This window comes from Capra hircus, chromosome 15 (genome assembly GCF_001704415.2).
Source record: "Capra hircus breed San Clemente chromosome 15, ASM170441v1, whole genome shotgun sequence".
NCBI classification, from domain to species: domain Eukaryota; kingdom Metazoa; phylum Chordata; class Mammalia; order Artiodactyla; family Bovidae; genus Capra; species Capra hircus.
In genome coordinates, this window is record NC_030822.1 from 26,135,242 (window position 1) to 26,711,957 (window position 576,716).

The window sequence follows — 576,716 nt, forward strand, 5'->3', positions numbered from 1 at the left end:
ACACAATATATTTTCTTTTAATTTCCAGTCATTAGACATAGTTACATATTCATTCATTTATTTGCTTAATTATTCCATGCTTTCTATAGGCTAAATATTGTTAAGAATCTATATCAATAAGGAAAGCAGACACACTCTCTGTACTTGTGAAGTGTACATTCTATGATGAGTCAATCCATTAAAGATAAATATAATAATAAATAAATTCCTTGGTATATTACAAGGTAATAGATGGGAAAAAGAAAAAGTAGAAGAGTAAGGATAATAGGTGCCAATATTAATTTTTAATATTTTCTTATTTTCACATTCAGAAATGTATATAAATATTGTTTAACTGTTTACTTGATAAGGAGTTGCTTTAGTAGATAGAAAAATGTATTGTAACTTTTAAAGATCTTTCATTTATAGTTTAGAGATTATTCTTAACTGGTTTTATAAGAAGAGGTTGGCTTGGCTAAATGATCTCAGATTTGCTTACAAGTCTTAAATTTCAGTTCATATAAACCATAAGGTGGTAACCCCTCATTTATGCTGCTTCATGATTTGGGAACAAGATTTGTGAGACTTTGTGTCACAATAAATATGCAATTTGTGCAAATGGTTCTGTGATCTGAGTTCAGTACTGAGTTCTCCTTGTCTGTGTTGTTACCAAGCATTTTCCATTGTTTGTTGCTCTGTACTTGTAGAGCAACACCCTCTGCCTAGAGTGCTTTCCTTAGGTTACCCTAGTCTGGCTCCTTTTTACAAACAAGATTTCAAATCTAATGCAAATTTTTCAAAAAAGACCTTGCAATACACTGTTTAAATCATCTACTCCACTCCAGCAGTCTCCATCATATTAACTATTTTATTTTCTTTATGACACTAAAGTTAAATAATAATTTTTTATGATTTATTGCCCTCCAATTTGATCTCCCTGAGAGCCCATCTCCTGTCTTTCTCTTTTCAGAGCTATAACCACAATCCCAGCAATGGGACAGTGGATACTAAGTGAAATATTTGTTGAATGAATTATGACCTTTCCTACTTGTCCACAGTTAAATCCAGAATGTATAAAGAACATTTCTCTTTAGTATTTTTACTGTAGTTAAATTATTAGTCCTACAGTAAATGTAGTTAAACAAGTTTAACTCTTGGTTCATATATAATACATTTTAGAAAGTCTAGTTTATTCTGGTAGTTAAAATAGTGGACTCTGGGGCTCAAATTTTAAATCTGATCTTGACAAATTTATCCAGTCTTTCTATGATCTTCAGTTCAGTCGCTCAGTCATGTCAGATTCTTTGCAACCCCATGGACTACAGCATGCCAGGCTTCCCTGTCCATCACCAACTCCTGGAGTTTGCTCACACTCGGCATCTATCAAGTCGGTGATGCCATCCAACCATCCCATCCTCTGACTTCCCCTTCTTCTTCCACCTTCAATCTTTCCCAACATAAGGGTCTTTTCCAATGAATCAGTTTTTTGCATCAGGTGGCCAAAGTATTGGAGTTTCAGCTTCAACATCAGTCCTTCCAATTAACACCCAGGACTGATCTCCTTTAGGATGGACTAGTTGGACCTCCTTGCAGTCCAAGGGGCTCTCAAGAGTCTTCTCCAACACCACAGTTCAAAAGCATCAATTCTTCAATGCTCAGCTTTCTTTACAGTCTAACTCTCACATCCATACATGACTACTGGAAAAACCATAGCTTTGACTAGATGGACCTTTGTTGGTAAAGTAATGTCTCTGCTTTTTAATATGCTGTGTATGTTGATCATAGTTTTTCTTCCAAGAAGCAAGCGTCTTTAATTTCATGGCTGCAGTCACCACCTGCAGTGATTTTGGAGCCCCCAAAAATAAAGTCTTTCACTGATTCCATTGTTTCCTCATCTATTTGTCATGAAGTGATGGGACAGGATACCATGATCTTAGGCCCATTAAATTTATCTTTCTATGCCTCAGTATCCTTGTCTATAAAATCAGGATAATAATAGTCATGAGAGAGTGACTTTGTAAGGACACAATTCTTAGAATAATATACATAATATAAAATATGCATTCGATAATTATTATTTTTTTTTAATGTGTTCGGTTCTGTTCAGTTCAGTCGCTCAGTTTTGTCTGACTCTTTGCGATCCCATGAACCGCAGCATACCAGGCCTCCCTATCCATCACCAACTCCCGCAGTCCATCCAAACCCATGTCCGTTTAGTCAGTGATGCCATCCAACCAACTCATCCTCTGTCATCCCCTTCTCCTGCCTGCAATCTTTCCCAACATCAGGGTCTTTTCAAATGAGTCAGCTCTTTGCATCAGGTGGCCAAAGTATTGGAGTTTCAGCTTCAACATCAGTCCTTCCAGTGAACACCTAGGACTGATCTCCTTTAAGATGGACTGGTTGGATCTCCTTGCAGTCCAAGGGACTCTCAAGAGTCTTCTCCAACACCACAGTTCAAAAGCGTCAATTCTTCGGTACTCAGCTTTCTTTATAGTCCAACTAGGTGACTATATTGTCCAGCATTCTGGCTTTGCCTGTGCATATGAATAAAAGAGCACAAGAATTTAGCAGATACTGTGAGTCTGTGGCCAGAAACATAGGTGATAGCATTTTCAGCCAAGCCAGTTCTTCTCTTGATGGGTATCCATTTTCAGAAATTCATATAGATTGTTGAATTGCAGAAGGCAATGTGTACAAAGATGGGCCATCTCAAAGTTGATGAGTATGTAACTTCTGAAATCTGTATTTGTTGCAGATTGTCCATGGCCTATGTCCTGCCTTGTCTTCTGATATTCCTCAGTCCTGTAATGTGTATGTGGGAATATTTCTTCATTGAAATGATTCCTCAGAGATTCACTGCCAAGCATGAGACTAAGATACATTCTGTAAGTATACTTTCTCAGGTTTATTCTAGAGTTAACAAAAATGTTTTGGCCACCTGAGTAAATAGTTTGAGTCAAATCTGAGCACCCTTAAAGTATGATAATAACATCATAATTCTCCTGGCTTAGGCATTCTCTAAAGCTTATGTTAAACTGGTACTGCTTTGTGAAAGAGATGTTCTTCATCACTTCTCAGTGCCTGTAAAAGATTCTTCTGGCTTCAGATGTCTCCATCAAATCTTCTCATAAAACTGGAGGTCAGACTCAATGGCATCATCCAAAGAGGGAAGCCAGAAATAAACTGCCTCAAAAGACCAATATTTTTCTTTAGAACTGAGAAAACAAAATATTTCATGAGGGAGGAAATGGCCTTGGGAATTGTTATTTAAGATTTTCAAATTGCAACAATATGTGTAGAAACAATCACTTCCCATATCCTGTGTTAAATTTTCTAGTCTCTAAATTTAGTGTGATGATCATTTCATGATGCGTGTAAGTCAAATCATTATGCTGTATACCTTAAACTTAAAAACACTGGAAAAAAAAAAAAAACAAGAGAAAATGGACTTCGGTTAATATTAAGGTATCAGTATTGGCTTACTAATTGTGAAAAATGTACCACAGTAATATAAGATCGTAACATTAGAGGAAACTGGGTGAAGGAAATATTGGAACTTGTATTATCTTTGCAACTTTTTCATAAATATAAAGCTATTCTAAAAAGTTTGTTTAAATATAAGTAATTTTTTTTAATTTTTAAAAATAAAATATATCTCTGAAATCTACAAATTGACAAGAGCTCTAGTTTCAACAGTGAGACAGTTTGTGAGTTTGTGTAGTGTAGGACTCAGAAAGAAAATAGCCCCACCCCTTATGCCTGTATTCTGACACTGGTGATTTATTCTGGAATCTTAATCATTGCTATGGACTTTTTTTGTCTAATTCTCTTCCCAAAAATAAACCTTACCAACCCAAACCGTGTTTTCATTAACTACAGGTTACCTCTCTAGGTGATTTTTCCATTTATTATTAGACAAATGGTGATTTATCCATTTGTTATTAGACAAATGGTGATTTATCCATTTGCTATTTCTTACCTTGAAATAAACTGCTATATTTGTAATTTAGATATCTCGTAAGGCTCTTGAATCCAGAATGTAGAAAGAACTCTTAAAACTTAATGCTATAAAGATAATCCAGTTAAAAATGAACAAAGAATCTAAATAGATATTTCTCCAAGAAGATATACAGATAGTTCATAAGCAAATGAAAAAATGGTCAACATCATTGCTCATTAGAGACATATGCATCAACACCATGAGATAACACTTATACCACTAGGATGGTTGAATTTCAAGTTTTTCAAATCTCAGTATTGCCACCTAAATAACATCTGAATTCATTCAGGTGACCTTTAACATCCTGTGTCATGTGTGCGCAATTTAACTTCTCATTCCTGTGTTGTATATCCCCAGTCTTGGGTTTATCCCCCTGTACTCCCCTGAAATACTTGCTATTTTTCCTACCAGCCCTGTTACTTGTAGTGCTGCAACACCTCCATTTTTAACAAGCCCCCAGGCAGTGGTATTGTAGATCATCTATGAAGAACTGTCACCGAGCTGTCTTCTTACCTGTGAAATAGCTGTGAAAATGTTACCAAGTCCAAACTCATACTGCTTGCACACAACAGGCCAATAAATCGAGAGACAAATCTTTGTTGGGACAGAGAATCATGACATATTAAGAAAGCCCTCAGGCCTAGAAGATGGTGGACTACTATCCCAGAGAATCATCCTACGTGAGTTAGAATTCCAGCTTCTTTATATTTAAAGAGAATGCTTGGTTGTAAAGCTCTTGGTGTCAGAATCCTTTGTTCCTGCAGAAGTCCATGTAGGTCAGGTCATGATGTTACTGTAACCTCCAAGACAGATGTTATTCTCTGTTCTGCAACTTTTTCTCTCCGTATGAATGGGCAAGTAGTAAACCTTTAGGGTCACAGCCTTTAAAATGGGCTATTCTGTATATTTCAGACTATAGGCCACATTCTTAACTTCTAACAAAAGCAATAACTTACAAAGGTTAAAGTAAAAGAAGCAGATCTGATCGAGATTTGTTCTTCCCTGTTATAAAGCTCCAGATTCCCAGGTGGCACTCTGGTAAAGAATCTGCCTACCCGTGCAGGAGATGCAAGACATGCGGGTTGGATCCCTGGGTCAGGAAGATTCTCTGGAGTAGAATATGGCAACCCACTCCAATATTCTCGCCTGGAAAATTCCATGGACAGAGGAGAACTGATGGGCTACAGTCCATGGGGTCGTAGGGTCAGACACCACTGAGCAACTAACACTTTCACTTTTTTCACATACATATGTTCTTTATTTTAATTTATTTATTTTTATTTTACTTTACAATACTGTATTGGTTTTGCCATACATTGACATGAATCCGCCACGGGTGTACATGAGTTCCCAATCCTGAACCCCACCCCCACCTCTCTCCCCATATCATCTCTCTGGGTCATCCCAGTGCACCAGCCCCAAGCATCCTGTATCCTGTATCGAACCTAGACTGGCAATATGTTTCTTATATGATAGTATACATGTTTCAATGCTCTTCTCCCAAATCATCCCACCCTCTTCCTCTCCCACAGAGTCCAAAAGTCTGTTCTATACATCTGTGTTTTTGGTTTTTTTTTTTTTTCCAACTGAGCATACATACTCACAAACATTACAGAAACTCTTACTTGGAAAAATAGAATGCTTGTCTCTCCAGATGCTTCCAGCCTGTAAGTTATTCTTTTGTTTCCTGTCTCAATGTTTCATTCTGCTTAAAAAGAGAAGAAAAGGCACTTTTTTTCTTCATACAATATCTACTCAAATTGTATATACCTTGCAAGTGTAGCATCCTTTATGCTTCTCTGTTTGATTTATAAAGAACAAGGGAATTGCAGTAGTACTACCACTAATAAGAATTCTATATGGTAGCAGTGGAGCTGAAGTTGGAGTTAGTGGTTAAAACAACAGCTTACCTGTCTTTTGTTCTTAAAAATACAATATAGGGTGACTTCTTGGGATATATAACTTTACTCAAATAAACCAACCACACTTTGTTTGACAGGAAACTACAAAGAAGTTTAATGAGCATATAATGTCACATATTATTGATTCTGAAATCAGACTCTCATTGGGATTGAGAGAGTGTTTGCTGTTACTTTGCTTTTTTAGAGTTTTAAAAACAGAAATCCTGGGTATCATTCTGCAGAGTTCTACACAGTATAGTTTCTACAGAGTACAGTTGATTGCAGTTTACTAATCTAGGCACTTAATAAATAACACACATAAAACACCTCCTCGGGTTATCTATCAGCCAGTTTTGGGAAACTGTCTACAGTGTGGATCTCAGATCACTAGCTTCAAAATATCCCTGAAGTGTTTTCCTAAAGCTCTGTATCCTGTACTTGCTATATCAGAATCTCAAATGTGAAATCTAGGAATCTGTACAATAAACAGATTCTACTGTAGATTCATATGTATGTATAGGAGAACAAAATGTCTCTTTGACACGTAGATTATTTTGAGCTGAAAACAATTAAAATCCAAAGACTCACAAAGAAGTGTTGACCTCTCCTGTTAGCTACCCAAAGAATTTAGATGGAGGGCCTCTTACAGGAAAGGAATGATCACCATGGATAGCTAGAGTTTGAACTAAGTGTGGTTGACTAAGACCTAAGAAAGTGAAAGTGAAAGTCTCTAAGTCATGTCTAATTCTTTGCGACCCCATGGATATACAGTCCATGGGATTGTCACTGTTATTCAGCCCATTCTCTGAACGGTTAGGAAATATGTTTGTTTGTTTGCTTTAATTATGAGTTCATAATGACACTTGGAATTCTGATCCTAAACCACAGTCTTCTCCCTTTCCAATTTCATACTTGTATTTCCCCTTTTTCCCATAAGGAAATCTGGTGCTTGAAAACTTTTAATACATTTGTACCATAATGTTACAATATACAGTAGTTCAAGAGTCACTTTACAAGTACTATTACTACCAAAAAAAAAAAAAAACCCTGCTATTAAAATTCAAAATTTCTTTTAGTTTCCCTTAAAATATGTTTCATTGATCCATATATAGTCAGTACTACATTCAGAAGTTACCTAACTTGTTTTTCTTCTTTCCTGTGTATGCATGCCAGCATTTGTTAGCTCCTGTCTTTTTTTGATGGTCATTCTAACATGCATGTGGTAATAATCCTCGTTGTGGTTTTTCTTTTTGTTTTAATTTTTGCTTTATTTTACTTTGCAACACTGTATTGGTTCTGCCATACATTGACATGAATCCACCGCGGGTGTCCACGCGTTCCCAAATTTTGTATTTCTCTAATGGCTAGTGATGTTGGGCATCTCCTCATGTACCTCTTGGTCATGAGTGTGTCTTCTCTGAAAAAATGTTTATTCAGGTCTTTTGCCCATTTTTTTAAAAATCAGGTAATTTGGGGGTTCGATATTGACTTGTAAGAGTTCTCCATGTATTTCCAGTAGTAATCCCTTATCAGATATACAGTGTTGGGGCTCAGGGAGAACTGCCCACAAATATAACACAATAGCATACTGATTACTTGGAATTAAAGTTACTTTAAAAATGGCCAGTGCAAGAGGAATACTGTAAATCTCCTTTCTGGCTCCATGAAAGCAAGAAATAAATCTCTCAGGTGAAAGATGTACTCCCTGCATCCGGAGGTGAAAGGATGCCCTGATCGCCAGAGATGGGGAATTCAGGTGAGAGGCCTATTTATGCAAATCTTGTCACTTCTTTAACATACTGCCCCAAATCCAAACTCTGTTCAGATTCTTTACTAAGTGAGCCCCCCAAACCTAAGTTTTTATGTCCTGTCAATTCCTCACAACTTATTGCTTATCTAAAATAAAACTATAAAAGCTGCCTGCTTTGGCCATTTTTTGGGTTCTATTTCTATGAGACCTGCATGCACATAAATAAAATTTATTTCTTTTTCTCCTGATAATCTGTTTTGTGTCAATTTTATTATTAGTGCAGCTGCAAGAACTCAAGAAGGGTAGAAGGAGGAATTTTCTCCTCCCTGGCAATGGTATGTAAATACTTTTTTCCTCCTGTTCTGTTCATTGTCTTTTCACTTTGTTGATAGTTTCTTTCTCTGTGCAGAAGCTTTTTTAGTTTGATGTAGCCTCACTTTAAAAAAATTTGTTGCTTGTGCTTTAGGTGTGATTTCCAAAATAATTATTACCAAGACCCATGTAAGGAGATTTTTAATATTTTCTTGTAGGGGTTTCATGGTTTCAGGTTTTAGGTCTGTCTTTAATCCATTTTGAGTTTATTTTTGTGAGTGATGTAAATTAGGAGTCACGTTTTATTCTTTTACATGTGAATATCCAATTTTCCCAGCACCATTTATTAAAGAGACTATCTTTTCTCCATTGTGTATTCTTGGCTCCCTCAATGATTCTTGTTTCCTTTCCTTTCTCACACATAAGTTAGCATACCATATAAACTATTTTGCAATTTGCTTTTTCTATTCAATAGTAGATATTAGAAATCACCCCAAATCAGTTACAGAGATTATCTTCATTCATTATGGTATCTGCATACAGAAACTGTAATTGTTTATGGATGTATCATTATTTATTTATTCAATTAGCATCCTATGTTTGGCAGGCTCTTATTCCCAATATTTTGTTATTAAAAATAATGCTACAGTGAGAAAATCAATGCATATATTTTTCATATTCCTAACAATGAAACTTCAGAGTAAATTCTTAGAAGGAGGATTGCTGTGTGTGTGTTTTGTCCTCCGTTGCTCAGTCATTGTCTCTTTGCCACCCCATGGACTGTAGCCCGCCAAGTTCCGCAGTCCGTGGAATTTTCCAGGCAAGAACGAGTGAGTTGCCATTTCCCTTCTCCAGGGGATCTTCCTAACATAGGGACTGTACTTGTGTCTCCTGCATTGGCAGGTAGATTCTTTACCTCTGAGCCGCTAGGAAGTCCATTGGCATTACGATAATTATGTAAGAAGCTGGACATCTTTTTATAAGGTTTAGAGCCATTTTGCGTATCTGTTTTATGGACTGTCAGTTATAATATTACTCGTTTTTAAAATCATGTTTCTGATCATTTTTCCTTAAGTGGTATTATTTCATTTTGTAGTAGGGAGATGATCTTGTCATCACTGGTAGTTTTTGGAAATGTTTCCTGTTTTCATTTATCTTTTTACTTTACAATGTCTTTTCACTTTATAAATGTATTTTAATATAGTTGAATTTATTATGCACTTCTTTTACTGATTTTAATTTTCAAGCCATAATTGGAAAAGTTTGTTTTTCTCATCCTCAGATTATGATTAATGTATGTTTTTTTCTATTATATATATGAATTCTTTTGGTGTTTTGTTTTTTTTGTTTTTTGACCTCCAATTCCCTTTTGACTTTACTCTTGTCTATTGTGCAAACTGTAAGTTCAGTTTTGCTTTGTTTTGTTTTCCAAATTTGTATCTAGTTGCCCACAACAAGTTATTAATATAAGTCATTTTTCCTCAGTGATTTGAGATGTTTTTATACCCTGGATTTTCTTCTGTACTTAAATATATTTCTGAACTTTCTCTTTTGTCGTACTGATTTATCTATCCATGTGTCAGTAACAAGAGGAGGTAGTATTTATCCATTAGTGACTATTAGTCTTGCAAGTACTTCTGTTTATTTTTAACGATCAATTATTGAGATAGAGACTGTTGGAAATTCTAGGAAATAACATTTATAGAAACAGTTTTTTCAGCTGAAATTAGGTAGTCTCAATCTTTTTAAATTACCTTTTCTGTCTGTGCTATGTCAATTTTGAAGTTAGGAAAGACTTTTTGAAACTCAGTTGTTTAACTTAGTTAACCTGAGTAACACGTAAGAAGGTGTGTTTATTAATGTAAGCTTAAACTTACAGGCTAGTCTCTTTGAAGTTACTTTTATTTTCTTCTCCAGTGAGAATGCTATTATTTGTGTCTCCAGTGTCATTGACTTTGATTTATTCTTTGATACATGTGACTCAAATGAATAATGAAAAATTTAAAGAATCTGCATAAGAATTGTGTCAAATGGTGTTTCAAGAGTGAAAGAAATACAGTTTCATTCAAATGATCTTTTCACGTGCATCTTTATTAATCATCAGACACAAACGTTCTGTCAGAATAGATTGTTTTTGTTAAGTTTACATTAATTTACATTGCTCTAATAATTTTAAGAACGTAGAACATCTAACATACTATGTTATTATTTCTTTTTTTTTTAATTTTAAAATCTTTAATTCTTACATGCGTTCTGAAACATGAACCCCCCTCCCACCTCCCTCCCCATAACATCTCTCTGGGTCATCCCCATGCACCAGCCCCAAGCATGCTGTATCCTGCATCAGACATAGACTGGCGATTCAATTCTTACATGATAGTATACATGTTAGAATGCCATTCTCCCAAATCATCCCACCCTCTCCCTCTCCCTCTGAGTCCAAAAGTCCGTTATACACATCTGTGTCTTTTTTCCTGTCTTGCATACAGGGTCGTCATTGCCATCTTTCTAAATTCCATATATATGTGTTAGTATACTGTACTGGTGTTTTTCTTTCTGACTTACTTCACTCTGTATAATCGGCTCCAGTTTCATCCATCTCATCAGAACTGATTCAAATGAATTCTTTTTAACGGCTGAGTAATACTCCATTGTGTATATGTACCACAGCTTTCTTATCCATTCATCTGCTGATGGACATCTAGGTTGTTTCCATGTCCTGGCTATTATAAACAGTGCTGCGATGAACATTGGGGTACATGTGTCTCTTTCAATTCTGGTTTCCTCAGTGTGTATGCCCAGCAGTGGGATTGCTAGGTCATAAGGTAGTTCTATTTGCAATTTTTTAAGGAATCTCCACACTGTTCTCCATAGTGGCTGTACTAGTTTGCATTCCCACCAACAGTGTAGGAGGGTTCCCTTTTCTCCACACCCTCTCCAGCATTTATTGCTTGCAGATTTTTGGATCGCAGCCATTCTGACTGGTGTGAAGTGGTACCTCATTGTGGTTTTGATTTGCATTTCTCTAATAATGAGTGATGTTGAGCATCTTTTCATGTGTTTGTTAGCCATCCGTATGTCTTCTTTGGAGAAATGTCTATTTAGTTCTTTGGCCCATTTTTTGATTGGGTCGTTTATTTTTCTGGAATTGAGCTGCAGGAGTTGCTTGTATATTTTTGAGATTAGTTGTTTGTCAGTTGCTTCATTTGCTATTATTTTCTCCCATTCTGAAGGCTGTCTTTTCACCTTGCTTATATTTTCTTTTGTTGTGCAGAAGCTTTTAATTTTAATTAGATCCCATTTGTTTATTTTTGCTTTTATTTCCAGAATTCTGGGAGGTGGATCATAGAAGATCCTGCTGTGATTTATGTCTGAGAGTGTTTTGCCTATGTTCTCCTCTAGGAGTTTTATAGTTTCTGATCTTACATTTAGATCTTTAATCCATTTTGAGTTTATTTTTGTGTACGGTGATAGAAAGTGATCTAGTTTCATTCTTTTACAAGTGGTTGACCAGTTTTCCCAGCACCACTTGTTAAAGAGATTGTCTTTACTCCATTGTATATTCTTGCCTCCTTTGTCAAAGATAAGGTGTCCATATGTGTGTGGATTTATCTCTGGGCTTTCTATTTTGTTCCATTGATCTATATGTCTGTCTTTGTGCCAGTACCATACTGTCTTGATGACTGTGGCTTTGTAGTAGAGCCTGAAGTCAGGCAAGTTGATTCCTCCAGTTCCATTCTTCTTTCTCAAGATTGCTTTGGCTATTCGAGGTTTTCTGTATTTCCATACAAATTTTGAAATTATTTGTTCTAGTTCTGTGAAAAATGTGGCTGGTAGCTTGATAGGGATTGCATTGAATTTGTAAATTGCTTTGGGTAGTATACTCATTTTCACTATATTGATTCTTCCGATCCATGAACATGGTATATTTCTCCATCTATTAGTGTCCTCTTTGATTTCTTTCATCAGTGTTTTATAGTTTTCTATATATAGGTCTTTAGTTTCTTTAGGTAGATATATTCCTAAGTATTTTATTCTTTTCGTTGCAATGGTGAATTGAATTGTTTCCTTAATTTCTTTTTCTACTTTCTCATTATTCGTGTATAGGAATGCAAGGGATTTCTGTGTGTTGATTTTATATCCTGCAACTTTACTATATTCATTGATTAGCTCTAGTAATTTTCTGGTAGAGTCTTTAGGGTTTTCCATGTAGAGGATCATGTCATCTGCAAACAGTGAGAGTTTTACTTCTTCTTTTCCAATTTGGATCCCTTTTATTTCATTTTCTGCTCTGATTGCTGTGGCCAAAACTTCCAGAACTATGTTGAATAGTAGCGGTGAAAGTGGACACCCTTGTCTTGTTCCTGACTTTAGGGGAAATGCTTTCAATTTTTCACCATTGAGGATAATGTTTGCTGTGGGTTTGTCGTATATAGCTTTTATTATGTTGAGGTATGTTCCTTCTATTCCTGCTTTCTGGAGAGTTTTTATCATAAATGGATGTTGAATTTTGTCAAAGGCCTTCTCTGCATCTATTGAGATAATCATATGGTTTTTATTTTTCAATTTGTTAATGTGGTGAATTACATTGATTGATTTGTGGATATTGAAGAATCCTTGCATCCCTGGGATAAAGCCCACTTGGTCATGGTGTATGATCTTTTTAATGTGTTGTTGGATTCTGATTGCTAGAATTTTGTTGAGGATTTTTGCATCTGTGTTCATCAGTGATATTAGCCTGTAGTTTTCTTTTTTTGTGACATCTTTGTCAGGTTTTGGTATTACGGTGATGGTGGCCTCATAGAATGAGTTTGGAAGTTTACCTTCCTCTGCAATTTTCTGGAAGAGTTTGAGGAGGATAGGTGTTAGCTCTTCTCGAAATTTTTGGTAGAATTCAGCTGTGAAGCCATCTGGACCTGGGCTTTTGTTTGCTGGAAGATTTCTGATTACAGTTTCAATTTCTGTGCTTGTGATGGGTCTGTTAAGATTTTCTATTTCTTCCTGGTTCAGTTTTGGAAAATTGTACTTTTCTAAGAATTTGTCCATGTCTTCCACGTTGTCCATTTTATTGGCATACAACTGCTGATAGTAGTCTCTTATAATCCTTTGTATTTCTGTGTTGTCTGTTGTGATCTCTCCATTTTCATTTCTAATTTTATTGATTTGATTTTTCTCTCTTTGCTTCTTGATGAGTCTGGCTAATGGTTTGTCAATTTTATTTATCCTTTCAAAGAACCAGCTTTTGGCTTTGTTGATTTTTGCTATGGTCTCTTTTGTTTCTTTTGCATTTATTTCTGCCCTAATTTTTAAGATTTCTTTCCTTCTACTAACTCTGGGGTTCTCCAATTCTTCCTTTTCTAGTTGCTTTAGTTGTAGAGTTAGGTTATTTATTTGACTTTTTTCTTGTTTCTTGAGGTATGCCTGTATTGCTATGAACTTTCCTCTTAGCACTGCTTTTATAGTGTCCCACAGGTTTTGGGTTGTTTTGTTTTCATTTTCATTAGTTTCTATGCATATTTTGCTTTCTTTTTTGATTTCTTCTGTGATTTGTTGGTTATTCAGAAGTGTGTTGTTCAACCTCCATATGTTGGAATTTTTAATAGTTTTTCTCCTGTAATTGAGATCTAATCTTAATGCATTATGGTCAGAAAAGATGCTTGGAATGATTTCGATTTTTTTGAATTTATCAAGTTTAGATTTATGGCCCAGGATGTGATCTATCCTGGAGAAGGTTCCATGAGCACTTGAAAAAAAGGTGAAATTCATTGTTTTGGGGTGAAATGTCCTATAGATATCAATTAGGTCTAACTGATCTAATGTATCATTTAAAGTTTGCGTTTCTTTGTTAATTTTCTGTTTAGTTGATCTGTCCATAGGTGTGAGTGGGGTATTAAAGTCTCCCACTATTATTGTGTTATTGTTGATTTCCCCTTTCATACTTGTTAGCATTTGTCTTACATATTGCAGTGCTCCTATATTGGGTGCATATATATTTATAATTGTTATATCTTCTTCTTGGATTGTTCCTTTGATCATTATGTAGTGGCCTTCTTTGTCTCTTTTCACAGCCTTTGTTTTAAAGTCTATTTTATCGGATATGAGTATTGCCACTCCTGCTTTCTTTTGGTCTCTATTTGCGTGGTATATCTTTTTCCAGCCCTTCACTTTCAGTCTGTATGTGTCCCTTGTTTTGAGGTGGGTCTCTTGTAAGCAGCATATAGAGGGGTCTTGTTTTTGTATCCATTCGGCCAGTCTTTGTCTTTTGGTTGGGGCGTTCAACCCATTTACGTTTAAGGTAATTATTGATAAGTATGATCCCGTTACCATTTACTTTATTGTTTTGGGTTCGGGTTTATACACCCTTTTCGTGTTTCCTGTCTAGAGAATATCCTTTAGAATTTGTTGGAGAACTGGTTTGGTGGTGCTGAATTCTCTCAGCTTTTGCTTGTCTGTAAAGCTTTTGATTTCTCCTTCGTATTTGAATGAGATCCTTGCTGGGTACAGTAATCTGGGCTGTAGGTTATTGTCTTTCATCACTTTAAGTATGTCTTGCCATTCCCTCCTGGCCTGAAGAGTTTCTATTGAAAGATCAGCTGTTATCCTTATGGGAATCCCCTTGTGTGTCATTTGTTGTTTTTCCCTTGCTGCTTTTAATATTTTTTCTTTGTGTTTGATCTTTGTTAATTTGATTAATATGTGTCTTGGGGTGTTTCGCCTTGGGTTTATCCTATTTGGAACTCTCTGTGTTTCTTGGACTTGGGTGATTATTTCCTTCCCCATTTTAGGGAAGTTTTCAATTATTATCTCCTCAAGGATTTTCTCATGATCTTTCTTTCTGTCTTCTTCTTCTGGGACTCCTATAATTCGAATGTTGGAGCGTTTCATATTGTCCTGGAGGTCTCTGAGATTGTTCTCGTTTCTTTTAATTCGTTTTTCTTGTTTCCTCTCTGATTCATTTATTTCTACCATTCTATCTTCTATTTCACTAATCCTATCTTCTGCCTCCGTTATTCTACAATTTGTTGCCTCCAGAGTGTTTCTGATCTCATTTATTGCGTTATTCATTATATTTTGACTCTTTTTTATTTCTTCTAGGTCCTTGTTAAACCTTTCTTGCATCTTCTCAATCCTTGTCTCTAGGCTATTTATCTGTGATTCCATTTTAATTTCAAGATTTTGGATCATTTTCACTGTCAATATTCGGAATTCCTTCTCCGGTAGATTCCCTACTTCTTCCTCTTTTGTTTGGTTTGGTGGGCAACTCTCCTGTTCCTTTACCTGCTGAGTATTCCTCTGTCTCTTCATCTTGGTTATATTGCTGCGTTTGGGGTGGCCTTTTTATATTCTGGTAATTTGTGGAGTTCTCTTTATTATGGAGCTTCCTCACTTTGGGTGGGGTTCTATCAGTGACTTGTCAAGGTTTCCTGGTTAGGGAGGCTTGTGTTGGAGTTTTGGTGGGTGGAGCTGGGTTTCTTCTCTCTGGAGTGCAGTGGAGTGACCTGTAATGTGTTATGAGACATCAAAGGTTTGGGGATAATTTTGAGCTGCCTGTATATTGAAGCTCAGGGGAGTGTTCCTGTGTTGCTGGAGAATTTGCATGGTATGTCTTGTTTTGGAACTTGTTGGCCCTTGGGTGGAGCTTGGTTTCGGTGTAGGTATGAAGGCATTTGATGAGCTCCTATTGCTTAATGTTCCCTGAATTCAAGAGTTCTCTAATGTTTTCAGGCTTTGGATTTAAGCCTCCTGCTTCTGGTTTTCAGTTTTATATTTACAGTAGCCTCTAGACTTCTCCATCTATACAGCACCGATGATAAAACATCTAGGTTAAAGATGAAAAGTTTCTCCACATTGAGGGACACTCAGAGAGGTTCACTGAGTTACAAGGAGAAGAGAAGATGGAGGGGGTAGTTAGAGGTAACTGGAATGAGATGCAGTGGGATCAAAAGAGGAGAGAGCAAGCTAGCCAGTAGTCACTTCCTTATGTGCGCTCTATAGTCTGGACCACTCAGAGGTATTTACAGAGTTATACGGGGAAGAGGAGAGGGAGGAAGTAGACAGAGGTGACCAGGAGGATCAGAGAGAGGAATGAGTAGGAGAGAGACAAATCCTGCCAGTAACCAGTTCCTTAGGTGTTCTCCACCGTCTGGAACACACAGAGATTCACAGAGTTGGATAGAGAAGAGATGGGGGAGAAAAGAGACAGAGGCCACCTGGTGGAGAAAAAGGAGAGTCCAGAGGAGGAGAGAGTGGTCAAGCCAGTAATCTCGCTCTCAGGTAAACTTGGGTAGTGAAGTTTGGGTTTTTAAATGTACAAAATTGACAACAAAAACGTAAGAGCAAAGATTAAAAATCTAGAGTAGAGGTTGGATTTTCAAAGATACAATATTAAAGAAAAGCAGAAGGAAAAAGGAAGAAAGAAAAAAAAAGAATTATTAAAAAACAAACAAAAAAAAAAAACCACCAACAACCATCCAAAGACTATATATGGTGTTTGCCTTAAAAAAAAAAATAGTCTTTTTTTTTAAAATAGTAATAATAGGTTATAGAAATAAAAATTAGAGGAGAAATAGAAGACTTAACAATTTAAAAAAAGTTAGAAAAAAAAAAGCAAAAAAAAAAAGGAATGATTGTAAAAATAGTAAAGATATATCTAGCCCTTCTCTGATGTTATGGGCCGTGTGGGATCACTTCCAAGGTGGTTCCCTCTGTTTAACTTCTTCTGTTTGTTGGTTTTTTAGGCTCACTAGCTCAGTCGCGCTGTGGGGAGGGGAGATGCTGCAAACAAATAGCACTGTCGTGTGCACACAGTATCTCAGCCCCACTTGACCTGTCCTTTCTCGCGGCGCACAAACCGCTCCGGCTCTACGATGCTCCGCCGGGAACCGTCTGGGGCCGGCCCTAGGCTGCGTGCACTTCCCCGGTCCAAGCCGCTCAGGTTCGGCGCTCAGGCAGCCCTCAGAGGCACAAATTCGGCTGGGACTGCGCTTTGTGCCCTTCCCAGGTCCAAGTAGCTCAGGAGTTTGGCGAGCGCGATCGCCACGGCTTGTCACCTTTTCTGCCGCTGCTGCTCAGCTTTCTGGATGGACCACTGGCACACCCCATGAGGTAGATTGTGACTGTCCAGCACCCCCAGAAGTCTTAGCAAAGGAGCCTGCTTGCAGTTAGGTAAGTAAAGTCTCTCCGGGTCTGCAATTGCCCCTTTCCAGTCCTTACGGCTCTGGCTGCCTGTCCCCGGCGGGGGTGGTCTGCAGCCGGCTTTTTCCCGTTCCGTCCTTTGTTCTGTGCTTGGTCCTGGCGGTGTCTTATGTTCGAGCTTTTCTCGTGGTAGCTATCCCACAGTCTGGTTTGCTAGCCCAAGTTAGATCGTTCTGGTTGCGCGTGGGGCGTTCCTGCCTGGTTCTTACAAAGCTCTGCAGCCCGCGCCTCCCACGCGTCCCTGCCCTGCCCCCACTTCCCAATGGCGGATGCAGGCGTCTGTGCTGCTTTTCCGCTGGGGGAGTTACTGTTGGGCTTGTAATCTGTTGGTTTTAATTATTATCTATTTTTCCTTCCTGTTATGTTGCCCTCTGTGTTTCCAAGGCTCGCCACAGACTCGGCAGGGAGAGTGTTTCCTGGTGTTTGGAAACCTCTCTTCTTAAAATTCCCTTCCCGGGACGGGCTTCCCTTCCCGGGACGGAGCTCCCTCCCCACCTCCTTTGTCTCCTTTCTCATCTTTTATATTTTTTCCTACCTGTTTTTGAAGACAATGGTCTGCTTTTCTGGTTGCCTGATGTCCTCTGCCAGCCTACAGAAGTTGTTTTGTGGAGTTTGCTCGGCATTGAAATATTCTTTTGAGGAATTTGTGAGGGAGAAAGTGGTCTTCCCGTCCTATTCCTCCGCCATCTTTCCCTCCCACCCTCTTATTGTCTTTAAATTTCTGTTGTGGTATTCAAAATAGCAGTAATATTACTTTAGGGAAAATATGATTCTGAAAACAGTTTACATTTGCTGAGTTCTCTGACATATGCTGTAATAGCAACTGTTTATCTGGCTTTTCCACACTGCACAGTGGTATGCTGACTGCAGTGATTGGTCTCGGTATTTTTTATAACAATATCTGTATGGTTTCTTTCAAAATAGAATTTTCTGAAGACAGTGAAAAGGTTAATTAACCAATCATTTAATTCATACTATTAAAATGAGAATTACATATTCTCCTAGGCTGTTAACTTAAAACAGAGGTTGTCAAAGCATGACCAATAAACCAAATCTGCCCATCTGCCTTGTTTTCTAAATAAAGTTTTATTGAAACACAGCCATGCCATTTGTTTACTTACTCTCTGCACTGTGGTGGCAGAGGTGAATAGGTATGACAGAGGTCATATGACCCTCAAAACCTGAAGTATTTACTATCAGGCCCTTCAGAAATAGTATTTGCTGATCCCTGATTTAGAAGATACCACATAAAGCAAATTGTAAAAAATACAAAGCAATATTTTCTCATTTATCTATGCCACATATTATAGATTGAATATTTGTGCCCTCCCAAAATCTATATGTTGAAATCCTACATCCCAAGGGTGATGATATTAGGACGTGATTATTGTTGTTTAGTTGCTAAGTCATGTCCAACTTTTGCGACCTCATGGACTATAGCCTGCCAGGCTCCTCTGTTCATGGGATTTCCCTGGCAAGAACACTGGAGTGGGTTGCCATTTCCATCTCCAGGGGATCTTCCTGACTCAGGTATTAAACCCAAATCTCCTGCTTTGGGAAGGGGTTCCTTACCACTGAGCCACCAGGGAAGCTTTAGTCTCCTTATAAAAGAGATCTGCAGAGCACCCTGCACTTTGTGCCACGAGAAGATAACAAAAAGTGATCAGTTTGCACATGGGGAGAGGGCTCTCTCACCTTTGCTGGTTTCTCTTGGGCTCACAATGGATTGAAGTGTGTTGAATAATAGCTTGAGCTAATAAGTCCAAAGTAGTCTCACATCTGCTAACAGACAGGTCCTGACTTTCATCCAGGAGACCTCAGTTCTCTGTATAATAGTATGGCTCCTTCCCCATACCTGGCTCAGTGTTCCAAGGGAACACTGCCTTTATAGGCAGAAACCACATGAAAGAGTGCACTGAGTATCTGTCAGTTCTGTTAGGCAGAAGTCAAGCTTCATTCATCATTATAGTACTAGTTAGCATGGTTTTGTAGAACAGAACAACAAATAGGTAAACTTATGAACAACAAGGCAGAATTGAGAGAGAATAAGCTTAACCATGACCACTGTGATCTTTGAGGGCAAATCTCTGGAATGAGTTCATAACATTCCCTGCTATGTCCTGAGCTGCATGGAGAAGATCTGTGCCAAGAACTGCTTATTTGTTTGTTCTGTCTTGTTAGGTGTTGATTACCATTGACCATGATAGTGGATTAGACCAAATATGAAGAAAGGTGAAAATATAAGCCTCGTGTAAGTGTGTATGCAATGTTAACATACAGTGTTAAGACAGCTCTTCTACGGGCTGCAAATTCATGAAGGAATTTCCAACTCCAGAACTATATTTACTCCGTGGAATTCAGCTGTCTGTAAACAAATTTTAACATGCCAGACCCTAGACCTTCATAAGACTGCAATGTTTCCTTTCAGGCCAGTGACTTACGAGTGCCTGTAGTGTTTACTTGAAAGGTCTTATTAAGTTAAATTGTGCACTAAAGTAGCAATCATGTTGCTCTACTTCAGTCAATTTGAGTCAGAAACATAAATATTTTTAAAGTAAAATATATTGCAGTACTCTGTTTATGACTGGGACACCTTGGATACATAAAAGATAAATGAACATAAGAAGGATAGAAAACAAGTCTAGAGAAATAAACTATATGTATAGACCAGATAGCCTTCATTTTAGACAATGGCTAAGTTCAAACAAATGGCATTAACTTTTATGTCTGAAACCTTCAAATTTATAATTATTTTTAGTGTGAGAGTCAGTATTTCTCATATGGAGAGATTTTTAATAATCTTTATAAACATTAATTTAGTTGCCTTTATAAACAATGAAATTTAAGGTTAACACTGGAGGCTGGCAATACTGAGAATTCTTTTCTCAATGATGCATGTTCATGTTATGCTCATTTAAATGATTCTCCCTATACTTTCCAAATATCCACTTAACAGTGGGAAGATTTTAGCACAGAAAGATTGTTTACAAGGGACTCATACGTAATCACTGAGCAAAACTAAGATTTAACAAAAGTCCCTCATAAACTTCATACTTCCTATGTCACATTTGAAACTCACGTTTAAAATGACACAAAGGTGAGAAAGTATTATTTAAGTTTTTAATCATGATATTATTTTTGCTTAATAAGGACATATTTAGTACTAAGCATTCATAGTATAGAAACTCCATAATTCCTTTACTTACTTTGTCCTCACAATAGCAGGTATAGGTAGTTCTTAATATTCCATTGTTCAGACAAAGAAGCAAGTTAAACAAAGCGATGAACTTACCCAGGGTAAGTGATAGAGCCAGAATTCAAATCCAGACCTGCCCTACCACAAAACCCATGCTGTGTACACTCCACTGTGCAATCTCTGTAATCATGTGTACTATCGTTGTAATCATGTTTACTAAGCATTGTATGTTATCCTAAATGAGGTGTTGATCTGATAGTTAGATGTTTTCACCTCTTTCTAAATATCATGGAATGACTAAGTGGCTAGTCAGAGGCCTGCTGGGGCATTTGTGGTCCCACTAGAAAAAGCAGACTTCTTCAGGCTGCTGAAACCTTTTGTCATTCCAGTTCTGTGGGTATTCTTTTATCTGGCATTGTTCCCTGATCAACTTTATATTATTGTAGAATGTAGCCCCACTAAAAGAGAAATGAGCTTTAAGTACAGATAGGCTTAGATCCCAGAACCAGCCTTTCCCAGTACTGTTATTTAGGCAGACTGTTCTCTGAGCTTTGGAGTCTCCATTTGCAAAATAAAGATAATAATTGCACCTAACTCAAGTTACTGAGTTCTGGTGAGAAATAAAGGAGCATTATGTGTGGAATTTTGTCACCAAAAGTGATTACTCATAGCCATTTTATTGCTTTACCCTAGACATGTTAGGTACTTAATTTATAATTTCTATTCTTTGTTAAATAACACTACTTTTTTGTTCCCCTTGAGTCTTAACAGAATGGTTTGTACATGCCAGGCACTAAGCTGGTATCTGGATAGAGCAGTGGACAAGGGAGGAGGAAAAGAAAGGTGTAACAGGTAACTAGATATAGGAGAGGTTAAAAATATCTGAGAGGTTTCCCGTCTCAGTAACTGGGGGAAAAAATGAAACTCTTTCAAAGGAAAAGGGAAATTAGAAAAAGTAATGAAATCAGAAATGGCAACCTGCTCCAGTATTCTTGCCTGGAAAATTCCATGGACGGGGAGCCTCACGGTCTACTGTCCATGGGATCACAAAGAGTTGGACATGACTGAGAGACTGAGCATGTGCGCACACATGCATACACACACATACACACACACACACACACACACACACACACATTCTAAGGCAGAGGAGTAGTGTTAGTCATGTTCAGGCTGAGAGCATGATTCTGGATGGGAATTGTCCTCACTGCATTTGGAGCATTAAGAATATAAATTGAACAAGATATTTTAACTAAAACTTCAGTTTTAGAATTTGTTAGATTGAGTAACAGTTAAAATCCAGAGGTCACTCTATTAAAAAAAAAAAATTGAAAGGTCAGGCACAGACCATGGGGCATGCTCTTGTTTACAAGAATAAGAACAAGAAGGAGAAGTGGTGAGATGATGTGTTAATTAACTAGATAGGAAGAGTCTTCTCACAATGTATATGTATTTTATTTGTATTTTGTCAATTTTACCTCTCTGGATAGGCATAGACCCCTGAGGCATGCTCTTATTTACAGGTAGGAATCACAGGAATCTCTGCATACATTTGAGAGATGTAAAACATGAGAGTAAGAAAGAATTTGCAAGAGCAGAGTCTAAGAGAAGCCAGTCAGATGCTGCAGTATGCTTCTTACTTGCTATATAACTTAGATCTCTGAACTCATTTATGCTTCTACAATATGGGAATAGTATCACATCCTTTGAATGTGTGTGTTAAGAATTAAAACAGGTAAAGAAATGGGCATGCAGGTGTGGTAGGTAGAATAAGAGTACTGGTGCTGGAGGGTGCAATTCTGTCTCTATCCCTCAATGACTTGCAACTCTAAAAAGTTGACAGCCTCAACTACTCAGTGTCTTGTTCTTTTTTTCTTTCAGTTTTATTGACATACAATTGACAAATAAAAATGTAAGGCATTTAAACTGTGTTAATACATTGTGGTGATTTGCTATATTGAATACATACTTTGTCAACAAAGGTTCTTCTAGTCAAGGCTGTGGTTTTTCCAGTATTTTTCACATCACATCATATGGATGTGAGAGTTGGACTGTAAAGAAAGCTGAGTGCCGAAGAATTGATGCTTTTGAACTGTGGTATTGGGGAAGACTCTTGAGAGTTCCTTGGACTGCAAGGAGATCCAACCAGTCCGTCCTAAAGGAGATCAGTCCTGGGTATTCATTGGAAGGACTGATGTTGAAGCTGAAACTCCAGTACTTTGGCCGCCTGATGCGAAGAGCTGACTCATTTGAAAAGCCTCTGATGCTGGGAAAGATTGAGGACAAGAGGAGAAGGGGACGACAGAGGATGATATGGTTGGATGGCATCACCGACTCAATGCGCATGAGTTTGGGTAGACTCCAGGAGTTGGTGATGGACAGGAAGGCCCGGCGTGCTGTGGTTCATGGGGTTGCAAAGAGTCAGACACAACTGAGCAACTGAAATGAACTGAACTGAACAATATGAGAAGACTCCTCCCATCTAGTTATTTAACTCATCTATCAGCTCACCACTTCTTCTCCTTGTTCTTATTCTTATTTGTCTTATTATTTTGGTGATAACATTTAAGTTCTAGTTTATTAGCATATTTCATTCATGCAATATAATGCTATCAAATATAATACCATTTTATACATTATAGACTCAGATCTTACTTATCTTATGATTTCTACCCTGAGAATTTGTACTGTTTCACCAGCCTCTATTTCCCGTACCACCTGGGCCCTGAAAAACACTTTTTTACCCTCTATTTCTGTGACTTTGACTCTTTTATTTTTTAATTTTTTTACTTTTTTAAAGATTCTACATGTAAGTGATTCAATGAAGTATTTTTATTTCTCTAACTTATTTCATTTAGCATAATGCCCTCAAAGTCTATCCATGTTGTCACAAATGGCAGGATTTTCTTCTTTCTCATGGCTGATTAGTGTTTCATCATATATATTTTGAACAACATGGAGGTTAGGAACACTGACCTTCCACATATCAAAAATCTGCATATAACTTACACTCAGCCCTGTGTGTCTGTGGTTCCTCTGGATCCGAGGCTCCACATTCATGGTTTAAATCAATCTATGATCCATAGTACTGCAGCATTTATTATTGAAAGCAATCTGTGTATAAGTGGACCCTCAAAGTTGAAATGTTACTCAGGGGTCAGCTGCATATTTATATGTTTATTATCCCCTCCTCTTTACCATTCATTCATTGATGGACACTTAGTCTGTTTCCATATCTTGACTATCATGGATAATGGCCACATTGAACACGGGAGTATAACTATCTCTTTTATACCCTTTTAAAATTTCTTTTAAATATGCATATACCCAGAAGTAGGATTGCTGGATCAAATGGTAGTTCTATTTTGAATATTTTTCACTTTTTGAATAACCTCTATAGTGTTTTGTATCATTGCTCCACCAGGTTATATTCTCATGAAAAGTGCACAGAGTATTCCCTCTTCTTCACATCTTTGCCAACACTTATCTCTATATATAATTTTTTTCTTTTTGGTGACACCATTCTAACAGATGTAAAGTGATATTACATTGTGGTTTTGATTTGCATATCCTGATAATTAGTAATGGTGTAGACCTTTCCATGTACCCATTAGCCATTTGCATGTCTTCTTGGAAAGATGTCTATTCAGTTCCTAATTTTTTAACCAGATTTTTTTTTTCCTTTTTGCCAGTGAGTCCTGTGAGTTCTTTAAATATTTTGAACATTAATCTCTTCTATTTATGATTTGCAAATATTTTCCTCATTCTTTAGGTTGCCTTTTCATTTTGTTGAAGGTTTTCTTTGCCATGATGAAGCTTTTTAATTTAATGTAATCTCACTTACTTATTTGTGCTTTTTTGCCTTTGCTTTGGTGTCAGATCCGAAACAGCATCACTGAGACTGATGTAAAGAAGCTTATTGTCTTTGTTTTCTTTTAGGAGTTTTATGATCTTAAGTCTAATGTTCAAACCTAATCCATTTTGAATTGATTTTTTTTTGTATGGAGTAAGATTGGGATACACTTGCATTCCGTTGCATGTGGCTGTCCACTTTTCCCAACACCATTTATTTAAGGTAATATCCTTTACCAAAGTATAGTCTTGACTCTTTTTGTCATAAATTAGTCGACTATATATGCATGGGTTTATTGCTGGGCTATCTGATTTTAGAATTTTGATCATTTTCAAATTTTCCATGCATTTTTGAGTGATTCTTCTTCCAGATGATTTGTGTCATTATTATTATTGAAAATTATAATCATGATTCTCATATGGATATAAAATATACATGTGTTAAAGTTTCATTTAATTCACTAAATTGTTTCATTGATCTATGTGTCTGTTTTTATGCCAATATTATACTGTTTGGGGCTTCCCTGATAGCTCAGTTTTTGAAGAATTCACCTGCAATGCAGGAGACCCTGGTTTGATTACTGGGTCAGGAAGATCCACTGGAGAAGGGATAGGCTACCCACTCCGGTATTCTTGGGCTTCCCTTATGGCTCAGCTGGTAAAGAATCTGCCTGCAATGCAGGACACCCGGCTTCCATCCCTGGGTTTGGAAGATCCCCTGTAGAAGGGAAAGGGTATCCAATCCAGTATTCTGGCTTGGAGAATTCCATGGACTGTACAGTGCAGTCACAAAGAGTCAGACATAACTGAGCGACTTTCACTTTCACTATTATACTGTTTTGATTACTGTAGCTTTGTAATATAGTTTGAAATAAGTAGTGTGATTTGTTCAGTTTTGCTTTTTTTTTCAGATTGGTTTGGCCATTTACTTTTCTGGTTCTGTGCAACTTTTAAGATTGCTTTTACTATGGAAAATGTCAAGTAATTTTGATATGTTTTAATTTTGCAATGAACCTATGGATTGCTTTGAGAAGTATGAACATTTTTAATGTTAAATCTCCTAATCCATGAGTATAGAATTTTTTTCATTTCTGTATGCCTTCTACAAATTCTTTTATTAATGTCTTATAGTTTTTTTCATGTACAGACATTTCATCTCTTGGTTAAATTTATTGCTAGATATATTATCATTTTGCAATTATAAATGGATTTTTTTAATTTTTCCTTTCCAATTCTGTTTAGTGTATAGAAACACAACTGATTTATATTTTACATCCTAAAAATTTACTAATAATTTTTAATTCTAATATTTTTTGGTGGAGTGTTTAAATAATATAATATCATCTGCAAACAGTGACAGCATACTTTTCCCTTCCCTATCTGGACATCTTTTAGTTCATTTTCTTGCCAAATTTGTCACCCTAGAACTTTCAATATTATGTTGAATAAAGTGAGTGAGAGTGGGAATACTTGCTTTGCTTGTGATCTTAAAGGTAAAGTTTTTAGATTGTCAACATTGAATATGATGTTAGCTGTAGGATTATCATATATAACATTTATCATGCTAAGTTTCATGCCCACTATATCCAGAGTGTTGAGAGTTTTTAGTCATAAATTGTTGAATTTTCTCATATGCTTTTTCTATATCTATTGAGAGGATCCTATGATTTATGTCCTCTATTTTGTTAATGTGATATATATCATATTGATTGATTTGTGAGTGTTGAACTAGCATAACATCCCAGAGATAAATCGCACTTGCTCATGGTATATGACCCTCTTAATGTACTGTTGATTTGCTATTATTTTGTTGAAGATATTTGCATCTATGTTCATCATGAATATCGGTCTATAATTATCTTTTTTAGTAAGTGCTTGTCCAGTTTTGGCATCAGGATAATGCTGGCTTAACAAAATAAGTTTGGAAATGTTCCCTCCTCTTATATTTTTTAGAAGAGTTTGAGAATGGCTAGTATTAATTCTTTAAATACTTGGTAGAATTCACTGGTGAAGACATATGATACTGGATTTTTGTTTTTCTAGAAGCTTCTGGTTACTTACCAGTTTTTTTTACTAATAATTGGTTTCTGCAGATTTTCAATTTCATCATGATTAAGTTTTGATATTTATGTTTCTAAGAATGTATGTGTTTCTTCTAGGTTTCTCAATTAGTTACTGTACAATTGTCTATAGTAGATCTGTGCCTGGAAATGGAAATGCTGGAAAACAACTGGACAGCTTTTCTTAATATAATATTTTTCATTAATTCATTAATATATTTAAAGTTATGACTTGAGCAGTATATGATTGTAATAACTAAATGTTTTGTTTTATTAACACTTTTGAATTGTTTTTCTATCTTCAGTTCAGTTCAGTTCAGTCACTCAGTCATGTCGGACTCTTTGCGACCCCATGAATCACAGCACACCAGGCCTCCCTGTCCATCGCCAACTCCTGGAGTTTACTCAAATTCATGTCCATTTAATCCGTGATGCCATCCAGACATCTCATCCTCTGTCATCCCTTTTTCCTCTTGCCCCCAATCCCTCCCAGCATCAGGGTCTTTTCCAGTGAGTCAACTCTTCGCATGAGGTGGCCAAAGTACTGGAGTTTCAGCTTTAGCATCAGTCCTTCCAATGAACACCCAGGACTGATCTCCTTTGGGATGGACTGGTTGCATCTCCTTGCAGTCCAAGGGACTCTCAAGAGTCTTCTCCAACACCACAGTTCAAAAGCATCAATTCTTCGGCACTCAGCTTTCTTCACAGTCCAACTCACACATCCATACATGACCACCAGGAAAACCCTAGCCTTGACTAGACGGACGTCTTTGCTTTTTAATATGCTATCTAGTTGGTCATAACTTTCCTTCCAAGGAGTAAACGTGTTTTAATTTCATGACTGCAGTCACCATCTGCAGTGATTTTGGAGTCCCAGAAATAAAGTCTGACACTGTTTCCACTGTTTCCCCATTTATTTCCCATGAAGTGATGCGACCAGATGCCATGATCTTCGTTTTCTGAATGTTGAGCTTTAAGCCAACTTTTTCACTCTCCACTTTCACTTTCATCAAGAGGCTTTTTAGTTCCTCTTCACTTTCTGCCATAAAGATGGTGTCATCTGCATATCTGAGGTTATTGATATTTCTCATGGCAATCTTGACTCCAGCTTGTGCTTCCTCCAGCCCAGTGTTTCTCATTATGTACTCTGCATAGAAGTTAAATAAGCAGGGTGACAATGTACAGCCTTGACATACTCCTTTTCCTATTTGGAACCAGTCTGTTGTTCCATGTCCAGTTCTAACTGTTGCTTCCTGACCTGCATATAGGTTTCTCAAGAGGCAGGTCAGATGGTCTAGTATTCCCATCTCTTTCAGAATTTTCCACAGTTGATTGTGATCCACACAGTCAAAGGCTTTGGCATAGTCAATAAAGCAGAAATAGATGTTTTTCTGGAACTCTTTTGCTTTTTCCATGATCCAGTGGATGTTGGCAATTTGATCTCTGGTTCCTCTGCCTTTTCTAAAACCAGCTTGAACATCTGGAAGTTCACGGTTCACGTATTGCTGAAGCCTGGCTTGGAGAATTTTGAGCATTACTTTGCTAGCGTGTAAGATGAGTGCAATTGTGCGGTAGTTTGAGCATTCTTTGGCATTGCCTTTCTTTGGGATTGGAATGAAAACTGACCTTTTCCAGTCCTGTGGCCACTGCTGAGTTTTCCAAATTTGCTGGCATATTGAGTGCAGCACTTTCACATATTATTCAATACTAGTGATAGTAGTAGTAATAATTATTATTTAGGAATTCTAATTATTTTGAAATTTCCCATACATTTTTGAATGATTCTTCTTCTGAATAATTTTTGTTATTATTATTGAAAATTGTAATCATGACTTTCATATGGATATAAATATACAAGTGTTAAAGATTATTCATCTATAATCAAATATGAAATCTTGAAATAAATTTAAAAGTAGATAAACAGATGAAACTTGCTAGTATCTACAGGTTGATAATTAATTGCATTCCACAATATACAATTTGATTTCTAGCATTAAGAATTACTTACATTCTAGCTTATTATAAAAACATAATTTGCCAACTTATTTTTATACTACAAATAGCATTAAGCACTCGTAAACTCAGACTCACGTCCATCGACTCCATGATGCCATCCAGCCATCTCATCCTGGGTCGTTCCCTTCTCCTCCTGACCCCAATCCCTCCCAGCATCAGAGTCTTTTCCAATGAGTCAACTCTTCTCATGAGGTGGCCAAAGTACTGGAGCTTCAGCTTTAGCATCATTCCTTCCAAAGAAATCCCAGGGTTGATCCTCTGGAGGTTGGTGATGGACAGGGAGGCCGGGCGTGCTGCAATTCATGGGGTTGCAAAGCGTCCGACACGACTGAGCGACTGAACTGAACTGAAACTTGTTAAACCAGTCCATTATAAAGGAAATCAACCCTGAATATAAATTGGAAGGACTGATGGTGAAGCTAAAACTCCAATATTTTGGCCGCTTGATGCAAAGAACTGACTCATTGGAAAAGACCCTGATGCTGAGAAAGATTGAAGCCGAAAGGGAAAGGGGGTGGCAGAGGATGGGATGGTTAGATGGCATCACTGACTCAATGGACATGAATCTGAGCAAATTCCAGGAGATAGTGAAGGACAGGGAAGCTGGCGTGCTGCAGATCGTGGGGTCGCAAAGAGTCGGACATGACGTAGCGACTGAACAACAAAAACATCACCTGTAAACTTCTGGTATAAGAGATGTATTGGATCTCCAGTGGGACAAACCACTAATTTAAGTGGAAACTGAGAAATCTGAAAGCTGGAAAACAAATCCATCTGTCCTTTCTTTAAGTGAAATGTGATGAACTGCTTAAAGCTTTTCACAAGGCAAGAATAACCTAGAAATATCAGAAAGGAGCTCTATTTTCTCTCTACTCTCAGCTCTTGTTTATTTGTCCCCACTGAACTGGGAAGTGTTTATTACTGAGGTAAATTTAAATTGTTCACTAAGACTAAATGTTGAGGTACTAGGAAATCCAATTCAGTATTCTCCAAAATGCCTAAAGCTATACTTATGGTCATCTCCAGAGAGGCATTTTTTAATATTAATTGAAACATGCACCAGAATCATGCTTTCAGGAAAAAAGATTCACAGATACATATATATATATATATATATATATGTGTGTGTGTGTGTGTGTGTGTGTGTGTGTGTGTTCACGCACACACACTGTGCTAAGTAGCTTCAGTTGTGTCTGACTCTGTGCCACCCCATGGACTGTAGCCCACCAGACTCCTCTGTCCGTGGAATTCTCCAGGCAAGAATGCTTAAGTGGATTACCATGCCTTTCTTCAGGGGATCTTGCCCACCCAGGGACTGAACCCATGTCTTTTAAGTCTCCTGCATTGGCAGGCCAGTTCTTTACCACTAGCACCACCAGGGAAGACAAATATATTAGTATTAATAAGACATTTTGAAGAACAGCTTATTTTTCAACATACAATGGTAAAACATGCTCCTGTAAGAGCAAAACACTTAAAGAAACTTACAGAATATTATATTCCATTTTCTTATCATACAAGTACTTAGAATATGCTTGCATATCTTATGTATGTCATATCATAGGATGTATTTTTAAAAGATGATCGGCTGCTGCTGCTGCTAAGTCGCTTCAGTCGTGTCCGACTCTGTGAGACCCCATAGACAGCAGCCCACCAGGCTCCCCCGTCCCTGGGATTCTCCAGGCAAGAATACTGGAGCGGGTTGCCATTTCCTTCTCCAGTGCGTGTATACATGCTAAGTCGCTTCAGTCGTGTCCAACTTTGTGCGACCCCATAGATGGCAGCCCATGAGGCTCCCCTGTCCCTGGGATTCTCCAGGCAAGAATACTGGAGTGGGTTGCCATTTCCATCTCCAGGGGATCTTCGTGACCCAGGGACTGAACATGGGTCTCCTGCATTTTCATTGTAGGAAGATTCTTTACTGTCTGAGCCACCAAGGAAGCCTTTTCATTAAGATTTCTTTATTCATCGAGCAATATATATCAAAGGCAGACATGGTACTATGGACTCAGGTTACACATCAGACAGGACAGTCAATATCTTTACCCTTATCAGATTTATAATCTAATAGGTTACACATAAATAAGTAAAATATGGTATATTAATCAGTATTAAGTACAAAGAACAAAAATATATAACAGGGAAGGAAGATATTTCGTGAGGGAGTAGGGATTGTAAATTTAAAGTTGTTGCTCTACAAGGTTTCAAGAAAAATGTGTGGAAGGAAGTGAAGGACAAAGTCATGTCATTGCCTGTATCAAAACATTTCCAGGCAGAGGGAAAAGCAAGCATGAACATCCTGAGGCAAGGGAATGCCTAGTGAGAGAACTTCATTTGGGTAGATACTGTAAGCCAAAGGGGAAAATCATGAATAATATGAAGAAAATAATGTTGGCAAAGATACAATAGGAATTTTTGTTTTTACTCTGAAATGAGAAGCCTTAGGAGGTTCTGAACATAGAAGTAATGTCATCTTATTTATTCTAACTACCTTACTCTGATCTGTTGGGAATAGACTTGGGAGCAGGAATGGATGTTGGAAGACAAATTAAGAGACTTATATAATCATCACAGTGAGACCTGATTTACTTGGGAGAGGATGGGATACCATGTTCAGATTTTTTCCCATTTTATTAATTAGATTGTTTGTTTTCTTCTTGCTGAGCTTTAAGAGTTCTTGGTACATTTGGATAATAGTCCTTTATCGTATACAATCCTCCCTCAGTATCCATGGGAGATAGGTTCCAGGAAGACCTCAGGTACCAAAATCCATGGTGGCCATTCAAGTCTCACATAAAATGGCATCAATTCAGTTAAGTTCAGTCACTCAGTCATGTCCTACTCTTTGCGACCCCATGGACTGCATCACACCAGGCTTCCTTGTAGATCACCAACTCCCAGGGCTTACTCAAACTCATGTCCACTGAGTCAGTGATGCCATCCAACCATCTCAACCTCTGTCATCCCCCTCTTCTCCCACCTTCAATCCCTCCCAGCATCAAGGTCTTTGCAAATGAGTCAGTTCTTTGCAACAGGTAGCCAAAGATTTGGAGTTTCAGCTTTAGCATCAGTCCTTCCAATGAATATTCAGGACTGATTTCCTTTAGAATGGACTAGTTGGATCTCCTTGCAGTCCAAGGGACTCTCAAGAGTCTTCTCCAACACCACAGTTCAAAAGCATCAATTCTTTGGCACTCAGCTTTCTTTACAGTCCAAGTCTCACATCCATACATGACTACTGGAAAAACCATAGCCTTGACTAGATGGACCTTTGTTGGCAAAGTAATGTCTCTACTTTTTCACATGTCATCAAAGGTTGGTGAAAACTTTTTTTCCAAGGAGCAAGCGTCTTTTAATTTCATGGCTGCGGTCACCATCTGCAGTGATTTTGGAGCCCCCCCCCCCAAATAAAGTCTGTCACTGTTTCCACTGTTTCCCCATATATTTGCCATGAAGTGATGGGACTGGATGCCATGATCTTCATTTTCTGAATGTTGATCTGTAAGCCAACTTTTTCACTCTTCTCTTTCACTTTCATCAAGAGGCTCTTTAGTTTGTCTTCATTTTCTGCCATAAGGGTGGTGTCATCTGCATATCTGAGGTTATTGATATTTCTCCCAGCAATCTTGATTCTAGCTTGTGCTGCATCCAGTCCAGTGTTTCTCGTGATGTACTCTGGATATAACTTAAATAATCAGGGTGACAATATACAGCCTTGATGTACTCCTTTTCCTATTTGGAACCAGAGTGTTGTTCCATGTCCAATTCTAACTGTTGCTTCCTGACCTGCATACAGATTTCTCAGGAAGCAGGTCAGGTGGTCTGGTATTCTCATCTCTTGAAGAATTTTGCACAGTTGATTGTGATCCACACAGTCAAAGACTTTGGCATCATCAATAAAGCAGAAATTGATGTTTTTCTGGAACGCTCTTGCTTTTTCGATGATCCAACAGATGTTGGCTTTTTGATCTCTGGTTCCTCTGCCTTTTCTAAATCCAACTTGACCACCTGGAAGTTCACAGTTCATGTATTGCTGAAGCCTGGCTTGGAGAATTTTGAGCATTACTTTGCTAGCATGTGATATGAATGCAATTGTGTGGTAGTTTGAGCATTCTTTGGCTTTGTCTTTCTTTGCGATTAGAATGAAAACTGACCTTTCCAGTCCTGTGGCCACTGCTGAGTTTTCCAAATTTGCTGGCCTATTGAGTGCAGCACTTTCACAGCATCATCTTTTAGGACTTTGAATAGCTCAACTGGAATTCCATTACCTCCACTAGCTTTTTTGGCAATGTTTCCTAAGGCTCACTTGACTTCACATTCCAGGATGTTGACTCTAGGTGAGTGATCACACTATCATGATTATCTGGGTTGTGAAGATCTTTTTTGTACAGTTCTTCTGTGTATTCTTGCCACCTCTTCTTAATATCTTCTGCTTCTGTTAGGTCCACAGCATTTCTGTCCTTTATTGTACCCATCTTTGCATAAAAATTTCCCTTGATATCTCTAATATTCTTGAAGAGAGCTCTCTTCTTTCCCACCCTATTGTTTTCTTCTATTTCTTTACATTGATCATTGAGGAAGGGAGTATATCATGCAAAATGCAAGGCTGGATAAAGTTCAAGCTGGAATCAAGATTGCTGGAAGAAATATCAATAACCTCAGATAATGTAGATGACACCATCCTAATGGCAGAAAGCAAAAAGGAAGTAAATAGCTTCCTGATGAAAGTGAAAGAGGAGAGTGAAAAGATGGCTTAAAACTCAACATTCAAAAAACAAAGATCATGGCATCTAGTCCCATCACTTCATGGCAAATAGATGGAGAAAAAAATGGAAACGTGTGACAGACTTTGTTTTCTTGGGTTCCAGAAAAAAAAAAAAAAAAAAAAGCAGAGATATCACTTTGCCAACAAAGATCCGTCTAGTCAAAGCTATGGTTTCTCCAGTAGTCATGTATGGATTTGAGAGTTGGATATAAAGAAAGCTGAGTGCCAAAGAATTGATGCTTTTGAACTGTGATGTTGGAGAAGACTATTGAGAGTCCCTTGGAAAGCATGGAGATCAAACCAGTCAATCCTAAAGGAAGTCAACTCTGAATGTTTATTGGAAGGACTGAAGCTGAAGCTCCAACATTTTGGCCAGCTGATACGAAGAGCTGACTCAATGGAAAGACCCTGATGCTTTGAAAGATTGAAGGCAGGAGGAGAAGGGGATGCCCAAGGAGGAGAAGATTGGATGGTATCACCTACTCAGTGGACATGATTTTTTAACAAGCTCCAGGAGATGGTGAAGGACAGGAAAGCCTGGCGTGCTGTAGTCCATGGGATACAAAAAGTCTGACATGACTGAGCGACTGAACAACAACAGTTCTTTGATGCTCTGTTACTTTTTTCTTCAATCCTTTTTCCCTCTGTTCTTCTTATATTTGGGAATATCTATGGGTATTTCTTCAAATTTACTAATTCTTTCTTCTCCCAGGTTGAATCTTTCATTTAGCATCACAAGTGAGATTTTCATTTACTATGTTATACTTCAACTTCAATATTTTCCTTGTTTTTTTTAAATAATGAAAACCTGTATTTGTTGATTCACTATTGTTATGCTTTAATTCTTTGAACATATATAATACCTGATTTGAAGCCTTTTAAATTAATTTTTATTGGAGTGTAGTTGCTTTACCATGTTGCATTATTTTCTACTGTACGGCATAATGAATCAACCATACATATTCATATGACCCCTTCTTTTGGACTTCCTTCCCATTCAGATCAACACAGTGCCTTAAGTAGAGTTCCCTGTATTGTATAATATATTCTCGATAGTTATCTATTTTATACATAAAATCAGTAGTGTATGTGTGTCAATCCCAATTTCCCAACTTCTCCCGCCACCCCCTTCCCCCTTGGTATCCATATATTTGTTCTCTACATCTTTGTCTCTCTTTCTGCTTTGCAAATAATTTCATCCCTATCATTTTTCTGGATTCCACATATATTCATTAATATACAGTATTTGTTTTTCAGTTTCTGACCTTCTTCACTCTGTATGACACCCTAGGTCCATCCACTTCTCTGCAAATGACCCATTTCCATTACTTTTTGTGGAAGAGTAATGTTCCATTATGTATGTGTATGTACCACGTCTTCCATACCTGTTCCTTCGTTGATGGACATTTAGATTGCTTCCATGTCCTGGAAGCAGCACTATCTAGAATGTTTAGAATAGTGCTGCTATGAATTTTGGGCTACATATCTTTTTGAATTATGCTTTTTTGGTGGTTTATGCCCTGTAGTGTGGTTGCTGGGTCACATGGTAGTTCTAGTTTTAGTTTTTTAAGGAACCTCAATACTGTTTTCCATAGTGACTGTATCAGTTTAAACTCGTACCAACAGTGCATGGGAGTTCCCTTTTCTCCACACCCTCTTCAGCATTTATTGTTTGTAGGTTTTTTATGATGATCATTCTGACCAGTATGAGGTGATACCTCATTGCAGTTTTGATTTGCATTTCTCTAATAATTAGTGATATTGAGCAAGTTTTAATATGCTTGTTGGCCATCTGTATGTCTTCTTTGAAGAAATGCCTATTTAGGTCTTTCACCCACTTTTTGATTGAGTTGTTTATTTTCTTGATATTGAACTGCTTGAGCTATTTTTTTTTAATTTAAATTTACTTTTATTGGAGGCTAATTACTTTACAATATTGTATATTTTGGACATTGATCTTTTGTCAGTCCCTTTGTTTAAATTATTTTCTCCCATTCTGAGGGTTATCTTTCATCTTGTTTACAGTTTCCTTTGATGTGCAAATGCACTTAATTAGGTCCTATATGTTTTTTTTAATATTTCCATAACTCTAGAAGGTGGGTCAAAAAAATACCTTGCTGTTATTTATGTCAAAACATTTTCTGCCTGTGTTTTCCTCTAACAGCTTAGATGTCTGAAGTTACATTCAGGTCCTTAATTCGTTTTGAGTTTATTGTTGTGAATGGTGTTAGAGAATGTTGTCATTTCATTATTCCACATGTGTGTGCATGCGTACCCAGTCATCTCTGACTCTTTGTGACCCTTTGGACTGTAGCCTGCCTACAGTCCATGGGATTTCCCAGGCAAGAATACTGGAGTGGGTTGCCATTTCCTTCTCTAGGGTGTCTTCCTGACCCAGAGATTGAACCTGCGTCTCCTGTGTCTCTTGCATTGCAAGAGGAATCTTTACCCACTGAACCATTGGGGAAGCCCTACTTTTTTACATGTAACTGTCCAGTTTTCCCAGCACCACTTATTGAAGAGTCTATCTTTTCTCCATAGCATATTCCTGTCTCCTTTGTCATGCATTAGTTGACCATAGGTGTGTGAGTTTATCTCTGGACATCTTATCCATTCTAAATGTAATAGTTTGCATCTGCCAATGCCAGATATCTTGAGGGATGCCATAGGGTTTTGCAGTCTGCCAAGGATATTACATAGCCCTCTTTCCTGTACCATTATTCCTTTACCATTATTTTGGCACAGCTGATGCTAATATGGGAGGGAAAACTACCACATTTTACTTTGTATGTGCATCTTGCAACTCTTTCAGAGGCCCTTGACTCACTGCTGTTTCCCATGGTATTTTGTGTGAAATGGTTTTATCTATGTAGCAGCTTTGGACTCCCTAAATTCCCTAGGCTGCTGTCCACATCTTGTCCTTGTGTACAACATTGAGAGGTTTTTCTAGGAGAGAGCCATATCTGGGTGAGAGCAGTGTGAGAAGTCAGAATAAACTGTAACAACTTTTAGAATAAGGCTTTTCTTCAAGAAGCTGGCCTCTTTTTCCATCTTGAATAAGGAGCTAAAAAATTAAGATCTTCTGATGGCCTAAATCCTTAGATCAAAGAGAAGAATCTCCAAGTCTGAGACTGTTAATTTTGGATGGGTGTGTTGGCCTGAGATGATAGTCTGTCAGTTGTGAGAGTACCCTGTTTTTACAGTGTGTGGCCAAACTCTCTGCAAATGGAAATGTTTGCAGAGTGTTGGGCATGTTAGCTCTGTCCTGCTGTCTTTGTGGTTTTTGTCCTCCCACTATGGTCCAGGTCCCTAACCAGCACTGTGTCTTGTCATGTCAGCCCCATTGGCTATCTTGTCATACTCTGAGGTACCACTGCCTCTGCTGGATGAGTTTTATTTCCTTCAAAAAAGGAGATAAAAATATTAGAATTGGAGTATGCCTTTCTTTCTTCCTTTTCTTTTCCCTTTCCTTTCTAATTTTAAATTTCAAAATAATTTCAAACTTAAGAAAACCTAACAAAAATATATTATGACATATGTTTATTCTTCCAGAATCATTTGAGATTAAGTTGAAGAGGAGGTGTCCTTTTATCACTATGTACTTCAATGTGTTTTCATTCTTCTTTTCACTTTTACTTTAAATATTAAGAGAAATGGATGGGTCCCAAATGTTTGTATATTATAAGGTGTTGATTTAAGCAGTTATGGAGGCTGAGAAATCTGATGATCTGCATCTACAAGGTGGAGACCCATGAATCCCAGTGGTGTAGTTTGAAGGCTAGACAGGTAAGGAGCTGGATTCTAGTTGAAGTCTGATGCTTGAGAACCAGGAGCAATGAGACCAGGAGAAGCTCAATGTCCCAGGTGAATAGTCAAACAGCGAGCAGTCTTCCTCTACCTTTTTGTTCTTTTTAGGCTCTCAGTTAATTGAATGATGCCCACCCACACCAAGGAGAACCATCTGCTTTATCCAGTCCATCAGTTCAAATGCTGATCTCTTCTAGAAACACCCTCACAGATCTACACAGAAATAACATTTAACCAGATACTGAGCTTCCCAACTTGACTGAGGCCCAGTCAAGTTGACCCAATAACGTTAACCATCACACTCTCCATCCCCACCTCCAGGTGAGGATCTAACTGTGGGAGAGCTAAATGAGCTGCTATCTCCTATAATCTATTTGATTTTGGCTTTTAGATCAAGGGGTCAAGATTGATAAAGAACCGATGACTCTTAATGTTGTTTTATGAGAGGAAAGAAACAATTAAAAATGAACAGTAAAATCACAGAAGATCCTCCATTTTGTTCCTGAGAGGACAAGCACAGATTTCTTATGTGTAAGATAGAAGGAATGTTAGATCATGGTTTGGCCCACTGGTAGGCAGGCTTGATATTGACCCAAAGATTGTGTTTCCTCAGTTTGAGTGTGTGAGGTAAATGGTTAGTCTGATGAGTGCCTAACTCCTAACAGATATACAAGGAAATGGTGTAAGAGGCTAGAAGCCACAGTTCTGCCATGTCATGCAGGCTTTGGATCAAAACCCTTGTCAAGCTAGCCATTCTGTGGTTTTCCAGCCTCTTCCTTTGTGAAGCAATATCCTCCCTTGTTGGTAGTCATATTAATACAAGAATCAGAGCCCCTTTCATTCCTGTATGTTGACTACAAATGGAATAAGCAACAGGGGACTTCCAAACCTGCTGTTGATGTCTTCCAATAAATCCTATGCTAAAGGTCTGGTCATCTGGCTTTGTTTGCTCCATATTATTCAGTTGTCTCAATGTGCTGACATTATTTATTAATTCTTCTCAACGAGCACTTGGGGGTTTTTTGCTGTTTGAGGCTATGACAAGGAATGCTGCTAAGAACTGTGTTGTATATTTAGTGCCCCAAAGCACATGTTTACCTAGGAGACATTCTAGTTGTGCAGATTTCTAAAATAATTCCTAAGAGTTTTCCAAAGAAGTTGTACCAATTTAATCTGCCACCCATCTGGAAGTTTGCATCCATTGCTCAACCTTTCTCAAATTGCTTAGACCTTGCTAACATTCAGTACTGTCAGACTATTTCATCATAACCGATCTGGTGTGTGTATTGTATTGTATTGTATTGTGCTTTTTCTCTTTTGTGAAGTGAGTTCTCAATCTTTTCTTCACTTTATCTATTGAATATTTTTGTTGGAATTCGTTGTATTCTAGATGGCTTTTTTCTTATTTTCTCTTGTAAAATCTCTTTTGTGGCTTGTCTCTTTTAAGTGTTTTGAGATAATTGTAGCTTTTTATATCATGTAAGAGATATTTAAGAATACAAAGGGATACACCACATACTCTTTACGTAGTTTCCTCAAGAGGTAACAACTTACAAAACTAGAGTAACAATATCATAGCCAGAACATTGACATTGATACAGTGATGATGCAGGACAATTCCGTAACTACAAGGATTTCTCATATTGCCCTTTGATAGTCATAGCCACTTCTCTCGTGTCTCATCCCTCTATATTTTACTTTTCTTCTTCCTGCTGCTCTTGGGTCTATTTTGCTCTTCTTTTTCTAGATTCTTGGGAGCTATGTTATTGTTTTGAGACTTCCTCTTTACTAATTTATATATTTAGTGCCATAAATCACATATGGCACTATATATATGAGATATATATATATCATATATTTAGTGCCTCTCATCACAGCCTTAGGTATGTCCCATAAATTGTATGCGTTGTATTTTCACTTTCATTGAGTTTAGTGTATTTTTATGATTTTCCTTGAGACTTGCTCTTTGACCTATAGATTATTATAAAGTGTGTGGTTTAGTTTCCAAACATTTGAAGATTTTCATGTTATCTTTCTGTTATGATTACTATTTTGATTCCAGTGTATCATAGAACACATTGTGTGTGATTTAACTCCTTTTAAATTGCCAAGGTCTGTTTTAAGACTCAGAATATGGTCATACTTGCTTATGTTCTGGTAAGGATTTGAAATGAATGTATATACTGATGTTGTTGGGTGGAATGTTCTATAAATATCAATTAGACCTATTTGTTGCTGTTGTTGAACTCCTATAAATATTTGCTGATTGTCAATCTAATTGTCCTATCAATTTTTGAGAGTTTAGTGTTGAAGACTTAAACTATTGTGGATCCATCTATTTCATCTTTTAGTTCTATCAAATTTTCATTCACATATTTTGCAATTCTGTTGTCTGTTGCACACAAATTTAGAATAGCTATGTCTTCTTTGTGGACTGGCCCTTTATCATTATATAATGTCCTTCTGTGTTTCTAGTAATTATCTTTGGTCTGAAATATAATTTATCTGGTATGAATGTAGCCTCTTCTGCATTCCTTTGATTCATGCATAACCTTTCTATCCACTTACTTTCATCCTGACCATATTGTTATTTTTGAAGTGTGTTTCTTTTAGACAGCATATAGTTGGCTATTCCATACTTTATACCAGGGAGGTCATACAAAATCAGGTGAAGTGTCCTGATTTTTATTTATATATATCTACTGGCCTTTTCCACAAATGATTTATTAAAACCTCCAACAAGAACTTTTTCAATGAAATAGTAATAAATAACAGAAAATTAGGCCCAAGGAAAGGATGACACAGATATGTTGATCACAAGAGTTAAAATATTGTTATACTTTAGCTTTTAAACTTTGGAACTGAACTTCCTGGGAGTCAATATTGCTATAGTTGAGCTTAAATTTTGGAACTGAACTTCCTGGAAGTCAAAGTAACAACGTACTTCATGTATTTCTCATTGTCAGAAAAGAGAGAGGGCATTTCAGTTACCAGTGATTCTAGACCAGCACTGTCCAATAAACTTTCAATACTAATTTTCTCTACTTTCATTGTCAAGTACAATAACTGCTAGAGACACATGGCTGTTAAGCACTGAAGTGATTAGTGAATGTGATTAGTAGCAGAGAAACTTGACTTTTATTTTTGTTAAATTTTTATTAATTAAAATTTAGTTAGCCATGGGTGGCTCACAGCTACTTAACTGAAGAATTCAGGTCTAGGGAAAAAAAGTTGCATAATGTAACTGAAGTCAAATGGACTGGGTTAATTTATATGGGTCACTTCAGTGGTATCCAACTCTTTGTGATCCCATGGACTGTATCCTGCCAGGCTCCACTGTCTATGGGATTCTCCAGGCAAGAATACTGGAGTGGGTTGCCATGCCCTCCTCCAGGAGATTTTCCTGACCCAGGGATTGAACCCATGTCTCTTATGTCTCCTGCATTGGCAGGTGGGTTCTTTACCACTAGTGCCACCTGGGAAGCTACAATTTATGAGTCAAAGGTATATGTGACTGTGGAAAAGCTACTTAACCTTTCTGAGTCTCAGTTTCTAGACCTGTGACATAAATACAATGATAACATTCAACTCTAAGACTCTGAGGAAATAAATAACATGTGCATTGTATTTAACACAAACCCTGACACACAGCAAATGCAGTCCTGTTTTATCATGCTTGGAATTACTTGGTTTATCAAATTTTATGCCACAAAACCTTTTACTAACACTAATATGGAAGTTTTATAGAAGAATCAATAACTAGGGATCAGAGTTATGCTTGAGCATCTTAGCCAATAACTGGTTTCTGTCCACAGAATCAAAGGCCAAACAACACTGATAACAACCTAAAACCACTTCAGGCTGCTTGCAGATATTCTGCTCAAAAGCATGGGATTCTTTTTTTCTTGTCAAGTTATTAAGAGTTTCAGCCCCAATATTACCATTGAGTAGCTCTTTCAACGGAGAAGACAATGGCACCCCACTCCAGTACTCTTGCCTGGAAAATCCCATGGATGGAGAAGCCTGGTGGGCTGCAGTCCATGGGGTCGCTAGGAGTCGGACACGATTGAGCGACTTCACTTTTACTTTTCACTTTCACGAATTGGAGAAGGAAATGGCAACCCACTCCAGTGTTCTTGCCTGGAGAATCCCAGGGACAGGGGAGCTTGGTGGGCTGCCGTCTATGGGGTCGCACAGAGTCAGACACGACTGAAGTGACTTGCAGCAGCAGCAGCAGCTCTTTCAAACTTGCTGTTGAGTATTTCTTCATTATGAGTGTATTAAGAGCAAAAATATTAATTTCAATGAGCTTTCATGAAGACAATCATTACTTTTAATAAAAAAGGACAGTTGTTAAAATAGGAATACCATATGTATTTAGTGAAGATAATGTCCAGACTTTGGGCTTGATACACTGTTGTACATTGACTAGAGTCTGGCATCAAACCCCAGCATACTGCCAAGAAAGAAAAATCAGAGGCTGTCACTCAGCTGGTGAGGTGACATGTTTCTATAGGTCTTGAATTTATCCCTTTTTTGTGTCAGTTTTATTATTTTGCAGATTTAGGTAACTGGTACTTAAAACAGCTCCTGACTCAGCCTTCAGTCTAAGAAGTAATCAACAGAATTGCTCTAACAGTAATTAGAATGATACAAATAAAGTTTGGGATTGCTATTGCCTAGACTGTATGCTGCAGGTTAGAGATCTGAGTGTTTGTTTTAATATTACTTGCTTCTTACATTTTTTCTGAGAAGTCTCTCCTGTCACACAAAGACTTAAGTGACAGTAGGCCAGCCTACATGTTTAAGTAGCAAATGACTCTGTGTGTGTGTGTGTGTGTGTGTGTGTGTGTGTGTGTGTGTGTGTGTTTGCAAAGAATATGAAACAGGCTTTATGGACTATAACAAACTGCAAACTCTCTTACATTGTTTTCAGTAGAATTCTCCCCAAGATGATAGTGTAACAATGATCACTAGAAAAAAAAGTTTATCTTGGGTCAGCTTACTCCTTATGGAAACTATTTGACTAAGAGTTCCTACTCTACAGGAGGATGGAGTTGTGAAAAAATGGCTGACATTCTTTGTTTGCAGGTTTGAAAGTGTCCTTAAAAAAAACTCAGTTCTTCTAGCACAGTCTTATATGAGTTCATCATACTTTTTGTCTAAAATCATATGTGGCTTACTAGACTTTGAACAATATTCATTACAAAACAGCCATTTAATTAGATGAATAACAAGTCTGAAACTTAGTCAGTTCTTTTGGGATAATGAAGCTGGGAGAAAATATTTCCCAAATATCAGTGGGAATTTGTGGTCTCTTATGCTATATCATGTCCCTGAGTCAAATTCTTTAACTATATTTTGCAGTCAGATTTGAAGCCTTACACAGAGATTGAGTACTTATGTTCTTTGAAATAAAAGTGATAATTAGACTTATTTGATAAACTCTTTGGTACCCATTTTATATTCTGCTTTGCATGCTTTAATTTTGTCTTGCTTCTGCTTTAAAACCAAGAATGATAGTATCAGACCTATGTCTGCCCTAACATGGGACCAGCCTCCAGAACTTGTTTCATTCTCTCTTGATAAGAGAAGAGGAAAAGGTGTCTAAAGAAGAAGTCAGAATGAAGTTTTAGAAAATCTTGATATCAGAAAAGATTTCTTAATCCCTTGATTGCTACCTAATCTCAGTGGATACAATGATTTCAAGGGACATATAGGACAAGAGGAGGAAATATTTCACTGAGTGTGGTTCTGAGGAATAGGTGGTGATGATCAAAGATGATCAGCTTCCTGTGAGTCTTACACCAACAAGAGGTATTAACCAGGTGAAAGCTGGAGGTGGGAAGTGGGTCAGCCTGGCAGTAGGGACAGCATGAATAAAGATACATAATGGTCTAGGGGAACAGTACAAGGGGTTTACTTTTACTGGAGTTACCCAACTTTTGCTGATTTGGGATGAAAGAGAGTAGAGGGAAGATGAAGCTGGGAAGAAAGGCAGGATCCAATTTAAGGAGCTAAAAATTTAACATTAGGGGTGAATTTCCGGAGAAGGCAATGGCAACCCACTCCAGTACTCTTGCCTGGAAAATCCCATGGATGGAGGAGCCTGGTGGGCTGCAGTCCATGGGGTCACGAAGAATTGGACACTTACTAAGCGATTTCACTTTCGCTTTTCACTTTCATGCATTGGAGAAGGAAATGGCAACCCACTCCAGTGTTCTTGCCTGGAGAATCCAGGGACGGGGGAGCCTGGTGGGCTGCCGTCTATGGTGTCGCACAGAGTCGGACTCGACTGAAGTGACTTAGCAGCAGCAGGGATGAATTTTAACCATGGTCAGGTATGCATTTTTAAAAAATATCACTAGACAACTCTTGAAAGGTACATTTTGGGAAAGGTATACTGGAATTAGTGAGATCTTAACACTTAGCATAGTAGTACTAAGAAGTTGTTACCAGGGTGATGATTATGAGCCTGTTGTAGTTCAGTGGCCAAGTCATGTCCAGCTCTTTGCAACCCCATAAACTGCAGTATGCCAGCCTTCCATGTTCTTCACTATCTCCCGAAGTTTACTCAAACTCATGTCCACTGAGTCATAGATGCCATCCAACCACCTCATCCTCTGTCGCCCTCTTCTCCGGTTGTCCTCAATCTTCCCCAGCATCAGGGGTCTTTTCCAATGAGTCCACGTTTCGCATAAGGTGGCCAAAGTTTTGGAGCTTCAGCTTCAGTCCTTCCATTGAATATTCAGGACTCATATCCTTTAGGACTGACTGTTTGATCTCCTTGCTGTCCAAGGGACTCTCAAGAATTTTCTCCAACACCACAGTTCAAAGCATAGCGCTCAGCCTTCTTTATGGTCCAGCTCTCACATCCATATGTGACTACTGGAAAAGCCATAACTTTGACTAGACGGACGTTTGTCAGCAAAATGATGTCTCTGCTTTTTAATATGCTAAGTTTGTCATATCTTTTCTTCCAAAGAGCAACTGTCTTTTAATTTCATGGCTGCAATCGCTGTCTGTAGTGATTTTTGGAGCCCAAGAAAATAATGGGCATTGAAATCAATAAGAGAATGTCTAGGAGAAATGAGTAGGAAATATAATAATCAGAATTTGATAGGTAACCGTGGGAATGGAGTTGGAAAGGAAAAAGGAGGAATTACAAATGAAGTATTGGTTTCAAATCTTGTCATTTAAGGATTTGAAGACAGAGGCAATGGATTGTATGTAACGGGAAAGATCCTTCAGGTTAGGGTTTATGGAGTCTGTGGTGTCTACAGCAGGACATTCAGATGAATATGACCAGTAAACAGTTGGATATGAGTCTAAAAGTCAGAAATAAGGTGAGAGCTAGAGAAATGCCTGGAGGAATCAGAGATTAAACAAAGGTGTACATTTTTGAAGCAGGTTGCTAAGTTCCTTCAGTCCTGTCCTACTCTGTGCGACCCCACAGACGGCAGCCCACCAGGCTCCCCCGTCCCTGGGATTCTCCAAGCAAGAACACTGGAGTGGGTTGCCATTTCCTTCTCCAGTGCATGAAAGTGAAAAGTGAAAGTGAAGTCGCTCAGTCGTGTCCAACCCTCAGCGACCCCATGGACTGCAGCCCACCAGGCTCCTCCGTCCATGGGATTTTCCAGGCAAGAGTACTGGGGTGGGGTGCCATTGCCTTCTCCGTTGAAGCAGGTTAGTTAAGAGAAAAAAGAGTAAAACAGAAAGAATTAAAAACAAACTGGGGTACTAAGTTAGTTAATGCCTGAACTAAATGACTGACAAGAACTGAGTTTATGTGTAAGTTATTTTTAGGAAGAGCAAGACAAAACAGTCCATACCTTAAAAGACATTTAAAGCGTGGTGCTCTGAGCTAAGGTCAAGGGTTAGCCTTGTATTTCCTCTCAGTATCCAAGGCCACGCCCCTGGCCACGCCCACCCGTACCTGCAGTCTTGGGAGCTTCATTCTGCCTGGCCGCCATCTTGAGAGACGTTGGCCTCCAGCCTGTATTCCTGATTTAGGTTTCGAATTGCAGTCACCGTAAGTACAACTCTGTGCTTACCCCTTAAGCATGTCTAGAAAGATGAAGCTACATTAATACTCTCAATTTGGTAGGCACACCTCAGGCATTCTACCTTGTCAGCTCACTATGTCTAGTGAAGCTGGCGCTGCCATCATCCTTACCTGCACAAGGGACGGCGCTAAGAACAACCTTAAGCCAGCCCCCAAGCGGGGCGGGAAGGGCGGGGTGGAGCGGGACGGGGGTGGGGGTGGGGGGGCTTGGCAGCCCCTGGGCAGGGCCAGGGGTTCAGCTTATCTGGAAGTCCTGCAGGTGTGAATGGCATTTTTGTTTGTTTCTCTTCTCAAGAGTCACTGCTCATCTTTGCCTTGTCAGATGTCTGAAAGTTGTTTCATGCATTTTGTCCAGTTTTCTTGTTTTTTTTTATTTAATGTCTGTAGAGTAAATCTTGTTTCACTTTCTCAGTCCTAATGGACACGGCCTGGATTTTGCTCGGACAACTCAGTGAACGGGAGTGCCCTTTACTAACATGGAACTGACCTCAAGAGAAATAGATTTTGAAGGGAAAGTCAAGGGTTCAGTTTTGGACATACTACATTTTGAGATACCTGTGAAAAATCCAGGTTGAGTTTGTAGTAGAGTTTTGGATGTATGGGTTTGGAAATAAGAGATCTGGAAGAGAAATCATATTTCTTAGTGTTTCTCTAAATAGTACTGAATTTTCATGTGAATTTGGTCACCCTTGCTGATAGATGCAAGGTAAAGAATTGGTGGATATGTAGAAAATTATGATGGTAATGATTGTGGTTAGAATGTTTCCTTTCATTCAGTATTCAAGCAGTTTACCTTCCTCTCAGTCACAGAACTTTTGTTCAGAACGTCGTTCTTTGGCCAATATTTGAAATATTCATGTTGCAATTCATATTGCAGTTTCAGTATCAACCGATTAAAACTTTTTCTCACATAATTGTAATTTTCCTTTGACCCATAGTTTTTTTTTTATGAGTATAGTGTATAATTCAAATGTCAGATTTTCTAGTTATCTTTTTATGATTGATTTCTGGTTTGATCATACTGTAGCCAGAGAAGAAACCCTTAGTATTTTGTTACTGAGCCACAATTGTTTTTTCAAGGGACTTTATAAAGTCCACTTTAGTTCTTTAACACTGTCTAGTCAGTCATATTTGAGTTTACATATTTTCTGAACAGGACATTCCACTTAAAGCCATGGTAGTATAGTCATTATTACTGTGTCCCGTTATAAGGAGAACAGATTCTTAGTGAACTCATGCAAGTAGCTATATTTCCATGAAAATAAAAATACTGAGTTTCCAAATTCTGAAGGGATTGGGTAGAGAAGGTCTCAATTTTATTTACAAAGTTAAAACTTACCAGGTTACTATATGTTATAATTAGCTTAAGGGGAAAGCTTTCCCCATATGGAAAACACAGATTAAAAGCCAGTAATATTTCAGATAAAAACCATAAAGCTTATAACTATATTCATCAGTTCACTCTATCCAGTGTACCTAATCTTTGATCTTGCATTTTGTTAACAGTTTGAAGGAACCATCAGGGTTACATCAGTGTTTCCATTAGATTTCTGTAGTTATTCAGTTGAGCAGTGTGATCTGAATGTTTACAGAAACCTGTACTAGTCAAACGTCCTTTCTATGAATCTTAAAATGAAAGTCTTTTTGCTTATGCATTAGAATGAATCAATAACTCTCTTTGAATAGCAAAAAAAGCTTAAAAAGCTTAGTTAAAGATCTGATGGGAATGCAGTTGACAAACTTGACATACAATGTGACATACAGTGTTTAAAGATAATAGCTAGAATTATGACTGGTACTATGACATATCCAAGTTTTAGAAATTTCACATGATTTCTAGGAAATTTATATTAATGACATTTATCCATACTGTACAACTTAAGATTTATCACCACTCATTTTATAATGCTTCCCATGTAGTCTGAAATATCAAATAATCCTAATTAGTTTAATATTTCTCTCTGTGATGCTTCAGCGGCCCTCTGAAGCATCCCAAAGTTAGCTCGAGATCCAAAAAACTTCAATTAGAATTTGCCCCTTGGAATTTTGTTGGAAATTTTTTGTCAAAAAGATTTTAAAATACCTGGTCAAATAGGTATAAGGTGACTGTAAAGCACCACTTATTCACTTAACCAAAGTGCCATTAAAAGATTTCAAAGGCAAATAAAGTTATGACAGATCACTTAAAGGAGGTGAGGAATGTAAAATCTGTAATCAACAGTAGCTCAGTATTCCAATAAAACTTGGTTCTCTTATCAGAGAGCACCAAAACTTCAGTCTTTCATCAGCCTACTTTTAATAACAAAGTCCTTAATTAGATCATTTACCTAATTAAAATCCAATCTAATCCTTTTTCTGACCTCTTACAAAACTTTTCTCAGGGTTCCTTTCCCATAAACAACCTTCCACGATTTTCTGTGTACATATTGTTCAGTCACTAAGTCATGTCCAACTCTTTTGTGACCCCATGGAATATATGCTGCCAGACTCCTCTGTCCAGGAGGTTTTTCAGGCAAGAACACTGGAGTGGGTTACCATTTCCTGCTCCAGTGTATCCATATTAGGTTAACCTTTATTTTCTCCCCCATTTTAAAATAACCAGGATTAGGAAAAAATTGCTTTGTTTTCCCTTAACAAAATGCATTTCCATTTTTTCATACTTTCTTGCACTGAAAACACATATCTTTCCTGTATGCTAAAATGTTTCCCATATTATTTCTAGTAGCTTGAATTATGTGTATTTTATTATTTTTCCTTAATTTTTTTTAAAGGCTGAGTAATATTCCATTAGAATCTGCCTGCCAATACAAAAGATAAGTGTTTAATCCCTGAGTTTGGAAGATCCCTTGGAGAAGGAAATGGCAACCCTCTCCAGTATTCTTGCTTGGAAAATTCAAGAAAAGAGAAGCCTGGCAGGCTACAATCCATGGGGTTACAAGAGTCAGACACAACCTAGTGACTAAACAACAAATATTCCATTGTGTGTGTGCATCTTATATATCATATCGTCTTTTTCCACTCATTTGATGATGGACATTTAGCTAGCTTACATGTCCTGGCTATTGTAAATAGTGCTGCAGTGAACATTGGGGGTCATATATCTTCTCAAATTACAGTTTTTTCCAGATACATGTCCAGAAGTGGGATTGCTGCATCATATAATAATTTTATTTGTAGTTTTTTAAGGAACCTCAATGCTGTTCTCCATTGTGGCTGTACTAATTTACATTTCCACTAACAGCGTAGGAGGGTTTCCTTTTCTCCACACCCACCACAACACTGATTGTAGATTTTTTTTTTTATTATGGCCATTCTGACCAGTATGAAACAGTATGAAAAGGCAAAAAGATAGGGCACTGAAAGATGAACTCCCCAGGTCGGTAGGTGCCCAATATGCTACTGGAGATCAGTGGAGAAATAACTTCTAGAAGAATGAAGAGATGGAGCCAAAGCAAAACAACATCCAGTTGTGGATGTGACTAGTGATGGAAGTAAAGTCTGATGCTGTAAAGAGCAATATTGCATAGGAACCTGGAATGTTAAGTCCTTGAATCAAGGCAAATTGAAAGTGGTCAAACAGGATATAGCAAGAGTAAACACCAATATTTTAGGAATCAATGAACTAAAATGGACTGGAATGGATGAATTTAACTCAGATGACCATTATATCTACTACTGTGGGCAAGAATCCATTAGAAGAAATGGAGTAGCCATCATAATCAACAGAAGAGTCTGAAATGCAGTACTTGGCTACATCTCAAAATGACAGAAAGATCTCTGTTTGTTTCCAAGGCATACCATTCAGCATCACAGTAATCCAAATCTATGCCCTGACCCGTAATGCTGAAGAACCTAAAGTTGAATGGTTCTATGAAGACCTACAAGACCTTTGACTGGGTGGATCACAACAAACTGCGGAAAATTCTTAAAGAGATAGGAATACCAGACCACCTGACTTGTGTCCTGAGAAATCTGTATGCAGGTCAGGAAGCAACAGTTAGAACTGGACATGGAACAAATATGATTCTGTATCAAGAAAGGAGTACATCAAGGCTATATATTGTCACCCTGCTTATTTAACTTATATGCAAAGTACATCATGAAAAATGCTGGACTGGATGAAGCACAAGCTAGAATCAAGATTGCTGAGAGAAGTGTCAGTAACCGCAGATATGCAGATGACACCACCCTTAGGGCAGAAAGTGAAGAAGAACTAAAGAGCCTCTTGATGAAAGTGAAAGTGGAGAGTGAAAAAGTTGGCTTAAAGCTCAACATTCAGAAAACTAAGATCATGACATCTGGTCCCATCATTTGATGGCAAATAGATGGGAAAACGGGAAACAGCGGCTGACTTTACTTATGGGGGCTCCAAAATCACTGCAGATGGTGACTGCAGCCATGAAATTAAAAGACCCTTATCCCTTGGAAGAAAAGCTTTGACCAACCTAGATGGCATATTAAAAAACAGAGACATTACTTTGCCAACAAAGGTCACAGCTATGGTTTTTCCAGTGGTCATGTATGGATGTGAGAGTTGGACTATAAAGGAAGCTGAGCACCAAAGAATTGATGCTTTTAAACTGTGGTGTTGGAGAAGCCTCTTGAGAGTCCTTTGGACTGCAAGGAGATCCAACCAGTCCATCCTAAAGGAAATCAGTCCTGAGTATTCATTGGAAGGACTGATGCTGAAGCTGAAGCTCCAATACTTTGGCCACCTGATGTGAAGAACTGACTCATTGGAAAAGACCCTGATGCTGGGAAAGATTGAAGGCAGGAGAAGGAGACAACAGAGGATGAGATTGTTGGATGGCATCACCGACTCAATGGACACAAGCTTGAGTAAACTCCAGGAATTGGTGATGGACAGGAGGCCTGGCGTGCTGCAGTCCAATGGGTTGGACACAATTTAGTGACTAAAACTAACAACCAACTAAGATTTAGATATATCATTTCACGTTTTCTTTTATTTTCACCTGAATATAAAGTAGTTCCAAATTCTCAGCCTCCAAATAGCCAATGTTTTTTTTTTTAATTTTTATTTTTACTTTATTTTGCTTAACAATACTGTATTGGTTTTGCCATACATTGACATGAATCAGCCACAGGTGTACATGAGTTCCCAATCCTGAACCACCCTCCCACTCCCACCCCATATCATCTCTCTGGATCATCCCTGTGCACCAGCCCCAAGCATCCTGTATCCTGTATCAAACATAGACTGGCGATTCGTTTCTTACCTGATAGTATACATGTTTCAATGCCATTCTCCCGAACCATCCCACCCTCAGCCTCTCCCACAGAGTCTAAAAGTCCGTTCTATACATCTGTGTCTCTTTTGCTGTCTTGCATAGAGGGTTATCATTACCATCTTTCTAAATTCCATATATATGTGTTAGTATACTGTATTGGTGTTTTTCTTTCTGGCTTACTTCACTCTGTATAATAGGCTCCAGTCTCATCCACCTCATTAGAACTGATTCAAATGTATTATTTTTAATGGCTGAGTAATACTCCATTGTGTATATGTACCACAGCTTTCTTATCCATTCATCTGCTGATGGACATCTAGGTTGTCTCCATGTCCTGGCTATTATAAACAGTGCTGCGATGAACATTGGGGTACACATGTCTCTTTCAATTCTGGCTTCCTCAGTGTGTACGCCCAGCAGTGGGATTGCTGGGTCATAAGACAGTTCTATTTGCAATTTTTTAAGGAATCTCCACACTGTTCTCCATAGTGGCTGTACTAGTTTGCATTCCCACCAACAGTGTAAGAGGGTTCCCTTTTCTTCACACCCTCTCCAGCATTTATTGCTTGTAGACTTTTGGATCGCTGCCATTCTGACTGGTGTGAAGTGGTACCTCATTGTGGTTTTGATTTGCATTTCTCTGATAATGAGTGATGTTGAGCATCTTTTCATGTGTTTGTTAGCCATCCATATGTCTTCTTTGGAGAAATGCCTATTTAGTTCTTTGGCCCATTTTCGATTGGGTCATTTATTTTTCTGGACTTGAGCTGCAGGAGTTGCTTGTATATTTTTGAGATTAGTTGTTTGTCAGTTGCTTCATTTGCTATTATTTTCTCCCATTCAGAAGGCTGTCTTTTCACCTTGCTTATAGTTTCCTTTGTTGTGCAGAAGCTTTTAATTTTAATTAGATCCCATTTGTTTATTTTTGCTTTTATTTCCAGTATTCTGGGAGGTGGATCATAGAGGATCCTGCTGTGATTTATGTCGAAGAGTGTTTTGCCGATGTTCTCCTCTAGGATTTTTATAGTTTCTGGTCTTACCTTTATATCTTTAATCCGTTTTGAGTTTATTTTTGTGTATGGTGTTAGAAAGTGATCTAGTTTCATTCTTTTACAAGTGGTTGACCAGTCTTCCCAGTACCACTTGTTAAATCAGCTAATGCTTTTTGCCTCAAGATTCTTTGATCTGCTGATAATATCGTGAAGTAGATTATGTCACATGGCCCCAATTCTCATTTTTCCTTTAATTACATTCTTTGTGTTCATAGCTGTTGCCATGCAACTTTACAGTGGGCTCCTACCATAAGTTGACACATTCTGCTTTGACTTTGACATGAAGACATCCCTTGGAACAGAGGGTTGAAATGAGTTTGTACCTTGGTCTTGCTCTCTTAGATAATTTCCATCACCTTGAGAACATACTCAGGCCAACCTGGTTGAGTGTCACATGGAGCAGAATTATCTGGTCATATTAACTGATGCCAGTCTAGGTGAGAAGAATGAATAATTGATTAGCTCAGATGTGTGAGCAATAAATTATAATTATATATGATTAAAGTTTTTCCCTTTGGTTGGATATGGCATTGTCCTAGTAATGAAAAACTGATACATACAAAATTTTGTGTTTTCCTATTCTTTTACTTACTATTTCAACAAACCAAGCTCTTCTAAAGCATATGTGGTTGAGTATTGTTCTTTTGGACTTCCCTGGTGGCTCAGACGGTAAAGCGTCTGCCTATAATGCAGGAGACCCAGGTTCAATCCCCGGGTCGGAAAGATCCAATCCCTGGGTCGGGAAGATCCCCTGGAGAAGGAAATGGCAACCCACTCCAGTATTCTTGCCTGGAGAAATCCATGGATGGAGGAGCCTGGTGGGCTACAGTCCATGGGACCGCAAAGACACGACTGAGCAACTTCTCTTTCTTTCTCTTTCATTGTTCTTTTAATCTAGTTAGACAGCTGTTTTTATTTGGAGCATTTAGTTCATTTACGTTAAAAAGGAATCAGTGATATATTTATATTTATATTTAAATTTGGTATTTACTGTTTGCTTTGTTCTCCTGTTCCGTGTTTATTTTCCCTCTTTTGATGTTAATATCTTTTTATTTCTATTTAGCTCCTTTGGCTTATTATATACTCCTTATTGAGGTTAATAGTATACACATTTAACTTATCCTAGTTTACCTTCAACTAATATTATACTACTTCACATGTAGTGGAGAACTATGCAACAAATTGTACTCTTTCATTTCTCTACTTCTGGCCTTTGAATTATTATTGTCATACATTTTATTTTACTTCTGTGATGGTGATGAGCTGCAGTATTCGTGGTTATATTTTTCCTTCAAACATTCAGTTATCTTCTAAAGTGATTTTATAAATAACATTCTTTCATACCTACACAAGGTATACTACAAGGCTGTTTATTGTCACCCTGTTTATTTAACTTATACACAGAGTGCATCATGTGAAATGCTAGGCTGGATGAGTTACAAGCTGGAATCAAGATTTCCAGGAGAAATAGCAACAACCTCAGATATGCAGATGATACCACTCTAATGGCGGAAAGTGAAGAGAAACTAAAGAACCTCTTGATGAGTGTGAAGGAACAGAGTGAAAAAGCCAGCTTAAAACTCCATATTAAAAAAACTAAGACTATAGCATCTTGTCCCATCACTTCATGGCAAATAGAAGGGGTAAAGGTGGAAGCAGTGACAGATCTCTTCTTCTTGGGCTCTGAAATCACTGTGGATGGTGACTGCAGGCATGAAATTAAAAGACGATTGTTTCTTGGCAGGAAAGCTATGGCAAACCTAGACAGTGTGTTAAAAAGCAAAGACATCGCTTTGCTGACAAAGGTCCTTATAGTCAAGGCTATCATCTTTCCAGTAGTCATGTACAGATGTGAGAGCTGGACAGTAAAGAAGGCAGAGCACTGAAGAATTGATGCTTTCAAACAGTGGTGCTGGAGAAGACTCTTGGAGTCCTTGGAAAGCAAGGAGATCAAAGCAGTCAATCTTAAAGGAAATCAATCCTGAATACTCTTTGGAAGTACTGATGCTGAAGCTCTAATACATTGGCCACCTGATGTGAACTGCTCATTCATTGGAAAAGATCCTGATGCTGGGGAAGATTGAAATCAGAGGAAGAGCGGTGACAGAGGATGAGATACCTGGATGGCATCACCGATGCAATGGACATGAACTTGGGCAAACTCCAGGAGATGGTGAGAGACAGGGAAGCCTTGTGTGCTGCAATCCATGGGGTCACAAAGCGTCAGACACGACTTGGAGAATGAACAACAACACATATATTTAATATTTCCAATGTGCCTCATTCCTTTGTTTAGGTGTACATTCCCCCCTGGTACTTTTTACCTTCTTATTGGCAGACCTCCTTTAGCATTTCTTATAGTAGATGTCACCTGTTGATTAATTCTCCAGTTTTTAATATCTGAAAATATCTTTATTTCGCTGTCTTTTTGTAACTGTTTTGTAATACTAATGCTGAATTCTAGGGTTACATAGTTGTTTCTTTATTTCTTCAGTTCTTTGAAGAGGTTGCTCCACTATTTTTTTGGCTTTTCATTATTTTTTCACCAGAAGTCGTTCAATGAAGATCCAGAAGTCATTCTTATCTTTATTCCTTTACGTGTAATTTGTCATTCTTCTCTGGCTAATTTTGTGATTTTCTGTTTATCATATTTTTAACCATCTTGATTATGATGTGTTTCATAGTTTAATGTCTGTGCCTTTTCCTTGGGATTTGTAATGCATTTGCCTATGGATTTATAGTTTTCATCAAATTTGGAAATCTTTCAACCACTACGTCTTCATATATTGCTTTTGTCTCTAACTTTCTCCCTTCTCACTTTCAGTAACCCCAGTCACATTTATCTTAGAATGCTTCTAGTTGTTCTGCTGCTCATAGTTTCTCTATTCTTTTTTCTCAAGTTTTCTAATTTTTTTTCTACAGTGTCTAATCTCCTTTTAATCGTAGCAGCATATTTGTCATCTCAGACATTATGTTTCATCTCTAGAAGTTCACTTTACATACTTTAAAAATATCTTCCATGTCTTCCCTTAAAATATTTGCTTTCCTCTATTGTCATGAACAAGTGGAATATAGTTGTAATGAAGCTTTAATGTCCTTGCCTGCTAAACCTGTCATCTGAGACTTTTCTGAGTAGTTGTTGACTGATTTATTTCCTATTTATGGATTGTATCTGCCTGGTAATTTTTGATTTGGGCTTCCCTGGTGGCTTAGTGGTAAATAATCTGCCTGATGGTGCAGGAGACATGGGTTCAATCCCTGGGTCAAGAAGATCCCCTGGAGAAGGAAATGGCAACCCACTCCAGTATTCTTGCCTAGGAAATCCTGCGACAGCAAAGCCTGGCAGGCTATAGTCCATGGGGTTGCAAAGAGAGAACCATGACATAGCGACTAAACAGTAACAACAACAACAATTTTTGATTGGATGCTAGGCATTGTGGATTTTGCTTTGTTGCCTACTTTTCATATTTAATAATACGTATTCTTAATCTTTGTTCCATAACCCAGTAAAGTAACTTGAAAATATTAGGTTGGGGCAAAGTAATTGAGGTTTTACATTGTTGAACTTTGTCATTTGATAATGGAATACATTCTTAAATAAATTTCATTATCTAAAACATTTTAGTGCACCTTTCTTGCTCTATGTTTTTTGCAAACGACTTATTTCTTGCTATTTATTTTATGTTTATTTTAGACTATAGAAATAATGTAGACAAAAACCAGTTTTGAGCAATTTTTTTATTCGAGTTCAAAATGGGTTGTAAAGCAATGGAGACAACTCATAATATCAACAACACATTTGGCCCAGGAACTGCTAATGAATGTACTGTGCAGTGGTGGTTCAAGAAGTTTTGCAAAGGAGATGAGAGCCTTGAAGATGAGGAGTGTATTGGCTGGCTATTGAAAGTTGACAGTGACCAATTGAGAGCAATCACCAAAGCTGATCCTCTTAGAACTACACAAGAAATTGCTGAAGAGGTCAATATTGACATTCTATAGTCATTTGACACTTGAAACAAATTGGAAAGGTGAAAAAGCTCAGTAAGTGGGTGCCTCATGTGCTGACTGGAAATTTTAAAAAATCACGTTTTGACATGTCATCTTTCTCTTATTCTATACAGCAACAGTGAATCACTTCTCAGATTGTGACATGTGATGAAAAGTGGGTTTTATGCAACAGCCAGCTCAGTGGTTGGACCCAGAAACTCCAAAGCACTTCCCAAAGCCAAACTTGCACCCAAAAAAAGATCATGGTCATTGTTTGGTGGTCTGCTGTCTGTCTGATCCACTACAGCTTTCTGAATCCCTGCAAAGCCATTAAATCTGAGAAATATGCTCAGCAAATCGATGAGATACACCAAAAACTGCAGTGCCTGCAGTCAGCAATGGTCAACAGAATGGGCGCAATTCTCCACCACAACACCCAGCCACATGTCACACAACCAACACTTCAAAAGTGGAATGAATTAGGCTACAAAGTTTTGCCTCTTCCACCGTATTCACCTGACCTTTTGTCAATTGACTACCACTTCTTCAAGCATCTCGACTACTTTTTGCAGGGAAAACACTTCCACAACCAGCAGGATGCAGAAAATGCTTTCCTATCATTCATCAAATCCTGAAGCATGGATTTTTTTACACTAAAGGAATAGACAAACTTATTGGCAAAATTGTGTTGATTGTAATGGTTCCTGTTTTGATTAATAAAGGTGGGTTTGAGCCTAGTTATAATGATTTAAAACTCATGGTCTGAAACTGCAATTACTTTTGTACCAACCTAATATTTCTGTTCTTTCGAGGCTCACCTTTAAGTTTGTTTGGCCAGATCATAGCAGCCTTTAATGTCGGCCTAACTTTTTTTTTTTTTTTTTTTTGCACTGGTAAAGAAATACCCTTCTAAGTTTGCTACTTAGTGCCACATGCAACAGTTTTGCTGCTTTGGTGGAAACTATTCCCAGCCTTTTATGAGCCTTGGGGATTGACTCACCACTTTATTTTGTGTGGTTCTCTCCCTACTCTTCTAAAAAGTTCTTGTAAAGCAAGTATTGATTAGTATTCAGTTGGAGACATGGGAGAGACACAGGGGAACACTAATCTCCCTAAACTGCCATTTCATTCTGCTCAGTCTGGGATACTGCCAGGCTCTACTGTGTTTTCACACCCAGTGCTTTACCCTGAAAAAGTATTTCCAGGTTTTAAACGAGAGATTCATAACATTCACTTCCTTTGTTTTCCTTCAGTCGAGGATTGCTACACTTCACTGCTTATTGTATGCTGTCTGAAACCTGTTATTTCACATCTTTGCAGTTTTTTAAATCATTTAATCTGGGTGATACTGTAGGCCTTGTTACTCCATTAAGGCCAGACATGAAAATTTCAGACTTTGTATTCTTTTTCTTTTGGCTACACTGGGTCTTCGTTGCTGCAAACGGGTTTCTCTAGTTGCAGCGAGCAGGGGCTTCTCGTTGCTGTGACTTTTCTTGTTGTGGAGCATAGACTCTAGGGCATGTAGGCTCAATTGTTGTGGTATACAGGCTTAGTTGCTCTGCAGCATGTGGAATTTTCTGGGACCAGGGATTGAGCCCTGTGCCCCCTGCATTGGCAGTCAGATTCTTTTTCTTAATATATATATTAAGAAATATATATAATAGGACGTCAGGAAACACCTGGAATAACAGTCAAATTTGGCTTTGGAGTACAGAATGAAGCAGGGCAAAGGCTAATAGAGTTCTGCCAAGAGAACGCACTGGTCATAGCAAACACGCTCTTCCAAAAACACAAGAGAAGACTCTATACATGGACAACACCAGATGGTCGACACCGAAATCAGATTGATTATGTTCTTTGCAGCCAAAGATGGAGCAGCTCTATACAATCGGCAAAAACAGGACCAGGAGCTGACTGTGGCTCAGATCATGAACTCCTTATTGCCAGATTCAGACTGAAATAGAAGAAAGTGGACAAAACCACTAGACCATTCAGTTCAGTTGAGTTTAGTTCAGTGGTTCAGTCGTGTCTGACTCTGCCACCTCATGAATCGCAGCACACCAGGCCTCCCTGTCCATCACCAACTCCTGGAGTCTACCCAAACCCATGTCCATGGAGTCCGTGATGCCATCCAACCATCTCATCCTCTGTCGACCACTTCTTCTCCTGTCCCCAATCATTCCCAGCATCAGGGTCTTTTCCAATGAGTCAGTTCTTCACGTGAGATGGCCAAAGCATTGGAGTTTCAGCTTTAACATCAGACCTTCCAGTGAACACCCAGGACTGATCTCCTTTAGGATGGACTGGTTGGATCTCCTTGCAGTCCAAGGGACTCTCAAAAGTCTTCCCCAACACCACAGTTCAAAAGCATCAGTTCTTTGGCGCTCAGCTTTCTTCACCGTCCAACTCTCACATCCATACACGACTACTGGAAAACCCATAGCCTTAACTAACTGGACCTTCGTTGGCAAAGTAGTGTCTCTGCTTTTCAATATGATGTCTAGGTTAGTCAAAACTGTCCTTCCAGGGAGTAAGCGTCTTTTAATTTCATGGTTGCAATCACATTCTGCAGTGATTTTGGAGCCCCCAAAAATAAAGTCTGACACTGTTTCCACTGTTTCCCCATCTATTTCCCATGAAGTGATGGGACCAGCTGCCATGATCTTCGTTTTCTGAATGCTGAGCTTTAAGCCAACTTCTTCACTCTCCTCTTTCAATATCATCAAAAGACTTTTTAGTTCCTCTTTTACTTTCTACCGTAAGGGTGGTGTCGTCTATATATCTGAGGTTATTGATATTTCTCCCAGCAATCTTGATTCCAGTTTGTGCTTCTTCCAGCCCAGCATTTTGCATGATGTACTCTGCATGTAAGTTAAATAAGCAGGGTGACAATATACAGCCTTCACGTACTCCTTTTCCTATTTGGAACCAGTCTGTTGTTCCATGTCCAGTTCGAACTGTTGCTTCCTGACCTGCATACAGGTTTCTCAAGAGGCAGGTCAGGTGGTCTGAAATTCCCATCTCTTTCAGAATTTTCCACAGTTTATTGTGATCCACACAGTCAAAGGCTTTGGCATAGTCAATAGAGCAGAAATAGATTATTTTCTGGAACTCTCTTACTTTTTCAATGATCCAGTGGATGTTGGCAATTCAGGTATGACCCAAATCAAATTCCTATGACTATACAGTGGAAATGAGAAATAGATTTAAGGGAATAGATCTGATAGAGTCCCTGATTATGGACGGAGGTTCGTGACATTGTACAGGAGACAGGAATCAAGACCATCCCCATGGAAAAGAAATGCAAAAAAGCAAAATGGCTGTCTGGGGAGGCCTTACAAATAGCTGTGAAAAGAAGGGAAGTGAAAAGTAAAGGAGAAAAGGAAAAATATACCCACTTGAATGCACAATTCCAAAGAATAGCAAGGAGGCATAAGAAAGCCTTCCTCAGCAATCAATGCAAAAAAATAGAGGAAAACAATAGAATGGGAAAGACTAGAGCTCTCTTCAAGAAAATTAGAGATACCAAGGGAATATTTCATGCAAAGATGGGCTCAATAAAGGACAGAAATGGTAGGGGTCTAATAGAAGCAGAAGATATTAAGAAGAGGTGGCAAGAATACACATAAGAACTGTACAAAAAAGATCTTCATGACCCAAATGATCATGATGGTGTTATCACTCACCTAGAGCCAGACATCCTGGAATGTGAAGTCAAGTGGACCTTAGAAAGCATCACTACGATCAAAGCTAGTGGAGGTGATGGCATTCCAGTTGAGCTATTTCAAATCCGGAAAGATGATGCTGTGAAAGTGCTGCACTCAATATGCCAGCAAATATGGAAAATTCAGCAGTGGCCATGGGACTGGAAAAGGTCAGTTTTCATTCCATTCCCAAAGAGAGGCAAAGCCAAAGAATGCTCAAACTATCACACAATTGTACTCATCTCACACACTAGTAAAGTACTGCTTAAAATTCTCCAAGCCAGACTTCAGCAATACGTGAACCGTGAACTCCCTGATGTTCAAGCTGGTTTTAGAAAAGGCAGAGGAACCAGAGATCAAATTGCCAACATCCACTAGATCATCAAAAAAGCAAGAGAATTCCAGAAAATCATCTATTTCTGCTTTATTGACTATGCCAAAGCCTTTGACTGTGTGGATCACAATAAACTATGGAAAATTCTGAAAGAAATGGGGATACCAGACCATCTGACCTGCCTCTTGAGAAACCTGTATGCAGGTCAGGAAGCAACAGTTCGAACTGGACATGGAACAACAGACTGGTTCCAAATAGGAAAAGGACTATGTCAAGGCTGTATATTGTCACCCTGCTTATTTAACTTCTATGCAGAGTACATCATGAGAAACGCTGGGCTGGAGGAAGCCCAAGCTGGAATCAAGATTGCTGGGAGAAATATCAATAACCTCAGATATGCAGATGACACCACCCTTATGGCAGAAAGTGAAGAGGAACTAAAAAGCCTCCTGATGAAAGTGAATGTGGAGAGTGAAACAGTTGGCTTAAAGCTCAACATTCAGAAAACGAAGATCATGGCAGCTGGTCCCATCACTTCATATCAAATAGATGGGGAAACAGTGGAAACAGTGTCAGACTTTATTTTGGGGGGCTCCAAAATCACTGCAGATGGTGACTGCAGCCATGAAATTAAAAGACGTTTACTCCTTGGAAGGAACGTTATGAGCAACCTAGATAGCATATTGAAAAGCAGAGACATTACTTTGCCAACAAAGGTCCATCTAGTCAAGGGTATGGTTTTTCCAGTAGTCATGTATGGATGTGAGAGTTGGAGTGTGAAGAAGGCTGAGTGCCGAAGAATTGATGCTTTTGAACTGTGGTGTTGGAGAAGACTCTTGAGAGTCCCTTGGACTGCAAGGAGATCCAACCAGTCCATTCTGAAGGAGATCAGCCCTGGGATTTCTTTGGAAGGAATGATGCTAAAGCTGAAACTCCAGTACTTTGGCCACCTGATGCGAAGAGCTGACTCATTGGAAAAGACTCTGATGCTGGGAGGGATTGAGGGCAAGAGGAGAGGGGGACGACAGAGGATGAGATGGCTGGATGATATCACTGACTCAGTGGATGTGAGTCTGAGTGAACTCTGGGAGATGGTGATGGACAGGGAGGCCTGGCGTGCTGCGGTTCATGGGTGTTGCAGAGAGTCAGACGTGACTGAGCAACTGAACTGAACTGCAGGGCAAGGGGTGCTGTTGACTGTGGAGAGACAGATTGAGGGGATGTGAGGGAGGAGGTCCTGGTGGAAAATGCCAGTGGAGGAAATCCAGGCAGCCATGGTAGCAAGGTGATACTGCTGAGTCATGCGTAGGGGGTTGGAACCATCATCATAGCTTCTGTCTCCCCACACGCCAGCATCTGCAGCTGAAGAACAGAGAGACTGGCCCATAAAAGGCCTGAGGCACTGAACTGCAGAGTAGGACCCCACCCAGGGTGCCCCTTTAAGTGCCTGAGGCACCGAGCTACAGAGTAGGACCCCAGCCAAGGGGGCCCCTCCATGTGCCTGTCTTGCTGAACATCAGAGAAGGGCCCCAGGCAAGGGAGCTCTCTAAGTGCCTGAATGGGAGGAGCTATGGAGAAAGACTGGCCAAAGAGGCCTTCTGATCACCAGCTACAAGAGGCTCAGAAAAAGACTCTGATAGGGCTATTACGCCTGTGGTGGAGGCAACCTGTGTCCGCGCACACTAGTCACCACCAGAGTACCTGCAAGCCAAGCAGCTGTGCCACCTTCATGCTCAACTCTCACTGGGGCAGAGCTGCCCCAGGCAAAAACAGTCTTAGATCTATGCACGCAGGGTTGCTTTTGTCATGTCCAACTCTGTGACCCTGTAGACCATGGCCTGCCAGGCTTCTCTGTCAAGGAGGGGTTTCTCTAGGCAAGCATACTGGAGCATATTGGCCAATACTTGTTACCATTCCTTCTAGAGCACTATATTTCCTGCTGCCCTAGCCGCCACCTTCCCTGAGTACCTGGTGCTGCCAAAACCCCTGCAACCCAAGCAGCTGCACCACTTCCACACCTGGCCCTCACAGGGGCAAACCGAAGCCTTCCAGGGCAGCCTCAGGAGCAAACCCCAGCTGATGACCCACATGCAGAGGTGGAAATAAAACCACAATTGAAACCCAGGGGCAGTGTGGCTAAGGAAGAAGACCCAAACTTTCCCACCAGGTGTACAAGCTGCAGATTAAATCCACACGATCAACTAGGCAGACTCTGTGTCTATGGAATATATAAAAGGTCATTGAGAGCTCCCACAAAAGAAAATGCGCTAGTTCTGATAGCTGTGGACATTGGCGGCAAGAACACACAGGAGTAGGACCAGATTAGAATCTGAGTTGCCCCCACAGCAGGTCCAAAGATCAGCACAGTATTAGAGGGCATCCTAGGGAGATGAGGTGGACTGTGACTCCCAACTAGGGAAAGGATTCTTGACAGCAGTGACTGAAGAAAAACATTTATTATTATTATGGTTTGACATGTCCTGTAGATTCTTTTGGATATTTTTCTTTTTTTCCTTTTTCTCCCGCCTCTGTTGTTGTTGTCAATTTCACTGGCACTATGAAATCCACCTAAGTAAGCTTTTGAGCTTTTTTTTTCCTTTCTTTCTTTCTCAGTCACATTCTTTATTGTTATTATAAACCTCTGCCTCTATTGGGCTTTTGCAGTTCTGTGGAATTTTCCTTTTGTTTTGTTTTCTCTTTTTTAGTTTTAATTCTTTAAACCTATCATTATTTTTTCTACATTTATTCCTTTGTATGCTTTTCTTGCTGTTCTTTTCGCCTTGCAGTTAATCTTTAACATATATAAATCTTCTTGATCTACCTCTATTCAACTTTTCATATCTATTCTTTCTTTCTTTTCTTTCTCTCCTTTCCTCTCAATATATTTGTTAGTTTTATTTTCATTGCCTTATCCCCCAATTGGCACCTTGCCTTAGTTTTGTTTTGCAAGTTGTGCTTAAGTTAGTTTTGTTTTTGGCAGATATAATTTTTGGTTTCCTTTTTTAGCTGGGTCAATCTACTGTACTTTATTTTTGTTGGACTGTTTTGATTTTGCTTATGGGTGTATATGTCTATGTGTATATTCAGCCACACTTTTTATTGTTCTTATAAACTTCTGCCTCTCCATTGGGCTTTTGCAGTTCTGTGGAGTTTTTTTCTTTCTATCCTTTTTTTTTCCTTTCTTCTTTCGTTTTTTTTTTCTTTTTTTATAATTTTAATTTTCAATTTTTGAAAACCTATCACATTTTTCCTACACTTATTCCTTTGTTTGCCTTTCTTACTGTTCTTTTCCCCTTGCAGTTAATATTTAATGTATATAAATCTTCAACTACCTGTTTAACTTTACATATCTATTCTTTCTTTCTTTCCTCTCCTCTCAACATATTTGTTAGTTTTGTTTTCATTGTTTTATTCCCAACTTCGCACCTTCCTTTAGTTTTGTTTTCCAGTTTGTGCTTTAGTTAGTTTTGTTCTTAACTGGTTAATATAATTTTTTATCTCCTTCATTTGCTGGGGCAATCTACTGTACTTTATTTTTGTTGGACTGTTTTGACTTTGCTCATGGGTGTATATGTATCTGTGTATATTCTATTATTTTGATTATTATTTGCCTGATTTTGTAACTGCCATTTGTCTAGGGTTCATCCTTGGTCTCATTTGGTTATTTGTTTTAATCTCACTCAATGCCATAAAAAATCACTTGTCAAATCTTCATTCCTGACCAGAGATCAAGCCCTGAGTCTTTGGAGTGGGAGCACTGACTCCAAGACCCTAGACTACCAGAGAACTAACACTAAGAAGAATCAAATAGTGAGAACTCACACAAAGGAAACCACTTGAGTACAAGACCCAGCATCACCCAACCACCAGTCGCATCCTTTGCAGGACACCTCATCTAAACAACAAACAAAACAAAAATACAAACCCAGTCATCGGCAGGCAGGAGTACCACCTCACTCAGCCTTGCCCATCAGAGGAAAAATAAATAAACAAAAGCTCAGCACAAATCTCACCCTATACAAAGCTTGTAGAAACCACTGGACCAACCTTAGGAGGGCAGAAACCAAAAGGAAGAAAAAATTTAACCGATCTTCAAAGAAAGAAACTTTCCTTGAAGCCTGGGAAAAGGAGACCTCAAACACAATAAGTTAAAAAATAATAATAATGAAAAGTCAGAGAAATACTTCGCAAATAAGAAGCAAACTAGAAACACAAATCCAAACAAATGAAGAGGAAATAGGCAAGCTACCTGAAAAAGAATTCAGAATAATGATAGTAAAGAAGATTAAAAACCTTGAAAAAAATGGAGAAAATGCAAAATCAGTCAAGAAAGACCTAGAAGAATTAAAGAATAAACATACAGAGACAAAAAACACAATTACTAAAATAAATACTCTACAAGGAATAAATAGCAGAATATCTGAAGCAGAAGAACAAATCAATGTGCTGGAAGATGAAATGGTGGAAATAATTTCTGCAGAGAAGAATAAAGTAAAAAGAATGAAAAGAACTGAGGATAATCTCAGAGACCTCTGGGATGATATCAAACACACCAATGTTTGAACTATAGGGGTCCAGAGGAAGAGAAAAAGAAAAGGTATGAGAAAATTTTTAAAGAGATTATAGTTGAAAACTTCCCCAACATGGAAAAGGAAATAGTCAATCAAGTCCAAGAGACACAAAGAGTCCTGTACAGGATAAACCCAAGGAGAAAAATGCCAAGACACATACTGATCAAACTGACAAAAGAAAGTGAAAGTGAAGTCACTCAGTCGTGTCTGATTCTTTGCTACCCCGTGGACTGTAGCCTACCAGGCTCCTCCATCCATGGGATTTTCTAGGCAAGAATACTGGCGTGGGTTGCCTTTTCCTTCTCCTGGAAATCTTCCCAACCCAAGGATTGAACCTGGGTCTCCTGCATTGTAGGCAGTTGCTTTACTGTCTGAGCCACCAGGGAAGCCAGTTAAACTGACAAAGATTAAACACAAAGAAAGAGTACTAAAAGCAGCAAAGGAGAAGCAACAAGTAACATACAAGGAAAACCCCATATGCTTAACAGCTGATCTTTCAGCAGAAACTCTGCAGGCCAGAAGGGAGTGGCAGGATATATTTAAAGTACTGAAAGGCAAAATCTACAACCAAGATTACAGTACCTGGGAGGCTCATTTAAAATTGATGGAGAAATAAAAAGCTTTTCAGACAAGCAAAACTTAAGAAAATTCAATACCACCAAACCACCTTTACAACAAATGTTAAAGAGACTTATATAATCAAGAAATACAAGGAAGGAAACAGATCTACAAAATCAACCCCAAATAATTAAGAAAATAGCAATAGGAATATATATATCAATAATTACTTTAAATGTAAATGGATTAAATGCTCCAATGAAAGACACAGACTGGCTGAATGGATACAAAAACAAGACCCATATATATGCTGTCAAAAAGAAATCCGCTTCAGACCTAAAGACACATGTAGACTGATTGTGAGAGCATGGAAAATTCAGGTCAGTTCAGTTCAGTCGCTCAGTCGTGTCCAATTCTTTGCGACCCCATGAACTGCAGCATGCCAGGCCTCCCTGTCCATCACCAGTTAATTCCACACAAATGGGAAGCAAAAGAAAGCTGGAGTAGCAATCCTCATATCAGACAAAATAGACCTTAAAGAAGATTACAAAAGATAAGGAAGGACACTACATAATGATCAAGGGGTCAATCCAAGAGGAATACATAATAATAGTAAATACCTATGCATACAACATAGGAGCACCTGAATACATAAGACAAATACTAACAGATATAAAAGGAGAAATTGACAGTAACACAATAGTAGAAGACTTTAACACCCCACTCACACCAATGGACAGATGATCAAAACAAAAAATTTATAAGGAAACATAAGTCTTAAATGATACATTAGATGAGGTGGATCTCAATGATATCTTCAGGATATTCCATCCAAATGCAGAAAAATACACCTTGTTCTCAAGAGCACATGGTACATTCTCCAGGATAAACCACATTTTGGGTCACAAATCAAACCTCAGTAAATTTAAGAAAATTAAAATCATGTCAAGCATCTTCTCCAGCCACTATGCTATGAGACTAGATATCAATCACAAGAAAAAAATTGTTAAGAAACACAAAAACATGGAGATTAAACAACGCATTTCTAAATAACCAGTGGGTTACTGAAGAAATCAAAAAATTTCTAGAAACAAATGACAGTGAAAACACAACTCAAAACCTATGGGATGCAGCAAAAGCAGTTCTAAGAGGTGCCAGGGTCCAGCCCCGGTGGATCCAGGGTGATTCAAAGGGGAGATGGAGTAGGCCAGGAAAAAACTTATTTATTTATAAATCTAAGATTAGGAAGAAATAGTGTAGTAGGAAAATTTAGTAGAGAAAAGAGGCTGAATAACTTGGTTTACGTGGAGAACTAATAAAATCTCAGGACAAGAGATTTGCACCATCTACGTTAGGCCACCGGCATCCATTTGAATATCGGAGAGTGCCCCGCCTTGGGCTCTCTCTCTCACGGAACTTAAAAGCCAGGGCAAGTAAGTAGACATGGCGAGCCTCCACGCCCCAGATGGGAATTCAGCCTGAAATTAGAGTAAAGAGAAGACATGGGGTAAAACCAGTCCTTCCAATGATCGGCCCCCCTTCTATTGTCTGGAAAGGCCTTATATACCTTTTGATTTTACATAGAGATCAATGGATAATACAAAATTATGCAGCATCAGCAGCCCTGACTCTTATCAAGACCAGGCTTTCTCTCTGCATACTTAGTTGTATACACAAGTCTTAGGTGATTTACATCATCTTCCGGCCAAAAGGGCCAATTAACATTTTACGGCCCTTTTCTGATAAGGGTTTGTCAACCAGAAGACTTATTTGTGTTGTTCTTCTCAAAGTCTGGTGCCACTCTCAGAAAGCACTAAAGTTACATTCTTACACAGCAAGGATACAACAATTTGTAACAAGGAAAAAGGAGTACAGTGATTTATAACAAAAGAAAAGTAATTAACTCAAAAGTCTAGTATTGCTAACATCAAAACTACTATATTCCTATTTCTGCATCCCGATTACATGGATTAATATCCTCCCAGATGCCTAAAAGATAAAGGATATGGAGGCCTGGCAGCAAACAGTAACTCAACAAACTCTTCACCAAACTAATTCTTAGCTCCAAAAGGCTCTGTATCTTTAAGATGTTTTAAGCTTCGTGCCTCTCATGGTTAGAGGCTGTAAACAATCCACAAGCTGTAAAAAGTCCAGGGGAACCTGTTAGGCAAGTTAGGGAGTTATCAGAGGGGGTTTGAACTGAAACATTCCTTTCAAATGCAGAAGACTAAAGCCCTAAATTAACTTTTTCCAGAGAGTGTCAGAAGAGTGGGAAAGCACAGTACAATAAAATCAGGCCAACTCTGTTTTTTGGGGTACATGCTCAGGAAATTCCAGGGGGAACCCCTGAGGCCTGACTCACCTTGCCCATCACGCCTCTCTGCATGACCTTGTCATGGGTGGGATCTCCTGTGCTGGCTCCTGGCAAAGAGGGACATTTATAGCAATATAGAGTCCCTTGGACTGCAAGGAGATCCAACCAGTCCATTCTGAAGGAGATCAACCCTGGGATTTCTTTGGAAGGAATGACGCTGAGGCTGAAGCTCCAGTACTTTGGCCACCTCATGCGAAGAGTTGACTCACTGGGAAAGACTCTGATGCTGGGAGGGATTGGGGGCAGGAGAAGAAGGGGAAAACCGAGGATGAGATGGCTGGATGGCATCACAGACTCGATGGACATGAATCTGGGTGAACTCCGGGAGATGGTGATGGACAGGGAGGCCTGGCGTGCTGCGATTCATGGAGTTGCAAAGAGTCGGACACGACTGAGCAACTGAACTGAACTGAACCCTACCTCAAAAAGCAAGAAAAGCATTGAATAGACAACCTAACTTTACAACTAAAACAACTGGAAGAAGAAGAAGAAGAAGAAGAAGAAGAAGAAGAAACCCCAAAATTAATAGAAGGAAAGAAATCATAAAGATCCAAGCAGAAATAAGTGAAAAAGAAATGAAAGAAACAATAGTAAAGATTAATAAAACTAAAAGCTGGCTCTTTGAGAATATAAAAAAAAATTGACAAACCTTTAACCAGACTCATCAAGAAAAAAGGAGAATAATCATCAACAAAATTAGAAATGAAAAAGGAGAGGTTACAACAGACAATGCAGAAATAAAAAGGATTATCAGAGACTATTATGAACAACTATATGGCAACAAAATGGATAACCTGGAAGAAATGGACAGATTCTTAGAAAAGTTACATCTTCCAAGACTGAGCCAGGAAGAAATAGAAATTATGAAAACCCAATTACAAGAACTGAAATTGAAGCTGTGATCAAAAGTCTCCCAAAAAACAAAAGCCCAGGATCAGATGGCTTCACAGGAGAATTCCGTTAAACATTTAGAGAAGGGCTAATGCCTATCCTTCTAAAACTCTTTGAAAAAACTTCAGAGGAAGGAACACTTCTGAACTCATTCTACAAGGCCACTGTCACCCTGATACCAAAACCAGACAGAGACAACACAAAAAAAGAAAACTACAGACCAATATCACTGATGAACATAGATGCAAAAATCCTCAACAAAATTTTAGCAAACAGAATTCAGCAACACATTAAAAAGTTAATACACCATGATCAAGTCGGGTTTATTCCAGGGATGCCAGGATTCTTCAGTATATGCAAATCAATCAATGTGATCACCATATTAACAAACTGAAAGATAAAAACCACATGATCATTTCAATAGATGCAGAAAAGGCCTTTAACAAAATTCAGCACCCATTTATGATTAAAACTCTTCCAAAAAGTGGGCATGGAAAGAACCTACCTCAACATAGTAAAAGCCTCAACATATTATAAGCCTACAGCAGACATTATTCTCAATGGTGAAAAACTGAAAGCATTCCCCTGAAGATCAGGAACAAGACAAGGGTGTCCACTTTCACTATTATTCAACATAGTTCTGGAAGTCCTAGCTACAGCAACCAGAGAAGAAAAATAAATACAAGGAATCCGGATCAAAAAAAAAAGAAAAAAAGTTCTCACTGTTTGCAGATGACATGATACTGTACATAGAAAACCCTGAAGATAGTATCAGAAAATTACTAGAGCTAATCAGTGAATTTAGCAAAGTTTCAGGATACAAAATCAGTACACAGAAATCACTTGCATTTCTATATACTAAACAATGAAAATTCAGAAAGAGAAATTAAGGAATCAATCCCATTCATCATTGTACCAAAAAGAATTAAATATCTAGGAATAAACTTACCTAAGGAGACAAAAGTACTGTACACAGAAAATTATAAGACACTGGTGAAAGAAATCAAAGACAACATAAACAGATGGAGAGATATTCCATGTTCCTGGGTAGGAACAATCAATATTGTGAAAATGACTTTGCTACCAAATGCATTCTACAGATTCAGTGCAATCCCTATCAAACTACCAATGGCATTTTTCACAGAACTAGAACAAAAAATTTCACACTTCATATGGAAACACAAAAGACCCTGAATAGCCAAAGTAGTCTTGAGAAAGAAGAGTAGAGCTGGAGGAATCAAGCTTCCTGACTTCAGATTATACTTCAAAGCTAAAGTCATCAAGACAGTATGGTACTGGCACAAAAACAGAAACTAGACCAGTGGAACAGGATAGAAAGCCCAGAAATAAACCCATGCACCTATGGATATCTTATTTTTGACAAAAGAGGCAAGAATATACAATGGGGCAAAGACAGCCTCTTCAATAAATGGTGTGGGAAAACTGGACAGCTACATGTAAAAGAATGAAATTAGAACACTTCTTAACACCATACACAAAGAGAAACTCAAAATGGATTAAAGACCTAAATGTAAGACCAGAAACTATAAAACTCTTAGAGGAAAACATAGGCAGAACACTCGATGACGTAAACCAAAGCAATATCCTCAATGACCCACCTCCTAGAGTAGCGGAAATAAAAACAAAAGTAAACAAGTGGGACCTGAGTAAACCAAAAGCTTTTGCACAGCAAAGGAAACTGTAAGCAAGGTGAAAAGACAACTCTCAGAATGGGAGAAAATAATACCAAATGAAACAACTGACAAAGAATTAATTCTCAAAATATACAAGCAGCTCATACAACTCAATACCAGAGAAACAAACAACCCAATCAAAAAGTGGGGAAAAGCCCTAAACAGACATTTCTCCAAAGAAGACACAGATGGCTAACAAATACATGAAAAGATGCTCAACAATGCTCATTACTAGAGAAATGCAATTCAAAACTACAATGAGATATCACCTCACACCGGTCAGAATGGCCATCATCAAAAATTCTTCAAACAATAAATGCTGGAGAAGGTGTGGAGAAAACTGAACACTTGTACTGTTGGTGGGAACGTATATTGATTCAGCCACCATGGAAGATGATACGTAGATTCCTTTAAAAATCGATGATTAAAACCACCATATGACCCAGCAAGCCCACTCCTAGGCATATACCCTGAGGAAACAAAAATGGAAAAAAATACATGTATCCCATTGTTCATTGCAGCACTATTTACAATAGCTAGAACATGGAAGCAACCTGGATGTCTATTGACAGATGAATGGATAAAGAAGTTGTGGTACATATACATACTGGAATATTACTCAGCCATAAAAAGGAATGCATTTGAGTCAGTTCTAATGAAGTGGATGAACCTAGAACCTATTATACAGAGTGAATGTGTGGAGTAAGTCAGAAGAGAAAAAAATATTGTATTCTAACACATAATATATGGAATGTAGAAAAATGGCACTGATGAATTTATTTACAGGGCAGCAATGGAGAAACAGACAGAGAATAGACTTAAGGACATGGGGAGAGGGGAGGAGAGGCTAAGAGGGTGAGATGTATGGAAAGAGTAACATAAAAAGTTACATTACCATAGTAATGTAACAGGATAGATAGTGAACGGGAATTTGCTGTATGGCTCAGGAAACTCAAACATGGTTTTTTGTCAACCTAGAAGGGTAGGATGGGGAGGGAGATGGGAGAGAGGTTCAAAAGGGAGGGGACATATGTATACCTATGGCTGATTCATACTGAGGTTTGACAGAAAACAACGAACTTTTGTAAAGCAATTATCCTTCAATAAAAAATAAATTTTAAAAAAACTTTTAAAAAGTCATAAATTCGTTAGCTAGAAAAAAATTCGTAGGCTTCCTAAAATACATAAGACATATTTAAATGTATGTATACAAAAGCTTTTCCACTATGCTTGATAAAGGCTTGAGAAAGAACATAAAAAAAGACAAGATGGAGAAATTGGAAAACAAATTAAATGAAATGGAAGCACTGGATATGAAATAGAAAAAAAGTGAAACAAACTAGATAAAAGTAAAATGTCATCATGTAGTCCAGTTGTTTTTAAACATGGCTGTTCATTAGAAACATATCTGGAGCTTTGAAGGAAAACAAAAAGCAGTCATGGGCATTTTTGTTTTTCAAAAATTAAGATAATTCTGATATGCATCTTGGTTTTAAAAAGTGATTGCAGGTTTTTCTATTAAATCCTAGTTTTAGAGATATAGAGTTCTAGTATTTTTCTGTTGATGAATCATGATACAGTGGTATTGTTACTAAAGGTTACATAATCACAATAGTACAAGATGTTTATCATTTTCCACAATCAGTAGCCAGATGAAAAGTAAAAGATAATTACAGTTGCAATCCATAATGGGAGCATGATTAACTTAACAATATAAAATAATTACATACAATTTAGGGGTCAAGCAGAGTGAGGTAGTAAGTGGAAGTGCATACATGCACATGTTTTCATCCATCCAACTAGTCTATATCTTTTGGTTCTGACTTTAATCCATTTACATTTAAGGTGATTATTGATAAGTGGCAACCCACTCCAGTATTCTTGCCTGGAAAATCCCATGGACAGAGGAGACTGGGGGTCTACAGTCCATGGGGTCACAAAGAGTTGGACATGATTGAGCAACTTCACTTTCACTTTCATGATCCTACTACCATTTTATTAATTGTTTGGGGTTTATTTTCTGTAGGTCTTTTTCTTCTCTTGTGTTTCCTGCCTAGAGAAGTTCCTTAGGCATTTGTTGTAAAGCCAGTTTGGTGGTGCTGAATTCGCTTAGCTTTTGCTTGTCTGGAAAGATTTTGATTTCTCCATCAAATCTGAATGAGAGTCTTATTGGGTAGAATATTCTTGGTAGTAGGTTCTTCCCTTTCATCACTTTAAATATATCATGTCATTCCTTTCTGGCTTGTAGAGTTTCTGTTGAGAAATCAGCTTACAGTCTGATGGGAGTTCCCTTGTATGTTACTTGTTATTTTCCCCTTGTTCCTTTTAATATTTTATCTCTGTCTTTAATTTTTATCAGATTACTATGTGTCTTGATATATTGCTACTTCGGTTTATCCTGCCTAGGATTCTCTGTGCTTCCTGAACTTAGTTGACTATTTCCTTTCCCATGTTAGGGAAGTTTTTAGCTATTACCTCTTCAGATATTTTCTCAGGTCCTTTCTGTTTCTTTCCTCCTTCTGGGATCCCTATAATATGAATGTCTGTGCATTTAATGTTATCCCATGGGTCTCTTAGGCTGTCTTCATTTCTTTTCATTGTTTTTTCTATATTCTGCTCTGTGGCAATGATTTCCACCATTCTGTCATCCAGGTCATTTATCCATTTTTCTGCCTCAGTTATTCTACTATTGATTCCTGTTCTAGCGTTTCCTATTCCTATTCTCTGTTTGTTTGTTCTTTAGTTCTTGTAGGTCTTTGGTAAACACATTTCTTGCATCTTCTCCATTATTTTTCCAAAATCCTGGATTGTCTTCACTATCATAATTCTGGATTCTTTTTCTGGAAGCTTGCCTATTTCCACTTAATTTAGGGATTTTATCTTGCCCCTTCATCTGGGACATAACTTTCTGCTTTTTCATCATGATTCACTTTCTGTAATATGGTTTTTGTTTTAGCTGCTACAGGACTGTCCTTCTTGTTTCTTCTATCTACTCTCTGATGGATGAGACTAAGTCACTTGTGTAAGACTGAGGGGAGGGACTGGCAATGGGAAAAACTGGGTCTTGCTCTGGTGCGCAGAGCCTTGCTCAGAAAAGCCTTAATCCAATTACCTGTTGATGGCTGGGGTTACACTCCCTCCCTGGTAGTTGTTTGTCCTGAGGAGACCCAGCCCTAGGGTCTATGGGCTCTATGGTAGGGTTAATAGTGAACTCCAAGAGGGTTTACACTGAGGGGGACCTTCCCATCCTGCTGCTCTAGTGCCCCCATCCCTCTGGTGAGCACTTGCCAACCAGTGCCCCCACAGGAGGCTCTCCAACACTATTAGGTAGTTTTTGTTCAGTCTCCTGTGGAAGATTGTGTTGTGCAATCCATGATTGGAGTCTCTGCTTCCCACAGTCCTGTGGCAGTCCTATAATTAAATCCCACTGACTTCAAGGCCAGATTCCCTAGGTATTCCCAGTCCCTTGTTGGATCCCCACGCTAGGGAGCCTGACATGGGGTTTGGAACCTTCACAACAATGAAGCTCTTTGGTATTATTGTTCTCCAGTTTATGGGTCACCCACCTGGCGGATATAGGATTTTATTTTATCATGATTGCACCCCTCCTACCACTTCACTGCAGCTTCTTCTTTGTCTTTGGACATGGGGTATCTTTTTTTTTTTTTTTTTTTTGGTGGGTTCCAGCATCCTCCTGTCGATGGTTGTTCAACAGCTAGTTGCAATTTTGGAGCTCTCACAAGAGGAGATGATTGCCCATCTTTCTACTCAGCCATCTTGAATTGGAAGTCCAGACTTCGTGTTCTTAACTACAACATTAGATTGTCTTTCACAGGGAAAAAAAAAAAAAAAGGCACACAAGAAAATTTCCAGGGGCAACGACTATTGTCTTGGATCAAGTCTTTAAGAATTTTTGTTGTTTGACTGAATTTTTTCTTTTACTCTCCTAATTCCACACATTCTCTAGAAGTTCCTTTGTCTGAGAACTTTATTCTGTCACAGAGGTACGAGGAAATGCAGGCGTGACAGCTAGATGTCTTTCAATATCTATTTTCCCTTTTTTACGAGTAAGAAAACCCCTGTTAGTGAAATGTCTCATACAGTTTCTTTAAATGTACTTAAAATAAGGGGGAGTACCCTTCTTTGTTCCTTCTTCCTTCCTGATAGTTGGAATTTGGAATGATAGATATAGCTTGAACATCCATTTTGTACCCTGAGAAGGAGCCATGTGCTGTAATGGAAGAACAAACTGGAAGATGTCTGGGTTCAAATGACATTGGGAAGTAGCATGCCAATAATTTGTTTATACCTTTTTGGGGGCAAATTTTTGTTGGCAAAAGCAAAAATAAAAGTCTAATTTAAGCAACTGCTTTTATGAATATTCCATAATTTTTGATTGAGGCTAACTCTTAAAAAATGCCATATGTGAGGTAAGAATGGCAAGGGGAAGGCATTTGTATGTCTAACTCATTAGTCAAGGATTGTATTTTTTCATATACTTAACCCATGCCTCTATAAATTCTCAAGCTGCTTCATGAGCATACCACAGTTTTAAAAACACATTCATATCTATTATCTAATTTTATATTTTCAGCATCTATTAGTTAGCTAGGGCAGAGAATATGGTACCATTTTAGAGGTAAGAAAATTAAACATTGAATAGTGTAACATTTGCAGTAAATACTAAGCTAATTCATGGGAAAGAGAGGGTGAAGCTCTGCTCTTCTACACCAAATCCAGTGCATCTCCCTAGATTATAAACTTTTGAAAGATCTATCCATTGTTGGGGCTTCCCTGATAGCTCAGTTGGTAAAGAATCTGCCTGCAATGCAGGAGATCCTGGTTCTATTCCTGGGTCAGAAAGATTCCCTGGAGAAGGGATAGGCTACCCACTCCAGTATTCTTGGGCTTCCCTTGTGGCTCAGCAGCTAAAGAATCTGCCTGCAATGTGGGAGACTTTTCTATAGAATTGTGGAGTAGGAGACATTTGAGGGAGCTTCTGGATCCTAACTATTTTATTTCTCATTCCAGCAAAAGGGTGAACCATGGATGACATTAACAGGACTGAGGCTGGGAATGAGGAGACAGCAAGAAGGGAAAATGATTCATGGATTAAACGCCACTTCAACTATGAATGCTATATGACTTTCCTTAATGGCTGCTACAGCTGCAAGTGGGAAGCCCAACGGAGGGAAAAACCCAGACGTCCACTCTGCTGCTGTTCTTTGGTACAGAGCGATGGGAAGGAGATGGGCCATATTTTCTTAGATATGGGGATCATGGGCCTTGAAAGAAGTGCTGTAATTGTGTCTGTGTGTGTGTCTGCCTATGCAGACAGTCATGCATCATGTGTAATGGGTCAGAAATAACTATAAGGTGAAAGGTGATCAGAATCATAGCTAAAGAAAAGAAGATGGCAAAAGAAGTGGTATCAGAGGAGGAGGTAAAGCGCTTAGTATTAAGTGTACTTTAGGTAGAGCAGAGGATATGGATGGAGAAGTGATGGGAAATGAAGCTGGAGACAGAGGCAGGACAGATGTTGTGTGGTTTAAAGAATTTTATTTCTGCCATGTAGGGAGTTAAGAGTCCCTAAAGATTTTAAGATACAAAGGAGAACAGTAGTGTGGTCAGTGAAAAATGAACTTCCATTGTTGAATTTACACATATTAGGTGATAAATGTTAAGTGATCAAGTTGGAGAATATTTTAACCAGATTGTATAGTAACTTTATGTCAAACTAAACTGTTTGAACTTTATCCTGGAAACAGTGTGGAGGCTTGGAAATGAGGCTTTTCAAATGAGTGGCAACAGTGAAAATCAAAATAAGGAAATGGATTTATTCATTATTTGTTGAATGTGTGCCATAGTGAATAAGACCACTAAGGCCTCTGGCTCTCCTGCGTATCACAGTCTAGTGGGATGAGTTAGGTCATAAACAGTAATGAAGAAAGGTGGTTTCAGCTAGAGATAAGAGCTTTGAAGACAATGCATAGGAAAATGTGTTAGGTAGATGGAAACATGGTCAGAGAAGACTACTTTGAAACAATGTCACATGAGCAGTCTCTTAAGTGAAGACTTTGGGACCACCCATGTATGTCTGGGGGCAAAAATACTTCAGGCAGAGGAACCAGGAAATGCAAAGCTCTTGAACTGGGAAGAGATTTGGTCATGGTTTAGAAACAAACAAACAAAAAAAAAAACAGCATGACTGGAGTTCAGAAATGGCAGAGTGGGTTGAGGTCAGGAGTGGGCAAGGCTTAATCATGTAGGACCTTTGGGTAGGCAGTTTGGATGATTATTCTGATATAATAGGAAGTTCTGGGAGAGTTGTAAGCAGGGGAGTGACTTTATCTGGTACATGTTTTTAAAAGGTCATACATGTTTTATGTAGAGAGTGCTTATAAATCTAAGTCAAAACCTGCTCTCTTCATCTTCCTACACTCTAGACGCAGTGCCTTAATGCCTGTAGTGTCTCTCACGTTTTGGGGGTATTCTTTCTATGTTTCCCATTTTATTTCTTATCTTTAGTCTTCACAATAGCCACATAATTTATATAAGCAGAGATTCTATACATTTTTAATAGTTTGGATGCAGTATCCCAAGGAGGCAAAATTTCTCTTTCATGTGGTACAATAATGTTCCCAGGTTTTGACAACTCTGGCTTGGCTGAATTTGATATGGTTTCAGTTCATGGGGTTGTCTTCAGGAACCAGTTTGTTCACCTTCTCCATGAAAATACTCTCCATCTTGACTTTGGGCTCACATATCTGGATAATGCCACTGCCACCACTTAGCTATGTGACCTTGAGTCAATTACCTTACCTCTCTGAGCTTTAGATCTTTCTTCTTGAAAATGAGGTTAACAATACCTAACTTATACGACTATATTGAGTAATAAAATAAATGAAAATCATTTGTGAAGTCCCTAGCATTGTATTCATATAAAATGGATACTGAAAAAAAAAAGGAGGTTGTTCATTCCCTAAATTTCTCCCTTCCCAAAAATGTGGATAGATAAATGACTAAGTGAATTTGTGAATGAACATGTTACTCAACTAATGACCAAACATTTGATACTTGAAGAGGTTGATAAATTCAACAGATGGTTGTTGAGACACTGTGATAGACACTGGCAATATATAGAAGGGTAACAGAAGTTCCTTTTCCTCAAAAAAGAAACAGATGACATCAGATACAAATCTATACAAAAATGATTCCAGTTCAGGGTAATGTTATAAATAGGCTTTTACAAAATTCCATAGGGGTAAAAGAATACAGTGTTCTCTCCAGCCTTGGGGAGTGTAATGCTGCAGTGGAGCTATGTAGACCTCTGGGGAGTATAAGCAGATGTTGCTGAGATACGATGGATAAATGGAGCTAAATAAGACTTCCTTCTTTCTATTCCCAGAGGGAGCGAATATTTTACCCATGGCTGATTATGTCATTTTTCTTGTCTGTAATTTTGCTGTTTACGTGGGTGGAGACTTCAAATGAATACAATGGCTTTGACTGGTGAGTTTCACTTTTTTAAATTTTCATTGAGTAAGGGTTCTTTGATCTGATAGCCACATGGATGCTACTTCAGGCTGAAAAGATCTGGTGACATAAGAGGGAAAGTAAAAAAATTGGGTGTTCTACAGCTAGTGGATGGGAGGCGCAACTCTGGGGAGGGGTATGGTTGCTCAGCACCCTCGGCTACTATACTTCCCTTCCACCTGTGCTCCCTCTCACACTTAGACCAAATCTGCTCAGTGAGAAGCTTTCTCTGTGCTTCCCATGCCCCCAGTCCTTCTATTCAGATGACTCCCTGATACCTTGTTCCTCAGCTTCTCTGTCTGGGTTACTGATACCTACACTGGTTGCAGGATCTCTGTCCATGAACCCTGATGTCTGCCTCACCTCCAGCCTCTGTTTCTTCTTTCTCTCCTTACTGGGCTTTCTAAGACTCTGGAGACAGAAATAATGTCCCATCTCATCACCTTTTCTAGCCAGATTCCTGCTCTGAACTATTCCTAGCTCTTCCAGTTTCTCTGGCCTGACTGATAGAGCGTACCAATACTTGGTATTTGAGGGCAAAAGGGGTATCTTTTAGTATGAGGCTTTAAAAATGTAATACAGTTTACTTTTTCCATTATAGAAGTAAAATATGTTGTTTTAAATATTAAGAAAAGTAGAAAATATAATCTTATTCTTCAGTGGCAATCACTTGGCATACTTCTCAGTCCTTTTTCCTATGCTTATTTTTATATTATTATGCTTGTACCATATATGTAATTTTTCTTTTTTTCCCCCATTTAAAATAGCTATACACATTTTGACTAATTATTAAAACTCAATGAAAATCACTTTAAATGGTTTTAGAGGCTTTCATGACATGAAGGTACTGTAGTGCACTTGCATGCTCAGTTGCTTCAGCTGTGTCCAACTCTAGGCAACCCCATGGACTGTGGCCCACCAGGCTCCTCTGTCCATGGGATTCTCCAGGCAAGAGTACTGAAGTCCCCTGGAGAACTCCATGTCTCTTGCATCTCCTGCATTGCAGGCAGATTCTTTACCCACTGAGCTGAGTGGTAAGGAGGTAGTGCACTTACTTATTTTTTATTGTTAAGCATTGTTAGTTTTTATAGAATATGAGTGTAGAGAAATCTTTGTGTTCTGACTTAGAGTCTTACAGAAGATTCCCACAAGTGGCATTATTCAGTCAAGAAGAATAAAACACTAGTAAAATTCATTATTCCTGTTACTAAAGTATTTCTCAAAAGGTAGTAGTTTCCATTCACAATAAAGGTTTTGGCTTTCTATTTTAACCTTCCATTGAGAGCACTGACTATTCTAATTTTGAATCATTTTCATTAATTTTGTAGGTGAAATTTATTTTTATTTAATTTAATTGTTTACCAGGTATTGAAACTGGTTTCTTCAGTAATTTATTTTCTTCTTGGTTTTCTTCCTTTATCTTGTGGGATTTAGTTTTCTCATTTATATGCATTCTTTATTTATGGATCATTTCTAAAGTTCTCCACACTGTTGGAAATAAGAAATGTTTCACTTCTTTATAAAATTTTACCTAGTTTTAGAGAACTTTATATTGAGATGTAATTGAAATACAATATTACATTTCTTTTAGGTATATATTACAGCATCAGTTCAGTTCAGTTGCTCAGTCATGTCCGACTCTTTGCAACCCCGTGAATCGCAGCACGCCAGGCCTCCCTGTCTATCACCATCTCCTGGAGTTCACTCAGACTCTCGTCCATCGAGTCAGTGATGCCATCCAGCCATCTCATCCTCGGTCGTCCCCTTCCTCTCCTGCCCCCAATCCCTCCCAGCATCAGAGTCTTTCCCAATGAGTCAACTCTTTGCATGAGGTGGCCAAAGTACTGGAGTTTCAGCTTCAGCATCATTCCTTCCAAAGAAATCCCAAGGCTGATCTCCTTCAGAATGGACTGGTTGGATCTCCTTGCAGTCCAAGGGACTCTCAAGAGTCTTCTCCAACACCACAGTTCAAAAGCATCAATTCTTCGGCACTCAGCCTTCTTCACAGTCCAACTCTCACATCCATACATGACTACTGGAAAAACCATAGCCTTGACTAGACAGACCTTAGTCGGCAAAGTAATGTCTCTGGTTTTCAATATGCTATCTAGGTTGGTCATAACTTTCCTTCCAAGGAGTAAGCGTCTTTTAATTTCATGGCTGCAATCCCCATCTGCAGTGATTTTGAAGCCCCAAAAAATAAAGTCTGACACTGTTTCCACTGTTTCCCCATCTATTTCCCATGGAGTGATGGGACTGGATGCCATGATCTTCGTTTTCTGAATGTTGAGCTTTAAGCCAACTTTTTCACTCTCCTCTTTCAGTTTCATCAAGAGGCTTTTTAGTTCCTCTTCACTTTCTGCCATAAGGGTGATGTCATCTGCATATCTGAGGTTATTGATATTTCTCCTGGCAATCTTGATTCCAGCTTGTGTTTCTTCCAGCCCAGCGTTTCTCATGATGTACTCTGCATATAAGTTAAATAAGCAGGGTGACAATATACAGCCTTGACATACTCCTTTTCCTATTTGGAACCAGTCTGTTGTTCCATGTCCAGTTCTAACTGTTGCATCCTGGCCTGCATACAGCATAATGATTTGCTATTTCTATATATTGTGGAATGATCACTGCAGTAAGTCTGGTTAAAATTCTACGTCACACATAGTTTCAATTTTTGTGTGTGATGAGAATTTTTAAGAAATATTCTCTTAGCAACTTTCAAATATACAATACTGTGTTATTAACTATAGTCACCATGCTATATGCATTTTATCCCCAGGACATGTTTATTCTATAACTAGAAGTTTATACCTTTTTATCCATTTTCACCCATTTGTCCACCTCTCACCCCTCTCCTCTAGTAATCACCAATCTGTTCTCTGTGTCTATGAGTTTGGTTGGTTGGTTTTTATTTTTCATGTATAAATGAAGTCATGTGGTATTTATCTCTTTCTCTGTCTGACTGATTTTACTTAGCATAATGCTGTCAGGGTCCATCCATGTTGTCATAAATGGCATTTTTTATATAGTTGAATGATACTCCCTTGTATGTATATACCACATTTTTATTAAGTCATCAGTGGATACTAAGGTTGTTTTCTTGTCTTGGCTATTGTAAATAGTAGACTTTTTGACAAGGGCCATTCTGATCGGCATGAGGTGATACCTCGTTGTAATTTTAACTTTCATTTCTCTAATAAATAACAGTGTTGAACATCTCTTCATGTGCTTGTTGGCAATCTTTGTGTTTTCTTTGGAGAAATATCTATTTAGGTCTTCTGCCCAATTTTTTATATTTCATTGCTTGTTTGCAGTTGAGATGCATGAGTTGTTTGTATATTTTGGAGATTAATCCCTTGTCAGTCACATAATTTACAAATATTATCTCCCTTTCCGTGTGTTGTCTTTTCATTTTGTTAGTAGTGTCCTTTGTTATGCAGATGCTTTTGAGTTTAAGTAGGTCCCATTTGTTTATTTTTTCCCGTTACTCTAGGAGATGTAAAAAAGTACTGCTGCAGTTTGTGTGAAAGAGTGTTCTTCCTATGTTTTCCTCTAAGAATTTTATAGTATCTATTCTTATGTTTTGAGCTTCCCTGGTGGCTCAGATGGTAAATTGTCTGCCTGCAGTGCGAGAGACCTGGGTTTGATCCCTGGGTTGAGAAGATCCCCTGGAGAAGGAAATGGCAAACTGCTCCAGTACTCTTGCCTGGAAAATTCCATGGACGGAGGAGCCTGGTGGGCTACAGTCCAAGGGGTCAGAAAGAGTCGGACATGACTGAGCAACTTCACTTTCACTTTCACTATTCTTACATTTAGAGTTTTAACCCATTGTTATTTTATTTTTGTGTATGATGTTAAAGAATGTTCCAATTTAAACCTTTTAAAAGTAGCTGTCCAGTTTTCCCAGAACCATTTATCAAGGAGACTATATTTTCTCCTTTGTGTATTCTTGCCTACTTCTTCATACATCAGTTGATCATAGGTGTTTTGACTTTTGGGTTTCCCAGGTGATACTCATGGTAAGATCAAGTGGTGGCTCAGACGGAAAGTGTCTGTCTACAATGTGGGAGACCTGGATTCAATCCCTGGGTCAGGAAGTTCCCTGGAGAAGGAAATGGCAACCCACTCCAGTACTCTGGCCTAGAAAATCCTATGGACGGAGGAGCCTGGTGTCCATGGGGTCGCAAAGAGTTGGACACGACTGAGCGACTTCACTTTTTTTCACTCATGGTAAAGAACCTGCCCATCAATGCAGGAGACCTAAGAGATGTAGGTTCAGTCCCTGGATTCGGAAGATCCTATGGAGGAGGACACAGCAACACAATCCAGTATTCTTGCCTGGAGGATCCCATGGACAGAGGAACCTGGCTGGCTACAGTCTATAGGGTCACAAAAAGAGTCAGACATGACTTAGCACATGTGAGTTTACTTCTGTTTTTTCCATCCCGTTTTATTGATCTACATTTCTGTCTATGTGACAGTACCATACTTTGTGCCAGTACTATTTTGATTACTGTAACTTTGTAATATAGTGTGAAGTCAAGGAGCCTGATTCCTCCAGCTCCATTTTTCTTTCCAGTGTTTGGTTACTCAGGGTCTTTTGTGTTTCCATACATGTTTTAATTTTTTTGTTGTTCTAGTTCTGTGAAAAGTGGCATTCATGTTTTCATATGGACTGTATTGAGTCTATAGATTGCCTTAATGGTATAACTCATTTTGACAATATTGATTCTGCCAACCCAAGAACATGGTACATCTTTCCATCTTCAATTTCTTTCATCAGTGACTTATGGTTTTCAGAGTTCAGGTCTTTTGCTTCCTTAGGTAGATTTATACCTACATGTTTTATTCCTTTTGATGTGATGGTAAATGGATTTGTTTCTTTCTCTTTCTGATTTTTTGTTGTTAATATATAGGAATGTAATAGAGTTAATTTTGTATCCTGCAACTGTACCAAATTCATTAATGAGCTCTAGTAGCTTTGTGGTAGCATCTTTAGGATATTCTACTTATAATATCTTCTTATATGCAGTGGCAGTTTTACTTCTTCTTTTTCAGGTTGAATTCATTTTATTTCTTTATCTTCTCTGAATGCCATGGCTAAGACTTTCAAAATTATGTTGACTAAAACTGGTGAGAGTGGACATTCTTGTCTTGCTCCTGATCTTAGAGAAAATGCTTTCACCTTTTCATTGTTGAATATGATGTTAACCGTGGGTTTGTCATATATAGCCTTTATTATATTGAGATATATTCCACCTATGCCCACTTCCTGGAGAGTTTTTATCATGTATGGCTACTGAATTTTTTTCAAAAGCTTTTCTGCATCTATTGAGATATCTTATGGTTTTTACTCTTTAACTTGTTGATGTGGTGTATCACACTGATTGATTTGTACATGTTAAAGAATCCTTGTATCCCTGGGATAAATGCCACTTGATAATGATGTATGATCCTTTGAATTTGCTATTGGTTTCAGTTTGCTAGAATATTGTTGAGGACTTTTGCATCTATATTCATCACAGTTATTGACCTATAGTTTTCTTTTCCATGATATCTTTGTCTGGTTTTTGTACCAGGGTGCTGGTGGCCTCATAGAATAAGTTTGGGAGTATTCCTGCTTCTGCAGTTTCTTTGGAATAGTTTCATGAGGATAGATGTTAACTCTTCTCTAAACCTTTGATGGAATTTGCCCATGAAGCCATTTGGTCCTAGACTTTTTTTCTTGAAAGACCTTTGATCACACTTTCCATGTCAGTACGTATGACTGGTCTGTTCATATTTTCTATCTCTTCCTGTTTCAGGCTTGGAAGGTTGTACCTTTCTAAGAGTTTGTCCATTTCTTCCAAGTTGTCCATTTGAGGGGACGTATAATTGCTTATAGTAGTCTCTTATGATCCTGTGTATTTCTGTGATCTCTGTTGTAACCTCATATTTTTCATTTCTAATGTGAATGATTTGAGTCCTCTCCCATTTTTCTTGATGAGTCTAGCCAAATGTTTTTAATTTTGTTTATCTTTTCAAGGAAACAGCTTCTAGTTTCATTGATCTTAGCTATTGTTTTTTGTTTCTATTTCATTTATATCTATTGTGTTCTTTATGGTTTCTTTCCTTTTACTAATTTCAGGTTTTCTTGCTCTTTAGTTACTCTTTTACAAGGTTAGGTTGTTTATTTGTGATTTTTCTTGTTTCCTGAGGTAAGATTGTATCGATATACACTTTCCTGGTAGAATAACTTTTGCTGCATCTCATAGGTTCCGGGTCATTATGTTTCATTGTCGTTTGTCTCTAGGTTTTTCTTTTTATTACTTCTTTAATTTTTCAGTGCTTCATTGATTGTTTAGTAGTATACTATTTAGCCTCTATGTGTTTTTGTTTTTTATACTTTTTTCATGTAGTTTACTTTTCATCTCATAGAGTTGTGCTTGGAAAGGATGCTTTATATAATTTCAGTTTTCCTAAGTTTACTTCAGCGATCAATGCAAAGAAATAGAGGAAAACAACAGAATGGGAAAGACTAGAGATCTCTTCAAGAAAATTAGAGATAGCAAGGGAACATTTCATGCAAAGATGGGCTCGATAAAGGACAGAAATGTAATGGACCTAACAGAGGCAGAAGATATTAAGAAGAGGTGGCAAGAATACACGGAAGAACTATACAAAAAAGATCTTCATGACCCTGATAATCACAATGGTGTGATCACTCACCCAGAGCCAGACATCCTGGAATGTGAAGTCAAGTGGGCCTTAGAAAGCATCACTATGAACAAAGCTACTGGAGGTGATGGAATTCCAGTTGAGCTATTTCAAATCCTGGAAGATGATGCTGTGAAAGTGCTGCACTCAACATGCCAGCAAATTTGGAAAACTCAGCAGTGGCTACAGGACTGGAAAAGGTCAGTTTTCATTCCAATCCCAAAGAAAGGCAATGCGAAAGAATTCTCAAACTACCACACAATTGCACTCATCTCACACGCTAGTAAAGTAATATTCAAAATTCTCCAAGCCAGGCTTCAGCAATACATGAACCATGAACTTCCTGAAGTTCAAGCTGGTTTTAGAAAAGTCAGAGGAAGCAGAGATCAAATTGCCAACATCCACTGGATCATGGGAAAAGCAAGAGAGTTCCAGAAAAACATCTATTTCTGCTTTATTGACTATGCCAAAGCCTTTGACTGTGTGGATCACAATAAACTATGGAAAATTCTGAAAGAGATGGGAATACCAGATCACCTGACCTGCCTCTTGAGAACGCTGTATGCAGGTCAGGAAGCAACAGTTAGAACTGGACATGGAACAACAGAACTGGTTCCAAATAGGAAAAGAAGTATGTCAAGGCTGTATATTGTCACCCTGCTTATTTAACTTATATGCAGAGTACATCATGAGAAATGCTGGGCTGCAGGAAGCACAAGCTGGAATCAAGATTGCCAGGAGAAATATCAATAACCTCAGATATGCAGATGACACCACCCTTATGGCAGAAAGTGAAGAGGAACTAAAAAGCCTCTTGATGAAAGTGAAAGAGGAGAGTGAAAAAGTTGGCTTAAAGCTCAACATTCAGAAAATGAAGATCATGGCAGCTGGTCCCATCACTTCATATCAAATAGATGGGGAAACAGTGGAAACAGTGTCAGACTTTATTTTGGGGGGGCTCCAAAATCACTGCAGATGGTGACTGCAGCCATGAAATTAAAAGAGGCTTACTCCTTGGAAGGAAAGTTATGGCCAACCTAGATAACGTATTGAAAAGCAGAGACATTACTTTGCCAACAAAGGTCCATCTAGTCAAGGGTTTGTTTTTTCCAGTGGTCATGTATGGATGTGAGAGTTGGACTATGAAGAAGGCTGAGTGCTGAAGAATTGATGCTTTTGAACTGTGGTGTTGGAGAAGACTCTTGAGAGTCCCTTGGACTGCAAGGAGATCCAGCCAGTCCATTCTGAAGGAGATCAGCCCTGGCATTTCTTTGGAAGGAATGATGGTAAAGCTGAAACTCCAGTACTTTGGCTACCTCATGCAAAGAGTTGATTCATTGGAAAAGACTCTGATGCTGGGAGGGATTGAGGGCAAGAGGAGAAGGGGACGACAGAGGATGAGATGGCTGGATGGCATCACTGACTCAATGGATGTGAGTCTGAGTGAACTCCGGGAGTTGGTGATGGACAGGGAGGCCTGGTGTGCTGTGATTCATGGGGTCACAAAGAGTCAGACACGACTGAGCTATTGAACTGAACTGAAGTTTACCAAGTCTTGTTTTGTGGCCCAGCATGTAGTCAGTCATGGAGAATGTTCCATGTGTATTTGAGAAGAATTTGTGTTCTGCTGCTTCTGGATGGAAAGCTTTATAAATACCAGCTTCTCAGGTGGCACAGTGGTAAAGAATCTGCCTGCCAAAGCAAGAGACATAGATTCAATCCCTGGGTGGCAAGATCCCCTGGAGTAGGAAATGGCAACTCACTCCAGTATTCTTGCCTGGAAAATTCCATGGACAGAGGAGCCTAGGGGATTACAGTCCATGGGCTCACAAAGACTTGAATACAACAACACACACTTTATAAATATCAACTAAGTGTATCTGGTCTAATATGTTACATAAGGCTTGTGTTTGCTTATTGATCTTCTGTCTGGATGATCTGTCCATTGATAAAACTGGGGTGTTAACATCCTCCACAATTATTGTGCTACTATTGATCTGTCCATTTGTGGCCCTTAATATTTGTCTTATATATTGGGGTGCTCTTATGTTGGGTGTATATATAATTACAATTGTTATAAAAGCTTCGTCTTGGATTGATCCCTTGATCACTATGTAGTGTTCTTCTTTGTCCATTGTAACAGTCTTTATGTTACAGTCTATTTTGCCTAATGTGAGTATTGCTACTCCATCTTTCTTTTGATTTCCATTTGCATGGAATATTTTTTCTATCCCCTCACTTTCAGTCTGAATGTGTTCCTAGATATGAAGTGGGTTTCTCGTAGACAGCATGTATATGGGTCTTTTATGTATCCATTCAGCTAGTGTATGTCTTTTGATTGGAGCATTTAATACATTTACATTTAAGTTAATTACTGATATGTATGCTTCTACTGCCATTTTCTTAATTGTTTTGGATTTGTTTTTCTAGGTCTTAATTTTCTTTCCTTCCTCTTTTGTTCTATTTTCTTATGGTTGATGACTAAGTTTATAGTGCTGTGTTTGGATTCCTTGTGTGTGTGTGTGTGTGTGTGTGTGTGTGTGTGTGTGTGTGTGTGTGTGTACACATGCATACATCTAATTAGTTTTGGGTTGTGCTGTTTCCGTGAGGTTTTGATACAGTAGTCTGTATATGTATAAGGTTGTATTAAGTTGCTGGTCTTTTTCTTGCCTAGAGAAATTCTGTTAACATTTGCTAGTCTAGTGGTGCTGAATTCTCTTAGCTTTTGCTTGACTATAAAACTTTCGATTTCTCCGTCAATTCTGAATGAGAGCTTTGCTGTGTAGAGTATTCTTGTTTGTAGGTTCTTCCCTTTCATCACTTTGAATTTATTGTGCCACTCCCTTCTGGCCTGCAGAGTTTCTGCTGAGCAATCAATTGATAACATTCTGGGGATTCCATTGCATATAATTGGTCACTTTTGCCTCATTGCTTTTGATATTTTTTCTTTGTCTTTAATTTTTGTGAATTTGATTACTATGTGTCTTGTCATGCTCATCCTTGGGTTTATATCCTGCCTGAGTTTCTGCATTTCCTGAACTTTAGTGACTATTTCCTTTCCCATGTTAGGGAAGTTTTCAACTATTATCTCTTCAAATAATTTTTCAAGTCCTTTCTGTCTCTTCCTTCTAGGACCCCTATCATGTGAATGTTGGTGAATTTAATGTTATCTCAGAGGTGTCTTAGACTGTCTTCATTTCTTTTCATTCTTTTTTCTTCTGTTCTGCAACAGTGATTTCCACCACTGTGTCTTCCAGACCAAATATCCATTCTTTTGCCTCACTTATTTTGCTACTGATCCTTTCTAGTGTATTTTTCATTTCAGCCATTGTTCATCTATGTGTGTGTGTTATTTAGTTCTTCTTGGTCTTTATTAAACAGTTCTTACATCTCTTCAATCCTTGCCTCCATTATTTTTCTGAATCCTGGATCATCTTCACTGTGAGTATTCTTAACTCTTTTTCTGAAAGCTTGCCTCTCTCCACTTCACTTAGTTGTTTTTCTGGAGTTTTATCTTGTTCTTCATCTGGGACATAATCCTCTGCTGTTTCAATTTTTTCTTGTTGTTTTGTGATTGTGGTTTCTATTCCAAAGGCTGCAGAATTGTAGTTTTTCTTGTTCCTGCTGTCTGCCCCTCTGGTGGGTGATGCTATCTAAGAGGCTTGTGCAATTATAACTTTGTTTAAGAAATCAATTTATAAGCAGTTTTATCTCATAAACTACTTTAGACACACACAAAAAAAACCAGAGATGTTAGAGTCCAGAGCTCTTACACAGACTATAGACATTAATATGGTGGCTTGCTGTTATGTAAGAAAACATATATTTATATGGATAAAAAAAATTGCCAAAATGGAAAGTATTAGCTATGTGAAAGCAGTGAACTTACAGATGACTTTTCCTCTTTTGACATTCCAGAATTTCTATATTTTTTTTTTACTGAGTACAAAGCTTTTGAGTATTCTAAATAGTATTCTAATTCTAATAGTAATCTAAATAGCTTTTAAAAGCCATACCATTCACGCAGAACCCCATTAGAGTACATAATTGTCTATAGAACAAACTTAAAACTTCTCAAATAAATATCCCCAAAGGGTATCTATTCCCAAATTGCTTTTCTTCTTAGCCCCTGTTTTCTTATGTCTCATCTAGTCCAGTCTTATCCCTTATCCTTGACACAGATGCTACTAATTTATGTATTTTAGGAATTGAAACATATTTTTGCAGGGTTGTTTTCCTAGGTTCAAGAATTTGGTTCTTTTGGTCCCTTGTCTTGCTGAGTATCCTTGGGATCCTGGCTGCCTACACAACAATGCTGGTGGTGAGTAATGTTTCCCATTTCTCCCACCCCCTTCTCGAGTAGCCTCATGAGGTGCTCTTGTCTGTCGTATGGTTCCCAATTGGTGCTGGGAGCCCTCAGATCACTCTTAGCAGACTTTGGGTTTATATCAGCCCCTTGAATGTTAGGGAGGAGGGATAGATTGTGGGGGAAAAGGCTTATGCTATTAGAAGGTATGTCTTTCTACTTTGACCCTTTGAAAAGGAGGCAGGACATACTTTTTCTCTTCCTCTGTTTCGTGGCTTATTTTCTGGTTCACTCAGTATTGTCGTCTTAGATGCTAACACCTTCACATGGCAGTACTTTTACACATTTAACTATTCATTTCATAGCGCATCTCCTGAGAATCAATCTTTCTGGGTCTTACAAATTATCTAGTGTGTTACACCTGTTATACTGTGCAGTGCTAGTCCCCTAGTCCAGGTGCAAAGTACATTTATTTTAGCAAGTGTCTTTACACAGTAGAGACCCTGCCTGTTTCCTGACATAGTAGTATATGTAGTCTGAGAAATTCCCACCAGACATAGTAGTGTCATGTAGTATGAGAAACTGAGGCCAACCAGTAGCGGAATCTGTAGAAGTGGAACATTTATGGGAGACTAATGTTTAGGTTACTGGAGTTTTTCGGTACCCACTTACACGTAGGACATATATATCTTTCTCTGATTTCATAATTTCTTGTCCCCACTGATTTCTTGTCTGATACTAAAAAAACCCAACTCCCAAATCAGTTGACATTTGCATTAACTTTTCTTTCAGCAAAATATATTGACTATTGTATGAGCCATAAGTACTGAGGTTACAGAGATCAAAAACGTGCAGTTTCTGTTTTTATTCAGGGCACTTCAAAGACAGAGGTATGAGAATTAAAGTTACAGTAGTCCTTAATTCAATGAGTTTAGAATCTAGTAGGGAAGTAAGTCCTAGACAAAAATAACCAACGCAGACAGAGCATTATAATTGTCATTAGAAGGCCTAAATAAAGTTCAGCATGGGTTCTGAGAAGGAAGAGGTAACTTTCAGTCAAGAGGATTAAGTGAAACTTCTTGGAAGAGGTGGCAGAGGAGTGGGATCTTGAAAGGATGTTGGATTTAGACACGTGTTTATGGGAGTGCAGAAGAAAGTCCAGACCATGGCAACATCATGACAAAGTCAGGAAGACAGAGATATATGGAGTTTGAGTAAATGAGAGGGAAGAATCAGTACTGTTAGCATGTAGGGGATAGTGAAGAAAAATGGGGAATATGGTTAAAACAATAGACTTGTGACAGATTTTGTAAGGCCTAAATAGTAGGCTAAGATACTTGATATAAATCAGATTCTATAGGATTATCATTTTGAAAGGCATTGTGTGAAGGGTGTCGGTAGACAGAAATTAGTTAGAAATTTTCTATTTAATGAGAAAAATGCAGATGAATGATGTATTTGGGACAAGAGTCTGGCCACCGACTTATACTACTCTCATACATGATCAAAATAAAACTAAGATGGACTTCCATTGTCCGATAAGCCATGTGTTTTTTAATAGGCTTCTCCTCTACCCTCCCTGTTTTTGGATGCACTGGCAACAACGGAGGAGACCTAGATTCTGTTTCTGCTTTAAGTTATTTTGTAACCTTGACCAAGTCACATAACTCTTCTAAGCCTCAATTTCTTGGTTCAAATGAGAATTATCATAATATTTACTGATATTCTATAGGGCTTCAGTTCAGTTCAGTCGCTCAGTCGTGTCCGACTCTTTGCGACCCCATGAATCACAGCACACCAGGCCTCCCTGTCCATCACCAACTCCCGGAGTTCACTCAACTCACGTCCATCAAGTTGGTGCTGCCATCAAGCCATCTCATCCTTGGTCGTCCCCTTCTCCTCCTGCCCCTAATCCCTCCCAGCATCAGAGTCTTTTCCAATGAGTCAACTCTTTGCATCAGGTGGCCAAAGTACTGGAGTTTCAGCTTCAGCATCATTCCTTCCAAAGAAATCCCAGGGCTGATCTCCTTCAGAATAGACTGGCTGGATCTCCTTGCAGTCCAAGGGACTCTCAAGAGTCTTCTCCAACACTACAGTTCAAACGCATCAATTCTTCAGTGCTCAGCTTTCTTCATAGTCCAACTCTCACATCCATACATGACCACTGGAAAAAACATACCCTTGACTAGACAGACTTTTGTTGGCAAAGTAATGTCTCTGCTTTTCAATATGCTATCTAGGTTGGCCATAACTTTCCTTCCAAGGAGTAAGCCTCTTTTAATTTCATGGCTGCAGTCACCATCTGCAGTGATATTGGAGCCCTCCCAAAATAAAGTCTGACACTGTTTCCACTGTTTCCCCATCTATTTGATATGAAGTGATGGGACCAGATGCCATGATCTTCATTTTCTGAATGTTGAGCTTTAAGCCAACTTTTTCACTCTCCTCTTTCACTTTCATCAAGAGGCTTTTTAGTTCTTCTTCACTTTCTGCCATAAGGGTGGTGTCATCTGCATATCTGAGGTTATTGATATTTCTCCTGGCAATCTTGATTCCAGCTTGTGCTTCCTCCAGCCCAGCATTTCTCATGATGTACTCTGCATATAAGTTAAATAAGCAGGGTGACAATATACAGCCTTGATGTACTCCTTTTCCTATCTGGAACCAGTCTGTTGTTCCATGTCCAGTTCTAACTGTTGCTTCCTGACCTGCATACAGCGTTCTCAAGAGGCAGGTCAGGTGGCCTGGTATTCCCATCTCTTTCAGAATTTTCCAGTTTATTGTGATCCACACAGTCAAAGGCTTTGGCATAGTCAATAAAGCAGAAAGAGATGTTTTTCTGGAAATCTCTTGCTTTTTCCATGATCCAGCAGATGTTGGCAATTTGATCTCTGGTTCCTCTGCCTTTTCTAAAACCAGCTTGAACTTCAGGAAGTTCACGGTTCATGTATTGCTGAAGCCTGGCTTGGAGAATTTTCAGCATTACTTTACTAGCATGTGAGATGAGTGCAATTGGGCAGTAGTTTGAGCATTTTTTGGCATTGCCTTTCTTTGGGATTGGAATGAAAACTGACCTTTCCAGTCCTGTGGCCACTGCTGAGTTTTCCAAATTTGCTGGCATATTGAGTGCAGCACTTTCACAGCATCATCTTCCAGGATTTGAAATAGCTCAACTGGAATTCCATCACTTCCACTAGCTTTGATCGTGTGATGCTTTCTAAGGTCCACTTGACTTCACATTCCAGGATGTCTGGCTCTAGGTGAGTGATCACACCATCGTGATTATCTGGGTTGGGAAGATCTTTTTTGTACAGTTCTTCTGTGTATTCTTGCCACCTCTTCTTAATAGCCTTTGCTTCTGTTAGGTCCAGACCATTTCTGTCCTTTATCGAGCCCATCTTTGCATGAAATATTCCCTTGTTATCTCTAATTTTCTTGAAAAGATCTCTAGTCTTTCCCATTCTGTTCTTTTCCTCTATTTCTTTGCACTGATTGCTGAGGAAGGCTTTCTTATCTCTTCTTGCTGTTCTTTGGAAGTCTGCTTTCAGATGCTTATAGCTTTCCTTTTCTCCTTTGCTTTTCACTTCCCTTCTTTTCACAGCTATTTGTAAGGCCTCCCCAGACAGCCATTTTGCTTTTTTGCATTTCTTTTCCATGGGGATGGTCTTGATCCCTGTCTCCTGTACAATGTCACGAACCTCCGTCCATAGTTCTTCAGGCACTCTATGTATCAGATCTAGTCCCTTAAATCTATTTCTCACTTCCACTGTATAATCATAAGGGATTTGATTTAGGTCATACCTGAATGGTCTAGTGGTTTTCCATACTTTCTCCAATTTAAGTCTGAATTTGGCAATAAGGAGTTCATGATCTGAGCCACAGTCAGCTCCCGGTCTTGTTTTTGCTGACTGTATAGAGCTTCTCCATCTTTGGCTGCAAAGAATATAATCAATCTGATTTCGGTGTTGACCATCTTGTGAAACTGTTTATAGGGTTTGGTAATGTACAAATAAATGGCCTGGTGACTCAGTCAGTAAAGAATCAGCCTGCAATGCAGAAGACCCAAATTTGATCCATGAGTTAGAAACATCCCCTAGAGAACGAAATGGCAACCCACTTCAGTATTCTTGCTTAGAACATCCCATGGATAGAGGAGACTGGTGGCTATAGTCCATGGGGTCACAAGAGTTGTGCACAACTTAACAACTAAACCACCACCAAAGTACAAATAGAATCATATCCATAAAATTATTTTGATAAAAAGGTGATTGCCGTATGCATTCAAACTCTCCTTAATAACCTAGGAATCTGAAGACCAGTTTTCAGTCTGTGACTTGGTAATTACATAGATTCAAACCTAATTAAGGTTTATTGACTAATACCAATGTTAACAGCAGTGGTTAACAGTTGTAACAATGGCACTGGTTCCTCAAAGAAGAGCTTTTAAAAAAAAAAAAAACTATTTATTTGGCTGTCTTTCGGTCTTGGTTGCATAGTTCAAGGTCTTTCATTGATGTGTATGGACTCTCTAGTTGTGGCGTATTGGTTAAGTTGCTTCTCTGCATGTGGTATCTTAGTTCCCCAGCCAGAGATCAAACCCTTGCATCACAAGGTAGATTCTTAACCACTGAACCACCAATAAAATCCCCAAAAAGAGCTTTTAAATGACCTTTGGAAGGGCTGGCCCATGACCTCTGTTCTCTCACTAGTGTCTCTACCTAATACCAGGAATAAGCTCCATCACACAGAAAGGAAAATTGGTAGAAACTCAGGAAGGATATCAGTGTACTGATTGTTACAAAATCCCAGAGAAAATAATAAATTCTCTCTGGATTGCTGGTGAAAGTTACAGCTAGGAAGTAACACATGAACTGTGTTTGATGGGTCCATGGCATGGGGAGGGAGAGCTTTTTAGGCAGAGGAACAGCATGGCAAACTCTTAGATGATGAAAAGGGCAGGTGTAGCAAAGAGTGAATGTAATGCCAGACTGTGAAAGGAATTTTGAGTTCAGTTTTGGGTAGCATCTTGGTTTTTTCTCTTTCATTGTTTTTTGTTTTTGTTTTTGTTTTTCAGGTATTTGGATTTTTGTTGTGTTGGGAAAAAAATGAACTATACCTGCACTGGTATCATAAGGTAGGACATCTGAATCTTCATAGGCGATCTGAAACAAGGACTGGCACTAAGTATTAAATACAGAGCCTCCCTTTCTTTGTCTCCCTTAGAAACAAGAGACCTGCTTACACTGTCTCAACTGAAATCATTCCGTTTCTAACATGTGGAACTGGCTTACTGACCAAGCTGAACCCAAACTTTATTTTTTCTCAGTACTCCATGTTAAACTCATTCTGTGATTCTGTTCTTCCCATTCCCATAAAATCCTGTGCAAACTCCATTGTTTTCCCAGTCCTTTATAGTCACAGAACTTTCTTATTTCAGTCATTAAGAATTTTAGTTTACTGTAGTAGACCGAGCTTTCCTGATGGCTCAGCGGTAAAGAATTCTGCAATGCAGGAGACACAGGAGACACAGGTTCAATTTCTAGGTCAAGAAGATCCTCTGGAGGAGGGCATGGCAACCCACTCCAGTATTCTTGCCTGAAGAATACTGGTGGACTGCAGTCCATCGGGTCGCAAAGAGTCAGACCTCGTTGTAACCTAAATGGGAAGGAAATCCAAAAAGTGGGGATATTTGTATACATACAGCTTATTCCCTTTGCTGTACAATAGAAACTAACACAATCTTGTAAAGCAACTATATTCTAATAAAATTTTTAAAAATAAACAATGTATGGCAAAACCAATACAGTATTGTAAAGTAAAATAAAGTAAAAATAAAAATTAAAAAAAAAATAAAATGTAAAAAAGTAAAATAAAACTAATCATATTCTAACTTTAGTGTACATACTTAAAAGCAATGTACTTCTTATTCATTTTACCATTTTATTGAGATATAATCAGCGTGTATTTCTCTAATATAATGTTCATATTTCAGTCATAAGGAAACAAAAATAATATACAAGCAAAAATTTAATTTAAAAAATAAATAAATAAAAATTTACTGTCAGTAACAAAGGATCCATATCTGGTCTGAGGAAGCAGGTATCACTGACCCAACATCTGAAGACATGCAGCTCATTTCTAACATGCAGCTCATTTCCTTCCTCATTTTGTTCTGCCATGGGCTTGAGCATCTCTAGCACAGCCCCTTGCTATTTATAGGCTTTCAGGTATGGCTTTGATACCATTCCTTGTGTTTCCTAAAATCCAGGAACATGTCAAACTCTGAGTGGTCCCCTTAAATTTCCTTTTACTCAAAAGGGAAGGATGAACTGAAAATGCAAACTTAAGAGTTAGAATTAATGGAAATTGAAATCGCAAGATCATACAGGGAAACAGGAAATTGAAGAGTTAACATATAGGCCTTACTGAGATCCTATGGGTTTTGGAGTTGGGACATCATGAGCAGTTAGTCACTACCAAGAGAATCTATCAGTTAAACCATTCTAATTACTATTCCAGGCTTGTGTGTATTACAGAAACCATGCTTACGTTGTCTCTGTCAGTGAGTGCTGCTACTTGGCATCTGCCTAGCAGAATTTCATCATTGCCTTTGAACTCAGGAAGCCAGTTTCAATGGCAGCACTTCTCACCTTTATCCAGGCATAAAGGATGGCCACTACAGCGCTTTTCAAGGATGCTGACACTTTCCTTACCAATGTGTTTCTGTGTCCTCTGAGACCTCCCATAGAGCATGATATAGAGTAGCTTAGCTCATCATAGGTGATATAAACAGCATTCCAGTAACCTTTTCTCAATAAGTCATTAGATTCTTTCTTCCATATTACACTAAGAAATTGCTGGTGTCCCAATTTTATAAAGTATGGGCTACTATTGAGCTGAAACTCCAATACTTTGGCCACCTGATGCGAAGAGCTGACTCATTTGAAAAGACCCTGATGCTGGGTAAGATTGAGAGCAGGAGGAGAAGGGGGCGACAGAGGATGAGATGGTTGGATGGCATCACTGACTCAACGGACATGAGTTTGGGCAAACTCTGAAAGTTGGTGATGGACAGGGAGGCCTGGTGTGCCGCAGTTCATGGGGTTGCAAAGAGTCGGACATGACTGAGTGACTGAACTGAACTGAACTATTGAGCCAAGGTTTCACATACACAAACAGAACCACTCTGAGATGCATAATACCTGAATGTTGATACACTGAATTTAGAATCTCTGGTAAGTGCACATGTATCAATAAATTCAGCCTGGTTTAATATCACTTTATTTTCTCCTTGTCTAGCATCCTTAATATTACATTGTTTTTTCCTTGGCAAGCATCCTCAGAATCAATTCTGACACATATTCTACAGGATTTTTGTTAATAAATCTAACAAAGCCATTATCTCTTCAGGTATTCTGTGATCTAATTCCAGTTACGAATGCATAGCCAATGAGAAGTGGTGGAGCTGGTTATTAGAGGAGTTGGAATACCCTTGGAAGATGACTAATTTGTGTGGACCTTTAAACCCTTGGCCTTTAAGTCTTCCTGGCAAGGGAGTTTCTTTAGGGCTTGGAATTTCAGTGTGAAAAGAGTAAACCTGGAAGGAAAGGGTTAGCAATCAGGCCTATAGTGTATCCCCTTCTACTTAAGTGTGCTCAGAGAACAATGAATGACCTCAATTAAAACTCTTTATTTTAAAAAATCTATATATAACTAATAACCCAACCTCCTAATAAACGTACTAAAGATATTTATTAGCCAAAAGATAATGGAGAGTCCTTATCTATGGAAATTTCTAGGAGGATCTAAATTGGTATATCTAGGTTGCTACAATAAGTAAACTTACCTGGAATTTATAGATTTGTAAGGTGGGAAGCATGGCTGGCTGAAGTTGTGCAGTTAACAAAATATATTTTTTAAAAAATGATGCACCATAACCCAAAAGATTCCTTCTGTGGAGAAATGTTTCCACATACTTTGCTTAAAACACACCTCACAGGTTGAGTCCCAGACCAGAATATATCGTAATGTAGGAAAGACCTTTTTATGAATAGCTACTTTTGACAGACCTCCAAGGGAAACTGTTTTATCTGTACCTTATAATTGCCTTAAATCATTAGTAAAGCTTGGTGTGGAATTAAATCACAGAATTGCATGAGATTCAGGTGAGTCTCATTCATCTATTAAAGTTTGTATTGTGATGCATTTGGTTTGCTAATAAGTTATGTAAGATTTTAATATCTACATAGACCTATGTATAGAAGCGTTTGGAATGTCATTTTTGTTTCCTATAATGTCCTTGTTGAGTGTGAATATCAGTGTTTTTGTTGGCTTCAAAAAACAAGTTCGAGAAAATTCCCTCTTTATTCTTTGGAAGAGTTTTTTAAAGTTGAAATATTTCTTCCTTAAATGTTTGAAAAATTAACCCTGAGGGCAGCAAGGCCTGGAGTTTCTTTTATGAGGTTTAATTACAGATTCAGTTACTTTCATAGATAAAGAATTATGGAGGAGTGGAAACCAAGTACTGTCTAGAGGGCTACATACATATAGAAAACTATCTATGTGAAGGGAGGTAGTTAAAGTTATGCATTCTTGGTCTCGATGTTCATTTCCTATGACCAAATATAGTTTTCTGGCCGGCAGGGTTTTTTCATCTGTTAACCAAATATTTATAGAAAGTTTATTATGTGTCAGACATTCTAAAGACAATAAATATATAATCATGAACATTATCCCTGATTTCATGAAGCTTATAGTCTATTTGGGGAAAGCATACATTGAACAAAATACTGTTTACCTGAGATTGTATTGAGTCATATTTTTAAAAAGAGAATATTTGTAATGGCTACTGTTGAAACTAAATGAGACATACTAAGCAATGTTGAGGGCCAAGCTGACATGGAGATAATAAATCAGTAAAGGAATCAGACCACATAGCTGTGTAGGTTTGTTTGTTTTCCAACCATAGTGCACAAAAAAGACTTCACAGCAAAGAAGGTGGATTATTAGATCCATGGACTATTAAAGAATGGTTAGATTTAAAAAGATGAGGAAATGAGGTCCCTGAAACTGTGAGTACATACATGGCAATCCACTCCAGTATTCTTGGCTGGAGAATCCCATGGACAGAAGAGACTGGCAGGCTACAGTTCATAGGGTTGCAGAGTCGGATATGACTGAAGTGACTTATCACACACTCATGCACATTTCCCAAGGACAGTTCTGATCCAAGATTAGTGTCTAAAAGTCAAAGTGAAAGTTGCTCAGTTGTGTCCAACTCTTTGTGACCCCATGGACTATATAGTTCATGGAATTCTCCAGGCCAAAATACTGGAATGGGTAGCCTTTTCCCTTCTCCAGAGGATCTTCCAAACCCACGGATAGAACCAAGGTGTCCTGCATTAAGGGCAGATTCTTTACCAGCTGAGCCACAAGGGAAGCCCAGGAAAAATGGGTAGTCTATCCCTTCTCCAGTGGATCTTCCCAACCCAGGAATCAAACTGGGGTCTCCTTCACTGCGGGCAGATTATTTAACAACTGAGCTATCAGGGAAGGCCCAAAGAAGTCAAGATATTCTTTTTATTTCCCTAGATCATGGTTCTGATAGTGATTCTGTTTTGCTCGTTTTTGATGTGGATTTTATTAACTTTTTGGAGAGAGAGATGGCTCACCATTGGGCTGTCACTGCAGGTAAGCACCATCCTTAGTAGTAGCCCTGTCTGTCCAGATGTGTTCAGCCTGACTTTTGGCTTTCTCTCAGGTCTTTGCTCCCTACATACACCTGAGCAGCATATCTGCAATGGTTTTGCTTTCCTGGCCTGTGGCCTTCTACTTGATCCATTTGGAAGGAGAAGGTATGTCCTAAGGGTGGAACTTTCCCTGATTCTTCCAGCTCTGACTTTAGCTAATATACTTCACTCAGCCAAACAAGGTTGGTAGATAGCCAGCACTGTAGCTTTTTGAAATTCATTTAGCTTGTTACTCAGGCATGCTTCTGGTCAAACTCACAACCCTACATGGCCTGTCATAGCATTTCTCTGATCAGACAGGCCCTCTTCTAAAAAGGGATTCTCCTTCTAGAAAAATAAGAATTTTCTCTCTGTTGTTACACATTGACTGTCTGGGAATAGGTTGAAGTAGTTGTGGGGAGGGTAGAGGGAATTTTAATTTTATTTGACCAGTGATGGTACAAGTCAGAGTTCTTTTAGTTTATATTCAAATATTACTATTTTCAACTCTAGAACCAAGTACAGATATCCCCTGGACACATCTTAGTACTTCAAAACAGTCCCCAGTGAAATATCTTGGAAACAAACAAGAGTCAAGAGCTGTATATAAAACTATTTTGAGAATGGAGTTCTCTCTCAGCACACTTACTGAGAAACCAGGAGGACCTTCTTCTATGTCTTTTTTTTCACTGCTGGTTAAATAGGGAGTGCTTGCTTCCTGACTTGTGCAAGGATGCAGGAAAGAGAAAAACTCGATTGGTAGTGTTGTCATTGAGTGTACACGTGTGTATGTGCATGTGACCAGTGGGTTTTAGGAAATGTTTCTGGGGGCAAGGACTTACAGGGCACAAAAATGACTCTTTTGTTTTTCATTTCCTGAATTTTAGCTAGAATGAGAAGAAACCAGGATACTAGTGAAAGAAGAAGAAACAAGTGGTGTAATATGCTCACAAAGTTGAGAGGTTAGAGCTGGCAGATCTAGATTTGAAAGCAACATAGGTGATAATTTTAAAATGTACAAATGGGTAAAATCCACCAAGGTCTAAAATAGTATGTGTTGGGGAGTGGCCAGTGATAACAGGTATTATGGTCAGGCTGTGTGTGTGTGTCTGTGTATGTGTTTGTGTGTATATTTAAGAGATGAATGAGGAGAAAGAGAGAAGTATCTACTATTTACTGAGAACCTATGATGAGTCAACACTGTCATATTAATTACATGAGACAGATGTTAGTAGCAAAGTAATTCCATTTTTCAGAATGAGAAAAGTAAAGATCCGAAGAGGTTAAACAACATGTCTAAGTCATAAAATTAGAAAATAGTAGTCTCGCTTTGAACTTGGATTTCTTTTAGCTAGTATCCCTTCTACTATCCCTCACTGCCTTCAGTACAGGGGCATTTTAGGCTGATCCTTAAGGGCTTGAGGACTTTCTCAGAACCAACCAAACTGCTCCTCCTTCTGAGAAGTGATTCCTTAACATTCCCTCTCCTTCTACGTCCTGTACAACTCATTCTCTTGTAAATTTGCAATTGCAATAACTTTGACTTAATAACACTTTTTATTTGAATAGTTCTTTACTTTCAAGTCACTGAAAGAATATGGGGATATGACAGAAATTGAGAGTAAATCAATGAGTCCACAGATTCAATGAACCCATGCACTCGGTATTTACGGACTGTTGTTTTGGGGATAGTTATTTGCTTGGGATGGTTCTGCATTCCTCTTTTCTTTTTTGTCACTTTCTCCTTCCAACTTTTTCAGTTCTGCAAGTGGTTGTTGGATTGCCCTTCCTTCTTATCCTTTTATGTCTCTATGTGGTGCCATTTGGGACTTACTCTCCCTGTGTTCAGGAGAAGGATAAATTAGCACCCAAACCGGATTTCTTTGGTCATAGAGGTGCACCCATGGTAGGTCTGAGCATGACGGATGTGGGTAAGTACAGATGTGCATGAGTGCGGATGAGACAATGGCACATCAGATCCAGGAGCCCCTGGAGAAGTAAAAAGTTGGCTTGAGATGACAGGAATAAGGAGTTAAGTGTAGAAGTTGAACTTGAACCCAGGTCACCTAATTCTCAGTCTTTTTTCTCTTTATTGTGCCCAGTGACATTGCCTCAGATGAGCCAAATCCCCAAGTCAGGTTCAATAGAGTAGAATGTAGGCAGATTCTTTAAAGAAAGAGCCAAGGGAACCAAACTCTGCTTCCTAAAGTCTTTTCATTACTGGGACCCTCCCTACCCTACAAGGGATGTTGGCAGTAAAGACTGTGAGATTAAAGGCCTGATGTCCTTTTCTTACACAGCTGGGACCTGAGAATACCATAATGTCCTTTGAGAAAGCTGTTGAACAAGGGGCCCATGGACTGGAGAGTGACGTGCAAATAAGGTAGGAAAGAAGGGGCCAGGGTGAAAGGAGAAAAGACCAATGCCATGGACGACTCCAACCTGGCCCAGGCTGTAGAGAGGGCAAGCCCGTGGGAGTTTCTCCCATGTCCACATGGGACATCTGCACATGACACACATACATGAACCACTTCCACTTTACAAATCACATATCTGCAACCCCTACATTCTCAATCACAGGCTCATAGACCACTCTGTGTAGTCTCCACACATAGCTCAAATTTGTACCTCCTACAAACATGCTTATAACTCGTTCCCGTGCCCTACCTTAGCAATCTATTTAATTAACATTCCCTGAGTACCTACTATGTTCCTACTATATCCTTCTTTTGAGTTCTGGGGAGAGGCAGATGAGTGAAATATAGTCCTGCCTAAGAGCTGTTCCCAGTCAGTGAAGGAGATAGGGCATGTTTACAAATAAATACAGTACAGGACTGTGTGTGGTGAGGGCCGTCCAGAAAAGAATAAGGCAATGCAGTGGAACCTCAGTGGAGGAGGGTGAGTCCCCCTCCTACTCTGTGGAAAATGATCTTTGTGCTCAGAACTGTGTTTGTGTTGCACCTTGAAGGAAAAATAGTGTTTTCCCAAGCAGAGATGGGGAATCTGGGTAGAGGCAATAGCTTAGCCAAAGGCATCCCAATGAGAAATAGCAAGTTTGTGGATCAGTACATGATAAAGCCCGGATTAGGACTAGATTTCTTGATCCCAGACTAGTGTTCTTGACATTATCTGGCAGTGGTGTTACTCAGCTGTTTAATGCAGGATATTTTAAGCAGAATTGAAACGATGTTCTTTCAGAGCTTCTGGGTTCATTGTGCAAGTGCCTAGAGGTCATGGCCTAATGTAAGCCAATGAGCTCCTGGCACATTTTTTTTCTCTCTTATCTTACTTATGACTTCACCTTCAGTGTAAATGACCCTTCCAACACTTCAGTTTCTCTGTGTCTTGATGTCTTCATTTCCCATTACCACCTCCTCCGCATACCTCCACCATACACATTGATGGTCATAATCTAGGTTTTATCACTAATAAATACTGCTTATCAGCCATAGTCTAGCCAGAACAGGAATAACACAGCAGTAACTACAACAGGAAAATGTAATATCAAGAATTACTAAGTAGTAAAATGGGGAAAGACTCTGATGCTGGGAGGGATTGGGGGCAGGAGGAGAAGGGGACGACAGAGGATGAGATGGCTGGATGGCATCACTGACTCAATGGACGTGAGTCTGAGTGAACTCTGGGAGTTGGTGATGGACAGGGAGGCCTGGCGTGCTGCGATTCATGGGGTTGCAAAGAGTCGGACACGACTGAGCAACTGAACTGAATTGGTCTATTGTATCATTTAAAGTTTATGTTTCCTTGTTAATTTTCTGTTTAGTTGATCTATCCATAGGTGTGAGTGGGGTATTAAAGTCTCCCACTACCATCTTAACCATTTTTAAATGTATGCTTTAGTTGTAACATATATTATTTATCTGGAATTGAGCTGCAGGAGCTGCTTATATATTTTTGAGATTAATTCTTTGTCAGTTGCTTCATTTGAAATTTAGAAAGTTGGTAATGATGACCTTATACGCAAGACAGCAAAAGAGACACAGATGTAAAGAACAGCCTTTTGAACTCTGTGGGAGGAGGCTAGGGTGGGATGATTTGAGACAATAACATTGAAACATATATATTATCATATGTGAAACAGATCACCAGTCCAAGTTCGATGCATGGGACAAGGTGCTCAGGGCTGGTGCAGTAGGATGACCCTGAGGGGTGGGATGGAGAGGGAGGTGAGTGGGGGGCTCAGGATGGGGAACACATGTACACCCATGGCTGATTCATGTCAGTGTATGGCAAAAACCACTACAATGTTGTAAAGTAATTAGCCTCCAATTAAAATAAATAAATCAATTTTTTTTAAATTTTTAACTTAAATAAAAATAAATAAAACATATATTATTTATAATATTGCCTAAACTTCAACTGTTTATCTCCAAAACTGTTTTTATCTTGTAAAACTGAGTCGGTACCCATTAAATAATACTTCCCAATGCCTCCTCCTCAGCCCCAGACCCTGGCAATCCCATTCTGCTTTCTTCCTTTATGATTTTGTAGACTACTTCATGTAAGTGGAATCATACAGTACTTTTCATATGTTACTGGCTTATATCACTTAGCTTAACATCTTGAAAGTTCATTCCCGTTGTAGCATGTTGCAGGATTTCCATCCTAAAAAGGATGAATGACATTCCTCTGTATGTATATACTACATTTGGCTTCTCCATTCATCAGTTGATGGACACTTGTTGCTTCCAATTTTAGCTATAGTGAATAATGTAGTCATGAACATGGGTTCATACATACCTCATTGAGATGCTGCTTTCAGTCTTTTGAGTGTACACCTAGAAGTGAAATGGATGGTAACTCTATTGTTCATTTTTTGAGGAATTGCCATTACTCTTTTCCAAAGTGGCTGTACCATCTTGAGTTCCCACCAACAGTATACAAGGGTTCCAATTTCTCCATATTCTCACCAATAACAAACCTTGTTGGTTTCTGCTTTTTCGATAGGAGCTATCTTAATCTTTGTGAGATGGCATCTCATTATAATTTTGATTTGCATTTCCCCAATGATTGGTAATGTTGAGCTTCTTTTCACATAATTATTAGCCAGTCAAGTCTTCTTTAGACAGATTTGTAGTCAAGTCCTCTGCCCATTTTTGAATCAGGTTATTTTTTTGTTGCTGAGATTTAGGAGTTCTCTTTATATTCTGGACATTAATCCCTTATCACAAATATGATTTGCAAATATTTTCTTGTAGCTTATGGGTTGCCTTTTTAGGTTGTCAGTAGTATATTTTGATGTATAAATTTTTTATTTTCATGAAACCAATTTGTCTGATTTTTTGTTTGTTTTTGCCTCTACCTTTGTCATCATAGAAAAAAAATAATTGCCAAATCCAATGTCATGATTTTCCCCTATATTTTCATCTAAGTTTTCGTATATGGTATTAATTTAAGTAAAGGCCTAGTTTCATTCTTTTCATGTGAATGTCCAGTTTTCCCAGAACAATTTGTGGAAAAGATGTCTTTTCCCTGTTGAATGGCCTTAGCACTCTTGTCAAAAATCATTTGACCATATGTGTGAGGCTTTGTTTCCAGCCTCTTTATTAGTTTGTCTGTCTTTATGCCAGTACCACACTATTTTGATTACTGTTGCTTCATAGTAAGTTTTAAAATCAGGAAGTGTGAGTCCTCTACTTTTGTTCTTTTAAGATTCTTCTAACTGCTTGGGATTCCTTGTGATTCCTTATGAATTTTAGGTTGAATTTTTCTATTTCTTAATAGAAATGTTATTGAGATTTTGTCAATAGATTGCACTGAATCTATAAGATTGCTTTGGATAGTATTGACATCATACCAATGTGAAGTCTTCCAGTCTATAAACATGGGATTATTTCCATTTATATGTGTCTTCTAACCTTCATTTCAGGAATGTTTTCTAGACTTCACTATATACATCTTTCACCTCCTTGTTTAATTCTTATGTACTTTATTCTTTTACTAAATGGATGCTAATGCAGTTGCTTTTCTAATTTCTTTTTCTGATTGTTCAAATCTTAGTATGTAGAAATGCAACTGACTTTTGTGTGTTGACTTAGATTCCTGTGGCTTCACTGAATTCATTCATTGGTTTTCTTTTAAGTATGGGTAATCTTAGAATTTTCTGTACATAAGATCATATCATCTAAAAACAGAAGTGATTTTGTTTATTCCTTTTCAGTCTGTATGCATTTTATTTCCCTATGTTACCTAGTTGCTATGGCTAGAATTTCCAGGACTGTTATGAACAGGGGTCCTCAAAGCAGACATCCTTGCCTATTCCTAATCTTAGAGGAAAAGTTTTCAGTCTTTTACCACTGAGTACAGTGTTCACTCTGGATTTTTCATATATGTCTTTATATTGGGGTAGTTTCCTTTTTTTTTTTCTTTTTAAAAATATTTATTTACTTGGCTGTATCTGAAAGAGATGGGAATACTATACCACCTGACCTGCCTCTTGAGAAACCTGTATGCAGGTCAGGAAGCAACAGTTAGAACTGGACATGGAACAACAGACTGGTTCCAAATAGGAAAAGGAGTACGTCAAGGCTATATATTATCACCCTGCTTGTTTAGCTTATATGCAGAGTACATCATGAGAAACACTGGGCTAGAGGAAGCACAAGCTGGAATCAAGTTTGCTGGGAGAAATATCAATAACCTCAGATATGAGATGACACCACCCTTATGGCAGAAAGTGAAGAAGAACTAAAGAGCCTGTTGATGAAAGTGAAATAGGAGAGTGGAAAAAGTTGGCTTAAAGCTCAACATTCAGAAAACTAAGATCATGGCATCCGGTCCCGTCACTTCATGGCAAATAGATGGGGAAACAGTGGAAACAGTGGCTGATTTTTTATGTTTCTGGGCTCCAAAATCACTGCAAATGGTGATTGCAGCCATGAAATTAAAAGACGCTTGCTCCTTGGAAGGAAAGTTATGAGCAACCTAGATAGCGTATTAAAAAGCAGAGACATTATTTTGCCAACAAAGGTCCATGTAGTCAAGGCTATGGTTTTTCAGTATTCACGTATGGATGTGAGAGTTGGACTATAAAGAAAGCTGAGTGCTGAAGAATTGATGCCTTTGAACTGTGGTGTTGGAGAAGACTCTTGAGAGTTCCTTGGACTGCAAGGAGATCCAACCAGTCCATCCTAAAGGAGATCAGTCCTGGGTGTTCATTGGTAGGACTGATGCCAAAGCTGAAACTCCAATACTTTGGCCACCTGATGCGAAGAGCTGACTCATTTGAAAAGACCCTGATGCTGGGAAAGATTGAGGGCAGGAGGAGAAGGGGACAACAGAGGATGAGATGGTTGGATGGGATCACCGACTCGATGGACCTGAGTTTGAGTGAACTCCAGGAGTTGGTGATGGACAAGGAGGCCTGGAGTGCTGTAGTTCATGGGGTCACAAAGAGTCTGACACAACTGAGCGACTGAACTGAACCAGGTCTTAGTTGTGGCATGCAGTATCTTTGATCTTCATTGCAGCATGCAATATCCCCAGTTACCACATCCTAGATACTTTGTTGCAGCATGTGAACTCCCATTCACAGCATGCAGGATCTAGCTCCTGAACCCAGGATCAAAATCCAGCCCCATGCATTGAGAACACAGAGTCCCAGCCACCAGACCACCAGTGAAGTCCCAGGAGTGGTTTCCTTCTATTTCTAGTCTGTTTAGTGTTTTTTATTATTAAATGGTGTAGAATTTTGTCATATGCTTTTTCTGCATCAATTGGGATGGTCATTTTTCCCCTTTATTCTATCAATGTAGTATATGATGTTGATGGATTTTGATATGTTGGACTATTCTTGCATGTCAGAATAAAATCCACTTGGTCATGGTCTATATTCCTGTTATTATACTGCTAAATTCTATTTGCTTGTATTTTGTTGAGGAGTTTTGCATCACTGTTCCTAAGGGATATTGATCTGTAATTTCCTTTTTTGAAGTGCTTGTCTATCTTTGGTGTCTGGGTTACCTTATCAGACTCCTCACTTTTCTGCAGTCTTTTTTTATTCTCTTCCTCAGACTCAATAACCCATATTGTCCTATTTTCAAGGTCACTGATTCTTTCTTCTGCCTGATTTAGTTTGCCTTTGAATCCTTCTAATCAATTTTTTTATTCACTTCTTCATTTTAGCTCCAAAATTTCTTTCTGCTTTCTTTTTAGGTTTTTTGAATCTCTTTATTAATATGTCCATTTTATTCATATATAGCTTTTTAAACTTTATCTACAACTTCCTTTAGTTCTTTGAGTATCTTTAATATTTAATGTTTAGTATATCTTATATCAGCTCTTTTTCAGGGACAGTTTCTGTTGATTTACTTTTTGCCTTTTAATGGGCTGTACTTTCCTATCTTTTGTGTCTTGTGATTTTGGAAGAATTGAAAACCTGACAGATTGTATTATAATAGTTCTTAATGTGGGTATGTGTATGTGTACTCTTATATTTATCCTTCTTTGAATACATTAATATTCTTGGATGTATTGGTGCATAATTTTTATAAAGTTTTGGAGATTTTTTAAAAACTTTTATATCCTCAGACTTTTTTTTTCCTGTTCTTCCTCTCCTCTTAGGATTCCGATCACACATATATAATTTGGATAAATTATATTCCTACATCTGCAAATTCAGTGATCATCTATAATACCTAATCTGATAATAATTTCACCCAATGAAATTTTCATGTCAGTTATTATTCAGTAGCAAAATTCAGTTATTGAATTTTTACTTCCATGAAACTTTTTCATTTCAGCTCTGGAATTTCCCCTTATTTTTTGTTTCCTACAAGTATGTCTTCATTATGTTCATATTTTCCTTTACATCTGTTTTATACATCACTTATATTTATGTTTTGTATCATTTAATATCCTTATTTATTAATGTTACCATCTCTTTCCTTTCCAAGTTTCCCATTATTGGGTAATTGGGTTATAGGTACATTTTTCTCCTTCTTTACCTATCATATAAATTTTGTTTACATGCTGGACTTTGTGATTTTACCATGCTAGTAAATTTTCTTCTCCTTGAAAGAATTTTAGACTTTTGTTAGCATGCAGTTAAGTTGATTGAAGATTCTTTGGAGGCTTGCTTTTTTTTAATATAAATTTATTTATTTTAATTGGAGGCTAATTACTTTACAATATTGTAGTGGTTTTGCCATACATTGACATGCTTTTAAGTCCTTTATTGGAAGTTCCAAAGTCATTCTAGTTTTAAATTATCCCCGTTTCAGAAGTGCAGCCCTCTGTAGTCTCTAGAGAATGCCTGAGTTATTACTGAGATCTGTGCACTCTCACTGGATGGAACTTGACTCATTTACACACCCAGTGGAAGCTGTCCAAACTGTCTTAGAATTTTCTGATAATTTTTCTCAAAGTTGATCTTAGCAGGTTTCAAAGAATTTTACTCCACAAGGGTATCCTTTGATATTTATTCATATATTGAACGAAAATCTTTACATATTTCCCTAACAGTCTTCTTTTTAGCATAGCTCAATCTCCTGTGGAACTCTAATCCACAAAGTCTAGCTGTCTTGACCTCTCCTTCATCTAGTTTTTTTCTCATTTCAGCATAATTTCTGGGTCGCTTTTAGGTTTTTCTTAGTACCACAGTCCAGTATTCACTTGCAAGAAGAAAGCCTGGAGAATGGTAGAGGCTGTTTATTTGTTTACCTTTTCTCCAAAACCATCATGCTGTGCTCATTGTTTTCCATTGATTGAAAAAGTTATTTCCTTATTTTATCCAGTTTTCTAATTGTTTATGGGAAGGATGCTAAGTTTCAACCCTATTACTCTCTGATAGGCATTACAAAGTTCTCTTCTTAGGTATTTTAATGAGAAAAGAAGAAAGTCTCATATAAACAGAGATTCTTCAAGGAAAACTTCAGAAAACAAAATTAGGACCTTTTCTAATGATACGACCTGATGTGAAGTGTCTAGGACAAGAAGTACTCACTCATGGCAGGTGCCTGGCTGGAAAATGGGTCAGAGAAACATAGGGAGATTGTCTGGGTGCCTACTTTCTATGACTCTGAAGACCACAGAGCATTGCCCCATCCTCACCCCATTCACTTTACTCTCAAGTCACTACTCTACCTTTCTCTCCATTCTAAAAAGTTCATGGATAGAGAAGTTATTCTTTCATCATAAACATTATTATTATACACCAGAAAAGGCTGATCCCTAGGGCATTAAAATATTGACATCAACTATGAATTACTGGTACCTTGGACTGCAAGGAGATCCAACCAGTCCATTCTAAAGGAGATCAGTCCTGGGTGTTCATTGGAAGGACTGATGTTAAAGCTGAAACTCCAATACTTTGGCCACCTCATGTGAAGAGTTGACTCATTGGAAAAGACCCTCATGCTGGGAGGGATTGGGGGCAGGAGGAGAAGCGGACGACAGAGGATGCGATGGCTGGATGGCATCACCGACTCTATGGACATGAGTTTGAGTAAACTCCAGGAGTTGGTGATGGACAGGGAGGCCTGACGTGCTGTGATTCATGGGGTCGCAAAGAGTCGGACACAACTGAGTGACTGAACTGGACTGAACTGAACTGAACTGAACTTGCTGAGATTCGGTAGGAGTAAGACTTGTGACCCTGATGCACTTTCTGAGACCTCTGTCTGCCAAGAGGACTGAATTCAATCTACTGACCCTTTCTCTTATTTTTCCCTTTGCATGCAGCCTGGATGAGGTGCCTTTCCTCATGCATGATTATGACCTGAGAAGAACAACCAATATCTTGGAAGTCATGCCAAATGCCTCTGACGAACAGAGTAGCTTTTTTTATTGGGATTTCCTGTCAACTCTGAATGCAGGCAAATGGTTTGCAGATTCATGGGTAAGACACATTCCCCAGGTCAAAAAAATCTGTATTTACTCCTTCTTGTATAGTCATATGCTGCTCCTGGAGATAAGTACACTATGTACAGTGTAATTTTGATGCAAGTGTGAATGAATCTACTTGAGAGAGTTGGAAAACATTTCATGCGAAGGTATCATTTGAACTAAAATAAGATCATTATTAAGAGGAACCATGGGCATTGATGGATTAATGGTGGTTTGTTTCAGAGATTATAGTATACTGGAGCAAGAGGAGATATATTTGTGTGTGTGTGTGTGTGTGTGTGTGTGTGTGTGTGTGTGTATGAATGTGTAAGAAAGAAAGGAAGGAGAGGTAGGGAGGAGATGGGAGAAACAGATGGAGAGAATAATCAGGAAAATATGTTATGAGGAGACTAGCATTGCTTAAATAACAAGTTAGAGAATTTAGAATTATCCTGAATATTTTAAACAGGTAAAACAAAAGGTCAAATTTGCATGTGATAAAAGTCAAGCCTACCTTCTCAAGAAAGTTAAAACAAAGCTTACATTTTCTATGTTATCGTATGTCCAGAGGGAATCTACATGAATTCGGTTTTATCAATCAGATGTACTCATTTTGAGTCTTTGATTTTGACAACAACTATCTGAGCAGGGCATACAGCAAGCATTCATATTGCTAGCACCTGTGGCAGCAGAGCTAAGATAGTTGGGGGCAGCTGTAGTAACAGCTCTCTTATCAGTTAATGTGTAATTAAGAAAACAGTTTTCAAATACTTTTAATTATGTATCAGTTGGAATGGAATTTTATTTATCTCTAATGTTAATCTAGAGGATCCATTTAATCTTTTTCATGTTAAAAGAGTGAGAAGTAAAGAGCTATGTGAGGCTAAATTTATGCACTTCAAATGTATTCCCTTATCTAGTGTTAATACAAGGAATAGCTAAAGATTTATTTGTAATGACTGTATCACCTCAGAATACTTATTATCATATGAGTACATAACCTATAAGCACTATTTCCATATGTGAAAGTAGTGGGATCAATCTGATGGTCCAAGTGTCTATATGTAGGCTCTGTACATGTCTCATCATACATGAATAAATAGACACATAGAAACTAGAGATATTTTATTAAAATGCATATATTGGCTTAGTTAGTCATAGGTGATGTTTTGTCTAATGTATGTTCCAGATGAATAAGCTGTTATTGTATCTGTTGTGTAACATATGGCTGGTAAAAGTCTCCATGGTAAGTGGTGTGATTAGATATGTTATTGTAATAAATTTTGGTGGTTTCTTTTAGGATTAACAGTTTTTTCTTAGCGTATTTAGATTATATGCTTGAAGTGCTTTGTTTTGCTGTTGCTTTAGCTACTGAGGAGTATCCTGAAACCTCAGGTTCAAATATGGTTATCTAAGCAGCTTTATTTTCAGGTTTGTTTGTGTTTTCTTTACTTGCATGCTGTATATTTTAAAGATTTGAATGTTTGGATAATTTTCCGAAGAAAAATTGGTTTTCTTTGTGAAAAATACTCTGGGTTTCTCTTCATTTGGATAGGTATAATTATGGATTGATATGGTGGTGAGTTGATGATTATTTGTTAGTACATTTGTTTTTCTTGCAGTTACATGTGAAAGTTAAGTAGTTAATCTGATCGGTAATGAAATAAAAACAGATACAAAAATTCTGGGAGTTGTTTCTGGAGGCTTAGCTGAGTTCCTGTTTCTCCAGTAAAACCCCTTTGTGTGGAACATTTTTATATCCTCTTGTGAAAGTATAAATCTCAAAATTACAGAGATATAATTTTCATGCATATAAACAGTAAACAGAATACATGTTTTATTTAGCATATTCATGTGGGAACAAGCAGGATGACAAACCCCACTCAAAAGAAAAGTGAGAAACCAAAATGCAAATACTCAGTGCAACAAAGAAATACTAAAATTGCATTGCTTAGTTGGATACAAATCTAGTGTATTGTTTTGGTTAATATACTCTGTGACAATAAAGTTTACTTTTAGAGTTCTCTTCTCTATCAAAACTCATTTGCATCTTTACCACACAAAAATCTTTTCCTCTTTTATCAGTTTTCTGGAAGTCAGCATCTAACTTTACATAGTCTGTCCCTAATTAATAATAAATAATTCAAAGAAAGATACATTCCCTTAAGAGATGACACTTAGGTGTGCCTGGTAAGAAAAAAATGTGCTACCATAATACTGGAGGGTTCAACAAGCCTTATTTCTGAGTTTTGAATAATTTAGTTCCCCTCTTGTGATCATAAATAAACTCTATAGACTATTTAGAGGCTGTTCTCATTGTGATTTGTGTTATTTGTCTTTATTGACTTACATCAGTGCAGTTAAAAGAGTTGGTTACTACACATAAGGTTCCTTGTTGTATAATCAGCAAATCTAGAGTCAGATTGTGTTGTACAACTACTAAGGCTATTAAATGAGGTTCTGTCTATAGTACATAAGGAATCTAGAATTTCACTTTTAATAGTCCCTGTCATTCCAGGGCTCTTTTGCTCACTACTACTTTAAAAGTTAGAAGTTCACTTGAACCCGGTTTCGCATCTATAGCTACAAATATGTGCCAATTTCTCTTTCCTTTTCCTACTAGTCATTGATCTTTCTTACCTGTAATGCTGAAACAATGTACATCTTGACTCAATGTACAAGAGTCATGCCTGACTCTTTGCAACCCAATTGACTATACAGTCCATGGAATTCTCCAGGCCAGAATACTGAAGTGGGTAGCCTTTCCCTCCTCCAGGGGATCTTCCCAACCCAGGGGTCAAACCCAGGTCTCCTGCATTGCGGGCAGATTCTTTACCAGCTAAGCCACCAGGGAAGCATCCGTGTACAACAGGGAACACCAGATAGTTTGCCTAGGAAGGCTTGTAGGCATTGGTTCCAAATACCGATCAGATATGTGTCCTTAGTGAGGACTGGTGGCTTGTCATATTCGATTGAATGACATTTATTCTCAGATATGATCCTTCAGATATGACCTTTACAACACAATCAGTTTTTCCAGTTATAACCCAGTGTAAAGGGGCACATATTTTTATTCAGTTTATGCAGATAACTGCATTGCCCTGAAACATAGTGACTCAGTAAAGAGAATTTGTACCTAAATTCAGAGGAGTGGTAAGAACAAGTTATTAAATATTGGGTTGGCCAAACAGCTCCGTAAGCTATTAAGTAAAAATGAAGGACATTTTTTTCATTTTCACCAAGAAGTTTATTAAACAACGTATTCACCATTTTGTTCCACTACCTCCTGCCATTTTTCTGGCAACTTCATAATTCTCTCTTCAAAACGTTTTATCTTTGTGAGCAAAGAACTGTTCCAGGTGCCTTGTACAATCTTTCAGGAAACTTAAATTTTTTCCACTAAGAGAATTTTGTAAAGACCAAAATCAATGGAAATCCAAAGATGCAATGTCTAATGAATATAGCAGTTGAATCAGAACTTCCCAACAAAACCATAACAGTTTTTGCCTGATCATCAAAGAAACATGCAGGCTTGCATTACCCTGATGGAAGATTATTTTCTGATGACTAATTCTGGATACTTTTCATTGAATGCTGCTTTCAGTTGGTCTGAGAGCAATACTTGTTGGAATTAGTCATTTGGTCTGCCAGAATGAGCTCATAATAGAGGACTCCCAATCCCACCACATACACATCATCAGCTTCTGTGGATGAGGACCAGGTGCGGTTGGTGGTGGTTCATTTTGCTTGCCCCACAATCACTTCTGTTCCACATTATGGTACAATATCCACTTTTCATCACCAATCACAATTTGTTTTAAAAATGAAACGTTTTCATTATGTTTAAGTAGAGAATCGCATGCAGAAAAACTTTCAAGGTCTTTTTCGCTTAACTTATGTGGAACCCAAACATCAAAGCAATAAACATAACCGAGCTGGTACAAATGATCTTTAACACCTGACTTGGTTATTTTGAGTATGTCGACTATCTCCCTTGTGGTATAACTTTGATTGTTCTCATTATGTCTCGATTTGGTCACTATCAACTTCAACTGGCCTCCAATCTGTTTAGAAATCTCCAGCCCTGAACTTCACAAACTACTTTTGACGTGTTCTATCAGTCACAGCACCTTCTCCATACACTGTACAAATCTTTTTTTATATTTCTGTTGTGTTTCGCCTTTCTTGAAATAATAAAGCAAAATACACTGAAAATTTTGCTCTTTTATTCCATCTTCCATATTAAAATGGCTACACAATTGCTGTATGATTCAGGGAGCTCAGATTCAGTGCTCTATAACAACCTAGAGGGATGGAATGGGGTGGGAGTGGAAGGGAAGTTCAAGAGAGAAGGGACCTGTATACACCTATGACTGACTCATGTTGCTATACAGCAGAAATCAACATAATAAAAAATGTCATTATGAAACATTAAAGATGAAGTAAAATAGCTACATAAAAATTCACCAATTTTGATAACTTTTTAAAAAGTTTTTAAATAGTCTAGCAATTTTTCTCATTTGAAAAGACCCTGATGCTGGAAAAGATTGAAGGTGGGAGGAGAAAGGGACGACAGAGGATGAGATGGTTGGATGGTGTCACCAGCTCAATGGACATGAGTTTGAGTAAGCTCTGGGAGTTGGTAATGGACAGGGAATCCTGGCATGCTGTAGTCCATGGGATCACAAAGAGTCAGACCCAACTGAGTGACTGAACTGAACTGAACGACAGCTGTCACAGTAGAATCTAACAAAATTGTTTCAAATGAAGTTAGACAGCTAAGTGCTTCTAGAACCATCTTATGGAAAAACATGAATGAACCTTTTGGCCAACTCAGTATTTATGATGTTATGTATTGTTGATGTTTAAACCCTTTTATCATTACATCGTGACTTTCTTTGTTCCTTGTTACCATTTGCTCTAAAGTTTATTTTGTTGGGCATAAGTATAACTACATTTGTTTTCTTTTGATTATAATTTGCATGGAGTATCATCTTCAGTCCCTTCGTTTTGAGTCTGTGTGTATCTTTAGAACTGAAACAAGTATCCTGAAGACACCATACAGTTCAGTCTTATTTTTTAATCCATCCCGCCACTCTGTGCCTTTTGATTGGTGAGTTCAATCCATTTACATTTCAGATGATTGTTGATATGTAAGAACTTACTGCTGCAAATTTATCTTTTGTTTTCTGGTCGTTCCATATCTCCATTGTTTCTTTTTTCTTGTGTTTCTGTCTTACTTTGTAAATCAGTGATTTTCTGTGGTTGCTTGCTGAGTTTTCCTCTTTATGTTTACTATCTGTGTTCTAGATTTTTGTTTTCTGAGTATCAGGGGGTTTGCATAGGACATCTTGCTCATAGATTAAATAGTCTTTTCCTGTTGATAGCAATTTTTCTTAATTTTCTGTCCTCCCTTTTTACATTTTCTCTGTAGAAATTATCTCTTTTTATTCTAGAGTTTGTTGCCATATTGTAGTAGCTATAGTCATTTACGAAGCTCCTTCCTTTGACCTTTATATGATAGTTTAATGTTTAACACTCTGTTCTAAACTAGAGTTACAGTTTTCTACATTACTGAGAGCTATGTATACTTTTATCTTTTCCTTGGAAAAGCTCCTGTCAGTATTTCTTGTGAGGCAGATCTAGTGCTGAGGAACTCCTTAATCTTTGTCTGGGAGAGCCTGAATTTCTCCTATCTAAGGAATAGCTTTGTTGGATAGAGTATTCTGGACAAGTAGTTTTTATCTTTATTACTTTCAATATGTCATTCCACTCTTTTCTGGCCTATAGAGTTTTGCTGGTTGGGCAATACTGAACTTTTCCCCCTAGTTTCTTTTTTTTAATCATGGACCCTGACACCTTCCTTATAATGTGTCTTAGAGAAGGTCATTTTGCATTGAGATAAGGTGATCTCTTAGCTTTATGGATTTGTATGTCCAGGTTTAGGAAGTTTCCGGCTATTACTTCTTTACATAAGAAGTAAAGTGCTTCTGCCACCTTTTCCCTTCTCTTATTCTGGTATACCCATTACCTGTATTTTGGCTTTCATAATGAATCTGATACTGTGCATAGTGTTTCTTAACTATTTTAGAAATCTTAGCTCTCTCTCCTCTTCCATCTGAAGCATTGGTAGATTCCTTTCTTCCAGCTCATTTATTCTCTCTTCCATTTCTGTATTTCAAATGCTGTCTCATGCATTCTTCATCATATCTGTTGAGTTCTTAAGCTCCAGAATTTGGATTTGGGGTTTTTTTAGAATTGAAAACTTCCCAAAAGCTAAAACAAAAACAAAACAAACAAAAAAAAAAACCCACACCTCTAAATAACCCATAGAAAAAGGGGGAGAAATCTCAGAGAAAATTGCATATGTTTTACATTGAATCAAAAAAAAATACAACATATTAAAATGGGCAGAGCTTCCCTGGTGATCCTGTGGCCAATGCAGGAGACAAAGGTTTGATCCCTGGTCCGAGGAGATCCCACATGCCACAGAGCAACTAAGCACAGGTACCACAACTACTGAGCCCAGCCTCCTAGAGCACATACTCAACAATGAGAAGCCACCACAGTGAGAAGCTTGCACCCTGCAAAGAAGGGTAGCCCCCAGTTGCTGTAGCTAGAGAAAGCCCACACACAGTAATGAAGACTCAGCACAACCAAAAATGCATACAAGTTTTTAAAAATTGGTAGAATGCAACTATGGCAGTGACTAGAGAAACACTCCTGGGATTATCTGCTTATGTTAGGAAAGAAGGGTCTCAAGTCAAAAATGTAAGCTTCCTCTTTAATAAGCTAGAAAAAGAGCAAATTTAACTTGAAGTAAACAGAAGAGAAAAAAAATAAAAAGCACAAATCAGTGAAATGGAAACAGAGAAATAGAAAACATCAATGAAACAAAAGTTTATTCTTTAGAGATCAGCAAAATTGATAAACATCTAGTCAATTGACCAAGACAAAAAGAAAATACACAAGTTTCAAACATTAGGAATGAAAGAATGTTCATCAGTTCAGACCCTCCAGTCATTAACAAAGGTAATAATGAAAGTGAATAGTGGAGCTGGCTCATATTGGCTCATAAGAACTAAATAGATCTCAGAGCTTTCAGAACCAGTTGTTAATTCAGTTGTAAAATTAGGCATGGTTGTAGTACTTAAGTCCATGTGCATAAATCTGCCAATTTAGATGAAATGGAACAATTCTTTGTATCATGAAAATTCAATTAGGAATCAAATTTTAAAAAAGAAGTTGAGCCAAGCTGAAGATTATAACCAGGAGACAGACTCTCAAAAGCTCTGAGAACTGTTCTAGTAGTTGATGTTCAAGGCACAGTCATATAGGTTTTCGAGACAAAAGATCATACATCACAATGACATGCTGACCTCTCTCGTCTAGGCCGACAACATGCCATCCAGACTAAGGAAGACCCAGAGGGTTAGGGGCCGCACGAGCCGCAACCACATGGACAAACACGGAAAACACCTAGGAGGCCGAGATAATGCGGGTAGCGTGCATGACCACAGGATCAACTTCGACAGCTATCACCCACGATACTCTGGGAAAGCTGGTATGAGGCATTACCACTAAAAGAGGAACCAGAGTTTCTGCCCAAATATCGACCTTGATAAATTGTGGACATTGGTCAGTGAGCAGACCCAAGTAAATGCTGCCAAGAACAAGACAGGTGCTGTTCTTATTACTGATGTGGTGCAATCTAGGAGCTTTCCCTTCCCCAGAACTTTGTAGTAAATAGATTGTAGTAAATAAAGTTCTGGGGAAGGGAAAGCTCCCAAAGCAGCCTGTCATCATGAAAGCCAAATTCTTCAGCAGAAGAGCTGAGAAGATTAAGCATGTAGATGGGGCTTGTGTCCTGGTGGCTTAAAGTCACATGCTGGGAAATTAATTAAATGTTAACAAGTGCTTTTCAAAAAAAAAAAAAAAATGACATGCTGACATTTTACATAACATTCACCAAAGATAAACAGACCAGATAAGCGCATATAAAGTGAGCAGAAAGTCACCATGAACCCTTGCAGAGTTGAGAAAGAATGCTAATCTTTTAAGACATCACATTAGTAGCATCAGAAAAAAAGTAAAAATTGATGTTTCCAGTAAAGCAGTCATTCCCATCTTTGAGATCTTGTTGATGTTCAAGGCAGAAGCACATTGCACATTGAAGGGGTGGGGTCGGGGGAAGGAGGGCCAAAGGACAGAGAAAGAGCATTTTATCCTTAAATTTTCTTGTCCTGCCTTGAAATATAAATTTTATCTTTTGAAAAACTCAATAAGAAATACATAAAGAAACTGACATTGTAGTGTAAAAACTTTCAACAGAAAATTCCAGATGCAGGTGTGCTCACTGGTGAATTCTGCGATTGCACAAGAAAAAAATTATACTGATTCCACAGTCACTGGATCCTAGAAAATCCAACAAGAGAGCATAATTCCCAGTGTAATTTGATCAGCCCAGTATTTCTCTGATAACAAACAAAAGCATTTTCATAAACCTCAGGACTGATGTCCCTCATGAATATAGATTGAAATAACCTCAACAAAATCCAGCAGCATGTAAAAAGAGCATATCTTAATCAAAGGAGTTTTATCATGAGAATGCACTGTTGGTGCTTACAGTTTAAAAATGAATGATTTTTTATCGTGAACTTACACGAAGAAAGTCATATAATCTCAATACACGATCATTTGATATAATTCAGTTCCGTTTTTCATTTAAAAAACTCTTTGTAAACTAAAAAATAGAGACTTTCTTAACTTGATAGAGGTAATCTCCGGTATACTTATAGCTGTTATTATACTAATGGTGAAAGACTGAATTAATTCATTTTCCATAAGACCTGGAAAAAGAAAGGATAATTATTAAAAATTCTATACCTAGGCACAGTGCATTCAAATTGCAGAAAATCAAAGACAAAAAATTCTTTAAAGAAGTCAGCCAGGAGGAAAAATATCCTTACCTATTGAAAAACAAAGAAAAGAATTACATCAGACTTCCCATCGGGCTTGAAACCATGCACACAAGAAAAGAGCAGACTATAATTGCAAAAACCATCAAAAGAAGTTCTTCAGAGAGAAGGAAAACAATATAGATGAGAAACTCAAGTCTCTGTAGAAAGAGAAAGAGCATCAGAAAAGGAATATGTAACTCCTAAATAAAATTTTTTATTTAGTATAAAACTTCTAATAGAATATATGGTAGAAAATTGTGGTAACCTTGGATTACATAAAGAGTTCTTGGAACATCAAAAGCATCTTTAAAAGAAAACTGGATAAATTAGATGTCATGAAAATGAAAAGCTTTTGCTCTGTGAAAGACATTGTTGATATTTCAAAACAAGGAAAAGGGTACGAGTGATATAGAGCATAATATATCTAATTGTATTATCCTTGGTTGTAAGTGCTACAGTCAGGTTCGCATCGTGAAAGAGACAACTTTTGATATTTCGCTGAGGAATAGCACATAATTTGGGATGTAAAAAACTTAATTTATTTTTTCTGAATTTAGGATCCTATGTTTGGAAGATAACATAAAAATGTTACGGTATATAGTTCATTTAATTTTGGAGAGTTAGGTAACTAAGAACAGAGAATAATTTTAGTTTTGTTATCAACCATACTGCTAAACACTTTTGAAACAAAAATAGCAGAACATAACAATTATAAGGAAATTGAATTCCTTAAAAAGTAAAAAACGTTTGTTTTTGTTATCTAAAAATAATAAAGGGCATGCCAAAGTTAGGGCATGAAATAACGAAGCACAAGTTATTTGAGGGAAATATGGGACCTTTGCTAAGTGGACAGATGACGACCCACAAGGTTCAGTCCATATTTTTAGGAGAAGACCAAATAGTCAAAGATCCATTTGGCACTTTAACAAAGGTAAAATTGAATTATAGTCATACAATAATGTAACGTTTGTCAGCAGAAATTCAAAAGCCCTTTAACTATCTTTTTAAATGAGTTAAACTGAACTTTGTCCAAATTTTGATCCATTTAATTGCTTCTTACCACACATTATTTGCAGATATTACAAACCAAAGCAAATATATCAACAGTTCTCCTCCCTCAAATCTTATATAATTTATTATACACACTCACTTGTCTTTAATTACATTTTGCTTCACATTCTAGAACAACCAAATACTTTCAGCTCTTTCACTAAACACACTGTTTAGTTCACTTGAATAGCCTTATTCTAGCATGATAAGTATGTATAGTGGGAAATAATACACCCAAGGAGAGAATCCTAGCATCAGGGCTGAATTTTAATCCTGCAGTTGTTCACTGTTGAGTTGAATGATTGGACGTGTCACTTATAGTTTACCTATTAGTTGAATAATTGTGCTTGTCATTTTTTAAGCTTTAGTTTTCTCATTTTTAGTATATGCTGTGGTAAAATTAAATAGTGCATTTGGTGTTGGGTTTTGTTTTTTGGTTTGTTTTTTTTGTTTTTGTTTTTGTTTTTTTTGCAAATTGCATCTTACTGATGCCATAGTCCAACTTTAAGAAGAGCCCAAAATAATTTTCAGTGACCACTGTCATGAAACATATTATGTTTTATTTGTCTGTGTATCTTACCTGCCTTACTAAACTGAATATTTTGAAAATAGAATTTGTGTTTTAGTAGCACACAGAGTATGCTTGCTGAATAAATGATTGTCTAGTATCCAGGGCTTAGAAAGCAAATCTTACACTCCTTTCTTCTTATCAATGTCATTGGAAATGTACAATTAATGTGTTTCCTGAAACACTGCATTCCTAGTAGCATCCATTGCTGCAAAACCGAGGCAATGCAGGTCCTTTTGATTACATTTAATAAACCCCTCCCTTATCAAGCCACAGTTCAGTTCAGTTCAGTCGCTCAGTCATGTCCGACTCTTTGCAGCCCCATGGACCACAGCACGCCAGGCCTCCCTGTCCATTACCAATTCCCAGATTCAAGCCACAGTTGGTCTTTAATCCAGTACAACATGAAGTGTTGGCAGTGATGCTGGTTGGACAAAAATAAATCCAGGGCTTCACTATTTTCCATAACTACTGAGGCTAAGGAATTTAAACAGTTATGGTATACACCTAAGGCTTGGGTTGTGTCTTTTATCACATCAGCCAAAGTGAAAGACACATTTTTTAAATCACTTCAATTAGTCAGTTCCTGGTAGTGGGATCCATATCCTTAGAGAGCTGTTTCCTAGGAAATATGCTATTCTTCATATGTTTTATATGCAGATGTTGTTTACTGAGAGTTTGGAGAGTCCTGCAGTTGGAGAGATCTAACTGGCCCACAGAACATCTAACCCTGCCATGGGTTACCATCAAAAAGCCTGATTTCTACATAGTTAAAGAACACAGGAGTTATACAAGAAAAATACTGTCACTACAAATATAATCGTTATTAATAAAATTTCAAGTTGTCTACACTAGTAACATCTTGGAGGAACTTAGAGTGATGATTGTGTAGAAAAGCTTGAACGTGAAAGTGAAGTCGCTCAGTCGTGTCTGACTCTTTGCAACCCCATGGACTGTAGCCTATCAGGCTCCTCCATCCATGGGATTTTCCAGGCAAGAGTGCTGGAGTGGATTGCCATTTCCTTCTCCAGGGTATCTTCCCTACCCAGGAATTGAACCCAGGTCTTCTGCATTGCAGGCAGACGCTTTACCATCTGAGCCACCAGGGTAGAAAAGCTTAGAGTTAGGCAAATTATTATTTTTAGTAAGAGAAATATGGTCGGCTAAATCAAAAGTATATAACCTTAGGACTTCCCTGGTATTCCAGTGGTTAAGAATTCACCTGCCACTAAAGGAGTAAAGGGCTTGATCCCTGGCTTGAGAAGACTCCTCATGCTGCAGGGCAACTACACCCATGTGCCACAACTACTGAATCCACATGCTGTAACTGCTGAAGCCAGCCTGCCCTAAAGCCCACGCTCTACAAATGAGGCCATCACAATGAGAAGCTTGTGCACTGCAACTGAATAGCTCACATGCAGCCTAAATAAATACATTCTTAACCTTAAATCAATAAAAAGAAAATATGGCCAGAAAGATATGGAATGAAAGCATTCAAAGGAGAACCTAGCATTTAACAAGAAAATCTTTTCCCATTGCTCTTTGAGGAAAGCTGTTCTACTTCATGCAGCTGTTTGTTCATGCCAGAGATCTAGGGTCAACTCTTGACTTCCTGTGGTTCTCTAGGTAACCTGAGTTTATAATCTCTAATGAGTGTGACTTTCCAATTGTTGTCAGATGGGGGTTGTAATTTTAATTGGGAAATGTGTATCCAAGGATCAAGTCCTTCTACTTTAATAGCTCTGTTGAAGTTAAGAGTATTCGGTACAGTCCTCTCCGGTGATGTTCAATGGCAGTCTCTCTGTGAGCTGTTCTCTGTACACTGGACTTCACTGCTTCGATGGTTGGCGAGGAAAAGCAACCTGTTCTGTTAATGATTCGACTGAGATATATTGCTTTACCCCTTATAATATTTACCTAAAAGAGTTTTGGTAAATTTTAGCTGAAAAGTTTTGAAGCTAGAGTAGAGTTATTTCCAAAATGTAGGCCTGCAAGTGGCCAATTGACAGAAGATAATCTAGGGTTCCGTGAGACGGTGAAATACAGGGGAGACCAGCATGCTGCAGTCCGTGGGGTTGCAAAGACTTGGACACAACTTACCAACTGAACATCAGTAACACCAAATCTAGGATTACCTGGTGGGAAAGAACACAAAGCCTAAGAGAAAAAAGAGTGGTCCTTAAGGGTATGGGTTGTCAAGAGTATCTGACAGTTTGGCTGATTTCAGTTTTTACATATCATGTATTCTTCCCACTTTTCTAGAGTATCTGTATGTTTAAGGACGGGAAATTTTTTTAGTATGGAGCTAAGCTTTACCTAATTCAAAATAAAACTTCCAATAAAATGTTTTTGCCTATCACTGGATAGCTCAGTTGGAATGGCTTAGGTACAGAACACAAATATGTAACAGTTTTTTAAGCTATTTTAAGTTGCAGTGAAATTATCTGGGACACTCCCAAAATAAACACACAATTACTAGTACAAATTCATAATGCACAGAGGGAAGAAATTGTACAGAATCTATTTGGACATCCTCAAAGGATCGTTTGGGCAAGGTGCCTTTCATATCCGACTTTATTTATAGTTTTTTCTAGGATTGTGTTGGTTATAGATGAGGGAAGAACTGCTCATATCTTCTGATGTCTTGGAAAGTTACCCCATCAATGTTCATTTAATACTGTAGTCAATTTGGACTTAGCTGGTGTCCCAGTGGTAAGAATTCTCCTACCAATTCTGGGGACGTGGGTTCAACCCCTAGTCTGGGAAGATTCTGTGGCAGTTAAGCCCATGCACCACAACTGCTGAAGCCCAGGTGCCCCAGAACCCATGCTCCACAACAGTGGAAGCCACTGCAGTGAGAAGTCTGTGCTCTGCAACCAGAGAGTAGCCCAACTTGCTCCAGCTAGAGAAAGTTCATGCACAAAGACCCAGCACAGTCAATATAGATGTAGATATATAGATACATGTATGTATACATACATACATACTGTAGTCAGTTTATCCCTACTGTAGTAAGTTTTATCATGGAAGATTTGAAGAAATACCTGTTTGAGTTTAATTGGTACTACCAGGTTGCCATCATAAGTCTCAAAACCTAAGTAGTTCTAGTGTTTCTTTTCAGAATTGGGAGTCAAATGCTATACATCAATGTGATGGAATTTGTGATCTCCATAGACTGATCTGTCTTCTGTGAAAGAAGCCCTTGTCAAGGACTTTAGTCAGAGCATTCTTGTAGTTTGATGATCTGCGGAAACCTTTCCTCTAATGTCTCATCTTACTGGCTATGTGCCCAGTCACTCAGTCATGTCCGACTGTTTGTGACCCCATGGACTGGATGGAGCCTGTTAGGCTCCTCTGTCCATGGAATTCCCCAGGCAAGAATACTGGAGTGGGTGGCCATTTCCTCCTCCAGGGGTTCTTCCCAACCCAGGGACTGAACCTGTGTCTCCTGCCCTGTCAGTTGGATTCTTTACCAATTGAGCCACCTGGGAAGCCTCTTACAGGCTATGAGTAGATGATTAGTGTTGCCAGGTGTTCCATTTTTTTCCCCTGAGGCAAAGATAAAAAGCCTTACTCCTAGATCAAGGAATAGGCATTAATAAACAATGAGTCTTTGATGTCTGTTAACTTGTTAATAGATTAGACCAAATTTAGATTTGACCTCTTGTTTTGTATACTTTTAAAGAGAAAGATTTATGGTTATCTGGAAGATCAAGAAGGTGAGCAAGCTCAGCAAAGATGAACATTGAATAAATATTTTGAGATCACTGAAGGGCTTTTTGGTTTCTGTTTTTTGAGAATGGTTCTAGGATGTCTGATTAAGTCAGATCACATGGACACACTTCATAAATGCTTCCTTCTTTAATCTTAAAGAACCAGTTAATCCCAGAAATCATCTTTAGTGATTTAGTGGTTGACCCTTGATAATTTAGAAAAATTTGCAATCTCCCATTGCATTTTGTCTCTCCTCAGCCAATATATCATGAGGTAGATCAGGAGCTGGCAAACTACAGTCTATGGTCCAGTTCAGTTCACTAGCTGTTCTGTATGGCTTGCAAAGTGAGAATGGTTTTTGTATTTCTAAGTCATTGGAAACAATCAAAAGAGTAATATTTCAAGATGTGTAAAACTCATATAAAACTCGTTTTGTTTTAGTTCAATCTATAAAGTTTTATTGGAACATAGCTATGCTTATTCACTTATGAACAGTTTACAGCTGTCTTGCATTGTAATAGTTCAATAGTTGAGACAGAGCTGTGACTCACACAAAGTAAAAATAATATTTGTATCTGCTCCTTCACACATAAGTTTGCTGAACTCTGGATAATGAACTATTATTTTATAGAGTTAAGTTTACCCTTAGAAGTTTTATGAATAAAATCATAGATTCAATCTTAAGAATTTCAAGATGGGTTACTGCATAGCCTTAAGATCTTGGTTTAAGACTTAAGGAGAATGAAGTGAAGTGAAGTGAAGTCGCTCAGTCGTGTCCGACTCTTTGCGACCGCATGGACAGTAGCCTACCAGGCTCCACCGTCCATGGGATTTTCCAGGCAAGAATACTGGAGTGGGCTGCCATTTCCTCCTCCAGGGGATCTTCCCAACCCAGGGGTCAAACTCGGGTCTCTTACATTGCAGACAGATGCTTTACCGTCTGAGCCACCAAGGAAGCATCTTCAGAAAAGCTGAAACATAACTTCCCAGGCAAATTGTTGATTTTGCCCTGGTCAGGGCAGGCAGTGTTGATGATCTTCATCAGATAAGCCACAACGAAAGTAAATATAGAACCAAAAAGAATACATTTGGGTTACGCAAACTAGAAAATGAGGTATAATTCTTTGGTTAAGAACTCACAGACAGTGAATGAATTTATATCCTCCACTGTCTCAGTTTTGGAGTTTAAAAAAAATCATAAAATAGATACATTGCTTGGACTAATACAAGATATAGTTAAACCTTGTTTTATCAAGTCTGTTATAGCTGAGTTAGATCTTCCTTAAATTCAGTATTAGGATTTTAGGCAAAAGTTTCAATCGAGTCATTGTGAACTCTTACGGATTTTACTCTGATTATTCTAGATCTTTTCTCCTCAGGAATTCTGCTACCATGACCATTTATTTATTTATTTATTGAATCAACATACTAGTGTCTATAGCTACAATTTGATAACGTGCAGTTGAAATTGGAAAAGGAGTACGTCAAGGCTGTATATTGTCACCCTACTTATTTAACTTACATGCAGAGTACATCATGAGAAATGCAGGGCTGGAGGAAGCACAGGCTGGAAGGAATCAAGATTGCTGGAAGAAATATCAATAACCTCAGATATGCAGATGACACCACCCTTATGGTAGAAAGTGAAGAAGAACTAAAGAGCCTCTTGATGAACGTGAAAGAGGAGAGTGAAAGAGTTGGCTTAAAGCTCAACATTCAGAAAATGAAGATCATGGCATCTGGTCCCATCACTTCATGGCAAATATATGGGGAAACAGTGAAAACAGGGACAGACTTTATTTTGGGGCGGGGGGGCTCCAAAATTACTGCAGATAGTGACTGCAGCCATAAAATTAAAAGACACTTGCTCCTTGGAAGGAAAGTTATGACCAACCTAGGCAGCATATTCAAAAGCAGAGACATTACTTTGCCAACAAAGGTCCATCTAGTAAAAGCTATGGTTTTTCCAGTGGTCATGTCTGGATGTGAGAATTGGACTATAACGAAAGCTGAGCACTAAAGAATTCATGCTTTTAAACTGTGATGTTGGAGAAGACTCTTGAGAGTCCCTTGGACTGCAAGAAGATCCAACCAGTCCATCCTAAAGGAAATCAGTCCTGAATATTCATTGGAAGGACTGATACTGAAGCTGAAACTCCAAAACTTTGACCACCTGATGCAAAGAACTAACTCGCTTGAAAAGACCCTGATGCTGGGAAAGATTGAAGGTGGGAGGAAAAGGGGACACCAGAGGATGAGATGGTTGGATGGTATCACCAACTCAATGGACATGCATTTGAGTAAACTCTAGGAGTTCGTGATGGACAGGGAAGCCTGGTGTGCTGCAGTCCATGGGGTTGCAAAGAGTCAAACATGACTGAGCAACTGAACTGAACTGACTGAGAGTAAGGAACAATCCAGGATTTGTGAAGTTTGAGGCTTATGTAATTTTAAAAAAAATAAAAATAAATAAATGGGCTTCCCTGATAGTTCAGTTGGTAAGAGTGCACCTGCAATGCAGGAGAGCCTGGTTTGATTCCTGGGTTGGGAAGATCCCCTGGAAAAGGGATAGGCTACCCACTCCAGTATTCTTGTGCTTCCCTTGTGGCTCAGCTAGTAAAGAATCTGTCTGCAATGCAGGAGACCTGGGTTTAATCCCTCGCTGGAGAAGCGAGTGACTACCTACTCAAGTATTCTGGCCTGGAGAATTCCATGGGCTGTATAGTCCATGGGGTCTCAAAGAATGACTGAAGTGACTGAACTGTAGAATTTTCTTCAGCTCCTGATACTAATTTGTCTGTGGTGCCTTTATTGTAACTGTTCTTTTTCAAAAAAGATTCCTAACATAAAATTTTTAGGAAAGTGCTGTAGAGAAGAACCTAGATAGCATATTCAAAAGCAGAGACATTGCTTTGATGACTAAGGTCCGTCTAGTCAAGGCTATGGTTTTTCCTGTGGTCATGTATGTATGTGAGAGTTGGACTGTGAAGAAGGCTGAGCGCCAAAGAATTGATGCTTTTGAACTGTGGTGTTGGAGAAGACTCTTGAGAGTCCTTGGACTGCAAGGAGATCCAACCAATCCATTCTGAAGGAGATCAGCCCTGGGATTTCTTTGGAAGGAATGATGCTAAGGCTGAAACTCCAGTCCTTTGGCCACCACATGCGAAGAGTTGACTCATTGGAAAAGACTCTGATGCTGGGAGGGATTGGGGGCAGGAGGAGAAGGGGACGACAGAGGATGAGATGGCTGGATGGCATCACTGACTCGATGGATGTGAGTCTGAGTGAACTCCGGGAGTTGGTGATGGACAGGGAGGCCTGGCGTGCTGCAATTCATGGGGTCGCAAAGAGTCGGACACGACTGAGCAACTGAACTGAACTGATAGAGAAGAAACGAGTGTTATATGACAATAGTCTCAAAATAACAGTTATAGGTTAGTAAATGGAAACGGACTTACTATTGTTAGAAATTCTCTCTGCATGAATAGTTTAGTACTCTGAGCAACCTGGTTTACTTACGTAGTGAGATTAATAGTAAAAGTAGTGGCACCTGTTATAAGAAAATGATATTATTGTTCATTTAAGTTTACAGCTGGTTTTCAGAATTATCTATTGAGTGATAATCTTTCCCTCTAAGTGGCATCACTGAGAAGATTTTACATAATTGTCCTTTTTTAAAACTGAAGATTTATTGACTTAAAATATTATATTAGTTTCAACATGGTGATTTGATATTTTTATACATTACATAATGATCACTACAATAAGTCTGCTTACACCTGTCACCATACAAAGTTATTATGATATTATTGACTATATTTCCTTTGCTGTACATTATGTTTCTCTGGCTTATATATTTTATAACTGGAAGTTTGTGCCTCGTTGTTGTTTAGCTGCCCAGTCATATCCGATTCTTTGTGACCCCCCTGGACTACAGCATGCCAGGCCTCCCTGGCCCTCACCATCTCCTGAAGTTTGCCCAAGTTCATATCCATTGCATCAGTGATGTCATCCAACCATCATCCTCTGACGCCCTCTTCTCCTGCCCTCAATCTTTCCCAGCATCAGGGACTTTCGTACCTCTTAATCTTACCTGTTTTATCCATCACTTCTTCCCTTTAGCATTCACTACTTCATTCTCTGTATCTATGATGTTCCATTTTGTTATATTTGTTTGTTTTGTTTTGTTTTACTTTTTTAAAATCTATTTTTTTACTGAAGGATAATTGCTTTACAGAATTTCACTGTTTTCTGCCAAATCTCAAAATGAATCAGCCATACATACATATACATACATATATCCCCTCCCTTTTGAACCTCCCTCCCACTTCCCTCCTCATCCCACACCTCTAGGTTGATACAGAGCCCCTGGTTGAGTTTCCTGATCCATACAGCAAATTCCTGTTCACTATTTTACATATGGTTATGTAAGTTTCCATGTTACTCTTTCCATACATCTCACCCTCTCCTCCCCTCTCGCCATGTCCATAAGTCTATTCTCTGTCTAATTCTTCAGTGCTGCCCTGTAAATAAATTTGTCAGTACCATTTTTCTACATTCCATATATATGTATTAGAATACAATATTTATCTTTCTCTTTCTGACTTACTTCACTCTGTATAGTAGGTTCTAGGTTCATCCACCTCATTAGAACTGACTCAAATGCATTCCTTTTGCAGCTGAGTAATATTCCATTGTGTATATGTACCACAACTTCTTTACCCATTCATCTGTCGATAGACATCTAGGTTGCTTCCATGTTCTAGCTATTGTAAATAGTGCTGGAATGAACAATGGGATGCATTTGTCTTTTTCCATTTTGGTTTCCTTGGGGTATATACCTAGGGGTGGGATTGCTGGGTCATATGGTGCTTTTATTCCTAGTTTTTTAAGGAATCTTCATACTATCTTCCATAGTGGCTGTATCAACCTACATTCCCACTGGCAGTGCAAGAGTGTTCCCTTTTCTCCACACCTTCTCCAGCATTTATTGTTTATAAATTGATTGGCCATTCTAACCAGTGTGAGATGATATCTCATTGTAATGTTGATTTACATTTCTCTAATAATGAGCAATGTTGAGAATTTTTTCATGTGATTATTAGCCATCTGTATGTCTTCTTTATGTAATGTCTATTTAGGTCTTTTTCCCATTTTTTCATTGGGTTGTTTGTTTTTCTGGCATTGAATTGTATGAGCTTCTTGTATATTTTGGAAATTAAGGATTTTTCATTGTTAGTATATAGAAATGCAAGTGATTTCTGTGTATTGATTTTGTATCCTGGAACTTTGCCAAATTCAATGATTAGCTCTAGTAATTTTCTGATACTATCTTTAGGGTTTTCTATGTACAGTATCATGTCATCTGCAAACAGTGAGTGCTTTTCTTCTTCTTTTTAATCTGGGTTCCTTGTATTTATTTTTCTTCTCTGGTTGCTGTAGCTAGGACTTCCAGAACTATGTTGAATAATAGGGGTGAAAGTGGACACCCTTGTCTTGTTCCTGATCTTCGGGGGAATGCTTTCAGTTTTTCACCATTGAGAATAATGTTTGCTATAGGCTTATATGGAATTCCAGTTGAGCTATTTCAAATCCTGAAAGATGATACTGTGAAAGTGCTGCACTCAATATACCAGCAAATTTGGAAAACTCAGCAGTGGCCACAGGACTGGAAAGGTCAGTTTTCATTCCAATCCCAAAGAAAGGCAATGCCAAAGAATGCTAAAACTACCACACAATTGCACTCATCTCACACACTAGTGAAGTAATGTTCGAAATTCTCCAAGCCAGGCTTCAGCAATACATGAACCATGAACTTCTTGATGTTCAATCTGGTTTTAGAAAAGGCAGAGGAACCAGAGATCAAATTGCCAACATCTGCTGGATCATGGAAAAAGCAAGAGATTTCCAGAAAAACATCTATTTCTGCTTTATTGACTATGCCAAAGCCTTTGACTGTGTGGATCACAATCAACTGTGGAAAATTCTGAAAGAGATGGGAATACCAGACCACCTGACCTGCCTCTTGAGAAACCTATATGAATGTCAGGAAGCAACAGTTAGAACTGGACATGGAACAACAGATTGGTTCCAAATAGGAAAAGGAGTACATCAAGGCTGTACATTGTCACCCTGCTTATTTAACTTCTATGCAGAGTACATCATGAGAAACGCTGGACTGGAAGAAGCACAAGCTGAAATCAAGATTTCTGGGAGAAATATCGATAACCTCTGATATGCAGATGACACCACCCTTATGGCAGAAAGTGAAGACGACCTAAAGAGCCTCTTGATGAAAGTGAAAGAGGAGAGTGAAAAAATTGGCTTAAAGCTCAACATTCAGAAAATGAAGATCATGGCATCTGTTCCCATCACTTCATGGGAAATAGATGGGGAAACAGTGGAAACAATGTCAGACTTTATTTTGGGAGGCTCCAAAATCACTGCAGAATGTGATTGCAGCCATGAAATTAAAAGACGCTTACTCCTTGGAAGGAAAGTTATGAGCAACCTAGATACCATATTGAAAAGCAGAGACATTACTTTGCCAACAAAGTTCCATCTAGCCAAGGCTATGGTTTTTCCAGTGGTCATGTATGGATGTGAGAGTTGGACTGTGAAGAAAACTGAGCACTGAAGAATTGATGCTTTTGAACTGTGGTGTTGGAGAAGACTCTTGAGAGTCCCTTGGACTCTAAGGAGACCCAGCCAATCCATCTTAAAGGACATCAGTCCTGGGTGTTCATTGGAAGGACTGATGCTGAGGCTGAAACTCCAATACTTTGGCCACCTTACGCGAAGAGTTGACTCATTGGAAAAGACCCTGATGCTGGGAGGGATTGTGGGCAGGAGGAGAAGGGGACAACAGAGGATGAGATGACTGGATGGCATCACCAACTCGATGCACATGAGTCTGGGTGAACTCTGGGAGTTGGTGATGGACAGGGAGGCCTGGCGTGCTGCGATTCATGTGGTCTCAAAGAGTCGAACACTACTGAGCAACTGAGCTGAACTGAACTGAACTATAATATATTGAGGCCTTCACTATGTTTAGGTAGGTTCCTTCTATGCCAATTTTTTGAAGAGTTTTAATCATAAATGGGCTGAATTTTGTCAAAGTGTTTTGGTTTTTAGATTCCACACATAAATGAAACTTGTGGAACAGCTTGAAAAGGACAGGTGTTAATTCTTCTGTAAAAGTTTGGTATAATTCACCTGTGAAACTGGCTGGGATTTTGTTGCAGGGAGTTTTTTGCTTATCAGTTTCATTACTAATAATTGTCCTGTTCATGCTTTCTGTTTCTTCCATATTCATTCTTGACAGAGTGTACATTGGTAAGATGTACAACAATTCTAAGCTGTCCATTTTGTTGCCATATTTGTCTGCAATAATCTGATCTTTTGTACCTCTGTGGTGTCAGTTGTAACTTCTCTTTCATTTCTAATTTTGTTTGGGCCCTCCGTCAGTTTTCTTGATGAGTCTGGCAAAAGTTTTATGAATTTCGTTTTTCTTTTCAAAGAACCACTCCTTGTTGTGTTAAGTTGCTCAGTCACGTCTGACTCTTGTGATCCCATGGACTGCAGCCCACTAGGCTCTTTTGTCCATGGAATTTCCCAGGCAAGGATACTGGAGTTGGCTGCCATTCCTTTCTCCAGGGGATCTTCCTGACCCAGCGATTGAACCTGGGTCTCCTGCATTGCAGGCAGATTCTTTACCATCTGAGCCACAATTATCTATCCTATAGTTTTTATCTGTGTTTTATTTTTGCTCTAATCTCCATAATATCTTTCCTTCTACTAACATTAGCTTTTGTGTCTTTTTTTTTTTTTTTTTGCTTTCTTTAGGTTCATGATTTCAGATTTTCTTTTTTTCTGAGATAGGCTTGTATCACTATAAACATCCCTCTTAGAACTGCTTTTTCTGTATCCAGTAAATTTTGGATCTTTGTGTTTCATTTTCATTTGTCACCAGGTTTTTTTTTTTTTCAGGTTTGTTTTTAAAAAAAAAGTTTATTTTTAAATTTTAGTTACAGTTTCATTTTTGTTTTCTTAACAATTCTGCTGTTTAATCCCTCAAGATTAAAAACAATTATTAATGTTCTAAAGAATTAAACAGCAAAGGAATGTCAGAGAAGGCATAACTGCCCCGTTCCCTGGGGTTAAAACTACTTCAGTTTAGCACCTACCTTCAAAACAAAATGAAATTTTATATTTTCTAAATGAAATAATGTACAACCGCTACCTTTATCTGAGTTTATTTATAACTTTCAAACACAACGCTTCATTTTAAGCTTGGTAAAAAAACTTTTAACAGGAATGATGGCCAACCTTAGTATGTATGTGTACCTTACAGGAAGTGTTCTTTTTTAATGATTATAACACAGTAGTAATGCCATTAATGAAGTCCTCAATTTAGAACTGGAACATTCTTCCATCAAGGGAGAGAAGGAAAAGATTCAGTCCAGTGAGTCTGTCTCAAGATCTTCATTTCTTGTTTGCTCCACTCGTATTCTTTTTTCAGTAACCAGATTAATGCTTAGAGCCTAAAATGAGATGTATTTTCAATTACTGAAGATTACATGTTGTTTTGATGATCAATTTCCATTTGTTCCTCTTGCTTGCATTTTCTATCTGTTGCTTCTTTCTCATGTTGGTTGGCCTTTGAGCATATTCCTTCCATGAGCAGTCTGAAACTTTCTTTCATCTCTTTCCTCTTCAGAATCAGAGGTTGATATAACCCCTGTTTTAGCTAAATTTCTTCTTTTAAATTCAACTTCCTATTTTCCCTTTTTTATTTGGCTCTTTTCTTCCTTCTGACCCTTTTCATCCTTTTTAAGCTGCTTTTTAGGTTCTTTTTCCCCTTTTCTTACTTTTGTCTTCTTCAGTCACCCTGTCACTTTCTGAAGGACAGGGCTGTTTCACCATTTTGAGTCTGTCTCTTGGTTTTGAAATCTTGACTTCTGTAGCTGCAGGTCGTCCTCCTTTAGGACTCACTTTTAGATCAACAGACGCTGTTGCTATAGTCACTACTCCTTCCTGCTCAGTTTCTGCTTGTTTTTCTGCTTTTCTCTTTCTCCCTCTTCTGGTAGCTTTCGGTATGGTTATGTCAGTTGCTTTAGTCACATCATGGCTGGCTTTCTCTTCATGGTCAGTATTTTCCTTTGAAACAATAGTTTCTTTTTCTTGAACTGCAACATCAGATGACACATTTTTTTTTGTTTAGCTGATGCTTGTTGACTTGAAAGTTTCACTTGTGAATTGTTGTTTATCTCTCGTAAGCCTTCACTAAAGGCTTTTTGTTTATTTGGTTCGCTGTACTTTTCCTTATTTTCTCAGTAAGGAAATATGTCTTTGGGGCCTAAAAAAGCAGTCCTGCGAGTTCCAAAAAAGAAAATGGGTAGTTAGTTTTTTCTGGGTGGTTTTACAGCTCTACCAGGAACCTCATCTATGAGCTGGCCAATGAGGATAACCATTCATCTTAACAAAGATGAGGTCCCCAGGTTTGAAGTCACAAGTCATGTTTCAAGGGTGAGGCCAAGGGTCCGAAGTCCAGAGAGGAAGTACAGCAGTGTGGACAAGAGGATGTGAGAGGTGGATGGGAGCCTAGGCCCCCATGGCAGCAAGAGGGAGAAGATGCATCTTCGTGTCCCAATGCACCCGCCAGGAACTGGAGGCACTAAGGCTGTGGTGGCCCAAGTCCATGCAAGCCATCTGTTCCACCAGCTGCCACAGAGGTGTCTCAACAGCTCTGAATAGCAAATGCCACTGCTGCCACCGTCACTCTCAGTGAAGGTGAAGTTGCTCAGTCATGTCTGACTCTTTACGACCCCATGCCATGTTCTGTAGCCCATCAATCTCCTTGGTCCATGAGATTTTCCAGGCATGAATACTGGAGTGGGTTGCCATTTCCTTCTCCAGGGGATCTTCCTGACCCAGGGATCAAACCCTGGTCTCCCGCATTGTAGGCAGATGTTTGACTGCCTGAGCTACCAGGTAAGCCCTGAGTGCCGTCACTCTAGGTATTTTTTAAATTTCGTGTTTGTGACCTGTGGGTTACTCATTGGTTGTTCAGTTGCATATTGTTTAGCCTCCATGTGTTTGTAGTTTTTGTAATTTTTTTTGTAGTTGCATTCTAATTTCGTACTTTTGTGGTTTATAAAGGTACTTGATATGATTTCATCCTCACTTTATTAACACTTGATTTTTGGTCTGGCATATAATCTATCCAAGAGAATGTTCCATGTACCCTTCAAAAGAATCATAGTCTGCTGTTTCTGAATGGAATGTTCTAAATATGTTTAGTAAGTCTATTTGTTCAGGTGTGTCATTTAAGTAGGGTGTTTCCATATTAATTTTCTGTTAGGGTGATCTGTGCATCAAAGTAAATAAGGTCCTAAAATACCCCCACCATTATTGTGTTACCCTCAGTTTCTTTATGTTCATTAATATTGCTTTATATGTTTAGTTGCTCCTACAGTGAATACACATACATTTACAATGTTAGTTAGTTCAGTCTCTCAGTCATCTCTGACTCTTTGCGACCCCATGGACCGCAGCACACCAGGCTTCACTGTCCATCACTAACTCCTGGAACTTGCTCAAATTCATGTCCATAGAGTCAGTGATGCCATCCAGCCATCTCATCCTCTGTTGTCCCCTTCTCCTGCCTTCAATCTATTCTAGCATCAGGGTCTTTTCCAATGAGTCAGTTCTATGCATCAGGTGGCTGAAGTATTGACGTTTCAGCCTCAACATCAGTCCTTCCAATGAATATTCAGGACTGATTTCTTTTAGGATTGACTGGCTGGATCTCCTTGCAGTCCAAGGCACTCTCAAGAGTTTTCTCCAGCACCACAGTTCAAAAGCATCAATTCTTCAGTGCTCAGCTTTCTTTATAGTCCAACTCTCACATCTGCACATGACTACTGGAAAAACCATAGCCTTGACTAGATGGACCTTTGTTGGCAAAGTAACATCTCTGCTTTATAATATACTGTCTAGGTTGGTCATAGCTTTTCTTCCAAGAAGCAAGCATCTTCTAATTTCATGGCTGCAGTCACCATCTGCAGTGATTTTAGAGCCCAAGAAAATAAAGCCTGTCACTGTTTTCATTGTTTCTCCATTTTTCCATTTACAATGTTATAGCTTCTTATTGAATTCATCCCTTTACCTTTATGTAATGTCCCTCTTTGTTTCTTGTTAAAGTCTTTGTTTCAAAGTCAATTTTGTTATGTAGTATTGCTACCCCAGCTTTTTCTTTGCATGAAATAGCTTTTTTCATTCTCTGACTCTCAATCTGTATGTGTCTGTAGGTCTGAAGTGATTCTCTTGTTAGGTAACTTATATATACCTGTATGCATGCTTAGTCACTCAGTCGTGTTCAACTCTTTGCAACCATGTGGACTGTAGCCCAGTAGGCCCCTCTGTCCATGGGATTCTCTAGGCAAGAATACTTGAGTGGGTAGCCATTTCCTTCTCCAGGGGATCTTCCTGACCCAGGGATTGAACCCAGGTCTTCTGCATTGCAGATGGAATCTTTCCTGGCTAAGCCACCAGGGAAGCCCTGGCTTGTACATGGGTCTGGTTTTCTTGTCCACTGTTCTACGCTATGACTTTTTAGTTTATTTAGATTTAAATAAATTATTGACAGTTATATACTTATTGCTATGCATACAAGTTGTTTTAGTTTTTTTTTTCTTCTTTTTATCTCTTCTCTGGTAATTTGATGACTACCTTAGTGTTATGTTTGAACTCATTTCTCTTTTTTGTGTATGTGTTAGAAATTTTTGGTTTGTGTTAGCATGGAGTCTGTGCATGTGTGTGTGATTATTTTGTTATTGATCTCTTAAGTTCAAGTATATTATAGCAACCTTACATTGTTACCCCCTGCCTACTCCCCATGTTTAATGTGCTAACATATTTTACATATTTTTTATTTTATGTTTCAATTAACCATTTATTGTAGATATAGATGATTTTGCAACTTTTTTCTTGTAACTTTACTACTAAGTTTGTAAAGGTCAGATCTACTACCTTTAGTTAATGTTTGCCTTTACCAGTGAGATTTTTCCTTTTGTCATTTTCATATTTCTAGGTGTGATCTTTCTGTTCCACTTAGAGAGGTCCCTTTGATTTTTCTTATTTAGCTTTTGTCTATCTGGAAAATTCTTTATCTCACCTTCAAATCTAAGTAATAAACTTACTGGGTAGACTCTTTTTGGCTATAGATTTTGTCCTCCATCACTTTGACTATATCATGCCATTTCCTTCTGGCCTGCGAATTTCTCCTGAAATGCTAGTTGATAGTCTTATGAGAGTTCCATTGTACATAATTGGTTGCCTTTCCTTTGCTGATTTTAAGATTCTTTCTTTATCTTTATTTTTTACCATTTTAATTTTAATATGTCTTGGTGTGGATCTCTTTGAATTTGTCTTATTTGAGAATCGGTCCTTTCTGGATCTGCATATTTGATTCCTTTCCCAGGTTAGGGAAATTTTTAGCTATCCTGTCTTCCAATAAGTTTTCTGCCACTTTTAAAAGACCTGAACAGACAGTTCTTATGAATAACTGTCTTCAGAAGAAGACATACAGATGGCTAATAAACACATGAAAAAGTACTCTACATTGCCCATTATTAGAGAAATGCAAATCAAAGCTACAATGATGTATCATCTCACACTAGTCAGGATGGCTATGATTAACAAGTCTACAAACAATAAATGCTGGAGAGGGTGTGGAGAAAAGGGAACCCTCATACACTCTTGGTTGGGAATGCAAACTGATACAACCACTATGAAGAAGAATATGGAGAATCCTTTAAAAAAACTAATAATAAAGCCACTGTAATACTCAACAGTCCCACTACTGGTACTGGGCATATACCCTGAGGAAACCATAATTGAAAAAGACACATGTACCCCACCATTCATTGCAGGTCTATTTACAATAGCTAGGACATGGAAGAAACCTAGATGTCCATCAGCAGATGAATGGATAAGAAAACTGTGATACATATACACAATGGAATATTACTCAGCTATTAAAAAGAACGCATTTGAGACAGTTCTAATGAGGTGGGTGAACCTTGAGTCTATTATACAGAGTAAAGTAAGTCAGAAAGAAAAACAAATATTGTATATTAACACATATTTATGGAATCTAGAAAAATAGTACTGATAATCCTGTGTGCAGGACAGCAGAGGAGACACAGATATAAAGAACAGACTTTTGGACTCAGTGAGACGAGGAGAGAGTGGGATGATTTGAGATGATAGCACTGAAACATATATACTACCATATTCAGTTCAGTTCAGTTCAGTTCAGTCGCTCAGTCGTGTCCGACTCTTTGCGATCCCATGAATTGCAGCACGCCAGGCCTCCCTGTCCGTCACCAACTCCCGGAGTTCACTCAGACTCACATCCATCAAGTCAGTGATGTCATCCAGCCATCTCATCCTCTGTCGTCCCCTTCTCCTCCTGCCCCCAATCCCTCCCAGTGGCAAAGTCTTTTCCAATGAGTCAACTCTTCGCATGAGGTGGCCAAAGTACTGGAGATTCAGCTTTAGCATCATTCCTTCCAAAGAAATCCCAGGGCTGATCTCCTTCAAAATGGACTGGTTGGATCTCCTTGCAGTCCAAGGGACTCCCAAGAGTCTTCTCCAACACCACAGTTCAAAATTAGATAGTACCAATTAGATACCCAGTGGGAGTTTGATGTATGATGCAGGAAACCCAAAGCCAGTGCTCTGTGACAGCCAGGAGGGATGGATTCAGTATGTATGCATGAGGAAGATTTATGTTCATGTATGCCGGTTCAGTTCAGTTCACTTCAGTCGCTCAGTTGTTTCCGACTCTTTGAGACCCCATGAACCGCAGCATGCCAGTCCTCCCTCCTTATCATCAACTCCCGGAGTCCACCCAAACCCATGTCCATTGAGTCAGTGATGCCATCCAACCATCTTATCCTCTGTCACCCCCTTCTCCTCCTGCCCTAATCTTTCCCAGCATCAGGGGCTTTTCAAATGAGTCAGCTCTTCGCATCAGGTGGCCAAAATGTTGGAGTTTCAGCTTCAACATCAGTCCTTCCAAGGAACACCCAGGACTGATCTCCTTTAGGGTGGACTGATTGGATCTCCTTAGAGTCCAAGGGACTCTCAAGGGCCTTCTCCAACACCACAGTTCAAAAGCATCAATTCTTCGGCACTCAGCTTTCTTCACAGTCCAACTCTCACATCCATACATGACCACTGGAAAAACCATAGCCTTGACTAGATGGAACTTTGTTGGCAAAGTAATGTCTCTGCTTTTTAATATGCTATCTAGGTTGGTCATAACTTTCCTTCCAAGGAGTAACCGTCTTTTAATTTCATGGCTGCAATCACCATCTGCAGTGATTCTGGAGCCCCAAAAAAATAAAGTCTGACACTGTTTCCACTATTTCCCCATCTATTTCCCATGAAGTGATGGAAACAGATGCCATGATCTTCGTTTTCTGAATGTTGAGCTTTAAGCCAACTTTTTCACTCTGCTCTTTCACTTTCATCAAGAGGCTCTTTAGGTCGTCTTCACTTTCTGCCATAAGGGTGGTGTCATCTGCATATCTGAGGTTATTGATATTTCTCCCAGCAATCTTGATTTTAGCTTGTGCTTCTTCCAGTCCAGCGTTTCTCATAATGTACTCTGCATATAAGTTAAATAAGCAGGGTAACAATGTACAGCCTTGATGTACTCCTTTTCCTATTTGGAACCATTCTGTTGTTCCATGTCCAGTTCTAACTGTTGCTTCCTGACATTCATATAGGTTTCTCAAGAGGCAGGTCAGGTGGTCTGGTATTCCAATCTCTTTCAGAATTTTCCACAGTTTATTGTGATCCACACAGTCAACGGCTTTGTCAGTAAAGCAGAAATAGATGTTTTTCTGGAACTCTCTTGCTTTTTCAATGACCCAGCGGATGTTGGCAATTTGTTCTCTGGTTCCTCTGCCTTTTCTAAAACCAGATTGAACATCAGGGAGTTCACAGTTCACGTATTGCTGAAGCGTGGCTTGGAGAATTTTGAGCACTACTTTACTAGCGTGTGAGATGAGTGCAATCGGGCAGTAGTTTTCACATTCTTTGGTGTTGCCTTTCTTTGGGATTGGAATGAAAACTGACCTTTTCCAGTCCTGTGGCCACTGGTGAGTTTTCCAAATTTGCTGGTATATTGAATGCAGCACTTTCACAGTATCATCTTTCAGGATTTGAAATAGCTCAACTGGAATTCCATCACCTCCACTAGCTTTGTTTGTAGTGGTGCTTCCTAAGGCCCACTAGGATGTCTGGCTCTAGGTGAGTGATCACACCATGTGATTATCTGGATCATGAAGATCTTTTTTGTACAGTTCTTCTGTGTATTCTTGCCACCTCTTCTTAATATCTTCTGCTTCTGTTAGGTCCCTACCATTTCTGTCCTTTATCGAGACCATCTTTGCATGAATTGTTCCCTGGTATGTCTAATCTTCTTGAAGAGATCTCTGGTCTTTCCCATTCTATTGTTTTCCTCTATTCCTTTGCACTGATCGCAGAGGAAGGCTTTTCTTTTTTTTTTTTTTTTAAATCACTGCACTGGTTTTGTTTTGTTTTGTTTTGTTTTTTTAAATTTTAAAATCTTTAATTCTTACATGCATTCCCAAACATGAACCCCCCCCCACCTCCCTCCCCACAACATCTCTCTGGGTCATCCCCATGCACCAGCCCCAAGCAAGCTGCACCCTACGTCAGACATGGACTGGCGAAATCACTGCACTGTTTTGTTTTGTGGGTTTTTTTTACTTTACAGTATTGTATTGGTTCTGCCACACATCAACATGAATCTACCACGGGCATACACGTGTTCCCCATCCTGAACACCCCTCCCACCTCCCTCCCCATACCATCCCTCCAGGTCATCCCAGTGCACCAGCCCCAGTTGAACCTGGACTGGTGATTCATTTCTTATATGATATTATACGTGTTTCAGTGCCATTCCCCCAAATCATCCCACCCTCTCCCTCTCCCACAGAGTCCAAAAGACTGTTCTATACGTCTTTGTCTCTTTTGCTGTCTCGCATACAGGGTTATCGTTACCATCTTTCTAAATTCCATAATATGCGTTAATACACTTGACTTCAGGCTCTACTACAAAGCCACAATCATCAAGACAGAATGGTACTGGCACAAAGACAGAAATATAGATCAATGGAACAAATTAGAAACCCCAGAGATAAATCCACGCACCTATGGACACCTTATCTTTGACAAAGGAGGCAAGAATATACAGTGGAGAAAAGACTATCTCTTTAACAAGTGGTGCTGGGAAAACTGGTCAACCACTTGTAAAAGAATGAAACTAGAACACTTTCTAACACCACACACAAAAATAAACTCAAAATGGACTAAAGATCTAAACGTAAGACCAGAAACTATACAACTCCTAGAGGAGAACATAGGCAAAACACTCTCCGACATAAATCACAGCAGGATCCTCTGTGACCCACCTCCCAGAATATTGGAAATAAAAGCAAAAATAGACAAATGGGACCTAATTAAAATTAAAAACTTCTGCACAACAAAGGAAACTATGAGCAAGGTGGAAAGACAGCCTTCAGAATGGGAGAAAATAATAGCAAATGAAGCAACTGACAAACAACTAATCTCAAAAATATACAAGCAACTCCTGTAGCTCAATTCCAGAAAAATAAACGACCCAATCAAAAAATGGGCCAAAGAACTAAACAGACATTTCTCCAAAGAAGACATACAGATGGCTAACAAACACATGAAAAGATGCTCAACATCACTCACTATCAGAGAAATGCAAACCAAAACCACAATGAGGTACCATTTCACGCCAGTCAGAATGGCTGCTATCCAAAAGTCTAAAAGCAATAAATGCTGGAGAGGGTGTGGAGAAAAGGGAACCCTCTTACACTGTTGGTGGAATGCAAACTAGTACAGCCACTATGGAGAACAGTGTGGAGATTCCTTAAAAAACTGGAAATAGAACTGCCTTATGACCCAGCAATCCCACTGCTGGGCATACACACCAAGGAAACCAGAATTGAAAGAGACACGTGTATCCCAATGTTCATCGCAGCACTGTTTATAATAGCCAGGACATGGAAACAACCTAGATGTCCATCAGCAGATGAACAGATAAGAAAGCTGTGGTACATATACACAATGGAGTATTACTCAGCCATTAAAAAGTATACATTTGAATCAGTTCCAATGAGGTAGATGAAACTGGAGCCTATTATACAGAGGAAGGCTTTCTTATCTCTCCTTGCTATTCTTTGGAATTCTGCATTCAGATGGGTATATCTTTCCTTTTCTCCTTTGCTTTTCACGTCCCTTCTTTCCACAGCTATTTGTAAGGCCTCCTCAGACAGCCATTTTGCTTTTTGCATTTCTTTTTCTTGGGGATGGTCTTGATTCCTGTCTCCTGTACAATGTCACGAACCTCCATCCATAGTTCTTCAGACACTCTGTCTATCAGATCCAACCCCTTGAAGCTATTTGTCAGTTTCACTGTATAATCATAAGGGATTTTATTCAGGTCATACCTGAATGGTCTAGTGGTTTTTCCCTACTTTCTTCAATTTTAATTTCAATTTCTGAGCCACTGTCAGCTCCTGGTCTTATTTTTTCAGTAGAAGCAGTAGAGTGAGGGAACTGTTGTGAATTATGTAATATTCTGTGTACCAGACATGCTCCTAAACCCAGAAAATATCTTATCATATATAATAATCAAAGAAACCATGAGAGATACACAGATGATTCCTCCCCTTTCCCATTTTATACTTTGGACAATAAAGATTTTGAGAATCTGAGTGGTTTTATCAAGGTTATAAAACACCAAGCATATGAAGCCAGAATTTTAATATGACTTCAGAAGTATACAAGTAGGTATAGAGAACAGAATTAAAGGGGCATAAAAATTAAACATCTTGGGTGTTAACCACTTACTGAAATGGCAAACCAGTATTCTTGCCTTGAGAACCCCATGAACAATACAAAAAGGCAAAAAGATAAGATACTGAAAGATGAACTCCCCAGGTCAGTAGATGCCCAATATGCTCCTGGAGGAGAATGAAGAAGTAACTCCAGAAAGAATGAAGAGATGGAGCCAAAGTGAAAACAACTCCCAGTTGTGGATGTGACTGGTGATGGAAGTGAAGTCCAATGCTGTAAAGAACAATATTGCATAGGAACCTGGGATGTTAGGTCCATGAATCAAGGCAAATTGGAAGTGGTCAAACAGGAGATGGCAAGGGTGAACATTGACATTTTAAGAATCAATGAACTAAAATGGGCCAGAATGGGCGAATTTAACTCAGATGACCATTATATGTACTACTGTGGGCAAGAATCCCTTAGAAGAGATGGAGTAGCCTTCATAGTCAACTGGTGTCCGAAATACAGTACTTGGGTGCAATCTCAAAAATGACAGAATGATTTCTATTCATTTCCAAGGCAAACCATTCAATATCACAGTAATCCAAGTCTGTGCCCCAACCAGTAATGCTGAAGAAGGTGAAGTTGAATGCTTCTATGAAGACCTACAAAACCTTCTAGAACTAACACCAAAAAAAGATGTTCTTTTCATCATAGGGGACTGGAATGCAAAAGTAGGAAGTCAAGAGATACCTGAAGTAACAGGCAAATTTGGCCTTTGAGTACAAGATGAAGCAGGACAAAGGCTAACAGAGTTTTGCCAAGAGAACACACTGGTCATAGCAAACACCCTCTTCCAACAACACAAGGGATGACTCTACATAAGGACATCACCAGATGGTTAATACCAAAATCAGATTGATTATATTCTTTGCAGCCAAAGATGGAGAAGCTCTATACCGTCAGAAAAAACAAGACCAGGAGCTGACTGTAGCTCAGATCGTGAACTTTTTATTGCCAAATTCAGACTGAAATTGAAGAAAGTAGGGAAAAACCACTAGACCATTCAGGTATGACCTGAATAAAATCCCTTATGATTATACAGTGAAACTGACAAATAGATTCAAGGGATTGGATCTGATAGACAGAATGCCTCAAGAACTATGGATGGAGGTTCGTGACATTGTATAGGAGGCAGGGATCAAGACCATCCCCCAAAAAAAGAAATGCAAAAAGGCAAAATAGCTGTCTGAAGAAGGCGTACAAATGGCTGAGAAAAGAAGAGAAGCTAAAGGCAAAGCAGAAAAGAAAAGTTATACCCATTTGAATGCAGAGTTCCAAAGAATAGCAAGGAGAGATGAGAAAGCCTTCCTGAGTGATCAATGCAAAGAAATAGAGGAAAACAATAGAATGGGAAAGACTAGAGATCTCATCAAGAAAATTAGAGATACTAAGGGAACATTTCATGCAAAGATGGGCACAATAAAGGACAGAAATGGTAGGGACCTAACAGAAGCAGAAGATATTAAGAAGAGCTGGCAAGAATACACAGAAGAACTGTACAAAAAAGTTCTTCACAACCCAGATAATCACAATTGTATGATGACTCACACTCACCTATAGCCAGATATCCTAGAATGTGAAGTCAAGTGGGCTTTAGGAAGCATCACTACAAACAAAGCTAGTAGCGGTGATGGAATTCCTGCTGAGATATTTCAAATCCTAAAAGGCAATGTTGTGAAAGTGCTGCACTCAATATGCCAGCAAATTTGGAAAACTCAGCAGTGGCCACAGGACTGGAAAAGGTCAGTTTTCATTCCAATCCCAAAGAAAGGCAATGCCAGAGAATGCTCAAACTACCACACAATTGCACTCATCTCAAAAGGCTAGCAAAGTAATGCTCAAAATTCTCCAAGCCAGGCTTCAACAGTACATGAGCCATGAACTTCCACATATTCAAGCTGGATTTAGAAAAGTCAGAGGAACCAGAGATCAAATTGCCAACATCCATGGATCATCAAGAAAGCAAGAGAGTTCCAGAAAAGCATCTACTTCTGTTTTATTGACTATGCCAAAGCTTTTGACTGTGTGGCTCACAACAAACTGTGGAAAATTCTTCAAGAGATGGGAATACCAGACCACCTTACCTGCTTCCTGAGAAATCTGTATGCAGGTCAGGAAACAACAGTTAGTACCAGACATGGGGAAACGGACTCGTTCCAAATCAGGAAAGGAGTATGTCAAGGTTGTGTATTGTCACCCTGTTTATATAATGTATATGCAGAGTACATCATGCGAAATGCCAGACTGGATGAAGCCCAAGCTGAAATCAAGATTGCCAGGAGAAATATAAATAACCTCAGATACACAGATGACACCACCCTTCGCAGAAAGTGAAGAGGAACTAAAGAGCCTCTTGTTGAAAGTGAAAGAGGAGAGTGAAAAAGTTGACTTAAGACTCAACATTCAACAAAATAAAATCATGGCATCCAGCCCCATCACTTCATGGCAAATAGATGGGGAACCAATGGAAACAGTGAGAGACTTTATTTTGGGGGGCTCCAAAATCATTCCGGATGGTGACTGCAGCCATGAAATTAAAAGATGCTTACTCCTTGGAAGAAAAGTTATGACCAACCTAGACAGCATATTAAAAAGCAGAGTCACTACTTTGCCAACAAAGGTCCATCTAGTCAAGGCTATGGTTTTTCCAGTAGTCATGCATGGATGTGAGTATTGGACTATAAAGAAAGCTGAGCACTGAAGAATTGATGCTTTTGAACTGTGGTGTTGGAGAAAACTCTTGAGTCCCTTGGGCTTCAAGGAGTTCCAACCAGCCCATCCTAAAGGAGATCAGTTCTGAATATTCATTGGAAGGACTGATGCTGAAGCTAAAACTCCAAAACTTAGGCCACCTGATGAGAAGAACTGACTCACTGAAAAAGACCCTGACGCTGACCAAGACTGAAGGCAGGAGAGGAAGGGGATGACAGAGTATGAGATGGTTGAATGGCATCACTGACTCAATGGGTATGAGTTTGAGCAAGCTCTGCAAGTTGGTGATAAACAGGGAAGCCTGGTGTGCTGGAGTCCATGGGGTCTCAAAGAGTTGGACATGACTGAGAGACTGAACTGAACTGAAAAATGAACCATTGGAGTTTAATGCCACCAGTCTCTTTAGTTCAGAATTACTTAAGGAAGTCTTCATGAAGGAGGTAGCATTTGAACTAAGCTTTGCAAATAGAAGAAAGGATTTTAACAGGTTAGTATGGCAAGAAAGATCCCTTGAAGGAGGAAATGGCAACCCACTCCAATATTTTTGCCAGGAAAATCCAAAGGACAGAAGAGCCTGGAGGACTGTGTTACAGTCCATGGAGTTGCAAAGAGTCAGACATGGCTAAACACATACACAGACAGCAAGGAAGGCAAGCAAGTGATAGAGCTAGGATTGAGTCCAATTCAGCTTGAAACTGAAGTCCTTTTTTTCACACTACACATAACTAGAACAGTGAGAGAAAATGTGGGAAACCAGTGAAACTAAAACTGAATTATATTACCTTGAGTTTAAAAAAAAGGTTGAAAAGGAAGCTCAGGAAGAAAATAGGAAGGTCCTTCAGTTCAAATACAGCAGATTCTGCTACAGAATAAATCATTGAAAATACCGTCACTACCTATGGAGATTACATTTCATTTCTCTTCTTGGCTACTCTTATCTCTGGACCAGTATTTCAGAAGACTTGGTGGGTTGAATAGTAGTGGACCAACATGAAGGTAGGGCTTGGTGTGGGGCTAAAAGCATGAGAATTGGAAAATACTTTTGATAGGAGCTAATGTTTTCTCTGATATACTTATTTTTAGATCAAACCATTTTTCGGTATGAAACCTCTATCAGAGGCTGATAGGGAAAGAGCAAGAAGTCAGAAGATTCCAAAACTAAGTGAATTATTGCAAATTGCACGGAAGGCCAAAAAAATGGTGATATTTGATCTTTACACTCCTCCACATTCACATCCTTCGAGATCATCATATATCCGCCTTGTAGTAAGCGTGATCCTTGACTCTAAGATTGAGCAGCATCTGGTACGTCTATCTCAGTATTTATGGTAGAGGTTGGGAAGTGGGTAGCATAGCATTTGAACCTGAACTACCTTGTAATCTTCCCTGGAATGGTTCTACTCCCTGTAGAAAATGGAGTTGGCTGCTTATATAGCTACTGGGTTGGCCAAAAATTCCTTCAGTTTTTAAGTAAAAATAAAAGACACATTTTATTTTTACCAAGAGGTTTATTGAACAACATACCCACTGTTTTGTTTCACTAAAAAAGAGGTAAAGGTGCGTGCTCAGTCGTGTCTGACTCTTCGCCACTCCATGGACTATGACCTGCTGGGTTCTTCGCTCCATGGAATTTTCCAGGCAAGAGTACTAGAGTGGGTTGCCATTTCCTACTCCAAGGGATCTTCCCAACCAAGAGATCGAACCCGTGTCTCTTGCATCTCCTGCATTGGCAGGCGGTTCCTTTACCACTGCGCCACCTGGGAGGCCTTATCTTTTGCCACTTTTCAAGCAACTTCATAATTTAATCTTCCAAAAATTTCTTATCTTTTGGGGCAGAACTGTTACAGGTACCATTTACAGCTTTCCAGGGAAATGAAATTTTTTCCATTAAGCTGCTGCTGCTGCAAAGTCACTTCAGTCGTGTCAGACTCTGTGTGACCCCATAGATGGCAGCCCACCAGCTCCCCCGTCCCTGGGATTCTCCAGGCAAGAACGCTGGAGCGGGTTGCCATTTCCTTCTCCAATGCATGAAAGTGAAAAGTGAAAGTGAAGTCGCTCAGTCTTGTCCAACCCTCAGCAACCCCATAGACTGCAGCCTTCCAGGCTCCTCTGTCCATGGGATTTTCCAGGCAAGAATACTGGAGTAGGGTGCCATTGCCTTCTCCATTAAGAGAATTTTGTAAATACCAAAATAAATGGAAATCCAAAGATGCAATGTCTGGTGAATACAGCAGATGAATCAGAACTTCCCAGCTAAGCTGTAACAGTTTTTGCCTGGTCATCAAAGAAACATGCGATTTTGCATTATTCTGATGAAAGATTATTCATTTTCTTTTGACTAATTCTGGTTGCTTGTTGTTGAGTGCTGCTGTCAGTTGGTCTAATTGGGAGCAGTACTTGCAGAATTAATCATTTGGTTTTCTGGAAGGAGCTCATAATAGAGAACCCCCATGCCCCCTCCCAATCCCACCAAACACATCATCACCTTCTTTGGATGAAGATTGGCCTTTGGTGTGCTTAGTGGTAATTCATTTTGCTTGCCCCATGGCATCTTCAATTCCACATTATTGTACAGTATCCAGTTTTCATCACGTGTCACAACATGTTTTAAAAACAGAACATTTTCACTATGTTTCAGTAGAGAATCGCTTGCAAAAATACCTTCAAGGTTTTTTTTTTCCTTAATTTATGTGGAACCCAAACATCAAAGCAATTAACATAACCACAGTGGTGCAAATGATTTTCAACACTTGATTTGGATATTTTGAGTATGTTGGCTATTCCCATGTGGTATAACATTGATTGTTCTCAGTTAATACCTCAATTTGATCACTGTCAGCTTCACCTGGTCTTTATGACCATGGAGCATCATCCAGCAAGAAATCTCCAGCATGAAACTTCACAAACCACTTTTGACATGTTCCATCAGTTACAGCACCTTCTCCATACACTGCACAAATCTTTTTTTTGCATTTCAGTTGTGTTTTTACTTTTCTTGAAAAACTAAAGCGTAATATGTCAAAAATGTGACTTCTTTCTTTCTTCTTCAATATTGAAATGGCTGCACTAAAATTCTCCAATTTTGATGTTTTTTTAATGCACACTAATACTTCAGCTGTCACATTACAATCTAATAAAATTGTCTCAAATGAAGTTAAAGACAAGTAAGTGCTGCTCAAGCCATCTTACAGGAAAAAAAAGAACAAAATTTTTGGTCAACCCAATACATGTGACAGTCTATGAATGAGCCAGTTAAATTTGTATCAGTAGGGGAAACATTGAGGCTGTTTGCTATTCCAAACCAAATGTCACCACTGTGTTGAAAGGGAATGTGTGTAATAGCTATATGATGTGACTTGCACCATCATCAACATACATCTCTTAGAAAAAGGGCCTTAGAGAAAGGGAACGCTAAGACTTTCAATACCAGCTTTCATTTATGATATAGAAAGTTCTTATTTCAGCAGAAAATTTATTCATCTTGTTTTCCAGAAAGCTCTGTATTTTGGCAGTCAGTCATTCCACATATCTTTAATTCTCAGAATATGGAAGAAGGCCATGAATGAAACAAATATCTGTCATTTTGCAAATAGAACTCTTTCCACAGATGAGTCATAATAGCGTTTCCTATTGACAGGAAATTACTCTTCTCAAAGATGATTTGTATCATCAGCCAGAGGAGATGGTTATGATTCCGACCCCTTCTCCACACCTACCACCTACTCATCCACTTTAGCTAGTGTAGTGACAGTGAACCCTTGGCCCCACGATGTTAACTGGGAAAACTCAGCTCCAGAACAACCCTGGTGAAAGCCCCATTACAAGAGTTCACTAGACAATATTAGGCCAGCTTGACTCTTTCATCAAGGGCTAGAATCTCTGCTCCCTATAAACTGTTACTCATGCTGGAATGAGACTTCTCCCATTCTACATGAGGCTGTTTGTACCTAGACAGCTGATTATCCACTGAAAGACTTACTGTTTCTCCTTGCAGATTATTTGGCTACCAGGTTCTGAGAGGGATTACGTCAGGAGCAAAGCTCCTGGTTTTCAGCACATTGGCCGGTTATTCACCATCGAAAGACTTACAAAAGAAAAGATCACTAGAATAAATGTTGACTACAAGAACTTGTTCTACGATGGGTTGAAGTAAGTGTTTAACCACACCTCTCTTGGTGTGTGTTGCCTTTCTTGCACAAAATCTGCATCCCACCCAAGCTACTGGGATTTCTCCTCCCATCTCAAGAATTTCTGTGTGTGACTGTCTTTATGAAATTCCCTATTTTCCTCTTCTTACCCTTCCCTCCCTATCTGCCAAAAAACGTTTATTAAGAGTAGACTCTGTTCGTGGAACATAGTTTTTAGCCCCTCCTCCTGTCTTCCAATCTCTCATCATTTAACCCACTTTTGTGTATTCTTGGTGTTTTTCTTTTTAAATTATGTAAGTATTTGAAAAGTCAGAACTCAAAAAGTTGTTGATGTCCTCTGCCACTACCAGATAGATTCCAGTACCTTATAAATGGCTTTGTGATCCAATATAAAGATCTCTTATAGTGTAAACAAAAATTATTAAACATCAAATTTATAAGTATTATAATTAGAAATACATTTTCAGAATTAAAAGTACCTGGGAATAAAATAACTCTTTCAAATTTATTAATCACTGCTTACATTAATCCCTATACCCTTTCTGTTAACAGTAATTTTTTTCAAATAATTCTAAATGCTTCAGAGACAAAGTTTCCTTGGAGATATAGATGTAGCTATATTTATGAGTATAGATGTAGATATAATTATAGATATATATCCAAAATCTCCCTGGGCTAGTAAAAATTCCCCTAGTTACTTTTCTGTATTTCAAGCCTTGAACTACTCTGTTGTATTCACTGGGATACCAATAAAAGGTATTGCCAATTTATTACACTCCACTTGAATTAATATTATTCCACAGTATAGAGTACAGAATATTATAGTCCTTCAGTTCAGTTCAGTTCAGTTCAGTCACTCAGTTGTGTCCGACTCTTTGTGACCCCATGAATCATAGCACGCCAGGCCTCCCTGTCCATCACCAACTCCCGGAGTTCACTCAGACTCAATGTCCATCAAGTCGATGATGCCATCCAGCCATCTCATCCTTGGTCGTCCCCTTCTCCTCCTGCCCCTAATCCCTCCCAGCATCAGAGTCTTTTCCAGTGAGTCAACTCTTCGCATGAGGTGGCCAAAGTACTGGAGTTTCAGCTTCAGCATCATTCCTTCCAAATAAATCCCAGGGTTGATCTCCTTCAGAATGGACTGGTTGGATCTCCTTGCAGTCCAAGGGACTCTCAAGAGTCTTCTCCAACACCACAGTTCAAAAGCATCAATTCTTTGGGACTCAGCCTTCTTCACAGTCCAACTCTCACATCCATACATAGCCTTGACTAGATGGACCTTAGTCAGCAATGTCTCTGCTTTTGAATATGCTATCTAGGTTGGTCATAATTTTTCTTCCAAAGAGTAAGCGTCTTTTAATTTCATGGCTACTGTGGGCAGGAATCCCTCAGAAGAAATGGAATAGCCATCATGGTCAACAAAAGAGTCAGAAATGCAGTATTTGGATGCAATCTCAAAAATGACAGAATGATCTCTGTTTGTCTCCAAGGCAAACCATTCAATATCACAGTAATCCAAGTCTATGCCCTCACTGGTAATGCTGAAGAAGCTGAAGTTGAACAGTTCTATGAAGACCTACAAGACCTTCTAGAACTAACACCCAAAAAAGATGTCCTTTTCATTATAGGGGACTGGAATGCAAAAGTAAGAAGTCAAGAGATACCTGGAGCAACAGGCAAATTTGGCTTTGGAGTACAAAACGAAGCAGGTCAAAGGTTAACAGAGTTTTCCCAAGAGAAAGCACCAATCATAGCAAACACCCTCTTCCAACAACATAAGAGAAGACTCTACACATGGACATCACCAGATGGTCAACACTGAAATCAGATTGATTATATTCTTTTTTTTTTTAATTTATTTATTTTAATTGGATAGTTACTTTACAATATTGTGGTGCCTTTTGCCATACATCAACATGAATCAGCCACGGGTGTACATGTGTGCCCCCATCCCCCATGCTGACCCCCCCTCCCACCCCATCCCTCTGGGTTGGCCCAGAGCACCAGCTTTGAGTGCCCTGCTTCATGCATTGAGCTTGCACTGGTCATCTGTTTTACATATGGTAATATACATGTTTCACTGCTGTTCTCCCAAATCATCCCACTCTCTCCTTCTCCCACAGAGTCCAAAAGTCTGTCTTTACATACTGTGTCTCTGTTGCTGCCTTGCATATAGGATTGTCGTTACTGTCTTTCTAAATTCCATATATATGTGCTAATACACTGTATTGGTGTTTCTCTTTTTGGCTTATTTCCCTCTGTATAATAGGCTCCAGTTTAATCCACCTCATTATAACTGACTCAAATGCATTCTTTTTTGTAGCTGAGTAATATTCCGTTGTGTATGTGTACCACAACTTCCTTATCCATTCGCCTGCCAATGAACATCTAGGTTGCTTCCATGTCCTGGCTATTGTAAACAGTGTTGCAGTGAACATTGGGGTACACGTGTCTCTTTCAATTCTGGTCTCCTCGGTGCCCAGAAGTGGGATTGCTGGGTCAAATGGCCATTTCTTTTCCAGTTTGTTTGTTTGTTTGTTTTTGTTTTTTTAATTTTTTTTTATTTTTTAAATTTTAAAATCTTTAATTCTTACATGCGTTCCCAAACATGAACCCCCCTCCCACCTCCCTCAGATTGATTATATTCTTTGCATCTAAAGATGGAGAAGCTCTATACAGTCAACAAAAACAAGACCAGGAGCTGACTGTGGCTCAGATCATGAGCTCCTTATTATTACGTCCTTAGGAAAACATAATTCCATTTACTACCTTCTGCCATTTGTGCTATTGTTCTTATAAATGATATTTAATAATACTTTATTTTTAACCCCCAGAATATATTTTATTATATTTTTTAAAATAGTCTAGTTTCAGATTAAACTTTTTATTTTGAGATGGTTGCATGTTAACATGTAAGGAATAATAGAAAATAGTCCTGTACTTTTTACCCAGTTTACTCCAGTGGTAAAACTTGCAAAATTTTGGTATGATATCAAAACCAAGACATTGAAATTAATGCAATCCATCAATCTTATTCAAATTTCCCCAACTTATATTCATTTTTTTATGTTTTTTTGTATTAATATATACAGATCTATGTGCAGTTTTATCATATGTGTGTTTGTGGATCCAACATCACAACCAAGATATAGGCTTGTTTAATCACCAGAAGTATTCCTTTTGTTGCCCTTTGATAACCACATTCCCCTTCCTTGGATATCCAACTCACCTCAAACCTTAACTTCCTCAATGAATAATCTCTTCTGCACTTCGGTAATTTTGTCATCTTAAGAAAAATATATAGAAGAATCATAGAGTGTGCAACCTGTTGTGACTGGCTTTTTTCCACTCAGTGTAATTCCTTTTGAGATTCATAAAGACTGTTTCATGTGTCAGCAGCTGGTTCTTTTTCATTGCTGAATAGTATTCCATTGTATGAATGCACTAAACTAATTATTCACCAACTGAAGGATATCTGATTGTTTCATCAATTTATGAGCTATTTTTAATAAATGTGAATGTTTGTGTATAGGTTTTCATGTGAACACAATTTTTTAACTAAGAGTTAATAGCTTATTCAGACTTTCCTCTCTGTGTTTTTTATTTTAGGCTGTGCTGGGTCTTTGTCGCTGCACAGGCTTTTCTCTAATTGCAGTGAGTGGGGGCTGCTCTGTAGTTGCAGTGTGCAGACTTCTCGTTGAGGTGGCTTCTCTTATTGCAGAGGATGGGCTCTAGGGCTGTGGACTTCAGTAGTTGTGCCATATGGGCTCAGTAGTTGCAACTCCCAGACTCTAGAGCACAAGCTCAGTAGTTGTGGCACACAAGCTTAGTTGCTCCATGGCACGTTGGATCTTCCCAGACCAGGCATCAAAGCCATGTTTTGGGTTTGCCAGGTAGATTCTTTACCTCTGAGCCACCAGGGAAGCCCTTCCCTCTCTTTAAAAACTTTTAATTATGTTAAAATACACTTAAAATTTACTTTTGCGATAATTTTTAAATACACAACTTTGTGACTTTAATATGCATTCATTACATTGTTCAGCAGTCACCACCATCCACCTACTTAACACTTTTCATCTTGTAAACTCAAATTCTGTTCTCATTAAACAAAACAATGAGCTCCCATCATACTCTGCCTGCAGACTCTGGAAACCACCATTTTACTTTATATCTTTATGATTTTGATTCATATAAGTGAAATGATGTAGTGTTTGTCTTTTTTTGACTGGTTTATTTCTTTTAAGATGAAGTCCTCAAGGTTCATCCATGTTGAATTCTTCCACTGAAGAATATATTCCTTTTTAACTGAATAATAATTCATTTTATGTATATGCCACTATTTGCTTAGCCTTTTGTCACTAGATGGACACTTGGGTTGCTTTCACATTTCAGTTATTGTGAATAAAGCTGCTATGAAAATGGGGGTACAAGTATCTCTTCCAGACCTGCTTTCATTTCTTTGGGGTATATACTAGGAAGTGGAATTGCTGAATTATATGGTAATTCTAATTTTAATTTTTTGAGACACCGCCATACTATTTTTCACAACTCTAAAAACAGAAGGACACAAATCCTCCAGTTTCTTCACATTAACACATCCTATTGATTCCTGGTTTTCTAATGTCACCATAATGGGTTCGTATTAGTTCTTCTTGAAATGTTTGATGGAATTCACCAGTGAAGTCATTGGATCCAGGGCTTTTCTTTGTTGGAAGAGTTTTAGTTAATAATTCAATCTCCTTATTGATTGTAGATCTATTCACATTTTCTAATTCTTCGTGATACAGTTGTGGTAGGTTTCTTGCTTCTAGGAATTTTTCCATTTCACTTAGGCTACCAAATTTATTGGGATACAATTGCTCATATTGCTCATATCCTTTATAATCCTTTTAATTCTATAAATCTTGTAATAGTATCCTCAGTTTCATTTCTGACTTCAGTAATTTGGGTCTATTGGTTCAGTTCAGTTCAGTTCAGTTGCTCAGTCGTGTCCGACTCTTTGCAACCCCATGAATCACAGCACGCCAAGCCTCCCTGTCCATCATCAACTCCCGGAGTTCACTCAAACTCACTTCCATCGAGTCGGTGATGCCATCCAGCCATCTCATCCTCTGTCGTCCCCTTCTCCTCCTGCCCCCAATCCCTCCCAGCATCAGGGTCTTTTCCAATGAGTCAACTCTTCGCATGAGGTGGCTGAAGTATTGGACTTTCAGCTTCAGCATCAGTCCTTCCAAAGAACACCCAGGACTGGTCTCCTTTAGGATGGACTGGTTGGATCTCCTTGCAGTCCAAGGGACTCTCAAGAGTCTTCTCCAACACCACAGTTCAAAAGCATCAATTCTTCGGTGCTCAGCTTTCTTCACAGTCCAACTCTCACATCCATACATGACCACTGGAAAAACCGTAGCCTTGACTAGACAGACCTTTGTTGGCAAAGTAATATCTCTGCTTTTCAATATGTTATCTAGGTTGGTCATAACTTTTCTTCCAAGGAGTAAGCGTTTTTTAATTTCATGGCTGCAGACACCATCTGCAGTGATTTTGGAGCCCAGAAAAATAAAGTCTGACACTGTTTCCACTGTTTCCCCATCTATCTGCCATGAAGTGATAGAACCAGATGTCATGATCATAGTTTTCTGAATGTTGAGCTTTAAGCCAATTTTTTCACTCTCCCCTTTCAGTTTCATCAAGAGGCTTTTTAGTTCCTCTTCATTTTCTGCCATTAGGGTAGTGTCATCTGCATATCTGAGGTTATTGATATTTCTCCTGGCAATCTTGATTCCAGCTTGTGCTTCCTCCAGCCCAGCGTTTCTCATGATGTACTCTGCATATAAGTTAAATAAGCAGGGTAACAATATACAGCCTTGACGTACTCCTTTTCCTATTTGGAACCAGTCTGTTGTTCCATGTTCAGTTCTAACTGTCAAAGCTAGTGGAGGTGATGGAATTCCAGCTGAGCTATTTCAAATCCTGGAAGATGCTGTGAAAGTGCTGCACTCAATATGCCAGCAAATTTGGAAAACTCAGCAGTGGCCACAGGACTGGAAAAGGTCAGTTTTCATTCCAATCCCAAAGAAAGGCAATACCAAAGAATGCTCAAACTACTGCACAATTGCACTCATCTCACACACTAGTAAAGTAATACTCAAAATTCTGCAAGCCAGGCTTCAGCAGTACGTAAACCATGAAATTCCAGATGTCCAAGCTGGTTTTAGAAAAGGCAGAGGAACCAGAGATCAAATTGCCAACATCCACTGGATCATTGAAAAAGCAAGAGAGTTCCAGAAAAACATCTATTTCTGCTTTATTGACTATCCCAAAGCCTTTGTGTGGATCACAATAAACTGGAAAATTCTGAAAGAGATGAGAATACCAGACCACCTGACCTCCCTCTTGAGAAACCTATATGCATGTCAGGAAGCAAACAGTTAGAACTGGACGTGGAACAACAGACTGGTTAGCATCTCTAGCTAAAAATTTACTAATTTTGTTGATATTTTCAGAGAACTAACTTTTGGTTTCTTTGTTGGTTTTCTGTTGTTTTGTGTTTGTGCTAATCTTTATTATTTTCTTCCTTTTACTATGTTGGATCACTTTGTTCTTTTTCTAGTTTCCTAAGTTGTAAAGATATGTTGATATGAAATCTGTCTTGGTTTTGAAATTTTTCTTCCACTTTTATTCAAATATACGTATAGCAATATAAGTTTAAGGTGCACAGCATGATGCTTTACTTACAAATATCATTAAATGATTATCACAAGAAGTTCAGGGAACATCCATCATCTCATATAGATGCATAACTGGAGAAATAGAAGTTTTTTACTCAATAACTTTCACATATAACATACAGCAGCATTTAATATTTATCATATTGCACATTATATCCCTAGTACTCTAATGTTTCTCTTTTTAATTTTTTAATTGAAATATGATTGATTTACAATGTTGTGTTAGTTTCAAGTGTACAACAAATTGATTCATATATATATTTAATTTTTCCAATTCTTTTCCCTTATAGTTTGTTCAGTTCAATTCAGTCCAGTTGCTCAGTCTTGTCCGATTCTTTGAGACCCCATGAATCGCAGCACACCAGGCCTCCCTGTCCATCACCAACTCCCGGAGCTCACTCAAACTCACGTCCATCGAGTCGGTGATGCCATCCAGCCATCTCATCCTCTGTCATCCCCTTTTCCTCCTGCCCCCAACCCCTCCCAGCATCAGGGTCTTTTCCAATGAGTCAACTCTTTTCATGAGGTGGCCAAAGTACTAGAGTTTCAAGTTATTAAATGTTTCCTGTGCTATACATAAGTTCTTTGTTTATTTTGTATTTGATATTGTTAATATTTTAATTTATACCTTAATTTATCCTTTGATTTAACTCTTAATTTATCCCTTCCTATATTTCCCCTTAGGGAACTATAAGTTTTTTTTTTATGTCTGAGAATCTATTTCTGTTTTGTAAAAAAAAATATTTGTATCATTTTCTCAGATCCCATATAAGTGATATCATGATATTTGTCTTTTGCCTTCTGGCTTACTTCACTTAATAGGTTCATCCATCTGCTGCAAATGGCATTATGTCATTCTTTTTATAGCTGAGTAATATTCCATTGTGTGTGTGCACACATGCACACATGCACACCATATCTTCTTTATCCATTCATCTGTCAGTGGACATAAAGGTTGCCTCCATGTGTTGGCTATTGTTAATAGTGCTGTTCTGACCATTGGGGTACATGCATCTTTTCAATTAGACTTTTCTTTGTGTATATACCCAAATGGGATTGCTGGAGCATATAGTAACTACTTTTGTTTTTCAAGGAATCTCAATACTGTTCTCCCTAGCAGTTATACCAATTTACATTCCCACTGAGAGGGCAGAAGGGTTCTGTTTTCTCCATATCTTCTCCAGCATTTATTATTTGTACTTTTTTTTAATGATGGTCATTCTGACTGGTATGAAATGATGCCTCATTGTATTTTCTATTTGCATACTCTAATAATTAGTGGTGTTGAGCATCTTTTCATGTGCTTTTTGGCCACCTGTATGTCTTCTTCAGAGAAATGTCTATTTAGATCTGCTACCTATTTTTTCATTGAATTGTTTGTTTTTTTGCTATTGAGCTGCATGGGTTGTTTGTCTAGTTTGGAGTTTAACCCCTTGTCAGTCACTTCATTTGCAAATATTTTCACCCATTCTGTGGGTTGTCCTTTCATTTTTATGGTTTCCTTTGCTGTGCAAAAGCTTTTAAGTTTTAATTAGGTCCCATTTGTTTCTATTTTCATTACTCCAGGAGATGGATCAAAAAAGATCTTATTGTGATTTATATCACAGTGTTCTACCTATGTATTCCTTTAAGACTTTTATAATAGCTGGCCTTACATTTAGGTCTTTATTCCATTTTGAGTTTATTTTTGTGTATGGTGTTAGAGACTGTTTTAATTTCATTCTTTTGCATATAGCTGTCTAGTTTTTCCAGCACCACTTTTTGAAGAGACTACCTTTTCTCCCTTGTATAGTCTTGCCTCCTTTGTTGTAAGCTAATTGACCATAAGTGTATGGGTTTGATTTTGTTCTTCCCATCCCAGTTCTATTTATCTACATTTCTATTTTTGTGCCAGCACTATACTGTTTTGTTTGCATAGCTTTTAAGTATAGCTTGAAGTCAGAGACTATGATTCCTCTAGCCCCTTTCTTCTTTCTCAAGGTTGTTTTAGTTATTTGGGGTCTTTTGTGTTTCCACACACATTATTGACCAGGGAATTTTTGCCGAAGCCAAAATCTATGGCTGGCAACTTGTTATGTAAACAAATATTGATACATCTCCAGTGAATAACATTTGGGTAACAAAAAACTTATTAATACATCTCTGGTCAATAATTTGTTCACAATATTTCTTCTATTCCAAGAACACAGTTTACCTTTCCATCTATTTTTCATCATCTTTCATTTCTTTTATCAAAATCTTACAGTTTTCAGAGTACAGGTCTTTTGCCTCCTTAGGTAGGTTGATTCCTAGGTATTTTATTGCTTTTGATGTAATGGCAAATGGGGTTGTTTCCTTAATTTCTCTTTCTGATATTTTGTTGTTACAGTATAAAAGTCCAAAAGGTTTATACACATTAATTTTGCATTTTGCAACTTCACTGAATTCACTGATAAGAAAGATAGGTACTTGTTAGTAATAACAACTTGATTCATATGAATTTTCTCCTCAGTCATCTTAAATCATGCTTAGGAGGAATCTACCTATATGTTATGCAACAGCAAGGCATGCTGAGCAAGAGATGCCATTCTCGCCTTCTTGGATTTTTATTTTCTAAAGCAGATGCTCTAAATGCTTGAGAAGTCATGAACAAATAGGCAGAACTAGATGTTTGAACTTGAGCCTAAATATTATTTTTAAAGCAGAATTTTAAGACAGTCTATGGAGGCCACCCAGGAGAAGACAATGGCACCCCACTCCAGTACTCTTGCCTGGAAAATCCCATGGACAGAGGAGCCTGGTAGGCTGCAGTCCGTGGGGTCACTATAAAGAGTGAAAGTGAAGTCGCTCAGTCATGGACTGAGCAACTTCACTTTCACTCTTTACTTTCATGCATTGGAGAAGGAAATGACAATCCACTCCAGTGTTCTTGCTTGGAGAATCCCAGGGACGGGGGAGCCTGGTGGGCTGCCATCTATGGGGTCGCACAGAGTCAGATGCAACTGAAGCGACTTAGCAGCAGCAGCAGTAGTTTTCTGGTAGTGTCTTTAGGATTTTCTATTTTATCATGTCATCTACAGAGACAGTTTTACTTCTTCTTTTCCTATTTGAATTCATTTTATTTCTTTTCTTCTGTGGTTTCTGTGGCTAGGACTTCCAAAACTATGTTGAATAAAAGTGATAAGAGTGGGCCTTCTTGTCTTGTTCCTGATCTGATCTTAGATGAAGTGCTTTCAGCTTTTTAACTCTATGATCTTAGCTGTGAGTTTGTCATGTATATGGCCTTTATTATGCTGAATGTTCCCTGTTTTCCCACTTTCTGTAGAGTTTTTAATCATAAATGGATATTAAAATTCATCAAAAGCTTTTTCTACATCTATTGAAATGATCATATGGGTTTTATTCTTCAGTTTGTTAATGTGGTGTTTCACATTGATCAATTTGATAATACTGAAAACTCCTTGCAGTCTTGGGATAAATCCCACTTGATCATGGTATATGAGCTTTTAAACATATTGTTGGATTTGGTTTGCTCATATTTTGTTGAGGATTTTTGCATCTATGTTCTTCTGTGACATTGATGATATTAGTTGGAAGGAACACTTCTGAATTCATTGTGTGAGGCCACTGTCACTCTGATACCAAAAGCAGAGATATCACAAAAAAGAAAATTACAGGCCCACATTACGGATGAACATAGCAATAATCCTCTTATTTTTTTTAATGTAAGAATGTATAGCTATGCATTTCCCCCCTTAGCATCACCTTTGCTGCATCCCATGAGTTTTTGTGTTTTCATTTTCATTCATCTCCATATATTTTTTTCATTTCCCTTGTGATTTCTTTCTTTATCCTTTAGTTACTTGAAAGTGTAATAATACTATCTTTTATACTTGCCCTTATATTTACTTTTATTGAGGTTTTTTTGTCTCCCTTAGACTTAAGTCCCACAAATATGTGAATTTTCCAATTTTCCTTTTGTTAGACTTCTGACTTCATTGTGTTCGATTGGATATAATTTGTGACATACATGTCTAAAGTGAGAGTTGTCACACATGCACTTGAGAAGAATGTGTATGTTCTTATTGGATTGAGTGTTCTGTCTCTTAGATATAGTTTCTAGTGTTAAGTCCTCTGTTTCCCTGCTTATCTTCTGTCTAATTGTTCCAGTTCTCATTGAGAATGAGATATTAAAATCTCCAGCTGTTATTATACAGCTTCAATTTTGTCAGTGTTTACTTTGTAAATTTTACTGGTCTATCATTAGGCACATAAATGTTTATAATTAATATATCTTCTTGCTATGTTGAAACTTGTATTAATATATAATATCCTCCTTTGTCACATGTAAACTTTTTTTACACAGTCCCTGTTTTATCTGATATTAATATAGCCACCCATGCTCTTTTTAGTTACTATTTGCATGGAATAACTTTTCTTTTTTTTTTCTTTTTTTTTTTTTAATTTTAAAATCTTTAATTCTTACATGCGTTCCCAAACATGAACCCCCCTCCCACCTCCCTCCCCATGACATCTCTCTGGGTCATCCCCATGCACCAGCCCCAAGCATGCTGTATCCTGTGTCAGACATAGATTGGCGATTCAATTCTTACATGATAGTATACATGTTAGAATGCCATTCTCCCAAATCATCCCACCCTCTCCCTCTCCCTCTCCCTCTCCCTCTGAGTCCAAAAGACTATTTGCATGGAATAACTTTTCTGTCCTTTGGCTTGCAATCTGTCCGTGCATTTGGATCTTAAATGAGTCTCTTGTGGACAGCATAAACATGGGTCATGTGTTTTTATGCATTCTGACAGTCTCTGATTGGAGAGTTTAATCTATTTACATTTTTTTAAATTACTGAAAAGGACAAAGATTATTGTTGTTACTGCTGTCATTTTTGTAAATATTGTTTCTATCATCTGTTATTTTAATTTGTTATTTCTATATACTTTATTGGAGAAGGCAATGGCAACCCACTCCAGTACTTTTGCCTGGAAAATTCCATGGACGGAGGAGGCTGGTAGGCTACAGTCCATGGGGTGGCGAAGAGTCGGACACGACTGAGCGACTTCACTTTCACTTTTCACTTTCATGCATTAGAGAAGGAAATGGCAACCCACTCCAGTGTTCTTGCCTGGAGAATCCCAGGAATGGGGGAGCCTGGTGGGTTGCACAGAGTCAGACATGACTGAAGCGACTTAGCAGCAGCAACAGCATATACCTTATAATTTTTCCCTTATTTCCTTCTTTACTGTTTTCTTTCGTGTTTAGTTGTTTTTCATAGTGAAATGCTTAAATCCTTTTCTCATTTCCTTTTTTATTTTTTTTATACTTAATTTTTGTGTGTTACCATGGGAATTACACTTACCGTCCTAAAGTTATGACACTGTGGTTGAATTTATACAAGCTTAAATTCAGTAACATGCAATAACTCTTCTTTATAACTCCAGTCCTTCCATTTTCACTTTTTGATGTCAGAAAATTTCATTTTTATATACTGTCTGCCTCAAAAATAAACTAATAATTCCTCTAAATGCAAGTTTCTCAAACTATGTAAAAGACAACATGTGAAGTTGATAAAGTTATAAAATTATTAGCTTTTAGACTAATAATTCTGGTTTTTTCCTATAGATCTTTTGCTAAATTATGTATAAAATAAAGACTATAGTTACACACCATTGTTACAATAATACTATCTTTTATAGTTGCCCGTATATTTACTTTTATTGATATCTTTTTGTCTTCCTTAGACTTTAAACTACTGTCTCTTTACTTTATTTCACCTTGGAGGACACTCTTGAGTTTTTCCTGCAGGGCTGATCTAGTGCCCATGAACTCCTTCACCTTTTGTTTACCTGGGAATATCTTAATTTCCTCCTGTGCCTGTGAATCTCCTACAAGACAAATGCTTCAGGATTCTTTATTTGCCTTTGACTTTGGGAACTTTGATTATATAGTGTGTCATAGGGTGGATCTAAGCTGCTCTAGGAACGTGGGCACAGCTGCCTGTCATGGAGCTGGGAGTCTGGAAATGGTAACTGCTACTGTTATAGTTGCTGAAACTGACCAACGTTAACTATAGCTTACCATCTAAAACTTCCCTGAAAGTTGTAAGACTATAATAGATGCCATAGTACCAAAATATTAATAGTTACATTACATTTTGCCAATGTTATTGTCCAGGATGGGATCAGGTTCCTGGTGCTTCTTTTTCTGCCATCTTCCCAGAATTGCCTGCTGTGAATATAAGTTGTTACTTCTATGAGACTAATGGCTAAAACTGCAATTGCTGGAGTATAGTAGTTTTCAAAGTTTTCTAAGAAACTTTGTAAGTTTTATTTAGTTTTATAACAAACTTCCAAACATTTTCAGAGGGTCTGTACTGTTTTACATCCCACCAGCAATGTATGATGACCCAGGGCTCTACATCCTTGCAGTTTATGGCATTGTCATTTTTTACTGTAGCCATTCTGATAAGTGTGTAGTGATATCACACTGTGGTTTTAATTTTCATTCTCTGACAGGTAATGATACTGAAGATCTTATTATGTTCTTAGTTGCCTTGGCAAATAGATGGGAAAACAATGGAAACAGTGACAGACTATTTTCTTGGGTTCCAAAGTCACTGCAGATGGTGACAGCAGTCATGAAATTAAAAGACGCTTGCTCCTTGGAAGAAAAGCTATGACCAACCTAGACAGCATATTAAAAAGCAGAGACATTACTTTGCCAACTTGGCCCATATAGTGAAAGCTATGGTTTATCCTCTTCAGTAAAATGTCTTTTCTTATTATTTCTAACTGAATGGCTTGATTTTTATTGTTGAATTTTTAGAGTTACTTCTATCAGTCAGTTCAGTTCAGTGGTGCAGTCATGTCCAACTCTTCGCGCCCCAAGGACTGCAGCACTCCATGCTGTCCATCACCAACTCCTGGAGCTAGCTCAAACTCGTGTCCCCCGAGTTATTGATGCTGTCCAACCATCACATCCTTGTTGTCCCCTTCTCCTCCTGCCTTCAGTCTTTCCCACCATCAGGGTCTTTTCTAATGAGTCAGTTCTTCCCATCAGGTAGCCCAAGTATTGGAGCTCCGGCTTCAGCATCAGCCCTTCCAATGAATATTCAGTACTGATTTCCTTCAGGATTGACTGGTTTCACCTCTTTGCAGTCCAAAGGACTCTCAAGAGTCTTCTACAGCACCACAACTCAAAAGCATCAATTCTTCTACACTCAGCTTTCTCTATGGTCCAACTCTAACATCCATACATAAGCTATGAAGCCATGTAAAAACCTGGAAAAGCCATAGCTTTCACTATATGGGCCAAGTTGGCAAAGTAATGTCTCTGCTTTTTAATATGCTGTCTAGGTTGGTCATAGCTTTTCTTTCAAGGAACGAGCGTCTTTTAATTTCATGACTGCTGTCACCACCTGCAGTGTCTTTGGAACCCAAGAAAATAGTCTGTCACTGTTTCCACTGTTTTCCCATCTATTTGCCATGAAGTGATGGGACAGGATGCCATGATCTTTGTTTTTTGAATGTTGAGTTTTAAGCCAGCTTTTTCACTCTCCTCTTTCACTTTCATCAAAAGGTTCTTAAGTACCACTTCTCTTTCTGCCATAAAGATGGTGTCATCTGCATATCTGAGGTTACTGATATTTCTCCCCGCAATCTTGATTCCAGCCTGTGCTTCACACAGCCCAGCATTTTGCATGATGCACTCTGCATATATGTTAAATAAGCAGGGTGACAATATACAGCCTTGATGTACTCCTTTCCCAACTCAGAACCAGTGCATTGTTCCATGTCCAGTTCTTGCTGTTGCTTCTTGACCTGCATACAGATTTCTCAGGAGGCAGGTCAGGTGGTCTGATATTCCCATCTCTTGAAGAATTTTCCACAGTTTGTTGTGATCCACACAGTCAAAAGCTTTGGTGTAGTCAATGAAGCAGAAATAAATGGTTTTCTGGAACTCCGTTGCTTTTTCTGTGATCCAATGGATGTTGGTAATTTGATCTCTGGTTCCTCTGCCTTTTCTAAATCCAGCTTGAACATCTGTAAGTTCTCAGTTCATATACTGTTGAAGCCTTGCTTGAAGAATTTTGAGCCTTATTTTGCTAGCATGTGAAATGAGTGCAATTGTGCAGTAGTTTGAAAGTCTAGATGAATAGATGAATAAGTCCTCTTCCCAATATGCCAGTATTGGCCCAGTGGGGAGTAAGTTTCTAATGCCTTAAATTTGAGTAGAAGGATGTACACTCATCTTCTGCAAAAATTCCAAAATTGCAACTAACCACTGAACAACCATCGACAGGAGAATGTTGGATCCCACCAAAAAAAGATACCCCATATCAAAAGGCAAATAAGAAACCCCAACAAGATGGTTGGAGGGGCAAAATCATGTTTAGAATCAAACCCCATACCCACCAGAGGTGCTCAGAGGGCTCAAGCAAAACCTTGTGTGTATCAGGACCCAGGGACCCCACAAGAGACTGAGCCAGACCTGCCTTTGGGTGTTAGTGTCTCCTGCAAAGGCATGGGTCAGCAGTGGCCTGCCACAGGGACAGAGGCTGTGGCTGCAGCAGACCTGGGAGATGTGGCGTGTGGCATAAGTCCTCTTGGAGGACGTCGCCATTAGCCCCACTTCAGAGCCACCAAGCAGGTGACCCATAAACTGGAGAACAATTATACCAAAGACATTCTCGTACTGTTGCAAAAGTTCTAGAGCTCACAACAGATTTCCCAATCTGGGTATCCAACAAAGGTACTGAGAATTCCCAGGGAATATGACTTTGAAGGCCAGTGGGATTTGATTGAAGAACTCCCACAGGACTGGGGAAACAGACTCTTGGAGGACACAAACAAAACCTTGTGCACACCAGGACCCAGGAGAAAGGAACAGTGACCCCACAAAAAACTGAGCCATACCTGCCTGTGAGTGTCCAGGAGTCTCCAGCAGAGGCGTGGGTTGACCGTGGCCTGCCATGGGCTCAGGGTCACTAAATACAATAGTCCTGGGAGCCATGCATGCTGGCATAAGCCCTTTTGAAAGAGGTTTCCATTACCCCTACCATAGTTTGACCTCAGGCCAAACTACTGAGAAAACATAGCCCCACCCATCAATAGAAAATCAGATTAAGGATTTACTGAGCATGGCCCACCCCATCAGAGCAAGACCCAGATTCCCCTCAGCCAGTCCCTTCCATCAGGAAGCTTCCGCAAACCTCTTATCTTTATCCATCAGAGGGCAGACAGAATGAAAACCACCATGAAATCCTCCACAGTTACAGAAAACTAACCAAACTGAACACATGGATCACATCCTTGTCTAACTCAATGAAACTATGAGCCATGCCATCTGTATAGGGCCACCCAAGATGGACAGGTCATGGTGGAGAGTTCTGACAAAACGTGGATAGATATAATCCTTTGTTGGATGTTCTGTTTGTAAATATTTTGTCCCAGTCTATTTCTGGTCTGTAGCATCTCCTTAAGATTCTTCCATAGAACAAAAGTTCTAAATTTTTTATTAGGTCTAACATCAGTTTTCTCAATGATGTATCATGCTTTCACTGTCAAGTCTGAGAGTTCTCTGTCTAGCCCATAGGTCTCAAGTTTTCCTGAAAGTTTTGTAGTTTTACAGTATGTATTTGTCTGTGATCCATCTAGTCAATTTTTATATGAAGTATGCGATGTAAGTTGAGGTTTTCTGGGTTTTTTGCCTATGTATGCCTGTCCTTATTGCTCTAGTACCATTTGTTGAAAAACTCTTATCCCACTGAATTGCTTTTACACCTTTGTCAAAAATCATTTTGACATATTCTTATGGGTCTATTTCTGGGTTTAAAATTGTGTCCCACGGTTCCATATGTCTGTTCCTTCCCTAATACCACACTATCTTGATTACTGTAGCTATATAGTAAGACTTAATATTAAGTAGAGTGATTCTCTCTCACTTTCAGTTCAGTTCAGTCGCTCACTCGTGTCCGACTCTTTGAGACCCCATGAATCGCAGCACGCCAGGCCTCCCTGTCCATCACCAACTCCCGGAGTTCACTCAAACTCACGTCCATCGTGTCAGTGATGCCATCCAGCCATCTCATCCTCTGTTGTCCCCTTCTCCTCCTGCCCTCAATCTTTCCCAGCATCAGGGGCTTTTCAAATGAGTCAGCTCTTCGCATGAGGTCGCCAAAGTCCTGGAGTTTCAGCTTTAGCATCAGTCCTACCAGTGAACACCCAGGACTGATCTCCTTTAGAATGGACTGGTTGGATCTCCTTGCCTCTTTAGACAGTGCACAAATACCTACTGGCATTTAGTGCACAGGGAAATTTGGGTTCCATTTCCCCTACTAAGTGCTTTAAAAAATTCTTTATATTTGAAGTGTAAATATTTACCAGATCAACATTCATTTCTTTATTTCTTTAGTTAACTACTTATGAAGCAGATACTGGATATGCAGAGACGAGTAACACAAAGTCTTTGCTTTTAATTTGCTACAGTCAGGTGAAGAAGACTGATAGGAAAGCAGATAAAGAGAGTAAAGGGTAGTAAGCGCTCTGATGGAAGTAAGTACATTTGCTACATGATAGTGTACTGCAGCTGGCACATAGCAGCTTATGGGAGAAAAATTGGAGGAATATTTACACCATGAATTGAAGTCGACAAATTCTGACAGGGCTTTCCTTTTTCCTCCCTGTCTCCCTCTCTTCCCCCCTTATTTGTCTCAGGGCATGTAGTTTACTAAAATACTACTATTACTGTTGACATAGAAAACAAGCTTATGGTTACCAAAGGAAAAGGGAGAGGGATAAATTAGGAGTTTGGGATTAAAATAAACACACTACTATAAATAAAATAGATAACCAACAAGGACCTAGAGTGTAGCACAGGAAACTAGTCAACATCTTACAATAATCTACAATGAAGAAGTTTCTAAAAAAGAATAGATGCAGATTTAGATAGAGGTATATATGTAAAATTGAATTGCTTTGCTATAAACCTGAAACTGACACAACATTGTAAATCAACTACATTTCAATAAAAATTTTAAAAATAAAAAAAGAATAAAATACTACTGTTGGTACAGGTGTAAAGGTATTAAGTCTGCAGCTTTACCCTCATTGCAACATGAGCTAATTCAGCGTGTCATATCATAAGTTGTCACATGACCAGGTGTTTCCGGTGATTTAAGCAACAACCTTTTGTGACACAGTGGCTGTTTCCCTTTTAGATGTGAGAATGAGATTAAGTCTAAATCTCCTGTGGGTTCTTTTTCTTCCCAGAGAATATAAAGCAGCTAACATCACCATCAACATATACCTCGTCAATGAACCTTGGCTCTTCTCACTGGCCTGGTGTTCCAGTATTCATTCAGTGACAACAGACAACATTCAGGTCCTAAAGGAGATCAATCACCCTTACTACTTCATGGTGAGCTGGTTGTCCAGATTGTTCTTCCAAGTCTGGTACAATAGGAGTCTCTGTCTCCCTCCCCACCCCTACCTAGCACACTGTGTAGTCTCTAGATGAGCTGCTTAAGAGCAGAGACTTATGTGGCACTGAAGATGTGGCATTCCCCCTTCCCTCACCCAGCACCTTCTGTGATTTTTCAGGGAGAAATTATTATTAGTGGTATAATAATCACTGTTTATTGAATCCTCACCATGTGCCTTTCATGCATAATGTAATGCAGTGCTCCGGAGTTGAATTCACCCCACTAGGAGTATCACCATGGGGAGTCTGAAACTTGAAATTAAGATCCTTGACATCACCACGTGAATGCAATATTCAGAATGAGGTCAGATTCCAGAGTTTTGTTACTGCAGCCCCACCTTCCTGAAGGTACAGCAATGATGACAGTGACATGAGGTGTGGAAGAGAAACCAAGTGAAAACTGTGTATCCTGAGCAAAAATGCTTTTGAAAAGGAGAGTGTGTATCCAGCTACTGCTTATGGTTAGAGGCATGGGGGCCTGAACATCTGGGTTACGTTTCCAGATAAATCCCATCACTTATTATCTATGAAGGGATCCCCAGCTAACCAGTTAACTGATACAGAGCTAATGTTTCTTATCAGTGTAGAGGTAGAATGGGATGACTGAGTCAGACACAATAGCCTACAGCAGAAAGCTGCTCTGTGACCTCAGTCTTTTCTTGTCCCTGAATAAGATCTCACTCAGATTCCATAGTGTCTCTATAGTTCACTCTTAGATAATTTTTAAAGTTCTTTTTAATCACCAGAAAGCTTCCATTCAACATCAAGTGTCTTGTCCAGAGTAATAACCCAAACTCTAAACTGCCTTGAATATCAAAGTTTAAGTCAGAGAAATCTACGTGAGAAGCTTAGATATTTTGGGTTGCTTTCTCCATACCCCCAGCCTCACTGGTCCTTGTTTCTGACTTGATCGGGGTCAGGAGGAGGTATGAGGTGACCAGGGCCATGGGCACAATCTCATAGAGCCAGCACTGCATTGAGGCCCTATGGTGGAATTATCGAACTGCTTACTCCTTCTTCCTTGGAGCCATCAAGGAAACCTTGGATGACAGGTCCCTTGGCATAGGTGAAGCCTCTCTACTTGTCTGTCTCTGTAATATCCTCCATCATGTATATATTATACATTTTTCTAGCATTTTTGCTTTTAAAAATTGGTTAAACTTGCTCAGTATATAAAATTCAATCATTCTAAAATACATAAATTGGAAATCAATATACCCCTCCATAATCGTATCCCTCTAAACCAATAATGTCTGAAAGTTGTCCCTTTGGGTATATTAAATAAAACTTGATTAAGTAAAACTTTTCAATTTAATATTTGAATTGATAATAAACTCATGTGATTCAAAATTCAGAGAGTGTAAAGGATGTTAAGTCAAAAGCTTGTTTCTATACCTGGCCTGGGCTTTTTTAAAGGACTCAAGGTCAGTTTGTTCAGGAAGGTAAGGTCAGTATCCCTGGGCCTGCCTAAGCAACCCACACTCTGGGTTAGAATATGCTGACTCAGATCTTGGCCCAACCCCTTACTGTGTGAACTTGGAAATGTTAGTTAACTTGTCTAGGCTTCAGTTTGTTATTTGTAAACTGGGGATTAAAAGTACTACAGTAGAAGCAATTTTTATCCAATATAATCCTGTCTGCTTAGCAGTCTGTTAACTCAAAAATTTTAGGTGAGAAATTGTGAAATAAATGATATGTGGTCTGTTAACATTTTACTGTGTTGAAAAAACATATCTAACACTTAGTGGCTTAAAACTGACAAATGTTTGTCACATTCATTATGACGGTTGAGTGCTTTCTCTGGTCCCAGCCACTTTGGCTGGGCTAGGTGATCTGGGATGGCCTCACCCATATGTCTAGGATTCTACTGGGGTGACTGAGGTCTCCTCATTTAGTCACTCATCCTCAGTGAAGCCAACTTGCTCATGTTCACCTGGTGGCATTGGGTTCTCAGCAACGAGAGAGGTCAAGCCCCAATGCATATGCCTTTTCAAAGATCTCCCAAGTGTGATGTTTGCTAATGTTCCACTGGCCAAAGATGATCACATGGTCAAGTCCAGATTTAAGGAGGGGGCAGAGGAGAGACACACTTTACTTCTTGATAGAGAGGAGCAACAAAGTCATATTCCATACAGGCCTGCATTTGGTGAGAAATATTGTGGTCATTTTTATAAACAGCCAACCACATACATAACTCATACATTTAAAAATACTTGTTCACCTTTCCACAAAGTCTCAAGGTTTTTCCTTTGAGGGCATTTCAGCTGATTGAATTATGTATTCCCTTGCTTAAATATACTCCAAAATGAACCAAGTATAATTTCTAAGTTTTGTTTCCTTTGGTTGTTATTCAGACACTAAGTCATGTCCAATTCTTAAAGTCATTGGGAGAATGAGGAATCCACCCAGATTTTTATAATAATCCCACAACCCCTAGTCTCTTACTGTTTCACTCATACCTAATTCATTTGCGGGTTTTTTTGGTTGTTTTTTGTTGTTGTTGTTGTTGAGTGGGGGTGCGTTTGCTGTGCTGGGTCTTCATTGCTTTGCAAGGGCTTTCTCTAGTTGCGGCAAGCAAGGGCCACACTTCATCGCAGTGAGAAAGAAGGCTTTTCACTTCAGTGGCTTTTCTTGTTGTGGAGCACAGCATCTAGGGCACACAGGCTCAGTATCTGCAGTTCTCAGGCCCTGGAGTGTGTGGGCTTCAGGAGCTGTGGCGTGCAGGCTCAGTAATTATGGCTTGTGGGCCCTAAAGCATGCACTCAGTAGTTGTGGTGCATGGTCTTTAGTTGTCCTTCAGTATGTGAAATCTTCCCAGAGCAAGGATTGAATGCTTGTCCCCTGCACTGGCCTGTCTGTGTGCTTGGTTCCCCAGTCGTGCGACCCTGTGAACTGTAGCCGGCCAGGCTCCTCTGTCCATGGGATTCTCCAGACAAGATTCCTGGAGTGGGTTGCCATTTCCTCCTCCAGAAGGTCTTCTCAACCCAGGGATTGAACCCACATCTTCTGCATCTCCTGCATTGGCAGCCGAATTCTTACTCACTGCACCACCAGGGAAATCCTGCAGTTTATTTTTTAATAACTTTTCCTTTCATCATCAAGTATTTCTAAGCGTTGACTTAGTTTCCTTTAAAAATGCCATCTTTTTTTACTCAATTTTTACAGATCTGAGTAATGTTTAGTTATATTGCACAATCATAACAAGTACAGTTGTTGTAAAGCCATATGGACAGCAAGAACAACTGATTCTTAGTGACCGTACAGCACACCCAATGGGCATCCTAGAACAGGCCAAGGCATTGCTCAGGTTTCCATAGGGCATTGCTGCTGCTGCTAAGTTGCCTCAGTCGTGTCCGACTCTGTGTGACCCTATGGACAGCAGCCCACCAGGCTCCTCTGTCCACAGGATTCTCTAGGAAAGAATACTGGAGTGGGTTGCCATTTTCTTCTCCACCATAGGGCATTAGGAGCCTTAGATTAGAGGAATTTGGTTAAAAGCTTCTACTGTACCTGCCTACTAGATCTATTCAAAGGATTGCTGTGCAAATACCCTTAACATGCTTATAACACTTCCTTAGCTCCTATAAATCCTCATTAATGTTAGTTGTGCTCATCATTATCACAGTCATTTGTGTTATTGTTGTTAATATTATCATTACTAATCAGCCCAAGAAAAGACCTTGTGATTGGGTGGAAAATGGAATAAGGAAAAAAAAAATCATGTCAGAGCCAGTACCATCAAGCAGTATTGGAGGTGAAATAATGAAGGTAGAAAAGGAGGATCAAACCAGGGAATGTAAAAGCTCATGCAAGTGAAGCTAGAAGATGGCGCTTTGTGAAACGGGTGATTTATGCAAGGAGACTCAAGAAGTAGGCATGTCAGTCTTGGTCACGAATTGTACTTTCAACATGCTTCTTTGAAGTACACTGATTTAGGGGAATGATTCCTAAATTCTGGTTCACAGACTGATTACTTGTTTCTGGAGAGCAGAAATTCTAATTCCTGAGTCTCTAATGAGGCCCAGGAACCTGTATTACTAAAATCTGATGCTTAGGTAGATTTAGATGGCATGATCACAGAGAGCACTGGTCCTGGGTCCAGAATAGACTTGCTATGTGACATCTCTGGGACTCCCTCAGACTTCAGTCAAGGGTCCAGGGAGACGCAGTGTGTGGAGTGTTTGAGCCCTTGTAGAGCCCTTGGCACATGTAAGAGGGGATTGTTAGGATAGCAGCGGGTACCCTCTGTGTTTGACACCAACTCAGGCAATCATGGTTCCTCCCCCTGCTCTGCCCCTGCTCCATCCCTGGATCAAGCAAGGGACTTGACCCACATGAGCTGCAATGCCTTCCAGCTGCAAACTCCTATAACTGTGTTTTCTGTTTTGCAGACACCAGATTTCTATATGTTCATGTGGATTTTCTTGGATATTATTTCTGCAGTTTTCATTGTTGCCATATTTTATTCTATTTGGTAAGCATTTATTTGTAGTTTTAAATGTTTTTTTTCCAAAAATATAAATGATTTTACAGAAATTTAAGAAAAACAGTTGCTTTCTTCCTGTAACCCCACATGGCACATCCTCAGGGAGACAAGGTTTTATCATCCTAACCTCCCATTTCTTCTCATTCTGCCTGCAGGCCCTCACACCCCTTCTTCCTCCTCAACACAAGATCATATTCTAAGAATTAGGATTCTCACTAAAGTTTAATCAAAGCCTGTTAATACAGATCCCGTGTGGATCACCTGGGAGAGGAGAGGGGTTGAAGATTGTTCAGAACAAGTGCCTCCACCTTCCCCTCCTTCCACAAGATGGGACATAGCAAGGTGCTGTGTAAAGGGCAAGCTCACACTCCAGGAAGCCTGGGTTTTAGTCCTGGCTTTTCCTTTAGTTGCTGGGTGACTGTGAGAAAATCACTGCCCCTTTCAAAACCGTAGTCTTTTTATCTGTCAAAAAAAAAATGACATTTGAGAATTCTTGAGGGAAAATGCTACAAGATTACAAGGTTCAGGGTGGGGGAGGGGACATCTGGTAAAAGAATTTTAGCTAGAAGGGACCATGGTTCCTTAGACCTCATCTTGCCCATCATTTTATTTGAGTTATCGTTTAAGGGAGGATGCTACAAACCCTCTGTCTAAGGTAGCATTTGACTGGGTAATGTTCTTTTCTGTCCACTGCCTGTTATTATTGTCGCTTTGAAAGAGGTCTGTGAGGCTCATGAACACTCTGCTTCCTTCTAGGTTGCGAGAAAGCCGAAGTGAAAAAATCCTCCAAGGTATCACCAGTTACACAGGTAAAGTCAGAGGCCTAGCACCCTCCCATCTTTTCATCCCTACCCATTGCCTCCAGGAGGCAGGGCCTGCCTTTAATGTTCCTGACAAGAATTGAAGGAGTCTTAAAAATCAGGGGGTGGGAACCAGTGAGAAGCTGGGAAAATAGGCTGGGCGCAGATACTAAGGGGCCCTTAATATCCAGATTCATTGCGGACTTTCTTCTCTTAAGCAGTGAGACTCCTTGGAAGATTTTTAATGTGGTTGTTTATTTGCTCTCTTGTTCATGTATTCCTTCATGACAATTAATATTGAGCACCCACTTTGTGTCAGGCACTCTGAGAAAGACTGGAAGCTCTCTGTGGAGGGCAGCTCAAAAGAACAGAGCCCTGGCCCACAGAGAACCAGTGAGGAAGCAAAGGTATAGCAGTTGACATCTTTGGTTCAGGCATCCAGGACCAGGACAGGGAAGCTGCAATGCTCATCGGGGCTGAATGTGCTTTTTGTGGCTCCAGTTGTGATTACGTTGAAAGTTGGAGAAAATTGCTGAGATCCTGGAATTCTGGACTAGAGTCTAGGCTCTGCATATAAACAATCAGGAAATGACAAATGAGTTTCAAACAAGGGAGCAATATGCTTAAACTTCTGGGTAAAAGGATAGAATAGCATAATAACGTATTATTCAGCAAAATAACTCAGGACTGAGATAGGTCCAGTAAGGGAAGGGAAGCTAGAGTTTATTATTTAGGAGATTGTGGAGATAGTCACATAGTGAGTTACTGGTTTGGTCAGAGAGAAAACCAGTTAGGAGGCAGTTCATAATACAGTTTCCTCCCATAGCTCTTGAAGCCTTAAGTAAAGTTGGTACAGTCACAAAATCATGAATTAATTTAACTTCTTATGGACAGTGGTAAAGATCTTGAGATGCTGTGTACCAGCTGTCAGTGTTCAACACATACCTTACTTAGAGCTGTAGGAATGGGTCCATAGAGACCATGAAGAAACAAATTCAGAACTTTGAAGAGCAGTGGTCTTTCCTACTATAAAGTTCAGTGTTTTAACCAAAATGACTCAAATTTCGTAAGATATAGAGTGATCTCCAGTGACTCTGTTTTATGGATTTTAAAAAGATCTCTCTGCTGGCTATTAAGATGACTGAAGGCTGTGTTCCAGTTGCCTTATGATTTTTAGTAGTTTATTAGTAAACTAGGGCTTCCAAAATTAAGTACCAAGGACTGGGTGCCTTAAACAACAGAAGTTGATTTTTCTCACAGTTCTGAATTATGGTTTACCTTAGTGTATGTGAGTGTATTTATCTGCTTAAGGTTTGCTAAATTTCTTAGATCAGTAAGAAAATAAATGTTCTGTCTGTATTTTTTCAAATAATTTTCTCCCACTACTCTCTTCCTGGGATTCCTGTTATCCAGACCATTTATTTTTATTTTTAACCTATTAATTTTTTTAATTTTTTTTCTTTTGACTGCACTGGGTCATAGCTGTAGCACATGTGATCTTTAGTTATGCCTTGCAAATTCTTAGTTGTGGCATGTCAGATCTAGTTCCCTGCCCAGGGAGTGAACCTGGACCCCCTGCATTGGGAGTGGGGAGTCTTAGCCACTGGACCACCAGGGAAGTCCTTTATCCTATTTAATTTTTATGCTTCTTTTTGGATATATTCTATTACTATATGGTTAGTTTTTAATTGCTGTGTAACAAATTAACAGAAACCTAGCAGCTCAAAGCAACACAAATCTATCATCTTACAGTTTATGTGGGCGAGGAGTCCAGGCATTGTTTTGTTGGGTCCTCTGCAGAAGGTATCAATAGGATAACATCAAGACGTTGGCCTGGACTGTAATCTCATCTGAGACACAGAGTCCTCTTCCAAGTTCACTGGTCATTGGCAGAATTTAGTTCTTTACAAGTATAAAGCCATCCATGTTTTCTAAATCATTCTTGAAAGAGTTTTGCTCTAAGAGCCTAGAGACTACCTTCAGTTCCCAGTTATAAGGCTTTCTCACAACATAGCATCTTACTTCTTCAAAGCCAGCAGGAGAATATCTCTTGTAACAGATGGATTGGGAGAAAAAGAACAAAGGAAACAAAACAATACACAAAACAAATAGAAAACAAGTTGAAACATGTCATAAATTCAACCATTTTATTAATTACATAAATATAAATGAACCAAATTCTCAAAACCAGGAGTACGGAATGTCAGACTGGACAGAAGAAAGGAGGACCCAAACATATGCTGTCTACAAAAGAAATACTTAAAATATAAAAACACAAATAAAGTAAAACCAAACGGATGGAAAATAATATGCCATGTAAAAATAAGCTTAAGAAATAATATCTGAAAACTTCAAAACATGGAACATTACTAGAAATAATGATTTCATAATGATAAACAGTTGCTATATCAGGAAGACACTGTAGATTATATACTTAAGAGCCAAGCATCAAAACACATTAAAAAAGAAACTGAAAGAAGTCACACTCAGAGATTTTAAGATTCTTCTCCCATCACCTGAAAGAACAACGCACAAAAAATAAAATCAGAAAGGAGATCTGAATACTTTCAGAGAACTTGACAGAAAATATTATAATTTTTCTATTTTCTATCAGTTTTCTAATTGACAGAAAATATTATATTCAACTGCAGAATACCAACATTTTCTAATGTACATGGCATATTTGCCAAAATAGACCACACAGCAAAGCCATAAAACAAATCTAGAAGAGACTGCCGATTTACCTCATACCTGGACACAGAATTAAGCAAAATGAGGGGACAGAGAAATACATTCCAAACAAAAGAACAAGACCAAACCTCAGAAAAGGAACTAAATGAAATAGGGATAAGCAATCTACCTGCTAAAGAGTTAAAATTAATGGTCATAAATGTGATCACTGATCTTGGGGGGAAAGATGGAAGAACAGTACAAACTTCATCAGAAAGATAAAAAGTATAAGAAAGTACCAAACAGTAGTTATAACTGAACTGAAAAATACATTAGAAGGGTTAAAAGCAGAATGGATGAGGTAGGAGAATGCATCTGTGAACTGGAAGACAAAAAAATATGTAACTCACCCAGACAGAGCAGCAAAATGAAAAAAGAATTTTAAAAAGGGAAGATACGTGATGAGACATTTGAGACTGCATCAAGTGTAATAGTATTTACATTATAGGGCTTCTAGAAGGAGGAGAGAGAGAGAAAGAGCCAGAAAAATTAAAAGAAGAAAAAGCAGATGAACACTTTCCTAATATGGGGAAGAAAGCAGATATCCAGATCCAAGAAGCCCAGAAAGTTCCAAAAAAGATGAACCCAAAAAGACACACACCAAGACACATTACAATTAAAATGGTAAGGGGAGGGGAGGGAGGGGAGACATAATTATGACTGATTTGTGTGGTTGTATGGTAGAAACCAATACAACATTGTAAAGCAGTTATTCTCCAATTAATTTTTTTTAAAAAGGAAATAATCCAAACATTCAACCATAGTACAGTATGAGCATTCTCTTAGTTGATGAAATACAATGTATTTCATTCCATTAAAAAATATTAAACTTCCACATTCGTACTCATTATGAGTCTAAGGGTCAGGGTACAGAAACTTGTTTGTGTATGTATGTATGTGTGTGTATATATGATTTTACTAAATAGTCTTTTTTTAAAAAGGTAAGGATAAAGAGAAATCCTAAAAGGAGTGAGCAAAAATCAGCTTGTTACACACAAGGGAAACCCCAAAAATCTATCAGCAAATATTTTAAGCAGAAAATATACAGGGCAGAAAGGACAGGCATGATATATTCAAAGTCCTGAAAAGAAAAAAAATGTCCAACCAAGAATTATCTACCCAGCAAGAGTTGAAGGGGAGAGATCAAGAGTTTCCCAGATAAACAAAAGCTAGGCAAGTTTCATCACCACTATGCCAGTTCTGTAAGAAATGTTAAAGGGAGTTCTTTAAGCTGAAAAGAAATAGCACTAATTGATAAGAGAGCATGCAAAAGTAAAAATCTCACTGGAAAATGTACATATATAATAAAGGTAATATATGGATCACTTATATGAAGATTAAAAAACAAAAGTAGTAAAAATTACTGAAATTACAGTAATTAGTTATGGGTGTCAAAAATAAAAATATGTTAACTGTGTCATCAGAAAATTTCAAAAGATCAAAGTCACACACTATTCTGTGACCACAAAAGAAATTAAATTACAAACAAATATCTAGATAATCCTAAATACTGAAAATTAATGTATTTCAACATTTCATTAATCAAGGGGTTAGTCACAAGGGAAATTGGAAAATATTTTTAAAGGATAATGCATATACAACAGCAAAATTTGCGGGGTACAGTTTAAAGTCTAACTTAGAGGGAAATTTGCAACTTTAAATGTTAGAAGGTAGATTGTTAAGGTAGACATTTAATCAATATTGAAACAATCTTAAAAGTAAATTTTTCTCCAAGTGAAAGGAAGGACATAATAAAAATAGGAGCAATGAAATAGAAAAGATAAAACAATAGAGAAATTTTTTAATTTATTTTTAATCGGAGAATAATTGCTTTACAATATTGTGTTGGTTTCTGCCATACATCAACATGAATCAGCCATAGGTATACATATGTCCTCTCCCTCTTGAAACTCCCTCCCACCCCATCGCACCCCAACCCACTCCTCTAGGTTGTCACAGTTTGAGCTCCCTGTATCACACAGAAAATTCCTACCAGCTGTCTGTTTAATACATGGTAATGCATATGTTTACATGCTACTCTCCATTTGCCACACCACCCCCTTCCACCACTGTGTCCACAAGTCTGCTTTCTATGTCTGAGTCTCCAAAACAATAGAGAAATGTTTTAAAAGTGAAAAGCTAGTTCTTAGGAAAGAAATAAAATTTGATTGATTCTTAGTAAAATGAATGAGGGAGAAAATTTGATTGCCTGTATGGGTGAATGATTAATGAAAGAGGGACTATCGCCAAATCCTAAAAATATAAAGGAAAATTATAGACATTTTAAGCCATTAAATTTGACAATTTAAATGAAGTAAACAAATTCCTTGAAATGTACAACTTACCAGAACTGAGAGAAGTAAAAATAAAAATTTGTAATAACCCACTGTCTATCAGAATCAAATCTGTGTATCAAAAACATAGCCCAAAGAAAAGTCCAGACCCAACAAGTTTCACTGGTTAATCAAATGTTTAAAAATAATACCAATTTTATACCAACTCAGAAAAAGAAGGCAAAGGAACATTTCCTAACTGATTCTTTGAGGCCAGCAATAATCTTGCATAAAAGATATCTAACAAAGATAGTATAAGAACTAAATTTATAGACCAGTGTCTTTCATGAACTTAGACATAAAAATCCTGGACAAAACATTAACAGATTGAACCCATCAGTATAAGAGGGTAAAACATCTGGAGCAAGTGAGAATTATACCAGCAGTACAAGATGAATATGTCATTTGAAAATTAATCAAATTAATCTACTATATTAACAAAAACATAACTGACAAAATTTAACAACTATTTATGATCAAAGCTCTGAGTAAGCTAGGGCTAGAATGAAACTTCCTCAATCTAATGAGAGATATTTATTCAAAAACCTCCAGCCAATATCATTTTTAACAATGAAACAGTATTTTCCCTCTAAGATCAGAAATAAGGCAAGGATATCTGCCATTTCTGTTTGGCATTGTACTAGAGATCCTAGCCAGTTTAGTAAGATAAACAGCAGGCATAAGGGAAGAAATAAAACTCCTGATATGATTATTTACATTAAAAAATTCTATATTGCCCTAAACCTACTAGAACCAGAAACTTAAGCAATACCTCAGGACACAAGGTCAGTGTACAAAAATATCAACTGTATGTTGATATATTATCAGTTAAAAGTTGTAAACTTTAAAAATTGAAATAGCATCATTTAAAACAGCATAAAAACATAAATAGAAATTTTAGGAAGATACTGTAAGCCCTTGCAAAGAAGATAGATGATTGGTCACTGAAAACTACAAAAGTTTAGTGAGAAAAAGAAGACCCAGATAAATGGAGAAACATAACACATTCATGCATTTGAAAATCTAATATCAAAAAAAAGAAAGCCAAATATCATAGACACTGGATGTCATGAAATTGAATTATAAATTCAAATGCAATAAAAATCCTTTTTGCCTGTGAGGTTGACAAAAAAATGAAACTCATGCGTGCACCTGTTTCTCAAGACTGAAATTACACTCAGGGCAAAACTAACTGAATTCTGGGCTTGCTTTTTAGGATTTTCACTCTCTCCTAGATTTCAGTTCCACTGTTCCTCATTATATAGTAAATCCTTAGATTAATTTAAGATGTGTCCTTGGTTTTGTACATTATCCAGTTTTTAATTTGTCTTTCATAAGAATTGTTTCCTAGCTGCATTACTATAAAAAGTCTCCATTGTCTATTTTTTCTATCATTCAGTTAGAAAAAAAAAGCTGTATTTTGAGCAATTACTGTGTGACAGATATCCTGAGCACTGTATATGGGGTGACAAGCAAGACAGAGTCTCTGTCCTTAAAAAGCTCCCATTTTAATGGAGAATGTTTTCATTTTTCTATTCAAACTGCTTTGGAAGGAGTGGTTATGAAATGCACAAACTTTAAGCACATATTGATCTCTGCCTCTGACAGCTCCCATAGAGTTAGAACCTCAGACAATAGACTTAAACTCCAGCACCTTGATGAATGGAGGACCATAGCAAAGTCTTCCCAAAGCCTGGGTAGGGAGAGAAATAGGCGGAAAGAATCTGAAATGGTAAGAGAGGGGCTGACATTTTAAAGATGACTAGGATTTTGCCATGTGACCAGCAAAGGTTGGAGAAATGACTTTGGAGGAAACTATGTTGTTTTCTATCCCACAGAAACTCCAAGTGTAAGAAGTCTCCACGAAGAAGTTTTGAGAGTTGAAGAAACTCGCTAGATTTAACCAAAAGCAAAAGGGAACATCCAGGCTCTAAATCCATTATACCAGAGGCTCTCAAGGAAACCACTAAACCAACCACGCATCCCAAGGATGATGTTAGACAACCTGTGGCCACATAGCTGGTCTCTGAACCCATCCAAGCACACACTTCAGAGGCCAGCAGAGAGGCCACCCTCCAAACTGCAAACTGCATTGCCTACCATGAAGGCAAATGAACTAACAATTCCCTCCATGGAAGACCCTCCTCCTGAAACATAACCTGAACACCACCACCACCCCCCCATTGACTCCTCCCAATAATCCTCTTTTGTGATGGTTTCTACCACATCCAGAATGCTCTTCTCCTTTGGGCTGTCTTCAAAGAAGAATTCGCCACAACTTTCCTCCTCCTCCTTCTTCCTCTCTGGGCCCAGGGTGAACTGATGGTAGAGAGAGGTCAAGAAAGAAGTGCAGAAGAGCCAGGGAGGCTCTCAGGAAAACCATTTCTGGTGTCGTCTTCCATCTCCAAGTGATGAGCAAAGGGGAAATCATGTGATCCTGGAGGTGGAGCTGGTTGCTCTCCAGGCGAGACAGGATTTGTCTCATCCCAACCCTTCATAATATTCCCCGCTAAAGGAGTGGCTGTGGTGAACATCAGCATGTAAATAAAGGCAACTTCTCAGGAACTCAGAAGGTAATTGATACACTCTTTGTACCCCTCCGTGGCCACTCAGACTGACAAAGACTAGGGGATGAGTGCCAAAATGACGCCATCCAGAGAAGGAGGAGTAGTGTGGGACATGAGTCAGGGGCAAAGATCTCATCCCACACACATATCATGTCATACAGTGTCCCTGGGGTGCTTCCTCATAGCTGGTCACTGGCTGATTCCCCATTGGAGTGATGGGCATAACCCAGTGGCCTTTGGCTATCAAGGGAAACTAGAACTGAAACCCCAGTGTTAGAAACAGTAAGTCGCATTCCACCAGTGTGACCATCACCTATTCATGCTCCTTCTCCGGGCCTCATGTTCCCATGTATACGGTGATGGGCAGAGGCAGACACCACAGTACCTTCCCTGTGGCTCTGGTTTATCCTGGGCTGACGGTGGAATCCTGTAAACATCGGTGGGGGAGGGCTGCCTTGGACGGCTGCACTGTCATCTCAGAAAGCAGGGCTGTCTGGTTTGGGGCCTCCATTTCAACAACAGCCCCTACCACCTCCCACACAGGCATCTGAGAGAGAAGAGTAACAGCACTTCCTGTGGAGTGGTTTGCCACCTACACGCAGGCGACCCCAGACCCTTCAGTGTTTGAGGGCAAACGAGCTGGGCTGGCCATGGCCAGGCTGGATATCAGGGGTCTAGAGGACAGATCACTAACATGCTAGTGGCAAGAGGATTCTCCCCCATCACTTCTCCAGGCTCTTAACCCAGCCACAGCCCAAAGGGATGCCCCACCCCCACATCACACCTTCCCCATCTGAAGCCCTCACCCCTAGACCTGCCCAGGTCATGCCCAAACTTGATTGTTCCATCCTAGTCACAAAGTAATACTTTACAGACACCCACTGTACATAAGGATTAACCCAAGGCAGCATGGTTTCTGGGCTTCTTGGAGGTTTCTTGATGGACCAAGGAGACATTTCTGGCAGGATACAAGGGCCACTCTGGATCCACTAGCCCTAGGTAAGGCCCAGAAGCTGGTCCCCGCTCTGGATCTCCAGCCAACCACAATTAGGTCTCCACCTCCCAGGCTGACATCTGGCATTTCCCCTCAACCTACCCCAGGCCCAGCCTGTCCCTTGAAGCCCCTTTCAGCACACTATGGGCTCAGGCACCCCAACCCCCAAACCCAGACAGGTTGATCCTATACACACAGACCACAGAGAGAGTTATATAAGCCACTACCCCACAGGGCCCTGTTCCTGGCCCCACACACTGCCCCCTCCCACTTCCCCCAGCAAAGACACTACCAGACCAGAAGATAACACAGGCTTTATGCCTGAGATCATCAGGGGAGGTTTACAGCCGCTCAGCACTCACACTGTAATATTTAGAAGCAGTCTGTTTCCCTCATCCCAGCTGAGGCTCCTGGACTTAGGGGTATTAAGCCAGTTCCTTGGGTTTCAGGATAATCTGTTTGGTTGTTCCCAGCATAGAGAACTAGGTCATCCTCTTAGTTACATTTCTGGGCTGTGACCTCAAGAGAGGTCACATGGTAGGGCAAGTATGAGTTAAGAATGACATCCGAGGAGCACAGGCTTTTACAACTGGGATTGTCACAGCAAGCCAGGACTAGAACCAACCAGGTGCTTCAGGCTGGATGGAGGGGGTTCTGCATCCCGGCAAGGTCACCTCACTGGAAGAAGGGTCAGAGGCCACATTGGTGCAGTCAGTGGTGGCCAGCTGGTTCAGCCTCCCTGCCTGGATAGCCAAGGTCTTCCCCTGGATGCAGAGGTAGCTGATGGTCCTGAGCCAACTGCTTCCTTGAGAGTAGGCACAGGGCCAGAGCAACCTTCCCACTGTTCACTTGCCACTCCTGGAGCCCCGCTGTTTGCTCATGGCCGTAAGCATCTGGCTAATATAAGAAGTCAGGAGGTCATCCATCTTGTAGCCCTGGAAAGAGCAGCAAGAAGATAAAACAGAGCACCGAGGAGGACACAGCCACCAACTGTTACCCAGAACACAGCTCCCAGGAAGCTGCAGGGGACAGAAACCTGGACAAAGGCAAATCTGCCCCACTCTGGGCTCAGCTGAAGGTATGGATTCATCCAGCCAGATAGCTAGGGTTCTAAGTTATTGTGATCCCACATTAAGGCGCTAGTTTGTGGGTTGCTCAAATCCCTACTAAGAATAAACAATGGATAAGAGGTTGGAATGTCATACTTCATTGTTTGGATGTGTGAAGAATGCTACTAGGACTAGGATTGAAAAGATTAGGGCTAGTACTTCTAGTTAATTGGGGATTGATGAGTTGTTCATAGGATATGCAAGTAGAAAACACCACTCTGGTTAAATGTGTGGTGGTGTATTGAGAGGATTTACCAAGGTATAATTGTTGGGATCTCCTAATAAATCAGGTGAAAATAGGACTAATACTATTGGAAAATAGGACTGATACTAATTCTAGAATTAGTAAAAAAGACACCTAGGATGTCTTTAATTGTATAGTAGGAATGAAATGGGATTTTACCTATATCAGATGATTTCTGTGGGATTATTAGCTCCTGTTTCGTGAAACATTAGTAGATGGACAGCAGCTACTGCTGCAATGATAAATGGAAGAATCAAGTGGAAAGAATTGTGTAAGAGTTGCTTTATCTACTGAAAAACTGCCTCAGATCCATTGAGCAAGGTTTATACTGATGTATGAGATTGCTGAGAGAAGATTGGAAATAACTGTTGCCCCCCAAAATGATATTTGTCCTCAGGGTAGTATAAAACCTATAAATGTTGTGGTTATAACTGTAAATAACAGGATAACTCCAATGTCTTCATGTTTCTAGAAGACTGTAGAATCCATTATACAGACTGCATCCTATAGGGATAAATAGGCAGATAAAGAATATAGAAGCTCTGTTTGCATGTATGTATTGAACAATTCATCTGTAATTTACATCTCAGCAGATATGTGTAACTAATGAGAAGGCGGTTATCGTCTAATACATAGTGCATTGCTAGAAACAAACCTGTTAAGATTTGTAAAACTAAAAAAATACCTTTTAGGAACCAAAATTTCATTATGATGAAATGTTTGATGGAGCTGGAAGATCAGTGAATGCATTGTTAATCATTTGTATTAATGGGCATGATTTTTCAGTGTTGGTCATTAGTGCTCTTGTAGTTGAATAATAATGATTTTTCATGTCAATGGCCATGTTTAGATTCCATGTAAGAATAATAATACCACACATTGTATTTTAAGTACTATTTTTGTAATTAGTTTTGTGGGGTTTTTTCTTCAAAACCTTCATGGTGGGTTTAAGTTGATTGTGGGTGGTAATGTTGGAATTGTGTTAATTTTCATGGATTTTTGGGGGGATTAATAGTGTTTGGATTTATTTGTGGTTCTTGTTCAGTCACCAAGTTATGTCTGACTGTTTGTAACCCCATGGACTGCAGCATGCCAGGCCTCCCTGTCCCTCACCATCTCCTGGAGGTTGCCCAAATTCATGTCCATTGAATAAGTGATGCCATCCAACCATCTCATCATCTGTTTCCCTCTTCTCCTCCTGCCCTCAGTCTTTCCCAGAATCAGGGTCTTTTCCCGTCTCTCAGCTGCTTGAATACTTTTTATACGGACATTTGCCAGCAAAGTGATGTCTGTGCTTTTTAATACACTGTCTAGGTTTGTCATGGCTTTGGATTTATTTAGGGGAGATGTTAGTGGTGTTTGGGTGTCCCTGGTGGCTCAGACAGTAAAGAATCCACCTGTAATGCAGGAGACCTAGGTTCAGTCCCTGGATTGGGAAGATCCCCTAGAGGGAAGGGCATGGCAACCAACTCCGGTATTCTTGCCTGGAGAATCCCCATGGACAGAACTTGGCAGGCTACAGTCGATGGTGTTGCAAAAAGTCAGACATGACAGAGCAACTAAGCACAGCATTGGTGGTGTTTGGTTGTACAACAGCTATGGCTTCTGAGCAGTATCCTGAAGTTTGGATCTCCAATAAGACTGTATTAGGAGCATTTTTTTCAGATTTAATAACAGAGTTTTGAGTGGTATTTTATGTTTTAAAAGATGAGAAAGGGTCGGTTGTGTTTTAAGCTTAATGGTTTGGGAGATTGGGTAATTCATGATGCAGGTGATTCTGGGTTTTTTTAGTGAAGAGGCTATGGGGACTGCAACAAACTATATAGCTGTGGTACTTGATTAGTGATTATTACTGGCTGATCATTGCGTATTGGTGTTGTGGTTATTACAGACTACTCTTGGTAATTAATAGAATTGTGTTTAGGAAGAGGGTGATGAGGAATGAGGAAATATACCTTGATTAGATCTTTTTGGTCTGCTACTAATGTAGAGATTTTTATCTGAATAAGGGAAGTAGTTTTTGGTAAAATATTTTCTAATCAACAGGCTGATTTCTGGTTTACTGACAGATTTAAGTAGGGTGATAAACAGTGTATAATAATACTTTCCCTCTTAGGGAAAATACCCTAAGAGATTGGAAAGTCTGAATATATTTGAAGAGTAAATTTTAAATTCTGTGTGTTATTATTAATTTCAAGCGCTAAGGTAAAACCAGAATGGTTATGGCGAGGGAAGTTGGTTTTAAGTAATAAGGTAAGGTTATTTGAGGGATTGTTGAGGGGGTATTGTTGAAAATAAAACCAGCTTCTAATTAATAGACTTTGATGGAACTGACTGGGAGAGGATTATTTCCATTAATTCAAGTTAGGGTGGAAAAGCGAGGTTGTCCTAGTAGAGCAAAGATGATAAGGCGAGTGCTGTAGACAGCTGTGAGGGATGTGGCAATTAGACTTAGCAGGATCAGGCGCTGGTATTGACATGTTAGCAGTTTGGATTATCAGATCTTTAAATTCAGCAAGGAAAGGCATTTTGTTAGTGCTAGGCCAGTGGTAAAGGCAGTTGTGGTAAAGAGTATTGCTTTAAACAGGCCTCCTATTTTTATGGATATTTTATGGGAGCATATCAATAACATGACTTTAAAGAAAGCATATGTGCAGATATGGAGAAATGCTAGGAAGGGTTGATTACTGCCAGTTGTTACTATTATAGGCCTAGTTGGCTTGAAGTGGAAAAAGCAGCAATATTTTTTTAACATTCTGGGTAAGAGTGCATATTGCCATAAACAGTTACAGTTTGAATAAATTTATTATCTTCTGTTAAAGGATAAAAGTGGATGAGTAAGAAAATACCTGCTACCACTACTGTGCTTGAGTGGAGCAGGGCTGAGACAGGGGTAGGGCCTCCTGATGCTGAGGGACTACAGTCCTGGGTGGAGGCCAAATTGGGCAGATTTTCCAGCTGCAGCTAGTATCAGTCCTAGTAGGGGTAGATTCGAGTGATTTAGTTGGAGTATTAAGACTTGTTGAAGATCTCATGCATTTGAGTTATCAGAAATCATGCTATTGCTATAACAAATCTGGTAGCTCCAATACGGTTAGATAGAATTGCATGTAGAGCAACTGTACATGCATCTGTTCATCTGTATCATCACCCAATAAGCAGGAAAGATCATTCCAACCCCCTCACATCCAAGGAAAAGCTGTAAAGGTTATTAGCAGTAACAAGAATTAGTATTGCGATGAAAGGAGTAAATATTTGAGGAATCCACTGACATTAGGATCTGAGTATAGGTATCATATTGAGAATTCTATGATGGATCATGTAACAAACAATGCTACTGGTATGAATATTATTGAAAAATAGTCTATTTAGAAGCTGAGTGATAATTTGAGAGTTTGGATAGTGATTCAGTATCAGTTTGAGATAGTCATTCACTCAGGCCAAGAGATTATTATTATTGGGATTATACTACTAATAAAACCATATGAGATAATGGATACTATCGCTCTTATTGGTTGATATTTGTTATAATTGGTATTAACATAAATAATGTAACTCATGTGAAAGGAAAATTTATTACTTTTATTTGTAGTTGCACCAATTTTTTGGTTCCTAAAGACCAGTGGATAACTACTATCCTTTAAAAGTTTGAAAAAGTCATGTTACATGGTATTTTTACCATAAATGCATGCTAGTCATGTGAAGACATTAGATCAAGAATCAGATATTGCTGACAGCAGTTCTTACATACTTTCTTGGTAAATAAGGCTAAATCTCCTGTCTCTAGATTCACAACCTAGTATTTTTTAAAACTACACTTACAGTACAAGGGGCCTAAATCCCCTACTTGGGGAATTAGTGATAAAAGTAGAGAGGTAAAGTATGAAGTGTTAATGAGGGCATTTTCTTGTCTAAAAGATTGTAAGATGTTACTGATGTAACGTGTGTATTTGCCTTGTTATACTATGATTAGTATGTATATGGAGTATAAGGCAGGAATTACTATATTGATTACTATTAGAGTAATTGTAATAGCTGAGCATGAGAAGGATGCTATTACTACAAATAGCCCTCCAATCAGACTAATGGCTGGGGTAGAGGTAAATTTGTCAGACTTGCTAACCATCATCAGGTAGCTATTATTGGGAGGAATGTTTGTAGGCCTCAGGCTAAGGTTATTGTTTGGCTGTGAATTTGTTCATAATGTGAATTTGTTAAGCAGAATCATATGGATGATGTGAAGCCATGGGCAATTATTAGAGTGGTAGCTCCTGTATAACGTCAAGGTGTTTGGATAAGAATAGCTACAATAACAAGTACCAGGTGGCTGATGGAAGAATATGCGATGAGTGATTTTGATCTGTTTGATATAAGCAAATTGAACTGGTTATAATTATAGGAATAATATGAGAAAAGGGTAAACTGTAAAATCTGTTAGTGGATTTAGTGTTGTTACAACTCATAATATGCCATAACCGCCAAGTTTTAGTGATATGGCTGCAAGTACTACGGAACCTGCAATGGGGGCTTCTACACATGCTTTGGGTAATCAAAGATGAAGGCCCTAGAGTGGTATTTTTACCATAAATGCATGCTAGTCATGTGAAGATGTTAGATCAAGAATCAGATATTGCTTGAGTTCAGTACTGAAGTGTTAAGAAATTTAGGGGGCCTGTAACATTTTGGATATAGTGAGCGAGCTCCTACTAAGTGTATAGAATAAAACATATAGGCCTGCATTAGGGTGTTCTGTTTGATTACCTTATCAGATGATGATAAGTGTTAGGACTATTGTTGCCTCAAATAGAATGTAGAGTACAATTAATTCTACAGCAGTAAATGTTATGATTATGGTCACTGCCACAGGTAGGGATTTCTGAAGGCTGTGCCAGCTGAGCTCAGTTCAGGAGGCCTCATTGATAACAGCTCTGCTGTTGACCTCAGTGGCCAAAGGTTCGATCTCTAAATATTAAAGGCACTGGGACATAGTTACTGAGTGGATGGTCTGTTTCTCATCTCTAGATTAATAAACCCATTCCCCAGAGCTAATCTGACCTGGCCTTAGCCCAAACCTGACCCTTGATCCTGACTGCAGACCAGACGGCACACTCCTCCTGTTTGTTGCAGGGACTGGGAGGATGGAGGGAAGGCAGGCCGGGGGAGCACCCAGCTCTCACCAGTGACGTCTCACAGAGGAGCTTGCTCCCCCGCACCAGGTTCCCAATGGTGATGTGGAAGTAGGTGTTGCCGCTGCTCCAGTTGGAGATCTTGGTGAAGGGGTGAGTGGTCAGGATGTCCTAGGGGAGCAGAGAGAATCTGAGGCTGCACATCTGGACCATCTGACCTCACTTCCCTCAGCTCCAGCCCACAGACACCACCCACACAAAGGACCTCAGGCCCTCAGACAAGGCAAGGAGCAAGAGGGTAGAGGCCAGCTGTGCCGTGGAGCTGCTGTGGGAGGCAGGCCAGGCCTTGGCTGGGACCAGCTAGTGGGACAACCAAGGAAACCCAGGAGGTTATCACATGAGTGGGGCTGGAATTGGAGATTTTAAGAGGATGAGGAAACTGAAACTGTAGTCCCAGATGAGATGATCCAGTGGAGTTGAAGGAGGGAGACAGGAAGACACAGCTTTGCGGAACACAGTGTATGCGCTGGGTAGAGAAGCAGCCCAGGGAAGTGCCTGAGAGGGAGACGAGGGAGACCAGGTGAGTGGCCCGTGGGTCCAAGCGGAAGATGCTGGTCATTGCCCCTTTCGCACTCTCCTGTGTCAGTTGGTAGGACCTGCTCAGCCCACACATCTGAGCATCAGTTACCCCAGCACAGCCTGCCACCTGACCAATTGTGGGCAGAGAGCATTCTGGAGGGGGGAAGGGGTTGGTAGTGTCTGATGATGCTGGAAGACCAAGCACTAAAGAGTTGAATGGATTTCATAGTGAGGACTTCGTTAGTAACTCAGAGAGCACTTTTGATGGAGAGATGAGAGGTAAGGAAGTAGACACAGCAAACATGGACAGCCTCTCAAGACATGTGGCCAGGAGGGTAGATGAAGTGAGGATATTGGTAGCTGACAGTGTCTTGAAGTTTGGTTCTGGTGTCCTTCGTTAGAAGTACAGACAGAAAAGCCCCCCTTACCTGCTCTTCCCTGTCACTGCTCACCTTGGTTCTGGGATCAATGAGGCTGACCCCATACTTGTTGATGGCAATTAAGAGGATCTCAGGAAAGTTTGGCTCTGTAGTTTGCTAGTTTAAAAAAAAAAAAAAATCACATGGGGAACCCAGAGCAGGAAATGTTTTGTACATTTGGGGAGAAATAAAGCTGCCCCCAGCTGGGCTTAAGTCTGCCTCTCCTGCCACAACCTCAAGTTTCTGCCTCTTCTGGGTCCTCAGCGCTACCCTGAATCCTTTCATGGGTCTCCAGCAACTGGCAAGAGTTTCATCCCTTCTGTCCTCTTCTCTGGGAGTCCCTGAGGTCTCTCTCTCAGCTCTAAAGTCTCTCATCTTTAAAAGACCTCCTTGAACCCTATACTTGCCTCCAGATGCACCTGCCTACCTCTCTTTCTTGCACAGCTAAGCTGTGTCAAAGGGCCCCCATCCCAGGTGTGTAGTGAGGCCACACTCCTCTCCGTTCTGACCTGTCCCCTCACACCTCATGCCCATCCCCTCGCGCCAGTCTCTTCTCCATTCTCCTGCCTCTGGTCTCATCAACCCTGTTCAAAACCCTCCAGGGCTGGGCACCACCTGCAGGAGGAAACCTACCTGCCTCTCACCACAGTCTGCTCGCCTCACACCTCATGCCCATCCACACTCACCCACTTGCACTTCCTGCCCATGTCTGAGCTCTCACACTTGGGGGTCTTTGCTCAGGCCAGACTGTCTGCCAAGAACACTGCCCCCAGGGTCTCCCTGGAAAACTCAGATGTTGCCTTTCCCAGGAAGCCTTCTCAGCCTTCACAGTGTGGTTGGGCCTCCCAGGCCTGCCACCTCCATGAGGGCTCCCCACTGTCATGCAGCACAGGTCATCCGCTATTACTCTGACCTTTGTCCACATCTGCCTGCCCTGCCAGCCGAGGTGCTGGCTCCTCAGTGTCCTAGACTGAGCCCAGAGCCCGGTACTTAGCTGAGACACCTAGCCGGGACAAAGCTGAGGGTCATTTCCTCCTTTCAGTGCCAGGCAGGTGGCAGGGACCATTGTAGTCTCCCCAGGTCATGGGGAGGAGTCCTGGTAACATGTGGCTCCCCTCCCCCTCTCTGAGAATCACCCACCCACAGCATACCTTCACCTCAAAGAAGGCTGAGCCAAAGGTGGGCCACTTGAAGATGAGCTTCAGGAAGGCCAGCTTGGCCTCCTCCTTGGACTTCCCCGCGTGCTTGTTGAAATAGGCAACGATGGACTGCAGAGGGAGGGTGGGTCAGAGTCCTCTCCCCTGCCAGCCCTGTCCCCCTCTGCACTGTCAGCAGCTCTCAGGAGCCATGGAGGGCCAGGCAGTCTCCCACTAATACCAGTTAATAGACTCCTGACAGTGCTTCCCTCCCCAAAGCAAGCAGGCCAAACAGTATCAAGGAAAACCGGGCCACCTTAGTAACCAGGACCAGACAAATTGCTGCGAAGTGACCAGCTGAATTTACAGGGGTCACAAGAGATACTTCCCTGGGCTACTGTCCAGCATCTGCCCTCTTGACCCTGAGGTGTCCAGAGACCCATTCGGAAGCAGGGGGCGCCTGTTCCCACTGTCTCCCTCTGTGCTCACCCGCTTCCAGTCGTCAGGCGAGACCTGCCGGATGAGGTCCTGGGGCACCAGCTCCCGGAGCAGCTTGGGGATACTGGGGAAGTAGGACTTGTCCTCCTCAAACTTGACCCTATAGATGAGCGCCCCCAGCTGCAGCACCTCTTCCCGAGTGCACTTGTGGTAGCCTCGGAGGTACTTGGGCAACTCCTGCCAGAGACAGAGAAGGTCACAGGAGTGGAGGCACCTGGAGGAAGCAGGCTTCTCCCCTTAAACACCCCCACCATGAGGCTGGGTCCACCTGCTCCCCAAGGCAGGGAGGCACAGGACAGGGAAACAGCCTTATGCTGCACAGATGCAGCACTTTACAGTTTTAAATCAGAGCCGGGGTGAATATCATCTCATTTACCCTCATAACAGTCCAGTGAGGCAAGCAGCTCCATTTCGAAGATGAAGACACTCAGAGGGACCAGCTGGGGCGCCTGAGACTGTTCCATAACTCCAGCACCCCCACCAGGCCAGGCCTTTCTTAGGAAAAAGCCTCTCTGACTGGCCGCCTCCCACTGTGTTTCCTTGAGACCCACAGGCTTCCTCAGCAGCACCAGCCCCTTCCCCACCTTTCAGACCCAGAACCGCAGTTGCTGAAGATGAGCTGACCAAAAGCAAGGATGAAGCCTCTAATGCTGCCCACGGGCTCCTGGAAACTTAACAACCGTCTTATCCACTCTCTGAGGAGTAGGGATCCGAGGACGCCCTGAAGACACGCTGCAGGGCAGGAGCTACCCACCCACCTTGAGGTCCACTCAGCAGGCCTCTGCTCCCACAGTCAGCACTCAAGGCGGCGGCACAAGCACAGCCCAGAGCCCGGGCAGCTCACCTGGTAATAGTGGAAGATGGAGTCGGCCATGGGGTCCTTCCCCGGCACGGTGGCGGTCCACAGCTTCTTCATGAAGAACACTTGGTAGGTCAGCGAGGGCACGACTCCTGCAGCAGAGGGCAGGCGGTCACCCAGAGGATGCCAGCACAGAGGGCTGTCCCGCCCAGCACCAGCCCTAGAGGAAGCCCCAGCCTGGGGCCCCACCCACATGGGCTTCAGGTGTGGCACTCAGCCAGCACCTGCCAGCCCCTGACCTCAGACAATCCCAGGACTCAGCCTCACGTTACCATCCCTGACAGGCCGGGCTTTCTTTATCCAGTCCGTCAGATGTCGTACAAAGTCGAAGAAGAAGTCATTCTCAGGGACGCTGATAACCTAGGGACATGCTCGTTCTAGTCCACTCATTTTAATTTGAGCAACACTGAGTCCTCTGATTTTCCCACCCAAGGCCTCCCCGACAACCCCTTCTCCAGAAAGATTCCTGCTTGCAGCCAGGGTGGGTGTCTGTGGATCAGCCCCATCTTGCCCCAATTTTGCCTGCTGAGTGTCTGGCCAGTGACAGTGACTCCACTCATTCAGCAAAGAGTCACTGACCACTGCCCTAGGACCCTGGGGAAAAAAGGCTGAGATGGGGGCCCGTCCCTGCTTTGGACGTTCTCTGGCATCCATTTCCTGAGCCACCCGCAGACTCTAGGTCCCTCCCGCCCAGGTCCAGGACCTCACTCAATCACTTCGGGTCACAGTGTCCGGTACAGGGTCAGACTAGTGAGGGGTCAGACTAGTGAGGAGACAGACATGAATTCACACAGAACTTTGGGTGAGCAACAAGAGGAAGCGCCTGACCTGTGCAAGGGTCAGGGATGCCCCCAAGGGAAGGGCTTTAAAGCTGGACCTTTGTCCCCCCATATTTATGTCCATGGGAGTCAATGAGGGGTGGAGGCAGGGCCCTGTGCTTCAGAGCCACACCTACCTGGATCTGAGTCCCTGCTGTGTGATCTGGGATAAGTTACTTAACCTTTCTGAGCCCAGGGACTTGTGATCTATTAGTGGGGATAGTCACCCTCTCTCTTCAAGGGCTTTTTCAGAGGTGAGCTGACAGCCTGGCAGCTGAGGGACCAGTCAAATCAAATCTGGAAAGTACATGTGTCGGGGGGCAGGGTGAGGAGCCTACTGTGTCCAGAACACAGAGTGCCATGTGGCTCCCAACAGAGCTGTAGCCAGGCTGTGCAATGGCTCAGAGGAGAGAGATATAGGGACAGCGGCTGCATGGAAGGGGCCACTGCAGGGATGTAGGGAGGAGGCAGAATCAGAGGCCGTGTGCAAGAGTGCCTCTTCCTCTCTCGCCCCATCCTTCCCTTCTGTCTCTCTCCCTACCCACACTGTTCCATAAGCTCCCAGAGGCCCAGCAAATTTCCCAGTAGACAGCCCAACAGCAGGTAGATTAGCAACCAATGACCACCCATGACCCACCTTATCTGCAATTTTGACAAAGAGGCTGAATCCCTCGGAGGACTTGAGGAGCAGCCGGCCAGCGATGTTCTGGCAGAAGTCCTTGGCCTTGGTGCTAGACTCCACCTCGAAGGCCTGGTGCGGAGAGGCAATTGCTTGGCTCTGGCAGGGCCTCTTGCACCCCTAATGGCTGGGCCTCAGATAGAGCCCCGTCCCATTCAAGACACCCTCCTTCTGAGGGGGCTTCCCCAGAGGGCAGCACAATGCTTAGGTATACAAACTACTATGTATAAAATAAACAAGCTACAAGGATATACTGTACAACACAGGGAATATAGCCAATATTTTATAATAACTTCAAATGGAATACAACCTTGAAAAACTGTGATTCATGGGCTCCCCTGGTAGCTCAATGGTAAAGAATCTGCCTGCCAATGCAGAAGGCATGGGTTCAAACCCTGATCCAGGAAGATCCCACATGTCTCAGAGCAACAAAGCCTGTGAGCCACAGCTAGTGAGCCTGCGCTCTAGAGCCCAGGAACCACAAATGCCGAAGGCTGTGTCCCGAGAGCCTGTGCTCCGCACCAAGAGAAGCCACCACAGTGAGAATACTCCGCGCCGCAACAAGGAGCAACCCCCGCTCGCCGCAACTAGAGACAAGTCTGCGCAGCAACCAAGACCGAGCACAGCCAAAATAATAAAATCATCTTTAAAATGGTGAATCACTGTGTTGTACAGCTGACACTCATAATATTGTACATGAACTGTACTTCCATTAAAAATAAATTTTAAAAACAAGTAAGAGCACCTTCTGTCTGGATCTTCCCAGATAGTGCCCAACCCCCCAGGCAGTTCCAAGCCTTGGCCTCCAGGGTCCTGAGTGTGGCTGTACAAGCATGAGTGTCAGTGGAGGCCAAGGAAGCGCAGAAGAGATGGGGGCTGGGCGGGGGCAGGCGGTGGAAGAAGAGAGACTGAAGGAGGGAGAAAACAAACTCCAGAAAGGTGAGCGTCAAGAGGGAGGAAGCCGCCCAGACGGGCTGAGAGGGATAGGTGAGTCCGGGGAGGTTTAGAAGGAGGAGGGCAGTTTGGGGGTCAGGGAGGATGTTCCATGTAACCTTTCACCGGGGACAGGAGAGGATTTTAGCAAGATTTTCTGTCCTTGTGTCTAGGATCCTATAATAGTATTTCTGAGTCTCTAGTCTCTAGACAAGTTTTTAAGCTGCTTTTCAAACCAAAAGTTTCAATGTTGGCCTTGTTTATCTGAATGAGATGCTGTGCTGGGATGGGGAAGGGGGTACAGATCAGAAGTCAGCCTGACCAAATGGGTGTGACGAGAAGACAAATAAGACCTCTGCCCAGGGGACCAAGGTAGAGGGGACTCACAAGTCAAGTGAAAAGGAGGGAAGGGGTCTGCAGGAGAGTGGACTTAGGATAACAGGGGAGGTCTGGGGCTGTGGAGCAGGCAGGCCTGTGCCCAGGAACAGAATGGGCACCGGGGAGGTGACATCAACACAGCTCAACTCGGAGGGAGAAAGACAGAGCTCAACTCGGAGGGAGAAAGCACGTTTCTGCAAGACAAGGGAGGGATGACCTTGTCAAGGAAGCTGATCCAGTTGGTGGGAGGCTAGACCAGGAACCCAAAGGCTCCTGACCCAAGGAGTCTATGGCCCCAACTCCACTGAAGGCCACGAGAATGGGGGTAAAGATAGGGGTGGTAGGGGAGAGGCATCAGGGCCGCCCCATGTCCCCAAGGGAGCCAGGTCCTTCAGGGGCCCCCACAGACGACGAAGCCAGAGCCCCTTACCTCGTCAGTGTCGTCAGGAAAGTAGACCTTGTGGAAAATCTGGGTGGTTTTGTGCTGGATGGCTTCCACCTCCACCAGGTGCGGGGGGTACTTCCGGGACCCATTTCTGAAAACCAGGTCAGGGGGGAGGGGCCAAGTCAGGAGGCAGCCGTGGGAAGCAGAGAACAGAGGGAACTTCGGAGTCAGGCAAACCCCAGTCCTAATCACTGTCCACCACTTCCTACCAGGCGACAGTCACAAACTCAAGCCTTTTGTTCCTCATCTGTAAAACGAAATGATAATGGTGCCCACCAATAGGGATGCAGAGGGGACCGAACGAAGCAAAGGGTGCAAGTGAGCTTCGCAGAGTATGCAGTGCAACCCAGGTGTCTGCCTCCCCAACAGACTTGACAGAAAACAGCTTTCTGAGCAACCAGACTCTCAAGCTGTCCAGAGTGGTACTAGGCACTGCAACCTTTGTCTACAGGGCACTGGGAGACCCCAAAGATGAGTCCCAACCACTGATGGTGAGGTCATGACCTCAGCATCACCAAGGGACTCGTCTCCCTAGCCCATGTGGCCAGAAGCACATCCCAGTGCCCATACTGCCTGCTGCCCCCTGTCCCTTGCAGACGGCCGTACCTCAGGGCTTTCTGGAGTCGCTGCAGGCAGTCGATGGCGAGTGGGCAGTGCTTGCGGGACTGCAGGAAGCGCTGCACGTGGGGCAGGAGGATGTTGCTGGGTGGGAAGAGCCCTGTGCACAACCAGAGCAGCTCCCAGCCCCGCTCCTCACTGTACCTGCGGGAAGAGGCTTGGTGTCCAGCAGGGCTCCTCACCAGGGGAGCACATGCCTGCCCTCACCCCCACCCCTCTCTGAGACCAACATGGACCCACCCACTCGACAAATCCAAATAGTGCTACTCAAAGTGGGGTCGACCAACCTACCCCAGGCCACACACTTCCTTGTCACTCGGAGGTAAAGTGCTTGTACCAAAATGAAAATCAGTATGTAACCAAGCACTCTGGTTCAGTTAATTTTTTGTTTTTGGTTTTTTTTTTTTAAGCAAGACTTTCCTATGAAGGAAGCAGTATGTGGTTTATTCTAGCAGGAGCTTTTTAACTCATCTGTTACTTGAAGCAGGAGGCAGAGGTTCGATCCCTGGGTCAGGAAGGTCCCCTGAAGGAGGAAAATGGCAACCCACTCCAGTATTCTTGCCTGGAGAATTCCATGGACAGAGGAGCCTGGCGGGCTATGGTTCAGGGGGTTGCAAAGTCAGACACAACTGAGCAGCTGAGCACAATGAGCATGATTACTTGAGTAGCACTGAGTTAGACCAGCCCCAGAGGTCCCTCAGGCACTCCTCTGAGCTCCTTGGGCTTGGAAAGAGGGAAGCTTGGAGGGCTTCCAGAAGGAGGTGGCATCTGATCCAGGCTTTGAAGGATGAGACAAATTCTAATATGCAGAGGATATGAAAGGTTTTCTTGGCTGTGGTATGTACAAAAGTTTAGCTGTGTGAAAAGATCTGACTTGTGGTCCAGTGGTGGATTTGTGTAAGAGATGGAGAGAGTGACAAGGCTGGGGACGGAGTTGGAGGCCTAGGAGTAAGGGGAGAGGGTGGGGCTTGCCTCTGGCTCTGAGATGAGCATGTGCATGACTCCCCCTCCTGCCACGGTCTGGGCCATCAGGGAGGAGGTGACACCCTCCGGGGTCCAACACCCCCAGCTCATGAGAATTTATAGCCGGAGCTTCTAACAGACAGCCTGCTCAGCCTGAGTGAGAGATGGGACAACTGCTCAGGAGAGGCACCCGCAGGCAGACAGTGGCACCTGGGCTGGAGACAGGTGTCCAGAGGAGGGCGTCCAGGCAGTGGGCAGCAGGAAATGAGGAGCAGCTGGGGCTGTTCAACTTGTAGGAGGATAGACTCCGAGGGCATAGCCACCACCTTTGGTTCTTGACCCTCCTCCATGGATCTTGAGGGAGAGCCCCAAGGCCACCTTCCTGATCCAAGTGAAGGACGATGGCTCCCAGGCAGAGCTGCTGCTGCCTCGGCAGGGAGTGAGCTCTCTGTCTTACCTTCAGCTGTTAGCCCCAGGGGTGGGGGCCTGCCCCTCACCCTCCCACCACCCCGGCTAACCTGATGTGGTTGTCAGTCAGCTGCTTCAGGATCTGCACATACACCTCGTCCTTGAGGGGCTCAGCCTTCAGGGCTCCCTCGAAGATCTGGTCGGTGAGCTCATTGACGGAGCGCATCCTCTTGGACGGGTAGTCTCCCATGTACTTGAGCACAGGTGGGGAGCCGTCAAGGAAGGCCGTGGCCAATCAGGGAGCACTGGCCCGGGAGGCAGGCGGCCACTCTCTCCAACAGGGTCTGCCCCTCCCTGACCCTGTGGCCCTGGCCTCAGGCTGCTCACCCAGGAGATGGGCATAGTGTGCCAACACTGCTCTGCATGCCCGCTGCCCACCCTCTTTCCCCAGCTCCTCTGGCCACCCTGCTCCAGGCCCCAGCCTCACAACAAGAATCCTTAGAGCAACCAGAACCAACTTTCCAAATCCCAGATCCAACTGTACCACTCCCCTTGGCTGCAGGATACAATCCGAGCTTCTTAACAGGCCTATGGAACCTTTCATCCATCGGCCCAGGCCTTTGAATTCCCTTCTTGAACTCTGCGCTCTAGCTGTGCTGAATTCAGGGCCTTTATGCATGCTTCTCCCTCTGTCAGGAACCTTCTTCACCCATCTCCCCTTGGACGGGCCCGGGTGGGTCTCCAGCCTAGATGTCATTTCCTCCAGGAAGCCCTCCCGGCTCTCCAAGGCCAGGTCAGGCCACTGTGCTGTCGGGCCCCATCACAGCACTGACCCTGACCGGCATGTCTCCCCTCTCAATCATGGGCACCATGAGGCCAGAGTCTGCTCACCCCTGTGTCTCCATGCCTGGCCCAGCACACGGCACAGTTTAAATCTGTCAACCAAATGACAGGATGTGAGGAGACAGTGAACAGGGCACCCCCCGGCACCCTGGTAAGGGAGTCACCCCAGGCCCCAACAGGGCTCCTCAGAAGGAAGAAGGTGACAAAAACTCAAGAGGCCCAGCCTGGTCCCACCTTCCTCTGGGGGACCCCTCCCCGTGGCCCCTGCCTGCCCTCCATGTCAGCCCCCACCCACTGTAGGTGCGGATATCAATGAAGGCCATGCAGGCTTCCTGCGAGAGCTCCTCGCTGCCCAGGATCTTCTTGAGCAGGGCCTGCTTGAGCGGCTCCCGCGTGTGGCTCCACAGCCTGTCCTTGCCGCGGGCCTTGGACACCATGACGCGGCTCAATGTGTGCTTGGGTGGGGGCCTGAGGAGCACAGACAGTCGGCACTGACGGCCAGGTTATAACTCCAGCCCCATCCCGCCCCGTGCAGGAGGCTGAGCATAGGGAACCGGCCCTGCGCTTCCCTGCTGTCCCCTGTGACCTGGGATGAGTCACCAGCTCTGCCCCAGCCTTACCTTCTCAGCTGACAAATGGAGACACTAAGGCTGACCCCAGCCAGCCCTGCCTGCCTCCCCAGCCTGCTCACCCTGGCTTCTCTCTGCTCCCTCTGCTCAGGCCATGGCATGCACTGCCCGTGGCACTCCTCCACCTGGCAGCCCAGACAACACTTCCCCCAGGAAGCCTCCTCTCCATCTCCACCCCTACCCAGCATCTCCATCACAACACCAGGCACTCAAGACAATAGCTGCCTGGTTTCACGCCTGCCTCCCCACCAGGACCGTGAGTCCATGAGGCAAGAACAGGCTCGCATCCTGAGTGCCCAGGACTCTACCTAGGGCGGCACAGTCACAAGATCTTAAAGGAAGGAAGGATAAGATGACATGACATGAGAAGGGTCACCTCGATAGACTGAAGCTGCCCTCTGGCTCCCTCTGACCCGGGCCCTTCTCAGAGATGGGGGCTCCACAAAGTGACCCCACTACGCAGGCCAGAGTGTAGCAGAAGCCTGTAGTTCCTCGCCTGTCTCCCTTTCCCCATCACCTGAAGTAGTCGTAGGAAAACTCCTCCAGCGTGTAGGGCTTGGCGCGCACCTCGGGCTCTGCCGTTCGCAGCTGCAGGAGTCGGATAACGTCCTGCCTCTGGTCGGGGGTCATGGTGACCAGGGCCTAGAGACCAAGAAACAGGAGCTGAAGTCAGCTCTCCAGCTAGGGGCCCTGGATCAACATGGTAAAGCCCAGAGCCTTCTTGACTGGGGCTGGGGTAGGCTGCCTTCATGGGGGTGGGCCCTGGGCCTGTCTGACCCAGGAGTTCCTTTCCTTCTGGGGAACCTATGACATTACCACTGCTTCCATCATGCTGGGCTTAAGAACCTTCCCTCAGTGCCCTGTCTGAACGAGGTGGGGTCATCAGAAAACCTAGACAAGGCAGGGGACACCGTGAGAGAAGTGGCTCAGGAACCGCCTGGAAAGCTGGGTTCCAAGTCTTCAGTGTTGGCTGGGGGGATGGGAGGGGGGATTCCAGAGGAGCCAGGGCCTGCCTTCCCAGCTCTGACCTCACTGCCTTTTTAGACAGTGCAAGCCCCATCCCCTTCCTTCCATCCCCTAGGCTACTCTCCTCTGATCCCCCAGCCAGGGCTGGTCCTCATCTGAAGCAGTTTCTAGGCTCTTCTCCACCTGGTACCAGTTTAATAGTTGCCCCAACTTTTAAGTTTGTGGTCCCATGAGACCCCTGGATCATCTTCACAGAAGCTGCACAGCATGAATCTACAGTAATCCCCCACTCTTATTTTATGATGTGGGAATAAGACAAGGAGGGACCAGAGGAGCCTCCCATCCGTCTACCACCCCCAGCCAGGCCACATACCACGATCTCCCTCGGTGGCATAGTGACAGTAGGCATGACATAAACGCAGTCAGTGGGGAAGTCCCCACGCTGCTTGGTCCTCTCGTTGATGCCGCTGGCCCAGCCCGAGTTCATCACCTGTTCGCCCGTGTCGTGGTCCAGGATGAGGAGGTCCCCCTTGGCGAAGCTGAGGAAGCCGGACTCCTCGCCAGCTGGAAGGCAGAGGTGGGCGGGGCCACACGGGTGTCGGGGGAGGGGCAGAGAGGTCAGAGGTGGGTTGAAACACCTTTATTTGGGTTGATGATCTATAAGCCACTCCTCCCCACTGGAACAACCCCCCACACAGACACAGTCATTGGTCGAAAGCCTTCCGTGGCTCCTCACTGTCCTAAAAGAAATTCCTCGACAGGCTCACAAGGCCTATTGCTAGCGACTGTCTTCCTGACTTCCTCTGGCTCCGCCTTCTTGCCCCTTCCACCTTCCCTCCCCATTTCAGCCAAACCGATCTATCTGCATTTCCCAGCCTCCAACCAGTGCTCTCCAGCCTCTGCTCTGTGATCCTCTCTGCCCCAAACATTCTGCTCACACAAACGTCCTTCCTGAACCCCAGGCTGCATGGGGGCCACCCCCCTACCCAGGTTCCCATAGCCTCTGAGCTTCCCGGGTCACTGCTCTGATACAGGGACTGTCACGGTCTGCTCCCACCCTCTCCCCGCGATGGCAGGGCTGGGGTTCTTCTCTTTCTCGAGCTCTGCCCAGGACCTCAAAGGCCTATGGACCAGGGATACACGGTTTATAGTTGCTAATGCTGTCATCACTTGAAGATGGTATTTGGGGAACGGTGAGGAGGAACCCCTTATCTCATGTGGAGAAGGTGGCAGGTGATACGTATTTAGGATCAGGGGGAGGAAGGTTTCCCACAGGGCACAGATCAAAGACACAGAGGTGAGCTGTTGGTCCATTTGGCACAGCAGGTGTCTGGGGAAGGCAGAGTAACAGGCACTCGAGATCTTGAACATCAGGCCAAGGCCAGGGCACGTGATCTACCTAACACCCTGACCCAGGAACCGGCAGCTGGTGCCAGGAGCCACTCACCGGGGTTGGGGTTGTCCTGCAGGGCCACCACATACTTAGACCTCTTGCGGAGCCCCTCCAGGAAGGTGACCACCAGGTCACGGATGTCCTCAGCATTGCTGGAGGTGAAGGTGTACTCATCCCCCTTGATGGTGGCCAGCGTGAAGCTGGGAGCCGCCAGCTTCGCTCCCCTGCAGGACCAACACGGAGAACAGGGCCCCGTCGGGGTCAGTCCGGCACAGCCCAGGTCAGAGCAGCCCAGTGAGAGCAAGACACGGCACTCCCTAAAGGAGACCAAGGCCAGCCCAGTCAGGAGTGGCCCGGCCAGAGAGAGGCTGGCCCAGCCAGGGTGACAAAGGGCCCCGGGAGCCACAGCTCAGCCTGAGTCAGCCACAGCTGGGCCAGAGTCATGCATGGTCTGGGGAGGCCTGTCTGGGGAGCTCACTTCCCTTTTGTTGTCTAATTCCTACTCACCCTTTAGGGCTCAGCCTAGATACCATTTCCTCCAGGAAGCCCTCCCACAGACCTCAGCACACTGGTCCCTACTTGAAAAATGGCTTATTTGATGTCCATCTCCCCTCTCAACTGTAGCTACAAGAGAACAAGGATTATCTTGGCAACACTGCATCCCAGGTGCTCAGTCAGAGTTGGACATGACCCAACTCTGGCCCACATTGGACACAGCTTGGAGACACTCCTACAAGCCCTGGATGAGGGTGAGGCACTGCATGCACGAGCCCATTGCAGGACCCACTCCCAACGCTGCTCCCATACGCACTGTGCTTCTCTGTTTACAAAGACTCCCATCAACTGTGGCATTTATTCCTCACCACTATTACTCTGTTATTGCAGGAAAGTTAAGACCTCCATTTGAGAGATGAGGACATGGAGGTGAAGCCCACTCAGGCCCCCGGATGTCAGGCCAGCTCTTTTTGCACATGCTCGACTGTCCCTGACTGTTCTAACCACCCAAGTCCATCTCAGCACAACGAGGAATGTGCCATAAAGACCCACCCCCCACCCTATTGGGAGGAAGGTGCCGGGGGTCTGCAGGGCACAGCACATGCTCTCAATCACGTGCGAGCAGGACAGGCCACTGCCTGTCTCTGCATCTTGGTAATGTCCTCTGTGAGGCAGGGGCTTCCCTGCAAGGCCCCCATGACCTGCAGGAAAGACCTCGGGGCCCTCTCCTCCCCGCTCTGTCTGACTGTGTCTCCATCTGCCTGCTTCACTTCAGAAAGTGTTGAATCAGGACCCTGCGTTTGAGTCCCACCCCTGCCACTGGCCTTTGTGCGACTCCAGACAAGTCCCCGCCCTGCACTAAAGCGGGGTGTGAGGGGCTAGACTGACCTACTGCTGGACACAGCCATGATCTCGGGGAAGGACAGCTCCAGAAGCACCTGCTCCTGCTCATCCACGAAGTAGACACCTGTCCAGTTGACCGCCACAATGACGTCGTTCTTGGGGAGGTTGGGGCCTGGGGCAGAGACAGGGGCACTGAGAGGGCGCCAGCCCAGTCCCAGGCCCAGCCCTTCCCAATCCTCATAACCACCATGGAAATGGCCAGCGTGGGGTATACTGATGTCCATTTTACAGATGGGGAAACTGAGACTTAGAGAACACGACTTCCCCACAAGCCAAAACCCCAGGTGTGGTGGGAAGAGAGTGCTGGATTAAGGAACTGGGTTTGCACACTGTCCCTACCACGGGTCTGTGTGACTTGGGACAGGGCCCTGAGAGCAGTGTGGTAGGATATGGAGGAGGGAGGGTCACACTAACTGAGCCCCAAGGGTTCCCTCCAACCTGATATTTGTGGTTCTGCAAAGCCAGCGCCAGCACAGGGCCTGGTATGGAGCAGGTGCCTGATGCTGACGCCCAAGGATGACTAAGCAAATGGCCCATGTGGGTTTGTGACAGCTGCATCCACTCTCAACTTCACGGGGTCGGCCACCCTATTCTGTACACAATAGGTGTTTTAATGATCACAGTACTCAGTTGTTCCACCCAGTGTGTGGCTGAGCACCTACTAAGTGCCACAGAGCCCTACTGGACTGCAGAGAGGGAGGACCCACTCAGCACACAGACCTGGGGACCAAGTGGCCACACGAGCAGAAGGCTGGCTGACTGGGGAGTCTGGCCCCAGCCACTCCCCTCCCCTGGCTGTGAGCTGGAGCCCTCGAGGGAGGGAAGGGAGGCAGGAGAGCTGGGGTTACCTGAGAACTTGTAGGCTTCATAAAACCTGGAGAAGAGCAAGGGCCACTTGAAGCGGGCATAGTTGACCACATCCTCTTTGACCTTCTGAGCATCAGTTCTCCTCTGGGCATAAATCCCCTGGAGGCGCACAGACAAGGACAGGGGAAAAAAGACATGGCACAAACTCTGTCCCTGTCCCCAAAGCCGGAAGTGGGCCCTGGACCACTATGTCCTTGTATGCACCACGGCCTCACCTCACCCCACCAGCCCACAGCGACCCCATCACTCTGTCTTCCTCCAATTCCACCAAGAGCAGTGAGCCCTTGAGACACAAGGGCAGCGGGCAGGAGAGGTGTTTGGGGAACAAGAACATGAGTGGCTAAGGGTGGGGGAGTGGTGCCAGACATGACCAAGAAGAGGGAGTGGGAAACGGGTGGGCAGGAGCCAGGTCATACGAAACTGTGGGTGAGGCCACCCAACACTGTGAGGCTGGGCATTTAGTGGAAACTGACAGGTGAACCTGAGAGTTAGGAAGACAGCAGCGTGGAGAATGGTTGGAGCCTGAAGGGGGCAAGCAGGTGGGGGACAATCCAACACTTCCGCAAGAAATGAATGCACCAATGTTTCATTGTCTGAAAATATCCTGCTGCATTTTAACAAGAACTTGGTGGGACTGAAGTAGGACTGAACTGATCAGAATGAACTTATGGTTTTTATCACCTACAAATACAAGCATGGATAAAGACACGTGTGTGTCAACACCTAAGCGGTTGCATTTCCATGCACTAAGAGGGCCCAGAAGTGGTGCCATCCCAGGATGGCAGGACTTCCCAGGTGGTCCAGCGGTTAAGAATACACCTTGCAATGCAGGGGATGTAGGTTCGATCCCTAGTCAGGAAACTAAGATCCCACATGCCGCTGAGCAACTAACCCTACGAGCCACGACTGCTGAGCCTGTGTGCTTTGGAGCCCGTGCACCACAACCAGAGAGTCCATGCGCTGCAAGGCAAGACCCACATGACGTAACCAAGATCCCGCACGCTGCAACTAAGACCTGATGCAACCAAATAAGAAAAAAGAAAAGAAAAACCAGGAGTTGTGAGTATTCAGGAACAAGGGGCTCAGTGCCTCAAATCTGAGCTAATCTCCAGTAGCTCAGAAAAAATAACGGGTATGTGTGCTGGGAAAGTCACAGCAGAAGTGGGACAGTGTTAACAAGTGGTGAATCTGGGTGACGTGTATTCTGTACACAGCAGGTCTGTTTTTTTTTAACCTGCAACTTTCTCATAAGCTTGAAATTATCTCAAAATAAAATATGTTTGCCCCTCTGACCCTAATAATCACACTAATTCACATCTATCCACCATACCAGGGGTCTGGCCCAGGGCTCTGGACCACGCAAGCCAGGGCACCACCATCCAGCAGAGACCCAGTGAGCTCAGTCATGGGCTCTGGGAGGGCAGAGAGCACACCTGTTTTGCCCACAGCTGAGTCTCCAGGGTCTGCTGCGGTGCCCAACATATGACAAGCACCCCAAACGAAAGGAATTCATGAACAGTGGCACCCAACCCAGAACAGGCCACGTGTCACATGCACCTTGGTGGTGGACACTGAGGACCCAGGGAAGCAGAAGAGCCGAGGTGGGGATGGAGGCTGGAGCTGCTGGGGTCTTCAGCAGCTGACCAAGAGTGAGGGGTGAGGGAGAGGAGGTTGCCAGTGTCAGAGAGAGCGGCAGAGAGGGGAAGAGAACATGCATCTCTTCTGGGAGCGCTGAGGACAGGAAGGTCCTTGGGGGTGAGCCAAGCCTAGAAGCAGAGGGGGTGCCGGGAGCATTCAGGTACAGATGATACACGTGGAGACCTGTGGGCAGCTCACCAGGGAAGGCAGAGCTCAGGGGGAGATACATGGAGCTCCCGGGTTAGGAAAGAGGCCGCATGGGGAAGGGGATGAGACACATTGATCTTGGAGCCTTGACAGCTTGTGTGCAAAGATGATTCTGGTCTTCTACAACCAGGGCCTGGAGATTGGGGGGTGGCCTATGGGTCCCCTCCAGCAGCCAGAGTCCCCCCACCCCACCAGGCCCCCCCTGCCCTACTTGGGGTGGGTCTGTTAGTTTAGAACAGAGCTACTCAGGGCTGGTTATGGGCCTGGGGCCTCAAATAAGAGGCAGAGGAAGGCCTGTACCTCAAATTCCCCAGGCAGGAAGTTGGGCCAGAGCTCTTCCGGGGAGAAAGGAGGTACACCTCCTAGAAGCTTCTCTAATGTGCAACCACCCTCCTGACCCACAGGGCCAGTAAGAGCACAGGACTGGATTTCATCCATCTGTGTCCCTCATGTCCAGCCCAGAGTAGAGGGCACAAAACACCAGTGAACCAATGTGCACAGTGGAGAAAGGCCACTGGGAGCCAGGAAGTCAAGGTGCCGTCTTGTCCCCCCAGTCCCATGGACAGACAGATGTCGGGTAAGAGCTGTGACCCCTTTGATTTCTCAGGTCCCTACCCCTCATCCAGGTCACCATAAAGCCCTCCCTTTGAAACCCCAGCCCTCTGACCTTCTTGTGGGCCGCGATGGCCAGCTGGGCCCACTTCTCCAGCGTTCTCAGGGGTGTGATCTCGCGGTCAGGGATGTAGGTGGGCACAAGGTTCAGCAGGCGCTCCAGGATCATCTCAGAGCCATAGTCCACGAAGTACTGCTGGGAGGCCAGTTCAGCCAGGTCATCCTCCTAGGGAGGCGGAGAGCTCATCAAAACAAGCTCTGGGAAGCTGTTCCAGGCCACCAAGCCTCCTGTACTTTCAGACCCAGCCTTGGGGACTCTGTGCTCTGCCTGACTCACCAGGAGCTCCCGTCTGCTTGCTGGAACCATGAGCAGCCCAAGCGCAGGGTCCCCCTTGCCTGCTCCTGGATCCCCCTCTCAGCACCAGCACAGAGCTGGACTATGCCCAGGGGCACATGAGCTGACCCAGAGGGACCAGCCAGCCCATCGGTACTGGGTCAGCCACTACATTCTCAGCCTGGTGAGAAGGGCCTGCCCTGGAGAATAGGAGGCCTGGGTATGAGACTGTCAGAAGTAGGTGGATGTATCACCGTGACTACCTCCATCACCACCATGACACTACCTGGGGATAGTCAAGGTACTGAGCAACCACTGGGCTATACAGCAGAGGCTGTGGAGTGCCAGGTGGGCACTAAGCATTTGCCCCTTTTCTGCCTAAGTCTGGTGCATGGCAGCCCCAGAGATGCCTGCCTGGGGCTCCCTTGGACTCTGGAAGCAGGAGCGATAGAGAAAGACTCTTGGGCACCTTGAAGACAGTAGTTTTCCAACCAGCTTAAAGTATTTCAAAATTTTAGCAACTGATATGGCTATACTAATAAATTCTACTTGAATATCAGTTCACCATGGAGAAGGAAATGGCAACCCACTCCAGTACCTTTGCCCGGAAAATCCCATGGATGGAGGAGCCAGTAGGCTACAGTCCATGAGGTCGCAAAGAGTCGGACACAACTGAGCGACTTCACTCACTCACTTATCAGTTCACCAACAGCAAAACCACCGTTATTATCCCCACCACCATCTTTACCACCATCATCATCACTGCCCTTACCATCACCTACACCATCACTACCTCCACCATTGCTGCCTCTGCCGCCAACACTTCCCTTCATTTCCATCCTCATTCCTCCATCTAATCACTCAGCAGAACCATAAATGTCATAAAACCATCAAAAACAAAGCACCCACGTCGATCCTGTCCTCAGAGATAAAAGGATACATGTTTGCAGACTCTGGTCTAAATGAGTGGATCTCTTACTCCTTTAGAGAAGTTTCTAGAGTAATTCAGAACAATGTAGCAGGATGCACAGAATAAGATGGTAGACTGAAAGGGCCAGAGTTCACCTTCTCTCATGAAAATACCAAAACTACTGCTAACTGCTGGAGAGTCATCAACAAAAAAGGACTGGAACCTGCCAGAAAAGATACTCTACTTCCAAAGACAAAGAAGCCACAGTGAGACAGTAGGAAGGGTGCATTCCCCATAAAATCCAATCCCATATATCCGGGGTGGGCAACCACAAACTGGAAAATAATTACATTGCAGAAGCTTTTCCACAGGAGTGAGAGCTCTGAGTCTCATGTCAGGCTCCCCAGCGTGGGGGTCTGACCAAGGGAAGAGGAGCCCCCAGAGCATTTGGCTTTGAAGGCCACCTGGGCTTAATTGCAGGAATTTTACAGGTCTGGGAGAAACAGAGACTCCCGTCTCAGAGGGTGCAAACAAGGTTTCACATGCACGTGGACCCAGGGCAAAGTAGCAGCTCCATAGGAGCCTGCAGGTCTTGGAGGGTCTCCTGGGGAGGTAGCGAGGACAACCATGGCTCACTGTGAGGACAAGTACACTTGTAGGGGAGGGACTGGGTATTATTTGGCATAGAGTTGTCCTGGAGGCCACCATTTTGACATCAAGATGTGGCCCCACTCAGCAGCCGAAGGCGCCAATGCTGTGATGCACCAGGCCGAACAACCAAAAGGACAGGAACACAGCCCCATTCCATCAGCAGACAGCAGCTTAAAGTCTTCCTGAGCCCACAGCCATCTCTTAAATACACCCCTTGACACAGCCTTGCCCACCAGAGGGACAAGATCCAGCTCTGGCCACCAGTGAGCAGGCACCAGTCCTTCACACCAGGAGGCCTGCACAAGCCTCTTAGACTAGCCCTGTCCACCAGAGGGCAGACACCAAAAGCAAGAGGAACTATAATCCTGCAGCCTGTGGGGCTGCAAACACAGAAAGACAAATTGAGACAGCAGAAGACTATGTTCCAGATGAAGGAACAGGATAAAACGCAGAAGAGCAACTAAGTGAAGGGGGGACAGACAACCTACCTGAAAAAGAATTCAGAGTAATGACGGTAAAGATGCTCGAAGATCTCAGAAAAAGAATGAAGGCACAGACGGAGAAGATGAAATAAATGTTTAACAAAGGGCTAGAAAATTTGAAGAAAATTAGAGATGAACAATAACTGAAATGAAAAATACACTAGGAGGAAAGATAGAATGAAGCAGAAGAAAGGATACGTGAGCCAGGAGACACAAAGGTGAAAATCACTGCCATAAAACAGAAAGAATAAAGGAAAAAAATGAAATGAGGACAGTTCAAGAGACCTCCAAGAAAACATTAAACACACTAACATTCACGTTATACAGGTCACAGAAGAAAAGGGAGAGAAAGGGCTGAGAATATATTTGAAGAGATAACAGGTGGAAACTTCCCAAATACAGGAAAGGAAACAGCCACCCAAGTCCAGGAAGCAAAAAGTCCCATACAGGATAAATTCAAGGGAGAACATGCCGATACATATTAATATACTGACAAAAACTGAAGACAAAAAGAAAATATTAAAAGCAACAAGGGAAAAAGAGCTTAGGAATATCCCATAATGTTATTAGCTGATTTTTCAGCAGAAACTCTGCAGGCCAGAAAGGAGAGGCAAAATACATTTAAAGTGATGAACTGGAAAAACCTACAAACAAGAATACCCAACAAGGCTCTCATTCAGATTCGATGGAGAAATCAAAAGCTTTACAGACAAGTAGAAGCTAGGAGAATTCAGCACCACCAGACTAACTTTGCAACAAATGCTAAAGAAACTTCTCTAGACAGAAAAGTCTACAACTAGAAACAAGAAAATAATGACTGGGAAAGCTCACTGGTAAAAGCAAACATACAGTAAACGTAGGAAATCATTTACACACAAAGATGGTATCAAGCCCAGCAATTGTGAGAAGAGGGTGCAAATGCAGAATATTAGAAATGCATTTGAAATGAAGTGACCAGCAACTTAAAACAATCATGGATACATGTAGACTGCTATATTGAAACTTCATGGCAACCACAAACCAAAAATCTACAATAGATACACACACACAAAAGGAAAAGGAATCCAAACACAACACTAAATATAGTCATCAAATCACAAGAGGACAGAACAAAAAAGGAAGAGAAGAAGCAAGAATTACAAAAACAATCCCAAAACAATTAACAAAATGGCAGAACATGGTAAGAACATGCATGAGTGCTAAGTCACTTCAGTTGTGTCCAACTCTTTGCAACACTATGGGCTGTAGCCTGCCAAGCTCCTCTGCCCATGGGATTCTTCAGGCAAGAATACTGGAATGGGTTGCCATGCTCTCCTCCAGGGGATCTTCCCAAGCCAGAGACTGAACCAGTGTCTCTTACATCTCCTGCACTGGCAGACAGGTTCTTTACCACTATCGCCACCTGGGAAGCATGCTGCTGCTGCCAAGTCGCTTCAGTCGTATCTGACTCTGTGCGTCCCCATAGACGGCAGCCCACCAGGCTCCCCCGTCCCTGGGATTCTCCAGGCAAGAACACTGGAGTGGGTTGCCATTTCCTTCCCCAATACATGAAAGTGAAAAGTGAAAGGGAAGTCGCTCAGTTGTGTCCGACTCTTAGTGACCCCATGGACTGCAGCCCACCAGGCTCCTCCATCCATGGGATTTTCCAGGCAAGAGTACTGGAGTGGGGTGCCTTTGCCTTCTCTCAATAAGAGCATACATATTGGTAATTACCTTAAATGAAAATGAATTAAATGCTACAACCAAAAGACATACACTACCTGAATGGATACAAAACCAAGACCCATGTATATTCTGTCTACGAGAAACCCACTTCAGATGTAGGGATATACACAGACTGAAAGTGAGGGGATGAAAACACACATTCCATGCAAATAGACATCAAAAGAAAGCTGGAGTAGTAACACTCCTATTAGACAAATAGGCTTTAAAATAAAGACTGTTATAAAAGACAAAGGAGGACACTACATAATGACCAAGGAGTCAATCCAAGAAGAAACTACTATAAATATATATGCACCCAACACAGGGACACCGCAATATATAGGGCAAATGCTAACAGCCATGAAAGAATGTATTGACAGTAACACACTAATAGTGGAGGACCCTAACACCCGATTTACATCAATGGACAGATCATCCAGACAGGAAATCAATAAAGAAACACAGGTCTTAAATGACACATTAGACCAGGTGTTCAGTTCAGTTCAGTCGCTCAGTCGTGTCCGACTCTTTGCGACCCCATGAATCGCAGCACACCAGGCCTCCCTGTCCATCACCATCTCCCAGAGTTCACTCAGACTCGCATCCATCGAGTCAGCGATGCCATCCAGCCATCTCATCCTCAGTTGCCCCCTTCTCCTCCTGCCCCCAATCCCTCCCAGCATCAGAGTCTTTTCCAATGAGTCAACTCTTCACATGAGGTGGCCAAAGTACTGGAGTTTCAGCTTCAGCATCATTCCTTCCAAAGAAATCCCAGGGCTGATCTCCTTCAGAATGGACTGGTTGGATGTCCTTGCAGTCCAAGGGACTCTCAAGAGTCTTCTCCAACACCACAGTTCAAAAGCATCAATTCTTTGGTGCTCAGCTTCTTCACAGTCCAACTCTCACATCCATACATGACCCCACAGGAAAAACCATAGCCTTGACTAGATGGACCTTAGTCGGCAAAGTAATGTCTCTGCTTTTGAATATGCTATCTAGGTTGGTCATCACTTTTCTTCCAAAGAGTTAGCATCTTTTAATTTCATGGCTGCAGTCACCATCTGCAGTGATTTTGGAGCCCAAAAAAATAAAGTCTGACACTGTTTCTACTATTTCCCCATCTATTTCCCATGAAGTGATGGGACCGGATGCCATGATTTTCGTTTTCCGAATGTTGAGCTTTAAGCCAACTTTTTCACTCTCCTCTTTTACTTTCATCAAGAGGCTTTTTAGCTCCTCTTCTTTAACAGATATTTATAAAGCATTTCACCCAAAAGCAGCAAATGCACATTCTTTTCAAGTGTACACAGAACATTCTCCAGAGTAGATCACATGCTGGGCCATAAAGCCAGCCTTAATAAATAAGAAGTGAAATCACATCAAGCATCTTTTCTGACCATAAAGCTATGAAATTAGAAATCAGCAACAAGAAAAAAAATGTAAAAAAAAAAACACAGACACATGGAGGATAAACAATAGGCTACTAAATAATCAATGGAGAAATCAAAAAATTCCTAGAGACAAATGAAAACAAAAACATGATAATCTATAACCTGTGGAATGCAGCAAAACTGTTCAAGAGGGAAGTTCATACAATACAATCTTACATCACATAAGAAGAAAAATCTCAAATAAACAATCTAACATTACACCAAAAGCAACTAGAGAAAGAAGAACAAACAGAGCCCAAAGTTAGTGGAAGGAAGAAAATCATAAATATCAGAGTAGAAATAAATGAAATAGAGACAAAGAAAATAATCCCAAAGATCAATGAAACTAAAAGCTGCTTCTTCAAAAAGATAAGACTGATAAACCTTTAGCCAGACTCATCAAGAAAAAAAGGGAGAGGGGGCAAATCAATAAAACTGGAAATGAAAAAAGGAGAAATTACAATACCACAGAATACAAAGGATTTTGAGACTACTACAAGCAACTATATGCCAATAAAATGGACAGTCTAGAGGAAATGGACAAATTCTTAGAGATGTACAATCTTCCAGAACTGAACCTAGAAGAAATAGAAAATACGAACAGACCAATCACAAGTACTGACATTGAAACTGTGATTCAAAAACTTCAAACAAACAAAAAAATCCAGGACCAGATGCCTTCACAGACTAATTCTATCAAACATTTAGAGAAGGATTGACATCTGTATTTCTGAAACTGTTTCAAAAAATTGCAGAGAAAACAACACTCCCAAACTCATTCTATGAGGCCACCATCACCCTGATACCAAAACCAGACAAAGATATCACCAAGAAGAAGAAAATCACTGATGAACACAGACATGAAAACCCTCAACAAAATACAAGCAAACCAAATTCAACACTACAGTAAAAGGCTCATGCACCATGATCAAGTGAGATTTATCCCAGGGATGCAAAAATTCTTCAATATTGGCAAGTCAATATGATCAACCTAATACATGCAGAAAACTGAAGAATAAAAACAATATGGTCAACCTCATACAAGCAGGAAAAGCTTTTGACAGAATTCAACAGCCATATGTGATCAAAACTCTCCAGAAAGTGGGCATAGAAACTAACTCAACATAACAAAGGCCATATATGACAAAACCACATCTAACATCCTTCACCATGGTGAAAAACTGAAAGTATTTCCTTTAAGACCAAAAACAAGAGAAGGATGTCCACTCTTGCCCCTTTTATTCAATGTAGTTTTGGAAGTTGTAGCCATGTCAATCAGAGAAGAAACAGAAATAAAAGGAATCCAAACTGAAAAAGAAGTAAAATAGTCACTGTTTGCATATGGTATGATACTACACAGTAAGTCCCCTACATACGAACCTTCAGGTTGTGAACTTCCAAAGGTGTACACGTGTTTGCATGTCCAGGCACATAAGTCAGTTCACGCATCTGGCATACATTGTCACGTGTGTGCACCCTCTCCGAGTGGCTGTGCTTTACTGCACAGTACTGTATAGCGTACAGTAGCACATTCTTTATTTCAAGCTAGATTTGCAAGAGGATGACTTTGTTGAACTCCTTGCTATGCAACACAAGGAGTTTACTAATGAAGACCTGATGGAACTGGAGGCCCAGACAAAGGACAGAGACAAGAGGAAGAAGTAACCAAACAGATTCACGACACAGGGAATGGCAAGATCTTCTCGATTTGAGGAGGCACTATCAGTTTTGAGGCACAGAACCTAAGCACAGAACAGTGCACGAAGCTTGCAGCTGCTGTTTAGAATGCCATCCAGGGCCACTGTGTCATGATGATGAGAAAAAAAAGAGCTTCTACCCAGACATCACTGGATCATTTTTTCAAGAGGGTAGATAGAATTGAATCCAGCAAGGAGCCAGAACCTGTGCCGTCAGTGTCAGACGTGAGTGAGATTGCAACTTGCCCTCCATCTCCTGGTGCTGGTGACCCTTCAGCTCTACCATCTCCCACCTCCTCTCCCTCCTTCAGGCAATAACCTTCTTGCCTGTTTACTCAATGCCAGCCTCTCTATGCCAGCTGTTGTACTGTACTTTGAAGGTACTACATGCAAGATTAGAAATGCTTTATTTTGTTGTCTTTTATGTGTTATTTGTGTGAAAAGTACTATAAGACTATATAGTACACTACTATATAGCTGATTGTGTTAGTTGGATACCTGTCAGACATAAACAAATTAGACTCATGGATGCACTCTCAGAACAAAACTCGTTCAAATGTAGGGGACCTACTATACATGGAAAATCCTAAAGATGCTACCAGAAAACTACTAGAGCTCATGAATGAACTTGGTAAAGTTTCAGGCTACAAAATTAATATGAAGAAATATCTTGCATTTCTATACAGTAACAACAAAAATCAGAAAGAGAAATTAAGGAAACAATCCCATTTACCATCACATCGAAAACAATAAAATACCTAGGAATAGACCTACGTAAGGAGGCAAAAACCCTGTACTCTGAAAACTGTAAGATGTTGATGAAAGAAACTGAAGGTGACAAAAACAGATGGAAAGATACACCATGTTCTTAGATTAGAAGAATCAATATTGTCAAAGTGTCTATACTGTCCAAGGCAATCTATGGATTCAATGCAATCCCTCTCAAATCACCAATGGCATTTTTCACAGAACTAAAATAAAAACCTTTAAAACCTTTAAAATCTGTATAGAGACACAAAAGAATCCGAATAGCCAAAGCAATCTTGAGAAAAAAGAAAACGGAGCTGGAGGAATCAGGCTCTCTGACTTCAGACTATTTACTACAAAGCTACAGTCAAAACAGTATGGCACTGGCACACAAGTAGAAATATAGATCAATGGAACATGATAGAAAGTCCAGAAATAGACCCAGGCACCTCTGGTCAACTAATGAATGACAAAGGAGGCAAAACTACACAATGGAGAAAAGACAGTCTCTTCAATAAATGGTGCTGGGAAAGCTGGACAGCTCCATGTAAAAGAATGAAATTAGAACACTCTCTAACACCATACACAAATATAAGCTCAAAATGGATTAAAGACCTAGATGTAAGACTGGATACTATAAAACGCTTGGAGGAAAAGATAGGCAGAACATTCTGTGACATAAATTGCAGCAATATCTTTTCCAATCCATCTCCTAGAGTAGCGAAAATAAAAACAAAAAGAAACACGTAGGAAACTCAAATGCTTTTGCACAGCAAAGGAAATCACCCACAAAACAGAAAGATAACAGAATGGGAGAAAATATTTGCAAACAATGCAACCAGCAAGGAATTAATCTCCAATATGTACAAACAACTCACGCAACTCAGCAGCAAACAAACAACCTAATCAAAAAATGGGCAGACGATCTAAATAGACATTTCTCCAAAGACATACAGATGGTCAAAAAGCACATGAAAGATGGTCAGTATCACTAATTATATCAGAGAAACACAAATCAAAACTACAGTGAAGTATTACCTCACACCCAATCAGAAAGGCCATATTCAAAAAGTCTACAAGTAATAAATGCTGGCAAGGATATGGAGAAAAGGGAACCCTCCTACCCTGCTGATGGGAATGTAAATTTGGCATGGCTATTGAACAACTAAGCACAGCACGCTATGGAAACAGCATGACAGGTCTTTTAAAAACTAAAAATAGAACTACCATGTGATCTAACATTCTCACTCCTGGGCATATATCCAGAGAAACCCATACTTTGAAAAGATATATGTGCCCCAGTGTTCACTGCAGTGCTATTTATAATAGCCAAGACATGCCAAGCAACCTAAATGTTCATCGACAGAGAAATGGATAAAGAATATGCCGTGAAAGTGTTAGTCGCTCAGTCATGTCTGACTCTCTACAACCCCATGGACTGTAGCCAGCTGTCCATGGAATTCTTCAGGCAAGAATACTGGAGTGGGTAGCCATTCCCTTTTCCAGGGGATCTTCCCAACCCAGGGATCGAACTCAGGTCTCCCACACTGCAGGCAGATTCTTTACCATCTGAGCCACCAGAGAAGCCCAAGAATATGTCATGCATATATATATACACAAAAGAATATTGCTGTTTAGTTGCTAAGTTGTGTCCAACTCTTGCAACCCCATGGACTATAGCCCACCAGGATCCTCTGTCCATGGGATTTCCCAGGCAAGAATACTGCAGTGGATTGCCATTTCTTTCTTCAGGGGATCTTCCCAAACCAGGGATCGAACACACGTCTCCTGCTTGGCAGGTGGATTCTTTACCACTGAGCCATCTGGAAAGCCCCACAATAGATTATTCAACCATTAAAAAGAATGAAATAATGCCATTTGCAGCAACATGGATGGACCCAGAGATTATCATACCAAGTAAAGTAAGTCAACGAAAGACACATATCATATGATATCTCTTATATGTGGAATCTAAGAAAAATTATACAAATGAACTTATTTACAAAACAGAAAAAGACATGCTGACTTCAAAAACAAATTTCGGGTTACCAAAGAGGAAAAGAGTGTGGGATAAATTTGGAGGTTGGTATTAACATATATACACTACTAAGTGTATTAATAAAATAGATAATCAATAAGGATCTACTATATAGCACAGGGATTTCTATCAATACTCTCTAATAAGCTATATGGGAAAAGAATCCAGAGAAGAATGAATATATGTTCACATATAACTAAATCACTTTGCTGTAAACCTGAATCTAACACAACATTGTAAATCAAATATACTCCAATATAAATGAATAAGTAAATAAAATGATTTGATAGAGATTTTTCAAAAAGAACAATACAGCACGTTGTGAAGCATGCACTCTGCGCCACGCAGTCACTAGAGCAGGGCAGGAACACCTCCCACAGGCAGGATTCAGGCTATTCTCCAAAGCCCTCACTCCAGTGTGCCATGCTCAGTCACTTCAGTCATGTCTGACCCTGTGGACAGTAGCCTGCCAGGCTTCCCTGCCCATCGCTATCTCCCGGAGTTTGCTCAGACTCATGTCCATTGAGTCAGTGATGCCATCCAACCATCTCATCCTCTGTCGCCCCCTTCTCCTCCTGCCATCTTTCCCAGCCTATGGGTTTGGTGCTAAACCTAAGAGGAGCCTAGACGACGCCGGCCTCCATGTGGCTAACCTTCCCACTCACTGATGGTGAGCCAGGGATAGCAACGCTGAGCCAAACTCAGCAAACAGCCAACTAAGAAGCAAGCAAGCTCTGCCAGAAAATTAGCTCTCACTCACCTTCTCACACCTGTACTCCCCAAACTTGACCCCTCGCACCACCTGCTGGTAGATGAGGTTAGTGGCCACATTGTCTTCTGAGGGGTTGTGCCAGGGCGTGAAGACCTCCTTGCGGAAGAAGAGCCTCCACGGGGCGTTGCGCTCCTGGGCACCCTGCTCCTTGGCGTACTGTTCACACTGGGAGATAGCGTCCATGACGTGGTCGCTGCCACTGCCCAGGGAGGACACCTGTGGGCAGAGGGTTAGAGGTCACCCAGCGGAAGGGTGAGCAGGCAGGGAAGGACTGCAAGGAGCCATCAACTGCACCAGCTGTTCTGGTTCAGATGGAAAACCAAGGCTCAGGGCAAGGAGGGGTCTGCCCAGGTCACCCAGGAGGCAGACCAGCAGAGGGGAACCCCTGGATCCCAACACGGGCGCTGAGCTGGCATAGCAACCAAGGGATTCCTATTTCCTAATGGAAGCTTTTTGTGAAACTCTGATGGGCACATGGTCACTGAAGACACAGAAGGTGTCTGTTGGTGAGAGAAATGGCATCAGAGAACATGTTGCCATCACTGGACCTGCTAGGATGGGGGGTAGGGGCATCTCTGCAGCCTGTGGTGATCCTGGGTGTGCAGGACCCAGCTCAGCTTCTCTGGTAGCTCAGTGGTAAAGAATCCATCTGCCAATGCAGGAGACACAAAAGATTCAGGTTCGATCCCTGGGTCAGGAAGATCCCCTGGAGAAGGAAATGGCAGATTCCCCAGAAAAGGAAATGCAACCCACTCTAGTATTCTTGCCTTGGCAAATCCCATGGACAGAGAAGCCTGGTGGGTCACAGTCCACGGGGTCGCACAGAGTCAGTCACGACTTAGTGACGAACCAACAACAAGGCCAGGCTCAGCAGAGAAGGCTCCAGGCCCATATGTGCCCCGAGAGGCATACAGTCTAGGTCTGGGTGGTCCAAAACAAGTGCAAAGAAACTACCGTTCCTGATAAGGAATCATAAGTCTATTTGCAAACAGGAAAACTGGATCTCAGAGCCAGTGGCTGTCTCTCCACCATGCTCTTTCTCTGTCATCAGCAGAGGGTTGGATCCACCTGGGCACCTATGCGTGCAGCAAGCCCTGGGCTTCAATCTCCGTTGTGTGGTTGGGTTTCTCTTTAGGTGCTTAGGATCCCTCCATGACCCTAAGGGGCTGGGGCAGGGCCAGGGTTCCCACTGGTTTACGGAGGAGGTAACTGAGGCCCTGGAAGTAACCGTGCAAGGGCGCCCGAGCCGGTAGGTGGCGGCAGTGGGGTGGGAGCTGGTGGGCGGCCCTGGTGGTGCCAGGAGGAGGTGCTTCCAGGCTGGCCTCACCTTATCAAACAGGGCGATGTAGAGGGAGAACCCGAAGCGGTCCTTGAGCGAGATCTTGTCGGCCAGCGCATTGCAGAGCTCCTTGGCTGTGGTCGCCGAGTCCGTCAACAGCGTCTTGGTGGTCCCATCCATGAACGTCACAGGCAACATGATGGGCTTCTTGGACTTGGTGGCCTGAAAGTGACCCAGGAGAGTTTGTGGGAATCCTTTCACTTCAGAACATCTCACTCCCTCTGGGCTCCCAGCTCCCTCTGGAGATGGAGCCCTCAGACCTAAACATCCCACAGCACATTGCCTGTCCCTGGTCACAGATGAAGCCATTGAGACACAGAGGAACACCCGCCAAGTCACGTTGACTATAAAGCCAGCAGATGGAGTCATTGCCCACTGGGGGCTTTCCTGTTCCAGGGGCTTGAGACTCCAGAACTTGAGGGTGCGTGCTTGAAAGACCACAGAATCCCAAAGCAGGGAATGTTTCCAGGGCACTGGAGTGTACGGTGACACAAGCGCGCACACACACAAGCACACACGCCCGGGGGCCACACCTGCAGCTCCAGCCAGCTGGGCGGCTGTGTTCGTGTCCCGTTGACAAAGGTCCTCCTGAGTCGCTCCTCACAGTACGGGGCGTAGCCAGGGGGTCCCCCATGGATGAAGTTCCGCAGGTACTACGGACAGAGGACCAGCTCAGGGGACCCCACTCCAGCCTCCCTCGGCCTCCCCACCTGTGAGACAGGCTGATAGGCTGGGACCTGGGACCCTTTGCCAGAGTGCTTGCACCTAGACAAATATTTCCTTGAGCAACAAAATACAAAGAAACCAAAAGGGACTGAAAATAACTGCACAGGTGCAGTGGGAGCAATTATGAACAATAAGATACCAAAAATGCCAGAAACCAACTGCCATTTCTGAGCTGCTGGGAGCAGAGGCAGGGACTTTTCCATGAGCCCTGCACACAGCACCACCACCAAGGGGGTGGGCAGACAACCCCTGATCGGACCCATCAATCAGTCCCCACCCTCACCTCATTTAAGGAGCCAGGGAGCAAGCAGCGGCACCCGTTTCTTGTTCTTGCTCCCTTGTACCACAGCACCAGCCTCAGTAAAGCCTTGCCTGAATTTCACGTCTGGCCTCTTATCAACTTCTATTGATTAAAAGGTTCATGGACCCAGGTCAGTAACACCTGGACCATCAGAGCAACTTTCCCAGGTCTCCTGCCTCTGGTTCCTCCACCCACAACCTGCTTCTAGGGACACCTCCATCCACGCCCCTCCTCAGCTTCTCAGGGCTCCCCACTGCCCTCTAGATCAAGTCCACGTGCCTCACACTGACAAAAAGGCTGTGACAATCCAGGCCTTTCTAGTCTTAGCCATGCCTCTGGCCTCACCCCACACACCACCCCTGCCCTGCACCCAGCTTAACTGCTCCTCTTCCTCCAGGGTCCACCTCCCTGACCTCCCCACTCCTCACAGTGCTGACCAGCTGGGCTGATCCAGCCGTCAGCTGCTCTGCCTCTGTGTCCCCAGGACCCAAAGCCTGGCACCCAGGGTCACAAAAGCGCCTTAGATGAACTGAAGTGCTTCAGACCAGCATGTGGAAGGTCCCAGAGATACTGCTGTTAAACTCAGCGTCTGCATAAATCAAGTGGGGCCAGGGGAGTCAGAAGTGAAGTGGTGGGTGCCTAGGAGGAGGGCCAGGAAGATGGGCCCCGCAGAGGCCGGGAGGTCTGGGAGGAGATGACCTGGGCAGGACCTCACTGCCAAGCCCCTCTGCCCTCTGAGGTGCTTCTCCATGCTCTGCTCATTGACACCAGAGACCGAGCCCAGTTCCCCTTCCCATCCCTAGAGGCCAAAAGCCTCCACTACCTTAACGAACTTCTCAGAGGGGGCGAAGCAGCCCACGCAGAGAGACACGAGGATCCAGCCCCGGGCGTAGCTGCTCTTGGAGGGGTTGTGAGTGAGCTGCTTGCTGATCTGGCAGTAGATCTCATCCCTAAGCAGAGTGGGATACAAGGAAGGGAGACAGACTGTCTCAGAGGGAAAGCCCACCCTCCATCCCAGCAGCAGATGAGATGCCTACTCCCCCACTTGAAAGGGATGACCCAGGAGGAGGGAGGTCAGTGGGACCAGGTGGGGAAGGCTGAGCCCAGGGCTCTGGGGAGGGTCTGGCTTTGGAAGAGACAGACTCATCGGACATGAAGCACGTTCGTACCTGACTCCAATCCAGAGTCCAGGGCCCCCGATCCACAGGGTGGTGCACACCCTGCTCTGGGCACGGGGCCATGGTCAGTAATGACCACTCTGATGGGAAGCACAGGCTCCATCCGCCCCCCCCACCCCTCACCAAGCTGCATGGCCTGGGCAGGTGAGTTCACCTCTGAGCCCCACCCACAGTCTCAGCAGCAGGTACAACTTCCACTAATGGAAACTGGCAGAGCAGGAAATGGGAAAAACATCTGGGGAGTTTCTCTGGGGGAGGAAATGAGTAGGGACTTTGATGTTCTCTTGATATGTTTCCTTATGTTTGAATATTTAAGTGGCCATGTATTACTTTTGATCCCTGGGTCAGGAAGATCCCCTGAAGGAGGAAATGGCAACCCACTCCAGTATTCTTGCCTGGAAAATTCCATGGGCAGAGGAGCCTTGCGGACTGGCAGTCCATGGGGTCGCAAAGAGTCGGACATGACTGAGCAAGTGAGCATGCACGCATTATTTTTGTAATCAGATAAAACAATGAAGGTAGTTTTTTGTTTTGTGTTGATTTCATTTTAAAGGGAAGTGATAGCACCCTCCTTATAAGACTGTTGTGAAGTAAAATGAGCCAAGGCTTATACAGCCCCTGGCACGATACCCAGCATAGTAAACCCCCAAAGATGCTAGCCTAGCTAAGCCTTAAGATGGTGCCTATCCATTCAGGGCCAAAGGCTGGCCCCACCGTGGTGCAGTAACCACCAGGGGGCACTCACTGCTGTTCTTCTCTCTTAGAAGGGCAGGTTTCTAATTCAGTGGCTCCCCAATTTTGAGAGCTCACAGACCAATACAACTTCAAAATAAATTCTAGAAGTTGCTAACTTACTAAGTTGAATAGCTTATAATTTAATTGTCATCAACTTATAATGACGAATAAGGACATTTAAAACACACCAAATACACAGCACCTGCCCACTGTCTATATCACAATCATTCTATAAAACAAAGGTAATTTTAATATCCAAAAAGTAGGAAGGGCAAAACCTCAGAACAAAGAACCGTGTTTTAAATAAATCAAACTTAGAAGCATCCTTATTTTCCCCATCTTGTCACAGACCAGTAGCTAGAAGCCCTGACCCTGTTCACTTTCTGAGCAGGAATATGGAGGTCGAGAGAAGGGAGGGATTAGTCGTGGACCCTCAGGGAGTCTGCACCTAGGCTTCTGACTCAGTCCAGGGCTCCTGGTACTGTGTTATTTAGAAGCACCACTTAAGGTCTGATGATGAGATTAATTAGGAGGTAAATTCTTGACCCTTAAACATACCTTGAGCAATTACCTTTTCTCCCCAGGGGCTGACAGCCCCAAGTGCTACATCTGGCGAGCAAGGTAGTAACTGGCCTCAAGGAGCAATGAAAGAGAGGCCAGTGACCCCTGGGCAAAACTCTTCCCTTCTCTGGACCTCCTGTCTCCTATTGGTAAGATGATACTTGACCTCCCCACCCACCCCATCCTGCTGTTCTCCCAGCCAACACACGAGTTCGTGGTCGGCTCTCCTAACCAGACATCTTGTGCAGATGGAATTCTCACAGAAACCGTGTTTTCAAGCAACTGATGCAGCTGAGTTGATTCCTTAATTGCTCCTGAAAAGTCACAGACCATCCCAGCTCTTCCACAACACCCCAGGGACCCAAGCAAAGGCCTCTCCTTGGCCTGGGTGGGGAAGGGGGGCATGTGCTGGATGCCTTCTGACCACAGTAACCCTGAGCACAGGCCTGGGCGGGGTGCACTGAAGGTGCCAGCAGGGATGGGTTACACATCAGATAATGCTAATAGCCAACAGCTACCATCTACTGAGTGCCCACTATGGAGGTCCTAGGTCACACTTTTCATAGTTTTATCCGCCCACAAGCCTACAAGGTAGGTACTATTATCATTCCATCTTAACAGAGGAGGAAACTGAAGCTTGCAAAGATAAAATCACTCTACCAAGACTACACAACCAGCCACCAGCAGAGCTAAACCCAGGCCTGCTTGGCTTAATCAGTTGCTAAATTGGACTGCAAGGAGATCCAACCAGTCCATCCTAAAGGAGATTAATCCTGGCTGTTCATTAGAGGGACTGATGTTGAAGCTGAAGCTCCAATACTTTGGCCACCTGATGCAGAGAGCTGACTCATTTGAAAAGACTGTGATGCTGGGAAAGATTGAGGGCAGGAGGAGAAGGGGACGACAGAGGATGAGATGGTTGGATGGCATCACCGACACAATGGACATGGGTTTGGGTGGACTCGGGGAGGGAGGCCTGGCGTGCTGTGGTTTATGAGGTCGCAAAGAGTCAGACACGACTCAGTCAGAGCGACTGAACTGAACTGAAAGTGACGGAGCCACGATTCTGCCACTCAAAGCCTTGTGGGGCTGGAAGAGCGGGATGGCTCCCCCTGCCAGCTGCCCCCTCCCTGAGCCCCGGCCCTCAGGCGCTGACCGGAGTGCTGGCCGCAGGATGCCATTGCCAATGATGAAGTGCAGCTTCTCCAGGTTGGAGGTGGGCCGGTCCTCCAGCATGCTGTTGCCCTGCACCATGGACTCCCCGTCGTGCAGCCTCTTGGTCACCTGGGACACAGGGGAGGGCAGAGGCTCAAGCAGGGCTCTCCCGCTTGCCTGAGTCTGCCCACTCCCCGGGAAAGCAGAACTCTGGGAGTGGCCAGAGAGCTGGCTCCTCAGTACCGTCATACCACTGGCCCCGTGCAGGACAGACGCCGGGTCGATGCCTGGCCCACACAGCCAGGGGGCGCTGGCCTGGTGCCACCCCCTTCTGAGGACAAGGCTACTCTTCAATCTCCCTGACAGCACTCCCTGCAGGGAGGTCCCCCCAGGCAGGGTAGGGGCTGCTCCTCTGACCCCTGATGGGATCCCTAGCTCTCTAAGATGGGCCGCACACCACTCCGACAGCCAGAGTCTACCCGCCTTCCAAGCACCACCATCACCCATCATTAGTACCCTGGCCCCATGCCAACAGCCTCAGGCCTGGGTTCTTTCGAATGGACTTCTCTTCTCAGGTTCCACACAGCCCACAGCGCCAGCCCCACCCTGTGCCGAGACATGGAGCAGGTGAGAGGGTGAATGGTGGGAGCATGCCCCTGCAGACAGGAAGGGCTCCAGAGGGCCTCATGTCCACTGAGCACCCACAGTCAGCAGCTCAAGTCATCATCCTAGGAACCCACTAGCAGGCCTTTTTCTTCTCTGGGTGCCTTGGCTATCGAGCAGAGCTGGGATTCAAATCTGAGGCTACGAAGCTATCAGACCAGACTGGAGGGTCTGATGGGGAACAAGAGGAAGACAAAGGCAAGGCATGCTCAAGAAGTCCCAGAGGAGCAGCCTGAGCCTGTCTTGGGAAAGGCTTCCTGGAGGAGGTGACCCCAAAGCACAGAAGAAGAAGGCAAAATTTTAAGCAGAGGGACCAGTGTGCATAAAAGCAGAGGCTTGGAGGAGCCAGTCCCTCTGTACCATGAATGCCTTCGTGTCTGTCGGCCTTGACAACCTGGACAGTCCTGGAGCAAGGGGCCAGGACAGTGCTCAGAAAACACAAAACATAAATGAATTAATTCAAACAAACTAATAGTGCTAATGCCCCAAGGATACTCTTAACTCACAGAAATGTTTTCATCAGTTAAAAAGTCCCTGGATCAGAGGCAGTGAGTCCATGCCCTGGCAAGAAAGGTCTTCCCTCCCACCATCTGGGGAGGGCCTCTCCAGCCCTGCCCAGCTCCTATGACCCCTCTTCCTGGAAGCCCCCCTGACTGGCCTCAGACTGAGCATAGCACCCTCTTCCTTGCATCCCATCTGCCTGATCACACCTAACACTGTCCTGCCAGCCACCCCGGTCCCCTGAGGACAGGCAGGATCCATTCGTGTCCTTGTGGGTCCCAAGCCCAGTCTAGGCCACCAAGGCTGTGCAGGGTCTGCTCTCACCTCCTCTGTCAGTTTGGACTTCTTTTTCAAGGTCAAGTGCACCAGCTTGTGCCTCACACTGCTCTTCTTTTGCCCATCAGGGAGCTGGGCCTGCCGGACAAACAAGGGTCAAGGTCAAGTGACTGGGCCATCAATAATGACAAGAGCACTTGACAATGTAGCCAGAATTAGCTCAAGCCCACACTAACATTTACAACGTATACCTTACCTTGCCCCTCCAACCCACCATCAGTCAAGTGGCAGATGGGAAAACAGACTCTGAGAAGTACAGTAACCCACAAACCACCCCCTAACAAGTCTAAATGGAAGCTGTCTCTGACTGCAAAGCCTGTTTCAAGATCTGTCCCTGCCACGTGGCCTCAACAGTGGTCAGCACTCTACAGTCTATCAACGCTCACACATTCATTCTCAGGAGTAGACAGAGCAGGGCAAGGGTCGGGGGGGAGGCAGAGGCAATTTTTGTACGTCCTTCTGCTGAAGACCTTAAGGCTGGGGATGGCCTGGGTGGGACAGTAGCCACCGGGCACCTGGGACTCACCTCACCCTCGCCCTGCAGGGCCTGCAGCTCCCTCTTGTAGGTCTTCTTGCCCAGGGTCTCGTAAATCTTGGTCATCACGGGAATCTTCTCGCTGCCGTCACTCATGGCCGTGTGGTACCTGGGCTCTGGGAGGTCCCCCATGAACCGGAGGATGGTGATCCAGACTGCCAGGGCCGCCTGGGAGGCAGAGCCATGCCACTCAGAAAGCCCGAGCACAGGATGTTACCAAAGCCATCAAAATGACCCACAGAGAGGCTAGAGAACCCCCACCCACCCTCAACCAGAGAAGGACCACTGAGCTGAGTGCCTCTTGTTGTTCTCCAGGGCTTGCCGTGTGACCTGCCCCAGGCTGGGCGCCGGGTGAAGTCAGCCCTGGTCCCTGCACACCAGGGTCCCTGCCCCTCCACACCCATGCTGCTAGCACAGATGGTCCCAGCCCTCACCAGCTGATCACCCTCGTCATCATGGTACAGCAGTGGCTGCTTGAGTGGCCGCCGGGTGTAGGTGTGCGTGGTCGTGCCCTGGAAGTAAGTGGCAGCGAACTTGGCGAATTTATACTCAGAGAGATCTTCCTCGTCCTCATCGGGCAGGGGCAGCGCTGCGTCCAGGTCCTCTTCCACCATCTCCCTCCTCCCGCGCTCCAGGTCCTGGAGGGAGGAGACCAGTTCCCTGCCATGCGGGCAGACCTGGGGCTGAGCTAGGGGCCCCCCGCCGGTCCCTGAAGGGCCAGCTCTTCCTCCAGGAGCATACGGCTCTGTCCATCCAGTTCATTCCCAAGACAGAGCCCAGCGCATGGTAGGTCCTCAACACACAAACGAATAAAAGTTTGCGAATGGCCTTGGAGGGGGACAGCGGCTGGCCCAAGGTCACATTGCAGGCTGGTGGCTGGACAGGGCCTGGGACCTGCGGTCCCTGTCCCAGATCAGCACTGCTGCCTTCCGCTCAGAGGGGACCAGGTGGACTTTAACGCAAAGTGGCACAAGGGGAGGGAAGGCCACCACACTAGGGCCTGTCCCAGCTCCTCCCCCAGCCTGGTACCTCGAAGCCGCTAGGCGCCTGGCCCTCCTGGCCTGGCAGGCCGCCCGAAGTCCCCAGGAAGCCAAACATCTTGTCCACCATGTCCGAGTGATTGACGGGCTCGTGGCGGGCCCTCTCCATCTGCTCCAGGAGTTCCTTCTTCCTCCGAGCCTCCTCCTTCTCCTTCAGCTCCCGCTCTGCATCCTCTCGGGCCAGCTGGGCCAGGCGCTCCTATGAGGCGCGGGTGATGCAGCGTCAGAGAGCAAGCGCCGTGCGGGCCACCCGGGGCCATGCACACTCAGTTCTCACAGCCCAGTGAAGACAGATGCCACACCAAGTCCAGACAGAAATGCCACCAGCCCTCAGGGCTCAGCTGGGACCACCTCCTCCAGGAAGCCCACTCAGGCTTCCCCAGCCAAAAGGGACCACACCGACCCAGAAATCCCAGAGCCACTGGGCAGAGGCTCCAGACCAGTGCTGTACAATAGAAATATAATGCAATCTACCCTGGGTCGCAAAGAGTCAGACACAACTTGGTGACTAAATGACAACAATATACAGTGGCTACATTTAAAATAGTTCTTTTAAAAAATAGATCAATTTTAATAATGTACTTCATTTAACCCAATATTTCCAAAGTATTGAAACAGAGCAGGACTCTCTGATCCCTGCCCCACCTCTACCATATCTTTCGCCCATGGAAAACTTTAGTCAAAGAATAAGTTTAATCAGAGAAATGAGAAATGCTGAAACAAAGGAAAACAGTCTAAGGAGATTAGTAACAACAGTGTCATCTTGAAGCACAGTCAAGGACCTTTAGCTCTTTCTCAAGGGCTATAGATAATATTCTGAGCCGCATCCTGTGAGCTGTCTTATAGATACCAGAACACCAAGTGGAGAAGTTAACTACATAATGACCAGACTGTACCCTGGACATGAGCCTCCACAATTCTGAGAACTGACTGCAAAGAAATGGGAACAAGTGCACCCCAGAAGTGAAGAGTAACTGTACCTAAAACAACCGAGATGATGCTGGTCAGACCACTGATGACCAGTTGAAGATGCCTGTTAGAGATGACTGTGCTGTTTCTGCATGTAACCTCCCCCTAACTCTGTCCATAAATGCTCTCACCCCCTGCTTGTTCAGGGAAGGTGGGGTGGGAGCCAGCCTTTGGACAGTGTCTGCCACCCTCCCCTGCAGCTGCCAGCATCTGAAATAAAGCAAACTTTCATCTCCACTAATCTGGCCTGCTCATTGGCTTTTGAGCGGCGAGCAGCCAGACCCCCAGACACATACCTTTCGGTAACAGTATTATCTCTGCATGTAATTAATATTCAAAATATCTCAGCTATTTTATATTCCCTTTTTTTTTCTCAACCAAGTCTTCAAAATCAAGCTTGTATTTGGGAATTCCCTGCCAGTGCAATGGTTAGCACTCAGTGTTTTCACTGTTGAGGGTCCAAGTTCAATCCCTGGTCAGGGATATGACGCTGCAACTTTTTATCCAGAGTTATCTCCCAGCTGAGGGCCTAGACCCATAGCCTTCTGACCCAGCCCAGAACAGGCACTTCATAGATCATAGCCTTGTCGTGGCAAAGGGGCTCGTGTAACTCAATGATGCTATGAGCCACCCAAGACAGACAGGTCAAAGCAGAGAGTTCTGACAAAACATGATGGAGGGGGGAATGGCAGACCACTCCAGTATACTAGCTGTGAGAACCTCATGAACCGTATAAAAAAGCAAAAAGACATGACACTGAAAGATGAGCCTCCCAGGTCAGGAGGTCCAATATGCTCCTGGGGAAGAACAGAGGACAACTGCTAAAAGCTCCAGAAAGAGTGAAGCAGCTGGGCCAACGCAGAGACGATGCTCAGCCCTGGGTGTGTCTGGTGATGAAAGTAAAGTCCAGTGCTATGTAAAGAGCAATATTGCACAGGAACCTGGAATGTCAGGTTCATAAATTTGTAAACTGGACATGGTCAAGCAAGAGATGGCAAGCGTAAACATCAACATCTTAGGAATCAGTGAACTCAAATGGATGGGAATGGGTGAATTTAATTCAGATGACCATTGTATCTATACAGTGGGCAAGAACCCCATAGAAGAAATGGAGTAGCCTTCATAATTAACAAGAGTCCGAAACGCAGTACTTGGGTGCAACCTTAAAAATGACAGAAATATCTCGGTTTGTTTCCAAGGCAAACCATTTGCCATCACAGTAATCCAAATCTATATTCCAAACACCAATGCCAAAGAAGCTGAAGTTGATCAGTTCCATGAAGATCTAGAAGACCTCCTAGAACTAACACCAAGAAATGATGTCCTATTCATGGTAGGTGATTGGAATGCAAAAGTCGAAGTCAAGAGATACTGTGATAACAGGCAAGTTTGGCCTTGGAGTACAAAATGAAGCAGGGCAAAGTCTAACAGAATTCTTCCAGGAGAATGCACTAGTCAGAGCAAACACCCTTTTTCAACAATACAGGAGACGACTTTACACATGGATATCACCAAATATCAACGCTGAAATCAGACTGATTATATTCTTTGTAGCTGAAGATGGAGAAACTCTATACAGTCAGCAAAACAATATCTGGAGATGACTGTGGCTCAGATCATCAGCTCTTCATAGCAAAATGAGGACCTTAACTTTCTTTCTTAAACTAAAGAAAGTGGGGAATACCACTAGGCCAGTTAGGTATGACTTAAATCAAATCCCCTATGAATATACAGCGGAGGTGATGAATAGATTCAAGGGATTAGATCTAGTAAATAAATTGCTTAAAGAACTATGGACAGAGGTCTGTAATACTGTACAGGAGGCAAAACACAAAATCATTCCGAAGAAAAAGAGATGCAGGAAGGCAAAGCGGTTGTCTAAGGAGGCTTACAAATAGCTGAGGAAAGAAGAGAAACAAAAAGCAAGGGAGAAAGGGAAAGGTACACCCAGCTAAATGCAGAGCTCCAGAGACCAGCAAGGAGAGACAAGAAGGCCTTCTGCAACAAACAATGCAAAGAGACAGAGGCAACAACAGAAAGGGTAAGACTAAAGATAGCTCCAAGAAACTTGGAAATAGCAAAGGAAAATTTCATCCAAGATTGGCACAATAAAGGACAGAAACGGTAGAGACCCAGTAGAAACAGAAGAGATCAAGAAGAGGTGGAAAGAATACACAGAACTGTACAGAAAAGATCTTAACAACACAGATAACCACGATGGTATTGTCTCTCACTCAGAGCCAGATATTCTGGAGTGTGAAGTCAGGTGGGCCTTAGGAAGCACTGCCGCCAATAAAGCTAGTGGAAGTGATGGAATTCCAGCAGAGCTATTTAAAATCCTAAAAGATGATTCTGTTAAAAGTGCTGCACTTAATATGCCAGTAAATTTGGAAAACTCAACAGTGGCCACAGGACTAGAAAAGGTCAATCCTCATCCCAGTTCCCAAGAAGGGCAGTGCTAAATAATGTTCAAACCCGCAGACAATTTCACTCATCTCCCATGCTGGTAAGCTTATGTTCAAAATCCTCCAAGCTAGGCTTCAGCATTATGTGAACTGAGAATGTCCAGATGTTCAAGCTGGATTTAGAAAAGGCAGAGGAACCAGAGATCAAATTGCCAACATTTGCTAGATCATAGAGAAAGCAAGGGAATTCCAGATCATTGACTACACTAAAGCCGTTGACTGTGTGGATCATAACAAACTGTGGAAAACTCCTGAAGAGATGGGAATACCAGATCATCTTACCTGTCTCCTGAAAAACGTGTATACAAGAAGCAAGAGTTAGAACCCTGTATAGAATAACTGACTGGTTCAGGATTGAGAAAGGAGTATGGCAAAGCTGTTTATTGTCACCCTGTTTATTTATACGCAGAGCACATCACGCAAAATGCAAAGCTAGATGAGTTACAAGCTGGAATCAAGACTGCCAGGAGAAATGTCAACAACCTCAGACATATGGATGATACCACTCTAATGGCAGAAAGTGAAGAGGAACTAAAGAGCCTCTTGATGAGGGTAAAGGAAGAGATTTTAAAAAGTCAGCTTAAAACTCAATATTAAAACTAACTGCATGGCATCCGGTCCGATTACTTCATGGCAAATAGAAGGGGAAAAGGTGGAGACAGTGACAGATTTCCTCTTCTTGGGCTGTAAAATCACTGCAGATGGTGACTGCAGCTATGAAATTAGAAGACAATTGCTTCTTGGCAAGAAAGCTATGACAAACCTAGACAGTGTGTTAAAAAGCAAAGACATCACTTTTCCAACTAAGGTCCGTAGAGTCAAGGCTATAGTCTTTTCAGTAGTCATGTACAGATGTGAGAGCTGGACAATAAAGAAGGCAGAGTGCCAACAAATTGATGTGGTGCTGGAGAAGGCTCTTCCTTGGACTGAAAGTTGATCAAACCAGTTAATCCTAAAGGAAATCAACCCTGAATATTCATGGGAAGGACTGATGCTAAAGCTGAAGTCCCAATACTTTGGCTACCTGATAGGAACAGCTGATTCACTGGAAAAGACCCTGAGGATGGTAAAGATTGAAGGCAGGAGAAGAAGGCAACAGAGGATGAGACGGTTGGATGGCATCATCAATTCAATGGACATGAACTTGGCCAATTGCGAGAGAAGCCCGGCATGCTGCAGTCCATGGGATCGTGAAGAGTCAGACATGACTTGGAGACTGAACAACAAAATCTCCCAGCTGAGGGCACGGACCCACAACCTTCTAACCTGGCACAGAACAGGCACCCAGCGCGCAGATGAAGGAAGGTCACGTGGACAGAGGATGAGCAGGCGGTTTGGCTGAAAGCCACTGAACCAGTGAATGGAAGTGCAAGGAGCTGACTCATCCCCAGCTCACCTGATGCTTGCGTTCGGCCTCCTCCTTGGCCTTCTTGGCACTCATCTCCTTCCGGAGCTTCTCCTCCTCCGCCAGCCGCATTTTCTCAGCCTCCAGCCGCCGCAGGTACTGGGAGAGGTGGGCAGCAGGATGGGCACCGTACCATGTGTGTGGCTGTGACAGTGCTCCCTGCCAGCTTGACGCCACCCCACCCCCTTTGAGTTCCAGGACTGGGGATGACTTTGCCAAATAATTTGGCAGAGGGAAACTGAGGCATGCGAGAAACCCTCCAGGTCCCACAGCGGGTTGAGCACCTTTGATCCCAAAGCCAAAGCAGGTTCACCTGGCCTCCCAAAGACTCACAAGAGGGACTGGGCCCCTGCCCTACCCCAGGCTGGGAGGAGGGAAATGAGGGTCCAGTCTTATGCATCCTTCAGAGGGAGAGCCCTTCATCACCCCCCACCCCCGCCATCTCCCCCAACAGGCTCAGGCCACATGCGGGATGATTTGTCTGCCTGAGGTGGAGCGGCACCCCTCAGAGGACCTAGAGCCAGGGGTTCTCGTGGACTGGGCCCCTCACCTCGGCCCTGAGGCGCCGGTGCAGCCTGCGGGCGATCATGCCCCGGGCATAGGCCTGCACGGTGATCACGGCCCAGAGGCGGTGGCGGAAAGCCTTGCGTACCAGGTAGGCCCGGCAGCGGGCCTGGAACCCGATGATGCGCCGGCGGGCCAGGCAGTACTGCTGGTGCAGCTTCCGGGAGCGGTGCAGAGCCTGCAGCCGCAGGAAGCCCAGCCGCATCTGCAAGGACAGCCACCAGCTCAGAACCACGGCCCTGATGCCAGACCAGCCCTGTCCATGGAGGTCACTGCCCTGGCTCCACTCGCCAACCCACAAGCCCTGAAGGCACAGCTGGTTCCACTCAGACCAGAGTTCCCCAGGGAGTGGGCTTGGCTTCCCCTGAGGTGGGTCTCCCCACCAGGGACACCATCCTCAGACCAGGAGCCGGCCTCCTTCCTGCCTGCCTCTCCAGCCCCAAGTCCAGGCAGCAGCCCAGTTCCTTTCCGACACACCCATTCCTGGCCCTCTGTAAGGTGTTCAATAACCTGAGCCTCACAACCCACCAGGACACTCCAGAAGAAAAGCAGAAACATTGCTGACTAGCAGGGGAGAATCACAAGAAGCAGATTTGGACTTTGGGCTGGAGGAATGGTAGTGGTTGGTGGGGGCAGGGGCGGGAGGCCAGCCAGGCCCCGCAAACAGGTAAGTCCTGTTGCTATGACAATGGAACCAGGTTCAAAGGCCTCGCGGGTCACCAAGCAGCTCCCTCAGGAGGCTCACCAGCCCATAGTTCCTCCTGCAGTTGTGGCCCCGCCAGTGCCTCTGGATCAGTGTGGCGGCATTCTTCAGCTTCAGGAAGTTGGACCTGAAATAGCAGCGTGATGCAGAAGCATGTCTATAGGGGTCTGGGTGGGGTTTGGAATCAGGAAAGCAGGGCTGAGCCCCAGCTCTGTGTCTCCTTGGCTCCACGACCTTAGGCAAAGGCATATACCCTCTTTGTGCCTCAGTTTCCTCATCTGTAAAATGGACAGAATAATACCTGTCCTGCCTGCCTCAGACTTGTCACATAAACTCAATAAGGTAGGCATTCAAAAGGTTATTCATGAATAAATGTAGGACTTCCCTGGTGGCTCAGATGGTCAAGAATCTGCCTGCCACATAGGAGACCCGGGTTCAATCCCTGGATCAGGAAGACCCCCAGGAAAAGGAAATGGCAACCCATTCCAGCATTCGTGCCTGGAAAATCCCAAGGACAAAGGAGTCTGGTGGGCTACAGTCATGGGGTCGCAAAGAGCTAGACACGACTTAGTGACTAAACAACAAATAGTAAATAAGATAAGGATTAAACACTTGGAACACTATGAAAGTGAACGTGAAGTTGCTCAGTCATATCCAACTCTTTGTGACCCCCTGGACTGTAGCCTACAAGGCTCCTCCATCCATGGGATTTTCCAGGCAAGAATACTGGAGTAGGTTGCCATTTCCTTCTCCAGGAGATCTTCCCAACCCAGGGACTGAACCCAGGTCTCCCTCATTGTAGGCAGACGCTTGACCATCTGAGCCACCAGGGAAGTCCTGGAACACTGTAAACGTCATTTATTACTGATTGTCTAACTCCCTCATTTTACATGTGAGGAAACTGAGACTCAGTGTGGTTGGGGCTAGAGCCCTGGTCTTCTGACCGAGCACCATGCTGTTCCCCTGCGCACACTAGGCCACTGCTACAGGCTGACAGTCATCCTTGACCTCATGGAGGACGAGAGGTCACATATCAAACAGCAGGTGTCTCCTGAACATAGAAATAAGAGGAGGAGTGAAGGATGGCTACCTCAATGTGGGTGAGTCCGTGAGCCAATGCCTGGATGCTCAAACAAACGAGGGCACAGCCATGGGAAAGGACAGACAAACAGGTGAATGGGTGGACCAAGGATGGCTGGACAGGTGGGCAGATGGGAAGAGAAGGGGAGTGGCCAGATGAACTAAAAAGGGGCAGGAAGCGTGGTTTTTGTGGAGCCTGAATCACACTCCAGAGTCAGCCCCGCCCAACTGGGAGGTGATACAACTGTACACGTGCCCCTCATGCGGAATACAGGACATACTTTGTAATTTACATGTGTTTTACATGGAATACGGGACACACTGTGCAATTTATAAACCTCATAGCATCCACATGTGTGTCTCACAAGCCCATGTGCACACACATGTATTACTGGGCATGCGGAATATAGACGGGTCCGTGTGTCTTAGTGTTCGTCCATGTTCACGTGATCCTGTGTGTATGCTTTGCACATGTGTGCATGTTTCTGTGTATGCACATGGGTGTTTATCCCCAGTGTCCACACGGGAGGAACCGCAGTGAGCCAAGCACACGCGCACAGGTGCATACATGCACACACACATCAGCAGAGGCAGAGCCCATCCAGACACAAACCTGTCTTTGAAGCCCCGGATGACTTTCTGGAGGAGGATGACTCTGTCGGTGATGGCCTTGTCCCGCTCCACCTCCAGCAGCATGTCATGGTGGTCCTGGAGGGCAAAGCCTCCTGAGCAGAGCCCCCCGCCAACCCCTCCAGTCCCAGAGCAGAGGCTGCCCCAGCTGGGCCCCTCTTCCTTCACCTAGGGCTCGGCTGGGCCCTAATGGCTTCCAGCTCTGCTCTGGCACTACGGGGCAGCCTCCCTCAACCCCAAGTGCAGACAAGTACTGTCATGGCTGGTTCCCAGAGGCCTGGGTGGGACACATGGAGCAGGAGGGGCCCAACACGCACACACACTGACTCCATCCCAGTGGCCATCTCTACCCTGAGACCTGGCTATTCTAGGTGTTTCTGTCATATCAGCCACTGACCTGGGCCAGGCCACCATCGTTTCTCTCCTGGATCTTAGAAACAGTCTCCTGGCCTCTATCACACCCTCTCTGATGCCCCCTCAAGAAGAGATCTTACAGTAATAACCCATGCTTCCCAGAGTCAACTCAGGTCTTCTTCCCTGAAACCTGGGCTCTCCACCATCAGCCCTTGCCCTCTTCTCCAACCCTCTCCTTCTCATCCCCAAGCCCCCAACCCTCACTCTGGTTGGACAAAACATGATGGTTCATTCAATACATGAATCAAATATCTCCAGCTGCCCACCCTGTGCTTGGTGCTGGGGCTGCAGTAAACTAGACAAACCTGGGCCCTGCCCCAGGGAGGCTGAGTCTGGAAGGGGATTCAGACTCAGAATATCAGATAATCCATCGGATAATCACACCTTTGACTGTGTGGATCACAATAAACTGGAAAATTCTGAAAGAGATGGGAATAACAGATCACCTGACCTGCCTCTTGAGAAATCTGTATGCAGGTCAGGAAGCAACAGTTAGAACTGGACATGGAACAACAGACTGGTTCCACATAGGAAAAGGAGTCCGTCAAGGCTGTATATTGTCACCCTGCTTATTTAACTTATATGCAGAGTACATCATGAGAAACGCTGGGCTGGAAGAAGCACAAGCTGGAATCAAGATTGCCGGGAGAAATATCAATAACCTCAGATATGCAGATGAAACCACCCTTATGGCAGAAAGTGAAGAGGAACTAAAAAGCCTCTTGATGAAAGTGAAAGAGGAGAGTGAAAAAGTTGGCTTAAAGCTCAACATTCGGAAAACGAAAATCATGGCGTCCGGTCCCATCACTTCATGGGAAATAGATGGGGAAACAGTGGAAACAGTGTCAGACTTTATTTTGGGGGGCTCCAAAATCACTGCAGATGGTGACTGCAGCCATGAAATTAAAAGACACTTACTCCTTAGAAGAAAAGTTATGACCAACCTAGATAGTATATTCAAAAGCAGAGACATTACTTTGCCGACTAAGGTCCGTCTAGTCAAGGCTATGGTTTTTCCTGTGGTCATGTATGGATGTGAGAGTTGGACTGTGAAGGAGGCTGAGCACCAAAGAATTGATGCTTTTGAACTGTGGTGTTGGAGAAGACTCTTGAGAGTCCCTTGGACTGCAAGGACATCCAACCAGTCCATTCTGAAGGAGATCAGCCCTGGGATTTCTTTGGAGGGACTGATGCTGAAGCTGAAACTCCAATACTTTGACCACCTCATGCGAAGAGTTGACTCATTGGAAAAGACTCTGATGCTGGGAGGGATTGGGGGCAGGAGGAGAAGGGGACGACAGAGGACGAGATGGCTGGATGGCATCACGGACTCGATGGACGCGAGTCTGAGTGAACTCTGGGAGATGGTGATGGACAGGGAGGCCTGGCGTGCTGTGGTTCATAGGGTCACAAAGAGTCAGACACGACTGAGCGACTGAACTGAAACTGAAATTGAATCACACCTATCAAGATATCCAGGTCACATCACTTGGGGACAGGGCCTGGCATGGATGGGGGCTCAACCAAGGCTTTCTGAATGAGTAAGTGAATGAATGAGAAGTAGATTTGGGGTCTGGAAACCACTGCCTACTTCTGAAGAGCCCAGAGAGGTGAGGATGTGGAGGACGGGGACGATGACAGTCCTCAGACATCGCTGGCACTAGACATCATCATGCTATAAGCTTTCCCTCCCTTAATCACGTGAACTGAGCATCAGGACTACAGGCTGGAAGCCCTGATCTCTGCTCCAGGGCAGGGCCTGACCTGGGGCACCTTGCTTCTACATGCTGCACCTCTGAAACGGGCATAATAATTCTATCTCATTGGCTGCTATGATGACTAAATGAGATGATGGACAAGAAGCGCCCACTTCCACTGGGGCCTAGCACACAGAGCAATGCTTGCCAGACAGCACTTGTGAGATGCAGAGGCAGGAAACGAGGGTTCAGGGAGATGAAGACACTGGCCCAGGCCCCTCAGCCACAGAGGCATCAGACTAGACCTCAGGACTCTCTCCAGCTGAGGGCTGGCTCCCCCTTCCCTCTCCCCGGCTGTCCTGGGCTGCCGAGCCCCACCCTGTGCCAGAGGAAGGAGCTCTGACCCATCACCCAGGACAGCCGGAAATCTAGAACAGCAGAAGTGGAAATGGGGAAGCCAGGGTTCACCCTGTCCCTGCGGTAGCTGTCCCACCTCCGCCATCTCCAGCAAGCTCTCCCGGCCCAGCTTCCTGCTCCCAGCCCTGCCCCCTCCCAGCTGCCAGCCCCCAGAGTCCTGCCCAGGCTGTGATGGGAGCCAGAGAGCCCTAGGTGCCAGTTCAGGGGGCATGGGGACAGGTCCAGGGACACTAGAGAGCAAGGTGGGTGGCACACAGCCAACCACAGCCCAGCATGAACCATGCCTGGCAGGAAACCAGAGGAAAGGACCAAAGATACACTCAAGGGTACCCCACCACAAGCACATCCAACTGTACAGATGGGAAAATGAGACCCAAGAAAAGGCCAGTGAGCTCCCCAAATTCCCAGGGCAGACCACCACAGGGTCCAGACTAAATCCAGGCCTCCCTGGTGAGGCCACCCCTGGCCTTTGGTTCCTCATGACCCCACCTGCAGGCTAGGGGTCAGAGAGGCCCTCAAATACCAACTGCCCCTCCACCACCCAGCAGGCCAGACCCCACACCTGCTCAGGGCTGGAGGAGCACAGAGGCCCAGCCCTGACCCCATTCTGGGCTGCAACTCCTCTATAGGGACCCCAAGACCTATTCCCCCGCCCCGCACCCCACGGAGTTCACAGCTCCCCCAAGGCAGACAGAGTCCGAGGCCATGCTCACCTTCAGAAAAATCTTGGTTTTGCCCATCTGCCAGTCATCATGGGTGCCCAGCACAGCTTCAGCCATGCGCTGACATGTCCCCCGAAGGTCGTCCTGGGTGGGGGTGGGCGGGGGGAGGGGTGCATAAGAGCTTGGGTGGTCCCACCAGTGGGACAGGCCACCTGGTATCCCTCCGAAGGCTGGGGGACAGAGATCTTGCTCCAGCTCTGCCCCTGACTCTGTGTGGCTCCAGCCGGGTCCCGCCTTCTCTGACCCTCACTCTTCTCCTTAGCTCCGTCTGATGACTGTAAAACCCTCGCCTACAGCCAGGGCCCGCTCAGCACATGCGTGAAGTCCACGCCAGGCAAGCATGGCAATGGAAGCTCTCAGATGCCCTCCACTGCCTGACCCCAGTTTTCTCAGCCACACCTGAGGTGGCCAAGCTGATGTTGTGCCCAGCACAGTGTTCCAGTAAGAAAACTGGGACTTTTGCCCCAGGGCTGGTACCCTCCCTCCCACCACCTCTGCCCCCAGCCTGCGTACCTGCTTGTAGGCCGGCTTCACGCCAGGGAGCAGCACTCGGTACCGCTCCACAAACTCCACGAAGCTGTAGCGGATGGGGTAGCCGGCTCGGCGGATGCGGATGGTCTCCATCATGCCCGAGTACCGCAGCTGGCGCACACACAGGTGCCGGTCGAACAGCTGCCGGGCAAGGAGCCAAGGGCGTCAGTGCTGAAGGCTCCCGCTGGGAGACCAGCCTTACTCTGTGTTTCCCCGGCCCCAGACAGAGGCCCTGAGAGGCCAAGGTCACACAGAGCATGAGGAGCAAAGGCGGGACCAGACCCGGATCTGCAGTCCAAACCCATTGAGCAGCACAGAATAAGACCCTCACTCGAGATGAGCTGAGTGCATTGAAAGCACACAGGAGAGACAGCTTAACTGGGACATATTGGGGGGCTTCATGGAAGAGAAGATTAGCTTTGTTCTAACTGCTGACAAAGGTCCACGTAGTTGAAGCTATGGTTTTTCCAATAGTCATGTACAGGTGTGAGAGTTGAACCATAAAGAAGGTTGAGCACCAAAGAATTGATGCTTTTGAACTGTGGTGCTGGATAAATCTCTTGAGAGTCCCTTGGACAGCAAGGAGATCAAACCAGTCCATCCTAAAGGAAATCAACCCTGAATATTCACTGGAAGGACTGGTGCTGAAGCTGAAGCTCCAATACTTTGGCCACCTGATGCAAACAGCCAACTCATTGGAAAAGACCCTGATGTTGGGAAAGACTGAAGGCAGGAGGAGAAGAGGACAACAGAGGACAGGATGGTTGGAAACATCACTGACTCAATGGACATGAATCTGAGCAAGCTCCAGGAGATGGTGAAAGGCAGGGAAGCCTGGCGTGCTACAGTCCAGGGTCACAAAGAGTCAGACACAGCTGAGCACCTGAACAACAAGCATGACAGGAGAGAGTGCTGGAGCAGCAAGCACGTGCAGAGGCACAAAGTCACTTTTGTGATGGCCGCTGGGCTGGTGGAGAGGCTGGGAAAGGCCTCTCCAGTCACATGGGGGGATGTGACTGGGTCAGATTTGTGTTCGAGACCCATGTCTCTCCCTGCAGTGGGGAGGGGAATGGGAGTGAGGGGTTGGGAGGCAGGAGACTCAGGAAGGAGGTCTTGTAGCCAGGTCCAGGACAGAGACGCTGAGGTCTGGGCCCAAAGAAGTTTCAGGAGGAATCTGAGAGCAGGAGAGATGGTGCCCAACTGTAGGGCCCTGGCCTCAATCCCCTGGACCTCCTACCTTAGAGAGCAGCTCACTGGAGCCCTCTGATTCTCACACCCCTGAAGACCGGATCCTGAGCCCTAGAGGGACTGGCCAGCCCACTCTGGGGAATGTTTCCAGGCAGGGGACAGGGCCAGCAGGCGGAAAGCTGACTTCCGCCACCTGTTTCCTCTCCATACAGGCACTTTCCCTGGCCCAGCGCTGGCCTCCCGCCTTCCGTCCCTCGCAGACCCCAACTTCCCCTGGGCCTCCCCTCCTATCTCTGGGAAGTGTCTAGTGGTAAACAACACCTCCCAGAGTTGTGGAAGGAGAGCGCTCCTAGTAAGGGGCAGTCCAGGCTCCTGGCTCTGAACCTGTAGTCCCCAACCTCCTCGAGCTTCCCGTCCCACATCTCAAATGCATGCTTAGTCGCTCAGTCGTGTCCAACTCTTTGCAACCCCATGGACTGACTGTAGCCCACCAGGCTCCTCGGTCCATGGGGATTCTCCAGGCAAGCACACTGGAGTAGGTTGCTATGCCCTCCTTTAGGGGATCTTCCCAACCCAGATCAAACCCAGGTCTCCCACATTGCAGGTGGATTCTTTACTGTATGAACCACCAAGGAAGCCCACCAAATCTCAAATACTGGGCCATAAAGGTCCCTCCCTCACTGGCTGTTGAGAAAGTTGAATGACACTGTGGAGAGACAATCTAATCGTTTCTGTTCTGGGCACACAGAAAGGGCTCAACAGACGTTCTTCAGAAAAGTCAGAAATTAAAATATTCCCAACTAGTCAGAGAAATTCAGGAAGGCTTCCAGGAGGAGGTAATCATTGGCAGAAGCAAAGGAGAGGGGACTTTCAAAGTTGGGACCACAGCAAGAACCATTTACTGAGTCCCTTCCTAGGCGCCAGGCAGTTTGTATGCATCATTGAACTCCCAGGAGGTGGGTACAAGCAATCCTGTTTCCATCTGAGAGGTATCTGTGGTATGAGAGAAAGAAGTGACTCCTCTACAGTCACCCTGCGGGAAGGTGGTGGAGTCAGGATTTGAATCTGCGTTTCACCTCATGCGAAGAGTTGACTCATTGAAAAAGACTCTGATGCTGGGAGGGATTGGGGGCAGGAGGAGAAGGGGACGACAGAGGATGAGATGGCTGGATGGCATCACTGACTCGATGGACATGAGTCTGAGTGAACTCCGAGAATTGGTGATGGACAGGGAGGCCTGGCGTGCTGCGATTCATGGGGTCGCAAAGAGTCGGACACGACTGAGCAACTGAACTGAACTGAACAGAGTCCAGGCTCTTTTCAGGGAACTGGGCTGTCTCCAGTAAAAAGGAAGTTTGTTCTGTAAGCCCCTCAGGGGCCCTGCCATTCGCATCAGGGGACAAAGTCTCCCGCAGCCCAGTCCACCCTGCTCCCTTGGCCTGGCCCCTCCCACCTCCCATCCCAGCTGTCTACCCCCACCCCCCATCCCTGCCAGGGCTGCTCACCATGGGCTTCTTGAACTCATTGGGCTTGATGCAGCGCACGAAGAAGGGCTGGCAGGCACCCAGCGTCCGCATCAGCAGCTCCAGCGACCGCTTAAACTGGCTGCTGAGTGTGGGCGAGCGCTTCCTGGTCTCGGCGCCCTGGGGGGACGGACCACAGCGATGGGAGGGGCTGACCCTCGCCCCTCCAGCCCTCCAGAAGGGAAGCAGGAGAGGAGGTCAGCAGTCAGGGCTTGAGAGAGAGCCTCCCAGGGAAGCAGGCTGGCTGGACACGTAGGTTTTCCTATGACCACCTGGTCTGGGCTGGAACTTAGACCCCCCCAAATACACCCCCATCTGGGAAGTCTCCCTGATTCTGAGTCCAGGAGCACTGAACAGAGAGTGAGGAGCCCTGGGGTCCCACTCTGGGCACTGAATGACTCCGAGCAAGACACATGCAGCCCCTCTCTACTCTTTCTCCTCCCTTTGCCGTATAAACGAGTGGACAGATCTCTGGACAATGGGGTCACCTCTAGAGGCAGGCTAGACAGACCTAACTTCAAGCTCTAGCTCACCACCTCTGAGCCCTGTGATTCTAGGCAGGTCACGAAGAAGCACTGGGCCTCAGTTTCCGAGATGGGGTAGTGCCATGTATCGAGCTGATGCCAGGTCACAGCCTGCCCACAGCACTGTGCACCTGTTCAGGCCTTGGTCTGTGTAGACACTGCTGCTCCAGGAGAATGATATCTTACACAGAAACCCAGCTCCTGGACTGATCTTCAGCATGAGGGGGAAGCAGTTGTACTTGGGGATATCCTGATTCTCCACCATTAGGAAGCCCATGAGTCAACAGCCACCCAGCAAGGCGGGGGCGCTGCCCACACCCTCTGCCCTGCCTGTTGGATTAACAGGTCAGCAGCAGGCGGGCGGGGCAGACACACATAAGCCTCCTAAGAAGGCGCACAGCTGGCCTTTGGCCGCCGTCCAGCACCAAGGCCAAAGGGCCCCGTGCTCCACCAGCTACTATCTGCAGGAACTGGCCCGCGACCCCCCGCACTTCCTGCCCTGTAGGGGTCCCCCTCTCAGAACACTGAGATGAGGTGGGGTCCTAGGGGAGAACCTGAGCAACAAGCAGGCAGCAGACAAACAGCAGAACATCTCAGACCCAGAAACTGGACGTAGAGGCCAGATTCGATTCCAAAGCATCTTGACGTTACTGTTTTCCTGGCAATTTCTTTTGGATGAGAATTTTTTAATAAGCGAATTTGATTGTGATTCTAAGGTTTTTTTCCTTTAAATGAGTTATTGTATCTGATATCCTGTAGCACCAAACACTGGGGATGCAGATATCAATGGGTGAGGTGTGTTGGGTGAGGGAGAGGAACTTAACCCATGCTAGAGTGAGGTCAGATGCCCCGGGACTAAAATGAAACTTGTCAAGAAGTAGCAAATCCTTGTTATTCTGAAATTTGCTGTGTTTTCCACTAAAGTGTTATCTAGAATTAGGATTCTCCCAAGAGAAGCTGGAGACTATTTTGCACAGGGGTTGGGTGAATGTCGAGTCTGCGACTCTACATCTGCCCTAGCACCTAACCCAGCAGCAGCACCAGGTGACCCCCACACATCGGGGGGAAGCTGTCCAAGTGGGGCTGTACCCAGCCTACATTAGAGGCCTTGCCACAAGCACATGTGTGTGTGCACACAGAGCGCAAACACAACAGACACATAGCACACACAGTACATATATATAGACACATACACACAAATGTACACACATATATACACAGAGGCAGTACGCACAGACACACACATACATACCACAGATAAACACCACACACACCACACCTACACAGGCACACACGACACATATACACAACACACAAAGCATGAGCACATGTACAACACGCACAAACAACACACACACACACACACATACACACACACATAGGGCACATCTTTCTCTGTTTGTGATCAGCACACTGGAACCACTCCTCTCTGTCTTTCCCGCTGAGCTATGAGCCCCCGAGAGGACAGGCGGGTTTGCCTTGCTTACTACCGTGCCCCAGGGCCTGACACAGCAACAGTCAGCAACAATTTGCTGAACTGAAGTGGTGCTGAACTGGTTGCTCACATTCAAGGGCTCCTAGAAACTGTCCAGCTGCTCAGGCCACAGGTCTAGGGGCCATCCCCAACCCCTCCTTTCTCATATCCAATATGCAGCAAACCTGATTGACTTTACCTCCAAAATGGGTCCAGAATCTGATGCCCTTAACCACTTCCTCCACCGTCAGCCTGATAAAGGCTGCCTGCATGGCTCTCCTGCTGTTGCAATAACCTCCAAACTGGTCTCCCTGTTTCTGCCCCCAACACTGACCTCTACCCCACTATCAACACAGCAGGCTGAATGAGGCTGTTCAAACACTAATCCAGTCATGTCTCCCCTCTCCCAACTGACTCAAAACCCTCAATGGCTCCCCAGTTCACTCAGCATGAATACCAAGGTCCTTTGTAAGAACCAGCACTGTCCCACAGGATCGGGTCCCAGTTATCTCCAGCCCCTCCACCACCTCACTCCCTCCCTTCCAGCCACTCCTGCCTCTGTGCTCTTCCTACGATGCACCAGGCAGGTTGGGGCTTATAAAGCACTTTGGGGCTTTGCAGTTGCTGTTCCCTCCCTGCGCTGCTTTTCCTCCAGAATGCACATGGTCGGCTTCCTCACCTCCTCACCAACCTCTCCGTAAGGCCTTTCCTGATCCCTCTTCACAACTGCAAAACCCCACCACTGGCTCGCCTCCCTCCATTTTTCCCATCTCATATATCACCATCTGACTTATGATAATTCACTTATTTGCTTATTAACTACATCCCCCTTCTGCTAGAGGGTAAGTCCCATGATGACAGAGGATTTCAGTTTTGTTCACTACTGTGTCCCCAGGACACAGGACAATATCTGGCATATGATGGGCACCCAATAGGTTTTTCTGATGGAAGGAAGGAGTAGGTGGGGGCTATGAGCCCACTTTCGTGGCTACCTGGTTTCTGATTTGGTTTTATTTCATTGAGGGGAAAGGTTATCTTTTCCAACATTTGTTGTTTTCTGGGGTAATGTGCAGATATTTAGGGATGGGGTAAAGGCAGAAGTGAGAAATCCAAAGGTCTGTGTTAAATGATTCCATGGAGGGGATATAAGAGGCAGGTACCTGAATGTAATGTGATTGGAGCTGGGAGGTCAGTGGCAGGAGATGCCTCCTGCATGACGAGTGAATAAGTTTCCTGTGGACTCAGCTCGGCGGGGACATGTGCCTTGATTGGGGGTTAGGGGCTCCATGCCCTGGAAGAAACACCATGCTTTCGGCTTACTGCTCCCCTCTAGCAGTAATGATTGGGGTGGGGCTTCCCAGGGCACCCCAAGATCCAGACACAAGAGTCAAAAGGCAGAATCCAGGCACTGGGGACCTGCACAGGACCTAGGTTTTATCACTGAAAGGATGTGGACCTCCACCCTAAGGAGAGCACGGCAACCAGTATACCGTCATCCAATAAAATTTGACTCAGCACCCACACTTCACCAAGCCAATCTCCTTGTGCTTTTAACAGAGCTATCATTTTTCCAACAGAAACAAAGCCATTTTCTTAAGACAACACTCTCACAGACAGCATGGTACAGTGAAAAGGAGCAGGAACTCAAAAGCCTCACTTTAGCCTCCACTTGTCCATGACCTTGGCCAAGTCCTGGCCCCTCCCCGAGATAGAAAAGTGAAAGTGTCAGTCGCTCAGTTGTGTCCAGCTCTTTGTGATCCCATAGACAGTAGCCTGCCAGGATCCTCTGTCCATGGGGTTTCCCAGGCAAGAATGCTAGAGTGGGTTGCCATTTTCTCCTCCAGGGGATCTTCCTGAACCAGGGATCAAACCCACATCTCACACATTGGCAGATGGATTCTTTACCATCTGAGCCACCAAACCTGGATCAAATCCCTGTGCGTCACCAGCTGTGTGACCTCAAACAAGTATCTTGGCCTCTCTGTAAAAAGGTGACAACAATAATTACTCATGAGGGAGTCACAGGGAATGAATGAGATGAGAAATATGTGTGTGTAGCTCACAGGCTGGCCCAGGAGAGCAAAAGTGATTGTTATCAAATTGATCCCTGCCATGTTCTAATCCTGTGCTCCAAAAACTCCCTTGGGGGTGGGCATTTCTGGATGCTGCCCACCCCCAACACCCCCTGCCCCCATCCCAGTCTTATGCTGGAACCTCTCCATGGTTCCTCTGCAAGTAGGTTCCCAGAGTCCAGGGGAAGGAGACTCAGAACAGGAAACTTCACAGGGAGGTCCCCACAGCCTCCAGGGGCTTGGAAAGAGAGGTAGGAGGACAAGTGGGTTCAGTGGACTTTGAAGACTGCCCAGGAATGCATGAGCTTCGCAAGGCAGCTGGGTCTACAAGAGGAAAGACTGAGAGAACCCAGGGTCATTCCTATCTCACTAACTCTGCGACCTGCAGTGTGTGGGCTTCGGGGTGGGGACTACCGGTGCTGAGCTTCAGGCACCTGCACCCTCAGGTGCAGTGGCCCTATGCTCCTCCCATCAGCCAGCTGGGCACAGTGTTGGCCTGGAGCCAACCCATGGCAGAGAACCTCTGTCCAGACATGACATGCCACGGGCCCTGCTCTGCAGCTGTGGCTTTGTGAATTGTGCCAGGACTCTGCCAGGCACAAGGCAGGAGGGGGATGCCAGACACGCACGAAGGAAGGGGGATTCAGCATTAAGACTGAAAGTGAAAGGATGTCAGAGCTAAGCAGAGAGGAAATCAAAGGTAGAGAAGAGGTCAGAGCTATGCTGCTGCTAAGGTCACCCCGCATGCTGCTAAGGTCACCCCGCATCTCTGGAGCCCAAAGCACCTTGGGAGTTACACACAGCCTGGAGCTGGTTGTCAGGACACACCAAGAATGCTGTCCAGGACCTTCGGAGGACCAGGGTAGGGGGTGGCGTCCAGTCCCGGCTCCCTCAGATGCTGTAACTTGGAGTGAACCACACACCACCTCTGAGCTTCAGTCTCCGTCTGCAAAATGCAGAAACCACCACCTGCCCCTCCTGCTTCACAAGGTTAATCAGAGGCTCTGACTGAGTCTCGGATGTAGAACCCCTTTGCAGGGCCTGATGGGAAGAGCAGGCCTTGATACCTTCAGAGACTCAAGGGAGCAGAGAACTTGGTAGACAAGGTTTTGGGTCCCAGCCTGGGCCCCGGTTCACTGGGCAAGTCTCATCTCTTTCTCTAGGACTCAGTTTCCTCCTTTAAGAAACTGAGATACCTGCAGTCCACACAACTCAGTAAACAAAGGTCAAACCACTCCACAAACCACTCCACAAAAACACACACTCCACAAAAATAAATGAAAACCAAACAACAACAACAACAACGGCCCTTTCCCCAAGCCTCAGTGCCGTGGGGGCCAAGGACACAGCCCAGTCCCAAGGGCCACTGAGGCCTCTCACGCCATCCTCCATCCCCAACTGGGGTCTTTTACCTTCACAGAAGCTGCTGAGTGGCGGAGAGTGCCCGAGGAATAACCACAGAGAAACTACAACAGGAACCACAGCGCACGGTGGCGGCGAGATGGGGTGGGGGGCAAGGAGAACGTGGCGGGTCAGAAAACAAGAGGGCAAAACCCACCAGGGAGAGGGGACGAACCTTGGGGCAGCAGGGCTTCTGGGGGGTGGGGCAACACAGGCAGCTGGACAGGCACGGAAGGGGCCACGGCTCTGCCCTCCGGCGAGTCCCTCCTGCGCTCTCCAGGCCATGGGACAGGAGGAAATTACAGAACAAAAGGGCATCCAATCCAGCAGGTAGTCCACCAGACTACCATTCCAGGGACAAAGAAAACACCGAGGGTGGGAAATTCTCCATCCCCATGTGGGGTCCAGGGCTGGTGAAAATAGGCTTTTGTGCCCGTTTCTCTCAACACCCCCACACCCATCCACATCCTCAAGGGTAGACGTTCCCCCTTCACCCACACTCCGTTAGTGGCTAGAGGGTCAGAGAGGGGACCCCAAAACTGAGTCCTGATCAGGCTCTGCTCTGCCACATCTCATGTGATCCTTCTCTGGGCCTTGCACCCCACCTGCACCCCCTAATTTAGTACAAGAGGACCAGATAGGAGGATCTTGGAGACCCCCCAGCCTGGAACCACAGCAAAGCACTGCCCCCACTGTGTGGCCAGAGGAGCTCAGCTGAAGCCACTAGACAAGGGGATGCCTAGACACAGGTCCGGCTTCTGGGGGCCCTGCCTGCCCAATGAAAGCCACACCCCCACGTTACCATGGCGACGTCAGCCTGGAAGATCTGCTTGATGAACTTGTTCCTGGAGGAGTGCACCAGCTGGATGATGTCTCCATGCAGGGTGTCCCGGTTCTTCTCCAGGAAGCCTGGGCAGCACCACAGAGTGGTCACACATTGTAACTCCAGTGGCCTCCCCGCAACAAGACTCACCCACTTCCCAAAACCACCATGCCTTGTCCACAAAGACCCTCAAAATCCCCCTAGTTCAACCACATCCACTTTACAGTGGGGGACTCTGGGGCCAAGAGAGGACAGCTGCTTGCCCAAGGTCACAGAGAAAGCAAGGGGCAGGGCCAGAGCTAGAACTGTCTCCCCAGCCACACGCTGGCCCCCTCTTCCAGGCCTGGGCAACGAGAAGGGAGGATGTCTCAGTCCCCGGGAGGGAGTGGGGCTACCTTTTCCACTGAACCACCCCAATGTCTGAAATGCTAGCTTTAGTCTTTTGAACAAACACGAGATAGGCTGGGGCACTGGGGCGTGGGATCCTTTACTGGAGTGCTTGCACCTGGACAAAGCTCTCCCTGAGCAACAGAAACAAAGAAGCTACGAGACTAAAAATAACCGCAGCGCATGTGCAGCTTGGGCAGTTATGAGCAGTGAGATACAAAAAGGCTACAAACCAACTACCATTTCTGCTTCTGCTGGGAGCAAAAGCAGGACATTGCCTTGGGGCCCTGCACACAGCACCAAGAGTGTGAGCAGGCCATGCCAGCCACCTCTCCAGCCCGACCCACCTCACCAATCTGCCCCCACCTCATTTAAGGAACCAGTCTGCCCCACTCAGGGAGCCAGCAAGGGCACGTGTTTCTTGTTCAAGCTCCCTCACTCCCTCATGCTGCAGCACAAACCTCAGTAAAGCCTTGCCTGAACTTCTTGCCTGGCTTCTTATCAATTTCTACGGATTAAAGAGTCCAAGGACCCAGACTGGTAACAGAGGTGTCAAAAACTTTCCTTAAGTGGGTCCCCTAGGAGAGAATGCAAGTTCCTCTGGTACCAGCTAATAGCAAAGGAATGAAAGTAAACATACCTTGATTTCGGATATTGCCCTCACAGCTGCTCACAACTTCCCCTGTATATGTGGGACAGGTGGAGATTATCTTCCCCAACCCAGACTAGGAAAAAAATCAATGTGCAGAGAAGCTAAGCAAACTGTCTAACACCCACAGCAAACTGGGGGCAGAGTTAAGAGCTGAGTCCAGGAGCCCAGGTTCCAGTCCAGGGAGGCTCCCTGCACCACACAGACTCCAAAGAGGGCTGCCATTCCCAGGCCTGAGGATTTAGGAGCTGGTTAATGGGGTCCTTGATAGGCTGGGGCAGAAGATGGGGTGCCTGAGGAGGAGGAACCCTGCAGAGAAGCAGCACCCTTTCCCCCAGGACTCAGACTGCCCTGGCTGGTGGACAGCACAGAGACTCAGTGTGGGGCTGCCCACCTGACATCTGGGGACAGGCGAGTTGCAGGAGGCACCCAGTACCGGAAGTGGGGCTCTGAAGCTAGGATGGAATTGTAGGGCCCTAATTAAAGCATAAAGAAAGCTGAGCACCAAAGAATTGATGCTTTTGAATTATGGTGCTGGAGAAGACTCTTTAGAGTCCTCTGGACTGCAAGGAGATCAAATCAGTCAATTCTAGGGAAAATCAACCCTGAATATTCATTGAAAGGACTAATGCTGAAGCTCCAATACTTTGGCCACCTGATGCGAAGAGCAGACCCATTGGAAAAGACCTTGATGCTGGGAAAGATTGAAGGCAGGAGAAGGTGGTGGCAGAGGATGAGATGGTTAGATAGCATCCCTGACTCAATAGGCATGAATCCGAGCAAACTCCAGGAGATAGTAGAGGACAGGGGAGGCTGGCGTGCTGCAGTCCATGGGGTCGCAAAGAGTTGGACGTGACTTAGTGACTGAACAACAGCAAATTAAAGCTCTATGACAGACTCACTATGGGGCCCTAGAGAGTCCAGTTCTGGCCCTTCTGTTCCTTATCTTTTGAATGAGCATGATGTATCCACGAACTCTTGCTTCTTTTTGGATCACCTAAACCACTCATGTTTTAAATAAAATGCTTAACTAAAACAGTGTTCTATGAACAGAAAATGCTGACAGAATTGTTAAAAGTAGCTCAGAAATGATTAGTGACCTTAGGCAAGTCATTTCCCTCTCGGGGCCTCAGTTTCCAAATCCATAAAAGCAGATGAGTCTTCTGTTCCCTCCAGATCTAATAATATTCTATAATTTTATAAGTGAGTGGAATTCACTCAATTCTCATTTTCATATCCCCAGCAACAGTATGAAGTATGAAGCCTGGCCAATGAATGTTAGTTGACCTGAACTGAAAACACCCTCTCTTACTCTAAACAACAGATCCATTTGCTTACCCAACAGGCCTTCAAACTTAACGTTGGCTTCCTACTTTCTAACAGGAGGGTCAGATCTCACACCTGCTATTTTAAGGAAGGCTGACAGCCCTCTGATCCCATAACTACCACATGGCTCACTCTCTGCCTTCTGGGCCAATTCAACAAGGAAGTGTGAAACCGATGGCTCTTTGCTTGTTGAGAATTTCACTGACTTTGGCTGTGGGAGGGACCCTTCAGGACTGAGGGCAGTAGGACAGACACATCCCACAGCTGATGCCCACTCAAGGTCAGCTCTTTGCACCAGGGTGGGAGGGGTGGAGTTGGCAAGGGCAGTCTGCTTTTGACAGACCATGTAAGAATTCCAAAGGGAAAAACTTAACTATGTTCTGACCTTCTTCCTCACTTTTAGCTTTAAAAGGAGCCCAATTATATCTCCCAGGAGAAAAGAAGACGCAAGTCCTTCAAAGACCAAACTCGGTCTTGTTGCTCAAGGACTTTTGGTGGCTAACTGTGCTGGTTCTAGATCTGGCTTTGCACCCAGCAGGCTGTGGGATCTACAAACAGTTAACTGCTCCTTCTGAGCCTCACTTTCCCCTTATGTGCAAAGGAGTGTTGAGCCCATACAAAGAACTGAAACCAGGACTAAAGAAGATACTGTACACCCATGATCACTTGCACTGCAAGGAGATCAACCCTGAATATTCACTGGAAGGACTGACGTTGAAGCTGAATCACCAATGTTTTGGCCACCTGATGCGAAGAGTCAACTCACTGGAAAACACTCTGATGCAGGGGAAGATTGAAGGCAAAAGGAGAAGAGGGCAGCAGAGGATGAGATGGTTGGATGGCATCACTGACTCAATGGATATGAATCTGAGCAAACTCTGGGAGATAGTGGAGGACGGTGAAGACTGGCGTGCTGCAGTCCACGGGGTCGCAAAGAGTTGGACACACCTTGGTGACTGAACAGCAACACCATGTTCACAGCAGCACTATCCATAGCAGCCAAAAGGCAGAAACAATCCAACTGTCCATCAACAGATGAATGGATAAATAAATGGTGCTGTGTATGTGTGTGTATATGTATATGCAACAGAATATTATTGTCATAAAAAGGACCAAATTCTGACACATGCTACAACATGGATGAACCTTGAGGGTATTATGCTAAGTGAAATAAGCCAGACACAAAAGGATGAATACTGTATGTTTCGCTTATATGAGGTACGTGAATAGTTAGATACGTAGAGGCAGAGAGTAGAGTAGAGGTTATCAGGGACTGGGGGTGAGGGGAGGATGCAGAGTTACTGTTTCGTGCACACAGAGCCCCTGTTTGGGGTGATGGATAGACTCTGGAGAGTGGTGACAACTGAACAATATCATGAGTGTAGTTAATGCTACTGAATTGCAAACCTAAAAATTGTTAAAATGGTTAATTTCATATTACACATATTTTAACAAAATTTTATAAACTCTGAAAAAAAACAGCACTGAACCCAACGTTTTCTAACATCCCTTCCCTCTTCATATTTCAGCACTCTGGTGTGTCTGTCCTGGGCTGGAGAAGGGGAAGGAAGGGAGGGAACACAGGCAAAGAGAGGCAGCCAGCCCCGGGGGGCCCTCCTATACCTTGACTCTCATAGTAAACGATGCCTGCAAAGTGGTTGATCCCAAACTGGGTCTCGTGATTGTTCTTGGGGGGAATGTAGTTCGAGTTGAGCTTGTGCTGGGAGTTGAGCTTATGCAACATGGTGGTGTCCGTGCCCTGTGGGAACCGAGGAGCACCCATCAAGCTCTCCCTCTCCTGCCCACCCCACTCTCCACCAGGCCCCATTGCCTCTCCTGCCCTCTGTCTTTCCCAAGAGCCTCCCTCCCTTTATTTATATCCCAACACAGAAGCTCTCTGGGCCTCCGTTTCCCCATCTGTGAAGTGGGTAAATTGGAATTACAAAACCTTGAAGGTACATCCCAGTATAGGAAATCTTTTTCCCAAGATTAAAATCATGCAAGTAGCCCCTCCCCGACTCCAAGACATATTCTGTGCCTGGAGCACCTATTCTGTGCCAGTGGCATACTTGGATCTTTGGAGGGAAGGAGTCTCGTCTGCCCTGCCCTGCCCTGCCCCAGGCCCACCTTGGGGAACTTGCTCTCCTCATCGATGAGGGAGATGATGTTCATGGGTTTGTTGGCGATCATGTCCAGGGCGTCCTGGTTGTCTGTGAACTCGATGTGCAGCCAGTCAATGCTCTCCAGGTCATACTCCTCCTGCTCCAGCTTGAACACATGCCGCACGAAGAACTGCTGCAGGTGCTCATTGGCAAAGTTGATGCAGAGCTGCTCAAAGCTGCAGGGACGGGGCAGGGGACAGGGGGCAGCAGGGGAGGGGGAGGGGTGTTCAGGCCCTGCCTTGCCGCTCAGGGGTGACCCCAGCCTCATGTTCAGTGTGCCCCTGGGATTTTCAGTCTCCAACCTCCTCCATGACAGAAGAGGGCATGAAGGCCCAGCAAGGGCACAGGACTCACCCAAGGTCACTGAGTGAGTCAGAGAAGAGTTAAGGATGGATTACCAGGCCCTAGGAAAGGGCTGGCCAATGGGCACCACACCCCTGGCAGAGCACCCAGGAGAGGAAGAGCCAAGGCACTGGGGAGGTGGGCCTCAAAGATTCAAAGCATCAACAGATATGGGAAGGGGGCTCATGAGATCTGGCAAGCAAGGCCTTGAGGGTGACATCTCTGAGGCACCAACTCAGCATTCTCCCTGGTGACTGACACTTCGTGTGTTCTGGGTAGAGAGAGGGCTTTGAGACACCTCAACATTATAGGAATTGAAGTGACTCACCAGGGATAATATAGCTAAAAAGTGGGGCAAGGCCAGCTGCCTCTAGCCCCAGCATTCTCCTGGGCCTGCTCCATCCATCTGCACTTCACATGGCCCCCAAAGAGGGGTGGGACATCAAGCATGGCCAAGACCCCCATCTCAAACATTGCTCAGTCTCAGCCTCACTTGCTTTGAGGCATCTTGCAGCTTGGAAATGGACCAATGGGCAATGGGGAATAGAGTGTCACAATGGGTAAGAGCCTTTGCCCCACCACCACACTGGCCTCAGCTGGCCCAGGGACTGGGGGGGATGGGGAGGGAGGGGAAGGGCCCCCAGGATTCTGTGTCTGGAGTCACATTTTTCAACAGCCTGGAAGACTGTGCTTGGGACTAGCTAAATGTAGTTTAAAGGGAGAGATGTGATCTGTAAGTCCACACTTTTAGAAGAAAATTCCCATAAGACACAGCCCCATGTGGTACCTGTTCACTGCAAAGTTCTCGAACCCAAAAATGTCCAGGAGACCGATGGACCGGCGAGAGTTCTTCACTTCCTGGGAAGGGGGCTTATAAATGGCTGCATTGATCTTGTCCACAATCCACACAAAGAGCCGCCCGTAGATGCCCTGAAGGGAGATGCGGCTGCATAAGCCACAGCTTCCCAGGGAGACTAGCCGGACGGACACCTTCCCTGGGCCTCGGAGGCCTCACTCTAGCCCCTTCCTGCTGCAGGAAACCCCCACGTCTTTATTCCAGCTGTTCCCTCTGCCTGGAGCACCCTCTCCTGCCTGAATAACGTCTGCTTGTTTTTCAAAGCTCTATGGAGATATCAGCTCCACCAAGAAACCTCCCCTTCCCTCCCCTGGAAGTTTCGGCTCCCACCCCTCCAACCATGTCGCCTCTACAACTCTGACTATCTCCAGGGTCCCAGAGCCCAGCACAGGGCCTGGCACAGGGCAAGGGCTCAATGGATGACAAGATGGCAGGGCTGGGGGGCCTCCCCACCTGGCCCATTCCCTCTGCGGGGTCTTCTTTAGAAGGAGAGACCAGAGAGGGTATCCACAGGGCTGGGAATAGCACAGCAGACTGAATGGCCAGCAAATATGATTCAGCATGAAGCAGGCCAGGGGTGGAAGGCCTCAGGTCACCAGAGCTATTTGGGCCCTTGAAGAACACAAGTCCCAGCCCCTTGTGGGATGGATGAATCGGGCTCAGGGGGAAGGCACACTCTTGTCCAGGCCCCAAAGAGCCAGTGGCTGGAGCTGGACCCAAGGGCAGAGCGGGGTCAAGGCTGACATCCCTCCAGCTCTGTGGGCTCCTCGGCTCCTGCCCACCAACAACCCAGCCTCTCATGGGGCAAGGAGAGCAGGCGGCCACTCCACCTTGACGAAGGCATCTCGCACGTCCAGCGCCTGCTCCTTGCTGAGCGGAGTGGACACTGTCTCCCCGCGAGTGATGAGGGTACGGCTAGTCAGGCAGTTCATCAGGTCTGGGGGGTTCACCTGGTGGGGCAACATCCAGGCGCTCACGCAGCCCCCTGCCAGCCCGCCCCTCCCTCAGCCACACCTAGAAGCCCTCCCGCTTTCCAGTCAGGCCTGGCCCAGCCTGCTCCCTCCACTGGAAAGCCCTCCACAGCCCACAGCCCAATCCTCCCCAGTCGTCAAAACCACCCAAATGCCTCTCTCCTCCAGCCCCTTCCCACCCCCAGGATGTCACCTGTCCCTTCAGGGCTGGCTCCACTGGCTCAGACTCTGACTTTATTCATCCCAGTTTTCCAACTCAAGGCAGAGGCTAGTATATATTTACTAAAAGACTGACTGACCCGCTCAGGGCCCCCAGACCCCCACCCTCTCCAGGGGCAGCTGTACTAGGTCTCCACTCCTCCTCTGGGGCCCGGTGCCAGCACAGATCCTGCCCACAGCTGGTTGGTTCTCAGTGCTGAACTCCCAGGATTCTCCAAGCAGAGGGCCCCAGCTCCCTGAGCCAGAAGTCAACACCGTCCCTCTGAGAGAAAGAACAGCAGTCTCTCACTGACCTCCAGCAAGGATGCGGCCGTGGCCAGGGATGGCGAGAAGAGGACCTCGCAGGCATCCAGGTTTTCAAATGTGCGGTCTGTCAGCAGCACGAGGCACAGCGTCAGGCAAGGGAGGTGGGGTGGGGGACAGCCTAGGGCAACGGGGTAGCTCTGCCCACGCTCAGGGGACTGCCCTGTCTACGGAGGGCACCAGCACCATGATTAAATGCTTTTCTGGGCTAATAGCTGTCTGACGAGTGTTGTCTCCATGAGCCATGGGCACCATGAGGGCAAGAAGCAGGAATGCCCAGCATCTGGCCCCCTGCCTGACATCCAAGTAAGCAGACCCTGGCAATCATGCCCCGTGCCACCTCCCATGACCCCTACTCCAGACGCCCAGAGTAAGCAGGGACTCCTGACACAGGCCTGGGGAACTCGCCTTGCTCTGGGCCTGACACCATCCGCCCTTCCCCAGATGTGCCCTACTCTGTCAGGCCTAGGACCTTTGCACAGCTCTTGTTTCTGCTCAGTGCACCCATTCCCCACGTCTCTGTCTTTCAAGACTCATTAGACTGTGAGCGCCTTAGATCTGGGACCATTCATTCATTCACTGAGCAGACTTTCCTAGGGCTCTTGCTTGGTCCAGGAACCATGCTGGACACCAGAGCAAGAGCAGAGTGGACCTGGCACCACCTCCCAGCCCGGCACACTGTCAGTGCCCTGGGAGTGCTGGACGAGAGAACGCATTTCCTTCGCTAGTCTTCCCTCCTCACTAGAGATGGCCGCTGGGTCCCTCACCCTCATACTGCAGGTTGCCCAGGTGCAGGATGGCAGCCAGAAGCTTCGAGATCTCCCAGTTCTCTGTGTCAGTGAACATGAGCACCTTCATGGCCGAGCGGATGTTGGCATATTCCTGGCTGTCCTCGCGGCCCTCACAGGTTACGCAGTTACCCTGGTGGGAGGAAGTTGGAAAGTGGGGAGCAGGAGGGTGTCACAGAGACCATAGGTTACCCCAGAGAGGCAGTGCCCTGGGCCAGCCTGGGTTTCTGGGCACTGACCTCACCTAGGACTCCTCCAGAAAATCTAGAAAGCTCCTAGCTGGGCTTCTCAAGAACACATTCCTGCATCAGAGGAGCCTGGACGCCCCTTCTTCCCAAGAGTAAGAGGAGCCAGATCACTGATGCCAGGCCTGCCACTGCCACCCTGCCCTGCAGTCACAGCACCAAGGTTTTACCATGCCCCTTGCCCCCTGTGGACACACACTCTCAGGGACTTGAACCCCTCACCAGGTGCAGCCTGGGATGGAAGGTGGGGTGGTGACTGTCGACAGGCAGGGTGTCAAGGGGTCTGCCCCACTGTGTGTGCCTATGAGACGTGTGTGTGTGTGTGTGTCCAAGTGTGCCAGCCAGCTAAAGGAAGTGTCCAGGAAGGCCTGTCACACCTGCAACACACATACACACCTTTGTTGTCCCATATCTCTCATGTGCTATAGCCCATATTTGTGTCCACGTGTCTGGCCAAGCTTGGGTCTAAACAACCAGGCATGGGCTCCTCCCAGGGCAAAGGAAGCCAGTGCCCCCCAGGCCAGCTTGCTATGTGCATGGCCCCTCACTGGCACTGAGCGGCAGCAAAGGCCTCTGGCCCCCTTATCCTTGGTGGCCAGACCCCAGCAAGAGGCTGGCACCAGGGCCCAGCAACCAGTCAGCACCCAAGGCTGAAGCCACAGCAGCCTGTGCTCCACAGTCCTGGGGGAGCCCTGGCAGAGGTCACAGTCTCCACAACCTCGAAGACTAAAGTACCACAGCACATGTGTGCAGGGAGGGCCTAGTGTGCATACACGTGGGCACATGCGTGTCTATGAGTCCCTGGGTCCGGGACACCTACACATTTAGGAATGTGTGTGTCTGTGGCAGGCTTCCCAGGTGACGCTAGTGGTAAAGGATCTGCTGCCAAGGTAAGAGGCATAAGAGACGCAAGTTCGATCCCTGGGCCAGGAAGATCCCCTAGAGGAGGGCATGCCAACCCACTTCAGTATTCTTGCTTGGAGAATCCCATGAACAGAGGAGCCTGGCAGGCTACAGTCCATGGGGTCACAACAAGTCAGACACAACTGAAGCGTTATTACTAGTATCTGTGGTGAGAATTCATCTAGATGGGTGGGGGAGCAAGTGTGTGCCCACGTGGGGAACATGCTTTACGGTGGGCTGGTGCCTGTCAGAGGATGAAAGAAAGCCCACAGCGAAGTTCCCACCCACCAGGCCTGGAGCTGGGGAGGGGCTGGAACAGGTGTCCCCCTCCCCGGGTGCCCACCTGGGCCTCACCATGGCCAAGTAGTTATAGTCTGTGGCCTGGCCCAGGCCCAGCTTCTTCTTCTGCTCCTCATTCATGCCCTCCAGCATGCAGTAGAACACGTGGTAATTCCTTTCATCCGGGGCCTGAAAACGTGGGCACAAGGTGTTGGGGGACGGGAGGGCAGCACAGGGCCATTGGGCAGCACACAATCAGACTATAAACAGTTCACTGTTTGAACAAGTGTCTCATGAAAAAGGCCACATGGGTGGGTTTCCTGATGGGATCCCAGGCCCTGAGGCAAGCAAGCAGGAACACAGGGACAAGCAAGGCTATGCAAAGTGCACCCCACACTCCGCACCCTGAGTGAGGGGCTCCTGTGCAGGGGCTCAGGCCCACCTGGCGACAGACTCGTGACTTCTCCAGCAGGTACTGCTCGATCCTGGCGCCCTCGATGGCGCCCCGCTTGTTGAAGTGGATGTCAATGTACTTCCCGAAGCGGCTTGAGTTGTCGTTGCGGATGGTCTTAGCATTCCCAAATGCTGCAAGGGTAGGAGAGGGTCACGGGTCATGGGTCACAGTCATGGTCAACTCTCCCCCGCCCCTCAGCCACCCTGCTCCTCCCTGAGTGCCCCAGTCTTACCTTCCAAGATGGGAGTTGCTTCCAGCACCTGCTGCTCAATCCACGAGTGCTGCCCACTGATGGCTGCCAGGAACTGCAGGATCAGCTTCGTGCTCTCTGTCTTCCCCGCCCCCGACTCCCCACTGCAGAGGAGACACAGGCAGAGGCGGGACCTGTTACAGCTGCTGTCCCACTCCAGTCAGCTCCTCATCAGTAAAATGGGCTGAAACTAAGGACCTTTCGGGGCTTCCCTGGTAGTTCAGATGGTAAAGAATCTGCCTGCATTGCGGGAGACCTGGGTTCAATCCCTGGGTTGGGAAGATCCCCGGGAGGAGGGCATGGTGACCCACTCCAGTATTCTTGCCTGGAGAATCCCATGGACAGAGGAGCCTGGTGGGCTTCAGTCCATGGAGTCGCAAAGAGTCAGACATGACTAAGCGACAAACACTTCATTTTCAAGGACTTTTCAAACCTGGGGAAGGTAAAAGGAGCTCAGTTAACTTTCCTTCCCCTCCATTCATACTGCCACACAGCATGGCATTAACTTTGTCAATGCTCTGTCAATTAAGTAAGCATGTCAATGCTTTGTCCTTTTATCCTCTGCCCAAGAGAGAATGGGAGCCTGAGATTGCAACTGACCATAACTTAACAGGAGCCAGCAGTAAGGTTGGCATCGAAAGCTAACATGAGCTCTGGTGACATTAATAGAGATATAAGGCCTGGGAAAGGGGAGGTGATTCTCTATATTATGAGGCATTAGCAGGAGCATAGAGCAGGAGTTCTAGGGGCTAAGCCTGGCGCTCCATGCTGGCGCTGGGTGCCCACCTGATGATGCAGCACTGGTCACGGCTGTTGCGCTTCATACTGAAGTAGCAATTGTCAGCAATGGCAAAGATGTGGGGGGGCATCTCCCCAATCTTCTTGTTGGTATACTGGCGGATGTGTTCTGGCGAGTAGATAGAGAGCAGCTGGTAGGGGTTCACAGCCACCAGGATGGAGCCCGTGTAGGTCTGTGGGCAACAAGGAACAGAGAGCTCATCCCTTCCTATGTAGGGGGGCTCTGATTCCAGAAAGCTCTCAGGCTCTGCCCTACTCTGTCCCTCTGGAAGTCAGAGCACTGGCTTTGGTGCTGGAATCCTACCTCCCTATGAGGTGGGCAGTGGGGGGTGTGTAGGCAGCGGGCTTCAGGTTAGCATTGGGCCAGCTCAGAGTAGGTGCTTAGAAACATTTAATGAAAGGAGGAAGCAGGGGGCGGGGGAGGGAAGGAGGGTCTCGAAGCCTCGATTTCCTTATCTTTATCTGTAAAATGGGTATAATATAACTGTCTAAGAAGATTAAAGAAGATAGTGGACTTTAAAATTCATAGCACCCTGCAGGTAATCCTCAAAGGCTGACTCCCACCTTTGCCTCCAAACCCTGAACCTCAAACTATGGGTGTAAAATTCACAAACTGGACCTTTCCAGGGTGGAGGAGATGGGTAGGTGAGAAGGGAGTGGAATGAAGCCATCAAGAGCTAAAGGGGCTGGGTGGGCCTCCGTCTCTGCAGCACTGCCCCTGCAGTTGGTACAGCCACCCTGGGTGGTGTGGGCACAGGGGCCAGACACACCTCAGAGAGCCTTCCGGGGGGTTTCCCTCCTCGAGCTCCTTGGTTAGTGCACCTGGGTGCAAAATTTCCTGCTGCAGACCCAAACCCTGCCACACAGGGGACAACAAGGCCTGGTCCTCCTGCCTCCAGGCCACAGTGAGGCTCTCGAGGGTTACTTCTCCTTCTCCGCCCCCCACCGCTCCCCACTCCAACTGTAAAAGGTCACACCCAGCCTATCATTGGTGATGGATCTATTGACATCTGAGCCCAGATGGGCTGAAGAAAGCTGTGAGTACGCAGGGGAGGGATCAGCCCCATCCATCCCCTCCCACCTGGGGCCACATCCTGGCAGCCTCAGGCCCTAGGTGGCCATGCAGGGAAAGCGCTGCTGCCAGCACCACATACCAGGCCAGTGCCCACCGCAGGACCAGCTGTGCCATGCAAAGCGGCCCTGGCCTGAGCGCCCCAGACCCAGGCTTCCTACCAGATACTGCCCTTCTGAGCCTCAGAGGACCCTCCTCTCCCCATCCTGGCTCTTCCTCTGAGTAGCCCATGCCAGAAGCAGCTGAGCCTCACCAGGCCGACCGCCTGACCGTGTGCCAGAGCCTGAGCAGCAGAGACAGGGCAGGATGGGGAAGGAGGCTGGAGGGGAGCTGCCAGGCCAACCCCACCGGAGAGCAGGAACCTGCTCTGTGCTACTCACCCGCCCTCCACAGTTGGTCTGAGGTTGGAAAGTAGGGACAAAAGAGAACTCGTCAGTGGCAATGGGGTGATAAGGATCTGCTCCACCAGCAACACCCAACACAGCCCAGGTGAGTCCATTGGGCTGACTCCCCAGAACAGGACCTGTCAACCTCTAGCCCCAGGGGTCCTCGGCCACTGTTCCCCACAGCTCAGCCCAGCCAAGCAGTGGGAATCAGCTAGATTATGGTCCCCAGGTGGTAGAGAGAACCACAGAAACATCCCTGTGAATTTAAAAAGATGGTAACAATAACCCCATATATGACACAGCGAAAGAGACACAGATGTATAGAGCAGTCTTTTGGACTCTGTGGGAGAGGGTAAGGGTGGGATGATTTGGGAGAATGGTGTTGAAACATGTATAATATCATATATGAAACAAATTGCCAGTCCAGGTTCGGTGCATGAGACAGGGCGCTCAGGGCTGGTGCTCTAGGATGACCCAGAGATGGGATGGGGAGGGAGGTGGGCGGGGGTGTTCAGGATGGGGAACACATGTACACCCATGGTGGATTCATGTCAATGTATAGCAAAACCACTACAATATTGTAAAGTAATTAGCCTCCAATTAAAATAAATAAATTTATATTTTTAAAAATCTAACTGAAAAAAAAAATCCCTGTGGCAAATCTCTACTTCTCTAAGTCTGTCTGTTCATCTGTAAAAAGGGTATGGTTAACACCCACCTCGCAAGGCTGCTGTAAAGACCAAAGGGCACAACCTTTGGACAGGTGCCTGGTGCAGAGTTGGCTGTCCACAAGCACCTTCCTTTGAGTATTTCCTTAACAGCAGGTATGGCTCTCAACCACTTGGCCCTTGATTGCCATGTGATCTGAGGCCTGTGTGCCTTCCCTGAGGCACAAGGGAAGGCTGACACCATACCCGACTGCCAGGGAGGGAGAGCCTGGGGCCAAAGGAACTCATCCCAGGCTCACAAGATGGAGAGGGTGCAGGCGGGCAGAGTGCTCTCAGTGGGAATCAAGCACAGAGGCGTGAAAGGACAGGACATTTGGGAAGATTGCTAGGGAAAGGTCACCCTGACAGCTGGGGAGGATAAATAGCAGTTACAGAGGCTGGAGGCAGACGCGCTATTTCAAACCCAATGAACCAGTCAACGGGGGAATCAGAGCCAGATCGAGGTGGCCCTGAGGAGAGGCTCGGTGACCAAGCACAGAGGGGCAGTGCCAGAGAGGGCGAGGGTGCACTGAGAAACAGGAGGAGCCTTCCCAGGGCTGGGCCTGGACCCTTTCTCCCCATTACCCTTCCGTGGCCCTCTCCTCTGCCCACAGCCCAGAGGGCCCTCCCGAGCACTAGGCCCCTCAGTCCTCTGCCTCCCGGACATCCCCACTTGATGTCCGCCAGCCTGCCAAGACCACAGCCCACTCTCCCCTCCAACCCTGCTCCTGCTCTGCCTCCCAGCTCAGCCAACAGCGCCACCACTGCCCTTCACCACCATCCTTCACCAGGGCGGGATGCTGGGGGAGTCTACCCTCCTTCCTAACAACCCACTTCTCTCTGTGGACATGGCCATGTTCCTGGCCAGGCACCTCCCCTCTGGACTCCCAGCTTCCACCATGCCCCCTACAATCTGTCCACCATGCCCCCTACAATCTGTCCACCACTGGGAATCTGGGACAGAAGGCCCCTGTGAGGCATAGTTATGATGTTCCTCTGAGCCTCCAAGAAGGGGCAGGACTTGCCAAGGTCACACAGCAGATAAGTGGGGAATGGGATAATGGAGGGACTCTGGCACCAGAGCCCCAGCTCTCACCTCCCCACCTGGACTCAACCAAAGCCCAAGGATTCACCTGCAAGATTGTGGGGCTGGTGGTAGGGGAGGCAGAAGAAGTGAGGGGCTTGGCCGCTGCTGACAACGAGACTCAGGCCTCTCTCTGCACCTCAGCATGTGTCCACCCCCTTAGGCTCTGGGCACTGCTCTCTGAGCCCCTCTGGCCCTGTCTCTCCAAGGGTTCATGGTAAACAGAGGGTTAATGTCCACTCCCCAACACTGGCATTTTGTCAAGTCTCCAGTGATAAAGCCCACCCTATAGGACCATGGGCTGGGGTAGGGAAGAGATAAGGATTATTCCTGAGTCAAGGACATAGCACACAGGTCCCTGGGGGCCCCAAGTTCCAGGTGGAGATCAAGGAACCTCCGTTGGGTCAGAGACACACCCCAGGAGATATGGTAGGAATCCACCTCCTCCTCTGGGAAACCCCTGGGCCTGCTATCCCTGGGGCCTTCCGCTTAGCAGGCCATGGAGACCAAGGTACACATACTATACCAGTGTCAGAGAGCTACCCATCCCATTGCACCAAATGGGTGACAGAGACCAGAAATGGGGAGGGATTCTCCAAAGGCCACCTGCCAAAACCTCGATCCAGGTCTCCCAGCTCCCAGACTGGAGCTCCAGTCCCTGCTCAGCATCAGCCCTGCAACCTGTTCCCTGAAAGACCCAGCAATGACCCCTGGCCTCTGGGACCACCCAATGAGAGGTTGCTGCTTGCTCTTTAGTCACTAAGTCATGTCTGACTCATTGCGACCCCATGGACTGTAGCCTACCAGGCTCCTCTGTCCATGGGATTTCCCATGCAAAAACACTGGAGTGGGTTGCCATTTCCTTCTCTAGGGGATCTTTCCAACCCAGGAATCAAACTTATATCTCCTACATTGGCATGTGGGTTCTTTACCACTGAGCCACCAGGGTAGCCCACATAAGGGGTACTATGAGGATTAAATCAGTTAATTCATGTTAAATACTTATAACAGTGCCTAGCATAAATTGACGGAGAAGGCAATGGCACCCCACTCCAGTACTCTTGCCTGGAAAATCCCATGGATGGAGGAGCCTGGTAGGCTGTGGTCCATGGGGTCGCTAAGAGTTGGACACGACTGAGCAACTTTGCTTTCACTTTTCACTTTCATGCATTGGAGAAGGAAATGGCAACCCATTCCAATGTTCTTGCCTGGAGAATCCCAGGGACGGGGGAGCCTGGTGGGCTGACGTCTATGGGGTTGCACAGAGTTGGACACGACTGAAGTGACTTAGCAGCAGCAGCAGCATAAGTTGAAGACTCAATAAACGTTATTCATGGTAGCATTCTTCTAGAGATTAAAAATGCTGCCCTATCTGTGTGCTAAGTTGCTTCAGTCGTGTCTGACTCTTTGCAACCCTGTAGACTGTAGTCTGCCAAGCTCCCCTGTCCATGCGATTTTCCAGGCCAGAACACTGGAGTGGGTTTTCCATTTCTTCCTCCAGAGGATCTTCCCAACCCAGATATCGAACCCACATCTCTTAGGTCTCCTGCATTGGCAGGTGGGGTCTTTATCACTACCACCACCTGGGCGCTAAAATTACACTAAAACAAAAAGATTCATTTCTGCCATATTACTCAGACATATACAGTAGAGATTAACAGAAAACTGCTCTAAACCTCACTCATCATATAGTACCAATGCTATAAGCAACCAACATCTCAATCTCACAAAAAAGTTTACTAACCCAATACTAAGTACCTGTCTGACTCAACAGAAGCACACTGAGTCTTTTTGGTATATCTGATATATTCTGAGTATTTGATATAGTGATCAAATGCAGAATCATGAACAACATGCATATAACCCCTTCTTCAGAAGTTACTGATACTTGGCGGAACCAATGCTACCATAGTCTGAACTCACAATCCTACTGTAAATTACTCAGCAAATTATCTCACGCTTGAAATTAACAATACTAACCATTCCCACTGCATCTTGGTCAAAGGGATTCCAGTTCACATTCTCAGGATATCGTGAAAGGACCTTAGACTTGAATGTTTGTCTCAGTGGTGTCTGCTCAAAATTTTCTCCTTCAGTTGAGAGGTTGCTAGGGGTCCTCTGAGGGCTCTGCCTCACTTAGGGTGCCTGGGGCTAACTTACGGCCCTGGGGTGCTGTCCTTCAGGCTCCTGGGAGCAGACCAGCTGGAGCAGGCAAGCCCTAAGCAGACAGTCAGGGACAGAGCATCCTCCAGGCCCAAAGCTATGAGTGGCCGTGGTAATCTGAGGAAATCCCGGGTGTGTAGGGCTGTACCCAGGGTAACCTAAGCCATGAAGTGACCAGGGTTGCCATGGTTAGGGACAGGTACGGTTTCTGGGTGGGACAATAGCCCAGCTGCTTCTTCAAAGCCCTGGTCTAATCCTACTTCATCCACTCAGTCACAGAAGCATAGAGTCAGCAAGTCAAGGAAACCTCCTTGAGCCCTGCAGCTCTGGAGCGCAGGACCCTGCACCAGCAGACACCCTGAATCTTAGGTCCACAGAACTAGGCAAGCTGGGGACCTTCCAGGTGCTGTGGCTGGATTTCTGATCGTGAGTCTCTGAATGGGAAAGAGAGCTTAGACACCTCTTCTGTGCTCCATCCTCATGCCCTCCCCACCACTTCCTATCCCTCACCCTAAAATCAGTCAGAATGGTTACTAGCAAAACTTCTAATGAGGCAAATGGCACAGACCTCACAGTTTTCTGGAGAAGCCATAAATCTCTGGAATTCTTTTATTTGATCCCATAGTCAACCTAGGTAAGGCCATAACGTCCAGGCTGATTTCTCTCCTGACTGCCTGCTAATCACACACAGAAGAATATTAGTCGCTCAGTCATGTCCAACTCTCTGTGACCCCATGAACTGTAGCCCACCAGGTTCCTCTGTCCATGCAATTCTCCATGCAAGAACACTGGAGTGGGTTGCCATTCCCTTCTCCAAGGGATCTTCCCAACCCAGGGATCCAACCTGGGGCTCCTGCATTGCAGGCATATTCTTTACCATCTGAGCCACCAGGGAAGCCAGCTAATTAGTCTACTCTGAGAACTTAACAAACCAGAGTCACTGATCTGGGGAAACTGAACTTCCTGAACTTTTGGGCACTCCAGTGGTTAAGACTCTGCGCTTCCAATGCAGGGAGTGCAGGTTCAACCCCCAGTGGGGGAATGAAGATCTCACATGCTGGATGGCGCATCCGAAAAAAAAGATTTACTTATGCCAGACTGTCTAAAATTTTTTCCTCTCTTCTCCCTTTTGGATCCTGTTTTTGCCTTTGTTCTTTGAATCAACCAACCAACTCCCTCACATATGAGAAACCAGTTGCTGGCAAAATCACTAAACTGTGTGCACAATAACCAACTACATGCCTCAGAGTTATCCTTAGACATGGTCTGCAGGGTCCTGGTGGAGACAGCCCCCACTCAGCTCCTTCCTGTGAAGTTCCCCTCGACAGGAGACTGCGTCAGGACGCGAGCTCTGCAGCAGCCTCCCTGGGCAGGCAGGGGGACAGGCTCCTGCTCACCTCCAGACCCAAGCATCACCCTCCACCCAGGCCTGAGCGAGTGGCCACAGAGAGCCCCAGGCCTCTCCTGTGTCCATCTGCTATCCAAGGAGAGGAGGGGGCAGGGAACTGCCAAGAACTGGGGTGTTGACACCAGTGGTCCCGTGGGGTTTCTCTGGCCTGGGCTCAAGTCCTAGCCCCACCCCACTGTCTGGGTGATGCTGCTCATGTCTGGAGGTGTCATCATGCCCTGCCCTCTGGATGAGGGAAGGAGTAAAAGGGGCTTTGTCACTACTAAAGGGCTCCCTGAGAAAGCTGCTGTCTCTGCCTACACAATCGACACGTGTCCAGGGCCAGAGCACAGCTTGAGAGCCCAAGGCTGCAGAAGGACCCAGAGTGGGGAGGGGGCCTCCCCAGCAGCTGAGGTGCCACAATGCCAGGGCTTTGGGGGGCCCTGAGAACTCCTTGTTGTGCTTCCTCAGGCTCCCTCAGACTCTCCCGGCCCTGTCTCCCATTCACAGTCCTGACAACTCACTCGCCTGGAATGGTCCTGTGTCGGGTCTTCTGATCATGCAGTGCTCCTTCCTGAATGCCATCTCTCCTGGCATTCAGGAAGGGAACTGGGAGTGAGGCCTCACTTTCACAGACCCTGTGTGACCAGCTCTGCACTTATCACCCCACCTCCCCTGAGCATGACCAGCCTGGGGACCTGCCTCAGGGAGTTCCCTCCAGCTCTTTCTTTGTTGTACATCCACGGCTTCCTTCGCCCCTGAGCTGCTCAGGCCAGAGATAGGCAGTGACCCCAGCACACAGCTCTACAACTCAGCCTTGTGAAGCCTCAGTTTCCTTCTCTGTAAAATGGGACTATGGAGCTAGATCAGCTGTTCTCAGAGAAGGCTGAGATCCCGGAGGATCCCCAGGATCCTTTCAGGAAGTCCATAAAGCCTTGTCTTTTCTGCCAGCATATCTGTGAGGCCAGATTTTCTTCATACACTTCAGCCAAAACAATATCAAGTCACTGTGGAGGTGTGGCAGAAAATCAGGTTGTCTTCTAATTGAATTGGCAAAAAATTTCACTTGGGTTATATGTAAGATGTTACAGAAGCAAACAAACCTTTTGGCCCACCATAATATTAAGTCAGATACTAAAGATATTTGAATTTGAAAAACTGTAAAGCAGTGCCACTCTTCTCATTTTTTTTTTATACTGACAAATGTATTTTCTTAAAAATGTGCTATGATATTCTGTAATGGATTTTTGTGGTTATTTTTTAATTAATTAATAATATTAAATGTCCTGGTTATAATTTGCAATATAGTAAATATCAATAGATACAACATACATAAACAAAAGCTCTCTGAGGCCCTCAATAATATTTAAGAGCATAAGGGGTTCCTGAGGCCAAAAAGTGTGAGGATCTCTAGACTAATGTTCTCAAGGGGACCATCTTGTCCTGATGGTCTCTAAGCTCACCTCTTGGGATCAACTCAGTCCTGGCTGAGTGAGATGCTCTTTATTTGTCCTCATGAGTTTCAAAGTGAGAAAGCATGGCATGTGTGTATGACAGGTTCTAGTATCAAGGTTTTGGGGGATTCAGAAGCATGTTTCATCCTCCACCCCCTTCCTGAGGATACAGACTTCCAACCCATCCTCCTCTTGACCTTGGAAGACCCATGGCAGGTCCTGATCCACCACAAACCCAGGGAAAGCCACAGATGCCCCATCCTTGGGCAAAGCACCAAGCCTGCTGCCCTCCTGTGCCTGGTCTGGTCTCCCAGCAGTTTCAGCAGTCTCCCTACAGAGGCACAAGAACCTGTGGGAAAAAACTCCCGTTCTGCAATCACAGACCACCCAAGAAAGTGTTAGTCACTCAGTCGTGTCAGATTTTGCGACCCCTTGGACTGTAGCCTGCCAGGCTCCTCTGTCCATGGGATTCCCCAGGCGAGAACACTGGAGGGGGGTGCCATCCAGACCAAAAGAGAAGATAAGCCACAGACAGAGCAGCTGTGGGCAAGGGCTGACTTCCTGATCCCAGCAGGCCAGCTGCGGAGGTGGGGCGGGGCAGGGCTACAAGTGGAGGGACCGAAGGTGGGCGGGGCGGCTGACTGGTGGGGCAAGACTCACGTAGATGAGATGGTCTCGGTATCTAATGAGCAGGTTGCGCAGGATGCCAGCTTCATTGAGGTCCCCCAAGCGGATCATGTCCTCCACGCCGTGGACCGACGTGGGGTGCATGGGCTTGATGTGCGTGGCGTTCTGCGGGGAGATCCAGTGTTCCTGCAGAGATGCACAGTGGCTAACGTCAGCTCGTCTTCCTGGGACACAGGCTGCACTCTGCCAGGGAAGGGTCCCGGGAGGGACGGGAACCCCGGATCTCTGCGACCCCATAAGGGCCTCGTCCTCTCCTGCGGCCAAACACTATTGGTTCTAACAGGTTGACTCCCACGAGTAAAAATGATACCACCCACCGTTAACCTCCATGAAGTGCTCTTCCTCCTCTTAGGGAATTCTCTTTGCAGACCTTAGAGGTGGGTGGGTATGGCTGGGACTTTGGCCCTACCTTGTGGCCGTCATAAAAAGGATTAGTCTCTCCAGTCAGTTTATAGGATGGAGTGAAAAGTGTAATAATTGGAGTTAGACTTGACTTCAAATCCAAACTCCAGTAAACATTAGTACAAAGTTACTCAGATAGTGCAATACTACTGCACTATCTGCCTGCTGCCACAGGGTGGCAGATGGTTGCACATCTGGGCAATCGCCTCGGCTTGTTCACAGAGCTTGCAAAGCCCTGGTTTCCTCTGACTGTTGGAATCCTCACCTCCCCTCGGAGGCCTCCAGCACCCTCTACTCACAGTCCTCACCTCTCAGAGAAATGGGAATCGCTCCTGTCTCTATGGTATGGCTACAACCCGAGTCAAACCTCCAAAAACCTCTGGCTCCCTCTCCCTATTCCCAAATGCCAGAACCATACGAGCCTGAGGACCAGGCAGGAGTCAGGGTTTCCACGGCTGGGTCAGGGCCTCCTCTAGGCCCCCACACACCCCGGGTCTCCCACTGCAAGGCAGTGGTCACACTGGGTTACCATTGTGTGAACACAGTTCTGGCCCTGACCCCTCAATTTTCCCCAAGCCTGGGTGGTTAGGTTCCATGTTTGCTATAGCCTGGTTCACAGTGCTTCAAAAAGGGGCCAGGCACAAAGACAGGGCAGAGAATCCCTGATGAACAGATGGCTGACTTCTGACTACTAGGAACCAAGTCTGAATTAAAAGCCAAGTCCTAGTCATGGAGAGACCCCACAAGTCCCCTATTCCAGCTCCCTTACTTCACATGAGAAAACAGGATCAGAAGACCAAGGCCCTCAAAGAGCTCAGGGACAGGCTAGCCACTGCCAATGACTCCAGTTTCCCTGGCATTTCAAGGCACTTCCTGGGCCAGGGGCATTGCATTCCAGGTCAGGCCCTCACACAGCCCTGACGTGAATGGGCTGGATGGTGAGATCAGAGAACCCTCCTAGACTTTCCAATTCCGGGTGGAACATTCCTCTCTTCCACCCCATTTCTTGATAAAAGTTGATCCAATTGGAAAATTCCCTTTCCCTACTTGGTCCTAGGCCCTAGCATGGGCCAGAGGGGAGAGGCTGCCAGGCAGGCTGTCTGCCTTCCCCACTCGACCCCAGCCTCTGTTTCCATAATTCCTCCGCAGGACACTTCAGCCCAGAGTTAAGGGGTAGCTCAGCCTCCTCAAGACCCGTAGCCCTGTGCATGTCAGTTGGCTCCCTGAACCTCTGTGACCTCATCTATGAAATGGGGATGAGAATAACAATCCCCTTTTCTTAGAGATGTTGGGAGGGTTAATAGATATGACAATGGTCAACTTTTGTTTCACTCCTGCCAGGTCTAAAAAGCCCTAGTACCTGGTAACTGATCAACCAGTCCTGGGTATTATCACTCTAGCGCCTTCTAGTTTTTGTTGCAAAAGAGATGTATATTCTCATTTGTTCCTCTTAACATTGCATCATGGAATGACTGGCCCTGTTTTACAGTGAGGCTGTACACTAGAGAGGTAAAGTGCTCTGCTCAGTTAAATGGCAGAGCTGAGCCTCTCCCCACTCCTTTCCTGCACGGAGAGTCTCCCAGCCGAGGTCAGCACCACTCAGGTCAATGTCCACAGACACCTACCACACAGACCAAAGTGTAACCAGGACAGAAACTGAGGCCTGGCCCTGAAGGCATACCAGTGAGAAACAGAGAGGCCTGGGGACACATTTGGGAAAGAGCTGACCTGGCAATGAATTCAGAGAGACAGGGACCATGTGCTCTGCAGAGGAGGGGAAGAAGGGGTATGCCCGGCAATAAGAATGGCCGGGACAAAAGCAGAGCATTAGCACTTCCGTGAAGATGGGAACCATGGCCTCTCATTCATTCAGCACATCTTCATAGAGAAGATTCTCTAGGGAGAGCTTCGCTGTGCTCCAGGGAACCAGATGTGACTCACCTGGCTTCAGGTTGGGGGATTCTGTGGCAGACAGACAGGTCAAAGATGATAGCTTGGAGGTGGATCAGGGAGGGAATGGGAGTGGGAAAAGGTGGTGAAAGAAGAGGCCAGAAACCGCACCCCCCTACCCCCGGGGCCCAGCGCCACTGAAGCAAACGCAGGCCCCACCCTGTTCCCAGCCAGTCAGTCACATTCCTCCCCACTCTGCAGCCCCATTCTCAGGGCCTCTGTGGGGGCGAGTGGGAGTGGATCTCTGGGATCTGATGACACAGTTACGGGACACCATCTGACATGCAACATGACCCAGGTGAAACTCAAGCCTGCAGGCAGAGTCCCTGGGCCCCACCCCTGGGGTTCCAGGCTGGTTCCTGGACCTATCTGTGCTGCCAGCCAAACCCGGGCCCCCCTTCTGCACCTGCCGCCTCACAGGGGCTTCCTAGAGGGCCCTGGAACTGGAGCCTCTGGGATGACACTGCAGGCACTCTGCTTCTAAAGCCCAGGGGACAAAAGTGTGGTTAACAGAACCAGAGCTCCAAAGCCGCCACTGAGATGTCAGGAGAGGAAACACACACACAGGGCCGGAGGCCCTGGATCCGGCCCCTCACGGCAGCATCCCTCACTAGCTCACTAGTGTGAGTGGTCCTGGGGTCACTCCCTGGACTCCAGTTTCCCATTGAGGTCACAGAGGCTGTCCTCCCTGCCTTTCACACACACTGTGAGGACTTAAAGACAGAACTTGGGTCAAAGAGCTTTGCAGACCCCAAGGCTGGTACCTCTGGAGGCTGCAGGGATAAGTAATAGTGATGCCCCAACTTTTCCATGGCCAGTACTGGGCCTCCAAGCTCCAGAGCCCATCCCAACCCCCAACAGAGCCTTCTTCTCCAAGTCACAGCACCCTTTCACTTCCATCAGACTTGGAGGCTAAGATGGGACTCTCTCTATGTCCCCAGCGCCACCCAAAGCATTGGGTACCACCCAAATTATGGTGAACTGAATCTCCCTGGTCCCTCACATCTCTACCAAACCACAGCCTTATACTCCACACCACATTTACACATGCCCCCGCCACATACACACGTGCCCTGCCCATGAACACACATCCAGACTTCTCAGGCTTCCCTTCTTCCGGGCCACCCACCCATCTTCTCTAAGACAGGACCCTGACTTTAGACCTCTCCTTCCATCCCCAAGGCCCCACTCTCACTGCCTCTGAAATTTACACTTTCAGTATCCCTTTCCTTCAGAGTCACAAGAGATAAAGGGTTCAACTGTTAGACTGATTCCAGGGCAGCACTGGGGTGGACAGTGAATTCATCTGATGCTGTAGCCCCACAGAACCAGATTGGCTGTTTTCAGAGTACCTCCCCGTTTTCTGAGTCAATAACCCTGTGAGATAGTTGTTGTTATCTCCATTTTACAGAAAGGGAAACTGAGGTTCAGAAGGGAAAGAGATTTGGCCAAGATTGCATGGCTTGGGCATCAAGTGGGCAGGATGGGATTTGAATCCAGTCTCTCTGACCCCAAAGCATCATTGAACCTGAGGAGCGCCCAGCCTAGTGCCACCTCCCTGCCCCCACCATATACACTCGCACATCCACACAGACACACATCTCTAATACCAGGCAGAATGGACCAAAGTACTTGTGGAAATTAGAACAAGTATCATGGGGCAAAAGGGAGGTTCCTTCTCGTGGGGGCCGTCGGGAAAGCTCCATGGAGGAAGGGAGCTCTGAGAGGCAGAAGTGGGGCCCAGGAACTGTCTCCACCCCCCTGAGGCCAGTCCCTGCTAGGTCCCTGCATCAGGTCACCACCAGCCTGTGCCCCTGTCAAGGCATGGGGGCGGAATGGTAACAGGCTACTCACATTGCCTTCATCGTCCACCACCTGGATCTGCCCAGAATCACAGAGCTTCACCACCGCGCCGATGGGCACATCAAACTCCTGCCCGGATCTCAGGTCCATCCAGACGTAGTCGCCCTGTGGGTGAGAGAGTCCCAGGTGAGTGGAGAGGGGCATCAGGAATACCTTCCAAGCGGTGCTATGCCCACCCCCACCACCAGTGGCTCTTGCATCGACCACAGGAGGGAAGAGAAGCAGCACTTGTGAAGGCTTGGTGCCTGGTCCTCGGCTGGGCACTTACACAGTGTCGTGACTGTCCCCAGTGTACAGATGAATAAGCAGAGGCTCAGAGCGGAGAACAGCTGAGACCACACAGCTGAGCAGCTTCAAACCCAGGCCTGTCCAAAGCCCGCCTCTCCCCAAGGCTCTACATCACATACAGGTACTGTAGACTCATTGAGGTTTAGGCAGAAACACCGAAGCACCCAAACCACTTCCCCTCCATCCTAAAGGAGGCGTTCCCCTAGACATTCAAACAGCCTCCATCACCTCCAAGGTCAACACTCACAGTCACAGCTGTGACTTCCCTGCAGTGACACTGCTGGGCCCCATACCACACACGGACATCACTCAGGCACACTGTCTCCTGGCTTGTGGGGACAGCCTGATAGCGCCTCTTGGGGGCGGGCACAGCATCACATCTGTATCCCTTACAGCATCCGGCACAGGGCCTGGTTCTCACTACATGCTCAGTGAGCATGCACAGAAGCCACATCTACAGCCCAGAGTCAGTGAACGGATTTAGAAGAACCACCTTTCAGCACTGGCAGCAAACACGCACGTACTGAGCACCTACTAGGTACAAGGCACCGATGGATCTAAATGCTGGAGACCACGCAGTGAGCATGGAGTCCACATTCTAGTTGGGAGGAGCCAGAAAAAAACTGAGGAAGTACGTTCGGGTTGGAAGGAGGCAGAAAACAAACAACTGAGCAAGTAATGGTCACTTGGGATGGCTGTAGTGTGGTGATGACGGTGATCCCAGTGCTGGAGAATGACCAGGCCAGCCAAGCAGAGATTCAGTGGCTGGGGAAGCCACTCTGTGGAGGAAACCTCTGACCTGAGACCCGAAGGGCGAGAAGCAGACAGGCTAGGAAAGAGCAAGGGTGGAAATCTGGGCAGAGGAAATGACAAGGGCCAAGGCCGTCAGGCAGGCAGGAAGGCCTGATAAGAGAGGTGGGCAAGAACCAGGACTCATAGACTCTTATTCACCTGGAGGTAAAAGTTTGAATTTTATTCTAACCTTAATAAGAGTCTTCTTTTTGGGTGGTTCCCAAATTCCCTAGAGGGTAAAAGAACCTGGACATTCTAATAAAAATATCAAGCGGCAGTTAGAAATCAGCCCATGGGAATGACCCCGTGGAAATAGCTCTGGGCTATGAGACTGGGTTTGGGGACCTGCTTGGGACCTCAGACAAGTCCCTGACCTCTTTGAACCTCAGTTTCCACATGCCTCAGTGAGGGGTGGGCTCATTGAGTACCAAAGCCAACTTTGGTACTGTTTGGTCACTGTTTCACCTTCCTGTTCCCATCAGAACCAGCTACTTTCAGCCCCAGCTGACACTATGAACTTCCCTTCGTGGGAGGTCAGCACAGTTAGAAACATGGTAGCTGCAAGCCCAAGCTTTCTCCCAGAAAAACTAAGAAACTTTGGAGAGCCTTAGGGAGGAGAGGAGAACTCATGTGTTTTCTGAGTGTCTACTGTTGCCCAGGCTGTATGGTTGCTTCCCATAAACTGCCCTATTTAAGGCTCACGACTGCTTTAATCCCAAATCCAAGCTATGTTTCCTGCCACACTCCTTGCCCTCTCTAAGTGCTGACCCAGGACCACCGGACACACCCCTGCTCCACCTTCCCCCCCACCTCCCCATCTTTCCACTGAGTGGACATTTATCCAACAGCAAATAGCAACTCTTCCCAACCCCTCCTCACTGCCCCACCTCTTTGCTCCTCCTCCTCACCCCCTGAAGAGTTAGTTCAGTCATTTGGAGCACATTTGTGGAGAGCCTGCTGTGGGCCAGTTTCACTCCAGACTCTGGGGACAGAGCAGTAAAGGGAAAGCAGAGGGTCAAATAAGGGGAGCCCCAGGTTGATGCTAGATGAGGGGGCACTCGGAGGATGTGGGCAGCGGGCACATAGGGCCCCGTGAGCCATGGACGGAAGTTGGACTTTAAGTAGGACTAGAAGCTATTAGAAGATTTTGAAGCAGGAGAGGTTGGCATGATGCATTTACATTTTTAAAAACTTCATCCTGAGAAGAGAACCCAGGCATTCCTCCAGACTCCAGGGCCCCTGGGCTTGCCCCTTACAGCCTGCACCAGGCTGGGTCATCACTGTGTGTGCCCACTCCTCATTAGCCTGCAGCCCCTTGAGGGCAGGGCTGATCTGAGTCTTTCATCTGTGATTCCCCAGAACCAAACCAGAATGTGAGGGAGTGTGTGTGTGAGCATGGGTGTGAGTGTGTAAGAGGGAGCACATGACAGAGTTCATGTGTGAGAGAGAGAAAAGGAGAGACTACCTGATTCCCGGAGGCTGGCAGTGGTGGGCAGTGGCACCAGTACCAATACCCCTGCACACTCAGTACCCATGCAGCAGGCCAGGTAGTGACTGACACGCTTCCCTGGAATTAACCATCTCATCGAACCTCATGACAATGCTTCGACAGAGGATTCCACCTCTACTTCATCTCCTCAAAGAGGTCAAGACCCATGCCCAAGGTCACACAGGTGTTCTGTGGTAGAACCAGGAATGAAGCCCAAGACTGGCAAACTCCAAATCCAGTCCTGTCTCCCAACACCCCACCCTAGGGCCCCGCCCTGAGCCCAGTTCTGTAAGCAGAACAGGAAGCACTAACAGGGATCCTGCCTAGAGACACTCGTAGGATAGGATAGTGAAGTCGCTCAGTCATGTCCGACTTTTTGCGACCCCATGGACTGTAGCCCACCAGGCTCCTCTGTCCAAGGGATTTTCCAGGCAATAGTACTGGAGTGGATTGCCATTTCCTTCTCCAGGGGATCTTCCCGACTCAGGGATTGAACCCGGGTCTGGAAGAGACACTTAGTGGACCCAAAATGCAAACTGGAAGCTCCAGCTAGGGGCACCAAAGCATACAGAAGTGACTTTAGAACACTCCTTGCCAAGGACTGTCATCAGGAGGGCAATGACTTGATTTTCTCTCCTCTTGATCTGAACTTGAGGAAAGAAGCAAAAACGGCAGCTAAGAGGCTTCCAAGAAGACTCGGGGGCCTGAGAACCTCTGAGAAGACAGTTCCCACTGTCCCATGGAAAGTACCTGGGGCATGAGAATGCAGCTGGATTATAAGGGTCCCCATTTTACAGATGAGGAAACTGAGGCTCAGAGAGAGAAAGTGATTTGGCCACCGCCACTCATCAGATCAGTTACTCCTGACACTGCAAACACCTGCAGGGCAGAGCCCGATCCCACAACAAGGTGGGTCAGGAAATGCTGATGGGTGAAGGAAGGAGGGGAGGAGGGAAGATATAAAAGAACATGACACTTTTTTGAGGGGCGGGAGGAGAGGAAAGGAGCACTGGGCTCAGGTCTAACCCCACTGGCTTCTCCCCACAACTGGACTCCAGGCAGCCCATGACTGCATCTGGCCCCATTCCTACCTACAACCCTGCCACCCCATTGTCTGGAGAACCCCACTGGGGAGCTTTCCCCAAATCAAAAGTTCCATTTGTGAGACTCTTGCCCCTGCGTGGCTGTGTAAACTGGAGAAAGTAACAGCTTCTCTACCATGGGATGAGTGGCTCCCAGCCCCCACACAGCGGCTTCCTAGATGGATTTGCCCAAATGTCCTCAAGGGCACTTCACACCCTAGCCCACATCCACCACAAACACATGGTAAAGAGTTCAGGATTCAGATCCAGCTCTGTCATCAATGCTGTGTGACTTTGGCTGTCTTTCTGTCTCTCTGGGCCTTAGTGTTCCCCAGCCTTAAAATGGAAGGAGTCAGTGCTTGGAAAGATAAGAGACCCATGCAAAGAGGAGTTGTCCTTGATGTCCACTTGCCTTCCCCCTAGGCATGAACCCAGGATCAGATCAATGCTGACTCCCCCGCAAGGCCTTAGTCTCTTGTGTCTCCTCCCTCCCCTGCGGAAGGGTTTGAGGTTCAGCCGCTGTTTGTGAAATGAAAACAAGTCTGTTTTAGGACATGTCCCCCCTACTCCCCCCACTTAGGAGCTTCCCTGGTGCCTCAGCAGGTAAAGAATTCCCTGGTGCAATGCCGGAGACTGAGAAGAGGGTTCGACCCCTGGGTGGGGAAGATCCCCTGGAGAAGGGCATGGCAACCCACTCCAGTGTTCTTGCCTGAAGAATCCCATGGACAGAGGAGCCTGGCGGGCTACAGTCCATGGAGTCACACAGTCAGACATGACTGAAGACACAGAGCACGCAGGCTGCTGCTGCTACCAAGTCACTTCAGTCGTGTCTGACTCTGTGTGACCCCACAGACGGCAGCCCACCAGGCTCCCCCGTCCCTGGGATTCTCCAGGCAAGAACACTGGAGTGGGTTGCCATTTCCTTCTGCAGTGCATGAAAGTGAAAAGTGAAAGTGAAGTCGCTCAGTCCTGTCCGACTCTTCTCAACCCCCATGGACTGTAGCCCACCAGGCTCCTCCGTCCATGGGATTTCCCAGGCAAGAATACTGGAGTGGGGTGCCATTGCCTTCTCCAGAGCACGCAGGCATCCCCTCCTTTATCTTCAAAATCACTCTGGGACACTGGTGGTCTTAGCCCTGTTTTCACAGGCGGAAAGATGGTCCAACTGACTTGCCAGCGGGGTGGGTGAGTAAGGAAGTGTTCTGTTGCTAACCTTCAGGGAAGGAGGGGACTTGCAGGCCACGCTTTCCTTCTACCAGCCGGTCAGCCAGTCCACAAATGTCCACTGAGCTGCCTCAGGGCACCTGGAGGCACTCCCTGCTCTGGACCGGAGCAAAGGCAGGGAATCCCCTTCTGGGCACCTCCCATTTTCCAGCTGCAGAAGCTCCCGGCTCAGAGGGGAAGCGAGGGGGCCAAGTGCACGCTAGAAGTCTGTGTGCACGCTGGGGTTTTGCGACCCTGCTGCCCGCCCGGCTTCTAAAAGGCGCGTCCTCCCCCCTCCGGCCCGGAGCTCACCGGCAGGACGGCGTATGTCTTCAGCGCCTGGTTCAGGCTGCGCACCAGCGCCCACTTGCCCTTGCCCGACTGCTTGGCCCGCGCCTCTGCAGGGTCGCTGGAGTCTGCGGGGTCGGCGGGGTGGGCGGGGGGGTCCATGGCGCCGAGGGCCTGGTGGCGGCCGGCTACAGTGGCAGCACGTCTCTCGGGCTCCCTAATTCACCTAATCCCATGCGCGCCGGGGAACCCTAAACCCAGCCATCTGCCGTGGGCCCATGGCAACGGCGGCTTAGGTGACGGCTGCGGGCGGGAAATGGGAGGGGGCCCCCGGGCCGCTTTGCCCCCTCCCACCCTGGCTGGACCCCGACCACCTGCCACCACTGGGGATTCCGGGCTGGCCTCACTGGGACCTCAGCCTGTGGCACCCAGGAACCAGGCTGCAGGGCTGGGCATAAAAGAGGCCCCTGGAACCTCACCTTGACTGCAGCTTTGAAGAAAATCAGTGTATTTTCTACAGAAAGAAACGTGGGGATGTTTTGGTATAGAACACAATACAATTGGTGAATTTTTTAAGACTAAAGGTGAGGGGCATCAAAGATCTTTCTGGTCCCATAACTGCCTCTGGGGAGTGAGGGTGGAAAGAAGTATTGAGGTTGGAGGGGGAGGGGCCTCTGCGAGGAAAGCCTGGAAGAGTCTGTCTCTGGTCCTCCCCTGCCCTCCCAGGCCACCCAATGGGTGACCTCCAGCTCAAAGAGGAGGCACTGAGGCCTACAGGAGGGCAACCCCTGGTCCCCAGGACAGCTAGACACCTCTAAGGGCTCAGACTCACCCAGCAATGGGCATCAAGTCCGGCTCCTGTGTCCCGGCCACCACACAGGCTCCGCTCCATGCTGGACTGCAAACCACAGTGGCCACCGTCCACTGAGAAGGCGTGGGATGCCCAGGCCCTGCGACTCTCCTACACCTGCCTTCTCCGCTCTCCCTGCTTAGCTTTATCTTCCCCCTCTTTTCTCCTACACACTCTTCAAGGTCTCATTTTTGGCCCTCAGCATTGTCTGGAATTCTGGAAGACCCAACCTTCTGCTTTAGACAAGCAAATGAGGGTGGGGAGCAGGGGGATGGCAAGGAAAGATACGGCGATGTCTCACACAGAACCTGGAGCTGCCCCTCCGAACCTGACCTTCCTTCTACCCCCACCTCCTTTCCAGCCTTGAAGACCCAGCGCTCTGCCATCCAGCACATGGCTGACTGACTGCAGTGATTCCCAGCTACTTCCTGGGCCCCCTCAGGGACCCTGCTCTCTGGGGTCCTTCCCCAACTTAAGCCCAGAACAAGCACACCTAACCTTCCCTACCCGCCCACTCAGGGGAGTTCATGGAAACAGGAAGCAGACCCTAAGACACAAAGGGAGGGCTGGGGAATGGACTTCTATCCTTCCATCTGTCCATTTAACCAACCTTCACAGGCTCAGACTAAGGCTTAGGGGATACCATCCTCAAAGCTTCCAGCCTTGGGGATGGACAGACCCAGATGCAGGTAAGGATGGCACCACCAGATAAGGGACAGTTTAACCCTGGAGAGACAGGATAGCATGGCTACCAAGAGGCTGGACTCTAGAACCAACACCAGTTTAATGCTGGCAAGGTCATTCAAATGCTGTAGGACCTTGGGCAAAGGTCCTCAACCTTTCTGCGCCTTTGTTTTCTCATTAGTTCAATGACAGTTTAACAATACCTCAGGAGGTGCTTGCGAGAATTAAACAGGCTGTGTAACTCAGTGCCTGTTAGAGCAAATGCTGTATGAGTATTAGTTATTATTAACTAAGCAAGTCATGTTGTGGTGGTGTTGTGATTTTTCAGGCAGACATGAAGGGGAAGAGTGTTCCCGAAGAGGGGACAGCAAAGCACAGAGAAGCAGAGGTAAGAAGGAAGAGATGGTAAAATAGGTCTGGTTGATGGAGAGAGGCCCCCTGAAAGAGAGCCAGTAGAGGACTGAGAGGCTGGCCCTCCTGACCTGGACCCGCTGCTTGACCCCGGAGTACCCAGGCCGCTCCTGAGCTGAAGCCTGGGAGGAGGCCCCTTCCCTGCAAGTTGCATGCACTCCAGGCCTGGGAGGCAGGTCTCACGCCGCTGGGGCCTCTCTGGTGTCACACCAGCTTCCCTCCCAGAGCCAGGGTTCCTGGCTCCCCGAGCCTTGTCTCTGGCTGCCTGGCCACACAGGACGGGGCCTCCCAGGAGTGTGGAGTGCTCCACCAGGAATGCTTCACCTCCACCTCCCTCTTCCAACCCCACCCCAGCCACCAAGGCTCCACTTAGCCACGTGCCCCCTGGTCCCCACCCTTCCCTACCTTCTTGTCTTTACTCCTTTTCCACCTCACACATACCCACAGTGCTGCTTTCACCTCCACCATACCACCGTATGGTCCAGTTCTGACCCCCCTCCCCCCAATTTTAAATATGGGGAGACTTTGGTTCAGAAGCGGTAAAAGGGAACTAACCAAAGATGCATAGCAAGCTAGAACAAAAAAAGAAAAAACCTTTCAGGAAATACTTATGCCAATTGTCATCAGCGAGCGATGTCAGCAAAGAGTAGAGAACTCTGCCAAGAACTCTTCAGAAACACCAAAAACCAGCAAAAATTGTCAGTCAACTTTACTAGAACTCTAGAAAATATGCCCAAGTTGACAGTCACCACTGGAACACTTGAGGAAGAGAAAGGTGACTGAAACCCAGCAGGAGAACTTTGTGGTACTTCAACCGACTCATCCTTCTCCCACCTCCACCTTGAGGATGGCAGCCTGTATCCCTGCTGGGGGTTATTGGGGTCAGAGGGAGCAGAACAGACCTTCACATCAAAGAATTATGGTGGTTTTAAACTGTCTGGGGACTCCCTGAAGGAACAGTGCTAAAAGCTTATCTTTATTCCCCAAGTAGGAACACCCCCAGGGTGGAGAAGTAGCTATGGAGGGCAGGGGTGCGGCAGGGGTCAAAAACATCGCAAGGCAAATGAACTATCCACTGCGTTCTAGGGGGGAAAAAAAACCAATTGGAGCAAACAATAGCTCCAAAAAAAAAAAGCTCAAAACGCCAGGAAGAAAGACAGAATGAGATGCTCCAGAGAAAAAGGGCTTTGAAAAACATATACTGGGGAGTTTAGAAGACCACGTACACACCCAGGATTGGACAAATGTTCAGAGAAAGCATGAGATGACCATAAGCTCTCACCTCTGATTGACTCCAGGCTCCATGCAGACAGGGAATAAAGGCTAAGGCCGAGTTGTAAATGACCTGACAGGGTGTTAAAGTCACACCCAAACACACACGCGCAGCCCAGCTGTAAAGATCAAGATTTTCCTGTTTTGGTTTTTTTTGGCTTCTGGTGGTTTAGAGACTTCAGTGACCACACACAATAGAGAATGTAGTCATCATAAAAATAGTTCAGAAAAGTCATTAAACAAAATAACAGTTCACAAACAAACAGCAACAGCAAACCCTGAGGAGACAGAGAATCTGACTTCCAGAATTATCACATTGTAATACTCAAAATGTCCAGTTTTCAACAACAACAAAAAAATGAGAGTTGCAAAGAAATAATAAAATATGGCCCATTCACAGGGGAAAAAAAAGAAGTTGATAGAAATTTTCCCTGAGGAAGCCCAGACATTGGACTTAATAGACAAAGACTTTAATCAACAGTTTTAAATATGCACAAAGGACTGAAGGAAACCAGAACAACATCTCACCAAGTAGAGAATATCAGTAAAGAAACAGGAATTATAAAAAGGGATCAAATAGAATTCTGGAGTTCAAAAGTAACTAATATGAAAAATTCAGTAGAGATGTCATCAGCAGATTTGAAAAGGGAAAAAGAAAAATCAGCAAACCTGAAGATACTTGGAGATTATCCCGTCTGAGCAGCAGAAAAATAAAAAAGGATTAAGAAAAATTGAGGAGAGACTAAGAAACCTACAAGATACCATCAAGTGGATCAACATATGCACAATGGGAATCCCAGAAGGACAGGAGAGAGAGGCAGAAAGAATATTTGAGGATATAATGACCCCAAACTCCCCAAACTCGATGAAAGATACGAAAATCTACACATCTATAAAGGTCAATAAATTCCAGGTAGTATAAACTCAAAAAAATCCTCACTGAGACACACTGTAATCAAACTGTCAAAAGACAAGGACAAAAAGAGCATCTTAAAAACAATGAGAGAGAAATGACTCGTCATATACAAAGGATCTTCAATATGATTAGCTGCTAATTTCTCATCAGAAACCGTGGAGACCAGAAGACAGTTGGATGATATACTTAAAGTGCAAAAAGGAAAAAAAAAAAAAAAACACACATTTCAAACAACAGTTCTGTGTGCAGCAAAAATATCCTTCGAAAGTGAAAGAGAACTTGAACTTCCCTGGTGCTACAGGGGATAAGAATGCACCTGCCACTGCAGGGGACACTGGTCCAGTCCCCGGTCCGGGATGATTCCACATGCTGCGGAACAACTAAGCCCACGAGCCACAGTTCTGAGCCTGCACTCCAGAGCCTTAGAGACGCAACTACAGAGCTCCTGGGCTGCAACTACTGAAGCCCAAGAGCCTGGAACCCGTGCTCTGCCGCAAGAGAAGCCCCCGCAACGAGTTCAGGTAGCACAGCGAGGAGTGGCCCCCCACTGCCGCAGCTAGAGAAAGCCCTCACGCTGCAGTGAAGACCCAGCACAGCCAAGCTGAATAAATAAATCATTGTTTAGAAAGTGAAAGAGAAACTAAGACATTCCCAGATAAACAAAAATTGAGGGAGTTTATAGCTAGTAAACCTGCTCTATAAGAAATGCCAAAAGTAATCGTTCAGACTAAAATTAAATGGCACGAGACAGCAACTCAAGCCATACAAAGAAATAAAGAATCCAGTAAGGTAACTACAAAGGTAAATATAAAGGCCTGCCTTATTGTTATTTTTGTTTTGTAACTCTGCTTTTTTCCTATGTGATTTAAAAGACAAATGCATAAAATAACAAATCTATGTTAATGGGCTCATAGCGTATAAAGACGTAATTTCTGACAGTAACACTATAAAGAGAGAGGGCTGAAACTGTATAGGAGCAGAGCTTTTATATACTACTGAAGTTACTTTGGTGTTAACCCCCACTAGCTTGTTATTAAATGTAAGGTGTTAATTATAAACCCCAGTAGAAAAAAAATCTGTAAACTCCAGAGTAACTGCTAGAGACACAAGGAGAAATGAATGAGAAGGGAACCAAAACAGTAGAGTAGGGGAAAAAATCAAACACAAAATAGGAGCTTGAGATTAGATATAGTAGATATGTACTACTATATATAAAACAGATAACCCAACAAGGACCTACTGTATAGCCCAGGGAATTGTATTCAATACTTTATAATAACTTATAAGGGAAAAGAACCTGAAAAAATACATGTGTATGTCTGTATCTATGTGTAACTGAAGCACTTCTGTGCACCTGAAACTAACGCAATATTGTAAGTCAACTATACTTCAATAAAAAATAAAATAAAAAATTTTAAGTCATCATATAGGAGTTGGGGGGAAGATATGACATATAGAAAAATAGCAAAATGACAGAAGTAAGTCTAAATGGAAATGAATTTAACTCTGTAATTAAAAGGTAGCAGTTGGCATAATAGGCTAAAAAAATAAAACATAATCCAACGATACGCTATCATATCTATAAGAGACTCACTTTTGATCCAAAGACACAAATAGGTTGAAAGCAAAAGGATAGAAAAATATATCCAAGCAAATAGTAACCAAAAAAGAGCTGGGGTGGCTATACTAATATCTGACAAGATGGACTTTAAATCAGAAACTGTTACAACAAAGAAAAACATTATATTTTAATAAAAGACTTAATCCAACTGTTACCAACAGTCCACAAATTTATCTTCAAACTTCACTCTGATCTATGAATCTGGGCAAAGTACATCTAGTCCCTCCACTGGCCTCACCATCAAGCCAGAAATTATATCTTACTTAAGCAGAGCAGCCTTCCCCGAGGTCCTCAAAGAAGCAGGTTACATGTACCATGGATCTCTGGGTTCTCACAAGCACTAGCTAGCCTTGCAGCCTGGGGCAATTTCCTCTCCCTGAGACCACAGTCTCCCATCTGTATGTGAGGGGCTACCACAATGCCTCAAAGCCTTCCCTGATGCCACCACCCCTCACCCACCCCGTATCACAAAAGCCTCCCCATCCCCAAGATCCCTTCCACCCCACTCTACCCCCGCCTCCCCCAGGACTCCTGCTGTCACAGTTCTGCTTACAAGGCACCCTTGCTGTGTTTCAGAGCTGTCTCCCCCTTTAGTCTGGAAACTCCTCCAGGACAGAGAGCAGTCAGTTTATCTCTGCATCCTTTGTGCCCAGCCTGGTATAGAGAAGGGGCTGAGTGCCACTTTGCTGGGTGAGTGAGTGAGACTGTGGCTGGAGGAAGTGGCTCCTGGCACACTAGGAACCTCCAGACACTCCCCCCGCCCACCACCGCCACCACTCCCAAAGCCATCAGCATGATGGGTCTGCTCAGACTACCACAGGGTCCCTAAGAAGGAGCTCATGCTCAACAAATATCACTCCACCCAGCAGGGGAAGTCTCAGCTCCTCCCCTGAGCCCTGTGCCCGCTCCTTGTGCCACACCCCTGTACCCTGCACAGCAGCCCACTTGCTGCGTGCTGCCCCCCTCACCAGCGTGGCTCCCCATCCTATCTGGACCTGCCCCAGCTCGTGTCTAAGTTACTCTGTCTGGGCTTCAATTTCTTCACCTGTGATATTGGCACAAAGATCCTTATGTCACTGCCTTATGACAATAAAATGAAATCGAGACTGGAGAGTACCCAGCATATAGAAGGTCCAACGTGGATGCTACTTAAAGAATTAGAATCCTTAGCAAATGAATAAAACTTTTTCCTGAATGAAGAGATTTGGATTCTTAACACATCTTTATGAAGATGTTTTCGGTGCCTGGTACTCATGGGGGCTCTACACAAAGGCTGGGATGGGACACTCTACATATGGGTCAAGAATCATCATAGTCTCTGTGGTCTCAAAAATTTATCCCAAATAAAGTGAAAGAGAGAAAAGAATGGAAAACCCTCATACACAGGAACGCTATTAATATGATTTTAGTAGTAGTCATCGTGGCAGTCAATCTTTTCTGAGCTGAGTCCATCACTGAGCAAGCATTGTCTAATGTTATCATATTTCATTAAATATCCCTTTGAGGCCTACCTATCATTAAGCCCTAGCCCTTCAAACCAAATGAGGGTGTAACCACAATCATTCACTCATTCAGCACAGAGCTCCATCTTTGAGAGGGTTGGTACCAGGGCTGAGAGGCAGTGCAGGGCAGGATGAAGGCTGTCCCCCATTTCTGGGCTCACCAGGAGGCCCCAGTAAGGTAGGAGAAGAAGGTGGAATGTGACCAGACTCTAATGTGGGCAGGACAGGGCAGGGTCCCAAAGGCAGTGGTCACAGTGAGGCCTTAGAAGTCAGCCAGGAGATAGGAGACAAGTGCTCCAGACGGGCAAGGGGTGGCAGGAGGAGGGAGGGGGACCTGGGAGGCAGGTGAAAGAAGAAGCACTTTGACTGAACCCCTCGGGGCATTCCATTTTCTCAGCAGCCAGGCTGGCAAAGGAGGTTTTTATCCTTGTTTTGACAGATAAGGAAACTGAGGCTCAGGAAGGCTGAAGGACGCACTCAAAGTCCACTGACTTATCAATAGAAAAGCCGAAGATGAGCTCAAGGCTATGTGCTGGCTGTCTCCCAGAGCTGGGACCTCACTCAGGACCAGAGAAGTAACAGGAATGTGCTTTCTGTGTGAGGGGTGGGCAGAGCCAGGTCCAGGTGAGGTGAGCCAGGGTTTGGGGGCAGGTTGGGGGAGGGTGGCCAGCGAGACAGAGATCTCCTGAGGGAAAACGCCCTTGGGGGCTATGGGTGACCCAAGCCTTTCCTCTGGAGTCTGCAAATGTCCCCATTCACCCATCTCCATCTGCAGCTCAGTTCCTGGCACCCAGCCAACACTCAGTGATAGTGACCTTCCCTTCTTTCGGTGGTCTTGGCCATCTCTGACAGTCCTTTGAACAGATTCTCAGGCCCAGGGGCTCTAGAGGGGGTCTCCTCCAGCCCCAGGACAGAAGTCTGTCTCTCCCAATCCTACCTTCTCACACACAAATCCACATACTCACACTCAAACACTCAGCTGCCGGATGAGGCTGCCCATTGGTCCCAGATGGTCCTGGAGGACATGAGGCCACTGGCCAAGCCCCCAAGGGCACACCCCCCCCAGCCCGGGGGCCTGGTGCCAGGCCAACCTGGCTCAAGGCCCACATTCCTGGCTCTGGAGACCAGGAGCTCATTAGATCCTCAGACTGGTCACGGGGAAGGGCTGAAGGTCAGAGGCCACTGTGACCCTGGGAAAGAAGAGGGGCTGGAGGACTCAGCTAGGGGCAGCACCTCTGCTTCTTCCCCATGTTACCCAGGGGCTGCAGCACCAGCCATGTCACCCCCGCCTCACTGCTCCCCAGGCAGGCTCAAGGCCCTTCCGGGTCTGGCTTCAGGAGACTTGCCAACCTCCTCTTCTCTTTCCCCAAGAGTTTCCCTACATTTGGGCTTTACTCATGCTGTTCCACTGCCTGGAATACCCAGGGATTTGGGGATATATATAAATAATTTCTGACCAGTGCGGTGAGTGCAATGAAAAAGGGAGGCCCCAGCAGACGTCTCAGAGGGAGAAGTTCTAGACTGGGCCTGAGAGAGTTAGGAGAAGTTTCACACCTGGGTTTTGAAGCATAGATAGGAGTTTTTCTAGGGCTGTTCCTGGCATAGAAGGATGAAGGCCCGTGGGGTGGGGGGAAGCACTCACCTGTTGAAGAATCACCATTGTCCTTGGTCAAATGCTCCTGCTGCCCACCTGGTCAGACACGATTCTGCAGGGGAAGAGACCAGAGCAAGCCTCTGAGCAGGCCAGCCATGGAAGCACTGGGCCTGCCTGGGGTCATCTGGGCTCTTCCCAAAGCCCCAGCCCCTCCTCCCTCTGGGGAACTCTCCCTGGCTTCTCTCCCTCTGGCCACAGCCCAGCCTGTGTGACCTGAGCCTCTGCCACCGTCACCAGCTCCACTGCCCAGAGCAGCTGAGCTGTTCTCTCACTGCTGTTATTCAAAGATTCCCAAAGGGCTCCTGAGAAGTAGCAAGTGCAGCCCTGTTCACCCAGACATATGCGCAAAGGGGCCCAGAGGAGGACCAAGACTTGCCAAAGGTCACACAGCAGGGCAGGGCAAATTCAGGACTAAGACTTGGTCTCTAACCACCCAGCTCAGGGCTGCCCCAGGAGTGCAGGTGACTGGCCCAAGAGGAAGGTCAGACTGGGCATGACCTGCTCATGACAGCCCCTGCCTTTAGGATAGTGAGCCTAATCTCTCTTCCATTTGGCATTTAAGGCCCAGACTGTGCCTCTCAAGCTTGCCTCTCTGCTTTCTTCCTGCCCTACCCTTGCCCTTAGGCCATCCTCAGCACTCACTCTTCCTGAAATATGCCAGCCCTTTTCATACCTCTCGGCCTTTGCATACTCTGGCCCCTCTGCCTGGAACTCAAATTTCTACCTAGGTTTCATGGCACCTCCTCCAGGAAACCTTTCCTGACCATCCCCAGGCTGCCAAGAGCTCTGATGTTTCCCTCTGTACAGCCCTGACTAAATGCATTTGCTGTCTGGTCAGGGTCTAACCCACCTCTGCTTCCAAAGTAGGGGAGTGATCCAGGGCAGGGTGTGGGGCTCAGCTGTTACCTCATACAGCCCAGGGCCAGATCCATGGCCAGCTCAGGAAGAACTTGTGGGGCTGAACCTGTGGTGATCAGTGTCAACCCCAGCCCATAGGCTCTGGCATGAGGCCCCTCTGGTTCCCTGCCTGCCTCCCAAGACGAGTTGATGAGCATCAATTTTTCATAAGGTCCATTCAGAGGCACTGGGGCATTTGATCCCCTGCCCATGACATTGCCTGACACCTGAGCCCTGACCCCTGCCCTGGGGCTCCAGGAATACAGCAGGCACACTGTCTTTCTGGAGACTGCACTCGGCCTGGGTGCTTGGCTGGGAAGAGAATTCAACAAGGACTGCCCAGCTGTGGTGCTGGGCCTTCATGGCTTTAAGGGGGTGGAAAGGGGTTGTTGAAAGAGGGTAGAATTTAAGGGCCACATGTAAGGAAAAAGCTACAAAATAGACTTTTTTTTCCTAAAAATAAAAACTAATCCCTGTTCAAGTTAATTGCTTTTTTTAAAATAGAAATTTGTTTTAATTGGAGGCTAATTACAATACTGTATTGGTTTTGCCACACATCAACATGAATCCGCCACGGGTGTACACGTGTTCCCCATCCTGAACCCCCCTCCCTAATTGCTTTTTATTTGACAACAGGGAACAGAGAACTGATTGTACATGTCCATGGAGGAGCAAGAATACTGGAGTGGGTTGCCATGCCCGCCTCCAGGGATCTTCCTGACCCAGGGATCAAACCCGCATCTCTTATGTCTCTGGTACTGGCAAGCAAGCTCTTTATAATTAGAACCACCTGGGAAGCCCTTACCTGTCCATACCTGGTGCTCAATTCTACCTGGTCCCCATAACAACCCTGCCTGCTGCGGCTTCATTTCCCATTTCACAGATGGGAAATTTAAGGCACAGACTAAGTGACTTACCCAAGGAGAGAGAGAAAGAGATAGTGGCTGAGAGAGGCCTAAAGAGACAAAGAGTCAGGGGCAGAGGACTCTCTCTGCCACTCCTTCCCCCCACCCCCTGCATGTCATTCCCAGCCTCCCTTCCCGTCCCAGCTCTTGTCAGAGAGATGGCAGGGGGCCCAGACCAGGAGCAAGTGGGGGCAGTAGCTCCAGGTGGCCCGAGCCCCTGACTCCCCCTGAAATTGAGCAAACCTTTCTCCCAGTGCCCAGGAGAGTGAGCAGCCCATCCTTACCTGGCTTCCAGCTGCCCGGCACCCGCACTGCAGCTGCCCCCTGTAAGGAGGGCTCAGGAGGCTGGGGCGGGGGGCCTGGGCCAGCCTGCAGACACGCGCCCCCTCCTCTTCGGCCTCACTCTGGGCCTTGCTCTGGGATCGCTCTGGGTTTTTCACAGCATGACTCTCTCTCTCTCTCCCAGCCTCTCCCTTTCTCTCCCGCCCAGGACAGCTCTCTGGCCAGCCCGGCTGCCCTCTCCTTCCCACTCTGGAGCCTTCCCCCGGGAGGCGGAGTCGGAGGGCCCTCGAAGGTCTGGGTGTCGTGACATCAGCCTGGGAGGCGGGCTGTGCCGCCCAGGGCCCTGGCAGGGAGGACCAGCCACCCCGCTGGGAGGCAGGGTCACCGAGGCCTTTCTCAGCTGTGTGGCTGACCAGTGTGGGGCCAGGCCCGGGGCCCCTCACCTCAACCTCAACTGCCTCCTATCACTTGCAGTAACACCACCACCTGCTCTCAGGAAACCTCGTTCTGATCCTGACTTGGTCACTGATTTGCCGGGTCGGGGCCCTTGCCTGCTCCCTGCTACGCCTGGTTCCTTCTCTGCAAAATGGCTGTGAGAGCAAAGGACCAGCAAGCAGGGAGGGAGGTAGCGAGCCCTGCCTCCTGGCCCTTCCCTCCCTGCCCCCAACACACTGCCATTGATTGCCTCAGGCCACTTCCCGAGGGCTCCCCTCAGAGCTGTCCCCCTGAAGCTCATCACTTCACCACTGACCCACAGCTTGTTCTTGGGGGGTAGGGACGGGGGTGCCTGTGGTCACTCACCATCCAGGAAACTTTCTCAAACCAGCTGACTGTGCGACTCAGGCAAATTGAAGTGGAAAATGTGATTTTACAGTAGGGGAGGAGAGTGAAAAAGGAAGAATAGTGTTCGCTATTAGCGTCAGGGAAGACAGTGACACCCAGGACTCCCTGCTGGGACCTGGCCCTTGCACTTCAGGGCCCTTAGCCTGCAGCGACCCTGGCAACCACCCCAGACAAGCAGGCCTCTCCAGGGCAGCTTTGGCCGGGATGGAGGGAGGCGCTCTTTTGAATTCTCTGTAACTGGGATGTGCCTGAGGGAAGGCGCCACCTGGCTGCCATCCACAGGATGGTGTAGGGCACCCGGTGTGGAGGGGGGAACCAGTGGCCCAATGGCGCCCCCTGGAGAGCAGGGTTGAGCATCCAGCCTGTGCCTGGAGCAAGTGGGTGGCAACACTGGAACCCAGCCTCTGTGGGGGCTGGGCCCCCTCAACCTGCCGACCCTGACCCCCGAAGACCCCTGGCTGCAGGAGTGTGTTTGACCAGGAGCCCATGATAGGAGTTGCTCCCGGACCCGATCCCCGCTGCTGGACTCCCACCTGCCGTCTGGGGAGGTTCCTCTTGGTACGTAGCACCCCCCTAATCATCTCTTGCCAAGCGTCCCAGAGTGGGCGGGCAATGGGTGTCAGCCTCACACCGATGGGAAATTGAGTCCTGGAGAGGAAATGGTGCTCCAGGCAAAGTGCAGGGATGGAGGGAAGCAGTAAGGAAGGGGATGAGGGGTCGGGCATGTGTCTCTCCAGACGCTGTGTAGCTACACCTCAGAACCCACCAGGGTCCAGGCACTAAGCTAAGGTGGGCACCTCATTCACCATGTCCTTCTCTCCATCTTAGGGGGAAATATTGGTCTTAATTCAGTTATTTCTCTCTTGTTCCCCTCCCTCAACCCAGTCACAAAGCTCTGTCCATTCTATCTCCATAACGTACCCGGTTTCTCCTCACTGCCAGCCCTGGCTTTCTGGCTTGAGCTGCCAGCATCTTCCCCCCAACAGCCTCCACTCTGGTCCACCCCCCATCTGTGCCCCCACAAGCCCATCTTTTTGGCCTCCTTCACGCAACTGCCCCCAGCAGGCTCCCACACCACCTCACCACTCATTCTGTGCCCCTCCTCAGTCTGTAGGCTGCCCCACAGCAGGCACTGTGGCTGTCTCCCTGCACCCCCAGTGCCCAAGACAGACGTGGAAGAAGGCCAGGTGAAGGGACAACTGAGTGATTCCTATGACAGCAACCCCAAGTCCCCCCTGGGGAGGGAGGGAGAGCAGGGCCCAGCCTCAGCTCCAACTACCTCATGCGACTCTCAGCCCAGAGGACAGTCCCCCAGGCCCAGGCAACGTCCTCTTCACTGTCATTCCAGGGACAAAGACACAGGCAGGCCTCTCTGGAATCGTGGTAACATTTATTCTGAGAACAGAACAGGTCTCCACTCACCTGACCCTGAGCTCGGCCCTGAGGGGTGAGTCAGGGTGGCACAGAAGTCACCCAGGTGGCACCCAAGTCAGGGTGGCACAGAGCAGGGGCCCCACCCATCTTCAAATGTGGACTTGAGGCCCCCGGGAGCTGCAGGGTGCACCAAGCAAGCAGAGCAGCTGCTCTCCCCACCCAGCCTCCAGCCCCAGCCTGAAAGACCTCCATCTTCACATACCCAGGCCCCAGGACCTTCTGGGACCCAGATCATCACACAGCCAGGAGCCAGCCTGGCCCACCCAGAAGGGTGGGGAGCAAGGGCAGGACTGCTGAGCCAGTTGTTTGAGAAGGGGGCAGGGGACAGTGCCCAGCCCCCAGGCAGAAGTCCATGCAGATCACCCAGGTGGCCCTGGGTTCCCCCGTAGCCCAGGTGCACGTGGCTGAGCAAAGACCCACGTGTGGGCCCCGGAATTCCCAGGCTGGCTTGTCTGGCCCTCGCCTCTCTATCCGACTCTCGAATCTTCCTTTCCAGTAGACATTGAGAAGTGGCGATTACATGACCGTGTATAGTGCATACGCATACAGAGATACACAGAGAAAGGGTACTGTTTTGCCCTTATTCAGCACTTGTTAGGAAGAGTGCTGACAAATGAGTATTGGCCCCACTTTGCAGAAGGGGGAAATCGAGGCACAGGAGGTTTAAGCAACTTGCTCCTGGTCACACACAAAGTCCTCACCCTAGGCTCAGGTTCAGGAAAAGGAATCCTCTTGTTCTCCTTGTCCTTCAGTTCCTGGCCCCTCCCATGTCCCAGGACCAGGACACAGGGGCAGTGGGCCGGAGTAAGGAGGCAAAGTCAGGGATCCAACAGATCCAGCCAGGACACTGCACCAAAGAGCCAGATCTGGAGCCAAAAAGTCAGGTTTCCCTGAAGGAATTCCCAGCAAGGCCACAGGAACTCCCCATCTTGAATCAACTGGACTTTTTCATTTATATCACCTGGTCTGGAGCCCAAGAAGGACACAGAAGAGACCCAAAACTGGCCACAGCCCTAACACTCTAAGAACACAGCTGACGCCGGTTGGCAAAACATCCCAGTACAAACCCCTATCTTCATCCACCTCCAGACCTCCTCTGAGAAGGTATGACCTCGCCCACGTCCCTCCCTAAGCAGATCAAAATAAAATCAGAGGATCACAGGAAGTGGAGTTTAAGAAGAAAAAAGGGTTCAGGCTTTCAGTTTTCCTTTAAAAACCCCTGGTTAAAATTGAGAGTTAAAACGGAAAGAATATAAAACACTGAGGACTAAAAGGAGCATTTTGGTCCAGGCAGCAAGAGGGTTATGGCTCCTCAGCCGCGTTTTTGGGGGGAATGTTGGCGGAGGTGCCTCTGGTCAGGAAGTGGATTTACCATCTCCTGCCAAGCGTGATGGGTGACCTGAGCCCTGCAGGATGGAGACCACCACCCCAGAGCCTCTGCCCCGAGGAAAAGCCCAGGTCTTGCAGCAGTGTGTGCCCTGGGAGCATGTGCCCCATGCCCCCCTCCACCTGCTGGCCCACTACACCAGACACACTCCTTCCCACATCAGGGCAGTGGGGGCAGGACACCCTTCCTCGACACCACCGCCACCGCCTCTCCAGGGACCCTAAGCCAGAGGCTGGGAAGGAGACGAAACCTAGGAGAAGGTGACGGCAGCCCCTCCAGGCATCTGCCTCCGAGAGGACCTGAGAGCGGGCAGACAGGCCCAGGACGCCGCCAGGCCTCGCGGGGCTGTGGGGAGGGCCTGGCTCCATCCGGGGCCACACGGACGCTGTTTACTCATTTGGCAAATCCCCTTTGAATGAATGAATGACAGGCAGAGGCGTGGGTAGAACTGGAGATCGGACAGATGTCACCTGCACACTTCTCCAATTCCAGCCTGAGCAGGAACCCAAGAGCCAAGCAGCCTTTCATGGTGGCTAGAAGGTGACAGAGACAGCAAGTCTGGGACACAGGGGCAGGCCCTGGGGACACGTGGGACAAGGGTGGGCCTGTGGGGATGTGGCAGTTCGTGTGTAAACAAGTGACATCTTGGCACTCCGTTGGCGGACAGCAGGGCCTTGGAAAAAGGTTTTCAATGGACAGAGTCCCTTAGCCATGGTGGCAGTTGGGGTAGGGGGGGGCTATTTTAAATCTCAGGCAAGAAGACTCCTCCATGAGAAGGGAATGCTTTGGGGTCCTTGGGACACTAAGGCCCAGAGCGGGGCAGAGACCTCCCAAGGTCACACAGCAGGTCAGTGCAAAGGTGGGAAAAGGACCCCGGTGTCCTGCTCCCAGGCTAGTCGCTGGCCAGGTTGGGGACATGCAGAAGGTGATGAGAGCTGCAGGTGCAGGTAGGTTTTCGGGTATCAGACGGCCGTGAGGGAGGCACTGCTGAGCACGCGCACAGCAACGGTGCCCGGCAGGTCGCTGGGCTGCCGGCTGTTGCGGTCCCGGAGGTGGAGGGTGTGCAGGGCCTGGAGGTCGTCTGCGTTGGCTTTCAGGTGCACCTGGCCCAGGAACTCGTCTTTCAAGACTCGGTGGTTCCAGATCTGGAAAGAGACAGAGGATGGTGCAGGGTCATCGCTGAGGAGAGGAGTATGGGTCTGTGCGGGTGCAGCAACAGCAGCAGAGCCTTGAGTCTCCTTCCTGCAGCGCAAGATGGGCCAAGGAAAAGGAGGCCTGCACCGCCTCTGCCTCACCAGGGACCCTGGGCAAGGCTGCGCCCCTTCCGGAGCCTCTGGCTTCCTCCCATCCATCAAAGCTCCCTTCCATGTATAAACTCTGTCACTATTAGCTCTGCTGTTGACCTTGGGTGACCTTGGACAAATGATACATCCCCTGCTCTGGTTTCCCCATCTTCAGTATGAGGGTTGGATCAGTGGCCCCTACGGGTCCTTTCAACCCCAACATTTATGGGTCTGTGATTAGATCCAGTGGGACCCACTGCAGTAGCTTCCCCAGGGTCCCCAGGCATTTGTGTACAGCCGGTTTCTCACCCAGAGATATGCTGGCCTGGGTCTTGGGGACAGGGCTTCCTGTCAATGAGCTCAGAATCATGGCCACCTTGGCCTGAGAGGGTAAGGAACCACACGTCCAGAACCCTGGCTTTCTTTTTTTCTTTTTTAATCTTGTCATTTACTTATTTTTGGTTGTGCTGGGTCTTCATTGCTGCACGGGTTTTTCTCTAGCTGCAGCGAGCGGGGACTACTCTCTAGTTATGCCGTGCAGGCTTCTCTTTGCAGTGCCTTCTCTTGTTGTGGAACACAGGCTCTAGGGTGCTCAGGTTTCCACAAGTCTCAGCCCCCAGGCTCTAGAGCACAGGCTCAGCAGTTGCGGCACACAGGCTTAGTTGCTCCGCAGCATGTGGGATCTTCCTGGACCAGAGACTGAACCTGTCTCCTGCTTTGGCAAGCGGATTCTTTACCACTGGACCGCCAGGAAGCCCCAGGACGCTGGCTTTCTGATCCTCTGCTCTCAGGCAACAGCCACCCCCTCCATCTGCCACCTGGGGAATTTAAGGAACAACTCCCAAGGCTTTGGGGCAAGGTGGGCAGAGATGACCACTGTCTGTGGCTGGGAGACTGACCCTGCTGTGTCCCACAATCACTCCAGCTTATCCACCCCATTCACCCAGCCCACGGAGGGGACTCCAGGGCTCCAGGAGGGACAGGCAGGAGAATTCTCAAGGCCACACCAGGTCAGGCACAGAGCAGGAACAAGAACCCAGCGTTTCTGGGTCCCTGTGGTCCCTGCCACACTGAGCTCAGCCATTCTGAGCGGGGAAACATGAGGCCAGGAGCCCAGGAGGGACGCCAGACAGGACGGCTCACCTGCACAGTGATGGGCTGGCTTGGCTTCTTGCGGTAGAAGACGCCTTTCACATCATACTCGGGTGTCGAGGTGCCCTTCTGCACGGCCGAGCGGACTTTGTCCCCCTCACACTTGATGATCACGTAAGAGTTAGCCCCTATAAGAGGGAGTGGGCAATGGGGTGAGGGTAGGGGCTGGGGCAGGGCCCGGATGAGACAGAACTCTGGAATCAGAAGCCTGGGCTCATGTTTTCAGGAGAAGGGAGACCAGAGCCTGGCCAACTCCCTAACTTCCAGAGATAAGAAGGGGTACACTGGTTATCTCTGGCCTCCATACCTTTACCAAGGCTGTTCCCCCTTCCCAGAGCACCAGGTTTCATACCTTAACATCTCCACGACCTGTAGAAAGGCCACTTCCTCTAGGAAGCCTTCCCTGAACCCTCCCTCCCAGCTGCCTGATCCTACATCTGATTGCCCCGCACACTGGAGACTGCCCACGGGCAGGTGGCAGAGCCTGCTCCGCTCAATGTGCCCAGCTTCATCCCAAGGCTGGGCCCAAAGTGGATGTCAGGAAAGCTTTCTCATTCAGTAAGAGCAGGAGAGCTATGGAGGCTGTCTGTGGCTGGGGAACAAGGGCTGGGGGCTTTCTGCAAGCTCACCTGTCGGGGAGTCTTTGAGACCTGCGGCCCCCAAGACGTGTACCTGGGTCACCTGCTGGGGATAGCCACACAGGGAGCTCCAGCAGGTGCGGGGAGGCTCGTCCAGGCGCAGCTCCCTGGTGCGGAGCAGAGGAGGAGAGGTGGGAGGTGATGGAGAGGAACCAGGAAGGCAGAAAGTCAGGGGATTCAAGAGGGCGAGGCAAGGGCAGGAGCCGTGCTGAGTCCACGCAATGCTGGACTCACAAACCAACCCCGTCAGCTTCCTGCGGCTGCATCCTGACCCCGGGGTATCCCCTCCTCCCCCAGGGAAGAGCAGTGTGCTATGCGTTACGGAGTGCCAAGCACTCCGCTGGGATGGAGCAGGTATTGTTTCTAATCCTCACAAAGCCCTGAGAGCTAGGTAACTATTAGGCCCATTTTACACACTAGGAAGCATCAGGCTCACTGGGCTTCCCTGGTGAATCAGATGGTAAATAATCTGGCTGCAAATACAGGAGATTGGGATTCGACCCCTCGACTGGGAAGATCTCCTGGAGAAAGGAATGACTACACACCCTAAAAATATTCTTGCCTGGAAAAATCCCATGGACAGAGAAGCCTGGCAGGCTACAGTGCATAGGGTCTCACAGAGTCAGACACAACTGAGTGACTAACATTTACTTACTCAGGCTCACTGGGGAAAAGGGCTTGCCCACACAGCACAGACTGGCCGGACCGAGGTCCACTCATTCCACAGGCTGCCTCCCCAGTCTGGGATGTGGGACTCTGGGCTGCCTACTAGGTGGGAGGGCAGTGCGGGGACACACAGGGATGCACCGAGGCAAGCTTGGGGGTGGCTTCAGGGTCTACCTAGTAGGACTCTTCCACTAGCTGCATGACCTTAGAAACCCACCCCCAACCTCAATCCCCCATTCTGATCTGTAAAATGGAGGGGTCAGACCTCCCACCCAGGGTTCAGGAAAAGCAAACAACATGAGTGAAAGCTTCTTTGTAAACTGTGAAGAGCTGTGCACACGTGAGCAGCTGTTCCTTCACGTGGATGAGAGAGGCTGGGATAGGGAGGAGAGAAAGGCAAAAGAGATGGGTGCTGATGTCAGCCCAGGGAGGCTGGAGGCCCAGGCTTCACGCCTGCCTTGGGACGACACTGAACATGTCTGGGCTGCATATGGTGGGTCAGCCTGGAGTGGCCCTGGGCCTGGCCAACCCTGGCCCCCGGCTGGCCCCCACGCACCGGCAGTTGGAGGGCACGTCAGTGAAGACTCGGAGCAGGAACTCGCCAGTGTGGCCTGGCTCGAAGGTGGTGGGGATGATGACGTAGCGGCCCTCGGGCTGCTCCGTGCGCAGGAAGACGCTGCGGGAGTTGATGTAGATGGAGCTGGCGGCCCGGTGCTGCAGGCTGTGCATACGGTACTGGCGGTTCTCCTCCACCTGCCGGGGGGCGGAAGCACTGGGTCTCAAAGAGCCCCCCTCTCATCCCACCCTGCATCTCTCATCTCCGCCCTCCTCGATGACCAGAATAGGCAAATCTACAGTCAGAAGTAGACCAGCCTCTGCCTAGGGCTGGGGGGCCGGTGGGGGGGCCAGGTGGATAACACTGGGTAATGTCGACTAAAGGGCCTGAGGTTTTTTTTGCAGGTGATGAAAGTGTCTTAAAGTTGATTGTGGTGATGGCGCCCAACTCTATGAATACACTTTAAATGAGTGAATCATGTGGTCTGTGAATTATATCTCATGAAGCTGTTGGGGTGGGAGGCAGTGGCAATGGGAATCCCCCTGGTGACAATGTCCATGGGGTTTCTGGCATCATAACAGAACCAAGTAGCACTGTCTGTCTAGGTCACAGCATGTGTCCAGAAATGACATCACCAGCTTATAGGATATGCTAGACCATTTCATTCCTGGAATAAGCACCATGATAAGCTACAGTCACATCAGCAAAGGTCATGCCACATCAAAGTCACAATATTAGCACACAGGGAGTGTCCCAACACACTGACATGTCATAATACGACCCAGCATACCAAAGGCCAGGGCCTCAACTCAGGCCATGGATTTAGCAGGTACACATAGTTTCACTGGGTTCTTGGTGTCTGGCAGGCCCACACTGTCCATCTATGCTGAGTGTCATCACACATGGGGCATCACAACATGTGGAAGGTCTCAGGGCCCGGGCCAGGGAGCGGTCGGTGGGAACCCTACCTGGCTCTGCCCAGGATGCCTCCTCCCAGTGCCCAGCAAGGCCTCCGACTCAGAGGGACCAGAGCCCTGAGGGAAGGAGCAATGTGGGGCCTCCCAGAGCCTAGCCCCAACTGCCAGCAATCTTCCCCTTTCCTGTCCAGACAGCCTGTGGTTCTGGGGCAGGAAGAAGTCAGGCTGCAAGTTCCCATGGGGCCAATGCAAGGCAGGCTGGGCATCTGTGGGGACTGAGACAGGACCCGTGTCACAGCATACCCAGGGCATCAGCCAACGTGTCCAGGGTGACACGGTGAGGTCAGAGGCCAAAGTGTTCCAGAAAGTTCCCCCCTAGGCCCAGGTAGCTCAGACTCTCCTCGCCCAGAGCAGGGGTGCAGTGGCCTCACCTTGTAGATGTCGAAGCCAATGGCCAGATTCTCACCCTTGCCATCCCGGCGGGTGGACTGTTTTGGCCGCTGCTGGATGCAAATCAGCACTTCATCTTCTGGCTTTTTGACATCAAAGATGTACTGTGGGTGGGGCAGAGAAAGAAGGACGTGTAGTGAGACCTTACCCAAGAAGACGGGCTAGCTGGCTCCAGAAGCTGTGTGTGCTTGGGCGAGTCACATCACCTCTCTGAGCCTCAGTCCCTCATCTGTGAGATGGGCTGACAATGCCCAACCCTGCATGTGGGGTGGGAGGACTTGGGGAAATGATGGATGCTCAGCTTCAAGACTTTAAGACTTCATTGAGCAGTTGGTGCTCAACGAAGGCACACCAGGAGTGAGGACTAGGTGGGTTCCAGGGTCATGACCAGGGGGGCTGCAGAGGAGGGTCCCTGTGGGGAGTCAGCCTGGCTGAGTTCCCCCAGAAGGAGCAGCGCTGTGTGTGGAAACAAGGGATCTGAGCCTGAGCTCAGCCTCTAAATAAAATGTCCCTATAGCTCTTGTCAGGACACTCATTAGTCCTCCGGGCCTGTTTCCTCATCTTGACCATATGCAGGTCAGATCATGAGGCTGGGGGTGACAGGACCACCCAGACATGCCCATCCAACCCCACTGTACAAACAGATGTGCTGAGATCCACGGAGCAAAAAGGATGTACCCAGAGTCACACAGGAGGCCACGGCAGGACTTTGGCGGGGGCCCCACAGCTGCTCGAGGGGCGGTGGGTGGGGGTCCCGAGGGAGGCCCACCTGCGGGTTCTGGAAGAAGGTGTCCTTGTGGTTGATGCAGCCCCCGCTTCGGTTCTGCAGTGGGTCCTCGTGCCGCGTCCAGGCGCCACGCAGCCGGGCCTCCTCCCACGTCTTGTGGATGCTCAGGTAAGATGTGTTGATCAGACGGCACTTGATGATATCGGTGAAGTAGCGGCACAAGTCCTCAAAAGTCATCCTGGGTGTGGCAAGGGGCTGAGCCAGCCGGGCCCCCTCCCCGCCAGCTACCCACTCACCCCACACCCTCTGGACCATGGCCCACACAGCAAGCGCAGTCATGGCTTCACAGGGACCCTTCACATCTCCTGTGGCCTCAGTCTCCTGCTTTGTAAAATGGGCATCAATCTAACAGCAGCTGCCTACTTCACAGAGTTTGCACAGGAACTAAGCGATGCAATAAAAACATGTAGTACAACTTCTGGCAGAAAGGAGTTGGCAAAGGCTGGCTGTTACAATCATTACTAATACGAATGACTGATATGTACAGCCCTCTACAGTTTCTAAAGCATATTTCCATCCATTATAGTCGACAGCTAGTGGTATGAACCCTTGCCAGGTGAGCTGCAGTGACCAGGATGCTGCCACCCCTCCAGGAGCCTGGGTGGGAGGAGGGGAAGGGCCCACCCCCCTTCAAGTGTGCACAAACATGAGAATATGCACATATATGCATCAAGGGTGAAGATATATAAGAAAGGCCTTATGAAAAATTCTTTCCATTCCCGATGAGGGTTTTCTACTGCTCTTTTAGTTCAACTGGCCCCAGAGCCAGACTGGGCGAAGTGGATCTTGTCCACAGGAGCCCAGACCAGAGGACCTAGGGGGGCCCCCTGCAGCAGCTCTCCTGACACCTGCGAGAGGTGACCTCACTAGGGTGCCAGAGGTGCCATCTACCTCTGGGTCTGCCTGGAGCCCTCATAGCATCTCCCACACACAGGGTACCCTGTACCCCTCCAGGAAGTGGCTCAGTCTCCAAATAAAGTGTCCTGCGGAAGACAGACACTGAGCCTAGCATACAGCCAGGGCTAGACGTAGAATGAATGAATGCAACGGTGAATGAATGCAGGAATCATGAATATGCTCTTTAAGCCAGGCTGTTACGATCTTCCCAGCCCACCTGCCTTGCCTTCCTGAACTCACTCTCCCCAAACCCAAGCATGCTCTGTTGCCTCTGGGCTGGGTCTCCACAAGGCTCCTTTGCACCCTGAGTCTTAGCTCCTCTGTGAGGCCTCTCCTCTTCCTACCTGCTCTTGGCATCAGGCAGCCAGGTGCCCTACGTCCTCTGGTCAATTGCCCACTAGTACCTGGTCTAGTACCCTGGTCTACTTGCCGAGGGCTCCACCTGGGTACCAGAGCAGCCCAGGGTCCCCTGAGGTGGGAAGTGGGGAACTATGAGGACAAAATGGTCCATTCTGCCCAATTCACTTCGCAGAGGCAGAAACAGGCCCACAGAGATGCCGTAACTTGTCCAAGGTCACACGACAAGTTGACCATGAGGCATTGGCTAGAGCCCTGACTCCTGCCATCCTGTCTAGTGCTCCCTGCCTAGCACACAGGAGGGTCCCCTCTCAACCCTGGACACCTACCCTGGGCAAGGGCACACTCACCAGAACTCGCCGTCATCCTGCACGGTCACACCCAACTTCTCCCGCTCACTCTTGCTCACCTTCTGCCACTCCTCTGAGCTGGGATGTGAGCACAGGGAGGCAAGAGGGGAGAGGATCAGAGGAGGAACCCCAGCAGAGCCACCTTGGCAAGGGACAGGAGGCATGAGGGATGGCTCAGCAACAGGCCTCCATCAGTGTGGATGGTCGGGGGCACAGGGCCATGCCCAGTCCCTCTCCAAGAAGCCTTCTCTGCCCACTCTTGCAGGTAACTGTGGGCTGCCAGGACTTGGGGGGTCTGGGAGCCAAGCTTCAGGCTCAGGGAGAAGGGGGAGCTGACTCTCAATGAAGGGAGCTCCTTCAGTGGGGGTCTGGGCTCCACTCCTCTCCTGGCCTCACCAGGGCCATGAGCCAAGCACAGGGCAGTCACTCCCATTCCCACCCCTGGTGGCCTCCCTTCCTGCTTTCCTCACTCTTGCACCAGAGGGGTCTTTACATCCCCTAAGGAATCAGCTCCTCCCCGCCTCCAGACCTCCACCCACACTGAATCCACCCCCAGCCCCCCTCCAAAGACAGTCTTCTCCTAATGTCATCTTCCCCCAAATCCTTCAAGGCCCCAGCCCCGGTGCCACCTCCTCCAGGAGGCCCACCCTGGCCTTGCCCAAGTCCCCAGCCCTCGGCCCACCCACCTGGGGCCTGCCCTGTGCGTCCCCTCCCACCGCCCCACCCACTCCGCGCCCCGGGCCTCACGTGTCACTCCAGGGCCCATTCCACTCCCGCTCGCCCCAGGGGTTGCGCAGGCGGATCATGTCCAGCTTCTCCGACTTGAAGAAGGCCAGCAGGCCATGGCCCAGGCGCACCTTGCGCACATCCGTGATGGCGTACGCGTGGCCCTTCACCAGGCCACACGCCAGCCGGGCCTCCATGTCTGCCGCTGTCACTGCCTGTGGGACACAGCAGCTCAGAGGCGGGGCCTGTCGGGCTCCAGCGGGAGCAGGGGGCACGCCGCCCCCTACAGGACGGGGTGGGAATGGCAGCGCCGACGACCTTCCTCTGCGGTTAGGGACTGACCTGGCATTCACAGCCCTTTACAAAGCCTGGGGCCTGCAGTGGGGTCTGCCCACAGCTGTGCTGGAGTCCACTAGCACTGATGCAATTCTGCAACCTGGCTGTTAAAACATTAGCTCAACATCAACCATGGTGGGAGTATTTACACCACAGAAGTCAGCCAATCAGGGCTTTTTAATTTTCCAGATAGTCATTTTATCAATACACCACTTGGTCAGCCAAACATGGGTTCAAATTCTGCTTGAGTCCCCGCTTTTCCACCCAAAATACGAGCAGTCAGTGAAATAAGACAATCCTCTCGCAGCTCCCGGGCCTGTGCCAGCAGGCGGAAAGGGCTCCCTCCCCTCTTCCAGCCGCCTCATGGCTTGATTGTTTCAAAGCTTGGCTGAGGGACCCTCGAATGTATAGACACCCATCTCTCCAATACGAGAGGGCCAGAATGGGGGTGCTGGTTGAACAGTGTGGACAAGGCCTTAGGGCAGGGGGGGCCTGAAGCTTGTGCTGTCCAGCCCTGGGGAGGGGCTGCACCCTCTAACTGCTCCCCTCCTCCCGTGAGGCTGAGGGTCTGATTTATAAGCCAGCCTGGGTAGGGGTTCTGCCTGGGAAGCCATAGTCATCCCCCACCCCAATCAGGTCGATGAAGGGTTGTGGGGGTATCCTCTGGGGCTTGTTTCTGTGTGCTCACCTTGATGGAGGCACTGATGAGGCCTCCCCGGCTGTGCACTTTCAGCACACGCTCAAAGAGCTGGTTCCTCTTGGCCTCGTCATTGGCAAAGTCACCCTCAGTCAAGTCAATGGGCTCAGAAACCCCACCTGTGAAGTCCACCAACGCATCCGCCGTGTTGCCTCCATCCAGGGCCTGGTAACAGCCTGCCAGCCTGGAAGAAATGTGGAAAGAACTCCTAGCTCACATTCCCCAGCCTTATAGGGGAGATTTCTGAGACTCAGAGAGGTCAAGAGAACCACTAAGGTCACACAGCAGGTCACAACAGAGCCAATACCAAAACTCAGGTCTCCAGCTCTGAGGCCAACATCCATCCCATGAACCATACCATTTCGTCACTCAAATTCCCCTTTGCCTTCACAGCCTCATCTTCAAAAACAGGCTGTCTAGAAATCCAGCAATTCTTTTCAAAATTGTTAAAAGTTCATATGTCTTTTGACATATCATTTCTGGATGACTAACATTATTAATAACAATGTAAAACTGGAAATCATCTAAATGTCTAACAACAGGGAATTGATTTTAAAAGCTAATCCTGCATCTCAACTCTGGAACATTAAGCAGCCATTGAGCAAAATGCTAAAGGAATTCTTACTGCAGGGAAAATGCTAGTGCTTTCTTGTAACATTTGAAAAAACAATACAGTCATATTCCAATTATGTCTAAAACATATACAATAATTCACTTCAAAAAGATTAAGCATCTACTCCAGGTGGCACAGTGGAAAGAATCTGTCTGCCAATATATGAGACGCAAGTTCTATCCCCGGAGTCAAGAAGATCTCCTAGAGTAGGAAATGGCAACCCACTCCGATATCTTTGCCTGGAGAATGGACAGAGGAGCCTGGCGAGCTACTGTCCCTGGGGTTGCAAAGAGCTGGACACGACTGAGCAACTGAGCACAATACCACATGGGCAACATGTCAGATGCTAGAGACACACCTGTGGCTCCCTTAGGGTCAAGGTCTTAAAGGCAGAATACTGACTGTGAATGTGAGAAGCAAAATGGGCTATATGGCAAAACGTCCTTTCATATACCCACAGAACACCAGCAGAGGTTTTGCAAAGTAACCAACAAACCAAAGAGGCATCAAAGATTTTAGAAGAGCTGCCAGTGGTGGAGGAGGGTGTGGGGAGAGGGAAGGGAGGAAACGGAGACATGCAGAGGGGGCGGGCCTTGAGGGGATGATGTCATGCTGTCCAGAGCAGAGGAGCTGCCTCATTTATTAATCCAGATAGCCCAGAACTGGGAAGGGGAGAGCAGCGACCTAGGAGACCATGTACGAATATGGGAGAGCTTTATTATCCTCTGCATGGCTTTCTGTATTTTCTGGATTTGCTGTAACAGATACATATTCATTTTATAATTTAAAAAGTAAACAAACTTTAAAAAGAAAACAAGCAAGCATAAATTGTACAGCCCTCTGTGGAAAACAAGTTGGCGGTTACTTAAAAGTGTAAACACAGGGACTTTCCTGGTGGTCCAGTGGGTAAGACTCCAGCTCCCAATGCGGGGGGCATGGGTTCAACCCCTGGTCAGGGAACTAAGAGCCTGCATGCTGCATGGCACAACCAAAATTAATGAATAAATAAAAATACTCTGCAAATTTTTTTTTTTAATGTAAACACAGAACTACAATATGACTCAGGAATTCACGTCTAGATACTGGATTGGCCGAAAAGATCATTCAGGTTTTTCTATAACATCTTACTGAAAAAACCCAAATGAGCTTTTTGGCCAACCCAATACACATTACATAGACCTGAAAGCAAACACTCGAACAGATATTTGCACACCAGTGTTCACAGCAACACTATTCATAATACTAAGCATGTGGAGACAACTCAAGTGTCTATCAACAGACAAACAGATAAACAAAACGTAGCACACACATATGACAGAATACTGCTCAGCCATAGAGAGGAGCAGAGTTTAGATACACGCTACAACAGAGATGGACCCAGAAAACATGCTAATTGAAATAAGGCAGACACAGGAGGACAAGTACTCCACTTATATGAGCTACCTGGAATAGGAAAATTCATTGAGAAAAAAAGCAGAATGGAGGTTCCCAAGGTTGGGAGAAGGGATAAAAAGGGAGTTATTGTGTAGTGGGTACAGAGTTTATGTTGAGGATGATGAAAAACCATCACCGTCTATACTGGCTACAGACAGTGATGATGGGTACAAAGCATTGTGACTAACTGATGCCACTGAACTGTACATTTATACACGGTCAAAATGATAAATATTCTATTGGGGAAAATTTATTTAAATAATAAAATCTTTTTTAAAAATAATAAAACTTATTAAAAAAAAAAAAAAGAGCAAGCCTACCAAGTCACTGAGTGGGTCTCCCAGAATGGGAGGAAAGGAGCTTGCACCTAGGAACCTGGTGACCACCAGGGGGCGGGTTTGCTTTCTTAAGACTAAAAATGGAAGCTTCCTTAATGGGTTTGTTTTTGATGATGGAGTTTTTGTTTTTTCCCTTTACATTTACACACACACTGTGTGTGTCCCAGGAGAGGGACAAATGCATCTGGAAGGAGGAACCAGGGAGAGGCTCCTGGTTCCAGAGCCAGCAACTGGTCTCTGACTCTGCTGCCCATCCTGCCCCAGGCCTGCACCTGTCCTGCAGGGCCTGGGCAGGTCACTCCGCCCCAAAGCCTTCCACAGCTCAGCAAACCTTTGCTCAAGCCCATGCTGGCAACACAGGGCCTGGGACAGAGCAGAAGGAGGGTTCAGCAAAGCTCGAATGGCTGGACAGTCTGGTAGACAGACCGATGGGTGGAGGAAGGGGAGGCCCAGGGAGCAGGGGTTTGGCCCAACCTCCTCGACCAGCCTGGCTTGGAGACAGCACAGCCCCAACAAGGCCTCCAAGGAGGGCTTGGCAACTCGGATCTTTGGAAACGAACCGTCAACCGAAATGGAGCTGCTGGCTCTGCCCCCCACCCCGCTACCTGCAGGACACCTGCCTGGGCCTCCGTCTTCCCAGGTAGAAGCAAGTAACTATATGAGGACCTCACACGAGGTGCCCAGGGGCCCTTCAGCCCGGGCCTCCACCGCACCTGGCGAAGGTTCAGCTGGCTGTGCTCTGGGTACTGGGCTCTGAACTTGCTGTGTCTGCACCTGCCCCTCACCTGTGTGTGTGTGTGGCTGCAGCGAGATGAAGACCCCCAGAGCCCAAGAACAGCGCCACCCCAGCCTGGCCGCCCACCCACCCCCACTGGCACCTACTTGGCATAGGCCTTCTCCACCAGGGCACACCAGAACTCGTTGCGGGAGCTGGAGTGGCAGTAGATGAGCTGGTTGTTGACCGTGGGCAGCCGGTCATCGATGACCACATCCACCCACTCCCCGAAGCGCCAAAAGTGGAAGTGGAAGATGCCCGCGTAGGCATTGGGCTTCTCGGGGTCCCACTCCTGCTCCTTCCAGTCTGGGATGACCTGGATCGGGAGAGAGGCATGATGGGGACACAGTGAGGGTCAGAGCCAGCTTTCTGAGGAAGTGGGAACTAAATGGAAAGGAATACTGGGTTCACTCCCCATGGCTGCCATGAACCAATGCCGAGTCCTTCTTATCTCCGGGCCTCTGTGTCCCCACGCTTGTAGGGGCTGGAGGCTCCGTAAGATTCTATGAGCTTCCCCCTCCCGCCCATCTGCATCCTCCCCTCAGAAATATAGCACATTCATCTCAGTCCTGCCCGGTCAGTGGTACCGCCAGAAACTCCCTCCTTGCATCCTGCCCGAGCCAGAAGCCGGCAGTCACACCGGCCTCCCCTCTTTCCCTTTCTCCATCCAATCTGAGCACCCACATTCTTTGAAAATCCGTCTCCTCCTCTCCATTCCTCGGCACCGCCCTGGCCCAGTCCTCCATATCCTCACCCTAGGGCAGGGTAACAGCATCAGTAGCCACACCCACCCCTGCACCGCACAGCAGCAGAGAGAGCTGTCTGATCAGGTCACTTCCCTGGAAAATAAGGTCCAAACCCTTCATGTGCTCTGTCCCTACCCCACCTCCCCAGGCTCATTTCTCTGCCCTCATCCACCCCAGTCCCCACCTGCTGTGCCCTGCTCCAGGCTTTGCTTAGAAACTCTGTACCTGCTCTTCCTCCAGCTGACTCTCACTGGTCCTTTAGGGCCTACCCTCCTCCTCCAGAAAGCCCTCCTTGACTCTTCAGACTAGGCCAGCACACCTGTCTATCCATCTCATGGCCCCTGGCACTTCTCCTCTGAGACACTTTCCCCAGTTATAATTACACAAGTGTGTGTTGTTGTGTTCAGCGCTGATAGTGTCACTGGAATGTCACCTATCTTAGTCAGTCAGGCAGAGACACGTCAATCGTGGTCACTGCTATCCACCCAGCACCTGGCCCTGAGAGGGTCCTTAATAAACGTGGTGAAGTGAAAGTCGCTCAGTTGTGTCCGACTGTTTGTGACCGCATGGACTATACAGTCCATGGAATTCCCCAGGCCAGAATACTGGAGTGGGTAGCCTTTCCCTTCTCCAGGGGATCTTCCCAACTCAGGGACCGAACCCAGGTCTTGTGCATTGCAGGCAGATTCTTTACCAGGTGAGCCACAAGGGAAGCCCAATAAACGCGGTAACTGAATGTCTAAGTCCAAAGGCATTCACTGGGACTCTTAATAATATTATTTATGTAGCATCTTAGAACTCCATAAATAATCCATGGAGTTTACCAAGTCTCTGACCACCATGGAGTATCTCAGTTTAATTCACACAACCACCCCCATGAACAGATTACTATTATAACCATCCTTACTTTACAGATGAGAAAATCAAGGCTCAGAGAGGCGAAGCAACTTGTCTGGGGCCACATAATTAGAAAATACACACATTCCTTGGAGGCAGGCAGACCTGGGTTTGAAGCCAGGATTCAACCCAGGTCTGTCTGTTTCCAAATACTGAGTTCTGTCTCAGCGTGCACCACTCTGCACCCAGAGGCATGCTGGCACCAAGGACCCAGGTGATTCAGATATGGTCCCTGCCCTTGGCAGGCTCCCAGTCTGGAAGGAAAGGCAGGCATGCAGGCAAGTGCTGAGGCTGACACGGAGTATGTGGTGGGCCATGGAGAAAAGACAGAGGTGGGGCCGATCCTGGAGGACCAGCAGCAGCTTCTGAGCAGCTGTCCTGAGAGCTGACTCCTCCTAAGCAGTCGCAGACAAACAGAGGCAACCTGGGGCAGCAGGAAGTGGAAGGCAGGGAAAAACTTCACCCTGCTGAGTCAAGGGAATCTGCTGGCCCTTCTGGACACAGGACACAGAAGAGCCAAACCCCATCAAGACAATAAGAAGTTCCTTCTAGAAGAAAATCACTCCCGGGTATGGGGTCGGGAACGCAGGCATCGGGGCTGAGAAACTCGAGATGTGTCAGGAGGCTGTAAACCCCAAGACACAGACCAGCCTGAACACAGAGATGGAGTCCAAAATCTATTCCCAACCGCCACCCTCGTTAAGGATGCTTTTGTTTACACGCCTCTTACCATCAACAGGGATGCTGGCAAAGAGAAACACTCCCTAGTGGGACACTCGAGACCAAGAAAATGAAAATGCTAAGCACAGTGAGAGGTGTCCCAGGCACCAATGGAGCCCTGCCAAGGGCCACAGTGCCCAGAACACTGGGGCTGTCTTCCGAGGGGGGGCAGGAAGTCGCAGGCAGAGGCCACCCACAGACACAGGCAGGATTCACACTCAGGGCTCTGGAGCCTGACACAGCGTCTAGGACCCAGCAGGGACTCAAGATGAGCTGGTCCCTTTGCAGTCACTTCTGCGTTCCTTCTCAATGAAAACTCCCAGGCTGGCCTCTGTCCTGATCCCTGGCACGCTTCCCCACACTTGATTTCAGGACAGAAAAGTGTACCATAAATGGGTCCATGCAGGGGCCCAGAGCAATGGGGAGCCATAAGCTGGGAACACTGGCCTGGCCACTGCACCCTCCTCCACTCCCCCCCACTCTGAAAGCTCTGGACTGCATGGGATGGGGTTGGGGGAGGTAGGAAGAGGAGCTCTCACAGGAGCTGAGAGGTACCACTGGGGCCACAAGAGGATCATTAGGCAAACCCAGGGCTTGACTCTGAACTCTCTGTGACTCAAGAGGCAGCTAATGAGGCTCCAGGGCCTGTGATGTCAGGGATCCCGGTGGGCTTCAATTTCCTCCCCACATCACAGCCCTTGACCCCCAGGCCAGTCTTCTCACCCTTCAGCCCCTCCCTCTACCAGCCAGGGTACCGAGTGAGAGGAAGGTGAGCTGCCACGGGCACACAAACCAAACACCCACTAGACCAGGGGTTCCTGACTCCCTGACCATGGACCAGTGCCACGGCCTATTGAGAACCGGGCCACACATCAGGAGTGGCAGGCCAGCGAGAGACGTGTCCATCTGTATTGACAAGCCACTCATGAAGGCCTCCCTGATGGCTCAGCAGTAAAGAATCCACCTGCAATGCAGGAGATGCGGGTTCGATCCCTGAGTGGGGAAGATCCCTGGTGGATGAAATGGCAACCTACTCCAGTATTCTTGCTTGGAAGAAAATTTCCACGGACAGAGCAGGCTGGTGGGCTGCAGTCCATGGGGTCGCAAAGTCAGACACGACTCAGTGATTAAGCGCGGCAGCATCCACCGCTTGCATTACCACCTGAGCTCCGCCTCCTGTCAGATCAGGGGCGGCATTAGATTCTCACAGGAGTGAGAACCTGCTGTAATGAACCTGAATCACCCTGTAATCATCTCCCCTCCACCCCATCCAAGGAACAATTGTCTTCCATGAAACAGATCCTGGTGCCGAAAAGATTGGGGACTGCTGCTCTAGATCACATCCGGTCATGCAAAAAATCAAGGAGGCAATCAAAATATTCAGGACCAATCTGAAGAAGCTCCCACTAGCCATAGATGCGCCAAGCTGAGCAGCCATAAGGACAATGACTGTGATGAGTGAAAACACATCCAATATGTTCAAATTCATGAGATCATGATGATACTAACACAAACAAATAATTAGTCACTAGTGGAGGGTGGCAAGGAATCTACTGATCTTTTTGAAACTGGAAAGTGAAGGGGAAAACAAAATCCCGACTTTTCTATACAAACAGTGTTATAAAGTAACCACTATTAACCAACAGTGTTATAAAGATGAAGGGAGGCCTTTGCTAAGTCGCTTCAGTCGTGTCCGACTCTGTGTGACCCCATAGATGGCAGCCCACCAGGCTCCCCCGTCCCTGGGATTCTCCAGGCAAGGACACCGGAGTGGGTTGCCATTTCCTTCTCCAATGCATGAAAGTGAAAAGTGAAAGTGAAGTCGCTCCATCGTGTCGGACTCCTAGCGACCCCATGGACTGCAGCCTACCAGGCTCCTCCGTCCATGGGATTTTCCAGGCAAGAGTACCGGAGGGAGGCCTTTATCTGGTGATGAATCCCAGCTAAGAAAAGAGGAAGAAATTAAGAATACCACTCTCCTACTCTCTTGCAACCACTGACAAATGATGGATTTAGGCAATCATGGCTTCTAACCTCCACTTAGGAATGTGGATGGTTTCCATGTCACAGAAGAGACAACCAGAGAAGATGTACCTACTGAGAGAACTTCACTCATGAAGCAGTTGTGCCAAAAACCTTGTGCCTGAACCTTATCATGCCCCCAGAGGTAAGTCCCACCTCACAGGAAATGCAGAGCACAAACATTAGTCAACACCCTGAAAACAAAGCCTGCAAAATCTAGATGGTTCGAAGCCCCACAGGATAAGTGAGATTTCTTTAGCAAATAAATTGCAAAGAAAAAAAACATGAAAAGATGAAGGAGAACCACCAGACTGAAGTAATGGACCTTTATTTGGATTTGATTCAAACTGTAAAACATCCATGCAACCATTTATGACACAAACTGGAAATCAGAATATTTGCTGGATATTTGATGGTGGTAAGGAATTACTGTAAAATTATTTCAGCTATGTTACAGTATTATGATTACGGGTTTTTGCTTTGCTTCGAACAAGTCATTATCTTTCAGAGATGCATCCAAAAATATTTACAGAGGAAATGATATGCTGCCTCAGGAGAGAGGGTTGTGGTGGCTCAGACAGTAAAGAATCTGCCTGTAATGCAAGAGACCAGGGTTTAATCTGGGTTGGGAAGATTTCGTGGAGAAGGGAATGGCAACCCACTCCAGTATTCTTGCCTGGAGAATTCCATGGTCAGAGGAGCCTGACGGGCTACAGTCCATGGGGTCACAAAGAATCAGACACAACTGAGCTACTAATACTCTAGGGGAGAGAGGGCTGCAGAGGAAACAAAGATCAACCATGAGTTAGCAATTGCTGAGACAGAGCAATGGACACAGGGCTCACTAGGCTGTCTCCCTGCTCTAGGGTGTCTACAGCTGAAAAGCTCATCGCCATGGACACCAGGTCCCTGGCCCAGCATTCAAAGCCCTGCAGGCAGCTCTCAGCTTCACCCCTGAACACTGCCTCCCTCAGGCCCCACACGAATCTATACCCTGGGATGTAGACTCCAGGGTGTAGATTTAGGACACCTCAGCTTGGAACAGGTGGCTCCCTCTACTGGCCACACTCCAGACCCCGTCCCTCAGGGGGCAGCTGACCAGCAGCAGGCAGGGGCCTCCTGACTGACCCCACCTTCCCCTTGGGCAGCCTCAGGCAGCCCCCCTCCTCCAAGCTCCTTCCCACGTGGCTAGGCCCAACTCCACAGCTGGCTGTCTTCCCAGGAGGAAAAATCCGTACGTGCTGGCTGCAGAGAGGCCTTGGCCAGCTGGGGAGTTTGTACACGCTAGTGGTATGAAGGAAAAATGAAAATGGAGTTGGTTTTCCTAAGAACGCTCTTTAAAATGGGGCTGGGAGGCCACTGAGCAAGTGTGACTTATGCCTACCTCTGCCCGCATGGAATCTGAACTTTGACCACTTCTTGTTTTAACGCAGCCATCCAGAACGTCTGCCCAGTGTTCCAGAAACTCAAGATACTTACTGGATCCTTTACCCTAAAACAACTCGTGACAGTCTAGCCCTTGAGAACAAATACTTCCTTTAACAATCTTACGGCTTTTGCCTGTACAAGCCCCTGACTTTCTCTTCCCTGGAACACTCTTTCAGTTCTGTCTAACTCTGTATCTCCCAAGGAGTCCACATCTTTCTACCCTCCTTCCAAGACTATTTGTGAGCACTAAGATGCGTCAACTGTGGAGGGCTGTGCACACATGAGAGGTCATCCCTGCTGGTGTGTGGCATACATGATGTGTGCAACCTTGGGGTGACCTGGTCAATCTCCCTCCCAAGAGGAGAAAGGAAAACCTTGACAACAGCCCACTGGGCAGATGGGAAAAACAAGGCCTGACAGGGCTGAGCTATCTCCTTGGGCAGACAAGGCAGTGAGGCAAGAGCTCAGTGGGATTGCAAGCAACCTCACACATAGGTGGCCCTAGTGATAAATAATCCTCCTGCCAATCCAAGAGACATAAGAGACATGGGTTCAACCCCTGGGTCGGAAAGATCCCCTGGAGGAGGGCACGGCAGCCCACTCCAGGATTTTTGTCTGGAGAATCCCGTGGATGGAGGAGCCTAGCAGGGCTACAGTCCATAGGATCGCAAAGAGTCAGAAACTACTGGAGCGACTGCATGCACACCCATTCAGCCACCCACTGCAGAATCACCCAGAAACTTCAAAGCTTCACTGATGGGTGTGCCCCAGTGCCCCTTGGTGCCCTGGCACCTGGGCTCCTACCCCTTTCCTTACTGGGGCTTTTCCTGAGGGACTCCCACCCAGACCCAAGTGGCTGGGTTCAAATCCTGCTGGACTCTGGGCCAGTGAGTGAATGCCCATGTATGTGTACACAGAAGCATGTATGTGATGTGAAAGTCAGTATGTGCATCAGTGTGCTTCTGTGCAAGTGTGTGTGCATGTGTGTGTGCGTCTGCTCATGTGGCAGAGAGGGGACATCCCACAGATTTCTGCCTGAGACCCCAGCCACGGTGGGGCTGCGGGTCACAGGACTGCAGTGGGGTTTCTTTCCTGCATTCATTACCCAACTTGGGTGAGGTGAGCCACAGGCCTCTTCGACTCTTCAAGACGGAAGAGTCCCTGGTTCTTCTGAGCATCTGAAGTTTCTCAAGTCTCAGCTCCTGATTTCAAGAGTCTCAAACTCCTGAGTTTCAGATGCCATGACAAGAAGAGGCCAGGAAGATGGGTAACCCCCACCCCTAGCCCCTTGGGAGGAGAGCCCTGTGGCTCAGCACCCAGACAGCAGGGCACTGACACAACAGCAGGGGGCGCTAGGGATCCCTGTTCACAAGAGTGGGCCCAGCCAGATACTCAGAGAGAGCCGGGGGCAGCCCCCTCCCGCAGGGCTCCCAGGCTAGACTGTGAGGGTGGGAGGTCCCCTCCACTGGGGCCTTCCGAGCCCGGTGACGTGAAGAGACTCCCCTCCACCAAGACCACTCTGCCCAACCAGAGCAGGCCTGGACCCTGCCCGAGCCGCCACCTCTCTGTGCTGCGGCCAGAAGCGCCGGCTGCTGTGCTGCCTCAGGCAACGCACGTCACCTCTCTGCAGTGCGCTCTTCCTCCTAAACGTTCCTCTCACTCTCCTCTCAGAATCACTGTGAAAAGTGAGGACCCCGTGTCTACAGTAACTGAGAAAGTATTTACAACGAGCAGACCCAGAGAGGAAGCCCGTGGGCCACTCAGGAAGCTCAGCACTTCACTAACTCATTTCTTCTTCACAATGACCCTACACGGAAGGTACCATTATAAGCTCCCACAGAACGGCAGATGAGAAAACAGACTCAAAAAGGCCTCCTGGGGTCGCAGAGGTGGTGGCTGGTGGCAGGGCCAGGCAGAGCTTCTCACAGCACCTCACCCTGGCTCAGCGGGAGCCACGAGCTCAGGAAAGGGCAGGTCTGCTGGGGCTTTCTCACGGGTCCCACGGAAAGCGCGTCCTCACTTCACAGTCCCTGCCCTCCTCCCAGCCCAGCCTCAGGAACAGACCCCGGCCTTTACTGCTGCCCTTGGCAAGCGGGATGGTTGGTTTCCTCTCTCGGTTCCCCCCACACACACACCTCCCAGAAGCATCTTCAGGAGTGGATGGAGGCTGTGGCTGGACGTTGGGCTCGGGGAAGAGAATCAGGGCAGCAGCGGCTGCTCTGGGCAGGGCTCTGGGGTGGAGGAAGACGGGGCTGCGAGACCTGACTGGGGGTTGTTCTGAAGCAAAACCCGAAGAGTGGCCTCTGAAGCGAGGCCTGACCTTGTCTCTGGGGAGAAACCAGCCTCGCCTGGGGTCTGAGCCCTCCAGTGAGATGGGGGCATTGCCCCTGCCCATTCCAGGGGGCCAGGGTCATGGGGTCAAAGGTCCACAGATCCAGAGCTTGGTTCGCATATACACCCTCCCCGGCCCCCACGTCCGCTGTGACTTTGGGCAGGCAGCTTCCACCCTGGGCTTCTGTTGTCACCGTCCCAACACTCAGAGTGAGGCTCGGGCTCAGTTGGGGCACTAAGGCGACACGGTGACATGGAAGGTACCATGGAGTTTGAAACCAGGTGCCCTTATCCGGTCAGCAGGGCAGGAATACAAGGGCTTCACAGAAGCAGGCTGTTCCCTTTAGCAAGTCTGAGGCTGGCAGAGAGGCAGCAAATTAGTGACCGAGGCCAGATGAAACCTGGGCACAGGCCTGACCCTACCTACCCCTGAGCCACTCTCCTGTCCCGTCTGCCCCCGACCCAGCCACCCATCAAGGGAGGGAGACTCAAGGTGGAGCCTGACTTGGTGAGTTCCCCCCATCCCCTCTCAGCGCCCTCTGCCTCCCTGAGGCCTCACCCGGAGGCTGGTCTGGGAACCACTGGAGAAAAAACTGTCAGGGGTGTTGGTTTCTGGCTGGGTGTCAGGGCACCTGTTTCAAACTCCATCCTGACATGTGATCTTGGGCCGGTCACCTGCCTGCTCGGGGACTCATCCCTGAAAGCAGTGGCAGGAGGAGAGGGCAGGGGTGGAGAGGGCCCAGGGAGGGGGTGGCTCCTGACAAGAGAATGCTCACTACGAGGCGGGGCACACAGGCTTTACTGGGGACGCACAGTGGCCACGGCAGAGGCACTCATGCCTGAACGGGGCAGACGTGGTAGCAGGTGGGAGTACAAGCAGGCTGCACCAAGAGGGTCCCCAGAGCTGCAGGGAGAGGTCAAACAAAGACAGAAGGGCTGGGCCATCTGCCGGGGTCTGGCCTCCAGGCTGTCTCGGAGTCAGCAGAGAGCAAGCAGGAATTCTAGCATGTCCCGGAATAGACCCCTGAGCTTTGAGTTCGGTTGGACCATTGCTCACATCACAGTCAAACCTCCCGATGAAGAGTCCTACTCCAGCTGCTTCCATCTGCCTGCCTCTGAAGGAGGGGCCTGCCCTCCCAGCAGCGCCGATCACTAGGGTTGGCTCTCACCCTCCATCTCTCGCTGCCTCTGTTCCTAGGGCCCTCCAACCCCTCGACAGCTCTGCTTCTCAAGCAAACTGTCACAGGCACATCCCTGACAAAAAAAGAAGCGGGGGTGGGGGGGTGGGCGGCCGGCCTGGAGGCACTTTCTGAGGCGCCCCTGGCTGATGCCAGAACTCTGGGCCTGTGCAGTGTGAAGGGGAGTGAGGTTTGAGGGCTGGAACTGAATCTGCTGGCAACTGTGCCTCAGTTTCCCTCTCTGGTGAGTGGGTTGCCCCCAGCAACCTCTGAGGCCAGTGTTTCACCGTCATACCACACTGCCAACCCCAGCCCATTTCTGACCATCAGCTGTCACAACTGCTCTCCCAGGCCATGTCCATCCCCACCCTTCGACTCCACCAAAGATGCCGCTCCGGGACGACACACTCACCATCTCCCAACAGTCACCCAGGAAGAGCCTGACATCCCAGCAGGCCCCAGAGATGCTACTGCCTCCAGCTCTAGGACTCTGGGTCTCCTCTATCCAGCTTCCCCGCCTCCCCAAGCAGAGGGATATCTGCTTACTATACCGCTCCCCACTTCACTGCATGAACCTCCAAGTCTCCCAGCTCAGAAGCACCTCATCCCCAGTGTCACCCTGATCAAGCTCCTGCTAAAGGCCACCAGGCAACCAGCTGGGTGATTATATGATAGGTCATCTAAAGTCACACTTGTTCACAGGGCAGGTACAGAATACATCCAAATGAGCGTAGCATGATCCCTCTTGATATACATGTATACGTATGGATAGACAGACTTCCCCTTCACTTCTCCCCTCCTGAAGTCATTCTCAGAAGAACGAGAGTTGGTCTGCACAGCCCCCAGCATGCCAGTCACTCCCCATGCCCAAATCAGCTCCCACAGCACCCTGGCCGAATGTGTTAAGGGTAAGGTGTCGTGGGACCACACAAGGTACTCAGAGAAGCACCTTCCTGGGCTCTCGGGCTGGGTGTTCACCTCCGGACACGGACTCCAGGGACAGGCCTTGTGGCCAGGAGGGCAGCAAATGCCTGTTTGCCAGACTCTCCAAGGAGGCTGCTCTGTCGTCTCTGCCTCCCTGTCTCTGGAGGAAGCCGGATGGCTGGTTCTTTAGATGAGTCTCTCTCTGCTTGTTGCTGTCTGTATCTTGGTCTCTCTCTCAGTCTCTCCCAGCGATGGAGCAGAGAGAAGGCAATGTCCCATGGCCTCTCGTCTTCCCACACTGGCCCCGACCAGGCCACCACGGTCTAGGGCAGAAGCAGGGGGAGCCGGCTCAGCTTCTAGACTACAAGGAGTTTGCATCTTCCTCCCGTGAGCGGGGAGCGTCAGCACCAGGGAAAGGAGAGGAGGAAGGACGCAGGCTCGGGTCCCTCCAAGCCAAGTACAGGCCAGCAGCTAGAAGATAATGTCCCCAAACACGGCTGGGGTGGGGGAGGGGGGAAGGGGGCAGGCAAGTGGGCAAGGGGAGGGGGTGGCAACCAGCAGCTGCCATCAGAGCTGGTTAAAGACCACGGAAGCCTTGAGGTTGGTGGGCTCGAGGCCCTCGCTGAAGGTGATGAGGAAGTACATGACCTTGCGGATCTTGGCCAGGTCGGACAGGCGCTCCCCGAACTCCAGGGCGTCGGCCTCATTCCAGTCCATGGCTTCCGAGTCCTCCTTGCGCCAGAAGATGGCCGCGGGGTCGAGCAGCTGCCGCGTCATGAGGTTGGTGAGGTCGGGCGTCCAGTTCTGGGAGGTGCCCGTGATGGTGACCTTGCCCGGCTGGTCCAGCACGACATCCCAGCGCTCAAACTGCAGCCTGTGCTGCTGGATGAAGTCAATGCGGTACACGGACTCGGCCGGCCGCAGCAGCTTCTCGCCATCCTGGCGCTTCTGCCCGCGCTGTTTCAGGCTCTCCACGCGCAGCCGCATCTGCTTGGTCAGGTCCCGGTCCAGGACTAAGGGCATGCTGAGCTGCGAAGGCTTCGGCTCGTCCTCCGCCATGGCCCACTTGCTGCTGCTGCTGCTGCTGCTGCTGCCGCCTCCACCGTCTGGCAGCCGAGTGGACTTGGGGCTCACCACGGAGGCAAGAGGCCACCGAAGAGGGGCCCCACCTCCCTACTGACCCTCCCCTTGCCCCGCCCCCTTTACCACTGGCTTGTCCCTGCCCCACCCAGTCTTCAAAACGGGGTGCCTAGGAGGGCGGGATCCCCAATGCCATCTCCTCTGCTCATCGCAGAAGTGGTAAGGGAGGCGCTGCAGGCAGGCAGGACAGCAGCAGGCTCCTTGGGGACCAACTGCTGATGTCAATTGCTGTGGCAACCGCCCTGGCTACCATGGATGGGCCGGGAGCTGACTTGTTGTGAAGAGGGAGCATTGCTTACAGGCATTAAGAGGACCAGAGGTGGGGGGCAAGTGCTCACAGTGGGGAGAGGCTGAAGAACCCCTGGCAGGAGTTAGGGGGTAGGGAACAAGTACCAGAGGGGCCCACCAATTTGAGATTTGACAACCCATTCCAGTATCCTTGCCTTTAGAATTCCATGGACGGAGGAGCCTGATGGGCTACAGCCCGTGGGATCACAAAGAGTAGACATGATTGAGTGACTAACACTTTCACACTTTTCACTTCACTAAGCCAAATCTCGGAGCCCTCCTCAACACGGCCTCACCTTTACCCCTCCATACCCATTGCCAAGGCCTGTCGGTTACCCTGAAAGCTCTCCTCCCCAGCCCAGGCACCATCTCTCACCTAAATCCATGTTCTCAAAGTCTAGGGAACATCACAGTCACCTGCAGGACTTAAAACACAGTTTGCTGGGCCCCACCCCAGAGTTTCAGATTTAACCTATCTCTCATGAGGCCTGAGAATCTGCATTTCATCCCAGGTGATGCTGATGCTGCTAGTCCAGGAACTGTGTTCTGAGAATCACTGACCCAGTCTACAGCCATACCACCCTGAATGCACCTGATCTCATCTGATCTTAGAAGCTAAGCAGAGTCGGGCCTGGTTAGTACTTGGATGGGAGAATCACTAACCCAGATGATTCCTGCCTGCTGGCCCTGCCTCAGCCCTGTACCGCATGGCAGCCACATGCCCAGGAATCTCCTCTACTAAAATCCCACCACTTATTACACCTGTATCAAGCCTCAAGTTTCCCCCAGGAGACTTAAGGCCGTGGAAGAATCTGAGAAATGTTTATATACTCAGTACTTGAAGGAGAACCAGGAGCTCCACTATTATATGTGGGCAAAGGAAAGAAATAGAGTATATGAGTGTAGCTGGGGGTGGGGTGATGGAAAAGGGAAGCTGCCATGACATGCCACACACACAGAGAGAGGACAGAAGCACAGGCCAAAGTACAATAACCGAAAACAATCTAGGGTCTAGTGGACCATGTGTGTGTTCAGTTGCTATAGTCGTGTCTGACTCACTGTGACCCCAGAGACTAGCCCACCAGGCTCCTCTGTCCATGGGATTCTCCAAGCAAGAATACTGGACTGGGTTGCCATGCCCTCTTCCAGGGGACCTTCCCGACCCAGGGATCGAGCCTGGGTCTCCTGAATCACAGGCAGATTCTTCACCACTGAGCCACCAGGGAGGCCCCTAGTGGACCACAAGCATTTTGTTGTTTAGCCACTCAGTCATGTCCAGCTCTTTTTGACACCATGGACTGCAGCATGCCAGGCCTGCTTGTCCCTCACCATCTCCTGCAGCTTGCTCAAACTCATGTCCATTGAGTCAGTGATGCCATCCAACCATCTCATCCTCTGTCATCCCCTTCTCCCGCCTTCAATCTTTCCCAGCATCAGGGTCTTTTCTAAAGAATCAGTTCTTCACATCAGGTGGCCAAAGTATTGGACCTTCAGCCTCAGCATCAGTCCCTCCAATGAATATTCAGGATTGATTTCCTTTAGGATTGACTGGGTTGATCTCTTTAAGTCCAAGGGACTCTCAACAGTGTTCTCCAACACCACAGTTCAAAAGTATCAATTCTTTGGCGCTCAGCCTTTTTTATGGTCCAACTCTCTCATGACTACTGGAGAAACCATAGCTTTGACTAGATGGATCTTTGCTGGCAAAGTAATGTCTCTGCTTTTTAATATGCTGTCTAGGTTGGTCATAGCTTTTCTTCCAAGGAGCAAGTGTCTTTGAATTTCACGGCTGCAGTCGTGAAATCTGCATGAAATTTGCAGTGACCATTTGCAGTGATTTTGGAGCCCATGAAAATAAAATCTCTCACTGTTTCCATTGTTTCCCCATCTGTTTGCCATAAACTGATGAGACTAGATCTTCGTTTTTTGAACGCTGAGTTTTTAAACCATTTTTTTCACTCCTCTTTCACTTTCGTCAAGAGGCTCTTTAGTTCTTCTTTGCTTTCTGCCATAACAATAGTGTCATCTGCATATCTAAGACTGTTGATATTTGTCTCAGCAATCTTGATTCCAGCTTGTGCTTCATCCAGCCTGGCATTTCTCATGAAGTACTCTGCATAGATGTTAAATAAGCAGGGTGACAATATACAGCTTTGTCGTATTCTTTTCCCAATTTTGAACCAGTCCATTGTTCCATGTCCGGTTCCAACTGTTGCTTCTTGACCTGCATACAGATTTCTCAGGAGTCAGGTAAGGTGGTCTGGTACTCCCATCTCTTGAAGAAGTTTCCACAGTTTGTTGTGATCCACACAGTCAAAAGCTTTAGCATAGTCAATGAAGCATAAACAGATGTTTTTCTGGAATTCTCTTGCTTTTTCTATGATCCAATGCCTGTTAGCAATTTGATCTCTGGTTCTTCTCCCTTTTATAAATCCAACCTGAACATCTGGAAGTTCTCGGCCCACATACTGTTGAGACCTAGCTTGGAGAATTTTGAGCATTACTTTGCTAGCATGTGAAATGAATGCAACTCTGCGGTAGTTTGAACATTCTTTGGCATTGCCCTTCTTTGGGACTGGAGTGAAAACTGACTTCTTTCAGTTCTGTGGTCAATGCTGAATTTTCCAAATTTGCTGGCAAACCGTTACCTGTCCCTGGTACCCACAATGGCACAGGCAGAGCTGGAATTCAATTTCCACGTGGTGAATGAACTGCCAGATTCTAAAGGGCAGGGATTGCTCAGATAGCAGTGCAGGTGTGGGAGGGGAAACATTTTTAAATGGAACCAAAAGACTGCTCGGGCTTCCCAGGTGGCACTAGTGGTAAAGAACCTGCCTGCCAATGCAGGAGCCGTAAGAGATGCAGGTTCCATCTCTGGGTTAGGAAGATCCCCTGGAAGAGGGCATGGCAACCCACTCCAGTGTCCTTGCCTGGAGAATCCCATGGACAGATGAGCCTGTCGGGCTACAGTCCATGGGGTCGCACAGAGTCGGACACAGCTGAAGTGACTTGCTGCTAAGTCGCTTCAGTCGTGTCCGACTCTGTGCGACCTCATAGACAACAGCCCACCAGGCTCCCCCGTCCCTGGGATTCTCCAGGCAAGAACACTGGAGTGGGTTGCCATTTCCTTCTCCAATGCATGAAAGTAAAAAGTGAAAGGGAAGTCGCTCAGTCATGTCTGACTCTTAGCGACCCCATGGACTGCAGACCACCAGGCTCCTCCATCCATGGGATTTTCCAGGCAAGAGTACTGGAGTGGGGTGCCATTGCACAGCACAAAAGACTGCTCGGCCCTGCCCCCAGATGCCTCCCCCAGGCCCTGGCCCAAGATGCCCAGCTCCCACCACTCACTCTCAGACACCCAGGCACCCACTGAGTTTCTCCTCCTGCTTTACTCCAGCCAGGGGGGCAGCTGACCCCTCCCGGGCACCCTGTGGCTCAGCGAAGGGATCAAACCTGCCCCCGCGCCCAAGCCAGGCTCCTGGGCAGGTGAACTCACCTGGCGTGGGCCAGGCCAGGCTAATGGCAAATGCCCCACCCCACTCTCACATCCTGACTTCTGGTCCACAAAACCCGGTCACCTGAAGTCCACTGCCTTGCCCTCAGGGAACACACAGTCATGTTGTGGAGGCAATAATGCCCCCACTGAGGATCCCATGGGGTGGGGGGTGCTGCTGTCAAGAAGTGTCCAGCAGAACAGGGAAACAGGTGGGAGCCCAGAGGAGGGGCACCGGACGGGGTGGGCATTTAATGCACACAGGCTGCCGCTAAATGCCATGGGCTTACCCCCACTCCCAGCCCATGAGTTCCTCTAACCCCGCCCCCACCCGGGGGACGGGAAAGATCAGCTTTACACAGAAGTCATGCACAGGAATGTGACCTGCCCCAGGTCACACAACTCGCAAGAAACCCAACCAGAATCACACCCAGGTTTGGCCAGTTCAACTCCTGCGCCTGCTGGCCCTAGGCTCTGTCCAATACTCGAGGTAAAGGGGTGGCTCCCTGGAGAAGGGGGCACGTGTGTCAAGGGCATGATGTGCCCATGTCTGAGGCTCAGCACCCCCAGAGTGTGAGGCAGGAGAGGGAGCAAGGGTGCACCCCGCCCCATTCCATGAAGAAAACAGGGCGGGTCAGGGGAGGCCCTGCAGGGCAACAGGCCCAGCAAGTGCGGGGTGACAACAGACAGGGCCCAGTCAGCAGGGACAGGACGGGAGGCAAACAGTAATGAGCTCCCCGGGGCCTCATGCCTCCTGCCAGGGCCCAGGGGCTCTCACCACAGCAGCACCAGAAGGCAGAGCGCAATTAGTCCAGCGCAGCCCGCCCTGCCCCAACCTCCCAGGGACCCAAGCTCCTGGAGATTTCACCCTCGAAGCCTCCAGACCAGTCAGGTGGGTGCCCTGAAACACCCTGCAGGAAGAACCTGCTGCCCAGAGCTAAACACAGGCCTGCCCGCGGTCACACAGCATCTGTGACAGGCCTCTTGTCTGCAGGTCAAGGGCCCCCTTTTCCGCTTACTAGGTGGGGAGCTTCACCAGCGGCCAGGCCCAGGGCAGGCCCATAGCGAGCTGGGGCTTCTCTCTACAAATAACCAGACAGCCCATTCCCTAGGAAGGACACAGAAGGCCAGGCTCTGGCCCCACTGAAAGCCCCCAGGAAGCCTGAGACAGCAAGGCCCGCTGTGGGGCTGCTTGCCAGTCATGAGGTCCAACAGTTTGGGGAAGGGCTGGGTTCTCAAAACTTTCTTGAGCTCTCTCCGTGCCAGGCTCCTGCTGGGCTCAGAGAGAAGATATAAGTTAGACCAGCTCTGCCCCTGGGGAGCTCACCTCAAGAGGGGAGATCGAAGATAAACAGGCAATTACAGGGCAGAGGGGAGGCGTGGGGCCAGCCCCACAGGTTCCCAAGTGCCACTACCAGCCCCAGACTGAGCCCTCCTTGGCTTGGAGGCTGCACACCTTGCTCTGGGTTCAGAGCAGGGGGCTGGAGCCTGGAGGGGGAGGGGGAGGGCAACTCTCCCCCCAGAGAACAGCACCGGGCCCCCACCCTCTCTGGGCCATGAGGCTCTTGGAGGCCCTCCCAGCTCGGATGCCCCTTGACCATCCACGTCAACGGGTTCAGCAGTGGCCTCTGCTGAGGGCCCTAGGGCAAAAAGCTCCCCATATCCCACAGGACCACTGGGGCCAGGTCCCAGGCATGCCCGCTCAGGGTGGCTGTGAGAGGTCACACCCCTGTTCAGAAGACGTGACAAGAGGTCACCTACGACAGTCCCAGCCTGGGGCGAGGGCACGGCGCCCTCTAGAGGCTGAGGGACGATTTGCGACAAGAACAAACTCACCTGCTCCTTGCACCCTGCTTGCACCCAGGATGGGAATCTGAATTATCACAGCACTGGCTCCCGCAGGCGCCACTCCCCCAGCACCGCACTGTGCAAGGCCCTTTAAGGGCAGTGCCTCCTTCTACCCTTACAGCTGTCTGAGAGTGAGCTACTCTGATACCCTAGCTTTTTGGATGAGTAACCTGAGGCTAATTATAAAGCTAAGAAATGGCGAGGCTGGGACTCCCACCTGAGCCCAGAAGACTCAGGTGCCCGGTGCTCTTAAGCCCTGCTCTACAGAAAAAGCAGGAAGGATAGGAATGAGAAAGGGGCAATGACTTGTATTTGCTGGGGTGGGAACCCAGGAGGCAGTCCCCATCAATGATTGTTTAGCAATCACAACTCCAGCTTCCCTCCCAGCCTCCCCACCTCCCCAGGAAGGAACGCTGTTGGATTTAAGAGCTGCACCACCAAATGCATCCACAAGAGGGCGAAGTGTCGGGACCTCGAGCCCATTCTTTGCACCAGAAAACCCGATCATCAGACCTGGTCCAGAACACTGGCTGCTTGGATCCATGAATCACAACAAGGGATGGTCTGCTGATCACTCCCGCTGAACAAGTGAGAAGAGTGAGGCCCCAAGAAGGACAAGGACTGGCCAAGGTACACAGCAGATCCTGACAGGGTCTCCTGAGCCCCAGGTAGTGGTGGCTCCACACGGCACGATTTAGGCAGCTTCCACATTTCACAGGTGCCTATTGTACCAAGTGGCTCCAGGGACACCATGGGCCCCCCAAGAGTCACAAGGGAATGTGTCAGAATTGGGAGCTATAGATTCCCAGCACCCACCCCTGAGTGGCAGGGGAGGGGAAGGCAATTCTGAGGTTCAGCCAATACTGGGGAGCCCCAGCATCACCCCACCCCTGCCCAAGCTGTCATCAAGTCTCACCTACTCATTCAGGCCCCACCTCCCCCATCTGGTGGTGAGGGCGCCAGGCTGATTAAGTCTCCCCAGCACCCCCACCCTACCCAGGCCTCACCTTTTGCCACAGTGACTCACGGGAAGCGAGGGATGAGCAGGCCGCCACAAACCAGCAGTTGCCCACCTGGCCCTGGTGCAGGTCGTGGGAGCTGATGCCGTCCACAAAGAGGCGGGGGTCCTCGCAGATGTCCTGCGGAGAAGCCACGAGGAGACCTCACTGTCTGAGTGGGAGATCAGCTGCCTGCCCTGGACAACTGGGCAAGTCTCTCCAAACCCAGCTTCCCCTAGGGCTGCTCTGAAAGCCCTTCTCCCGTCCCCTGGCTCTGTTCCTCTGCCAGAGTCTGGATGATGAGCAAATGCTGTGGAAGGACTTCGGGGGGCTGGACCAGGGCCATCACCTTCCTCCTGCCCGCTGTGGTCTTCCCTGACCAGCAAGGACTCAGTGTCCATCATCCGCCAGCACCAGCAGCCCTGTGGGCCCATCCCTGCCAGCTTTCAGGGGCCCATGATCACCAGGTGGGGCAAGGTACGGGGCAGAAACATACCAAAATGACACATGATGAGTGCAAAGGGCGGGGAGAAGCGGGGAGACAGACGGCCGTGCCAGACCCCATCTGGGTGCATCCTCAGACTGTCTCACCTGACCTTCACCCCATCCAAGCAGTGCAGCCCTGGTTTTGTTTTCATTTTATTTCTTTTTTATGTTTTCTTTTTTTTATTGTGATAAAAGTCACATAATATAAAACAGCATTTTAACAATATTTAACTGTATGGTTCAGAGGCATTAAGTACATTCACACTGCTGGGCAACTTTCACTATCATCCATCTCCCAGAATTTTCACCTTCCTAAACTGAAATTCTAGCCTCATTAAACACTTAACTCCCCACCCTCCCTCCCCATCACCCCACCTGGCCCCTGGGGCATCTACCAATGTACTTTCTGACTCTATGAATTTGACTCTTCTAGATATCTCCTACAAATGTGGCCTTGCTATTCCATTTTATGGATAAGGAATGGAGATTCAGAGAGAGGCAGTGACTTTCAAGGGCACACAGCAAGCCAATGCCAAGCAGAACTAAGCAGATACCCCCAGAGGGCCTCCCCAGACCCGTCCTCCTCACCCATCAGCTTCTTCACTCTACACTCACTCTCCAAGGGGGGGAGGGGAGGGGCGACAATAGGGGGTAGGGAGGTAAACACTGGGGCATGCCTTCCTTCCTGCTGGCACCGTGATCTATCCTCACCATGCATGGTCCTGAGAGGTGGGCACTGTGCTCATTTTACAGATGAGGAAACTGAGGCCCAGAGAGGTTGAACAACATGTTACAGCCACACAGCACAAGCCTGCTTCCACTTCAGCGGCTGCTCCTAAACCAGTTCAGTGTCCACAAAGCTACTGAGGTCCTACCGCAAGCAGCCAGCAGAGGGTAGCAGAGTCAGGAAGACAGACTTCAAATTCCTGCTGTGCAACTTTGGGCCAGTGGCTTAACCTCTCTGAGCCTCCCGCTTCCTGCCCTGTGCAAAGGAGGCAGACTATTACGCTTGCAGGGCTTTGTAAGGACTCCACAGGTCACAGAGGCAGGGGGAAAGTGAAAGTGTTCGTCACTCATCCAACTCTTTGTGACCCCATGGACCCACCATGCACCTCTGTCCATGAAATTCTCCAGGCAAGAATACTGGAGTGGGCTGAGGCAGGGGAACACGGGGCAAAGAGCTATCAGCTCTTCTAAGGTGTTCAGGACTCCTGCTGCCACCTCTGCCTGGGAAAATCAAGAGTTTGGCAGGGCCGGACTGAGGGCACGAGCACTCCAGATGGGATTTCAGGGTGACCCAGGGCCAAGCTGCAAGGCAGCTCCCCCAGAGTACAGACCATGGACTGCGGGGTGCAACAGATCTGCGTAACACTGCCCCAGGTCATGGAAACCCATTGAGGCTGGAAACACAGTGAGCTCTCCAGAAGCCCTCCTTATCTTATCTCCCAGGCCCAGCCAGAGGAAGCCATGACTCAGCATCTGCCTCCCGGGGTCAGCAGGACAAGTGTGGAGGGAGGCTTCATACCTGGAGGACCCAGTCATACCTCCACCATGGGAAGAGACAGCTGCTGCCTGGCATCCCAGGAAGTGATCTCCAAGGCACCCCTCCCCCTGCTGGGCCCTGCCCAGAGACTGGACCACCTGTTCCACAGACGAGGATGCCAAGGTCAGGCAGCGGGTGGTGACGTGCAGGGTCACGGGTCAAGTGGACCGATGAGACAGAGCCCAGCCCTTGGGACGGAGCTCTCCTCCTCACTAAGCCGCGCTGCCAAGGCAGCCTGTGGGCAGGCCCAGCCATCCCTGCCTGGCCCTCCCGCCCCAGAACAGGGCTCTGGCCCCTGGGAGAGACTGAGCTTGCGGGGTGAGGAGTCCTGGCTCCAGTCTCAGCCCTGCCCTATGAGGGAGCACAGACTGGGGGCAAACCCTCCAGTCCGGGAGGGAGCAGAGAGGAGGAGGTGGTCTAGGGTGTGTTCCTGTTACCAGGAGAGGCGTGGGTCTGCCAGCTTAAGACAGAGAAACCACTAGAGGTTGGAGGCACCTGGGGCCACCGTGGGACACCCTGAACGGAACAATCAGAAACAGCCTGCAATGACTGGGCACCAATTGTGTGCCTAGCTGTGCAGAACAATCCTGTGAGATAGGTATCTCCAATTTACAGATGAGGAAACCAAGGCACAGAGAGATTAAGTCATCTTGAAAGGCCATGGAGAAAGAGGTGAACTGGGATTCCAGTCCAGACAGTTAGCTCCGGAGCCTCCATCTGGACCAGGGCTTGTGAGTGACAAAGCCACTGTCCCTTCCCCATCTCCCTGCACCTGTCCTCGGCCCAGCGTGGGGGCCTTGCTATATGGCAATAAGCCCAAGGGGTCAGGGGCAGCACAGACCCTCACCCGTGTCACTATGGGGCCTGACTTCTCAAGACCCACGTCTGTCCTCCGACCTGTCCTGGGCCATCAGCTAGGCACGGAGCAGAGCCAGTAAGAAAATCCCCAGCCCACAGGCAGGGCCCTGGAGGAGAAGTCTGAGGGTAACCCTCCACATGAGCCCAGCAGTGACAGCAGGAACACGGGGAGAGATCAGAGGAGACTGCCTGGAGGTGGTGACGCCGGCAGAGCAAGCATGGAGGGGACTGAGGGCACGGAGGCTCCAGAGGGGAAAGGAATGGAAACTCCTAATTCCCCCCCCAAGACAGGATCTAGCCACAGCCTGGAGACAGATGCCACTTCTGACAACATCAGCCCCCTGTGCTCCCTCCCATCGCTGCCTACACTGAGGTTCACCTTGGGAGTCTCCCCACCAGCCTGCGAGCTCCAGGGCCGGGTCCAGGCCTGGCTCTGCCCACCGCCAGTGTCAGGGGAGGGCTTGGCAGGTTCTGGGCCAGGCCACCCCTAGGGCTGGGATGACCGCTCCTCTGTGGTCAGTGGACCTCTCTGTGAGGCCCGGCCCTCTGCTCCTGTGGCCACCTCTCACCTCTTGGTCCCTCCCAGCCTATTAGACCACCTCCACAGGCTACATGTCACAGCCCATAACCACCTCCTCCCTGAACCTGGACTCCAGGTTTCCAGGCCTGGTGTAGAAAGAGGGGAGCAGCTAGTCAGCAGGTGCGGGGCACCCTCGGCCCCTCTGCCCTCACCCTTTCTCATCGTCCATCCACCTTCACCCCGGTCACCTCCCTCTCGGAATCTAAGATCATAATCGGAATCAATTAGACAACCGGGGAAACTGAGGCCCAGGAAGAAAGTGGGACCTCTGCCTGGGATGGAAAGCAGGGCAGAGGTTACAGCTGGTGCCCTGTTGCCTCTGCCACAGACCTGCCTCCCCAGCAATCCCCCCCTCAAAGGCCACCCCACAAGCGCCCCGGAGGGGTCGTTCCCGGGCAGGGCAGAGGCCCCGGTGGCTGGACTCAGCACAAAGTGCTCATCTCACGTCATAAAGGAGCCTACTGCTCAGTGCAGCCGGGGAGCAGGGTCTCCTCCAGGTGCTGGTGTGAGTCTGAGCCCCAGACACAGGGCTGGAGACCACCAGGCCACCACGCGAGAATCTGGGAGGTTCCAAAACTGACGTCTGTTTGTGGGACCCGGAGCTGTCCCTTTCTTGATTCCAAAGGACCTGAGATTGGGGTCCTTATCTCTTATCCCCAGAGACTGGGGACGGCAGAGTATGGGGGACATGGCGGGGTCTACCCCACAGGGTGGAGAAGCGGCCGTACTAAGGCCTCGGGCCTGAGAAAAGAGGAAACCCCCCTCCATCTACCCATCCCCTTGGGTTTCCCCGAGTCACAGGCCTTCTGCTCCAGTCTCTTATCTCCTCTTATCTCCCCGGTTAGGTCCCTGAAGGAGGCGCCCAGCAAATGTTTATTGAATGGTAAAGAACCAAGGAACACTGGAGCTGGGAGGAGGTGTGGGCCGAGGCAGGTGCCTCAGGTGGGAATGAATCGGACCAGAGAGCCCACAGGAGGTGGGGCTTCCGAGCAGGACCGTTTGTCATCTGCCTCTGGTGTGTCTAATAGCGCAAGTACCTCAAGACTCTCAACCTCCAGACACCAGGGGAAGGAAGAACTCCTCCCCATTCACAGAGCAGGAAGCTGAGGCCCCCGGAGGAAAGTGACTCGTTCAAGGTCACACCTCCTGGAGTGTAGGGCTGAGGCCATCTGGCTCCACGGCCAGCTTCCTCATTCCATTTCGGGGGAAAGAGGAGGGAGGCTGGCAGGCAGGGCGGCTGACTGAGGAGATCCCCCAAGAGCAGACAGGCCACAATACCAGACTAAGGATACCAGACTCACATCAAGAGAAGGAGCTGGGGGTGTGACAGGAGTGAAAACAGCTTCCCCCGGGCCTTCCAGAAAGTTGGGTTTTTGCTCTATTTGTAAACAGTCAGGTCACAGGACCCAGGAAGTGGAACTGCACAGAAATGTGGCAGCTTTGGGCCAAAGTTCCATCTCACTGGCCCAGGGCCAAACAGCTGCGAGTTAATGGTCACCCCACCGGGCTGGCCCCGCCACACCCACCCGGGACAAGGGCATGGCTTCCGGCTGCTCCAACCCCATGTCCTTCATCCTGTGCGTGGAGCAGGGCTGCGTACACACGCCCATCCCTCACACCCGGGTCCACACTGTCTCACCCCCTCATTGCACACCACTCAGCAGTGCCTGGCCCTGAGGTGCCTTCCAAATCAGAACTGACCCCCCACAACTGCCCCTGGCCCCCACTCTGTCACCTCCTTCTCCATACCAACTGCCACACGCTGCCTGTCACCCGCCTCCACATTCAGCCCTCGACAGGCAGGGCAGCTCTGTTCCTCCGCTTTGCATGTCTGTGGAGGACTGGGCACCACGCCCGGTGAGGAGGGCAGTGCAGGAGAGTGTGCAAGGCAGGACTCCCGAACTGGCAGGCAGAGAGCCCAGAGAAGGCGACTCCACCAGGGTCACACAGCAAGAGGCTGCTGAGCCCAGGCAGCCTGGCGTTTCCTCTTCTCACTGTATCAAGCCCAACCATCCCGGCCGTGCCTCAGCAGCTTCCTTCCAGAGCCACAGGATCTAAAATGCCTGGGTGATGGCCAGAGGGCAGGAGAGGGCCAGCAGGCGGGCCGCAAGGGAGTGGGGTCAGAGGAGGGCAGAGGGCTCCAGTGTCTCCCCTCCACCGAAAGCCTCACAAAGGCCTTGTGAGGCCGGCCTCCTTCCCACCCACCCACCAAAGAGGAGGGAGGAGGCATGGGGGTTGGGAGTGCTCCAAGGACAGGAGTCTCAGGCCAGCCAGGAGGCGGCTGGGAGCTCAGAGAACTTCAAGGCAGTGCAGCTCATGGTGTGGAAGTCCCTGGGGCACTAGGGAGGCTCTCTCTGGAACTGGGCAGGTGGGCCAGGGGAAGCAGGACTGCTGGGTCCCCGGCTGGCTCTGCTCCCAGCTCCCTGAGTGATCGAGGCAGGTGCCCACCCTTCTTGGACTCAGCTTCCCTACCTCGTAAGTATCCTAGTCCAAGAAAACAGGATTTTCTGCCTTGGAAGGGACTTGAGAGCCTAGCCTATGAGAGGAACATTAAAAACTAAACTTCACTTTCCCCAAACGTCCAGGGGGCTGGAGGGAACTTCGTAAAGTGCAAATCTGCTGTGAAAACGCTGCTGAGAATTTGGCCTGTGATTCCTGCTGCCTCAGAGCACAGCTGGCCTGGCTCAGCTCCATCAAGCCCAGGGCCCCAGACCTCCTCTCCCCTTACTCCCAAATAAGCCTGAGGACTTTCAAGCTCAGGTCTTTCTCACACCATACCCTCTCACCCTTCAGCTCTGCGATGCCTCCTGTGAGTACCTCTGAGTACCGGACAGGGAGGTCTCCCTGGCTCCAGGCACCCAGGTCCATCCAGTGTCTCCAACACTGAGTCCCTCTGGTGTGAACAACTCTGTGTCACCAGCATGGCTGCGGGCACTGGAGGGAGGATGCTTGTGGTGCAGCACAGAGAGGGGACCTGGGGCAGTGGCCTTCAGCAGCCTCTCGGTTGTCACCCAGGCCCCTGGGGCACTCCCTCTCACACTCAGGAATCATGGTTAAAGAGGATGAGATCACGCCATGAGGCCAGATACTTCTGTTCAACACATTCCAGCCTCAGCGACCCAGGCCAAGACAGAGAGAGCTGCCAGCCAGATGCTCCATAATTCACCGATTCCAACAGTAATGATGACAGCTGTCTTATGGGTGCCAGGCCCTCTGCCAGACTTTCATGCATCATCTCTTTAAACGCTCACAACAAGTCTATGCAGTGCTTTTATTTTTTACTACTACTATTATTACTAATTAACCATCATAATAAAATCCTTTCCATGTACAGCAAGTAACTATTTCAAAATCACTACAAAAATCACTGACAATAATCAGCAAAGTAAATTTCTTCTACTTGAATGTCACTCTAATTGTACTAGAAAAACGTCACATTCACATCACCTCATTTTTATCCCCAAAACAACCCTGGGTGGCAGAACAGAGGGCCCCACCTCCCTCATAAGGAAGCTGAGTTCCAGGGAGGGGGTGAGGTCCTGGCTGGGCAGTGGTGGCTACAGAATTGAGGGCCATTCTCCTGTCTCCCTTAAATTAAAAGACATTTGCTCCTTGGAAGGAAAGCTGTGACAAACCTAGATAGCGTACTAAAAAGCAGAGCCATCACTTTACTGACAAAAGTCCTTATAGTCAAAGCGATGCTTTTTCCAGTAGTCGTGCCCGGATGTGAGAGTCAGACCATAAAGAAGGCTGAGCACCAAAGAATCAATGCTTTCAAACTGTAGTGCTGGAGAAGACTCTTGAGAGTCCTTTGGACAGCAAGGAGACCAAATCAATCAATACTAAAGGAAATCAACCCTGAATATTCATTAGAAGGACTAATGCTGAAGCCGAAGCTCTAATACTTTGGCCACCTGATGCAAAGAGTCAACTCATTGAAAAAGATCCTGATGCTGGGAAAACTTGAAGGCAGGAGGAGAGGAGGGCGACAGAGGATAAGATGGTTGGATGGCATCACTGACTCAATGGACATGAATTTGAGCAAACTAGGAGATAGTGAAGGACAGGGCAGCCTGGCATGCTGCAGTCCATGGGGTTGCAAAGAGTTGGACATGACTGAGCAACGGAACAACTCCTGGCTCCCTATCCAGATGCAATCTGACAGCAGGAAGGCCCTGCATCAGCCCCTCTACTTTCTCTGTCACCTGGGGCCTCGGAGTGACCCCTCCCAGCCATCCACTGTCCCTTGCAGACTAGGTGGGTCTAGGACTGCCTGTCTCAGCTCCAGTTCAGACCAGACACTGACCTTGGGCCGCTTCCACCTAACAGTGGGCCCTGGGCTGCCCTTATAGTAGAGCGAGTCGTCGGTGGCGGGGAAGTTGGGGTCCTCAAAGAGCACCTTCCTACGCAGACAGGCCCGTTTCAGGGCCGAGTAGTTCTGGTCCTCATAGGGCTTCACGCAGGAGAACATGGTGAATGCTGCCCCAGGAGGCGAGGCTGAGACGAGGCAGCAGAGGGCAGCTTCCGAGCACCTGGAAGGACAGAAGATCAGATCATCACTTTCTGAGAACTCAAGGCCCACAGGCCCCTGAAGGAGGTGGTCCCCGAGTACTCCCTCCCCTCCACCCTAGAAAGTGGGCATCTTCATCCCCATTGTGCGGGCCACAGTTGAGGCTCAGAGAGGGGAAGAGACCTGCCCGAGGTCACACAGCTGCTAGAAGCAAAGCAGGAAGAGCAATGACTGGCCTGACTCCACAGCCTGAATTTCCTTATTTGTGATGCTCAGTGGTGAAGCCAGGCCCACAGGCCAACAGGGTGTAAACACAATGGCGATCAGGGCTGCCTGGACGAACCGATGTCCTCCCTTTCTTTGTTCCACCAGCCTTTCTAGACCCCCCGGGCAGAGTCAGACTAGCGGTGATCCAGCAGCGCCCTGGCTGGTGGCACACCCTCAGAAAGTGTTGTTAGTCGCTCAGTTGTATGTGGCTCTGCGACCCCATGAACTGTATGTCGCCTGCCAGGGTCCTCTGTCCATGCAGTCCTCCAGGTAAGAATACCGGAGCAGGTTACCATTTCCTTCTCCAGGAGGTCTTCCTGACCCAGGGATCGAACACGGGTCTCCTGTATTGACAGGCAGATTCTTTACGTCTGTCGGGCGAGCCTCGGTTCTGTCTCATCACTACAAAGATCTGGGGTGACGGACATTAAAGCCCTTGGCATGTCACAGCTCTCGGGTCTTGGACAGGCCGTGTCATAGCTCTCAGGTCTCAAACGGACCGTGTTATAGCTCTTAGACAAATCAGTGTTACAGCTCCACGTTACAGCTCTATTTTATTTACATAATAACAGGAAAATGCATCCTGGAGGCGTGAGGGCATGTCGACCCAAAGACGGAAGAGAAGAGCGCCCCAGCTTGCAGGGGTTGGGGGGGCGGGGCAGAGTCCCAGCCCTTTGGCTCCTCTTTTTCTTTGTTTTTTCCCCGCCCCCGGGCCTGCCCTATGTAAACTGGGTTAGCCAGGAGTGTTGTTTGTTCTACCTGAGGTCCAATCTTCCTTTGTTCTATTTTCGCGGGCTTTTCTCTTTTAGCCACCACTATTCTGGACTCCTTTTCCCTGTTCTAACTACTTAACACGTCTGAGCCACAGGGAAGCCCCCAGAGTCACGAGATCATCTCTGTCCTGTGTGGAAAACCCTCGGCCCTAGAGACCCCGCCAGCCGTCAATCAGTCACTAGCCTCCTCCCTCCAGGGCTCTCTGCCTTCTTAATCGCACTTCTGGAATCAAGGTTTCCAGTCCCGCAGGGAGCACTCTCCTTAATCCTGGTGACTTTACCTCCCCTGACGACCCTCAATCTCACCTTGTGACCTTCCAATTCCAAAGCCAGACTCTCCCACACAGCCTCCCAGACCCTGTAGCACCTCACACATCTGAAGAGTCAGTCTCCTTTCCTGGAATTCGAGGGTGTCTAGCACTGGTCCTGAGCCATCTCCCTCTCTGACCTCCCCTCCCTCTCAAAGAAAGTGTTAAGTCGTCAGTCGTGTCTGACTCTTTGCAACACCGTGGACTGTAGCCTGCCAGTCTCCTCTGTCCAAGGAATTCTCCAGACTAGAGGGTTGCCATGCCCTCCCTCCAAGGGATCTTCCCGACCCAGGGATTGGACTTGGGTCTCCTGCATTGCAGGCAGATTCTTTACTGTCTGAGCCACCAGGGAAGCCCCCTCAGGGGGTTCCCTAAGGGCTACACCATGCTCACCCCCTCTGGCTAATGACCCTGATATCCCTGTGTTCAGCTTAGACCCTTCACCTAGGCCCCCCTAAATGAGGACCAGCGGGTCCATTTCTTATGAGGGCCAAATCCCACAGCAGAGTCTGGGCTTGAGTCCACGTGCGGCCTCAACACAGAGGGCACTGCACCACGAGCATCCTCCCTTCAGCGCCCGCACTCCAGCACCCTAACCTTGCAGCCGTGTGCTGACCAAACGCAGGAGACACAGACTGGACCGACGTGGCCAGGAAAGGGCTCCAGGAGGGGAGGGAGCAGCAGCAAGTGCCCTGACAGATGCTGAGACAGCCAGGTGCCTAGACGGACAACCCCATCTCTGCCCATGTAGCTCAGACCCCATCTGGCAGCTCCACGGCCCCCGGAGCCTACTTACCAGGCAGCCTGCTCAGGGCAGCACCATACACCCCACTCCCCAAAGACACAGGCCCCGACTTCCCAGCACGGCTGAGGGAGGTCGAGGCAAGGCAGGCTGGCTTCTAGGGCATGAGTTCGAGAGCACAACTGATGTGGGTGTCAGTCCCAGCTGTACCCTTCACCCACCGTGAGGCCTTGAACAAGTCACTCAGCCTCTCTGATTCCCCATTTTCTCACCTCCATATTAGGAACAATACTGCCTCAGTAACTGGAAGATGCCAGTATAATTCACCAAAGGCTGAGGAGACTGATTAGCAGGCCAGAGAGAAGAGGAAGAAGGAGACAAGCCCCCTCTCATTCTCAGGAGAGACCCTAGTGTCTCTGGCACCTGCCCTGTGCAAAGCACCTGGCTAGAGGTCTACGTTTAAGATCTGCTGGGTAGGCCTTTCACTGTTGCCATCTTTCAGAAAAGAGAACTGAGGCTCAGGGCAGGGAGGCGACGTGCCCAAGTTCCACAGCAGAGTCTGGACTTGAACCCATATCCTCTGACTTTGGAGCCTCCACCTTGGCCTGGTGACCCCAAAGTGCAGGAGAAAGGGGGTGAGTGCCGGGCCGGGCAGGGCTCACCCCACACACACTCTGGCTCAGCCAGGCCCGTGGGAAGAGAAAGATGAGGGGATTCAATGGAGAGGAGAGACAGGAAAGGAAGGAGGTGAGACTGGGCAGTGAGGGCAAAACACAGGTGGGCAGGGAGAGCAGGGCTGACGGTCCCTGCTGCCGAGGGTCGAGGGCTGGCTCCGTCCTCTGCTCTGGACCCGCAGCCACTTCATCTTCCGGCCATACATCGTACTGGGCCCGCTTGTCCCACTGCTGTGCGACCTCAGGCCAACCTCTCACCCTCTCTGGCCATTCCTCTACCCTGCCCTTCTCACCCACCCTCCCAGCGTCGGAGGCCTGCAGGAAAGAGACGTGAGCCTGGAGAGCCAGCCCCTGGGCTCTGGCACACAGCCACCAGGAGCGCCATTAGCATCCCAGTTTCCGGTAGGACCTGCTCAGGAAGCAATTTAAGCTGCAAGAATTAGATCAAAGAAGCTGAAAGCAGGAGGAGCCCAGAAATCAGCTCCAGCAATTCCAGTGTTCAGAGCCCAGAGAACCCAGGGAGGAGGAGCGAGCTGGCCGAGGTCACACAGCCGGGCGGTGGAGAGTGAGGGTTCTGGCCGCCCTCCAGGCCTCGCAGCGGCCAACACGCTGGGAAGGTTTGCTCCTGAGGATAGAAGGGAGGTGCAGGCCGAGAGGGGGAAAGCTCAGCCGGGCCCAGGGCCAGAAGATCAGGGGCCAGGCCTGGCTGGCAGAGGGTCTGACCCAGTTCAGCCATCTCTCCAGCCTCACCCCTGCCCGCCAGGCTGACCCTGGCCTCCTTAGGCCAGCCTCTCTGGCCCTGGCCTCCGCACAGGCCACACTTCCGGCCGACTGCCCTCCTGCACCCTTCACCTGCCCCAAGGTCACCTCCCACTCCATCCACTGGGTCAACACCCCAAGCCTCTGAGCTTTGCTTCCTCCCTGTAGTTCCAGGCATAACCACTGATGGCACAGATAAACCAGCCACCAGGAAAACGAGCTTCCAAACCCCGGCCTCTGCTCTCTGGGTCTGAGCCGGGGGCACGTCCTATCTTCTGCACTATTACACTGTGTTGGAGGCACTAGCCAGATAGCCTGAGCCTCCTAGCTGCCCGCTAGCCTGCCCTCTTCCCTCTGCCCCTGCCCGTCTCCCCGAGCCCTGCCCCTTCCAGTTCTCCACCTGGAGCCTAAGCTCCCACAAGCTCCTCGCAGACCATTCAGGGCTGCTGGACACACTGTTCCATCCACACGGGCACATCTGGAGAGCTCCTGGTTGCCTGCCAAGACTTGGCCCAAGTGCCTCCCACATGCCTGTCACTGTTCCTCCTTCCACCCCCACAGTCCCGGGACACCCGTGACAGCACCTGCTGCCTATCCCATCTGCACATGACTTATCTGCCTCCCAGCCTGCAGCCCTCCAGGACACAGCCCACGTCCAGCTCCTCTCTGTGTCCCTAACGTCCAACCTTAGGGAGCAGGTTCAGTGAATTTGGGCTGAGTGCGCCAACACAGGTGATGCAGGAGGAATTCCTTCGCAGATGGGAAAAACAGGTTCAAAGAGGGGCCAGGACTCCCAAGGGAGACCAGCTTGCCACTTCAGAGCCGCACCAGCTCTAGGTCTCCTGAAGGCCAAGGTTCACTAGATGGGGCCTCTATCTCTCTCTCTCCCCTCCTGCTTCTGACTGTCCGGGGAAGATATGGTTAAAGCCAGCTCTCGGCTGGTCCCCCTAAGCTGTGAAAGCTGGATAAGCCATGTCGCCTCTCTGGTTTTCATGGCCCTTGTCTGGGAGGAAGAGATAACGCACCAAGGCCTCTGGGGGGATCAAATGAGACAGGGCCGCATGAAACAGGAACATCACTTTCTGCCCATTGTGTGCTGTGCCCCCAGGGTTGTCAGCACGGCTGTCTGTGGCTCTTCTACAACGTGCCTCCCCAGACAGGAAGGTCACAACAGTTCAGGGTTCCTGTCCCCACGGAATGTCATAGTCTAGTGCAGCCCACAGACACAGGCAGAACAGAATATGCGTCATTTCAGAGGTTCCAGCAAGAGGGACACAAAGAGGCCTTCACAAGGCCTGGGCCCAGAAGTCAGCTGTGCTTCGGGAGAGAAAGGCCACTCCAGGCAGAGGGAACCGCTCAAGCGAAGTCTCAGAGGCAGAGAAGTACCAGGCAACTCAGATGCAGCCTGGCACAGTGGAGTCCTATGGATGGAGACCAGGGGCGCTGACCTGGATCAGAACAAGGGCACAGGACCACCTGCCAGGGAGCTCAGAGAACACAGTCTTCCAGTAGGTCATTTATCCGGCAGCCACTCCTGAGTTTGAATCCCAGCTGCACGACTTAGCTCTGTGTATCCTTGGGCAAGTTGCTAACCCCTCTGAGCTGCTGCTGTCAGTCCCTCCTGGTTCCAGTCTCTGGGGTGGCATCGGCCCTCCAGGAGATCTGTCTAGCTTCACCTTGGAAACAGTGTGTACTACCTTCCAGGTGGGCTGGCCAGATCTGCTGTCCCTGGGCCTGCTGGAGGTGGTAGGGACAGGCCAGCGGTACATGGGCAGAGTAAGGGCTCATCTTGCAGCAGGCCACACAGAGCCAGCTAGGGGCGGGGACCCGATACCACTGAGCCTTCCCTGGACAGTTCAGCCACTGCAGCCAGGGGAAAAACAGGAGAGAGTTTTAGTCTCATTTTTTAGATGAGGACATCAAGGAGCATGTACAAAACCTGCAGCCCGTCAGCTGGACCCCAAGCCTCCAGCCTTTCCCCAGGCACGCGCTGGCTTAGCACTGGGATCATTTCAGGGGGCGCTCTAAAATGCTTTGTGCTGTGCTTACTCACTCAACTGTGTCTGACTCTGAGACCCCATGGACTGCAGCCCGCCAGGCTCCTCTATCCATGGGGATTCTCCAGGCAAGAATTCCCTGGAGTGGGTTGCCATTCCCTCCTCCAGGGGAATCTTCCCAACCCAGGGATCGAACCCAGTCTCCCGCATTGCAGGCACATTCTTTACCATCTGAGACACGAGGGAAGCCCATGTGGCAATAACTGTCAGTAAGAAAGTCATTCCCTGCAAGGAGAACTCAGTTTGGTCCAGCGAATCTTGATTCCCTCACAGCCCTTGCTCATTTACTTAACAAAAGAGGAGCCAGGCCCAGGCTCAGAGCAACAGCACCAGGCTGGAACTGAAAGGATTTTTCTGTTGTTTTAATTTATTTTTTAAGATCCTTCCAGTTACCTTGTATTTATGGAGAATAATACTGACTTTCCATTTACAGTAAACACACGGTTTCCTCTAAAGAGTATCAAGGAAGAAGGAAATTGATTTCAAGAAATCTAAGTTCCCGGTGGTGTAGGTGGGAACCTCAGAATTACACCACGCCTGGAGACTGCATTCCAGAGCTGTGTGGCAGGGGAAAGTCACACTACCTCTCTGAGCCGTGGGGGCTTCCTCTGAGAGGTGGGATAACAGAGCCAGCACTCGGAGGGCCAAGGCCATTTGGAGAAGAGCAAGCTGGAGGACCCACAGTCACAGTTAACAAGACCTTTCAAAAGCTCTAGCAACTGACACAGGCTGGCACCAAGAGAACAGACTAGAAAGTTCCTCTGATTTTGACAAAAGGTGACATCACAGGGCCTTAGTGAAAGGATGATCTTTTCAACTCATCATGCTCAGTAGACTAGCTATCCTTGTGGAAAAAGCTTCATTGTGACCCCAACCTCACACCATACACAAAAGCAATTTTACACAGACTGCAAATCTCACTGAAAGGTGAAACAACGAAGCTTTTTGCAGAAAACATTAGAAAAAGCATATCCACACGGTGAACAGACAAAAAGGAAAGTGCTCAACTTCACTAATCATCAAGGAAATACAAATTAAAAGCACAGTGAGATACCATTATACCCTGACCAGAACGGCTGCAGGAAGGGACATACACCCATACACACGCGCTCTCTCCCAAGTCCAGCTCATCCACATTGCTGGTGAGAGTATCAACTGGTAAAACCACTTTGCAAAACCGTTTGACCATATTAATTAAGGCTGAACAAATGCATACTTAATCACTCAGTAATTCTACTCATAAGTATACACTGAACAGAAACACATGCACATATTCACCAGCAACAAAAAAGAAAAGAATGTTTAGCGCAGAAGTATTTCTTATAGCCGAAAATTAGAAACAACTCAAATGCCTAGCACCAGAAGAAAGAATGAACGTGGTGCTTAATGGAATATATCACACAGTGAAAGTGGGCAAATTATTAAGCAATGCTGTGATTCCACTGATGGAAAATTGGAAAGTAGCCCTAAGTCACCTATGGTGAGTATAAGGCAGGATGGCGGCTGCCTTTAGGGGTAGTGACTGGAAGCGGCAAGAGGGGGCTTCTGAGATTCCAGTAACACTGCTCCTTGATCTGGGTGGTGGCCACGTGGAAGGGTCACAGAGCTGTATGTCTATGACTTATGCATCGTTCTGTAGGTCAGTTGTGATTTAATAAAAATCATAAACAGAAAAAGTCAGCGCAATACCCCGGGAAGAAGGGCTCGCTGAATCTAGTGACCCAGATCTCACCAGTTCTGGGTCCCTCGAAGCCCAGCCTGACAGACTGGACATTACATATGTGTAGGGTTCTGCCTGGCACCCAAGATGACCCAGGGGGTATGGAGAAGGGAAAGAGCCCAGGTTGGGTCAGAGTCCTGGCCTCTGGCCTTTTCATGTACAGGCTGTGACCTCCTGTGAGCCTTCTTCTCCGTCTCACAGGTCACTTGTGGCTTTGACCCTTGGAGTGCTCAACCCTAAGAGAGGACCCAGAAGATGGGGGTGGCAGCCCCACACCCCACTGGACACACAACTCCAAAGCTCCCTCTCTGAGAAGGGGCACCAGCCAGCCAGGCACCATGCTCAGGAGCTGCTCTGGGCCCCGAGGGCAGGCACTGAGCTGAGGCAGAGCGGCAGTGGGGGTGTGGGAGAAGACCACAGGCGAGGCTGCCCAGGATCCCAGCCAGAGGTCCTAGAGGGGATCGGGCTTCATCCAGAGCTGATGGTGAGCTGGGAAGGGTGCTGAGCAGGGGAGGGACTTGAGATCCACCTGCTGCCACACGGAGAAGGCACTGGGGAAGGACGAGACCGGGGCAGAAAAACCAGAAAGGAGGTCAGAGAGCTTGTGTGCTCATGTGTGAATGAGAGCAGACACGTTCCAGAGCTGGGTGGGAGGCAGACCCACTCGTCCTTGGGGACCAGCCAGTTGTGGAAGCGAAAGGAAGACTGCAAGAGGGCTCGCTGCGGGGGGGAAGGGCGTCCCTTCTCTGGGCCCCCATCCCCACACCCCTCTGTGGGTGCCCATGCTGCAGCGTGGCTCAGCAGAACAGGAGTGATCCAGGGCCAGCTGAAGGAGCCAAGGATGCCCAACAGGCTAAGCACACCCACCCTTCCTCAACCTCCCACCACATCCCACTCCAGGACACAGAGCCCCGGCCCCTTTGCCATATGACCAGGGAAGGGCCAAAGAGCTGCATCTTACAATTCCGAGAACAGTCAATGAATGTTCTCATCTTCACTGGCATCCTGCTGGGCTGGTCCTGAGCTCACAAGTGAAGTGAAGTTGCTCAGTCGTGTCCAACTCTTTGCAACCCTGTGGACTGTAGCCTGCCAGGCTCCTCTGTCCATGGGATTCTCCAGGCAAGAATACTGGAGTGGGTTGCCATTTCCTTCTCCAGGGGATCTTCCCAACCCAGGGATCGAACCCGGGTCTCCTGCATTGCAGGCAGACGCTTTATCCTCCTGAGCTCACAGGAGGGGATCAGATCCCCCAGATACTCCAGTCCCGAGGAGGAGGGGCATAGGGGACAGACGTAGACCAAGACTAAGCAGGAAACACTGTGGTCAGGGCACCCAGAAGTCATGCAGTAGGGGAGGGAAGGATGGTGGTGTCTCTGGGCTGGAAGGCTAGGCAGGGATGGGCAGGGGAGAGGGGCAGGATGCACTCCAGGTAGAGGGAGGGCAGAAGAGCCCCAAGTAACAGCCAGAAGCGGGGGTGGGGGGGCTGGGGGGGGGGGAGGTGGAAGCAGATCCTCAGAGTGGGGAAAACTAGCAGGACCGGCTCTGCAGGACAGGAGCCTTCACTGGGAAAGCCAAGGGGGCATGGAGGGGAGATATCGAGCATCAGATGCTGAAGCAGTAATGCGAGCTGGGGAGAGACTCTTGGGAGCCAGGGTGGGGAAGGCCAGCGGCCAGGGAGGGGGCCAGGAACCCCAGAGCCTGGTGACTGCCTGGCTCTTTGCATGGATTGGGTTTTATCAACTGTTCACGCCCATTTATCCGACAGCCACTCCTGTTTCCCTTCTGCCCCACAAGCCACCATCAACACATCCCTCCGTCCTACTGTGATTGAACTTGGCCTCCAGGATCGCCTCCCTCCCTTCACCACGGGCCGAGGAACAATGGCAGGGCAGCGGGGAGAGCCCAGGAGGAGGGTGAGCCGGGCTCCGGCAGCAGAGCCGGGTTGGGGAGGCCAGGTTCCATGAGTCACTTTAGCCAAGGCTAGCTGAGCAGGCGGCATTGGGGCTGGGAAATCCTGTCTTTCTTCTCCACTGCCCTCCCCTTATCGTGTCTCTGTCTAATCCAATCTCCACCCAACTGCAGTAATCTTTCTAATACATAAACCGAACCAAATGCCCTGTGCTAAGGGATGAGAGGGCCTGGAGGGCAGGGCCAGGCATGCTGGGGGCACAGAGCCTCTCGCGCTGGTCCTGGGGGACAGTGGTCCTGGGGCACTGACGTCCTCTGCAGTACATCTGGGGGGAAAGTCAGCCTCGGGGCCGGCTCGCTGTGTGGCTCTGGCTGAGCCCCTGGGCCTCTGACCCTGGGCAGTCCCACTGAGACCTGGGTGTTGTGCAGACAGGGCTGGGAAGCCTCGGCAAGCAGGTTGAGATCCAGCCGGATCTGCCGGGCGTGGGCAGGGCCAGGATGAGCTGGAAACCTTCCCGGGCAGCAGGTGGGCCAAGGTTCAGCCTCTGGCAGGGCAAGCAGCTGGTTTGGGCGCTTAAAGTCACTGGGTCTGAAACCCAGGCCACCACCACATCCTGGCAAGAAGATGCTGGGGAGGGGGGGGTGGGTGCAGCTGAGCACCTGCGCTGCTGCCCTCTTCCTTCTCTCTTCTACTGGAGAGAGGAGGTGGGGTCGGGAGACCCCGGGGCTGCAGGTCACAGGTGCTGCTCACTCCACACGAGGGTAGCAACCTGACACTAATGAGACTTGATCGGGTCACTGAAGCTGCCTCAGCTCTCCAGCACTGTGTGACCTCAGGCCAGCCCTGCCCTCGCCGGCCTGCAGGCTCTCACTGTTGAATGGGGGAGAGGGGACGCTTCTTGCTTTTCTCCAATGAGCTACGGTGTCTGTCACAAGAGCAGCCTCTTTTCCTGCTTCCTGCATAGGCAGTCTCAGCCCCTGGCACCACCTGCCTCCAAAGCTCAAGGCTGGAAACCCGGTGGGGATGGTGCCCATTTCTCAGACCGGGAAACTGAGGCTCAGTTCCTGAGTCAAGCTCCTGCACACCCTCAGAAATGAGCTCTACTCTTCTCATCACACAGATGAGCTCCAAGACAGAAGAAATGCATTCAGAACAGTCAGGGGCCCGTCTCACACCAGAGCTCTGCTTTGCCTGGCCCAGCACCCCCTCCTTCAAGCAAAGACAGTGACCCACTCATCAGCCCCAGGGAGTCCCAGTCAGCTGCGTGCCCCCATTCACCCTTCACACATCTGCTCTGCTCTGGCCAAGGCGGCAGGGAGGAGTCAGACAAGGCTCAGTCTGGGAAGTCAGCCTGGTGGCAGACAGTGACCCCAGCAGATGGGGCTAGAAAGCCTCAGGAAGGAGGCAGCAGCAAAGCAGGCGTTCCAAGGGTGGGCTGCAATTTTTCCAGACAGAAGTGGAAGGTTTGGAGGAAGAAGGAACCTTCTCGGAGGAGACAAACCTTTAGGCAAGGCTGGAGGACAGGGTGTGGGGGAAAGGAAGAAAGAAGGGGCTTGCAGGCCACACTGCCACAGCAGGGTCGTGGGGGCCCTGAAAGACCAGCAAGGGCGCCAGGAAGCAATTTACAAGACGGCTGGATGGAAAGGAGGCCAGGAGGCAGGCAGGGAGACCGGGCTTCAGAAACGGCCCCCAGAGCACGGCCTTGGCTGGAGAGACCAAACAGAGACCCACCACTGGGGCAGGGTCCACAGCACACAGCCAGGCACTCTCTGGGAGGCTGGCTGTGAGTCCTTCCTTGGAGGCACCAGGAGGCTCCCCACCTCCCAGATGACAAACTCATCTCCTTCCGGGGCGAGGAACCTGTTGGCGGCACCTCTGGGCTCCACGTTCTGCTCTGCCCCATGTCACATTCTCGCCCAAGGCAGCCTTGAACCCAATGCCAGCGCCTCCTCCTCCCTGTGCCCAAAGGGATAATCAGAGCCTCAGAATGTCCCGTCCGCATGCTCATCCTCAGATGGGTAGACAGAGGCCCAGGGGGGAACAACGGTCACCTTCCTTGTGCCTCAGGGCTCTCGTTCATCTGTAACATGCAATCTCCTGCTCCCCGGCCCAACCTGCCCCGACTCCGTCTCCCCTCACGCCTCTCTCCTATAAGCAGGACTTAGCCCCAGCCGCACTCATCCGCAAAATGAGCTCCCAGCCTGGCCCTGCCGGTGATGATGGGGGTCAAGTGACCCTCACAACACTAGGGTTAGTGAATGAATGTCTGAGATACTCTCCACCCTGGAAGGGGCTTCCCAGGGGATGCCAGCGGTAAAGAACCTGTCTGCCGACGCAGGAGATGTAAGAGACGCGGGCTTGATCCCTGGGTCAGGAAGATTCCCTGGAGGAGGGCATGGCAACCCACTCCAGTGCTCCTGGCCTAGAGAATCCCATGGACCAAGGAGCTTGGGGGACTACAGTCCATAGGGTCGCACAGAGTCAGACACGAGTGCAGCGACTCAGCACACAAGCAATCATGCTGGAAGGCTTAACCTGCTGCTAAGTTAAGGATCCCGGGATGGGGCCTGGTCACTGGGGCAACCCCTGGGGACACACCAGCACACTGCCCCAGAGGTGCTGCAGCCCAGGTTCTGCCAGCCGAAGCCTCTAGGCTGAGGGGGTGACAGACGCTGAGGGTGACCCCCAGGGGGAACCTAGTGGCTATGGGTGCCCAGGAGGGGGATCTCTGAGAATGGGACCTGCAAAGACACTGCAGATGGCTTCTGTGGTAGGATGAACGACGGGTCCCCCAAATACCGACTCCATAATCCCTGGAACCTGCAAATGTTACCTTCTATGGCAGAAAAGATTTTGCAGATGTGATTAAAGAACTTGAGATGGAGAGATTATCCTGGATTATCTGGGGAGATCCTAAATGTAATCACAGGTGTCCTTAAGAAGAAGGCAGAGGGAGATTTGACTCCAAAAGAGGAAAAGGCAATGGGACTAGGGAAGTAGAGAGATGAGGTGACGGGGTCAAGAGGAACACAGACAGCCACAAGGAACAGAGGCGGCCCTGGGGCCTCCAGAAGGAACTAGCCTGACGCCTTGACTTTAGCCCCTAAGACTTTTCAGACCTTTCACCTCCAAAACAGTAAGAGAATAAATCTGCGTTCTTTTAAGCCACTGTGTGTATCTGTGTGTGTCTCAGTCATGTCCGACTCCTTGCGACCCCATCGACTGTCAGCCACCAGGCTCCTCTGTCCATGGGGTTTTCCAGGCAACCCACTGGAGTGGGTTGCCATTTCCTACTCCATTTAAGCCACTAAACTTGTGTTAATTTATCACAGCAGTGACAGGCAATGAATACGATGAATACAGCTCTATAGGTATGCAGCCTCATACCTCTCTCCTGCTGGAGGAACTGAGTGAGGATGAAGCTGTTACTCCTTGAACTGCTCCCATGGAAAATAAATTCACCCCAAACTTCAGTATCTTAGTTACTATTATTAGTAACAAACCAGTTGATTGCCACCACTTCACCCTGTTGGCAGAAGTACCCAGCAGGGGGGCTCTGAGGCTGGGGCTGGCTGATCAGGCCAGCAGACGGTCTGCCTTTTGTCCCCCGGGGCTGCAAGGTCCTGAGGTCTTCGGGGCACACCCTGACAGTGCTGGCCAGCTGGGTACCAATGGATGGGCTCGGTCTGCGCTGGCTACCAGCCCCCTTGTCCCAGAGCTGACCACAGCCATCACTGTGGCAAAAAACCACAGTCCACACCCATAGGCCACCATGCCTCAGCCAGTGGCACCCTCCCTCACACCCGCAGGCTCGGGAAAGCCAGAGCCCTGGAAACACATCCCTGAGCAATTAGAACGGGGAGCAGGAACTCAGGCCATTACAGGCAAGCAAACGCTCAAATTGCGCAATTTCCTACATCCAAGCCTGAAGGCTGGCTTCCTAAAACATCCTGGATTAGAACCCCAAAGGGACTTGGCCCATTTGCAGTTAGCAGGGAAAAGCAAGGGCTGAGGCCAAAGCAAGTGAGGCAATCCCAGGGCATCACCATCAACCCAGGGAGGAGGAGATGCTACAGAGTGGGGGGCCCTGAGGATAAGGCCCGGAGGGTAGGGGGGAGGCTACTGCAGTCAAGGAATGTTTTGAGTAGAAAGGGAAGGCATGAAGGGGCAGAAGAGGTCTCTGGAGGGGCTAGAGGAGTGGAGTAGAGGGGTTTTCAAAGGCACTCAGAACACTAGAGTACACGGGAGGGCAGAGGAAGGCCGGGGTGAGGTGAGAAGACCAGCAGCAGACAGACCTCCCGCCTGCCTGGCCCCGGAGAGCGAGCCCACCCGCGGGAGTGGGGTGAGAGGACCACAGTTTCCAACCACAGAAGCCAAGAGGGGCTTCCTCTTTCCTTTCACCCTTCTCCCAAAGTCGGCCCCTCCTTCCTCTGGGCTGTTCCTGCCCCAGGGAAGAAAGGACTAAGTGATGCGGTTAGTTGTTATTAGTTATAATGACGACTAACCACCATGTACTTTGTAATACACTTTCAGTGATACAAATTAACTTCATCATCAACCCCTGAATCCCTGTTTAGGCAGCATTTATCCCCATTTCACTCATGAAGAAACTGAGACTCACAGGGGAAGTTCCCTGCCTCAAGGTCACATGCAGAGCCAGTCTTGGCCCAGAGGAATACTGACACAGTGTCAGGCCCTGCAGGTAGGAGAGGTCACGGAGGCAGGTTTTGCAGTACCCGCTGGGGGCTCCAAGAGGTCCTCCCATTCAGGGACCAGGGCTTCAGGGCTGTCCCGGGAGCCTGCAGGGAAGTCAAGGGCAGAAGCAGCCAGAGACAACACTGCTCTGGGATCAGTGTTCTGGACGTCACCCCCCCACACCCCCCAAAACCCACAGGCCTCTCATCACACCTCATCAACTTCTCCAAACCTGCACCACCCCAGTGGTGGCCCCAATTCAGAAAGGGCTTCCCCAGACACCCTTCCCCATGCTCCACCCTCTCCCATGGGAAGCCCTATCAGATCCCCTCCCTGGGTGCCAAGCCAAGCCTAGGTGGGGAGCTGGGAAGGGGAGAGGCAAGGGGAAAGAAAGAGGCAAGAAGGGGGCTTCTCCTTGCTCTGGCCCTCTGCTCACTGGCCTCCAGAGCAACTCACCCACCACAGAGCCACACATCTGATGATCCAATGCCCTTTTTTGTCGTTGCTCACTCCCTAACTCATGTCCAATTCTTTGGGACCCCATCCACTGCGGCACGCCACGCTTCGCTGTCATTCCTGCCCCTACCCTTGGACCACATGCAGCGGCATGCTTCCAGGCCTTCACTCATCTATCCCCAGGCCTGCAGTGCCCTGCCCTTTCTCTTCTGCTTGGTGAACTTCTCATCCTTCAGCACCCAGCCCTGATGCATCCTTCACAGTGAAACCTTGCCCAGCTCCTGGGCAGGGGCTGGCTCCCAGCACTGGGTGTAACTCTCTGGGCAGGGGCTTCCGGGTTTGACCCATCCCCTTCATCAGTCAGAAGAGAGGTTCCTCAGGGTAATGACCCCGCCTAAGCACCTCAACGTCCTGGCTTCCAGCTCTGGCCTGAAGCAGCAACAGCTGGGTCCACCATGCCCCGCCCTCAGCAGTGAAAGCAGCCAAGCCTCCCCACCCCCACCCCAGGAGTCCAGACAGCAGCAAAGGCCAGGCCCAAAGACCCTGGATAGGAGGGTCTCAATCCTTGCAGCAGAACAATAGTTCCCTCAGGGGTCCTCACACAAGTATGGGTAGGCTGAGCCCACTCTCAAACTCCCTCTTCCAGGAAGTCTGCCCAGATTTCTCCCTCCCTAGAATCCTAAAAATAATTGCCCTGGCACTTCTCTCTAGCTGCCGGTGCAGGGAAAGGATTCTGATTTGAGGGCCAGGCCAACTCAGGTACAAAATTCTGGTTTAGCAGTCCTGAGAGCAAGAGTAGCCTCCACCCTCTGAGCCCCACTCTCCTCAACCCTGTGGGGTCTGGGTTGACTCCCACCACAGGAAATGAAGCCTGGAGAGAACTTGGCACCTGTTAATCATCCATCCTGCTTCACCTCTGGAACCCTGGTGGGTCTCCTCCGACTCCCAACCCTGAAGGAGGGAGGCATGATCGGAGAAGCGCAAGACCCATTCTCCCCCAGTTCTGCCTGCCTCCCCGGCCCCTCACACATACACCCAAGCCCTGCAGCCCAGGGAAAAGGCCCCTATTCAACCTGACAAGAGGGTCAGGAAGGGAGCCGGCTTTGGCCTTGCCCTTTTTCCCAAGCCGCCAGGGACGGGGGATGTGGAGGCACCCCGGAGGGGTGGTCGAATTGAAAGGGTGGAGGTCTGGGAAGGCACAGGAAAGGGGAATTCTGAGGAAGAGAAGGGGAAGAGCCAGTCAAGCCCCGGGAGCTAACCCCTTAGCCGGTATGAACTAGGAAAACAGCTCCGGAACACCCAGGTGCAGTGGGAAGACGCCCCTCGCCGCGGGTGGGGGTGGGGAGAGCCCCGGGGGCCGGGGCGGATCCAGGCGGTCCTCGCCCCCCGTCCCGGGGCCTCAAAGCCCCCGCTCACCTCTTTTCTCCCCGGCGGCGGGGTGTGCACCCCCACACCCACCGATTCGTGCTCACAGGGCTCGCGCTGCCCCGCAATGCACCCGCACACACACACCCCCGAAACACACATGAACACCCGCGCGCTCGCACACGCCTCCCTCTGCGCAGCGTCTCCTACCTGCCGCGCCGCCGCGGGTCCAGCGGATTCGGGGATGCAGCGCTCGGCGCCGGCACCGGAACAGAGGCTGGACCTCCCCCCACTTACTGGCCTCCGGGTCGGGCCGGCGATCGGCTGGGGCTGGCCTGGGGCGGGGGCTCGAGCTAGGACTCCCCGGGCGGCCCGCCCCGCCCCGCGGCCTCCGCCCAGCTGGGGACGGGGGCGTGGTTTCCAGCGAAGCTGGAGGGACAGGATTGATGCGCATGCGAACTGGTGCTGAGCACCGAGGCGACCCGGGCGTGAGGTGGCTGCAGAGTTCCCGCTGGAAAGTAGGAGAGGATTTGGGGGCCCGCGCGGCTCAACCCGGCCCCTGACCGCTTGATCGGGCCCGTGTTCTCCCGTCCCTTCCTCCCTACATCTCCAGGAGTTCCCCAGGGCCCATCCGAGGCTGGCACTGAGGCACGGGGCTGGGAAAAGAAGGACACGAAGAGGCGAGCACCCATCTCTTCCCCAGCTCCATGTCCGTGTTTGTGTGTGTGTTAGTCACTCGGTCGTGTCCCACCTCTTTCGACCTCATGGACTGTAGCCGGCCAGGCTCCTCTGTCCATGTTTTTCTCCAGGCAAGACTGCTGGAGTTGGTTGCCATTTCCTCCTCCAGGGGATCTTCCAGACCCAGGTAACCAGCCTGGGTCTCCTGCATTGCAGACAGATTTTTTCCCGGTGGGAGCTACCAGGAAAGCCCCTTTTCATGTCCATATCCATCCCCAAAATTCGGGATGGAGGAGCCAGACCCAGACCCCTGGAGGTGCAAAGAGGGCTCTTGTCAAATGGGGTAAGCTGGAAACTTCCAGACCCATATCGAGTATTTATTTACTTGTGCAATGATGGGAGGACAGAAGGAGTGACATATTTCCCGAATAAAATAGAGAAGGTTTGTGAGTGACAGGTCCTGGCACACAGTAGGGACTCTGGGATGGCAGGACAGACGTGTTTGTTATGCTCATCGGAGGCCTAGGTCAGCCCACTTCGAAGATGGAGAAGTTCAGACCCACCGTCTCTCCCTCCTGTGTTCCCCTGCACACTGAGTCGTTTCAGTGGTGTAGGACCCTGCGACTCTATGGACTGTAGCCCACCAGGCTCCTCTGTCTGTGGGAGTCTCCAGGCAAGAATACTGGAATGGGTTGCCATTTCCTTCTCCAGGGGATCTCCCCGACCTGGGGATAAAACCTGCATCTCTTACATCTACTTGCATTGGCAGGTGGGTTCTTTACCACTAGCACCACCTGGCAAGCCCAGTGTTCCCAGTCTTGGGTGATGTCATCTACCTCTAAGTCACTCTGACTAACCCAGCCTCTTCATAGCCTCTGTCCCAGGCCTCCCAGACATCCCCCCACTCCGAGGTGTAGCTCCATTCCTTTACAGAGCCTTGCAAATGTGTAGCCATGACCCACTGCCACAGAACATGTTCCAGGATTATGCCCTTGCCTGACTGTCCCAAGCAGATCCCACTCCACTTCCCCTGCCCTGGGATGCAGCCTCCCCAGGTCCTCGGTGCGCCTCTCAAGGGTTCCCAGTGCCCTTCTCAAGGGCTCCCAGCTTCCCTACACTCAGACCTTGTCTAATGGGGACCTGCACAGTCTGAAAGGCTCTTCCTTGCCTCTGTACACGGCATATCTTGGTATCAGGCTTGGCCCTAATGCCATATCTCCACCACAAAGCCCTACCCCATCTTCAGCATCCCCACCTGGCCACTTGTGTCTCTTCCAGGGGCCTAAACTCATGCTGCCTCTCTAGGGTTAGTGGTGGTCTGCAGGCAGGTGAGGCTGAGGCTTGTTCTAGGAAAGACAGTACTTGGTGAAGCCAGGGAGCTCTGGGCTCGGGTCCTCACTCTTCCAGTTACTGACTGTGTGATCCAAACAAGTCCACCATCCTTTCAGAACCTCATTTTTCTGTCTGTAAAATGGGCTTCTAGCAGAAGTGAGTGATGATCAGTTATAGGTAAGAGGTGGGCCCCTCATGTAGGGTGTTGAGCAGCGCTGCCTCTGGGCTGGGCAACTCCTACATGTTCATAAGTGAAGCTGGGGTCCTGGCTGAGAAAATGTGGCTGCTTCAGCCTTCACAAGGGTAGAGTTCGCAGGATGCTTAGCCTCCCTTATGTATTTCAGAGTGTTAGAGCCACAACACTCTGAAATACAAAGTTCCGTGGTGGTTGCAAGAATGTGCTCTGGACTCACTGCCTGGGTTCATGTTAGCTGTGTGATCTTGGGCAAGTGACCCACACTCTCTGTGCCCCAGTCACCTCTATAAAATGATGATAGTAGCACCACCCCCCGGGGTTGCTGTGGAGATTAAATGGACTAAGTCACATAAAGCTCCTAGAGTGGGCCCTGGCTGAGAGTTAGTGTTCAGCAGGGCTTAACTGATACTATTTTCATCCAGCCCAAACCCCTCGTTTTGTGAAGACACTGGGTCCTCAGGAGCAGAGACATGTACACATGGCTACTCAGGAGCCCAGGCATCCTGGGATGTTAGAACTGGAAGGACCCACCCCAGAGCCCATCTCTGGCAGCTCCCACCTTCTCTAGCAGATGAGGAAAGAGACCTAGAGAGAGACAGTGACCTATCCAGGGCACCCAGTCTGGTGGAGTGGGAGAGGCATTGGCCTTGCTCTTGTTGGGGGTTGGGAGGGAGGTTTCCAGACAAGCCAGGAAGAGCCTGGTCTCCCCAAAAAAGTGGGAGGATGATGATGGGCTCTGATGATGCTCTGGCTCCAGGTCCCTGCTGGTTGGTTGTTATAAACTGATTCACCAAGTGGTGCCATCACGGGGCCTGCAGTGTAGGCGCTTTTCCCATTTAATTCTCACAACCACCCTTGGCAGGAGCTCTCATTAGCCCCATTTTACAGATGACAGAACTGAGCCTCAGGGAGATGCCCCAGTCACACAATTAGGAAATGGCAGACCTGGGATCCTATGTTCCCTGTCTGACTCCACTCTTGTGCCCTTCCCCTCTTCTTCTCTCTGCCCTCCTCTTCACCTCTGATGGCTCTTTGACTGACTGCCCCACCTCTGCTACATCCTCCCGTAAATGGGCACCTCACCCCCTCCCAAGGCAGCCCTTTCCACTTCTCTTGAGAGAGTGTCTGTCACCCAGAGCTGAGCTCGTTCCCTCCTCCTAGTTCTGCAGGGCTTCATAGCCTCCTCCCCACCAGAGCCCTGGAGAGAAGCTTTTGTACTGCAGGACAGCAGACCCCTATCTTCACTGCTCCTGTATGTAACAGAGTTTCCCAAGTGAAATTTCTCTTTCATGTTAATATTTATTTAGCTGTGCCAGGTCTTATCTGAGGCATGCTAGACCTTCGACCTTCATTGCAGCACGCGTGGTTTTTTAGTTGTGGTGTGAGGGATCTACTCCCTGACCAGGGGTTGAACCCCAGCCCCCTGCATTGGGAGAGTGAAATTTTAGCCACTGGACCACCAGGGAAGTCCCCTAAGTGAAATTCTTATATACAGTAATTTCTTTTAAAGATCCCATGGGCTTCCCTGGTGGCTCAGATGGTAAAGAATCTGCCTGCAATGTGGGAGGTCCAGGTTCAATCCCCGAGTCAGGAAGATCCCTTGGAGAAGGGAATGGCTAGCCACTCAAGTATTCTTGCCTGGAGAATTCCATGGACAGAGGAGCCTGGTGGGCTACCACCCACTGGGTTGCAAAGAGTCAGAGACGGAACAACTAACGTTTTTACTTTCAAAGCAAACCTGCTGGCAAGGGGAATGGCTCGATATGGAGCTTGGTGTCTTAGGGTGGAGTACGCAGGCAACCTCACTAACCAGTCCCCCCACGCCCACCTAGCCAAGGAGATGGGGTCTCGAGGGAGAGGAGTGGAGCTGGACACACAGAACTAACAGTATCCTCCTGAGAGCTCAGGAAATGGGAGAGCCATGTTGAACTCGGGGGGAGAGCAGACACCATGGAAAACAGGGATATGAAGGACAGACATGAACTCTGACTTGTTCTCAATTCCATGCTGCTCTGAAACACTACTTATATTTTGTTAGTATCCTGGATATTATTAGGAGCCAGCCAAAACCAAGTGGGATTGTTTTGTTTCCAGGAATATGAAGTTGGTTTAACATTAGGAAATCCATTAATAGCATATGTTTGCTAGGACTGCAGTAACAAACCACCACAAGCTGGGCAGCTTAAACACAGAAATTTACTGTCTCACAGATCTGGAGGCTAGATGTCCAAGAGCAATGTGTCATCAGGGCTGGGTTCTTCTGAGGGTTGTGAGGGAGAATCTGCCTTGCGCCTTTCTCCTTAGCTTAGGTGGTTTGCTGGCAATCTTTGACATTCTTTGGCTTATAACAACACCATGATCTACACCTTTGTGTTCATATGTGTTCTCCCTATGTATCTATCTCGTGTCCAAAGTTCCCATTTATAAGGACACCAGTCATGTTGGATTAGGGTCTACCTAATGACCCCTCTGAAAAGACCTTATTTCCAAATTTCATTATGAGGCACTAGGAGTTAGACTCCGACTTCTTTGGGGGGCGGACACAATTCAACCCATAACAAGCATGCACCATACTAATGAACCTAAGGGGAAAATAATGACTTTGGGGGGAGAGGGTGTGCTCTGTAGTTGTGGCATGCAGGCTTAGTTGCCCCGTGGCGTGTGGGATCTTAACTCTCCAACCAGGGATCAAATCCATGCCCCCTGCAGTGGAAGCATGGAGTCTTAACCACTGGACCACCAGGGACGACCAATGATATTTTTCTATAGATGCCAAGATAGTCTTTAACAAAATTCAACACCAATTCATAATACAATCTCTCAGTGAAATAGGAAGTGAGGGATATGTTCTCAATATGGTAAAAGGTAGCCCTAAAGCCAACATCTTATTTAACCAAGAAACACTGGAAGATCAGGAACAGGGCAAAAATAGACCGTCTACACCACTATTCTACATTGTGCCAGAGATATTAGCCAATACAACTAGACAAATAAATCAGTTTAAGGCCTGAGACTGAGTAAAGAAGAAATATATATATATATCTATTTGCAGATCACATAATGTTATACCTGAAAACAAACAAACAAACCCAGAGAACCAATGATAAAACTAATTCAAATAGTAAGAGAGTTCGCCGAAATAGCAGGATACAAAATTAAAATACAAAACTCAATGGCCTTTATCAGATCAGTTCAGTTCAGTTCATTTCAGTCGCTCAGTCGTGTCCGACTCTTTGCGACCCCATAAATCACAACACGCCAGGCCTCCCTATCCATCACCAACTCCCGGAGTTCACTCAGACTCACCTCCATCAACTCAATGATGCCATCCAGCCATCTCATCCTCTGTCATCCCCTTCTCCTCCTGTCCCCAATCCCTCCCAGCATCAGAGTCTTTTCCAATGAGTCAACTCTGCATGAGGTGGCCAAAGTACTGGAGTTTCAGCTTCAGCATCATTCCTTCCAAAGAAATCCCAGGGCTGATCTCCTTCAGAATGGACTGGTTGGATCTCCTTGTAGTCCAAGGGACTCTCAAGAGTCTTCTCCAACACCACAGTTCAAAAGCATCAATTCTTCGGCACTCAGCCTTCTTCACAGTCCAACTCTCACACCCATACATGACCATAGGAAAAACCATAGCCTTGACTAGACGGACCTTAGTCGGCAAAGTAATGTCTCTGTTTTTGAATATGCTATATATACAAACAATAAACAGAGGTCAGAAAGGTGGAGAAAAGCCTTTTCACAATTAAAAAAATTAAATGTTTAGGAACAAACTTAACGAGAAATGCATAAAACTACATGAGGAAAATTTTAAAACCTTCTTGAAAGACACTAAGAACAAATGGAAAGACATCTCCTATTCTTGGACAAGATAAGTCAACATTACAAAGATGTCAGTTCTCCCTAACTTAATTTGAAAATTCAATACAATCCAAATAAAAATACCAGCAAGCTGTTTTATGAAGATATATGAGCTGAAAAGTCCATCTGGAAAGATAAACATGAAAGAACAGGTAGGAAAACTGGAAAAGAAAAACTATGAGGAGGAAATAGCTTTAGCAGAGATTAAAAAACTGAAAGCTTCTGTCATTGGAAATGGGTGGCACTGGTACATAAATAGACAAATTGCAATAGACCAGAAATTTAGAAACAGACACAAATACATCTTTACTCCAGTGATTTGAGATGCCATCTTTGATACATTCTAAAAATGAACTTTGTTATAAATGGTACTGGGAACAATTGGGTAGCCATTTGGAAAAAGATAAAATTAAATCCATATGTCATACCCAGCAAAAGAATAAACGACATGAATTAGGGCTCTAAGTGTAAAAGCTAAAACAACACAAAGACCAGAAGAAAACATGGGGACTTCCTCTTTAACTCTGATGTTGGGTAAGGCTTTCTAACTATGGCTCAAAACCCAGAGGATGTAAAGAAAAGACCAGTAAATCTGACCATGTGAAAATTTATCCCTGGTGGCTCAGACAGTAAAGAATATGCCTGCAATGCAGGAGACCTGAGTTCAAGCTCTGGGTTGGGAAAATTCCCTGGAGAAGAGAATGGCTACCCACTCCAGTAGTCTTGCCTGGAGAATTCCATGGACAGAAGAGCCTGGCGGGCTACAGCCTATGGGATCACAGAGTCAGACATGACTAAACAACTAATACACACACATGAACATTTTAACACTTTGCATGACACATAAAGTCCACAGGTAACTGACAAACTGAAAGAAAATAGTCTCAACATAATACCACAAAGGGCAGATAGCCCTAATATATAAGTAACTCTTAAAAACTGAAAACAAAACTAAAAATTCCAGTAATAAAATAAGAGTAAAGGCATGAATAGAAAGTTTACCAGAAAAGATAGAAAAATGGTCCTCAAACATATGGGGAAAAAATGCTCAAGGACACAATTAGAGAAAGGCAACTGAAAATAATGCTGAGATAGGTACCATTTCTCACCTATTCAGACTGGCAAAAAAAAAAAAAAAATCACAACACATTCTGCTGTCCAGGTGGAAGGGAAACAGGTGCTGGAATACATGGCTGATGGGAATGCAAATTGGTGTAATTCTCTCCAGGAAAATTTGGTAATACCGAATGAAATTAAATACATGCTCACCCTTGAACCCAGCAACTCCACTTCTAGGAATTTATCCTGAAGCTAGACCTCCAACAATGTGAAAATGCATATGCAAAAGGTTTTTCATTGAAGCCTTACTTCTTAATTGCAAAATACTGGGAATAATATGGGCTTCCCAGGTAGCTCAGTGGTAAAGAATCTACCTGCCAATGTAGGAGACAAGGCTTGATCTGTGATCTGAGAAGATCCCACATACCAAGGAGCAACCAAGTCCCTGCACCGCAACTACTGAGCCCGTGCTCTAGAGCCTGGGAGCCACGACTGCTAAGCCCACACGCTGAAACTACTGAAGCCCACGCCCTAGAGCCCATGCTCTGCAACAAGAGAAGCCACCACAGCAAGAAGCCTCTGCCTCAGAACTAGAGAGTAGCCCCTGCTCACCACAACTAGAGGAAAGCCCACACAGCAGCAAAGACCCAGCACAGCCAAAAATAATACTGGGAACAATGTACTGCTACATGGAGAGTGGCTAGATAAACTATAGCATATCTCGGAGAAGGCAATGGCACCCCACTCCAGTACTCTTGCCTGGAGAATCCCAGGGATGGGGGAGCCTGATTAGCTTCCATCTGTGGAGTCGGACACAACTGAAGCAACGCAGCAGCAGCAGCATAGCATATCTAGACAAAGGAGCACTACGCAGCTGTAAAAAAAAAAGGGGGGGGGAGAATGAGCAAGATCTCCGGATTTGCATGGCATGAATTTCAGCAAGGACTATTAAGTGAAAAAAAGCAAAAGCCAAAATCATCTATACAGTATGCTCCTCTTCATATAAGAGCCTGCTGCTGCTGCTGCTAAGTTGCTTCAGTCGTGTCCGACTCTGTGCAACCCCATAGACAAAAACCCACCAGGCTCCCCCGTCCCTGGGATTCTCCAGGCAAGAACACTGGAGTGGGTTGCCATTTCCTTCTCCAATGCATCAAAGTGAAAAGTGAAAGAGAAGTCGCTCAGTCGTGTCAGACTCTTAGCGACCCCATGGACTGCAGCCTACCAGGCTCCTCCATCCATGGGATTTTCCAGGCAAGAGTACTGGAGTGGATTGCCATTGCCTTCTCCGAATGAAGAGCCTGTAAGAACATATATAATTTTCTCTCTTGTGTACAAAGGAAATGGGACAGGAACAGATGAGACAGTGACGTGATGGAAGCAGGCTAGAAGGCTGAGGGGATGGAAAGATACAGGAACAGGGCAGGGAGGAGAGGAAGGAGTGTCTGTCTTCTGACTGTATCTTTTAAAATGCTATTATTGAGATGATTTATATACCACAAAAAATCACCATCTTAAAGTATCAAATTCAGTGGATTTTAGTTTATTCACGAAGTTGTGGGTAAGATTCTGCGCTTCCACTGCAGGGGCCACTGCATTCGACCCCTGGTCAGGAAACTAAGATCCTACATGCAGAGCGACCAAAAAAAATAGAAAAGAAATCCACTCATTTGCTTTCTATCCTTATGGATTTGACTATCTAGACATTTCATATAAATAGAATCCAGCTTCTTTCACCTAGCATACTGTCTTCATGGTTTATTGACATGGTAGCATGAATCAGAATCCCATGGACGGAGGAGCCTGGTAGGCGGCAGTCCATGGGGTCGCTAAGAGTCAGCCACGACTGAGCGACTCCATTTTCGCTTTTCACTTTCATGCATTGGAGAAGGAAATGGCAACCCACTCCAGTGTTCTTGCCTGGAGAATCCCAGGGACGGGGGAGCTTCGTGGGCTGCTGTCTATGGAGTCGCACAGAGTCGGACACGACTGAAGCGACTTAGCAGCAGCAGCAGCAGCATGAATCAGAATTTCATTTCTTTTCATGGCTGGATAATGTTGCTCTGTATTTACCACATTTTGCTTATCTATTCATCCTTTGATGGACATTTGGAATTTTTCCGCCTTGGGCCTATTCTGGATAATGCTGTTAGGAACATTCTACTGCAAGCTTTTGTGTGACACATGTTCTTAATTCTCTTGTGTAAACACCTAGGAATGGAATTACTGGGTCATGGAGTAAAGCTATGTGAAACTACCAGTTTTCCAAAGAGCGCAGCGCACACGCACGAGGCTCTCGATCCTCCTACATCGAGCCCTGCGAGTTGCAGATCCTGGAGCTCGTCTTGGTGGGAATACCCTGCCCACGGCCTCAGCAGACGGATGCTGCTGAAGTGGCTCTGCTGCCCAAAGCCCCTGCCAAGGAGAGGCAGCTGGATCCAGTGGTTCCTAGACTCTCCAGTGTCCTGCCTAGGCCAGTACCGGTGGGTGGGGTCAGGGAATAAAGATGTGTGGGTCTTTCCTGGACCATCTGGGACCCAGAGGAGGTGGCACCTGCCCTTGGCCCTCCCTGGGGCAGAATGTGGACTCCCAAAGTGGCTCTAGGCTCCCAGCTCAGCACTGAGGCTGGGAGGGGGAGGTGAGGAATAGGGAGGGCTATACTGCTGAACTGGGTGCCCAGAGGGTCCTGGTTGGGGCTTAAGAGACACTGAAGTCCAGAGGGCAGCCAGGAAAAGGTAGTTTCCCCTGGGATAGCTGGGGACAGGCGCTCATTTGCTTAGGAAGTTTCCAGATTTCGTTGAAGGTTTTGGGTACTCTGGCACCTGGGAGGGCCCTGAGGGGTGAGAGGGAGCACGTGCCCCACTGTGGCAGGCCTCCTGGACGCCCATGTGAGCCAGGATTGGGTGCGAGGGGGGGCTGTGTCAGGAGTCTCAGACCATGCAGGTAGCTGTCTCCCATCTCTGAGAGTTTGGGGGGCTCCCTTCTCCCCACTGTGCAGAGCCCGGCACTGCTCACGCAGGGGTGGGGTGGAGTCCTTCAGAAGCCGTCAGCCGGGTCCTGCCCTGTGGCAGAGCCTCCAGCCCTCACGTGGCTGCTGTGGAGAGGGTCAGGGGCAAGGTTGGTGAGGTGTAGGGGAGTATAGCTGACACCCAGTGTGGAACATTCTGAAGACACTCGGGGCTTCCTGTCCTCTGCTGCGTGCTGGGGAGCTGTGGGGTGAGTGAGGGAGGGCCCCAGGTGGTTGGTGTGTGGTGTGAGGGGTCTTGCGTGCCCCCTAGACTCCCAGGACAACTCACTCTCCACGGGCAGTGCCCACAGAGCTTTTCCATGCTGGACCCCTCCATGCCCCGTTACCCTACCCAAAGGGCCAGGCCTGAGCCAGCCTTCCTGTCAGTCCTGACAAGCACACCCCTCCCTTCCCATGGCCCCTGCCTGAGTTCACGCCCTGCCCATTCCATCTCCCCGGACCTCTGGACTCCCCCCACTTTTTCTTCTCTCCCAGACCCCTTACTCATCACCTCCTCACTCCCCCCAGGACCCCTCCTGCCCCCTAGATCCCTTGTCCGACAGTCAAATGAGCTTTCTAGAACACACATCCAATCTCTTACCTATAGCTCCAAACACTTGACACCAGGAATAAAGGAAAAACAACAAAACAAAATGACATTTTAAAACCTGACATCGTTTCTGTGTTCTTGGGAGCATGAGAACTAACCTTCTGGACAGACTGCTCTTCTACTGGGACAACAGGTCAGTGGGCCTGTTCGTTACTCCAGGCCAGGCTCAGTCTGGCTGGAGGGGAGAAGAGGGTCATCATCACTACAGAACCATCCTGTAAATGACCCGGCCCAGGGTGGAGACAGGCCAGCTTTAAAAATTGTCATAACGTTGATCCAAGGCTAAGAGATCGGTAGCCCCCAAACTCCCCTCCTCACCCCACCGCTCCCCTCCCTCCACGAGCCCCTCCCCCACCCCACTGCGCCCCACCCCCCCCCGCCCCGCCACGGCCCCCTCCCCCTCACCCCCACTACCCCTCCTCGAGGCGGGGAAGAGGGAACGCTGCCTGGTGAGCAGCAGGCGGCCCCTTCAAAGCCCTTGGTTCTCCTCTCCTGGCTCCACGCTCCGCGCAGAGCCCAGCCTTCAGGGGCGGAGTCCTCACTCCGCTAAGGCAGCAAGGGGAGGGGCTCCCCTTAGGGCCCAGGGCAGACAAAGGGCGCCTACGGTGCAGACCCTGCCGCAGGACTGAACTGACTCTGAGCTGGGACTGGGCCTGGAGCCCTCACCACCTCAGACCCGCTGTGCGATGCTGCAGCCACTGCTCCTTCCCAGTCCCTTTCCTTTCCACTGGGGGTGCGGCAGGGAGGGCTCTCAGGCTCGGACTCCTTTCTCCCCCAATCACTGCTCTTTTCTTCCAGGTTTGAGGGATGGGGCAGGTGTGGCATTGGGTGGGGAAAACTGAGATGGGGACTTCCCTTTGAGTTCAACCTTCACCTCCTGCTCCCAAGTGCAGCTGAGATGGGTAAGGCTGAGGAGATTTTACACAAATGATGTTATAGCTGTAGCGGGGTGAGGGGACGGTGGTGCTGTTTGCTTCTTTAGGCGACTGCTTCAGCTCTGGGTTTGGTGGCTGTCCAGCATGGTGCCTGTGGCAGTAGTCAGGGCCCAGCAGACCTGGTGACTTTGGGCAGGTCATTCATTTACCTGGGCCTCAGTCTCCACATCTGCCCAATGGGAATGATAATAATCCCTGTTCCCTGGATGGGGTGAAGATACAAGGAATTCAGGAGCTTGGAGGTGCTTTGTAACATACTATCTCTGTACGTTAATTAAGATGTTTAGGACTTACCTAGTGGATAAGAATCTGCCTGCTAATGAAGGGGACATGGGTTTGATCCCAGGTCTGGGAAGATTCCACATGGCAAGAAGCAACTAGGCTCTTGTGCCCCAACTACTGAGCCCACATTCTGCAACTACTGAAGCTTGTGCCTAGAGTCTGTGCTCCACAACAAAAGAAGCCATCACAACAAGAAACCCATGCAAAGCAATGAAGAGTAGCCCTTGCTCGCTGCAACTAGAGAAAGCCCTCTCGCAGCAAAGAAGACCTAGTGCAACCAAAAATAAATAAATAAACATTCAGGCAGTTCATTTCAGTCGCTCAGTCAGGTCTGACTCTTTGTGACCCCGTGGACTGCAGCACGCCAGGCTTCCCTCTCCATCACCAGCTCCCGGAGCTCACTCAAACTCTTTTCCATCAAGTCAGTATCAAGACAGTGATGCCATCCAACCATTTCATCCTCTTTCTTCCCCTTCTCTTCCTGCCTTCAACCTTTCCCAGCATCAGGGTCTTTTCAGATGAGTCAGTTCTTCCAATCAGGTAGCCAAAGCATTGGAGTTTCAGCTTCAGTATCAGTCCTTCCAATGAATATTCAAGACTGATTTTCTTTAGGATTGACTGATTTGATCTTCTTACTGTCCAAGGGACTCTTCAAGAGTCTTCTCCAACACCACAGTTTGAAAGCATCAATTCTTCTGCACTCAGCTTTCTTTATAATCCAACTCTCATATGCTTACATGACTACTGCAAAAATCATAGCTTTAACTAGATGGACATTTGTTGGCAAAGTAATGTCTCTGCTTTTTAATATGCTATCTAAGTTGGTCATAGCTTTTGTTCCCAGGAGCAAGCGTCTTTTAATTTCATGGCTGTAGCCACCATCTGCAGTGATTTTGGAGCCCAAGGAAATGAAGCCTCACTGTTTCCATTGTTCTCCTGTCTATTTGCCAGGGACCAGATGCCATGATTTTTTGAATATTGAGTTTTAAGCCAGCTTTTTCACTCTCCTCTTTCACCTTAATTAAGAGACTCTCTAGTTCCACTTCGCTTTCAGCCATAAGTGTGATGTCATCTGCATAGCCGAGGTTATTGATATTTCTCAGGGCAATCTTGATTCCATCTTGTGTTTCATCCAGCCTGGCATTTTGCATGATGTACTTTGCATATAAGTTAAGTAAGCAGGGTGACAGTATATACAGCCTTGACATATATATTTTAAAAATATCCTAACAGCATCAATTTTAGATTCAGTCCTAGGTATATTTTTATTTTTACTATAAATGGTACTTTTACAAAATGACATTTCCTGATTGCTTATTGGGGCTTCCCTTGTGGCTCAGCTGGTAAATAATACATCTGCAATGTGGGAGATCTGGGTTCTATCCCTGGGTTGGGAAGATCCCTTGGAGAAGGGAAAGGCTACGCACTCAAGTATTCTGGCCTGGAGATTCCATGGACAGTCCATGGGGTTGCAAAGAGCTGGACATGGCTGGGTGACTTTCACTTTCACATTTGTATTTTTATTTCTACTATAAATGGTACTTTTACAAAATGACTTCCCCTGATTGCTTGTTACTATATAGAAATTAAATTGATTTTTGTACATTGATTTTGTGCTGGAACAATTGCCACATTTTAAAATTATTTTAATCTATTAACTATAGGATTTGTGTGTTTTGATGGGTTTTCTAAAGTAGGCTGTTTCTCAATGAGGTGTACTGCCCCCTAGAGGGAGATTGGAAAATTTGTAAGGGATTTGTTGTGACCAAGAATTTATACATCATAATACATATTATTTATTTTATTAACATTTTATATTACAATGAAAGAATTATATTCATTTTTTGAAAATATTATAAAAGAATTTCATTTCAGGATAGGGTGTACAGCATTAATTTTATAGGGAAATGGGAGATCTAACAGGGTTACAAACCTCTGAAGTTTTGATAATTTTTTTTCAAATCATTATCATTAAAAAATATTTTTTTTGGTCCACTCCTCTGCAGTGAAAGGACAGAACCCTAATCAGTGGACCGCCAGGGAATTACCTCATTATCATTTTAAACCTTTACGTTATTCACTAAGATTTTCTTTAAATCACAAAAGGATGCTGAATTTTATTAAAAAAAAAAATCCCCCAACATCTGAGAGATTAATATTTATCTTGACGTGATGTACCACATTGATGGATATTCCTTTTTTATCCATATATTCTGATTCCTTTTCTAATGCTAGGCCCACCTCACATTTCTGGGATAAATCCGTCTAGGTGCTATGTCATCCGTTTTACCTATTGCCACATTGTGTACTAGCATTTCGTGTAGAATTTTGCATCTGTGTTTGTTAGTGAGGCAGGCGTATCATTTTCCTTACTCGCGGGGTTCTTGTCAGCTAGGCTAGCCTAATGAAGGGAGATGCGAACGCGGACTCCCGGGGCTCAGAGCTACCCGATCCAAGGACCAGCCGCCGCCACCGCGAGGAAATCGTGTGCAGGGCGCGCCCCCTGGCGGCTGCGGATCTCAAAAGAGCCCTATGAGCCAGGCAGGCTTTGTGGGGACGGGGTGATCAGGGCCGGGTGAGGGGAGGGAACCAGGTGACATCAAGAGGTACCAGGGCTGCGTGTGCCCTGGGCCTTCGCTGGGCCTGGTGTGTGAGCAGCTCAGCTTCCGAAAGGGGGTGACCAAGACCCAGAGTGACAAAGTAGGCCTATAAATGAGGCGTTCTGATCCTTCTGACTTGTGAGGTCCTGGACTCTTAATCTCTTTATCCATCAAGTGGAGATAATCAATCTGACTGTCAATAAGGGAAATGGGAGGAAGTTGTCAAAGCACAGAATTCAGACTTTTCCAAAGATGCAGATGTGTCCTCTCCTGGCCTCAGGATTCTTGGTTTTTTTTTTTTTTTTTTTTGTCTGTTAAAGAGCCTCTTGATGAAAGTGAAAGAGGAGGGTGAAAAAGTTGGCTTGAAGCTCAACATTCAGAAAACTAAGATCATGGCATCCGGTCCCATCACTTCATGGCAAATAGATGGGGAAACAGTGGAAACAGTGGCTGACCGACTGACTGACTGATGGCTCCAAAATCACTGCAGATGGTGATTGTAGCCATGAAATTAAAAGACACTTACCCCTTGGAAGGAAAGTTATGACCAACCTAGACAGCATAATGAAAAGCAGAGACATTACTTTGTCAACAAAGGTCCATCTATGGTTTCTCCAGTAGTCATGTACCGAGGTAAGAGTTGGACTATAAAGAAAGTTGAGCGCAGAAGAATTGATGCTTTTGAATTGTGGTGTTGGAGAAGACCTTTGAGAGTCCCTTGGACTGCAAGAAGATCCAACCAGCCCATCCTAAAGGAAATCAGTCCTGGCTGTTCATTGGAAGGACTGATGTTGAAGTTGAAGCTCCAATACTTTGGCCACCTGATACGAAGAACTGACTCATTGGAAAAGACCCTGATGCTGGGAAAGATTGAGGGCAGGAGGAGAAGGGGCCGACAGAGGATGAGATGGTGGATGACATCACTGACTCAATGGACATGGGTTTGGGTGGACTCTGAGAGTTGGTGATGGACAGGGAGGCCTGGCATGCTGCAGTTCAAGGGGTCGCAAAGAGTTGGACACAACTGAGCAACTGAACTGAACTGAACTGAAAGCACTTGATAAGTGGGAAGAGAATTCAGTGTTAATGATACTCAACTGACCAGAATGAGAGTTCATATTAGGGAGGTCTGTGTGAAGGAAGCATATTTGTTAACTTATTAATTTTTGTTCATTATTTCATTATTGTTCATTTTTTCAACAAATATTTATTGGACACCATGGTAAGTGACAACCTGAGCTATGCAGATGACACGACCCTTATGGCAGAAAGTGAAGAAGAACTAAAGAGCCTCTTGATGAAAGTAAGAGGAGAGTGAAAAAAGTTGGCTTAAAACTCAACATTCAGAAAACTAAGATCATGGTCCCATCACTTCATGGAAAATAAATGGGGAAACAGTAGAAACAGTGACAGACTTTATTTTTTTGCGGGGGGGGGGTCCTCCAAAATCACTGCAGATGGTGGCTGAAGCCATGAAATTAAAAGACGCTTGCTCCTTAGAAGAAAAGTTATGACCAACCTAGATAGCATATTAAAAAGCAGAGACATTACTTTGTCAACAAAGGTCTGTCTAGTCAAGGCTATGGTTTCTCCAGCAGTCATGTATGGATGTGAGAGTTGGACTATAAAGAAAGCTAAGCACTGAAGAATTGGTGCTTTTCAACTGTGGTGTTGGAGAAGACTCTTGAGAGTCCCTTGGACTGCAAGGAAATCCAACTAATCCATCCTCAAGGAAATATATCAGTTCTGAATATTCATTGGAAGGACTGATGCTGAAGCTGAAACTCCAATACTTTGGCCATCTGACTGGAAGAACTGACTCATCTGAAAAGACCCTGATGCCGGGAAGGATTGAAGGCAGGAGAAGAAGGGGCTGACAGAGGATGAAATGGTTGGATGGCATCACCGACTCAATGGACAGGAGTTTGAGTAAACTCTGGGAGCTGGTGTTGGACAGGGAGGCCTGGCGTCCTGCAGTCCTTGGGGTTGCAAAGAGTCAGACACGACTGAGCAACTGAACTGACCGACTGACTGACTGATGGTAAGTGAAATAATGTCCCTGCCAAAAAAAATGTCTAGGCCCTAATCCCTGAAACCTATGGATATGTTAGGTTATATGGAAAAAAAGGAATTAATGAAGGTTGCTGATTGGTGGACTTTAAGACAGAAAGATAATTTTGGATTATCCAGGCAGACCCACTGTGATCACAAGAGTCCTTATAAATGAAAGGGGAGGCAGGAGAGTCAGAGGACATGGGTCCAAGGCAAGCAGAGTGATGTGACTGCTGCCTCTGGAGATGGAAGGAAACCCCAAACCAAGGAATGTGGGCAGTCTCTAGAAGTTGGAAGAGGCAGGGGAACAAATTCTGCCCTGGAACCTTCCAGAAGGAATGCAGGCCTGACACCTTGACTTTCAGCCCAGCAAGACTCATTTTGGGTTTCTGATATGTAGGACTATAAGATAATAACTATGTGTGTATCTTTAAGCCCCCACATCCATGGCAATTTGTTACAGCCGTGATAGGAAACTAATACACTGTCCCAATGGATACAGTTCATACCATTGGGACAGATGGGTACCATCCATTCATTTTTTCACCCCTAAAGCATTTAGGAAGTACTTACTATGAGCCAGACCCTGCTGAGGAGCAAGCCGGCAAGGGACAAGTGGCTCCTGGGGATCCATGTCCAGGACTGCAGAAAGGCTGCTTGGATGGTGCCTCTTCCTCCTGCTCCTTCCACCTCCCAAGCTAAGAGTGAGCCTGCAGGATGCCAGGCCTCCCTCCATGGGTTATCACCAGACATGATTCTGACATGGTCCCTCCCTCTGGGGGCAGCCAGTCTGGTTGGGTAGAAATAGGAATCAGAGAGGACACATTACCAAGGTTGCCCTAACAAAGTGTCAACAAAACCCAGGAGGCTCAGAAAACATAAAAGTTTATTTTGTTCATCTCAGCAGTTTGAGCTGAGTATTCCAGGTTAGTCCACAAGCAGCCCTGCTCCCTGCAGTGAACTGGGAAGCCCTCTTGTTTCCCTGCCTTCCTCTAGGTCAGCGGTTCACACTAGAGGTGATTTTGCTCACCACGGTGAAAGTGAAAGTCACTCAGCCATGTCCAGTTCTTTGCAACCCCATGGACTGTAGCCTGCCAGGCTCCTCTGTCCATGGAAATCTCCAGGCCAGAATACTGGAGTGGGTAGCCATTTCCTTCTCCAGAGGATCTTCCCATCCCAAGGATTGAACACAGACATTGCAGGCAGATACTTTACCATCTGAGCCACCAGAGAAGCCCCACTCACCAGGGTACATGTGGCAAAATTCAGAGATATTTTTGGTTGTTATAACCTGGGGTATGATGCTGGCATCTAGTAGGCAGAGGACAGAGATATGACTAAATGTTCTCCAATGCACAGTACAGCCCTTTACAGCAAATAACTCAAAATGGCAATTGTGCCAAGGTTGAGGGACCCAGGCATCTGCAAGGTTATAGGCTCATCCATGTGCCAATCCAGGGGAAGCAGAAGGTGAGCAGAGGTTAGGCCAGGGTTCAGGGGGCATCTTCTTCACAACTATACACAGCCATGAAGACAGGCTGGTCACATGCCCACAATTCACTTCAAGGGAGTCTGGGAAGTATAGTCTAGGTGTGTGCCCAGGAGGAAGGGGTAACAGAGTTTGGTGGACAGCTCCACCGCCCCTTCCAGGCCTCCTCATCCATACAAGAGACCTGGACGGTGATGGCTGGTGGACATTTCCAGTAAAGGGATCAAAGCCTGCAAAGATGCAGGGCCAGGAGAGGGTGCAACCACGTGACAAAGTACATGGTTATGCCAGAGGAAGTCCGCCAGCGGGGAAGACTGGACTGCCTCCAGAGGGCAGGGAAGGCATCAGGTCAGGCTCCTGGCTTCTCATCCAGGCTTTCTTCCTTGAAGCTCAGCCCTTCTTGTCCATCTTACATAGTTGGGACCTTGACAGCACACATTCCTGCCTCATTCTCAAGCTGTTTTCTTGATTTTTTGTACTTGGCCAACAACTGGCAGCTCCTGGAAGTCAGGACCACAGCCTGATCCTCAGAGTCTGGTTGCTGACCCGCACCCACCACCACCCCTCCCCCGCCCCCCCATGGAGGTTCGGTTCATAACAGACTCTAGTTGCCCTTGTGTGCCTGTGTGTGACTTCAGTCGTGTTCGATTCTTTGGGACTGTATAGAACATGACCCACCAGGCTCCTTTGTCCATGGGATTCTCCAGGCAAGAATACTGAAGTAGGTTGCCATGTCCTCCTCCAGGGGATCCTCCCGACCCAGGAATGGAACCCGGGTCTCTACCAGGTCACTCCCTAATCACTGTCCTTCAGGCTTACTAATCAGACGCCCCATCCCCCAAATACAGCCCCTTAACATTGACCTTCCAAAGGCTGTCTCAATACTGTCTTCCAGGATTCCCCTGTCACTGCCTGTCCTAGTTTCCTCATGACTGACCCCCACGGCACCCCCACACTGACCTCCCAGCCTCAAGAGACCCTGTGGCCCCGGTGACAGCTCAGCCCTGGGTTGTGCAGCGCCTTCCACATGAGCAGCATCTCATAGGGCGCGAACCGGTGCACCAGCAGCAGCTCGCGGTACATGCAGGGGTCGAAGGAGGGCTGCCGGGCGCCGGGCAGCTGCACGCCAAAAGGCCGGATGCCCTCGTGGCCGCTGGGCTTCAGGCCGACTCGCTCCAGACACATGCCCATGAAGGCGTCGTCGATGGGGAAGAGCGGGGTGTGGCGGGCGGCCTGGCGCAGGGCCTGGACGGTGTGGTGGGACAGGAGGAAGCCGCCGCCGCTGCAGTACACCGGGTAGACCGACCCGGAGAAGAGCTGTGGGGGCACGAAGTACTTGCTCCAGCTCTCGCGGATGGGCAAGGAGCCGCTCATGAGCTGCCCGGCGAAGAGATGGCGGTCGGGCGACTTTGTCTCCAGGAAGCGGAGCACGTTGGCCGTGTGCACGAAGACGTCGTCGTCGCCGCTGAGAAGGAAGCTCGCGTGTGGGCAGCGGGCCTCCAGCCAGTCGAGCAGGTGCACGTGCTTGAGCGTGAGGTTGAGGAAGGTGTCAGTGAAGGCCCACTGCAGCACGTCGCCGTGCTCGCGCGCCTCCAGCGCGGCCAGCTCCGCCAGCTGCTCTGCGCGCTCCGCGTCCTCGGGTGCGGGGGTGCCCAGCAGGAAGAGGCGGCGCACCAGCCGCCCTCCGTAGCTGCGCTCCTGCCCCCACGTGCGGCGGATGAGCTCGCGCCGCTCGAAGTTGCCCGGCGCCGACTTCACGGCCAGCAGCAGGAAGGGCCCGCGGCTGCCCCTACACTTGGCCGGCGCGTCCCAGAGCAGCGGGAAGTGGCGGCAGTGGCGGTACCGCAGGAAGTCTTGGATGCGCGCAGGCAGCTTCTCGAAGTCTGCCGTGGCGTTCGCTGAGGCGTTGGCCACGCACGGAGGCCCTGGGCTGGACGGCGACGTGGCAGCAGGGGCCACGTGGGTCACCTGCAGGGACCCATCTGACCTCTGCTTCTGTTGAAACCTGGGGTCTCCGAGGAACCAGTGATGCAGGATCGAGAAACTCAAACCCGCTAGAAGGCAGGTCAGGATCTTGGGTTTCAGGGACCTGCGGCAGGGAAAAGCCATCTGTGGGGGGAACCGAGTCAAAGTGAGCCTGGAGTCGTCTTTGAATCAGCAGAATGATGCCCTTCCCCTGTCACATCTCTCCCAGAACCCCAGCCCCTTCTCAACTTTGTTGTTAAGAAGGTAAAAAAAAAAAAAAAAGCGTACTGAAGCTTTTTGTATCTCCCACAGCCTAGAGTTTTCTGACGTTCAAATCTGTGTATCTTTTTACCTCCTGACATTTACCTCTGGTTGTCACTCGTGTGGGCCGGGCGGACTCATCAAGTCGTCAAAGCCTTTGTCTTCCCCGTGAATCCACTTCAATCACTGGAACCTCTTTCTGCTCAGTTGCTCCAACTAAATACCCCGAGTGTCTACCCCACCCTCAGCTTACACCTACTTTCCACACCTTGTTCAAACTGCATCCAGATCTCTCCAGGCCTAGCCCCTCCTCTCTACCGTGGTTGAGCCCTGACCCTCTGTGATCTATTTCCCTCCTTGCCACCAGGGTCAAGGAGGCATGAGGTGACAGTCCTGGACTCAGACTCAGGTTAGAATTCAGTCATTACCACTTACATGTATCATCTTGAACAAGTCAGTTCAGATCTCTAGCGCTGAGTGTTCTGCTCTCTAGCAAAGGGCTGGTAGCTCCTCCCTTGCAGGGTGATTTAGAGCCTGATATGAGCATGAACCAGCCAGTCAGTGAGTGGCACCTCGTTCTTTACCCTCTTCATTCTCCCGCTCCACCTCTTTCTATGTGTACCTGCTGGTGTTATTTTCTTTACCCCACACATGCCAGGTCAGGCCCTCTCCTCTGTGTATCCAAATCCCCTGCCCTGCCTGAGTGAACCTCAACCCCTGCCTTCATGGGGACACCTCAGGACAAATCCCAGATCACAACAGCCTTACCTGTATTTGAAGTGAAGTGAAGTCGCTCAGTCATGTTCGACTCTTTGCGACCCCATGGACTGTAGCCCACCAGGCTCCTCTCTCCATGGGATTTTCCAGGCAAGAATACTGGAGTGGGTTGCCGTTTCCTTCTCCAGGGGATCTTCCCGACCCAGGGACCGAACCTGGGTCTCCGGCATTCTAGGCAGACACTTTACCATCTGAGCTACCAGGGAAGCCCCATCAGGATGGTAATGAAAAAGAATGGAAAAGCAGGACTAATATAAATGACACTAGGAGGTAATAACTTAAAAATCATTGGTGCCAAAAGTTTTCGAGTTTGAGCTCCTGGTAGAAAAGAAGAAACAGAGAAAAAAGTTCAAGAGAGTCAACCTGAGAAAATAACAGGAAGAATTTGATTTGAAGCAAATCTCAAGATGCTGGAAGGACAATCAGGTATGACATTTATAAGGCAATGTTGAAGGAAGATTTAGAAACCATGCAAAAGTAAACCAAATTTCTCAAAGTAGATGAAAAATTCCCAGACACTTCATAAAAGAAAATGCCAGCACAATATTTAAGAAATACACTCTTGTAAGGAACAGGATGAGGAAAAGGTAACAGTGAAGAAATGAAAGATCAGTGAAGTGTAAGATAATAACCAGAGGTCATCTATATAGTGGTATTTGTATCTTTGTATTTTTGTGCTCAGTTGTGTCTGACTCTTTGCTCCTCTGTTTATGGAATTTTGCAGGCAAGAATACCTGTATTTACTGCCTGCTAACTTTAGTTGCACCAGGTCCTGCCCTTGTTGAACACACTGCTCAGTATTTCGGGATCGCCACTCTCCTGGCTTTCCCCTCCCTCTTTAAGCGTGTCTCTCAGTTGTCTTGGCTCCTTTCTTCCTTTCTATGTCTTTTAATGGTGTTGGGCCGGGGGGACTCCTCCAGGGCTCTGTCCTAGACACTCTTTTCACCTTTGTGCAAGGTGATTTCCTTTGCTTTTAGCACCTCCAAGCTCCAGAACCATATGTCCAACCAACCACCTATTACTTACCAGCTCCGTATGGTGGTCCACAGCCACCTTAGATGCAACCTGAACTCTAGTTTTCCTTCCCAGAGTTCCAACCCCACTGAGTTGTTCAAGCCCCAAATTGTAATTTATCCCCATCCTTTTGCTCACCTTGCCCCCATCCCTCTAAGCCTGGTAAATCCTAACTCCCAAATATTTGATCAGTCTGTCCCCTTCCATTCCCACTATCAACAGGCTAATCTAAGCTAGCATCTGCTGCTCAGATGAACCTTCTGCTTGGTCTTGCCACACACTTTCTTGCTCTCAGTTGATCTGTCCTCTAGAGCAGCTGGGATAACTCTGAACAATGTATGTTTACAGGCCACTCCTCATGCTCTTTTCTACAGCTTCTCACTGTCATCCACCTGCCCTGGCTGTATTCGAGTCACAGCTTGGGACTGCCATCCTCTTTCTACCTTGGAGCTTTCCCTCATGCTGTTCCACTGCTGGGATGGACCTCCCTTCCTCTCCTTCACCTGTTTAATGGCCTCTTCACCCTCTACTTCCACTTGAATAGATATGTCCTTGGGGGAGGTTATTTGTTTAAAGTTTATTTTTTCTCCTAGTCTGTAAGCATCCTGAGGGCAGGGATGGCATCTGTGTCGTTCACTACTGTCTCCCTCGTGCCCTTCCCAGGGTGGGAGTTTGACAGTATACTGATGGAAAATACTGGCTGCCTGGTTCAAATTCTGCCTCTGCCACTTTCTTTTTTTTTTTTTTTTTTAAATTTTTATTTTTACTTTATTTCACTTTACAATACTGTATTGGTTCCTCTGCCACTTTCTAACTGCATGTGCTGAGCCAGTTGATTTAAGCTGTCAAATTGCTACCTCTTAAGGCAATGGCACCCCACTCCAGTACTCTTGCCTGGAAAATCCATGGACGGAGGAGCCTGGTAGGTTGCATGCAGACCATGGGGTCACTAACAGTCAGACATGACTGAGCAACTTCACATTCGCTTTTTATTTTCATGCATTGGAGAAGGAAATAGCAACCCATTCCAGTGTTCTTGCCTGGAGAATCCTAGGGACAGGAAAGCCTGGTGGGCTGCCATCTATGGGGTCACACAGAGTCGGACACGACTGAAGCGACTTAGCAGCAGCAGCAGCACCAGCAAGAGTTACTGGGACTGCCCTGTTGGTCCAGTGGTTAAGACTGGAAGTGGAAGACTCTGTGCTTCCATTGCAGGGGTTTGGGTTCAGTCCCTGGTCAGGGAACTAGATCCCATGTGCTGCAATGAAGATTGAAGATCCCACATGCCCCAACTAAGACCCAATGCGACCAAATAAAAATAAATAATTAAAAAATTATTGAGATATTTAACTGATAATGTCTGTGAAGCATTTAGCATAGTACTTGGCAGATAGTAAGAGTTCAGTTGCTGCTGCTGCTGCTAAGTCGCTTCAGTCGTGTCCGACTCTGTGCGACCCCATAGATGGCAGCCCACCAGGCTCCGCCGTCCCTGGGATTCTCCAGGCAAGAACGCTGGAGTGGGTTGCCATTTCCTTCTCCAATGCATGCTTGCATGCTAAGTTGCTTCAGTCATGTCTGACTCTGTGTGACGCTATGGACAGCAGCCCACCAGGCTCCTCCGTCCACAGGATTCAAGTATTCAGTAAATATTAGCTATAATGATTATCAGAGGTACCAGTAAACATTGTTGAATAAATACTTTGCCCAGATAATGTGCTCAGTAAATATTCTCAGATTGAGTTGTTTGCACATAGTAGATGTTACTGGATCAAAGTGGAGTCTCATGCCTGGTTGTTACAGTCCTTACACAATGTCCAGCCCAAGATGGGCATAAGGCAGGTGTTCCATGAAATAATGGCATGAGTTAGCAACAGATAAAAGCAGGAGAACCTTGAAGAAACTGTAATCACTGACTCTCATGAGAAATACTAGATGTAGTTCCCTCTTAATGGATTCCTACTTCAGTGTTTAATGCACTGAAAAAAGAGAAACAGAAAATAAGCTATTTTATCATGAAAATGCGCTCAGTGCCTAGTGCTGTACTTGGCACATTCGGGGCATGCAATACATTTTCCCCCAATGAATGGAAGAGTAAAAGAATGAATGAGGATAGAATTTGGAGTCTGAATAACTTGGGTGTGAATCCCAGCTTTCATTAGCTATGTGACTTTGTATAAATGTGTTAACCTTCTAGGTTTCAGTTTTCTCCTCTGAAAAACTGAAGAGTTAACATTCATCTCTCAGTAAAATTTAGAGCAAGAAAATAATCCTGTCAGTGCTAGAGTACACATACACATGTGTTTTAGAAAATAATTAAAAACATTCTCTATCTCCTCTTCCTGTCCACAGTTGTTTCTAGAATGAGGATAGTCTCACATAGTAGACTATGAACAGTAATTCTTGGCTCACTTAACCTGCATTTACTTTGATAAAGTTGATTCAGGAACCTGGATCTCAGCCACTTTTTGATAGGAAATTAGGGAAAAGATTGAGCCGGTTCCTGTTCCTAAGGGTGGCCCTGGTTTACTCGGCTCTGCCCTTGGATGCTGACATTGTGAAGCTCCGGGGATGTTCTCTGTGATTCTTTTTCCTGCATTCCTCCTTACTCCCCATCCACTTTTCTAGGCACCATGAAGTCCCCACACTTTAAGCTGTCATAGCCTCTGCCGGCCCTGATCTCTTGTCCTTCAAATACCACCTCCTGCAGGAAGCCTCCTGGTAAGTCTATCTCAACAGAACATATATCACAGTTTTTTAGGTGGTGTTGTTTCGTTTTTAAATTTTCTGGCCTTGCCACGAGGCATGTGGGATCTTAGTTTCCCAACCAGGAATTGAAGCTGCACCCCTGCATTGGAAGTGCAGAGTCTTAACTACTGAACTGCCACGGCAGTCCTATCAATGTTGATAGATACCGCAGCTTCTGAGTAGCAGAGCTGGTCAAAGAGGACAGACCTGCCACTTAGCTGAAATTTTTGAACCTCAGGTTCCTCGTTTGGGGACCTTGGGCAAGTTATTTGTCACAGAAGATATAAGAGATATAAATCCTCCCAGAGTATTATGAGTTGATTGGTGTAAGGCACTTAGAACCATGCCTGGCATGTAGTGAGTACCCTAGGAATGTCAGCAGTTGGCTAACCCAGGAATGTTTATGGGGCAAAGCAGGTCATCTTTTGTGAATTAGGTCCAGCCTTCTCATGCAGGACTGTATAGCATTCCTTTGTGAGCCTCTTTCTGTGCTCCTTTCTCACTCCACTTATTGCTCCACACGTTTAATTCTCTTCACTCCACCTGGGATTCTCTCCCGTATTTTCCCAGGAACAAGAAAAGTTTCTGTTGGTTTTTCCCTCTTCTGGGATTCTCTGCCTTACTTTCCCGGGAACAGGAAAAGTTCCTTTTGGTTTTTCTCTCTTCTGGTTTGATGCCAAGTGACAGATGGCTGGAACATAGATTCCTCCAGCCCCCTACCCCAAGGTATTCCCGAATATGGACCACAGATATGGCAGGTGAATACACCTTTTATTACTTTTGGCCCCAGCGCCCAACATGGAGCCCTAACCCTGGGGCTTTGCCCTGGTTCCTGTTCCCTTGGTCCCCCTCTGGTTAGCACTCTAAGGAGAGTGGGGCAGGGAGGGGGAGAAAATGCACCTCCTTGTTAATAGGAAAAAGCCCAAGTCCCCATCTTACCTTGAATGTCTGAGAGAGAAGAAATAGACAGGAGTCATCCCCAGACTGGGACCTACCTTAAACCCAGTTTTTTCATTTACAAGCTGAGGCCCCACCCCCCGGATTGTGTTTGTGAACCTGACCAATCCATGCATCCCTCCTCCCTTGGATAAGGTGGGTAGAGGGTGGGGACATGCCTACAAGCTTCCTTCCAACAGTAATAGCTTGCTTACCCTTTATGATGAGGCTAAACGTCATTTCTTCTAGAGGTTTTCTTGACGCCCCCACACACCAGTGGCCTTGTACACTCCCAGCAATACACTTGCCTGCAACACTTCAAAGCTGTATTATAATGAGCAGTTTTCCTGTTAGACTGAGAGGAATTCCAGGGCCTAGGACCTGTTCTGTTAATATAGGATGTGCTTTAAGAATCTTTGTTGAGTAATTTGCATGTAAAATCGGAGAAGTCAGTGGCACCCCACTCCAGTACTCTTGCCTGGAAAATCCCATGGACAGAGGAGCCTGGTAGGTTGCAGTCCATGGGTTCACTAATAGTCAGACACAACTAAGCGACTTCACTTCCACGCATTGGAGAAGGAAATGGCACCCCACTCCAGTGTTCTTGCCTGGCGAATCCCAGGGACGGGGGAGCCTGGTGGGCTGCCGTCTATGGGGTCGCCCAGAGTTGGACACGACTGAAGTGACTTAGCAGCGGCAGCAGCAGCATGTAAAATGTTCGTCTAGGCATACCTTATAGACACATTCATCTGAGAGTACTGAGCTTGGCAGCATGAGTGGTTAGGAGGGAGGTTGGGTCAGATTTGGACCTCATCCTCAGAGCTCAGTGTATCTGGGGAGAGCCAGATAGTGAATGACTATAAAGTGATGTGACCTGTAGAAAACACACTGGGACACTTGGAGAGGTCCTTGACTGGGAAACTTGACAGAGGTTACTTCACATTAGGACTGCATTGTATGTTTTTGTATCTACTGCTAGGTAACAAATTATCCCAAGCATTAAACAAATGCTTAAAACAACCAGTATTTTTATTTCTCAAGATTCAGTGCATTACCTGAGAGGTTCTTTTGTTGGGCCCACCTGGGCTGTCTTTCACATGTCTCTGTTCAGCTAACGTGTCAGCTGGAAACTGGGGCACTGGGCCTTGCTCTCCTGCACTCTTTTGTCCTGGGCATTGTCATGGCACATTGGTCTCGGGGTTCCAAGATGGTCACAGTGGAAGCTACAGGCCTCCTGAGGCCTGGGCATCAGAACTCGCATCATGTCATTTTCACCACACTCTGTTGGTCAAAGCAAGTCACAACACCAGCCCAGATGTCAGTTCCAAAAATGTGTGACCATATTTAACCTACCGCATGGGTTTTGGGGTGATAAGGAGTTTTTCCAGCAGATAAGGAGCAGTGGAGAGGGAGAGGGCAGTCTGGGCAGAGGTACAGAGGTGGGGAAAAACAGGACATGGCTGAGGAACATTCCAAGTTTAATGTGGTTGGCAGAGTAAATATTTGGAGCTGAGGATGCAAAGATAAATTAGAGATTCCTGAGATGGGGCCTTGAACCTCAAGTTTTAACTTGATCCTTTGGAAGTTTTAACAAGTGCGTACCTGTTTTAAAGAGTCCATCATAGCAGCTCCGTGTGATATGGATGCCGGAGAGGGTAACAGTGGAAGAGGGGAACCCAGAGATGGGGTACGGTGATCCATGAGAGAGAGGTGAGACCCAGGTCTGAACTGGGCAGGGATGTATCTTCATAGGTTGGTGACTTACTGGCCATCTAGGTTGGCCCAATGACTTAATTTTAACTCATTTTCTCCAAGCTCCCTAAAAACTCATCTTTTCTCTCTAGCAGAAATGTCCTTTGAGAAGTTTGGAGATGAATTGAAGTGGGGAGAAAGTTAAATGAGGGTAAGTTTATTGGAATAAAGTGGACAGACTTTAGGACAGGCAGTGATGACCTTTCTAGGAAGGTTCTCCAGGGGCCAGGGAGCAACTTCATGACAGACATGTACTGGGCGTGGTGGCAGAGTGGTTTCTGAGAGTGGTATTGTTCAGAGGTAGAATTAAAGCAATCTGAACTCCTTTTCAGCTCTCACTTTTACAATGGGTGGTTGTTTTCATCTAGGATAACAGGTCTTGGTCCATTGCTTGTTCTGCCACACCTAGTCTGAAAAACTGAGGTGGCATAAGGCACCCACCTCTAAGACAAACAGGTTCTCTGGGCCAGATGACCAGGAAGGGGAGGAAAGTTGGATGATCCCTTGTTCCACGTTGAATTGGCCATTGGGAGAGGGATCCAGAAGAGAGGTTAACTCCTCAGGTCTGTCCAGAAGCTTTAAGGTACCCCTGGCAGGCCTGGGCCAGGCACTCTTACAGGAATGATCCTATTAAGGAAATCCAATATAATTAAGATTCATACTACAGCATGGTCCTAATCCTTAAGACAGTCCTACATTTTACAGATGTATAATCCAACATTTAGTTTTAAGTGACTTGGACACAATCATACATCTTTTCAGTGGAGGACCGGGATCCTAAGCTAGGCTGTTAGACACCAACAAGGGCATGAAATATGTAACAGCACTCTGTGGGGACTAATGCCAATGGGCTCCAATAGGGAGCCTGCTGCCTCAGTGCAGTGCTGGGTCAGTTACTTCACTCCACTCCCCAGGAAGGACCACATCGCCAGCCCTGCCAACAGCCACAGCTGAACCCAGCCCAGCTGCTGGGAACCATAGACGCTTACCCTAGGCTTCCTTTTCAGGTGACTGATTATTCTCTTTGGTTGGAGGTGACTTTGTTGTTCAAAATTCCTCTAACTAGTCCTTAAATAGGTTGGTTTCTAGGACTCAGTCAGAGACCCTCTTCCATGAGTAATCCACTCACATAGCTTCAAACACCATGTATAGCAGGATTCCCTGGTGGCACAGTGAATAAGAATCCACCTGCCAGTGCAGGGGACATGGGTTCGATCCCTGGTCCAGGAAGATTCCACGTGCTGTGGAGCAGCTAAAGCCCGTGTGCCACAGCTGCTGAGCCTGCATGCTGCAACTACTGTATATGAGAGAGAGGTGAGACCCAGGTCTGAACTGGGCAGGGATGTATCTTCATAGGTTGGTGACTTAGGAAACTGCAACTACTGTAACTTGTACGCCTAAGCCCATGCTCTGCAAAAAGGAGTAGCCCTCACTCACCGCAATTTGAGAAAGCCTACACACAGCAGTGAAGACCCAAAGCAACCAAAAAACAACAACAAAATGCCATGTGTGCTTTTGATTCTCAAATTCATGTCTTCATCCCAAATCTCTCAGCTGAGCTCCAGATCCACATTTTTCACCATCCTTAAGTTCCTTCACATATGGATGTGAGAGTTGGACTGGGAAGAAAGCTGAGCACTGAAGAATTGATGCTTTTGAACTGTGGTGTTGGAGAAGACTCTTGAGAGTCCCTTGGACTGCAAGGAGATCCAACCAGTCCATTCTGAAGGAGATCAGCCCTGGGATTTCTTTGGAAGGAATGATGCTGAAGCTGAAACTCCAATACTTTGGCCACCTCATGCGAAGAGTTGACTCATTGGAAAAGACTCTGATGCTGGGAGGGATTGGAGGCAGGAGGAGAGGGGGATGACAGAGGATGAGATGGCTGGATGGCATTACCGACTCGATGGACGTGAGTCTGAGTGAACTCCGGGAGTTGGTGATGGACAGGGAGGCCTGGTGTGCTGCGATTCATGGGGTCGCAAAGAGTCGGATACAACTGAGCGACTGAACTGACTGACTGACTGACTGAAGCTCTCCAACAGGATATGCATCTCACATGGACTTCAAACTCAACACATCAGAAACTTACTTGATGATAACTGCCCCCAAATCTGCTTCTTTCTGTATGACGCAGATATATTTGATTTTTTTCTATCTCTAGCACCCCACCCACCATTATCTCTGGCTCAGACTGCTACATTCTCTTTCTACCTGGTGTCCCTTCATCCACACTGGCTCCCTTTAGTCCATTCTCCCCCCTTTCTTCAGGGAAGTCTTCCCTTCTCCAGTTTCCTAGGGCACACTCCCAGAGCTCCCTATACCCTTCCTCTGTGACACTCATCCCAAATATGACTGGCACGATTATTTATTAGACACTAGATTGTAAGTGTCATAGGGCAGGGTGTCTGTTTTATTCACTGTACTCCTAGCACCTAACATGACACAGCTTTCCAAAGTTTGTTGACTGGGTTGCACAGGGCCATACGGTCCCCACATAGTAGGGCTCAAGAAGCAAATCATCAGGGAATTCCTTGGTGGTCCAATGGTAAAGAATCTGCCTGCCAATGCAGGGGACACGGGTTTGATCCCTGGTCTGGGAAGATTCCACATGCCACAGGGCAGCTAAGCCCATGCACCCTAGAGACTGTGCCCTGCAGTACGAGAAGCCACTGCAGCTAGAAAGTACCCCCTGTTCACCCCACAACTAGAGAAAGCCCATTTGCAGCAATGAAGAACCAGTGCCGCAAAAAAAAAAAAAAAAAAAAAAATCCACCATCCAGTGCAGGGAATTCTGGTTTGGTCCCTGCTCAGGGAACTAAGATCCCGCGTGCCTCGGGGGGACTAAGCTTGCACACAACTGGAAAGAAGCCCATATGCTGCAACTAAGACCCAACACAGCCAAAAATAAATATGAAAAAATAATCTATAAAAAAAGAAATGAATCCTTTTTCTCTTTTTATGCTTTCTCCACATTTTCCTTTGAGAATCAAGCCTTATTTTGGGACTAGGTCACCCAACCAGTTAGGCTGGTTCTGACTTCTCTGTCATTCAAATAGATCCATTCTGTATCTTAGTCACGGGTTGAAGCAAAAAAAAAAAAAAGTGGAAAAAAAATCTCAAACATCCCAGAACTGAGCCCAGAGTAAGTGTAATAAGAATCCAGTAAATCAAATGACGATGCATCTGTGTACGGGGTGTGTGTGGCCAGGTGGCTGTAGAAAAGCGTGTACTCTTCAGAGGTGGGATTGAAGCAATCTTAATTCCTTTTCCAACATCCTTTTACAAAGTACAGTCCACATTGTGTTCTGTCAGGTAAGGGTCCTGGTTTACCTCTAGCCAGCATCTGTCTGTTGATCCAGGCAAGGCTGCCCCTTCCTGACACACTAGATGGGACTACCTGAAGAACACCTTATGGTCAGCAGCAACTGAAACTATCAATTCATGCATACTTGGCTAGGAAAGCCTATTTTGAAAAGCTGTGATTTGGAACACTAGGTGAGTTATAGGAAATTCTAATTTGTTTTATATCTTATAAGGTACTTTGGTCATTGCCAAAGATAGGACCCTAGACATATGTATGTCCCCCTACATTGTGTGAAGCTGGAAGGTTCATGCGTTTACTCTAGAGCTCCTAAAGTTAAGAAAGCTGTGTATTTATGGATCATGACTGTTTAATTGAAAAGCAGGACTACTTTCCTGGTGGTCCAGTGTTAGGAATCCACCTTGCAATGCAGGGGACATGGGTTTGGTCCCTGGTTGGGGAGCAATGATCCCACATGCCATGGGGCAACTAAGCCCCCACGCCACCACTATTGAGCCCATGGTCCCCAACCCGAGAGCCCGTGTGCTGTAACAGAAAATCCCATGCGATGCGACAAAGATCCCACGCGCCACAGCTGGAACCTGAAGAAGCCACGGAAGTAGATAAAAATAGATTCTTGGAAAAAGAGAAGAAAACTACTAGCTTTTACGCTTGTAAACTACCCAGACTTGGAGTAGAAATGTACTGCAGTATCATTTAAGACTAATGACAAAAGAAGTCCCAGCTTTGCTAAACTTCCTTCTCATGAACGGGATTTCTGCTGACCTATACAGCCCCTTTCACTCAGAAATCGGAAAAAAGTGTGTTGTGAGAGATGCAACCCTTCTAAGGCAATACAGTGACAGGCTTAGGCTGTACTAACCTCCTCCCCAACTGGGTACCATTGTGCAGTGCACAAACCGTACAACTAAATGTGTGGGCCTGCTTTTATATAAATGTATTGTGGTGGGTGGTGGTTTAGTTGCTAAGTCATCTCCAACTCTTGTGACCCCATGGACTGTAGCCTGCCAGGCTCCTCTGTCCATGGGATTCTCCAGGCAAGAATACTGGAGTGGGTTGCCATTTCCTTCTCCAGGGGAGCTTCCCAACCAACGGATCGAACCCGGGTCTCCTGCATTGCAGGCAGATGCTTTAACCTCTGAGCAACCAGGGAAGCCCCATATAAATGTATAGATACCTTAAATATAAACCAGGGATAAAATATCACCAGAAGTCTTATTCAAAACTGTATCATTTAATACTTTCACCTACTTTCCTCTGTTCATGGGATTTCCCAGGCAAGAATACTGGAGTGGGTAGCCATTACCTTTTCCAAAAGATCTTCCCAATCCGGGGATTGAACCTGGGCTCGCTGCATTGCATGTAGATTCTTTACCATCTGAGCCATCAAGGAAGCCCAACCAACACTGAAATACAGCCTAGATTATAGCAGATTAGATACAAATATACATCTCCTAAAAAAATAACTGGCTTTGACAAATCAAATAGAAAAAGTGAGTAAGCAAGTCTGAGATCACTTGAAAATGGTGAGCTCCTCATATAGATTCATATTTATGTTTATTAAATAATTGCTAGTAGAACAAATATCTGTACCAAGATGAAACTAGGAAACCATATATTAGCTTGGAAAGTTTATCTAATGGTCACACTGATGAATGACTCTGAAATACCTGAAGTATGGAAATGCTTGATAGTAAACAGTGCCTTCAGTTCAGTTCAGTTCAGTCGCTCAGTCGTGTCCAACTCTTTGTGACCCCATGAATCTCAGCACGCCAGGCCTCCCTATCCATCACCAACTCCCAGAGTGTACCCAAACACATGTCCATCAAGTCAGTGATGCCATCCAGCCATCTCATCCTTGGTCATCCCCTTCTCCTCCTGCCCTCAATCCCTCCCAGCATCAGGGTCTTTTCCAATGAGTCAACTCTTCCCATGAAGTGGCCAAGTATTGGACTTTCAGCTTCAGCATCAGTCCTTCCAATGAACACCCAGAACTGATCTCCTTTAGGATTGACTGGTTTAATCTCCTTGCAGTCCAAGGGACTCTCAAGAGTCTTCTCCAACACCACAGTTCAAAAGCATCAATTCTTTGGCGCTCAGCTTTCTTCACCGTCCAACTCTCACATCCATACATGACCACTGGAAAAACCATAGCCTTAACTAGATGGACCTTTGTTGGCAAAGTAATGTCTCTGCTTTTTAATATGCTGTCTAGGTTGGTCATAACTTTCCTTCCAAGGAGTAAGTGTGTTTTAATTTCATGGCTGCAATCACCATCAGCAGTGATTTTGGAGCCCCACAAAATAAAGTCTTACACTGTTTCCACTGTTTCCCCATCTATTTCCCAAGAAGTGATGGGACCAGATGTCATTATCTTAGTTTTCTGAATGTTGAGCTTTAAGCCAACTTTTTCACTCTCCTCTTTCACTTTCATTGAGAGGCTTTTTAGTTCCTTTTCACTTTCTGCCGTAAGGGTGGTGTCATCTGCATATTTGAGTTTACTGATATTTCTCCTGGCAATCTTGATTCCAGCTTGTGCTTCATCCAGCTCAGCGTTTCTCATGATGTGCTCTGCATAGAAGTTAAATAAGCAGGATGACAATATACAGCCTTGACGTACTGCTTTTCCTATTTGGAACCAGTCTGTTGTTCCATGTCCAGTTCTAACTGTTGCTTCCTGACCTGCATACAGATTTCTCAAGAGGCAGGTCAGGTGGTCTAGTATTCCCATCTCTTTCAGAATTTTCCACAGTTTATTGTGATCCACGCAGTCAAAGGCTTTGGCATAGTCAATAAAGCAGTTCAGTTCAGTTCAGTTCAGTCGCTCAGTCGTGTCTGACTCTTTGCGACCCCATGAATCGCAGCACACCAGGCCTACCTGTCCATCACCAACTCCCGGAATTCACTCAGACTCATGTCCATTGACTCAGTGATGCCATCCAGCCATCTCATCCTCTGTCGTCCCCTTCTCCTCCTGCCTGCAATCCTTCCCAGCATCAGAGTCTTTCCCAATGAGTCAACTCTTTGCATGAGGTGGCCAAAGTACTGGAGTTTCAGCTTTAGCATCATTCCTTCCAAATACAGCAGAAATAGATGTTTTTCTGGAACTCTTTTGCTTTTTCAATGATTCAGAGAATGTTGGCAATTTGATCTTTGTTTCCTCTGCCTTTTCTAAATCCACCTTGAACATCTAGAAGTTCATGGTTCACGTATTGCTGAAGCCTGGCTTGGTGAATTTTGAGCATTACCTTACTAGTGTGTGAGATGAGTGCAATTGTGTGGTAGTTTGAGCATTCTTTGGCATTGCCTTTCTTTGGGATTGGAATGAAAACTGACCTTTTCCAGTCCTGTGGCCACTGCTGAGTTTTCCAAATTTGCTGGCATATTGAATGCAGCACTTTCACAGCATCATCTTTCAGGATTTGAAATAGCTCAACTGGAATTCCATCACCTCCACTAGCTTTGTTCGTAGTGATGCTTCCTAAGGCCCACTTGACTTCACATCCCAGGATGTCTGGCTCTAGGTGAGTGATCACACCATTGTGATTATCTGGGCCATGAAGATCTTTTTTGTACAGTTCTTCTTTGTATTCTTGCCACCTCTCCTTAATATCTTCTGCTTCTGTTAGGTCCATACCATTTCTGTCCTTTATCAAGCCCATCTTTGCATGAAATGTTCCCTTGGTATCTCTAATTTTCTTGAAGAGATCGCTAGTCTTTCCCTTTCTGTTGTTTTCCTCTATTTCCTTGCATTGATCGCCGAGGAAGCCTTTCTTATCTCTCCTTGCTATTCTTTGGAACTCTTATAATACATTAAATAGAATTTATTGATACCCTGTTATGTTGGTGCAAAAGTAATTGCGGTTTTGCATTGTTCAACTTTGCCATTTGCTATTGGAATACATTCTTAAACAAATGTTATGTTAGATGTCATTTTAATGTTCATTTCTTCCTTTTTTTTGCTGATAACTTATTGCTGGGTATTTTATGTTTATTTTAGATTAGGAAAATGATAGACAAAAAGCAAATTCAAACAATTTTCTTATTCAAGTTCAAAATGGGTTGTAAACCAGCAGAGACAACTTGCAATACCAACAAGGCATTTGGCCTAGGAACTGCTCATGAACATACAGTACAGTGGTGGTTCAAGAAGTTTTGCAAAGGAGATGAGAACCTTGAAGATGAGGAAAGAAGTGGCCGGCCATCGGAAGTTGACGACCAGTTGAGGGCAGTCACTGAAGCTGATCCTTTTACAACTGCACGAGAAGTTGCCCAAGAAGTCAGTGTCAACCATTCTATGGTTGTTTGGCATTTGAAGCAAATTGGAAAGTTGAAAGAGCTGGGTGCCTCATGAGCTGACCGCAAATCAAAAAAATCATCATTTTGAAGTGGCATCTTCTCTTATTCTACACAACAAATTGTTTCTCAATTGGATTGTGACATGTCACAAAAAGTGACTTTTATATGACAGCTGTCAAGGACCAGCTCAGTGGTTGGACCGAGATGCAGCTCTGAAGCACTTCCCAAAGCCAAACTTGCACCAAAAAAGGTCATGGTCACTATCTGATGGTCTCCTGCTGGTCTGATCCATGACAGCTTTCTGAATCCTGATGAAACCATTACATCTGAGAAGTATGCTCAGCAAATCAATAGGATGCACTGAGAACTGCCATGCATGCAGGTGGTGCTGGTCAACAGAAAAGGCCCAATTCTCCGTGACAATGCCTGACTACATATCGCGCAATTAACGCTTCAGAAGTTAAACACATTGGGCACAAGGTTGTGCCTCGTCTGCTGTATTCACCTGTGTCAAGGAACGTTTAATTTTAAGGAATCCTACATGTTGTTTTCTGTTTCTCAAGGGCCCTCTGTTCCTTATCAGTTCCTGGGAAACAGGAATGAGCAGAGCTGCACGCAGTTCTCAGGACTGAGGTCATGAGGGAGAATGTATACTTGGATTCCTCTCAGTAATCTTTTACTTTTCTGTAAAACTACTTAGTCATGTTCCTATTTCCAATACATGGATTGTCTTCTGGCCCTGTGACGATTGTTATTCCCCTAGTTACTGTTGTTATGGCCCTGTGACTATTGTTATTCCCTTAGTTACTGTTGTTATGCTTCTGTTTTCAGTGTTTTTTACTTTATTTTTTGCCTAAAGCTTCCTTGTGTTACAATATATAAGCACACACTGCCATGAATAAAGCACCCTTTTTCCACTAGAGACTTGGGTCCCCTGCGTCCTTCTTTTCTTCGCCTTCTTTTCCTTGACTCCTGTCCCCAGGTTCTAGTCTGTCAAGAAGACCATATCAAGTGGCATCTGAACAGGGACCTGGAGTACGCCCTTGGCAAGCAGACAGAGTGACTGTGGACCTACTGAGGTCAGTAAGTGCAGGGTTATGGGACAAACGGCAGGAAAGCCCCACCACTTTTCTACTTTGCTTCATCATTTATTTAAGGTTCAAGGACTTTTGGTTTTGCGTCAGTGATTAAAGGCTTGTCTCCAAACTAATTGAACATAATCCCTGGTTCCTTAATGAAAGCAATTTTGATTTAAAGATTTGGAACCAAGTTGGAAAGAATGTTAAATGAACCACAAGATGGGGGGAAAATATTCCAATAGATTTCTGGCCCTTATGGGCCCACACTAAAGCCATGATTTTGCCATTTCAAGAAAATTCTAGCCCGCCCCCCGCCCCAATATTCGACAACAGGCAGAACACTTGTTACATGAATATAAATTAGATGATAATACTTTACAAAAGGCCCAATTAAAACAACATAAAAGATTTCAAAATTATCCCACCAGCCCTGCTCCGGCTACCCCAAGTGCTCCTCCTCCTCTTACAAAGGACGCCAAACTGAAAGTCCTCTCAACTCAAAGACAGAATGACTCTAACAATGACTCTTCAAAGATAACAATACTTTCCTTAACGACAATGATAAGCCTTTAACACATACTCATATTTATGAGAAAACACTATCTACTCAATCTCCTTCACGAGGAAGGCTTTCTAGATTACTAGACTGGGACATAAAAAACGAGTCCTTTCTAGCCTTTACCATGTCACACCTGTCTTTAGCCGAACAAAACCTTGCCAGATATAAACTCCAAATAGTTGAGCCACCCGACCTTAATAAAGATGGATCAGATTTTGAGCCCAAAATATGGATATGGGTAAACCCCAACCTTGTGTTCCCCCCTGGAAAGCTAGAAGTCAATGAAACCTAAAGATAGCTACCCAAAAATATTTCAAGGACCTAATGAAGCCTATGCTGATTTTTTAGCTCATTCAAAGTTGCTATTTCCCATAATGTTATCAGAGAAGAGGCCAAAATGCAGCTAGAAAAACTGCTTGCTTATAAAAATGCAAACCAAAAATGTTAAAGAGCTACCGCTCCAATTCATGAGATCGAGACTCTTGTTGATTATTTAAAGGCTTATCACAATTTAGGACCAGAAACTCAAAAAATACATATGTTAACTGAGACAATGGTTGCTACCTTTAAAAAGGGATATGAAAGATGTTTTAGATATGGGGATAAAATTCATTTAAAAAAGGATTCTGCTAAAAAGCACACAGAAAAAATTAAAAATGTTAAAAAAAACCTCCAAAAATTTGCCCTTATTGCCATAAGAGGATACACTGGGCCAGAGAATGTCAATCTAAATATGATATTATAGGAAAGCCTATTTTGGGAAACTCCAAGCTGGGGACTCCCCAGGTCCCCATCAACAAAAACCAGGGGCAAACTCCATCTTTTCCCTCAAACCCTCAACATCTGGCAATGCTACTGTCGATATGCTAGCCCTAAATGATTTTCTCCTTTTTCCCTTCTAAAATACCTACCGGACTTTTTTGGACCCCTACCCCCACAAACCTTCGGTCTTTTATTTGGCCAATACTGTTCACTCTAGAGTAATTGATTCAAATTATAAGAGAGAAATTCCAATTATGATGTCATCTCAGATATTATGGCAATTCAAAAAGGGAAACAAAATTGCTCAATTAATTCCTTTATCTTACATTTCTATTAACTCCACTAATGATGTACAGACAGGTGTATTTGACAATTCAGATAAAAAACAATCCTTATGGACATCAATAATATCTGAATATACCCAACCAAATATAAATATCAAAATTAATGGCAAAATTTTTTCTGGCCTCCTTGATACTAGATCTGATATTACTATTATTTCCAAACATTTATGGCCCAAATCTTGGCCTATACAGAAAATTTCTTGCCAAATTGCAGGAGTTTCTCAAACCGAAATATAAGAGGTTTATCAAAATGTCCAAATATATCCATACGAGGGACCAGAAGGCCAGCCTACAACATTACAACCCTACATGATAGATGCATCTCTTAATTTAATAAAAGATTTCCTTATGCAATGACAAACTCAAATATGTATTCCACATTTTTGCTAGGGGCCACTGTACTGCTCACTTAACAAACAATGCAATTATTAAAATAACTTGAAAAGATGACAAGCCTATTTGGACAGAACAATGGCCTCTTACAAAAGAAAAACTAGAGGCTACTAAAAAAACTTATCAATACACATTTGAAATTAAAACATATTAAAGAATCTTGTTCTTGAAATTCTCCCATTTTTGTAAAAAAAAAAAATCTGACACTGGCATCTTTTAACACACCTTCAAAAAGTTAATATATCTACAAAACCTATGGGTACATTGCAACCAAAAATTCCATCACCTACCATTATTCCTAAAAACTGACATATTATTATTATAGATTTATAAAATTGATTTTATACTATACCTTTACGCCCTCTAGACCGAGAAAGATTTGCCATCTCTCTTCCTTTTCCTAATCATATTGGGCCTCATAATCGATATCAATAGACTGTATTGCCTCAAAAAAATGATAAATTCTCCCACCATATGTCAATATTATGTAGCCAAAGCCTTTGAACCTGTGAGAAAACAATTTCCTGACTTTCTTGTTATTCATTATATAGATCATATATTGTCTTTGGCTCCATCTGTTTTAAAAACTCAAGAAATGTTGACATAGCTCAACAATGCTTGAAAGACTCTAGATTAATCATTGCCCCTGAAAAGAATCAAACCTCTAGACCTTACCATTACTTAGGGGCTTCCCTGGTGGCTCAGAGGTTAAAGAGTCTGCCTGCAATGTGGAAGAACCGGGTTCGATCCCTGGATCGGGAAGATCCCCTGGAGAAGGAAACAGCAAACCACACCAGTATTCTTGTCTGGAGAATCCCATGGACGGAGGAGCCTGGTCGGCTACAGTCCACGGGGTTGCAGAGTTGGACACGACTGATCGACTTCACTTCACTTCACCATTACTTAAGATCTATTGTTAATAGACAACATGTTACTCCCCAACTAACACAGATTCGTGTTGATAAATTATCAACCTTGAATGATTTTCAAAAACTTTCAGACAATATAAACTGGATTAGACCCTCTTTAGGTATTGCAAAGAGAAGGCAACGGCAACCCACTCCAGTACTCTTGCCTGGAAAATGCCACGGACAGAGGAGCCTGGTAGGCTGCAGTCCATGGGGGTGGCTAGGAGTTGGACACGACTGAGTGACTTCACTTTCACTTTTCATTTTCCTGCATTGGAGAAGGAAATGGCAACCCACTCCAGTGTTCTTGCCTGGAGAATCCCAGGGATGGAGGAGCCTGGTGGGCTGCCGTCTATGGGGTCGCACAGAGTCGGACATGACTGACGTGACTTAGCAGCAGCAGCAAGTATTGCAAATTATCAACTGACTAATCTATTTAATACTTTAAAAGGAGATCCGATTTAAATAGCCCTCATTCATTTTCACAAGAGACACACACACAAAAGACTGTTAAATACAAAATGAATTATACAAAAACAATTTCTTACTCATATTAGACTTGAATTGCCTTTAGAGTTGCTAATACTCCCCTCTCTCCATTCTCCCACAAGACTTCTTGCGCAACAAGAACACCCAATAAAATGGATATATACCCATTTTAAAGAGACAAAGTCCCTTCCACACTATCTTGATCTGATCGCTCTAATAATTATCAATAAAAAAACTAAGACTTTAATTGGCTCCGATCCTCACCAAATTATATTGCCTATTAATAATGCTCAATTTGAAAATGCATTACAAACTTCTACCGATTTCCAAATAGCCTGCTCAGACTATTTTAGAGAAATTTCATTTCATTATCCTGCTAATAAACTTTAAAATTTCTTTAAAAATACTGAATTTATTATCTCAACTGAATTTATTATCTCAACTGAAAAATACTGAATTTATTGTTACATCACAACCTATACCTCAAGCTGATGTTTTCTATATAGATGGGACTAAAAACACCAAAGCCTCATTTTGGTGTCTCAAAGAATATAAAGTCTTTTATACTAAATTTCATTCTGTTCAACAAAATGAATTATATGCTCTTATTCAGGTTATTCACCTACATCCTTACCCTATCAATATAATTTCTAACTCCTCATATTCAGTTTTTGTATTAAAAAATATAAAAACTTCTACCATAAATTCTAATCAATCTATTATTCAACAACTTTTTCTTGAATTACAATCTCTTATTAGGGACCACACTTCCCCCATTTCACACATTGAAACTACGAATAATAAAATTTAAAAAGGAGGAATACACAGGAACAATTCTATCTTCTCTATCCAGAGCAAACTTTACTGGATTCCAAATGCAAGATATTCTTTAATCCTATAACTATTGTTAATACAGCTTTATTTGTTATGAATTTTTAAAAACTTACCACAAGGAGTTATCTTGACATAAGCAGAAAAACATTTCTAAGAATTGAAAGACATTTCTCTTCCTCTGCCCATTTCGTATCAAGACAGGCTAACTAAACATTGGAAATCTAGGAAATTAATCTTACAGGGAAAGGGGTATGCTTGTATTTCTCCAGATAGATCCAATGAAATCAACTGGCTTCCTCTTCGAAAGATCCACCTCAGGGGAGCATCGGATGTTCAAAATAGAGAAAAAAATGGCCAAATTCCCAGGAAGAAAAAATTCCAATACAATCCATGGCGATTCTAAAAATCTCCAAGAAACACCGCCCTCAACGTCATCGACCTTATGATCTCCTTACCTAGGGATAAACAAAAACCCTTTCTGATCAAGCTGAAAATCTGGTTTCTCAACAGGGAATGCCTTGGAATCTGGAAAATATTTTTGTTGCTATGCTTGCTTTGCTTGCTTCCTGCCCCCCACCACCCCCACCGCCCCCGCGACCCCGCTCAAGCTGAATTAATTAATCATACTTATTGGACCTATATACATAACCCCCTTTTTACTACAGGTATTTTAGACAATAGACTGATGGAACTCATCCTTATTATAAAAATGTCTCAGAGCAACTGAGAGCTGGTGGTTGGCTTTCTCTTACAAGCTTTCCCAGAAAGGATACAACTGGAGTCAATTTGATGATGTGGAAGAGAACAGAACTGAGAGCTCAGAAGGGACAATATCAGATATGGAAACCCCAAATGCCATCAATGACAACCCATCTTGGCACCTGGCAGATAGCCTGTGGTGAGTGGAGCCACTGGCCACAGCAGAAGCTTGGATGCCTGGAAAGTGATCCCCATGACAACAGTAAAGCAAATCCTGAGGGAGACAGACAATGAGTTCAAACTGAGGTACCAACAGACATTCAGCGACCTGACGTCCCAGCTCCACATCACCCCAGGGACAGCATATCAGAGCTTTGAACAAGAAATGTATGAACTCTTCCGGGACGGGGTGAACTGGGACTCATGGCCTTTTTTTCTTTTGGTGGGACACTGCGTAGAAAGCATAGACAAGGAGATGCAGGTATTGGTGAGTCAGATCACAACTTGGATGGCCACTTACCTAAATGACCACCTAGAGCCTTGGATCCAGGAGAACGGCGGCTGGAACACTTTTGTGAAACTCTATGGAAACAATACAGCAGCCAAGAGCCAAAAGGGCCAGGGGCGCTTCAACCGCTGGTCCCTGATAGGCATGACTTCGGCTGGTATAGCTCTGCTGGGCTCGCTCTTCAGCTCATAGTAACTATTCCTTTCATTATTATCGTTCATATTTTATACAAGCTTGTGTTCCTCTTCCTTTTGTTATAGCTATAGAGAACTTACAATTTAATAAGACTCTACGTTTTGTGACTTGTATAGATTACAAAATGTATACTTGTCTTAATTCCTCTGTTTCTTTGAAATATGAATCCCTGGAAAGAGGGTCCCATGGCAGGACTTGCCTCTCGGCTACTCACTAAATTACTCCAGTGATTTAAACGATTCATTGGATGGTTAATTCTTGGCATTTTGGGATTAATAGCCATTTGCACTACTGCTGCTGTCCCAGGCATTGTTTTACAAACCTAAATTCAAACACAAAATTTTATTCAAAATTGGGCCAAAGATGCTCATATTATATGGGCCAATCAGGCTCAGAAGAGGAAATTCAAGATAAAATACAGGAACTAAAAACAGCCATCCAATGAGTCAGAGATCAATTCATAGAGTTACAAAAACAAGTAATAATAAAATGTGATTGGAATTCTACATAATTTTGTATCACTGCTGTTCAGTTCAACTATAGTGCTTATAACTGAGAACAAATTAAATTTCACTTACAAGACATACATGATAATGCTTCCCTAATTGTACAATTATTGCAAAAGAAAATCTTTGAAACCGTCTCTAAAAGTCTGCTCTCTTCCAATAGTTTGGAAACTTTAGCTGAATAGCTAGCTGATCAATTATCTGGGCTAGACCCTCAAAGATGGTTCCAAAGTATTACTCACAGTATTGGGTCTGATGCTGTAACATTGGTACTTGTCCTGGTAATTATATTTGTTGTATACTAATGCCTTTCAACATAAATTGTTCACAGTAAACAAACTGGTCAATTGGTCAGGGCCTTTTTCATAAAAATAATAAAAAAGGGAGAATTGTCAGGGAACTTTTAATTTTAAGAAATCCTATATATTGTTTTCTGTTTCTCAAAGGCCCTCTGTTCCTTATCAGTTTTTGGAAAACAGGAACAAGCAGAGATGCACACATTTCTCAGGACTGAGGTCATGAGGCAGAACGCATACATGGATTCCTTTCAGTAACCTTTTACTTTTCTGTAAAACTGCTTACCTTCTGGCCATGTGACGATTATTCCCCTAGTTACTGTTGTTATGGCCCTACGCAATGCCAAAGAATGCTCAAACTACCGCACAATCGCACTCATCTCACATGCTAGTTAAGTAATGCTCAAAATTCTCCAAGCCAGGCTTCAGCAATACGTGAACCATGAACTCCAGATGTTCAAGCTGGATTTAGAAGAAACAGAGATCAAATTGCCAACATCCTCTGGATCATCAAAAAAGCAAGAGAGTTCCAGAAAAATATCTATTTCTGCTTTACTGACTATGCCAAAGCCTTTGACTGTGTGGATCACAATAAACTGTGGAAAATTCTGAAAGAGATGGGAATACCAGACCACCTGACCTGCCTCTTGAGAAATCTGTATGCAGGTCAGGAAGCAACAGGTAGAACTGGACATGGAACAACAGACTGGTTCCAAATAGGAAAAGGAGTACGTCAAGGCTGTATATTGTCACCCTGTTTATTTAACTTATATGCAGAGTACATCATGAGAAATGCTGGACTGGAAGAAACACAAGCTAGAATCAAGATTGTCGGGAGAAATATCAGTAAACTCAGATATGCAGATGACACCACCCTTACGGCAGAAAGTGAAGAGGAACTAAAAAGCCTCTTGATGAAAGTGAAAGAAGAGAGTGAAAAAGTTGGCTTAAAGCTCAACATTCAGAAAATGAAGATCATGGCATCTGGTCCCATCACTTCATGGGAAATAGATGGAGAAACAGTGGAAACAGTGTCAGACTTTATTTTTTTGGGCTCCAAAATCACTGCAGATGGTGACTGCAGCCATGAAATTAAAAGACGCTTATTCCTTGGAAGAAATGTTATGAGCAACCTAGATAGCATATTCAAAAGCAGAGACATTACTTTGCCAACAAAGGTCTGTCTAGTCAAAGCTATGGTTTCTCCAGTAGTCATGTATGGATGTGAGAGTTGGACTATAAAGAAAGTTGAGTGCAGAAGAATTGATGCTTTTGAACTGTGATTTTGGAGAAGACTCTTGAGAGTCCCTTGGACTGCAAGGAGATCTAACCAGTCCATCCTAAAGAAAATCAGTCCTGGGTGTTCATTGGAAGGACTGATGTTGAAGCTGAAGATACTTTGGCCACGTGATGCAAAGAGCTGACTCATTGGTAAAGACCTTGATGTTGGGAAAGATTGAGGGCAGGAGAAGGGGACGGCAGAGGATGAGATGGTTGGATGGCATCACCAACTCAATGGACATGAGTTTGGGTAAACTCCAAGAGTTGGTGATGGGCAGGGAGACCTGGCATGCTGCAGTTCATGGGGTCACAAAGAGTTGGACACAACTGAGCCACTGAACTGAACTGACCCCAGTACTGGTCCACTGGCAATGGGATATAATCTATACCACTGTCAAAATAGGAAATAAGCCTAGCTTCCCTTTAGACACCCCGCTGGGTTGTCTTTTGACTCACTGGGAGAGATACCAAATGGAAGGACTAAAAAGGAAAAAACTTATCAAATACTGTACTTAATACTGGCCTACTTACTCCCTGGGAGGAGGGGAAAAATGGCCCCTGTCTGGGTCACTTGGATTCAACACCATTTTGCAGCTCAGTCTATACTGCAAATGGGAGAATAAATACAAGGAGGTTCCCTATGTCCAGGCCTTGATGGCTCTCTACCAGAACCCCGAGAAAAGAAGAAAATGTAAGCTTGAAGACCCTAATAAATGCTCTTGCAAATTCCTTTTGGCAAGGTCTGAAGCAGAAGATCCCCTTGACCTTCTCTTGACCCCCTCAGCTTGGGCAGAGAGGACATGGGGAAAGGAAGTTCAGACAAGGCCAGAAGTCACAGAACCTGAAAGAAAGCCACTTACAGTTGCCTCAGCTCCACCTCCATATGTAGCTTCCCCCATGGAATTATGATCAGGAAGTAAGCTTTGTCCTCTACAGAAGGAAAGGTCACCCTCAGGCAAAATCTGCCCCCTCTGCCTTTCCTTTAGGATGGACTGGTTAGATCTCTTTGCAGTCCCAGGGACTCTCAAGAGTCTTCTCCAAAATCACAGTTCAAAAGCATCAGTTCTTCTGTGCTCAGCTTTCTTTATAGTTCAACTCTCACATCCATACATGACTACTGGAGAAACCATAGCTTTGACTAAACAGACCTTCATTGGCAAAGTAATGTCTCTGCTTTTTAATATGCTTTCTAGGTTGGTCATAACTTTCCTTCCAAGGAATAAGCGTCTTTTAATTTCATGGCTGCAGCCACCATCTGCAGAGAGGTACCAGATGGGGAGGGGAGAACTAAGCATGTTCATGTTCCTTTTTCTATGCAAGACATTACCCAATGTAGGAAACAATTGGGTTCATATTGTGAGAACCCCCAAAGGCTTAAGATGAATTTGAGCATCTTAGCCTTAACTTCTCCCTCACCTGGAAGGATATAGTTGTCATCCTCACCCAGTGTTGTAATAAAGAGGAAAAAGCTAGAATCCTAAATCAGGCTAGAAATGTGTCTGATGAAACAGCAGATGGTCAATCTGGCCCCCTGCAGAAGAGGCAGTTCCCTCTGCAGAGCCAAATTTGGATCTCAATACAAGGACAGGAAAGGAATTCTTAAGACACCTCACTACTTGCCTACTATAGGGAAGGACCTGGGGTGTCCGGAAGGTCATTAATTATAATAAGATACAAGAGGTTATACAGGGAGAGAATGAAAATCCAGCTCTTTTTTTGGGAAGACTCACAGAGGCCTTTAAAAACTTTATCCGGGCAGATCTAAAAAGTATGGAAGGAAGAGTTCTGTTGGCCCATTCCTTCATAACCCAGGCAGTCCCAGACATAAGGGGAAAATTGCAAAAACTAGGAAAATGACCAGAGACCTCAATCTGATTTGGTGGAGGAGGCAAATAGGGTGTTTTTGAATAGAGACTGGGAGGAGGAAATCAAAAGGGGGCAAAAGGAAGCCTGAAAGGCTAGCAGGATAGAGAGGCAGACCCAAGCCTTGGCCTGACAACAGGCTAAAATCTTGGCTTTGATTCATCCTACCATTATGTGAGAGCCACAGGGAGAGCAATGAAGAAAAAAGGATCTTAGAAATCCACTGCGGCTGAGACATACCCAGTGTGCCTACTGCAGAGAGGATGGGGATTGGAAAGGGGAGTGTCCATATTGCCCTAAGGGAAGGTGTATGAAAACCCCTACCCCTGCTCCCTTTGTGTTAGCCCTGGGTGACTGAGACTAATGATGCCTAGGAGCTCAAGAAACCCCCGCGAATGGTGAGATCCAAATCACTTCTCTTGACCCTTGGGTGACTATAAATAGGAGGTAAGGATGTGAACTTTCTCTTGAACATGGGGGGGCTGCCTTCTCTGTCCCCTCTTTCTGATTAGGACCTTTAGACTCCCTGACTAAAATGGTGACAGGGGTAGATGGAAAACCCCAAAGCAAAATTTTACTAAGCCCCTCCATTGTAAGGTGGTCAACTGGCAAGGGATCCACCCCCTTTTTTTTTTTTAAATTTTTATTTTTACTTTATTTTACTTTACAATACTGTATTGGTTTTGCCATACATTGACATGAATCCACCATGGGTGTACATGCGATCCCAAACATGAACCCCCCTCCCACCTCCCTCCCCACAACATCCCTCTGGGTCATCCCTGTGCACCAGCCCCAAGCATGCTGTATCCTGCATCGGACATTATGCGTCCCCGGTTGCCCCGCTTCCCTACTAGGGAGAGACCTTCTTTGCTGCCTCCAGACAAGAGCGACTTGGGGAAAGCTAGAAACTGATAGTTTCCTTTGTCTGGTATCTGAATATATGCAGTCAGACATAGAAAAGGAGGAGTCCTTTCCTTTCTTAGATGAGGTCATTCCCCAGGTGTGGGATATCTCCAGCCCTGGTCTAGCCATAAATGTTCCACCAGTGAAGATTCTCCTGAGGCCAAATGCTCCCTACCCCTGGAAAAGACAATATCCCTTAAAACCAGAAGCTCTTGAGGGTCTTAGACCATTAGTTAACAAACACCGGAATACTGGAATTCTAATCACCTGTGAGTCTCCCTGCAACACTCCAATCTTGCCTGTTAAGAAACTGGATGGATCTCATCGATTCGTCCAGGATCTAAGAGTGGTTAATGAAGCTGTGGTCCCCATCCACCCCATAGTCCTGAACCCATATACCCTCCTATCCCAAGTCCCAGGAAATGCTAAGTACTTCTCAGTCTTGGATCTTAAGAATGCTTTTTTTTTTTTTTTTTTGCATTCCTCTCCATTCCAAATCCCCAAAGCCCTTTGCCTTTGAGTGGCGGGGCCTGGGAACAAGGGAGGTCATACAACTTTGCTGGACTCGACTACCACAAGGGTTTAGGGACAGCCCTCATATTTTGGGGACTTCCCTGGGGAGAGAACTTAAGAGAATTAACCTTAACAAACAGTAATCTAATACAGTATGTAGATGACTTTCTCATAGCTAGGCCAGATTTTACCAGCTCTCAAATGGATACTATTAAAACTTCACATTTCCTCTGTGAAAAGGGTTATTGAGTATCCCCCAGAAAGCTCAATTAGTTTAACACAAGTAAGATAACTTGGATTTATAATAACAGAAGAGGGGGAAAGAATGGTCAACCCCCAGAGGAAATCCCTCATCATAAATATCCCATAACCTGAAACAAAAAAACAGCTTAGGGGATTTTTAGGAATGACTGGGTTTTGTCAGATCTGGATTCCTGGTTATGGGACTCTGGCCCAACCTCTATATGAAAAATTAAGAGGGAAAGAGGAAGAGCTGCTTGACTGGGATGAGACCTGCAAGGCTGCCTTTAATGCCCTGAAAGAATCTATCACACTGGCCTAAACCCAGCTTTAGGTCTCTTGAACCTGGAAAAGCCTTTCAGGTTGTATGTCTCTGAAAGGGTAGGAACTACTCTTGGGATGTTAGGGCAAAATGATGGGGGCTGTATTACAACCCATGGCTTACCTCTCAAAACAACTAGACAAGGCCTCCAGGCAGTAGCAGCCACAGCTCTCATGGTTAAAGAGGCATCAAAGCTGACCCTGGGTCAGCCCACCACAGTGCATATGCAAGGTCACCAGGTGCAAGCAGTCTTGGAAACTAAAGGGGATAGATGGATGACAGGGGGAAGGATCCCTCAATACCAAGCCCTCCTCCTTGACACTACAGAAATAAAATTAAGGGTCTGTCAGACTTTAAATTCAGCCACTTTAATGCCAGATCCCCAGGCTTCCCCCTTGATTACCAATGCATGCAAATCATAGACAATTTATACTCTTCTCGCCCTGACCTATCTGAGACATCTTTATCTGACCCAGAGGAAGAATGGTACACAGATGGCAGCAGTTTTGTAGAAAAACGAGAGAGGCAAGCAGGATATGTTGTAATGAGCCTAGAAGAAACTAGAGAAAATAGGTCTCTTCCCCCAGGCACCTCAGCTCAGAAAGCTTAACTTTTTGCCCTGACAAGAGCTTTGGAATTAGGGGAAGGAAACAGGATTAATGTGTGTACAGACTCTTAGTATGCTTTCCTCATCCTGCACGCCCATGCAGCAGTTTGGAAGGAAAGAGGGATGCTCAGTACTCAAAACTCTATTAAACACAAACAGCTCATTCTCAGGCTCCAGGAGGTGGTCAAACTTCCTGCTAAATTAGCTGTCATCCACTAAAAGGGTCCCCAAAAGGGACAAGAAAAGGAGGCCCAGGTAAACAGGAAAGCTGATCAGGAGGCAAAATGAGCCACTAGGGAAGCTACCCGTCACTGCTATCTGCCTCTTTTCCCCGAGGAAACCCTGACTCCAAATTATACCCAAGAGGAACATTCCCAATATCCTGAGTGGGGCTGGGAGCTTTGGTCACATGGGTGGTTCCAGACTGATCAGGCCCAATAATACTCCCTGATTCTCAGGTTTGGAAAATTACTAACTCCCTACATAAAAGTACCCATTTTGGAAGAGATAATCTGGAAACCTTGCTCAAGCTCATTCTCTACCACCCTCAGTTGGCTAAAGTTGTTCAGCATGTCACACAGAATCGTGATACCTGCCTAAGAAATAATCCAAAAACCAGACCCTTGCCACCCTCTCTAAATAAACTTGTCCAACATCGGGGATCATACCCAGGGGAGGACTGGCAGGTGGATTTTACATCCATGCCAAAGACCCCTGGGTTCTCTTACTTGCTAGTCTTTGTTGACACATTCACAGGATGGACTGAAGTATTCCCTACTAGGACACAGAGATCTACCGAAGGCTGTAAAGCTCTGCTGAAGGAGATAGTACCTAGGTTTGGGCTGCCTCAATCACTTCAGAGAAACAACGAGCCCTCATTTATAGCCATGATATCCCAGAACCTGACCACAGGCTTAGGAATCAAATACCGCCTCCACTCATCCAGGTGGCCTCAAGCCTCAAGGAAGGTGGAGAGAGCCAACCAGACTCTTAATAGGGCTCTGGCCAAACTATGTCAAGAAACACTTATAAATGGATCCATATGCTACTCATTGCTCTCATGAGGTTACAGGAAGCCCCCAAACGACCACTATTACTAAGCCCTTATGAAATATGGACGTCCATTCTTAACTTCTGACTTTTTGGACATCAATGCACTCCTAAAGCATATAATTGACCTGGGAAGGTTTCAACAAGAACTCCGATGATATGGAGAACAGATCCTCCCTAGACCACAGGAGGACTTGAAAAATCCCCAAGCAGAGCCAGGGGACCAAGTATTAGTAAAGACTTGGCAAGAGAAAGGGAGTCCAAGCTAGCTGTCTGAGAAATGGACAGGACCATATTAGGTTGTTCTAGTAACCTCAACTGCTGTAAAAGTAAAGGGTCTATCTGCCTGGGTCCACAATTCTAGAATAAAACCCTATGGCTTACAGGAGGGGGAAATGGGGACTGAGACTCTAAAACCAGAGGACAACTATTCCTGTGAACCTGTTGAATACCTCAGACTCTTGTTCAGGCAGAACCCATCAAATCTCCCTCAGATAAGTAAATCATCCTATGATGTTCCTCCTCTTCCTGATCATGCCTCCCTGCACAGCTATTAATCCCTCCCTTAAAGATGCTTATATGCTTGCAAACCACACTGCTTCTTAATCAGCCTAACCACCCCTTGCTGGATCTGCATTAGCAGCAGAAGTTGGGGACTGTGTGCAATGTGCAATGGCCCACCCTTCCAGCCCAGCTACATGCTATCACCCAATGCACTGCGTCAGGTCATGGTTTGGCCCTTTGGGTAAAAGGGTAAGAAAACGCCACGCTTTGGTATCACCAACAGCTGTATGTATTTACTCCCATGATAATGTCTGCAATCCCAGCCAAGCCCTTATTTTCTCTCTTGACTAACAACCCCCAAGTGACCTTCCCTATCTGTCTCAAAAGTGACTCCTGAACAGGGGTGTCTATAAGAAATCTAGACAACTCTTGATGTGGGGTAACCTTCACTGTTAGAACTGATGGAGAAAACCTGGATCTAGAAATTGCTCTGGGGTATTACGATTTAGCCCAAAGTCTGGGAACTAGAAGTTCTGGCAGAACTGACATGCTATACCTATCCCTGAGCATGAGGCTCTCTTCGAATGCTGTTAACCAGTTTGGAAAATCCATGTTCTGTTCTGGATGACCAAAAAACCACACGATCATCCTAGTTTCTAAATTGGACAAGCAACTCTGACCTCTGTTATTCCGTTGCAGGGATCCCTACCCCTGAAAACCTAACCTATGGTGGGAAACTGAACAAAATGCCCTCATTGCTGCTGGTTTTGCAGCAAGTGGGGTGATGATCTCTTCCCAGCTGCTGGACTGCCCCTGTTCCATTATACCATGTTCCACTTGTAAGGCAGATGGATATCCTGTTCCACTTTGGCAAACTCATTTTATTTGTTATCCCTGTCACCTTTTTGATCAGGAACTTGCTCCCTAGGGTATGTCATGCCCCACATAGATCTGGTCTGGAGTAACACCTCCTTGCCCTTACCAGTATCATCCCACCAGAGGATATGTCGTGTGGTAGTACTTACCCCCATTGCTCTGGCATTACGACTGACAGCTGGTTTGATAGGTACTGCACTGAGAGAACTTCTTTACATAAATCTCAGCAGCTTTTGACCAACACTGCTGTATCCATAGAAAAAACTGCGAGGACCCTCCAATGTCTAGAATCCCAGTTAGACTCCCTAGCTGCAATGGTCCTACAAAATGGTCAGGCCTTAGATTTACTGACTGCAGGGCAGGGTGGGTGGGACCTGCCTTTCCCCATGATGAATGAGGAACTAAGGATTGAATAAAATCAAGAAACAGGATGCTGGCCCCAGATAAGTGAGCTACATATGAAAGAAATGATTTCAGTAATAAGCCCAGAAGCTTGCATCTTCCCATACACAGAAAAGCACTAAATTCCTTGGGATATAGTGTTTTCCTTTAGTTCAGTTCAGTTGCTCAGTTGTCTCTGACTCTTTACAACCCCATGCTGCACACCCGGCTTCCCTGTCCATCACCAACTCCTGGAGCTTGCCCAAACCCATGTCCATCGAGTCAGTGATGCCATCCAACCATTCCATCCTCTCTTGTCCCTTTCTCCTCCTGTGTTCAACCTTTCCCAGCATCAGGGACTTTTCCAAGGAGTCAGTTCTTCACATCAAGGTACTAGAGCGTCAGCTTCAGCATCAGTCCTTCCAATGAATATATTCAGGACTGATTTCCTTTAGGTTTGACTGGTTTGATCTCTTTTCAGTGGAAGGAACTCTCAAGAGTCTTCTTCAACACCATGGTTTGAAAGCATCAATTCTTTGGCGCTCAGCTTTCTTTATGGTCCAACTCTCACATCTATACATGACTATTGGAAAAACCATAGCTTTGACTAGATGGACCTTTTGTCAGTAATGTCTTAGCTTTTTAATACACTGTCTAGGTTTGTAATTCTTTCTCTCAAGGAGCAAGAATCTTTTAATTTTATGGGTGCAGTCACCATCTGCAGTGATTTTGGAGCCCAAGAAAATATAAATATAATATATATATAAATATAAAAAAATATATAAAGTCCCTCACTGTTTCCATTGTTTACCCGTTTATTTGCCATGAAGTGATGGGACTAGATGCCATATCTTAGTTACTGATATTTCTCCCTGCAATCTTGACTGCAGCTTGTGCTTCATCCAGTCTGGCATTTCGCATGATGTATTCTGCAAAAAAGTTAAATAAGTAGGGTGACAATATACAGCCTTGACGTACTACTTTCCTAATTTGGAACCAGCCCATTGTTCCATGTCGGGTTGTAACTGTTGCTTCTTGACTTGCATACAGATTTCTCAAGAGGCAGGTCAAGTGGTCTGGTATTCCCATCTCTTGAAGAATTTTCCAGTTTGTTGTGATCCATGCAAAGACTTTGACATAGTCAATGAAGCAGATGTTCTTCTGGAATTCTCTTGCTTTTTCTATGGTCCAACAGATGTTGTCAATTTGATCTCTGGTTCCTCTGCCTTTCCAAAATCTAGCTTGAACATCGGGAGGTTCTTGGTTAATGTCCTGTTGAAGCCTGGCTTGGAGAATTTTGAGCATTACTTTACTGGTGTGGGAGATAAGTGCAATTCTGCAGTAGTTTGAACATTCTTTGGCATTGCCTTTCTTTGGGATTGGAATGAAAACTGACCTTTTCCAGTCCTGTGACCACCGCTGAGTTTTCCAAATTTGCTGGCATATTGAGTGCAGCACTTTCACAGCATCATCTTTCAGGATTTGAAATAGCTCAACTGGAATGCCATCACCTCCACTAGCTTTGTTCATAGTGATGCTTCCTAAGGCCCACTTGACTTCGTACTCCAGGATATCTGGCTCTAGGGGAGTGACCACACCATCATAGTTATCTGGGTCATTAAGATCTTTTTTGTATAGCTCTTCTGTGTATTCTTGCCACCTTTTCTTCTTATCTGCTGCTTCTGTTTTCCCATACATAGAAAAGCACTAAATTCCTTGAGATATCTGGTTTTCCTTAATCAACAATAATCTTTCATGTTCAGACCACCTGCCCCCCTCCCCTTTGTTGCAAACTTCTATATAACCTGACTCCTTCCCTTGCCTCCTCAGGGCAGTTTCTCTAGTCAAGATGCTCTCTCCCAGGCTTGAAGTCCTGAACATTCCCACTGAATAAAACAACTCTCTACTTTCAGGTATATTTCAGGTATATTTCAGGTAAGTATATTTCTTAAGTTCACACACACACACACACACACACACACACACACAGACTTCCATAGTGTATAAATGTAAAACTAGAGGTTGAAATTCCCTCCCTGTTAAAAGGACAAAGTTTCTTAGATTATCGGTCTGTATTGAATGAGACAATATAATTACTGTCACTTTGGTCACATGGTTAAGTAATTTTTCACAGTGACCTAGTTAATTAAACATTTAAAACTTTTAACAACTTCTTCAAATCAAATTCTAAATTAAGTCTTCTTGACCTCTGACTCAGATTTCCCAGAGGGCTCCTGGAAACTCTTAAAAGGATTTGTTCTCTCACCTTGTAAAATGAGAAGTATTAAACTAATTAGATTTATTTGATATGTTAAATAAATGCTTTGCATGGCACACATTAGCAAATAAGTGATAATGCTTTCTAGATTACACTTTCCCTAGATTATAATTCTATGGCTATGTGTTATTAATATAAGAGTTTTGGCAACTGTACAAAATTTCTAGAAATTTGTTAATGTCATAGCTATCCATGTTATTTCCTATCATAACTCCACTTATCTTAAAATGTTCAATGTCACAGAGACAGCCAAATTTCCTTCTCAAATGCATTATAATGAACTTTTATCAGACTTTCAACCACAGCCATTTTAAACCTTTTGTCAGTCACAGATATTGTTTTACTCTGATGCCTTCCTAAAAACACTGGTAATCAGCTATAGGACTCACTTTCAACAATACCTTCTCAGAAATCTGTGGAAAAAGACTGTAACAGGTACTCTGGCTTATATAACTTTATATACAGGGTTATATTACTTTAAGATCATACCACTGTACTGAATAAAGATTTCCAGAACTAATGGAGAAGCTCATGGGTTCATGAAATTGCTAACAGAAATCAAGGAAGACCGAATTTATCACATGGAACTAAACAGACTGATGAATAATGATTCCTTCTATGACTTTTGCTTAGAATATTCCTGGTTATTTAATGTTCTATCTTCTAGATTTAAGGGACCCCTTTTCTCTTGAGCTATCTAGAGTTTAAAGCAATTTAGTAGATTATATCTTTGTAAGCAGAAATAAAACATTCCTCTTTTCTCTCTGACTGAATCCTCAGAAATTTGGAGAAAACGCTTATTGAATACTTATTTTCATGGTAATATAGTTATTTGAATAAATTCAACAAGAATTTGTTCTCCTTGTAACAGGACACAATTGGAAACACTAATTATATTACCAAGGTTTTGACTGGAATGTCATATTTGAGGATGGTGTACATAAATATGACTAGTTTTAAGGAACTAAGGTTGACTTCAAGTAGCCAGTGCTTCTTGGAAAATTGGCCCAGGACCTGGTTTACAGGAGTCTCAGCTTTACAGGTGAAAACAGAAAGCCACTTCCTGGCAGGCCGTGGAAGCTTAGGATATTTGAGGTACCTGAAGAAGGAGGTATTCATCTACATGTGCAGGTATGCAAGAGAAGTCTAATAGCAAGTTCTTACCTTGGATTTCATTTCAAGGCTTCCAAAAGTCCCAGCTGGGATTTCTAACAAAAGTTCAAAAGGTCTATGTCTTCAATTACCATTCCTTATGCACTTATATAAATAATCAGGCCAAGTTTGATAAGGCTAGACTCATCCTGCAAACAAAAACAGTCTTACCTTGATTATCTATGATAGAAATGGGAGGATTATAGAATTAAATCGTGTATTCCTGTAATTGCTGACTTTCAATGCTCCCTGAAAGGAGCTCAGGGTGGAGAACAGAAATGAGGGACTCTGTGCTCTGGGAAAAACTGGCAGAGCAGATCTTCAGATAGTTAAGATATTTTCAGGAGCCAATTTTATGCGCCCAATTCTTGTATTCCTCATATCTAGAAAAGCACTAAAATCCTTCATGGTGACATCTGCTTCTTGTGAGTAGCAGAAACCTAGGAGGGTGGAAAGTGCTTGGTTCCAAGTGTTAGGACCAAACTGAAGCCAGGACAGGCTCTAAGGGGCGGGCTAGGCCTGAGAAAAGCTGAGGCTCTGGGAATTCCCGCAGGCAGTGTAGCTCGACCAATCAGAAAAAATCCCCGTAGCCCCGCCCCCCACCCCCCCCCACCCCCCCCCCCCCCCCGTGCCAGACCTGAGCCAATCCGGATAGGGATGCGAGGTTTAAAAGTCCTGCGCACTTGCGGTTTAACCAATCAGCTATGCTGTTACAGAAACAAAGAAACATCTGTATAAAAGTATATGTGATTCAGAGCTCGGGGCCTTTGTCTGATTCCACTGTGCTGGATGAAACATGGGATGAGTCCTGGCTCGAGCTGGTAATAAACCCCTTTATGCTTTTGCATTGCTGTGGACGTCTTATTCTCTCAGTTTTGGGGACTCAGACTCTGGGCATAACACAAGTACTCTCCCTTCACCAAAATCACACATATACTGACCTTCCCCTCCATCTCTTTGGACTAGTTTCTCAGAGCTATCTAAAATGCTGTCTCCTAGGCTGTAGTCCTCATTTTGCCCCCAGTAAAACTTAACACAATTCTTAAATCCTCTCCTGGGAGTTTCAGTGCCACATCTAAAACCACATTGTCATAGAACTAGCATATCTCCCATTTATTCTCCCAAGGGCCTATTTATCTTTCCCTAAACATCATTTGTTTTCCCCTAAGTGCCCTTTTCTGCAGTCCCCTTCTCTTATTAAGATGGTAAATTGCAAATTCTTCAAGACATATTTTACTCTGAACCCCAATTTACATATGTAAAACTTGCCATTTCTCTTGCTAATCAGTCCTTTGTCAGTTTAAAGCATCTGCCTGCAATGCGAGAGACCTGGGTTCGATCCCAGGGTTGGGAAGATCCCCTGGAGAAGGAAATGGCAACCCACTCCAGTATTCTTGCCTGGAGAATCCCATGGATGGAGGAGCCTGGTGGGCTACAGACCACGGGGTCGCAAAGAGTCGGACATGACTGAGTGACTTCAATTTCAATTTCAATACCAACTGAATCTAAGAGGGTAGACAGAGGAGAGGCTTTCCCTCACTACTGGAGAAACCAAGTCTAGGGGTATGCTCTCATAAACCTCATCAATACTGGCAGCTTCTCCCTATCTAGTAACTACAATTAGACATAAGTTTCCTTAAAGAGAGTGCGGCTGTTTCAAAAACAGCATTGAAGTTTTCATTCAGATGGGTCTTGACTGTTCACTTCTAGCCCCCTCCACAATGGACTTCTAGCCAATTTTTAGTCATTATTTCCAAATATTTAGGGGCTTCCCTGGGGGCTCAGAGGTTAAAGCATCTGCCTGCAATGTGGGAGACCGGGGTTCGATCCCTGGGTTGGTAAGATTCCCCTGGAGAAGGAAATGGCAACCCACTCCAGTATTCTTGCTTGGAGAATCCCATGGATGGAGGAGCGTGGTGGGCTACAGTCCGCGGGGTTGCAAAGAGTTGGACATGACTGAGTGACTTCACTTCCAAATATTTACAGCATGATGAATAAGCTGAAATTTTAGACAATGAAAAATAAGACAAAGTGTGGAGCCCTATACCAAGATGACAGCTGTGGAGCCCTGTACCAAGGTCACGGAATAAAAATCTCTGGAACTGATCAAGCCCCATAGCAACTGTTGCCATGGGTGTCCAGGTCTAAATCAGCCAGCTCCCTGACTTCATATTCCCTATAGCATCCTAACCAATTACCTAATGCCACCGTTCCAGTAGGAATTCTGTCTTGAGGTTATAAAAATTTGGCCACTAGCATGCAAAAGGGCTCTCTTGAGCTGACCCACTGTTCTAACAGCATCTTGCACTCTAATAAACTTTATTCTCCTCTCATTCTGCCTCATGTCTGGAAACTCTTTTCCAACCCATGCATCTACCACGACACAAAGTGATCAAACATGGTACTGATATGAAGTGAGCTTCCCTGACAGCTCAGTTGGTAAAGAATCCACCTGCAATGCAGGAGCCCCAGGTTCAATTTCTGGGTTGGGAAGATCACCTGAAGAAGGGATAGGCTACCCACTCCAGTATTCTTGGGCTTAACCTTGTGGCTCAGCTGGTAAAGAATCCGCCTGCAATGCAGGAGACCTGGGTTCGATTCCTGGGTTGGGAAGATCCCCTGGAGAAGGGAAAGGCTACCCACTCTAGTATTCTGGCCTGCAGCATTCATGGACTGTATAGTCTATGGGGTCGCAAAGAGTCGGACAGGACTGACAGACTTTCACTTTCACTGATATGAAGCAACTTGAAGACAGAGGTAGATCTGCAAATTGCTACTTAGTTGCAAATTCCATTTAGAACTGGTGCTTTTTGAAACATCAGTTTTACATAAATGCTTGTCCAGTAGCACATTATAAACCACAGGGCTAGAATAATTTCTCTCCTGTAAATGTGGAATTGAGAGCTAAAACTGTTAAACTTAGCAACAGATGATTTTTTCAAGAGCAAAATAATATGCAACCCATAGGACTCATAAGAAAAACTTAAATTATTAGCCACCTCTCAAAGCCGAGGCATCACTTTGCTGACAAAGGTCCATATAGTCAAAGCTATGGTTTTTCCAGTAGTCATGTACAGATGTGAAAGCTGGACCATAAAGAAGACTGAGCACTGAAGAATTGATGCTTTTGAACTGTGGTGCAGAAGACTTGAGAGTCCCCTGGACTGTAAGGAGATCAAACCAGTCAATTCTAAAGGAAATCAACTCTAAATATTCATTGGAAGGACTGATGCTGAAGCGCCAATACTTTGGCCAGGTACCTCATGCAAAGAGCTGACTCACTGGAAAAGACCCTAATGCTGGGAAAGACTGAGGGCAGGAGAAGAAGAAGATGACAGAGGATGAGATGGTTGGATGGCATCACCGACTCAATGGACACGGATCTGGGTAAACTCTGGGAGTTGGTGATGGACAGGGAGGCCTGGCATACTGCGGTTCATGGGGTCACAAAGAGTCAGAGAAGACTGAGCGACTGAACTGAAATGAAAGGACTAATTTTTCTAAAATACAATTTGCTGTAGCGCTTATAGATGAGCACCTTTCACATTAAGTGATATATTCACAAAACATTCTTTACTCAGAAGAAAACAGGTTTCTTTTGGCACTCCCTAGTTAACAGGAAAGGGAACAGGAAATGAACAGACAATGTTAATAAAGGGAAGAGAAGTAGTAATATCCCAACCCTGTAATAATATAACCCAAAGTCCTAGAAGGGATAAAAAAATTAAGCCACATTGAAATAAAGATGATTTAGCAGGATCACAAAGGTCATCAGTGTTTTTGTAATACTGATACTTGGGCACAGATACAAAGTTTTGTGTGCTAATACACAGATTGCTAAAAAGTGAGACAGGTGTGAGACAAAAACTAACTTAGAAAATTAAAGAGCCTAATTTAGTCTCTGCTTTCTGTCCAACTCTTCTAAAATGTCTTCTGCTGAGCTTTCATGCTATTGTTTTCACAGCAGAAACAAGGGTGTTTGAAAAACTGGCCACAGTATTATAGTCTCCAAGCTGCCGGACAACTTTATTCAACAAGAAATTATACGTGGCTGTGGTTGAAACAAAACAAGCTGCTCAAAAGGACCTCAGTGTCAGGGTATGTTCTCTGTACCCTTAATCTGACCTTAATACTGTAGAACCTTAGTCTCACAGTGTCTTCCTGACACAAACAAGACAATGATATGAAACAAATTACAGCCTAGGTAGTTGCACGTGAAATGCAGCCAGACGCCAGAATCTTGAGGCAGAAGAAAGAACAGTCTTACAGGCTTGTGTTGGTTCTGTTTAGTTTCCATTTTCCTAAGGCACAACCAAAGTTCTTTTAGATTTATACTCTGGTAAGTGTTTTTCTTGCTGGAGGATCATAAAAGCAGGTGGAAGTAACAGCCAATTGGCATGGTAAAGTAAGGAAAACAGGACTTGGACTAAAACTAAGGTCAGCAGGTGAAAAAAAACAACAAAATTTGTATTGGTTTTAAATTAGTACCAAAGTTTCCTACTGAACAACAGAAAAACAACAGAAGTGTCTTACACCTTTGCATAAGAAAAAAATGACTTTCCTTTGGAAGCTGTAGCTCAGAATTTAATCTGGGGTAATGATAACATGTAATAAAAACAATATGGATTTTACAATAATGTATAAGCACAGAAAAGTTGTAAAAATGCTAATGTACAGAGCTACAAATATGGTGATATATGAGCAAAGGGGTCAAATCAAGTTTTCACTCTAGGTAGGTGTTGTGTTTATGACAAGTGACTCAATTTGTTATACATTCAACTCCAATAGAATTAGCTGCCTTACAATGAGATTTCACTGCCGTATCGTAGCATTTTTGGTAGTTCTGTTACAAGTTCAAGTAAGTTAGAGCTGTTTTCAACCCTTTTGTCTATTTCCTTCTAAAAACATGAAGGAGCAGGTATTCTAATAAGCTTTATGTAAATAGAATCCTGATCATTTTAGCTCTAGTTAACTCCATGCATTTCCCTGGGCATAACTATTGACTCTCTGAAAACTGGAAAATATTGCATAATTTTAAAGTCAGAGTACAACAACATTTACTGGTAACCTCAAATAAGTTATTCTAGGAGGATGAAATGTGAGTAGGTGAGTCCACCAATCATGTTTGCCTAGCCATAAAAACAGTCACAACTTAAAGATCTGCAAAGATCAAAGGAAACAGGGCAACAACCTTTAACTGGCTGGAGGTGGGACATTCTACAGGTGTCCTGGCAGCCTTCATAAAGGGTAGAAGGTGATTGACTCACCCACTCTGCTGGGCTGTGACCACACAGAGCCACTCCAGTGCCCACCATAAGTCTGGAATGTGACAAGTATAGAACCCAGAGGCAGGTCTGAGCTTGCTTACAACACTCTGACCATCACAGAGGCATATAATGACAAAAATATAAATCAAGGCTGATGCAGCTAAGTGCTGCCTCATAGCAGGCCAACTGGGTATGGGGTTTTGCTAGTCCTTAGCTGACTGTTTTCATTATTCAATCAAATATTAAGAAAAGTTCATATGCAAGCCTTGGCAAAAAAAAGTTAACTTCCTATGATCAGCATAAACTGTTAACCTGTTAAGAGAAGCCCAATACTTCTAGCATTCGGGTATATACATACACATCATGTCTGTTTCTTTTTAAACATCTTAGAGTGAGGGTGAGGAGAAGGAAGACAAATGAGATAAAGACACAAGCTAAACATCCAACAAGTCCCATTCCTCATTCTCTGTGTGGCTGGCAGCATGTCACAAAGTCACTCCTTCGCTGTGATGGTCATAATACATCTGAACATGTAGATCTTTATTTCCTTGTTTGTTTGGCTAGGCCTAGGGTACGTGCTATTTTATTTTCTTGGTGTAACAATTCATCACTGCTTCCTGAGAGGCTCAAACAGGATCACTGGCCAGATTCCGAAGAGAAACTGTTTGGAAACAAGTTAGGACAAAATGAAAGAAGATAAAATTGTTCCATGCTATCCCTGAAAAAGAAGTCATAGGCTATGCCTACAGTGGTTTGTTAGTGGTTGCCCTGGTATTAATAACCAGAGCACAGTATATTCTTTCCAGGTCTGTACCATATCTCAGAAACAATTTTTATTTATTTAAATATATTAAGCATCTATTTTTTCAAGCATGGAGCTGGGCATTTAAATTCTCTCAGATGCTTAAACAGCTCTTCAACTTAGCTATTAACAGCTCCATTTTATTGCTGAAGAAACTAAGGCTTGAAGAAAGGAGACTTGCCTAGGGTCATAAAGCAGTAAGTCAAAGACAGAAGATTCAAGAGCATCTGGTTCCAAAGCCTGTACTCTTTCCATCCCATCCCCTTCTTCTACCTCCATCCCATTCTCCCATTACCTCCTCCTCCAACACACACATACACACAACTCCCTAGGAAGGAGACTTACCTTCACCTTTGGCCTGTATCTCAAATAAAGTGTTCTTGTATATAAACTGAAAGAAAAGGGGAGAGGGAAGAGCTTTTCAGACAATTTTTTTTCTTTTAAATTACAGTTGACTTACAGTGTTATATTAACTTCAGGTGCACAGCAAAGGGATTATTTATATATATATATATATAATATATATGTGTATATAAATATATACACATACACATATATATGTATTCTTTTTCAGATTATTTTCCATTAAAGGTTATTACAAGATATTGAATATAGTTCCCTGTGCTATATGGTAGATCCTTGCTGTTTATTTTATATATAGTAGTGTGTATCTGTTAACCTCAAAGCTCTAATTTATCCCTCCTTCCCCACCCCCTTTTCCCTTTGGCAACCATAAATTTGCTTTCTATGTCTATGAGTCTATGCCTGTTTTGTAAATAAGTTCAGATAAATTTTTAATTCATGTAAACTGGCTTATTGACATATTCAACCACACTGCCTCTGTATATACAAAGAAAAAGTAGCACTGATAAATGAACTTTAGTAACCATTTTTGAGAATCTACTCTGTGCAGAATACTTGGCAAAGTACTAAGAAAGATGGAGAAATGAACAACTCTTGCACTGGACACTCAGGATATTTGTAGTGGAGGGCATTCCACTCATGCTTGATTTTATTCATGTCATGATTGCCAGTTTCATCCCTGAAGTTATTTGGTAGTAAGAATTAAGGCAGAGTATTCCTAGAACATTTTAGAAATGGTTATATCAACTCTATAAGGATTATAATATAGGTGTGAAATAACCAGAAAGGTATCACTTCTTCAGAGAATTCTTTAAAATGAATCACCTCTAAAGATAAGATTTTAATATCAGTCCATACAGCAAAAAGTTAAATTTATTCCTGAAAAATTTATTAAACTGTGTATAACTTACAACATACAGTTTGTGTACACTATTTAATTGTATTTGAATAGTAATATACAGCATGAGTACATAGGTAAAACATAATTTTATAGTATGAAAAATGTCCTACTTTAAATAAGAGAATGAAAAAGAGCATGGTAACTTTGTGTGGCTATACCATCCTACTGTACCTCAAACTGGAATTGTGAAGAGAGGCAGCATATGTTAAAAATACTGCCCTATCTTAGAATATAACCTTTGTTGTTATTTAGTCAATAAGTTGTATCCAACTCTCTGCAGCCCCTTGGACTGCTGCACACCAGGCTTCCTTGTCCTTCACTATCTCCCTAAGTTTGCTCAAACTCATGTCCATTGAGTCAGTGATGCAATCCAACCATCTCGTCCTCTGTTGCCCGCTTCTCTTGCGCTCAGTCTTTCCCAGCATCAGAGTCTTTTCCAAAAAGTAGGCTCTTTGCATGAGGTGGGCAAAGTGTTGGAGCTTCAGCTTCAGCATCAGTCCTTCTGAAGAATATTCAGGGTTGATTTCCTTTAGAATCGACTGGTTTGATCTCCTTGCTGTCCAAGATTATAATAAAATAAACTTACTCTGATGGTTTTTCAGATGTTAATCTCTAAAACGAAGCTACCATATTCTCTCTTCTCTTTAGTGAAGAGTCCTGGACTGGGGCAGAGAAGCCCTGGATTCCAATCCATGCTGTTCCCTCTACCACTCTCAACTATTTATTAAGTACCTACAACATGGGGGCAAGCACTGGACCCAGAGTTTTATACACACTTCATTCTTAAATTACCCTACTAGATAGGTATTATTCTTGTTTTGCATATGAGAAAGTCTCAAAAAATTTCAAATATTTCATTCAAGGTGGTATAGCTATTAAATGCTAGAAGCAAGATTTGAAGTCAGCTGCCATCTAATGATTATCCAGTATGTTGTCCTGTAACTGGCCAGTGATCAAGTCACTTCTCTCTGGGCCCCAGTTTTGTTCACCATCAAATGAGGCAGTTATATTAGGTTATTTCTAAGGTCTTGATTGGTAGATGGTTGTAAATTTGTGTGAGTAATGTCTGATGGCTACTTCTGTGAAACATTCCTCTCCCCTAATTTGCTATTTTTTTTTCCTCTGCTCAGTTTCAGAGCAACTTACTTTTTAGTCTTCTGTGGGTGGAGTATAGAGTGAGCTTCTGATTCACCCAACTTGATGCAGAAAAGTCTACCATTAGACTCCCTTCTTTGGGCCGGCTCCTTTTCTTTGGTTAGCTCTAGGTCTTGACTTCTGTCTCCTTTGTTCCATGAGGCCACAGAATCAGAGCTTAGAATTGATGGACTGACAAAAATTCTTCCAGCCCAAAGCAGCTGTGGTGCTCATTTTTAGGTACCTGTTTTCTTTTAGACTGTAATATTTATTTTAATATTGTCAACATTTGATGCTTTAAATATTTTATCCGACACTCTTCGTTGTTTTAGCAGGAAATCTGTCTGAATATCCTAGGCTGGCATCATTGCAAATTAAAGTCCTGGTCAATTTAAACATTTCAACAATCTATGGAATAAAAGAGTATTCTCCTTATCTTAACAGATCAGGAAATGGAGACTTAGTGCTAAGTAAATAACTTGGCACAAGATTGTTACCCAGTTATGAAGTAAAGGAGTAAAGATCTGAACTCAGATATGTTTTACTCTACTGTGTTACTCTTTGTTTCAAACATCTGTACAGGACCTAAGTTTTAGAGTACATCATGTTACTAAATTCTCAAATTGTCCCTCTGAAATATCAGTATTCACATGTTCCCTTCAATGAGGGACCTACAGAATCAAAATTTCCATATAATTAAAACTTATAACATTGAAGTTTCTTTTATTTCAGTTATTTAGGGTGAAATATATCTAAAATATATTCTATTCTTCCCTGTCTCCTTAAAAAAAAGGAAAACATTTTAACATTACTAGAAAACAATAAAATTAACTCAAAATCTTGCCACCAAATCTCATCAAATGCTTCAATTTTTGTGTATTTACTTTAAACTGTGTCACCATTCAAATAAATTCTTACACTGGTTTAATAATTTTATATATATGACTTTGATTCAGTTAAAAATAAAAATGTCTATGTTGCCATAAAATTTTCATATTTATAATTTTAAATGGCTGAATAAAGGATACTATGGTTTATGATTTTTTCCCTAACTACTGGATATTTTCTTTTTCTTTTTATTAATATAAATGTATTTATTTTAATTGGAGGCTAATTACTTTACAATATTGTATTGGTTTTGCCATACATCAACATGAATCTGCCACGGGTGTACACATGTTCCCCATCCTGAACCCCCCTCCCACCTCCCTCCCCATACCATCCCTCTGGGTCATCCCAGTGCACCAGCCCCAAGCATGCTGTATCATGCATTGAACCTGGACTGGCGATTCATTTCATATATGATATTATACATGTTTCAATGCCACTCTCCCAAATAATCCCACCCTCTCCCTCTCCCACAGAGTCCAAAAGACTGTTCTATATATCTGTGTCTCTTTTGCTGTCTCGCATACAGGGTTATCGTTACCATCTTTCTAAATTCCATGTATATGCGTTAGTATACTGTATTGGTGTTTTTCTTTCTGGCTTACTTCACTCTGTATAATAGGCTCCAGTTTCATCCACCTCATTAGAGCTGATTCAAATGTATTCTTTGTAATGGCTGAGTAATACTCCATTGTATATATGTACCACAGCTTTCTTATCCGTTCATCTGCTGATGGACATCTAGGGATTATTGTTTTTCTTTTGCTAAATTAAATAACAGTGATAAAACTTTCTGTGTCTACACACATTTTCATTTTTCAGGGTTTTTTTCTTTAGGATAAATTGTGAGAAAGCTAATAATTGTGATAAAAATATAAACATTTCAGTTTCATCAACATATGTAGCATCAAATTTCTTTCCAAATGGATTGTACCAATTTACACTGACAAGTAATATATGATAATACCATTTTCACTATAACTAAAGAATAAAGAAGAGAGTTTACAAATACTACCGTAGCTCACTTAAGGGTTATATAAACTATTCCACTGTTTTATTTCTAAATTATTTTTTGAAAGGCTAATACAAGCATTTGGTTAAAAATTCAAACAGTATGAAAAGGTATACAGGAAAAAGAAGGTCTGTCTCCTATTCCTGACCCTCAGCTCAGAGCTAACTGCTGTTATTTAACAGCTTATGTGTAACCTTACAAAGAGTTTTCACATTTCTCAGCATATATGTGTACTCAGCCTCCTCTTCACAAAAATAGGCCTGGCCTTCCTCTCTCTCTCTTTTTTTAAAATTTAATATCAGTTTGAAACTTACAGAAAGGTTGCAAGATTAAGAATTCTTGTATCCCCTTATTCCAGATCCCCAACTGTTACCATTGAACCACATCTGTTTCATATTTATACCCATACACAAAAACACATAATGTACGTGTATGTGTATGTCTATTTATCTGTTTCCTACAGGGTCATTAAATGACAGGATGCCCATCATCCCTAAATACTTCATTGTGTATCACCACAAAACAAGAACACTCTCCTAAATTATTATAATATAACTGTTCCAACCAGAAAATTAGTATTAATAAAGTACTCCATCCAAGTCAAAACAATTCAAATTTTGCTGAATGTCCCAACAATTTCTCTTCTCCATCCTGGTTCAGGGTCTTATCCAGCAACATGCACTGCATTTAGTTTCCAGGTCATGTCTTAACCATCATTTCCTAACTCAATAATTCTTCAGCTCTCTGCCTCCCATAACTTGATGGTCTTACAAGACTTTCACTCTGTGGAAATACCTTCAACATGATTTCATCAATGTTTTCACAGCCAGACACAGGCCTTGCAACTCTGGCAGGAATACCACAGAAAGGATGCTGAACTCATTCCAGTGCACTGTATCAGGAGTCACACTATAGTGACCAGCCCCATTATGGGCAATGCCAACCTTAGATGCAGGAAACTTGGTTGCTACTAGTTTTCCTTACTGTAAATTCACCATTTTCCCCTCTGTATTAGTGTTTTAGTAGGGGAGACTCAAGGGAGTATTTCATAATATTCAAGAGAGTGCTCAGTAATTCTGAATTATGTCAATCTGTGTTCCTCATCAAACTTCTACCTATCAGCCAGAGATCAATTGTTAACTAATATCTATCATATATCCAATAGATAGTTCTCAAATGGTAATTATTTGTTTCTACTCTTCCTTCTGCATTTATCAGTCGGCATTCTTTTGTAAGGAAGAGCTTTCTCTTCTCATTTATTTATATTAGTATGCAGTCACAGATTCTTATTTTATTCAATAGATTGCAATTTGCATACACCTAATGTGTCCTATATCTGAGTGTATGTACATATGTAAGTGTGTGTGTGTGTGTGTGTGTGTGTCACACATTCTGGAGTGTGTTTTTGGGGATTTTGGCAGCATCACTGTACAGCTTGTGGGACCTTAGTTCTCCAACAAGGGACTGAACCTGGGACACAGCAATGAAGGTGCAGAGTCCTAACAAGTGAACCATCAGGGAATGCCCAATACCAAACCTTTTAATTCCAATCTAACCCCCTCAGAGTTCCTTCTATCTTTCCCTCTTTTCATATTTTTAAATCCCTTGTACTACAGCAGAGTAATCAGGCTCTTGTTAACCTCTCAATATCTTTACTTATTGTTTAATCAGTTAATTTATTTGTCCAATGTAACCTATTTCCCAACTCCAGCTACCTCCTCCATCCATCCCTTCCTCTCACCATCCTGTTTCCAGTCCCACACAGAAGCCCCATCCTCATCACCTTGATTTTCTTAGAGTAATTCAGCAAGCTACTACCACTGACCCCTTTTCCTCACTCCCTATTCCTTGGACATTGAATGCTGGTACCCTGCACAGCACTTCTTCCCCCTCACTGCCTTATTTCCTTGAAAGGTTTCCACACCAGGAAGACAGAAGGAGAAAGTGCAAAAAAAAAAAAAAAAAAAAAAAAAGATAGGAAAATGTAGAAAAGGGGAGGCGGGAGTGGGAAACCCTCAGTTCAGTTCAGTTCAGTTCAGTCGCTCAGTCGTGTCCAACTCTTTGCGACACCATGAATTGCAGCACGCCAGGCCTCCCTGTCCATCACCAACTCCCAGAGTTCACTCAAACTCACGTTCATCGAGTCGGTGATGCCATCCAGCCATCTCATCCTCTGTCATCCCCTTTTCCTCCTGCCCCCAATCCCTCCAGCATCAGAGTCTTTTCCAATGAGTCAACTCTCCGCATGAGGTGGCCAACGTACTGGAGTTTCAGCTTTAGCATCATTCCTTCCAAAGAACACCCAGGGCTGATCTCCTTTAGAATGGACTGGTTGGACTCCCTGCAGTCCAAGGGACTCTCAAGAGTCTTCTCCAACACCACAGTTCAAAAGCATCCCTAGTCTTTCAAAATAGGATATATTGAGTATAAGTTCATCCCTTTGAGTACTTACTAGAAAAATTCATTGGTATATTATATTACACTGCAGTAATGTACTTGGGATTTCTTGGGGAGTGTTACAGAACCAAGTTTTTAATTCTTGGGTCTGTTCTAGTTACTTTTGGTTCTCCTTTTCTATCATTTGTCAGTTTTCCCGAACATTTCCTGCCATAACCCTTCTTCTTAAATAGATATTTCTAATATGATATGGGCTAAGAATCCAAACAATTAATTCAGTAAGAGTAGCAAACTAGAATAAGTATACATACAGCCAGAGTTTTTAAAGCTCTTCCATATTTAATAACCTTGAGCTCTTCAAGGTATGAATTCACTGATTCTTATTTAGCTGCCCAGAAGTTCTTTTTATGTAATTCTCAAGTAGTTAAATTTTAGATAATTCAGGTTGCCTAAATAGATTATCTCTAGATAGGTGGGATGCAAATGTTATTTTGAGATGGTACTCTAAAATTTCATTTGAATAAATTTTCACATTGGTTCAAAGGAAAATTTTCTTCCCCTTTCTACAAATATTTAAGCTCTCCCAATTCTTGAGATGAATTTGAGATTAAACATTAGAGATACCAAGGGAACATTTCATGTAAAGATGGGCACAATAAAGGACAGAAATGGTATGGACCAAACAGAAGCAGAAGATATTAAGAAGAGGTGGCAAGAATATACAGAAGAATTATACAAAAAAGATCTTCAAGATCCAGATAACCACGATGGTGGTGATCACTCATTTAGAGCCAGACATTCTGGAACGTGAAGTCAAGAGGGCCTTAGGAAGCATCACTACAAACAAAGCTAGTGGAGGTGATGGCATTCCAGTTGAGCTATTTCAAATCCTAAAAGATGATGCTGTGAAAGTGCTGCATTCAATATGCCAGCAAATTTGGAAAACTCAACAGTGGCCACAGGACTGGGAAAGGTCAGTTTTCATTCCAATCCCAAGGAAAGGCAATGTCAAAGAATGTTCGAACTACCACACAATTGCACTCATCTCACACACTAGCAAAGCAATGCTCAAAATTCTCCAATCCAGGCTTCAACAGTATATGAACCATGAACTTCCAGATGTTCAAGCTGGATTGAGAAAAGGCACAGGAACCAGAGATCAAATTGCCAGCATTTATTGGATCATCAAAAAAGCAATAGAGTTCCAGAAAAACATCTACTTCTGCTTTATTGACTATGCCAAAGTCTTTGACTATGTGGATCACAACAAACTGTGGAAAATTCTGAAAGAGATGCGAATACCAGACCACCTGACTTGCCTCCTGAGAAATCTGTATGCAGGTCAAGAAGCAACAGTTAGAACTGGACATGGAACAGCAGACTTGTTCCAAATTGGGAAATGAGTACGTCAAGGCTGTACACTGTCAGCCTGCTTATTTAACTTATATGCAGAGTACATCACGAGAAATCACAGACTGGATGAAGCATAATCTGGAATCAAGATTGCCAAGATAAATATCAATAACCTCCACTCTTATGGTAGAAAGCGAAGAACTGAAGAGCCTCTTGATGAAAGTAAAAGAGGAGAGTGAAAAAGTTGGCTTAAAACTCAACATTCAGAAAACATCATGGCATCCGGTCCCATCACTTTGTGGCAAATAGATGGGGAAACAGTGGAAACAGTGAGAGGCTTTATTTTCTTGGGCTCCAAAATCAGTGCAGATGGTGACTGCTGCCATGAAATTAAAAGACGCTTGCTCCTTGGAAGAAAAGCTATGACCAACCTAGATAGCATATCAAAAAGGGAAAGGCATTAATTTCTTGACAAAGGTCCATCTAGTCAAGGCTATGGTTTTTCCAGTAGTCATGTATGGATGTGAGAGTTGGACCATAAAGAAAGCTAAGCACCAAAGAATTGATGCATTTGAACTGTGGTGTTGAAGAATACTCTTGGGAGTCTCGTGGACTGCAAGGAGATCCAACCAGTCCATTCTAAAGAAAATCGGTCCTGAACATTCATTGGAAGGACTGATGCTGAAGGTGAAACTCCAATACTTTGGCTACCTCATGTGAAGAACTGACTCATTTGAAAGACCCCGATGCTGGGAAAGATTGAAAGAGGGAGAAGGTAATGACAGAGGATGAGATGGCTAGATGGCATCACTGACTCAAGGGACATGAGTTTGAGTAAGCTCCAGGAGTTGGTGATGGACAGGGAAACCTGGCGTGCTACAGTCCATGGGGTTGCAAAGAGTCAGACACAACTGAGCAAGTGAACATCCTCTGGTAAAGAGATCATTATGATAACATTTATTCATTAAATCATTTAGCAACATATACTGAGTTCTTACTATGTGACAGGCACTATTTTAAGCACTTGGGAGAGTAGCAGTGACTAAAATAAAGCCCTTGCTCTCAAGGAACTTACAGTCTAGTTGAGGAAGGTAAACCAGTAAACCCTTATATAACTCTTTGTAAATGCTGTGAAGAAAAATAAATTCTGGTAAGGGGAGAGAGAGTGATACAGACATATTAGGATGTGAGTAGGATGAACAGAGACAATTCTGGTTCCATTTTTGCTGTAAGTGGCTGACCTCCAATAAATTCTTTATAAGGGAAACAGAGGCAACCAATTTGTTTCAGGGAAGGAGACAAAGTAAGTTGGTGACTTCAGATATGTACTCATGCTTTTTCAGTCGCTGCTCAGGGGATCTGGCTGCTTTTTCCCTCTTAAATTAGTTCTCTATAAACAAAGATATGCTGTTCAACAAGAATTGGAAATGTTTATATCCTACTGCACTAAAAAAGGAGATGAATGATCTACTTAAAATGTAGATCATGTGCCAGAGGTCAGTTATACAGCTGTCACCCTTTCAGGATGAGAAAACTGCTTCAGGGAGAGGAAGGGACTTGCTTAAGATCACTCTGATTCGGTCTCTGACGTTTCATATTTACACATTCTATTTGAAGAGTAAAGAAAGAAACACTCCAATAGTAGGATTAAAGTCTCTATTTCCTACCTGAAAAGGATGTGAAGATAAGAACCAAGGCCAGTTAAAATATGCCACCATGCATGAAACTGTGTGGTAACACCTATGATAGGTGGTACCTTCTTTCGAAAGTTCCTGTGTGAAGGGGGGGAAAATAAGCATTAAATTATTTTTCATATTTAACAATTAATGTTGATAGTATCAAAGCATTTTGAAACATTATTCTCAAACATGGCAATTATTTCATTTCCTTTTGTCTGCTGTATTGTTTTCCAAAGTATGTTTTGAGGAACAGTATTCCTAATAGACGTTCCATGAAGAAATGACTCTGTGATCAAGATAAATGTAGGAAACAGTACATAGTTTGTTGCCCTTTTGGAGATTTGTAATGCATATTAACAGCTGTAAAAAGTCCTACCATAACTAAACAGTTTATCATCAGTTTTTTCAGGTAAACTACTAGTCCATGGAACCCTTCTTTCAGGTAATATTTATTAACACCTTATGGACCAAGTTTTTCCTGCAAAGTCTCACTTCATAGTGGGTCTTTGAGGTGGCTGTTAAAAGCTGTGCTTTGCAGATTAGGAGCCTAAAATTCAGAGATTACTGAGTTGCCCAAGTACTCAGCTAGGGGCACAGCTGAGCCTCAAATTCTAGACCTTGTGATTAAGTGTGTATTATATTAATATTCTCATCTATCAGAGCAGAGAAATTCAGTGTGAAACATCGAATTATTTTCCAGATATCCCCACAAGTTTTGCGAACATCTCAACATTTCTCAGAAATAAAGAGGACTCAGCTAGAGGATGATGACTTACTTTTGCATTGTAAATGTTCCAATGAGAGTTCTGATGGATACTGCTGATTCAGAACCACTCAATTAGATCTTAGTTTTCTAAGCAAGATGTATTATTTGTGTGCATTTAAAGTCTACATTTCAAACATGTGCAAAAATAGGCAAAATAATAATGTACTCATTACCCAGCTTCAACAATTATAAATTATTTCTTTTTAACAATTATAATTTATGGCCAATCTCGTATCATCTAAGCTCTCATCTACTTCTTTCCTCCCATATTATTTATTTTGAAGCAAATCCCAGATAGTGTATCATTTTATCTCTAAATATCTCAGCATATATCTCTAATCCCTTAATTTAATCAGACATTCAATTACTAATCATATTTGATATTCAATTACCGATCATAAAAATGATACAGATTTTTTTAAACACAAGTCTGTTTCAATCAAGATCCAAAAAAAGTAATTACATTACTTTGGAGTTTGGTTGATATATCTCTTACATCTCTTTTATTTTATTTTTTCATTTCGTGGCTGCATCAGGTGGCATGTGGAATCTTAATTCTCAAACCAGGGAGAGAAGCCTGTGCACCTACATTGAAAACAGAGAGTCTTAACGCTGGATCACCAGGGAAGCCACAAGTCTCTCTCTCTTTTTTTAAAAAAAAGTTATTTATTTATGGCTGCACTGGGTCTTTGTTGCTGTGCTTGGGGTTTTTCTAGCTGCAGCGAGCAGGGGCTACTCTCTAGTTGTGGTGCACAGGCTTCTCATTGCGGTGGCTTCTCTTCTTGCAGAGCACAGGCTCTAGGGTGCGCAGCTGAGTGCTGGCTCAGTAGTTGTGGCACATGGGCTTACTAACCCCATGGCACACGGGATCTTCCTGGACTAGGGACTGAATCCATGTTCCCTACATTGGCAGGTGGATTCTTAACCATTGGACCACCAAGGAAGTGTCCAAGTCTCTTTTAATCTATACATTCCTCCTCCATTTCCCCACTCCTCCTTCCTGCAATTTATTTACTTAATAGGCTAAGTTATTCATTCTATAGATTTCCCAGTTTGAATTTTGCTGATTGCCTCTCTGTGGTGTTATTCAATATTACACAATACCATTAAATCAGCTAATTTTGAGTTGGAAGAAAACTAGTTTAACCTACTTAACATGTTCATTTTATGAAAATTGAGGCCCAGACAGAAGGTGTCTAAGGTGACAACTAGAGTCCAAGACCTATGGCTCAAATTCCAGTAAGTATTTATTCAATAAAGCAGATTAGGCAGATTTTAAAGACCTAGACAGAGAAGCCTGGCAGGCTACAGTCCATGGGGTTGAAAGGTCAGATGTGACTAAAGCAACTGAGCACAGCCAATATTAATATTTGATTAACTGTATACTACCGTGATATATGCACAAAAATCCCTATAGATGTTATGGAATATTTTTAGGTTCAAATTTTTAGGTAATTTAAACAAGTGTCCCCATAATTTAACTTTATTGTGCTATTAGTTGAGTTCAGTTCAGTCGCTCAGTCATGTCCCACTCTGCGACCCCATGGAATGCAGCACACCAGGCCTCCCTGTCCATCACCAACTCCCGGAGTTTACCCAAACTCATCTCCATTAAATCGGTGATGCCATCCAACCATCTCATCTTCTGTCAACACCTTCTCTTCCTGCCCTCAATCTTTCCCAGTATTAGCGTCTTTTTCAATGAGTCAGCTCTTCGCATTAGGTGGCCAAAGTACTGGAGTTTCAGCTTCAACATCAGTCCTTTCAATGAACACTCACGACTGATCTCCTTTAGGATGGACTGGTTGGATCTCCTTGCAGTCCAAGGGATTCTTAAGAGTCTTCTCCAACACCACAGTTCAAAAGCATCAATTCTTCGGTGCTTAGCTTTCTTTATAGTCCAACTCTCACATCCATACATGACTACTGGAAAAACCATAACCTTGACTAGACAGACCTTTGTTGGCAAAGTAACGTCTCTGCTTTTGAATATGCTGTCTAGGTTGGTCATAGCTTTTCTTCCAAGGAGCAAATGTCTTTTAATTTCAGGCTGCAGTCACCATCTGCAGTGATTTTGGAGCCCCTCAAAATAAAGTCTGACACTGTTTCCATTGTTTCCCCATCTATTTGCCATGAAGTGATGGGACCAGATGCCATGATCTTAGTTTTCTGGATGTTGAGCTTTAAGCCAACTTTTTCATTCTCCTCTTTTACTTTCATCAAGAGGCTCTTTAGTTCCTCTTCACTTTCTGCCATAAGGGTGGTATCATCTGCATATCTAAGGTTATTGATATTTCTCCCGACAATCTTGATTCCAGCTTGTGCTTCATCCAGCCCAGTGTTTCTCATGATGTACTCTGCATATAAGTTAAATAAGCAGGGTGACAATATACAGCCTTGACGTACTCCTTTTCCTATTTGGAACCAATCTGTTGTTCCATGTCCAGTTCTAACTGTTGCTTCTTGACCTGCATACAGATTTCTCAAGAGGCAGGTCAGGTGGTCTGGTATTCCCATCTCTTTCAGAATTTTCCACAGTTTTTTGTGATCCACATAGTCAAAGGCTTTGGTATAGTCAATAAAGCAGAAATAGATGTTTTTCTGGAACTCTCTTGCTTTTTTGATGATCCAATGAATGCTGGCAATTTGATCTCTGGTTCCTGTGCCTTTTCTAAAACCAGCCTGAACATCTGGAAGTTCATGGTTCATATACTGTTGAAGCCTGGCTTGGAGAATTTTGAGCATTACTTTCTAGTGTGTGAGATGAGTGCAACTGTGTGGTAGTTTGAACATTCTTTGGCACTGCCTTCTTTTGGGATTGGAATGAAAACTGACCTTTCCCAGTCCTGTGACCACTGCTGAGTTTTCCAAATTTGTTGGCTTACTGAGTGCAGCACTTTCACAGCATCATCTTTTAGGATTTGAAATAGCTCAACTGGAATTCCATCACCTCCATTAGCTTTGTTCGTAGTGATGCTTCCTAAGGCCCACTTGACTTCACATTCTAGGATGTCTGGCTCTAGGTGAGTGATCACACCATTGTGATTATCTGGGTCGTGAAGATCTTTTTTCTATAGTTCTTCTGTGTATCCTTGCCACCTCTTCTTAATATCTTCTGCTTCTGTTTGGTCCATACAATTTCTGTCCTTTATTGTGCCTATCTTTACATGAAACATTCCCTTGATATCTCTAATTTTCTTGAAGTGATCTCTGCTGCTAAGTCGCTTCAGTCGTGTCCGACTCTGTGCGAGCCCACAGACGGCCTCCTACCAGGCTCCTCTGTCTCTGGGATTCTCCAGGCAAGAACACTGGAGTGGGTTGCCATTTCCTTCTCCAATGCATGCAAGTGAAAAGTGAAAGTGAAGTCGCTCAGTTGTGTCCGACTCTTAGCAACCTCATGGACTGCAGCCTACCAGGCTCCTCTGTCCATGGAATTTTCCAGTCAAGAGTACTGGAGTGGGGTGCCACTGTCTTCTCCGAAGTGATCTCTAGTCTTTCCCGTTCTATTATTTTCCTCTATTTCTTTGCATTGATCATTGAGGAAGGCTTTCTTGTCTCTCCTTGCTATTCTTTGGAACTCTGCATTCAAATGGGTATATCTTTCCTTTTCTCTTTTGATTTTTGCTTCTCTTCTTTTCACAGCTATTTGTAAGGCCTCCTCAGACAGCCATTTTGCTTTTTTGCATTTCTTTTTCTTGGGGACGGTCTTGTTCCCTGTCTCCTGTACAATGTCACGAACCTCCATCCACAGTTCATCAGGCACTCTATCAGATCAGTCCCTTAAATCTATTTCTCACTTCCACTGTATAATCATAAGGGATTTGATTTAGGTCATACCTGAATGGTCTAGTAGTTTTCCCTACTTTCTTCAATTTAAATGTCTGAATTTGGCAATAAGGAGTTCATGATCTGAGCCACAGTCAGCTCCCGGTCTTGTTTTTGTTGACTGTACAGAGAGCTTCTCCATCTTTGGCTGCAAAGAATATAATCAGTCTGATTTCAGTGTTGACCATCTGGTGATGTCCATGTGTAGAGTGTTCTCTTATGTTTTTGGAAGAGGGTGTTTGCTATGACCAGTGCATTCTCTTGGCAAAATTCTATTAGCCTTTGCCCTGCTTCATTCTGCTATACACATCTTTTTAATTTCAATGATGGGAAAAATTCACTTCAGTGCACTAATAATTCTATATGCCTATGAAATGCTCTGCTTAACAAATTCCAAAAATACTTTTTAAATATTGAAAATATATCTTACCTCAGTGAATCACAAAAGATGTTATCTATGTTCCAGAATAAAAATCCTAATAAAAATACACCCAAGGATGTATAACCCAGCCCTCTAAGCCATGGATAAACCCTGTGGGGAGGAAAAAAAGAGCAAAATGAAATTTTGTCAAGTCATGTCATGAGAGGGAAATGTTTTCATAAGTATTAAAAGCAAACCTAACTATTAAATTCTCTAATACATCTGCCTATTACATTTAGCCATTAACAGTTACTGAGGAAGAAAAGTGCCACTAAGAGTTTGCTAAATGTATCAAGAAGGTAATCTGAAAGCACCCAGTAACTTTATCAGCTCCTTGGAAAAGGTAGAGGGCTGGTGGAATAGAAAAAACACTAATGGAGTCACCAGTTGTGTGTCAGGCACTACAGTATATTAGATACACACAATATATATAAATAAACCCACATATATGAATATAACTTTCAAATAAACATACACATATGAATACAATCTTCAAATAAACACTTCTTTAACTTTCCTGATGAGGAAACTGAAATTTGGTGAGTTATCCAAAACAACAGGTGTAGCTAATGCAGTTTTTTTTATAGCTTTACCCTTTACCTCCAAAAACATATATATTTTTTAGAATGTTATATAAATGGAATAATACAGTATATTCTCTTTGTTATATGGCTTCTTTCAGTTGCCATAATTATTTTGAAATTCATCCTTGCTGTTGTATATCAATACTCATTTCCTCTTACTGTTGAGTAGTACTCCACTATATGGATATACCATGGTTTATCTGTTCAAATGTTGTTGGATACTTCTGTTGTTTTCCAGGTTTTTTTGCTCTAACAAATAAAAGAAGCTATGAACATTCATAAATAAGTCTTTGTATGGATATATGCTTTCATTTCTCTTGGGTAAAAAGATAGGAGAATAGTTAAATTGTCTGGCAGGTAAATGTTACTTTTTAAGACAGCTAAACTGTTTAATCAGTACTAAGGGGTTCTACCATTTTACATTCCCATCAGCAGGATAGAAGAGTTTTTTGTTCTACAACCTCACCAACACTTGCTATAAGTCTTCTTCATTTTAGTTGCCCTATAGGTATATAGAGGTATCTCACTGTGGCTTTAATTTTTATTTCTCAATGATAAATGTTATTGGGCATCATTTCTTATACTTATTTGCCATTTCTATATCTTCTTTGATAGTTTGTTTTGAATCCTGCCCATTAAAAAAAACTTACTTATTATTAAGTTTCAAGAGTTCTTTATATATTCTAAATATAAGTTCTTTGTTGGATATATATTTTGCAAACATTTTCTCCAAGCTTGTGAGTTGCCTTTCATGTCCTTTTTTTTTTTAATTCTTAAAAAAAATTTTTTTAGTTGAAATACAGCTGATGTACATGTTCTGTTAGTTTCTGGTGTATAGCAAAGTGATTCAGTTACATACATATATTCTTTGCAATTACAGTTTATTGCAGGATATTGAATATAGTTCCCTGTGCTTTACAGTAGGACTTGTAATTCATTCTGTATATAATGGCTTGCATTTGCTAACCCCAAACTCTCAATCCATTCCCCACCCTAATCTCGCCTTTGGCAACCACAAGTCTGTTCTCTCCATCGGTGAGTCTGTTTCTGTTCTGTCGATAAGCCTCTCTGTTGTTCTTTTTAAAACTGTTTTGGCCCTTTTAGATCCTTTGCAGTCCCATGTAAATTTCAGAAACTGTTTCCCAATTTTTACCAAAAAGCCTGCAGAGATTTTGTTGTGACTGCCTTGAACCTATAGATCAATTTGGAGAGAACTGACATCTTAATAACATTGAAGTTTTCTAATCTATGAAAATGATACATCTATTTACTTAGGTCTTCTTTAATTTGGCTCAGCAAAAACTTATTCACCAGTTTCCAATATATACAGCTTGCATATATTTGCTAAATTTAATCCTGAAATATTTGATGTTTTTCAATGCTACTGTAAATTATACTTTCAAAAATTTCACTTACCAATTTCACTTACTACTATGCACTTGTTTGGTGCTAGTACATAGAAATAAGATTTTTGAATAAGGACTTGAACCTCATGACCTTGCTGAATTCCACTTATTGCTTCCAGTGATCTTGCGGTACACACCTTGTGGTATTTTCTGTATGTGATCGTGTCATCTGCAAACACTACATTGGAGAGGACTTCCACCAATACAGTGTTGAATAGAAGTGGTGACGATGTATATCCTTGTTTTAGTCTTGATTTTAAAGGTAACTTTTTAAAACATTTTATGGAAATGTGGTAGATGCTGTAGTTTACAGGTTAAGAAACTTCCCTTCTATTGAGTTTGTAAAGGGTTTTGTTTTGTTTGTTTTGGATCATAAATAGCTGGATTGTACGGAATGCTTTATCTGAATGTATTGCTATCATCATGTAGTTTTTCTCCTTTATTTTTTAATATGGTGAATGACGAGAATAGATTTTCTGAAATATTTTGTTATTTATTTGTGCTTAGTTGCTCAGTTGTGTCCCACTCTTTGCGAGTCCATGGACTGGGATCACTTCTGTTCATCTGATTCTTCAGGCAAGAATACTGGAATGGGTTGCCATGCCCTCCTCCAGGGTTTGCATATAGACAAATGAACTGTGTTATTAACTTAAAAATCATCAAAGACTTCCCTGGTGGTCCAGTGGTTAAGAATCTGCCTGCCATGCAGGAGACACTGATTTCATTCCTGGTCCAGGAAGATTCCACATGCTGTGGAGCAATTAAGCCCACACAATGCAACTAGCGAAAGTCCACGCACAGCAACAAAGACCCAGTGCGGCCAAAAGAAAAAAAAAATCATCAGAAAAACACAAATCTGGTTGCGCATGGAAGGGACATTATTGCCATAGTTTGATGAAGATTCTTGGAAAAGATGAGTTTAAAAGAGTCACAGTATGCCTTCAGCTTTTCAGAGTTTATCACCTTCCCATTTGAGGGAAGCAAGAATGAGTCCCAGAAAGCACAGAGTAAAGGCATTTGGCAGAACTGCAGGATGGGCCAGGTGCTGAGATATGACAAGGAAGGATCACTAGGGGTGAGATACTCTCTATTTTCTGCTTCTAAGCTTACTTACCAGGGCCAATCTTCAGCTCTCAGAAGTAATTCAAAGCAAAATTCTTCTGTGGGGTGAAATGAATGTCTCTGGTTATCCAGGTAGCAGGGCACGTAAGAGAGAGCAAGAACTTCATCAGCACATGGTCCAGGCAAGCTAAGTACAGGTAAGATTCTGAGGACAGACTACTTGTATATTATCAGGTCGAGTGTGTAACACAGAAGACCCTCAACATATCTGTATCTGGAGTCACACTGCTTCACTCTAGACTGGTTGCCTGTCTAGTGGACAGCCATTCTCTGAAAAATCCCTTCCCTTTGCCTTCACTTTGGGAAATGCCTTCACCTCTTTGTGTTGGATTTTCTATGTCCTGTTTCCTGTGTCTTGCTCCTTTTCGGTTTTCTCGTTTTGGTCAAACACATCTTTCCACAGGTTTCTGAGCACTAATTTATGTTATATAAGTTTTTTTCTTTTTCTTTTTTTTTTTGACAACTTGAATGTATGAAAATGTATTCTGTGACCATATTTTATCAATAGTTTGGCTAGGTATTATCCTACAACTGGCTTCCAGTTTTCCTTTGGCAAGTCCAAAACCATTCTGATCCCTGATCCTTTCTATGTAGCGTATCTACTTTCTGACTCTAAACTTGTAGAACTGCCCTGGTGTAGAATTCTGAAACTGGTATGGGTCTATTTCTACCCACTGTGCTATTAACTCCTATTTTTCAATTACAGGCTATTTTCTTAAATTGTTTTGGCGATAGTTTCCTCCCTTCCTTTTCCTCTACACAGTACTGGTAGAGGAAATATGCATTTTTATATGCTAGTCCTGAAATCAGAACCCCTATTGAGTTCCTTCTATTCTCCATTTCTTTCACACCATTCTGATGGAACCCAGGGACCATGGACTTGAGGAAACACTTGCTATTTGTCCATAGCAGTGGTTGTGAGTGAGTCCAAGGGTCCTGAGGCCAAAAGGCCCCATGTTGTCCTGTTCACTCTAGACCATAACATGAGCTCAGTGCCTCTCCTGTGGTAGATGCTTGTTGATGAATGGGTATGCGGGCTCATGGACCATAAAACAATCACAATGTGTGTTCAGGAGAAAGAATCCCAATGTCTTCGTTAACTGTATCTTTCAAAATATTCATTTCAGCTTTTTACTATATTTTTAATGTCCATTTTTGGGGGATTCTCTGAATGTTCTTTTTTATAGCATTGTACTCTTGATTCATAGATATTATTCCTAAGAATATTAATGAATTATAATATTTGTTGTCATTTTGCTGTTTTTAAAGTTTCTTCATGTATAAGTTGTTTATAATAAGCTGATTTTTTTCTCTCTTATTTGTTTTGGTCTCTTTCATATTGAATGTATTCATCATACATCTGGCACTGTCTCCTCATTCTTAAGAGTAAGAAATTAAAAAGGTGGTCCCAAGCAAGTATCCAGTTGCTAACCTTTACTGTAGGGCTATTCTCCCTAGTTAGTAACCTTTACTGTAGGGCTATTTTCCTGGGTCAATTGTTAGGGAACCCTCAATACCAATACCAATAAGGCCTTTTAGGCTACTCATCTACTCAATAAGAAGATTCTTTCAATATTCTGTCTAGACATTTTTGCATTTAGCATTCATAAAGCACAAGGTCACCTAACTTACCTGCTTTCAGTATGGTATTTGTATGCTCAATTGTGCCTGACAAAACCCAGTGTAGACACACTGTTCACCCTTTCCAGAGATTAAGTCTGTAGACTTCTGCAGTTGTTTCATGGTATGAAGTTGGATGAGAGATATATATGCTTATATACCTAAGCATATAACCACTTCTTAAAGCTTTTAATCAGTGCCCTTTATTTTAGACCCCTCCTCTATCTCCTTCACCAAACTGTCTGTTGCTGCTAAGGCTTGATACTTGAGAACATTCTCTGATGTAAACTGGTGGTTCTTGGCTTAGAATTTGGCTTTCTTGGGTTAGTTACGACAATTAGCAGTAATCCATTTACTTTCTAGCTTCTAAAATTTTATTGAGTCAGCTTGTGGGTTTATGTTTTATAAATAAATTCTTTTATTATAGTTTTAGTAGTGTTTCAGAAAGGAACAAAATTAGATACCTACTGATCTTCAATACAGTAGCTTTTTTTCCCCCATTAATTTATCAGTATCATTCTTCATTTCTCTTTGGGTTTATTCTATAGATCTATTTTCTAATTACTCAAATACTAGCTCATTATTCTTCACACTCTCTGTTTCTAATGTAAATATTTAATGTAAACATGTCCCTCTAAGAACCACTTTAGCTACATCCTATTTTGGTTTATAGCATTTTCATTTTGATTACATCCTAAGTATTTCAATATTTTATGATTTTTTAAACTCATATTTACAAGTGTACTTATAAGTTTCCAAATATATGTGCTATTTTGACTAATTCTGTTTTGTTTTAACTAATTGTCAGAGAACATGCTATGCATGACAATTCTTTATAATCTATTGAACTTTGCTTTAATGCTAGTATTAGTAGATTTAATAATTACTCCATGAATGAAAAGATCATGCATTCTTTACTCGTTGAGTATATAAAATCATTTTGCAATGTTACTCAAATTTTGCCTATTCTTATTTTTTGGTCTAAGAACTGGGCTAAAATATCTCATCATGGTAGAATGGTTACCTATTTCTCCTTTGTAATCCTGCCAATTTTTGTTCAAAATTTTCCATACAAGTTTAGAGTTGCCACTTTTTGGAATGTGGTAAATAGGACCTTTTAATAACAATGTAATGAACACATCTGTTGTGAATAATGCCTTAAATTTCTTTGTTGTTAAAATAGCTAGTCCTGGCTTCTTTCAGTAAATATTGGTATGGTATGTATTTTTTATATCCTTTTCTTTCAAAATTACTATGTATTTATGTTTTAACCATATTTCTTATGAATAGCATATACCTGGATTTTTCCCTGTTTTGGAGTCTCTGTCTTTTAATTGTTTAGCTCTGTCCATTTATATTTACTGGGATTATTGATATATTTTAAATTATTTCTACCCCTTCATTTTCTGCTTTGTATTTTTCCTCACTTTTCTCTGCTTCCCTTTTCCCTCTTCTCATTTTCTTTGGATTCAGTTTTTATAATCCCATTTACTCCTTCATCTTTTTGTAACTGAAATTATGAAATCAATTACTGTTTTTAGTAGTTACCAAGAAAGGACATGCAAAATCCAAAATTAGTCACTGGCTGTATTGTATCCTCAAATAAAGACCTTGGGAACTATGTAACTAAGAGTATTCTCCTGTATCTCACATGTTATTTTATCATCATTTTAATTCCTTTTAAAAAATCTTTCAAACTAGATATCACTAAAGTCACAATATTTTGTTTAGATAGCCCCATAAATTTTTCACTTTTTCTTCTTCACTGTTCTTTCTTGTATCTCAGCTCTTCCTTCTAAAAAACACCTTTAAGAAGGTATACTAGTAAAATTTCTTCCTTTCTATCTATCTCAAAATGTCTTTATATTACCCTGGTTCTTGAAAGATATCTGGATATACAATTCTAACTTGATGGTTAATTTCTCTCAACTCTTTGAATATAATAGTATACCATGTGTATTGCTGCTGATAAGTCTACTGCAGACTATACGTTATTCCTTTACTGGTAATGTTTTCTATCTCTGGATTTTTTTAGGATCTTTGTCATTGCATTTCAGTATTTATAGCATGCTTTTTAAAAACAGGTATCCATCAGGGTTCAACTGCAGATAATACTTCTATCTAAAGCAGAAAATATATTGTTTCAATTCCAAAAGAAATACTGAATAGATTTAGACATGCTAGAAATGACTTCTGAACACTACTACAGAATTATTTTGCCAAAGGAATTTTTTTTTCTTTTTCACATTTACAAACCTGGAAAATTGGAAAGGTTCTGGACCAACTGTTTCATTCAGCATCACACCATCTTAGCTATAAATCACAGCTCAGGAAGTTGCTTTCACACATTTGCTCCAGAGCTACAATGCACAACCTAGATTCATATAAGTAAATGGATTCCTTACATACTACCACGTCTCCTCACTGTTTAACTTGGTTCTGAATTCAAGTCTCATGTGAATACATGTGATTAGCAAAATCTAAAAGTACTTGAAAACTTACCTATAAAGGAAATATGAAAAATACACATTTTAGCTTTTTAGCATCTACATTACAGGAAAGTTCACTTCATGGAGGCTGAAACAATATTGAATGAACTAATCTATTATACCTGCTTTACCTGATAAAGACTTTCTTTCATTTATCTTGCTTGGGAATTATTGTTTTTGAAGCTGAGGAGTTATCTTTTAAGGATACTAGAAAATCCTCACCTATTATCTCTTTGAATATCTCTTCCTTCTCCATTTTTTCTATTCTCTCCCTTTGGAACTGCAGTTAGACATGTTATTTCTCTGTGATGCTTTCTGGCTTATTTCTTTAGATGTGTCTTTCCATTTAATTAGTTCTCTCTTCAAATGTCTAACTTATTTTTAACTTATCCATTGAGTTTATTTCATTGAGTTTTTTTTTTAAATTAATTTTTATTGACGTATATTTGCTATACAATATTGTATTAAGTTTCTACTGTACCACAAAGTGAATCAGCTATATACATACATATGTCCCCTCTTTTTTGGATTTCTGTCCCATTTAGGTCACCTCAGAGCACTGAGTAGTTTCCTGAGCCATACAGTCGGTTCTCATTAGTTGTCTATTTTATACCATAGTGTATATATGTCAATAGTATATATATGGTCAATCCCTACCTTCTAATTCATCCCACCCAATCCTTCCCCTCTTTGTGTCTATATGTTTGTTCTCTAGGTCTGTGTCTCTTTCTGTTTTGCAATAAGATCATGTATACCATTTAAATGCTGCTGTGGTAAGTTACATGTGTTTTCTTTCTGCCTCAGACACTTGAGAGTTGAACTGAAGAAGCTAGCAAGCCATGAATACCACTAGGCACAATAAAAAAACAGACTGCCCTGTCTCCAAAGAAACAAGAAAAAGGCAATCTAGCAAGATAGAAAGCTTACAATAATCACTATTCTACAGCCTAACACCACAGAAAAAATGATAGCCTCACCCTCCATTCATCCTCAAAGCCTGAATGGGAAGCCTAGACTTCATTCCTAATCAGGCCCAAAGAAGGTACCCCAATCTCCTGCTATACTAATAGGAAGCAGTGAGGGGCTGGAACTTTCCCCACTGAGAAGTAACAAGCTCTCCATTTCCTGCAGTGTCAGTTGAGACCATGTGGGGAGCCTGGACTTCCATCTTCATGTGGTAAAACTAGGTGCTCTCTCTCCTCACTGTGGTAGTATCAGAGTAGACCTACAGGGGTGTCAGAATTTCTGCCAATGGCCAGAGGTAACAAGGTCCTATCAACAACCTCAGATATGCAAATAATACCTCCCTTACTGCAGAAAGCAAAGAGCAACTTAAGAGCCTCTTGATGAAGGTAAAAGAGGAGTATGAAAGAGCTGGCTTAAAACTCAACATTCAAAAGACTAAGAACACGGCATCTGGCCCATCACTTCATGGTAAACAGATGGGGAAAAAATGGAAACTGTGGCAGATTTTATTTTCTTGGGCTCAAAAATCACTGTGGACGGTGACTGCAGACATGAAATTAAAAGACGCTTGCTCCTTGGAAGAAAAGCTATGACTAACCTAGTTTAGTTCAGTCTCTCAGTCGTGTCCAACTCTTTGCGACCCCATGAATCGCAGCACGCCAGGCCTCCCTGTCTAGCACCAACTCCCGGAGTTCACTCAGATTCACGTCCATCGAGTCAGTGATGCCATCCAGCCATCTCAACCTCTGTGGTCCCCTTCTCCTCCTGCCCCCAATCCCTCCCAGCATCAAAGTCTTTTCCAATGAGTCAACAACCTAGACAGCATATTTAAAAGCAGAGACATCACTTTGCTGACAAAGGTCTGTCTAGTCAGTTTTATTGTTTTTCCAGTAGTCATGTATGGATGTGAGAACTGGACCATAAAGAAAGCTGAGCACCCAAGAATTGATGCTTTTGAACAGTGTGTTGGAGAAGACTCTTGAGAGTCCCTTGGACAGCAAGGAGATCAAACCAATCAATCCTAAAGGAAATCAACATTCACTGGAAAGACTGATGCTGAAGCTACAATACTTTGGCCACCTAATGTAAAGAGCTGACTTATTGGAAAAGATCCTTATGCTAGGAAAGATTGAGGGCAGGAGAGAATGAGATGGTATGGATGGCATCACGAATCAATGGACATGAGTTTGAGCAAACTTCGTGAGATAATGAAGGACAGGGAAGTAGTCCATGGGGTTGCAAAGAGTTGGACATGACTTAGTGACTTAACAACAGTTAAATCGTGTCGTAGTCAGAAATCTGTATGCAAATATGACATTGCTAAAATGTTTACCACACATTAAAATAAATTGCAGTCTTACAAATTCTCATAGTGAATAGAAAAAGAGACAGTCTCCAACTGATATATGAGGCAACTATAGTTTACTGTAAGATACTGAATATAGTTTCCTGTGCTATAAAGTAGGACCTTGCTGTTTATCTATTTTATATATAGTAGTTTATATCTGCTAATCCCAAACTTCTAATTTATCCTTCTTCCCCCCTTGTTTGGCAACGACAAATTTGCTTTCTATGTTTGTGAGTCTGTTTCTATTTTGTAAATAAGTCCTTTTTTATTTATGTCCTATTTTAGACTCCATATATAAGTAATACCATGTATTTGTCTTTCTCTTCCTGACTTACTTCACTCAGTGTGATAATCTCTAGGTCTATACATGTTATGGAAAATGGCATTATTTCATTTTTTATATATTTGTTTAATATTCCTCTCTCTTTGTATATACATATATATATAGTGGAATATTATATATGTGTGTGTGTGCATATATATATATATATATATCATGGGGTTGCAAAGAGTTGGACATGACTTATATATATATATATATATCACATCTTTATCCATTCATCTGTTGATGGACATTCAGGTAGCTTTCATGCCTTGGCTATTGTAAACCGTGTTGCCATGAAAATCAAGGGGCATGTAGCTTTTGGAATTAAGAGTCTTCTCTAGATATATGCCCAGACATGGGATTGCTGGATCCTATGGTAACTCAATTTTTAGTTTTTTAAGGAACCTCCATACTGTTTTCCATAGTGGCTGTACCAATTTACATTCCTACCAACAGTGTGAGAGGGTTCTCTTTTTAGGGTTCTCTTTTCTCCAAATCTCCAGAATTTATTATTTCTAGACTTTATAATGATGGCCATTCTGTCAGATGTGAGGTGATATACATCACTGTAGTTTTGATTTGGGCTTCTCTAACAATTAGCAATATTTATTTCTGCTTTATTGACTATACCAAAGGCTTTGACTGTGTGGATCACAATAAACTGTGGAAAATTCTGAAAGAGATGGGAATACCAGACCACTTGATCTGCCTCTTGAGAAACCTATATGCAAGTCAGGAAGCAACAGTTAACAACAGACTGGTTCCAAATAGGAAAAGGAGTATGTCAAGGCTGTATATTGTCACCCTGCTTATTTAACTTATGTGCAGAGTACATCATGAGAAACGCTGGGCTGGAAGAAGCATAAGCTGGAATCAAGATTGCCAAGAGAAATATCAATAACCTCAGATATGCAGATGACACCACCCTTATGGCAGAAAGTGAAGAGGAACTAAAAAGCCTCTTGATGAAAGTGAAAGAGGAGAGCGAAAAAGTTGGCTTAAAGCTCAACATTCAGAAAACGAAGATCATGGCATCTGGTCCCATCACTTCATGGGAAATAGATGGGGAAATGGTGGAAACAGTGTCAAACTCTATTTTTGGGGGCTCCAAAATCACTGCAGATGGTGATTGCAGCCATGAAATTAAAAGACACTTACTCCTTGGAAGAAAAGTTATGACCAACCTAGACAGCATATTCAAAAGCAGAGACATTACTTTGCCAACAAAGGTCCGTCTAGTCAAGGCTAGGGTTTTTCCTGTGGTCATGTATGGATGTGAGAGTTGGACTGTGAAGAAGGCTGAGTGCCGAAGAATTGATGATTTTGAACTGTGGTGTTGGAGAAGACTCTTTTGAGAGTCCCTTGGACTGCAAGGAGATCCAACCAATCCATTCTGAAGGAGATCAGCCCTTGGTGTTCTTTGGAAGGAATGATGCTAAAGCTGAAACTCCAGTACTTTGGCCACCTCATGTGAAGAGTTGACTTAATGGAAAAGACTCTGATGCTGGGAGGGATTGGAGGCAGGAGGAAAAGGGGACGACAGAGGATGAGATGACTGGATGGCATCACCGATTTAATGCACCTGAGTTTGAGTGAACTCCGGGAGGTGGTGATGGACAGGGAGGCCTGGCGTGCTGCGATTCATGGCGTCGCAGAGTCAGACACGACTGAGTTACTGAACTGAACTGAACCATCTTTTCATATCTTACTGGCCATCTGGATGTCTTCTTTCTATTTAGGTCCTCTGCTCATGTTCTGAATGGGTTGTTTGTTTTTTGTTATTTAGATGTATAAGCTGCTTGTAGATTTTAGAAATTAAGCCTGTTGGTTGCATTGTTTGCAAATATTTCTCCTAGTCCACAGGTTGTATTTTCACTTTGTTTATGGTTTCCTTTGCTGTGCAAAAGCTTATGAGTTTGATTAAGTCCCATTTACTTGTCTTTATTTGTACTGACCTGAAAGACTGACCTAAGAAAATATTGGCATGATTTATGTCAGAGAATGTTTTGCCTATTTTGTTTTCTAGGTGTTTCATGGTGTCATGTCTTATAAAGTCATGTCTATAATCCATTTTGAGTTTATTTTTGGGTATGGTGTGAGGAGCACTCTAACCTCACTGATTTACATGTGTGTGTCCAGTTTTCCTAGCATCACTTGCCAAAGGGACTATCTTTCCTCCATTGTGTATTCTTGCCTCATTTCTCAAAGATTAATTGATCATAGGTGCGTGGGCTTATTTCTCAGCTCTCTCTTCTGTTCTACTGATCCATAGGTCTGTTTTGGGCCAACATCACGCTGCTTCGATTACTGTACCTTTGAGGCATTGTCTAAAGTCTAAAAGGGCTATGCCTCCAGCTCTGTTTCCTCAAAACTGCTCTAGCAATTCTGGGTCTTTTATCTTTCCACATAAATTTCAGGATTATTTGTTCTAGTTCTGGGGAAATTTTCATGGATAGTTTGATGGGAATCACATTAAATTTGTAAACTGCTTTGGGTAATAGGGTTATTTTAACAATATCAATTCTTCCAAACTGAGATCATGGGATGTATTCCATTTCTTTGAATCATCTTCAGTTCCCTTTAACTACGTTTTATAGTTCTCAGCATATAAAGTCTCTGACCCTCTTCATCAGGTTTATTCCTAAGTATTTGGTTTTTCAATGTGCTCGTAAAAGAGACTGCTATTTTACTTTCCCTTTCTAATAATTCATTGTTAGTGTAAGGAAATGCAACAGATTTACATATGTTAGTCTTGTAGTCTGCTACTATATCTTGCTTAGTTTGTTTATCAATTTGTGTGAAGTCTTTAGCTTTTCTATATATAATATCAACTCTGAATCTTCAATGGAAAGACTGATGCTGAAGCTGAAGTTCCAATACTTTGGCCACCTGATACGAAGAGCCAACTCATTGGAAAAGACAGAAGGCAGAAGGGGACGACAGAGGGTGAGATGGTTGATTGGCATCACCAACTCAATGGACATGAGTTTGAGCAAGCTCTGGGAGATGGTGAAGGACAGGGAAGCCTGGCAAGCTGCAGTCCATGGGGTTGCAAGGAGTCAGACATGACTGAGCAACTGAACAACAATATATAATGCCAATCATCTGCATATAATAACAGTTTAACCTCTTCTGTTCCAATTTGGATACCTTTATTTCCTTTTTCCCATCTGATTGCTGTGGTGAGGACTTCCAATACTATGTTGAATAGAAGTGGTACGAATGGTCATCCTTCTCTTGTTCCAGATTTTAACAGGAAAGCTTTCAGCTTTTCACCACTGAGTATTCTATTGGCTGTACATCTGTCATAACTAACTTCTATTCTGTTCAGGTATGTTCCCTCTATACCCACTTTCGTGAGAAATTTTATCATGAATGGATGTTGAATTTCATCAAATGCTTCTTCTGCATCTATTGAGGTGAGTTCTGTCTTTTGATGTGGTGTATTACATTGACTGATTTGCCTATATTGAACCATCCTTGTAACCTGGGATGAAATCCAGTTTTATAATGGTATCTGATCTTTTTTGGATTCTGTTAGATTCTGTTTGTTAATATTTTGTTCAGGATTTCTGTGCTGCTGTTAATTAGTGATGTTGGCCTATAATTTTCCTTTTTGGTAGTGTCCTTGTCTGGTTTTGGTATCAGGGTGGTGGTGGCTTCAAAGACTGACTTTAGGTGTCTTCTTTCTTCTTCACTGTTTTGGAAGACTTTGAGACATACTAGTACAAGTTTGTCTTTGTATGCTTGGTCCTAGAATTCCCTAGTGAAGCCATCCAGTCCTGAATTTCTGTTTGCAGGGAGGTATATATTTTTTGTTTTACAGATTCTATTTCACTTCGAGTAGTAAGTCTATTCAAATTATCTATTCCTTCTTGATTCAGTTTTAGTGGGTTGCATGATTCTAGGAATTTATCCATTTCTTCTAGGTTGTCCAATTTGCTGGCATATAATGTTCATAGTATTCTCTCTTTTTTTTTTTTTTTGTATTTCTGTGGTAGTATGAGATATAATTTCTCCTTTTTCATTTTTTATTTTCTTTGGAAATCTCTTCTTTTCAGTGAACTGGCTAGAGGTTTGTCAATTGTGTTTATCCTTTCAAAAAAACAGCTCGTGGTTTTACAGATTTTTTTCTATTGTTTTTGAATCTCTATTTCCTCTCTCATCTTTACTAGGTTTTACTGATTTTTTTCTGTTTTTTCATCTCTATTTCCTCTTTCATCTGTACTAGGTTTTATAGATTTTTTTTGTATTGTTTTTTAATCTCTATTTATTTCCTCTCTTACCTTTACTATTTCCTTCCTTCACTAACTTTAGGTTTCTTCATCTAATTCTTTTCAACGAGAGGTTAGGTTGTTTGAGATTTTTCTTTTCTCTTTTGAAGAAGGCCTATATTGCTATAAACTTCCCTCTTAAGACTGATTTTTGCTGCATCCCATTTTTAAGTTTGTATGGTTGCGTTTTCACTGACATTGGTCTCAAGGTATTTTTAAATTTCCTCTTCAAGTTGACCTACTGGTTTTTTTAGCAACATGTTCCTTAGTAACTTTTCCCCCCTTGTTTCTCTATCTAAGGCTGATTTCTAGTTTCATGCTGCTGAGATCAGAAAAAAATGCTTGACATAATTTCTATCCTCTTAAATTTGGTAAGACTTGTTCTGTGTCCTAGTATGTGGTCTATCCTAGATCATGTTCCATGCGCACTTGAAAAGAATGTGTATCCTGGGGTTTTTTTGGGGTGTGTGTGTGTGTGTGTGTGTGTGTGTGTGTGTGTTGTTTTTGTGTCATGTCACCATATCAAGATGTATCAAATTTAAAAAACCAATTAAGCCTAACTGCTCTATTGTGCCATTTAGGATCTTTGTTGCCTTACTGAGTTTCTGTCTGAAAGACATGCCCACTGATGTCAGCGGGGTGTTAAATCCTACTATTATAGTATTCTCATCAATTTCTCCCTTTTTGTCTGTTAGTATTTGGGTTCTTCTATAGTAAATACATAAAAGTATAAAATCCTCTTCCCTTGTTGATCCTTTTAACATTAGTGTCCTTCCTTATCTTTCTTTCTAGCCTTTGATTTAAAGTTTATTTTGTCTGATATTGAGTATTGCAATTCCCACTTTCTTGTCATTTCTGAGTGCATATTTTTTTCATTCCCTCACTTTTCAATCTATGTGTGTCCTTCACTCTACAAAGGGTCTCTTGTAGGCAGCATATATATTGTAGGCTCTTGTTTTTTTATCCAATCTGCTGCTTCATGTATTTGATTGGAGTCTTTAGTCCATTGACATTTAAGGTAATTATTGATACATATGTATTTATTGCCATTTAAAACCTTGCTTCCCAGTAGATTTTGTATTTCTTCTTTATTCCTTTTTTTCCCTTTTCCTTTTGTAGTTTGATGACTTTCTTTTGTATCATGCTTGAGTTCTTTTTATTGTTTGTGTATCAACTATGTTTTTTATTTGTGGTTACTCTGTTTTTCAAGTATATTAATCCATTAATGTATCTACCTGCCTGAGACTGGTAGTCATATGAGCTTTAAAAAAAAAAACCTATGTTTTCTTACTCCCCCTCCCACATTTTATGATTTTGATGTCTTCTCTAACATCTTATTCTTTTGCTGTTCAGTGCAGTTATCACTATTCTCACAAAGTTTTGTTTTGTTTGTTTTTTTAAACTCTATACTGCCTTATTTAAACAATTTTCCGATCATGATTTTCTCTTTCCTATAGATTGTTGCTTCTTTTTTATGTATGTATGTATTTAATTATGCCATACTGCATGGCTTGCAGGATCTTAGTTCCACAACCAGGAATTGACGCTGGGACGGGCCCTGAAAGTGTTGAGTCCTAACCACTGCACTACTAGGGAATTCCCTATTTCTTTTCTATTTACAGACAACCTTTCAATATTTCTTTTAGGTTAGGTTTAGGAGAAGGCAATGGCACCCCACTCCAGTACTCTTGCCTGGAAAATCCCATGGACGGAGGAGCCTCGTAGGCTGCAGTCCATGGGGTCACTGGGAGTCGGACAAGACTGAGCGACTTCACTTTCACTTTTCGCTTTCATGCATTGGAGAAGGAAATGGCAACCCACTCCAGTATTCTTGCCTGGAGAATTCCAGGGACAGGGGAGCCTGGTGGGCTGCCGTCTCTAGGGCAGAGTTGGACACGACTGAAGCAACTTAGCAGCAGCAGCAGCAACAGCAGTATTCCTTTAGGTTTTGTTTGTCTGAGAAATCCTTTATCCTTCTATTCTGAATGATAATCTTGGTGTGTAGAGTATCTCAGATTGTAGGCTTTTCATTTTCAGAACTTTGAATATATATTGCCACTCCCTTCTGACTGGAATGTTTCTTTAGAGAAATCAGCTGAGAGCCTTATGGGGATTCCCTTATAACTAACTCTTTGTTTTTCTCTAGCTGCCTTTAAAATCTTTATTATCTTTAATCTTCACCATTTTAATTATACCATGTCTTGGTATAGGTTTGTTTGGGTTCTCCTTGTCTGGGCTTCCTGTGCCTGGCTATCTGTTTCCTTCTTGAAGTTTGGGAAGTTTTCAGGCATAATTTCTTCAACTATAATTTCAACCCTCTTTCCTTTGTCTTCTTCTAGGATCCCTATTCCACAGACGGGCTCACTTTATATTATCCAAAAGGTCTTATATATTGATTGTGTGTGTGTGTGTGTGTGTGTGTGTGTGTGTGTGTGTGTGTCTTTCTGTCTGCTGTTTTGATTGGGTAATTTCCATTATTCTATCTTCCAGATCACTTATTTGATCTTCTGCATTATTTAGTTTGCTATTCACTGCCTTCAGCTTGGCTTCTATCTTCAGCAAATGAGTTTTCTAGTTTTAATTGATTCCCCTTAATAGTTTCTAGTTCCATGTCACAGTGATGTGCATTTCTGTTGATAGCCTTTCTTAATTCCTTCAGTATTTTTACTGCCTCCTTTTTGAACTTGGGATCTAGTAGACAGGAGAGGTCTGTTTTATTGTTCTTTCAGGGGACTTCTCTCGCTCTTTTAATTGGCAGTGTTTCCTCTGCTTCTTTTTACCTCCATTTCTCTATGAATTTAGGAGGAACAGTTATCTACTGTAGTCTTTAAGGGCTGTTTTTATGTGGAACATTCCTGTGGAGGGGCTTCCCTGATAGCTCAGTTGGTAAAGAATCAACCCGCAATGCAGGAGACTCTGGTTTGATTCCTGGGTTGGGAAGATCCACTGAAGAAGGGATAGGCTACTCACTCCAGTATTCTTGGGCTTCCCTTGTGGCTCAGCTGGTTAAGAATCCATCTACAATGCGGGAGACCTGGGTTCAAACCCTGGGTTGGGAAGATCCCCTGGACAAGGGAAAGGCTACCCACTCCAGTATTCTGGTTTGGAGAATTCCATAGACTATATAGTCCATGGGATCACAAAGAGTCACACACAACTGAGCAACTTTCACATTCCTGTGGAGCCTGTATGAGACTAATATTTTTGGTGCAAAGTTTGTTTTTTAGTATGGATGCCGGCCATGTCTTTCCTCAGTATATGCTGGCTCTTATTCCCTTCATAGGGGTTGCTGCTGTGATGACCAGAGCCTGCACTGTATGTTGACTGGGGCCTCCTCTTTACTCTGTGGCTGTCACAGCCCTGTCAAGGGCAGGATCTGTTTCCCAGTTGTTGGGGTAGAAACCTCCAGATCCAATTCAAAACTCAGTGTGGGGTACATGGAACTGGCATGCTTCTGCTGGGAGAGGAACCACTGAGTATTCCTCCACAGGAGCTATCCACCAGAATGTGAGTTTTGTGGTGTCATCTGCCACTCATTGTGTGGGCTCACAAAGTACTCCATTGTTGGCAGTACCCTTGGCCCCCCTTCAGTCATGGGAATGCAGGCAATCAGTATGAATGTCCCTCAGCTGCTGTGCTCAAAAGCCACTGGCCCAGATCTGCCAAAGTCAGGCACTGGGACTTGCCATAATGCTCCCCTGGAACTGCCATGGGAGCTATAGAATCCGTGTAGATCCTGGCCCACCTCTGCATTTACATGCCCGCAAAGCCAACAGCTACTAAATCTGGACCCACTCCAGGCTCAGGAGCACAAGTAATCCACCGAGATGTCCAGCAGGCACTGAACTTACAAAGGCACCAGTGTTGTAAATCCATCAGTCACAAAGCTGCAAGCCCAGATTTCAGCCCTGACTCAGTGTATGGCCAACTGCCAGGGCTTGCAAGCTCCCAGAGCTCATAGAGGGGGAGCTGTGACTGCTGTGAGCAAGGAGGAAAATAAGTTTTCTATGGCAGGGCCCCTCCCCTCTGTTTGTGTGTGCGTTAACAATGGGGCTTCTATGGTGGACATGGGCTCCATCTTGTACATACATACCCCCAGTCCAGTCCTCTCCCCAGGTTTGTCTGCTGAAGCCCGAATTTCAGCACTCAGCCCCTGCATGTAACAGCAGATGCATGACTCAGGCTAGGGAGTGCAGCACGGTGGTCAGATCTTCTGTACTGGTCTCTCTCTGTTTTGCCTGCCACAAGCCAATTGTTGTATACTCCTTTGAAGCTCTGATGCTCTCTTTCTGTCCTGACTGATCTCCCAGCGGATGAAGGGCATTCCCAGGATGAGGGAATCTTTCCTATTTCATAGTTCCCTCCCAGGGTGTAGGTCAAAGCCCAATTCTGTATATTTTTTTCCTTTTGTTTTATGCAGTTACATGGTGAACTTTCTTGCAGCTGTTGTATGAGATCTTTTGCAGTGTTCAGTAGTCATTATGACAACTGTTCTGTGAGATGTATCTATGGGAGGAGGTGAGCTCCATGTCCTTCTATTCTGCCATCTTGATCTCTCTGGTACTATTATTAATATGCTGCATTTATACATAATAAATGTTTGAACAGCAAAATTTTAAAATACAATACCATTGTTAAAAAAAAAATCAAAACTCCAAAATGCTGATGGAAGAAATCAAAGATTATCCAAATAAATGAAGAGACACATAAGATACACAGTGTTCACAGACTGGAAGGTGCAACATACTAAAGATGTCAGTTCTTCATAAATTGATATGATGGTTTAATGCAATATGCAATTCCTATCAAAATCCCAATAAGATTTTAAATATAGACATTATTATTCTATAACTTGTATGTAAAGGCAAAGAAATCCAAATAGCAAAAACAATTTTGAAAGAAAAGTGAGAGATATCAATCTATATGATTTGAAGAGTTATTCTACAGGTACAGTAATCAATAGAGTGTAGGATTGGTAGAAGAATAGACACCAAATTCAGTAGAATAGAATTTAAAAACTCAGAAATACATCCACATAAGTATATTCAAATAATTTCTGAGGAAGGTGCAAAAGCAATTCATTGAAAAAATGGCCATTTCAACCAGTGGTCCTGGAGTAGTTGGATATCTAAAGGCTAAAAAATGGACCTCAACCTAATCCTTACCCTTATATAAAAATTAACTCAAAATAAATATAAAGTTACATGTAAAATGTAAAACCATACTAAACTTTTAGTAAAAAAACAAGGGAAAACCTAGGGTTAGGCATAGAGTCCTTAGACTGGACACCCAAGTGTGATATATAAAAGGAAAATTGATAAACTGACTTCATAAAAATTAAAAACTTTTGCTCTGTGAAAGACCACGTGAAGAGCATGGAAAGACTAAGTACAGATTGTGAGAAAATATTTGTGAGCCACTTATTTGAGGAAGGATTAGTATCTACAATATACAAAGAATGCTCAAAACTCAACTGGAAAAAAGAGAGAAACAATCTCATTAGAAAATAGACAAAGACATGAACAGACATTTCACCAAAAAGGATATATAGATGGCAAGTAGGCACATGAAAATATGTTCAACATCAATACCCACTAGGGAAATGAGAATTAAAACCACAATAAGATATCAGTACGTATCTATAAGAATGGCTAAAATTAAAAATAGTGACAATACCAAACGTTGGCAAGGATGCAGAGAAAATGGGTCACACATACAGTGCTGGTGGGAATGCAAAATGGAACAGCCACTCTGGAAAACAGTCTGGCAGGTTTAAAAAGAATTAAATATACAACTATCATACAACAAGTAATTGCATTCTGGGCATTTATTCCAGAGAAATGAAAACTTATCTGTAAAGAAGTTTTCATAGCAGACTTATTTGTAATAGTAAGAAACTAGAAATAAAAAACTATAAACTCAGATGTCATTCAACAGGTGAATGATTAACCTGTGGTACACCCATATCATGAAATATTATCCACAATAAAAAGGGACGAACTACTGATATATTCAATCACTTGTATCAATCTCCAGTGAATTATGCTGAATGCAAAAGGTCAATTCCACTGGTTATATATACTATATGATTCCATTTATATAACACTCTTAAAATGAAAAAATTAGAGAAACAAAGGGCAGATTAGTGGTTGCTAGGGGTTAAGGACAGGTAGTGAGGGGATGGGGTAGGAGCAAAAGTGGATGTGGCTACAGAAAGACAACACCAGGTGATAGAATTGTTCTGTATCTTGACTCTGTCAACGTCAAATCCTGTTATGATATTGCAGAATAGTTTTGTAAGACATTATCACTTGAGGAAATTGGTAAAGAGTATAGATGATCTCTATTTAATTTCTTACAAATGCATTTGTTTCTATGATTATCTCAAAATAAAAAGCTTAAATAAAAGAGAGAGAAAAAAAAAAAACCATAAACCATATACTATTTACTTACTGAGCATCTGCTATATGGTGAGGCCCTATGTCAGGTACTCACATGAAATATTTATTTTTCACAAACTCTATAAAGTTTATGCCTACTTCCTAAATGATCATTCTGGAACACTGTTTCTCTGTGACACAGCCTTTCTTGAGACATATTCTGCAAAAAAGGTTTCTTAGTTAAATAGTTTGAGAAACATAAAAACAATTATTTTCCTTTCTACTGTAGGAGTTTTCAAGGCTTTTAATATACTCATGTACATTATAAATACTCAAAAGGAGGCCATCATACACAGCTTTCCTCGAATTTCTTTAATTTTGAAATTCTTGTTTTCACATGATGCCTATTAACAACTTGCTTAAAGAATTAGTATTCCTTGCAATATACCATAATAAATGACGGGTTATAAGTTTTCTATCAATATCCTTTCTGGAGTTGGATTTTATGAGTTATTTCAATTTAGGCTATAGATTTACCACCTAAGTATATACTCTTTTGATGATCCAAACTACTTACCATGTAACAATATAAATAGATCGAACCACTAAAGTGAAGACCAACATTCCATACATGACCTGAAGAAGAAAGGAAAAATGAAGTTCGTAAGATCATTATTCTTTGGTAATGGAAGTATATTTTGCCTACAAAAACAGCCCTCCCAGTTAAATGTAAACATTATCTTTCATTACATTTTAAAGAACATATGTATTAATATAATTAAATAATTAAGAGTCATTCTAACCTTTGAGGAAAGATCCTGCTTGTGAATAACCAATATCAGAAGTCCTGCATTAATTTTAATTCTGAATGGTTTAATTTTAATTCTGAATGAAATTTTAAATATCTGCTGAAACCTGAACAAATGCTGTATTTCTGCTTCATACTCCCTTGACACCCCTCCCTTTTTGTTAGGTTCACTTTTAGCAAATGATTCTGTTTCCTATCTAATATATCTGAACTCTTTTAAACTCTCCTCCTAAGTGCTTCTGTATCCTCTCCCTGTATTCTTTCTCCCATTCCTAGTTTTCAAAGAAAGAGATGCCCATTTCTTCTTGACTGAGGTTAGTCCACTTCCCTGTATTCTTTATTCTATATGTTCCCACATCTTCTCAGACTTGGCTCCAACAACTAACCTTTCTCTTCTACACTGAGCACTGGCTAGGTATTACCAACTGGAAACCTGAAACTAGTGGGAAAATTTAACTTTTAAAAGTGTGAATTATTAAATACAAGAAAACTTTATAGAATATAAAGGTATAACGTAACAAATATTTATAAAGCCAATAGCTGGGTACCATTCAGGTCAAGACATATGTTGTGTCTTCCCAGTTCAACTCTCTCCCCTACTCCTTAGAGAAAACCACTCTGACTTTTTAAATAAACATTTTCCTGCTATTCCTTACATATTTACTAAATTAAACTAAATATGCACTCTTAAATAATAGGTTGAATAACATTACATACCTTTGTTTTTGTCTTTTAAGATACAGTTATGTTATATGTTGCCATGGTTCAGTCACTTTTGACATTACATAAATAAATATCACAACTTATTTACCCATTGCTGTGCTGATGGACATTTTTGGGTTATTTCTAGTTTTCAATGCTATGAACATTCTTATTCACACATTCTACTGCACACATACAAAAATTTCTCCAGAGTATGTACCTAGGGATGTAGTTGCTGGATCAGAGGGCATATTATTATCAAAATTACTATAAGTGTCAAACTGTTTTCCATTTATTCAATTCAATTCCAATTTCTAGGATTTCTTTGATCCATGTTATTTAAAATTATATTACTTAAATTCTAATATAACTGCTTTTGTTAAGACTTACTGTATAAGCAAGTATATGGTCAATTTCTGTAAATGTGGAACAAAAAGTGTTTCTGCAATTGTTGGGTGCAATATTTTATATTTGCTCTATAGGTCAAATTTTTTAAGCATATTGTCTTCTGTATCTTCTATAAGGTACTGATAATTGTGCACTAAAGTAACCTAAGATTATAGATTTCTCTAGTTTTTCTTCTAGTTTAGTCAATTTTTTCATTATATATTTTGAGGTATTACATATATTAAAGGTACAGACAAATTTTAAATTATAATTTTCCAAATTGAACACTTCTAATACTACAAAGTAATCCTTTTCTATCAACAGAAATATTTTCCCCTCTTAAAGCCTGTTTTGTCTGATATTCTAACTATATGATATTCTTTTGCTTAGCATTTGCATGATATATATTTTCCACTTTCACTTTCAATCTTTCTATTTTGCACTCTCTTATAAGGCCCTGCTATGATTCTTGCCTACTAGTTGTGTTTTACTACATAGAATCCAACCGTATCTATTGAGCATTGCACTAGTCCCTGGGGAGATAATGGTATGAATCAAGGGTTAATAAACAGTCTGGGATGGTGTGGGCTTGGTTGAGAATGACCTCAAGTCTCCCAGCCTTGAAAACAACAGGTAAGATAAATGAGGAGTGCTATGTCTGCTTTTGTCGTTGTCAAGGACTGCACATGTTGCAGGCTTGGTGCCTACACGAGAACAGTATAAAAGATGCCCATGATAAAGAATGGTGGGGGTGGGGGAAGAAAGAAAAAAGGGGCTGTTGCTTCTACACATTACAGTGACTTCCATTACTCTTAGCTTTCAAACCTGGCAGATGTACACACATACCTGAATGAGAGGGCAAAGTGTGTATCTTATACACAACGTATGCGTATAAGGCTAGCTCTGAATTTCTTGAAAAGATGAAAATGTTATACTTATTGTATCCTCTACCATGTATTTTACAATAAAAATAAATAAACACAGTATTAGATTAAAGTCTATTACAGACTGATTCCTGGGCTTCTCTGATAGCTCAGTAGGTAAAGAATCTGCCTGCAATGCAGGAGACCCCATTTCAATTCTTGGGTCGGGAAGATCTTCTGGAGAAGGGATAGGCTACCTGCTTCAGTGTTCTTGGGCTTTCCTTGTGGCTCAGCTGGTAAAGAATCTGCCTGCAATGTGGAAGACTTGGGTTTGATCCCTGGGTTGGGAAGATCCCCTGGAGAAGGGAAAGGCTACCCATTCCAGTATTCTGGCCTGGAGAATTCCATGGACTGTATATGGGGTTGCAAAGAGTTGGACACGACTGAGCAACTTTCACTTCTCTTCATTTCAGAGACTGATTGCCCACCTGAATCAGTAATTGCAGCTATGCTGCTATAACAGTGAATAGAAAAGTCATGATCCCTGAAATTACAACCTGGTGAGGAGAGGGATAAGTAACCATGCAGTTAAAATGTAGTATTTTAACTCTGCGACAGGGGCTGAACAGAGCATTTTGTAAGCACATAGGAAGGCCACCTAATCTAAACTTATGCAGATCAAAGATTCTTCCATGGACTAGGGATGTAATGTATAACATGAGATGTAATTAACATTGCTATATGTTATATATAAAAGTTAATAAGAGTAAATTCTAAGAATTCTCATCACAAGGAAAAATGATTTTAATTTCATTAATATACTGTATCTCTATGAGATGATAGATGTTCACTAAACCTACTGTCGCAATCATTTCATGATGTATGTAAGTCAAATCATTATGTTATACACTTTAAAATTATACAGTGTTGTATGTAATTTATGTCTCAATAAAACTGAAAGAAAAAAAGACTTTTTGGAGGATATAATGTTTAATTTTATAACAGAAGTATTAGTAGGATAAGAATTATTAGTAATCACAAACATTATTAAAAAAAGGTGGAAGAGAGTAACTGGCATAGCTTACACTGTGGGGACTAGAAAAAAGTAATACTGTCTAGGACATACTTATTGGAGAGAAGAACAAGGAAAATGAAGTTAGAAGGTAAGCAGAAATCAAATCTGCTTTACAAGTCATGTTAAGGAGTTGGGACTTTATGTAAAGAACAATGCAAAGTCAATAAAAGTTTCAGCAGTAGCTCAGTATGATCACTCATGTATTAGAAAGATGTCCCTGTCATGTTAGACAGAGAATGAATTAGGAGGTGAAACTAAAGGAAAACTGACCACTGACAAGATATTGTAGTGGCCTAGGTGAGACACGGGGCCTGAATTAGGGTAGTATCAATGGGAAAGAAAAAAAATGGATAGATTAGGGAGATAAATAAGGTTTAGAACAACTTTAAGGTATGATATAAATTGTTTAAGGCTTATCAAAATTACTAAAAGTGTCAAACTGATAATCAATTTGATATGGGAGTAAGTAAAAGTTGGGAACATCTATGATGGCCTGGTTTATGACTTGGGCAGTTGAGTGCACAGTTAAACTGTTTATTGGGTTAAAGAATAATATGAAAACAAAGAAAAGGGATGAAAATGTTTATTTTATTTTTGTGTTATGTTCAGACTTTGAGGTGTCAGTTAGATAGCCAAGTGGAGATCTATAACAGGAGTTGGATATTTGGATCTAAACCTTAGAAGAAAAACCTGAGCTTAATTAACAGATTTACAAATCATTAGCATAGAGAAGTCAAAAGAAATGGATTATTCAGAGAGCATGTAAAACATATCTAATGGTGGGTAACAACCCATACCCTGGAAATACAATGGGGATTTTCCAAATAAATTTTCTTTTCTTCACAAACATCTCTATCCCATATACATAACTTTAATTTATTTATTTTAGTTGGAGGCTAATTACTTTACAATATTGTAGTGGTTTTTGCCATACACTGACATGAATCAGCCATGGGTGTACATGTGTTTCCCACTCTGAACCCCCCTCCCACCTCCCTCCTCATTCCATTCCTCAGGGTCATCCCGGTGCACCAGCTCTGAGCACCCTGTCTCATGCATCGAACCTGGACTGGTGATCTATTTCACATATGATAATATACATGATTCAGTGCTATTCTCTCAAATCATCCTACCCTCGCCTTCACCCACAGAGTCCAAAAGTCTGTTCTTTACCTCTGTGTCTCTTTTGCTGTCTCGCATATAGGGTCATCATTACCATCTTTCTAAATTCCATATATATGTGTTAATATACTGTATTGGTGTTTTTCTTTCTGACTTACTTCACTCTGTATAATAGGCTCCAGTTTCATCCACCCCATTAGAACTGATTAAAAAATGCATTCTTTTTAATAGCTGAGTAATACTCCATTGTGTATATGTACCACAGCTTTCTTATCCATTCATCTGCGGATGGACATCTAGGTTGCTTCCATGGCCTGGCTATCCTATATATTTTTATTCTCCCCTAGGAACCTGAGGCAGACCCTGCAGTGGCCTACTCAGTACCTACTGCTGCCTCTGTCTTTATAAAAGACTGATTTTATTAGGATGGTTATATGTCCAGCTATAAAAGCTTGATTTCCTAGGCTTTCTTAGAGCTAGGAGTGTCCTCATAACATTTCTTTTTATGCATATTCAAAGACTGTTGTTGTTTTTCAGTTACTAAGTCATGTCTGACTCTTTGCAACCCCATGACCTGCAGCATGCCAGGCTTCCCTATCCTTCACTCATCTCCCAGAGTTTGCTCAAACTCATGTCCATTGAGTCAGGGATGTCATCCAACCATCTCAACCTCTGTCACCCCATTCTCCTCTTGCCCTCAATTTTCCCCAGCATCAGGGTCTTTCCCAATGAGTTGGCTCTTTGTATCAGGTGACCAAAGTAATGGAGCTGCAGCTCTAACCACAGTCCTTCCAATGAATAGTCAGGGTTGACTTCCTTTAGGATTGACTGGCTTGATCTCCTTGCTGTCCAAGGGACTCTCAAGAGTCTTCTAAAATTATTCATTTTTAAATAAAAAGATAGAACATAATTCTCCATTCTCTACAATTTTCTTTTAAAAAGATTTCTATAAGGAATTTTCATATCTCTCCATATTTAATAATTTTTTCAATCTCCAAACTCCAAAGAATATAACAAAAATAATATTTGCATTTTCTCACTGCTAAAGCATCACAGAAATATACTGTGTGTAAGCTGAGACCTGGTACTTATCCCTAAGAAGCCTAGGAAAAAGGCATGTTATGATTTTGTTTATCAGTAAAAAGAAAGATTTCTTGAGCAAGGCAGAAAAACAATTTTTTTCTTCTGTGATTTGGCATTAAGATGCCTATGTGGAAAGATTTGAAGACAGATGAAACAGAGGGGTAAAAGAGGGCAAATTAAGCAGGCTGAGGCTGTAGTGTGGGACCTTAAAAACTGTGAAGTGAAGTGAAATGAAGTTGCTCAGTCGTGTCTGACTCTTTGTGACCCTGTGGACTGTAGCCTACCAGGCTCCTCCATCCATGGGATTTTCCAAGCATGAGTACTGGAGTGGGTTGCCATTTACTTCTCCAGGGAATCTTTCCAACTCAGGGATTGAACCCAGGTCCCCACAATGCAGGCAGATGCTTTACCATCTGAGCCACCAGGGAAGTAAAAAACTGTAGTTATACAGTAATTAGTTTGGTAATGAGGGAGACTGACTTTCAATATTTCTTCAGAGCTACATTCACCATGACTTATTCATGATGGTCTATTCCGTGGATCAAGCAAAAACATGGAGAGGAGTTCCAAATAACTGGCCACTTTATTTTCTACCAAGTACTTACTGAATGAGAATTCTGAGTGACTCAGCAGTAAAGAAACTGCCTGGGATGCAAGAGACACAGGTTTTACTCCTGGGTCAGGAAGATCTCCTGAAGAAGGAACTGGCAACCCACTCCAGTATTCTTGCCTGTGAAATCCCATGGACAGAGGAGCCTGGTGAGCTATAGTCCACAAAAGAATCAGACACAACTGAGCAACTAAACAAGCACAAATTATTGAACACAGACTGTGTGACAGACATTGGACTAGGCATTCATCATTCAAAGATGGAAAGATACCCTATTTCCGACCTCAAACAGCTCAGTCTAATAAGAGGAGAGACATATGTAACCACATATCTAGCACTTGGATCTGGTTTTTAAATTCCATTCTCCAATAAAAGAAACCAAGGCTCCATGGAGATCAGGCCTGGAGCAGAGAAAGAACAAGATGAGTCAAGAACATCTTCTTGTACCAAAAAGTAAAACATATTCAAAGAGTGATGGGAACAGGTCAAAAGGACACAGATACCAGCCTGAAAGTGCTCCACTGGTGAAATCTGAGACAATTTGTATACCAAAATATGTGATAGTTCAGTTCAGTCTGGTTGCTCAGTCGTGTCTGACTCTGCGACCCCATGGACTGCAGCACACCAGGCTTCCCTGTCCATCACCAACTCCTGGAGCTGGCTCAAACTCATGTCCATGGAGTCAGTGATGCCATCCAACCATCTCATCCCCTGTTGTCCCCTTCTCCTCCTGCCTTCAATCTTTCCCAACATCAGGGTCTTTTCCAATGAGTCAGTTCTTCGCATCAGGTGGCCAAAGTATTAGAGATTCAGCTTCAGCATCAGTCCTTCGAGTGAATATTCAGGACTGACTTCCTTTAGGATGGATTGATTGGATCTCTTTGCAGTTCAAGGGACTCTCAAGAGTCTTCTCCAACAACACAGTTCAAAAGCATCAATTCTTCAGCGCTTAGCTTTCTTTATAGCCCAACTTTCACATCTATATATGACTACTAGAAAAACCACAGCTTTGACTAGAGGGACCTTGTCTCTGCTTTTTAATAGGCTGTCTAGGTTGGTCAGAGCTTTTCTTCCAAGGAGCAAGCATCTTTTAATTTCAAGGCTGCGGTCACCATCTTCAGTGATTTTGGAGCCCCCCAAAATAAAGTCTGCTACTGTTTCCATTGTTTCCCCATCTATTTGCCATGGAGTGATGGGACCGGATGTCATGATCTTAGTTTTCTGAATGTTGAGTTTTTAGCCAGCCTTTCACTCTACTGTTTTACTTTCATCAAGAGGTTCTTTAGTTCTTCTTAGCTTTTTGCCATAAAGGTGGTATCATCTGCATATCTGAGATTATTGATATTTCTCCCAGCAATCTTGATTCCAGCTTGTTTCATCCAGTCTGGTATTTCACATACTGTACTCTATATATAAGCTAAATAAGCAAGGTGACAATATACAGCCTTGACATACTCCTTTCCCAATTTGGAACCAGTCTATTGTTTCATGTCCAGTTCTCACTGTTGCTTCCTGACCTGCTTACAGATTTCTCAGGAGGCAAGTCAGGTGGCCTGGTATTCCCGTTTCTTTCAGAATTTTCCACAGATTGTTGTGATCCCCACTGTCAAAGGCTTTGGCATAGTCAATAAGGTAGAAGTAGTTGTTTTGCTGGAACTCTCTTGCTTTTTTGATGATCCAGCGGATGTTGGCAATTTGGTCTCTGGTTCCTCTGCCCTTTCTAAATCCAGCTTGAACACCTGGAAGTTCACAGTTCACATACTGTTGAAGCCTGGATTGGAGAATTTTGAGCATTGCTTTGCTAGCGTGTGAGATGAGTGCAATTGTGTGGTAGTTTGAACATTCTTTGGCATTGCCCTTCTTTGGGACTAGAATGAAAACTGACCTTTTCCAGTCCTGTGGCCACTGCTGAGTTTTGCAAATTTGCTGGCATATTGAGTACAGCACTTTCACAGCATCATCTTTTAGGATTTGAAATAGCTCAACTGGAATGCCATCACCTCTACTAGCTTTGTTTGTAGTGATGCTTCCTAAGGCCCACTTGACTTCATACTCCAGGATGTCTGGCTCTAGGTGAGTGATCACACCATCATGATTATCTGGGTCATGAAGATCTTTTTTGTACATTTTTTCTGCGTATCCTTGCCACCTTTTCTTCATATCAAAGAAATCATGATATACCAAAATAAATACCAAAATAAATCATGATAGTTACAAATCAGTGAATACTGCATAAAGTAGGAATATAGAGTCCAAACAGATAAAAATAAATAAATTCAAAGTTTAATAATTAAGAGTATTTTCATAAATCTCAAAGTACTCTACTACCAAGTTCCTATTAATTATGAAAGGACAGAGAACAATTACACAATGGAGATATCTAGTAGACACTATCGTAAGTCATGTTCCAACGTGTTGACAATAAACTTTCAACATGGTTTGGGGAAAAAGTTCTTTTTATCTTCCTTGCAGCTTTTCTGTAATTCTGATATTGCTTAAAAGTAAAAGACATTTAGACAATAAAGAATTCCATACTAACCCGCTGGAATAATTAACACATTATCACATTAAATGTCTTTCACTCTCGGAGAAAGGCATTCAGCTCATCTGTGGTCAAGAAACATTTATAAGGGTGGGAGATCAGGTAGGGATTTGTGGATAAAGTACCAGTGAGTGGGAACAGATGGTGGTAATAGGTAATGGGATTTAGGCATTTGGAGTTTGTAATGAACTCACTCAATTGCCCAAACACAGTAATGAGAACCTCTAACAGAAAAAGCCAAGGGCTACAGTGAGGGGAATCCAGACTTTTCTACCACCTGATTACTGTTTCAATATGTAAGTCACTTGAATAAGTCACTTCACTCATCTTACTCTTGGATTCCCATTTGTAAAATGAAGACACTGAACTAGGTGACTGTGGTTTCATATTTTTATAATCATAGTCAAAATACTGAGGTAAGAGGCATTTTATTTGGGGAGTTAATAGTATAAATTATTCTCTGGCGTGTTGCAGTTCATGAGGTTGCAAAGAGTAGGACATGACTTAGAGACTGAACAACAAATCTCATATGATAAGGCTAAAAGGCTGGTGCTTCCTACATAATTAGATAATAGTTTAAATAGTAGAAAGCTAAATGCAGATGCTACTTTTTAATTGTAGCATAATTTCATAAGACTCATAAGGCAATGAGACTTCGTAAAAACATAGTTTTTGTAGGTATTCAGAACTAGTTTAAAATCTTAATTCTGCCCAAACTATACAGCCTTCTAATCCAGCCTACATACAACTGCCAGAATTATCTGAAACAGATCTTATAATGTTATGTCTCTGTTAATGACAAAATAAGTTCTAAACTCTAGCACGACAGTCAATGATTCACAATTTGGTTCCATTCTTCTTTCTCTTCTCATGTTCTACGCGATCTTGTATTCAGTGTAAGATTTCCCAAATAAGACCCCAGAATACCACTGTGCTGAGGGATATTAAGAGATATTCAATGAAAAGAAAAAAAAAAAAAGAGTTCTATGGTCAAATAAATCCTCCTCAAATGTCATTTCCTGTGTGAAGCCTTCCTAATATCCTTCTATAAAAATTACTTAATCTCTTTTTATTCCCAAAGTACTTCACTTATATTTGACTTTGAGCAGTTTTTTATAGTGATAACTAAACTGAGGCTTAAAGTAAAGCACAGTTATCTAAGTTTTATATATTTGGTCTTCACATTCTTCCAAGTTCACTATTGCACAAAAATGTAAATAGTACTTTTCATTCTTTTGAAAAACAGATCTTTCGGACAATAAATTAGATTCCAAAGTAATTAGCTATAGGGACATATCATAAAAGTAATATGGGTTTTGGGGAAAAAAAGGATCTGGGTTCAATTTCCAGTTCTGCAAGCAACGAGTTGAACACTGGGCAAATTATTTAACCTTTCTGACTCTCGGTTATCTCATCTATAAAATGAAGATAATCCCAATTCCTAAACATATTTGCTGATATTTTAATAAGATAATGAGTGAGTCAATCTATATAAACTATATGAAAGAATATATACTATTTAGCACAATATTTAGTGGACACTAAAAAAGTCAGCTTCTTTTCCAGTGTGCTTATATATCCTTCTAGTCTAATTTGTAATAAAATGGCACAAACAAAACATGATAGAATAAAAATTTAAAAGTGTTAAAAATCCAAGTTTTTGTTTTTCAGATTGTTTACATAGTGCGTCCTTTCCTGCAAACCTTGAGTGTCAAATTAGAAGGCACAGTAATAAAATACTGATATGCCATGTCTAGAAACAATCTTTAGGAGACATCTACTTTGGCAAGATTTTAAGCAACAGTACTCTTTGAGACATTAGATGAGATCTCATCTGAGATACTCAACTACTGATTGTTCAATTAGCTTCTTTAATAGGGTTAAATTATTTCTTAAATGTCCATTTAATCTATTCTCATGTATGCTTTTGTTTTCCTGCTTAAGACCTGTTGGTGTTTCTATTCAATGTGACAGCTATGTGATTTGAATATTATCTTTCGCAAGGCCATCAAGTTAAATAAATAGCATTTTGCTCCCTTTCAGATGTCTGGATCATCTTGGACTCAATAAAGTAGAACTGTTATCAGTATATTCTTCCTCAGGGAAGCTAATCTGGTTAGCAAGACAATCATCCTTGTTGTGACAGGTACTTTTAATTCTACTATCACTACTCTAGGGGCTTCCCTTGTAGCTCAGTAGGTAATGAATCTGCCTGCAATGCAGGAGACCTGGGTTTGATTCCTGGGTCAGGAAAATCCCCTGGAGAGGGAAATGGCAACCCACTCCAGGATTCTTGGCTGGAGAATCCCATGGACAGAAGAGCCTAGTGGGCTACAGTCTATGGGGTCGAAAGAGTCGGACACGACTGAGCGAATAAGGAAACACACATCACTACTATCACTACTTCTTCTCTAGCTCAACTCAAATATCTCTTTCAGAAGCTTTCCATGATCATCATAGGCAGAAATTTATGCATGTTGTCTTACACCTTACTAAGTAATTTTAGCATTACGCAGTATTATTATGCTTATTGCCTTGTGCTTTGCATTATCTTATATTAATTATTTTTATATAATCTTTATAAAATAGTACATATCCTTGTTTTGAACATTTTACAGATAAAGATATTGGAGAATACAATATTGGAGAATACAGCAAGAAATTTGTTGATGGATAATAAAATAGCAAGATACTGAGATTCTGAACTTTAAGAAATCAAAGTGGTAAGAAATAAAGATTCCACCCTTAAGTCAGAGTTCCTTTAGATTAAACCACATTGCTCTGCTTTCCTTTTTCATTATTTTTAAGATTTTGAAAAATCTTATCACAAACTCCAAAACAATTTTTCCACTTACAAATTCCAAAGCAATTTTTCTAAGTTTCTACAAATAAAAACATCAACAGTTATACAAAAGAAAAATACTCTAAACTTTGACAATTAGAAGATTCTCAGAATAAGGTCTCTTTTCTTAAAAATGATATTCAGAAGATAATTAGGGATAGGTTTTTTTTTAAGCCATAAATAGAAAGTATCAATTATAATTACTTAACAGATCAGCATAGGATACTCTAGATCAGACATCTGAGGCTAAATTCTCTTTAAATAAAACTTAACAAAGTAGCAAGGAATACTACTGTATCAAAACAGTGCGCCATTTTCCTTACTATTGCTCTTCTGTTCCAAAGAAAGCAATTATTCAGCTACATACAATAAGTATATTTTTTAATTGTATTTTGAGTCATCTAGGTAGATAGACTGTGTCCTTGCCTGCACTAGTACTTCTTTTAGATGTTTATTATAAAATGTATATACTACAAATACATTTTTACAAGTTAATCATCCTGATCAGATAGTGAGTTCTGAGACCAACAGCCATGTAGTATATTAATAATAGTTAACATTTACTCTGGACTTCCCTTGTGGCTCAGACAGTAAAGCGTCTGTCTACAATCTGAGAGACTTGGGTTCGATCCCTGGGTTGGGAAGATTCCCTGGAGAAGGAAACGGCAACCCACTCCAGTACTCTTGTCTTCAAAATCCCATGGATGGAGGAGCTTGGTGCAGGCTACTATCCATGGGATCGCAAAGGGTCGGGCACGACTGAGTGACTTCACTTTCTTTTACTTTCTTTACATGCTAGGTTTAAATGCATTATTTCATTTAAACTTAGACAACTTTAGGAGATTATTACACCAACTTTAGAGATGCAGTCTATTGAGCTCTATAAGAGCAGAGACCTCATTATTTCACTCACTAGTATATCTCTGCTTTTCTTGGGGAGAGTGGTAAGAACACTGGAGTGGGTTGCCATTCCCTTTTCCAGGAGATCTTCCCAACCCAGGCATTGAACCTGGGTCTCCCATATTGTAGGCAGACGCTTTACGCAGAGTGCATCATGAGAAACGCTGGGCTGGAAGAAGCACAAGCTGGAATCAAGATCGCCGGGAGAAATATCAATAACCTCAGATATGCAGATGACACCACCCTTATGGCAGAAAGTGGAGAGGAACTAAAAAGCCTCTTGATGAAAGTGAAAGAGGAGAGTGAAAAAGTTAGCTTAAAGCTCAACATTCAGAAAATGAAGATCATGGCCGCTGGCCCCATCACTTCATGGGAAATAGATGGGGAAACAGTGGCTGACTTTATTTTGGGGGGCTCCAAAATCACTGCAGATGGTGACTGCAGCCATGAAAGTAAAAGATGCTTACTCCTTGGAGGAAAAGTTATGACCAACATAGATAGCATATTCAAAAGCAGAGACATTACTTTGCCAACAAAGGTCTGTCTAGTCAAGACTGGTTTTTCCTGTGGTCATGTATGGATGTGAGATTTGGACTGTGAAGAAGGCTGAGCGCCGAAGAATTGATGCTTTTGAACTGTGGTGTTGGAGAATATTCTTGAGAGTCCCTTGGATTGCAAGGAAGTCCAACCAGTCCATCCTAAAGGAGATCAGTCCTGGGTGTTCATTGGAAGGACTGATGCTAAAGCTGAAACTCTAATACTTTGGCCACCTGATGTGAAGAGTTAACTCATTGGAAAAGACTCTGCTGCTGGGAGGGATTGGGGGCAGGAGGAGAAGGGGACGACAGAGGGTGAGATGGCTGGATGGCATCACCGACTCGAGGGACATGAGTGTGAGTGAACTCCAGGAGTTGGTGATGGATAGGGAGGCCTGGCATGCTGTGATTCATGGGGTCACAGAGATTCAGACACAACTGAGCGACTGAACTGAACTGAATTGAGTATATCTCCTGTGCCTAGTACAGCACCTGGTATACTAAAGGTACTTAAAAAAGTGTTTGTTGAATAATAAGGAAACCAAAGCTCAAAAAGTTAAGTAACTTATACAGTAAGTGGAAAGACTAGCTTGAATTCAGTTATGCCTGACTTTAGATCTTAAGTCTGTGCTCTACTGCCTCTTTATTTTCAACATCAGGCTCAGAATTTGGTACTTAGAAAGTATACAGCAAACATCTAACAAATAAACGAATGAACGAATCCCTACCTTCAGATTGCTTATCCACTTCATCTAGCATTCCTCTACTTCTTCATTTCCCTATCCTGATTTTTAATCTCTAAGCCTAGATGCAAAGAGCTGACTCTTTTGAAAAGACCCTGATGCTGGGAAAGATTGAGGGCAGGAGGAGAAGCGGACGACAGAGGGTGAGATGGTTGGATGGCATCACCGACTTGATGGACATGGGTTTGGGTGGACTCCGGGAGTTGGTGATGGACAGGGAGGCCTGGCGTGCTGCAGTTCATGGGATGGCAAAGAGTTGGACACGACTGAGCAACTGAACTGAACTGAAGCCTAGGATATTAGTCATAATTATAAGTTTTCATCCCCCCATCAGCATACACAGATATCTATTTATCTTCCCTATATACAGAGAAGAAAATATTATTGGAAAAATGCAGGAAATTACAGCATGGAAAGTGACATGAATAGTTTGTACCTTTTATTACAAAACACAGTACCAGATAAGTAAAACACAAAAGAGAAAACTGAGTGGTCATAAACTTAGAAAAATCAACTCAAATTTTTCAAGTAAGAAGTTTATAAAAACTGAAGTATTCTTCACATAAACTTACTTTATTTTCATACTGTGTTAATAAATATTTCTAATAAAGGGATAAATACACAATGACATCACTTCAAGTTATAACAAACAGGAAAGTGAGAATGCCCCCTTCCAAGTATCATCTATGTTATTTAGTACATCTACTTTCAGCTGGCCTATGGAAAAAACCTAGGCACAGTAATGTGGATATGGAATTTATTTCTTTAAAAACATATTTCAGATGATTACTGTCTAGTTTTAGTTTAAAAGGCTACAGGAACATTTACTTTTTAATATAAACACAAAATATTCTAAGAGTATAAGACCTCTAATCCTCCTGGAATATGTGTTTCCTCACTTATGTATGTATTTCTATCTATCCTGCTTTGTTAAAAGAACAGTGACAGGAGTCAAACAAATCTAGTTAGAATCCTGGCTCTCTGCCCCTTAATAACTGTGTAACCATGGGGCAAATTACCTAATATCTCTGAGCTCATTTCCCTTAAAATGTAGACAATAATCCATAATTTTTAGGACTGCTGTGGAGATTAAAGTCTATGTAGTAATGAGCATAGTGACAGGCACATCACACCACTCAATAAACAATAGCTCTCTTTATTAAGGGTCTCATATTCATTTTACTCTAGTTTCTTTCTAGGATGCACATAAGTTACTATTTCTTATACCAAAGTTTCTTACGTTTGTTTCTTTTGATATAAATAACCTCCCAACTCATATATGTTAGACTGAAAATTTCTTGAGTATTTTCCCTATATCTTTTTTAAAAGATAATGTCATAAAAAAGACGTTTACATGTACATGTGAATAATATGTCCTGTTTTTTTGCACTTATAAGAGTAATGCTGCACCTGCATAATTGTCTACCAACAGCTAGTAGACCCTTGGTATTGAATGTTCTTGGTATTTGTTTTGCTTACACCTCCTATAGGAACTTGTCTGCAATCTGTCTTAAACGCTGTTCTTTCCTAGAGCATCCACCATTTCATTTTCATAAGTTGTATATGCATAAAATATACTAGAAAAGGAAAATACAAAGCAGGTTAAGTAATAAAATGTGCAATAATTTTCAAAAATTACCTGATGGAATATGGGCTCCTTTACCTTAAGGTAAACCTAAAAAAGATTAAAAGAAATAGATGTGAAAGAAGTGCCTTATGAAGGGGGAAGAAAACCTATACCTGCTGCTGCTGCTGCTAAGTCTCTTCAGCCGTGTCCGACTCTGTGCAACCCCATAAACGGCAGCCCACCAGGCTCCGCCGTCCCTGGGATTCTCCAGGCAAGAACACTGGAGTGGGTTGCCATTTCCTTCTCCAATGCATGAGAGTGAAAATTGAAAGTGAAGTCGCTCAGTCGTTAGCGACCCTGTGGACTTCAGCCTACCAGGCTCCTCCAGCCATGGGATTTTCCAGGCAAGAGTACTGGAGTGGGGTGCCACTGCCTTCTCCAAAACCTATACCTACTACCTTGCAAATCTCATATGTCTCCAGCTTCCCTCATCTTGCTTCCTAGAACTGACTCCAGCCATGTAAAACCAATCAGATTACGTGGCTTGCCACAAAAGGGCTACTACCTAAGGTGTGTCTGCGCCAGTGCTAGCTTCATCAGGTTGTTGTCATTTAGTCGCTAAGTTGTGTCTGACTGTTGCGACCCCAGGAACTGTAGCCTGCCAGGCTCCTCTGTCTATGAGATTTCTCAGGCAAGAATACTGGAGTGGGTTGCCATTTCCTTCTCCAAGGGATCTTTCCGACTCAGGGATTGAACCTATGTCTCCTGCACCTCAGGCAGATTCTTTACTGCTGAGTCACTAGGGAAGCCCGAGCTTCTTCAAGGTAAACTAAATGTTTCACAGCTGTTGTGGATTACTCTGGCCTCTTGGCCTCTCCTTGATGCATGAGCATCAGGGAGAAGCACAGATGCATGACTACTCATCAGAGCTGAAGAGGTTATGCTGACAATCCCTGCAGCAGATCTGTTTCACAATAGCAAGAACACTGGGCTTAGCAGTAAAATTTCAAACTGCCACTTACTTGCTACATGTCTGAGCAAGTCATTTAACCAAAAGACTCATTTTTCCTTATCTGGATAATGGGAATAATAATAGTTAGCAATAATTAGCCAAAATATGTGCAAGTCTCTAGCACATAATGTATGCTAATAAGTGAAAACATTTAAAATAAATTTCTTGTTCTTTCTTCTGCTTCCAAAAATCTCTAATGCATTCACTGAGAAACATTTTCAGTTACACAAACTCTAGTTTCAGGCTCCAATGTCATGCGGGTGGATTAAGTTCAATGCCCACTTATTACATGCATTTATTGCCCTGTAAGAGTATACCTTTAAAAAGACATGGTAGAGAGGAGTCAAAAGTTAAATCACAAATCTGAAATGACTTCTATCACTTACAAGACAAAGTCCAAATTTCAAAGCCTTCCCATGACATTGCTCTAGCCTTTCTGTTTGGCCTTATTCGTATCTTCCTGTCTCTTTCTCATCCTAGGCTCCAAAAAGTATACTGCTACCCCAAAGAGGCTAGTTTCATGCTTCTGTATCTTTAAACATGCCATGCTTCACTATGTTAGCAAATGCCCCTGCTGGTAAACACTCATCTTTTAAGATTCAGCTCAAAATATACTTCTTTCTTGAAGTCTTTTCTGAGGTTTTTTTCCTGCTTAGCAGAATTCACCACTCATCCTTCTTTCTACCAGACTGTCAATGTATAAACGTTATGGCATTTATTAGTTTGCTTCTCTCCCCTCCAAGGCAATAATCTTTTTGGCAGAAAGGACCATTTTTATACATCTCTATTGCCTCATTTAGTGTACTGCTGATCTCACAAATTTTATGTAATTTTAAAATTTGCTACAGAACTTCTTATTCCTGGAGGAAGTTCCTGCATTACAAGAGTAGATCATTTCCTTCAAGCAACCAGAAAGCTTTAATAGTAAGATGTGTACGAAATATTTATATATGTATAACTCTAAACTTAATAAGGCAGAATGTTTTTAAACTCCAAAATTTGCTATTTCAAAATACTAATTTCCCTTTACCTAATTTCAGATTCTCACTGCTAGTTAACAGAAGAAATGCAGAAGGGCAAGGCTCTCAAAAGGCTTTTTTTTTTTTTTTTAAGGCAAAAGAATTATGGAGTCCTTACTGTGTACCAGGGATTAATTTTTACAACTAATATGAAATGTATGTTTACTACTATTTTCATTTTATGAATGAGGAAATTTCAAGAGGTTAAGTAACTTGCCCAAAGTCCCATAGTTATTAAGTAACAGTATTTAGTAGGTCCTTAACCAAGACAAGCAACTTAGAGCATAAGCAGATTTTGTAGGAAAGATAATGAGTAGGTTTGTATCATGGGGCAGGGGTAAATAAGTTCAACTCGGAATGTGCTGAGATTGAGGTTCCTGATATTAGTGATATCTGAAGGCTTAAGATGCGGATTTGGTAGTTGTCAGGTTATAGGTAGTACTAGAAATGCGGGAACAAATGAACTGGCACACAGAAGTGATCAGCTATCTCAACCTATTTGGAAAAGTTTAGGCATTAAAGTAGTCACAGGAGGCCCTAAAGATTAGAGCCAATTTCTTTTTTTAACAAATAGGAGGTAATATGTTCATCCATGAGGAGAAGTTAATCGTTAATTGCTTTCTATTGCTACTGAATATCTGCCTTTTGACTTTTCCCACTTCCTGTTTAAAAAAAAAAAAAAGGTTTAAAAAAAATTGTTTTAACTTTTTGTAGAGAAATAACTCCTAAATAGAAAACAAAGAAGCAATATCTATAAGGGAGTTTCCTTTAGAAATATTTCAGTTTCAACAGCATGAAGCAAACACTAGAAGCAAAATGTACCAAACTCCATAAATGGCAGTTCACATGCTTAATTTGTTAGAAATAAAATATGACTTACCATGGTTACTATTAAACTGAAAAGAACTAAGGTAAAAAGCAGATGGTAGTTTACAGAGTTCTTCATCTTAAAACATTCAAACCTTAAAAAGAAAAAAAAAGAGAGAAACTTGTTTCAGAATATAAAACTAGGAAAACAAACAATGCTGTTTTGCCATGTGTATACATGCCCTGGGTATACTGGTGCTCATCATTTCCTTGCAACCACACACTCATCTTAGAAAACCCACACTGCCGACAGCCTTCAACAGGCTGTGGGATCAGGAGTACATACCTGATTTCAAATAAGGGAAGAAAGCAGTCATCTTAAGCTCTCCCTTTCTTACAGTACTCATCTGGATACTTTAAATTATCTGCTCTCAACTTTGTCTCACGCAGGTACAGGTGTATCAGGATATTAGTTTTATCAATGCTCACTGTTACTTTTTCTTTCAATAAATATAGTTTTGACAGAAAATATAGATCAACAAACAATGTCAAGGAGAGCACAGACCCTAGTCTCAGTCTTAAGAATAGGTTTCAGAAAACAGTAGCTAGAATTTCCTTGTTTTTGATCTTAGGTTTTCTAAGTGCCCAAATCTGCACTGTCACAGATGGGCTATTTTTCTAGATCGGGGTTCAGTTCAGTCGCTCAGTTGTGTCCGACTCTTTGCAACCCCATGAACTGCAGCACACCAGGCCTCCCTGTCCATCACCAGCTCCTGGAGTTCACTCAAACTCATGTCCATCGAGTCAGTAATGCCATCCAGCCATCTCATGGTCTGTTGTCCCCTTCTCCTCCTGCCCCCAACCCCTTCCAGCATCAGAGTCTTTTCCAAAGAGTCAACTCTTCGCACGAGGTGGCCAAAGTACTGGAGTTTCAGCTTTAGCATCAGTCCTTCCAATGAACACCCAGGACTGATCTCTTTCAGAACAGACTGGTTGGATCTCCTTGCAGTCCAAGGGACTCTCAAGAGTCTTCTCCAACACCACAGTTCAAAAGCATCAATTCTTCAGCACTCAGCCTTTTTCACAGTCCAACTCTCACATACATACACGACCACTGGAAAACCATAGCCTTGACTAGATGGACATTTCTTGGCAAAGTAATGCCTCTGCTTTTGAATATGCTATCTAGGTTGGTCATAATTTTCCTTCCAAGGAGTAAGCATCTTTTAATTTCATGGCTGCAATCACCATCTGCAGTGGTTTTGGAGCCCCCCAAAATAAAGTCAGCCACTGTTTCCCCATCTATTTCCCATGAAGTGATGGGACCAGAGGCCATGATCTTCGTTTTCTGAATGTTGAGCTTTAAGCCAACTTTTTCACTCTCGGCTTTCACTTTCATCACTTCTGTGTTCCTCTTCACTTTCTGCCATAAGGGTGGTGTCATCTGCATATCTAAGGTTATTGATATTTAAACCACAGTGCAAAAACCAGTTTCTCAACCTAAGCCTGACTTTGTAAATAAAATGTACTGGAACACTGTCACACCCATTGGTTTATAGCTTATCTGTGGCTGCTTTTATGCTATAATAGCAGAGGAGAAGGCAATGGCACCCCACTCCAGTACTCTTGCCTGGAAAATCCCATGGACAGAGGAGCCTAGTGGGCTGCAGTCCATGGGGTCACGAAGAGTCGGACACAACTGAGCAACTTCACTTTCACTTTTCACTTTCATGCACTGGAGAAAGAAATGGCAACCTGCTCCAGTGTTCTTGCCTGGAGAATCCCAGGGACGGGGGAGCCTGGTGGGCTGCCATCTATGGGGTCACACAGAGTCGGACACGACTGAAGAGACTTAGCAGCAGCAGCAGGAGCAATAGAGGCTGAAGACTTGCAACAGAGACCACAGGCCCAGAGAGCCTAAAATAATTACTTCTGGTTATTTACAGAAACAGTTTCTGATGAGTTCTTTCTAATAATATATTTTTTCAAATTATTTTTAATTTTTTAAAAAGTTATTTATTTTTTCAGTTCATTTCAGTCACTCAGTCATGTCCGACTCTTTGTGACCTCATTGACTGCAACACGCCAGGCTTCCCTGTCCATCACCAACTCCTGGAGCTGGCTCAAACTCATGTCCATCAAGTCAGTGATGCCATCCAGCCATCTCATCCTCTGTTGTTCCCTTCTTCCCCTGCCTTCAATCTTTCCCAGCATCAGGGTCTTTTCCAATGAGTCAGTTCTTCGCATCAGGTGGCCAAAATATTGGCACTTCAGCTTTAGCATCAGTCCTTCCAGTGAATATTCAGGGCTTATTCCCTTTAGGATTGACTGGTTGGATCTCCTTGCAATCCACGTGATTCTCAAGAGTCTTTTCCAACACCACAGTTCAAAAGCATCAGTTCTTCGTGCTCAGCTTTCTTTACAGTCCAACTCTCACATCCATACATGAGTACTGGAAAAACCATAGCTTTGACTAGACAGACCTTTGTCAGCAAAGTGATGTCTGTGCTTTTTAATATGCTGTCTAGGTTGGTCATAGTTGCTTTACAGAATTTTGCTGTTTTCTGTCAAACATCAACATGAATTAACCATAGTATACATATGAAAACTCTTTTTATTTTTACATATCTTTACAAGAAGATATTCTTGAGCTAGCAATGATGATCTGGTTGAAAAGAATCAGATAACCATCACATAAGAAGTTCAGACAAGTTTGAAGTATTAATACTAGGGAACAGAAGGTATACTTTAAAAGTTAAGTTTATTAAACTTGTAGGTTATTAACTGTATGACCTTAAGCAAGTCATCTCAGCATAAGCTCTGCTTATATTCTTAGATAAAATGGGGACAATATCCATTTATCTTGTACAACTGTGAAAATTTAGAGATGACTTGCTGCCCTGCATAATTCAAGGTACAAAGTAGAAAAATGTTATGGATTTTGGATAATATATTTGAGATCACACAAATTCATAAACATTGTTAGTATAACTTCCAAAAGATTATACTCTGTATTAAAATCACAAAAGTTACAATCTTCTACACTGTTTTAATCTCCCAGTACTATAACTGCATTAGTTATGTTAATTCCCTATGAAACATGAATTTTAAAATATATCAAGTAAATTAATTTTAAACATAAATACTTACATGCAGTATACAAATATACAACAGCTGTAGATCATTGGGAGTTCATCCAATAGCTAAAAGAAACAGACAGGTAATAGGACTTGAATACTGTAGAGCTGCAATTATTATTCAAATCCAAAAAAACACATCAGAATGACTAAGAGTGTCACCTCTTATTATCTAATACATTTTACTAATTCTCATATATATATCATCATCTAATTTAGTCTCAGTGTGTATATTTAGATTATTGTTTTTGAACAATGAACTTTTCTAGCCATCTATCTGTCTTAATGTACATATTTAAGTAGGATGCCTGACTCACTGCTCAGCTTGGATCATTCAGCATCATAAACTATGATAACATGCCTCCATCAAGGAATGATGTCCACTGTATATAGGCGATAGGTCCTATTAGTATTCTTTTGCATTTTTTTCTTCATCCTATAACACCTAAGATAAATAAAATGGTTGGATGGCATCACTGACTCAACGGATATGAGTTTGAGCAAGCTCCAGGAGATGGTGAAGGACAGGGAAGCCTGGCGTACTACAGTCCACAGTGTTGCAAAGAGTCAGACAAGACTGAGCAACTGAACAATCACTCATATATATAAGAAGAGATAGTAATGGCTGGGGAAGTCAGTTAATGTAAGTGACGTCAAAGTATGTCTCTGAAAAATAATATTATTATTAGCAATAATAACAACTATAGCTACTATATATTAAACGACAAGCTGGACAGTGTCCAGCTAAGTGTTATGATAGTTATTTCTTTTTTGGGGGGGGTGAGGGTGTATTTCTAATCCTTAAACCAATCCTATAGAGTTTATTCACTAGATATGCATTTAATGAATTCTTTAATAATATTATATGCTAGGCAACATGTTAGGAGCTGAGGATATGAAGAAAACAAGACATAATCACATAATTGCCCTCAAGGAATTCACAGTCTATTGAGGTAGAGGAAATGAAAAATAAGTGATTAAATACATAGCAAGTATTCCCAAAAAAGAAGCAAAAGAAGCCAGAAAAGGTAGTGGCAGGAAATGAGGTGAGATGGCAAAGAAAGGCATTCTAGGGAGAAGGAAGAGAATTTATGCAAAGCGACATATTCTAGTAAATTATTGGAATAATGAAAATGACAGCATTTGTGCAAGGTATTATGATTAAATGTTTCACATTCATTATCTCATTTAATTTGCACAATCCTAAGGTAGGAACTATTCTCTACATTCCAAGATAAAAACACTGAAGCTTAGATGGTTTAAGTAACATTTCGAATATCACAATGCTAATAAGTAACAGAGCCAGATTGTGAAGGGACTCTTTTATATTATGTTGCCTCCAAAACCTTTCACTTGAGTCACCTTTAAATGCTCAAAACCACTGGTATAACACAACGACAAGCTGCAGGTAAATCAACCACCAGTTTTATGAAGATTCCTTTATTTAAAGTTTTGTACCAGGATCTACTGACTTTACATTAAACATCTAAATGGGTCTTTTGTATTTCCATTTAAAATGTTAAACTTTTTATTCCAAGTCTGTGAAAAATGTATTATTAGGGATTGCACTGAATATATAGGTCACCTTGGGCAGTATGGTCATTTTAACAATACTGTTTCTTCCAATCTAAGAACATGACATATTTTTCTACATGCTTGAGTCATCTTCAGTTTCTTTCATCATGGTTTTATAGTTTTCGGGTACAGGTCTTTTGCCTCTGTGAAGTCAAGAGAAAGTCACTCGGTCGTGTCCGACTCTTTGCGACCCCACGGACTATTTGGTCCGTGGAGTCCTCCAGGCCAGAACACTGGAGTGGGTAACCATTCCCTTCTCTAGGGGATCTCCCCAACCCAGGGATCGAACCCAGGTCTCCAGCATTGCAGGCGGATTCTTTACCAGCTGAGTCACCAGGGAAGCTTTGCCTCCATAGGTAGGTTTATTATTCCTAGGTATTTTATTCTTTTTGTTGTGATAGTAAATGGGATTATCTCAACTTCTCTTTCTGGTATTTCTTTGTTAGTGCACAGAAATGCAGCAGATTTATATATATTAATTCTGTATCCTGCAACTTTATCAGACTCATTGATGAGCTCTGAGAGTTTCCTGATGTTGTTTTAGGATTTTCTATGTAAGTATCCTATTATCTGCAAACAGTCGACATGTGATTTTTAAGGGGACACAATTCAGTTCACAGCACTGTAGTAGTATGTTTTGTAATATAAATTTTATTATTATTCAGGTATGGTGAAGCCAATAGATCAGGAGATGACTGCCACTGAAAAGGAATTTCCTGGTGGTCCACTGGTTACGACTCTTGCACTACCAGTGCTGGGGCCCGAGTTAGCTCCCTGGTTGGGGAGCTAAGATTCTGCAAGCTCTGTGGCAAGGTCAAAAACAAGCAAACAAACAAAACAGGAGGTGAAAATTAAGGGGGAACTTTCCCCCTTCAAAAAGAAAATGAAGGAAAAGATAGTTTGCTATTCACAGTTCCCAAGAAAGAACTTGCCACGCAGAACAGCACAGGAAAGCACCAGGGTCAGTCAGGAGGCAGAAAGAGCAAGAGGAAGGTATGGGCAAGAGCCTTTATAGCCGTTTCCCTAAGACATGCAAGGCAAGGGAAGGTAAGCAGGTTTAGAATTGACTAATTTGAATAACTTCAAGGGGCTCTAGGATATAGGCATTATCTCTAATTATCTGGCTGTTGCTACTACTGTTCAAGCGCCTAGTCCAACTCTTTCCAACACCAAGGACTGCAGCATACCAGGCCTCCCTGTACCTCACCATCTACCAGAGTTTGCCCAAGTTCATGTTCATTACATCAGTGATATCATCCAGCCATCTCATCCTCTGACACCCTCTTCTCCTTCTGCCCTCAATCTTTCCCAGCATCAGGGACTTTTCCAATGAGTCGGCTGTGTGCCCAGATAACCAAAATACTGGAGCTTCAACTTCAGCATCAGTCCTTCCAGTGAATATTCAGGGTTGATCTCTCTTAAGATTGACTGGTTTGATCTCCCTGCTGTCCAAGGGACTTTCAGGAGTCTTCTCCTGCACCAGTTGGAAGGCATCAGTTCTTTGGTGTTCTGCCTTCCTTACAGTCCAGCTCTCACAACCATATGCAACCACTGTAAAGACTACATGGACCTTTCTCAGCAGAGTAATGTCTCTGCTTTTCAACACAATGTCTAGGTTTGTCATCACTTTCCTGCCAAGAAGCAACTGTCTTCTGATTTCATGGCTGGGACTACCAGGTACCTGGCACTAAAATGATTAGGGCAGAGAAATACAGCCTCCTGGAGTGTAAGAGGTAGTTTAGAGAATGGGTTCTGAATTGGTTAGTTTACATATAAAAGGCACAGTTCAGGCTGAGTAGTGTTGCTATATCTAAGAACTGGCTATCCCTCGTATATTTATGTGCCAGAGCATCAAGAATACAGAAGATAATAGAGTTGTTACAAACTGAATGTTTGTGTCAAACACAAATTCATATGCTGAAGGTCTAACCTCCAATCTGATGGTATTTGGAGATGAGTCTTTTGGGAGGTAATCAGGTTGAGGTGATGTCATGAGGGCAGGGCCCTCATGATGGAATTAATGCCATTCTAAGAAGAGACACTAGAAAACTAGCAAGAAGGTGGCTGACTCCAAGCCAGAAAGAAAGCTGTCTCACCAGATCTGATAATGGTGATACCCTGATAAAAATCGATTGTTTAAACCATCTAGTCTGTGGTATTTTGTAATGGCAGCCTGAGATGACTCAGTCCAGTTCAGTCGCTCAGTTGTGTCCGACTCTGCGACCCCATGAACTGCAGCACGCCAGGCCTCCCTGTCCATCACCAACTCCCAGAGTTCACTCAAACTCATGTCCATCGAGTCGGTGACATCATCCAGCCATCTCATCCTCTGTCATCCCCTTCTCCTGCCCCCAATCCCTCCCAGCATCAAAGTCTTTTCCAATGAGTCAACTCTTCGCGTCAGGTAGGCAAAGTATTGGAGTTTCAGCTTTAGCATCAGTCCTTCCAATGAACACCCGGAACTAATCTCCTTCAGAATGGACTGGTTGGATCTCCTTGCAGTCCAAGGGACTCTCAAGAGTCTTCTCCAACACCACAGTTCAAAAGCATCAATTCTTCAGTGCTCAGCCTTCTTCATAGTCCAACTCTCACATACATACATGACCACTGGAAAAACCCTAGCCTTGACTAGACGGACCTTTGTTGGCAAAGTAATGTCTCTGCTTTTCAATATGATATCTATGTTGGTCATAACTTTCCTTCCAAAGAGTAACTGTATTTTAATTTCATGGCTGCAATCACCATCTGCAGTGATTTCGGAGCCCCCCAAAATAAAGTCAGCCAGTGTTTCCACTGTTTCCTCATCTATTTCCCATGAAGTGATGGGACCAGAGGCCATGATCTTCGTTTTCTGAATGTTGAGCTTTAAGCCAACTTTTTTGCTCTCCTCTTTCACTTTCATCAAGAGGCTTTTTAGTTCCTCTTCACTTTCTGCCATAAGGGTGGTGTCATGTGCATATCTGAGATCATTGATATTTCTCCCGGCAATCTTGATTCCAGCTTGTGCTTCTTCCAGCCCAGCATTTCTCGTGATGTACTCTGCATAGAAGTTAAATAAGCAGGGTGACAATATACAGCCTGAGATGCCTAGTACAGTAGTAAATATGTGGTGTCCGGTCAGATATGTATGGAGAATGCTCTGAAGGGAAAAAGATAAGAGTATTTCTATTTCAGTGACAAAAGGCTGATGGGGGAGGCAGGGACATCAGTTAGGAACCAGTTATAGGAATCTGGGTTGGAGATAATGTATTAAGGCAGAGGCAGATGGAGAGCGCCAGAGGTAGATGCACTGAAGAGTTATTATACAGAAGTTCAATCAAGAGGTTTTAGAGTTTCTAGAACTGAGAAAAGCAGGAGAAATTAGAAATGAATCACAGGTTTTGGTTTGGGTTTTGGATGTAAGGTGATTTCATTCACTGAGATAGGGACAAAGGAGAAATAAGGGTAGTATTTATTTATAACCAGAACATCTGCTGTTGACATTATAAAGTCTGATATTGCTTATATTACTACCTAACATTTAAGCTATTTTTATTTTTGTATTATAAACAAAGTTATAAGTGAACAAACATTTTTCTTTGGTTTTAGTTTCTAGGATAAATATAATTATTTTTACTTAGTTGAAATACATGAATAGTCTTTTACTAGTATTTTTCCACTAACATCAAACATATTTCATGCTCATTACAGAATACATAGAAATAGCAGAAGAACACAAAGAAAAAAAATTTCTTCAATTTTTACCCTCTCAGGATTATCAGTAACTGTATATATCAGTTAGTGAACGCATAAAAGAATGAACTGAATGAGTGAATAGATGAAAAGAAAATCTGGGTGAAGTCTCCTAAAAACTTCAAGCTCCTATAATCATCAATGCAAGATAAAGTCCTAAAATGAAACAAAACAAAACAAATGTGCATCCTAATCTTGTCCCTAACTTCCAGTCAGATAACTTTCCCTCTCTTGGGCTATTCTTCCATTTCTAAAATTTACAAATTTGGACTAAATTTTAAAAATCTCTTTTAATATTAAGGTTCTATGATTCTAAATTGTCCTTTGGTTGGTACTTTTCACCCCTTATGTGAAGGCCATCTGCCCACACCAATTATCTCTATAATGCTGTGTCCTTAATCCTACTCCCAAATGTACTGCTCCTGACTGGCTGCCACAAAAACGTGACACAATGATCATGAGGAAGGAGTCAGGAAAAGCCTCCATAAGGGCACACACAACTCAATACTACTTACAGGAATGAATCACTAACCATGGATCAGTAATGGTGGTTCAAACATTCTGACTGACTGAAGAAAAAGGAAGGAAATTAACATTTATTAGACACTTAATTAACAGATCCTATGATGGTCCTTTCATATATCAATCAACTGATCCTCATAATACTCTTACAGGTATTATTAGACTCATTAGATAAATGAAAAAATTAAGGCTTAGCAAGATTAAGTGGCATGACTATGCTTAAATAGCCAATAAAATGGTTGAATCAGAACTGGAACCCATGTAGCAGCCACCTAGGAACAATAAATCTAAAGAAAATATCACTGTAGCTCTGCCGCTGCTGCTGCTAAGTCACTTCAGTCATGTCCAACCCTGTGCGACCCCACAGACGGCAGCCCATCAGGCTCCCCCGTCCCTGGGATTCTCTAGTCAAGAACACTGGAGTGGGTTGCCATTTCCTTCTCCAATGCATGAAAGTGAAAAGTGAAAGGGAAGTCGCTCAGTCGTGTCTGACTCTTAGCAACCCCATGGACTGCAGCCTAGCAGGCTCCTCCGTCCATGGGATTTTCCAGGCAAGAGTACTGGAGTGGGGTGCCATTGCCTTCTCTGCACTCTAGCTCTAAATCATTCTTAATACAGAACTGTCAATAATTGCTTGTGCTCAGTGTGGGCAGGAATAAAAACAGGCCTCCACTTTCTCTATAGCTACAACAAACTAAGTTCAGGCTGGTGAAATGGTTTGCTGACCACCAGAGGCAGATATGTGGCAACTCTGCCATTTTTCACTTTGCTTCAGCGATTGCGCCTAACAAATAACAGCCTATCACTGTGGAGCCAAATTTATCCTGGAAGGAGACAAGACAGGGAGAACTTGCAGTGAATATTTATGATCATTTTATGTTTACATTAAGAAAATGGAGAAGCTATTAAAACAAATCCTTCAATATTGATGACTCCTCCTTCCTCCTCAATCATTGGTAAAATGGGTCATATTTCATTTCTGTCCAGTTACACAAGCACATAAGATCACAACAGTGTAGAAAATGGGAAAATGAAATAAGGCATATGTAAAATGTGTCCACGAAGTTGATAAAACAGTACAATAATAATGACAAAAACATAGTGCCAAAGATCTCAGGAGCAAAGGCCATTTTGTCCATCCAAATGTGATGTTATCTTGGTGACAATCTTGCTAACAACTAAGTTTATCAGCAAATCAAAGTGTGTCCCACCTCTGCTCAAAATGCACGTTAAAATAATGGCTCAAACAGGATAGATAAAGTCCCTGAGGCTTTAACGGGCCTGTGGTTAGTTCCCTAAACCACATCTCCTCCCACTTCGTTCAATGCCTGCTCTGAGCAGGTACTCAATAATGTAACAAATGCTAGCTGTTATTACTGGTAGCGCTGTCACCGTCGTCACCACATCCATCCTCCCGCTGTACGGCTACAACCATAAGGCATCAGTACTGCTGTCAGCGCCCTGAGAGGCCAAACCTACTCACAATTGTGGGTTCCAGTTGGCCCGGTAAATTCCTATTCATCTTTGACAATTTAACTCAAACAAATGTGAATTTGTGTGAAATCCCTTTTCTGACCTCCCTACCCTAACAACCACTTTCTATAGCACTCTGTATATACCTCCATCATTGCATTCACTAGCATATTATCTTCAATCCTAGAACACAGATTTCTTGAAAGAAGGATTATATATAATCTTTACCTGTGCATACCTATTAGCTAGGTATCAAAAAAATTTTTTTTTAACTAATGAAAATATCTGTCCAGCCTATGCTTGAGAACCTCTAAAGACAGAGGACTCAAGATCTTCTAAGGTAGCCCTTACTATCTACTGGCTAAGAAAATTCTTCCTTATGTTGAGCAAGATGGCTCAATCTTTAACCCCACTAGAACCACGTAGAATAAACCTGGTCCTCCTGGTGTCAACCTTAAATACTGATTTGTAAAACATTTATGTTGTGGTACATGCAAGACCCAAGGGATAAGTATACCAAGGTCAACTAGACAATCCTTGGTCCTCGGTAACTCACATTCTGATACAGAAGTCAGACACATAAATATAAATAAAATAACATGGATAAGGGCAGTAATACAGATGCATAAAGCATGAAAGAATTCTTATGAAAGAATACATGAGGGGTACAAATCTCACCCTGAGGCCATGGAAGGCTTCCTAGAAGAGCTACCACTTTGCCTGAGAGTTTAAAAGACAAACTGGAATAGTCCATGAGAGAGAGGCCAGACATAAACAAATGCAAAGAGAAAGCCTGGTGCATACAGCTGAGAGGGGGTAACTGAGCATATCTTCTCTTCTTCAGGCTAAACATTCCCAGTTCCTTCCTCAGGCATCATGACTAGATTTTCAGTTCTTTCACCATTCTGAGGTCTCTCATTTGAATACATAGCCAGGTCGCAGCTGGGGAGCCTCTACATCACCACCCCAGCTCAGACACCTAGTCCTGTCTATATCCTGTCTAAGCACACTGGCCCAGTTTCCTCATGTGCGGAAGACACACACACTAACTTCCAGGGTAAACATTTTAGGAACAGTAGACAGCAGGAATGATCCTTGAAATTTTAAAATTTACCTAAGTCTTAGAAAACATGTGTTAAGGGAATGTCAGAGAATACTGCATGCAAAGATTTAGACTCTAAGTTTTTAAATTGTTCTGCTCATATGTCACTGTATTAAAAAACCACCTCAAAACTCAGCAGCTTAAAATAGCAGTATTTACTTTGCTCATTCATACACATTGAAAGCAGAGTTGAGAGAGGACAGTCTATCTCTACTTCACTCAGTGTGAGCTGGAATAGCTGAAAGGCCGGGAGCTGGAATCACCCAAAGACTTGCTCACTCAATTTTCTGGCAGTTGATGTGGGCTAAAGTCTGGGGATTACGCGTGAGGTACAACAAAGACATCTATGTTTGGCCCTTGCAAGTGGCTTCTTTACAATATGATGCTGGGTTCTAAGAGTAAGCATCCCAGGAAGACTAGGGAGAAGCTGTATTGCTTTCTGTGATTCAAATTTGGATGTCACAGAGCTTTGAATCTGCTATAGTCACAGTCTTGCCTAGTATTCAAGGGCAACAAAGATTCCATCTCTTGAGGAGAGTCAATGTTACCTTGCAAGAAAAGCAGTTGGGATGGGATATGTGGGTGTGAACATCCTTGGAAAATATGATAATCTTAGCATGTAAATAAAACTCAATGCTGAGTTAAGTATCCCTAATATTAGGAGGCAGTCTGCTTTAGGATGAAAGGTATTCTGACTGGTTTGTTAGTATTATTATTCCACCAAAGCACCTCTGGCGTCTTTAAAGTCTCTTCTTTAAAACAAACATAAACATGAATTTTTCTTATCACAAAAGTACTTCATATTTACTGCAGGAAATTTGCTAAATGCAGAAAGAAATATAGCTGCATGTAAACCCATAGACCAGGAGTTTCTATAATTTAATATTTCAATATAACTCTTTTATCATTCACTTGTGTGATTAAATAGGATGGTGATTTCTTAAACTAAGGTAGAAGCAGTAAAACAGGGAGAGTAGGTAGATCTAGATATATGTTAAAAATAAAATCAGAAGGACAAATTAAATATGAGGGATGAGGAAAACAAAGAAATCAGGGATGACTCCAGGTTTTTGGATGTTTCCATTCCCATTTCCATTCAGCAGATGGGTGGGTGAGGGCATCACAGGGGAACACCAGGGAGGAACAGTTATGGGAAAAGAAATAAAGAATTATGTATTGCTCATGTTAAAGGTTGAAATGTCTATGATATGTCAAACATGCTTGGATACACAAATCTATAGCTAAGAGGTAAGATCAAAACTGAAGAGAGATGTTTTGAATCATCAGTGTATAGGTCACATTCAAAGTTATGAGATTATATAAGATCACCTAGGAGGGAATACAGAGAAGATTGCTGCTGTTCAGTTGCTGAGTGATGTCCAACTCTTTGTGACCCCATAGACTGTAGCATGCCAGACTCCTCTGTTCATGGGATTTACCAGGCAAGAATGCTGGACTGGGTTGCTATTTCCTTCTCCTGGGCATTTTTCCAAACCAGGGATCGAACCCACGTCTCCTGCATTGCAGGCAGATTCTTTAATTCTGAAACACCAACAGGGAAGCCCACAGAGAAGGTTCAGTTCAGTTCAGTGGCTCAGTCGAGTCCGACTCTTTGTGACCCCATGAATCGCAGCACACCAACTTCCCTGTCCATCACCAACTCCTGGAGTTCACTCAGACTCACGTCCATCGAGTCAGTGATGCCATCCAGCCATCTCATCCTCTGTCGTCCCCTTCTCCTCCTGCCCCCAATCCCTCCCAGCATCAGAGTCTTTTCCAATGAGTCAACTCTTTGCATGAGGTGGCCAAAGTACTAGAGTTTCAGCTTCAGCATCATTCCCTCCAAAGAAACCCCAGGGCTGATCTCCTTCAGAATGGATTGGTTAGACCTCCTTGCAGTCCAAGGGACTCTCAAGAGTCTTCAGCACCACAGTTCAAAAGCATCAATTCTTCGGCGCTCAGCCTTTTTCACAGTCCAACTCTCACACCCATACATGACCACAGGAAAAACCCTAGCCTTGACTAGATGGACCTTAGTTGGCAAAGTGGCTCTGGGCAAAAGAGTGGCCAGTAGAGTAAGGAAGAAACCTGGGTGAATTTCATTTTCCATTAGACAAGGAAAACCAGGAAGTCAAGATAACTGTTTCACAAAGAAAAAGTAAACACTGCATAGAATGCTCAGTTCAGTTCAGTTCAGCCGCTTAGTCGTATCTGACTCGCACTGCAACACCGTGGACTGCAGCACGCTAGGCTTCCCTGTCCGTCACCAACTCCCAGAGCTTGCTCAAATTCATGTCCATTGAGTCAGTGATGCCATCCAACCATCTCATCCTCTGTCGCCCCTTCTCCTCCTACCTTCAATTTTCCCCAGCATCAGGGTCTTTTCCAATGAGCCAGTTCTTCCCATGAGGTGGCCAAAGTATTGGAGCTTCAGCATCAGTCCTTCCAATGATTTCCTTTAGGACTGACTGGTTTGATCTCCTTGCTGTCCAAGGGATGCTCAAGAGTCTTCTCCACACAGTTCAAAATGATCAGTTCTTCGGCACTCAGCTTTCTTTATAGTCCAGCTCTCACATTCATACGTGACTACTGGAAAAACTATAGCTTTGACTAGATGGACCTCTGCAGGCAAAGTAATGTCTCTGCTTTTTCGTATGCTGTCTAGGTTTGTCATAGCTTTTCTACCAAGGAGCAAGTGTCTTTTAATTTCATGGCTGCAGTCACCATCTGCAGTGATTTTGCAGCCCAAGGAAAGAAAGTCTGTCACTGTTTCCATTGTTTCCCCATCTATTTGCCATCAAGTGATGGGACCGGATGACATGATCTGTGTTTTTTGAATGTTAAGCTTTAAGCCAACTTTTTCACTCTCCTCTTTCACTCTCATCGAGAGGCTCTTTAGTTCCTCTTCTCTTTCTGCCATAAGGGTGGTGTCATCTGTATATCTGAGGTTATTGATATTTCTCCCTGTAATCTTGATTCCAGCTTGTGTTTCATCCAGTCTGGCATTTCACATGATGTACTCTACATATAAGTTAAATAAGCAGGGTGAGAATATACAGCCTTGATGGGCTCCTTTCCCGATTTGGAACCAGTCCATTATTCCACGTCCGGTTCTAACTGTGGCTTCTTGACCTGCATACAGATTTCTCAGGAGTCAGGTAAGGTGGTCTGGTATTCCCATCTCTTGAAGAATTTTCCACAGTGTGTTGTGATCCACACAGTCAAAGGCTTTAGGATAGTCAATGAAACAGAAGTAGATGTTTTTCAGGAACTCTCTTGCTTTTTTGATGATCCAACGGATGATGGTAATTTGATCTCTGGTTCCTCTCCCCTTTCTAAATCTAGCTTGAACATCTGAAAGTTCTCAGTTCACATGCTGTTCAAGCCTAGTTTGGAGAATTTTGAACAATACTTTGTTAGCATGTGAGATGAGTGCAATTGTGTAGTAGTTTGAACATTCTTTGGCATTGCCTTTCCTTGGGATCAGAATGAAAACTGACCTTTTCCAGTCCTGTGGCCACTGCTAAGTTTTCCAAATTTGCTGGCATACTAAGTGCAGTACTTTCATAGCATAATCTTTTAGGATTTGAAATAGCTCAGCTGGAGTTCCATCACCTCCGCTGGCTTTGTTCATAGTGATGATTCCTAAGGCCCACTTGCCTTCACACTCCAGCATGTCTGGCTCTAGGTGAGTGATCACACCATTGTGGTTATCTGGGTCATGAAGATCATTTTTGTATGGTTCTTCTGTATATTCTTACCACCTCTACTTAATATCTTCTGCTTCTGTTAGGTGCATACCATTTCTGTCCTTTATTGTACCAATCTTTGCATGAAATGTTCCCTTGGTATCTCTAATTTTCTTGAAGAAAGCTCTAGGCTTTCCCATTCTATTGTTGTTTTCTTTGCACTGATCACTGAAGAAGGCTTTCCTACCTCTCCACGCTATTCTCTGGAACTCTGCACTCAGATGAGTATGTCTTTACTTTTCTCCTTTGACTTTAGCTTCTTCTCTTTTCTCAGCTATTTGTGTGGCCTCCTCAAACAACAATTTTGCTCTTTTGCATTTCTTCTTCTTGGGGATGGCTTTGATTACCATCTCCTGTATAGAATGCTACTGAGAGGTCAAATAAGGTGATAAAAATGTATATCGAATCTGGCAAGATGAAGGTCATTGTTGACCTTGGCAACAGCAATTTCTGTGAAGTGAAGGGAAGAGATGCCTAACTGGGATGGGAGGGAAATAGAGAGAGGTGAGTAGAGAGAAAAAAAGACCCTGATGCTGGGGAAATTTGAAGGCAGGAGAAGAGGATGACAGAGGATGAGATGGTTTGATGGCATCACTGACTTGATGGACATGAGTTTGCCTAAACTCTGGGAGTTGGTGATGGACAGGGAAGCCTGGCTTGCTGCAGTCCATGGGGTCGCAAAGAGTCAGACATGACGGAGCGACTGAACTGAACTGAGTAGACAGAGGAGAAAATCAAGTGGTGTTGATGTGATAAGGAACTGAACACTGACTCAGTAGCTAAAATCTTGAGTTTTACACAAGGTCAGTGGAGGAGTAATTTTTAAAAACATAGGAACTATTTGAGCATGTTTGATGCAGATGGCAGTGACTGAATGTAGTGACTTTCTAAAGACTGTGGCAGAGCAAGAGACTGGGGTAGGGTATGGAACTACAGGAATGAAGTCTTTGAGTGGGAGGGGATAAATTCAGAGCCCCAGGAAGGTGACACTGGCCTTTAACAGGTTTGGTATAGTTCTTCCATAGTAATAGGAAGAAGAAGGTGATGATAGAAAGATGAGTGAATTCTTGACTGATTCTGTCTATATTCTCAATGAAATACTGAAGAAGATATCAGCAAGGAGCACAGGGTATGAGGCCAAAAGAGATATAAAAAGAAATCTGAAAAAAGAAACAGGTATAAAATAATGGTTCTGGGAAGTGAAATTATGAGGGAAATGTAATTGCACTGCTTTGTGGCATTCAGTGCTTATTTGCAATTTCTGTTTAATAACTTAAAAGTGAGGTCACTCAACAAAGGGATGTGACTTCTATGAGAAATACTTAGCTACTCAGTTCAGGCACATAGCAGGCAGGTAGCTGAGCTTGATCTGGGCTAAATATTACTCAAAAAGCAAGAGGTAAGGGCTTTAAGGGTATCTATATGGATGGGTGAGAATTATTATAATTGAGGGCCACAGATTATAAACTTTGTAAAAAGGGGAAAGAAGAGAGGCAAAATGTACTTCCTCCTAGTCTTTTCATTATTATTTATAAAATTGATATCCTATTACACAAAGTTTTACATCTTTATAATATTTTCCCATGTAAACAGTCTTCAAAAATATTACTTTAATTTAGGTATATCACAGCATATTTAGCAACTGTTAAATTGTTGTTTTCTTTTTGTTTGGCCACATCTCATTGCCTGCGGGGTCTTAGTTCCCCAACCAGGGATTAACCCAGGTGTCAGCAGTGAAAGTGCTGAGCCCTATAACCACTGGGCTGCCAGGGAATTCCAAAAAATCTTCCTACTGTTAAACATTTAGATCATTTAAAATTCTTTATCACACATGATGCTGTGATAAATATCTTTGTGAAACATCTTTTCTGTATCTCTGATTACTTTCTTAGGAAGCAATCCTAGGAATGCAATTACTGGATCAAAGTATATGTCCATTGTTTTTCTGTTTAAAGCACAATAAAAGTAATTTTCTTCTCCCTGAACCATTTGAGTCAGCCGGTGACATGAGGTTCCACAACTCCAAAGTAGTTTAGTGCACATTTCCTACAAGGATATTCACTCAAGATTATATGCCTTGATTGTGAAATTTAGCACAGGAATGCAAGGTTGGTTAGATATGTGAAAATAAATCAACATACTAGACCACACTAATATAATAAAGAAGAAAAACCACATGATTATTTCAAGAGATACAGAAAAAAATCTGAAAATTTCAACACTTTTTCTTGATAAAAAGACACAAACGAGGAATAGAAGGGAACTTCGTCAGCCTAATAAAGTTAATACCATAATTAGTGGTGAAAACCTGAAAGCTTTCTTCTTAAGATCAGGAAGAAAACAAGGATGTCTGTTCTCTCCACTTCTATTCAACAATGTCCAGGATACAAATGAATATATACTCAAAACAGAAACATATTTGCAAATATAGAAAACAAACTTGTGGTTACCAAAGAGAAGAGGAAGAGGGGAAGGACAATTAGAGTGTGGAATTAATAGATACAAATTACTACATATAAAATAGATAAGCAACAAAGATACATAGCATACCACAGCCATTATCTTGTAGTAATTTATAATGGAATATAATCAGTAAAAATATGGAAGTCATTATGTTGTACATTTGAAACTAATACAATAATGTAAATTAACTATATTTCAATTAAAAATAAAACACTGTGCAAGAAGTCCTAGTCAGGGCAGTTAGGCAAGAAAAATAAGTGAAAGGCATTTAATTGCTAAAGAAGAGGTAAAACGATCTCTATTTACATATGACATGATCTTATACATACAAAAAACCCTAACGAATCCATATACATACACACATAAAACTATAAGAGGTAAAAACAAGTTCAAGAAGGCTGCAGGAATAGGAGCAATAGGCAAAAATAATTTTACTTCTATACAATAGGGATCAGAAATCAGAAAATGAAATTAAGAAAACAATTTCATTTATAGCATCAAAAAGAATATAATACCTATACAAAAGAAGTCAAGACTTGCACATAAACTATAAAACATCATTGAAAGAAATTTAAAAGACTTAAACAATTGAGAAGATATCCTGTGTTCAAATATTGGAAGCCCTAATATAGAGATGGCAATACTTTCCAAAGTATGGATTTAATGCAATCTCTTTCAAAATCCCTTTTCATACTGTTCATGGGGTTCTCAAGGCAAGAATACTGAAGTGGTTTGCCATTCCCTTCTCCAGTGGACCACGTTTTGTCAGAACTCTCCACCATGACCCGTCCATCTTGGGTGGCCCTGCATGGCATGGTGCATAGTTTCATTGAATTAGACAAGGCTGTGGTCCGTGTGATCAGATTGGTTAGTTTTCTGTGATTGTGGTTTTTAGTCTGTCTATCCTCTGATGGAGAAGGATAAGAGGCTTATGGAAGCTTCCTGATAGGAGAGACTGACTGAGAGGGATATTGGGTCTTGTTCTGATGGCCCCCATGCTCAGTAAATCTTTAATCCAAATTTCTGTTGATAGGTGGGGCTGTGTTCCCTCCCTGTTATTTACCTGGGGCCAAACTATGGTGGAGGTAAAGAAGATAATGGCAACCTCCTTCAAAAGGTCCTATGCACATACTGCTACACTCAGTGCCCCCAACAAAGCAGCAGGCCATCAACGACCCATGCCTCCACCACAGACAGTGAAGAAGAACTAAAAAGCCTCTTGATGAAAGTGAAAGAGGAGAATGAAAAAGTTGGCTTAAAATTCAGCATTCAGAAAACTAAGATCATGGCATCCGGTCCTATCACTTCATGGCAAATAGATGGGGAACAGTGGAAACAGTGACAGACTTTATTTTGGGGGGCTCTAAAATCATTGCAGATGGTGACTGCAGCCATGTAATTAAAAGACACTTGCTCCTTGGAAGAAAAGCTATGAGCAACCTAGACAGCATATTAAAAACCAGAGACATTACTTTGCCAACAAAGGTCCATCTAGTCAAAGCTATGGTTTTTCTAGTAGTCATGTACGGATGTGAGAGTTGGACTATAAAGAAAGCTGAGTGCAGAAGAATTGATGCTTTTGAACTGTGGTGTTGGAAAAGACCTTTGAGAGTCCCCTGGACTGCAAGGAGATCCAAGCAGTCCATCCTAAAGGAAATCAGTCCTGAATATTCATTGGAAGGACTGATGCTGAAGCTGAAACTCCAATACTTTGGCAACCTGATGCTAAGAACCAACTCATTGAAAAAGACCCTGACGCTGGGAAAGATTGAGGACAACAGGAGAAGGGAACAACAGAGGATGAGATGGTTGGATGGCATCACCAAGTCAATGGACATGAGTTTGAGTAAACTCTGGGAGTTGGTGACAAGACAGGGAGGCTTGGTGTGCTGCAGTCCATGGGGTCGCAAAGAGTCAGACAGGACTAAACGACTGAACTGACTGACTTTCAAGATCCCAACTAACGTTGCAGAAATTGATAAATGCCAGGGACTCAAAATAGATTAAACAATTTTTAAAAAGAAGAATAAATTTGGAGGATTCACAGCTCCCAATTTCAAGATTTACTACAAACCTACCTGAATCAAGGTACATAGAGGTCAGTGGAATTGAACCAAGAGTTGAATCAAGAGTCAAGAAATAAACTCATAAATTTATAATTGATTGATTTCTATAGGGGTACCATGATATTTCGGTGGGGAAAGAACCTACATATCCACAATGCCACCAACAAAATCAAGAAATTAACATAGATTAATTACTACTACATAATCCTCCGACCCCATTAAATTTTTCTAAGTGAAGTGTCCCAATAATATCATAAGTATAAGCGCATGCACACACACACATACATGCACACACATATACATTCACAGGATCCAGTCCAGAATTATACAGTGTATTTACTTCTCATGTCTTTTTAGTCTCCTTCAATCTTGAACAGTTCCTCGGTCTTTTCACTTTATGATCATGGATACTTTTGAAGATTACAGGCCACTTGTTTTATAGAATGTCACTCTTATATTTTAATATAGCTGTAACTAATAATTCATAGACTGTTATATAAACAGATCCTTCCAGATTAGCGCTATCCAATACAGTAGGCACTAGGTGTATGTGGTTATTGAGCATTTGGAGTAATATAAACTGAAATACACTGCAAGTGTGAAATATATATCCAATTTTAGGCTGTGAGACATTTCATTAACAGATTTTTATATTATATGTTGAAATAATAGCAATACTTTGGATATACTGAGTTAAAATATATTATTAAAATTAATTACACCTATTTCTTTTTAATGTGGCTTTTAAAAATGTGACTACTGGAGACTACTGGAAATTATACAAGTAGTTCACATTATATTTTTTTTCAAATCTATTTTTTAATTGAAGGATAATTGCTTTACAGAATTTTTTTGTTTTCTGTCAAACCTCAACACGAACCTCAACATTATATTTCTATTGGACGGTGTTATTCTAGAAGATTCTGGGTTAGAAATGGGGAACAAAGAGGTTAAAAGATTCAGGACAACATATAGCAAGGACAGTAAATATAAATCCTAGCATAGCTCTAAAACCCTGCTAGTTAAAGGAACCAGACCATTCAACTGGACACCATAAAAGAGACATAAGGGAAGATAGCAGCTAAAAATAAGAATACATTGTTTTGGTGAACTGATTTTATCTTACCAGGATGTCTGTATGGCATTTCACTTTCTAATCCTGCTCTAAAGCCATACATGCCTTAAGAGAGGTGGTCAAAAACTCATACTGCTCTTGTTTAGTTTCTCTCTGGGCCACTTCTTTGCTTGCCTCTTTACTTCACTTATTCAACCTGGATCCTTTGGCCTGAAGTAAAAACTCCAGGGATTACAGATCTCATCTTATTTCTCTTGTCTCAATATCAGCCTCTAGAAATTTGCTCTTTCCTCAAATATGAAGTGTCTCTGGATTAAGAGAAATAAGCATTTAGTAAATTTTTTCATTACTGACCTGCATTTCATATTTCAGAGTCATGTGGAAGCACCAGGATCCCATTCCTACCACTGAAATTAAAACAAAAAAACAAAAAAAACAATTAGCATGAAATTCTTTGTGGGGGACCAGAGTGACTTGAAAAAAACAATAAGACATTTTAAAGCACTGAGTTTTAAGAACAAATTTGTGAAATCCTGTGGCAAGATATACCAGACCCTGCCTAAGCTCTATCTATAATTGATGAAATTTTGGAACAGAAAAAAAAAACAAGCATAAATTCTTGTAAATTCCCTCCACTAAGTGATTTACCAGATTAATCAATATTCTCCATTTTTTTGCATAAATGTGTTATGGATGCTAGGGGTAAGCTTTAATGCTCAGAGCTGGTTAGCTACTCTTCAGTACTTCTTTGTATTTCTAATCCAAATAGTTGAAGTATATGCTTAATAAGAACCAATCAGTTATGTTTGTTTGTTCCCAAACTTGTTAATGCCACTGCATTTAGTTAACAGAAATATGACTGCAAAAAGACAGCTACTGTTTCTATAAAAACTACTTAAAATATTTCAAGAAATGTTTAAAACACACTTAATAAAATTGAGTTGCTAATAAAAATTGCTCTTGATATCTGTATATATATGTTACAAATTAGGGAAAATTCTGTATTCAATGTCTTGAAGTTCTTTCCAAGGGCTTCTATTTTAAATAAATCATTTTTATTCTGTTTAAAATTTTCTGTTTGTTTTTCAATGCAAAAAAGACTAATCAGAACTATAATTAGGGTACTATATTCAAAGGCGATGCTCTGCATCAAATCATTGTCAAAGATTATACCACTATGCTTCAATTAAAATAAAACTTAAAGATGGCTATATATATTTTTCAGTAATTATAGCTTTGACTCTTTAAAAATTAACAGAATAAATATCACTCCCAATCACATCTGATAATACAGCTTCTACTGTGATGAAGCTCAGTTCAATAAGCTTTTATTGAGTACTTCCTATTTGCCAAATTCAACTACAGATGCTGAGGTACAAAGATAAGATCCAGTCATTGGCCTTTATGAAGCATACAGACTAATGGAAGAGACAGGCCGATAAACAGAAGATACCAGTACATGGAGAAATGGGAAGGAAAAAAAGATATGCATAGAGTGAACTTCCTTGGTGATTCCGCTGGTAAAGAACCCACCTCTCGATGCAGGAGACATGGATTTGATCCCTGGGTAGGGAAATCCCCTTAAGATAGAAAAGGCAACCTGCTCCAGTATTCTTGCCTGGAAAATTTCACTGACAGAGGAGCTACAGTCCATGGGAGTGGACATGACCGAGAGCGCACGCATGCACATGCACACACACACTACACACACACTACCATAGAAGCACAGTCCTTGGGAAGAGTTGGACATGACTGAGAGCAACACACACACATACACACTACACACACACACTACACACACACTACACACTACCATAGGAGCACGGTCCTTGGGAATAGTTGGACATGACTGAGAGCAACACACACACACACACACACACACACACACACACACACACACTACACACTACCATAGGAGCACAGTCCTTGGGAAGAGTTGGACACGACTGAGACCAACACACACACACACACACACACACACACTCTACCATAGAAGCACAGAAGATGAGACTTACGAAGGAAGCCAGAGAAGGCAAGAATGATGCCAGAGGAGTCTGTCTCAAGAATATAACAGTTAGCCCAACAAACACAGTAAATGTGGATGTTATCAAATCATTTGAACAAAGCCATTAGAGAAAGATTTCAAACCCTTTGTTACTCTTGGTTAAAAAAAAATCAGTACTGATATTATCACATTTTTTTGCTCAAAAGGAGATGAGAGAAGTAAAGAGTTACTGAACTCATCTTACTAAGGAAATGAGGAAGTGGGATGGTGGCTGTCCTTTTTCAAAGGAGAAACCAGAAAATTAGATAAATTAATGGCAGGAGAAAAAAACCAAACCTTGTGAGCTATTTAAACTCATACAATATACTATAAAGTAAAAAGATAAAAATGAGGTGAATGACTGTTTATCCTGAAAGGCAGACTGGCCACTTAATCTATGTCTCACTCAAGAGCTGTTTTTATCCAAACGTTTCCAAATATTCTCTTGTCACTGTTTACTATATCACATTAAAGCCTGATCTTTAAAAAAACTGCTACAGTTTATTCCCTTTCGAAACTCCATTTAGAGTGCAAAGAAATAGAATATCACCTTTCTCCTTACAATATTTTATATTTTGCCACTATAAAGCAAACCACCAATTTTTGCTAAAATGTATTGGCTTTATTGAGATGCAATTCACATGTGTGTGTGCATGCTCAGTCATGTCTGACTCTTTGCAACCCCATGGACTATAGTCCATCAGGCTCCTCTGCCCATGGGTCTCTCCAGGCAAGAGATCTTTCTACTGATCTCTACTCCACTGATCTCTCTACTGTCTACGGTTTGTCTTTTCCAAACTGTCATACAGTTGGACTCATACAGTAAGTAGCCTTTTCAGACTGGCTTTTCACTTAGTAATATGCATTTACGGTTCTTCCATGGCTGTCCATGGCCTTATATAGCACAGTTCTTTCTAGTGCTGAATAATATTCCATTGTCTGGAGGTCCCACAGTTTATTTCTCCATTCACCTATTAAAGGGCAGATTAGCTCCTTTCAGGTATGGCATTATGAATAAACCTGCTATCTGTGTGCAGGTTTCGGTGTAAACAACAGGTTTCATCTCTATCAGGTAAATGCCAGGGAAAGTTAGATTATATGGTGAGAGTATGTTTTGTGAGAAACTGCCAAACTGTTCCAAAGTGGCTGTGCCATTCTGCATCCCTACCAGCAATGAATGAAAGTTCCTGTTGCTTCAAAACCTCAGTTCCTTTTCAACAAATATTTACTGGGCACTTAATGTTCCATGGATCACTGCCTTATCTAACTCAGTGAAACTAGGTGCCATGCTGGTAGAGCCAGCCAAAATGAATGGGTCACGGTGGAGAGTTCTGAAAAAATGCGGGCCACTGGAGAAGGGAATGGCAAACCACTTCAGTATTCTTGCCTTGAGAACCCCATGAACAGCATGAAAAGGCAAAAAGATAGGACACTGAAAAATGAACTTCCCAGGTCGGTAGGTGCCCAATATGCTCCTGGAGATCAGTGGAGAAATAACTCCAGAAAAAATAAAGAGACGGAGCCAAAGTGAAAACAACACCCAGATGTGGATGTGACTGGTAATGGAAGTAAAGTCCAATGTTGTAAAGAACAATATTGTATTGGAACCTGGAATGTTAGGTCCATGAATCAAGGTAAATTGGAAGTGGTCAAACAGGAGATGGCAAGAGTGAACACTGATATTTTAGGAATCAATGAACTAAAATGGACCAGAATGGGCATATTTAATTCAGATGACCATTATATCTACTACTGTAGGCAAGAATCCCTTAGAAGAAATGGAGTAGCCCTCGTAGTCAACAAAACAGTCTGAAATGCAGTTCTTGGGTGCAATCTCAAAAATAACAGAATGATCTCTGTTTGTTTCCAAGGCAAACCATTCAATATCACAGTAATCCAAGTCTATGCCCCAACCACTAATGCCAAAGAAGCTGACGTGGAACAGTTCTACAAGACCTTCCAGAACACCAAAAAAGATATCCTGACATAAGGGGACTGGAATGCAAAAGTAGGAAGTCAAGAGGTATCTGGAATAACAGGCAAGTTTAGCCTTGTGGTACAAAATGAAGCAGGGCAAAGGCTAACAGATTTTTGCCAAGAGAACACACTGGTCATAGCAAACACCCTTTCTCAACAACAGAAGAGACAACTCTACATATAGACATCACCAGATGGACAATACCAAAATCAGACATCTTGGAGTGCAAAATCAGTGGGCCTTAGGAAGCATCACTACGACCTAAGCTAGTAGAAGAGATGTGAATACCAGACCACCTTACCTGCCTCCTGAGAAATCTGTATGCAGGTCAAGAAGCAACAATTAGAACAGGACATGGAACAATGGACTGGTTCCAAACTGGGAAAGGAGTAGCACATCAAGGCTGTATATTGTCACCCTGCTTATTTAACTTATATGCAGAGTACATCATGTGAAATGCCAGGGCTGGATGAAGCACAAGTTGGAATCAAGATTGCCAGGAGATGGATGAAACTGGAGCCAATTATACAGAGTGAAGTAAGCCAGAAAGAAAAACACCAATACAGTATACTAACACATATATATGGAATTTAGGAAGATGGCAATGACGACCCTGTATGCAAGACAGGAAAAAAGACACAGATGTGTATAACGGACTTTTGGACTCAGAGGGAGAGGGAGAGGGTGGGATGATTTGGGAGAATGGCATTCTAACATGTATACTATCATGTAAGAATTGAATCGCCAGTCTATGTCTGACGCAGGGTGCAGCATGCTTGGGGCTGGTGCATGGGGATGACCCAGAGAGATGTTGTAGGGAGGGAGGTGGGAGGGGGGTTCATGTTTGGGAACACATGTAAGAATTAAAGATTTTAAAATTTTAAAAATAAAAAACTAAAAAAAAAAAAAAGATTGCCAGGAGAAATATCAATAACTTCATATATGCAGATGACACCACCCTTATGGCAGAAAATGAAGAGGAACTAAAGAGCCTCTTGATGAAAGTAAAAGAGGAGAGTAAAAAAGTTGGCTTAAATCTCAGAAAATTCAGAAAACTAAGATCATGGCATCTGGCCCTAGCACTTTATGGCAAATAGATGGGGAAACAGTTGAAACAATGACAGACTTTCTTTTCTTGGGCTCCAAAATCACTGCAGATGGTGACTGCAGCCATGAAATTAAAAGACATTTGATCCTTGGAAGAAAAGTTATGACCAACCTAGAGACCATACGAAAAAGCAGAGACATTACTTTGCCAACACAGGTCCATCCAGTCAAAGCTATGGTTTTTCCAATAGTCATGCATGGATGTGAGAGTTGGAACATTAAGAAAGCTGAGAGCTGAAGAACTGATTTTGAACTCTGGTGTTGGAGAAGACTCTTGAGAGTCCCTTGGACTGCAAGGGGATCAAACCAGTCAATCCTAAAGGAAATCAACCCTGAATATTCACTGAAAGGACTGATGCTGAAGCTGAAGCTCCATACGTTGGCCACCTGATGGGAAGAACTGACTCACTGGAAGACCCTGATGCTGGGAAAGATTGAAGGCAGGCGGAGAAGGGGACAAGAGGATGAGATGGCTGGATGGCACCACTGACTCAATGGACATGAGTTTCAGCAAGCTCTGGCAGCTGGTGATGGACAGGGAAAGCCTGGCATATTGCAGCCCATGGGGTCGCAAAGGGTCAGACATGAATGAGCGACTGAACTCAATTAAATTGATCTACCAACATTCCATGGCAGTTGTAGCTCAGTTAGTAAAGAAATCTGCCTGCAGTGCAGGAGACCTGGGTTCGATCCCTGGGTTGGGAAGATCCCCTGGAGAAGGAAATGGCAACCCACTCCAGTATCCTTGCCTGGAAAATCTCATGGACAGAGCAGCCTGGTGGGCTGCAGTCCATGAGGTCACAAAGAGTTGGGCACAACTGAGCAACTAACACTTACCAACATTCCAAGCATTTCCATTGGGATAAAGGAGCGAATAAGAGATATATGTTTCCTGTCCTAAGAACTGTTAGGAAGCCACTAAAAATATGAGAGAGGCCATTTCAAAGCTAAGGGAGTCTACGCAGGGGGTTACTACCTTGTCTAGTGAGTCAGAAGAGGGATATCAGGGGAAGCAACACATGGAGTTAAATAGGTGAAAAGAACTTTTTAAAATGAGATCATTCTATGTAGAAGGATCATTCAACATAAAGGAATGACAATGCACTTAAAGAAGTAAAAGAGCTTGGCTTCAACTATAAACATTGTTGCATCAAGTGAGAAGATTGCCATGATTTGCAGGCAGTAAACTGAGAAGAGCTTTTAAAGTCATGCTATGATTTGAACTTCATTCTAAACACAAAGTTGTTGAAAAACTACATTCACATACATGAATACATAAGTACACACAGATTAACAGGACTAACTTTTGCATTAAAAAAATATCACTGTGGTTACAAGGCAGGAAAATGTTTACAGGAGTAGTTGCCTAACTTTGATAGCAAAAAAAATTGTTTAGGAACTCCATATATGTGTATTTATTTATAAATTGTATACACACTGCTATGTTAAGATACTCAGTTCAGTTCAGTCACTCAGTCGTCACACCAGGCCTCCCTGTCCATCACCAACTCCCAGAGTTCACTCAGACTCACGTCCATCAAGTCAATGATGCCATCCAGCCATCTCATCCTCTGTCGTCCCCTTTTCCTCCTGCCCCCAATCCCTCCCAGCATCAGAGTCTTTTCCAATAAGTCAACTCTTCGCATGAGGTGGTCAAAGGACTGGAGTTTCAGCTTTAGCATCATTCCTTCCAAAGAAATCTGCTGATCTGCTGATCTCCTTCAGAATGGACTGGTTGGATCTCCTTGCAGTCCAAGGGACTCTCAAGAGTCTTCTCCAACACCACAGTTCAAAAGCATCAATTCTTCAGCGCTCAGCTTTCTTAACAGTCCAACTCTCACATCCATACATGACCACAGGAAAAACCATAGCCTTGACTAGACGGACCTTAGAAGGCAAAGTAATGTCTCTGTGGCGGACCTTAGTCAGCAAAGTAATATCTCTGCTTTTGAATATGCTATCTAGGTGGGTCATAACTTTCCTTCCGAGGAGTAAGTGTCTTTTAATTTCATGGCTGCACTCACCATCTGCAGTGATTTTCGAGCCCCAAAAAATAAAGTCTGACACTGTTTTCACTGTTTCCCCATCTATTTCCCATGAAGTGATGGGACCGGATGCCATAATCTTCGTTTTCTGTGAGCTTTAAACCAACTTTTTCACTCTCCTCTTTCACTTTCATCGAGAGGCTTTTTAGTTCCTCTTCACTTTCTGCCAAAAGGGTGGTGTCATCTGTATATCTGAGGTTATTGACATTTCTCCCAGCAATCTTGATACCAGCTTGTGTTTCTTCCAGTCCAGCGTTTCTCATGATGTACTCTGCATATAAGTTAAATAAGCAGGGTGACAATATACAGACTTGACATACTTCTTTTCCTATTTGAAAACCAGTCTGTTGTTCCATGTCCAGTTCTAACTGTTGCTTCCTGACCTGCATACAGATTTCTCAAGAGGCAGGTCAGGTGGTCTGGTATTCCCATCTCTTTCAGAATTTTCCACAGTTTATTGTGATCCAAACAGTCAAAGGCTTTGGCATAGTCAATAAAGCCATAAGATCTATTTTATTGGTTATGCTCTTTAGGTCTTCCAGATATTGATTGATATATTTTGTTCACCCCATTTGTCTTGTACCAAATTGTAGCATATTAAAATCTTCTGTTATTCTATTTAACTAGACCATATAATGTCCATACACTATTCTTTAGTCCTTATCCTATCATTGTTTTAATCTTAAATTTATAGTTAAATGTATTAAAAGTTCATTATCAGACATTTGCCCAAGTCTGCCTAGTTTTCTCCTAGTTGAATGAACATAATTCTCCAGACAATGCAGTCAGTAGAGCTTTCTGTACTGAAGGTGATGTTCTATGTCTGCACTGCCCAACGTGGCAGCCATAAGCCACATTTGGGTACTGAGCACTTGAAACATGGCTAATGTGACGGAGGAACTGAAATTTACATTTTATTTAATTTTCATTTATTTAAATTTAAACTGCCACATGTGGCTAGCAGCCACTAAATTAGACAGAGCAATACTCATGCATTCATCTGGAAGGAGTCATGTGTGTAGTTTTCAATGAGTACTTGTATGTTTAAAACTGTTTTTCCACAACCTAGATACCTGAAAAACAATTTGGTTAGAATATAAAATCCTTGGTTTGCCCTAAAAATGTAGTCACACTGATGCTTTTCTTTTTTATGTTGCTGAGGTCTAGTGCCAGCCTAATTTTCTTGCCCTTATGAGTAATCTGGTCTTTTTCCCTAGAGCTGTGAGAATTTATTTATTTATTTATTTTTTCATTTTTAAAATCCAGTAATTTTACTAGTCTTTTTCAGAGCGACCATTCCGAGTCAGTTTTACAATACAAAAATGCACCTTTCAAAATCTAGAGTCAGGTCTTTTTCCATTTTCAAAAAGTCATTTTTCTAATTAATTTTAAAACTATAGTTTTAAATATAAGATCTGTATCATTGTTTTATTTTCCTTTTTCAGGAACTTTAATTACAATTATATTGAATCTTCTTTGCCTGTCTTCCATTTCAATCACTTTTTCTCTCACTCTTTATTTCTTTATCTCATTTTCATTCTCTTGCTGTGCATCTCTTTCTTTTTCCTTTCTTAAACAGTCTTTATTAAATACTCAACACATTGTAATTCAGGATTCATTTCTTTCCTAAGTTTAATCAATTTAATTTTATTTCTTTTGGGAGGTGAGGAAGCTATTTCTGTTATTTTTTAATTAATTTTTATTGGTGTTACTAGTTTTTAAATTTTTATCTATTTTTTGGTTTGAGGCTAATTCAGTTAGGAATATCGTGCTGCAGTTTCTTTCTGCTTTATAATTAGTATGGCACCCCACTCCAGTACTCTTGCCTAGAAAATCCCATGGAAGGAGGAGCCTGGTAGGCTCCAGTCCATGGGGTCGCTGAGAATTGGACATGACTGAGCGACTTCACTTTCAATTTTCACTTTCATGCACTGGAGAAGGAAATGGCAACCCATTCCAGTGTTCTTGCCTGGAGAATCCCAGGGGCGGCAGAGCCTGGTGGGCTGCCGTCTATGGGCTCGCACAGAGTCGGACACGACTGAAGTGACTTAGCAGCAGCAGCAGCAGCAGTGGGAAAAGAATAACCACGAATCAAAAGATATTGATTCTCAATACTGTTTTCTTATTACAGTAACTGCATAGATGCAGACTGACTTTGGTAGGGTCTATTTTGTGGAAAGAGTAAAGGTTTGGGGTGGCTGAAAAGATTCCTAGTTTGAGACTGCCCCCTTCTGAATAAAGAAGGTTACATTCCCTTTCCATATATATTTGTTTGTTTGGGGGGCAGGGGGAGAGGGCCAAGCAGGGAGAAGGGTCTACTGTATTTTAGTTGTTTTGTTTCAGTAGGATCTTAATTCCTGCCTCTAACTTCATTCTTTTCCAACACATCTCCAAAGGCTATCTTCCCTCTTTCTAGTTACTTCTTTCCCAGAAGCAATACCTTGCCACATGAGGCCTTGTATACTTTCAAGTCTTTTACTGTGTACTTGCCACTACTATGATTTACCAGGTCTTAGAATGTTTTCAGAAATTTTGCATTTATCATGAAGCTTTCCCTTTCTCTTAGTGTTTTGTCAGATTAAGTCCTCAACTCTTCTCTCCTCTTTTCCACATAGTTTTTCAAACCTCCCAAAGTCTAAAACATTAAAGACAGTTCTGTTAGAATTTGATATTTATTTCTTGTTTAAAAATTATTTGAAGCTCATAGTATTCTTTGGCACCCCACTCCAGTACTCTTGCCTGGAAAATCCCATGGGCAGAGGAGCCTGGTAGGCTGCAGTCCATGGGGTCATGGAGAGTCGGACACGACTGAGCGACTTCACTTTCACTTTTCAATTTCATGCATTGGAGAAGGAAATGGCAACCCACTCTAGTGTTCTTGCCTGGAGAATCACAGGGATGGGGGAGCCTGGTAGGCTGCTGTCTATGGGGTCGCACAGAGTCAGACACGACTGAAGTGACTTAGCAGTAGGAAGACTGAAAGTGTGAGCTGCTGCTGCTGCTAAGTCACTTCTTTAGTCATGTCTGACTCTGTGCAACCCCATAAATGGCAGCCCACCAGGCTCTGCCGTCCCTGGGATTCTCCAGGCAAGAACACTGGAATGGGTTGCCATTTCCTTCTCCAATGCGTGAAAGTGAAGTCACTGAGTCATGTCCAACTCTCAGCGACCCCAAGGACTGCAGCCTACCAGGCTCCTCTGTCCATGGGATTTTCCAGGCAAGAGTACTGGAGTAGGGTGCCATTGCCTTCTCCGAAAGTGTGAGCTAAGAGTGGCTTATTTACTTTCCTTCTTAATCTGTACAGTTGTCTACAAGGATGAGAGGACAAATTCTGAGAAGGTCAGTATTATTCTAGGGCAACTTGGAAGCCCCTCAAATCTTTTTATTCTGTTATTACCGATTGTGATTTGTCGGTATTTTACAAACATTCTTAAAACACCCCAGGAAATAAAGCAAAGGGTTAAGTTTGTGAATAAGTCTTCCTACTGAAGATCAATCAAGTAAATTTCTCAAAACACCACATATATGAGACACAAAAATTAAACTCTCTCATCAGTTCAGTTCAGTTGCTCAGTCGTGTCCACTCTTTGTGACCCCATGGACTGCAGCACACCAAAATTCCCTGTCCATCACCAACTCCAGGAGTTTACCCAAATTCATGTCCATTGAGTTGATGATGCCATCCAACTGTCTCATCCTCTGTCATCCCCTTCTCCTCCCACCTTCAATCTTTCCCAGCATCAGGGTCTTTTCCAATGAGTCAGTTCTTCTCATGAGGTGGCCAAAGTATTGGAATTTCAGCTTCAGCATCAGTCCTTCCAATGAAAAGTCAGGACTGATTTCCTTTAGGATGGACTGGTTGGATCTTCTTGCAGTCCAAGGGACTCTCAAGAATCTTCTCCCAACACCACAGTTCAAAAGCATCAATTCTTCGGCTCTCAGCTTTCTTTAAAGTCCATCTCTCACATCCATACATGACTATTGGAAAAACTCTCTCATACACAGTGACTAATATAATTATATAGAATCAGATATGATACACTATATCTTACAGTTTTGTGGTAATTAGATAAATATTATTGTGTAAATAACATCCACCTTGAATTAAAACAAAAGAAACTGTTTAGCTTAGAAAGTTATATAAAAAACAGACTAGAACCTACTTTCTTTGCCAGTTTTGTTTTTATGATGATAATGCAAGAACATGAAAGAATGATTTTCCCATCTTAGACTCTGATAAAGTTCACTTATCTTCCATGTCACATTTATTGAGGACCACTAACTTGCCAGACAATCAGTATACAAATATAATTAAGATGCAGTCCCTGTTTCATAGACAAGTAGAAGAACAGGAATAAGCTGTAAAAAGTTAGATACAATAGAATAGTCTTTAGAAAAAGTTTTATAACTCTAGCAGGGTGAGCAGGGAGGAAGATGGGAATAAAATCAGGCAGGAGTACAAACGGAGCGTTAACTCTGTAAGTTTATTTCTTTAAAAAGGAAAAAGTAAAATCTGAAACAAATATTGCAAAATATTAAGATCTGACAAAGCAGGATGGTAGGATACATAGGTATATTTCCTATATTATCCTTGTTCTTTTCTGGATGCTTGAAATATCTTGTTATTTTTTTTAAAAATTTACTCAAAATATAGTTCAAATACTGGTAAGATTTGTGTAATTTAATTCAGAACTTTCAGAATATCCTCAAGTTGTATAATAAACAACACAAAATCAAGAAACAATTTTAGGAAAGAATAAGAAAAACCGACTGTCTGAATACTGTACATCAATTTTTTACATCATTCTTAGATGAAGTGTTATACATACCTGTGAGTGCTAAATAGGAAGCAGTGTACCGCTTTTCCAGTCCACTTCTAACACTCTGTATCGCACCAAAAATTGGAGGTAAAATCATAATCAGGTTACTCACTGTATTCCCTATAGGAAAAGAAAAGCACAAGAAGATAATGAGATTAATCAATATTAATTTAAATTAAAAGGAGGTGGCTCAGTGCTACAGATTTCGCCTGCCAATGCAGAAGACGCAAGAGACATGGGTTCGGTCCCTCGGTTGGGAAGATCCTCTGGAGAAGGAAATGGCAAGTCACTGCAGTACCCTTGTTTAGAAACCCCCAGGAGCAGAGGAGCCCGGTGGGCTACAGTCGGTGGGGTCACAAAGAGCTGGACACCACTGAGTGAGCAAGCACAGACATACACTTAAAGATACACAGTTAGCCTTTAGCAAAAATAAAGCAGGTGACTTCTTAGAAAGATGATGGAAAGATACTTAAAAGGTGCTAAAGGAAAATAATTTTCTCAACAAAAAATTCTTACAGAAATTGAAGCAAAATAAAGATACTTTCAAACAAATGAAACTAAGAAATTTTCAACCAGAACATCCACTAGAGGATCTAAATTCTCAAGGTAAAAAGCAAAGTACCTCAGAATAAACCTCAAAGATAACAGCAAAAATTGAGTTGGAAAAAGCAGCTTATACCAATGCTTCTGAAAGAGCGGTCCATTTGCCTTTATAAAAAAAAACATTTTACTTGTTTAGATTTCATCATTCATCTTCATGAAGTTTCTTCAAGGATTTATAGGTACTGTATTCCTTGACTTCCTAAGTGCTTGAGAATATTGTCTTTTGCCTTTATATTCAAAAGATAACTTAGTTATAAACTTTTGGTGTCTTTTTTTCAAAAGTTGGAAGTACTATTATACTGTCTTCCAGACTGAATATTACTATGAAGAAGTTTAAAGCTAGTCCGAATTTTTTGTATGTGACTTCCTTTTTTGTCTGTACTCCTGATGAATTCTTTTTTTCTACTTGACTGTGTATTTGAGTACAACTGGGCATCCAGTCTTCTTGCCTTGAGAACCCCATGAACAGTATGAAAAGGCAAAACGATAGGATACTGAAAGAGGAATTCACCAGGTCAGTAGGTGCCCAATACGCTACTGGAGATCAGTGGAGAAATAACTCCAGAAAGAATGAAGGGATGGAGCCAAAGCAAAAACAATACCCAGCTGTGGATGTGACTGGTGATAGAAGCAAGGTCCGATGCTGTAAAGTGCAATATTGCATAGGAACCTGGAATGTCAGGTCCATGAATCAAGGCAAATTGGAAGTGGTCAAACAAGAGATGGCAAGAGTGAACGTCGACATTCTAGGAATCAGAGAACTAAAATGGACTGGAATCGGTGAATTTAACTCAGATGACCATTATATCTACTACTGCGGGCAGGAATCCCTCAGGAGAAATGGAGTAGCCAGCATGGTCAACAAAAGAGTCCGAAATGCAGTACTTGGATGCAATCTCAAAAATGACAGAATGATCTCTGTTCGTCTCCAAGGCAAACCATTCAATATCACAGTTATCCAAGTCTATGCCCCAACCAGTAACGCTGAAGAAACTGAAGTTGAACGGTTTTATGAAGACCTACAAGACCTTTTAGAACTAACACCAAAAAAGATGTCCTTTTCATTATAGGGGACTGGAATGCAAAAAGTAGGAAGTCAAGAAACACCTGGAGTAACAGGCAAATTTGGCCTTGGAATGCGGAATGAAGCAGGGCAAAGACCAATATAGAGTTTTGCCAAGAAAATGCACTGGTCAGGGCAAACACCTTCCAACAACACAAGAGAAGACTCTACACATGGATGGTCAACACCGAAATCAGATTGATTATATTCTTTGCAGCCAAAGATGGAGAGCTCTATATAGTCAACAAAAACAAGACCAGGAGCTGACTGTAGCTCAGATCATGAACTCCTTATTGCCAAATTCAGACTCAAATTGAAGAAAGTAGGGAAAACCGCTAGACCATTCAGGTATGACCTAAATAAAATCCCTTATGATTATACAGTGGAAGTGAGAAATAGATTTAAGGGACTAGATATGATGGATAGAGTGCCTGATGAACTATGGAATGAAGTTCGTGACACTGTACAGGAGACAGGGATCAAAACCATCCCCATGGAAAAGAAATGCAAAAAAGCAAAATGGCTATCTGGGGAGGCCTTACAAATAGCTGTGAAAAGAAGAGAGGTGAAAAGCAAAGGAGAAAAGGAAAGATATAAGCATCTGAATGCATAGTTCCAGAGAATAGCAAGAAGAGATAAGAAAGCCTTCTTCAGCGATCAATGCAAAGAAATAGAGGAAAAGAACAGAATGGGAAAGACTAGAGATCTCTTCAAGAAAATTAGAGACACCAAGGGAACATTTCATGCAAAGATGGGCTCGATAAAGGACAGAAATGGTCTGGACCTAACAGAAGCAGAAGATATTAAGAAGAGATGGCAAGAATACATGGAAGAACTGTACAAAAAAGATCTTCACGACACAGATAATCATGATGGTGTGATCACTAATCTAGAGCCAGACATCCTGGAATGTGAAGTCAAGTGGGCCTTGGAAAGCATCACTACGAACAAACCTAGTGGAGGTGATGGCATTCCAGTTGAGCTATTTCAAATCCTGAAAGATGAAGCTGTGAAAGTGCTGCACTCAATATGCCAGCAAATGTGGAAAACTCAGCAGTGGCCACAGGACTGGAAAAGGTCAGTTTTCATTCCAATCCCAAAGAAAGGCAATGCCAAAGAATGCTCAAACTACCGCACAATTGCACTCATCTCATATGCTAGTAAAGTAATGCTCAAAAGTCTCCAAGCCAGGCTTCAGCAATACATGAACTGTGAACTCCCTGACGTTCAAGCTGGTTTTAGAAAAGGCAGAGGAACCAATTGCCAACATCCGCTGGATCATGGAAAAAGCAAGAGAGTTCCAGAAAAAATCTATTTCTGCTTTACTGACGATGCCAAAGCCTTTGACTGTGTGGATCACAATAAACTGCGGAGAATTCTTCAAGAGATGGGAATACCAGACCACCTAACCTGCCTCTTAAGAAATCTGTATGCAGGTCAGGAAGAAGCAGTTAGAACTGGACATGGAACAACAGACTGGTTCCAAATAGGAAAAGGAGTACGTCAAGGCTGTACATTGTCACCCTGCTGATTTAACTTATATGCAGAGTACATCATGAGAAATGCTGGACTGGAAGAAACACAAGCTGGTATCAAGATTGCCGGGAGAAATATCAATAACCTCAGATATGCAGATGACACTACCCTTATGGCAGAAAGTGAAGAGGAACTAAAAAGCCTCTTGATGAAAGTGAAAGTGGAGAGTGAAAAAGTTGGCCTAAAGGTCAACATTCAGAAAATGAAGATCATGGCATCCGGTCCCATCACTTCATGGGAAATAGATGGGGAAACAGTGGAAACAGTGGAAACAGTGTCAGACTTTATTTTGAGGGGCTCCAAAATCACTGAAGATGGTGAGTGCAGCCATGAAATTAAAAGACACTTACTCCTTGGAAGAAAAGTTATGACCCACCTAGATAGCATATTCAAGAGCAGAGACACTACTTTGCCGACTAAGCTCCGTCTAGTCAAGGCTATGGTTTTTCCTGTGGTCATGTATGGATGTGAGAGTTGGACTGTGAAGAAGGCTGAGTGCCGAAGAATTGATGCTTTTGAACTGTGGTGTTGGAGAAGACTCTTGAGAGTCCCTTGGACTGCAAGGAGATCCAACCAGTTCATTCTGAAGGAGATCAGCAGATCAGCAGATTTCTTTGGAAGGAATGATGCTAAAGCTGAAACTCCAGTCCTTTGACCACCTCATGCGAAGAGTTGACTCATTGGAAAAGACTCTGATGCTGGGAGGGATTGGGGGCAGGAGGAGAAGGGGACGACTGAGGATGAGATGGCTGGATGGCATCACTGACTCGATGGAGTTGAGTCTGAGTGAACTCTGGGAGTTGGTGATGGACAGGGAGGCCTGGCGTGCTACGATTCATGGGGTTGCAAAGAGTTGGACACAACTGAGCGACTGAACCGAACAGGGCATCCAGATAAGATAGATTTTATACCTACCCTATCTCTATATACAGCTAAGTAAATACAGTATTAAAGACATTGTTGACTCTAGTTAGACTGACAATCTAACTACAGCTGTGGTGCTACAGATATAACTTACAATAACCTCAGGACATGGTATATACCTAGGTACAAATCTAACAAAAGGTGTGCAAGATATAATACTAACAAAACTCCCAGAAGGTTTTCTGGGGACAAATTGATAACCTGGTTCTAACCTTTATATGAAAATTTAAAAGGCCAAAAAGAGTCAAGACATCTTGTGTACCAACAAAACTAAAATATTTATACAACTAGATATCAAGGCCTATTAAGAAGAAGATAAAGAAGTAGAACAAATAAGATTCCAAGAACAAACTAACATTTAGCCACTTGATTTATGAGAAACACGACCCTGAATACAGTATGAAAAAGACAGTCTTTTCAATAAAGGTAAATGGATCAACTGGATATTTAATCTATGGGGAAAAAAAATGAACCTTGACCCCAACCTCACACTTCTTATACAAAAATTAAATTCCAGATGTACTGCAGATCTAAACGTGAAAGGCAGAACAGTATAATTTTTAGAAGAAAACATAGGAGAACATCTCATGACCTTGGAGTAGCAAAGAGTTTTTCAATAGGACACAAAAACAATTAACCACAAAAGCAAAAAGATTAAACAGTCAAGAAGCTAAGACTTTAAATAAAGAATAAAAGGTTGCTTTTAAAAAGATAATTTAAAAAATAAGAGATATGAAATGACTTTATAAACAAGAGGATAAATACATACTAGCTAATTTAAATTTACTGAACAAAAAGAATGTACAAAAACTTATCACAGACTGAAAATGTTTGGTTAAAATGCTATTAGTCTGGGTCCAATCAGGAGAGACAAGTCACAATTATTTGAATAGGAAGTTTACTATAAAGAGTCATTAACTATAAGAGGGAATTGTAGTAATGAGAGATATACTAAGTACTAAGTCACTTCAGTCATCCGACTCTTTGCAACGCTATGGAATGCAGCCCACCAGGATCCTCTGTCCATGGGATTCTCTAGGCCAAGAATATTGAAGCGGGTTGCCATGCAGTTCTCCAGGAGATCTTCCTGACCCAGGGATTGAGCCTGTGTTTCTTGCATTAGCAAGCAGGTTCTTTACCACTAGTCCCACCTGAGAAGCCCAAAAGATTGGCTCAGTTCAGTTCAGTCACTCAGTTGTGTCCAGCTCTTTGCGACCCCATGGACTACAGCATGCCAGGCTTCCCTGTCCATCAGCAACTCCTGGAGCTTTCTCAAATTCATGTCCATCGAGTCAGTGGTGCCATTCAACCATCTCATCCTCTATCATTCCCTTTTCCTCCTGCCTTCAATCTTTTCCAGCATCAAGGTCTTCCCTAATGAGTCAGCTCTTTGCATCAGGTGGCCAAAGATTCAGCTTCAGCATCAATACTTCCAGTGAATATTCAGGATTGATTTTCTTTAGGATTGACTGGTTTGATCTCCTTGCAGTCCAAGGGATGCTTAAGAGTCATCTCCAACACCACAGTTCAAAAGCATCAATTATTCAACACTCAGCTTTCTTTACAGTCCAACTCTCACATCCATCCACGACTACTGGAAAAACCACAGCTTTGATTAGATGGACCTTGGTCAGCAAAGTAATATCTCTGCTTTTTAATATGCTGTCTAGGTTGGTTATAGCTTTTCTTCCAAGGAGCAACCGTCTTATAATTTCATGGCTGCACTCACCAACTGCAGTGATTTTGGAGCTCCAAAAAAATAAAGTCTGTCACTGTTTCCATTGTTTACCCATCTACTCGCCACGAACTGATGGGACCAGATGCTGTGATCTGTGCTTTTTGAATGTTGAGTTTTAAACCAGCTTTTTCACTCTCTGCTTTCACTTTCATCAAGAGACTCTTCAGTTCCTCTTCACTTTCTGCCGTAAGGGCAGTGCCATCTCCGTATCTGAGGTTATTGATATTTCTCCCAACAATCTTGATCTCAGCTTGTGCTTCATCCAGCCCAGGATTCTGCATGATGCACTCTACATGTAAGTTAACAGGGTGACAATATACTGCCTTGATATACTCCTTTCCCAGTTTGGAACCAGTTTGTTGTTCCACGTCCGGTTCTGCTACTTCTTGACCTGCAATACAAGTTTCTCAGAAGGCAGGTAAGGTGGTCTGGTATTCCCCATCTCTTGAAGAATTTTCCACAGTCTGTTGTGATCCACACAATCAAAGGCTTTAGTGTAGCCAATAAAGCAGAAGTAGATGTTTTTCCACAACTCTCTTGCTTTTTCAATGATTCAATGGACGTTAGCAATCTGACCGCTGGTTCCTCTGCCTTTTCTAAATCTAGCTTGAACATCTGGAGGTTCTTGGTTAACGTACTGTTGAAGCCTAGCTTGGAGAATTTTGAGCATTACTTAACTAGAGTGTGAGATGAATGCAATTGTGCGGCAGTTTGAGCTTTCTTTGACATTGCCTTTCTTTGGGATTGGAATGAAAACTGACCTTTTCCAGTCCTGTGGCCACTGCTGAGTTTTCCAAATTTGCTGGCATATTGAGTGCAGCACTTTCACAGCATCATCTTTTAGGATTTGAAATAGCTCAACTGGAATTCTATCACCTCCACTAGCTTTGTTCATAGTGATGCTTCCTAAGGCCCACTTGACTTCACATTCCAGGATGTCTGGCTCTAGGTGAGTGATCACATTGTAGTTATCTGGGTCATTAAGATCTTTTTTTGTATTGTTCTTCTGTATATTCTTGCCAACTCTTCTTAATATCTTCTGCTTCTGTTAGGTCCATACCATTTCTGTCCTTTATCATGCCTATCTTTGTTCCCTTGGTATCTCTAATTATCTTGAAGAGATCTCTAGTCTTACCCATTCTATTGTTTTCTTCTATTTCTTTGCACTGATCACTTAGGAAGGCTTTCTTATCTCTCCTTGCTATTCTTCAGATGGATATATCTTTCTTTTTCTCCTTTGTCTTTCACTTCTCTTCTTTTCTCAGCTATTTGTAAGGTCTCCTGAGACAACCATTTTGCCTTTTTGCATATCTTCTTCTTGGGGATGGTTCTGATCACAACCTCCTATACAATGTTAGGAACCTCTATCCATAGTTCTTCAGGCACTTTGTCTATCAGATCTAATCCCCTGATTCTGTCACTTCTACTGTATAATAGTAAGGGATTTGATTTAGGTCACACCTAAATGGTCTAGTGGTTTTCCCTCCTTTCCTCAATTTAAGTCTGAATTTTGCATAGGAAACTGGAATGTTAGGGCCATGAATCAAGGTAAATTGGAAGTGGTCAAACAGGAGATGGCAAGAGTAAATATCAAACACCCTTAGGAACTTGTCCTTAATCTGCCCTCTAGGATGCCAGGGAAAAGTGATCACCTGGAGTGGGAAGCTAATGGCCACTGGAGCTGCTGACTGCAGTAGTGAATGAGCTGGCACTGGAGAAGCCACAGAAGCTTCAGGATCTGGGCACTGCATGGATGAACACTTACACTGCAAGGGTCAGGCACTTAAGAAGCCACCAAGCCAGCACACCAGAACCAGGAAGGGCAACTATTCCTCTTGCAATATCTCTCCAGCGCCCTCTACTGACAAAATTTAACATCTGGCTAGTCGGCAAAGGAAACAAATTTAAACAGCACAGGTCCATTTCCACAGAGCACGCAATGAATGATGAATTTAGATCTAAGAGGTAATATACTGATAATTATTATTGATAACAATTATAAAACTATGTTTTTACCTAAACATATGTTTATTATTGCTGGGCCAAACTATGCTTGGTGATGGTTTCCCCAAGCACCAAAGTAAGAGAGTTTTAAGATAGTAAAGCAATGTTTTTTTTTTTCTACAATGTGGTTATCTTGTTTTTATAATTTAAAATTAAAATATTAATAATATAAATAAATGATAGAAAATAAAGACTAAATTTCTTCTACTAAGAGTTTAATTGAGCTTGAGCTGCTTCCAGAAAATTCAATTAAAACACAGGGTTTTTCCCCCCAGAAATAAAACTAGAGATTCATTCATATACCACACAATAGTGTACTAAAACATTAAAGTAAGAAAAATCTTTTTTTTTCTAGAGGAAATCCTGTTTGGATATGGACAAAAGGGATTTTTTAAACTCTAAAACTATGGTATTTTTATACTCTGAAACACAGTATCTTTGAATTCTCCTCTCAATACAAATTATGGGTGAGGCTGACAACATTTCAGTAATTTCAAAATTTATTAATCGGTAAAGTCATCTTTTAGCAAACGATAAGAAAGCTCAAGTATCTAAAGCATAAGAAAGAAGGTCAGGGGAAACAGGAAATGTGCCAAAGAGTTAAGTTTGGAATAATGCTGAACAAAGATGCAGTAGCTTCAGCATGACCGCAGGTGGAGCCTGCAGTGTGCTCAGCAGTCTTAAAACGGCTCCTCAACTGGGCAAAATACATGAGTCCTGAGACAACAGAGTAGACAATTTAGAGCTCAGCTTTATTTACAATTGTATAACCACCACCCAGAGCTAAGGGTGAAAAAATAGAACCATTAAAACCTGGTGAAGCTGAAAAAGTGATCTATACTGCTTCACTGCCACTGCCAAGGAGCCCTCCCAAGCAGTCAGGAAATGAGCGAGATGAAATCAGTTACCGGTTTGAGCCTGAAAGCAACCTGGTACCTTCCTCAAAGCAAGTTCATTTTGTCAAATATTTTACTGCCTATCCAAGTGTTCAAATAATATTAAAGACTCTCAGAGCTTCAGAGTCTTTGGAGCTGGGAAAGGGGAGATCAACTCATTTAATCTCAATTATAGAAGGCAACATTCTGTACATACTTATTACCACTTTCTGTGTGAACTTGGCAATTTATTTATGCTTAAGTCTTAGTTTCTTGACCTATAAAACACAGGAAAATACTATTTAAATCATTAAAATAATGAAAATAAATATAACCAAATAACACATTATAAAGATTATTTCTGATATGAGAAATATCCATGGAACATTATGTAGGATCTTCTACAATCTTGCTGTGCTAAAAATTAAGTGCTGCCTGGGAATTGTCTTAGTACTTAAATCAGCTCCAGAACAGTTGTCACAAGGGAGAAAGTCTGTCTTCCAATCCAGACAAGGAAAGTTGAGTACTCTGATTCACCAAGTTTAAAATATACATATATGTGTGTGTGTGTGTGTGTGTGTGTGTGTGTGTTACAGGTGCTCCTTAGCAGCTATTTTTTTTTAAAGTCTTTGCTAAATTTGTTACAGTACTGCTTCTGTTTAATGTTTTGGTTTTTTTGGCCACAAGGTATATGGGATCTTAGCTCCCTGACCAGGGATAGAACCTGTACCTCCTGCATTGGAAGGCGAAGTCTTAACCACTGGAGCACCAGAAGTCCCTCCTTAGCAGCTTTTAATTAAGACAAATATCAGAATAAAAACAAAACACCAATACAGGTCTGTCTTACTTTAAAAAGTGATAAACACAAAGCAAGTTCAATTTGACAAACATTCACTAAGAATTTTTTATGGGCAAAGCACTGAATCAGGAGATAGGAAGAAAGGTTAACAACCCTGGTTCCTGTCCTGAGAAAATGTGTATATATATATATATATATATATATATATACACATACATACATACATATACACACACACACAATTTAGTAGGAAAGACAAACAGATAAGCAACCAGTAACGGTGAATGGCAGGATGAAACAGCACAAACAGTATACAGAGGGAACCCAAGAAGGGCTTCAGTAAGGAGGTAGCACTTGACCTGTCTTGAAAGAAGGAAAGGTAAGTATTTATCATTATCAATACAAGAAGCACCTTATTTTCTCTGCAGCACATACAATAGCTTCAAAACATTATTTAATTTATGAAAACCGTTTTTTCACATTATTTTTTAAAAACATCTCAGTTACACTTTCACTTTACTGCATTTAAGTTGTAACAAAAATATTTTAAAATTACATATCGTAAAAATGGAAATAATCACATTAAATTCAACAAGAAGTACATTTTAGATTTGGGAAGAAAGGCCAAAAACATAGGGGTAAAGACATGAGAGAACTGGGGAGCTCCTATCAATTATAGCTCAGGTAAACTCTTGCCTAACAAGACAGAGGTATTAGGGTGGGAAAGAATAGCAAAAGGAGCACTGGTGGTAGTTTAGTCGGCAAGTTGTGCTCAACTCCTGTGACCCCATGGACTGTCACCCACTATACTCCTCTGTCCATGGGATTTCCCAAACAAAAACACTCGAGTGGGTTGCCATTTCCTTCTGCAGGGGCTCTCCAAAATCAGGGATTGAACCCATGTCCCCTGCATTGCAAGCAGATTCTTTACCACTAAGCCACCGTGAGTGCATACTAAATTGCTTCAGTCTCTCTGACTCTTTGTGACGCTGTAGACTATATATAGCCCACCAGGCTGCTCTGTCCATGGGATTCTCCAAGTACGAATACTAGACTGGGTTGCCGTGTCCTCCTCCAGGGGAATCTTCCCGGCCCAAGGATCAAAACTGTGTCTCTTACGTCTCTTGTATTGGCAGGTAGGTTCTTTACCATTAGCACCACCTGGGAAGCCCACTAAGCCATGAGGGAAGCTCAAAAAGAGGCTTACCTGTACATAATAACTGCTTTCAAGAAGGATCAAAGATGAGAGCCAAACAGTGAGAATTAATAGTTAACAGATAAGCATGGTAGAGAAGAAGAGAGTCAGGAAAACAAGGGAAATAAGACGGTCTTAAACTCACTGGAGAAACATTTGATGAAATCAAGATTTTTTATAATCCCCACTTCCTCTCCATTTTGATTAAAAGTTTCTTTGCAGGGCTCAACTCAATAGAGTCAGTTTTGCCTACCTAATCATCCTACTGAAAATGATCGTTCTCTTCTTACAGCACTTACTGTTCTAATCTCTCATCTGGCACTTAGCATAGACTGTCTTCCACAGATAGCTCGTTTCACTAAATCAGAATATAGATATTTATGTATTATCTCTTTAAGTTAAATTTCTTAAGAGCAGTTGCCTTACATTTACCCATTCATTCAACAGCAAATACTTACTGAGCGTCTACTCTGAAAGGCACTGTAAGAGAATACAAAGGAAAACCAGATAGACTGCCCTCACACAGATCAAACTAGTAAATTCACAAAATAGTAAACGTGCTTAAAACCAAAGTGACATTATTTTAGATGCAATTCAATTATGATATAATGGAGCCATTCTTTACCCTCAAATTAATTTAACATTCATTCTTCATGGCTAATTTCACTATAATTTTTCATTTACTTAGAGTTGAAATGCATCTCTTAAAAATCATGAATGTACAAGTCCTATAAAATGCATTTAAAACTTTAGACTAACTTAATTAAAATGCAAGCTACTTATTACTATTAAAATCTCACCAAGGACACCCATCCATATTTTATGATTTATTTTCATTAAATTTTTTACAATGGTATAAAAATTTCCTAAGCTGACTTAAAACATGCAAACAATTGTTTTTAAAATAACTTATTCTCATTAGGCACAAGGGGAAAAAATGGCTGTTACACTACCTCCAAGTTACTCTGATCAAGACTTAGGGATTTCTTCCACCAAATTTGAGTGATTAGGGTTCTATAACCTTTTTCTTTAACTGCCCTAAAGGAAAGTGATAAAGACCATATATGATTAGCCCACAGCTAACATCTTACTCAAGGGTGAAAATCTGAAAGCATTTCCTTTGAGATCAAGAACAAGACAAGGATTCCCACTCTCACCATTTTTATTCAACATAGTTTTTAAAGTCCTAACCACAGCAATCAAGACAAGAAAAGGAAATAAAAAGAATCAAAGTTGAAAAAGAAGAAGTAAAACTGTCACTGTTAGCAAATGACATAATACCATACACAAAATCCTAATGACAGCACCAGAAAACTACTGGAATTCATTAATGAATTTGATAAAGTTGTAGGATACAAAATTAATAAATAGAAATTTGTTGCATTTCTATACACTAACAATGAACTACCAGAAAGTTAAATTAAGAAAACAATCTCATTTACAATCAGATAAAAAAGAATAAAATACCTGGGAATAAATCTAACTAAGGAAGAATTGTACTTGGAAAACTATAAGATACTGATGAAAGAAATTAAAGACAACATAGATGGAAAGATACACCATGCTCATGGGTTGGAAGAATTAATATTGTTAAAGTAACCATTCTGCTCAAGGCAATCTACAGATGTAGGGGAACACCCATCAAAATAATAATGGCGTCTGTCACAAAGCTAGAACACATAATTCTAAAATTTGTATGGAAACACAAAAACTCTGAATAGCCAAAACAATCTTCAGAAAGAAGAACAAAGCTGGAACTATCATGCTCCCTGATTTAAACTATATTACAAAGCTACAGTAATCAAATCAGCATGGTACTAGCACAAAAACAGGCACATAGACCAACAGGAGAGAACAGAGCCCAGAAATGAATCCTTACTTATGTAGACAACCCATCTATGACAAGGAGGCAAAACTATATAATGGGGAAAAGACAGCCTCTCAAATGGTGTTGGGGAAAATTGGACTGCTATTAATACATGCAAAACAATCAAACCATATAAAAATAAACTCAAAATGGATTAAAGACTTAAATGTAAGATCTGAAACCATAAAACTTCTAGAAAAAATGATAGGCAGCACGCTCTTTACTCTTTGACATTAGTCTTAGCAATATTTTTTGGATGTGTCTCTTCAGGCAAGGATAACAAAAAGAAAAAAAATAAACAAATGGGACAATATCAAACTAAAAAGCTTTTGCACAGTGAAATAAATCATCAACAAAAGAAAGGGGCACCTACCAAATGGAAGAAGATATTAACACACAATATGACTGATACAGGGTTAACACAAAAAATACATAAACAGTTCATACAACTTAACATAAGAAACAAACAGGGAATTCCATGGTGGTCCAGTGGTTAAGAATATGCCTTTCAATACAGAGGAAGTGGGTTCAAGCCTTGGTTAGGGAACTAAGATCCTACACACCATAGGGCAACTAAGCCAGTGAGACACAGCTACTGAGCCCAAGAACTCTGGAGCCTAGCACTGCAAAGAAAGATTCTGCATGCTGCAACAAAGATCTTACATGCCACAACTAACACCAAATGTAGTCAAAAAAATAAATAAAATATTAAAAACCAAAAAACCCATTTAAAAGGTGGAAAGATGACCTGATTAGACATTTATCCAAGGAAGACACACAGATGCCAATAGGCACAGAAAAAGATGCTGAACATCCTTAATCATCAGAGAAGTGCAAATTAAAACCAACAAAAAGGAGATATCACCCCACACCAGCAGAATGGCTACAATTATTAAAACACACACACACACACACACACACACACAAAACAAATGTTATCAAGGATGTGGAAAAAAGGTAACCCCTGTACACTGTTGGTGGAAATGTAAATTGGTGCAGCCACTGTGGAAAACATTATGGTGGTTCTTCAAAAAACTAAAAATAGAACCCACCTTATGACCCAGCAATTCCACTCCTGGGTATATATCTGAAAAAATGAAACACTAATTCAAAAAGATACAGGCACCCCAGTGTTCATAGAAGCCTTGTTTACAACAGAAAAGATATGGAAACAACCTGAGTGTCTATCAACAAATGAATAAAAAGATGTGGGAGTTCTCTGGTGGCTGGTGGTTAAGATTCTTGGCTCTCACTTTTGTAGCCAAGGTTCAGTCTCTGGGTGGAGAACTGAGATCCTGCCAAGCTGAATGGTGTGGCCAAAATAAATAAAAGTTAAAAAAAAAAAAAGAAAAAGACGTGAAATACACATAAAGATGCACCCATACATAAAAACACGATGAACTGCTACACAGTAATCAAGAACTGCAATTTTGACATGTGCAACAAGGATGGACTTGGAGGGTACTATGCTAAGTGAAATATGTCAGAGAGAGAAAGACAAATACTATATGATTTCACTTATATGTGGAATCTGAAAAAAACAAAACAAATGAATAAACATAACAGAACAAAAACAGACTCAGATAAAAGAACAAACAGTTGGTTGGCAGGAGGAATGAGGATGGGGCAGGGTGGGGAGTGGATAGGTGAGGGAGATCAAGAGGTCCAAAGTTCCAGTTACAAAATAAATAGGTCACAGGTACGAAATGTACAGTGTGGTGATTATTATAGCCAGTAATTACTTAATATCTTTGTATGGTAACAGATGGTAACTAGATTTATCATTTTGAAATGTCTAGAAGTAATCAAATCACTATGTTGTTCGTATACCAGGAACTAACACAGCATTGTAGATCAATTATAGTTTAAAAATAAATGAATAGAAAAATAAATAAACAAAAATAAATTAATGGAAAAGGTACAAACTTCATTATAAGATGACTGTTCTACAATGTGTGTGCTAAGTTGCTTCAGTCATGTCCAATGCTGTGAGAACCCATGGACTGTAGCCCACCAGGCTCCTCTGTCCATGGGATGCTCCAGGCAAGAATACTGGAGTCGGTTGCCCTACCCTTCTCCAGGGGATCTTCCCAGCCCAGGGAATCAACCTGAGTCTCTTACGTCTCTTGCGTTGGCAGGCAGGTTCTTTACCACTAGCACGAGATCATATAGGAACATAATATATATATGATGAACATAATTAGCACTGTTGTATGTTATATATGTTGTTAACAGAGTAAATCCAAGCTGCTTTCCAGAATGACTGGAACAAGTATTCTCCTATTAGTAGTATGTAAGGGTGAGTGATCACACTATAACTCTAAAACTGAACAATACAATGTCTTATTTAAGAGATGAAAAACTATATATCATTATATTTCTTTGGATTACTGAACTATTTTTGTGTATAATTTTTCTTTTTGTTTATTAATAGCATATTTTATGAAAAGCTTATTCAGGCCATTTAACAACCTTAAGGTTTAATCTCCTCATATGTACATTAGGCATAATACCTATCATGATAAAATGCTGCAAAAATACACTGAGTTGGTACACAACAAACGTTACCTCTTCTCCTAAGATTTTATTTTATAACAAGATATAACAGTTTTATTCTAATAATGTGAAAGAATTTAGAAAAATATACACCTATAATCATTTCTTAGAAAAAACAGCAATAGATTCCTTGGAATCTATACATAATTTTTTAAAAAAAAGAATAAGAAATGGTTATTCTAATATTTATTGCAAAAATTATAGTTGGTATATCATGGTTAAAGGCTTCCTTGATGATGCATGATAAAGAATCTGCCTGCCAATGCAGAGACACAAGAGACTTGGGTTCAATCCCTGGGTCAGGAAGATCCCCTGGAAAAGGAAATGGCAACCCACTCCAGTCTTCCTGCCTGGGAAATCCCATGGTCAGAGGAGCCTGGTGGGCTACAGTCCATGAGGTTACAAAACAGTCGGACTTTGTTACTAAACAACAACAGTATCATGATAAGCAACAATAATTTCATAAACCTGGACACTGTTGGCTTATTTTCTTTGAAAATAGTCTTGTAAATCTGAACAGTTAAAAAGGAAGAAGGAAAAAAAACATGAAAGCACTCAAAGTCACCACATGAGATTGTTATCCTTGTTGCCAACAATATGAAAGACGTAACCACAGAAACAGATAAAATCATACCAGCAGCAAGTCCACTAAGAACAAGTTAGATAAATACCTGGAGAAGGAAATGGCAACCCACTCCAGTATTCTTGCCTGGAGAATCCCAGGGACAGAGGAGCCTGGTGGGCTGCCGTCTATGGGGTCGCACAGAGTCAGATACAACTGACGCGACAACAGCAGATGCACACACAGGCTGCTTCTGTCAATTTCTCAGACTTTAAGAGTGAACTTTTTAACTTGCATATCATTAGGTCACTCCTTTACCCTATGTATTAGATCCTAAAAGTTCACCCGCACCTCATTGTGTTAAACCAACAACTCTGTGCCTCTTTCTCCGAGAAGGCAATGGCAACCCCGCTCCAGTACTCTTGCCTGGAAAATCCCATGGACGGAGGAGCCTGGTAGGCTGCGGTCCATGGGGTCGCACAGAGTCGGACACGACTGAAGCGACTTAGCAGTAGCAGCAGCAGATAAATACCACAGGTTTCACAATAGATTCATTTGAAATCATATCTGGTGAGTTGTAGTTTATAGAAGACTTTCAAATGCAGAAGCAATCACTGGGTAACAGCATAAAAATTGCTAAACAGCAAGTACTGGTATTTCTTATAAGAACTGGTTCCTGGCCCAATCTATATCATAAAAAACATTATTACTGATCCACTCCTTCTCTACGAATGGGTGAAGCAAAGAAGGAGTCATGCTACACAACATGAACTTTAATTTCAGAAACTTTAAAATGTAGAAAAAAGAATAACGGCACCAACACATCTACTACCTAGAGCTGATCGCTGCTCATATTTTGTCTTGAATGCCTCAAGGTTTTTACTTTAATAAAGGGGATAAACTATTAATATTACAGATAAAGTCAAAGTCACCCATCTCTCCAGTTCAATTTCCCTTTACAGACTTCCAGAGGTAATGACTGGTCTTACTTTGGTATGCATTATTGAAATTCATTTTAAAATTATTTTACATGTGTCCATAAACATACAGTTTAGCTTTGTGTTTTTGATGTTTACCTAAATAGAATAACTCTGTATATATCATTCCACCAATAGCTTTTGTTTTGCTTTACACAGTTTTTAGTTAGTCCGTTATTTCTGGCTGCGCTGGGTCTTTGCTGCTGACGGGCTTTACTCTACTGTGGTGAGCAGAGGCTGCTCTCCAGTTGCAGCGTGTGGGCTTCTCACTGTAGCGCTCCTCTCGATGCAGAGCACGGGCTCTAGAGCACAGGCTCAGGAGTTGTGTTGCTCTGCTGCATGTGGGATCTTCCTGGATCAGAGGTCAAACCAGTGTCTCCTGCATTGGCAGCAGATTTTTTACTGCTGAAGCAACAGGGAAGCCTCCCACCAATAGTTTTTATTAATAAAAATTATAATTGAGAGATCCATTAGATAGTTTGAAGGATGCTCTAGTTCATTTCTTTAAATTACTGTATAGTATGCTATTGTAGGAATATACTAAATTTTACATAGCTATTCTCATTTTAATGGACATTCTAGGCTGTTTCTTATTTTTTCTATTAAACAGTGTTTCAGTGAAATCCTTATTTATGTACATGTATACAGGTGTTCAAGCTGGTTTTAGAAAAGGCAGAGGAACCAGAGATCAAATTGCCAACATCTGCTGGATCATGGAAAAAGCAAGAGAGTTCCAGAAAAACATCTATTTCTGCTTTAATGACTATGCCAAAGCCTTTGACTGTGTGGATCACAATAAACTGGAAAATTCTTCAAGAGATGGGAATACCAGACCACCTGACTGGCCTCTTGAGAAATCTGTATGCAGGTCAGGAACAACAGCTAGAACTGGACATGGAACAACAGACTGGTTCCAAATAGGAAAAGGAGTACGTCAAGGCTATATATTGTCACCCTGCTTATTTAACTTATATGTAGAATACATCATGAGAAATGCTGGACTGGAAGAAACACAAGCTGGCATCAAGATTGCTGGGAGAAATATCAATAACCTCAGATAAGCAGATGACACCACCCTTATGGCAGAAAGTGAAGAGAACTAAAAAGCCTTGATGAAAGTGAAAGTGGAGAGTGAAAAAGCTGGGGTAAAGCTCAACATTCAGAAAATGAAGATCATGGCATCTGGTCCCATCACTTCATGGGAAATAGATGGGGAAACAGTGGAAACAGTGTCAGACTTTATTTTGGGGGGCTCCAAAATCACTGCAGATAGTGAGTGCAGCCATGAAATTAAAAGACACTCACTCCTTGGAAGAAAAGTTATGACCAACCTAGATAGCATATTCAAGAGCAGAGACATTACTTTGCCAACTAAGGTCCATCTAGTCAAGGCCATGGTTTTTCCTGTGGTCATGTATGGGTGTGAGAGTTGGACTGTGAAGAAGACTGAGCGCCAAAGAATTGATGCTTTTGAATTGTGGGGTTGGAGAAGACTCTTGAGAGTCCCTTGGGCTGCAAGGAGATCCAACCAGTCCATTCTGAAGGAGATCAGCCCTGGGATTTCTTTGGAAGGAATGATGCTGAAACTGAAACTCCAGTACTTTGGCCACCTCGTGCAAAGAGTTGACTCATTGGAAAAGACTCTGATGCTGGGAGGGATTGGGGGCAGGAGGAGAAGCGGACGACAGAGGATGAGATGGCTGGATGGCATCACTGACTCGATGGACGTGAGTCTGAGTGAACTCTGGGAGATGGTGATGGACAGGGAGGCCTGGCGTGCTGCAATTCATGGGGTCGCAAAGAGTTGGACACGACTGAGCAACTGAACTGAACTGAACTGATACAGGTGTTTGTATACATGCTTCATATATATAAGAGTCTTTCTAGTTGGGGTAGAAGGAAAGGAAAAGATGAAAGGGGTGGAGAAGCATCCTAGCTATCACAGAAGCAGAAGGCCAATGGACAAAGAATGGGAATGCTCACTGGAGTACAGTTCCCTTACATCCATCCTCACTATCACTGCCAGATTTCAGGCTCTTACCTTGACTTGTATGATTAAAAGTATATTAAGTGAAAAGTTAAAGAGCAATGCATGCTGAGAGTATTATTTCACAAGCTGCTGCTAAGTTGCTTCGGTTGTGTCCAACTCTGTGCGACCCTATAGATGGCAGCCCACCAGGCTCCCCCGTCCCTGGGATTCTCCAGGCAAGAACACTAGAGTGGGTTGCCATTTCCTTCTCCAATTTCATAAGCAGTAAGTCAATAGATACTATTTCACTTTTGATAGAGAAATGCAGGTTCAACATTTTTTTTAATTTAAAGGTAAGCTCCTATAGAATGAGAAATGTGTATCTTCTAAATTACTTTTTAAAGACATGTAAGTGTCCAGCTATGGTTTTTCCAGTAGTCATGCAGAGATATGAGAGTTAGACCATAAGGAAGGCTGAATGTCGAAGAACTGATGCTTTCTAACTGTGGTGTTGAAGACTCTTGAGAGTCCCTTGGACTGCAAAGAGATCCAACCAGTCAATCCTAAAGGAAATTAATCCTGTATATTCACTGGAAGGACTGATGCTGAAGCTGAAGCTCCAATACTTCAGCCACCAGATGTGAAGAGCTAACTCACCAGAAAAGACCCCGATGCTGGGAAGGACTGAAGGCAGGAGAAGGGGATGACAAAGGATCAGATGGTTGGATGGCATCACCGACTCAATGGACACAAGTTTGAACAAACTCCAGGAGACAGTGAAGGACAGGGAAGCCTGCTGTGTTACAGTCCACGGGGTCACAAAGATTCGGACACGACTGAGCGACGACAAGAAGTATTCAATAAATTCGTTAAGTGAGATAATCACATCAAAAATATTACATCATGTATATTCACATTTTTATTTTTAAAATGTGTGTGCATATATATATATATGCGCGCACACACACACATACAGAAATAGAACAGTTTGGAGAATATATAACGAATAATTGACTGGTCTTAAACTTTCTCTAAGGCCACACGTATGGGATGAGGGTGATGCGGAGAAGCAGCAGGAGCTAGTACCATGGAATGTAAGCCACCTGCTTGTGCAGTGAAATTGTGCATCATAGACCTGCTTGAGTAAGGTCTCATTTTTACCGATTTCTTTTTTTTTTTTAATTAATTTATCTGGCTGTGCCTGGTCTTACTTAGTTATGGCATGCAGAATCTTTAGTTGTAGCATGTGGGCTCTTAGTTGCAGCAGAATTTATCAGTTCCCTGACCAGCAATTAAATCCAGGCCCACTGCATTGGGAGCAGGAGCAGGGATGCTCAACCACTGAACCACCAGAAAAGCCCTGAATTGCATTTTATAACATGATGCTGGTTACAATGATTACTGGTGTTTTTCATTTTCTTTTTTCAGCTTCTTTGTATTTAATTTTTTCCTTCACAATATTTTGAAGAGTTAATGTGTTTGAATACTTCCCCATGTCTACTATGAGCTCCACAAAGACTTTACCACTGCTGGGAGCTTCTCTGGTGGTTCACTGGCTAAGACTCCGAGCTCCCAATGCAGGGGCCCAGATGCAATCTCGGTCAGGGAACTAGATCCCACATGTTGCAACTAAGAGTTTGCATGCTGCAACCAAAGATCCCATATACTGTAATGAAGATCGAAGACCCCAAGTATGACAACTAAGACACAGCACAAATAAATAAATAAGTAAATAATTTTTAAAAAAGACTTTACCATTGTTTCTCTCAGGCTTAGCATTGTGTAGGGCATATTGAAAGTAATCAATTAATATATACTGACCTATTAAAAATGTTCTCAGTTCAGTTCAGTCACTCAGTTGTGTCCGACTCTTTGCAATCCCATGAACCGCAGCACGCCAGGCCTCCCTGTCCATCACCATCTCCCAGAGTTCACTCAGACTCACGTCCATCAAGTCAATGATGCCATCCAGCCATCTCATCCTCTGTCGTCCCCTTCTCCTCCTGCCCCCAATCCCTCCCAGCATCAGAGTCTTTTCCAATGAGTCAACTCTTCACATGAGGTGGCCAAAGTACTGGAGTTTCAGTTTCAGCATCATTCCCTCCAAAGAAATCGCAGGGCTGATCTCCTTCAGAATGGACTGGTTGGATCTCCTTGCAGCCCAAGGGACTCTCAAGAGTCTTCTCCAACCCCACAATTCAAAAGCATCAATTCTTCGGCACTCAGCTTTCTTCACAGTCCAACTCTCACATCCATACATGACCACTGGAAAAGCCATAGTTTTGACTAGACGGACCTTTGTTGGCAAAGTAAAATAGGAAAATAATTTCTTCTAATAAGAAAAACAAGAAAAGTTGTTTTCACAAAGAAAATTCATATGAACAAAGCATCAATTTTTAAAATGTAACATACCATAATGGAGGTTGATAAGAATGCTATCACTTAAACCTTGACCTGGTATAACTGATGAAAAATTCAAGGAAGAAACATTTGAGTGTGCCTTAAAGGGTGAATAAGAGTTAGACACATGCAGAAAACAGTATTCAGGGCAAAGATAATATAGGGATGTGCAAAAGGAAGAAAGAACACAGTATGCCTATGAAACCATGAAAAATAACTTATGTTCAGGGAGCAAGCTGGGTAAGGAGAAAAAGCTACTAGGACAGCATGGCAACCCACTCCAGTATTCTTGCCTGGAGAATCCCCAAGGACAGAGGAGCCTGGCGGGCTGCAGTCCATGGGGTCGCAAAGAATCAGACATGACTGAGTGACTAAGCACAGCACAATATAAACACAGGTAACATGTTTGTGATCTCTGTATAGAACTGTAAAAAAATTTGAACTGTATCCCAGAGGGGGCAAATGGAGAACAAATGATGCAGAAGAATGACAAAAAGACAAGTAAGTTTAAGAGACGCCTGACAGACTGGAAGGGGACAAAGAGGACACTTTAGCAATAGTCTAAATAAGTGATCATGAGTGTTTTCATAATACTGAGAGTTATTTACTTTATTCACTGTATTGACATTTGCACTGATGGCACAAAGGCAATGCTGGGTACACCTGCTGGCACCTTTGCTCAATTCAGGGCAGTAGCAACCAAACTATACTATGTTCTTCCCCACCACATATGTATTTTTTTCCACCACTGAACATTCAGTTTTGCAAAAAAGGCAGTTTCATGTGAAGTGATGACTGTGTTAATTAACTTGACCACAGTAACTATTTCACAATATACATGGGAATCAAATCATCATGTTGAACTTTAAATATATGTGTGCATGCTCAGTCATGTCTGACTCTTTGCAATCCCATGGACTGTAGCCCACCAGGCTCCTCTGTCTGTGGGATTTCCTAGGCAAGAATACAGGAGCGGGTTGCCATTTCCTTTTCCAGCGGATCTTCCCAACCCAGGGATCCAACCCATGTTTCCTGGGTCTCCTACATTAGCAGGGGAATTCTTTACCACTGAGCCATCTGGGAAGGCCAAAAGTAGGCAACGGGGAACCCAGATTTGAATCGGGAACTTCTTTAAATATATACAATCTGTCGATTATACCTCAATAAATCGGGGGGGGGGAGTGTTAAATAAGCAGTTTCAATCAGCAATGTCTTTGATGAAGACTTTCATTTAGATGAAGACTTTAATGCTTTTTACTTTGATAAAAATAAGAAAAATTACTAATTGCATTAAATCTAACATGCAATTTTTAATATTCTCTGTAATGAAATGGGAATCTGCATAAAGAACTAAAGATTTTAAAGCATGATGGTCATTTCAAGAAAAAATATGTGTCACTATTTTGAGTTGTGATCTTAATTTTTCCATGAAACGTCTATTTATAAGAACTGACAGGTAAACTATGATTATTCATTTTTGGATAAAAAATTCTATTCATCATATAAAACTATCTAAATTGTTATTTCCTTTGTGAAGCCTTCAATAAATCTTCACCAGACACCCTAACAGCGTCAGCTGCTTGTTCCTCTAAATGCCAGTATCACATTGTTCATTTTTTTGTTTCCTTCACTCATCTCCGACCTCTTTAGTTGTCTTACTCTTCCTGGTGCGCCAAAGCGTATGCCTTGCGCACAGTAGGTGCTCCAACATAACTGTGTAGGGCAGAGTCAACTTATAGCAGGACTAGGAAAGCTCTGTCCTTATCGCTGGAAACACCTGGATGTTTGGATCTTGGACAAGGTAAGATCAGTTGGATTTAATAATGTGCTGCTTAGAGTCTAAAACTGCCCTGGTGGCCTCTGAATCAGTGTTCACTGATGTTTTTTACCTGATAGAACTCATTAGTCTGCCTACCTTGACTATATGATCAGAGTGACATAAAAATATCCCACTGGGATCTTCTACCTTGAGTGCTCCTGAACCCAAAACTTATCACACAGATCTCGGTGGCTCAATCCAGAGATGAAATAGACATGTGTATAAATCAGGATCTTGAGTTTTCCTTTGATATTCCCTACATCTTCAGTGCTTGTCTGCTGTCTTTCTCTTGCTGCACCATATCCTTTGCCTTTAAATAAAAGCCTCAGGTAAATATGCTCTATGGAGGCCTGTGACTCCTTCAGCTATACAAACTTGTGAAATTTTGCAATAATACCTTCTACACACTTTTGCATATATAAAAACAAGCCACAGGACCCAGCTTATATCCATGTCAACATTTTATAAAACAAAAATTTCTACATTTTATAAATACTTTCACATCCACTAACACTAAATTCCCAAAGAGACCCTATAGAGGTGTGGATCAGCCCTGGGATTTCTTTGGAGGGAATGATGCTAAAGCTGAAACTCCAGTATTTTGGCCACCTCATGCAAAGAATTGACTCATTGGAAAAGACTCTGATGCTGGGAGGAGTTGGGGGCAGGAGGAGAAGGGGATGACAGAGGATGAGATGGCTGGATAGCATCACTGACTCAATGGACATGAGTGTGAGTGAACTCCGGGAGTTGGTGATGGACAGGGAGGCTTGATGTCCTGCGATTCATGGGGTCGCAAAGAGTCAGACAAAACTGAGTGACTGAACTGAACAGTATTATATAATGCGTGGTTATTTGAATCTGTGGATGAGGAACTCTGCATAAGGAGGGTCACATGTAAAGTTATACAGGGATTTTCAACTATGCAGGGCTCAGCAGCCCTAACCCCTATGTTGTTCAAGGGTCAATTGTACATGATGATGCTGTAACTTGAGGATTTAAGGTAATATCTCTGTATCCTGATAAAAGTTTCCTGAAACAAGTCACAAAGACATCAGCATTAATTTATTAAAGAGGCTAATAGTAACAAACAATGTCGATAACAAGAAGTTGAACATATTTACCCCTTCATTCCATAAATATATGAGCACCTATTATAGGGCTCAGGCACTGTGTTAGGTAGAGTTTACAGTTTTAGTGAAAAAGTGACACATTTTAAAGGAGAGAAATGAATACTTTTTCAGTTCATGGATTAAAAGAAAGCTTGAATAAGTGCATAATTTGATATTCTAAATTCTTAAGAAAGCCATTAAACAGTGTTTAAATAGTACTTTAGCATGTATAAAGTCATTTATTACTTTGCCTAATCTGATCCTCAAAACAAAGTTATGAGATATTCGTAATTCAGTCTGACAGCTAAAGTCAGTCAGTCGCTCAATTGTGTCCAGCTCTTTGCAATCCCACGAACCGCACCACGCCAGGCCTCCCTGTCCATCACCAACTCCCGGAGTTCACCCAAACTTATGTCCATCAAGTCGGTGATGCTATCCAGCCATCTCATCCTCTGTCATCCCCTTCTCCTCCTGCCCACAATCCCTCCCAGTATCAGGGTCTTTTCCAACGAATCAACTCTTCGCATGAGGTGGCCAAAGTATTGGAGTTTCAGCCTCAGCATCAGTGCTTCCAATGAACACCCAGGACTGATCTCATTTAGGATGGACTGGTTGGACCTCCTTGCAGTTCAAGGTACTCTCAAGAGTCTTCTCCAACACCACAGTTCAAAAGCATCAATTCTTCAGCACTCAGCTTTCTTTACAGCCCAACTCTCACATCCATACATGACCACTGGAAAAACCATAGCCTTGAGTAGATGGACCTTTGTTGGCAAAGTAATGTCTCTGCTTTTGAATATGCTATCTAGGTTGGTCATAACTTTCCTTCCAAGAAGTAAGCGTCTTTTAATTTCATGGCTGCAGTCACCATCTGCAGTGATTTTGGAGCCCCCCAAAATAAAGTCTGACACTGTTTCCACTGTTTCTCCATCTATTTGCCATGAAGTGATGGGGCCGGATGCCATGATCTTCGTTTTCTGAATGTTGAGCTTTAAGCCAATTTTTTCAGTCTCCTCTTTCACTTTCATCAAGAGGCTTTTTAGTTCCTCTTCACTTTCTGCCATAAGGTTGGTGTCATCTGCATATCTGAGGTTATTGATATTTCTCCCCGCAATCTTGATTCCAGCTTAGGAAAGTAAAAATTTTAATTAAGTAATTTGTCCTAATATGTGTATAAAATCATGCAGCTTGTATAATAAGGCAGTCAGTACTAAATGCAAGGGTACTAGTAACTTATTTTCTTTCTACTTTATATTTCTTTTATTCTTATGTTGATTTGGATTTACACATGCTATTTCACCTTTTGTTTTAAAAATCCACAAGATGAAAATCATTACATAAAGGTATCATAATAATTATTTGATATTTGGGTATCATAATAATTATTTGGGTATCATAATAATTATTAATAATTTATCATTTAAAGTAAAATAATTTAAATGTCCTAGGTTTTGTCTTTTCTCCCTCTCTCTTTTTAAAATTGAAATATAGTTGATCTACTTCTCTTCCTAACTGATGGTTATAAATAAATATTCTTAAATATTTATTGAATGACATATCTTTAACCTCTGGGTAATTTTAAACAGTTTTTGGGCAAATGAAACAAAAATCATTCATTTCTTTCAGTCAGCTTGTGGATCAATATAACGGAAACAAGTAATTAAATTTAGTATTTTCTAAACATGAAAAGCTATCTGAGTTGTGGAATTTTTTGAAAATGTATAATTAGTTGTTAATGTTTCACAGTATCTCAATCATGAACAGTGTAACAAACTTTTTTTCCCCCAAAAGAATACAGTACGTAGGGCTTCCCTGGTGGCTCAGTGATAAGGAATCCACCTGCCAATGGAGGAGACACAGGTTGCTTCCTGGATCTCTGATCCAGGAAGATCTCACATGCCTGGCGTAATTAAGCTCCTGCGACACAACTATTGAGCCTGCGCTCTAGAGCCCAAGGAGCCACAACTACTGAGCCCATGTAGCACAACAACTGCGGAGAAGGCAATGGCACGCCACTCCAGCACTCTTGCCTGGAAAATCCCATGGGCGGAGGAGCCTGGTGGGCTGCAGTCCATGGGGTCGCTAAGAGTCGGACACGACTGAGCGACTCCACTTTTCACTTTTCACTTTCATGCATTGGAGAAGGAAATGGCAACCCACTCCAGTATTCTTGCCTGGAGAATCCCAGGGACGGGGAGCCTGGTGAGCTGCCGTCTATGGGGTCGCACAGAGTCGGATACGACTGAAGCGACTTAGCAGCAGCAGCACCAGCACAACTACTGAAGTCCAACGCCCTAGAGCCTGTGCATGCATGCACATTCAGTCACTCACTAATGTTCGACTCTTTGCGACTCCATGGACTATAGCCCACCGGGCTCCTCTGTCCGTGTGATTTTTCTGGCAAGAATACTGGAGTGGGTTGCCATTTCCTCCTCCAGGGGACCTAGAGCTTGTCTCTGCAATAAAAAGAAGCAATGAGAAGCCTGCACATCCCAACTACAGAGTAGCCCTGGCCTGCTGTAACTAGAGAAAAGCCCAAGCAGCAACAAAGACCCAGCACAGCCAAAAATAAATAAAATACAAATTTTTAAAGAATACATTAAAACTGTAAGTTTATGAATTCAATTCATTTAACTTAAATTCTCAGTGTTTGAGCTAAATTCCTAAGCAGTAAGGAAAAAATTATAAACATTGTAAAACACAACTTTCAAAACTTTTTAAAATCCCAAATCTCGCAAATGAACTGTTCTAGTTCTATCTGAATCCTTTGGGCCAAGTTCCACTGAAACTAGACTTTTTTCCAGGGTATTCACTGCCCAAGTGTCAGCTTTTAAAGGTCTGAAAAAACCTGCTTTAAAGAAAACCAGAGAAAATGAGATAGGTCAGCCAAGACAAGTGTGCCATGTAGCAAATAGAGGTTTCTCTGTGATCCAACTAAAATAGCAGTGCTGTTATACCCATACACACATATAACTGTAATATTTCTATGGTTTTTCCCATTAACCTTTAATCTAAACGCTAATTTTTTTAAACTTGGTTTTGATTTGATATGAAAAAAATGAAATAGTGAAAAAAATTCACACAAATTAGGTAATAAAAGAAAAAGAAAAAACAGCGTACCAAAATCTATTGAACTTGTATGTCCAGAATTATCCCGGTGATTTTACATAATCTCTTTTAATATAAACTATCACCTTGTGAGCTGGGTGTTATCATTCTTATTTTACGTATCAGAAAACTGCGACACAGTAAGAATAAGAACTCGCCCAGTGTATTCCTAAATAGGAATATCTAGATTAAATCTCCTGGCATTTCTCTTTAACAAAAGCTGTTTCTCCTACTACATCATGCAAAAAGAAAAAGAGAAGGAAAAAGATTTTAAAAAGGCACAATCATGAGCACTGGTCTACTCGAACAATTTTTAAGAGGGAAGCAAACCACATTAATTCTGGCAACTATCCTAGATTGATCTGAACCTGTATAGAATTTATTCATTTGTACTCCATAAAAATAAAGAAATGATGCTATCTTAAAAACAATTCCTTCACTGGTGTAACGAATCATTTATCTTTTTTGCTATTTATCTTTTCACATTTTAAAACTTATATTCTAGCTAACACATAACCTATAGGAAAAAAACCCATCATATGACACTGCAAAGAAATACACATATAGTAGGTACTTAGTAAATATTTGTTGGTTGAATACTTGTATATTCATAATGCCGTGAAATCAGTACGTATCTGAATAGCTGATGATATGATTAGCCGTCAGTGACTCTGGTCTTAAAGTTCTGGTTTTGCAGTTCAGTTTGAAAAAGGGTTCTATCTTAATTGATCATGACACATTACTGGTTATCTGACTTGATTTATCACTTCTCTAGTATTCTTCATTTTATGAAAATGGCTTCAGAATAACAACCGGGCAAAGCAAATCTTTTTTATTCTGTAGATTACAATGGGCAGAATATGCCAAACAATTCCATACTTGTTTAATAAACATTTACTGCAGATTTAATCTATATTAGACACTATGTTAAGTGCTGTGGATACAAGGTTAGAGTTAAAAAACTTTTTAACCTGAGGCATTATCAAAACAGAAGAGGATATAGACATATAAATAAATAATCACAATACTGTGTGAAGTGTACACACATCATTTAATAAATATTTATTGAAAACCTCATACAACAAACATTGTAACAAGGCCTGGGATACAGCAATGAACAAGGTTTTAGGGTTCCTGCCCTCACAAACTTTATAACTTAACATGGCTTCAAAGACTTCCCAAGTCTCCAGAAAAATAAACTCATAGTCAAATATCACAAGAACACATGAAGGAATGTACCCATAAAGAAATCAATGAGTAAAAGAAGAAGCAACAAAAACAAATAAGCAGAGATGAAAGATACTGAAATTAATGGACACAGAATATTTAATAAGTACATTTAGTATGTTTAGAGAAATAAAGCAACAAAAAGAACCAAGGGGAAAAAAATCATCAAAAATTGCCACACAGATTTGAAAAAGAAATAAGAGAACCTTTAAAAATGAAAATATATAGCAATTAAAAATATTAAAGAGAAAAAGTGAATTTAGAAGAAAAAAAAATAATAAGGCTGAATTAACCAAGTAAAGAGAAATGAGAGGGATAAAGCAGGACATTCCAGACAGAAAAGACAGTGTATGCAAAAACATGAAACCATGAAGCTGAATTCTGTGTTTGAGGAAATAAAAGCTGAATTATATTGCTGAAGCATAATGTGCAAGTGTTTAAAAACGCAAGCGATTACATCAGAAAAGTCATCCAGGGCTAGACTGTGAAAGTCTTCATGCTCTATATTTCTCAGCTCTATAGTCTATGTGTGCCTATACTGTTACCTGAAGTTCTTATTTTATATAAAAATTTATATGCATATACAGTAAATAATATTTCCAGTTTTTAAATATATAAATCCTTAGTTAAAAGAAAATAAATAGCTATTGGGCAATTTGGCAGACAACCCCAAAATTTTACAAACACCTAGATAGGCTGAATAATATTTAATAGGGGTATTTTTAAATGCACAGCTGAGCTCCCAAGAGATAAAAAGATAATTCAGAGAGGAGGAAAAATGAGAATAAATTGAAAATCAATATGGTATTTGGGTATGACTCTCCTACCAAGGGAAAAAGGTAAGGCAGTGAAATGCCTGACTCATACCATAGGAGGCTGAATTTAATGATCACACAGGAATAAAAGATGAAGCACTGGACCACACATGTGTGGGAACTGGATCTGAGATCATCTGCGTAAAGCTGAGATGCTTGAGAGAGACAATCCACACAGTAGCTAAGTGAAGCAGAAAATTAACTACCCACTATCATAGAGAAACAAGAAAGCTCTTCTATGTAGAAAAAAGATAAATAAAACAATAAAAAGAATTACCACACTTGGAAATATAAAAACAAGATGTGTGACAATCACTTGAAACTCAGTCCCATGATCCTCACCCCTGGCATACATACCCTGTGTAACCCTGCAAGTGGACAGAACCTGTGAACTGCTTTTAACCAACAGAATACAGTAAGGTGACAAGATAGATGTGATTATGTATATGTGATAACACTGTATAAGATTGCAGCACCCATTTTGCTAGAGGCTCTCTTTCCCTTGCTGCTTTTGAAGAAGCAAGCTACTATACTATTTAGAGGGTTGCTTATCTTAAGGGGTCCCATGTGGTGCTGGAGAAGACTTTTTTTTTTAATTTTTTAATTTTTTTTGGAGAAGACTCTTAAGACAGCAAGGAGATAAAACCAGTCAATCATAAAGGAAATCAACCCTGAATATTCATTGAAAGGAGTGATGCTGAAGCTCCAATACTTTAGCCGCCTGATGTGAAGAACCAACTAACTGGAAAAGACTTTGATGCTGGGAAAGATTGAAGACAGGAGGAAAAAGGGACAGCAGAGGATGAGATGGTTGGATGGCATCACTGACTCAATGGACACGAGTTTGAGCAAACTCTCGGAGATGGTGAAGAACAGGGAAGCCTGGCATTCTGCATTCCATGGAGTCTCAAACAGATGGACATGACTTAGCAACTGAACAACAACAATCTGACAAATTACTGAGGATGGCCTCTAGGAGCTAAGGGTAGCCACTATTCAAAATCCAGTAAGAAACTGATACTTCATTTCTAAAACCACAGGGAGCGGATTATTCTAAATGGAGTCCTCCCTATTCAAGCCTCAGGTGAGACTACAGCCCCAACTAACCTATAGCAACTGTGAAATGATAAACATGTGTTTATTTAAGCCACTAACTTGTGGGTAATTTGTTATGCAGCAAAGAAGACTAATACAAAGTGGAGCTAAATACTGCAAAACAACAGAATATAAGTTAAGAGGAGCATATTGAAAGTGAAAGGAGGTTCTCTGAAAAGAAGAGATAAGTTTGCCTTTAAGTCAAATATGCATTAAAAAAAACTTCCCGCATAGCTCAGTTGATAAAGAATCTGCCTGCAATGCTGGAGACCTGGTTCGGGAAGATTCCCTGGAGAAGGAAATGGCAACCCACTCCAGTATTCATGCCTGGAGAAACCCTCTTGGACAGAGGAGCCTGGCAGGTTACAGTCCATAGGGCTGTAAGAGTCAGACATGACTTAGTGCTATTGTTCTTTCTTTCTTTCTTTTCAGAAAGAACTAGGACAAACCATTAACTCTCAAAACAGTAGAGGGAAGAAGGGAATAATAATTTTTTTTTAAAGCCTATCAATGCCAAGATAAGTTTAAAAATATAGGGAAGAAAAAATTCTTATAAATGTAGGATAAACAAACAGCATTAAAATGGTGAAAATAAAAAAAGTATCAGTAATCAGAGTAAATACAGTAGGAAAAGAATGAGACTGAATTTTTAAAATAACAGAAATAGTTACCTGTTATTTACATTACAAACACCTAAAACACACAGAACAGCTGAAAGTAAAAACCTGGGGGGAAAATATGCCAGGCAAAAGAAACTCTCTCTCTCTCTCTCAAAAGCATAAATTCAATATACAGCCTAAGTTTCAAGTCATCTCTTGAATTAGTACCCTTTTGATCTTACCTCTTAAAGAAACAAACCATTGTACCAATCTCACAGCTGATATAGTAAAATTTCATGAAAATACCACCTACACAGCATGCTTACCATATAATTAAGAAAGATCATTCTAACAGAGGACAATAACAAGCAAGACAGGCAGTATACATGACAGGGATGGAACCTGGGCCCCCTGCAGAGGAAGCGCTGGGTCCTAACCATTGGACGACCAGGGAATTCCCTTCATGAAAGTTAGTGAAGAGTAACGACTCGGAATGCTTAAAAAGTGACTCAAAATCCCATTAACTAATTCTTTCTTTTTCTTAAGTGTGCAACTAATCAAAAGGCTTCAACCCTTTAAAAAACTTTTGAGACAAGACACAGAGGATTTCATATAAGTAGGATTTATTCTTATGCTTACTGTCACGCCTTTGAATTTGCTTATTACTTTTCTCTTAGTCTTTAAAGGCACTGATTAGAATATCTTTTCCTAGAAATAGCTTAATCTGAAATACATGTGGCCATCTGTATCCTAAAAATCATTTCTTTTACTGAAATTTAATTTTAAGAAACCAACAAAAACACATACTGCCTATAGAATGTGAAATATTTAAAAATGCAATGTGGGCAACCAATTATATGACTTTTTATGATTTTCTTGATGCATCTAATACAAGGAATATAAATTTATTTCAAGCTACCTTTGTACCTCAGTTTGAGTTTTCCTTTGCTTTCTCATCACCTACTCATAATGTTCATACTTTCTTAAAACTAATTTAGCTTTAGTCCTCCAATCTCTTACTGAAAATATTTCAAAGAAAGTTGAGGACAACGACCTTCTCTGACTTTTATAGCTATTTTTTATCTCCTCTCTCTCATTGTTTATTCTGACTGTTCTTAAAATTTAAACTTTATCTATATATTGTTCTTGACAACAAGTCTTATGTTTAAAAAGTGGGGGTACCACAGCACATAGGCCTGCTTTGTTGGATTCTTCTCCTTTCTAATTTCATCCTCATTCTTCACCAATCTTAGTCTCCCCTCCATAATCGATATTCTCTTTAGAAGGTAACTGTTTCATGAAAACCTTCCCAACTTAATAACATCTTCACTTTCAATCACGTAACTGTAACATGTTAATATATCTCCCACACGTCACACTGTCATTGTCATGGTATTGCACAGATTTGTTCTGAGTTGAGTGTAGAAAGATTTACTTCTCTGGCTAAAACCTTCTGAAGGGTTTTGATCACAAATAGAATAAAAGCTGAACACCTTACTGTGGACTACAAAGTCAGCAGTACAAAGTCAAAACTACAAAGTCAAAACCCTGCCTACCTCTTCTAATTATTCTTCTTGCCCATCTGTTCCAACAACACTAGCCTTCCTAATGCTTCCTAGCTTCCAAAACAAACCAAGTCTATTATTCCAGTCTCAGGGCCATAAGCAAAACTGCCTTGAACATCACTACCCCAGACAACCTCACATTCCTTCTTATTCTTTAGGTATTATGTCCAATATTACTAACACAGGGAACCCTTCCTTAATAACCCTCTCTAAAGAAGTCCTCTAGCCATTCTCTGTCATACTGTTGTTCAGTCGCTCAGTTGTGTCCAACTGTGCGACCCCATGGACTGCAGCATGCCTATCACCTTGTTTTATTTCTTAATAGCATTTATCACCATTAGAAACCATTAATTAAAATATACTCATTTATGTATTTGTCATCTTCCCTCATTAGAACACATTAGTACTTGTAATAGCCATGTTTTCTGGTTTTTGTAATTTCTGCTTTGATATGTGGGGTTTTGCTGACCTTGGTAGGACTGTTCTTCCCAGGGCTAGCTGCTGCTGCTGCTGCTAAGTCACTTCAGTCGTGTCCGACTCTGTGCGACCCCATAGACGACAGCCCATCAGGTTCCCCCGTCCCTGGGATTCTCCAGGCAAGAACACTGAAGTGGGTTGCCATTTCCTTCTCCAACACATGAAAGTGAAAAGTAAAAGTGGAGTCGCTCAGTCGTGTCCGACTCTTAGCGACCCCATGGACTGCAGCCCACCAGGCTCCTCCGTCCATGGGATTTTCCAGGCAAGAGTACTGGAGTAGGTTGCCATTGCCTTCTCCACAGGGCTAGCTAGTTGGCACACTATTTGCCTGTAAGCATACCTTTTATATGAAAAGCAAACAATCCAGAGCCCATAACCCCAACTACCTTCTTTATCAGACTCCAGGCCACTGTTCCTCAGCCTTAATCGCTTCAGGGCCATGTACCAGACAACTAAAAACAGTCCCTAAGTCCCAGAGCCTATTGAAATTATTCAAACCTACCTATCCCAGACCTGCTTACCCTACCTTGCCCACTCCTTTCCACAATATTCCAACAAAATTAAACCACAATAAAGGCTCTCACCCACACCCCCCCTCCACAACCTCCCTTGCCCGGACTGACCCTGGTGCTTCCCCATGTGGTACTGCACAATGTGTTATGTCTTCAGCTTCTAGGGGACTGTGAGTAATAAAAAAATCCCTCCTTCTTGGCAATCATTTTCATGTTTGTGTCTTATAATACCTTATTTGTGCTTAGTTGCTCAGTTGTGTCTAACTCTGCAACTCCACGGACTGTAGCCTGCTAGGCTTTTCTGTCCATGGAATTCTCCAGGCAGAATACTGGAGTGGGTTGCCATTTCCTTCTCCAGGGGATCTTTCCAACCCAGGGATCAAACCCACGTCTCCTACATTACAGGCAGATTCTTTACCATCTGAGCTACCAGGGAAGCCCTAATTAAATAAATATGTACCTTTAAATAATCTGACATGAAGTACATGCTCGACAAATATTTGTTGAATGTATCACCTTAAGAATAAATTCCTTTGTTTCCCTTCAGTTCCTAGCATGACTGAGTTTACTCACATCATTCTTTAATACACTTTAACAATTGAATCATTTATAAAACATGTATTCTTTGCCCAATAAAAGATAGGTATCATGTTAAGTACTAAAGATACAGGGATGAATAAAAATCAGGTATGCTCTGTCCATAAGAGTTTCAAATAAGAATGCAGGAAAGTTGATAAATAAAAGGATGAAAAAGATAATTTATAACTACTACAGGGAAAGAAAAAGCTGGTATTGCTATCATAATATCAGACAAATAGAACTTTAAAATAAAAAGTACTATAAAAATAGGGATCCAATATACCAGGAAGATATCATAACCCTAATCACGTATGTGTCTAATTTAACTGCATAGCTTCAAAAGACTTAAAACAAAAACTAACAGAATAATATAGGGGAAATTATCAAATCCATCAACCTACCCATCTCAGTGTTTGAAAAATAAAACAATTTTTCTCATCCTACTCTCCACACCATCCTCACCCCCAAATCAGCAGGGTTCCAGAACATTTTAATACCACAAGTGGTTTAAACAAGTAAACATTAGCACTAACTGATATAAGGACACGACAATAATTTGAGGGTCTTTCACATCTAGCCATTATAGAGTAACTGGGACTGGACTTTCTCTTGCTGTCAACAACTAGAAAAGAGGTCAGAAGATAGGAAAAAAGCTCTTTCAGTCACTGAACAACAAGGTAGTGCAGAAATGTGACCTTTGAGAAAAGGGAAGCAAATGAGGTGAGTGATAAGCTTACCCCAATTTTTTGGAGGACACACTTTCCACAACATGGTGTAAGAAAAGGAAATTCAAGCACAGTACAGCCATCTCACTAAACTGAGGAGACAGAGATTAGACTTTAGAAAGACAGAGACATTAAGATTTAGAGGACAGAATACCAGAGGAGAGAGGTAACTCTGCAGAGCAAGAGGTCCAAAACTGTACCAGGGATCCTCTTGAGTTCTATGTTAAATACTAAGCAGCACATGCACACAGTGAGACTCCACTAGGCAGAGGAAAGAACAACTGGGGGAAACTACTATAGAGCTGTAAAGAACAGCTAACAAAGCGGACAGACAGGAGAGAGATCACAGAAGGCATTCAATCCCTAAGGCATGTGATAGGGACCCCAGAAATGTCCTGCTTTCAGTGATGAAGCAAAACTAGCAAAAGAGTAAAGACAACAGCTCTAAACCCACCCCAAAACATGTTTTAAAACAAGCCATGAAAGGACAAGCTGACCAGAAATTTAATCACTGGCCAAAAAGAAGCCAAACACCCTTTTAAAGAAGACAACAAAAACAGTCTAGTCATTCAACATCACATTACAATTCCAACAGCCAAAAAAAATTGCTATTTAAGTTTAAAAAGCAAGAAAATCAGTCAAAAGAAACTACCTAGAAATGACAGTGATAACGAAAGTGGCAAAGATTTTTTTTTTAATATTTATTTATATTTGGCTACATCAGGTCACATGGGAATTTCTGTCACGGCACATGTGCTTGAGTTACGGACTCTAGAGCAGACAGGGTCAGTAGCTTCAGTGCACAGGAGGAGCTGCCCCATGGCATATGGGATTTTAGTTCCCCCATCAGGGATCATCCAACTCAATGCACATGCGGTTGAGCAAGCTCTGAGTTGGTGATGGACAGGGAAGCCTGATGTGCTGCAGTCCATGGGGTTGCAGAGAGTCAGACATGACCGAGCGACTGAACTGAATTGAACCAGGGATCAAACCCACGTCCCCTACAATGCAAGGTGGATTCTTAACCATTGGGCCACCAGAGAAGTCCCTGAAACTGGCAAAAAGTTTGCACCCGCTATTATAACTATGTTCAAGAACCTACAGAAAAACACGAAAATAAAGAGGAGAGAAATGTAATAACAAGTTTCTGTTTTCAGTAATGACAAAGTAAGATCTTACTGTCTAATTCTTCTTCATAAAAATGGTACAATCTGGAATAATACTAAGAGAGACTTTATATGAAAGCACTGGAGAGTATAAGAGAAGCAGACTCTAATGGAGACTATATACTTGAAGAAGGGGAGCTGTACAAAGCCAGTTCCTATTTACCCAGCTTTCGGCCTTGGGCAAAGTACACCACACAGAGCAGTAGAATACAACACTACAGGCTTCCTAGCCTGGGAAACCAAGAAACTGAAGTCAGAAGAAACATGACCACTAAGAGAATGGAGAAGTCCTTAAAGGCAACAACACTAAGAAGGCTATCTCCAAATTCTGTCTGCTTATATTTGCACCATTAGAGAACCCCACATGTGCGTGACAGATTGAAAGAAGTTCAGCTAAAGCAAAAGAGACAATGGCCCAAAAATGAGAACTTACAGTTCAACTCAAGTCAGTCAGGATAACTGTCAATTAAAACCAAAGAAACAACACTCACCAGGAAAAAAACCAACAAAAAAACCAGAATCTCCACAGTTTAACATTCTTACTATCCAAAATAAAATCTAAAATTATTTAACATAGGAAGAACCAGGAAAATGAAACACATTCTTAAGAGAAAAGAGTATCAACTGATGAATCCCCAGATCACCCAGGCAGACAACGGCTTTAAAGCAGATCTAATACCAATCTTTAATAAATTAAACCAATGACAAGACAAAATATGCTAACAACAATGAAAAGAGGGAATTCATGGAGAAAAATAGAAATGATTTTAAAAAGCACTAAATGGAAGTTCTAAAACTGAAAAAATGCAGTATCTGAAATAAATTATTCACTGAAAAAATGACAGGAAAAAAAGTGAACCTGAAGACAGATTAATCAAAATTATCCAATCTGCACATCCATAGAGAGACAAAAATACTTTTTTTACAATATTTTTTGTAAAATGAACTGACCTTGAAAGGCCTATTAGATGACATCAAACAGTCCAACATACTTGAACTAGAAACAAATGGTAGGAGTAGAGACTGAGGCAGAAGAGAATATGTAAAGACTGACCAAACTTTTCTAAAATACGGTTAAAGATAGAAGCTTTTAGGCATAAGATGCTAGACTTGCTGAAGGGAAATGATACCGGAAGGAAATACAGATCCTCAGACAGGAAAGAAAAACATTAGAAACGGTAAACCCCTAGCTAAGTACAAAAGTTAATATTATGCCTTTTTCTTTCAATTTACTTGTAACTTTCTTACTTTTACCATATAGTTGTTGTGACGTTCATAACACACATGAAAGTGAAAGTCGTTCAGTCGTGTCTGACTCTTTGCGACCCTATGGACTACACAGTCCATGGAATTCCCCAGGCCAGAATATTGGAGTGGAAACAGTGGATCTTCCCAACCCAGGGGTCAAACCCAGGTCTCCCACATTGAAGGTGGATTCTTTACCAGCTGAGCCACAAGCAAAGCCCATAATATATTAGATATTAAAAAAAAAAAAACCTGCAGCATAAAAACAAGGAAAGTAGGATATGGACCTATACAACTGTTTATTCTATACATTTCTAAATTATTCATGAAGTGGGCAGTGAAAAGTTGAGGATATACACTGCATCCCTCAGTTCAGTTCAGTCTCTCAGTCATATCCGACTCTTTGCAACCCCATGAATCGCAGCACGCCAGGCCTCCCTGTCCATCACCATCTCCCAGAGTTCACTCAGACTCACGTCCACCGAGTCAGGGATGCCATCCAGCCATCTCATCCTCTGTCATCCCCTTCTCCTCCTGCCCCTAATCCCTCCCAGCATCAAAGTCTTTTCCAATGAGTCAACTCTTCGCATGAGGTGGTCAAAGTACTAGAGCTTCAGCTTTAGCATCATTCCTTCCAAAGAAATCCCAGGGCTGATCTCCTTCAGAATGGACTGGTTGGATCTCCTTGCAGTCCAAGGGACTCTCAAGAGTCTTCTCCAACAACACAGTTCAAAAGCATCAATTCTTCAGCGCTCAGCCTTCTTCACAGTCCAACTCTCACATCCATACATGACTACTGGAAAAACCATAGCCTTGACTAGACGGACCTTAGTCGGCAAAGTAATGTCTCTGCTTTTGAATATGCTATCTAGGTTGGTCATAACTTTTCTTCCAAAGAGTAAGCGTCTTTTAATTTCATGGCTGCAATCACTATCTGCAGTGATTTTGGAGCCCCTCAAAATAAAGTCTGACACTGTTTCCACTGTTTCCCCATCTATTTCCCATGAAGTGATGGGACCGGATGCCATGATCTTCGTTTTCAGAATGTTGAGCTTTAAGCCAACTTTTTCAGTCTCCTCTTTCACTTTCATCAAGAGGCTTTTTAGTTCCTCTTCACTTTCTGCCTTAAGGGTGGTGTCATCTGCATATCTGAGGTTATTGATATTTCTCCTGGCAATCTTGATGCCAGCTTGTGTTTCTTCCAGTCCAGCATTTCTCATGATGTACTCTGCATATAAGTTAAATAAGCAGGGTGACAATATACAGCCTTGACATACTTCTTTTCCTATTTGGAACCAGTCTGTTGTTCCATGTCCAGTTCTAACTGTTGCTTCCTGGCCTGCATACAGGTTTCTCAAGAGGCCAGTCAGGTGGTCTGGTATTCCCATCTCTTGAAGAATTTTCCACAGTTTGTTGTGATCCACACAGTCAAAGGCTTTGGCATAGTCAATAAAGCAGAAATAGATGTTTTTCTGGAACTCTCTTGCTTTTTCCATGATCCAGCAGATGTTGGCAATTTGATCTCTGGTTCCTCTGCCTTTTCTAAAACCAGCTTGAACATCTGGAAGTTCACGGTTCATATATCCCTCAAGAAACCACTAAATAAATACTACAGATGAAATGCCAATAGGAAAAGGAAAGTTATAACAAAATTCTCAAAAAGTAAAGAAAAAAAATTAAAATAAGAAAGAACAGAGAAAACTAACATAAAAATAATAAAACGGTAGACCCCTAACCAACCATCAGAGATAAACCTGCTGGTCTGCTGTCCTGTTGATAATACTTTTTGTTACTTGTTCAGAGTTTTGTTTTTAAAAGAGAAACACTTGCGATATTTCTCTGTTAGAAGAGCTTTGGGATTCTCCTTCTCCCTTCACACTTAAAAGTAAAACTGATTTCTAATGGATTTCTTCCTTAAAAAGTTTTGAGGGTTGCTGTTTTTTAATTCAACAATTAGTGTTTAGATCAACCAATAGGAGAGCAGCAACTGAAGAATAATAATGGCTCAAGGTGGGACTGAGATAACAGCAAGCAGAGAAAGGTAAAAATGACCTTCACCAGGGTCCCTCTGAGGAGCCTGCCTGTTTCTACACTGTTCAGAACTATGTAATTCAAACTGTTTATACTGAGAGAATCTTCAGGTTATTAGAAGGCATGCAAGACAACTGTATAACAGAACTGTAAGGATTTCTTTCCTCTTGCAGTTACTCTGAGGTTCTATTGATTATTAAGATGCATAGTATGTGTGCTGAGTTAATTTCTACCTAGAATTCAAGGGTTCTGGTTTTGAGAGTCTGATCAGGTTAAAATCTTAACCTGATCTGCGGAAAGTTTTTTCCTTTGCAAGAATTACAACTATGCTGGTGAGGGGAGGTGTTCTTAGACTGTAAGCAAATTAGCAAACATTCTATAAGGAAACTGGTATATCATCTTTAAAAGTAAAAAAACTTCAGAAACTATTCCAGACAGAATGAAACTAAACAGATGTGAGATCTAAATGTAACATGTGATTCTGGACTAGATACTCTTGCTAGTAAGGGTGTTTTTGGGAAAACTAAAAATAAAAGTTAAATGGGATTATAGGATTAGATGGCAGTAATACATCAATGTTCACTGTCTGATTTTAATGGCTGTACTGTGGTTATTGTAGGACAACATCCTCCTTTGAAGGAAATATTCAATAAAGTATGAGGGGTAACAGAGGATTATGTTGGTGACATACCTTCAAATGGCTCAAAAAAAAGTTATTTGCACAGTATTTGAAACTATTCTTTACATTGGAGATTGCTTGCAAGGTATTTTTTTTTCCCTAAGCAGATACAGCTATAGATTAACATATTTATATAATTATTTTTCATGCAAAGAATCAGGAAAATGCGACCCAACACCGGGGGGAAAACATCAGACCTAGAAATGATGAACAGCAGAACTAGTAAATGAGGATTTAAAACACCTATTACGAATGTGTTCAAGGATTAAAAAAAAAAACAAAAAAACATGAATACAACAAAGAGAAATACATAAACTATTTTTAAAATTAAATGGAACTTTTATAGCTGAAAAATGCAGTATCTGAAATTTTAAAATTCATTGTATGAGCTTAACAGAAGGATCAGTGAACCTGAAACTGAGGAAATAGAACCTATACAAATTGAAGCACAAAGAGAAACAGGCAAGAAAAAAAAAAGAATCAAAGGACAAGTAAGATAGTAACTATTTAACACGTGTATAGGACTTGCCTGTTGATCCACACTCCCAACCCAGGGGGCCTGGGTACAATCCCATGTGCCACAACCAGAGATCCTGCATGCTGCAACTAAGACCCAGTGCAGCCAAATAAATAAATTAAAATATTTAAATAAATAAATTTGTAAAAGATTACTAAAAAACACACGTATAATTGAAGTACTAGAAAAAGGAGAAAACAGAAAACAAAGTAGGAAAATATTAAAGCTTTACTGACTTAAAATACGTCAAATTTTATTTTTTAAAAAATCAATCCACAGGCCTAAGAAGATAAACTTCAAGCAAGATTACCCCACACAAACCACCATTAACATCACCACATTATCACTAAGGAACATAACATTAAACTACTGAGATCAAAGATAAAAGAGAAAACTCCAAAAGCAGATAAAGAAAAATGGCAAAGGGAATAAAGATAGTAATAAACGATGACTCCCTAAACAAACAAATAAATAAAAGCCAAACTAGAAGACAATCTAACAAGTTGTTAGCTGCTGAAAGAAAGTAACCATTCAACAAGAATTCTACACCCAGCAAAAATGTTTCAAATAGGAAGGTGGAAAAACATTTTCAGACAAATGTAAACTGACAAAATTTATGACCAAGAGAAGTGTACTACTATACGACAAGTTAAAGTATACAATTTAAGGTTATCACATTCTACATTCAGTTCAGGTCAGTTGCTCAGCCGTGTCCAACTCTTTGCAACCCAGTAAACTGCAGCATGCCAGACCTTCCTGTCCATCACCAACTCATGGAGTTTACTCAAGCTCATGTCCATTGAGTCAGTGATGCCATCCAACCATTTCATCCCTTGTTATCCCCTTCTCCTCCCGCCCTCAATCTTTCCCAGCATCAGGGTCTTTTACAATGAGTCAGTTCTTCACATCAGGTGGCCAAAGTATTGCAGTTTCAGCTTCAGCATCAGTCCTTCCAATGAATATCCAGGACTGGTCTCCTTTAGGATGGACTGGTTGGATCTCCTTGCAGTCCAAAGGACTCTCAAGAGTCTTCTCCAACACCACAGTTCAAAGACATCAATTCTTCGGTGCTCAGCTTTCTTTATAATCTAACTCTCACAGCCATACATGACTACTGGAAAAACTATAGCCTTGACTAGATGGACCATTGTTGGCAAAGTAATGTCTCTGCTTTTTATTTTATTTTGTCTCTGCTTTTTAATAAGCTGTCTAGGTTGGTCATAGCTTTTCTTCCGAGGGGTAAGAGTCTTTTAATTTCATGGCTGCAGTCACCATCTGCAGTGATTCTGTAGCCCCAAAAAATAAAGTCTGTCACTGTTTCCACTGTTTCCCCATCTATTTGCCATGAAGTGATGGGACCAGATGCCATGATCTTAGTTTTCTGAATGCTGAGTTTTAAGCCAACTCATACATTACAACAGAGAAGGCAATGGCAACCCATTCCAGTACTCTTGCCTGGAAAATCCCATGGACAGAGGAACCTGGTAGGCTGCTGTCTATGGGGTCGCTAGGAGTCGGACACGACTGAAACGACTTAGCAGCAGCAGCAGCATACATTACAACACTATACATTAAGTGGTATAATATTATTTGAGGGTAAACTATAATAAAGATATATACTGTAAACTTCACAGCAAACTGCAATGAAATTAAGGAGAGAAGTAGCAGAGAAGCTAGCAATCAGGATGAAATAAAACAACTAAACACACACACTCCCCTAACTTAATTTAAAAAAGTCAGGTAAAGTGTGAGGGAAAACAAGCCCCAAAACAGAGATGAAAAAATACAAAATAAATAGCAAGATGTTAACTTAATCACAGTGATGATTACATTAAATGTCAGTTAACTATATGAACTAATTAAGAAACAGAAATCATCAGAGTTTCCTGGTGCCTAATGGTTAGAGTTCAGCCCCGCCCCACCCCCCCCACCCCCCCGATTGGTGGAAAAAACTGAGATTTTGCAAGCTGCACAGCATGTCCCCCTCCCCTGCCCTGGCAAACAAACAAACAAAACATCAGACTAGACAAAAAAAGGAGAGAGGGAGAGAGCCAACTATAAGTGACTATAAGCAAAGCACTTTAGGGGACTTCCCTAGTGGTCCAGTGGTTAAGAATCCACCTGCCAATACAAGAACATGTGTTGGATCCCTGATCCAGGAAGTTTCCACCTGCTATGAGGGAACTAAGCCTGTGGGCTACAACTACTGAGCACCTAGAGCCCATGTTCCACAATAAAAGAAGCCACTGTAATTAGAAGCCCAACTGCAACTAGAAAGTAGCTCCCACTTACCACAACTAGAGAAAGTCTGAGCACAGCAACAAAGACCCAGCATAGCCACATTAATTAATTAAAGTAAATAGATAGAGAGGATAAAATTAAAAGGATAGAAAAGTACCATACCAATACAAGTTATAAGAAAGATAAATGGCTACATTAATATTAGACAAATAGACTTCAGAATATTAGGATATTCCCAGAGAAAAAAGAGTACATTTCATAATGATAAAAGGTGAGTACACCTCAAGATTACATCCTGAAGTGTATATGCCTAAAAATGTAGCATCAAAGCATATAAGAATAGAAAGGAGATATAGGAAAATACACTACTATAGTTGTAGTATAGTATTTGTGATTCCAATACTCCTCTTAATAATTAATAGAGATACACAGATATATCAGTAAATATACAGGAAATCAGTCCTGAATATTCACTGGAAGGACTGATGCTGAAGCTGAAACTCCAATACTCTGGCCACCTGATGTGAAGAACTGACTCATTAGGAAAGACCCTGATGCTGGGAAAGATTGAGGGCAGGAGGAGAAGGGGATGACAGAGGATGAGATGGTTGGATGGCATCACCAACTCAATGGACATGAGTTTGAGTAAGCTCCGGGAGTTGGTGATGGACAAGGAGGCCTGGTGTGCTGCAGTTCATGGGGTCACAAAGAGTCGGACACGACTGAGAGACTGAACCGAACTGAACTCATACAGAAGACTTAAACAACACTATCAACCAATTTGACCTAACATTTATAGAATTACTACATGCATAAAGAGCAGAATATAAATTATTTTCAAATTCATGTGGAACATTTACCAAGTATACAATATGAAGAGCCATGCTGCTGCTGCTGCTGCTAAGTCGCTTCAGTCGTATCCGACTCTGTGTGACCCCATAGACGGCAGCCCACCAGGCTCCACCACCCCTGGGATTCTCCAGGCAAGAACACTGGAGTGGGCTATGAAGAGCCATAAAACAAGCCAAAAAGTTTAGAATAATTTAATAATGTTTTCTGAACATAATGAAATTAAACCAGAAATCAGTAACAAAAAAAAAAAACTTGCAAATTTCAAATATTCAGAAATTAGACAAAATAATCAATAGTTTATTTCTACATCCCATGTGATTTCTTCTTTAACCTATAAGTCACTTAAAACAAATCATAGGAAGAATAGAAAAAAAGCATATAAAAATGTGTTGTATACAGTTACAGTATACTAAGAAAAATTTCTAACTATAAATGATTCTGTTTTGAAAAATAAGGTCGACAATTAGTATTCTAAGCTTATATCTCATGAAACTAAAAAAAAAACACTGAATAAGAAATAAGAAGGCAAAAAGAGAACAGAATTTAAAAATGGAGAAAATTAACATATTAGTAGCAAGAGGTTGTATATCTGCCATGATAAACAACATTTAATAAACCACTAGGATAATTAATCAACCACTAGGATATACAGGTTACCAATATGAAGAATGAAAGAGCAGAGATCACCTTATATTCTACAGACATTAAAAGAGCAATAAGAGAATACCAGAAAATTCAACAATTTATATAAACTTAATTTCTTGAAAAATACAATCTATAAAAAACTGACAAAAGAAGCATAACAAAAAACAAAATTATAGACCATTATCTCTTACAAAGCCACAAAATCCTTACCAAAAACAGAGCTGACCATTGAACAACACAGGGTTAGGGGCACCAACCCTCCAAGTAGTCAAAAATCTGAGAACTTTACAGTCACACTCCACTGATGGGCTCTGTGCCCATGGATTCCGTATTGGCAGATTCAACCAACCACAGGCCATGCAGTACTGGAGCACATATTCACTGGAAAAAAAATCCCCATAAAAGTAGACCCACACAGTTCAAATCCATGTTGTTTAAGGGGCAACTGTACTGGCAAATCAAACCCAGACATAGATGTAGATGATAATACATCATATCCAAATGGGCCAGAGATGCAAAGTTGGTCCATCAGTGAAAAAAAAAATAAATTTCATTCATCATCATAAAGGACAAAATCATAAAGGACAAAATCACTTCAATAGATATAGAATACTATTTGACAAAATTCAAAACCCACTCATGATAAAACTCAAGCAAGCAAGTCAGGAAAAGAATTTCCTCAACAAGAGGTCTAAAAAAAAACCTAGAGTTTATCTAATAATAACAACAACAACAAAAAAACCCATCATATCTAACAATGAAACATTTAAGGCTTTCCTCCTTAAAGGAGGAAAGACAAAGCTTTCTGCTCATGTCACTTCTACTCAACAATGTACTGGAAGGACCTAGCCCATGTAATAAGGCAAGAAAAAAATGCAAAAAGATTGAAAAGAAGGAAGTGAAACTTTCTATTCACAGATTACATAATTGTTTACTTAGTGACAAATAATTAATAAGCAAGTTCAGCAAGGTAGAAGATAGAAGGATGATAAACAAAAATCAATTTTAAGTCTTTATGCTAGCAACAACAATGAGAAATATAAAATCTCAAAAATACAATTTATAAGAACATCAAAAAATATGAAACACTTAGAAATAAATTTAACAAGATGTTTAAGACCTCCACAATGTAAACTATTGAAAGAAATTAAAGGAGACCTACATACATGAAGAAATAAAAGATGGTGGATTATAAGACTCACATTTTTAAGATGTCTGTTTTCCCCAAACTGATTTATAGATATAACACAATTACAGTAGGCTTTTAAAATAAAAACTGATACATTATCTATTTTAACACATTACCTCAAAACTTAGCAGCTTAAAACATCAAAAAATTTTACATCACATAATTTGCTTCAAAAATATGGAAGCAGTTCAGACTCAGGATCTTTCCTGGGGGCACAGTCAAAATGCTGGCCAGCTCCAAAGTCTTCTGAAGGCCTAAATGGACATGGAAGATCAACTTTCAAGACAGTTAATTCTCCTGGCTATTGGCTGGAGGCCTCAGCTCCTTACTACATAGACTTTTCAAGACATGAGGGCTTGCTTCCCCCAGAATGAGTGATCCAAGAAAGAGAACAAGAGGGAAGTAGTCATGCCTTTTATAATCTAGTATGCAAAGTTCCATCACATTACTTCTAATTTATTTAGAAACAAGGCACTAAATTTGGCCCACACTCAGGAGAAGGTATAATAATTAAATTTTATCCCTTAAACAGAGAAGTAGTCAAGGATTTGTGCACATACAGTGAAATTCTAAACAATAGCTAAGAGAAAAATCAACTAACTTCCAATGTAAGTAATTCTCAGGAACATGGATGATACTAAGGACCACAATTTGAGTGAAAAAAAAAAAGTTGCAGAACATATATAAAAGCAAAATTCCACTCACATAAAAAGTAAAACAAGCAAACAAACTGTGTTTTTTAGGAATGCATGAGTGGTAAAAGGCTAGGAAATGAAACACTGAATTAAGATAGTGGTTACTTCTGAAGAAAAAGAAGACAAGCTGAGGGAAGGGCAAAAAAGGGCCAAATGTTTACCTAATTATGGCTGCTCTTAACCAAAGAATAGTCATCCTTTATCAAGGTCATAATTCTCTTCAACTGGCAAGCTCTAAATTGGGCATTCCTACAGTAGCGAGATGGGGAAACAGTGCAAACAGTGTCAGACTTATTTGGGGGGGCTCCAAAATCACTGCAGATGGTGACTGCAGCCATGAAATTAAAAGACGCTTACTCCTTGGAAGGAAAGTTATGACCAACCTAGACAGCATATTGAAAAGCAGAGACATTACTTTGTCAACAAAGGTCTGTCTAGTCAAGGCTACGGTTTTTCCAGTGGTCATGTATGGATGTGAGAGTTGGACTGTGAAGAAAGCTGAGTGCCGAAGAATTGATGCTTTTGAACTGTGGTGTTGGAGAAGACTCTTGAGAGTCCCTTGGACTGCAAGGAGATCCAACCAGTCCATTCTAAAGGAGATCAGCCCTGGGTGTTCATTGGAAGGACTGATGCTGAGGCTGAAACTCTAATACTTTGGCCACCTCGTGCGAAGACTTGACTCATTGGAGAAGACTCCGATGCTGGGAGGGATTGGGGCAGGAGGAGAAGGGGACGACAGTGGATGAGATGGCTGGATGGCATTGCCGACTCGATGCACATGAGTTTGGGTAAACTCCGGGAGTTGGTGATGGACAGGGAGGCCTGGCGTGCTGCAATTCATGGGGTCGCAAAGAGTTGGACACGACTGAGTGACTGAACTGAACTGAACTGTACAATAAGATATTCTGAGAGACCACAGTCACATAACTTTTATTACAGTATATTGTCATAAGTGTTCTATTATTAGCTGTTATTCATCTCTTATTGAGCTTAATTTATAAATTAGATTTTATCTTAAGTGTGTATAAGAAAAAACAGTACATACGTTGACCCTTGAACAAAAACAGGCTAGAATGGTGCAAATCCACTATATGTGGATTTTTTTCAATAAATACATACTACAATACTACACAGTTCACAGTTGGCTGAAACCACAGATGCAGAACCAGGGATATAGAGGGCTAACTGTAAATCAGTATGTGGATTTTCAACTATATAGAGGATTGCGGTTGTTCAAGGGTCTACCATATACGGCTGTTTTAGGCATCCCTTAAAGGTCTTGGAACATAAGGAAGGACTACTATATTACAACTAATTACTAAATATAGTTGTCGTCCAGTGCCTAAGTTGTATCCAACTTTTTGAGACCCCGTGGACTGCAGCACACCAGGTTCTTCTGTCCTCCACTACTGCCCAGAGTTTGCTCAAATTCATGTTCACTGAGTTGGTGATGCTATCTATCTATCTCATCCTCTGCCATCCCCTTCTGCTTTTGCCTTCAATCTTTCCCAACATTAGAATCTTTCCCAATAAGTTGGCTCTTTGCATCACACAGCCACCATATTGGAGCTTCAGCTTCAGCAACAATCCTTCCAATGAATATACCGGTTGATTTCCTTTAGGAATGACTGGTTTGATCTCCTTGCTGTCCAAGGGACTCAAAAGTCTTCTCCAGCACCGCACTTCGAAAGTATTAATTCTTTGGCATTCAGCCTTCTTTATGGTCCAATTTTCACATCCATACAAGACTACTAGAAATACCTTAGCTTTGACTATACAGACCTGTGTCGGCAAAGTGATATTTTTGCTTTTTAATACTTTGTCTAGGTTTGTCATAGCTTTCCTTCCAAGGAGCAAGCATCTTTTAATTTCATGGCTGCAGTCACTGTCCACAGTGATTTTAGAGCCCAAGAAAATAAATTCTGTCACTGTTTCCACTTTCTCCCCTTCTATTTTGCCATGAAGTGATAGAACCAGATGCCATGATTTCAGTTTTTTGAATGTTGAGTTTCAAGCCAGCTTTTTCACTCTCCTCTTTCACTCTCATCAAGAGGATCTCTAGTTCCTCTTCACTTTCTGCCATTAAAGTGGTATCATCTGTGTATCTGAGGTTGTTGCCATTCTTCAGCAGTCTTGATTCCAGCTTGTGATTCATCCAACGTGACATTTCACATGACATGCTCCACATATGAGCTTCCTTTGTAGCTCAGTTGGTAAAAATCTGCCTGCAATGCAGGAGACCTGGGTTCGATCCCTGGGTTGGGAAGATCCCCTGAAGAAGGAAATGGCAACCCACTCCAGTATTCTTACGTAGAGAATCCCATAGACAGAGGAGCCTGGCAGGCTATAGTCAACAGGGTCGCAGCAGTCAGACATGACTTAGCGACTAAACCACCACCACTCCACATATAAGTTAAATAAGCAGGGTGACAATATACAGCCTTGTCATACTCCTTTCCCAATTTGGAACAGTCAGTTGTTCCATGAGTGGTTCTAACTGCTGCTTTTTGACCTGCATATAGGTTTCTCAAGAGTCAAGTAAGGTGGTCTGGTACTTTCACCTCTTAAGAATTTTCCACAGTTTGTTGTGATCCACACAGTCAAAGGTTTTCGCCTGGTCAATGAAGTGGAAGTAGATGTTTTTCTAGAATTCCCTTGCTTTCTCCATGATACAACAAATGTTGGCAATTTGATCTCTGGTACCTCTGCCTCTTCAAAACCGAGCTTGTACTGGGAATTTTTTGGAATTTCTCTGGAATTTCTTGGGTCACCTAACTGCTGAAGCCTAGCTTGAAGGATTTTGAGCATAACCTTAATAGTTTGTGAAATGAGAATAACTGTATGGTAGTTTGAACATTCTTTGGCATCATCTTTCTTTGGAATTGGAATGAAAACTGACCTTTCCAAGTCCAGTGGCCACTGTTGAGTTTTCCAACTTGCTGGCATATTGAGTGCAGCACTTTAATAGCATCATCTTTTAGGATTTGAAATAGCTCAGTTGGAATTCCATCACCTCCACTAGCTTTGTTCGTAGTAATGGTTCCTAAGGCCCACTTGACTTCACACTCCAGGATGCTTGTCTCTAGGTGAGTGACCACATCATCATGGTTATCTGGGTCATTAAGACTTTTTTGTATTGTTCTTCTGTGTATTCTTGCCACCTCGTCTTAATCTCTACTGTTTCTGTTAGGTCCTTACCATTTATTTCTGTCTTTATTGTGCCCATCCTTGCATGAAGCATTTCCTCGGTATCTTCAATTTTCTTGAAGAGATTTCTAGTCTTTCTCATTCTGTTGTCTTCCTCTATTTCTTTGCATTGTTCATTTAAGAAGGCTTTCTAAATATAGACCAAAGTCTAAAAGATAGTTTGGCTTGAGCTTGGCTTAGGTATCAGAAACAAATGAAAATTGTTTCCAAAATGAAAATGTAATATGTTCAATTTTAAATTCAATTTGGCTCATGACCCAGGACAATCATTTTCAAACTTTTCTTCACATGCAGTGTTTTTGGCCTGTTACTCCTTGGGGCAGGGTTGCGGAAGAGGGTGGTAAGCAATACCTAACTTGATTTTCAAGTTAGAATCCTAGATTCCAGTACCACCCCTATGATCCTGAACAAGTCATTTGTCCTTTGGAACTTGATTTCTTACCTACAAACAGGGATAACACTTACATCCCATAGGAAAAAAAAAAATTAATAGTGCTTTGTGAACTATAAAGTCTTGCTTCTCCAAGTATAATCTCCAGACTTGATAGCTTATAAGAGATGCAGAATCTAAGGCTACATTCCAGACTTACTGCACTGGAATATGCATTTTAACAAGACCTTTAGGTAATTCACACACACATGAAAATCTGAGCAGCACTACTGTAAAGCACTCTATAGTTGTTAGGTATTTTCACCACAAAAAAATAGTTCATTAGGCATGCTTTTTGTTCTGAGGAAGTCCTATGACCTGGTAACTCATTAACAATATGACATCAACAAGATATGACATCATCCTCCTCAGCTCTACCATTTCCCATGCTGAGAAACAACTGAATGTGGATTCTGGTCTAGGTTTCATAACTAATTTGCAATATAATCTTGGGCAAATCATGTTAACTCTCAAGGTTCTTCTCTTTATATGTAAAATGAGGTTAGACCACTAGTTACGAACCTGAGGTCCCTGGACTCACTGGAGTCTGAAAAAGTAGTAGTGGAAGGAGGCAAGATAGTATGAATTAAGAGGATAGCTTTAGAATTAGATGGCCCTCGGGTCACTTAAGCTCTGCCACTTAATAGTCTGTGACCTAGGGCAAGTTACTTAACCTTCCTAAACTTTAAAAGAGTTATAAGGATTATAATAATCATTCTTATAAGATAATATACACACAGAGTTTTGCACATTAAGTGTCCTACAATGTTCAGTTCAGTTCAGTTCAGTTCAGTCGCTCAGTCGTGTCCGACTCTTTGCAACCCCATGAATTGCAGCACGCCAGGCCTCCCTGTCCATCACCAACTCCCGGAGTTCACTCAGACTCGTGTCCATCGAGTCAGTGATGCCATCCAGCCATCTCATCCTCGGTCGTCCCCTTCTCCTCCTGCCCCCAACCCCTCCCAGCATCAAAGTCTTTTCCAATGAGTCAACTCTTCGCATGAGGTGGCCAAAGTACTGGAGTTTCAGCTTTAGCATCATTCCTGTTAGCTTTTATTATTTCTATTGGCTATTTTTCAATATCTCAAAAGTCAAATTTATCTGAAATAATGCTGCAAAGAAAATATTATGCTGCTTTTCTTTGGACTAGAATTATATCAATACATTAAGATAATATATTATCTTACATATCTCATATGAATCAATACAGTGTAGTAACATATCAACAGTCACATGTGCTTTTGATTATTTTAAATAGGGATAAAGTATATTAATATTATAATTTATGTAGAATATTAAATTATAATTTATATAAGAAAAATAATAAATTGCCCCATAAAGAAAATAATAAAATATAAAATGCTTTTTTTCTAATGAAAAGGTTAAAATAGCTGCAATATCACCATATGAACCAGAAATTCCACTTTTGAGTCAAAGAGATATTTGTACACCCATGTCACAGCTTCACTATTCGCTAGAGCCAAGAGGTGGAAGTAACCCATGTGTCCATCAGTAGATGAATGGATAAGCAAAATGCAGTGTACACATATAATGAAATACTATTCAGCCTTTGGAAAGAAGGAAATTCTAATACATGGTACAAAATGCTACATAAGGGCATTATGCTAAATGAAATAAGCCAGTAGCAAAAAAAACAAAACAAAACAAAACAAAAAACCCACTGCTGATCCCACTTATATAAATTCATAAAGACAGAAAGCAGTAGACTGGTTGCCAGGGTCTAGGGGTAGGGAGGAAGGAGAGAAATGGAGTTGTTAAATGGATTTGGAGTTTCAGTTCTGCAAGATGAAAAGAGTTACAGAGATTGGTTGTGCAATGATGTCAATGTACTTAACATTACAGAACTATACAGTGAAAAATGGTTACAATGGTAAATTTTATGTTATGTGTGTTTTTCCACAATGATTAATAAATAAGTATACAAATAGCTAGCTGTTCTTCCAGCACTAACACTGTAAAGCCCTTATGCATTAAGTTTTTAATAAGTACCCCCCTTCCTTGTATTCCAATGTATGCATATACTCATCACAGCAACTGAAACAATTTACTGGCCATCTCTGACTTGTATACATTAAATCCAAACCCTCTGGTACCACGAATTTGGCCTTTCATTTGGCCTTCATTCTTCAGTGGTATTTCTGAGCCATGAGTCAGAGACAATGCTGTTTGTGTGTCAGTAACTCTCAGAAAAAAGATTGTCTTCCTTAAGGTGACAGGGATACCGCCTCCACCAAGCCCATAGAACCCCAGGGCCAAAAGAAGCCTGAAGTATGCTCAATTCCTAGAGGCCACTATTCAGAGAAGACAGTAGGAAAGGGCCTGGAAAAAGGAAGGAAAAGTGTGCAATAAGACACAAGTAGCACATGTGTATGGCAGAGGTAGCTGGTTAAAGCCTCTCTAGTCTCCTGCTGCACTGGCAACAAAGGATAGTTTATCCCTTTATCCGATCTAAGAGAATCCCATCATAACAGTGAAAGACTTGAGGATTGCCCTGCTTCCCTTCTGCCCAACTCCTGCAAACAGGATGGGGAGAGGGGAGCAAATCTGTAAGAAGAGCCAACACCTATCTAGCTTGAATAATCCTAGCCCAAGGCAAAGTCTGTTGGTGTTTAGTCACTGCACATCTGCAAAGAGTCAGACACGACTGAGCGACTGAACTGAACTGAAACAGGATGAGATGGTTGGATGGCATCAATAACTTAATAGACATGAGTTTGAGCAAACTCTGGGAGCTAGTAAAGGACAGGGAAGCCTTGTGTGCTGCAGTCCATGAGGCCATGGGATTGCAAACAGTTGGACACAATTTAGTGACTGAAAAAAAAGCATGTTTTAACATTTTTTAATTTTTTCATATATTTATGACTAACAATGAGGATTTACAATGTTTGACAAAAACATGTAAAACTCACAGAACACTCATAACTTTTCTCATTGAGTATTAAGACTGATTAGCTAGGTTTTAACTTGCATAGTCATTTGTATTGTCCCACCCTACTAAGCAAAGTGAGGACTGTCTGTACTTGTACGTTCCAACACATCAAGGTATTTAGTATTTCACAACTAAAGAGAAACCATCAAAGGGAGTTCCTTAGTGGTCCAGTGGCTAAGATTCTGCACTCCCAATGTGGGGGGCCTGGGTCTGCTCCCAGGTCAGGGAACGAGATCCCACATGCTTCAACTAAGAGTTCACATACAGCAACTAAGACCCAGCCCTGCCGAATTAATCCACTTAAAAAAAAAACTATTAAAAAAAAAAAGAGAAAGAAACTACCTTTTCCTTTGTTTGTTAAAATCCGCTTAAACAAAAAAGGAATATGAACTCAAACTGGATGATGTTAAGAAGATTGTGTTTAAGGTTTATAGTGACTGAGAACTGCTGCCATCTTTACATGCAATTCCCCAAATGTGTTTTTAAATTACCCAAAATACACACACCCAATGCTGAGAGACAGGCTTCCTGAAGAGTTATTTAATTTGTCATCTGTGATAGTATACTACTTCATGCTTGTCCTCATCCCTTGCACGCTGGGCAAAACAATGAATATGTGATAGAAATAATATGGTATAGTAACTTTAGAGTCAGACCTCAACTTGAATATTATCTTTACCCGACTCTTCTGCAACCTTAAATTACTTATTAGGGTTTCAATTTCTTAATCTGTGAAATAAGGATAATAATGCCTTCTTTTTGGAATTACAGTAAATGTCAAAAAAGATAAGATATGAAGTGCTTAGCAAACTGTGATACATAGTAAGCACTTACATATAGCTATTATCACCATTATCATTATCCTTAATATTTCTATCATTATTGTAAATCTTTTAATCATGATAAAGTTGCTTTGCTTTAAGCACATTATTGTGCATGCATGCTAGTTGCTTCAGTCATGTCCACCTCTTTCCTAACCCATGGACTGTAGCCCACCAGGCTCCTCTGTCCATGGGATTCTCAGGGCAAGAATACTGAAATGGGTTGCTATTTCCTACTCCATGGGATCTTCCTAATCCCAGGGATCAAAACTCATGTCTCCTGCATTGGCACGCAGATTCTTTACCACTGCACCACCTGGGGAGCCCAAACACATTATTAATTTGCCTATTTTTCAAAGATAAAGTTTCATATTCAGATATGAATAGACACACACTACTTACTGGGTAAGAAGGCTGCCCTTAAATTCTTTTTCTACCATGGAAGATCATTTTCTTCCACGGTACATGTGCAAAGGGCAGCCAACACTCACTCATCCTCTTCTTGCACTCCCTGATACCTAGTCTGCTCAGAGTTTCCTCTTCTGAGGACATTAAGAACCAAAGCCAAAAAAAAATAAAAATTAAAATTAAAAAATAATTTAAAAAATTTAAAAAGCCAAAAAAAAAAAAAGAACCAAAGCCATTTCCCATTTCTCAGAGCTATCTGTCAGAACAATAGTATCTTGCTCTCTCATATCTCACATGACTTAACTGTCAGTTTTCTCTTTTGATTCTAATCCTTGACTAAACTAACAGTCATTATTACCTATATTGACCCATAAAGCTGCAAAGGACCTAAAGCCCAACTGAAGCCATCCCTTTTCTTGATCAAACAATCGTTTAGTTACTAAGTCATGTCTGACTCTTCTGTGGCCCCATGGACTGTAGCCCACCAGGCTCCTCTGTCCATGGAATTTTCCAGGCAAGAATAGTGGAGTGTGCTGCCAGTTTGTCCTCCCTAGATCTTCCTGACCCAGAGACCAAACCCAAGTCTCCTGCACTGGCAGGGAAATTCTTTACCACTGAGCCACCAGCGAAGCCCACCAAACAATTAATTCCCTCTAAACTATTCTGTGTGAGTTAGCCTAGCAAGGTCTGCTTAAACACTTTTAGTGACAGAAAGCCCTCTACCTCTCGAATCAATCCATTCAATGATTATAACTTTTTAATTTTCCTTATGTTGAACCAAAATCTCTCCCCTTACAAGTAGTTTCCACCCATAGGCTCTAATTTCGCATTCTAGAAAAATACAGTTTATCTATTCTATACTACAGCCCAATCAACATTTGAAGATTCCTGAGTTTCACTTTTCCACATTACACATTTCTAGTTCAGAAAGCACAATTTTAAGCCCCTTCTCTCATGGACCTCCTCTGGACCTTTGTATGGGCTTGTCAAAGTGATCTAACAACAAACATGTAAAGCACTTCCTTTTCCAACATTTGAGCTGCCAAATAATTACACTACAAATGATCCCTTTGTCCATATCCATCCATTACTATGTAAAAATTATTTATTTAACTAGTTGTTCAGGAAAAGTAACTCTCAGCCTAAATCACAGTTTAAAGAAAATGGTACTAAGTAATTAATCTCTAACTAAAATAATTTATATTTTAAAAAATTTAAAAAATGGTACTAAAAGTCTTGAAAACAACCAGTTTTTGTTGGTTTTTTTTTTTTTTATCCTAGTCAATTACCGGGGAACACAATAAAGGAGGATCAGCAGGCATGAAAGTCTTGTCTCTTTCCCACAAAACCAAACACATGTCTGAGGGAAAAAGACCCAACAATGGGAAGGTTAGCTAAAAAAGGGTTTTGCTTCCTGTCCTGAGAAAGTTGAGCCAATTAAAAGAAGGCAGTAATAGTGAGCCAAAAAATATTCTCTGTATCTTGCCAGAAGCAGGTACCTGAAGGATCAAATATTGTGCTCTTAAAACTTGACCAAAGTAAACTACAAAAAAGAAGTGGCAGATTTTTCCTGAGCTCTCCTCGCCTGGCAAGAACGTCCATCTGGGGAAATACACACGCAGAGCCCCAAGGGACCAGTCAGGGGCAGCAACTGGAAGAGGATTCTTCCCCAAGCCCTCACTAGGTGCAGTCAGTGCAAGTACTGTCTGAAGAAGAACCTCTACCTTTGTCAGGTAGTCGGAGAGGAGGCAGGGTGGAGTAGGGACTGGAACCCTTGTGCCCTGAGGCCTGGCATGAGCCGGAAGGTACTGACTAGATGCTGCCGTCTACCTTCGGACGCAAAGACATAGCCGAACGATCGTACTCCGAGAGAAGGTGATCTCTGGTACCCGAAGATATCCCGGGTGGGAGGGGGCTGGGGGTACGGACAGGGGTCGGGATCTGACACTGGGAAAACCGTTCCCTGTAAAGTGACCGAAGAGGTCTCACAGGAACAGAGAAAGAGGAAGGGAAAGACCGTATTTTCACGTATTTGGGGGAAGACTGAGCCAGGACCTGTTCCCTTCTCCTGCGCCCTTATGACGAAGGTGGTGACAGCAACAGTGGGAGCAGGTGTCCCGGGCCCTCATTCAAACGAGCAGAGTCCCCCACTGTCCCGAGCTCTTCTCAGGCTGCCCCCACTCGCCCCTCAGGCAGCGGAATCCCATTCCCAACCCTGCCCCTCGGGCTTTCCCCTTGGGTCCAGCAGGGGCTCTCCACTTCTCTTCCGCCCCTCAATCTAAAGGCCCCCCTCAACGCGTCCAGACTGGCCCTCCTCACTCGCCACCTTGGATCGCTCTAGCTGCTGCCTTCCTCCGCAACATTCCCATTCTAGTCCCCTGGCCCGGGCTCCCCTACGCCACCTCCCCCGGCCAGGCCCGGTGCCTCCCCCGGCGGCCAGGTCCGCCCTCTGCCTTCCTCACGCGGCGTCTCGCCCTCAGACCGGCGCCCTCCCTCCCTCGCTCCCGCCTCAGGCCGGCAGCCGCACTCACAGAACTCTGCGATGTACCAGGTCACCGCGTAGTTCTCCTCGCACCAGTCCAGCGTGGAGGTCGTTGGACCCCAGTAGCCCTCGCGGTCCCCGGCGGGAGCCATCGCGCGCGCCGCCGCCGCCCAAGCGCTCCACTGGCTGCGATCGGCTCAGCGGGCTCCCAGGCCGGCTCTGGCCCTGCTGGCGCGCTAGTCTAGCGTCCCGCCCGCCCTCCGTCCCCGAGGGGCGGGGCCCGGCGCCGTCAGCGACCCGCCGGGCCAGAGACCCCGCCCACCGCGGCCGGCGCAGAGCCCAGGCCGAGGGCCGGGGACCGCCCTGCCCCCTCCTTCCTCGGGAAGGGGTGTGACCTGGGCCGCCGGCCCCGCCTAGACACGCCCTTGGCTGTGGGTTAGACTTTCCTGACATCCCCGAGGCAGTTTTCTATCTGAACCTCTGAATTTCTGTAGGAGGGGCGGTTAATTTTATTGAGGCGGGGGTGGGATGAAGGCTGCAATCAAGCCCTGGCTTGATAAAACCTGTGCACAGATGCGCCTCAGTTTTTACTTGGTCACAGGCCTCCAGAGAAGCCCAGAAACCGACTACTCCAGCCCCGCCGGGGACTCCTGGGAAACAAACAATAATTTTCTGATAAAAGTATAAGTGTCAGTTCAGTCGCTCAGTTGTGTCCGACTCTTTGCGACCCCCATGGACTGTCGCCCGCCAGATTCCTCTGCCCATGGGATTTCCCAGGCAAGAATACTGGAGTGGGTTTCCATTTCCTCCTCCAGGGTATCTTCCCCACCCAGGAATCGAACCCAGGTCTCTTGCATCTCAGGCAGATTCTTTACCATTTGAGCCACTGCGGAACAACAAATCCTGGTCCCAGAAAAAAGAAGGGGGAGAGGGCATTTTGAGAGCCTAAAACAACAATGCAGTCAGAACGCTAAAGCCTGCTTCCCTTTGGGTTTCCAAGCCGAGAAGTTTCCACCGTCTCAGTTCAGTTCAGTTGCTCAGTCGTGTCCGACTCTTTGCGACACCATGAATCGCTGCACGCCAGGCCTCCCTGTCCACCACCGACTCCCGGAGTTCACTCAGACTCACGTCCATCAAGTCAGTGATGCCGTCCAGCCATCTCATCCTCTGTCGTCCCTTTCTTCTCCTGCCCCCAATCCCTTCCAGCATCAGAGTCTTTTCCAATGAGTCAACTCTTCGCATGAGGTGGCCAAAGTACTGGAGTTTCAGCTTTAGCATCATTCCTTCCAAAGAAATCCCAGGGCTGATCTCCTTCAGAATGGACTGGTTGGATCTCCTTGCAGTCCAAGGGACTCTCAAGAGTCTTCTCCAACACCACAGGTCAAAAGCATCAGTTCTTCGGCGCTCAGCCTTCTTTACAGTCCAACTCTCACATCCATACATGACTACTGGAAAAACCATAGCCTTGACTAGACCGACCTTAGTCAGCAAAGTAATGTCTCTGCTCTTGAATATGCTGTCTAGGTTGGTCATAACTTTTCTTCCAAGGAGTAAGCTAATTTCATGGCTGCAGTCACCATCTGCAGTGATTTTGGAGCCCAAAAAGATAAAGTCTGACCCTGTTTCCACTGTTTCCCCATCTGTTTCCCATGAAGTGATGGGACCAGATGCCATAATCTTCGTTTTCTGAATGTTGAGCTTTACCCCAACTTTTTCACTCTCCACTTTCACTTTCATCAAGAGGCTTTTTAGTTCCTCTTCACTTTCTGCCATAAGAGTGGTGTCATCTGCATATCTGAGGTTATTGATATTTCTCCCAGCAATCTTGATGCCAGCTTGTGTTTCTTCCAGTCCAGCGTTTCTCATGATGTACTCTGCATATAAGTTAAATAAGCAGGGTGACAGTATACAGCCTTGATGTACTCCTTTTCCTATTTGGAACCAGTCTGTTGTTCCATGTCCAATTCTAACTGTTGCTTCCTGATCTGCATACAGATTTCTCAGGAGGCAGGTCAGGTGGTCTGGTGTTCCCATCTCTTTCAGAATTTTCCACAGTTTATTGTGATGCACACAGTCAAAGGCTTTGGCATAGTCAATAAAGCGGAAATCAGTGTTTTTCTGGAACTCTTGCTTTTTCCATGATCCAGCAGATGTTGGCAATTTGATCTCTGGTTCCTCTGCCTTTTCTAAAACCGTCTAGCAATCTATAATTGTGCCCTGTTCTTCAGGCAACCCACAGCCTCCCCTACTACCAGCTTCAAGACCTTAATACTTCACAGAGCTGTTGGAGGGATCTTTTAAAAACACAGATGCATGCCCCCTGCCCCTAGAGTTCAGCTACATCAAACTCTTCCCTAGCTCAGAATGTACAGGGTCCATTCCCATCTTCCTGCCTTTGCACCTGCCTTTCAGCTGGGACTGCTGGCCTTCCTCTCTTCTCCATTAACTAATTTCCACTGGTCCTTTAAAATCTGGCTTCCTGAAACCCTCCTGACTCTTACCCCGAGTAGCTCCTTTGACCTTTGTTCATATCCTCCAGTGAAAGATACATCCTGATCTGAAAGTCTCATTTCCATCTTTATCTCCTAACATCCAGGATTCTGCCTGACCATGCACTTTGCAACACAGAGTATAGTTAAGGATGACACAACTGCAATTTAATATTTTCTAAAGAAATAAGTCAGGTAAGATGTAATAAAAGGTAAAAGAGAAAACAAGGAGAGATGAGGCAACCCACAGCCTCTCTACAAAATATCTATAGCAGATAGTAGATGCAGAACCTTTATTGGCAATGTACAAACCTAGGAATAGAGGCTGAGCGTTTACTAGAAATAGTAGGATATCAAAAGTTTTCTTTTGAACAGCAGACATTGAGCTGCTATGTACTCAACCTTTGGCTGAATGCTAGGAACACATGGGAACTTCCCTCCTGGCTCAGTGTTAAAGAATCCGCCTGCCAATGCAGGAGTCGCAGGTTTGATCCCTGGGTCAGGAAGATTTTCCCCGAGGAGGAAATGGCAACTCACTCCAGTATTCTTGCCTGGGAAATACCACGGATAGAGGAGCCACATAGACTACAGTCCATGGAGTTGTAAAGAGTCGGACAGGACTTAACAACAGCAGGAACACATGGAGATAAATAGAAGACATCCAAGATGGCGGTCTCTAAAGAGAGAAATAATACTGAGGAGTGGGAAAACTTTTATTTCTAGTCATGTTTTATCTTGTCCTTTAAAATTTCTGTCTCAGGTATGTTCTTAATATATATAATAATCATAAGTATATATAATTTATAAATGAATATATATTTGTATATTCAAAATGAATATGCAGAAATACATACTACAAGTGATTTGTTGATGAGATTTCAATAAAAACTGTAGAGACCACAACTGTAGACTGTGATAATACTTGTTGCTAGAAGTAAGGTGAAAATTAGGGTGTTACGGGAGCCGTTAAGTGGAAAGAATCTCTAACTCAGCCAAGTGACCCAAAGCAGAAGATGAGGGCTTGACTACATCAATACCTAGCACATTAACAGTTGCGGGCAGAAGGGACCTACAATGATCAGGATAAAACTTAGGAGAGAAAAATCAATTAAGAGAATTATTTGTTGTTGTTGCTATTTAGTCAATAAATCCTGTTCAACTCTTTTGCACCCCAATGGACTGTAGCCCACCAGGCTCCTCTGTCCATGGAATTTCCCAGGCAAGAATACTAGTTTGCCATTTCCTTCTCCAGGGGATCTTCTAGACCCAGGGATTGAACCCATGTTTCCTGCATTGCAGAATTCTTTACCGCTGAGCCACCAGGGAACCCCAAAAGAAATATTAACTAATCAGTAAAGAGAAAAGGTAAACTACAGTAGTATCACTGAGAAAACACAAAGTGGATTTCATAGGTCCTTCAGCAATATCTGTCTTCCTTTCTCTCTTTTCTAAAAAACTTTACCCCCAACCCAGTATTAATGCAATGCATGAAAATATAAGGAAGCAGAGCAACCAAAAAGATCTCGAAAAAGAAGAAGGAGGATTTACACTTCCCGATTTCAACACTTACTACAAACCTACACCAATCAAAACAGTGTAGTACTGTCATATGGATAAACCTGTAGATCAGTGGAACAGAATTGAGACTCCAGAAATAAACTATAAATTTATGGTCAGTTGATTTTCACAAGGATGCTAAGGGAAGGAATAGTCTTTTCAACTGATGTTGTAACAACTGGATGTTGTTGCTTGGTCCTAAGTTGTGTCCAACTTTTTTGTGACCCCATGGACTGTAGCCCACCAAGCTGCTCTGTCCATGGGATTTCCTAGGCAAGAATACTGGAGTAGGTTACCTTTTCCTCCACCCGAGAATTGAATCCATGTCTCCTGCATTGGCAGGCGGACTCTTTACCCCTGAGCCACCAGAGAAGCCCAGCAACTGGATATCCATATGCAAAAGAATGAAATGAGATTCCTTCTAATTCCTTCTAAATGAAATGAGGTTCCTTCTTAAAAATCCTTTTTTATAGATGCCCTTAAAAAATTAATTTAAATGGATCACAGACTTTCATGTAAGAGCTAAAACTATAAATGGATTATCAATTCTCCAGGCCAGAATACTGGAGTGGGTAGCCATTCCCTTCTCCAAGGGATCTTCCCAACCCAGGGATCGAACTGAGGTCTGCGGATTCTTTACCAGCTGAGCCACAAGAGAAAGGTCCATCTGGTCAAAGCTGTAGTTTTTCCAGTAGTCATGTATGAATGTGAGAGCTGGACTATAAAAAAAGCTGAGCACCAAAGAACTGATGCTTTTAAACTGTGGTGTTGAAGAAGACTCTTGAGGGTCCCTTGGACTGCAAGGAGATCCAACCAGTCCATTCTAAAGGAAATCAGTCCTGAATATTCATTGGAAGGACTGATGCTGAAGCTGAAACTGCAATAGTTTGGGCACATGATGTGAAAAACTGACTCATTGGAAAAGACTCTGATACTGAGAAAGATTAAAGGCAGGAGAAAAGGACAACAGAGGATGAGATGGCTGGATGGCATGACCGACTCTGTGGACATGAGTTTGAGCAAGCTCCAGGAGTTGGTGATAGAAAAGAAGCCTGGCACGCTGCAGACCATGGGGTCGCAAAGAGTCAGGCATGACTGAACGACTGAACTGAACTGAAAATGATAAACTCTTAGGAATATACATAAAAGTAAATCTTTGTTGTGACTTACCTGGTGGCCCAATGGTTTAGAATCCCCGTGCCAATGCAGGGGATGCAGATTTGATCCCTGGTCCAGGAAGATCCCACATGCTACAGAGCAACCATGTCTGTGCACTGAAAGTACAAGTAGCCAATAATCACATGTATAGATGTTCATGTTTGCCATACTAGAAATGCAAATAAAAAACCACAATCAGATACTACTTTACACACACTAAGAAAACCAATATTAAAGAAAGATGTAGAGAAACTGGAACCGTCATGCATTGCTACTATGTAAAATAATGCAGCCACTTTGAAAAACAGTTCCTTAAAATGCTAAGCAGAGTTACCATATGAACCTAACAATTCTACTTCTAGGTATATACCAAGAGAATTGAAAACACATGTCCAAAAAATGTACAAAGATGTTCATAGCAGCATTATTCACAATAACCAAAAAGTAGGAACAAAGTTCCATTAACTGATGAATAAAATAATAAAGTGTTGACTACCCATATGTGTGTCAGTCTCTCAGTCGTGTCCAACTCTGCGATCCTATGGACCGTAGCCCACCAGGCTCCTCTGTCCATGAGATTCTCCAAGCAAAAATATTGGAGTGGGTTGCCATTTCCTCCTCCAATGTCAGCCAACTTAGTATAGTCTAAAGTCTTAGCATGCGCTCGCTTGAGTCCTTCAAAAATACATCTGGCAAAATGTCTCTGTTGTGGGAACTGTTTGGCTCTCAGTAGGGAGGAGGGCTATTTCGTGTTCCCTCTTTCCCCTTGTCTCACGTTCAAGCCATTCATCTCCAAAGAGTTTTCGAGTCAGGAGTCAGCGTCTGTCCAAAGACGTACATTACATCTCTCCAAGTAAGGTCATAAAGGAAAGTTAGTCCCTTAAAGGCTTCATGTACTTTTTGGATCCTCTAAATAGTCTCAACTGCAATCAGTACTGTTTGAATTTCTACCAAGACTGAGGCAACCCCTCCTGGAAGGGTGCTCTGACTCAGCCTATTCAGTTGGGAGCCCCGGATACAGGAGCAAAGTAAGAGGACAGGAGGGAACTGAAGGTTTCACACCCAGATCTGCACCCTTAGGACACAAGTCTTGCCTGTCTCACATAGAGACAACAAGCAACATATATGGCACATCTACCCATTTCTCTTGTTTTCTACAGATTGAACTTAAAGGGATGGTTCTTGGAACTGCTAGCTATTCCTATGGGTATAGAATACCCATATAATGGAATATTTTTCCATATAGTGGAATATTATTTGTCAATGAAAAGAAATGAAACACTAATACGTGATACAATGTGGATGAGCCTTGAAAACATACTGCACCAAAGAAGTCAAACACTAAAGGGTCCATATTGTATGATTCTGTTCATACAAAACATCCAGGGTAAGCAAATCTATTAGTGATAGAAAATAAATTAGTTGTTGGCAGAGAGTGGGTTGGAATGCAGAGTAACTGCTAGCGGTACACATTGGTTTTCTTTGGGGATGATGAAAGTGTTCTAAAATTAGTTTGTGGTAATGGTTGCACGACTCAGTAAATATGCAAAAAAAAAAAAACAGCATTGAGTTGTATATTTTAAATTGCACACTAAATTTTCTAAGTAGCTGAACTGTGTGATATGTGAGTTATATGTTAATACACCTTTCTGTAAAATACATTCTAATGTTGAAAAATTTAGAAACTATACAAAAAAGTGTTAAAAAAAAAGGAAATCATTATAATCTCACAAACTAGCAATAACCATTGTCAACATTGAAGTATATTTTCTTTAAGCATTTTATGTATGGATTTTTTTCACTTGGTGCTAACAATGACTTTATACATCATATTTTTTTCAAAAGCATTTCTCATGCCACTAAAACCCTTGTAAATGTTATGATCATTCAGTCGCTAAATCCTGTGTGTCTCTTTTGAGACCCCATGGACTCTAGCCTGCCAAGCTCTTCTGTCCATGGGATTTGCCAGGCAAGAATAATGGAGTGGATTGCCATTTCCTTCATCAAATATAAAAGTTATATTCAATTTCATTGATATACCACAATTTACTTAATTATTAAATACCCATGTTACTAGTCCCTTACTACTGGGTATTTAGGTTATTTCCAATGCCTATATTTACTTTTCAACTAGTAAATGAGAATCCTAGTTTTGAAAGCTTTAACCAGATTCCTACTAGAAACCTTTATACTAGCTCCTAAGACAAAGAAATCTCAACTGTAATCCATTTTTTCCACATGAGATACAACTTGTGCCATAACTTCATAACTGCAAAGGAAAATTTGAATCTACAAAGACCGAGTGTATAGGCTCACCAGATTAAGTGATCTTATGACCTACAAGTTACCCCTTAGCCTCTCTTGCAGTGAGGTGCAGGCATGGCTGTCTACCAACACTTCCTAGCCCCCATCTGTAGGGGATATTAGAGCATTGCCCAGGTGCAACAAACCACAACCTGGGGACACAGCCCTAGGCTTCCCTGGGAAGAGTCCCCAGACACCCAGCCTGGGTTGGGTCCTCTATATTCCTGCAGCCCCTGGGTGTCCTTTCACCATAGCTCTTCTCACACTTCACGGTAGTCTGCTTAGGAGTTGATCTTCCAGACAGAACCTGTCTCATTCTATTTCTGTGTCTCCAATTTCTCACTTGGGCCTGACACAAAATTGATGTTCAGGGAATATTTATAGTAATATCATAACAATAAGAAAGCATAAGAACTATAATAATAAGGTAACATTTATTAAACATTTACATGGGCCAGGTTCTGTTGAGTCCTTATATATATTAACTTAGTTAAAGACTGAGCTGAACTGAAACCTTACAACAACCCTATGATGCTATGATACAACTCTAGATACTATTCTCTCCCTCATTTCTTAGGGAAATTGAAGTATAAGAAAGTTGAATTACTTGCCTGAATATACATAACTAGTGGGTAGCAGAAATAAAATTTAAAAAAAATTTTAAAGTCTTCTCTTATATGACAGTAACACAGTGAATTTATCCATTTTCCTGAGATGAATATAAGTTGTTTCCTATTTTGGCTATTATAACCAATTCTACCCTGAACATTCATTTTTCTAAATCTGACACGTGTGCAAAAATTTCTTTAATATATCACCTATGAATGGAAGTGTCTTTGCATCTTCAAATTTCTCAGATAACACCAAATAGTTTACCAAAGTGGTTGTACCAATGTACATTTCTACAATAAAATTATGTTTAATAATATAAAATGTTGTTATACAAATACAAATAAAACCCACAATAAAAATGGATAAATAATAAAAAATATAAAGAATCATTTGAAATTTCATCACTTAGTAGCAACCACTAATACTATTTTAGTATATAAATGACCAAACATTTTCCTCTGTGTGGCCATGTGTGTATACGTTTTATTACACCACAGACATGTATATATTTTGTCAAAATAGAATTTAAAAATGCAGATCACCTTGGAGCTTCCTGTTGTCAGTTACGATACATGATAAGAGTTAAAGAATAAATGCTTTATGTACATGCTGATGCTTATGCTTCCAGGAGCACCATTACTGTAATCAGCACACCCAATCCTAGACACTGAGACTTAACTGACACTTTTGTGGGAACCCCAGGCCCCGCTCTTCAGGCAAAGTTAGTGCTTCCCTTGCTTTCTGCCTTCTGGTGCATTTCCCACACTTGATCTCTTTGCCTATTGATTAGTCAGTACCCACAAGGCAGTTATGAGCTCCCTGGGCTTCCCAGGTGGCTCAGTGGGAAAGAATCCACCTGCAATGCAGGAGACATGGGTCCAGTCTCTGGGTTGGGATGATACCCTGGAAGAGGAAATGGCAACCCACTCCAGTATTCTTGCCTGGGAAGTCCCATGGACAGAGGAGCCTGGCAGGCTACAGTCCATGGGGTTGCAAAAGAGTCAGACATGATTTAGCGACTAAACAAAGGAAAGAAAGGATCATTTATATTCAGCTTAGGTTCCCAGTGCCCATTACTGGGCCTTCAGTTCAGTTCAGTCACTCAGTCATGTCAGCTCTTTGTGACCCCAGGACTGCAGCACACCAGGCTTTCCTGTCTATCACTAACTCCTGGAGCTTGCTCAAACTCATGTCCATTGAGTCGGTGATGCCATCCAATCATCTCATCCTCTGTCATCCCCTTCTCCTCCAGCCTCAATCTTTCTCAGCATCAGGGTCTTTTCAAATGAGTCAGTTCTTCTCATCAGGTGCCCAAAGTATTGCTGTTTCAGCTTCAGCGTCAGTTCTTCCAATTAATATTCAGGACTGATTTCCTTTAGGATCGACAGGTTGGATCTCCTTGCAGTCCAAGGGATTCTCAATTACTGGCCTAGCATGTGAGCAAATTTGTAGATGTGTCTCAGATTAAGTAAAAAATCCACTTTTATGAAGCAATCTGGCATAGCTGTCAAGGGTATTGGTTCTGCAACGTGGCAAACATGATTTTGTATCTTAAACTCATCTCTTAAAAAGCTGTGATTTTGGTCCTATTAACCCTCTAAGCCTCAGTTTCCTCATCTATCAAATGGAGAGGCAATAGTACCCACTTCACATTTAGATTAAATTCAAAAAATAGTTGTTAAATACAGTATCCGGAAATGGAATGAGATCAATACATCTCAGCGTATTACTCTGAAGGGTGGGAGACGCCTCCTTGGTGAAGCACAGTATAGTGCCCACCATGCACAGGGGAGATGGGAACATTTGGGCTCAATTTCCCCATAACACTAAAACAAAACTTGGATTACAGTGGACAAAAAGTCAGTTTCATACTCCTTGAGTAGCTAAACTTCCTTGGCCCCTAATCTCCCAGTATTTCCTCTCACAGTCTGTCGCCTGCTCCCATACCCTAGCCACAGCCATCTGCTGCCCTATCTCCTGCACTATTCTAGACAACAGAAAAGGACAAAACAGACACATTTAAAGCATCAAAATGAAGTGTAACAGTTATAATAGTTAACACATATAAGGTTTATTCTCTCCCTGACACTGTTCTGAGTACTTTTCAGTATTACCTTCTAAAATCCAACAACCCCATGAATGAAAACTTTTAGTTCTCATTCACCAGTAATGAAATGGACACTGTCTTCAAATCCTACTGATTCTATCCCCTAAACATCTGTGACTTCTATCCCCTAAACATCTGAAAATTTTGTTTCACCCAAGGGCACCCAGCTATATCAACTGAGGAGAGGCTGGGATCTAGACACTCTGGTGCCAGAGGCCATGTTCTTAAATATCATGCCAGGCTGGTCCTGCAGGTGCTCAGCAGAGAGGGGTATGGGCCAACACTGGATTTGAATTCTCTCTGCTCCTGGAATGTAGAAAATGAGGATTGAGAGTTCTCTAGGGATGATTTCCTTAGTGACCAGGAAGGTTTTAAGGAAGACATCAACATGAGTAAATGTGCAAAGGGGAGGATGGATTGATTGACTTGGGAAAGACTGAAGACATGGAGGCTCCTAAGAGATTTACAGTGATTTGGTTAGTAGCAGGAGTGATAGAGAAAAGAGGACAAATTTACAGATGTTTAGGGGATAGAATCAATAGGATTTGAAGAGCAGCTGGGGATGGGGAGGAGGCATAGAGGGAGAAGTAGGAAGTAGCCTGCTCCTGGGTTTCCAGCCATTTGTGGCTGCTGAAAGACCAGCAAATTATTCTGGTTACAGTGAGTATGTGTGGGAGATGGAGTGCAGGAGATGGAGAAAGCATTATTGGGCAAGAAAATAGCTGCCAAGGCTTGAAAGGGCAGGAGGAATGTGGGCAGAATTTGACATTCATGGTGGCTGCCCATGTGTGCAGAGATGGAGGAACGGTGGAAGCAATTATCAGGGATTGAGGAAGGAGAGATTGGAGTTTACTACGAGGCTGCAGTCCATGGGGTCGCAAAGAGTCAGACACAACTGAGTGACTTCACTTTCACTTTTCACTTTCATGCATTGGAGAAGGAAATGGCAACCCACTCCAGTGTTCTTGCCTGGAGAATCCCAGGGATGGGGGAGCCTGGTGGGCTGCCGTCTATGGGGTCGCACAGAGCCGGACACGACTGAAGTGACTTAGCAGCAGCAGCAGCAGCAGCAGCAGCAGCAGCAGCAGCATGCTGTGATAAGACATTCAGGCTTTATTCTAGAGACCATAAAAGTATTCAAGAGAGAGAATAACATGTTTGCATGTATTAGGGAGAATAGATTTTTGGTTTGGAGATTTTGCTGTTGCTGTTTGGGACAGGGTGGGGAGAAGAGATAAATCAGGAAATTAACCTGTTTGGCCTCAAAATCAATTAGGAGGCTGTGGAAAATAATCTTGACCAAAGATAGGACAATCCAGTTAAATTGCAACATAGCCCCTGGGCCAGACATCCTCGTTCCAACCTTCCCAGAAGGAATTCCAGGGGGACTTGCTCCAGGGAAAACAGGACAATGGAGGTTTCTTGTATCTACCCAAGTCCATTCCTGAGCCCCAAACATGCCACTCCCAGGGAAGGAAGTCACCACACTTATGACCAGCATCATCAGCCTTTGCTTAAGTACCTTGAAAGTTGTTACAGAATAGAATTTCTTAATACTATTATTGAGTGAGTGAGTGAAGTGAGGGAAGTCGCTCAGTCGTGTCCGACTCTTTGCGACCCCATGGACTAGTAGCCTACCAGGCTCCTCCCTCCATGGGATTCTCCAGGCGAGAGTACTAGAGTGGGTTGCCATTTCCTTCTCCAGGGGATCTTCCTGACCCAGGGATCAAACCCGGGTCTCCCGCATTCCAGGCAGACACTTTAACCTCTGAGCCATCAGGAAGTATTAATAATACTTAGGTGGATTGAGAAGAATTGAGTAGCCCTAAATTGATTGTTTTGTTTTGAATGAGGCTATGAACTGTGAACAGGAATGCCTCCTTTCAACATTGCCCACAAACTGAGCTCTCTCAGTCCTTTAACTCATAAGAATCTCTTTTACATTTGTGCCTACCTGGGTGCCTAATTTTCTTGTATCTACCCAAATACTGTCAGTTACCATCCAGATGCTGACCCAGATCTATCTCCAGAGCCTTAGTCCTTGAATCATATTAAGATCCATGTTTTGCTGCAGGTGACAGAAAACCAATCCTGGGGGCTTAACTAAGTTAGGGTTTATTTTTCTCAGATGGTATACTGCCCAGGGCCATACAATAGCTCTACAAAGTCCAAATCCTCCTGTCTTTCTCCTCTGTCTCCCTTAGCGCAGAGCCTTCATCACCGTGGTCACAAAGTGGTTGTATCTTGTCCAAGCATCACAGTCGGTTTAGGCAGGGAGAAGGAAGGACAAGGGTGAAAGGCAAATATCAGCTTGGCCCATACACTGTTATCAAGAAAACAATAGTTTTTCCAGAACCTTCACTCAACAATGTTCACTTAGAGCTTTTTGGTCAAACCTGAATCACATGACCAACCATAAAGAGTCTAGGAAGACTAGCAAGAGTCTAGGAGGGTGGATGTTTTAACTGGGCACTTCACTGTCCCAAACAAAGCTGGCTTTTGTTAGGAGAGAAGAAGGAGAAGAGGATATTGAGTGAGTAACTAGCAGGATTTTCACCTATTTTCTGGACGGCTCTACTTGGGTATTTCATAAGGATCTCAAAATCGTTATGTGCTGAAGCCATCTTGTCATTTTCCCTCCACACTGGTTTTCTTTTTCTTTGGTGAAATTCACAATCATTGACCCAGTTTGCTAAAGAAAGTCTTAACTCTTTCTTAACCCTTAGTGAAAGTGAAAGAAAGTGAAGTCGCTCAGTCGTGTCCGACTCTTTGCAACCCCGTGGACTGCAGCCCACCAGGCTCCTCCATCCATGGGATCCTCCAGGCAAGAATACCGGAGTGGGTTGCCATTTCCTTCTCCAGGGGATCTTCCTGACCCAGGGATCGAACCCAGGTCTCCCACATTGTAGGAAGACGCTTTAACCTCTGAGCCACAAGGGAAGCCCTTCCTAACCCTTAACTCCTTCTTAACCCCATCCAGACATATCAAATCTTGTTTTGATGGATTGGCAGAAGAATATGGATTCTTCTGTCTGTCCACTTCCCACCTTCTCTCCCTGCCATTATTTCAGTCCTAGTTATTACTGCCTGTGCCTTTCCTGATTGCCCTGAGCAAAGTCTTGCTCTGTTCCAGTCCCACAGCCTATTCTTTACACGGTGTCTGCCATAAGGTTCTTTCTTAAATTCAAAACTATGGATGCCCTCTCCTTAAAAAATAAATTTCCCATTACCTGTAGGGCAATATCTAAACTCCCTGATGTGACCAACAAGGTTTTTTGTGACCTTTGGGGCTGTTCTACCCATTTCTGCAGCCTCATTGCTTCATTATGAACTCCACTCACACTAAAATACTTTAAATGAGCTGGTAAAGAATCTGCCTGTAATGCAGCAGACACTGGTTTGTTCCTGGGTCGGGAATATCCCTTGGAGAAGGGATAGACTACCCACTCCAGTATTCCTGAGCTTGCCTGGTGGCTCAGAGGTAAAGAATGCACCTGCAATGTGGGAGACCTGGGTTCAGTCCCTGGGTTGGGAAGATCCCCTGGAGGGGGGCATAGCAACCCAATCCAGTATTCTTGCCTGAAGAATCCCCATGGACAGAGAAGCCTGGCGGGCTATAGTCCATGGGGTGGCAAAGAGTAGGACATGACAAAGCACAGCATACAGCACTCTTTAAGAGAGCCACTTCTCCCATTTTCCTTTCAGCTTGACGCTCCCCTTTCGTTTCTGCCCATGACTAAATTTTTCTTATCTAACAGATCTCAGCTTAGATCAAACTTCCTCCAGAAAATCTTGCAGGATCTCCCTTTTTAACTATTATTTTTCTATATTGTAGCCATCTACTACTTGTCTTTCTCACTAGCAAGATCAGTGGCTCTCAAACTCACAAGAAAGTCAGAATTCTCTGCTCATAATGCTCTTCCAGAAACTTGGAGAATCAAAATCTCTGAGGAGGAGAGAGCTGGGAATCTGCATGTTGAAGAAGCAGCAAGCATTATTGTTAGACAAATGGTCCAGAAACTAAATCTTAAGAAACACTGAACCACACTCCAGGCAACCTCAAGTAAAGTGCATCCCTAGTGCCGAGCATGGGGCCAGGAACAAAGCAGGTCACCTCACTCCAACCTTTTCTCCTTTGTCTCCCCTACATTGACTTACGGATATAATGTACGCATGTGTTAGTCATGTTGCTCAGTCTTATCTGACTCTTTGCAACCCCCTGGACTACAGCCCACCAGGTCCCTCTGTCCATGGAATTCTCTAGGCAAGGATACTGGAGTGGGTAGCCATGCCCTCCTCCAGGGGATCTTCCCTACCCAGGGATTGAACCCAGGTCTCTTGTATTGCAGGCAGATTCTTTATCATCTGAATGACCAGGGAAGCCATAATAATAATAATAGCAATTACTATTTACAGGGTAGCACAAGCTGCTGTCAGGCAAATGAATGAATGATTCCCTTTCAGTGATTCTCATCAATGCCTCTTACTATCTCTGTGATTTTGAGATATTTGCTTAAACTATATACGCTTTGGCTCCCTCACTTGAAAAACTATGCTAGTACTTATACCAACCTCATATGGTTGCTATTATAAGTAACTGAGATAATGAACTTCAAGCACTTAGGACAATGCCTGATTCATAGCAAGAACTCAATACAAATTTACCACTTATTATTATTACTACTACTATTCTTAGCAGAGTACCTATCAAATTTTAGCCAGGCATTTGAGTATGCATTTTTTAATTCAGTCCTCCTACTCATTATATGAGTACCATTATCCTCATTTTACAGAAAAGAAAATCCAGGCTTAGAGAGGCAAAATAATTCATACTAGTTGTATTGAGAGAAAATGGAATAGATGAAATTTGAACCTGGTTAAAAAAAAGAAACTTTTTAAGACTTTATTAAAATAAATCAAGTTTGGCAACCACATAGAACCATATGAACTTTGCATTGCTAGTTCAGTTCAGTTCATTTCAGTTCAGTTGCTAGTAAGAATGTAAAATGATTTATTACCACTTTGGAGAGTATGGTAGAGCAAAAGTGAAGCTGTGCACACACCATGATTCAGCAAATGCACTGCTAGGACTATATCCTAAAAAATTAGCACACCTGGGTATTAGGAGGCATATTCAAGAATGTTCATTGTGTGATTGTTTATTGAACAGAAGGATATTTAAATGAATTGGAATATTATCACAAAATGAAATATTATACATGAGTCCTACTGAATGAATCCCAAAGCATAAAATTGAAGGGGGAAAATCGGAAATTCAGGAATAGTTACAGGAAAATACCATTTAAATAAAGCTTAAAACATGCAAAACAAGCCATCTGTTTTTGTGGATAAATACATATGTACTAGAAGTGTAAAAACACACATTGAGCTGATAAATTGGTGAGTCTCAAATTCAAGATGGCAGTGACCTGTTGGGAGAGAAGAGAATGGAATCAGGCAGGATTGAACAGAGACATTTAGCTATATATATTATTGCTTCATTGCCTAAAGAACAAGACAGCTGAAACAAATGCAGGAAAGTTCTAAGCTGTGACTGATACTTGGTTATATGATTCTGTTTTTGTGAGTGCCTTGTTTTACAATATTTTTTAAAGGTTTCATCAAGAACACAGAGAATAGAGACCGTGGGGTCCAAAACACCCTAACTGTCCCCTTGGATTAATCCACCACCTTCACTGACGAGGGCCGCCTCCCCAGGCCTCTTGGTAAGCCTCGGGGACTCAGCGTCAAAGCGACTAACCTACGCCACAGGCGCCTGACGTCTGAAGTCTAGCAAGCTCTGGTCACTCTTGGGAGAGTCTTGCAACTCTCCCAAGCGGGGACACCTTCCTGCTGGTGCCACGGAGTTTAGAGCCAGAGGAGAACCAAAATTCCCCACCAGGAACCCGTCCAAGCCACGAACCACCGAAGCTCTAGTGTGCCAGACTGCTGGTGGTAGGGAGACCAGAGGACACCAACCCCTCCCCGGCCCAGGCCCAGCCTCGGGCCCGCCTCCGGCATAGGGCTCTCCCCTGGCCTCTAGGTTCCCAGCGCCCGCAGCCCAGGGCCCAGCATGTGCTGCAGTGAGCCCTTCGCTGTCGCTGCCTCCCGCTGCGACAGGATGCTGCAGATCCTAGTTCAGGAAAGTTCATCTCAGCAGTCTCCAAATATAAAGGGCTTGGAAACCATCTGAGCTTCAAACAGTATTATCAGAGCTATATTCATAGACATGAAAAGTAAAGTGTCATAAGATTGTAATATGAGAAAAAGAGCACGTTACAAAAACGGTCTGTGTAAATAAAAGCCCATTCTTAGAGTGTGGGTCGGGGGGGGGGGGTGGTGCGGAGAAGGCAGATACAAGTATCTGTGTAAAGTGGGATTAGAAATGATTTTTATGACTGGCTGTATTTTCTAAATGTTCCACTATGTTCTCTGGTGGCTCGATGGCAAAGAATCTGCCTGCAATCCGGGAGACCTGGGTTCAATCCCTGGGTCAGGAAGATTCCCTGGAGAAAGAAGGAAATGGCAACCCACTCCAGTATTCTGGCCTGGAGAATTCTGTGGACAGAGGAGCCTGGAGGGCTACACCCCATGGATGTAGCAAAGAGTTGGACACGACTGAACAATTAACACCCGTTTTGATTGGTTTAAAAAACTGGTGTAGGGGAGGAAAAATAAATTTCCTTCTATCCTTCTAGGTTCTTGGCTGAGAACCCCACAATAAAAAGGCAGATTAATGGAATAAAAACAAATGTTTGCAAATATATGGGACTCAAAGGCAGTTAGGCAATTGAGGTTTATCTACCATCCTGAGCTAAGGAAAGGGACAGGAATCTGGGTCTTTAAAGAAGTGGTGGTGGGGGCAGGTAGAAGCAATTCACAGAAAGGTAAGGAGAGCAAATATTTAGCAAACAAATGCTTGCTTTACCATGCAGCTATGTCTTGTAGATGAAATACTTGGTCTCTGATAATAGCTCTCTTCTTAGTACATGCCCCCTTTCTAAAGGGTTTTATGCAGGTAAAGGAGAGGTGAAAAGCTTTTCTTAAGTGCTGGGTCTTGATTGCCTTCAATTTAAAACAACCCATAGCCAAAATGCCACCAGGGAAACCCCCAGAAGTAATTTTTATAATCAAAACCAAAGGGACATTTGCAATGAATGAGGTGCTTGTTTCTGAGTTTCTAAGAGACTTGGGAGATTCTTCAGGCTGGGAAAGAACTCTGAGCTTCAAAATCAAACAAGGTTTTGAACCATAGTTCTGCAACTAGTGCAGTCTTGAGCAGGTCACCAAGGCTTTATAACCCTTGGTTTTCTCATCTTTGAAATGGAGTAACTACCCATCCAACATTTTATCAAGATTAGGTGAGATCATGTGTATAAAGCACTTAGTGCCATTGCATACATATAAATGCCTAGTCTGCCAACCTCACTCATTATACTCATTATTTCTGGTGTGTGGTACATGAACTGGCACTTAGATAAAGTCTTCAGAAATGGACTGATGCAGGGAATAATTTCTGAGATGAAAAGCAGCTGCAAAATAAATCCCCTGAAGGTGATGTGGGCTTCAAGGAACCACAGACTCCTTTGTAGCTTGGTAGCTGGTGGGTGGGGTGAAGTATTCATTATAGGAGGAGGAATGCTAAGACTGTGCACTGTAGCAAAACCACAATGCATAAAGCCGTGGGCAAACCCAAGCGTGTATGCTCTCAAAAGTCTCAAAAGGCAACCAACCAACCAGAGGAACATAAAGAGCTGGACCTAAGGGTGAGGAAGTTAATATGCACTTGTCCTTTGTGTTGAACTCAGTGTCCCCATCTTCTGTGGGTGAGCAGTCCCCTGCATGCACATACTAAAGACCTCAAAACTTGGAGTATTGGCTCACTTGTCACAGAGATTGGGGGAAGGGCCAGGTAAGGGACTAAGGTTTACTGAGCCTGGCTACATGTAAGCCAATTTATACACATTTTTTTTCACTGAATCCTTGTAATTTTGTGAGGTAGGTGCTACTGCCCCATTTGCAGATGATGCAGTCAGAATTAGGGAGGTTGGTGACTTGATTAAGATTACACAGTTACTAAATGATGGAAAAGTGAAAGTGGCCTCAGTCATGTCCAGCTCCTTGCGACCTCACGGACTGTAAGTCCATGGAATTCTCCAGTCAGAATACTGGAGTGAGTAGCTGGTCCCTCCTCCAGGGGATCTTCCCAACCCAGGTATCCAACCCAGATCTCCTGCATTGCAGGGAGATTCTTTACCAGCTGAGCCACCAAGAGAACTCAAACGCAAACTCAAACTCGAAGGCTGACCTACCCCACGCTGCCATCTTTTCCATCACACCTGTCCATCATGTCAACTGCCCATTGCCTCGATGAAGGTTTCATAGCAAAGATGGCTAAATATAGTGGAAAAGCAAGGGCTCTCAAGTTAGAAAAGCTGGATTCAATTCTGGAGACTTTCTGTGTGGACCAGGATGAGTCACTTGATATTTCTTAACTTTGGTTTTCTTATCTGCAAAATGGAGATCATGAAACCTGTAGCGCTGAATGGCTGGACAGACCAAATGGGGCTGACAGGGCTGCTTAAACTTGAAAGAGTTGTGGGAATGTTAGTGCTTTTGGTTAGAGGCTGGAATTTTAGGATGGGCTTTCTAGGTGGCTCAGCTGGTAAAGGATCCACCTGCCAAGAAGGAGATGTGAGTTTGATCCCTGGATCAGGAAGATTCCTTGGAGAAGGAAATGGCAACCCACTCCAGGATTCTTGCCTGGGAAATCCCATGGACAGAGGAACCTGGTTGGATATAGTCCATGGTGTTGCAAGAGAGTCAGGCCTTAGCAACTAATCAACAACAAAGAATTTGAGGATATCTCAGAGGAGACTGTTCCCAGCAAGGCAGGGTTGATACAGATGCAGGGTAGGAACTTCTGCTTGAGCCTGGAAAGATGAGATGAAGAGAATGGCTCGACTCACCCAGAGCAGCAGGGCTTTGCACAGCATTTGGTACTTTAAAACGGGTCAGTAAACATTAACTGAAATTAATCCAGGCAGTGCACAGGAAGTGCTTTGAGCGAAAATCAATCCTTTCATTAAATATTTGTTACTCACTCTGTACAAGGTCCAGAGAAGATAAAGGAGAATAAAACAGGTCCTTAGTAACATGAAGTGAAGTCCTTCAGTTGTGTCCGACTCTTTGAGACCCCCATGGACTGTAGCCTACCAGGCTCCTCTGCCCATGGGATTTTCCAGGCAAGAGGACTGGAGTGGGTTGCCATTTCCTTCTCCAGGGGGTCTTTCCGACCCAGGGATCGAACCTGGGTCTCCCACATTGTAGGCAGACTCTTTACTGTCTGAGCCACCAGGGAAACCCTAGTAACATGAAATAGAAGGTGCTAAATAAACATCCCTCAGAGAAATCCTCTGGAGGTGCTATGGAAATAGACATGAAAGACCCAGGCCCTTACTCAAAGAGCTCCATCTGGTAGAGGAATCTGCTGCGTCCTAGACAGGGTATTCAGGGTTCTCAGAGTAGGGCAGAGGTGCGGGTGGTCAGAAGGGGAGGGGAGATGCCTGCTTGGGGGCAAGAGGCAGAGAGATAGGGAAGGTGGGAAGAGTAGGTGGGAAATAAGGTCCTTGGCTCTTGTTTCTAATTCAGGGGATGGTCAGCATCAGTTTGAAACCTGGGCTGTAGTGGGGAGGACAGGAAGGGGACAAGGAGGAATGAGGTTGGGAGGGAGGGACTGATTGGATACTGTGAGGAAAAGGTTGGGGGTGGGGGGAAGGGGCAGGGAGTAGAAGCTGACCAGAGAGGAGCTCTTTGCTAAGGAAATGGGAGGTTGGGTTTCTCCTCTCAGAGACAGGAGGTTCACCATTTACAAGCCTCACACCTCTTATTAGAGCCCTATCTTTAGTCATTTAAATTTTCTGAACCTCAATGACTTTATAAAATGAGGCTAATTATACATGCCTTGTAAGATTGTTGTAAAGAATGATCTCCATCAATTCCACAGCATACGTGCTCTAGGAGACACACCCAAGAATGTTCCTAGCAGCACTGTGTGTATTGGAAAAACATTGGAACCATCTTAAGTATCCTTCAATTCACTGGATACATACATTATAATGTATTCATAAAACAGAATGCGACATAGCCAAGAAAATGATGAGTTAGAACTCTATGGATCAATAAGTATGAATCTCAGGAACATAATATTGAATAAAAAAAGTCACAGGAAAACATATGCCCCCTAATTCCTTTTATATAAAGTTAAAAAAACACACAAAAAAACTGAGAAGGAAAACTCTTAAAAATACAGTTATGTAGTTAGTTGTAAAGAAAAGCAAGGGAGAAAGGCAGAACATTCGGGGATTGATTATCTCTGGATGAAAAGGAAGGTGGTGGGATGAGGCACTCAGGGGGTTGTTCATTTTTTTATATAAAAATTGTTTTAGGTAGCGTTCATTTTTAAAAACTGCTTTTGAGTGTAGAAGTTTTGTTGTATCATTTTTGAATAACTTTTGCATTTTTTATAAGTATTTTTTTCCTTAATACAAACAAAAAGTGTATCCCACCTAATACTAACTGATATAAATTATATAATAGTTTTTAAAAGAAGCCAGGAAATTTAGAGAATTAACTTTGAATGACCCAGCTCTTGATGAATTAATTTGTTGGCTTGTTAGCCATGTGGCAGGGAGATGGTTTGGTGATTTGTGATCTGCTTGTAAAATTGACCTGGAGTCTGGTGTTGCCTAAAATTGGGACTATCAGCAGGAAGTAAGGCATGGGCCAGCTGGAGGGGGCGGCCCCTAACCCTCCTAGAGGAAGAGGGGAGCTTTGTTGGAGGCCGTGGCTGAGTCCTGATAATGAGTAAGTGCTAACCAGTCCCCCCCCCCTTAACAGCTCTCAGGTGTGCCCCCTTCTCCCTACCCTGACAGCCACCCCCAGGACCAACGGTGTGGGCCTCCTGATGGGTCTCTTGATATCTACTCTGATATCTACTCTTGATATCTATCTCCCCTTCAGTGCTCCAAAGCAGATCCAGAGAGAAATGTTTCATATATAGATCTGATCTCTTTGCCCTGTTAGACACCCTGGCTCCATTGGCTCACAGGATAATAATCACAATGATTAAAGTTGTTGAGACAATTAAAGGAGTTACTGCATGTAGCCCTGGACTGTAGCCTCCAGGCTTCTCTGTCCATAGCATTTCCCAGGCAGGAGTACTGAGTGGGTTGCCATTTCCTTCTCCAGCAAAACCTGCCCGACCCTGGGATCTAACCCACTTCTCCTGCATTGGCAGGCGAATTCTTTAACCCTGAGCCACCAGAGCTGTTATTATGCTTAAAAGGCTGTGCCCCTCCCCCTACCTCCACCTTGCATGGCCTCTCCAGGTTCACCTTGGGATCTTGTAAATAATCTCCAAGTACTTCCCACTTGTCTTCTCAGTTCCTGAAGTGCACCAGACTCCTTCTTCCTTTAGGAACCTGTTCTTTGGGTCTTAGGCACATGTTCTTGTTCTGGGAACTGTCTCAGAGCCCACTACCTTTACCCTAGACAAGCCACTTTTCCTGGGCAGGAATCAACTAATTTCTCTTTCCTCAGGGCCAAGCACAAAGCGGGTACTGGCAAGCTTTGTTAAAGAGAAGAATGGCACACTGAGGGTCTGAACAGTTGACAGCAGGGCCAGCACTGACTGACTTCCTGCCACTCTGATGATGACAAAGCTGCATGTCACGTGCGCTGGGCGGTCAGCAGCCTGGAGGACCTGTTCATTAGCCCTAGCCCTAACCATATGGATCCCCCTACCCATACCTACCCCCTCATCAACATAAACTTAGGAGGCTGCAGGGAGTTTCCTTAGGACTTTCCCACTGAGAACCATTCACTCAAAGCCTGAGCAGGAGCCCCAGGATAACCAAAGTTGAAGCATCTCTTGCTGTTAACCAGCAGGATCTTGGACTCTGAAATATGATGCAAGAGGCTCTGGCAGCCTTGGGTCGGCCCTTCACACTTGTCCGGCCCTATTTCTCACTTGACTTCTCCCCTGCACACAGCACAGCTTATTTACAGGGCGCCCACGTGTGAGCACGGGAGAAGGGGCACTCAGTAATGACAATCAGCAGCAGCCCAGGCCTTGGGGGGTCTGGGCTAGGAGACAAGGAAGGTATGTACACAGTTCATGTCAACAGTGGTGACTGAAACCTCAGGAATCTGGCCGGGGCAGCAGCTGCCTAGAGGGAGTTTCTGGTGCTCAGTGAATGCCCAATATTGTGGGGTGGATGTATGGCTAGTATGGGGAGTGTTCATTCAGTCAGCCATCTCCTCCCTCACAGAGAAGGCGTTCGTCAGCACTGGGTTTTGGGGCATGGCACTTTCACTCTGCACTTTCATTCATTGAAGAAGGACATGGCAACCCACTCCAGTGTTCTTGCCTGGAGAATCCCAGGGACAGAGGAGCCTGGTGGGCTGCCGTCTATGAGGTCGCACAGAGTCGGACATGACTGAAGCGACTTAGCAGCAGCAGCAGCTGTTTTTCAGATGTTGGGGGATTATTTGAAGAAGACGAAATAGCATAGGTCCAGACACACAGACCTGAAATGACACAGGATTGCGGTGGTATTACAGTAGTTCTGGAGTAGAGCAAGGAAGTGTAGACGTTTCGGAGGAACAGGCATGGGAGCAGAAGATTAGGCTGAAGAGAAAGGTGACTGAGGCTTTGTCCTGTGGCACTGGGGGAGCTAAAGCAAGATGCTCACCAGGGAAAGGCATGATGAAATCGCTGTTTGCAAAAGATTACTCTGATAGTCTGTGCAAGGGTTAGAAGGCAAGAGGAGAGACTTCTAGAGCCTATTGTAACAATCCAAGTGAAAGATGGTGTGGTCTGACTGAAGGCCGGCAGCAGACTGAAGAGCAAGAGACCGATTCAAGACATCCTTTCTCATCAGAATGGCAAGGGCAGGTGGCTCCTCTATTAAATATACATTATACTCCGGCTGTGTTCAGGAAAACATGTACACGTGTGAGAGGGGAGAGGTGCAGAGATGAAGAAGACACTTCTCTCCCCTTACAGAGGGGAGGCCAACCCACATTAATCCATCACATTGACTGAGGGCCTGCTTAGCCCAGGACCAGAAGTATACACCATACACCGTCTGCAGTGGCAAGTGGGCGAGGAGCCAGACCCTGAAGCCCTGCAGGAACTTAGGTGCCAGAGAGTCACTTCTAGCTCATGCAGATGCGTGGGGTCAGGTGAAGAGGAGGCCGTAGAGTAGGACCTTGGGACATGGGGGTTTGATGCTTTGGGAAGCCACTCTGGGCAGGGGGCACAATGTGAGCAAAGCACAGTGATGCCGAGGTCCAAGGATGATTCAGTCTGGTGTGTGTGTGTGTGTGTGTGTGTGTGTGTGTGTGTGTGTGTGGCTACAGGGAAAGAGACAGGACATGGCAAGGCCAGCCGGGGGTGGTCCATGGTGAGCGCTAAACACCAGCCTAAGGAGCAGGGGTGGGTGGAGCAACTCTGGAGGCCACAGAGGCTTCTGTGCAAGATTAGGGACATGGTCTGGGCTTAAGAAAGAAGGACAAATCTGGGGCTTCCCTGGTGGCTCAGTGGAGAAAAATCCACCTGCCAATGTAGGAGGCGTGAGTTTGATCCCTGGTCTGGGAAGATCCCACACACTGCAGAACTACTAAGTCCATGTGCCACAACCACTGAGCTTGTGCTCTAGAGCTGCAAACTGCAACTCCTGAGCCCACATGCTCTAGAGCCCGTGCTCTGCACCAAGAGAAGCCGCCACAATGAGGAGCCCGTGCCCCACAAGTAGAGAGTAGTCCCCACTCACGGCAACTAGAGAGAAGCCCTCGTAGTAATGAAGACCCAGAAGAGCCAAAAGTAAATAAATTAATAAAAGTGTAAGATGACAAATTTGGTACCATGTTCACTAAGCTGGAGGGACAAGCCCTTCCCTGAATGGGGAGATCAGTAGGCGGTTGTTGGCATAGCCACCGTGAGGTTCTCTGGACCAGATTTCTGGCAGAAATAGTGAAACTGAGGGGACAGATGTGTGAAGGAGGCAAAGGCAGCCTACTCAGGATTCCACAAGTATTAACTCTCTTCTTACTGCTTATTCTCAGTTCACAAGGCCAGACTTTGTGCTAGGCATGAGGGTGTGGGCAGTTATTCAAGCACAGTTAACAAGGAACCCGTGATTGGAGAGTTCACAGGCCAAGGGGAGAGAAGAGAGAAGGGAAACATTCATTGTCTTGCAATCAGAAGCCAGGTGCTGTGCCAGGAACTTGATATACATAATTTCAAAACGATAGCAGGAGTAAGATTATCTCTATTTTTTTTTCTAGATGCGGAAACAGATTCTGAAATGTGAAGTGGCTTGTCCCAGGTTGCAGAAGCAAATTAGGAGAAACTTCCAAAGACAGCATCTTGTCTCCCATACTGGGAGCTTCCACTGAAGCCATCCAGACCTCTCTGGCATACATGTCCTTCATTGCATATGGAGATAACAGCGATGATATAGATGACTAATAGTTGAGAGGGACCAAGAATTGTTTCTCATGTATATCAACAAATTTAATACTTGCAATAGTACTGTGAGTGGGATACTATTATTATCCCCTTGAGATAGACAAGGATTCTTGAAACTCAAAGAGGTTAATGATTTTTCCAAGGTCAAAACACTGGTAAGTGGAAGAGACAGGATTTGAACCTAGGGGGTCCAGTTCAAAGCCCATGCTCTTAATCAATGTGTTATCCGTAAGTAATAACCAGCTAGATTCTCCTATGTAGACGTAAATTAAATTACCTAGTGTGCTTGTTTTCAGATTTTATGTATTATTTTATTTATTTATTTATTTTTGACTACACTGGGTCTCTGTTACTGCAGAGGCTTTCTCTAGTTTCGGTGAGCGGGGGCTACTCTTTGTTGTGGTGCATGGACTTCTTATTGTGGTAACTTGTCCTGTTGAAAGCACAGGCTCTCAGAGCTCAGGCTTCAGTAGTTGCAGCACGCAGGTTCAGCAGTTGTGACACAAGGGCTCAGCAGTGTGGCTTGCAGGCCCTAGAGCAAGAGCCTCAGTAGTTGTGGCAAAGGGCTTAGTTGCTGCTGCTGCTGCTAAGTCGCTTCAGTCGTGTCCGACTCTGTGCGACCCCAGAGACGGCAGCCCATCAGGCTCCCCCGTCCCTGGGATCCTCCAGGCAAGAGTACTTGCTCTGAGGTATATGGAATCCTCCCCGACCAGGGACTGAACCCCTGTGCATTGACTACCAGATTCCCATCCACTGTACCACCAGGGAAGCCCATTTGCAGATTTTATATTTACACATGTTTATTTATTCATTCAAAGAGCCTATGCGAAGAGCCAACTCATTGAGAAAGACCCTGATGCTGGGAAAGATTGAAAGCAGGAGGAGAAGGGGATGACAGAGGATGAGATGATTGGATGGCATCACCAACTCAGTGGACATGAGTTTGAACAAACTCCAGGAGACAGTGAAGGACAGGGAAGCCTGGTGTGCTGCAATCCACACCAGGCTTTGCAGTGAGAAGCACTGAGCTAGGGCCAAGTGAGACTCCCTGAGGAACAGAAAGGAAGCTGGTGGGGCTGGATTAGATTAATGATAGGGAAAGTGGCAGAAAATGACATGGGAGGGTGATGGGATCATATGGGGCCATGGCATGGAGTTTAGACATCTAGAGAAAGTAAGGTAAGCAGGGTGGTGATATTTAGCCTTAGGGATGACAGGAATGGTAGAGTCATTCTGTTGGTAACCATTCATTTGCAACCACACCAGGGGTTGCAAAGAGTAGGACATGACTGAGTAGCTGAACAACAATAACAATTTATTCATTCAGCAGTTATTGAGTGCCTTTTATCTGCCAGGTCCTCTATCCAGTACACCAAGGAAATCCAAGGATATTTAAGACCAGGGCCTGCTCTCAGGGCTGGCAGAGAGACAAGTGAACAGGTACAGTGAGGAACAGGGAAGATGTCAAAGGGGTTGCGCAGAGGTAAGACACTATCTAAAGTAAGTTGTACCATATTCATTCTGCCTGCTTTGTAGACAACAAGGCCTAGGAGGGTAAGGATGAGAGTCAGAAGACAGTGAAGACTGGTGCAATTGATCAAGAGAAAGACACATTGGTGGCCTGGGCCAGGATGGTGGCTGGGCAGTTGTGTTATAGCCTGGGTGTCAGTGGCCTGGCTGAGAGCTCTGCTTGAATGAGATCTCCCACCAACTTCTGGCTCCACCACTGAGGACGCTGGTGGTCTCTGAACAGGTCTCTTCCTCTGGACCAATGTGAGGTTAGGTGCTTGGTTCAGAATGACTCTACTATTCCTGCCATTCCTAAGGCTAAATATCACCACCCTGCTTACCTTACTTTCTCTAGATGTCTAAACTCCATGCCATGGCCCCATATGATCCCATCACCCTCCCATGTCATTTTCTGCCACTTTCCCTATCATTAATCTAATCCAGCCCCACCGGCTTCTTTTCTGTTCCTCAGGGAGTCTCGCTTGGCCGTACCTCAGTGCTTCTCACCTGCTGTCCCTCAGCCCAGGAAGCACTTTCTCTAGATCATTATCTGGCTAGGTCTTTCGCAACCTGATCTCAGCTCAAAGTTCATCTCCTCAAAGAGACTATTTCCATCTTAACTTAGATGGAATCCCAGTTTACCATATCAATTTTCCTAGATTACATTTCGGGAGAAGGCGATGGCACGCCAATCCAGTACTCTTGCCTGGAAAATCCTATGGACAGAGGAGCCTAGTGGGCTGCAGTCCATGGGGTCACGGAGAGTCGGACACGACTGAGTGACTGCACTTTCACTTTTCACTTTCATGCATTGGAGAAGGAAATGGCAACCCACTCCAGTGTTCTTGCCTGGAGAATCCCAGGGACGGGGGAGCCTGGTGGGCTGCCGTCTATGGGGTCACACAGAGTTGGACACGACTGAAGCGACTTAGCAGCAGAAGCAGTAGCAGATTACATTTCTCCTAGAACTTAGTACAAACCAAAATCATCTTCCTTAATTGTTTTCATCTTTGTCATCTGTCTTCTCAATACAAAATCGGTTCCCTGAGAACAGAGACCTAGTCTGTCTTTGCTCATTATGATATATCCAGTGCTTAGAACAGCGCATATTTGGCACATAGCAAACAATTGGTAAGTACTTGTTGAATGACTGAGTGAATGAATGAATGAGCCATCTTTCAGCTTTCTGTAACGAATATTCTAAAACAAGATATTATCCATTTCCTGAATCAGAAAAGTTTTTTTTCTTAATTAAAAAATTAAAAGTCTGGATTTAAAGAAGGAAGTGAATATGCATTCTCCTGAATTGGTTTTTTTAAATCGTGGTATCATAGACTGTTCAAATTGGGTGGAAACTATCTTGATCTTTAGAGTCAGGCAGTGAAAGTGAATGTGTTAGTCGCTAGTTGTGTCTGACTCTTTGAGACTCCATGGACTGTGGCCCACCAGGCTGCTCTGTCCATGGGATTCTCCAGGCAAGAATGCTGGTGGTGGTTTTGCATATCCTCCTCCAAAGGATCTTCCTGACCCAGGGATTGAACCCAAGTCTCCTGCACTGGCAGGCAATTCTTTACCATCTGAGCCACCAGGGGAGCCCAGGAAGACCTGGGTTCAAATGCCAGATCTGTTGTTTGCTAGCACACACGTGTCACTTAACCTCCTGAGCCTCAGTCTTCCCAGCTATAAAATGGGGGTAATAATGCCTACCTTAGAGGGGGCATTCAATTAGACATTAGATATAAAGTGCCAAGGACATAGCTGGTGCTCAGTAAGTCATTAATTCCTCCTACCTCCTTGGAGACCCTGTGGACATAAGCCCTTCTCACTCTGCAGGATGTGACCTCCAAGGGCAGCCTTATCTTCAATATCTCCTCTGTGCGTCTGTGCAGGTCCTAAAGACGTGTATAGATTGTGCAATAGTGGAACCTCGTTCCACAGAGGAGGAAACTATAGCCCAGTGAGACAGAGTGACTGTCACACAGGGTGTGAACGGCAGAGAGTGGCTGAGAGCCCGGCTTAACTTAGAGCCCAATGCTTTTTTATTCCCCCCTTCCTCCATTCTCCGCTGCTCTGGTTTTATTCATTGTTCACACGCAACATTCTGGGGCCTGTCCTGGGTTTTGTATGCATCCACATAGCTCTCTGCAGCTCAGGGGGCTATTTAGGCTCAGAGGAAGCCTGTGCCAGAGCTGGTGAACAAAATGGAAATACTTCACAAGCTTTATAAAAAGTGTTCCAACAGGTTTGCAATGGTAAACTCTGAAATAAATTCTCAGTGACCATAAGTACAGGCAGAGTCACACAGTAATGTTCACCAGCGCTCAGCTGTGATTCTCTGTCATTCTGCTCAATTCATAATGCTTCCTGATCACCCCATAGGCTGGCCTCATGCTGAGCCCTGGAAGACCAATGACATCAGATCAAGGGGTGGGAACAGGCGTGGACGCAGGCACTGACCTCATGATGTACTCTGAGCAGAGACAGAAAAATACAGGAAGCTGGGGGAGCCCAGAGGAGGAGTCCCTAGACCAACTTGGTAGATAGGAAGGGCTTCCTGGAGGAGGTGACATCTCAGTTTCACTTTTTTCTCTGTGAAGAATATTCTCTTGCCCTAGTAACATGGCTTTCCTCAAACCTGGGAAATGTATGGTTGAGGAGAAATGAACTACCCCTGAAACACTTTAGTTTTTGCTTCTTGGAGGTTTAAATAATTCTGATTTGCTGATTGGATCCTGATGTGGACATTTTTGCCATAATGCCATATATATGATCCTGAAACAAAACAAAGTAAAACCTAATCCTTTTGCAAAGTCACATGGTGTAAACACAATAGTTTGGGGCAGATCATTTAAATCTATGGATCTTTGTAAGCGGAGCACTAACGAAAACAGCACTGGTCCCAATAAAACATCAGCAGGGCTAAATCACCACCAGCATTTGCACCCAGCGTCATGGTCACTTTGGGCTTCCCTGATGGCTCAGACGATATGGTAAAGAACCTGTGCACCAGTGCAGGAGACGTGAGAGACATGGGTTTGATCCCTGGGTCAGGAAGATCCGCTGGAGAAAGAAATGGCAAACCACTCCAGTATTCTTGCCTGGGAAATCCCTTGGATAGTGGGGCCTGGAGGTCTACAGTCTGTAGGGTCACAAAGAGTTGGACACGACTAAGCGACTAACACACTTTTCATGGTCACTTCATTCTAGCAGCCTTGAACCTTAGGTTTTGTGTTTCCCCCCGGAGGTAGGATCTTTATGGCATTTGTCTCTGACAGAGACTAGGATCACCAGAGTGAAAAATCTAACGTTTTGATTTTTTTCAAAAGGAATACTATTTTTTTTTTCCTTAGATACCACAGGAAGTATCAGCACTCTCCACTTCCCCAGAGAGTCTCACATTGGAAAGGATGGTATTTCCCGGAGCCACTAAACTGGTGATGATGTGCACCAGAACAAAGCACTTCTGCAGGGTTTTCCGCATTTTTGTAAGGTCTTCACAAAATGTTACAGCTTCCTCTTTAGTGGTGAGAAGGCCTGCTCCTAACTGCTTCAAAACAAGCATGTGCTGGAATATACTGCATAAGAATCAGTATAACTTCCACATAGTATGGACAGTGTTCCCCACCGTCATCAATCATGTTTACAGGTGTGCGCTCGTCCTATAAAAGAAACACATTTCAGCAGAACAGACTGGTTTTTCGTTTTGTTTTATTTCTGCCACACTGGCGTTCAGGATGAACCCGTGCCCCCTGCATTGAAAGTGCGAAGTCTTAACCACTGGACCACCGGGGAAGTCCCTAAGAACAGACAGTTTTGAATCTTCCTTGAGGGATGACATTTAAAGTGGTTTCTTCTTTAGGAAGGTTTCAAAGACCCTCTGGGCCTCTGAGCCCACTCATCCTTTACAATGCCCGCGACCCTTTATAACATACACTGTTTTCTTTAAAAGTCACAACAGTTTCATGGATTAAGACACGTAGGTGACACACACCACACCCACTGCTCCTTCTCAGTGGGAAGGGCGATGGAATTATCCACTGCTGAGGGCCTGCAGGCTACAAGCCTTGTGCCAGACACCTGCCATATGCCACCTAATTTTGTCCTCATGGCAGCCCAGTGAGGCCAAGGAGAGTTTACTTCCAAGACAGTTCGATGTCATCTTCACTTTCCAGGGGAAGAACCTGGAGTCTG

General features: G+C 43.6%; 6 protein-coding genes and 3 pseudogenes across 7 annotated transcripts; 3 read left to right on the forward strand and 6 right to left on the reverse strand.

The window, feature by feature from the left end:
* Positions 80,006-171,147, forward strand: GDPD4 (glycerophosphodiester phosphodiesterase domain containing 4). Its single transcript, XM_018058898.1, has 14 exons — positions 80,006-80,010; positions 87,775-87,868; positions 92,928-92,987; positions 97,445-97,543; positions 97,614-97,707; positions 98,469-98,543; positions 99,342-99,487; positions 99,882-99,964; positions 108,280-108,436; positions 144,487-144,708; positions 147,398-147,552; positions 165,547-165,694; positions 170,149-170,231; positions 171,000-171,147. The coding sequence occupies exons 1-14, from the start codon at positions 80,006-80,008 to the stop codon at positions 171,145-171,147; spliced, it is 1,569 nt and encodes a 522-aa protein (XP_017914387.1).
* LOC102177644 lies at positions 115,825-116,302 on the forward strand (annotated as a pseudogene).
* LOC102177908 lies at positions 131,281-132,234 on the reverse strand (annotated as a pseudogene).
* MYO7A (myosin VIIA) lies at positions 179,949-284,327 on the reverse strand. The gene is made up of 50 exons (XM_018059307.1): positions 284,095-284,327; positions 281,997-282,060; positions 267,948-268,061; positions 263,715-263,867; positions 256,127-256,156; positions 254,790-254,974; positions 253,986-254,107; positions 253,742-253,884; positions 253,375-253,488; positions 251,852-252,005; positions 251,075-251,151; positions 250,422-250,541; positions 249,523-249,665; positions 248,359-248,569; positions 247,855-247,990; positions 243,849-243,955; positions 237,558-237,695; positions 234,847-235,005; positions 234,325-234,417; positions 231,067-231,161; positions 229,416-229,500; positions 228,657-228,875; positions 228,098-228,205; positions 223,257-223,466; positions 222,662-222,865; positions 222,219-222,395; positions 221,681-221,770; positions 220,194-220,321; positions 217,387-217,513; positions 216,070-216,189; positions 215,525-215,698; positions 214,186-214,413; positions 203,488-203,658; positions 200,957-201,074; positions 200,094-200,220; positions 198,765-198,934; positions 197,691-197,881; positions 196,869-196,993; positions 196,033-196,190; positions 194,990-195,143; positions 193,497-193,652; positions 192,876-192,981; positions 191,093-191,206; positions 189,910-189,997; positions 189,623-189,729; positions 188,770-188,955; positions 188,296-188,412; positions 187,178-187,261; positions 186,198-186,317; positions 179,949-180,602 (listed from the first exon to the last, which is right to left on the reverse strand). The coding sequence occupies exons 2-50, from the start codon at positions 282,012-282,014 to the stop codon at positions 180,513-180,515; spliced, it is 6,564 nt and encodes a 2,187-aa protein (XP_017914796.1). The 5' UTR covers positions 282,015-282,060; positions 284,095-284,327; the 3' UTR covers positions 179,949-180,512.
* On the reverse strand, positions 286,307-342,831 carry CAPN5 (calpain 5). Its single transcript, XM_018059308.1, has 13 exons — positions 342,657-342,831; positions 326,518-326,743; positions 318,754-318,885; positions 300,836-301,044; positions 297,560-297,752; positions 296,557-296,750; positions 295,810-295,887; positions 294,188-294,383; positions 293,400-293,522; positions 292,052-292,248; positions 290,821-290,936; positions 290,183-290,319; positions 286,307-288,901 (listed from the first exon to the last, which is right to left on the reverse strand). The coding sequence occupies exons 2-13, from the start codon at positions 326,680-326,682 to the stop codon at positions 288,719-288,721; spliced, it is 1,923 nt and encodes a 640-aa protein (XP_017914797.1). The 5' UTR covers positions 326,683-326,743; positions 342,657-342,831; the 3' UTR covers positions 286,307-288,718.
* On the reverse strand, positions 311,491-312,118 carry OMP (olfactory marker protein). The gene has a single exon (XM_018059309.1). It carries the CDS (start codon positions 312,031-312,033, stop codon positions 311,542-311,544), a length of 492 nt encoding a protein of 163 aa, XP_017914798.1. The 5' UTR covers positions 312,034-312,118; the 3' UTR covers positions 311,491-311,541.
* Positions 359,926-368,293, reverse strand: B3GNT6 (UDP-GlcNAc:betaGal beta-1,3-N-acetylglucosaminyltransferase 6). 2 transcript variants are annotated; one of them, XM_018059311.1, is made up of 2 exons: positions 368,249-368,282; positions 359,926-362,656 (listed from the first exon to the last, which is right to left on the reverse strand). In XM_018059311.1, the coding sequence occupies exon 2, from the start codon at positions 362,654-362,656 to the stop codon at positions 361,517-361,519; it is 1,140 nt and encodes a 379-aa protein (XP_017914800.1). In that variant the 5' UTR covers positions 368,249-368,282; the 3' UTR covers positions 359,926-361,516. The 2 variants fall into 2 exon arrangements, with proteins under 2 accessions (XP_017914800.1, XP_017914799.1); XM_018059310.1 differs by having other exon boundaries at positions 361,293-362,636; positions 368,249-368,293.
* On the forward strand, positions 383,699-384,388 carry LOC102176905 (annotated as a pseudogene).
* Positions 400,721-546,508, reverse strand: ACER3 (alkaline ceramidase 3). The gene is made up of 11 exons (XM_018059312.1): positions 546,303-546,508; positions 490,004-490,114; positions 478,355-478,407; positions 460,257-460,309; positions 457,180-457,261; positions 454,341-454,376; positions 439,066-439,124; positions 417,984-418,085; positions 412,951-413,055; positions 403,581-403,626; positions 400,721-403,094 (listed from the first exon to the last, which is right to left on the reverse strand). Exons 1-11 carry the CDS (start codon positions 546,403-546,405, stop codon positions 403,041-403,043), a joined length of 804 nt encoding a protein of 267 aa, XP_017914801.1. The 5' UTR covers positions 546,406-546,508; the 3' UTR covers positions 400,721-403,040.

Excerpts from the sequence above, each read along its gene's own strand:
- MYO7A (XM_018059307.1), bottom strand. Across the intron at positions 251,152-251,851 it reads GGGCAACCTGCAGTATGAGG|ACCGCACATTTGAAAACCTG; the intron begins GTGAGGGACCCA and ends TGCTGCTGACAG. Across the intron at positions 247,991-248,358 it reads AGGAGAGCAAGTTCCCCAAG|GGCACGGACACCACCATGTT; the intron begins GTGGGCCTGGGG and ends CGGTTCCCACAG.
- GDPD4 (XM_018058898.1), top strand. Across the intron at positions 92,988-97,444 it reads ACCTGCACTGGTATCATAAG|ATCATGGTTCTGATAGTGAT; the intron begins GTAGGACATCTG and ends TTATTTCCCTAG. Across the intron at positions 99,965-108,279 it reads GAGAGTGACGTGCAAATAAG|CCTGGATGAGGTGCCTTTCC; the intron begins GTAGGAAAGAAG and ends CTTTGCATGCAG.
- OMP (XM_018059309.1), bottom strand. The coding sequence starts at position 312,033 with ATGGCGGAGGACGAGCCGAAGCCTTCGCAGCTCAGCATGCCCTTAGTC.
- ACER3 (XM_018059312.1), bottom strand. The coding sequence starts at position 546,405 with ATGGCTCCCGCCGGGGACCGCGAGGGCTACTGGGGTCCAACGACCTCC. Across the intron at positions 454,377-457,179 it reads TCAGTTTAATAGTAACCATG|GTTTACCTTAAGGTAAAGGA; the intron begins GTAAGTCATATT and ends AATCTTTTTTAG. Across the intron at positions 403,627-412,950 it reads TATCTTCACATCCTTTTCAG|TTTATATACAAGAACACTTT; the intron begins GTAGGAAATAGA and ends CTTTTCTTTCAG.
- B3GNT6 (XM_018059310.1), bottom strand. The coding sequence starts at position 368,286 with ATGACTCCTGTCTATTTCTTCTCTCTCAGACATTCAAG. Across the intron at positions 362,637-368,248 it reads TTCTCTCTCAGACATTCAAG|GTCCCTGAAACCCAAGATCC; the intron begins GTAAGATGGGGA and ends TCCCTGCCGCAG.
- CAPN5 (XM_018059308.1), bottom strand. The coding sequence starts at position 326,682 with ATGTTCTCCTGCGTGAAGCCCTATGAGGACCAGAACTACTCGGCCCTG. Across the intron at positions 297,753-300,835 it reads GTGGAGAAGGCCTATGCCAA|GCTGGCAGGCTGTTACCAGG; the intron begins GTAGGTGCCAGT and ends CATTTCTTCCAG. Across the intron at positions 296,751-297,559 it reads TCATCAGTGCCTCCATCAAG|GCAGTGACAGCGGCAGACAT; the intron begins GTGAGCACACAG and ends TGTGTCCCACAG.